The sequence below is a fragment of the Argiope bruennichi genome, chromosome 2 (assembly GCF_947563725.1).
Source record: "Argiope bruennichi chromosome 2, qqArgBrue1.1, whole genome shotgun sequence".
NCBI classification, from domain to species: domain Eukaryota; kingdom Metazoa; phylum Arthropoda; class Arachnida; order Araneae; family Araneidae; genus Argiope; species Argiope bruennichi.
Genome location: NC_079152.1, coordinates 94,228,725 through 94,805,440, shown reverse-complemented (window position 1 = coordinate 94,805,440; position 576,716 = coordinate 94,228,725). Strand labels below are relative to the sequence as shown.

At 27.9% G+C, this 576,716-nt stretch overlaps 2 protein-coding genes across 5 annotated transcripts; one reads left to right on the top strand and one right to left on the bottom strand.

The window, feature by feature from the left end:
* Positions 1-128,595: 128,595 nt before the first annotated feature.
* Positions 128,596-566,312, top strand: LOC129961908 (potassium voltage-gated channel subfamily H member 8-like). Of its 4 annotated transcripts, none has more exons than XM_056075537.1 (18): positions 128,596-128,832; positions 253,317-253,366; positions 374,831-374,911; positions 429,810-430,076; positions 510,871-511,104; positions 515,381-515,524; positions 521,375-521,511; positions 524,465-524,708; positions 526,770-526,930; positions 532,620-532,824; positions 533,994-534,176; positions 536,560-536,759; positions 546,054-546,303; positions 548,123-548,343; positions 553,996-554,126; positions 556,111-556,220; positions 559,099-559,161; positions 565,446-566,312. In XM_056075537.1, exons 4-18 carry the CDS (start codon positions 430,001-430,003, stop codon positions 566,183-566,185), a joined length of 3,099 nt encoding a protein of 1,032 aa, XP_055931512.1. In that variant the 5' UTR covers positions 128,596-128,832; positions 253,317-253,366; positions 374,831-374,911; positions 429,810-430,000; the 3' UTR covers positions 566,186-566,312. The 4 variants fall into 4 exon arrangements, with proteins under 4 accessions (XP_055931512.1, XP_055931511.1, XP_055931514.1 ...); XM_056075536.1 differs by having other exon boundaries at positions 548,123-548,370; XM_056075539.1 differs by lacking the exon at positions 559,099-559,161.
* LOC129962257 (gephyrin-like) lies at positions 305,576-306,115 on the bottom strand. The gene has a single exon (XM_056076001.1). The coding sequence runs from the start codon at positions 306,113-306,115 to the stop codon at positions 305,576-305,578; it is 540 nt and encodes a 179-aa protein (XP_055931976.1).
* Positions 566,313-576,716: the final 10,404 nt, after the last annotated feature.

Below are 576,716 nucleotides of genomic sequence, written 5' to 3'. Positions count from 1 at the left end.
ATTTAACGACAGTTCTCCTAATCTCTCTAGGTATATAAAAATAATGTATGTTCTAATGTTCTCTCTCTTCTCTCAAAATTAATTTTAAATACAATTTCGCAGCAATGATTTCTTTATTATAAATGAAAGTAAAAATATTTCATTGTTTTAATATGAGTGTGAATGATATTATTTCTTTTTACGACTAAGCAAAAATAAATATAAGATTTTTCAATTTATTATTAACTAATACTTGAATACTTGAATTTATTATTAACTAATACTCTAAATTTTGAAAACGATTGGAAGTTTGATGGGAAAATATTGTCATAGCACATTCAAATATTCCTTCTTTAATATATATAGATTTGTTTAATTTTTTTAAATTCATCCGAGTGCGAATTCATAAAAAGTGTTTCATAATTTCATTGTATTTAAAAAATGAATTAAAAATTAAATTTTAAAAGTGTAAAACAATAAAAATGAAAAATCTTTAATTAGTTTTGAACTTAAATTTATAATCAATATATTGGTAAATTTATGATTGCTTTTATTCTAAGGTAACAAAAATTTTAATTATTTTCTCATTTGAACTTTTTTATTTCTAATTTCCCATTTTATTTATTAAAATAAGCAAGTTGTAGAAATACCACATATTGGAAGACACCCCAGAGATCTCTCATTCAAGCCCAAGGCTTATATAAAGTATCTAGCCTCTTAAATTTCATATGATTAACATAAATTATTCTTTTTCAGGAAAGTTAAAAAAATATCTCTAAATAATTGCAATGATAAATTATAAAATAATAGAACAATACTGATATATTGATTAAAAAAATCAATAATATATCACTGGCTCATTGATTCGGATATAATTCAAGTGTATAATGTTTTTCACTGCACTGATTTTCATCATATTTAAAATTCCATTTTTCTGCCGTAAATGAGAAAATATTTCGAGATTCTATGCAGGTTTTATTATTCTTTATTTAAATAATATATGTATTTTTCTTTTATTGGAAATTTAGACCAATAAATTGAGGTTCGTATCATATAATATCATTTGCGATGATTTCTGCAGATTACAAACTAAAAACAGCTGCCTGTTAAATCTAGACACTAAATCTGAAATTTTATCAGTCAATTCTGTAATGTTAATTTTCTCATAGGTAAGAAACAGATGAAACATGTTTAGCTTGTTGACAATAATATTTGCTTATAGAAATAGCAGATTTTATTCAAGAATATATTTATAAAAGTAGCAGATTATGTGCAAGAATATATTTATAAAAATAGCAGATTTTATGCAAGAATATATTTATTTCAATGATATATGATGTTTCAGAATTAATCTTCGAAATTTGGTGATGAATGAGAAATAAAAATATTAATTCGCATACGAAAATTGGATAGAAAGCATCATGTAAAAAGGAAAACAATATGAAAATAGTTTGAAGAATCATAAATAAAATATTTTTTTTTTTAGTTTTCGTTGCTATTTGGTCACAATAGACCGTGAAAATTGTATAAGCTGCTACAACAAACGATTGGGGACGACGATATTTGGACTGAAATACGTTTGGTATTTCACGACATATTTAGTGGCAAAAATGGACATTAGTGCCAAAAGTTCCGTAACAGGACTTTGTTAACTGGAGTATCTAATACTAGACTTTTCATTATGCATCAAGAAAAGAAATCGAGGGAGATATATCAAACGTTTACGTTTTGATTCTGCGGTATTCGGAATTTGAATATGTTCTTCGTGCTACCACGTAATGGTACATTCATGATATCTATATATTATTACGGTTTTTTTGTGCCATATTGAGTGCTTTAAACAAATTGTTATGTTACTTACTTAATTATTGCAGAATATTTTGGGAAGTATAATGTCATTAATGAGGATATTATAATTATTATGTTTTAGTACTTCCCATCCCTGCAACAATAAACGAATATTAAACATACTGAGCGAACTGTTTTTCTTCTATCTTAATAGTCCTAGAAGAATGTCTCATATTTAAAGCCGTGTCCTTACAGTCAACACGACTAAGGACAATCAGTCATAAAGATAATTTATTACGTATGCAAGCAAATCTTTCAGCTTTCTTCTGTATTATTTTCATACTTTATCCTTTTATTGATTTCAAGTAAGTTACATTTGTATTTAATTTAATGATTTTGAATTGCCTTGTATTGTTTCATCGCCTTGCATCTAGGCAAAATATGTATAAGATAACATGTTTTCTTTCAACTGTACTTAGATCTAACTCAATTTAGACCTCAATTCTATAAAAATCCAAAATTATTTAATATAAATACTTTATCAAGTTTTCTCAGTTGATCTCATTCAGTAAAGATATTTATCCGATGAAGAAAGGTTTAAGAAGCACGGGAATTTTCTAGTAAAATGCTCACTAAAGCCATTTAGTCTGCACGGATAAGACGGTGAAAACTCTGCGATTTAAAGAAGTTACCGATTTAAGATTTTAAAAGTCATGTATCTCAACACTGAAAGAATGGCTAAAGGTATACCTGGATTAATAATTTAGGATGAAATATAAATTATCTTCACTGAAATGCAGGAAAGTTATAGCTAAGTTTTATATTTGGAGCATCCTGACTTTATTAGCTTACACAAAATCGCTACTATTACTTCGAAATTCGTAAATGTCGCATATGGTTCATGCAAAGAACAATATTAAATGCATCAAAATGTTTTTCGGTGGAGAACATCTGTACATGGTAAAGGGTAGCGAAAACTGTTGAAATATAGCTATTTCTGTAATAATAAAAATGCGAAGGTTAAATTTTTATTTTCTTTTATTGATATCTAATTATATTAAATTTAAGTAATAAAAAAAGCTCAGAAAACTGAGTTTAGAAGATTTAAGTTAAGAAATTGCAACTGCCAACTGGGTTCAATCATACTTACATGATAAATGAATTTTTGAGAGATCCCAATTAGCTTTTAAATATTCCCGGATGTGGCACGTATGTTTAAATTATCCTAACACGTTGAAAAGATCAATTTCCGCTAAAAATGGCATTTTTGAAAATTCTTTTATTGGTTAGACCAGTCTTTGAGCTATCCAAAAAAGGTTTACTTTTGTCTCTACGTTAATTAGAACACTACGTTACTACGTTAATTAGATATTAATATTATTGTAATGATCGGTAAATCGGAAGTGGACATTTAAATAACCGGGAGCACCGATTTAGAAGGTCAAAAATATGTCAAACATTTGTATAAACACAAATTTAGTTTTAAATAAGGAACATTTTTTTGAACGGGAAAAACGCAGAATGCCAATGAAAGTGTCAAATGTATTTTGTGGAAATCTGTACCTAAAAATGTATTTTTTAAGCTCCGAGCCTTCAGATTAGGGGCATTTATGTCTAGAATACATTTTAACGAAGGTTTTATAGGATTACTGAATATCTTTTATTGAAGTGTATCCTAATGCATATGCAGTTAGAACATTTGCTGAGATTGACAAATAAATGAATCTAGGCGGCATTCACTGCCAAATGAAAAATTGCCAGAAAAAAATGATTAAAAGAGGAAAATTTTTAAAAACTGAGGAAGAAGGTATAACCTATAAATGCGGAGAATTTTAAGTATGTACGCATAATTTATTATTAAAACGTGTTACTGCATATACTTTAAATACATTTTCCTCAAAATTGATTTTTACTTATTTGATTTGAAGTGAGCAAAAAATAACTTAAAATAAAATTATCATATTACTATGAAATTTGATGGACTTTGTCTTTATACTATTATCTAGGTAATGAACTAAAAGAATTTAGATTGAGTGAATATATATATATATATATATATATATATATATATATATATATATATATAAATTTACAACCTATTGTTTGAATAATAACGTCATAAATTTACTAAACATTTCCTGTTAAATCTTTGACTGGTTCTAAAATTTTTATTTTTTATTATTATCATACGCTTATAGTTCATTCCCTAGATACAACTATGTAGTTTATTTTGGTATAAGTTTTGTTCAAATGGGAATAACAGTTTTTGGTGTAGGCAATTTGAAGTGTTTTAAGAATTTGCTAAAATTTATGTCATTAAATACCAATTTTCAAAAATTATTAATGTTTATTTAAAATATTGACATTCTATTGCCAATCTTTAATAGTATTGGACCCAGAAATATGGTTAAAGCATGTTTACACCATGTTTTTCTAAAAAAGTGTTCCGGCCGTGTTCGGATACCTTAACAATAGTTTTCTGCTAATAAGGAATAATCATCTCGGATACAAAAATGAAATCGAAAATTACAAAATCATAGAAATCAGACAGTGTAATCAAAATATCTAATAATTAAAGATCTAAGTTTAGCAGATGGTGGACACGGTTAAGCCAGTTTGCCAATTTTAAACATGAAGGAATGAAATGTATATTAAATACATATACATTAAAAAATATTTTTATCAAATATCTTTATAAAATTTTTAAAGAATATTCCTTTTTTTTTAAAAAAAAATATTCTAATTGAAAGCATTTCAATTCAATAGGCTGTTCTAATTTTTTTATTCCATTTTTTTAAACTTATGTTATAAAACTGATACAGTACATAATTTCATACAGTATTAAAAGCAGTATGTTATTTCATACAATCATTGTGAAATAAATGTTTTTTTTCAGTAAAATTGCCTGAAGACATACTAAATAAATACATGGATTTAATTTAATACATAAAATAGTTTTCTTAAAACTTTTATATAATTTTTTAAAAATATTTGACGCTTCATGCATTTCTAATAAATTTAAATTTGAAAAAAGCGTCATTTCGATAAAAAAAATATTTGACTGATGATTGCAGCCCTCAGTTCATGAACTAACATACATGAACTAACTAGAATACAAATCTTAACAATATTTTTGTTACACATAATCATATATTTTGAAGGAAAAAAATGTTAAAAGGAAAGATTCATTTTTAAGTCCTTTTCTTGTTAATTACAAAATTCACCATATAATATTTCATAAAACTGTGCATACTGATTTTGGGTATTATCAGTTGATATAAAATTTAAAAACTTTCCTTTTAAAGAACTGTCAATTTTTTTGAAAATATGATATATATTGTTCTTTATCAAATATTCGATAAATATCAGCATTAATTCAGTGTCATGATTTAAAGAAATGTACAGATATAATGGTATATTGTTCATAATCATAATGAATAAAATTTTATTATTTCTCATAAACTTATAAATCGTATTTTTTTCAATTCCCATCCTAATCGACACAATGTTATAAAATTAGTTTATCCGCTTTCTTCACAGGAAGTAATCAAAATACAGGTTAATCATCATTTCCCCCGAATTTATTGATAACCTCAGCACTTCTTCGCTTATCAAGAAAGCGCTGAGGCGGACAGAATTGGATTTAGGTAATAAGAGGGAAATGCTATTATGTTGAATTTGACTGATTGAGTAAAGATTAATGAATTTATTGAGTGCATGATATATTCTGTTTGAAAATTCATTTCATACAAAATAAAATGCATATTCCTAAAATTCCGTTTAATACAAAATGAAATGCATTTTTAGAAAATTCATTTAATACACATTCTCGTTTAAATGATAATAATAAATTGGTAAATAATTTACAATAGATGATTATAAAATGAAAGTCGAAAATAATGGAATGCAATTCCTAGAATTATACACTTTATGTCTGAGCATGTTCTTTTTTTTGAACAGCTATCTTAATTATTTTTCAACGAAATAGATGCATCGATTTTCTTATTCTGTTGTCTTTATTTTAGAGGTATTTTATTTTTAATGATCATTTTATCTTTAAAATAAAAATTAAAGGAATTATATTTTAATGTTAAATTAAATAAAAAATTTCTTGAAATCATAAAATTTTACGAAAGCCTAAGTTTTTCTTGAAGGTTAAAACTAATAGTTAAAAATTAATTAAGCATGGAAAACTACATAAAAAATTTCAATACGTTATTAATTCTGAAATGAAATGCAATTTAAGTTCATTTTTTTTCTTTATTATTGCAAAAATTTATTTAATGAAAAGCTATACTGTTTAGACGTATATTATTTTTTGAAGTTTTGTTTTAAATATAGTAATTTAATTTTGAATAAAATTAATTACTCTAGTCAATTTTAATGAGTTTTCCTTTCCAATTCTAGAGGATTTCAATGCTGTCTTAATTTATGTTGTTTGTGAAGCAACATGTGGATTCTCTGATTGTTAATTAGGATATTATACTTATTCATATTTCTTGGGTATTGAAGTTTTTTGATCTAAAAAAAAATTAGCACAATTGAAATAATAGAAATTAATTATCTTATTGAAAAAATTTCATTTAAAATTTCGTTCTTTGTATGATAATTATTTGCTGATATATATTAAAATATATTTGGTCTTCTGGTCTTGGAAAAATTTGTATCACTCATTCTGCTCCTAAATATTCTTAAATGTTGCCAGTATTCGATGGTTTTTTTTTTTTAATTTTTTCATATCATTGTTTTATGGTCTTGATATCTTATGCATTTCTAAAATTACAATTTTAAATTATTGATGAACAAAAATGTTTAATTTGTTTTCATGGAATTAATTATAAAACACATTGCGCTTTGACTGTCACCGACGATGTTTCATTAAATTTAACGTTCGATTTATTGCTTATGCTTCTGGGCTATTTGAGTTGTCTATGCAATAACAATAATCATTTTATAGCAGATGAATGCTTTGTTAAACATATTTATATTTCTACCTTCAATTGTAATTTCATTAAAAACTTTTTTAATCATCTGAAGACTTTGTGCATATTCTGCTTACAATTATTTAATTTAAATCTGAATCTGATTTGTGTCTATTCCAGTAAAAGATGAATTTCGAATGCCATTTGGAATTTGTTAGTAGCTTTTCTCTCTCGTTAATACTTATTTAATTAGGTTATAGGAGAAGACAGTTTTCAACTTCTGATTTAAAATTCTTTATCTCGGACATCTGAATACCAAATTGCAAACCTGTATAGGGTATTTCTCATTTTTCTCTGAATATGAATTAAATAAATTATTATTATTACCCACCATGTTTCTGCTGATTTTCATGTCAAATTTAATAGCGAATTATACATATATGTATTTCTTAGCTTAACAAAAATAAGAGTAAGCCTTTTTTTTTTTTTTTTTTTTTTTTGCTAAAATTCTTCACAAGACTACATCAAATACATTTTTCTGTTTTTCGCATAAGAGATTTGAAATAAGTTTCAATTGGTAGTCTCTGTTTTACCATGAATACAAAGTCAACCAGAATTTATTTAAATCTTTTCACTTATTTCAAGTTATATCAGTCAACTCTTTTGATAATTCTTGATATTTTGGGACTTTTTTATTGGCTATTATTTAAACTTAAATTGAACAAAAAATGATGAGAAATTAATTGTTAATTTACGTTTAAAATTCGATCTCATCATGGACTTTCTTTAGCAAATACGTAAGTCCTTTCGCATTTTCAAACTCGAAACTTCGTGTTGCTATTTAGGACAAAAATTAATTTAGTAACCATGATGCTTTCAGATTTTGTTTCAAATTTTAGGGAACCCTTTTAGAAAAATGATAAAAAAAAAATTAAAGGAATCATTCAAATTGAGCCTATCTAATCACAAGCCTTAAAGAAGAGACTTCTATGGTATATTTTCACAGATAACGCTTTTTTATTTTAATAAACTATAAATAAAAAAAAATTAAAACTAATTAATAATAAGAATACATGATCAAATATTATTATATATTGAAATTATAAAAATATTTTAAAAGTATTGCACTAACGATAGCGAAAAGTATATTGCATTCTAATTGTTTTTAAGTTTTCAAATCAGAATAAACAGATTTTTCACCAGAATTTAAAACTAATAGTCCATTGATTTTAATTCATTTGATAAAAATAACTGTGTTTAAATTCCTAATGAATTTAAATTACTTATACATCATTTCATAAGATATCTGTTATTTAATAATCTCATAAATTTAGCTACAATTATTCTCTTTCATGAAAGACTTGAGGCATAAAAGCGAAAATTTTCTTTTTTATGCAGTTTTACTGTTCGGAGAAAACCCCCCTTTCACTGGCAGGAAACTGTTACCTGCGTAACGATCTTCCCTGATCGATGGGCTTCCCTTCAGGTTATTGGACGGCATCCTCATGCATCTGGTGGTCTTTTGTTTCCTGTCCGTCTTCTGATGAAGCTGTCATTAGTTACCTCAGTCGTTTTTTTTCTCTCTGCTAATTGAAGTGCAATGTATCAAGTCTCCTCTCTCGTGCAACCATAAACGAGCTTCCGTTCTGTATATATACGATCAAATTAGGGAGTCAGTTAAGGATATGAGACGAATCGGAAAGTTCTGTTTCGTTTTATAATCTCAGTAGTCATTACCACATGATGTATGATGATATTTATTTTGTTTCAGAAAGGATAAAAAAATACATCTAAGTTTTCTATCCTGACATCCGATTTAATATTCCGGATAGTATATATATATGTTTCTACTACCACATATACATCCCTTTCTTTAAAATTCAAAAAATATATATTTAATTTGAAATTACATTCCTGCAATATTATTCATGTGAATTTAATTATACTGTAGAAATTGTCATCATATCCAATTTGAAAATATCAAAATAATTAAAACTCTTACATCATGTACTACATAAAGAGTATCGAAATACGTTCGTCTGGTAATCAGAGTTTCTGAAAGATTTAATACATTTAGAGAAAATTTCAGATAATCTGTTTACCCATAATATACACTATATATATATATTTTGCTTTAATTAGTTGAGTACAATCTTTAAATGAATTTAAATTGAAATAAGTTGTATGTTTTTTCTAAATAAGCTGTACTTATAAGCTAATAAGCTGTAAGAATATTTTTAATTCAGTTTATTTCTCAAATATTCAAAAGATGCAATTATATTTCTTCCCTGTTTAAATTTGGACTTCATGAAATTTTTTATACATCAAATTTTATTATAATAGCACATCGTAATAGAATTGGCAGATTAAATTGTATTATAATGGAATTATTGTGCTTAAATTGTATTATAACGGAATTGTATTGGCAGATTAAATTGTATTATAACGGAATTGTATTGGCAGATTAAATTGTATTATAACGGAATTGTATTGGCAGATTAAATTGTATTATAACGGAATTATTAAATTGTATTATAACGGAATTGTATTGGCAGATTAAATTGTATTATAACGGAATTATTAAATTGTATTATAACGGAATTATTAAATTATATTATAACGGAATTATTGTGCTATAATGGCATATATAGTTTGCTCTCTAATTGTTTTATTAAATTGGTGTCAGTGTAAAATCAAATAACATTGAAGAAACAGTTTCATATCTTTCCATAGGAAAATATTTTTAAGTATTTTTTTGTAACCAGTGGTGTGTGTATATATATAATATAGTGTCTATTCTCCGCACCTGCTCTTAAATGGCACTTTAAGACGGAGTATTTATATAGTTCCCATGATGCCTTTCAGTTAGTAAGTAAGACATCACTACTCTATGATAGTTCGCTAGTAAGTATGTGTGTGTAATTTGATGTTTGGTGTGTCTTGTGATGTAGAATCTAGAAAAAATCTCCATAAAATATGATTACCAAAAGCCGGTGTTTTCATCTGCACAACACCATGAGTCTCTCTTCACTACATTTACAAAAAAAAAAATAATAATTTTAAGATAACCATTTAAGCTTCATTCGTTTTTGAACATGTAGCTATATTCAGTTATTTTAGGCACTATGGACTTGCTTTAATTAGTTTACTTCCATTTGATGTAGTAATTATAAAGCAAATAATCAAATTCTTCATCGATGAATTTAAGATTATATTATCCATTATCATTATATTTCATAACTATTATTCTTCGAATTATAATAGCTTTGGAAAGGTGAATTTTATTTATAGTTGAGTACTGACTTGCATTATCATGCCTCACTATTGTTATAAATTTGGAATCGTTTTATAAATAAATAGCATTTCATTCCCTCTGTGATGAGTTAAAGTCACACAACATAATTAAGTATTAATTAAACGGTTCAATGTAATACATGATTGTAATGCATTATCATAGTATTCCAATTCTTGATATTGATGTTTAATTTTATGGAAAACCTGTCAATTGTTCTTCTGGATTCCTTCTTTTTAAATCGAAATTAAATGCATAATCAAACTTTTATAAATGCATATTTTTTTTAAGTTTTAAAAATATACAGTTTATATATTTCGAATCGGTTTCTTTCGACGATTTAAGTGTATTATGTTTATATGTATATGTAATGTTTATATGAATGTCACAACGAAATTATAATGTTTATATGAAATAATAATGTTTCTAATGTTTTTATGAAATATTATTATACATAATGTTATATGATATTATACTGTTTATATGAAAGAAAGCCACAAAACAATGATAGTATATTTAAGGAGAAGATTTTAAGTTCTCATATTCGAAATTAAATTTTATTCCAAATTTTAAGATTGTAGACTTTATTGTCTTAAAACTACAATCACGGATCAAATATTTTTATTTTTAATGTGGTGTGAAAATTGGTAGAAATAATTGGAGGTTCAAGTTTCATCCATATTTCTTGACTTCAATGCCCCACAATAGCCTTTGTACTACCTGAAAGCATGACTTTAATCTAAAAAAAAAATATCAATTACAGCATCTATCAAAATTTCAGTTAGTTTACTGTTAATTTAAATATTTTCTATGATGTTTTTATCGAACCGAAGTGAAATATTAATATTATTTATAAATGAAAGGATTCTGAAGGCACCTACATCAAACATTCTTTTTTGTTGTTGTTTATAACTATAGAAAATGTATGTCATTTACTGAATAAAATTACATTTAACAAGTTATTGAAACTCTTTCAATAAATATTTTTTTAAATATAAAATAATCTTCTTATAAAAATGAAGGAAGCTAAATTAATGCTGATGTCCATAATTAATGAACAGTTTGTATAAGTATAGCCACACGCAACCTGTCATTTATTATTTCTATACGATGAAGCGCTTCACTCGACGTAACTAGAAGCATTAGCAGAATGAAGATAGATATGAGTGATTAATATTTAAGTAGCATTCGCTTTATTATTTATTCCCGCTGCTATTTCTAAAAGCAAGAACATTCATTTCTAGATGAATAGATTTATAAGGATAAGCATAAGGTGTTATAATCTAGAATAAAAAAATACTGCAATGGTAAGAAATAAATATTAATAATAAAGAGTAGCGTATAATAAAAAATTTCCATTTATGTCATTATTGGTATTTGATGATATACATACGGTGAATAAGTACGGCAAAACATTTTTTTAAATAACAAGTTCTCTAATTGTTACAGAAAGTAGAAATTTAAATTTGTCTTTAAAATGTAAAGTTTTTAAAACATAAAGAGTGTAATATTTATCTTTAGGCATATTTGTTATTTACTTTCCTTTCAGCAAATGCTAAATTTGAAGATAAATGTGTGCGGTTTATATATTATTCATTAAGATTAGGGAAAGGAATTAATTATAAAATTCTGAAATTAACAGCTTTTATTCCATCGTTTTTACATTTCAGTCACTTTTGCTATTCTCGTATTATAAAAGGCAGTTCAACTAGCTCCTTTTTTAAAAATCTGACACATATGAGCATACTGTAGTTGTAACAGAAACGTCATAGGAATATAAATTTATGTAAAAGATTGTAACATTATATAAATGTATTTTTGTATTTTAAATTATTTTGTTTTTACTTTAATTATTGTTTAGTACAATCAATTATCACATTTTTACCATTCGTAAAGATTTACTTTTATTGAATTTATAATGAAAAATATTTATAATAAAAAGTAATTAGTTATAATTAAATTTAATTTATAATAAAAAAATTAATTCACAATTATCATTTTATTTATAATAAAAAATAACATCCTTTTATACTTTAAGTGTGCTCAGCTGTTTAATGCCTGACAAGCATTAAACAGCAGACAGGCATTAAACAGCAGAAGTGAAGTTGCGAAGCATTCTTATTTACAATTTATTTAATTTTACTTTTAGATGCACTGCATATAAAAGAAGAGCAGAAGTATTTATAAAAAATAAAACTCGTTTATTGAGATTCAATTTCTTTCCATGTCAAATGTTTATAAAAATATTACTAATAATTATTTTCTGTTTCGGCTCAAAAATTTTTATCAATCAGAAAATACATTATTTCCTATTAAATACTTTGAAATATAGTTTACATATCAATTTGCATAATAAATACTCAAAATAATCCTTTTAAACCTTCTTGGTTTATAATTTTTTTTTAAACTGTCATTCATTAGAGTAAAAAATTTACAAAAAATATATATATTGATTTAACTTTTTCCTTTCACATGTCAAAGAAACTCTAAAAAATGTGTTAGTGTTCGAAGTTAGTTTTATATATAAATCTCAAGGATAAGAAGAATTGAAATTTTCTATTTCGAAATGGATGAAAGCCTTTCAAGAATGTGATCCTTTTTAAAACCTTAAGTTTTTATTTCTTTGTTTTGACATTATTGCAGAAAGTTTTATTCCATTGATGGAAATGCCCTTTATTAAATTCCTTAAATCTGTTTAGCTATCTTTTTATTTGTTTAGAACTTTTCAATTACATTAAATGCAAATCATCATTGATAAATTTCACACTTCAATTATCTGAAAAATATTCCGGGAAAGACGTAGATTTCACAAAGCGATGTTTGGAATGAATAATAAATCCATAGGATTTATACTTGATTTATAAAATAGCTATAATATAAAAGGGGAATTTGAGTTTCAAGCAGAATATTAAAACAACATTGGCATAAAATTTTTCATATGACATTTCTCAGTATACTAAAAAAAAATATTTGTTTGATAATTAAAATAAGACTAAAAATACAAAATACATGAAATGTATAAGATTTTTAAAATATATTTTAGTAAAAAAAGAATAAGAAGAAAGAATAATTTTAAAATGCAACTGGATGGAAAATGCAGCTATTTAATATAAAGGAACAATGTTTTATTTCTCAATATAGCGAAATGATAATGATAATTATTTTATTTTCTTTCGTAAAATTGATACTTTGTATTATCATGTTATAAAAGCGCAGAAAGGAAATACAAGATAAAAATCATTTATTGCGGTTTTATTCCCTGTTAAAAATATACTTTGTAATAGCAACATTTTATGCAATTTTCATGCATTTTATGCATATGTCAATGGAAAAAAATATCACAATTGTAAATAAAAATCATTTTCTGCAATACATCAATGCACATAAAAAAAATCACTAATAAAACAAATAAGGTATTAATTTTAAAAATCATCAACTATTTTTAGATATCAGCTATAAAAATCATAAAACATTTTTTTTTTATTTCAATCAGTAAAATGCTAATTAGTTATGCATACAATGATGCTCTATATAATTAGCCAGAGGAACCTTCTGGAAAATTAATATTTTATTAAAAACCAAGTTTACTTAAATGAAAAAAATAATCTATGTTGAATCAGTAGATTTTTGAAGGATAGGGAAAACCAGTTATTGGTTTTCCTTAAAAATGTATTCATAGCAGATCAGGAAATAAAATTAAATCTTGGTCAGATTTAATGCAGGATGATAAGAATGTCTAACATTTGTCTGTCCTTCAGCCTTGATAGATGCAAACATATGGAAGTTTATTGGAAATTAATAGGAGTAATACATTTAGTTTTCACAAAAAATATTATCGTTTTTAATCAGGGTCCAATCTGGTCCACCATCTGATACTCCTGGTCCACCATCTGAGCTCATGTGCTCGTATTAATAATTTTATTTTAAATGTATGTTTTGGATATTTACGTTAAAAGATGGTATGAGTTGTCTTCCTATAATTTTCTTGCATACTCCCCAATAAAGGCATTATTCCTGTTCCCACATATAAAAATGTAAACCTGTAAAACCACGTCCTGCACATACTTCATACGATAATAATGAAAACCTGTACTCGTGTATTAATTACATGGCTTTTGTTAACAATAGTTCGAAATATTGCACTTTGGCGGGAATCAACAGAGTGATCCTTGGTGTTCGTTGACGTTTAATCTCAGTAATGCAGTTAATTTACAAATACCAGAAAGCTTAATATATATTTTGAAAAAGAATTTCTGATAGATTAAAATAAAAATTTGACAAAGTACAATTGCAGTCACAAAATCACAAGTATCCTTTGTTTAAGCTATTGTGATTTTGAATGATCGGGTTAAAACAATGCGAAATTGCAGAATGACATACGGTCAGAAATGATATTTTACAGAATAATTAAATCATTAAAATTTGAAAATAATTTTCACTTTAAATGCCAAAACTGCTAACCAAGTTTCGTTTGCATATTGAAATATTCCTACCGAGGGGAGTGGTTCCTTAGAAATGAGGACGAGAAGCTTCCGGTACGGTGGTTGGTTCTCCCCACTCTGGTGGGTACAGAAATGTTGGTGGTCAGTTACCTCCTTTCGATGATGGGACTTGAATCCCACGGGAAAGGGTGTACCGTGGCCGGTGATGGCCAATAAGATTCAAACTCAGTTCCTGCCAATGCTGTCGCGGGGGTTCGGTCATACAAATTTAATCCAAATGTGCTTATTTGTTGGGACGGAATAACCAGTGTAGTTATATTTTGAATTATTGTGTTTATAGTATGCATGTAAAAAGACATGCCAGCAGACAGTCATCCTTTTAACAGATCTGGTACCAAATTTGATACACATTTATATTTTATGTGCTAAACCTATATACCTATCTAGCCCTTCACATTTTGTATTTATTATGTTTATTTGCACTCTATAGACAGATAGACGTACTTCTTTTTATAGTGTTCGCTCGAAATTTCGCTGAAATCAACAAACCTAATGTTAAGTCAGTAAACCAAATTTCATCCATCTAGTTGAAAGCATTTTTCAGTTTGCGTTTATTGACAGACATAATAAAAAAATGTTTTTTGATCCAGGAAAGTTTAAAACGCAGAAAGAAGTCATAATCTTGAGTTAGAATTTTTTTGTCGATTACAATACTTCCTCTTTGTTTACTTTCTATGCGAAAATATTAAAAATAGAATGCATTAAAGCGCAAATATTTAAATTTGTACAAACATATTAATTTCCTATGACAACATCCCTTATTTGAAGCCATTGATAGATTCCTCATAGAAACATTACGTATAATACAAATTTTATTAATATAACTTGATTATGGCGGGTGAGAAATGATTATATTAAGGGGTCATTTCCATATTTAGATGTGTAAGATTTATATATTCTCTGGACTTCAATACTAATACATTTTTATTTTATGACATTTTAAAAGCATATGAAAAGCTACAATCGATTTTAAAATCGATTGTACAAATTGTTAAAATGAATTGCACAAATTGTTAAAATGAATTGTACAAATTGTGTTGCCATTTAAAAAATTTTAAATTCTAGTTTTTATTTCTTCAGATATTAATTAACTTTTAATGATAAATGTACAGATTAACTTATATTTTCATAACAACCATAGTAAATAACTATATTATTTTTAAGACGCCTACAAAAATCAGATTTTTTTTTTTTTTTTTTTTTACTCTAGAAGGTGAAAAGCGTGTTTGTTTATAGTTTCGAAACGAATATATCTAATGAAATATGGTATATTAGAAGTCCTCCCGCTGGTGTAGTGTGGCGTGGAGAGGGGGGCGCCACCCCAGGTGTCGTCCTCGTCATCTGGCCGCTGTTCAAAATTACGAGGTCCATCCCAAAATAGCCCTAGTGTTGCTTTACAACGGGACGTTAATATAACTAAACTAAACTAATGGTATATTGGAAGAAATTTTGATACAGTTTTGAAATGTGATGAGAAAAATGGATGTTTCCATTGCAAACTTTGTTGTTTGTTGTGATTTCTGTATATAGACGGGCACCTTATGAAATTATTTTCAATTTTTTTTTCTTCCTTTTTTTATGCTTGTACGATGAACGGTGCCAGAGTAAAGCAGGGAGGCCCCTTTTTACCCCAAGAATATATCAATATTAATAAACGTTTCAAAATTTTAATTGATGAAGATGGATTAAAAACCATCAGCTTAATTTTTTATTAAATTAAATTTTCTATAAATAAAACATTTATGCAATTTTTTTTATCAGATCTTAAAGCTCAAGAGTCATAAAAATAAATCTTCATAACTTATACAGAGTTTATATTTTAATATTTTACTTCTTTTCAGCACAAAATACTCTGTTCCTTCAAAAGAATTTTTAAATAAATATGAAGAGAATGTGGAACCCTTTATTGCTTCTTTCTTATACAAGTCATCCAATACTATTAGTCATATTTAGTAAAATATTTCAGATGCTAAAATTTTTATCTCCATTGTCCTTTATGGGATCTGATAATCTTTTATTTTCTTGTTTCTGTATTCTAAAAGTATCAATTGCTATGCCTTCAATGGTAATTGAATTGGATACTTCGTTTTTTTTCTCTCTTTATTATCTGGATGAAGGTCAAATAGGTTGTTGATGTAAATTTCTATACTTTTTACTATAAGCAAATTCGTGGATGTTAGTTTAGCTGTAGGATTTGATCTTTCTTTTTTCTGTTATGTTAATAAAGGTCAGATTGGATGGGTTAAAGTTATAGTAGTACAAGTCATATTTTTTTTTTTTTTTTTTTTTTTTTTACCAGCACTATACATAATACAAAATACGAGGACGAAAAAAAAATTGAAATGTTATTTTTGAAGTGTCATCTGAATTCAAATTAAAATATGGGTGATTGATTTGAATTGAATTGAATTGAATTTGTTCAACGCTTACAGACTTATTCCCAATGAAAATGACTCACACCATTGTATATAATTCACATAAGATGTATTGTTTGAACAAAGAAAATATAGCTGTAACTTGAAAATCTCAAAAATTTTCGAGTCCTGTTGCGAGCATAGTTGTTCTTTACAGGGGGGGGGGGGGTGTTCTTTACAGGTGTACAGACACAGTCCGAAGCCTCAACTACTACTTCCTCTCTAATGCACTTATGCAGGCCATGTATAGCCACATATCAGTATTTAATTTAAAAAAATGTTTTTTTGTGTGTGTAAAATCGAGTTTTTTTCAGAGAAAAACACCTATATAGAAAAATTTAAAAAGGAAAATCTTATCTAAATATAAAATTGGATTCAAATAATTAGAATCACGGATTTTGTAAACGCAATTCCAACAAGTATGGCCTCACCACTCTGTTTACTTTCGGTAAAATCCAGTAATTATAATGAGTTCTTAATGAAACAAAACCTCCTTGTAAGCGATCACGATCGATGACAGGTGTGAGGATAAGAATTCATGATAATCACGTTTTTCCTGTCGTCTCAATAATTGGAGTGAGTTTGAGTCACGAGTTTCGAGTTATCAAAGAGTAATGGTGACTCCTAGATTTTCAGGAATTGGTCAGATGTAATCGATAACGTACTTAAAAAAAAAAAAAAAAAAACGAAAAAGAACATCTGGAAGGAATGTGCGATTTCTCCCGGCCTGATATTTACCAACCGGAAGGGGTAACTACACCAGCTGTAACGGGCGCAGTTCAATCACCGATATTGGAAATGCGGTTGCCTGAAGCATTCACTGCAGTAATCATTATTGTCATTATTGCAATCCGAGATTATCCTATTGATCTGATTTTTATAGTTTGATGTAAGAACTTGCAAGAATTAACTTTATCACAAATCATCTTTTATTCCAGCATATAAATAGTTGCTGTTTCTATCTATTTTTCTTTTTTTTTTCTTGCTTCTTAACATAACGTCTAAAGCATTCCAAAATAACTTACAATGTTATAGATTTTGTATAGTTTCTAAATGATAATGGATACATCTTTATTACTGAAATTTTGATCAGGCTTAATCATTTGTACTCAGTAAAATAATTTTTTTCTGCGATGAAAGTACATTTGATAATAACTTATCATTATTTAGAAATATATTTAAAGGAATAGAAAATATATTTATAAATAACAAAAGCAAATAATATGTTTAAATATACATTTAAAATTTCTGGTATTAGCATTTGTGCTTTCATGACTCACATCTCTGATCTGGATCTCTTCTTTCCTAACTGTGGTAAGTTCCTGTTAACTACAGTTAGGAAAGAAGTCATATAAGTAAACAGTAGATGCAAATTACAGGCATAATTGAGATCTCAACGTGTTGAAAGGCTGTTGAACTAAAAACGAAAATGCGGGTGGAAGGATTGACTCTATTTTTAATATTTCTATTATTTCTCTAATAATTAGTTCCTTAACATCATTAAAATTTGCTTTAAAAAAGTATTTTTGCTATATCGGCATTCTTAATTCCTAAAATTACAAGAAAAATTTGAATTCAAATCTATTTTCTCGAATATGTAAGAAATGCATGAGCCTCTCAAAATCAATACTATATTTAAAATTTCTATATATATGTTGAATAATTATGTTTTAAAAATGTAAATAGCAACAATCCTCAATAAAGGAACACAAGCAACCAATTGTGATAGAATAGCACCTGCAGAATGAAAAATGCTTACACCAGGAAGAAACAAAAGAAAGAATCAAACGACAATTTCAGACAAAGAAGAAAAAAGAATGGAACACCTTACATTTCACAAATTTTTTCGTCTGCGTTTTGAGAGACTTTGTATATGAAGACAGGCGTTTTGCCTGAACAAATGTTTTCATGACTAAATTATTGAGACTACTTTTTTTTTCTCCTTTATATCCTTTGTTTCATTGCGAAATGACTTGTATTCATGTCACTACACTTTAAATTTGCACGATGATTCTAAAAAAATGTATAAATGAGGCTATGAGGCTGGAAGCATCTACTCATATTCTTTAGAAAATGTTCTCTTTGAAACTATGCAATTAGTTTTAATGTATTATGAAATCCATTGATTTATCCGGAGAAAAGTATTAACAAAACCACAATATTTTATAATACGATATCCATATAGACGTGAAAGAAAACTTCTACATTTTGATCGGAACGGGATAAAGTTTTTCATTAAAGTCGATTCTATCTCTGGAAAGGTATTAAAAAGAATGTTCATTTCTTAAAATAATTGGATTAACCCTTAAATGTGAGGGCATTTCCCTATTGCAGTAAGTCATGGAGCCATAACTTTTGCCATCGATATTGTTTTTGTACATGCAGGTACTCTTAAGTTTTTTTTTAGTATTACAACAGATTACTGCAACAGTTGTCCTGTACTACAACAGTACGGACAGATTTAAATAAATGAAAATACAAGAGCACTAATCTATCTATATTATAATTAATTCTGGATTAATTGTAATATTGATTTATTTTTAATAATTCTGGAAAAACCTTGCTATTTTTTTATGTAAAAATGTCATAATTTATCCACTTATTAAAAATTATTTAAAAGTCACAATAAGAACTTACAATAAGAAACAGTCCTAAATTATCGACAATAACCGGAAAAATATAGATATACTGGGGTAGTATGTTATTGTACTTCATTGCTTTCACAGTTCACTCTAGAGAAAATCGAGTATTGATTGACAAAAGCAAACAGTGGTCATATACTAACAGATCAAGTAAACATAAAAATGGGACCTTAATTAAAATAAGTAAATGTGGTTTGAGATTGAGAATGCATAAATTGTCATTTAATGAAAAAAGAACTAGCTAGAAATCAATAAAAAGGAAGCATTTAGTTCTTTTTTTGTCTTTATTACAGCTCTTTATGGATTCAGAAATACATAAAAAAATTTAAGAAAATTGTTATCGCAAATGAAATTTAAAAAAAAGGAAATCAGTTCGAAAATATTATTCAGATTAATCTTCACTAGAATCTTCCTAACTATTTGTAAGCGATGTAAATGTTTGGAAAATGGTAAAATATTTCCTAAAATTTTTTGAAAAGGGGATGTTCGAAAATTTTCTTTTGGAAATAAATTTTTTTCAAGTGTGTATTTCTGAGATTTCTTTCATTTTTTTCGGCTTTCTAGTCACCATAAGTCATTTTTATGATACAATTAGATTTGTTGTCTCTGTGATTGTCTTTGAAAATTTTTTAGTAGCGATTTGTTATTAGTGTGTTATTTAATTTTGGAAATACTGTTTCTGTGTATGCCACAAATGTGTTTACTTCTCATGTATTTGTACATTTTTTGGCATGAAACACTGTTATCGAATATCGAATTTATTGAGCTTTACAGCATATACTAACAAAAAAGATTTTCTTTAACAATATACTTCTTTTCATCAATGTTCGACTACCTAACTATCAAAGATTTTCTCTTTGAAAGAAAGTTCTTGAAAACCTGACAGGTAGCCATCTGGAGTTTTTTTATTTCCTAAAGCAACACATAAAAGCGGTGGAGTATTGATAAAGAAAAAATAATTAATGAGAAAAAAAAAAAGACTGAAAAACCTTGACCTTCGCTCTTGGTTTCTATGTGATAGGATTTAATGGTAATTTAGAGAGTATGTATCTAGATAGTCTACTTCTTAATGATGGCTGCTGAATTTTTTTTCTGGCGTATTTAATCACCAACCCATGTCTTTGAAGATTAATTTAATTATTTAGCACGAATTATCAATATATATTACACATATATATTTCAATTAATTTATTGACCTAAATTTATGTCTCATCATGATATATATTCTAAAATATAACAGAAAAATTTTCAATGTTGCCGGATAACATCAATGACATTGAAATAATGTATTTTGTAAGCAAATTGCATTTCTTATTTCCCATGCTCAATTAACATAAGATATTGTGTGCTACTTCCAATTTGTTATTCCGTATACTCAATACCGTAAAGTATCATGAAGATAGTGTAACTTTGATAAGAATTTTCTGCTTATCCCTATGAGCTCTAATTCACCCGAGATCACACGTCCAACAAGTACCTGACTCAGACGCCTATAGGTGGTTAGGTGAATTTAAGGGGTGAAAGGTATTTCGCGACGAGTTCATCATATGCTCGCTATTGGGGGGGGAGGCGCTAACCTTGACAGTGATTGATGAGTACTTTTTCAAGTCATGCTATGCCTGCAATAGATAGTAACTAAGGGGATGAAACATTATTTATCAGTTAAGGAGATCTAAATTCAATGTTTATATTTTTTTAAACATTTGATTACGATTGCCATGAGTTTTTCAGTTTTTTTTTTATACATAAGATATCAAAATTTTTAATATGTTAACCAATTAAAAAATCTATTTACATCCTCTTTATTTATTTTTATTGACACTAATTATTCAAATATATTTTTTGAAATCTGTTTTCTCCTGTTTTCTTTTCTGTTACCTTATATAATTACAAATCATTTTTTCTAAATTTATGGCATGACCAAAAATCCCAATTAGATATAAAATAAACATTTTGACAATTACTGTTTCTTTCTTCACCTTTTTACAATTAGTGCATTTTATAAAGGTATGGTGATTACTAATTAAAATCAACAGCTGTATAAAATTTAGAAATAAAGTAAAATTTCATGCATTCAGTTTCAATTTTGAAGAATCTTCTTTGAAAATAATTGATGAACCGATTGATAAATGTCTATATGCGTGCGAAAAGTAGAAATAATCTTAACATATTTATTACCTTATTTATCAAAAACTCAGTTTTATACAAATACAAAAATCTTGTTATTTGGAATAAGATTTATTATGTTTTAACTACGAAAGTAAATACAGAATATTAATTTTAATTCAGAGACTAACTTGAATTGGTGTAAAAATTTTACAAAAATCTGTGATAGAATTTTTTTTAATGAGAATAAATAAAATTATCATTTGAAGAATCGATGGCGATAATTTTTTTTCTGTAAAATATCACCAGAGCACTCTCCCTCTTCTAATTATGTATTTAAAACACTAATTTGAAAATATATTTTCTTTTTTTTCGAAGGAGCAAAAGAAGAAAGAATTGTGTAAAATATTCGTCGCGATCATCTTTACTGAATTAGTTTTTTCAGGAAATTAAATATGCAATGCAGAAATGAAAAGATTTAAAAAAAACTGCATTTTATATTACTGCTGATATTTGATAATTAGAGATGTTTTAAATTTTATATTGGCAAAATAATTTTGCATTATTTTGGCAAAATAAATTTTAACGATACGTTTTTTTTAACGTTTACATTAGGTCCCTTTCAGTTTTTCGAGCCACCAACTACTTCTTTAATATTGCACTATATCTACAAAGTTTGTAAAAATATTATTGGCAAATTATAAAGCAAATAAAAGCCTGCCGAATTTTACTTTAATAAAAAAATCTAAATTATTTTATTAATATTTGTAAAATAAAAATAATGTTGAATTTTCAAGATTTTATTTGCTAAAAACGTTTCCCATTATTTGAATACTTCATGATAATTTTCATATGCTTTATATAAAGATTTTTTTAAAAAAAACTCTAATTCTAAACTACGAACTTAAAATCGCAACTTTATTTTTTTCTTTATATGTTTTCATATTTCAAAAGTAAGATTATACACTTTAGGGAAAAAAAATATCCTAAGGAGATTCGAAGATAATTATGTTTACTGCTAAATTACTTTGCCCTTATTTTATTTTTTAAATTCACTCTTAATTCTATAGCAAAAATAAAATGCAAAAAAAAAAAATGCATCTAAAATCGCCGAAACGCGTGTGAGTGCACATTCAGTAATAACAAATGAAGCAAACCCTTCCTACAAACAGTAAACGACAACCCCATGGGGGTACAAACTGACCAGACATTCATTTCAATTATACCTCAGTAGGTGTCCCTCTCCTGTTATCTCTCTGAAAGAAAAGACGATTCCATTCTGTTTTGTCCATGGAAAACTGCTTAGGACTTAGAGGCACTGGAATTCTCATGCTTGCCAGGCCCATAGAGTTATAGTGTAATATTTTAGGAGGTTGCCTATCAGTTGAATGATCTATCTTAAATATAAAACTAAGAATAAAACATATTATTGAGCGTTGTAGATTCTTAATGAAGTTTTTTCAACTAAACTTATAGCTTACTTGGAGTTAACTGGGGCAAGCGGTGAATTTCGCAATCTCCACCAAAATTATTATGGATAAACCGTATCATGAGGTAAATTAAAACTATAAATTAAGTGTTGCATAAAAATATGTTTGATTTTATGAAATTAACTTATCTCTTTTTTTAACATGTGTTTGGAAAATATCTTCAATAACTTAATAAAAATCAACAACAACTTTTGAAAGTAGCCGATTTCAAACTGGAAACTCAACTCCAATTGCCCCATGGCGGTTATTCTTTACATTTTTTTATACCTGAAATTGTAAAAAAAAAAAAAAAAAAAAAAAAAAAAAAAAAAAAAAAAACTATATTTTGTTGCTGCAGTAAAATTCAAGTCATTTTTATTGTTTGTCAAAAATTTTATTGAATAATTTTCTTCGATCGTTTGAAGCTAAGGATAAAATGTTATTTTTAATATTTGTGTAGCTTTTATAATTAATAAGTAAAGGAAATTACAATGCCCCGAAAGACAGCATCTAATTAGAATATAGATTACACAGTCAGATATATTTTTAATAGCGTTCTGAAGACATAAAACTTGATTCTATTTAGCAAGTTAACATACATTATAAATGAGATAGGAGTTAAGGCTATTAAAATTACATGCCTCTAATATCTATCAGAATTTGATGTTTGAAAATATGCTTTTCAAGCAATCATGAACTTCAAATTTATGCATAGGATATGTAATGGAAATTATATAAACAAATAATATTTCTATAGAAACGGCTGGTCTGAAAAGACGGAAAAGAATTATAATATATAATAAATTTATTTTGTATTTCGTGGTAGAGCGTTGATAGTTTTCTTATTTCTATATTTACAAATTTTTTGGAACACCAATATATTAAGATGGAAGGAAAGAGAATGGTGAACGTTTTTATTGTTTTTATCGAGTTTTCCTTTTTTTTGCTGGAGGTATATAAGGAGCTGATGCTCCTCCAAACAACATATGTGCATGTCTTAATTTTGTTTCTCATTTCTCATTTCTTTATTTTATATAAGTTTATCACCATTTTTTATTATGAGAAAATTTGTATCAAAAATGTTTTCCCACCCCAAATTTTATATATATATATATATATTTCCTTTGTAATCTATATTTCTTTAAAATAAAGATATAAAATATTGCTACATAAAAATAGTCTTAACTTTCTTTGAATAAATTAATTTATTCATGCACATATTATTAATCAAATCTACATAATTTCAATATATATATATATATATATATGTATGTATATATATATATATATATATATATATATATATATATATATATATATATATATATATAATCATTCGTGATGAATAAAATTAATAAACATGATTTTATATTTATTCATATACATATAAGATCATTAATCGTATCAGGTGGGAAAGTAATAAACATGATTAAACAAGCCAATGAAATATATCTAAAATATTTATTCTATAAGTTTGAAAAAAGAAAATTTAGTGAATAAAATTTAAGTTTTCAAATATAATGTAATCATTTCAATATCGAATGAATAATTATGGCTTTCCTAAAATAGCTAATTCTGTAAATATTTTCAAATATCTGAATATTCATAGTAATCTAAGAGAAAAATTTTGGCAAATAAATTTTTGAATCTCATAGTTTATTTAAATTAAATTTTGTGTTATTTGTCATGGTATGTAAAAATATAAATATCGAATGAAAATTCACTTGTTTCATTTGGTTAAAGAAATATCTCAAAAGAACTCCTTTGCATTCATAATTTTTAATAAAAACGAATTCAGCTTCGAAATGCAAATATTGATAACAAACAAGTGTTGAAAAGGGAAAAAATAACATCAGATATCTTTAAGTTTGGCACGTAAATATTAATCATGAAATATTCGTTGAAATATAAAATAAAACAATAAAATAAACAGATCAGAAATTCTTTTGAAGATGAGGATCCGACTGTTTGCGGTTTGTATTTTTCAGACTGTATGTCTTTCTATATAAATAAATCTATTCCACTTGAAGTATTCATAAATGAGCTGATATAGCTGATCCATATTGGTTGACATTTCTTTTTAAATTTGTAACACAGTTTAAGTGAATTTGTCGCATTTGAGTTGCACTTGTTTGTTATAACCGAAACTTTTATTTAGACATTGTATTAATATTACTGAAAAGAAGGAACTTGGAATTTTTTAGGTATTAATGCGTGACCAAAGATCATTCAATGAATGAAGATTTTGAATTATTTGTAGTCAGTTAAATTATGGATGTTATAGTTGGGAATTCAAATGACAGAGATTTTAGAAGAGAAGAGGCAAACGGATTTATTTGTATACTTTATTTGTTAATAGAATGTAAGATAATGTTTTGTTTTCTTAGGGCAGTGTATTGCCTAATTTTCACTAAGAATTCTTATGCGAGTGATCTAGAACGAAAAGAAAAGAATTATCTGAGAGTGGGTAAAAATTCCCAGAAATTCGATTAGTTAGGGAAGCGAGATTTAAATGGTCTAAAATTATAGTATTATACTAAACTTGCCTAAAAGAGAAAGAAAACCTTTTAAACAGTTTCACTACCATTAGTAGTCAGCCAAGTGAGTAACCACTATTCTTCAAAATATTTGTGATTATTTGAATGAACATCGCCATAACAGCAGGTGGGAAGAATCGAGGTCAAATTCCTGAGGGTTATGAGAAATACAGCCTATCAATTACCGTTGGATTATAGATCATTGGATCCCAGAAAATTTCTATGATCACTTGAAATGCAAAAATCGGGTCTTGAAAGCCATTTGTAACACCACTCGTATTCATCGTCATTAATCTCCTTCAGTATGAAGATAAGTTTCGTCATTGGAGAGAAGGTAACTCGACCTTCTCTCCAAATTCCTGAGTGTTATGAGAAATACAGCCTATCAATTACCGTTGGATTACAGATAATTGGATCCCAGGAAATTTCTATGATCACTTGAAATGCAAAAAATCGGGTCTTGAAAGCCATTTGTAACACCACTCGTATTCATCGTCATTAATCTCCTTCAGTATGAAGATAAGTTTCGTCATTGGAGAGAAGGTAACTCGACCTTCTCTCCAAATTCCTGAGGGTTATGAGAAATACAGCCTATCAATTACCGTTGGATTACAGATAATTGGATCCCAGGAAATTTCTATGATCACTTGAAATGCAAAAATCGGGTCTTGAAAGCCATTTGTAACACCACTCGTATTCATCGTCATTAATCTCCTTCAGTATGAAGATAAGTTTCGTCATTGGAGAGAAGGTAACTCGACTTAACAACAGTGCTATGAGTAACAGTGGTTAGACTTCTAGAAAAGAAGAGGTCAAACTATCAATTTTCTTTTAACAGACTTTTAGAACAATAATTCACAACAAAGCATTAACATAGTCATGACGAAAGACATAAAAGTTTAATGTGGGTGTATGTCAAAAATAAATCGAAGGAAGAATGTCTTACGGTTTAGCCAAAATTATTCAAACTGATAAGTGCTTTTGCAAAGCATCATTTTTGTTTTAAATTCTACAGCTATACTGGTTTTTCTTAAACTGGGACAAAATGCTTTATTTTTTCCCATTGAAAATCTTCTAGGAAATATATAGATTCAGATACTAAGAGTTTTAACTTATATCCTACTTATGCGTTCTATTAGAGAAGATTTTATCAGAACATGCTTTGTCGTTTTAAATTTAAAAAAAAATCAACTTAGACATTTGGATTGATCATCAAACCTTCTACTGTAATTTTAAACAGAACATTCGTTAAAGAGTACCTATGTATATAATGTATAATTTCCAAATAATAATTATTTTTCAATTTTGGATATAAATGTTCAGTTTATTAAATCTCATTTTATATTTTTGAACAAATTATTGACAGCTGATTATTTCTCAACAGCTGATAGTTTTTATTGAAGACTAGCATTCCAGATTTTTAGTCGAGTTAAATAATTTTGATTTAAGCAGCATTTTCTAAGAATATACAAGCTGAAAAGCAACACTTCTAAGTTACAAGAACGTATTGTGAATATCTGTATGGTCGCAGATTTTCCCATGTCCTCATTTTACATACGTTTAAAAGGAAGAAACATTAATAATATTTTTCAGCATAGAACAGATATATTTATTTGTCTTACATATAATCAAATAAACAAGCTGTGGCCCAATAAACAGAAGAAACAATTATTTATTAAAAGAGAAACTGAAAATTTAGTGACGCTAGAAACAATTTGAAGACAGCTACGAAGAATAAAAGAGAAATGTCAAATCCATTGTTATTTTTCTAAAACAATATTAAAATAAACTAACATGAAAACTTCCAAAAGCTCAACTTCCTTGCGAAAGACAAAAGAAAACGTTGAATTAAATTGTTTACAGGTCAATGGAAAGTGAAAGTCCTTCTTGTCAAAACTGTTTTTTTTATTTGTACTTGTTTTTGTACATTTAAAAAAAAAAATATGTTTCACAAATTGCTTAGGATAGAAAACATCAGTTCTTTTATTTTTCTTCGATAGATTAAAGAGACGTGAGATATTTTTTGACATTAAAATGAAAGTAATGGCAACAATAACAGTTTATTTTTGTTGAAACGCTGTATTTCAATGAATTTATGATCAATAATAAGTTTATCACATGTTTTAAAGAATTATCTTTGAAGAAGTAATTTTTATTTCAAGTTATAAGCTGTATATTCTGTACAACAAATTTATTTAATAGTATATTAGTTTAATATAACTTCACAATTAATAAATTTATGTTAAATTCAAAATAAAGTTAGAAGCAAAAATATGTATATTATTGTTTAATGAATTATTTAACTGTCATCTAAATCAATATTTTTATATGTTTGAAAATTTTATATAATAGTTTCTTTTATCTCATATTTAAATTATGACTCTTAGTGAAAGGATAAATTAAAAAAATATATATAAGTTGAAAATATAATTTGTTTTTTTTTCATTTTATTTCAACATTTAACGAAAATAAATTTCTCATTTTTTTATGTTTTTTTAAATACATATTTTTAAGGAAAGATAAAAATAAGAAATCCACATAAAAGAAACGAAATCTAAAACTGTAAAAACAAATGTAAATAAATATAAAAGGAAAATTTCATTTTAAAATCGTCTAATTATTTAAAACGTTTCTGTGACATATTCAAAAACAAGGTTTAAATAAATTGTTATTCTTAATCTTGTTTAAATAGAAATTAAGAATGCTATATTTCCTATCTATTATATTTGAAACCCATGCGCTTCAATTTCTGCTAATAGTCTGAAGTTTCAAAGTTTTGATATAAAAAAAATTATGTTTTATATGTTTTACAAACAGACGCTTTTTAGTGATTTAAATTATGACGGCCATAATTTCAGGTAATTCGCTAAAGTGAAGTATTCTGTTAATAAAAAAGAGTACATCATTTAGAAAGAAAAAAAAAGAATCGTGGTTTTCAATATTTTTATTAAATAATCCGGGACTCAAAGCAATCAATTCGAATTCTACCCACTGCGTACTCAATCAATTAATCTGACCAGCTTTCACTCAAGGAAGTTTGTCATTTTAAATGTTTCTTAAATCAAAATTTGGGTTTTTGGACCTTGATAGTTAATTTGATCCCATTTATCCATCTTGTTTGCCGATCCCTACATTATTTTTTTAAAAAAAAATTTCTGTGTATACTTTGAAGTATAATTGAAAATTTAGGATATAGTTTGGAACGTTTTAAAATTCTAACTCAATCAACATTTTATATTGCAGAACTTGAGAAATGTTCTTTAAAAAAAACTCTCAAAAGGATGTCCCAAAATTATCATAAGATTTGAATTTTCCACCATTCTTGTAAAGTGTTGGCAACCCTATTAAAAATGCCATTTGACAGCTGATAGTTTAGGGTTAATAAAAATGGAACGTTTCACGATACGACGTGTTAATGCATCATTTGTATCAAATGGAGCATATAAAAAAACAGTTTGTTTTAAATTTTATATTTTTATTGAATTGTAAAGTGCACAGGATAGGATTAACACATATAGAATAACATATAGGGCTACGGCTTTGCTGGCACATACGCACTCTTTTGTCGAAATTTTCCATGATCATTTTGCATAAAAGTGGCTGAATTTCGTTGATGCAGCGTTGAATTTCCTCCTTCAATGCACGCGTGCATGTGGACTTATTGGCATAGACCTTTGACTTCAAATAAACCCCATAAAAAGAAATACATTGGTGTGAAATCACACGATATAGGGGGCCAAATCTCAAGTTTTCGAACTGTGGCAGCCAGACTTTCATTATTTTTGAAATATTGTTCAACAATGAAAACACGTTGTTCTATCTTTTTTACTAACTCTAAGCTATCAGCTGTCCAATAGGTTTTTTTAAAGGGTTGCCAACACTTTACTGCAAGAATGGTTGCAAATTTACATCTTGCATTAATTTTGAACACCCTATATAATTAGACAGAGTGTCAGCTTACTTTTTTGTTTTCTAATCTTACGGTGTTGTTCGTGGTATCAATATTATGGGAGCGACTTTAAAAATTTTACTAAGAATTCAGATTTTAGTACTTTGCATTTAGTGCCCCCCCCCTCTCCCGCCTAACCCAACTTTCTTTTTTGTTTGTCTCTCCCTATAATCCAAAAACATGTTTTATGTATGATAGAATGCCTCATTTCTTTCAGTTACAAAGCTAATGTGTCATTTATGAGTGGGTCACAAATTGTGATGAGTGGATCTATATTTTGTTCTGAGCTTATTATTTAATAAAATATTGCCTATATTTCTGTGATATTTCCTCTCATCAATTGTTTAAGGAAATTCGGAACTTTTAACATCAATGCGCAAACTCAAAATGAAATTGGTGCTCATTTAAATTATTTTTTTTCTATTATTATGCGCTGAAAAAGAAGAATGTAGAAACTTTTAGAAGCCCGAAATTCTAAGATGCGCACATTTTAGAATAAAGGCAAAGATTAAAGGATTCGAGCATTTTTTTAAATTTAAATATTTTGAAGGAATTGTAGATTTAAAGTTTAATTTGTTCAACATTTCCAATTAATTATCTTGTAAGTAATCACTTTTTGTAGCCTTCTTAGAAATTCATTCACTGCACTCTGTTTTTTTAATATTTATATATTCATCTGAATAAGAATCTTCCTCAGTTGCTCGGCTTATCAGCAGAATGTTTTTTTCCCATTGATAACTGTTAAAATTGCCTTAACTGTGAACGATCGCGGAGGTAACTGTGAGCAAAGGGAGTTTTCTTAATTAAAACTCCCTTTGAAGAAAAAAAGGTTTGTAAACAAGCAAGTTCAGTCTAAAGACACTGAGAGAAAGAAAAATATCAAAATCGGAGAAACTTAATCCCACAGGGTGAGAGAAAAACGGTTTTATCTTCGGAATCTGCATTTAAGCATTTTCTTTTTTTTTCTGCTTTCCGTCCTGGAATTGTGTTGAATTATAAATGAATATATATAAATTGATACTACTCCATGTCCTGCAATTATAACTGTATTTTATGATTTAAGCTTAGTACAGCATACCTTGTTTAAGGCCTTGTTTTTAATAACTGGTCAATTTAGTTTTACATTTTAACACATTTTTAACTTAATCAACTTTTGAATGATTATGATTTGTAATAATGTGATATTATTAAATATATATATATATATATATATATATATATATATATATATATATATATATATATATATATATATATATCATCATAAAAACTGACCAAGGTAATAAAATTCTTGAAAAATTAAACATAATTATTAGTTAATGTTTCCCTTACTTTCAAGTTAAAGAATTTGATTATTATGATAGATTTTAAAGAAATGATGCAATTAAATTTTTTTAAAACATGTAAAAGGAAAGATTATTTTGTAGAGCCTTCCAAGAACAATTTAATATGAAAATGAACTATCAAAATTTCATTGCATTAGAATGAATTATACTTTAATACTGATTTTACAAATTTCATTATGAACACACATTGTAATACATATATTTTATAATTCAAATGATTTATATTTTTTACAAATTTACTTATTTGGCAGCCAAGTTAAGATTATTTTTAAAGACATACCAGCGATCTTCTTGAGCCCTATGTAACTACTTAGTTTATCTGGTTGCAAATCCGCTACTCTGTAAAAGTAAATATGGGATACTTGACGTAATAATGTCGACAGATATGGGAAGTTCGTGATTGATGTCTGCTTCTAAACATTAATTGCCAATATCAATCTGCTACCTAATTTAACATATTCGAAACTGATTACAATCAAATGATTGTATCTTCAAGAACAGAGAATCCCTTTTTCACAAATACTTAATTGCTCTTGGTATGGAAATTATTGTAGATGATATTTATAGTCTGTCCATTTATCCATAATGCCAATTTTCCATTCTTACTAATATAATCTTTATAACAGTTACTCTGCATATTTCCTGTAAATCTAAATCTGCGTTATAAACCGATGCAATCGGATAGATTTTTTCTTACTTTTATTCATTATGGAAAATTTTATCTGAAACTAGGCTCACTAATCATAATGCGCAATTTAAGCCATTAAGAACTCCATGATATGATTATGGATCACTTATTTATAAGAAAAAGTAAATTGTTTTTAAAATTTTGATGCAGCCACTTTCATTACTCGTTTACCATTATGACAGTGTATGATTTTTCGATGTTTCGTATGTGGAATTTTCTACGGGTGTATCAAAATGCTTTGATACATCCGTACATCCGTCGATTATTAGTGTACTTATGAAACAAACGTATACTCAAATATAATTGCTGTGGGAACAAATAAAAGAATATATTAGCGCAGACCTATTTATATACACTTTTGTATAGCCGTTAGAAAGCCCAAATTTAGTTTAAAGGAAGACCTGCAAAATGGCTGACTAATTTCAATAATTTCTTAAACTTTTTTTAACCATTGTACTGATGAGGAATCCATCATAATTTGTTTCCTCCCGTATAATTTGTGTTAAGATTTTCTATTTTGTGACACTCTATTATTGTTAAAGCAACCCACTTTCTCTTTAATGCAAACCCCTGGGGGCACTTCGAAATGAGGATGAGATGCTTCCGGCATGGTGGTTGGATCTCGCCACCCTGGAGTGTACACAAATAGGTGGGAGATCTGACTCCTCCCATCGATGACGGGACATACTTCCTTCGGGGAGGGTTGTACCGTGGCCGGTGATGGCCATTAGGACTCAACAACAGTTCCCGCCAGTGTTGCTGTTGAGGCTGTCCGGTCATTCAGTTTTGAGGTTTAATTTCGTGTGCCTTCGTGGCAGATCGGAAAGACAGATGGCTGACTTCCCTTTAATGCACCGCCACTCAGATAATCTGCTTTATTTCTTTATTTATAAGATTTAATGCCTCATTTATTAGGCTCTCAAAAACCAATTTGTCTCATTAATATTTTGTCGCAAATATTCATAAAAGCCAATTTTAGACATATCAATTACCTTAAATAGAAACCCTAAGAAAATGCAAGGATTTTCTTACTATTTTTGAAATAGTGCTCAATATTCTCAAAACTGCATGTTAATGAAAAATTATTTGAGAAAGATTTGGATTAGTATAGTGTATAGGGTATAGGGTATCACGCTGAATAAAATACAAGAACTTTGCCATTTTAGTTTTAGTCATATTTAAGCTGTTCTTTTAAAATAACATGAGGGATATTTTGAGATAAATCTCTTAATTTTAAACATTGATCAGGTGACAAGTACAATGCTTGAGTTCTGCATCACAATTTCGAAGTTTCCGCGCCTCATCAGGGGGATAATAATTTGTCCCCGATGAATTCAGCTCGATCGTTCTGTTATAATGGAGTTTTGAACTTGGAAATTTTCGGCTAAGAGTTCGGGACTATCAATTTATCCTCAAATAAGCGCAGTTATTATAAGATACTTATTAAATAAAAATCAATATATTTACATTATTATTAGTTGCAAATAATTAAGGGGCAAAGTCTTTCGCGTCATTTTTAGATATTGTTACTCATGAAGTAAAATAATAAAATCCAGCTTGCCAGTGTAGAATGTTTGCAATGAAAAGATTTTGAAAGACAGTGAAATTTTTCTCCCTTAAGTAACTTGATAATATCCTTCTTATTACTTAGCTAAAAAAATTTAAGGAAAAGGTTCTCATGCAAAATTAAATTGCTAAAAAATTTCACAGACAGGAAGTAGTTCTTCTTTATTTTCATTTTTAAGAAATAAATTAAAGTGATAACTTCAGCTCAAATTTAATTGTGCTATTTTTAAAGATTTATTTAAATGTCTGCATTACAAAATGTATCCAGATTCAAAATTCTTTAAACAATTACCAGATTATTGGAAGAAAATAAAATAAATTTGGAAAATTAACAAAAATATAATAATAATGGATACTAATAAAGGTTGAAATTTTGTAATTACTTTATATGTATATTTTAAAATGATAAAATGATCTATAAATATTTTGTAGTTTCAAAATGGATTATGTATAAAAAAAATAAGAAAGTTGATATTTATCAAAAAAACGTCCTTCTATTCACTAATTTAGCATCGGAGTAGCCACTCTTCCAAGCAGTTTAAATTAAACTGTTGATAATGCAAAGAAATTTATATTACTGATATATGATAATCTCTGAGAAATAAATTTGTGGTAAAGGATTTACGTAATACTCAATCATAAACCAAATATTGATTACAATTAATAATCAATCCTATATCATTTATTAACTACATACACTAAGCAATTTACGATTACTTCATCTTTCGATAATCTAGATAACATAAAATGAAAAAAAGGCCAATAGATTATTATCTAATATCAAGCTCCACCTATTATTCAGAATTTTTTCGCTTTCAACATTGTAAAATGCGGTTACAGCACAAAATAGAGGAAAATCCTTTCATCCAATCTTAGGGTAAAATTTATAGACAAAATCCTCATCCTTTGGGTTTATTAGGAATATCAACTTCCTCGGTTGCGGAACTCATTATAATCTTTGTAAATGTTTGCAGATTAAAATTCTTATTGATAAACACTGTGCAGTTGAGGTAAGATTCAGGCATGTGTTTGCTTAGTATAGAGCCCTTCTAATCGAGTTAACTGTTTGAGTTTCTTATGGAGAATATTGCCTTATTAGACACAAAAAAAACTGTTTAGTATCCTCAATATTGAGTGCCCTTTAAATGTCTTATGGATACGTATGATGCTGTAATTGATTCATTATATTTTATAATTTTACATATTTGTTTTTTAAGCATTTTTGTTTTCTGATGGAATATTTTATTTCCTTTTGAAATTGAAAATTAATAAATTTTCCTTTTTGATTATTAGAAATTTCTTTCGCTATTCTAAAATAATATTTCTACCAAGAAAAAAAAAATAATTTAAACTGCAATCTGCACAATTGTTTTTAAAACAAAAATTTAATTCAGCCTGAAGAAGACCATAGATAGAAAATATGTTAATTAAAATTTAAAAAAAATTAGATATTACAATAATTTAGCATCTTCTCCATAGTATGGAAATATTAAAACGAGTAATTGTTGATAAATTAGAAATTAAAATAACTCTCATTCTTTTCAGATGTGAAAGAACATTTCAGATTAAGGTAGTCGACTACGTTCGAAGCAATATTTTTGAAAAATTGGATTTTTTAAAAACTATTTATGGTTTTTAGATGTATTGTCACTATATATACAAAAAATTATTTGGAAATATAATATATTTTGAGAAATAGGAAAATTTGGAGTAAATTTTAATGAAATTTAACCTAAACGGCTAACACTCTACACAAAATTGTAATGCAGCTATCCTATTTTTCTTTGTACACAAGTTTTAGAATATAATGATGAATGAAATGAACCAAAATCTAAGAAACATTTTGAGATGCAAAGAAATTATGGGTAAAAATGTACGTATATATACATTTTTTCCATAAATTTACAACTTAATTTTTCTAAAAACACCTATAAATAAAAAAGTATTTCACCAACAATAAAACTTTTGGTTCATTTCATTGCCCACAATATTTAAAACACACGCTGAAAATTTTATGAAAATACCTCTATTAGTTTTTGAGATATCATGTTAACGGTGGAAAATTTTTATAAAAATTAAAGTTTAAGAAAATTGAAGTTAAAGAAATATTTTAGCTAAAAAATTGTTTAAAATTATCCTGGATGATAGATCAGACCTTCCTTTTCCTAGAAAATACTATTTTGGAAAGAGGAAAGTCTGAACTACAAGAAATAATAATAAAAGAATAATTCGCCAATGTAGTCGAAAACCAGTGTTTTTAACGTAGTCGGAAAAATCAGATGAGCTGAAAGAAGTAAGGGTTCGAATATCAAGGAATAACAATCGATATTTCCAAAGGAGGTAAAATTAAATTCTCTAGAATTTTAATATTCAAATCTATTGAATTTTCATGTGTGAAATTTAATATTTTTTCTGAGTCAGTCTGCTTTATATTTAGATGCTTATATATAACAGATTAAATTTTAAAAGCATATAATAGAAATCAATAAGAAGTTTTTCATAGTTTTTCCCACTGATTATTTAAATAGAAAAAATAATAAATCATTATATTGTTTTATTATTAATTTCAATTATGTTCTGTATTTAAAACTAATGGATTTAAAATCTGGAAATAGTTTTTTTTTCAGATTCTTGAAGTGTTTCAATTATTAAATTTATTGTAAATCATGGTTTTTAAAGGCTTTTTGTCAATTACACTTTAATTTGTTTATTATTATTCTAAGTGCAAGAAATACATTTAGTTTATATCCTCGATTTATATGCACGTACATTAGAGTTTTATATATGAAGATTTAGCCATTAGGACATAACATATTTTTTATGAATATTAACAATCCTTAGAGGGTTTCTCCTTAAAATAAAATTTAGGTTTGTAGCTTTATTTTATGAGACTTTAACCGAGACCATTTATTTACAGCAACGTAAACGTTTAATCATTAAAGAACGGTTAAAAAGATACCAATAATTTTGCGCTTGCGAATAGAACGATTTGTAATTAAAAATGCTACTTATTAAATTAAAAAAAAATATGTATTTTTTACTGGATTCAAGAGCTTTAATAATTAAATGTGCAGTTGTTATTATTATTTAAAAGGTTTCCTGAATGATATCCTGCTATCTATTTTACTTATTGAGATAACCAAGTTTTTGTTTTTGTTAAGAATGTCAAAATACTTTTTTTTAAATAAGAAAATAAATTTGTTTGAATTATGATGAATATTCTAATTATTCTATCTTTATTTTTACAACACATTGATATGAGTATTTTATCTCAGTGCGTCTAAAAAAATCTTTGACAGCATTACCAGGCATTGTATTTCCACTGAGAGAGAAAATTTTTAAGTAATTGAAATTAATTACGGAATAGAAGTTATTCTACAATTATCATTTAAACTATTAAGATATATATTCAAAAAACAACCAGTATTCGAAGAAGTGTAATCAATTACTCAATTAATGGGCAGAAAAACGATATTCTTATTGAAAAAAGAAAACTACTAAGCAATAAGGAAAGCATATTGAAATGTTTAATACAAATGTTACTTTTTCAAATGACAACTTTCATTCATAAATATAGTGATTACAAAATCAATTACTATTCTGTGAAGAAAAAGTCTAAACATTTTAAGCATTCAGCATTATTTTAAAAACTCATATAAAATCAGAAGTTCCTTTTGTACAATTTTTTATTTTATCCTTTGTCGAAAGAAAAAAAAGAGAAATCACTCCAGACTTTTCCCGGAAACCATGTCTGCATATTTCAATTAAATGTAAATAATAATTTTAGAGAAATTAATTTACAATTGAATTTTAAAATACATTCGTATGAAGTTTATTTTATTAATATATGAAAGATGTAAATTAAAGAACAAGACAATTACATATAAAAAAGATTTCATGTCAATGTATTTTCTCTTCTTTTTTTGGTTATTATCAGCCGTCTTACTGGAAGAAATTCATGATTGCATTTGATAAACACGCAGAGATTATTCATAATACAAAAAAATCATAATAATATCATGTTCATATAATCATATAATATCATGGTCATAATCATATGATTATCATGCTCTAAAATTAATATGCATCATAAAAATAACTGAAAATATAGTTTCCAGGAATTATTAATTGACTAGAAAAAAATTCTTTATTTGTACTAAAAAGTTTATATAAAATAATTATTTCCTTTTCCACTCCATAATCAATTATTTGAAACAGCAAAATATATGAGAAAAAAAAACAGATTTAAAAACTGTGCAAACATTTATCTTGCGAGAAACATCTGTACACTCAAATCTAGAAGGACAACAAACGCACGGATCTCAGGTGAAGGTGGATGGCGATTTAATGACAAGATCTACCTTGTCACGTGTTTTGGAAATATGGCTTAGGTTCCCAAAGCTTTTTATTATTATCATTATGAAGGAATAACTCATGATGCTTGTTTTATATGATTCACTTATTGTATATTGTATTAAGTATGTTTAATACATACATTTCAGTTAATTATTATTTTATATTATATCGGATGTATTAAACAGGCTCGATGTAATGCGGCCAAACAGATTATGTTCATTGTTTGTAATAAACATGAATCATTATGTTTGTTTTTTTTGAGATCCACGTATTACATATTGTGTTAATTTTGCTTGATACATTTCAGTTAATTATTAATTCGTGTTATATAGGATGTATAAATATTCCTCCATATATTGTGATGAGACAATTTGTTTCCCTTGTTTGTGAGAGGAATTGAAGCTTTTAAATATGATATGATGCTGATATAAGGGAAGAAAGAAACCTCGATTCTCTTTTAAGATTTTTTAGCAATTAATAGGATATCCCAAGTGTTTATGAATTAAAAGTACAATAGTTAGTAAAACGCACTAAAAAATGTTATTAAAAATGAGAATAACATAACTGATACAGCAAAATTATGAAGATTTTTTAAAAAAGAAATTGAACTAAATTCCTCCATGAAAGTTTTATTATTTAGAGAATTAGAGAAGAAAAAATATTTCCAATATCTGATTATGTAAATATAAGACATTTTTAATTTTAACTTTCAAAATTAAAGTAATTAAAGCCAAAAAATTATTTTTGATGGAATAAAGGATATTTCGAAGACTGGTAATTGGCAATATTGAACCTAAAACAAAGGAAACACTTAAAGGAAGATGGAGATGCGATGAAAAATCCGGCAGATATAAATCAAAACGATCAATTAATTATAAGACAGCGGAAAAATACCGCTGTTAGACTTTCCTCATTCAATTCTTATAATTATGAAAATAAAAATAACGTGAATGGAAAGACACAATTATAAATGATGATTTTCTTTCGAATTCGAAAATAATAAATTATGCACATGCATCTACAATTCTTAAACATTCAGATTTAAAATATATGTGAATAATTATTAAAGACTAGCAGTAATCGATATAAAAAAAAGAATGAATAGCATGTAAATTGAGAAGAAATTCTCTATCGAAATTTGGGATATACGTTTGAGGCTAAAAAGACAAGGTTTCCTCAGTAGTTAAGGAAAAAGAAAGGGTAGTTGAAAAGATCATGACAAAAGATAAAAATTATCGATTTTCTCAGAACATTTTTGAAGATTTTTTATAGAGCATTTTTCAATTTATACATCTAACTCATGCCATTGTACATTTGGTAGTTTTCGCATTCTAAAAATAGCGCGTTAAGTTTTTCACATAAAAATTTTGAATTTTTTTATATTGCAAGTTGTATGTTGTGGTGGAACTGTGGCTGTTACAGACCTATTAATGATATCCTAACCTAAACCGGCTACTCCGATCAGATAGAAGGCACACGGGAAAATCTGAATGACCGGACTGCCGCAAGACAAAGACTGGCGAATACTGGCAAGAATAACTGTGAACATATTAATCTCTCTTAGTAAAAAAGGGATTTTTCAGACATGCAAAATTTCAGCGCATAATTTAGAACAGTTCTTACATTATATTAAATTTTCTGAGTCATTTCTAAAACGATGCATTTAGGAGAGCATTCAGAAATTTAAAAATGTCGATACTTTTTTTTAAACAAATTTCACATTTAAATTCAATTTATCCCATATTTCTCATATGATACATTTCTTTTTAATTTTACAATAAAATTATTATTATATTTTTTTATTATAATATATTATTTTTTATATTTTTTCTTATCATATATTTCTTTTTGAAAATATTATTTTCCTCGTTGCTCTTATGTAAAAAAAAAAAAAATCAGTAACAGCAAAAAAATATCATATTAATGAAAAAAAATATATTTTCCCGTGCCACACTATTTTGAAGGAAATAAGAATAATATTCTTTAGCCATAAATTGATTTTTTGGCTATATAATTCTAACCCATTTGTTATGCAATTCTAATCCATTTGTTCAATTATTGTTGTCATCCAAAGTAATGGACATCTGGTGAGTTTTTAGTAATTTAAAATGATTTTGGAATGCTTGTTACTTTTCTTTTGTCTAATTTTTTATTAATACTCGTTATTGAACCTGGATGAAAGATTCTATTCTTGTCACACCCACTATAATGCTTATTTTACGTGCTAAAGATTTGTTAGACAAATATCAAATATTACAAAATAAATCAGTCTTCATTTATAACATCGTACACAATCATAAATGGAATTAAATTTTGGCCTCAAATTTTCTTACGTCAATCATTTAGTCTTAATTTTTGTATGCGCCTTTTATATTGATTCTATAAGAAAATGCACTGTTCAAAATATTTTTAATGATCACAAAGTATTAATTAACATTTCAGATTACCACTATTTTTGTCAGTATTAGACTGATTATTTTTTTGCTTTACATTTAAATGATATGCGAATCAAATAAAATTTAAAATAATTAATTGTAATCTACCTGAATGCTGTTTATATAAATTGTAAAAAGAGGTTTTTGAACTTTGCAAACATAATTTGATAAACAATCATGTATAAAAGTTTGAATATAATTAAATTTTATTATTTTTTTAAAGATTTGTTACACAGAAGGGAAGACCTTAGAAGTGATATTAAATGTTAACATATTTGTGGTTATGTTTAATTTTATCTTAAATAAATGAGCAATTCCGATTTGTTAAAGAATTTGTTTTCAAATTAAAACACTCTTCCTACATATTTAAATTTCATAATTCTCTCAAAACGAAAATGAACTCTTTTATATTTATATCAGCAAGCTATTAAATTAATCATGTAAAATATTTTATAAAAGTATTAAAGGATCTAAAAAGGAAACACTTATTTTCAATTTGAGTACTTTAAACGTAATAGCAATCCAGGCTCAGGTATTTTTAAACAATAATTTAAACAATGCATTAAATGTTCTTGAATATATTATTGCAGTAAAGAATCACACTCGTTACAAAAATTTTCCTCTCAGTAATACATTGCCATATATCAAGTCGCAATCATTTCTATTATGTAGATTATAATTTTAAACGCTTTTCAAAAAGTCGTAAGAATAAAAAAAAGTATTACAGACATCTAGAGAAAGCCAGTGAGCTTGAATATTTATATATGGTGACAAGCCCTTAAGAAAAATGTCAAATATTTCTTGATACAATCATAGATTCAAATTGAACATGAACATATCGATTATTCAACATTTTTACTCCGGATAATTTTTCCATGAGAAATCTATTTTAAATTCATAGACAAACATCTATGAATATTTTATGCAAAAATATTTCGATAGACGTTTTTATATTTAAAATGGAGGTTCTATTTTCCATATAGTGATGAACGACAGAAAATTTAGATTTAGGGACTTATTTTTTTATTTTTCGTGTCTATAAATGTATAAGCACGCATTTTATTTGCGATGACAGAATGGATCAGCATAAAGTAGTGATTGAATCGTTTTTTCAATTTCTACTATATGAAGATATTATTCACAACTATCATTTGAGTAATTAATTTATGCTAACAGAAGAAATTAATTAAGCAAATTATGATGATATCAGCAATATTGTTATTTCGTCAACTTAGAAAATGATATATTACAATTTCTTATTTATCACATCCACATGTATGCATATGAAATAAAGAAACAAAGGTTCGGTAAATAAACTTTCTCGCAATAGTACCCTATTTTCTAAAATTGAACACACAGAAGATTTCGATATAAAAAACATCTATAACCTCAAAAACACACCTGTCGGTTATTTCATCTGAGTACCTTCAATAAATAGTGATATTATTGATTAAACAAAGAAATAAAATTTGCGTTAAAACATACAGTTTTATAAAATGAATCATATAACTGCTAAAAATAATATTTTATATAGAATGCGCAAGATAATTATTATTCAGTTTTCCATAGAGACTGAAACAAAAAGAAAAATCTATTTGATCTTTGATAAAATTTATTCAGAAGTGGAGTTGTATATATCTAAATGTTTTAGTAATAAGGAAAGATTTTTAAGTACTTTTGTGGGTAATGGATGAATTTATGTCTGATTAATATTATTTGAAATTTTTTAAAATGAATTATGAATGTATTAGAATTTTATCATTATATAAATTTAAAAATGATTTATGACATATATAAATTTTTCTACTTTAAATCAATGAAATAAATAAATGATTTTTATAATATGTGAATTTAAATTTTATACTATGTTAATATAGTATAATTTTATGAAATACTACCTTCTAAAGTTTCATTTTATGTATATCACTAATTGTTTATAAGCTTACTTTTATTATTCATTTGAAAATGCGCAATACAAAAAAGTCAAGTTAAAAAAAATTGAAAAGTAAATAACTGAAGACACATAAAATGCACATAAATTAAAGAAGGACAATGAGTTGAAACATAAACTATCTACTAAAGAAAATGTAAGCAGCTCAGGTGTCGTACTCGTCATCTGACTGCATTTCAAAATTACGAGGTCCTTCCCAAAATAGCCCTAGTGTTGCTTTAAAATAGTTCGTTAATACAACTAAACTAAACAAAAAATAAAGATAACAAAAATCAATTATAAATTTAAATGTTAAAGAAATTTTACTTTAAAATTTTTAAAAGACATTGAAAAAAAATCAAAATCTGAAGGGTTATAAAATATTATAAAGGAAAGTCAATATAAATAAATTTAATAAAGAACTTTTTGAAATGGGCTATATCTTCTTTGGGACTACAAATGAAATACATTTGGTATTTCAGCGTAATTATGTTCTTGATAAATCGTACCATAAATATCTCAATTTTGTTGGCGATATATCTCTAAAACATCGTGAATTTATTTTGTTCTTAATTAATAATTTTATGGTTATTTTTATAGTAGAACATAATAAAATTTATAAAATATTATATATAATATTACAATTAAGGTTATAATATTCCAAATTTGATAGGGCAATACGGTAATACATAACCTTAATAACTTGTTCATTGAAAAAAAAACAATTAGTTACTCGCTTAAGAAAACCAAGGATTTCAGAAGATTTCGATATAATGTTATTAATATTCTGTTCGAAATTTTTGTATTGAAAATAATGGCTTGATCAGTAATTATATTTTGATTGTAACGATTGATTTGACATAAATATAAATTAAGGCCGGTAATTTATCAGATTTACTATGAATACTGTATTTCTCAATGTTAAGTAATACTTTATTTTAACTAATTTAACAATAAAAAAATACTTAGTGTTCTTGTAAAATATAGAGCATCAAAATAGAATGTCTAAATCTTAAAAATTTTAAGTCATCTGTAAACAAATAATTTTCCAAAACTCTAAAACGCAACATAAATCATTGTTAAATAAATTAAAGATTTAATAAATTAATAAAATTCAAAAAAATTGGATCAAAGAACAATGACACTTCGTAAATATTTTAGAAAAAGTAGCATTACTTAAATTCAGAAGAAAAAAAACTTATTAAGAAAATTGGTTTTTTTTTAAATTTATTCCTTTCTAATTATTTTTCATCGATTTTTTCCATAATGGAAACCAATGCTTTTCGATTTCTTTAAAAAATATCAAAATTGAAATCATTGTGGGAGAAAAGAATTCTTTAACTCTCAACGACTCATCATTTATAACAGCTAAGCAAACACATTATTTTTGACATTTCTAACCATGGATGATATCTTAGTTATTAATTTACGTTTTTGCTACGTTCCGAGAAAAATTAACTCACTCATGTGGGATTTTTTTTGGAATGAAAGACTAGCAATCTATTTAAACAAACCTTTTTTATGCAATCGTTCATAAGTATTTAATAACACGGTTAAAACCATTCCCCTCCTACGTCTCTTTCATTATTATGAATTTATTCAAATTTTAAACAAGTTCTCAAATGATTAATCTTTTTTTTTTTTTTTAGAAAAAGATACATTAATTTATATGACAAGAATTTTTCGAGTACATTGCATTGCATTCATCTTATTAATAATTTGATTTTCTAAAAACATTTATCAAATATTGTATAAATAATTTAGAATAGGAGAAAACGTATTTCTTATTCTGTATCTGCAAAATTATACTTACCAGAATTAAAAATTTTAATAACTAAATTTATTCAAATATCTTAACTTCCATTTTCATATTACTCAACAGTTATTAGCGATGAATTTGAAATCTTTAATTGTATTCTGACGATATACATGAAACTTTCTTAAAATTCCATATCACACTGACATCGTGCATTGACTTCACATGTTAAAACCGTAAAGTCTCTCTTGACTACGGTTTCGAATTCCTCATCAGACCACCTGGCTTTCAAGCAAAGGTTTATTACTAAAATGTTTTTTTAAAAAAATGACTTAATTGCCTCATATTAGGGATTTGTAAATACAATTTATACTTTTTTTTTCAAGAGCTTGATCCATTAAGTTAAATCCGACTTTTCTCTTTATAAACAGCCGATTAATATTGTTGATACTAAATAAGGTTTAAATAAGAAAAACTGTAATAATTGATGTGGATTTATAAAATTTAATATTTTTAATCACTTATTCCTAAGATTCTTATTATGGTTGCCAATAAAAAGCGATTGTTTAAAAATCTCTCTCTCTGTGTGTGTGTTACTTTCTGGCATGCAAGGTATAGAGAAAAAAAATTGGAATTGTCAAAAAAATAAAAAAAAATTCGTACTCGACATTTTGATGAATCTCTACGCTTCTGATCTCTTTGAAATATAAAAACAGATTTAAAATCTATAATTTAGGCAGTTATCAAATTTTGAGTCTCATCCATCAGTCGATCGGTACTTTAAGAAACAAGTAAACGCAATAATTGAAAACGCAATGATTTAAATATATCAATTCGGCATGTGATTTTCTGATTATAAGTGTAATTCTATATGAAATTTTTGTTTCAAATTGGTTGGAAAAAACGCATCTAAAACACAAATTTGATTTTCGAATACTGTTAACTGGATGCCAGAGGTTAATCATCAAAAACTCTCCAAGGATTGATTACCAATGGATTCAGTAAAAATTCTAAAGTCATTCAAAGGTTTATATTTCATGAATATTGGACCCCAATGCCATGCAAGACGATTTCTGTTCTGACACATTTATAAGATAGTACGCGAGAAAATTTTAGGACGATCACTTTAGCTGCCTAATAATTCATTTTAAATGACAAAAGGGATTTATTTTTAAAATAGAAAATATTTTTTAATTGTGACACAAATCATTAACATCTGACATATAATATACAATAAGAAAAACACGATAATCATTTGGGCGAGAAAAGAAAATGACCGGCTTCTGTAGCCAGTATAATATTCAACCATCTGCACCACCCAGATATTATTTTTCTTTCATACTCTAAATATCACTTAACACTATTTTAGTCGACGAATAGTTTTAAATATAAAACCTTTTTCTTTTGAGATTTATAGTGTGGTTTCAATGTTGAAATGTCTTCAATTCAATATATTGACATCGCTGATTGACAATTTGCAATAAAACTGGGATTTATATACGGACGTCTATCATTTTTTTTGACAATGGTAATCCTACTGGTTTTTATTCTGTGTGTTTCATTAGTGCACAAGTGAAACCTGGCAAATCAACAGTAGTATCCTTATGGATGCTCTGTAATATTGGAACCTTAATCACATATATTTATCACGCATATCTCCTTGAATTTGTTTTTCGCTTCCCATTTGTTTTCATATGACCAAACTGGGAAAATAAATTTATTTCAGAGATTCTTAATTGCTTAGTTCAGAAATGCGCAGGTAAAGTAAAACGAGCGAAAAATAATACATTTGTGGATATCCTCTAGTCTTGGAACCTTCCGCCTGATCACATCTTTTAGCATACATGTCTTAAATTTGCTTTTCACATTCTACTTTTTTTCAATTAAACTAAACTCCGAACATGAATTTGAGTGATTCGAGGGTACTTAGCCAATGAATAAAGACTTTGAAAATATGTATTCTTATTAACTGCTCCACCTGAAACGCTTTCTATAAAGGCCCTTCTTTATGAAATGTTATTGGGTAGACCAGCGTTTTTCAACCTTTCAGTATTCGCGGCCCAGTTTTCAATCATAATTTTCATCGCGCCCCTCTCTTACTTTAAAATCTATAATACAATAATGCATATAAAATGTATACAACAATAATGCATATTGAGTATTTTGGATTTTGTTTTTAAATTATTTTTAACTAACTGCCAAAACAAGAGTAGAAGTGAGCCAACGTTGACGAGAAACCACATGTGGTTTTGCCAAGTTGATAGTAAACAGATGAAGCGAATGAAAGCGGGAAAAATTTAAATATTATATTTGAAATGAAAGCCAAACAGGGAGATAACGTTAAAAGAATATGAAAGTAGAAAAATTCGTTAATGAAAGTTCACCTAGACGGGGTGAGCTAAATTTAGAAACTAAACTAGGAATACATTTTTTCGAATAATAAAAGAAATAAAACAGAAGCACAACTAAACAAACAAACAAACAAAAAAAAAAGGTATGTTCGTGGAAGGGAATTCACACAACCTCCAGCAGGCGCAGGATGTTGAAAAGGAAAATGTTCGATAACACAACTTTCAATTCCTGCCAGGCTCATTCGAGTCGATCCTTCTATCGCTATCGAATCTATCGGGAATGTGTATGTTTACATATGTTTTCGTGTTAATTGCATTATTAAATATTCACGGCAGTATATTTTTACGCATACTCGTGGATAAATTTTTAAGCGGAAGTAAGCGAGAATTAGACGATAGTCAAGCACCAACAAATACACAGACAAACGTGGTTCCGAAAATAAAACCAAGAAAATATTCTCAAGAATACTTAAATTTTGGGTTTATCACTACTGAAGTAAATGAAGAAGAAAGGCCCATGTGTTTAATTTGCTCAAGAATGTTGGCCGCAGATAGCATGAAACTTAATAAACGATGACATTTGGAAACGCTTCATAGTGAGTGCAACAAACCCAGATAATTCTTCGAATTAAAATTAAAATCATATCAAAAGCAAAAAATACTTTTTAAAGAAACTTTGTGAATAAAAAAGCTTTAATTGCATCTTACAAAGTTTCATATAAAATAGCCAGATGTATAGCCATTGGTGAAGAGCTTATTTTGCCAGCAGCAATTGAGATTGCAGAAACTATGTTTGGAGATAATTTTTCAAAACAATTGCAGTCCATACCTCTTTCAAATGATGCTATTGCTTGTTGAACTGGCGATGTAGCTGAAGATGTACAGTGTCAGCTTTTCTCGAGGTTGCGTGACAAATTGTTTTCAGTACAGCTTGATAAAGCAACAAATAGTAATAAAGATGCTCATTTAATTGCCTATGCAAATTTAGTTGTTGCTCATTAATTGCTTTGTGATAATATGTCAGTAGTAGAACTACTTTTCTGTAAACCAATAGAACTCAAAACAACACAGATCGCATTATTTTCTATTTTAAATGATTTTATGAATGAGGCAAATATAGAATGGAAAAATTGCGTCGCAATATACACCGATGGGGCTCGTTCAATGTCCGGAAGATTTGCAACGTGTTTATGATTTAAGAGAAGAATTCGTCATTTTCCTAGAAGAAGAAAACAGACCGGATGCCGAGAATTTCCACGATGGTTTATTTGTGATGAAATTGAATTACTGGGTCGACGTATTCCTGAAATTAAATAACTTGAATCTTCAACTCCAAGGAGCAAATAGACATATGTTGTATACGAGTGATAAAGTTAATGCTTTTTGTAGAAAATTGGAATTGTGGAACAGAAATTTAAAGCAAAAAAAACTAACAATGTTTGCAAATATGGATGATTGTACTAAAACTTACAAAGCTAAAGAACATGTCAAAGTTGTTTTTGTAACCATTGAAATTCATTTAGTCATGCTGGAAAAGAATTTTAAAAGGTATTTTCTTGTAGACGACAAACTGATAGCAAGTTAGCAAACTGATAGTGGGTTAGGGATTCATTTCATAAGACTCTCGAAGAACTCTCAATTGACGAGGAAGAAAAATTCATAGACTTCACAACAAGTGGCGAAACTAAAAGACAATTTAGTAATAAATCACTATTTGAATTTTGGACAGGAGTAGAGGATGATTTTTCTGCACTAAAAACAAAGGCATTTCGCATTCTATTACCATTTTCAATATCCTACCTTTGTGAAACTGGATTTTCTGCTGTGGCTTCTTTGAAGACAAAATACAGATATCGGCTAAATATAGAAACAGAACTGAGATTGGCTTTTTCTAATATTAAGCATTCCTTCGAAAAATTTTGCTCTGAAACACAGGCCCAAGGAAGTCACTAATAATTATTAAATTTGTTTTTAATTTAATATGTTTTAATTAAGCAAATTTTGATTTAGTAAGTTATTTTACTTTAATAAGTTATTAAATATGTTGAAATGTATTTTGTTTTATACGTGCATGTGTGCTTTCCTTTCAGTCAGTTGATCAATTTTTTTAAATAATATTTTATCTTGGATATTCACGCGACCCCCCCTCTAGTGTACTCGCGCCCCCCTAGGGGGGCGCGCCACACAGGTTGAGAATCTCTGGGGTAGACAGTTTAAATACACAAAATGTGTTAGGTCATTCGATTAAAATTTACATATTTACATGAAAAGCTATGCAATCATATGTAATTATGTAAAAAAGTCTGCTATCTTCCATAATTTGAATGAATTTGTGGTAAATAAATCTGATAAAATTAAATAGTACTCTAACAGGTACTGAATATATTGAAAAGAACTGAATATATCTATATACTGAATATATCTTGAAAACTTATCGGTAATTCTAAAATTTGTTTAATTTTTAATCAATTTCACTATTATTACCAAGAGATTGCAGAAGAATTGGAAAAGAATGAATAAAATTTCCAATTAAGTTTCAGAAAATAAAAGAAGGAAAAAAACCCTGTTTATTTCTTGTAAAAGAACTTCACTTCTCACTGAAACTTATCTGCCAGGTTGTTTAGGTGAATTTCATGTTTTTTTTCTATTTTCTTTAGAAATATTTTTCACAATACATAAAACAAATTATTTCAATAATACGTGGAAGAAAAATAAATAGTTTTTTCAAAGTTTCTATGCTATAGAATGTTTTTTCTTTGAAAAAATATTTAGTTTTAAGAAAATTCTTCGTACTTTTTTAAATATTTATTCTTTTCAACTTCGTAAAGAAGGAATTTTCAATCAATTTTTCACATACTTTTTTGAATTTCAGAATTTTTTGAAGATTATACGCTTTTCTGTTCTTTATTTTAATATATTTGGAGCTTAATTATCAATGATTCAGTTGATTTAATTAAATTTTCATTCCCTATGTGTAATGAATAATAACGAATGATTATGACATATATTTTTAGGATGGATTTATGAAATGAAGTCTGAAATGTAGAAAATAGTTAAAATAATGAACAATCTATTTTTCAGAACATTAATTTGAATATTTTTAAATTTTTTTTCATTTTCTTGTATCTTGAAACGTTATATAATTATCATTTTATTCAACGAACATTCTATAAATTATTATATTAATACTTATAACAAAAATAAATTTAAGGCAAAAAAATATTTATTTTAATTGCAAGCAGAACTTTATTCAATTCACATTTAAATTCTCATGATTAATTATTTTAGTTATTCAAATATGCATCCTCAATGCACGAATCACTTTAAAATACGTAATTGCTTCTTTCTATTGGAATAGACGAATTTCAGAAAATATAATCTTTGATGATCAGAAGCCAAAATACAACCCTCGTAATTTCAAACTGATTTAGCTTATTAGGAAATATTATTAAAATTCATCTTCATTTTTAATGAGATGTATTATGTACTTCAAGATTCTAACCGTCTTTTGCCATAAAAACTTGGATCTTATTTAAAAATAATTTGATAAACCAGATTGCAAGTTACTCTTTGTTAAAACTTATAAACCCCCCAAATCTATGAATATTTGCTGGAGGAAATAAAAAAAATTATATGCAGAATTTTCAAGGAACTAAGTGTTTATCTGATGATTGTGTTTAAAAAAAACCTGAAACTATAAATCAAAGAGCTCAGTAGATATTTATGAATATTATATTTAATTACTTGTTGAAAATAATTCTTCTTAATTTGCATGCATTATATATATATATATATATATATATATATATATATATATATATATAATATAAGTTTTTGATGTTTTTATAATAGATTTCCCTTAAAAGCTTAAGGAATCTGTTCCATCGTTGTTTTTTGACTAAAACCTAAATAAAGTTCTTATAACAAAGCATCATTAAGCTTTGCTATTGTTGAGAGATATTTAAGCATTCATGGCATAAATTTGTATTTGTTTTAACTTCCTTTAAAAGAACTTCTTAATGATTTACCTAAAAAAATAACACAAAATTCTGTCCAAAAAAAAGTTATTTTGTCTTTGTTAAATATGAGTTCGCTTTCTAGTACTCATCCAGAATATCTAAGCAGTCTCATATTTGCAATTCCTTTCGATAAAAGGCTTCTTTTGTTGGCTAAAATCAAAACATTATTCCAAAAGGGGAAAGTCTCTTGACACGACATTCTTGTATTTTCTAGAATTGCATGCATTAAAAAAATAGCAATGGTTAAATAAAAGAAATATAAATAATAAGTATTAATTTCTTAAAAGATGTGAAAGATATATTATGAGTTAAATAACACTATGAAAGTGAATTGATAAAATAAATTGCTTGAATATATTTCGTACACATTTGAATTCACCATTTAAAATCTCGTATTTTTCATTTTGAGTGAGATCTTTACGAATTATAGCAGACAAGTTTTTGGATCAAAAATGAAATAACTTTTTTCTGTTAAAAACTAAAATAATAAAAAATAGTTAATAATATTCTAAAATAGTTAATAATAATTGGATTCAAGTTAAAATTTGCAAATTGAGCATACGAATTCTATAATTTTCGGATTCTACAATACGAATCCATATATTAATATATATTAATATTTTTTAAATACCAGAAATGTAGAAAAAGATCTTTATTGATTAATTAGAAATGCAATAGGTGTAAAGGATCTGGATATTCTTAATTTCATTCATCTTACGCTTCATCTGAAAAGTTTTCTTCAATATAACAGAAAATATTTAAAAGAAAATAAAAACTGAAAAACCAGAAAGATGATATTTAATTAATAGGAACTTCGAAAAGTATTGGTAGCTTCAAATGTTAAATTCATTCAATCGCTTAAAAAATGTGTGCAATCTCTGAAGTTTACAGAAATGATAAATCGATACACATTTGAGTTGCTTGGAAATTATATATAATTTGATATTTGTTGGGCGTTTTCATTTATTTATGTATTGTACACAGAAATGAAGAAAAACGAAAATAAGAAACTAAAAGTGAAACAAAAAATACCATATTTTTTGCAGTCACTGCTCTCTATTTTTGCTTTTTGAAAAGTATTTACATTGAAACATGTATGCACGTAGTTACTCATAAAAATATCAAAATAAATATGGAAGAATAAATATCAGAAAATGAAAATAATACATATTTCTGTAATGTATTTTCTGTCTTAGCATTTTTATATATCAAATTCAAAGAACAACTAAGAATCATTCATTCTTTGAAGAGCTCTCAGTAAAAACTTGATAATAATCATTTCATCACTATAAAGCAATTTCTTAGATTTTTAATTAAAAAAACCATCTATACCAATGATTATAGTATAAGGCAATATGAAATAAAAAGGAAATAATTAAAATCCTATCTAGAAAATGCTTTAAAAATGAAGGTAAAATTCTTTTCCTCTGAAAAAAAATTGAATTTCATAAATATATTAATAGTATTCGAAACTGCTTCTTTTGGAAGGATGTTTCAAAATATTAGTGAAAGAATATTTTCTTCTTCGGTAATCAAGAATTCAGTCACCGCCAAAGGATGTCTAGTCAGTAATGCCATGATGTAAGATGGCTGCTGTAAAGAAGGATATTTAAACATTTTTAGAAAGATTTTGAAATCAGTATTAAAAATGCAAATGCCTTGTAATAAAACATTTTGATAACAACTTATTATTTGAAATCAGAAATATTGTCTACCACTTTTTGATTTATTCCACTGTTCAAACATCGGATGTAAACACGGCTCTAAATTAAAAGATATGTTTTTCCACTTTCCAAAAAGAAATATGCTTATATCATCATTGTATGGTATTAAAAGTTTTATACGATGTATGTTATAATACGATGCGTTTTATACCCTGTGTTTTATACCATGTATATGTGAAATAAATAGTATTAAAAATTTTAAATGAGAAATTAGCAATTCTGTTAAACAGAAATGGAAAAAGATTTTGATCTTTATTTCTATATTGAAAGAAGATTTCAAACAATACCACACAATAGCAGTACTGCAATGTAAAGAAAGTTTCTTTAATGGATTTATGATTCTTCCAAGGTTCTCCTACATCGAGAAATTAAAAATAAGAAAAGTGGGGGGAAATGTTAAAATAAATTTGAGCATTATTGAGCATTATTAAAGTACCATAGCATCCCTACAAAAAAAAAAAAAAAAAAAAAAAACCGACCAATACAGTTAATGCATACATAATTCTTCAACATATTTCCGCGATTCCCCTGATGTTTCGCTTTTGAACTGTTGTATCGTTGGTCTGTTGAAAAGATTCATTCTAAGTGCAAACCCACCAATATTGATGAACTAGAAAGGTTGAATCGAAAACAGTACTCTCTATAATTTTATGAAATATTCTTCTACCGTAGAAAATACTTGCAGATTCATAGTCCAGAAAGAGTAGACATCAGATCAAATATTCAGAAATTATTCTTTATATTTTAAACATTAATGAAATGTCCCTGAAATTGTTCTAAAAATGTATAAAATGGTCTCTGTAATTCTACCTATTTCTTAGTTGTATGCTATAACCTCAAATTTCGTAAAACTGTTCACGCTATGCGGTCATAGATAAAGAAAGATTATATCTAAAACATTCATTAAATACTACATTTATTATAAAAATGTTTAATTTTAATATAAAATTTTTAGATGATATTTCTTTATATCTTCACAATTTTAGGCGGATCTTAAAATTGTTATGTAAATATATGCGATTTTAAATTATTTTCGAGCAAATATGATATTCCAAATACATTTCCGTTGGTCAATGCATTAAAATTGTCGCAAAATTATTTATGCACTTACAATAAACAAATACACATTACAGTTACGAAAACATTCTTTTCATTGAGTTATTTTTCATATATTTAATTTCCTTTCTCAATAATATTGTTTAAGCATACATGTTTTGAGAAATTAACTCAAGATATAAATTACGAAATATATTCAGAAAATATTTTTGAAGTGGATCATTCTTCGCCGAAGGAAGTTAAAATATATGTTGAATTTTCGAAATACGTTATTTCAGCCATTATATTATCTTCGAATAAAGAGAAAAAGTAAAGGAGAATAGATTTTTTATTAAAATAGAATGGCCAGTATTGTCTTAACCCTTTAAAGAGCCATTTTGTTTGTAATCATATTATGTTAAAATATTTTTATTCTTGAAATTAGAATAAGAAAAGGTATTCATTTAGCTTATTGGATAAATTTAATTTGGTTAATTAGTAATTAAGTAACAAATCAAGACACGTCATTTTGTGTGAGATAAAGAACTGAAGCATCTAAGTTTCTGCCTTTCTAAAAAAGTTTGTCAGAACTTATGCCAACCTACATAATTTCATACAAATATTGATAAATTTGGTGGGAAGCATACTTCCCACGGCCCTAGAAAGGGTTAAAATATAGACGGAGAATATATAGATTGTTTAAACATACTTTACTCTATCGATAAAGTTATCAAGATTATTTTGTAATTCTTAAAAAAAAATGAAAAAATGTAGCAATCCTATTATTTTGTCAAAAAATTTAACTTTTAAAAATCTATAGAAATTTTGTCTACATTTTTATAACAAAGTCACACATTTGTCAAATCTTTTAAAGCATTGTAAGAAAAAAATATTAATGTTTAAATTTTACTCTTGCTAGAATTTTATTTAAATTTTAAATATATCTTTAATTATCTTTGAAAAAAATTCTAAATTTAATATTTATTTTAATCTTTATAATAATTATATGCCTAAATATTATAGATAATTATTTTCCATTCAGTTATAAAGACAAAAATTGATTCTTGTGATACATTAGTTAGAAATCTCAAAGATAAATTTATGGGAGGAATCTTCTTCATTTTATTTTATTCATATGTAAGTATCATCAATTCAATAGAATAAAACCAGTCATAATTGTCAGTTTTCAATCCAGCAAAAACACAAACACATTCAGTAATAAAGAATAAATATTTTAAAAAATTAAATATAATCTCTATATCAATATCCTTCTATGTCATTTCATATCAAATATGACAAATGTTGAATCATTTTCCTTTTTAATAATCGCAGTTAGAAAATTTTTGTCAGTTCGAATTAAAAAGAAAAAGAAAAAACTAAGTAATAATTTTTGACGACTTATTCTCTTGTATAAGATTCGCAACAAAAGAATAAGTGGCATCAAAAATTTTGAAACGAAAGACGGACGAATATAAAAGTTTCAAACAACCTTGTAAATTTTTAGTTAATACCAAATATGTTAGATGACATATCATAAACATGGCAACAATAAAATAAATTTTTATAGTATACAATATTTTTTTGAGAAAATATTTTTTAACTAGGCAAAGCAGGAAAATTGTTTTGAAAGCAATCTTGCATCATTAAATATATATATTTTTTTTTATTTTTAAAAACAATGCAATGGTTATATTCTGTCGCAAACATATCTAAAATTATTCTTTGAAGACAATTTTCAATATGCAATTCAAAAACTAGCTATGAAAAGATTAATTTTGCAAAATCTAAAAAAAGAAAAAAATGTATAATCCAGTTGAGAAAGGATACGTTGCAGGTAGGCAGAATAAAGTTATCTTTTGTGGCAACATATGATAATGTCGAGGGCAGACACTGTTTTCGTTTCGAAATAAATAATAAACATGAATTAACAATCAAACTATTGAATTCCTCGAATAACCAGGAAGAAAATATTCTACAAAACCTTAGTAAATAATTGAATTATGAAGCTAAAAGTGAAACAATTTGTATTTTGAAGACGCATTTTTTAAGTAATAAATTCCAGTCGTAAAGCAAAACAGCCAATTATATGAAAAATATATCCTGAAATATTTTTTATCACTTGAGCAGATATCATTTTAAAATAAAGTATAATTAACTGTATCATTCTAATGTCACGTGTACTTATAATACAACAATTTTATGCCTGGATATTTTAAAAAGCGTCCGCATTGCCTAAGCTATTTATAAATAGTAAGAAATTATTTATAAATGAATGAAAAATTATTTTTCGAATTCAATCTTCTGCTTATCACAGACATGGCAGCTTAAACTACTATGAAATACCGGAATTTTATTAAAATAAACTATGATAATAAGACGTCAACGAAAACTGAGTTGACGATTTTTACTATGAAAAACTATTTATGCACTGACTAATATTTTCGGTGTTGTTTGGCATTAAAATATTTCCATGCCTAATATTTTTAATGTAAATATACTTATGTGTATTAAATTATGATATCCGAAATCCTTTTACAATCTGATATGTTTTTTTAAGATGTGAAGAATATTAATGGATCTTGTAGAATTTTAAAAACCAGAATTAAATTTCTTTATTTCCAAATCTTTTACATCTATTCATTTTGCAATTAACTTCATTTTGTTTATATATCATATTTTTAATTAATTGTAATTATTTGCAATTTGAAGTAATTAATTTGTAATTTATTAGTGAAAGAATTTTATCTATTGTTTTTCTTTTTTGATAAAATTTTACAAGCATTGCCAAAGCTATTTAAAAATTTCCGTTACTTTTTACAGTAGGATTTATATTAATAAACGATATCAATATAATTCATGGATAATCTTTTTTATTTTCTTAAGAGTCACTTTCAATTTGATACTTATTTTTATTGATTTTCCATGATAGTTTTTCAGTGCTTTTAATTTTATTCAGTGTGTTTAAAAGGTGAAAGGTTACAAAATTTGATTTTCATCTTAACCCTTTCTATGGCCGTGGGAAGTACGCTTCCCAACAGATTTATCAATCTTTATATGAAATTATGTAGGTTGGCATAAGTTCTGACAATTTTTTTTAGTAAGTCAGAAACTTAGATGCTTTACTTCTTTATCTCAGACAAAATGATGTGTCTTGATTTGTTACTTAATTATTAATTAACCAAATTAAATTTATCTAATAAACTAAATGAATCCCTTTTCTTATTCTAATTTCAAGCCTAAAAATATTTTAACATAATGTGAATAAAAAAAATGGCCTTTTAAAGGGTTAACATAAATAAAAAAAAACCATTGTGTGGTATTATGGGCCAGTTCTGGGTGAAACGGTTCTAGCCTGTGGAGTGCAAACACAACATAAGACAAACATACACAAACACATATTCATCTTCATTATATGCAAAGATAATGGAATAGAAAATAAAATCGCAAATGAGGTAATGTTCGTGTTTTATCCTGTTAATAATGCTCGTCATATAACAAAAATTATATGATTAAAGAATATGCCGTATATTATTCGAATATATATGTATATGAATCACGACTAGTTTATTCAGAATAAATATCAATATGATTCATACTAAATTTTAAAATAATGAATCTTTTAAAATCATAGTCCTTCTGACCCTATCTGATTTTTGCCTGAGCTTAGTTAAGCTCTTATTCATTTTTGACTGCCAATATGTTAATTAAAATGTTATTTAACAGCTTCTAATGAATAACAAATTAATCTTCCTAACCTAATAATTAAAATATTTTAAATAGTTTTAAATCTTTACACTTGAAAGATGATAACATGCATAATTAAACATGGGATTTTAGTTCTTGATATTACACATCATTTATAATATATAATGGCAATGCTTCAATTAAGGTAAAAAATATACTCATTTTATCTCTTTATATTAAAAACAATGTGAAATATTATTTTTGATATAGCATGCAGTGTCTTTTTATTAATTAATTTATATCATTGTTCTTTTTAAACACTCTTAAACAATGATTTTATTTCTTGAAAGGAGTTACATCAAGAATTCAAATAACGAAAATTCGATGCGATTAGATTTCAAATTTAATTTGCATTCTCAGTTAGATATTTATATTCATTTCAATAAAATTTAATTCGAATTAAGGAGGAAGAATCCCTGACCTTATCATCACAATAAAACTTCGATTAAATTCCTAAATATCAGCTGGACTCACGTCCCACGCAGTTTGGCATTGAGCCGCCTTCGCTTTTGTCCGCGATATTCAAAAGCCTGTAATTTTATCGCCCCATATTTTAATTTACCTTTTGGTTTCGACGGGAACCCATAATGAAGCAATAGCTTAATATATAAAGGAATTCCTGCACGCGCCATTGCAGTCATCTTACAAAAATGTGCCTTAATTGGATCTTTAAAGTGCCATAAAAGACCGCATCGGCTTTCCTTGATATCTCTGGCATCGTAAGCATAAGACAGTTATTGGTTAGGCAGAAAGCTTGTAATGAAGCATCTCAACCAAATTTATCGGTGCTAGCTAATACGATCGAATAATCGGAAAGAGAATGGAATTTTTAGATTAATACCTGCATATAGCATTTTCTTTTATGATCAGGTATTGGAAGCAATGAATCGAAGTATGATTTTCGGCAAATGAAAATAATTTTTAGATAATAAACGTTTACTTTATTGATGACTTAAAACCAAATGGTATGTGCGCGTTTTATATTTTACAATATAAAAAAAAGAGAATGCCATGTGTTGCCTGAAAGTTTTCTCTTTCGTTGACCGTCTTCAAAATTCATTGAAAATCTAAAATTTTGCTGTCATAATTATATGACAAATTTCATTGAACTAAATGGACAATACTTCTGAATTATCGCCTTCATATGCACACAAATAAATAGATGACCATCAAACACAAATACTCTGCTCGCAGAACAACAGCCCTTCTTGAGTCCTTCAAGTGGGACGTTTTCAACCATCCACCTTACAGCCCAGATCTGGCGCCAAGCGATTATCACCTCTTCATGCGTATGAAGAAATGGCTCGGGTCCCAGCGGTTTGATGACGACGAAGAGCTCAAAGATGCGGTCACAGGCTGGCTCAAGGCACAAGCGGGTGATTTTTATGCAGAAGGAATTTCAAAGCTTGTGAAGAGATACGATAAGTGCCTCAATCGTTATGGAGACTATGTCGAAAAATAGTGCAAAGATGTAGTTGTAAGATGTATATATTAAAATATTTTTACTTAACTTGGTGTATTTTTTTCAATCAACCGGAGGTTAGTTTCTGAATTGCCCTCGTAAATATATTACCATATCTTTTATAAAGTATACAGAAATATACCATATTGATTACTTGTATTGTATTTTGCATACTTGTAAAGTATACAAATCAAAAATATTGTAACCCTTAAAAAAATTCGAATTCAAGATTTCGATGAATATCTACGTTTTATATATCCACGAATAAGGAAAAAAGTATTTTTGTAATTTTGTCTGTTCACTTAAAAACTAAATAAGATTAAAATTTGCACAAAGTGGTTAGCCTTAATGTCTCTACATAGAAGGAATACATTTCTATTGATGTTTCCCTTTATAATGATACCCTTTCTATCACATCATTTCAGAATCTCATATCCTGTATGGGAGATATGAAAGTGAATTTTTGTGGAATTTTTCTAAACACTATTTATTGCAATTCACTCCGAAACATTTCCATTTCTGTCTTCATTAACACTGATGCTACTAGTTTGAACTAGTGGGAAGTAATAGTTTGATATCCAGCGTTTGCAATACGGTTGTGGTGTTAGTTATTAATAGAATTTAATGCATGGCATTAATAAATAAAATATGCTTTAATAAAAACATTACAGAAAAATATCGTGTTTCGTTAAAACGTTAATCATTGCCTTATAAGTAGTAAAATAAGAAATATTTTTTAAATTGAAAAAAACGGTATTTTTTCAGTCTTGTAATACAAATTAAGCATATCAAGGTTAAACATCCAAGGTTACATTGAACTCTTCGTGTAACTGAGAACCAAATATAGCTAATGGTAAAATCAAAGAATAATAAATCAAACATATGAGTTCTTGTCTTAAACAAGGATTTTAGTTTCTAGAACTTAATGCTGACCAATTACTGTACTTATTTGTTTCCGAAGAAATAAAAAATTATCCATACAGAATAGAAAATTTTAAGAAATTTAGTCAGTGAAACTAGTCTACTTATCACAGTCACAAAATCGGTCATAAATCATTTACTATACCTCACTTACTTTCTACACAAATTCATTACATTTCATTTTTTAGGAAAAAGAGGATTGCTTAAATTTCGTAGAAATGCATTAATATTCACCCTGCTGTTTTTCTTAATATACAGTATAATGCATGAAAAATAATAGGAAAGGGTTTTATTTTGGAACAGTTTTGCTTTGACAAAAACTGAATTTTTGTCTCCATTAGTGCGTGTTCGTATTGTGAATGATCTTCTAACTAGCAGTGAACAACAGTGCAAGAATTTCAGTATGTTTTGTTGTTATTATTAAAAAAAGTAACACCGTTCTTCTGGCAAATAAATACTTTGTTATCATCCTTTGGAATTTTTAATAGTTTTATTACAGTTATTTGCGTTTAATATGTGTTTGCTTATGTTTAAAATATGAAGTGTAGATTTGAAATAAATTAAACAGTTTTATACGATACTATTCCCATGCAGGCATACTAATGCGTTTTGGGGAAAATATAATGTAGTACTTCAGAGTATTCGATAGTGCAATTGAATTTGTAATTAAGTATCGCATTTCGTTTTAAATCACATTAAGTGATCCAGCTTATTAAATATAAGCTTTTTCTAATTTCTTACACAATTTTAGTACAAAAAAATCAAACATATTGAATTCGGCACAGTTCATTGTTGTAAAAGAAGCATATGGATTCTGAGAAGCATTATTAAGATTTAATGATTAATATCAAAATGAGCAAACATTACGAGGAGGTAAAAGGTGCAATCCTGTTCAAACTAGCTTTTCTTTAGACTTCGTGTCCTTTTATAGTCATCAAAGGATTGTCGGTGAGTTTTGATTTATTCATTTCTTTACTTTCAAAGTTGAAGACATGAAACCAATTTATGGATTGTACTGTCTTATTTCAGATATCGAAGTAACGAAAACCATCAATTTTTATTTTCTTTAGGACTTTTAGTAAGCGATTTATTTCCTGGGAATATTGGTTATGAGTAACTTCGATTAATTCTCTTATGCCTAATTTGATATTCATGGTACACTCAACAAGAATTCAAAGTTATAAAGAATGTATAAATTTCAAACTATGATAGACATTTTAGCCGGATTGTTTTGGAAACCTCGCACTTCTTCTCTTTATTGATAACTGAGCTTTCAAATTGTATCGCGTGAATGACGTCTCATTGGCCTGAAAGACATAACTGTCCACGTCTCTGTTCAATGATTGCACGTTGCATCAAGCACTGCTGAAAATCCGGTAGCTTATTTCACATATAAAATGCATAGCTCATTCAAATAAAAATTATGTATTAAAATGGAACTGATCATTTTATTTGTAGTTGAAAGTGTATAAGCATTTGAATTGGAACATACAAATAATTAATAAGGAATCCAAATTATTATCTTTCAACATATTACATGCATTGTTGAAATGTTTAAAGAGCTTCTATAATGACTTCTGCATAAAAATTGATGAAGACCAGGAAAAGAAAAACATTCTTTACGACTTTTAAGAGAAAGAATTTTCAAAAGATAAATATGAGAATATGATAAAAGAATGAACATATGAAATAGCTAATATTATGTCTTGTACTGCATTGAAAAACGTGATAAAGTATTTAAAAAAACCATCAACAAATAAAATTTAAAAAAAACCCTCAAAATTAATGATCACTTGCACATGTGTAAAATAACATCATTTCTTAGAATCTTGCATTAACTTCAGTTTTAATTTGTAGTATTATTTTATAAATGAATAAAAATATTGTCAGAATAATTTCTTTCTTTCTAGATATTTAAGGCGTATTTAATCAATACATGCATATATATATATATATATATATATATATATATATATATATATATGAAATACTATTATATATATGAAATACTATTATTTATTGAGATATGTACTAATTCCATTGGATTAATGTCTTTAACTCTCGATTTGCAGGCCTAGAATAAATTAATTTTACATCAAACATTCTTGATATACAATCATTCTGTGTGAAATATTTCCCTTTGCATAATTATTAGCATCATTTAAAGGACTTGTATGAAATTGATTTCCAGGAACGTATTTCATCCCTTCAACATGTTTATTAATCTGTATCCAATCCGCGAATGTTCCGTGTAATGAGATTTCCCTCTTATTACCTGAATTAAACTCTGCATCAGCGCTTTCTTGATCAGACAAGGAATGCGAATTTATCAATAAATGTGTGGAAAAGCAATCAATATTTTGATTGCTTGCTATTAGAAACGCGGAGAAAATTCTTTAGTGTCTCTACTGCCGATCAAACTAATTTGTATCTAGATAATACAAGTTAATACTTTATTTCATATTTTAACCGTGATTTTCATTTATTTATGATGTTTAAATATATTTATGTCTTGTTTTTTTAAATTGTATGAGAGCTGTTTAGGTACAGAAGTTAATAAAATTTAAGGCTTAAAGTTTGGGTATCATCCAAATTGTGACATAATGACCTTTATTTCTTTCCTTTTTCTATAAAAGATCAATAAAATTTACAGTAAAATATTACGAAAATGCCGTTCAAATATTTTTATGTGTAAAATCGCAAGACGGCATGTAAAGAAATTTTTGTGGCATTTGGGAATCGTTAGACCTCACAGATAGAGAAAACTGAAAGGAATATTATGATAAAATATATCATAAAGAGGAAATTAAAAAATATAGAAAAGTAATGTTATGATAAAATACATCATAAAGATGAAAGTATAAAGTAAAGAAAAAAGAAATGTTATTATAAAATAAATCATAAAGAAGAAAGTAAAAAGTAAAAAGAAAGAATGTTATGATAAAATAGATCATAAAGATGAAAGTAAGAAGTAAAGAAGAGGAATTTTATGATAAGATAGATCAGAAAGGTAAAAAGAAAAAGGTAAAGAAAAATTTCAAATTAATTACATTAAAATACTAACTTAAAGTTAAAATAAAAAGTGATTAGTTTGATAGATTACTAAGTAATGATTTTAATTACTTCAAAATACTCAAAAAGATCTAATAAAAACAATTTTTGAAACATAATTTTGTCGGTATAGTTAAAAAATAATTTTTAACTTCAATTACTTTCTGCATATTAGTCTTTCATTTATAATTCTTCTTCATAAATATCATGAACTCGTGAAATCAATTTAACCTGAAATTCACTATAAGGCATCGCCACTATATGGAAGGAAAATTCAGTTAAATTTAACTATATTAATAGATAAATCTATAATTTTAAAAAAACACAGAAGAGAGTAAAAGTTTAAAAATTTAACACATCAATTTAGAAATTAATTCATCCTCAAATTCCTTACCAGTAACGCCATTCGTTAAAATCAAAATGCATTAAAATTAATTTGTTATTATCAAGCAATAACAGAGTTTTGAAAAAATGAAAAAAGTGTACCACATTAAAAAGCATACAGGTGCAGAAAATTTTGATTTTCTAACACATGAAGTAACAAGAAAAAAAAAGTCGATTATAAACAAACGTCACTACAAACGTGAAACAAGTCAAATTAGATAAAAGAGAATGATAAAGAATATTCTGTGCTGGCTTAATTTGCTTTAAACATTCAATTATAAGAAAATTGCTTATATTATCAATAGGTAATTTAATTAAGCCTAAAGGGGAACACAAGTTAAATTTCATGAAAATTGTGCTTAATGTTTTGATTCTGAGGGAGTTCCATCAGCTGGAACTTTGAGCCACTATAGTTCCGAAAAGTGCGACTAAGCGAACATGCAGTGAAGCGCGAAACTGGGCAATATCTCTCTCAGTTGAATTTAAAAATATTTTATATCTCTTTAGATTCAGCTTTAGTAGATTTCAGCATGATCCAAGTGCACCACAAGCAGGCATACTGTACGAGGGCAATACCTCGAGCATTTCCCTAGAAAAGTCCATTGTCCCACTTGCTTTGGAAAGACTTTGTGGGTCGCTTCAATACAGTTAATTACAATTTAGTTCATTTCAATTTCAATTTTCAATTCAATCAATTTACATACTAAAATAATAAAATAATATCAAAATAAAAAATAAGCCTATATATATATATACTCTTTTATATAAAATGAGCATAACCTAATCTCAAAACAAAGAGCAGAAAACTTCGTGATAAGTAAAGATGCCCAAAGATACTGAAAAAATAAAAGAAAGAAAAATAAACATATATAAACATAAAGCTTTAGAGACACAGTGTAGGAGTGGTCATTTCCAAGAATTCTAATCCTCCCAAACAATATTCCTTGAACTGAATTCCTTTTCCACGAAAAAGAAAGAACAGGGAACGAAGACACAGGTGTTCCCTTTCCGTCAACATGATCGGTGCAGTGTTTCAGTTGGTGGAATCAAGTTGTTAATTCTAGTTGGAATGTAGTTGTTCAATCTAGTTGGATTAATTTTATCAAAGGATTATAAGCATGCTTTCTCGTTAAAAAATTTAAAAATGCATAGAATAAATAGTTTAAGATACAACCAAGAAAACAACGTTGAAATATTTTTTTTTCCAAAATTTATTATTTACTAAAAAAAAATTAACAAAATTCCTTGAAAAAATAAGTTTTTACATAGCACGTGCTATAGCTGAAAATTATGTTTGATTTAAGTTATCATCTATTATCAAAAAAGAAAGTTAAAAGTGAATTTTAAACCTATTTTTTCCATTTATAATTAAATTCAAGGATTTTTTACATTTATAATTCAATTTAAATGCACCATATTGTGGAACATTGCTCCAGAAAGGGATATAAAGTAGAGACATTAAAAGATTCTGATTTATAAAAGAAACGAATAGCTTCACAGAAAATGTCATAGTAAAATTTTCATACAGACAGTATGACCATTGATTGATTAACTAAACCTTCACTTTTTGAAGAAGATATTTTATTTGGAATTGTTTACTTATTTCCTTCTATAAAACGAAACGTAATTGCGCATTTACAGCTATATAAAGTTATACTAGAACAATCTAAAAATAATTTTCCTAAAAGAAATAACTATGGCTTGTCCTTTAAGTCCCTCCAGAGTGCACAAATGGCCGATTATAGCATATAATAAAACGAATCTAAGATCAGTTACAGTAGTGGTGTGGTAGTACGTTTAGTAATGGTGTGGCCATGTTACCCATCACCGTTACATGCGCCAACTCTTATCGTAAGATGTTTGTCTGATGATGGCTAACATGGCCACACCACTACAGCTTTAACCCCTTGTAAGCGAGAATCTATTACTTATAATTTAATTGCATATTTACGTACTTTGTTTCACTTTTAATAAGACTTTGAAGCTTACTGCAAAGGAGTTATCCCCGCCCTAACTAAGTACTCGACGTAAATTTGACTACAGTAGTCACACTGATCCCGAAGTGGAAGCTATAGTCAAACTCTTATGAATATTACTGGCTATGGTATAACTTCTCTCACAGGAGGCACATCCCGTCATTGGCGAGGATTTAATTCGACTCTTCCTCATTAGTTTGGCCATTAGGAAAGCGAGAGCCAACAACCACATATAGAGCTTCTCATCCACCGTTTTGGGTTGTTTTCTAATGGTATTGATTCAAATATAATCATATTCTGGTATTTTATAAATATTTTGATAAAACAAACATTTTTAAATATTAATATAAACATTTTTTAAATAGAATAAAATAAGAGCTTATATGTTCATAGCTCAAAAACAATGCAATTATGTATTCATCTATTTATCAAAAAGTTCCGATATTAGCTTCATAAACCTCTGAAAATTTGTAACAAAGTTTTCTTTTGAAGCTACAGTTGTCAATTATTTCTATTGTATTATTGTAATTTTCTGGTTCTAATATGGGCCTTTGTTAAAAGTTGTCATGGTTGTAGTAGTCATGGTAGTCATCAAATGTAGCATTGGTGTTGAGTTGTAGAACTATATATGTGGAAGCGATAACAGCACTTACACCCGTCTGATCAGAAAACGGGAGCGCCTGCTGATATTAGGCAAATTAAATTGTTTTCTTGTTTTTATTGAGATTCAGTCATACTTTTATTGCTAAAATATTTAATTATATTTAATCTAATAGATACTGATAGTTCCAGGAATCAATGGCATGTGATAAGGTGAAAATGTAGCATTTACTTTTTACCAAAGCAACCTTAAAACTTCTACGAAGCAACTCAGATAGAATTCTGACTGAGCTCAAAAATATCTAGGTACATTATTCCTTCCTGGAGGTTTTTCAAAAGAAACTTACCCTCATTTGTGTTCAGCTAGAAATAAGACTTGCAACAATTAACTTGGTCAAAAGAAAAATTCCATTACTAAACCATCCATTTACGAACCATTTTTTGAGAAATCCTAGTTAATCCATTCAGAGGTTAGAACTCATAACTCTCTTTCTGCGTTCATGACTGCCATCCCTCAACCAAACCATGTTATTGTAATGCTTTGATTGGATAATAGGATTATTTGATTGAGGGCCGAGGTGGTTTGGTTGTAAGGTCTCGGCTTCGAAACCAGAGGGATTCAGCTCCAGACCCGATTTCACAGAAGACGCGCCATGTAAGCGGGTCTGGTGCACGTTAAATACATCGGGACCAAACATCCTCCAGCTGGTGTGGTGTGGAAATTTATACAGAGGGTGCCAGTTCATGTTACAACCTCGTCATCTGACAGCGGTTCAAAAGTACGATGTCCGCCCAAAATAGCCCAAGCCTATAATAAACTTTAAAACCCCACGTTAATATAATTAAATTAAACTAAACGTTCATTTGATTTTAAACTTTCAGGAATTTTTCTGATTGTATTTTTATTCTACTTACTACGTATAAAAAATTATTCTGTTTCAAGAATAAAAAATAAGACAAAAATAAACAAAAAAAAATCAATTAAACTTAGAAAGAAAGAAAATTCAAGTTTCACTTTATTTAAAAATTAAGACAACACATAACCAAGGGTCAAAACAATCACAATAACCAGTTCATCAAAAAAGCAGTATTTAAATCAACTTATTATATAATATATATCGATGTAACTATCAAAATGGAATTGAATTTTTTTTAACATGAGCTAAACTTAATAGATCCTTCTAATTTAAATTGAACATTTGAACATGATAATGATAACTGAACGAACATGATAATTGAACATTTTTTTTATATTTTTTTTTATAATTAGCATCTTATTGATTGTAAAGAACAACATATACGATCATTGTCTGCAAAAAAAGAAGACTTTCTGTTCTTGAAAAATTTGTATTGAAATGCATTTATTAATTTAATCTCTTTTATTATTTTAAAAAGTCTTTTATCAATCTATTTCCAAATTAAATTACCCAAAGAATATGTTTTCAGAAAATTAGCTTCAATTTAAATATTTTTAATAACCTTAAAATTATTTTCTATACATTTAGTAAATTATTTATTGATTTTTTTCTTTTTTCTTAATTAAGAGATATGTCGTTCAAACAGAAATTTCAAACTCTTTCTAAAGCAATTTTATTTCGAAGTATTCAAATATTATTCATATTACGTGAAAGCTGAAATGAGTTTAAAAGTATATTAATTAACAATTAAATCAATTTCCGTACATAAATAAAAAATTTTAAAGAAATATTTCTTTAAGAGTTATTGTATTTTTTTATTACAGAAAAAGAGAGAAATACTTTATATAAATAGCATTCTTCTATTATCTTCTTACATTTGAGAATTTTTCTCTTTCAAATTTCGGAAGACTTTTCAACTAATTTTCCCTTTTATTCTTTAAAATTCTCTAGAATTACAAAAAAAAAAAAAAAAAAAAAATACAAAATTAATTTAATTTCGGTCATCTTCCTTTCAGACATAAAGAGTTTACCAGAGCATGAAAACAGTGAAACTGAGAATTTAATTACCAAGTCGAATTCAAATTTGATGAAATATTATTTTTATTCTTAAGAATATAATCTCATTTATACCGCTTAAAAAGTTGCTGTGTTTTTTTAAACATAAATTTTATTCAGGATTTTTTTTTAATTTTTATATTTAAAATTTTTTGAGCTAACAAAGACAACTTATATTTGCTATATGGATATTTCTGTTATTTTTATTTTAAAACAAATTGATAAATTCAATACCTCAGAGAAATAAAATAAATATATAAAATTTTTTGAAGCGATCTCTAGGACGATTTCTTTGCAAATAATCAAACGAGTGTAAAAATTTATAAAACAGGTTACTTTTGAAATTCAGCTCATATTTTATGAAACTATATATATATATTAAAAAATATCAATGTTCAATTATTTATAAGAATAGTCTCTGAATATCTTTAATTATTTAAAGGCATACAAAAATTTCATGAAATCGGGCTTTAGGGTCAATCAGTAAGTGACCCCAGTGTTAGGAATCACCATTTTATGGATTTTAGATTGCCTGATTAAAAATTTATAAAACTCACTTTCACTCTATAAATCTCTAAATGTGATTTAAGCTTGCCATTGAAAATTGATAATTAGGAATACTTATTATTATTAATAATAATTATTATAATTAATTTAGTAAGAACAATACTTCAGAAATTTCTGTCGAATGTTTTTGGTACATAGTTATATTTCAAGTATATAGAACAACTCAATAAGTGATAATATAAAAAAAATTGCACATACACTTAGTTATTAATATATATTATACTAGCCGCCTTTGGCGACTAGCTGGTTCGCCAATCTTAAAGTTCATTTAAATTTTAATAATTAAATATTTTACCCGATTCCTACTTTAATAGATTCTTCATCAAAATATTTTAAAACTTCAAATTTTTATAGTCACACAATTCACTCATAATATTATAAAGGCCTGCAGTCATAACGTAATATGTATCTCTCTAATTTTCTGTTAGCTCCCGTAGAATGTATGCTTTAAATTAAAGTTGAAAAAATTAATCTGCAATTAATATAATAATATTTTTTTACTGAAACAAAGCATTTTTTTATAATATGATTACTGATAAAAGAGTTACTGAGCGTTTAAACTTTATGGGCACTAAAGAATATCTTTCTTAATTTATGTAATATCTCAAGAATTTGTCAACAAAATTTTCTCAGATTCATCATGAAGAATGTTTAATTTTAAATGCATCAAACACTAAGAAAATAAAATGAATCGTTTAAAATAATCGGTCGAAAACAGGTTTAAAAAAACTACTTTAAAAACGATGTACTTAAAACTATAAGCATATACAAAAATATATATATAACTAACATAAATACAATTTAATTACAAAAGCATGAAACTAACCAAAAAATATTTTAAATCATTGAAAACAGGTTAAAAAAACTACTTAAAAAACGATGTACTTAAAACTATAAGCATATACAAAAAATATATAACTAACATAAATACAATTTAATTACAAAAGCATGCAAACTAACCTAAAAATAATTTAAATCATCCGTTGATAATGGTTGTCATGTCAACAATCAGAACACAATGCGCATGCGTGAATTTTCAACGCCAGTTACGGTAACGCAAATGCGTGAATTTTTCTACGCCAGTTGGGGTAACGCTATGCAGATTAGAAATTTTTAATTTCCTTTATTCTGTGTTATTTTAATTCAAAAGTACTTCAGAATGAATCTGAAAGATGGATTAATTAACAATGTTTAATTTTAAATGCATGAAACATTAAGAAAATAAACAGAATCGTTTGAAATAATCGGCCGAAAAATTTTAACCCTAGCCTCCTTACTGTCGGTAAAGAAAACTGAAGTCTTACTCATTTGGCGGTGGGGAAAATGTGAGATTTTTTAGTGGGAAAGTTAGTTTTTGATTAATAATTAAAATTCTAATTAAAAATTCAAAAAAGGGACCCCAGGTGCACATTCCCGACCTCTAATGTATACATGCACCAAATTTGGTAGCTGTAGGTCAAATGACCTGGCCTGTAGAGCGCCAACACACACACACACATTGAGCTTTATTTACAAGTATAGATAGATAAATTACTTTGCCGATATTAATATATTGTGCATTATTTAAACAATTTAGATTAAATGAAATAACCATTCCGAAAAATAAATATTTACTCTTAACTTTGACAGAATATACCGTCATGTTTTTATAAAATCGAAAACTGCAAAATTCGTCTTTATATTTTATCTTCACGTGCATAATATTTTGAATGATTTACAGGAAATAACTATAAATTATAACCGCTAACAACGTAAGATAAATATAGCTTATAATCGGTATTAATTACATGAAAAGTTTCTTAATTTTATTTAAAAATGACCCAATATGCAAAACTGTGATTTTGTCAACTATTAAAAACTTCAAAACTCTAAATGATTACTACAAAAATAATTTCTATGTTGCATACTTTTAGGTTATTTGAGAGATCATGGTAATTGTAACTACTTGGCACTTGTTCATCATGATTAGACAATGGAGCCGTCATACAAGTTTGTCAGGTGATCATTTGTAGTTTGGTTATCCGCTAAATTTAAGACATTTTGCTTATTCTTGATATATTTTGATTCTCGATATGTATCAGATTTTGTAATTCGATTTGAAGTCTTATCTAGTTGAAATTACGGCTAGCAATATTTACGATGAAGGGTTGGCATTGAATCTACACAATAAATAACACTGTAAGGATTTATTTATTTACAATAGGGAAAAAGAAAAAAGGGTATTTACAGTTCAATATGCGATGCAATAAAATCAGTAATTACATTGTAAAGAGAAAAGTATTACATATTGGGTATATTGAGTGACTTTTAATGTTGTAACAGATGCTCACCAAAACGAAATAATGTATCATTAAATAATAGGGTCTGACCATCATTATTTGGTTCCTTTTCGGAATATTTATTGCTAGTGGATAGATATATATTATTTTTATATTCAAATAAGGAATACTCAACAGAAAGTCATTCTTTTAGGGTAAAAAATGTGCAAGGGGTTAAAATTCTAAATACCTGTTTTTCTCAATTAAAAGAAATCAAGAATTCTTACTCAATTCACTTTAAAATAACCTTATTTTAAAATTGTGGATAATAATTGACATCTTGTTAATTCCCAAAAATCAGTATAAAATATAGAAATTTTTAGAGACGTTTGAGAAATTTGATATATGGAACTCAATTAACAAATAATGTTTGTCATCTTAAAGCTGTCTGTAAATTTGTTAAATCGTACAACTAGACAGAACTCAGTCCACCATTCCAATATGTTAAGAATGTATATGTCTGCAATAAGATCATTTAAAAGGTTTGTCAGTTTAAGTATGGTGCATTATGCTTGGATCGTTATTAATTAGGTTTAAAAAAACATTTCTTTGCCACTCGAAGGGACATTAGAGTTTTATAAGTGAAATTTTATCAAAATCTGGAAATGGTAGAAATGTGATTCTTTGGACATTTCAATCTTCTGGGAATAATAAATAGTGTTTTGGTGAATTCCTGCCTTAATTACGAAACATTCTACGTAATGATTAATTTATATAAATATTAAATGTAAAAGGATTTGTTAATTCCCCAAATATATAAAATTGCATTATACAAAAAACGTTAAGAGAAATACGAAGAATTATTTCTAAGCAATAATGAATTGCTGCTCATGTATATAATCTGAACTTTTTAACTTTTCAATAACTATTAATGCATCTTTTATTTATGAATATTTATCTTCTTTGAAGAATCTAAATAACTGCAAGATTTGCACATGCAGCACCAAATATATAATCGGACTTTCAGGATAGTTTTCGCGTTCAATTTCTCGCATGCAAAGTATGTAAAAATAAAATAATTTCCAAAAAAAAATTGAATTTGAGGTTTTAATATGACTTTCCTGAATACCAAAAACGCGTTTTTGGAAATGTGTATATCAGTGTGTATGCTTTTTCATTCGATATCTTAAACCCGCTTTGAGCTAGATAGATCTAATTTGATATGGAATTCTAATTAAATTCAGAAATTTAGTTCTGATCGCAGTTTAGTCAAAGAAAATCTGTATGTCTGGGGGTGGGATCCCTGTTCAAAGCTGTATTATAACTGTAAAATTATAGAGAAAGATGAATGAAATTTGGTATATGCATGTAATAACTGTAGTTGAAAAAATGAATAAATTGTCTCAATAAAATTTGGTATACCGTTCTTTTTTTTTTTTTTCATTTTATGTGCTGAGTTTTATCAAATTTTGAATCGATCCGTCAAAAAGTTGTGCTATATTTTCTGAAGTATGTAAACGCGACACTGAAACGCTCCAAGACTTAAATAAAATTTGATATTTTATCTTGCTACTAAAATTATAATTCTGCTTGAAATTTTAGTTTCAATCGGCCAAGAAATGTGTTCAAAATGCATAGACTGTACTACTTAGCAAAAGGTGCTCTTGTGTGGAATTTTAAAAATAAAAGTTTGAGGAATCGTGCAATGTTTTGTGTTGGTTCACAATTATATGCGAAGAAATAAGAAGGATAATACCAAATAAGGATAATAAGGAAGGATAATAATAATAGAAGGATAAGGATATAATAATAATAAGGAAGGATAATATAATAAGAAGGATAAGGATATAATAATAATAAGGAAGGATAATATAATAAGAAGGATAAGGATATAATAATAATAAGGAAGGATAATATAATAAGAAGGATAATACCTTTGAACGAAGTTATGCGAGAAAGTTTCGTACTGATTGTATCAGCATATTTGGTTTCAGTTTGTATGCAGATTTCATAAAATATTCGTGTGAATATGATAAAAAATAACAAAAAATATGATATTCATTATTATTGTTATATAAATGTTTTAATAATTTTCGTTTTAATAATTATATTCAATATTTTTTTAGTTTTCTATAACATTTAATTTACATTTATTTCATTCGATCTGATTTCAGAATTGGGCACATAGATTACCATTTTATCCCGTGTATATTTTTTTCATACTTTCACTTGAGGTAATTAGTTTGTATGTTTCTGTTTTTTGCTTTTTTTGAGTTTCTTCGGTCCCCAAAGAATTTTAAAATAAGCATTTAAATCTTTAGAATTCTTTGATCTTAAAAATTCAAATATAAAACCATATAAAACCATAAATATTCTTTATTGAAAATGCATCTCACTATCTTGATCATTCACCGTTTGCCCTCAGCTCCCGTAGTTTGATATTCTTAAATGGAATCTCATTTGCAATTCTAAAATAGTAGGTCTAAAAATTCTTTTCAGAAAATATTTCATAAAGAGACACTGCCAAGTATTTCTTATTAAAAAGGGAAAATAAGCACTGATAACAAATATCAAACTGGATATCGGGCACAATATTTAACCGGAAGCAGCATTTGTATTTAGACAAATTGATTCTTATATGTGTTATCATGTTTATTTCGGTTTTTCAAACAAAATTCATTAATAAATATTAACTAAAATGCCTCAGGCTGATAAAATAGTATTTTGCACTTCGATTATTATAATATCGATGTATATTCGATCTTATTATTTCTGCAGAATCTCTGTTTATTTCCATAAATCACTTATGCTATTATGAAGGTGTAAATTAACATGAAAGCAAATTATTTTCGACTTTCTTTTCGATATGTCCAAGATTTATTTCACAGAAATCACATGAGTTAATTCTAATGTTAATTCTAAGCGATTCCGACTATAAAAATATTCCATCAGTTCTATAAATTTTTGATGAAACTACTTTATAAGTTTATATGGTGTTATATGCAAATGTTAAATATAATGCTGATGCTTCCTTTTCACTATTTCTGAATACAAGATGGATAGTAAAAAAATTATGAAGATGTTAATCTTCTCGTTCCTGAGATCATTTTTATTCAAGTGTTCCACAATACCGAAAAGGCAGAGTTTCTGTTTCAAAGGTAAAAAAAAAAAAAAATTGCCATCCCCTCTAATGGACGGCATTTACCGTCCAGATTTTTTTAAGGTTTAATGTACGAAATATGTCTCTGTTTGATAGCTATTACTAAAATGTATGCTCGAAAGTACTTTGAATGTTATGTCCCCCAATCCCACATAGGCGAATGTAAAAGGTTTTCAATTATAATTTAATCTCATTAAAAAGGAAATCATATGCATTAATTTATGTTATGTTAATTAATTATGAACTTTAATTATGTTATCTCTTTTTAGAACACTATAATTTTTTGTAAAAATGTTTCATTAATACAATTTTATTAAGATCATAGTACAATATACTAAATTCCAACATCAAGGATCTCTTTTTACCTTTTAACGACGCCATCTATAATTATAAAATTAGTGTCATAGTATATTAATATGGCTATGCGCAGTTTGATGAAATCGCTTATAATTTCCCTTTGATCTTACTATCTTGAGTGCGTACAAGATAAGGCAAAAAACTTCAACTAAAAATTGTTGAATGTTATCGATTTGGCTGGAAAGATTCTTTGTGCGTATTAATACTAAAAAACAGAATGCTTAAAATACACGCTTGTTTGTTTGTATTTTTCGGAATTGAAAAATCAAAATATATAAACTAATGGAGAAAATGTTAGTTTTCAGTCAAACACTTTAGCATAAATCTAATTTTTCCAGCTTGAATAATTCAAAAAGTAAATGTGATCTTTCTGTCAGCATTGTTCTGATTTTGTTGACTTATTATTGTTGCTTGGATAAGTTCCCAAACTGATATTCTAAAAAGTATGCAAATTGAAATTCAAATAATTTTTCAAAATTATATAGCAGATGACAGAGATCAGTTTGAATAACGAACTTCAATGTATCCTGTGGTAATAGTTGCTTTTGTTTTCTTTTATTAACAAGCTAATTGTAACAATGTTTCGAAAGTCGGAAATGAATATATGTGCATATTGTGTGTTTTATTTTTCAGCTTTAATATGCACAGTATGCCTTTACATTACTTATCGGAAATATTCTACATCTTATTAACTCTATTAAACCTATTTTTTCTATACCTTATACCGTCTTTAAAGTAGGGACGTTAACTCTTGTATTTTTCGCTGATTGAGTTTAAGCATCTCTTCGTATTGAGTATAGTCGTTTTTATATAATTACACAAAGTTTCATGACTGTGGATACTGTTGGATCTAAGAAGCTGAAACATTTATTTATAGTCTAGCTTTTGTTTTCTTTATTTGTAGTCAGAAAAAGAGTTTACATTCCCTACCTGGCAACGATTAATTTTTTGATGCAACTCAAATGCAATCAAAGAATCCTTGGAGCTCTATATTTCAGTTAAACAACTTTTACATCAGGTTTCTTTCAAATTTTGTTATGCGTTGTCTCTATAGGAATTATTATTATCATTGCTTAAATTACATTACATTTTTTTATTTAATTTCTTAGTGAAATTTGTGCTGAAATTTTAATTAATATCGTTGTAAAATATGTTACCACTTTGCAATAAATTATAGAAAGCTATATTATAGTTTTAAACTATTTTATCATCTATGGAACTCTATTAAAATTATATATCATCAAAGATCTATTATTTATTTGAAAATAATTTAAATAAATAAGCAAAGAAGTTTTACTAATATCTTTGTAAATACCCAAGTCTTGCTAGAAGTATCTAGAAGTCTTACTAGATACTTCTCAAATACCCAAATATCAAAGTTTATATTGTCTAACCTTCAAATAATTCTTTCTGCAAATCTAAAATTAAAAAAAACCCATTATTTAACCAAAACGTGGGAGAAACGATCACAAAAACTTTCTCAAAAAGTGATGTTATGGAACGAATTCTGGAAAAGAGTAATATATTTCGACGAAAGAAAGTAATTTAGACTTTTAATCTGATGGTACTTTTATAGGAGCAAATTGCTAAAAAGGCGTACTTTGAAGAATTAATGTTTTATAAACAGCAAATATCTTAAAAGGTTTTACTCTAATAAAAAAAGGTAAAATTAATGGAAACATTACTGAGTAATCAGCACATAAAGGATGGTAATGTGGAATTTGAATAACTATTTGAATAATATTCTTTCGCAATATTTGAATGCAGAATCTACATTTTGCAATTATTACTCTACCTTATGTTTCAATTTGGGAAATAAAAAATACAATTTAGGACAAAACACAGACGTATTTTCCACTGTAATACAGTATTTATTCTTTAAAATACGGAAATATATATTTATCTAGACAAATAATGTATCCAGATTTGCAAAACTATATTTTATTTTTATGATGTCTTATTCAAATATTACGCAATGTGTGAATGAAATTTCGAAAATAATATATGCAAACAAGATTCCTTTTTTTTAATATTAGGTAAGTTGTCTCATCTTATTGTGGTTTAATTGGTCATTTCTCTGTCATTATAAATATAAACATATAAATAACTGTATATGTAAATTTCTTCGTATTTAAAGAAATTTATAAATAAATTTCTTTATATTGAAAGAACTTTATATGTAAATGTCTTTATGTTTAAAGAAATTTATATGTATTTTTTTCACATAAAAAAAAGTTTAAATGAAGAAAAAAAATATTTAATACTACTTGAGTCAATAATAATGGAAAACTCATGGCGTTTAAATTTTTATTTAGCCTCGTTCTTTCATTCATACTGAATAAAGTATTCTCGATAAGCTAATAGTTTTTGAACAAAAAAAATCTCACATTTCTTTTATTGAAACTGGCCAAGTTGCTAGCTTGTGTTAAATGAGGAATTTTATATATGCCATTGAAAAGAATTTATTTGAAGATAAATTGCAATTTATATTTGAGAAGTTTGAATATTTAAAGTTAATTTAAAATTTAATTCCTCATTATTCAGAAATGTTATACACTACAAAAAGCGACCGTTTTATTTGGGCTTAATGTATATGAAAACCTTCATGAACAAAACATGTCGACACATTGGTGCGATGTGGAAGTTAGTGGAGAAAAATAACATTTTACATAACATATGCATTTTATTATGTTTCAGAATTAGAATATCTGTTATCAGAAACTCTTTTGTATCTATAAATTCTAACCGATGTACTGTTAAAATAATAAAGGTACCATTAAAATTGTGTTTATTTATCGTCTTGTTCAGAATTTTGGATAAATCCTTTTTTTTTAATAATTTTTATTCTTATTTTATATTTATAATAAATATATTAAGAGTCGTTTATAAATTTGATTTGGAAGCTGTAAATTGTAGAGGAACACATTACTTTAGCGTACAATTTTTGTATCAGTATAAAAATGAATTTTGATTCAAATCAATCTAATGAAGCACTAAGCTAAAGAAATTTTAATTTTTAATCCAGTTATTCTCTTCCATCTTTAATTAAATAAAAAAAAATGCCATAGTTTTATTTCAAATGACTAATTTTTCGTGGAGATAAGGAATCTTTCTCGCATAATCTATAAAATATTCAAGAAAAGAGAATTCGATAAATTTGATAAAGTTATGCACGTTTTGATTGATAATAATAAAATTTTATTTTCAATTAAACGCTAAATTTGATAGATTTAGAACGTATTTAATTTAAAAAAATACGTTAATTAATAGTAATAATATATTTTATTCGTCAGGCATTTAATGTTAATTAAATAGTGAGGGCCCATAAAATCTTACAACACATACTTTGTGATACATAATTAAGTAGTTAATATTTATTAATTAAAAACTATTTTTTTTTTCAAAATAGAAAACTCCCTTTTTCTTAAATGCAGCCATTTTTAAAATATGAATTTGATATTTTATATGTAATCTAATTCAATTTTCTCTTCAACTATGGAAACAAATAATTTATAGAACAATTCGTAATTTATTTTGATATCTGCAATCACATTTTTTTTAAAGTAAATATTATCGTGAGAAAAGTAATAAATCATTCAATTATTCGTAATCTTCAAGACAATTTTTTTCAGTACTTCTCATGTAAAAAAAAAAAAAAAAAAAAAAAAAAAAAAAAAAAAAAAAAAAAAATTAGAAAATTAAACTAATTTTAATCAAAAAAAGTAATATATATATATATATATATATATATATATATATATATATATATATATATATATATATATATATATATCAAAATGCTTAATGCAAGTTAAATGCTTTAATTCTATTTTCTTATATTTCGTATTTTAGATTATAAAAATATTTTTGAAACATTATGAAACTAATATAAAACCCTCGGAGATGGCTACTCTCTGAAGACTAACGTGAAATGAATGCTACAATCAACAGAGGTAAACCCAGTAGCTGCCGGTTTGGATTTTAGGGGAGATAGAAATAGGGAGATGTGACTAAGGCAATTATCACCGTGGGTGTTTGCATTTTCACGGGCCATTTCCTCTCTCCTGAAGGCAATAGGGGAAACAAATGCCTTTACATATTCGCATTTGCGTATTCTCAATATTTATTCGGGTTCAAATTTCTCTTTTCATGCTTATTAGCACAAAATAGAAAAGAGTTTTGGTTTTAAATACAATCAAAATATTCTTCACATTTTAATACAATATTAACGATTTAAAGCAAACTCAGATATATGTATTTTAATATCTTGTATGGTGAAATTTCAATAATCTTTTTTGTATCTACGTCTAAATTTAATTATTTTATATATAGTAAATAAAATTAAGTGTTCACGACGTGTCTGTAACGATTGTAAAAGTCCCCGTTCCACTGTAAATAAAATCTATACTTATAAATAAAGCTCAATGTGTGTGTGTGTGTGTGTGTGTGTTCGTGCTCTACAGGCCAGGTCATTTGACCTACAGCTACCAAATTTGGCACATGTATACCTTAGAGGTCGGGAATGTGCACCTGGGGTCCCTTTTTTTGAATTTTTAATTAGAATTTTAATTATTAATTAAAAACTAACTTTCCCGCCAAAAAAATCTTCAATTTTCCCCACCGCCAAATGAGTAAGGCTTCAGGTGTTTTTTCCCAACAGTAATGAAGCTAGGGTTAACATTTTTCGGCCGATTATTTCAAACGATTTTGTTTATTTTCTTAATGTTTTATGCATTTAAAATTAAACATTGTTAATTAATCCATCTTTCAGATTCATTCTGAAGTACTTTTGAATTAAAATAACACAGAATAAAGGAAATTAAAAATTTCTAATCTGCAACGTTACCCCAACTGGCGTAGAAAAATTCACGCATTTACGTTACCGTAACTGGCGAAGAAAATTCACGCATGCGCATTGTGTTCTTATTGTTGACATGACAACCATTATCAACGGATGATTTAAATTATTTTTAGGTTAGTAGCATGCTTTTGTGATTAAATTGTATTTATATTAGTTATATATTTTTTGTATATGCTTATAGTTTTAAGTACATCGTTTTTTAAGTAGTTTTTTAAAACCAGTTTTCAACCGATTACTTTAAACGATTTTGTTTATTTTCTTAGTGTTTGATGCATTTAAAATCAAACATTGTTAATGAATCGATCTGTTCATGATGAATCTGAGAAAATTTTGTTGACAAATTCTTGACATATTACATAAATTAAGAAAGATATTCTTTAGTGCCCATAAAGTTTAAACGCTCAGTGACTCTGTTATGAGTAATCAGATTATAAAAAAATGCTTTGTTTCAGTCAAAAAATATTATTATATTAATTGCAGATTAATTCTTTCCACTTTAATTCAAAGCACAAATTCTACGAAAGGTAACAGAAAATTAGAGAGATACATATTACGTTATGACTGAAGGCCTTTATAATATTATGAGTAAATTATATGACTATCAAAATTTGAAGTTTTAAAATATTTTGATGAAGAATCTATTAAAGTGGGAATTGCGTAAAATATTTAATTATTAAAATTTAAACGAACATTAAGATTGGCGAACTGGTCGCCAAAGTCGGCTAGTATACAATAAATTCAGATTCAAACCTCCAAGGGCTCTTTTTCTTGAGTTATTTCAAGATTACATTATTTACCAATATAGAGGAAACTGTAATAATATAATTATTATGGAAAGCTTTATAACAATATGATCTAATCATACTGCAATATTCTTCAGAATGTGAGGTGAATTCTGTTGTTGTTGAGAGAGTTCAATTTAATATCTGGTGTCTAATTCCGGCACTTAACTGTCTTTTGGAATTTTTGACTTTAAAAAAAGAAATCCTTATCAAATATATTTGAATAATTGGAAAGCTTTTGAGATCAGATAGTAAGCCATTTATAAATATTCCATTTCAAATCGAAAATTTCTCTTTTTCATTGTATTGTTGCTTTTGATATTCTACCTTATATGTATTATTGATTTAATTTGTCTGCATGTTACATATTATGTTTACTTATATACATTCATAAAAGAAAAAATTCCAGTAATTTTCCGTGCTTCCAATTGAATTGCATCAAAAACGAAATCTAAAACAAGTCGCTTTTTGGGATGACATAAGATATCGACGAAAAAAAAAAGTGTTGTCGCAGGTTCACGTATTGTCATCAAAATTCAACCTCACTTAAAGTATAAAAACCGATTGGAAAACGAAAAGCAATTCAAACACCGCATTTCATTAAACAAGAAAAATGAGGTTGAGGACTACTTTAATGGGTCCTGTCGCATTGTTAAGCACGCTAACAATGCCAGATCTTCAAATCGAAAATCAAAAGGGTTCACAAGGAAAGCACAATACTGCGCATAAGATTGCTAGAAAAACTACACCGCTTGCTTGTTTGGGTCGTTATATCAGCAATAAACTCAAGAGGCACATTAAAGTAGATTTCAATCGGAAAACGATTTCAAAAGTACAGATGGAGAACTCTTGGAATAGTAATGGGTATTTAGTTCGTTTCTGAATGTTCTGTTGTTTCTGTACCTTTTATGATGAACAATATGATAAAATGTCTCGTAAGATTTCAGTCTCTTTCTACAGTATGTGTATTCGAATTTTGATTAAAAAAATGTATTTCTGTAACAAAGGAGATTCCTCTCTTTAGTCTCTACTTGCATTCTGAATGATGTTAAAATTATTTTATTAAGGTGTACGTACACACTTGAAGATTTTTTTTTAAATTTTAACTTTAAAAGTTCAGTTTTTTTATAGTAGGTCATTAATATATGTTTAAACTCATTTCAGTGAGAAAAAGCCATATTATACTAATTATTAATTAATTAAATAATATTTAATGAGCTAATTAGTCTATTTTTTGAAACATGATATCTTAAATTCTAATTTGCACAGACACATAATTCTAGTTGGAAATGATGCCTAATATGAGTCTTCATGTTTTCTGCCTCAATCAAGTTATATAAATTTATAGTTTTTTTTAAACAATTTTTTCATCAACAATGAATAGAAAAAGCGAGATTTTTTCTGTCATTTTAACATTTAAACAGCTATAAAAAATTTATTTCTATAAATATAACTTTGATTGAAACACAAAACATCCGCTATTCCATACAGATTATTTTGATATATAAATAACTGTATTTGGTTCATTTCTTGTTCAGTTATGATTGTTTGAATGAAGCAACATAGTGGGAAAATACCATTCTTCATAAAATCAGTTTTAAAAACACCGTAACTAGAGTTCTTAATGAAAGCTCCTCAAGAAAAATAATTATAACTCGAGAAATATTTCGAATATGGACAACATCTTGGTATCGTTTGAAAGCTAAAGGATGAGACAACATTATTAAGCAATAAAAAATATTCGATATTTTGAACAATTTTCCAAGTTTCAAGTGTGTACGTACACCTTAAAGGAAAGTTGCGCTTTTCAAGGAGCAATTACACGATTTAAATCTCAAATACACCAGTTTTTAATTATTTATTGTTATGATTTAAGAAAAAAAAAATATTTTTCACTACAAAAGAGATTTAAATTGTCCGACAGGATTTAAAAGGATTAAAAGGGCTTTTTAGGTATATTGATTAAAAAATGAAATGTATTGTTAAGTTGTGGAGGTACGAGATTTTTTATAACTCCATTATGAGGTAGATGAAAAGAATAGACAAGTTACGGGAACACTTATTTATTTCCTAAGTTTCACATTTCACAAGAGAAATGACAAAAAAAAAAAAAAAAAAAAAAGAAATACGAAAGCGAAACGCTCACTTAGAAGACAATCTAATAATGACACCCTAGAAGGATCATGGGAAATATACCTTGATGTTAATAAGGTAACGCCATCTGCTGTATAAAAAGTGAAGTTAGTATAGCTATGTAACTGTTACAAAGTTATAAATGTTAAAAGAGTATCAGTTATTTCTGTAAAATATTTCGATTAATCTTATTTGTCTAAATTTCAAATTATTTTCTTATTTTAGAATAAGCGATTTCTTTAAAATATCACCTCACACCTTCTTGAATTTGTTTAAAAGAACAATTATTTGAAAATTCGAGCTGAATTTCGTAAAATATTGTTCGTAAAAATTTGTAAAACAAAGTTTCGCTGTGAATACATTTTTATTTCATATTATAGTTCATGGATTTAAGATTTAACGTTAATTTGAAAAAATGTTTGAGACATACTCTGGAAATTTCTTTGAAGAAAGATTCTGCTTTCCTTTAATGAGATTATAGAAAATTAGAATCTGTATTTGTAACCAATAAATTATAGAAAAATAGAATCTGTATTTGTAACTATTAAATTATAGAAAATTAGAATATGTATTTGTAACCAATAAAACACCATGAAAAAATTCTTACAAGCAAATCGTCTTATACTAAAGCATGTTCAAATAAAATAAAACTGAAGAAAGTCTAAAAGCAGAAAGTATATTTATTTTTTGATAAATAGTAAAAGGAATACAAAATTTGAGCTGACAGATTAATTGCTTCAAAATAATATTTATTTAATTGAATTCAGAAAACCTTTACTAAAATATCTTTGATCTTTTTAATACTATATGCAAAATGTGAAGAACTTTTTATTCATCAGTTTCGATTTCTAAAGCGTATAAACTATTTAAGAATTTTGTTAACACAGGGTTTTAAAATGGCGTACATTACATTTCAAATTTCTTGGGCACAGCTGCATATAGATCATGGCTGGATTAAGAGCTATAATGCTTTTAATCAAGGCAAGTATCGGATTCTTCATTTCCCTTTCCCATTTAAAAGCAATCATTAAGACAAATGGTAAAAGAAACCATAACTGATTTTAAAATCTTAAACCTCTTTATTCATAGGATAATGCATTTTAAAAAAATCATAATCGTATTTTTTTAGAATTATAAATCTTTATAATATAAAGTTCTGAAAAAAGTTACTGAAGCTTAAGCTTGAAGCAAATAATAATTGTGCGATATGATCCAATCTAATTATAATTTGACATGACAAAAAAAAAAGACATAACAGGAAATACTGAAAAAAGTTGCTGAAGCTTAAGCTTGAAGCAAATAATAATTGTGCGATATGATCCAGTCTAATTATAATTTGACATGAAAAAAAAAACACATAACAGGAAATTTTATTTTTGGGTTGACTGTATAAGAACTGGCCTCAAAATTAGCAACAGGGAATGTTTCCGGGTAAAAGTATGGAAGAGGGTAAAAAGTGAAATACTATATTTTTTTGTCTAAATGAAAATTTACAAATATGAGAAGAATGAGCTCAAATGAAGAAGTTGTAGAAGTTAAAAAGATCTAAAAGATGATCTGTCGGATTTTATGGCCTCTTATAAGAGTCAGGAGGACATTTTAAAAGGTGCAAATTTAGAAAAGTATTTTTCATTAACTTTTAAGTAAAAATTTTCGAATTCCAAAAATATATATTACATAAAAGTTAATAAATAGGAAACATTTCACATGGGTATCTGCATTATAAACCAGTGGGAGTGGTCACCCGAAAACTTTATCCCATATTCTCTAATAAAGTTGTTTTCGGTGTTAACGTGTTGCATGGCATTGGCGTATAATTATTCCGAAATATTATTTTTTGTCGTGAATATAGCATTTTTATTGAATCTATCGTATGATGATTGGCTAGTTATTTGGCGATTTATTCTTGGCATGAAGTAAATAGTATCTGAGAATCGAATTTCTGTTTTAGATGCGTTTTTTCCCAACCGATTAAAATAAAAGTTTGACACAGAATTGCAAGTGAAGTCTCAAATTCTCATACTAAATTTGATATATTTGAGTCATATCTGAAAGTATGAATAGACAGACAGTCTATCTCTTGTTTTATTTCGCACAAAATTTGAAAGATAACTAGAGTATAGATGTTAATTCTGCATATCGAATTATATCTATCCAGCTTTCTTCGTTTCGTAGTTATCATGTAAAATTTTATTACAACAGTCGGAGAGACAGAATTCATCTGAGCGAATTTTGTTCAAAATCTGAAAAAAAAAAATCAACTAATTTAATATAAAGATCATATACCAAATTTCATCCGACTAGATCAAAGCGTTTTAGAGTTACCTTTTTTACAGACAGACGGAAATTTTCCAAAAATGTGTTTTTTGAACGCGGGGAAGTCTAAAATGTGGAGATTTATCAAAATATCTAGTTTGAATTTATTTGGCGATTACTATATTTTCTCTCTATTACGAATACGAGAAAATAAAAGTGTCGGAACAAGCAGAATTGTCGAAAAATAGCTTATTTTTCTATTTCTATGAATTCTTAGGGATGACCAAATTCATATTCTTGGAGAGCTGTTCTACTCTTTTAACCCTTTAAAGAGCCATTTTTTCTAGTCATATTATGTTAAAATATTTTTAGGCTTGAAATTAGAATAAGAAAAGCGATTCATTTAGCTTATTAGATAAATTTAATTTGATTAATTAATTAATTTGGTTAATTAATTATTAAGTAACAAATCAAGACACATCATTTAGTCTGAGATAAAGAATTGAAGCTTCTAAGTTTCTGATTTACTAAAAGCATTTGTCAGAACTTATGCCAATCTACATAATTTCATACAAAGATTGATAAATTTGGTGGGAAGCATACTTCCCACAGCCCTAGAAAGGATAAAATGGTAGCATAAAGGTCGATTTTCAATCAAAAGTGATGTACCTAAATTTTGAAAAAGAAAAAAATAATTACTTCCAAGAGACTATTTCTCAAAAAACGTTCGCTTTCGCGAGCATAATAATAATCAGAAATGAGATCAAGTTTAATCATTAAGACAAGAAATAATAATAGTAATATTTAATAATTCAGACAAGTAATGCTTAATTACTTAAAGGGTGCAGAAGATTTAATTTTTACCGCTTGTTTAAAGCTGGAGTAATATATTATTATTCGAAAGCATAAAATAACTCGTTTAGAATAGGATATTTTTTCAGTCCACGAATTCTTATTGGTAAAAAGTACATGCAGGCGTTTTTCAATTACCTATTTTTTTCAACAAATCTGATTTGAAAGAAAAACGAATACATATATAAATCTGAAATTCTTACCCCTTATTACCCTCTATCTACAATTAATAGAAATAGAATTAAAAAATTCTCTCGAATTGAAAGTATATGAACACTATTGTTTTAAATTTGTAATTTTTTTTAATTTACCTCTGATTTTATTAAAATATTATAACGTTTTAAAGCTCATTTTATAAATATTTTAAATGCCTATAATTTTTAAGTTGAATGTCCTTTTCAAAGCAATAATTTTTTATTTAAAGGTATAATAGCAATGTTTGAATCCCACATTCTCTTCCTCTCCTATTCCACGTCAACATTTTAAATTAAACCATTCAAATTGTTCGTTTTTTTTATTTTTAAATATTTTTCATATCAATTCTTTTTAACTGTTTTTTTAAATTTCTGAAAAACTGTTTTCACGTTATAAAAAGTACGGAAAACTTTCGTCTGAACGAAAGACAAAAATTCTTAAAATTTAAAGACTTTTATGACTGAGAGCCTTTATTATCAAATATGAATGAGAAGCATTTATGCAGCATTAAAATTTATATATGTAATTCCTACGAATTCATATTCTATAATAGTTCACATAACATTACATAAATGTAGCACAAATATTGGCAATAATATTTAATTCTACAAAAAATTGCTTATGATAAAAATGTTTTTAAATGAGATGTATAAGGTTAAAGGATAGAGGAATACACAAAAGTTAACTAACATTTGCATATCTTAAATCTGTTTAACTCTCCAATCATCACCGCCACCATATACTATACATATGAAAATTTTTTTAAAATTAATTACAAATATTTTGATAAATACAGGAATTTTTGAAAGGTATGTGAAGTGGTTAGAAAAACAATTTAAAACTTAAGCATGGCAACCTATGTCTTCAGCATTGCATTTTCGCAACAAAATCCTTCTTAGTCCAATCAATGTCTTGTAGATGTCCCATGAAAAGTATCTGACAGGCTAATTAACGGATAAATATGGTTTATTCTACATGGAATGATGAATTCAGTATAACGAAACAAAGCTTACACTAAACAGCACTTGCAGTAAAAAGCAACAGATCAGTAATAGATAATCGCAAGAGTTCAAAATGCTCCGAGAGAATTCTCAACTGTTATCTCTCCATATTATTGACTGAATCTCTGCTCTGTATCTCAACATTATATAGTTCAGTGACAGAGTACAGAAGATTCTAAAATGAGTTCGTAACTTATAAGTATGTTGTCAAAATTGCAGTAGCTTATGGAACCTCCAATTTTATTGCCAAAAAATCGGACTTGTTGTCAATTTGTCAAATGGTTGCCAGATTGACAACACGTCTGGTTCTCGATATCCATTGAGAATCCTCTAGATCTATTTCTAAAACTCTCATTCTTACCAATATTACAAATTGGTAAACATATTTATGTAATCAAAAGAAAGAAAATGGAGTGGAGATAAGACAGAGAAAGTGTATTGGTGCGCTTTTAGCATAACTTGGGGAAGGACACTCTCCTTGTTTTTTATTTTGGCTAATTTCAGAAGAGAAAGGAAATGATGGTGTATTGTTTCTGCAGTCAATGTATTCGAAAGACAAAGATTAGGTCTAGAAGCAGTGTTTTTGTATGGTATCAACTTGAAAACGTCTGGTTTGTTCATGTCTTTCCTGTGATTTAATGCAAGTTATCTGCGAATTATATAAGCAAAAGAATGCTGCTGGTTACCAAAATAATATATGGATAATCTGTGTTTAGTTATATATTTCATCGTTGAGTTTATTACCTAGTAATAATACAGTAATTTAAGGATAATTCCGGCTTCCGAAATGTTGTAGTAAAATGGACTCTCGCTTCCGAGATAAATTAAAATTAAATTCCAGTATTAGCGTATATGCAGCATTGATATTTCATTGAAATCGTCTGTGAAATCAATAATAAAATGAATTAAATAACTTAATCTTAAAGAATAACCAAAATATCAACTAAAAATAAATTTGTGCAGAAATCAGAGGAAGTATTTGTCAAATGTTGTTTACAGAAAAAAATTTAAAATATTACTGAATGAAATAAAAAAAGTCTTCAATAAATCAAATTAATCATTAATACAATTATATTAAGATAATAATGATATGCTGAAACTGCATAATATTGTTTCATTAAGCGTAATAAAACGACAATGAGATTAGTTCAATTAATTCATGGAAACTCCCTTCTTATAAGTTGGTTATTTTATTCAATGAACATTTCATTGCGGAAACTTCAGTAGTAATTTGCACTACGAGTGTGTCCCAATTACCTTGATATCTTCGTTCCCAAATTTACAAAGATGAAACATAATGTCTAGAAGTTCGTCCAAGTTTGCTGTGCAAAAAATGTTCTTTTCTGTTTATGCTAAAACCTGTTGTCAGCAGTTTTTCGAACATTTTAGGCATATCTTGAACCAATTCTTCTCACTTTTTAGGTTTGTGGTTACGTAACTAAAAAGGTATTTTTAACTAAGTAGAAACTTATCAATATCTATGACGCAGAAAATATTGAATATTTAACAAGTTAAGAATTAAATTAATCTGCTTGTAGTTTTTATTATTCAGTTCAAGAAATGTTTTATAATTGTACTGGAAATATTCATTATCTTTATTGATAACATTAAGGACTTGTTTCTTTGGGCCAAATAGTAGAGAAGCAAAATAAAGCAAGTGGGAGAGTAATCTCATTTCTATTATCAAAGGTAATTTATTAACCTGATAATATCTGATATGCTACAGTGAATACTTTCTTAAGGGCCATTTCGCTTTTTTCGGTAGCTTCATGGGCCTTATGGCATGATAACATCATTTTCTTTTAAACTGAGTTATCATTTTCTAAAAGGAAGCTATCTCCAGGAAATAACATAAGGATGCTTTGTATTATCGCTTCGTTGTCACAATAGTAAATTCACCATATTTAGATTAACTGAAATAAACTACTTAAAATGGAGGTTCTGTTAGTAATTTTAATACAATATGCTAAGTCTTAATATTTTGGTATTCTTCCTTAGCTTAAGCAAAATGAATATATATCTTCAATATAACACTGCAACAAACTAATACTTCATTGCCTGTTTTTAATCTCTCTTTCCGTGTTAGAGCTAAATTGGTGAAACTGATCTTAGTTGTCGCTGTCAGAACCAAGAGTTTTATAAAAAGAATTCAGATGAGCGTCAAAGAGATATATTTGGCTGATATATTACAAACCTTATAGTTGCAGAATTCCAGTAGTTGATGCATCTATTCACTTGTATTGAGAGGTATATTATATCTCTCATATTTTGAAAGATATATTGCAATACATATATTTGTATAATCTCAGGAGTAATGACCTACCAAGTCTCAGAAGTTTGGAAAATTTTGCATACTTAGTCAATGAACTATGAAAATATCCCTCTTCGAATTTAATTTCGTGTAGATGGTGAAACTGTTCGTTTAAATAATAAAAGCAATTGCCATTTTTCCAGCAATAAAGTTTTCCAGTTGAAAAGTTGTTACATTATATACACAGAAGATAATAATTTGTTTAGAACTGAATTATAAAAACTACGCTGTATATTTTCATTTGGTTATACTTTCTTGAGGTAACTATTGTTTTAAATAGTTAATTCTTTTATTAGTTAGTTAGTACTACGCCAATGGAAAGTTAAAACTTATACTTTGAGATCTCTTAACCTAATCTGTGTAATGAGACACAACAGAACATAGACAGCATATATTAGAAAACAAAGTTTTATCCCCTGATGTAATTTTTTTATCAAAGAGATCAAGATTTGATTGGTCTTTAAATACTACGTTCTCATATAACAGATAGAGATTATCTAAATAATTTTAGAAATTTTAAAAAATTTAATTATTATTTAACAAAAAATAATTAAAACACTAGATAGATAGACAATAGAGAGCATTAGATATAAGTAAGAAATAAAATAAAATTGTACCGAGAGAATGCCTAAAAATTACTGGTATGCATATAGTAAAAAGCTCTGCACAGACGTAAAGGGCAAATGTAGAGTAAAACGTCGCGACATGATGGCGCATGAATTATTCGCTGCTTTCACTCTACTTTTTGAGATACATAAATCGATACCTTTACAAATGTAAACTGTCTGTGTCTAATTTCTTTTTTTTTTCACAACATAATAAATTGTTGAAAACAAGATTTGATTCCTAAATCACTATATGCAAAATTTTATTATGCTTAAACTGCAAGTAATAAAAAAAAAAATCTTGATTACATATTTAAATTAAGGGTAAATATTTCTTTACAAACATAATAAAAAGTGTACTACATGTATAATGCTTAAAAAATTTTAACAGTCGAAACCCTGCTACGTTATAAAATTATTGATCAAAAACGATATCAACATTTATGTTTTTATACTTTTTAGAATATATCATATTGCTTCATAGAATATTCTTAAGTTGTTTATGAAGAAATGAAATTGAGACTATTTGGGTGAAAAAGGATAATTTTATTGCAATTCGGGTAAAACAATGTGAACTTTTAAGCACTTATTTCAAATATTTGAACACTTTTTTGTTAAAATCATCGTACATATTTTTAAAATGGAAATTTTGAATTATAATTAGTCATTACTAATCAGTATACTTCATTGCTTGAAATTAAAAATCAGTTTCTCAAATTTGTTCAATGTTTGAAGTTTATTTTTTTTAATCTTTAAATGTTTTTTAAATGCTTCTTCATATATTTGCAACATTTAAATTAGAAAATATTTCATTTGTCTTCCATTCGCTTAAAAATGTATCCGTATATTTTTAAGCCAATTCGGTCAGAAGAATACAGAATTGTTTTCCTATTTAAGAAGTGCAAATTTAATACGAATTCTTGAATATTTTTATCCTATGAATATTCCTGACTTTGCATAAATCTTATAATTGATCTTCGATATTTATATTTGAAAGAGCCGTGTTTGTGAAGTGTGAGTAATAAAGTTCGTATATTTCATAAACTAATGAATATAATTTTAATTTATACAACGTATTGCAGAAAAAAACGTAAATCTGTAACTCTGACGTTTTTTAAATATGAAAAATTTACTCTTAAATATTTCCTAGTTAATTAAACATTTCAATTTCCATTAATATTTGTTTTCACTACTTGATTAAAATGTAAATTGTATAAAACATCAATTAATCAAAAATTATCATTAAAATTATAATATATTTTGTTAGATATCCACTCAGAATGTTAACAAATTTATGAATTACAAAATATATAACAACCTCTTATTTTTTTTTCTGTAAACGTATTAAAAAAAATTTATATTTAACGATTTTTTCATAACGAGTTAAATAACTTAAATCATTTATTTTTTCTCATTCCATTTCCTTTTAAGTTAATTCCTTCAATTCATTAGCATTTATTCCATTATTCCCAAATCAACATTTATTCCAAGCATTAAATGCTTTAATTTGTACCTTTCTATAGTGTATGTAGGCTCATTCTGAGATATGTATGCTATTTATAACTCTAAAATTACAAATGAATAATTTTAGAAACTCCTTTCATTGGTTTGTGCTAAAAGAAAAAAAAGGATATTTCAAAGAACAGAACTACAAATACTGAATAATTCACAATTCTTAATATGTATTAAGGAAAAAGAAAAATGATATTGGGAATCGAGTGTTTATTGTTAACATGTTTCTTTTGTTTCCCTCGTTATCTGAATGCATTACATGAATAATAATTTATGATAATGAAAGCAAAAACAGTATTAAGCTGTTTTGAATCTATATACTTCTATGCAAAATATCAAATTGCCATGGAACTTTTGTATAAATAATTCTACAATTTATATTCATAGAACTATTCTGCTCATTATTCGTCAAAGGTTAGATATTCGTATGATTTTTTAAAGAAATAAAATTCATACTTTAAATTAAATCATTTGCATTTGAATTTATTTATTTGCATTTTATTAAGAGGAATAGGATTCGAAAGGTTAATTCTGGGAAATGTGCCTTAGTTCTATTTTTATTACTTAGATCTGACTGTAATTTATAATGTAAACGTGTTTTAAAAACACTTCGAGATTTATTAAAAATCAAACAAAACATCATTACGAGTCAGCATTTTTGTTTTCCTTTGCAATTAATGTTATAGTACGGAAAACACTTTTACAGAAAATTTGTCAATTTGGCAACAAAAATAAATAATTCTAACGATATCTGTATTAAGATTCGAGTTTTCAAAATCATTCTAGATTTTCTAATGTATTATCGAAACGCTGTAAAAGTGACAAACTAAATTCCAACAAGTGAATTTTGCTTCTTGTGTGGGAATGCTGTGAGATCTCTCTAGCTGCACTCGGAGCGGTTAAGCAACTGGTTGGTCTACTCACCCTTCACAGCATCTCAATCCCAACCAAATTTCATTGGAAGATGAAGGAATAAATTTATCTCAAATAAATAATATCAATATCTTCACAGATGGCTCAAAAACAGAACATGGAGTTGGAGCTGCGTTTTGTGTTCTGTTCAATGATTCCTGGTCCTACCACTGGTCTGCCAAATTGAATGACAATAACACCGTTTTCCAAGCTGAACTCACTGCACTTCATGAAGCAGTAAAATATACATCTCAGTTTTCAAACAACAATACTTTTAAAATACATGTTGACAATAGAGCTAGTATCATGGCATCTTCAAATCCAAAGAGCACAAACCAAAAAGCAAGAGACATTTTTGGTGTCCTGCTTTCAAATCCAACAATAAAAATTTCATGGGTTAAAGCACACGCGGGCAATATAGGCAACGGAAAAGCAGATCAACTGGCAAAGTACGCAACGCAAAATGGGCAATTCTACATGCAAACAAAGATACCAAAACCACATATAAAAGCCCTCCTCCGGAAAGACATGCTTGAGGAATGGCAAGGATATTGGAGCAATGGTGTCACAGGCAGAAAAATTTTTAATATCTTACCTTCAGTCAACCTTAATCCCACTAACTGGAACAGAGAGGAAATTATTTTCTTCTCAGAACACGGCCCTTTTCCTGCCTACCTCAAAAGGTTCAACCTGTCTGAGAGTGACCAGTGCAGTTGTGGTGGGATAGGCACCGCACTTCATTATGCTACGGAATGCATCCTTACAATCTCCTGGCATATGAAAAAACCATCACCAAGCCATGAACAGGAATGGCTGAAAAGAGTCGCCAACAACTTCCTTTCCAGACAAAAAATCCACAGTATAATTAAATTTATAAGTGGAAATAGAGACCTATTCTCGCCTCCATAGCACTCAACATCAAGTCTCATACCAAAAAAGACTAAGGGAAAAAACAAGCACTGCAGTCTCCTGTCACACATTTCAATCAAACAGAGATTGTCTTCATTTCCATTTCTCAAATCATTTTCCATCTGATTTTTTTTAACTGCATCCTGATCTACTATAACATAAAAAATGTGAACACAGATTATATGTATATTTTTACAAATTTTATCTCTCAATCTGCATTATATTTCTAAGCTAATTACTACAAATTATATTTCTAAGTTGAAAAATTATGTAAACGGTCTCATCATAAATAGTAAATTTTGTAAATAATTATTTTTGTTTCGTTTTCCTACTGTAAATATTTTGTTAATTAAATAAAATTCCCGTAACATGCCTACCAAACCGTTCAGTGACCAGAATGGTCACGGATACGGGGGTATGAGACGGCGTTCTGTTCTGCACTCGGAGCGCTATTGTTGTTTTCCAATCATTGTTTGCATGTGTTGTTGATTTCTCTATGTGTTGCCTTTGTATACGTTTCTGTTATTTTTCGTATTCATTTTTTTAACGTGAAGGGTTGTTATCCCTTATTAAGTTTGCTGAACTTCACACTGTACACAGAATAAGAATTGTTCCTGTACAATTGTCGGCCACTATAAGAAAAAATAAGAATAGTTCCTTATAAATAAGCATCTCCTTCATAATGCAAGAATTACAATCTGATTAATTAATAGAGTTAAAAAATATATGCAAAATAAAAAAATTAGAAATTTGATTCAACTCCAACTCAGCACATTTACTTGTATTTCAGACATATAATCCCAAATTTAGTCACAAATGTAGTATTATTGTATATCTTCACTGTATCTTGTATTATAAATATTGTACAATATGTATTGCAAATATTGTATTATTATTGAAGTCACAAAATATTGTATATATTCATTGGTTTCAATGTGTATTCTTGAAAGATTTAGAAAATTCCTTTCACCTTAGTAGCAAATATTAATGTGATCAACTGAATTATGATTTTTTTTCACGATTTAACTTTATTCTAAAGCCTGTTTTTATGGCAAACCATGATTGCAATCATGTTGATGCGCTAAATCTTATTCTAAACACTGTGTTATCAATTTGTAGATGAATGAATTCGATTAAGCTTTTGTTAAAAATTAAATCTGATAAGTTGTTTGTAATTTCTATCAATTAAATTCTACAACCAAAAACAAAACGATGATTTTTTTTATATTTCAAAATGCTACACTAATTGTAGTCAGACATTTGAATAAATTAAGGCAAGAATCATGAAATAATAATAATAATAATTTAGAATGGACAAAGCCTTTGCTTACAATTAAAATAAATGCTTTTTTGTCATAATTTTTTGTACACAAGTACTAAGTAACTGATTTTAAATACTGTATTGAATAAAATTTATAAAAATGTGATGTCAAGATACATTATAGAAAACGTCAAGTATAATTTTTGATATAATGATTTTACAGAAATATACATTCTACAATTATAACGTTTTTAAAACCGAATTCTTCTTATTTTTTTCTTTCACGTATTATTAAATTACTTCGCAAAAGAAACGAAGCTCGTTAAGGAATTTTTTAATGAGTATCATCAAAAACTAAAACTTCCTTTAAAACAATAATTGCAAGCATTTATTTGTCTTTTTAATTGAAACTGAATTAAGCTTGATTTTTGAAGCTTTTATCAATTGGTTTGTTAATTATAATTCTTTCTAAAATTCCTCGGACGTAACACTGTTGTAACGAAGATTCAAATAATAACAGGTCACAAAGTAACACTATATCAAGTCTATTAGCTTTAAGCAACTCATGACAGGCAGGCGAAGAACTGATCCCACTGCTTGTGGAACTCAGAATCTATACATTTACAGAATAATCTAGAATTATAAAGAAGGTTATAGACGGTTCTAGTACATTAAGAAATTAATAAAAAGAAAGTCAAATTAAAGCTCAACCTTTAAATTAATGCAGCTTGGCTGGGATTTGAAACGACCTTGTGCGTTGCAAGCGTGTGCTTTACCTCTGAGCCACGCTGACTATGTGCAGCTCTTACTTTTGAGGCAGTATAATGTATTTATAATGCATTTGGTAATTTATGATCCAAAAAATATTTCGAGAAACTGAAGTGCATAGTTTAACTTTTAAAATACTGTTCAAATCCAAATGAAAATAATTCTCTTCTTGTAAGAAAAAATAGGAAGAAGTGAGACAAAAGAAAAAGAACAGAAAATAGAAAAACAGGAAAAAAAATTTGCCTCTTTTTCAAGTCACTGTAAAAAACAAAATTACTTATCAATTTCAAGCTCCAAGAGATAATTTTCTTGTTTATTTATCTTTAGTAAACAATCTTGTCATCGAGAGTAAGATTGTTTTGATTATAACAGCATTATACATAAGTAAGACTTATATAGACTTAATTATTACATAAGTAAGATGAAAACTTTTATTACCTTGCATTCTTAAATTTTTCTTTCAGATTTCCAAAGAATGAATAAATTATATGGAATTTCTATTATTGTAGTTGCATTAACACATAAAAATAGGAAACAAATTATTGAATAAGCACCTGCTCTTCTCATAACAATTTCTTTCAAAATAATATTCAGATAACTGTAGAGATGAGCTATATTCCGATATCCATAGAAATCTGAATAACTTATCAATGTAATGATAACACATTATATATCATACTTACGTAATACAGCTTTATTTCTGTTCATTTACCCTTTTGGGATTATAAAAAATACATGAGTTTTATACTCAAAATATTTGCTATTAATTTATTAACCCAAAAATAAGCCAAGAAGATATTCATTTCTAAACGCTGTGTGATATTTTAGCTTATTTTTCGAGGTTTTACCTCCAAAGAGATCACATTTGCACAATATAGATAAAATATTTGATAAGAACACTTAATAATAATCAAATGGCAATATTCAATACTTTCTTCAATAGCATATGCATAATTTCATTTTCTGCATGTGCATAATATTTTTTTCTAATTTCTGGCATTACATAATCTTTTATTTTCAAAAGAAATCTGGAAATACTATTTGAAAAAAAAGCAGCAAACATGGGGATTAATATTCAAATGACAATATTCAGTGCATTCTGTCCTACCATGAGCATAATTTCATTTTCTGCATATACATAAGCCTTTTTCTAATTTCTAGCATGTGCATAATCTTTTTTTAAAGAAATCTGCACACATTATTTGAAACAAAAGGACATAAAACCTGGCTGTTTATTTTAAACTGACCCTTAAACACAATTGGATGTGTACATATATTTTACTCCTAACATATCGCAGTTTTAAATAAATTACTCACCGAGTATTCAATTGGTTAATAGTCAATTGATAATAGTATTTTGGTTAATTGGTAATGGTTTGGATAATGGTCAATAGTATTTTGATATCGGTTTTAACGAATTTCTTTGATTTTCGATAGAGTTGATAATCGAATACTTGCATAAAGCTATAACGAAATTGAAATGTCTTTTTTATATATTATTTATTGTTTATTGTTACGAATACTTTTTGAAGATTTTATATACAAATATGCGATATAAAGTACAGTTTTAATGCACAACTCTGTGGAAAATAGAATTCTGAGTAGAAATAACAAAGCTAAGCATGAAACAAGGCAGTGTAATAATTAATTACATTTTCTGAAAAAGCCCAGCAAAATGTCAAAACACCACAGAAGCTTGAAATATATACTAAATAAATATAGGTTTTTTTCAGATAATAAATAAGAAAGCAGGAAATGTCCACGATACTAATTATTCTTCGCGCACTTTTATGAAGGAATTTAGTTTTAAGTGCTCAAACACGAATTTAAGAATTGCGAACGTCACAAATTAGAAACATAATGTCCCTTGTATAAATTACATTCATGCTTGAGGGTATATTTTCATATATTCTCTGCTTATTTAAACAAATTTTGCTCTCTGGTAATTCGAGCGGAACTCATAAAATTTCATGACGTACAAAGAAACCGCCTGGGGCAGAAAGAACATCAGACATGGACGGGTTTTAGTATGTTATTAAATAGTTAAGTGTGATTTCTGAAAAAGCTTGTATAATTATGTTATTAAATCTTTCTTTTCAAAAATAACTGAGAAACATATTAAAAAAATCCTCAAGAAAGCAAATTTATCATTTTTTTTTCCTTTGAAAAAGACAAGAAAAAAATGACTAGGAAAATGTTAATTTATCATCCAAACTTTGAAATGTCAGGATATGAGTACAGTAATCTATCATAAATAGGGATATTTAAATAAATAAAATATTAATAAAAAATAATTAGCGGTTTAAAAGCATTCATGGCTTGATTTAGAAGTCTTGATAATTATTGTTCAATTCAACATTTCATTATTTGGTATTACAAGTGTCAGAACATAGAAAGATAATATCCTATGTATAAATTACATTGATGCTTGAGAGAATATTTTAATACACTCTCCGTGTTTGTTTAAACAAATCTTATTTTCTAATAATTCGAACAAAATTCATTAACTTGTATTTATTCTCCAAAAATATAGTAAAATATTGATGTAAAACTTCAGATTTAAAACGCGGTGTAAGCAAATTTGATTTTCTGATTAAAAGGCTTTTTTTTTTCATAAATAATATATCCTCACCAGGAACTTCTATATAAATATCGCTTATTGGCGTGCTGATTATATAAGTTTATTACATCTTTGAAAAGCAAACAGGTAAGTGATTTATTTTGAGAAAGGAAATTGAAGAATAAAAAACGATATTGGAGATCAATTCAGATACAAATGTACTTTAATTCCATTAGAAATACAAATTTGTAGATTTGATGCATAAAGGTAAAATGAGTAACTATTTCTGAAGCTATTAAAGTAAACCTTCTTTCTGGATTTGTGAAACATTTCATGTAATTACGTAGAGAAATGCAAAGTAAAAAGTGTAAATTGTTAGAGTTAATAGACTATTTAAGAACAAAAATCGAATAAGTTCAAAGAAGAATAAACGTAAGCTGATATCACCATATTCAGCCCTAAAAATTTGAGAAATCGAACACGACAAAAGACCGAAAAAACTGGAAGTGAATTCTGAACTTGTAAAAGTGTGGCATTTTATTTAATTCATTTTAAGAAACCGGTTTCGAAAACAATAGAAAATCGTTGAATTCATTGATACACTTTAATGACTGAAATTTAAAAAAAAATGTTTACAAATTCACTATGTAGAGAGAAGAGTTTCTCTATAATTTCATTATGATGCAGATTAAAATAAAAATCTAGTTTCAGGAACAGTTATTTAGTTATTTTCTAAGTTCCACATGTCACAAGACAAAACAAACATGAACACGAAAATGCAAGGAATTCACTTAGAATAGAGTCTAATAATTACATCCAAGAAGGATCAAGGAAAATATACCTTGATGTTAACAAGGTAATGCCATCTTTTGTATCAAAAGATAAAGTTCTAGTTATATAACCACTACAAATATAGATACCATAAAGAATAAATTCATGAAAGAATATAAAAATAATTCAAATTATTTTCATTAAAAATTAAAGTTTGAGTGTACAAAGTTCGAGATTGTTTGATAGGATCATAATAACCTTAATCATCATTTTTTTTTTCTCTCGTTAGCAATATCGTATTAAGAGAAAACTAAATTTCCGTCTTTTCCCGCTTCATAAAAATTACTGATAATTCAATATATGATTTTACCTAGCATTGCTTCCAATACGGATAAAGGAGAAGAAGCATATCTATAATAATTGCAAGTAAAAGCAATATGCAAACTCGAAAGAAACAAGTCTTGTACAAATTTGAAATCACACATTAAACTGTAAAACTGTGGATAATAAATATCATATATTTGGGAATCACCTTCTGGAAATGCAAAGCTGCTTTTAAATAAAGGATAAAATTAAACAATTCAAGACTGTAGCAAAAGAAATTTCGTTAATAACATTACATTTTAAAGTTATCATCTGTATCTTCACAGAATAATGATTACATTTATTTAGAAGTTAAAATTCACTGAAAGAAAGGCCCTTCTTTTGTGGAAAAGGATTCAAAAACGTGATGAATAATTTTAGAGTGGAAAAAGTTTAAAATTTTATTTATTCTTAAGAACTGGAATTAATTTATATCAGCAAAAAGATTGTTTTCGAATTTTTTTTATCAATATATAGATATTCAATTTAGTTTAGTTTAGTTACATTAACGCTCCGTTTTAAAGCAATACTAAGGCTATATGGGGGCGGACCTCATAATTTTGAACGGCAGTCGGATGACGAGGATGATGCTTAGACTGGCGCCCCCTCTCCAAGCTTCCACACAATACCAGCGGAGGAGCGTTTGATGGATTTAATGTGCACCAAGCCCCCTTACACGACGGTTTTTCGGTGGTATCGGGTCTCAAATCTGAACCCTACAGTCTCGAAGACGAGACCTTACAATCAGGCCACCGCGGCCTATAAATATTTTAATTATACTTGCTGAAAGGATCATTGGAGTAATGGAAGGAGATCTGAAGTTTGGAGCAAAAAAGCAACCGTGTCACCAGCGTTGTTACAATTATGTCTGTCGTTTCTTATTAGAAATTTAAATAAATCTATCCTATAAAAATGTTATTCAAATAGAATGTGAAATTTGGCACAATATTACTTTATTAAAATTAATCCATCAGTTTGGTCAAAAGCATACTTAGCTAATGAAAAGTCAAAATAACTAATAAGTAGCTTTTAAAAGTTTCTACTTTTCTAGTGTAAAGCAAAGTGATTCTCTTCATATTTTTTATCAACTAGCATTCTTCTGGAGTCATGTGGAATTAAGATGTTACGCTAGCAGAATTACAATTAGGAATCTCTTTCTCTTTGAATTTAATATCCTTTTATTTGGAATTCACCGTATAATTTTGTGCCGAAAGTTACCAAAACACAATATGCAATTTTTGAGATTTTATTTCTTTCAAATGTAAATATTTTGTAACACAGTAAATTTTGCATTGTATTAACAACAATGATCAAAATAATTTTAATCCCTTTTGAATTAAAACTTACAAAGCTATGCTTAATTTTATCCCGTTATTTAAAATACTATGCATACTTTATATATTTTCAAATTTCTTGTCTGCAAGGTATCATGCTCGTTTGGTATAACGGACACATCAGTAGCATGGAACCCCTAATAATATAGTATTTTTTCTGATATATCGCTTTGTTATAATATTTACTTAAAATCTAAGTTTTATTTAAAAAATCAGGTTCAAAGTTTTGAGGTCTGAATTTATATAATCTTCGAGTATTTTCAAAACTTCTGAGGTATCCAATCCATCATTGGTTGCATTTATTTCTACCTATAATGAATATTAAAATGCCCATATGAATGGTTTCTAAATGGTAGAGAATTCATGATTTCAATGATCAGTTGATAGGTTTCCAATCAGATACTTAATATGTTAGAAATCAAGTAAATAAGTTACATATTTGAACTACCTTAAGAATAACAACTTCTGAGTTCTGACTCGAAAAAATACAGGCTCCTTTTATCATCAAAGTCAATTGCTCTCCGATGTGTGCATAACTGTGGACGCTCAGTTACTTTGAATATCATATTATTAAAAGAATCATTTTCATTTAAATGAGCAGAAAAATCGTTATTTTTTTTCTACTTTTATTTTGAAAAATCTATATGAAATGAAAAAAAGAAAGAAAAAAAAAAGAAAGAAAGTTGGTATTTCTTTTATCGAAACGATGTGTTTGATGTGAAATCAAATATCTTGTTTGATTATTTTGATTACGATTATGAAAAATTAGATTGATTGACGACTTTGATTATGAAAATCGTCTATTTGAATGTTAACAGATTAAGTCGATGCGTAATGAGCATAAACTCAGTGTAAATGCTCACCAAACATAAAGTTAATATCCAATGAATTACAAAACATTTATAAAATTACAATATTTTTAATTCCCCACATTAATATTAACCCGTCTAAAGAAATACTAATCTTTTTATTATATGAATTAAGCGAAGGGTTCCAAATTTAGTGAAAGATCTACGTATAGTATCTACATAAGAAAGATGGCTGGCTATTTTTTATAGAATATTTAATTTCAGAATGTCATTTGATTAATTACAGTGATGTAAATACTACATATATACAACCTTCTGTTAAAGATTGTTTCATTTACCGTTTATGCAGTTTCATATGCCAATTTTGTGAAACATTCTCACCATAAATTAGAGTTATTGAACAAAAATAAACAGAGAGAGAGAGCAATCAATGCCCTGCTAAAGTAAAATGTCTCAACAGCGAAGGTCAGAACATTTCGTTTTTATACGAAATTGTATAGTTTGGAAATGCTAAATCAAAGAATTATCAACAAAAAAATTAAATATCCAGAATTACCCCAAGTTTTGATAAAATCTCAGATATTTATACCTGGCACTGATCGTGCATCCATAATAATAATAGAAACATCTACCATACTGAAATATGTGAATCTAATTTTTCTTTGATATAAAATTCACTACTCATTCTTTAATCTATTAAAGTAATATCGTTTGAAGTTGCTCATCAAGAATTTAAGAGTTGTGAAATTAATATACTTCGATATATTACAGCTATAGATTTATCTAGCTTCCATACTGTTTAAACTTACTGAAATTTTTAAAAAAAATATCAAATTTCAAACACAAAACATTAAAATAAATGCACGCAGTAAAAGAAAATTGTTAAAAATCATGTATCATGAAATGTCAAGCCAGTTTAGTATAAAAACAAACCAGTTTCTGAATTTTGGGAATCTGAAACTTCAGCATATTTCTAATTCCTTACAAATGCATGATACGTCGATTGCTTCAATAACGAATAACATACAGATACTATTAAATTTGTGATATATGATGGCATTGACCTGATATATAATGATTCTTCTGTAGATAAATGACTTAATGGAATCATTATTGATACTGAAATGTGTGTTTTCAGTGCATCTAACGATGATATCCTAGAGTAAGATACTAAGTACTCAATGGAGACGTAAAAAAATATTTTTTTGCTAAACAGTTGCATTTATTTATGAGCACATAAAAAAAGGAAATTAACAATGGTATTAAAAATGAATACTTCATTTTAGTATCATTATTGATGCTGAAATGTGGGATTTCAATAAAACTGTCGATGGCATTCTAGGGTATGGCATTAAACACCCAAGATATGTTTGCTCAACAGTTGTATTCAGTTTAAATGTTATAAGAAAAGGAAATTAACAATTGGAATTTGAAATAAATACTTCATTTTATAAAAAAAAAATTAAGAAAAATGCTTTTGTTTTTAGATAGACTATCATTTGCTATGATTCTTATGATACGAAGCATTATCCTTAAATCATGTTTTTTTTTTCCAAAAAATCATTTTTCTTTATCAGGATTATTTTTTTAAAGAACTGTATTCTACTTCAATAAAAACAAATCTTTACTTATTCTTTTAAAGAAAGAAAAAAGGTGTATAATTTTAAAAAGAAATCTAGAAGACATATGGATGACTTTATAGCAATATTTAGTTATATTTTAGAATATTTTACAATAATACTTAATTATGGAATATTTTCTAACAATAACATTTCAAAAATGAGCTTCAAGGAAATTTTCCAAAAAATAAATAGATTCTTAAGTTTAATAACGGAACCTCAGCACTGATGATCCGCTGAACAATTTTAGGTTGCTAACAGTATAATATTCTGAATAATAAACCTAATCAGAAAACTCTATTAAAAGAGATTTTTCCTAAGCAAACACGTGTCTCATGTTTAAGCTGCATGATGTTTATCAGCAAGATTTTCAATCTTTAATTATTCTGGAACATTGATATGCCTAGCATAATGGTAAATGGGGACTTGAACTAGATAACAGAGAGAATAATTCTAGCATGAACGTTTATTTTATGTCTGGATCAAAACTTTTGTTCACATATTTTGTAGCTGCAATTATTTAGAATTACCCGAATTTGAAAAAAAATCTTGAATAAACAAAACATTAGTTGTACTCTTAAGGGTTCTTTAACATAAACTAGCACTATAAAATTGTGGTATATTTATTTTTTGATTTATATCTTGATTTATAATCAATAAGGATAGTATTTTATCTCCTTTTAAATTCGAATTTGAACACTTAATTTTATGGTATATATAAATTATATTATTTCTTTTTAATTTAAATTAAATGCATTAATCATTGCAATACTTGTATAATATCTGCAAATATTTTTATTAAAATTAATGTGGACCAAAGAAACTCCGTTTCAATGTCACATGGCGGATGCCTGGTATATTTCTCATAATATAAGAAGTGCATGATATTTTTAAATGTATAATTATATGCAACACTGTATGATATTAAATAATGACCATAATATTGTATGATACTGAATAATAATCTAATATATATATATATATATATATATATATATATATATATATATATATATATATATATATATATATATATATATATATATATATATATATATATATATATATATATATATATATATAATGCTAACATATAAGTACAGAAATCACTTTCATTACTTTTCTTCGAATAGTAATAGTCAAACGTAAATGAATCGCTGTAAGAAATTTTCTTCTTCTGGACAGACATGAAATGGACTGTTCCATTTCATGTTTCAAAAGCTTCCCTTAATTCTACGCTTCGTTAATTAATACAGGCACAAAATATTATTAGAATATTTTGCAACTCTATTTATATTTTTTTAGAATATTTTATCAGAAAATACTGGTCAATAATCGAGTAATAAGCATAAGATAGAAAAATTAATCGCCATCAGATGGGAAATTGCTATGGAAATTATTGACCATATTTTCCAAGATTGTTACATAATAAAGGGGCTTTTGTATTGTTATAAAACTGAAAAAAAAACTTTTTAAATGATACCTTTATTTTCATACAATGTTTCCTTTACTTTTAATTAATTTTTAAATGCAGCACAAAGTATTTAACAGAGCTTTTTAATAAATTTCTATCAAAACATTTAATTCCGTGTTATAGCAGATTGATTCAATTAAATTTATGCTTCACAGTTCTACCAAATAATAAGATTAAATCTTAAAGAAATGAATTCCATGTTAGTACCCTAAAATGTCTGAAGTCTCCAATAATCTGACTAACAAGCCGGTTATCAAAGGCGGCTAGTAAAATATATATAAAATATCGTGCAAATGTTTGTGTTACCTGAACACCAAACTATTCCCTAAACTTCTATGTAACAATAATACAAAGGTCATTAGAGTGTATTTACTTCAGACACATGCTTGGTTGTTTATCTTTGCAATTAAGACTACAATTTTTATTGATTTCTTTAGTCACCCATTTTTAGTTGTCATTTGCAGCTAGTTGGTTGACAAGCTATGTTGTTTATATTTGATTTCATTCAAACTGTTTAGTAATAATTTTATTTCCTTGATTCTGCCAAATTACTAGATGTAAGAACCGTGTTATTTTCATTGTCTTCTGTATGCTGCATTCATTATGTATATGAACTTACCTAATAAAGAGATTTTTAAGGTATCATACGGCATACAAATGTAAAATGTAAACAATTAGTTCATTTATATTCTACTTTTGTAGTAATAAAACTTCAAGTTTGGTTACATTTTGTATGTTAGATAGATTTTAAACAGAATCTTTCTTCTTTAGTTTCCAACAATAGAAGAAAATCACGGTTATATATATTTGGTGAAAGTGAGAACGATTTCAATCCTAAATTAGCAATCTGTTGTTGGAAATTAAGCAAATAGATAAATAAATAATCGGTAAAAATTCATAAAAAAATTATGTGACTGTTTATTTGCTATTATTACAATAACGTTTTTTTTTTTTTTTTTTTTTTTTTTTAAAGAATAGTTTTGAAAAGGGGAATTCATTCTTGTACAATAATATTTTCTGAAAATATAGAGGAAATTAGCAAAATTCAGGTTAAATTTTAATTGATTAATATTTTTATAAAAGTTTTTAAATAATTGCACCGAAGAGTACAAATTACCTTCCAAACTATGTATGTATCAAGTTTAATAGGACAAATACTCTTGCATTAGAGCGCTAGCACACACATCTCCCCTGCCCATAGAGATATTGCTGAGTATTTATCCCGACTAATAACATTATATATATATATATATATATATATATATATATATATATATATATATATATATATATATATATATATATATATATATATATATATATATATATATATACCTTATTTGTGCTTGTTCAGTTTTTTGTTCTTCTTCATTCATATCCACGAAAATTTTCTGAAGTTCATCCTCGTCTTCGATAGTTTTTATAATATCTAATGGCAAGGTTGAAATTTTCATTCCAACTATTGGTTCAATCGCAAACATACATAGTTTTGCATGGTGCTTGTTTAATTCCTGAATGTAGAGCTCTGTTTTTCATTAACTTGACAAACCGAAGACCATAGGACCACTTTGTAGTTTTATTATCCTTCATCCATGAAGCCAACATATTTTCTCTGTTTTGGTTGGCCCTCTCAACCGAACCCTCTCAACCTGTGACGAAGCTTCCCATGAACAATCTTCAATTCTGGCCAATACGTACGTAACTGCTCTATAACTGAATTTGCAAACTCTCTTCCATTATGAGATTGCAGTATACAAGGAGCTCCAAATATAAAAAAAAAATATCAAGTGCTTTCAACTTAACCTCTTTCGCTCTTTTGCTCTGAAGTGATCATAGTAGCACAAATTTTGTTAAATGGTGCTGGTAAACCATAATAAATCTAAATTTATTATCTGCCTAAGATTGCAAGTCAATTAAATCCACTTGGCAGCGACTATTCATTTCTGAGTGAACAATAGGTTTAAAAACCAAATCTTTCCTTTTCATATTTTTTTCCGTTGACATGTTTCAAACATTGATAAAAACATTTGTATCATCTTTGTAGTTATGTTAGCATATTTTCTTAAAGTTACAATATTGAGTCTTTCTCTATCACCATGTCCTACGGCCACATATGCACTTTCGATAACATCAAAAATTTCTTCAAGTGCTAAATAATATTTTATGGGCTCATTTGAAGAAATCAACTTTTTTACACCACTGATTTCAAGAATGTCAAACCTTTTTAATCTGCGGTACTGTCTTGCTTACGGTAGATTTTGCTTCTTCAACCTCAGATAAAAGAGTGTTGTATTCATCACGTGTAATAACAATCAAATTATTCTGTTTTCTTCAGTAACAATTGTAATTGTTCAAGAAATCTATTTTTTTTCACTTTTTAACTCAAAAAGCATTAACATTTTCTTCACTCATCGTAACTGAATCAACCAGCACAGACACGTTCTTGCAAGAGTAAAACTGGACAACTGCACTTTCATTTGAAAATTTCTCGAACAAGAAATTTAGATTCGTACGGTTTTAACTGGACAAAATCGGAAATAATTAGAGAAAACACGTTCTCACTAGCGCTGATCAATTAGAGCGTGTTTTCCCTAGATAATTTGGGTTTTCCCTGGCGCTGCTAGTGAGAACATGTTTTCCCTGGTGCTGCCAGTTAAAACGGGTTTTCCTTAGTTAATTCGCATTTTGACTGATTTCGGGTTTTCAATGTTATATATATATATATATATATATATATATATATATATATATATATATATATATATATATATATATATATATACTGCATGTATTCGAAATGGAATTCATATATGTAAGTGGAATGAACAGGATTTTAGTAAATTTGACAAGTTGAACAGTATTCACAGTAATCAATATTAAAGATTTTGACGGTAACTCGATTTTGAATTTTGCCAAAAAATCGGCGCTTGTAACTGCCAGCTTTATATACATATATACATATGAGAATTGTGTCATCATAAAGGATTTTCTATTATCTTTCAAAATGTGTGCTTATTTTATGCATAAGTTTATCAAACATTCTTTAGATTAAGATTTTTACATTAACAGAATATTAATTTTATTCAACATAACGTACAAACGGTAAGAGATAGGACGTATTACTATTGTATTTTATGATCCAGGTGTGTGCTTTTATAACCTTTTTTTCGTTTAACAGATTGGTTCAAACTTCCCCGTATATATGCGCGCGCGCGCGTGTGTGTGTGTGTGTGTGTGTGTGTGTGTGTGTGTGTGTGTGTGTGTGTGTGTGTGTGTGTGTGTGTGTGTGTGTGTGTGTGTATTCAGTGATAGTTGTTTAAACTTTTACGAAAACCGAACAAAAGCTGAGAAGATCCTTTTGCTTTTGATGCAAAACTTTCCCTTGCATAAAGATATTTATATTTATTTGCCCTCCACAAAGGTCGGTCTCATTTTAAACACTTTTCATTTTCGTGCAAATATTAAAATGAAAAAATATAACCTATCATTAAATTCAGTATTACTTTAATTTTGTTCAATAATATATGATGGATTTTCTCAAATCATTTAAGATTTTTATATGAATAATGAGAAATTTTATAAATATAAGTGTAGTAAAACACTGTCACTAATGAGTATAATGACTGCATTATTTTATTGCTTCATAATTTAAAAAATTCTTTTTTAAATATTTATTCTATTCTATCTTGCTGTATTTTTAGGCAAAGGTTTCACACTTTATGATTTTTAGCAATATTTAGGAAAAATTATTGATATTAAAAAAATTATTTCCATTTAAGTTCTAATTATTCAATTTTAATTCGAATTATAGCATATTTTCTGTCACTCTACAACTTTGTTTACAAACGAAACAAATGTTGTCTTTTATAATATATTTCTTTGCTTAATTAATGACAATAAAAATGAATTTATTAAGAAAAATATAAAAGTGTTCAATTTGACTTCATCTTTCATATTACCTTAAAGAAAAGGTTTGTGGTGATTGAAATTTGAAAATGAAAAATGAAAGTGTAAACAATTTTTTAAAGCTTAAAATGATTAGATACTACTAATACTATTACGTTTTGATTTCAATATTCATAATATCAATTTGAAGTAAAAATAGTCACACTCTTGTTTCTTATATTAAAAAATTTATTTAAATATTATGCCATGAAAACATTTCTTTCAAAAAATATGCAAATTTTGTGAACTGAAAATTACTTATTTAATGGTTAGAATTCTTAACTCAATCCTAATTTGATTAAGTTATAATATTAAAAAATAATATTTTGTCACCAAAATGTCAGAAGCATTGTATAGTTTTTAAACCATCGAATAGAAATAAAAGGTCCGATGTTTGCTAACCAAAGGAATTTATAATACTTCATATTAAATAAAAAACCAAAGAAAATACACAAAAATAAAATAACCATCTTTTCCAAGTAAGCCTTTTATATTGAAAGATCTATAAAGAATTTTATTCAATGTTTCCCTTTGCCTAAAGGTGAAAACAGAAATTCTAAAAGATTCTGTCATGTTTTAAAATATCTGTTTCCAAATATTGTTTTAAGAGAAATTTTGTAGGATTGAATATTTTCGCCTTTATTCTCCGAATCTGCTTTCAAATATTTTCCGAAAGCCAGTAACCATTTTCGCTTGCTTTTTGTAATTTTTTTTTCTTCTGAAATTTTACAAATTTGTTTGATGAATAAAACATTTTTTAAATCATTAGCGATTTCTTAGATTTAAATATACTGATTTATTTTCTTATCTAATGGATTTTCTTTACAGAAAAATACTCAAAAAATGTTAATCAAATTTTTAATAAAATGCAAGGAAATTTTTTTTTACTTATTCTTCAATGAATTCAGAACATATTCTTACAAGTTTGTAATATTGCTTCACTGTGTAGTTACTTTTGCAATAAAGATACGAGTTTTAGAGAACACTTAATGAATGTCAAATCAATGATCTTCGGCTTGGCGATGAATTTGGCGACAAAAATAAAGAATTCGGAGCATTCTGAATATCGAGAATCCAGAAAGCGTAGAAGAGCCAAAGGAAGAGGAAGTAATCAGTTATGTGGAAAGAATTGGTGGTTGATTTGAGCTCAAGTGAATAGTTGAGCGAAGTCTCTCTTGGAATGACCATATTTCGCTCTGAAATTTCTCCTGTGAATTCAATCTGTGAACTAATCTAATTTCTGTTTTGTATACGTTTTGTCGGTATTTTGTTGTTAAGAATTAGTGTTTTCTTGCAGAATAAATAATAAGCCATTGTTTATTATTGAACTTGTTAGATTTTTCACTGTACACTTACATAGAATTTTGGACTTTTCCATATTTAAGGCACAAAAGCGTTTTCGAACAATTTGGAACTGAAAAAAAAATTTCAGTGATATCAATTTTCTTTCATCCAATTTCAATAAATGTTTAATAGAACTTATCAGCATTTTTATAACAATATTTTTTGATTATTGGATTTATATTTACGCTTTGCTTATTGGACTTGTATTTGAGTTGTTAAAACAATCTATTTGAATGTTATGGTTGTTATATAATTAAAATTAAATCATGAAAGCAAAATGGTAACTATAAGAAGCTGAAAACGTGATCGTATTACAACGCTTTGTACTAAGGGTTTCAATTTTTTTACATTTTTTTATTTATAATACGTTCTTTTACAATACATACTATATATAAAAATGTTGCTCCAATGAAAGTTCTTATATATATTTTGATAAATGTTATTGATATTTATGAGCTCAGTTTTCCATTGTAAATGCCATTTTAGTTTCTTTGACGTGGATTTAATTTTTTATTATTATTATATTTGTTTTAAAACTTATTTTAATAAAAAAAACTTTATTTTTTCTTAATTATTTCTAGAACTTCCGATGAGAAAAAAATTTAAAAAAATAATTAATGGTTAATTATTAAAAATTATTTTATTAGTTTCAGTTAAAAATATTTCCTTTTTTCTTTAAATTAAAATTAATTAATTAATTTAGAGGGAGGAAAATTTTTACCAAATAAAAAAAAACGGTATGAAGAAGGGAGGTGTTTGAAACAGAAGTTTGCTTCATATGCGAAAATATCTGGTAACAGATGTGGAACAAATATATAAGTAATAATACATAAATTTAATCCCTTCATCCATGCATTAATTCAACTGACTGATTGATTTGATTTTTTGAAGATATATGTTGTACAATGTTTATAATTCATAAATAGATACAAACTACGGTTTATAAGCGTCCATTTTAGGGCCAATTGACTTGATTTGTAACGAAACAGTTATACTGCTTCCCTGATCAGTCATATTTATATTAAAAAAGAGAGTTTGCAATATTTTATTGGTTGCTGAATAAATTCCGATAGAATCCTAGCTACAAGCCCTCTCCCACGATCACTCTGACTTTCGCGACAGAAATGAGGGGACTCCAAACATTCGAGAATTTTGGCTATGGCTCTATTGGGATTCGAGTTCCAGCGTTTCTTGTAGAATATTTAATACCCTGACATGGCAACTATAGAAGTGAAGTCACAAAGAGGAGAGAGAGGCTAAATATTTAAGGGGAAGGAAGTCTCTGTTTTGAGCTTGATCACCAGCGCGTTTTGTGCTGTTATGGTTTTTAATTTTTAATTAATAATTGTGTATTTTCATGGAGAATAAACGTCGCTCTCCTTTACTGAACTTGCTGAACTTCTTACTGTGCACCGTCGGATTTTTTCTGCAAAAGTACAATTCATTATTCCGGAAAGAGGTTTTATTAGTAGAATCTAAGTAATATTGCTCAAAATTTTTAATTCAGATATAGGCAAATTTTATCGCTGGCATTAATGAAATTTAGTTATTACAATTTTGATAATATTTAAGTTATAATTGCTCAGAGGCGTGCAATAGGAACACTTTTAATTAAAATATATGCACAAAAAGTGGTACATAATAAAAATCGATGGTAAATACTTTCAATAATTAGCGAATCAATTCATTTTTTACTGCATTCACCTATATTATTTTTCATAGTGGAAAATATTTTTTACCCTGATAGGTTTTTATTGTTGACCATATTTGCCGAAAGTTTTCTAAAATATGATTAGAGTAACATTAGGTTTAGCAAGAAAACAAAATAAATATCACCATAGACCATTATCATTTTCTTGTTGACTTATTTTTTGTCTTCTCTGGCAAATATATTGAAACTAGTATTGTTTAAAAATGTGTAAAAATATTTTTATAATTAATTTAAACAGTTGCAGAAAATATTCTTAATTAAAGAAGGTCTTTCCAGGTTCTTTCTGTATATGTATTAAGTGCGTCCCTTTTCTGAAAGCATATACTCTTTTTAAAAAATTTAAATAGATTTAAAGCATACTTTGTTATAATGAAATTTACCTCTCTAGGAAAGATCAATATTTATTTCAGGAAAGAAATATTTTAGTGAAATGACTATGCAGTTTTTCAATGTAAGGCTAATAAATTAATTGAAAACAAAAGTAATTGCAAATCATCAGGTATTCGAAAATTATTTAAGAGCAAAGTTTAAATATTTATTTATTTATTTGAATCACATACATAGAAAATTTGGCCGAAAAAGTTTTTTTTTCTTCTGTGGATTCATTGTTTCATTTCAAACTTCCCATAAAAAGCTTGCAAAAATGAGTAAGAAAACGCTATTTATAGTTTATGTATTTATTAAAGGGACGTCATAATATAATAAAATGAAAATAATAAATGAATTCCACAATAGCTCAATTTGAAATATTAAGTTTTAATACATTAAGCAATCAAACATTTCAAAAAGTTTCGTAAGAACTGAAAAAAAAAGAAAAGAGGAAAATCAGAACATAATTTTACAAAGTAGCAAAGGAATTCTTTCTATTATTCAACTTTTCAAATATTTGATTTCATTGAATAAGATTTTAATCTTCCCCCACTTTATTATTCTTTTCAAGATGCCTTTTGTTTCTCCAGTTCTTGTATTCGAAATTATGCATTTGAAATAAGTTAAAGAATTTGCTACTTCAAAGCAGAATTTCATTCAAAATAAGTTAACTCATTATTACTTCAGGAATCATTTGAAGTCATTTGATTTCTTTACTTATTTCTTTTCTAAAAAGTTTCACCAAAATCATTATTCTCAGACACTTGATTTTTTCAATACATAAGACGATCATTATAAATATTTTTCACGTTTTTATGAAGAATAAAGGTTTTTTTTAATTTTAATAAAAGCGTATGATGTTGTTAAATGCATGTTTTGTGTTAAACAAATATGAGAGACTATTTCTTATAAATTTATATAAAAATATCATTATACTGACAATTTTTTCGTCTTTCAATAGTTCAAGCAGAAGAACAGAAGAAAATTCGATATACCAAAATAATTCATGTTTAAGAATGGATGAAAATTAGAGCCGGAATATTTTTTATGCTCTGAAAATTGTTTACATGTAAAATTTTCCATTCTGTTTAGACTAACAAATATATTTTAATCTAAACTTCAAATTTGCAGGTCTTTGCAGAACATGTATTTCTGAAGCCTCGAAGATCGAATTCTACCACAGCAAAATGATTATGCTGAGACGTATGACCACTTATATATTCCACCTGAAGGTATCCAATGAATGTAGAAAATATCGGATTCTTTATGTGCAACGTAATTTTATTAGGAGTGGTATAAATTTATATTTCCACGGAAATTTCAAAGCTTCAGAAGTCTGAATATATATGTTCTAAAAACGTAAAACTGAAATCATGACCATGTGTGGCCTAAGTGTTGTTGTAGAGTAGAACTGCATTTATTTTTTTCCGAGAGATTTTTTCCACTCTTATTATCATATGTTTGCTTATCATTGCTTATGATCATATGTTTAAATATCAGTAATATTTGCGTTACTATTGAATATCAATTTTTTTATTCATAAAAGTTATTTTATTGCAGTATGCTTCTATAAATACTATTGGGAATATTTACAATAACAATAAAGCTAATAAAAACAGAGATCTTTAAAATGAAGAAATTGCTAACTGAGACATGTAAATTAATTTAAATAGGCTGATGCATACTGAAAAGAAATATATCACCATCCAAGGAAGCATTTACATAATTAGTAAGTATTTCGTTATCTTATAAAAACTTAAATCATTTTCGTCAAGAATTTTAACATTAAAAAATTTTAGCTTACGCTATTTCTATAAAATGTAAGATAAAAATTTACAAGAAAATCATTATCTTTAGAGCTATCAAATTTGATACGTACTCGTGTCTCGGCTAATAGGTGGTCGTTGGGAAAATGATTGTTTTGAATTGTTTTTTAATTCGTTAAAAATAATTCAAATTTAATTTTTTTTCCTTCAATAATTCCAGAGCATCTTATAACATGAAAAATATTATTATATTATAATAAATTTAATAATATTTTAGAGACATTTTATTTTTGTTCACTTTTTCTCTAATTTAAACATTTTTTTCTAAATTAACTTTATATGCAACTTATAATTTTGCTTTTTATTGTTTTAATGAAATCTAAGACTATTTCATTTTTACTTCAGATTTTTAATTCAAAGGTTAATTCCAGTGTTAATGTTATGCTTTAAAAAGGTTTTATTTGAATATCCCAAATCCTTATCTCTTTTCCTATACCAAAACAGAATTTACAATTTCGTTTTTATCAGCATGGTATTACTAGAGGGACATTTTTTTTGTAGTGAAGTAACTGTCTTTTTGTAATGATATAAATGATGTTTCGTAATGATGATTTTGTAATGATTTTTTGTAACCATGTAAATGAATTTTTTTTAATGATTTTTTTGTAATGATGACACAAAATTGAATGTTGGATGGCATCCGACCAAATCATAACAGTTAAACACATTTGACTGGAAAGAAAATTCGAATGAATTTTATGATATAAAAAGGTTTTTAAGATGAAATCATTCTTAAACATAACCAATAAACTATAGTATAGTGATAAGAAAAATTATGCATTATCCTGATATTTCCTCTTCTAATCATACTGCATAGGTCTCAAAATTTAATAAACAAAACATTTCTTCATTTAAGCGTATTAGCCATGCAAGGTTAATAAGAAAAGTTTTTTTTATAAGAAAATTGATATATTTTTAGCCAAGAAGTACTGGTTAATTATAAAAATAGAAAAGAAAAAACTATCCCGATATACGAGACCGTAATTACAATACCGTTCACAGGAAAGGAATAAAACTTTGATTCAAGGTGTTTTGAGGTATGAACTCAAGAATCATATGAAAAACAACAGTGAAGCTCTTACAGTGACAAAATTTCAACACCATTTTTTTTATTCGAATGTGTTACCCATAGAAAATAACAATAAATATCATTTGAAAGGTATCTGTTGTACGAAAATTACCAGTGCTAGACAGACTGAGAAGAAAAGGGAAAATAACGAATAACAGCAGAGAAACAACAGAAAAAAAAATTCATTTTATTGCATCTCACAAACATTCTACTTGACCTAATTCAACCACGATGGCAATTTGCATGCGGCAGATGGTACCTACAATCAACGAACATGCTTGCGAAAGGAATCTGTTGAACTTTACTTCTATGTTAGCATACCACAGTTGTTTCCTCTTTCTTCTTCGGCTGTCTAGCTTTGGTAATTCTCGTGCTACAGATTCCGTTCCAACGCTTTGTATTGTTTTTTGCTATGGGGAACACATTCCATTAAAAATGTTGGTGCAGCCATTGGAAAATTTCGAACTCTTTTCACCGTAATCATAACTGTTAGAGCTTAACTGTTGTTTTTCATATGCATACTTCAAGATGCCTTAAAGCAAAATTTTATTCCTTTACTGTGAATGGTAAAATAGTTACAATCTAATTACATCGGTATAATTTTTTTATATAATCAACCTGTATTTTAATTTAGATATTGCAAAATTTAAGTTTTTTCAAAATTTTTATTTAAATCTATTTAGTTTCAGAAATAAATCTTAAATCGTAATTTATTTTAGCCCAAATTAATTCATTTAACCACAGTTTCAGTAGGTTTAATATTGGATCGAAAGCACCTTAAGCCAAACTAAAATTTTTGCTCATTCGAAAAGAATATGGCGAAAACGTTTATATTATTGGAATATCCAAAAGTGTGTGGAAAAAAGTGTTGTTAGAACGTTTTATAGAAGAATAGTCATCATGAATTTTGTAAAAATATGACATAATAATTGCCATGAATTTTCCAAATGCATGGCGAATTGGTATGACTTGCTTTTTTTAAGAATATTCAAGTCGTATATGAAAAATGTGTTGTCAGAAAGATGATAGAAGAGCTTCATAAATTTTAAGTCATATAATACAGAGATGGTTTTATAATAATACAGTTTCGTAAGAAAATTGGCTGCGCTTTAAATCCTCATATTTTGAGTAGAATCATAAACATAACTCATAAACTCATTTTGTATACTTAGGGAAATGTGCATAAAAGAGCCGTTAATTTAAAATAGATTTATACCAATAGATAGAATAAGATTAAAATAGATTTAAGAATCAAAAACTATTTTTTTAAAATATTTTTATCAATATATACAGGCATTCAAAAAAGTATTGGGGCACTTGGCATGAATAACAACAAAGTTATTTATAAAACTATTTATTAAATTAAAATAAAAACAAAATGAATCAAGAAATATTTTAACATAGTGTACAACTTGGAAGGAAATTTTCATTGCTATTTTAAAATTATAAATTGATTCAGCTTTTTAAAGATAATTCAAAGACAAATAGGAGCCAAAAAAGTATTGGGACACTTTTGAAATGAGAAATTCAACAAACATATAGCACATCAATAGAATTGAATTTTCTACCACTTTTTAGAGTATAATTTTAAGTATAAATATTTCAACAGATAAGATGTTATAGAAAACAAGAGACGAGAAACAAATATATATCATTTGATGTGTGAAATACTGTAATAAGTCATTGGAAAAATGGAAAATCAGTTCACTGTATAGGATATATCTTAAAACTGAATAATTCTACTTTTTTTGACTTACTGACAGGTTTAAGAAAACTAATAATATATAAAACAATCAAATATCAGTGCATCGAAGGACATTTGATAAAAGTGAAGAGAGGTGGATTGTGAAACAAGTTTATTTTAATATAAAAACTAATGCAGTAAAATTGACTTTGCAATGTAAAATTAAGTTCATAAAATCTGTAAATCCTGAAACTGTTAGAATTTTTTAAAGAAAATATAAATATCATGGCAGAGTACCTCAAAGAAAGCCCTACATCAGCAAAGCAAATCTACAAGCTAGGCAGGCATTTGCTAAAATGTATTTAAAGCAGCCAAAAGAATTTCAGAAAAATGTAATTTTTGTTGATGAAAGCAAATATAACATTTTCGGATCGGATGGTAAGCAAAAAGTTTGGCAGAAGCCAAATATAGCAATGCGTGTCTAAAATATACGGCCTACTATCAAATATAGAGGTGGCAATCAAATACTTTGGGGTTGAAATTTAAGCATTTGACGTTGGGATCTCAGACTTGAGTCCCATTGAGCATGCGTAGGATTATTTGAAGCAAAAATTGTCTGAATATTAAATTTATAACAAGCAGGATTTAAGAAAACATTTGGTAAAAAGTGGGCAATATTGATGGATCATTTTGCAAAAAATTGGTCCAATGCATGCCAAATAGACTATGAGAGGTCAAAATAAGCAAGGACGGCCCAACAAGACATTAACTTTTAAGTTTGCATTGATTTTCTTATTTTATTGGGAAGTGTCCCAATAATTTTTTGAGCATGTTTTTGTACTTGATTTTTTGTATTTTCAATTATAACCATAATTACATTAATATGAGAGTTTTGTTTGAATTATTATGATTAGTAAATATCAAAATAATATTCATTTCTTTGTTTTGGTTTCATTTGTATAATTATGTAAAATATTATGATAAAGATCTGTGAACTTGTAGTATGTTCCTATAGTTTTTTGACAGACTGTATATATGCAATTATAAAATATAATAAAAATATTAATGGAACCTGAAAACACAAAGAAAAAATATTAAAAGGATTAAACAATAAATCAATAAAATTTGAGCATTTTCTTGAGAAACTGTATTAAGATATTTCTGAAATTTCGAAAAAGTATAAATATGCTATTAATTTTCTTTTTTAAATTTGAAAGCGTTTTAACAGAAAAAAAGTATATAATACTAACCGCACTTTACAGAAAGTATCTACCATTTTTTTTTGTCATTATTCTGCCAATAAAATTCTCTATGATAAAACTAAAATACTGACACGCCAACAAATTACTCTTAATTATTTGGTATGTGACAATGTTTTTCATTAAAAATTTTCTGAGTCGCAAACTCAAAATCTTCCTTTATTGCATCGAAAAAAAAGTGAAACTTGAACAAGCAAATTTAAAGGTTTATATATCCCTTCGTTAGTTCTGAATGAGCTTATAAATTACAGCACTTCTGCTGAATGTGAATTATTTGATAGATTTTGCACTTTCTTAACAAAACATTAAAAACCTTTTTTTTTAAGATAAGTTTTATTTTAATTCTTTTGAGGCATTTTATAAATTTATTGGCAATAGATATTTTCTGAATACTTGTTTACTGAAGATTGTTCTCTGCATCTCTATGCATTATTTATTATATCAGATATTTTCAATTTTAAAATGAACGAATTATTTAAATTCGAGTTAATTTTATCTCAATTCATTTAAAAAAATTCTGAAATTTTAAAACAGTAAGTTTTAAAATATTTTTTAAAAATCTTTTTCAGGTCTTTTTTTCTTCTTCTTAAAACCGTTCAATTCAGGTCGCATTTCAAAATAAAATTAATTAAGTAATTCATAATAATATTTTATTTCTTTTTAATATTATATTATATTTATTTAAAAACATACAAATTATTTTAAATTGATGTTATAATTAATAATGATACTTTTGATTATAAGTAAAAGCACCTCTTTATTATAGTGGTTTATTTATTACAGAGGCTTTATTGCCGGCTACATAACATACAGATGAAAATTAAAAATTATCACTTTCTTAATGTTGCAATATGAATAAACCTTTTTGTTTCTTTCTTCGATTTTATTGATAGTTGAACGTAAAAACATCTGAATTGATAGACGTTGGAATAGTTTTGAGTAAAATATCGCAATAATTTCGAAATAATACTGCTCATTTAAAAATTGTAATTTTCAGATCTTTTATAAATCTGATAAAGTTTTTTTTTTCCTTTGACTAAATTCACTATAAGAAAATATAATTTTATTTCGATTTCAATTTTGAATTTTTTTTCTTGTAGTTATGTTTATATATTATCCCTTAAATGCATGATTATTTGTTTTGAATTTAAAAATAAAATATCCTTTATTATCGGAAAATAGTCATAGGTTAAGTAAAAAAATAAATAAAAACTCCAAGTAATAATATGGTATATTTATTTTGAAAAAAGTGTATGTATACTTTAGGCAACATACAGTATTTCCCAAAAATCTAGCTTATGTCTATTATAATTTTCAAATACAACATTAAACATTGATGGCTCACTTGACAACAGAAGAGAAGTAATTTTTTAACAATTAGATAAACCATCCTTTATAGGGAACTCGACAATAGAAACTATCTCTTCAAGTAACACACTGAACTTCCTCACCCACTACATTCACATGTAAAAAAAAACCAATATAACATACCCACTAAAAGTAGTGTCAACTTTTTTATTTCACACATGATTTATTGTCTGTGGCTATCAACGTCTGAGTGAAACTCTTACACTCAGATTTCTAATAAAATTCAGTGGAACTGGAGTTAGACAATTGGCAACAATTTATATTTAAGGGATAAATTGAAACTATAAAATTCAAGTATCTTGTACCAGAAAATTGTAAAAACGTTTTTTAGCAATTAAAATTATGATTTATTCTAATTAAATTTTTTGCTTCTTTTGCATTAAAAGTGCATTTTAGAATGATGCATTTCTAATGTAAAAGTTTTGATTTAACCAAATGCTAAATGTTTTGCGAATGCCTGAGAAATTTCATTCATGTGCCATTTTATCCAGTTAACGTTTTAGTACTTGCTAATAAATTCGCACACATCTTTCTCTAAGGGTTCGAAATTTTAATCCCGATTGGACACTTTCATCAAACTAAGAAGGCGATTGAGTGCATCCTAGGAATTTTCGATTGGATTAAGTTGCAGAGACCACGATGGTCAATCGATAGCTCTAAATTCCTTAGTTTCGGACCAAGCATTGAGCTACTTGATTCTGTGCAACAGAAATTGATCTGGCTGAAATATCCTTCCTTAACCCATTTTACTCATATTTGAGAGAAGCACGTGTAATCCCAGAAAGCACTTACTTCGTTATTAAGTCTATTAAAGTCGTCTGAGCACTGACTATTAGGACGATTCTATTTAAATTAAAAGTTTTCATCGTTTCTTGAAACATAACCTTGTCAGTATAATCTTATCATAAATGAAGCTTTATTTTCTGTATATGACATGTATTGGTCATTTTATTTAATCTAAGATTTATCAATATAGTTTAATATTTTAAGGCTCATTTTTACTGATCACTTTTCTGCAACGGAATTGATCATTTTGTTTAATACTATAGTTCAATAGTTTATTATGTTTTATTTTTATGGGGCATTTTTCTGCAATCGTATTGATCATTTTATTTAATCGTAGACAAGATTCTAAGGATTAATAGTTTATTTTTAATTGTTCAGCATGTTACCGAAGTCTGGCCCGAAAATCATCAGCATGATGGACTGGCCATTTTGTAAGTATTAAATATTATAATGCTATCGCTGAATAATTCATCAAATTCAATTTTTTAAATACATTACCAAATTATTTCTACCAAAAATCGTTAGTCTACATTCTTTCCAAAAAGTGACATATTTTTCAGACATTTTACAAATGTCAATAGATTATTCCACTTCTTCCATACAAATGAATAACATCATGTTACCAACAGGACAGAATTAAGTTCTTCCAGTTGATGGGGTAATAATATATATGGAGCAGAAATTGGGCTTTCTCTTGATAATAAGCATTCAAAATATCTTGCCGCCGTTCAGTTGTTAAAACAGGAATCTTCCAACCTTTGGATTTTCAAGACTTGTGCACAATTTGGAAAATTTTCAGAAACTTAAAGAGGGTTTACTCAGAATATAGTGTAACATTAAAATCGAATTATAGTTTATATGTGGCCTCAACGATTCAAAAATTACCGATAGGATATTGAGGATGATGAAATATAAGAATGATCAGAAGTAATTTTATTCATCCGCAATGGATATACAAATTACCATTGTCATAGAAATATTAAAACATGCCCTTAGAAAATCGGATGCTGATATTACATTACTTGATTGTTTAAATATCTGTATGGTTAGATCAGAAGCAATGAGCCGAATATCTACGAATCAAATTCGTGGCCTTCCAAATATCCATTCATTACAATAATGCACCAGCTCACAAAATGTTTAATTTGTCAAATGATAAGTCAAAGAATTGCATTCGGTATTTCCGTGAGCAGCTTATATAGTTTATTTCATCTCGTGCGAGTATTTCCCTTTTTCAAAGAGCATTTTTTATAGATTTTTCTGTTTTGCTTACGTGTCATCGATTCTCAAGTTTCAAAAAAGTACAGCGACTAGTGACGGAGGCATAGAGAGATGCGACAAAAGGGAATTTGAAATCCTGATTTACGTCTTTGTATGAATGACGCAAAAATAATACACACACACACACACACACACACACACACACACACACACACACACACACACACACACACACACACACACACACACACACACAGTTTCTCAAGATAATTAACTTGGAGGATACATAAAAAATTTTTCTATCTGCAGTTATTCTTCTGAGAACATTTGGAAATTTTAAAAGTATATTTCTTGTAATTCCAAAAATTCTCATTTTTGGAGGAAAATCTCTCTTATCTCCCTCACGTGTTATTAGGAATCTTTGACTCCCTCATCAGTTCGAAACCCTGGGATGAGGTGCTTCCTCGAAATGAGGATGAGAGGCTTCCGGTATGGTGGTTGGATCTCGCCACCCTTGTGGGTACATAAATAGATGGAGTATCTGGCTCCTCCTATCGATGACGGGACGTACTTCCTTCGGGAAGGGTTGTATCGTGGCTGGTGATGGCCCTTAGAACTCAATCATAGTTCCCGCCAATGCTGCTGTTGCGGTGATCCGTTCATTCAGTATTATTTATCCGTGTGCCTTAGGGCGTGTCAGAGAGTCAGTGATATGAATTACCATCAGTTCGATGAAGCATGACTTGAAATATTTTGATTTGGATTTAGAATAAATTAGACTCCGCACACCCAAAACAGAAATATTCAAACGATGCTTTCTTAATAATCACATTAAACAATGTGTTTATAAAGATTCTAGATTTTTAACAAATTTTTTTGAATAAATCAGACATATATTCATATGCAATAATTAAAATATTAACCTATAAAATTCCACTAGTATTAGGTAAATAGTGCTTGTTAATTCTTTTCAGAGAGCATTTAATAATAAATAAATAAATATCCAATAAATAAAATAAATATCCAATAAATAAAATAAATATCCAATAAATAAAATAAATATCCAATAAATAAAATAAATATCCAATAAATAAAATAAATATCCAATAAATAAAATAAATATCCAATTCATTCTTTTTATACATTATTTGCATTGTATATTGCCCCCACCTTATACAATACTCATGAGACCCTATTTCGCTGCATTTACATCCAATCATGAGCTCATACCGCTGTGAATCAGATTCATTTGTCGGAACTACCTTAATCCAGCCAATTACAAGCATTACATATATTTGGAATCCGATATGCATCATTGAAGTCGATAATTGAGCAGTGGGTATGGGAACTCTTGCCAGTATTCTGATTCCATATCCCAATAATGAAAATTCCAAGTATACAGACTTCTTGGGTATATACTTGGTTCTTACCTCATAGACATTGACATTGAATTTATATAGCCTTACGTCTTCTAGCACGAACTACTCTGTTTGCAGATCTCCATACTTCCGGTAAGAAAGATTGTTGCACTGTTTCTTCTTAGTGATATTACCATTGTTCAATGCCTCAAAATGCTCATAATCTATGAAGCAATAACCACAAAAGTTTTGTCATCTTTAATGCTCTGTGCGAGCACAATCATTTTGTTTTTGAATTTGGATAATTAACATGTTAGCGCCAATATCTACCCTCTACAGATTTTAGATATCTAACTACACTTGTAACCATTTCGTCCGCATATATCAAGCGATATGAACATTATTTGTTAATTTTTAGGTGGCATATAAAAACCAAAAGATTCGAAATTTTTGATTATCGGTACTATTATTTTAATTAATTAAACAAAAAGTATTAGCTAATGTAATTTTAACGAAAAAAAATTTTCAAACTATCTACTGTTTCATTCTAAAGCAACTGCATCATCCTCTTGTGGATATTGAATATGCTATTAATACCTTGTTTGTAACCTAACAATAGTTATATCAGAAGTATTTTGAACCTCTAAGAAGAAGAAGCCTCTATGCCTCTAAGCCTCTAAGTCTTTCGTACATTGTTTTGGGCCTAATCTTCCCCAAAATAAGAACAACTTGTAAAATAAATCATCAGTCTTTAAGAGATTTGTCTCCACCAAATATCTTATTCCTCTATTTATATACCACTAAGCTCTGTTCTATTATTGGAACAGCTTTTGAGAATCCATTTTTGGAATACTGCAAAATCTCGCTCTTAAAGCTTCTATTCTCTCTCTTATTATTTTAAATCTTTCTATTTCAGGAGGGATTTCAGCTACTGAAAAAAAAGAAATTTCTCAATCTCACATCTGAAGGAACCTATTACAATATGTTTTTGATACACATTTGATCAACACATACACTTCTAATTAGTTATGATTCGAAAGAGTCTTTTCCTCAACAGTTAAGAATAAGAACTATATTTTGGTGCGATGATACAAATCTGCAAATTTTCTGTCAAAACTGTAAAATTTAAATTTTTGTTTGATATCATAATTATCAGCGATATTATGAATATTTAAGGCAATGCTTTTAACGAATCGAAGCATACGTTTTGTTGACGTGAAAACGTTTTTTTTCCCACAGAAAAATACCAAGTTTTCTGTTTACATATAAAAGAGGTCTGTATAGCAAATGTTGATGAAATTTTTAGTGCTAGGAATGTTAAAATGTTCCCATCTCTAAGGCATTTTTTTTGATGTTCGATTTAAGTAGTTTCCCAGCAACTAGGGGGAATCAAAACGCTCATTGCATTGCTTAAAAGGAAAAGATCGAAATTTTGCAATAGTTTTATTTGGACTCTAAAGTTCCATGCAAAATTTACTTTTCGAGGTAATTATCTGTATTATTTAAAAAATTGCCAAGGTGTAAAGAAATCTTGTCTAATGATATTCACATGAGCAGTAATCTCAGCTGATTGTTAGCAATTTCAATATATGTACGTCACTTCTCAAACATACTGAAAAATTTCGCCTGAACTTGATCTGTCATTGCATTTTTACCCTACACGTCATGCAAATGTCGACAGATTTCTGTGCAATTGCATCTTTTGACTGCAAATGCAGTGAATTACTGCACGCATTTCCAATTCAGACACACTTGCAGATATCTGACAAAAACATACTAACTCAAACTTACGATGAAAGCTACTATGTTGTATAGTCTCATGGCATATGCTGTCTGAAACACGGAGGATATCTTAAGAGGGTCAGGCGAATTACTTTCCCTATCCAATACTCGAGGATATAAGATTACATTTCTAATCCAGTTCTTAATTATAGTAGTCCATTCCTTTGGAATAAATCTTCAATATCTTGCAAATCAGCCTACCTCAAGATCCAAGAAAGTTCATTTGCAATGGAAAGAGAGGTATTTATATATGAAGATACAGTTTCAGAGTTATGTATGATGTCAGAGATGATCAGAGTCTTTGATGGAGGCTGGATGCTTTCAGAGAGCGAAGCCTACGAATTGAGAATTACTTTCCCCAAGCATCAAAGAGAAACAACAAGTAGTTATTCAATTACTTTAATTGGAGAACAATTTTATGTGATAGTTCACTTCCGTATTGTGACCTCAGTATACGACATTTCTTAACATTTGACACCCTCCAATTAAGAAATCGAATACCTGCTTAGTATTTATCTTCGATGAAGTCTACTAATGGAGTGACCAGCCTATAGTGCAGATAATTTTTGATTTCCTCTCCCTCTCTCTCTCTCTCTCTCTCTCTATATATATATATATATATATATATATGTGTGTGTGTGTGTGTGTGTGTGTGTGTGCGTGTGTGTGTGTGTGTGCGTGCGTGCGTGCGTGCGTGCGTGCGTGTGTGTTTGGGGGAAGAAAACAATATTATTTCGCTGAATTGTCCAATATTTTTTGCAGAAAATACTGCAACTTCTTTTGAGATCCGCATTGATTTCATTTCTCGATGAGCAAATCTAATTGACATTAACCATGCTTTGGATTTTTTTTCACACTTTTAATGTTGATTTATATTTGAAATTTTTAACTTCTACTTTTTTCATCACGGAAGGCATAATTTTAATAGAAAGAATAAACAATGCGTCAGTCTATATCTCGTCACAAGAGCAAAAAAGTCCAAAATATTTCCTTTCAGTGATTTTACTAAGATATTTTGATAGTAATTTTCTTTGACACGCGTCAGTTTAGGAAAGAGAATCTTGGGTATCCTTAAAAGAATGTGGTAAGCCTTAGAGATTTTTATCCCTTGGAGCATGTGAAAATGCTGAACTCAGCAGTTTTATAGCTCGCGCGTTTAGAATTAATTAAATAAAATATACGGAGTTAGATCAAGAAATAAGAGGACATTTTAGAATGAATTTAATACGAACTAAATTAAAATAAAAATTTGCTTTTTATTATGTTGCATAAATTATTTTTTAAAAATAATTGCTTTATCAGATTTTTGTTGAAAAACTGAGAAGTTGAATTTGGCTTAATTTTTGTGATTATAAATGAAATGTCTTAGAACACGATTAATTTTGTAAGTTGAAAATAGTAAAATAAATATGGCACCCAAAAAAACGCATACAAATTTCGTACTGCTGCTATCCGCGTAGGAAAAAATCTTGGTACAGACAGATATACATTTATTTTCTGCTTTTAATTGTAGATTCCAAAATATCGAGCTAAATATTTTTCATCTTCTCCGTTGAAATTACAAATTTCACCTTGTATATTGATACATTTTGCATAATTTAGATCTTTGTATCTTAAATGGGGATTCGAATAAGCATATATATATATATATATATATATATATATATATATATATATAATATAGAACCAAAAACGTGTGTATTTACATAATAAAGAACTCCTATTGTATATATGAATTGGAATTGTATAAATGCATACTCTGCTTTTGGCAACAAAAAATTAATTATTTTTTTTTAGGTTTTTATTTAAGATACGACATTTATTACCCATAATTTCGGAAATGCTTATCACAAAAAAAAAGTATTTTTGCATCATCTGAAAAAAAAAAAATTTATTATTTTTAATGTTATTAAATTTTTTGATAAAACTACTATAAAAAATTCGATAATAATACTGTCTTTAATTTTAAGAAACTCATTTAAACAAACTCTCATTTTTCTAAACTCATTTTAAACAGAATTTCTAGCAAATAAAACCAAAATTTTTATATATATATTTTTTCCATCTAAACACCATTAACGTGTTTTTGCTGCTTTTGAAGTTTTTATGGGAAAAGATTACTTTCTTCAGGCATTAACGTCAAAACTGAGTTTCTACTTTGGATTTTTATTTGTAGCTTGCTTATTAAATCTAATGACGTTAGTTTGTATATTATGCGTTTCATTTTCAAAATCTTTAAATGACCTTAATTATATGCAAGATCGTTCACATTTACCGAGTCATTTTCTACTAGACAAAGCAAAATACGACAGCAAAACATTATTGTGTTTTCTTTATAGAATTGCTTTAACCAATTAAAAAAAAATTCTAAAACTTCCAATCTTTTTTTATAAATGTCCAAAATAAAAAAGAGAGACATTCCTTCTTGTTTATCTCGGGATAATACATTAAAAACAGTCTCGTAACAAACCAACTCAAAATTTATTTTAAGAAATCGTAAATCTGTATAAAAAATTATGAAGGATTAAAAAGTGAGATTAAAAAATTATTTCGTTTTACTTAACAAAAAACATAAGTAACTATCGATATTTCTTAAAACTGATAAAAATATAAACTCTGTAAACGCCCAAAAGAAAGATAAGGCATTTAACTCCACCCACTATATCTATTGAGCAAAGTGCATTGTGGGACAAGCAAAATGAATTACAAAAATTGCCAATCCATGAATTCGACAGAATTCAACGAGCTCCAGGAAAAGCGAATGAAACGTCTGAAAAAGAACTTAACAGAGAAGTTAGGACGACGGATTACGGATAATTGCAAAGCGAAACAAGATAACTGCTGAAGAAATTAAACAGCGACAATCTGATGACCGATTATGAGCAAATTCAAGGCGAGTTAACCAGAATGCGAAGGACTTACGCCCGATTATGGGCAATTGCAAAACGAAATAATGATCTTTAAGAAACAAAAACCGCTTGTCGCAGATCGTTTACGAACTTTAAATCCGACAGCTACTAATAGCAAGAAACAGCGAGAACAAAATACTCATTTCAATATACTTATAAACCTCACTTCAAAGCTGGTTGATGTATTTAATACTCCATATAAATAAAGTTTAACTAGAAAGAAAGAGTCAAAGCTGTTTGAAAAGTAATTGGCTAAAAGTAATAGTAATTGGCTATGTTTGAAGAGGTATGTTCTAATGTCAATGACGAAGATGCATCACATTGTTCATCATCCCCGATGAACAACAGGAGGACGAAAACATCGTGTTTGGCTAATTCTTGTATTAAATTCTTTGCAATGAGATAAATAAAATGAAATACAGTCAGTGAAAAATTAGTTCAAATCAACTGTGGGTGAAGCCAAGTAATAAAGCTGCATTTTAATTTAATACGTTTTTATTGTATATTTACTTGTAATAGAAAAGTTTTAACTAAATATTACTCAATTTTTTTTTGATTGGATTTATTTTTATTAATAAATCAAATCCATAGTCAGTTTAAAAATGTATGCTTTATCTTTACAGTTATTTATATTAATTTGCACACATGTTTTCAGAGGTAATATTTATAGCACTTTCTTAAACCCTTACCATATGCATCTTATCTCCTTATTAGATCACATTTTTATGAGAAAATTGGCTGGTATGAGCATAACGAAAGTAATGAAAGTTCAATGAACTCAATAAGTGTTTTATAAGGGTTTAACAAAGTGCTATAAATATTACCTCTGAAAACATGTGTGCAAATTAATATAAATAACTGTACAAGCACAGACAACTACCCTCAGAGGGCAGATGGAAAAATCTGACTGACTGAATCCCCACTAGAGTACTGGTGGGAACTAATGTTGAATCCTAAGAGCCATCTCAGGCTATGGCCCTCTCATAGACAGACCCGTCCCATCACCTAAAGGGTTCAGCCAATCCCTATCATTTCTGTAAACTATCAAGATGCCGTGAACCAACCACCATTACGGAAACTTCTCATACCCATATCTGAGTAGCCTTATCAGTAATAGATAAAAGGTTTTTTCGACACTAAATCACAAAACGCATGCAAATAAAATACAGACGAAACATATTCAAAAAGACACACAACACACATGCTATATCGTTATTAAACAGCAGCGAAAATAATAAATGCAGGAAAGAATTTCTTTGAAGATCAATACTCTAAAGAGAGAATTCACTCGACTACTCCTTCCTTTGATTTTACTGACTTTGGTCTATGCGTCTTCGCTGTTTTACAGAGCATCGAATGTTTTTGAACAAATGTTAGAATTGGAGTTCTAATGGATTAAAGTTCTAATCTCGTCAAGATTCTAGAATATTCGAAGTCCTTCAATTTTATCACCATACTCAAAGATCTTTTGGCCATGAACAGGGTAGGGACACTAACCAGGCTTCAATTCAGCATCCATTAAAATATCTGTAAAAACACTCTTACTTAACATGAAAGTAACAAGGCAAAGAAACAATTTTTTTCGTGGAATTAAAATGAGTATCTATACGATATCTAAAGATACCTAAGATGTTAAATTATGTAAATATGATGTCGGATGATAAATTTGACAGCTAACATCGTCTAAAATTGCCTAGAGTTATCCATGATATGATGTAGGATGCAGAGATTTTTCTTCTCTAAGATGTACAATAGATTTCAAAAGGATACTCTAGGTATGCATTTCACGTTTATTACAAGTGCACGAATTATCTGCAATATATATTCAAACATGAAATATCGTGATATGGATTCATATATCGATTGCATCAGTGTAAAAAATAAATAAATAAATTAATGGACAGCTCTATAGATCTGTATCGTATTTGCAATTAAAAATCCTTCTTTAAAATATTAAAATTATTTTTCCCATTTCTTAAAAATTCATATTTTAAAAGTACTATTTTTTATTTCGCATGATTTGATTTGTGTTACTCGAAACTTTTCGACTAGAACAGTTTAATACAATTGTGTATTACCGATGGGATTACAGTATTTTAATATTTGCAGGACTGATTTGTCAACAAACCCTCATCTAGCAGTTAAGTCCAGAAGTTTAGTTTAGTTATATTAATATCCCATTTAAAAGCAACACTAGGGCTACTTAGAGAAGGATCTCGTAATTTGGAACCACGGTCAGATGACGAGGACGACAAATGAGCTGGCATTCTCTCCATACTTTCTCACCGCACCAGCTGGAGAGCGTATACCATAACCGCTTACAAGACGATTCTTTTGTGGAACAGGGTCTTGAACTTGAAACCCATGGTTCCGAAGCCGAGACCTTATCATCAGGCCACCGCGGTCCAGTTAAATATAGAAAAATACATTTCAAGATTACATATTAGAATATCCAATAAAGTAAGAATTATATAAGGAAAAAATAAATATTAACAAGAAGACAGTAGACTTTTTAAAAAGATAGTTTTCTCTGCTCACCAAAAAATGTCGAAAGCATATTTCTTTGAAAAATATGGAAAATAAAACTAAATTGCAAAAGAAGTAAGCGATTATATTAATATCATACAGAAATTATAGTAAATTTTGAAAGAAAGAAAAATTTCTGAGCACTATTAAAAATTTACCTTTGCTCTCAGATGATGAATGTCATTCACCATTCAAGGAGGTACATCATTTTGAAATTTTATTCATTTATTTAATTTTGATTATTAAAAATTCCTACGGTGTACAAAGAAGATGCAAATTAATTAAATGGGAGAATGCAACTTAAAACAATTATATGTATTTATTTTTCTGAGTAATAAATAAGTTTTTGTATTAAGTGAATAATTATGCATCGAATTACTTTTCCGAGTGCAGAGGGTTAAATATATTTCAAATGGGTTGAAAAATCCAATTTTCTTTCAGTACTTCACGATTTCTTTTTTTTTTCAATCTTTATTTTTAAAAAGTAAAAAGTATTTTCCTTTTTTAATGTATTGCCAAAGGCGCGTTTTCTTAAAAACTCCCTTATTTCTATTTTTTTTTCTACTGATGGGGATGCGCCTATCGGATTAAAACCCATCCTTACGTAAGTGAGAACTTTCCCTCCGGATTACATCCTCATCTTTTTTCATGACGCAGCCAATCCGAGATACTCTGTCCACAACAACTCGATGGGAGGCAAAACCGAAATGACTCAACATCAGCAGTGGGAGTGCGTTATGATGTAGTTTGCGTTTCCATGGCAACCAACAAAGCAACAACCAAGTTCCTCTTTCTGAGCAAGGGAGGAGCCACGGGAAGAGGAAGCTCACAGACCTGCGCCGTCCCCCCGTATTAAGTCTCAGACGATATTCCGACTTCACAGGAGATCCATGCGTCCAGCAGTGATGTAGCTTTCGCTCTGCTCTTCCTTATCAACGCTCTGTAACAAAGGTTGACTTCTTTTTATTCCCGCTCTGGTTGGCGAGTGTGATTTGCTTGTCGCATTAGAAGGGGATGGATTATTTTGACGGTTCTACTAAACATCTGGCCCGTCTTTATTTGTAAATTAAGCAAAATCTTCGGAGCGCGTTTGTGTTTTTGGACACATTAGGATTCAAGATTGCGCTGGTGAGTGATTTTTTTTTTGTAATATTTCTTTTGGATGCATTGTGATTTGTTTTGGTGTTTGTAATTGTGTGCATTGCAAGCCATTGATTTTTTTGAAATTAAATTGTTATTTATATATTTATTTTTTTGTGCAATGCATTGAATTTGAAAATATCATGAGTTCTGTTTATAAAAATGTATTGTGGTGTTGCATATATCTTTAGATAAAAATTAATATAATGAGGCGTTGCTTTAATTTAATTGACATGCTGTAAAATAGACTTTTACATTTACTATAACTTCGATTCATAGTATTCCTAATATTTTTCTAATACAAATGTCATTAAATTTAGTCGAGAAAAAAATAACGTATTTTAATTTTTTTAAAAAAATTTCTTAAATATTTCTTCCTATGTTCTTGCGGTATGTGTTTAATTATAATTATGAAGCTTTTAAAGTAATGAATTAATTTTGCAATAAAATCAAATACATTATTGCATTTATTTATGTTGTTTTCATGTACATGAATTCAATGTGTTGTAATAGATAACAATAAACATTTTATGCTTCTTTATTAATACAAATGTTTTTAACTTTTCAATATTCTATTTTTAAAAAAGCAAGAAAAAAATGGATAATGATATTTAATGATTTTTTTTTCATGCTTCCGACAATTGTTATTTTGAGAAAGGAAATGAAAAAGATTCTTATATATAGGTTTAAATTTTTATTGCTCTTGCAAGTTTTTGAAAAGAATTATGAACGATGCATTGTTTTAATCTGAATGTAGAGCACGAATGAAATGCTACATTGTTTGCTAAGTGTAATTGGGAATTCTATCCTTAATGCATATACTATGACAATTCTATCCTTAATGTATTATATACTATGTATTGTAAATAATGCATTTTTATCTATTCATAACCTGCCATTTTCCTAAAAGCTAAATGTCCGTCATGTGGGGGAGGAGTATATGAAATTTTAATCTCATAAATGCATACTATAATTAAAATAAATGAAAAAAATTATGCATTCAAGATTTATCTTTAAATAATAAATCGCATTCTCGTAAAATGATTTGGAAAATTGTTTTGTAGGAAATTATATATCTCCGATTATATTTTTGGAAAAGAAGTTTCATCGTACAAGGCCAAGCGAGTGTTGAAAAAACGTAAAAGGTTAAAGTTCAAATCTATGAAGAACAATATTATTTTTTTAGAAAATATATGTTCCATAAAGAGGAATAGTTTAAATACTTAGTTTTAATGCGACATCTATTTTGCATATAGCAAAGTTAGCTCATGCAATTTGGTTAGTAAAGAGAAAAAAACATTTTTGAAAGATGCATCACGTCATTGGATAAAGAAAAAGAAATGAAAATATAGAATGCAATTAATATTTTCATGCTGATATAATTAACAGCTTAAACCTAAAATGTAAACCCCTTTTAAATGTAACTAATGAAGCAAACGTGTTTCAGAGATAAAAAGAAATTGGAAATAGCGGTGATCAATTCTATCGACATAATAGTCGATCAAATCTTGGTCAAGAAAAATAAATTTGATTATTCGTTAAGAAAATATTAACAATTCTTTATTTCAATCAATTATTTTTAGGATTTTAAAAGATAGTTGAAAAATTCTTTGATTTAATCAAATATTTTAGTAAAAATGCATCCAAATTTTACGCCAAACCCTTTCTAGGATACAGGTAAAAAAAAAAAACGAAATCAGAATTAACTGATTTTTTATCCTATACGAGTTAAATGAAAATTTTTCAACCAGCTATTTATAAAAACATTCAGTGGTTTAGAAATTTATCAGCGCAATTCTATTAAGATATCTAAATCACTTTTAAAAGCTCATTTATATAATAAATTGTGTATTTTCTTTGCATATAGATTTTCAACTATGTTGCTTGTTCATTATTATCTATTGAATAAAAATGGGTATGAATAAAGAATTTCTCTAAAAAAAGTGCATCTATTTTGTTTTCGAAATGGTGAGAATCCGAAACTCATCAAATTAATATGCAAGTTTCTGCTTTGTATGTGAAATTTAATTGAATGTTCATATTTCTAAAAGTTATTTTAAGAAGTATCTATCGAAATTCTGAAATTAAGCTAATTAAAACAACCATTTATTCAGACGTTCATTGTTCAACTAAATGAATACTAAACCAGGTCGATATTAACAAATATTTTTATTATAATTATTTTTGATGTATCAATATCTATTTTTACAAGCATCTTGCTAGTACTTTATTCAAAATAATGGATATTTTATAATTGTATTTTGATAGTGCTCATATTTGGAATCATTCTTGTTAGATTACAACTATAATCATACTTTAAAAAAATTGTTATTCTCTTTCTCAAAAAATCCTTCCGTAATTTTTATTCACTTTGGTCGCTAAGTTATACCTAGAGGTTCAGAAACTTGTTTGAAATATTTGTGTTGAAGACTTTCTGCTGCAGACAAAATACTAGTAGGATCCTGCAACTCTCTTTTGCAACAGAAACAGATGGGTTCTCATCTCATTTCAATTGCCCAAATATTGAGTATACACGCTGCTTTGAGAGTACTAAGTAAGGTCCTCAGAAAAATTCCATCCGCTTTTGTTACCACTGAACATTGTAAAATGAAAGTAAGCCGTTGAAATATTTAAATAAAGATATTTTCTTGATGTAGTAAAATTGGATGCAATTCTAAAATTTTTTTTAATTGAATTTGAAATGAAATTTTGAATACTAGCCGCCTTTTACGGCTTGCTTGTTGGCATATATTATCTCTTTTAGGATGTTAAATGATTAAGACGAAATGCGTTTTTTTTTATTCCATTTTTGTATATGATACGAATAAAGAACATTAATTCAATTGAATGAAAATAATCCAAATTAACTTGGTTTATCGCGATTTCGTTTATCAAACGAAATAATAGCAAAAGTGATAGTCTTATTTCTTAGTAGAAAGTCCATGGAAAGCATGTTTTTTTTTCTTTTCTTTTTTTTTTTTCTATCGGAATTATGTGCTTGACAAAAGCTGAGATTGAAAAAATTGATATATAAAATAGAAATTAAAAATATTAAAAGCGTTGTTAAAGATTGTACATCTAATTAAATTTTTAAAAAATATTAAAAATAAAGAAATAAATTCTACGAAAGGGAAATTCATGCAATTAAAAACGTAATTTTTTAACTTTTATGATATTACAAAAAAAAGTTTTCTAGAGATGAACATTTTGTAAAGTATTGTCATTTTCATAAATTAAGGCAACGTGATTATGGAGATGTCGACGGCTAACCTTATTTTCGAGCTTGATTAAACTTTCTACTAACGCCTGCTTCTTGATTCCTTTTATATTTTCATTCCTCTGTTTGAATGTAACTTTTAGTGGGATGGTGATAAATCATCAGAATATTTCTAACAATATTTTGTATATCCATTAATTAGCGAAGTATTTAATTAAATTCAGGTATAAAATTGTTCAATGAAGTCTGAAACATTCGCATAGTGATTTGTTTACGTTTGACTGTTTCTATTGGACAATAATAAATGTGAATGCTGTGCGAAGTTAATTAGGGTTATATACTCGATATTATTGATTTGATAATATTGATATTATAGAATTGATTGTGGTAATAAAGGAAAAGATGTAAAAAAGAAATATCCATACAAAATCCACATAAAATTCTTTTCCTGTAACTTTTAACAATTTAATGAACGAATCACTTTTAAAATTAATAGAGCTTTCACACAAAAAAGTTTTATGAAACATATCATTTGATTCAGAATCATCTATTTTAACCTTCTTCATATGAAAAGATACTTTGCGATTACAATAAGCAAATAAAATAAAAATTCGTCACTATAATCGGACATTTTTTAAAATTGGTATAAATCGTTATCCGTTCTTTTTTAACCCTTTGCACACAGATGAGGACTCTCACTCACCATTCAAGACAGTGCATCATTTTGACGGTTTATTTATTGACTTTGATTGTTAAAAATAGCTGTAGAGGTGGTAAGAGGATGCAAATTAATTAAACGTAAGGGTTCAATTTAAAACAATTATATATTTTTCGGTACAATAAACAAGTTTTCTTATGTGAATAATTATGCATCGATTTAGTTGTCCGAGTGCAAAGGGTTTAAGGGAATTAAAATTAAACACTTCCTTTTATAGTAGCGAAAAAGTTAATAAAATATATCAATCAGCCCAAATTAAAATATAGGAAACTAAATAATTATTTGAGTAATAAAGAATAGGTGAAATTGATAAGAAAAGCATTCTTAGTTCAGCCATCTTCTATTTTGAGCTCTGCATTTAGGTAACTGAATTCTTCAAGTCAGCTAATAAGAAATGACATATTTTTGAGGTTGACAGAAGTCATCCTCCGTCTTGGATTGTGTTAAATGGAGGGGGGGGGGGGTAGGAAATCTATTGCGTTTATTCTATGAAAAGAAGCAGCAGGGGAATGATGGCAATGCTAAAAATGCATTGCAATATTTGTCGGCGACAGAACTTTGCAGAGCAATTTCAGTTTGAGAAAATGCTGTAATCCCTCGATCTTTACAGACTTATGGTGGGAAGACATTTTTTCTACAGACGCACAAAATCTGTTGATAACACAAGACAGCGAAGGACAGAAAATTAGGATTATTTTTAAAATGCAGTCGACAATTGTTGACAACACCTGTCTCCAACTCCGGGATCAACGAGGCTTAAAAATAATCCTTTCACCACTTTGAGTTGAAATTCTTTTGTAAAAGGAAATTTTCCAGTTCTTTTTTTATACATTGCAATTTTCTTTAAGCCGGGTCTAAGCTCTTCTCTGTTTGACAGGTTATCTCAATTACAATTTCGTTTTGCTCTAAACGCCCAACATATTAACATTGCAGCTGAGAAACGTTGCTTCGTTGTTTGATTTGTTACATTTTCGTGAAAATTCTGAATTATTTAAGAAATGCCTTTTCCTTGGTTAATTTGTCGCAAAAGAGTTATGTTTCACTGTTGATACATAGATATTCAGCAAAGGAAGTTTGCTATAAATATTGGATTAAAGATAATTCTGCAACGAAAAAAAATGTACAGTACATAATTTTCTTTAGATTCATGACTTAAAGAGGCTAATTTTATACTTAGAGTATACTTATACAATTTTTCCGTATGCTTTGTAATTGGAAGTTATCACATTACTTTCTTTCGTGACTTATTACCATAAACCACTTTCAATTGCTTATCATAATTGTCATTTATTCAAATATTTAGAACAATGTTTGGAGTTCATAGACTTATAGAACTCGTACAACTTTATGAATCAATAGACTTATAGAACTCGTACAACTTTATGAATCAATATTACTCGTATGGAATTGATTTGTATATTTATTCCCAATATCTGCATATGGTTAATTTATTCCTTATAATATGCTAAATAAATATATAATTATCCGAACTAAAAATATTTTGGGTTCCAAACATTTGAAATCATTAAATGGATATCATAACTAAAAAAAATTATTAAATCAATTTATCATATTTTTTTCATTATTGATGCTGCACAGACTTTTTATCCTTATACCAAATTCACTTCAACGGAAACTGTCTAAATTAGTCTGAATATGTTTATATACCTTGCAACTAAAGGCCTAGCGCTTGATATCAATTTTTATTTAAGCAATTACCTTGAGTTTGTTTTACAATTAAAAAACTTATTGCAAATTTCATTTTTCTTATGTGAACATAAGAAATTAGTTTTATTTGCTGGTTATTTTTAATCGCGTTATAAGTTCCAGTTAATCGTCAATCGAATTCATGTTCAACTCAGCAAATTAATAATCTTAATTTCATTAAGATTCATGACATTTCTATTGAGAGGTACATTTCCCCTGTTTCATAAAAATGACACCCATGGCATAACTAATTATCAATGTGTTTATTTTTTCTGGTACCTAATAAATTGTCATTCATTAAATTATTATTTTTATTTAAAAATATTTTCATTTAAAAAAATGCCAAAATACCGATTTTAATTTTATTGGGTAATTCCATTGCTTTGAATCATATACTCATTGTACCAAAATTTAAAAAAAAAATTAGGAAAGAAAATAAGGAGAAATGGAATATTTTCAGCAACTGCAATTTCAAACTGTTTTTTAAATTGTATCTTCAAAAAATTGTTACTCTTGTGTTTTAAAATACTAAGCATTTCTTCCCTATTTAAAACAATGCTAAATGTGGTGCACGTATTTATGATTATATCATGAGCAATAAGAAAAAATGTAAGTTTATTTAATTTTGTATATGTAAAGAAAGAAATGCAATACTTTCTCATTATTTTTCAAATTACAGTAAAAAAAGGAAAGCATTCAACTAATTTATTATTGGGTGCAATTTATGCAAGAAAAATACGAGTTAAAATATGAAGCAAATATTTAAGAATTCAAAAAAGCATGTTAAAATTATATCGGTTTAATTTTTTATTATTGTCTTCAAAAAATTCATTAGCTTTTAACAACATTTTAAGAAATACAAAACAGTTAACATTTTCATTTAATTTTAAAAAAAAGGCAACCAGAAAAAATGTATGCACATATAAGAAAAGGTTGCAAAAATTATTTAAGTTCTATGGATTGTAAATTAAACTTCAGTTGCTAGGTGAACTGCACTGAATGTTCTGAGGACCCCCTATCAGTCTTTTGTTATAGAGGGACTAGTTTAAATGTTTCTTCAGAAGAAATAATATTCTACTTTTTAATGGGTTTAATTTAAGGTTTTGTTGGCGAATCTTGTTCCAATAAATCGTCTAAATGTTCGATAGGATTTAGGCCTCCGATTGTGGTGGACAATGTTACTGATTTTTTATACTGTATAGCTGCCAGAGTTCTACCTTGTGAACAAACTGTCCAAGATCATTATCTTGCATGAAGCAAAAGTCATCTCCAAGGTTTAAATGCTGCGTACTTTGTTTCAAATTTAATTTTAAAATACTTATATTCAATGGCCTGCTACCATACACTTCCGAACCTCCTCAATTCTGCTTAACTGGAAATATTAGATGCTACTTCTCAAAAGCCATATCTTGTCTTCTCTGCACCAACCTATGTATTTTGATGCCAAAGATATGGACTTTCTTGGGTCAAAATAAAAAAAAAAAACACAACTATTTCTTAAACTGTTTACTTATGATCATATATATTAACGGAATCTAAACATTTTAGGTTATTTGTAGACGGTAGACGGTTCTTTCTAGGAGCTCTACGGTCATAATAATCAGCCTTCAAATTTTTCTGTTTAATCTCTTCATGAAATTTTTACAAATTTCTCTCTAATTTAATTTGTAATTTGAGGTGCTTTAATCTTAGTATTTAGATGTACGAACTTTCTGTGCAGTTTTACGGATGTAACTATTTTCACGTCAATTTAGATGGACGCCCATTACGTGGTTTTGGGATAATAGGTTTTGATGAATTTTTATTATCGTTAATTTTATGAATAGAGGAGTGAGGTTTTCTAGCAAATCTTGATAAGATAGGAAGAAAATTTGTCTTCGTTCTTTAGTTTTAAGATAATCATTCTTTCTTCAAGTGTAATCTTTTTCTTTTTTCAAATCCATTATAATGGCAACCCAATTTATAGTCCAAAACTTCCCGAATTGCAATATCTAAGAGTTTGCAAGAAAACCGAAGTTTTACTTGACAATTTTCTTTTATCATATTTATACTCAAATTATTTTTCTTATAGCTGTTTTTATCATTGTTTTGTAACTTGAATTATTTCTTTAAAAAACAATGTTATGTCTATGAAATTGTTATTAAAATATGATTGTGTTATGAGTATAATAAATGAAAATGACTTATATTATCATCATAATATGCTTTTTTTAATTTTTCAATATTTGCTAGGAGTTGTACGCAGACTTTCTCTAGCAAGTGTATCATAAAATGTATTCGAAGTCTTGTGTAAAATATTTTAATGCATCTAAAATATATTTGAAATAATAACACTAATGTAGGAAATAACAGTGATTTTTATAAAAGGAAAATTTTTGTTTTCTAAAATTAAATGTAACTCGATGCTTTTCAAAAAAAATTTTTTTTTATATAAATGCCGAATATCAATGTTAAGACTTAAGACTAAAGACATGTTTTCTAATAATTAAAGTATATTTCCAAATTTATCATTATCTCTCAACTTTGGATCTTTTCCTGGGACATATACCATTTCTTTTACATTTTATCTAAAGATTTTTCAAAAAATATGACATTTTAAAGCTGCTTAGTATGATTATTGTTTTTTACTTCACTACTTAATTGCAAAATATTCATTTGTCCACTGCTTGTTAATTAAATTTCATATAACCACTCCATATATATACTTTTTTCTGAGAATTATAATGGAAAATCTGATGCTTTAGAGATTGTCACGGGAATAAGTTCATATCTACTCAATTCATTCTTTTCAAATCCTTCCGTAATAAAGCAATATATAATTTCGCTCGTTCTTTGAATAAATTTACTCAAAAGAAATCTCCTAAATATCAGTTATTTTTAATGAAATAAATCACAAAAGCCTTCATAATTGCATCTAATAAATGTTTAGTTGATAGGAATAAGAATATATAACAATATTCGGTTTATGTTAACTATAAGTATAACTAGCATCACGTTTCTTCAATTCTTTCCAAACTGAAGTATACGCTTCTATGCTATGAATATTACATCCTTTGTTAAATTTTAACATGACAATTTTTATAAACCGTTATAGTTTTCTGCAATTTGCATCTTTCAAAATGTATGGTGAGAAATTATTTACGATGTCCGATAGAGCAGGTCGTTGTAATGAGGGTTTTCTTTTCAAAAGTAACATAAAAACGCCAAAATGCTTATAACTTCTTATTATATTATTCAGAAAACCATTTGCGCACGCACACACGCACACACGCACGCACACACGCACACACGCACACACACACACACACACACACACACACACACACATACATACATACATACATACATACATACATACATACATACATACATACATACACAGAGACAGACAGAGAGAGCTTTCGATCAGGCGTGTTGTTTAAAGCTATCATAAAAAAAACACAAGAACACTAAATAGAAAATTCGATTAAGAAGGAATATTAAAAATGCACACTCTGAAAATATATGGTTGAAATGCTGCTCAATGGAATTGCACATCACCACTTTTCATAGGGTTATTATTAGTTAGAAACGATTAACTATATTTAGACTTGAAATATTTTGCTTTAAATGTAACTGGGCTTGTTTAAAAACATTACCAAGTGTTTGTATGTAATACGGGATTTGGAAGAAGTTGATCCATTTAAGCATATGAGTGTATAAAATTTATGAAATCAAGTCAAGAAAGTTCTAAAACATGTAGTTTTGCAAAACATTCAGCTGGCATTAAGAAAACGCGGTTGCAATTGTATCTTTTTAAGATTTTAATATAAGTATCCGATCCTTAATCATGATAAATCGTTGTGAAGTTGGAATACATTTTAGTAATGATATATAACTATGTTAATTCTCCTGTAAAGACTGTTAACCCTCGTATAACGTATCCCTTCGTTAATGCGGGTTGGTAGTTAAATCTATTTTTTGTAGAATTCCATGATTTATTTGGATCAAAATTGTTGCATTGTAGTGTTGAATTATCTTATATGATTAAATATGAGAGCATCGTATATTATCTTTTCTCTACATTTCTACAAAAGAACCCATCAACAAAAGTAGAATGTAACCAACGATTTCAAAGTATTTTAGAAGAGCTGGTCTGACGGCAATATATTGATTGCGATGCCGAAAGATTCAAAATTCAAGACTCGATTTCATCGAAGAAACACCGTATAAGAGGGCCTAGTGCATTTGAAATCGTTCGCAATCAAATATCCTAATGGTAATGCGATCTAGATTTTGGAGAAGTGGTACTGACTCGGGGTTATCCGCATCATCTGGACCATAGTTAGCTATTTTGAACATCTGTCTCAAAATTGGCCTTCATGTTTTCCCTTGAAAATGGAACATACATATAACTGGGATAAACTAAACGAATTCGAGTTATTCGAAATTAAAATCTCTTGATACAAATCAAAACAAACAGGAGTGTTTCCCCCTCAATTTTACCAATTAAACCAAACTTCTGCATCCCCTGAATGTATCTCGAGACACGAGACGACAGCGGCAAATCTCAAAAGTTCATTTTAAGGAAGGTAAGCGGAAATATCCGCTGTCACGATTTCGGCTGTAAAAACGCACAATAAATTGCATTTTGTGTTTCCTTCATGGATTTTCGAAATCTTCTTTTGGACCGCTTGGATAGAAATTTTAATAGATCTGCAATTTTGTGACCAAAATTGCATTTTAAATTTCGCGTATCTAATTCGTGTTTTTAAGTTTTCGCTATGACGGATGCTCAGATTTATAAAACGATAGATAACTCTTTAGAAGGATTAAGAAAATTTCATAGTTAAATCAGTTAACACTTTTTGTTGTGCTTAAATAATTAAATATTTATTTTATTTTAAGAATGTTTTGTACCTTTGTTTCGAACTGAAATCCTTAATATGCTTGAGATTTATACATTTTTTATGCAACTTTGTAATGAATTACAACAAATATGAATAACTTTATAATTACTTTGAAGCGTAAAAATACAGTAAATCAATGCCCGCATTGCGATCAGGCTAATCAATTAAGGGGTTAAATCGTGCAAGGAAAAAATCATTTTCTCAGAAAACAATTTTTCTTTATCATGTTGTTTAATAAATATGTTTAAAAAAGGTCGCTCAACTTTCGCTGTAATTTGCTATTAATTGCAGTGGAAATATTACAAATGTCTTTGAAACCCTCTTCTTTATCTACTCAGCATTTTTAATTCAATACTTCGAATTTTAAGTTCAAAATTCCTCTCAGCAAATGTTTTTGTTTCAATTTTTGTTTGAGAAATCCGAGGAAAACTAAGATAATTAAAGATTTGACTTAAGAAAGAATTCATTTAACTGCAAAATAGAATTTACACCCCACATAAGTATTTCTTGTAAATAACAATGTAATAAATAAAAATGTGTATTTATTGCGAAATTAATGCAATTTCTTTTATAAAAAAACAAAGTATTGTTGTGTAGTCTTTTAAGATAGAGGGAAAAATCGATTAGTTAAAAAAAATATATTCGGGTAAAATGTTTATTGCAGATCAAACAATTGCTATCAAAAATTTGGAGTAAAAATGAAATAAAATTAATGAAATTAATTAAATTTCAAAAATGGGAAGTGGGAGGGAAATAAAAGAAATAATGATCTCGTAGAATTCGATACTTAAATTGATTAATTTAAATATAGAATTCTACGAATTCATTATTTCTTTAACTTAAGCAGCTATGTGTAACTCCTCAATAATTGAAGAGAGAGATCTCGTGAAGAATTCTTTTCAGAAGAAAGAAATTTTGTGTGTTTGCAGGTGAAATTTAGTAACCCAATACGGAATTTTCCCTTTATAATAAATGGAATTGAAAATTAATTTGAGCAGTTTCGAAAGCATCAAAAAACACGTATATTTAAAATATATTTCTTTAAATTGGGATAAATAAGTGTTGACCTTAGTTCTTATAGGAAATTTGTTGATGAAATATTTTTGATCCCGTTTGATTTGTTCATATTTTAATGTGTATATTAAGCACTTTTATTTAACACGATTTTTTTATGTCTATAATGATCGTTCTATAGTCGATTCCTTATTTCTTCCTTGAAAAAATGCATATATTTGTTTATTCCCGAAGATAAAACAACATTTTAGCAATACAATGAAAATTAAACAATTTTTATTAAATTTTGATTTGAAGCCACAAGTGAAATCTGGTAGTGAATTCAAGAGACATTTTGAATGCAAGATTCCATACTATATATAATGGACTAAGAAATATATACAAAATTAAAATTTAAACAATATGTAAAGGTTTTTAAAAGTACCTTAACATATTAATAAATTAAAAAATATATAAAAATGTGTAAAGTAAAATTTACAAGACCTTGAAGTGTTGAAAGCAATATTATAAGAATAAAAGAATAAATATCATGTAATAGCATTTATTAACTTAACGCATATTTTTAAACGTTCTTAAAAAAATTACAAATATAAATATGATTTACCTTCTAATTGAATAAGAATTTTTCTATATTTTCATGATTTTAAGGCACAATTTCAAGCAATATATATTTGATAAAAAACAAAATTTCAAAACATAACACGACAATTAAATGAAATGTAAAGCAGATTTGAACCTTTCGTCCGTAACATTAATGCTTTAGAACATATTCTTTTATTTTCCTCATATTTTTGAATTTTACATTTAATTATAAAATAGATAATGAACACAAAAAAGACATGTTTAACACACTTGAATTATAGGCGCATATATGTACAAAAATTTCCTAGCCATTATTACCAAAATGCAGATACTCGTGCTAGTTTTTTTTCCCTCTTAAGAATAAAACAAAAGCGTACATAATCAATGCATGCACGCATTTAGTGAAAAGTGATGATTATTGCAAAGTAAGGTTTTAAAAAAAATTAACTTAGCGTATTCCATGTTACGCAACAATTTCAGAAAGCTTACAGAAAATTTGACATGTGATCTTTTTGAACAGTCACGCTGTTTTCTAAAACCTGTTTCTAGAAATAGGAAATTCACACATTTAGGCACAAAGCAGTAGAATCAATAATTGAACAAAGTAAATAAAAAATAAGCCTCAACAGCGAGAGAAATTACACCATGCTCATGATTACTATCAAGAACTATTCGCCAATATTTTCTTATACCCATTGAAACAATTTTATCATGGGAATCTCATAAACCTTGTGTTCTGTTTATATCAAAAATCAAAAGATATTAATTCTTATTAATGTGATTCCTGTTGTGTGACTATGAGCATTTGTCATTTCAAATGTTGTCATACCGAGTAAATTTTATTTCTAAAATTATTTTTAATGTATGAAGTTCATTGAAATAAATAAAATTGTATATTATGTGTAGAACATTGTCCCCCATTTTTCATATAAGTATAATAAACATTTCAATCTTTATCCAATTTTAAAAGTTCTAATTTTCCTATCTTTAAAAAAACTTTCTTTATTAAATATTTTCGATCTGTAGAAAGTTCTGAACGAATCTTTATCCATTTATGCCTCATATTTCAACGATTGCATGTCAGCTAAAGCACATTATCAAGCTTCGAAAATTTCCAATTTTAAATATATTGAAGTATTTCTTTTCTTTTAATTTATAAAACTTTTATTGATTCATTTTCCAAGACTTTCTTTTAAATTTAACTTATTTAAACATTTTATTGATTCATCGATTGTTTTATCTTTATTATTCATTTAAATCAGTAAATGAGTATAATAATTTTTTTCTTTCAAGGAAGTTTTATTCATAAGATTTACTTCTTTATGAAGAATTATGAATTCTAATGAAAATTCTTTTGAAAATTACAGATTCATCTTTCTTAAGATTTATGAATTCTTACATTCTAAATTCTTAAAGAAAGAATTAAGAATGTACGTTTGCATGAAATGAATTATATTGTAAAAGTTTAATTATTAATTTTCATGGAAGTAATCAATTTATTGTCTAAGTTAGGGGAGTCCATTTTGTCCATGTTTTATTGACCTTTATTATTCATTTAAATCGATAAATCAGTCGGTCCATGTTTTGCCTATTATTTATCTTTCTTATTCATTTAAATCAATAAATAAGCATAATAATTCTTCCTTTCAAGCAAGGCTTGAAAGAAAGCATTAAGAATACAAGTTTACGTGAATTAAATTGTTGGTAAGTCTTAAAAATTAAATTTCAAAGAAGTAATCAGTTTATTATCCATGTTAGGGGAGACACTTTTCCTTATAATAATTGATCTTGATTGACCAATCGATCCTTCTCAAGGTGAATACATTTCCGTTGAAAGGAGTAAGAATAGTAATTATTGAAATACCATATTCTGCTATTGAAAGAAAGAAAGAATTAATAATGTAAATTTACGTGAATTAAATTATGTTGGTAAAAGTACTAACAATTAAATTTCATATAAGTAATGAGTTTATTGTTCATGTTAGGGGAGACAATTTTCCTTATAATAATTGATCTTGATTGACCAATCGATCCTTCTCAAGGTGAATACATTTCCGTTGAAAGGAGTAAGAATAGTAATTATTGAAATACCATATTCTGCTATTGAAAGAAAGAAAGAAAGAATTAATAATGTAAGTTTACGTGAATTAAATTATGTTGGTAAAAGTATTAACAATTAAATTTCATAGAAGTAATCAGTTTATTATCCATGTAAGGGGAGACTTTTCCTTATAATAATTGATCTTGATTGACCAATCGATCCTTCTCAAGGTGAATACATTTCTGTTGAAAGGAGTAAGAATAGTAATTATTGAAATAAAATATTCTGCTATTTTTTTCCAGAAGCATATCAAAGGAATTCATTTGTTGGTTAAACAGATATAAAAAGAGATTCAAAATTGACTTAATTTTATGAAAATAATATAAATTGATTCTTAATTGGAACGACGAATTACAATTTGTTTTATATACATTAGATTTGCAAATTAAAATTCCGATGGAAAATAATTTTTAGAAATACAGGAATTAAATTCATGAAATTCTGATTGTATTGCTTTAATTCTTTTCCTTCTAAAATACTGTTTCACAAAATGTTGCTTTTTTTTTCTCCTTATAAAGAAAAAGAACAATCTTGCACTTGTGTCAAAACATTTTAATGCACCTTTATTAAATTTGTTTCATGTAGTTAAATATAGTTTTACTACAGGATTTTTATTCGTATTTTAAAATATTAATATTTAAATTCTGTATTGTTTTGTGATCTCTAATAAGCAATGTAATATCCGAATATGCGGTAATTTATAATTACTCCATGATAAAAAAAAATTTCGGGTTCACTGCTGTAAGTCATGAAAATGAGCTTTTAAATTACCCACAATATATTGACTAATTGACGATTCTTCTCTATCGATAACAATCCCTACCATCACCGAGATAGGATCGTCGAGGAATGCGATTCAAGTTTGAGCGAGAGAATTAGCCTGTACTTAAATTCGATTGAGCATAGGATAGGACTGTATCTTAGATAAGATCCAGCTTCAAGTATTCCATCGAAGCCGTATAAAGAGTTTGAACATTTATTTCTCTAAGAATGTTCTTGGCTTTTCATTTAGATACTCAAAAAATTTTTATTAAAAAAAATGTAAAATCAACATTTTTGATGTATTGCATCTGAGGGTGAGTATGCATTCCTTTTCAAAGTTGATTTATTTTTCTAATATCTTTCATTTATTATTTTTTGCCAACATTTGACTATTATAAATTAAAATAAAATTTAAGTAATGATTGATGAATTAATACTCGAATTTAATATTTTATTCAACGAGTATCGAAGTTAGTCCTATTCAATAAATAACTATTTATTTTATATTAATTCGGTTTTCATGGGTTTATTTTTTAAATTTGTTTGCAAATTTGATAAGTGAAAACAGTTTAATCACTCGGTTTTTCTCGGTTATAATATATATTATATAATTAGCAAATCAATATTTTTTTTCGGTACATTTTATTCAGAATAAGTAGGTTCAATTTATGAAACAACTTATAAGGTTAAGAATTGAAATTATAGAATGTTTTCCGATCAATGTAACATGAATCATTAAATTACTTGTCTAAGTAATTGAAGTTAAATTTTGGATTGCAAAAATGTATTTCTGAAGCAATGATGTGTACTTAATAAGTAATCTGCAGCTTAACTAAATTGCTAGAAATAAGCAATTTTGCACGTTATATGTTCGATTTAAATAAAATTCTATACTTAAAGGACAACATGTACAATTACTTTAATTAATATATTCAGTTGCCCTTTTTAGACTTAATAAAAAAATAAAAGTGAGTTTGATTCATAGAAATCTGTATTTGTTGATCGATTTTTGGAGTGTGAGGTTTTGATTAAAGAACTATACTTCTCTTATAGATATCTTTAAAAAAATAGGAAACTCGTCCCAGAACCATGAAGTTTCCTATTAAGCGTTAATCTAACAAACAAACTCAAACTCAAACTGATCGGCTTCATGATTTAACGTTGAATTTCTGTTTCTATTTCTTAGTGGCCATTTCAGAACTGATGGGTTTCCTCAAAAATATAATTTTTTTAATGAATCTATTCTCAACTCCAAATCACTACAATTTATTTGAATTTTTTGCTAAATTCATTTTTTTTCTGTTCTCTTAATTTAGTTTCCAGAATCGTAATGATTTTTTTTACCATTGTGTTGAAGTATGATTAAATGTCATTGAACCGTTTATAATTATGGCCAGAAAGGAAGAAAGTTCTTCTCGTATTGAATCAATTCATTATTGACTTTTTTTTTTACCTTTTTATTTTTCGTTTTATAATTATTCTCTGCGCATTTTGCGAAGATTCTGAATATTCAATTATTTTGGAGTCTGATTTATAAAAGTTTCTCAACCTTGAAAAATTAAATTAATGATTAAGTATGCTATTAGAGGGTTAAAAATTCATAATTACTCAATTTCCTATGAAGCCATTCTTTAATTCTATTCAAATTCATAATATTGTAAAGCGTTACAACATTTAAAATTGCTATGCATAAATACCAAATGATATCATATATATTTTTTGCCAATTAATGAGAAAAAAAATCGTTATATATGTTTTTTTATCACATATTCAGCACAATACTTTAATAATTAACTTTACTTTTTTATTGCATTAGAGCTTCTGAAATGTAATAAAAGGAATTCTGCAAATTAAAAAAAAATAATCTGTAAATTTTATTTCACTATAATAAAATAGGACAACATACAATTCTTTTTTTTTTATATAAAAAGAATTTTTAGTGATGGTACAAAAAATAATTATTGGTTTAATTTATTTGCAAAATAAAAGAAACTAATGAAATCAATTGTTAACTTGATTTTTTTTCTGACGATCACTATATGTTATGTCGCATACTGTCGGCTAGTATGACTTCGAAATCAAGGAAGGTCATAGATAGCATAATGGTAACACCTCAGCTTCGAAATTTATTGCTGACTCCATTATCGAAATCCAATTCCTCTAAAGATCTGTCGTGAATGCAGTCCTTGTGTATGTTAGATAGTGATATCGAGAGCCAAACGTCCTGAAAAATGAAGTTTGATATACATCATCCCATCTGTACTGTTGGAGGTATCCGAGTTGGCATCCTCCAGCAATGTGGAGATGGGATGCCGATTGAGTTGTCTACCTTGTTATCTGACTGTAGTTATAATTTATAATAACAGTGCTATGGATTAAGGATGTTTTAAACTGGACACTAAACAATTAACACAATGAAAGACATTCAGTAAATTCAAAAATCAAATTGATATACATTTACTTGAGAATTGATTACAACACACAAATATGATTACAATCCTGTAAATTGCTTTGTTCACATTAACAGTATATGATATATGTAATATGCATATATAGTAAGCGTGTTCCCGTAATTCAAACTTTTCAGAAACTACATTTTTCAAACTATGAACATATGGACGTTTACCATTCATATTAAAGTAATATTAACTGTCATTTTCTAATACAATCTACATAATTAGCTTATTATAATTTGCTTTTCTGAGAAATGTTTGACCATTTTAAGTTAAGACACTTATTTGATGTTAGGACCATTGCTATTTACAGAAAAGATTGGAAAATAATTTCAAATTTTAAAAACTTTAAGATAGAAATATTTACGGAAAGGAAAATAAGAATTCGGGAAAGGAAAGAAAATTTGTATGCTCCCGTATTTTGAAAATAGTGTATTTTTTTCTCTTAAAGTAATAAACGTATTTCTTATATCATGTGTGCTTTAATTGTTTAAAACAATAAAATTGAAGGATTAAATTAAAAATTCATTGTAATTCACTAATTGTTCAGTTTTGTAAGGTATATTTTTCTATGTAATTTTCTATGAATATATATAATATTTATATTTTAAAATATTCCATAATCAATCATATAATTAGAATAAAATATATCGAAGAAGCATCAAATTATTGAATGATGCAAAGAAAGTCTTCATCAATTGATGCATTTGCTGCAGTAAAAAAGATAGCTCCAAATTTTTCAAGTTTTCTGAAGACTGTAAAAATTATATGAAGATTCAATTTTTTAAGTCGTGTGAATATATTCTTTTTGATAACTTTATTGATTAGTTCTTACGTATTTTCACTCTGAAATTTCAAAAAATATTTATTGAAACAAATTTTTGGATCACAATTTAGTATAAGTTAGAAATAAGCAAATATTTGGTAAAAAAAAATCAGATCCACATTTGCATTATTTTTCGAAAATTTCTACTTTTTTTGTAAAAAAATAAAAAAAAAAAAAGTCCGAAAAAATTCTTAAGTCTTTTTACATATGTTTATAAAAAAAGAAATCTAAAAGTGTCATATGCCCTCAAATAGTAACATAATAGCCGATTTAAAATAATATTAATTTTCAAACACTTAAGTTTATAAAGATTTGCAAATTCTGAAAATAAGTACATTTTCTGTAATTTTTTTGCCTCAAAGCATTTTTTGTTGATTCGAGATGTGCACGATTACGCTAGCGAACAATGATATTTAATATTTTACTAGAACTTTTGATCGCAAGTAAGATGCAAATTTTTTTTAAATAGATCATTAGAATATCATTGAAACCGTAACAGAACACTTTTATTTTTTTATTTTCGAACTGAAGTTGACTGTTAGATACTAATAAGTTACGTGTATAGATAATTTCGATATTTGTTTGAAATTTCTGTGAAATTTTTCTGCCTGTAAAACACGTATTTAAGCAGAAGTTAATTTTTCCAGTAACAAACAAGAAGAAAAAAAAATTGCTTTTTTTTTTTGATTTATTAAAATTACAATAATTTTCTATACATCATGGGATAAGTCCTATAATTTTGCCAATAAGAATCTTTCATTCAAATTTTTTAAAATTATTTAATAATCAACAAATTGTTTCAAAGCCTTCACTTCCTTATCATATTCGATTTCAGGCAGAAAAATACAGTGGCTTGTCTTGAATGGCCAACCCATTAACTGGACTTTGATGGGAGTAAATGTTACCATACCGAGAAGAGTTTAAGAATTTTTTCAATAATTAAAGGGTATTGTATATATTGTAACAAATCAACTGCCCAAGTAGCTTCATTTCTTCAATTGTAGAACACCGAAGAACCATCGGATAAGCGGTTCTGGACGTCTGGTCGTTGGGACCAAACGTCTTCCTGCTGGTGTGGTGTGGAAATTTGGAGAGGGGGGTTCCAGATCATGTGTCCTCCTAGTCATCTGACCATGATTGAAAATTACGAGGTCCATCTATAAATAGCCACTGTGCAGCTTTAATACGGGGGGTTAATATAACTAAATTAAACCAAACTAACTCAATTGCATGACGACTAATATTTGAACCTACATATATCTAACACCAAAAATTTTTTAGTGTAATTTTTACTGTTGCTTAGCTATATTCTGAGGAGTTTAGTAATATATCTTCTGCAGAAATTCGGCCTATTTAATTCATAACTAAAAAAATATTTGTTATTGAACAGATATTTTAAAAACAAATAGCATAACTGACGTAATAAAAAGTGGATGGGATAAAAAAATATTTTTATTAATTTCACATTTATAAAGAATTCAAAATTTTGAAGGAAATTTCTTTTATTTTAGTTACATGAAATGTTAATTCTGTTACTTGACAGTTACTTGTTACCGACAGTTACTGACAATTAAATTTTACAAATTTCTGACATATATACTTAGTAAATAAAATAGCTATGATAGTGAGATGATAGCTTTGAGATCCGATTCTATTAAAAAAAAATTCTGCAAGGTGACAGACAAGGTCATGCGCATTAAACTTTGAAGAAGCATCGGGCTTCAAAGGATCGTCCTAGTCATTATCATATTTAATTGCGAGGTCTGTCCATAAGTAGACCCAAAATAGCTGCAAAATGCAACGATAATTCAACAAACTAATTATAGTATATTACAACTAATGATAGTTTTGGCCTTAAATTCAATTTGGAAGATAAAGCTTGCTTGTATTTGTCAGACTGCAAAATAATGTCAGGAAATCTAAGCTTTAAAGAAAAAAAGAAAAATGATTTACTGAATTTTGAATTTTAATTATTAGATAATTAAATCAGTCTGATAATTGTCAGATTTAATTGTAAGCGTTACAAGGGAGTTTTTTTTTTTTTTTTGCTGATGTTTACAAGCTTTTATAGCTTGAAAACATCTTGTTTATAATCCATACTGAGAAGAGTAAATAAATACTATTTGGAGCTTTATTTTTAATTGAATTCTTGATAATAGTTTAAAACATTTAAATATTCTCAGACAGCATTCTTAAGAGTGCCTTAAAGCGTAAATAACGAACTGAGTCTTTTGAAAAGTGCAAAAGTATTCGCAAGGAAATCATTTTCAGAGGAGATGAAAGAAAGCTTTTAAGGAGATTCAATGTTGAATAATAGAAGCATCTGCGTCAAATATGATTTTTCACTCCATTGTGTTTACATTTTAATGTCTTTTTAATATGAATTTTTTTTGTAACGGAATTAAATATTTTTGTCATTTTATGAATCATTATTCAACGATTAAAAAACTAAAGTGAGTTGAGCTTCTGAACAATTTTTCTGTATTATGCTTTTAGTATATTAAGTTGAATTCTTTATTTTGGAAGGGAAAAAAAATATTGTTGCTTATTTTGTTTTCTGTTTAGGAGCGATAAAGTTATCGAAATAATGAGAGAAATGTTATTAAATATTTTCTATATGTTATTGAAAATGATTAAAATGTTATAAATGGTTGTCTAATCTTACTAAAGACTAGAAACTTTAAACCTTATTGTTGTTGCAGATATTAAATCTTGATTTGTACTATGCTTCTGTTTTTTTATGCAAAAGTTCCAGTTTAGTGATAATTCACTCAATTACTCGTGGTTTGTTTTCATATGTATGGAACAAATTTCGCGAATGTTGATTGAGATGCAAAAAAAAAAAAAAAAAATGCTTTGACACGTGTAATTCGAAATTTTGACTCATAAACACAGTTTTACCAGACCTTCTCACCTCCTCTTCTCAACATAAAATTTGAGAAAAAAAAATTATTTTGAGATAGGTGATTCAACTAATCGATTATGTAATATTGAAGCCATTTTTGTTATGCTTGTTATTATCATGCGATAACATATTTTAGTTTGAGATTTTTGAAGCCTAAAAATGCACGGGTAGAAAATTGGCAATTTATCGCTTTTGAGACATAAAATTTTCTCTTAGGGATATTAGAAAATGATGAAAATAGTTGTCACATTTGGCGACTTATTGCCGATAAAAATTACACATTAGCGCGATTGCCCATCATCTACCGATTCTCTTGTCTTACCAATAAAAGGCTGGGTCGTAAGAATTTATAGCCCAAAGAATCACCGAGAAGAAAATGGGTATGTAGGCGAAACAGTGAGGTTACGTATCGAAAGTTTATATATAAAATTATGCTTCAATTTTCCTAGCTGGCAAAAAGAAAAAAAAAATGGAGCCCGAACGATTTTGAAATGAGAAAAAGAACCGCTTCGTTTTCTAAATATCGACGCATGCATAATCTGTTAGTCACGTGATTAATACCGGTGTAAACTGGTTTTTCACGAAAAATATTTTGTCCTCATGGAAAAATTTTTAGAATTCTATTAATTTATGAGATGGTCAAAAACACCAATTCTTTAAATGTTGGCGATTGTGAAATATGAGTCATGTGAGAACACGATCTCTTTCTGTCGAATTAATACCACATGACTTAAAAATAGTGCCCGTACATGATAATTTGAAATTTGCGATAGCAGATTTTAATTTTTATAATATTCTTGTTTATAAGCATCAATAATAACTGAAATCAATAAATACTATAGTACTTTAGCCTAAAACTAAAAATATAAAAACGTAATAAAAGGGATATCTCAACGTCAAAGAGAAGAAAAACAAAGCACTTTTTTAGGTTTAAAAGTTATCTGCTTTTATCTGATTTCCTGAACCATTCCGCCCCTTTTGCAAGAGCAGCTGCTAGTCAGTCAAAAGGGCATGGGATTGTTTGCCTCTAGCTGTGATAGTTGAGTTCAAATCCGATTTAAAAGCACTAAGCTCCTCTTATATGGGTCTTCCTAAGATTTCAGTTTCCGTAGTTGAAGAACGGACGGAAGGGAAATAGACAAGCACACGCTGAGGATTATCCACTTCTTTAAATCTTTGATGTGATGAAAAAGTTAGTGAAAAATGTTTTCGTCTTTTTCTGACATCATTTTCGAAATCAGTTTGCCTATGAAATGATCAAAGAGTGAATGAAGCATTCAAAGCTTCCAATTTTAGAGCATTCCTTACAGAAAAAAAAAATGTTCAGTATGTGTTCGCTCAGTATTCATAGTATCGTTTTAATAGTATACATTAGTTACTGTTAAAAAAAAACTGCGTTTAGGAAAGTATTTTTGCTAAATAGTTTCTTTTTGTTTTGAAAAATCCATACTTTTGCCATTTCCAGGCATCTCATAACACCATCCAAACTCTTCACAACGAGATTCCTCTTTTGAACTGCTTAAAAATTGCAAGAAGAATGGTACATCTGCGACCCATAATTTGAAAGATAAAAGTATGACGTATAATACGGTAAAAGAAAAAATATTGAAAGCATGAATACCAATATCTACATATGCTTTCATGAAAATTGCTCAAAATATTCACTACATATAACGAGGCAAGCATTTGCGTCTTTCAGTGGCTAACTGCATACATTGTAGCTATTTGGTGTCCATAAAATTCACGCATTACAAAAACGAGTTAACTACATAGCATTCTGTATCAATTAGGTCTTAGGTTAGACCTTAAACTACCTACTCTGAAGAGGTGAAAGGCTCACGGAAAATCTGAATGACAGGACCGACGCAACAGCAACACTGACGGGAACTGTGGTTGACCCCTCGCCGGCTACGGTACAACCTTTCTCTTGGAAAATACGTCCCGTCATCGATGGGAGGAGCCAGACTCCCACATTTTTGTGTACCCACCATAGTAGCGAGAACCAACCACCATGCTGGGAGCGCCTCATCCTCAATTACAAGGTTCTCCCTCGAGGAATTCCTTCAGATAACAGCGTGAGAAACCTTGCATAGGTGACAAATCCGGTAGTATGGAGTGCATAAGGACAAACCCCTTCATCCAATCCAGTTGTCTGAATATTCCATATCTAGCTAATCATGTATAAGAGAGCGGAAACGGGCAGAGCTGCATAATGTTGGAATCATTGATCATGTGTTATCATTAAATCTATCTTAGAAATCGATAATATATCGCAGATGAATAACAAATATGAATTTTCTGTCAGCTGTTCAGGTAGCAGATATGATCCAACCATGCGATTGCTAAGTAGTCGACCTATACATTTACAGAACAGCAGACTTGGTGTTTCTATGAATGGATTGGATGAGGATTGGACTGCATATGCCCATTTTGAACTACTGAAGTTCCTCATCACTTGTGAAGCATGCGAGTCACTACTTTTAATTGTGTCTACACTCAGTCTTTTCAACACTCAGTTTGTCGTCTAACCTGCGGATTATGGATAGCCATGGACATACTTCCTAGCAATTCGTGAGAAATTACCCTTATTGACCAAAGATTAAACACCTTCACGAATGAAATGGATTATCTCTATGCAAAAATTACCGGTAACTATTGATTTTTAAATGTTATTCAAAAGATGGCTTCAGGATATTTCACAGCACGCACATGCATACCTTGGTATGTACCGTGGATAAAATGCGTCTCTTCATTTGCAAACATATAAAAATAACGATACTCATGTAATCGATAATTTTTTTCGTATATCGGATGTGACATCATACCTTTCTCTCACTTTTTTTCAGAAATTTCTGGATAAAGTAGATCTAGTTCTTGGGCTTTTCTTTTTATATACTCCAAGCGAGGAATATGGCTATGCAAAGTTTGGGTGATTTTGATATGACACGAACTGACATTCCTACATGAAATATCCCTTTTTAAAGGTTAATAAGTTATTTTAAATATAAGACCGGAGACAATAAAATCAAAATTCAATTAGAAGCATAGTATAAATAAGATTATTTTCCTTTTTTTTCTCTCGTAGAATTTTTGACCATTGATAAAATTAAAAATTGCAAAATCATAAAGAGGATTAGATTTTGTTTACATGTATTCCATATTTAAAATGAGAAAAAGGAAAATGAACTATTTGTTTTAAGTTGCAACTTTTAAACAGTGAGCTGAATTGAATTTCGACAGAAGATTTTTTTTAAAACCTCGTTGCGTAAAACAATGTAATGAAAATGGCGGTTTCATCTTTTTTATAACACAGGCATATAGCAATAATTCCATTAACATTATTTTTCTTAAAAATATCAAGATAAGAATAATTTTTCACAGCTAAATTTTACTATAATAAATGCTCATCAGAAAAAAAATATGTTCATAAAAACAAGTCACGGTATCTGATTCAGTAATCATGATTGATTGGTGAAGATCCTTTCGGCAAACCACACCTAATTCACACCGCAATGCATCTCGCTAAATCTAGTGCAGAGTATCTGGATTTTCTGCCCACTTTGCAACGCAGGAAGTTTGAGGTGATTTATTTTTCAAAGGCTTCATATTTAGATGCTGATTTTTTTGTTTTGTTTCAAATAAGAGCTAGTAAGTATTCTTTCTCAATCAATCTCGATTGAAGAAAATTCAAAATTTCTGTTTTTATCTAAAATATTTTCTTTTATCTTTAAAAAGATGCATTGGAAAACATAGAATACATTTCTTTAACTTACTTGCTACATATTTGTCAACATGGAATTTTGTAATCCAAATTTTTCTGTGCTAAGAAAATGAATCTTAGCTTCTCTTTTTGTACATTCTTGAAGAAAATACACCACTTTTATATTTTCAGAACTTCATTACTTGTTAATGAATTAGTTAAATTTTTATTCTGTACTATTGGCGCTTTCTACTACAGACTTAGAAATGAATTTGATTAAATATTCCTTAACATATATTGGAATGAATTAAGAATTGAATTCGTTTCCTTAAGAATTAATAAAAAGTAAAATATATAGATAATAATTTGTTCATTATTTTAAGTATGTTCTTGTTGCAATAGTAATAGTGTTTCCTTATTAATGTTGCATTAGTGCAGAAACAAGAATGCATTTTAAATATTAGTTTTTCGATTACTTTTACTATCGATTGGAGAATGACCATGAAAATTTAGTAACAATATTCTAACGAATTTGTGATATTGCTTCTCTGCGTAGTTATTTCCCTGATAAAGAAGATAATGTCATGAATAGCTTTAACGAATGTTAAATGATAGTCTGGACAATGACCCCCGAAATTCGCTTCGACAAATTTTTGAGATTTGGGTGACAAAAATTATGTTCCCAGAGTATTCGAGAATATTGGTGATAACTTCATTAAATTCTGTAACATTTGATGTCCTATCATGGGAGCTGTAAAAAATACAGTCGGAATAGGTCAGTCAGTAAATATATGAGTACATGTTGTCTTGAAGTGTGATCTGTGAATTCCCGCCGAGTGGTTTTTTGTATTTCGGTTGTTTATTATTGATTTATTGCTTGTGTGCAGTTTTTGTGAATGCATTATTAATGTTTTAGGTTTTCGAGAATAATAAATTGGCCTTATCAGTTCATGAGCCTATTGAAATTTTCACCATACAACTAGGGATTGCAATACTGGTGTACCGAATACCGGTATTTGGAGCCATTTGTACAATTTTGTAATACCGGTATTCACAAGTTTAAATACCGGTTTCTCGGTATTTACTAGAAATTTTTAAAATTGTCTCCATTATATGTTCAGGTACTGCGAACATAGGAAAATAGTATACGTTTTTGTTTTTATGTCTCCCTAACGGGAGAAATTAATTAGCTAATTAATGGCTTAATTAATTGCTTAAATCTAAATTAGCGAAACATGGATTATCCCTGAAAGAAAATATTGTATCCATAACAACAATTATGAAAAAAGTTGGAAAGGTGATTGGTGCGAATCAGCAGTTGTGCTATGCACATGGAATTCAATTAGGACTAATAGATGTATTATACCAAAAAAATAAAGAACAGAAGAATCCAAATACTGTGGATATTAAAACTTCGGTTTCCAACTTTGAAAAGAGTGAGAGTGATATTGACAATGAAGATAATGACAATGTAATTGTTGAAGAAGATATTGCTAATGAGGATGGAATATTAACCTATCAAGAATTGCTTTCTATAATTTATAAAGTTCGAAAAATTGTTAAGATATTTAAACGTTCCCCTATAAAAAGGATATATTACTGAAATATATACTAACTGAAAATAAAACAGAATATATGTTAATATTAGATTCTAAAACACGTTGGAACGTTTACTCCTAATGATAGAACAATTTTTGAAACTGAGAAATCCAATCGAAAAAGCAATAATCGACTTAAACCTGTAAATTAATTTTTCAGATAGTGAATTCGACTTAATATCCAGAACTATATCAGCTCTACTTCCAATAAAACTGACTACTGAGGCATTATGTCGGAGAGATTCTAATTTATTAACGGCTATGCAACAATGAATTTCATGTTGCAGTCACTGATAGAACAGCACACATCACTATCTGAAAAATTATATAATACATTAAAAAATCGTACAGAAGAAAGACATACCGAAATGGAAAATGTCTTATGGTATTACATAATTATAGTGATTTTAAAAATAAAAATGAAGAAATGAAAATAACCAATTCAAATTTGATTAAGTTTAGAGTAAATTTTCTTAAAATTTTTTACCCACAACCCCATCCACATTCAGAAGAATTCGGTTCAATTATCGAAGATTATGTTGTCAGTACTGTCGATAGTTAAAAGGAATTGTCTTTTGAACAAAAATTAGAATTAGCGATAAATAAAAAAAAATCAAAGAACCAAAATACAATACAGAAATCAGCTATTTCCAAAATCATCCGAGGAGAAATCGATTTATTTGAAGATGAGAAATTTAGAGGTAAATACTTGGAAAAAGTATATCGCGCATTGCTAACAGTACCACCAACTAGCATAGATGCCGAAAGAGCGTTTTCGACAGCTGGTCATTTTTACACAAAATTACTTTTCAGGCTTAATGACAGTACAATTAATGCATTATGTTTTTTAAGATCACAATTCAAATATTTGTATTAGTACCCCAGACTGAATAGTGATATTTACACTTTTTTGTGATTTAAATAAATAAGATGTCTTTACTTTTTTGTTATTATATACTGTTATAATTTATGTTACAAATTATTTTTTGTGATATTTACCCTCTCTAACAAAACTGGCAAATAAAACACCTGTGTTTTCTTTTTCTAAAATTTCTAATACCTGCATTAAGATTTTAAAAATACCGAATACCGGTATTGCAATCCCAACCGGATTTTCAATAGAGTTCAGTGTCAGGAGTGAAGTTTTACAATGTATGGTTTTGATGAGATCTCGAGAAAAGATATCTGGATTTGCCTAACTCGCAATCCATGAATGTGTAGGTGTGTTTGGAACTCGAGTCCTATTTGAGCTAAGGCAAAGATTCATTCATGTTTTCAGTCCTAGTCGACTAATTGATCGCCAAAGTCGGAAATCATTAATCCAGTGTCAATGAAGCATTCTTTAGAGTTACCTGTAAAACAGTCTTCCTTACCTGAATATTATGTGTGCAAGAAAACAATATTTCAAATTCGTAACAATAGGGCATGCCTTCTATCCTTAGGGAAAACTAAAATCAAGATTAAAAAAAAGTCTAAATTGGATTTAGAAGTTAAGGATTCCATTTTTGGCAATAATCTTGACCACCACTATTTCGCCAAAGAACATTTCAAACATTAGGAAAAAAAATGTACGCTTTAGCAACTATTTGATTTATGCGGTCGAGCTAGATGCTGATGCCATTGATACAAATAAAACACTAATGCGGGGCAACTTTGCCTGTAAGTTCTCTAGAAAAACAATCGTCGCCATTCGGTGAATCGAAGTCATGCCTTTACTCAATCGAATGTTTTTTTCCTGCCAAGATGCTGCAAAATCTCTTGACCATAACAGAATGACACATTTTTCCATTCATTACAAACGCTTGAATCATGGCATGATTAATTGTTCCAAATAATATGGTGTTATAATTGATATACGTTCAATGTAGTTTAAAAAATCTAGAAATATTTCTATATTGCCATCAAAAACGCTTGATATTGATTTTCTTTTGTATCATTTTATTTTAACGTGCAGGTTTGATAATCCCATTATACGATTAATTCAAATGAATTCATCAGCTGATCGGATGACTGAACAAAGAGAGCTTCTGAAGAATTCCTATTAATTTGTTTATTTTTTTTGCAACCTATTATTTAAAAACCCCAGAAAATATTTTGAAATGTAAAATTAGATAATTTCTAATATTAGCGGAATTATTAAATGATTTAACTTTTTAGAAAACATTTTATAAACATTTATCCATAAATCATTACAGTAAAACTTAACTAAGAACAAATTGTATTTATAATTCCCTAATGTACAAGGGATGCTTAAAATATATAAAAAAGATTTCATTTTACTTTTTTTATTAATGCATATGATGCTGATCAGCCTAAATTGAAGAAATAAATATAAATAGAAGCAAGACAATCTCTAAATATTTATTTGTTGAATTTTAGCCTTTTATTTATATTGTGAATTGTTTAGATTGGCATTTTAAGTTTGCTTTAGGATTTCTTCATTTTAATCTCAAAGACATTATTCTTATTTGGTAGTCATTTTGATATATTTTATATACTCATTATTCAATGACTATAAAATATTTTTTCCTTTTTCTGGAAATATATACATATATAAACTTGCATAAAGTGTACTAAATAGCTGTTAAATTGATCGATGATTTGTACGCAAAAAGTAAATATCTGAAAGAATATATGAAAATATGATAGCAAATTACTTTGAATGGAGACATCAAGATAAGTTGCATTTTCGGTATGCCGGCTTCCATCTCTGGGCCACTCTTAAAGAACATTTCTGTAGACTTAACTCAGAGGCTTTGAGCTGATCAGGCAATACTAAAAGGCATAAAAAGAAACAAAATTAATTTGAGGCAACGGTAAATATTCTGATAACATCTATCAAGTTCAAGCAAAAAATGTCAGCAACTGGTGCAAAAAAAAAACAAAAAAAAAACTTGTAGCTTTGTTTTTATTATATCCTTCATATTATTTATTTATTTGCTAAGGATTTCTTGGAGTATATACTGAAATTATTTTTGAGAAGTTTAAGAAACTTGAAATTTATTTTGAAACAAAGATTTATATTTCAGTAATTCCAAATAAGCAATTTTTAAATAAAATACTTATTAAAATATATAAAAAGAGATGTATAATATATTTTAATACGAAGCAAACATTTCAGTTTTTCTAAAATCGATTTAAGCCAAATAAATTACTGATGAAGTTTGTAATCTTCTCTTCAAAAGCAGAATATTAAAATTATTATGAAAATAGCAAAAATTTAGGAGCAAAATCAAGAAGCAAAAATTTAAAAATTTTGTTTTGAATACAAAATTTGCTGTTTTAAGCTTAAATGAAAAAATTAAGCTTGATAAATATTTTGCCCTTTTAAGCGAAACAATTACTTGCAAAAAAGAAATGACAACAGAATTCGAGAGTAAACCTGTGTAATCAGAATCTTGTTGGGTTTATCTAAATAAACATATAAATATATTGAAATAAAAAAAAGTTAAATTAAACTGTAACCACATTCGAAGCGAATATTCTAGCCACACTGCAAAGAGAATATTAGAAATCTTTCGAATGAATATAAAATATTTGCGAGAAAATTACCATCTGTTCAGAAAGAATAAGCTTTATGATGTTTACTTTGTGGGAATTTAATTGCATTTAAAATTAATCCATCAAAGGAAAATGTAAAAAAGAAGGGATATTTAAAATTAAAGGCTATATCGCGTGGAAATTAAGTTCCATTATCATGTTTATTGTATTATCTGGTAATACTATTTTAAAATTTTGTATTTTCCGTAAAAAATATTACAGAACTTTTTCAATCAAATTTTCTGCGCAAATTCCAAATCGCGATGTCGAAATGGAAATTGTAAGAAATGGAAATTGTTTTTCATAATATTATATAACAAAACTGCAAGTCAGAATAAACGTCTATTAAAGTATCTAAAATTGTTTTTCCTATTGATAATCTTAGTAATGTTGTTTCTTGAAGTCTCAAGTTTTCAATTTCCTTAAATAACTGCAAAACCTATATTTTGAATAAAAGTTTGAATTTGAATTTTTTGAATTTGAATTCAATATTCAAAAGGCAATAATAAAGATATTACTAAATTTAATTATCTAAATTGTTAAGTTTTTGAATTGTCACCTTTGCATGTATGGGAAAACTATCTCGCTAACCTGACATCACATTAACAAATTTTGTATAACATTTTATACATATCAATATTTTAGATTAAACACGTGTACGCTAAATTTTATATTTTAAGCTTTATATGTTTTATGGCTATCATGTTCTACTTCTATTCTGACAATTAAATGCCCTCTGAATAAATTTCGTTCAAAATTTGATATAAATTTGATGAAAAGTTCATGTACCAAATTTCATTTATTTAGCTCCAAACATTTTTGAATAGTAGTATTCACAGAATGGGACCAAAAAAACAGATATAATTCCAAAAATGTGTTTGTCATATCCAGGAAGGACTGAAACGTAGAAATACGTCAAAACGTCCCGATGTCGAAATTTTTGACGATTACGATAATTTACTTCTTATACCGGATGTAAAAATTAATAAATGATGCCAAATTTGATTGTCATTCACTTAATCTTCTTATTTCGAATTTTTCTTAGTGGTTTGTCGTAATGACAATCTCTAGCAACAATAAATGTATTTCAGATTTTAAAGGAAAATACAAGAAATCCATAAATAAAAAATGCAATAAATGAAATTGCATATTATATTTCCAGCCATTGCGAATAATTTCATATGTTGAAATCAAAATATTAGTAATCATATCTCGTTTAAGCACAGTACTTTTAGTAATTCAAAAAATCATATGTATATAACATTATATTTTCATTCTTTAATTCGATGTGAAATTTAGCAAAGATATAAGATTAACTTTGGCAAGTTGTAAAATTTTAGTAATCCGCTCTTTCTTTAAACTTTTTACATTTATACTTTTTCCTATTTAAAATATATAAAGAGGAAAAAGTGTAAACATCAAAATACTTGAAGGTATAATGAACCTATCAAAAATGTTAAGGAAATTTTATAATTATGTTTCCATAAAGCCATATAGCTCAATATATTTTTAGTTAACAGTTGCTCTGTGACTGGAAATTTAAAAAAGAGAGATTTCTATAAAATTTTGAAAGAAATTTACTCTCGAAGAATGTTTATTCGGAATTGAGCATGCGAATGTAAGCAACTAAATGCTGAAATTGAGCATATAATTTTATCATCAATACCAAAAAATTGTTGGATCAATGAAATCAATATGAAATTTTGATCAAACGTTAATAGATCAACTATCTGTTGGTCGCAAATTTCTTTGTTCTGAAACTCTTCAATTCTGAAACTTTACAACAGAAATGACTGAAATCTGATTAGTTACTTAGTCACTCATTTCTAAATTTATATTAAATCCAACATTAACATTATGTCTCCTTTGAAAGCGCGCAATTTTGCCGCTTTTAGTGCAAGATTATTTACTATATTGCTACGATATTTTTAACATGTTGTAATGCGCAGGACCCAAAATATCGAACAATACAAAAGAGATAACGTACAATATCTGTAATAATAAGGATGACAGTATGAGAAAAAGCTGAGCTGAGTACATTTTTTCTTGTTATCTTCTTGTTAAGTTATAATTTATTTACAAACAATATCATAATTCCAGTGATTATTTCGGAGTCATGATATTCAGCGTGTTGATAGTCATTGAAATTGTGAGAATTGTCAAAGTGTTTTATAAGCTTTCTTTGTAATAAGTTATGCAAGTGATTAGTTTAAAGTTGTAACTTTAACTAAAACGTCTTTTAAATGCTCTACTTTGAGCAATTTAATATTAAAATTTAATTTGGGTTTTAAGCATATATTTCATGACAATCATTACCGCGAATAAAACTATAAGCTATAAAAACTTTAGAAGAAACTTTTCAATGTGCTAAAATGTGAGAATTAGATATATTTTCATCATTTTAGTTTTTGGTATCAATTCTTAATTCATTATTTTAGATATTTTGAAATCCTGAAATCTTTTTTTCTATCATATTCCGAACCAAATGGTGCTAATCTAATGAAAAAAAAAATTATGAAATTAATGAATAGATCTGAAATTAATAAAACTTTAACTAATAATAAATTATATATAATTAAATTCTGGATATATTAAACTAGTGAAAATAACTTTCAGGAAAATGACAGAACCATGGGAAATTAATATAAGTAAATAGCAAGGGGGTTCTGTTTCATTTAAATGTATTATGAAAAAAATGAATACAAATCATTAACTTTTTTTCTAAATTAGTATCAAATAAAGAAAAAAAGTTTCATTTTCCAAAATGGGTAAAAAAAATCTTAGTAGTCTTAGTCAAAAATGCAAATTAAAAATAATATGGTGGGTAAAAATGCATGTCTAATCCCTTCTCATAATAATCCTATTGCTCTTACTAAGTCCGTAAAAGGATTATTTCGAAAATAAATATATACTTCGACCTTTCATAAACATTTCCTATTAAATCATAATACTTTAAAGTAAACATTTATAAATCATTCAGAATTTCTACAAAATAAGAAATCCAAAATTATAAATAAAATTTCCCACTTGATTTACATTATAGAGCAGCACTACGGAAACATTTTATTCATATGGAATTAGGTTTATTGTCAAAACCTCGCCCACATGAATATAATAATTCAATTTCGCGAGAGAACTATTAACTATCTAGGTGAGTAATCAATGATTCAATCAGTAGCATGTTTTCGAGGACAGTCGGCGTTTCTCCGTTTCCTTTTCGATGGCTTTATTTAAAAGAGTTATTTTTCCTCGAAGAAAATTAAATGATTTGCTTGTCATTTTCAGGACTGATCGAATCGACCAAAATTGTCAATATCCAAGAGAAACATTTTAATTAAATTTAAATAGGCATTTAACAGATGATTATTTATTCAATGTAAATGATTCTTAGCGAAGTAATTAGTTTAAGAAGTAAACAGCATAGAAAGTAAAATGAATTCAAGAGATAAAGAACGGATTGTTTCAATTAAAGTTATTAATATTTGCGATAACTGAATTTCTTATCAGTTGATGTTTGATTTGTATTACATTTCCCTAATAAAAATCGCCTGCTTTTTAAAACAATTCCTCACTTATTGAAACGTTCTTCTGCTTGTTACTTGCAAGAATTGTAATAAAGTTGCCTTAAATGATTTGATAATGTCAGAACTTTTTAAAAATTATTTGATTTTACATTAGTTTATTTTGATCGAAGTATCAAATTAATATTGAATATTATTTTTATTATAATGTTACTCGTATTAAAAATTTGAAATAAAATTTATTACTTGTTTATATTTCATTTAAAAAATATATTCATATATGTTTTTAAAGAAATTAAAAGTACTCTATAAAGCCTTCAGAAATGTAATAGCTGTTTAAAATGAAAAATAATTTGTACATTATAAACAAATTCAAATTGTATATATAAATTTTGAATTATATTATCAATTCAAATGTTGTATTTGAAATGTTGTTCTATACAAATGAATTATATTGAAGTATATCATTTGCAAATTATATATTATAATACAAATGTTATATATAATACGAAAATGAGGCTTTTCCCCTCTTGAAATATTCTTCTTAAAAAGCAATTCTTTAAAAATAATCTGTGCAGAGTTTCTTTTTAAATAGCTAATTTAATCTCGAAGGGTGTAATAAAAATGAAAGTTCAGATTTAAGTTCCTAAATTTAAAACTCTTTGATCTAAACCAATAGAAATTTGTTAAACGCAAGAATTTGATACCAATGAAATTTACTTATTTCATTATATTGTATTATTCGAATAAGATTTATTAACAAATGTTATTATAATGAATATTCGGAGTTCATAATCGTATAATCAATTTAAATAGCATATTTTCATGAATTTCAAGTTTAGAAGTTTATCAAAATTCTACTAAATCTTTATAAAATCAAAATTTGAAACCTTGTAATCAGAAAACAATAGAAGTCATCGTTTGTTAGTTACTAATTAATTACTTGATTATTAAAATACACGTGTTAGAACTGGAAAATTTACTGACATTTATGCGGAGAAGTACATTAAAATTTCTTTTTAATTTATTTATATTAAAAAGAAATTATTTCTTTTAATAACACCGATTATTATTTTTTTTTAATTTATGAAGCATGAGATTTGCTGTAATTAGAAGAGAAAACTTAACAGCGAGCAACCAAAAATTAAAAATATTGAAAGTTAATAAATTCCGTTCATTAAAAGAAATGTATCTGCTTAAATTTCTTATTAAAAGCGAACTTATTTAAAACATTAAAAGATAAAATTTTCTCAGAACTATAGAATGAAAGTAAATTGGTCGCGAATTTAAATCGACTTAAAATTAAATGTTGTGCTTGAACTAATATACTTTCTTGTTTAAGGATCATTATTAACCATACATTTGTAATGTTACTAAACAAATTCTAGATAAGTACTTAATAGATTCAAGTAATTAATTTTAAATTCCTTATTTCGTTTGTTTTAAAGTTTTAACATTGTTTCGCTGCACTTCATTTTTTAAATTCTATTTTTAAGAGTATTTTAAGCAGAGTATTTTAAAATAACAATTGCTTAAGTGTTTATTACAAAAAGATTTGTTTACAATTCAAACTTTAATTAATGTATTCTGCTTTTGACTTACAGTGGATTTTATTTATTTGAATTTCTTTTGTATTTGATTATTTTACTCCCCAATGCATATGTTTTTATCAGTAAATGATTGTAGGATAAAGAAATAAATATTTTGTCACTAATTTTAACTTCACCTCGTTTGAAATGTATCGCAAAGAGAGGAATTATTCAAATTTTGGCTTATGACAAAGTTGTCATCAAATGAATGATAAATTTGCCCATGTGTGCTTTTTCTCTCCTGTGGTAAGTTTTTACGTCAAGCAGAAACTCTTTAAAATTATTTTTATGTCTTTGATCTGAAAGTTGTAAATATTTTTTTCGTCAATTTCCCGGATGATGACTTTACTAAATAGCGTCGTCTTATAAAATAAATATTCATTGCATTTTTAAATAAAATTATATGATAAATTATGCATTCTTAAGCAGATATTTTCGATCGATTTTGATGACACATATGAGAAAAAATAATAAATTTCAAAAAGTACACCTGAAGTCGGTCGTTTTAAAAAGTCTAGACAATTCCCCTTATTATTATTTATCTTCTTATTTATCAGTAACTTTATTTCACAAAATATGTTGGTAAGAGTAGAAACATGTGCTTTTTTTGAAGTAATGTGTATGATATTGCAGATGCCAATATCATAGTTTATAACCAGCTGGAATGAACTCCAAAAACTTTCTAACATGCTGTCTTGTAAATATATTTAAATATTATTAACCGAATGTCATTGGCGAAAACTTTTTACAAAAGAGTCTATTAGAGTGCTATATTTGGCGATTGACCATTGAGATAAGTTTAGTCCAAAAATACTTGAGCGCTAAATGGGTATTTCTACCGTTTTATTCCGTCAGATGAAATAAAAATGTCATATATTATTGCAATTATAGTCACAAAATCGTATCCCAAATTTCCTCTACTTTACTTTTATCTTCTAATTAGATTTCATTCTAAATTAGATTGGGTTATCTACAAATTTGAAATAGAGGCCATATAGTAAACTTCATTCATCTAGAATGAAAATTTTTTATTGTCGTTTTGACAGACAGACGTAATTTCGAAAATGAAATTTGAAATGGGGAGACAGGTCAAAATCTTGATTTTTGACTATAATAGTATTTTTTTTTGTATAATCTGTTCACCCAAATAGACGAATTGTAAAAATGTATGTTATGTTGCCTCATTAAAATTAATCACTACTGACCATTTTATATTATCCTTTAAAATAACTAAACATTAATATTCTAATTTTTCCAAAGTAAGCTGTCTCCAGTACGAGAATAAGCAGTGTTACATTAAAATTTAACAAATTCTGGATTTCCTTTGATTTCGCAATAATGATGTGACTGATGAAGGGTTTCATTCCAATGGCTATAGTTATCAATTTGCGATTCATCCATCAATTCACGATTCATGCATTGAAATCTATTTTGGTCTCCGACACTCGCATTGTTACCCATGATAATTCAATCATGCGTTTGCCCAAATATAGCTTTTTAATCATTAAGCCAAACCAAGCCCAGATACAATGATGTTTCAGTCAATTAATTTTATAGTATATCTTCATTACAAACAGATTTTTTCTTGTGATTTAATATTTACGAAAACATACATAGCTAAAACAATTGGATGGAAATTTGGAATTAATATGGCTAATCTCTAATCATTCTGTAGATATTTTCCCTCTCTTGCCCAATTACGTCTCTCCATTGTGATTTGTATATCTATGAATATCAGGAAATAATAATTTAAGCGACCATTTGTCGGAAAAATTAAGTATTTCATTTTATAATAACCTAAAGAGTTGTGTAGATTTTTTTCCCCTCTTTGTTTAATCCCATAGTTGTCATGTCCGTTCTTCGTAAGAACATCGAATTAATTATAGCTTCGCAAGCTAATAATCGGTCACTAAATTATTTTAAGATACTATAAATGGATTAGAAAAATTACATATAATTTATGAACTTCCTCAAGGATTTTTTTTAGGTTGGTAGGGGATTCTCAAACGAAACGACATGACAACCCATTCCTGAAAAAGTTGATAACTAATGAAATAATTTTAAACTGTTAAAGCGTTTGCAAAATTTCCATAATTTAAAAATAAAAAGTTCAAAAAATCCAGAAAAGAAAAAAATGACCTGAATGAATGTAAACAAATTGTTTCCAAGACAAATGTTCAGAATGAAGTATAGTTATATGAAAAATTTCAAATTGATAACGAACACTATCATCAACATAACATCGGTTTTAAATATGTTTTATTCTTATCCAAACACTGATAGTAGCATTGAAAACACTACATTCCATTCCTGGAATCGGAGTAATTCGGACGAAACATTATTTATTTGATTAAGAATGCAATTTTACTTAAATATACCGGTGAGTTTTGAAAAGGAATTCGTTGAGACGGAATTTTTTTGATTTTCAATTTAAGAAAGAGACAAAATTTCTCTTCAAAATATTAAACTTTGCTAACTAAACACTTCTTGAATCTTCTTGAGAAAGGCTTCGAATATTTACGTTAGAAAAAATAAAGTTTCTGAAAAAAAAAGAGCATTTCAAATTTTTCTTCGAGATTTGTTTTCGCAAAGGGAATATATAAATAAAAATCGGTTAATTTACCAAGTATTAACACGTTAATATTTGGCTAAATTATGCATACAAATGTTAGCTTGTTCGGGCCTTCGTTTTTATCCCATAATTTATTATTATACTAGTGGATTATACCATTATTTTTTCATCATTATCCTTACATTTACAATTATACCGGAACAACAATTTATAAACTGGGTGTTCCAAACATGTACGAAGCCGCGATATGACTGCTTGCAATCTTCTGATAAATTTCTTGCATGCATTATTCTCTAATCTGTATTCTCTTTAAAATGTTTTATCTTTTTTTCAAATCTTTGTAATTAGTGTTAAAATTCAGTTCATTATCATTTGTTGAAAGTTTACTTCTCAATGAGGATTAACAGATAATATTTAGGTACATTATTTTATGATCCCCCGATTAAATTTTATTTGTAGAAGAAAATGTTTTTTAAAGTTGTCTATTTGTAGTCAACAGTGACTGATGCGACCTGGACACAAAATGCACTTTTTACCCCCGATGATTGGCATGATCCAATAGGAAAATCTAATGTTAGTTGCCAGTAACTGATATGGCCAAAATAAAAAGTACTATATTATCAGTCATCAAAGATTGACCACAGATGACCTACAATGTTCTTAACGTTAAAAGTTTTCAAATGCTTTTATTCATTAAGTCTTGACTTAGAAATAACCAAATAAACATTATTTTAGACTCTAATATTTCATTAACTGTCGAATTAACGCGCTCACTTAAAAATGGAAAGTATAATTAAAAGTGTAAGAAGCAAATCATTCTAAATTATAAGGTAGAAATAATTCTGATGGTATTTAATCTCAATATAAATTTAATTATTTGTGGAACTCATTCACGTAATATATTTAAAATTCATCTGCAAAATTCATGAAATCATGAACTAACCGTGAAGTATTGGTCATGAATAATATTTCATGATTGAGTGGTGGCCACCATATAAGAAAGTGTTTCTGTGAAGTTTGACAAATACATTTGAATATTTATCATGTTGCATTTACGAATCCGGTATATTTTATGTAACCAGTGTCATATAAAAATCATTCAAAATTATGTAGAGGGTAAATTCTTTAACATAGAGCTATGACATGTGACTTCTCAAAAACTTCGGATCACAAAAACAATTTCTGTACAGTTTTAAAATTCAATAACGTACATGAACACATAATAAAAGCGTATTTTCATGCTATTTTCTTTCATTTCAATAACTGTTTCAAACATAATTTGGTAAAGGTGATTTATTTTGGTACAACCACTTGTGACAAATTAACGAGATTATAAATAAATATTGTGATTATTTTAATGATTCTCAAGCGAATAAGCAAGGTATTTTATATTTTGAAGATTATTATGAACCAATGTTTTAAATAATTATTTAAGCTAAAGCTTTAACGTATCACAACTTAAACTAACCCTTTTTGGTATATTGAATGTTTTTAAATATGATCATATGTAATAGTTAGCATTCATTCTGTAGATTGCGTAATTTCAAAGAGTGTTATTGCCGAAGCAGTCAAGTTAAAATTATGCCTGTTATAATGTTCGAACTAGGTATTAATTTTTTTTATAATTATTTTAACAGAGGGGAAAGAATTATGACATATTACTTTTTTATATATAATGTTGCTAACAACATTTACTTGTCTTGCTTTTTTCATAATGTATCATGCATTTTAATGTTAAATTAAATCAGTTATATGTAAATATCAATCCCATCTTTTTTTTTTTTTTTTTTTTAACGATCACTTAATTCACACTCTAGTGCGGTACATCACATTTCATTATACCTTACTATATTTTAAATACCTTTGACTTTCTGAGCGCTATCTTGTTGATACATGTTGGTGAAAAGATTCCGTATAAGAACAATTACGATCTGATTCTATTTTGTATTTTAATATGTGAATATTGTTTATAATACTCGTATGCACAAATAAATAGATTGCAATTATCGTTATTTTGAATTCTAATTCTATTTTTCTAATTCAATGGCTATATATAGCAAGAATGATTTAATTGTTCTTATTAAAGAACAGTAAATTCTGAAGAAACTTGCATTCTGAATCTGAATGGTTATATACTGCTTGCAATCTGAATAGTTATATACTACTTGTAATCTGAATGGTTATATACTATTAAATACAGCAAATGATCTCTTCTCGATTCTGCCACATATTGATGCAATTACGTATGCATTATTCTACATAATATACCATGGAAACAGAGATTGGATTTTGGTTCAATCCTTTCCAGAGAATACGAAAAAACTACAATAGTGGCCTACAATTCAAAATAAGTGTTCCCGATTTAATTTGTAAAATGTTACAGATATGGATAAGGTCCCAGTTGGAAATATGCTTTAAAGGATGGGTAGTCCATAAATATTTTTTGTAGAATCCATAGAACATATTTCTCAAAAATTTACAAAAATCTAACTTTTTATTCAGTATCCTGATCTTGTCAATCATTTTTAGTAGAATATTTTTGACTCTGTAGTATTTTAAACAAAAAAAAATTATTATTCTAAGACTATAACTGATCGATGTATAAAATGTTGAATGACTTAAGCCGAATTTTACAGATAAATTTGGAGCCACAAGACGTATCTTGAAGGATTGTTTGGAGATTAAAATTATGCACCAATATTTTTTTCTTCCAAGTTGTTCTTTAACCCTTGTGTTCATTTTGTATAGTATACCATACATACAACTTTATAAAAATATACTACCACTATAAAATAATTTTTAACTTAGTTTTATTAAACGATTTTTATTACACGATTTTTTTAATTTATTTTTTGATGTTTTTTATAGCGTAAAGAAGCTAACTATATACATTTTTTTTTTTTTTTGCTTTTCTTCAAAAAAGCAATTTTGCCACCATAAGGGTTAAAATAAACATGCTTATGATTCATATTTAGGTTAAACATAAATAATGGATAGGACCAAGAGGGCATGTATTAAAGTAAGAATTCGAAAAATTTTCTTGCACACATTTATTGACTCAAAAAACATAAAATATAATTTTTCCCATTATTTAAAGCCTTTTTCCTGCTGGAACTATAATTATCTGTAGTGGTTTGAAAATTAACTATTGGGCCCCGTTAAGAGATGACACTCTATCTGCTATTTATTAACAGACTATTACTTTTTTGTTATAGACACATGGACATGGGGACATGAATAAATATGCCTCCTACTGACTGATTTTTATCAAAATTTGATGGAAATGTACAATTTTGATATGAAGGCCGCATTAAATTCCATGCCACGAGTATATTATGTTTTTGTGTTCTCGTACTCACAGATACATAGTTTCAAACTTGTTTTCTTCGAACTCGTGACGTTTCATCAAAATCTCGAGTTCGAATAATTTGTCAAAATGTAATAATTCGTACAAGATAAAATCATGTTAAATTCACCCGATAAAGATAAATTCTTACATAAAACATTTATATTCTATATAGTTCTTGAAACAATAATTTAGTTTTTTGATGCTAAACAATGAGTAATGCCTAAAAAATTTAAACATATTTAAAAATGCAAAATAACATATCTTTTGTAGAATTTTATTCATTTTACAGGGAAAAGACTACATACTTTTATTATACCACGTCGCTTAGAAATTCAAGAATGCACAAAATGTGAAATTGTGTGCTGTTCTTTCTAAAGAAGTTTCAATGTATTCTGATTTTAGGAATCAAATTAGTTGCATTAATCTTGTAAAAAATTAACTAACAAACTTCTTTAGTTTTTCAGACATATCTTGTACTAGAATCTTATTTCTAGTATAAGAATTTTTTTTTGAAAGAAAAAAGTGCTACAGAATGAATAAGTTATTAATTTGAATTTTTCATAGATTTCTGGCATTCATTCATTCATAGATTTCTGGCATTCATTCATTCATTTATTTTAAGTTAAAATAAGAGGACCGTTTCTTTCAAGCTAAGGTGAATCGGAAAAAAGGTACGATTGCAAAACGAGATGTAATTTATTTCCAAAAATACTGTATAAATGTAGTTATTTTTCGACGTAATGCCATTAATATTCAGGCATTTATCATATCAACGGATCAGGTCTGTTTATAAAATGTTGCCACCAGTAATATGAAATGGGTACTAATTTTCCTTTGAAGCTCCTAATTAAAGAATTATTTTTTCATCCTAATCAGTTCACCAATTCAGGGAAGAGAAAAGAAGAAAAGACCTTCGTCTTTCGCAATAGCTGATCTTAGTCAATGAGCTTGAGAGAAAGTCATTTGTAGGAAACGGAAGATGCTAGAATACTTGACAACGAGCTGGCCGACCACCTTGCCAAAATTGCGACTTTAGAAGTAAAATTTCTGTTCAGTCTCCTTTTCATTAAAGGGAAATTCAAAAAGCCTTCAAGATTAATCAGGAGCTGCAAAAGAATGCAAATGCCCATCTAACATCAAAGACGGCACCAATCTTCGAAGAAGTGATTGAAAATCTGGACGACCTCTATAAAGAATAATAATAAAAAAAGACTGCATCATCACACCAACTTTGTTGAAAAGTAACCATATTTATGCATAACCTTTTGTAATAGTTTGTTGCTGTTGTCGATATCTACTCTTGCTTTTCTTATGACTATCAAGCTTGGTAAAAAACAACTCTATAAACAGGATTTTTTTTAAAAATATCATAGGTCAGGGTGAATAATAGAATATCCATCAATAGAAAGGACATACGGATACGAAAGCGAATTTCCAGAATATCTTTCTCAATGCCATTTAGCCTCAGATTTCAATCAAATCAGATCTTTCAATTGCATGTTTTGAACTTGACAGTTATACAGCTCCATTTTTTCCTTTTATAAAAAGTAAATGCAAATCTGAGCTTTTCTTTGTCGATTTCTCTTCGAAAATACAAAAATATACCACCTGGAATTCGTATTAAACGATTCTTTTTTTCCATAAACGTTTTATTCTATTTCTTCTCTACAGATTTACAATAGACTTTCTAAAAATACGGCCTTTATATTTCTATAGCATTGGATCTGTTGGTGATTTTTCATTAAATTGAAAGAATTTTCTTTGAAATTACAATGAAAGCTTTAGAAATATCTTTCCTCAAACATATTTCTGAATATAAATACAGACTTACAAATCCAATCGGCAGGGAGCATTTCCCCTCGGAGCATCTGAGTTTAACGGCTGATACTTGATATAATGCTATAGATTGTTTATTCAACTAGAGTACCAAATTGTGGGTGGTATCAAATATGTGGGTGTTTGTAGAAATCAGTACAAGCTCATACCCAACTCTCTAAAATATTAAATGTAAGCAAATAATTAATTTCCAAATCGATTTAAAATATAGGACTGTTGGTAAATATTGACCTTGTATTGGATCTTCAAACACGAAATTTCTAAAACAATCAAGAATAATAGGTTTTATATTACTAATATTTTTACTATCTAATGTGGTTACATAGATGTATTATTTGCTGGAAATTTCGTATTTCAAATGGATACATGTAGGAATTTGCAAATAATCCAATGTCTTTAATTCAATTGAAAATACTTTTATTTATGTACTGGGATTTAAAATCCATTTTAATTTGACTTTTTCTTTCTTGCGTGCAAATATCTCGCACAAAGAAGAATAAATTATTCCATTTGATCCCAAGATTTTGATGAATTCCCCTGTTTCAATTCTCCTTGGGGCAGAAAGAAACCATTTTTTTTAATCCTTTCCGAATGTATGTGAACATGAAAATTTAAAAATACAACGAGAACGATCGATGTAATTCGGAATCTAATTTTATTATTAAAAAGGTTTAGCTGTAACAAATTTTAGATTGAGTTTGTAAAAGGGTTAAAATTCCATTAATTATCTATTCGTGTGAAGGTAAGCACAATAATTAAAATTGAAATAAACTCGGTTCAGTGCTTGATTTAATTAAAATTTGAAATCATTGTCAAATTTTGAATGATCTATGGCAAGATTTAAAACACGTATCCGAGTTTATTCTTTATTAAAGCGCATAAAAAAATGTACAACTAGAACGCGCCTTCTAGCTATCTGATCAAATTTAACAAAATTTATAAAACTATAAATATTTATCATCGAATGCATTACAAGTTATAATCTAGATATTTAATATTTTATGCGCAATTTGAAATATATATATAAAAATTGATAGATGAAAAATATGTTCCGAGAGTTTTAGTAGAATGAAAATATATTCTCCATTCTTTACCACCTTAAAATATCGCCACTTGTAGCGACCCAAATGGTTCATCTCTAATATTGACTTTATTTAATTCCAGTTTAATATAATAAGCATGGCATGACGTTCATGATTCCATTAACAAAATATATGTAATCAAATTGTGATAATCATTCCAATACATTTGTACTTGTTCTCTTTATTGTGAACATGAACCTTCCCGATTGGATTGTCTTCTATGGCATCAAAATATTATTGGAAATATAACTGTTTAGGTAATCAATCTTTCATCTTTCGTGACATATAAATTCACTTTCTTATTCCATGCATAAACTGCGCGGATGCGCGGACTATAAGCAGAATCTTACTTCTGCTCTTCAAAATCAAGGAAGAAAGTAACGTGATTAAACATTTGCTCACACGTTGAAAATTATTTGAATTTCTGAACAGTAATGAAAATTATTTTTGAAAACCATGAAGACAATTAAATAAGCCTTTGATAGAATGTTTATAAATTTTAAAAAGTTGTAAAATTTATTTTTATGATTTAATGTTTTCGGACGCTATCGACGGTAGACATCGAAAGCTTGTTAATTTTTAGTTAAAATTCTAATTAACAATTAAAACACATTTATCTTATTATAAAAAACTGAATTTTGAGCTCATATACAAGGTTTCACGGGCCGGACATCGTTTTTTTAAGATGAGAAAATGGAGGAAATTCCCATGATTAGCTTCAGAATAGGCTTGAAAGCAGAAACTAAAAAGCTGGATTCTTTTCCATTGAAAACCCGATTTTTTATTCTATATTTTGAAAGCACATGGGCTTCGAGAGTTCCAATTCGCTTAATCCTGAGTTGATGCTACTTGCATTTCATTCATTCGATATCTTGCAAACAGTATTTAACTAAAAATGAATTATAAGATTAGAATTGACTTCAATGATAAATGTCTGGTAATGATAAAAATTCAATGGAAATGTGCTTTCCTTAGCAAACTGATCAGATTTTTAATAAGTTTCTATTTTTCTTACAGCAGCATTTCGTGAATTTCTCGTCCTATTAATAGCCAATATGATTATTTTCTTTTGCGCGGATTTACTAACAAACAAGCGCGGTGACAAAATGGATGATGCTAGAATATTCAAGAATTTGAACGATAGCTCCAATAAGAGGTGAGATATGCTTGATTGTGGTTTAGAGCCTTACAGCAAGTCAATGGCGAAGTGTTGGATCAAATACAGCAAAGCACAAGGGTTGAGTGGGGCCTAAGCGATTGGTGAATGCAGATGAAGGCTGAATCGGGGAGTTTGCTATAGAAGCAGCATCGACTCGTGTGTAAAGTAACCAATCGCAAAGTAGTCAGTTGGCAGTTAGATACAGCTAAAACGAGGAGACAGTGGAAAATAGCAGGGGTTTGGAGAGACCACAGAGAAAGCTACGTAGATTCCCTCCTCTTGCTGAATTTTTGTCTGACCGCTTTGTATGCTGTAGTTGTTGTTTACTACCGATTGCTACTTGTGGGATGCTGTTTGTTGTAAGTGTGTTGCTTGTGCACGTATCCGCTGCATGTTTTCATATGTTTCTTCGTGTTAATAAATGGTATTATTTGCTATTTAGGCCTGTTGAACTGTTTTACTCTATACATCCACTACAAAGCGAACCCGTTGTTTTTATGGACTCGGTGGAGGAATTTCTGTAACACTAACTTCCCTAACCTACGTTTGCATCAGAGCCGTTGTAAATCTGTGTAAACACTCTATATTTAGTATGCCCGAATCACTTTCGGAAATTCGTAAGTTTTATCCAAATAATCTCCTTTCAATGATTCAATTGCATCACAGTTTAGCAATATTATCCGCCAAAAAATATTCTGCTGAAAGCCTGACACTAATTTCGTATCTGTTTATCTAAAAGCTTTTAAATTCTACCCAAATTTCTAAAGAACTTGAAACTACTTTTATGAGACATTTAAATAATTTTCCGTGTGCAAGTAATTTTATTCTAAAAAGAACTTATTTAAATCAAAGCAGTATTCTTACATTCAACTAATTATTGGTTTAATTATAATTCCCACAAAACATGAAGTTATTGATATTGATTTAATTAATCCCTTCGTTGCTCCCATTGTAGAATCCTTTTTGTACAGATTTATATAAGAATTTTTTTTTTTACAGTAAAATGCCTTTATTTTGAATTCAATCATTTCCGCAATGCTCATCTACAGTATCAAATATATTTCCAGGCATAACAATAGATTACTCAATGGCTTTGGAAATTAAAAATAAAATTGTTGCATTTGAAAATATGATGTAAAACTCTAGAAAACCGAATTTTTTAGAGCTTTGCTTGACAGCTAGAAAAGAGGACTTTCTTGAAATTAACTTCTTACAATACATATGTCGTTTTATGCAGTGCTAGTCTTTGAATCTTTGGATTGATCTTTTCTCATAGTTCTACTTTTATTTAGGTTTGGTATCGCCAAAACAGCATCTGTCTTCTGCTTTAAATCTTTCTACTCAATAAAACCCGCCAAAGTTGCCAAACGCGCCAAAGTACAGTTTTCATGACTTTAAATGGTACAATTATCCTTTATTTTATTTGTAACAGAGGATTGTTGAACCTATTTTGTGATTTTAGAACGAGGGGATTTGAATCGTCACTCAATGAGCTAGGAGCTTTTTATAATATGATTTTTAAAAAAAAATATGGAAATTTTTGAAATCAGATTAAAAGGAAGGTACAAAACTTACCTATCATAACAGTGAAAAAATTGGATATTCTACCCTTCTTTGATAATGATGCAGATTTTTTTTATTCAGCAGAGTCAATTTCCATCCTTGTAGACAGTTCTTTTTTTACCATCTCGCATGCGCAGTATACAGAGTGTATACTAATCAAAAATTCGAACTCGTGATTTTGACGAATCTCCAAGTTTTAGAGCTCCCTGAGTACAAAAAAAAAAAAAAAAAAAAAAAAAAAAAAAAAAACATTTTCAGAAGATATGTCTGTGACAAAGAAAGCGTTAAAACGCTTTTATCTAGATGGATGAGATTTGGTACATAATATTTGCACCAAAATTTCTATCAAATTTTAACGAAAATCTGTTCTGAGAATATCTGTCTGGATATAACGTAAAACGATAACTGCAAAATGAAGAGAGCTGCTAGATAGGAAAAATTCGGCACGTAGAATTAACATTTATAATCTAGACATCTATCAAATTTTGAGCTAAATCGAACAAAGAATTGACAGTCTCTCGTCCTGTATTTTTTTTTGAAACATGTAACTACGATAACACATAATTGCAATGACTTAAATATATCAAATTTGGTATGTGAATGCGTGACTACAAGTGTAATTCTCAGTTATATGTTTATTTCAGTCGATAGGGGAAAAATTTGTCTAAATAAATTTTCAGATGCTATTAAGCCACATGCCAAAGATTAATCGCCAAATAACTCGCCAAGGATGACACGACAGATTCAGTAAAAATGATAAGTTCACTGCAAAGGTTAAATTTTCGTAATTATTGTATGCCAATACTATGCAAGGCGTTCTCTAAGATAATACTTTTATTATAGAATAGGCGAGAACTCTTTGGGGAGACTATTCACACTGATTTTATTCTAATGTTCCTTAGTCTGATTTTTAACTTATGTTCAAATTAAGAAAAAATTTTCTTTTGTCACAAGAATTGAAATAATTTTGGAAAAGTATTTAAGTATTATTCATAAATATATATTATTTTTTAATCAAATTATTCTTTTCGTTGATATATGAACAAACGTGTAATATATTTTAATATGTCAAGTTTTTCAAACATATAAATGTTTTTCAAATAGTAATATAATGTAAATGTAATTCAATAGCAAAGCAACCTTATCCTTAAGCAAAAATGCCAAAAATAAATTTTGGCACTTTACTCTCGGAAGAATGTTAGTATATACCATTATTACTTTTTTTTCTTTTGGTATTTCAAATATATAACAACCCTAGTATACATTATTATTATAGTAACAATAAAATACATTGTCACTTACACATATTTTCAGGAGAAAATAATAATATACATTATCATGTCAGTAATAAATGTTCTCAGTAATTCGTAGAACTGAATTATTTCATATTTCTTCCTTTTAGTCTCATTACGTATTTACAAATAAAGCATATTTTTCTTTACATATTTACTTATATTTAAGTCTCTAAAAATGAAAAAATGTTGAAATAGCAAAATTGTTTCTGAAGTTTCAAAGCTACTGAAATGCAACCTTTACAAATAACTCCAGGTACTTTTAAATTGAAAAAATTATTTATATGCAATATATAATAACAGTGTTTATAGCCAAGAGAAATTGATGGGTTTATAACAAAATGAATTATCTACCAGTGGAAATAGTAGAATATGCAGCAAAAGGATTTTAGATATCAGATCTATCTTGTATTTTGAATTCAATTAAAATCTACGAAATGAATGTAAGGGAATTAAAATACTCTGTTTGCTGTTTTCGGTGAAAAGTAAAATTGCAAAATAAACCTAATTATACTCAGATCTAAAGGTAATGCATCCATATTTACTGAGCACATTAAAACAATGTATTTCTCTCTCCTAAATATTCAATTATTTTTGCGAAGTATTTTGTAATCTTTCATATAAGTTTCGTATTTCTTAATAGAGATCAGTTATGGTATTAGTTATAATATATATCAGTTTTAGTATTTTCTAATATTTTATATAAGTTTCATATTTCTTATACAGATCAGTTATATCTGCTTGTCTTTCTAAATCTATTTTCAATTACTTGTGTGAGAGAAATAATAAAAAGTTGAGACGAAAATAAGATTAAATCTTTATTCCATTTCACTTGCAATTATTGAATTATTATTATATATTTTGCAATATAAATTTCAAACGATGAATAAATGACTACTGTAGATTTTGAAATAGAATTTTTTCGAATAAAAATTTTAAAGCAGATTGGAAACTCAACAATGAGATGGAGACTAGTAGTACAGTTTCTTTTTAACAAAGGATCTCCTATTGAACATCTGCTTCCTCGTATCTTATGTAGCTTGTCGGATCTTATTGATTCAGAGACTTCTCCAAAAAAGTGATAGGAATTGTATGCATCTTGAACATTTTATGGTTCTTTCTTGAAATTTAAATCTCTGCATTGCAAATTTTGGGAACTCTTCCGGAATCAAAATTCTTTTTTTTCTGGTTATTATAGAAAATATTTACACACAAAAAAAAAATGGAACACTAATTTTTATATACCATGCAATCTGATAACTAAAATCTAAAAAAAAAAATCTTATTTTACTCACCAATCCTTTGAAGCATAATGAAAATTATAATAAAGGTTACGAGATGGTTACTTCTATAGATAATTTCTTTATAAAACAAGTTTCCATTGCCCAAGCGCGGTGTTACGCAAGTACCCCAAGATTTGTTCAGTAAATTAAAGTATCCAAAACATGAGAAATATATTTATTATTTATTTTACCTAGTTGAAAGTGATATTTTTTATTTAAAATCAAATGTTATTTCGAGATTTTTTCATAATCCAAAATTGTTTTGAAATTTTCTATTACATAAAATTAATTCAAAATATGTGAAGCTGCTTTTAATTGACTGCTGCCAATTCACTGCTGAAAGTGGATGTCTTCATATTCTATATTGTAAAAACAATCTGAACTACAACTAATTCTCTTTTTCTATAAATTATACAAGACTTATTTTTAAAAAATTGAGTTTTTGTGATTCTAAAAAATTATTTGGAACATGCTATAGTTTTTTGAGAATCTGTGAGATGTTGAAAATCCTTGGTGTAACAAATTTTCTCAATTTAATTGCAAATAAAATTTTAGTCGATGTCTGTATTTTTATAAAAATTATCATACATTTTAAAATAATGTTAAAGACAACAAGATATTTTTTCAGTATTATAATATTTTATATGAAAGGATCTTTTACATTAAAAATATTATCTTTATATATCTATTTTAAAAGTTTTTTTTTCTCGCGTAGGGTTCTCAAGCTACCTATTCGGAAAGTTAAGTGATTTTTAAATTTACGGTAAAGTCCCTAACCGGACAAGGAAAATTAAGCTGAAATTGATCAAAATCTGAAGAAAAAATGTACTGCCAAATTTACCAGAACATTTATTCCAAATTTTGAATTTTCTCTCCAGAATTGATAAGTGTTCTTATCGCAAATGTTTTGCAATAAGCTATCTAAGTGAAAAACATTGAAATGAAGCTAAGGGAAATCGCGGATTCGAAAATGCTTCTCACTTTTGCGCATGCGTCAGGAAGTGCTTGTATGTAAAAAAAATGAAAGTTCAATCCTGGAATTAGGATAAATTATAACCGCTGACCTTTCTACTTTCCATTTGAAAGTGAAGAACAATCGTCGAAAAGTTCTGTCAGGATCCTGAAACGTAGATTTGATTCTTTGGCCAAATTTTGATTATTTTTGGGCTTCAAAATGTTATATATGACTTTTCAGAATGTAATATTTGGTGTAACTGTATCAGTATTAATTTGTATTTGACTTTTATCATATATGTGTTTAGATTTGATATTATCACAAGAATTCGTAGTTTTTTCCTTAGATAGTTGATTGTACTTGACCGTAGTTTTTTCCTGGTTTGCCTTCCAAATTCAATTAGATTAGAATTTTTGTAATTGTGATGCTGGTCTTTTCGCGTAATTCAACTTTCGTGTAGCGTTTCGTTTGCGCTTGTTTTTCAATTGTGTTTATATTCTCCAACTTTCCACTGGTTTATAGCCTTTACTATCCTCTTAATATGGTCTTTGTGATGCGACTTTTGTTCATATATATTTTGATTTAATGTTGTTACAAAAATTAGAACCATGTCATCAGTTATTTAATAAAATTAGTTTATAAATATTCCTTACAGTATAATGACGGGCAGTTCTTTGTGGATCTTTAAACTTAATTTATATGCAAATATGATTGCCTCGTCAAAAACTGAAATCAAAATTTGGGAAAGAAGAAGTGTGTAGACATTTTAAAAAGGAAAATAAAGCAAGCCTTTTATTTATTCTTTAAGTCAAACAATTTCCTTCGTTACAAAACAAATACATTCAAAATCTTTTCATCTTAATAATAACTTCTTCAAAGCATTTTACACCCATGGAGTTCTAAAAAAAATTTACATCATAAAAATCTACAAGGCTGGAATGAACAAATGGCTACGAAAATTGGCGAAGAATCTTTTAATATTTGTCCTGTGTTTTTCCTTTAATGTGAGTCTAATTTCTTTTCCATATGATTTTTAGGTGCAAATTAAGATTTCTCTTCAGATTTAATCACACACCTCACGAAAGTTCTCAGCAGTTCTCGCTTTAAAACGAAGAACCAAATAAAAAAATGCATACATATTAAAAAGTGAGAGGAATGAAGGAAATATGTATATTGCAAAAACTTCCCCACTCCAGTTTCTTTCAAATTTTTGCTTGCATTCACAATTATGATTCTTGGAGAGAAAAAAAATATGGGAAAAAATTATTCACAAATCCAGTCATTCAGTTGGTTATGGAATGTTTTAAGGAATTATTAGCATACATCTTTTTATATACGAGCTTATTTTTTTGCTGAATATTTTGATAGCTATGTTATTTTCTTTAAATTATATTTAAAAAATAAAATACTTTTATTGTGTTGATTGTAATTGTAATTAAATTAAAAATATTTTAATGGTTACAAAATTAAATTAAGATTTTGAAGAAATTAATGCTTTGAATTATAACCGAATTGTTCAATGTTTCGTTTTTCAATAATCATTATGAAAATCCAAAGAATTATGAATAAACATATCGCGTAACTTAATCTTGAACATTTCTTATTTAAATTAATTTTTAAGTACCCATTTATGAATCGAAATTTCTTTCAAAATCCTTCTTCCAAGCTGAAAATTTACTAATTTTTATTAAACAATTATTACATTATTTAAAGAAAATAAAATAAAACGATAGTGATAGCATAAAGAATTAGTGCACAATATGAGAATGAAATAAGTAAATTTTGTCATGGCTAAAACCCATACACATTCTAAAGGTATTGAAACTAAGTACATGAAATGTTACAAATTTTTTCTTGAATAGTGCTCATTAGAATGTATTTTTATATCATCTTAAAGCAAAAAACATTCGATTTTTAAATGCAATAATTCCATTTCTGTGCAATTTTTTGAACTTTAATAATTTATTTAAAATTTTACTGGTAACAAAATTGTAATGACTAATGAAAAATGAGTAATGATTTTTTTTTGTCAATACTTTCTTTAAAATAAAATGAGAAATATATATGCCAATATACATTTTTGAATAACTGCAATCATTTTACACAGTAGACGTTTTCGCAAAAGCTTTGAAAACACACGATTTCAGCACTCCATTAATTTGATTACTTAATGTATTAATTAATTTAATAAAATTGTTTTCAAAGTAATTTCATTCATTTTAATAATAAGTGAAGTCACTTAATTTAATTTTTGTAGTAAATGAAATTACTTAATCTAATTTTAGAAATAAACTACAGTACCCGCACAGTGTTGCCCGTGCATAACATCTAAGAGAAAAAATTAGCTTTATATTTAAGTCTAGCCTCCACCCGATAGGATATGGGAATGTCATGCGGGGTCAAAAAGATATTTAGAAATCATCAAAAATAACTAAACAATTTTTTATAGCACACATTCAAAAATATTTAGGGCTAAGTTTTGATATACAGTCATTTGGCACCTTGCGAGGTTGGTAAGTTTTGGTGGCGCTTTGATTGGGGTTACATGACCGCAATTTTTTTTTATTTAATGTTACTGTACGCTACTGTATTTCGATCTTTCCTGTTCATTTCCCTTTATTTTTATTTTCCTGCTGCACATACTTCTTCTGCTTGCTTTCATTATTTTCGATAAAAAAATTTTGCATGCATTTCATTTTACTGTATTTATTGACTTTTTATCTATATTTCTGTTAATTTGCTGCAGCGTTCCTCGGAACTTTTAAATTGGAAACGCTATCGCTACCGTTCGCGCTACATTCAGCCATTTCGCTAAAATTTGGCGATAAACTATTTTTTGGGTAAAAATGGCTGTATATAAATGCTGTTCCATATTCAAACTGTTAAAACGGTTTCAATTTTGAATTGTAAACATGCCTTTTGATTCATATTTTACATTTTATTTTCATATTACATTTTAAAGCTGGGCTAAGCTTTGATATACAGTCATTTTGCGCCTTGCGAGGTTGGCAATTTTTCGGTGCCGCTTTTGCTACCGTTACTCTATTGCTGCCGATCTCGCCACATTCGGCCATTTCGCAAAAATTTAGCAATGCATTATTTTTTAGCGAAAATGACTGTGTATTAAAACTGTTCCTAAAGCTGAGCAATATAGACAGACTATAGACATTGTTCCTATTGAAACAGAGACATCATTTCTGTAATCCACAAATGGATCGAAATTCAGAGCGGAGTACTCCGTTTCGGAACAAATATCAGGAACCTTTGTTCATTCACTTCTTCTCCTGTGTCTCAAATTTAAATGTCATCATACAGGCGGGATTCATTCCGTCTCTGAAATTCAATTGCAGTGCGATTTAAAGAGAGACGGTTACTTCGCTTAGCAGAAGACCCTCCTTTCAAGAAAGTGTGGACATTCTTTCTCTGATATTCGCTAACCTAACGTTTCTAATCTACGTTCGAAGCGTTTTGGCATTTAATGTGCTCCGGTCAAGGTTGAATTTCCTTTTGGGAATAATGAGATTTGAATCGCTGTTTAAAATCGGACTAAACAAAGAAATGTATCACAAACGAATACCACAGCTCTTGCTATTTGCACGTGCGAAGTTTAAGATTTCCGCTCACGCGCGGATAAGTGCAAAGCACAAATACTGCTGCTTTACGCATGCGAGAATCGTAGTAGGAAAATAATTAAAATCGCAATTATTAAACTCCTTTTTTTATTTTGATACGACTTCGGTATACTTAAAACCTTCCACAATAAATGCCCTACAAAATGGTACAAATATCTCCAAAATTAGTTATTTCTCGAGTTTTTAGGGTTTCAACATACAGACGCTTTCAAGAGACTACATTTTGTTCTATGTATAGATGAAATTACTTAATCTAATTTTAGTAATAAATGAAATTACTTAAACTAATTTTGGAAATAAATGTTAAATTGCTAAATCTGATTTTAGTAAAAAAATGTTAAATAACTAAAATTTAAATTAATAAATTTCAGTAAATTCTAATGTAAAGTAAACCTGTTGGCCTCATAATGGGCGAAAATCAAGTTTATTATTATACTATTGAATATTTTACAGCATTTGGAATGTTATTATATCTAGAAACTGATTCATTCTGAATATATAGAAATATTCTAGAAATAAACTGAATATCTCCAAAATGTTTAATTTGTCATGTTACGCAAGAATACAGATCCACCCAAATTATGTAATAAAAGAAGATTTCAGTAAATTCAATTAACTTTATAGTTAATAGAAAATGAGAAAGTATTTTCAATTCATGTAATCCTCTAATCCCAAATGATAGGCCAAATTTAAATGCCTTCAATTTCTATTTAACCTTGTTTCATAATAACGATTAATAAAGATGAAGGTCTTAAAGTTATTGATACCAACCTAAATGCTTTAAGTTTCTCTCACGGAAAATTACACGTTGCATGTTATAGAGTAGAAATTAAGCAATCTTGTATGCGGCAGGATTGAAAATATCGTATATTCGTAAAAATAAAATTTGATTATTTTTAGTTACAAGTGAAATCTTTAAAATGTTCAAACTATGTACTTGGAAAAACGATTCAGCAATAATTATTCAGCTAACACAAGGAATTGCTTAGTTCTATAGAAAAAAATATTTATTATAGTTTTAAGGTGAATTTTATGGAAAAATTAATCAACACCTTTTGCCATTCTTTAGGTACTTTTTAAAAATCAAAATTAAAAAATAAATAAAACATCAAAATGATGCACTGTCTTGAATGGTGAGAGAGAGGTACCATCCGTGTGCAAAGGGTTGATAATCTTTTCATAAAAACATGAGACTTTGAAAAGATGAGAAAAATATATTATAATAACTTAGAAAGTAAGAATAAGTTAGTCCATTACATAATTTAAATAGAGCAAGAGACAATATGCGCTTACTTTAATGTCAACGAATAAGTTTATTTAATTGAAAATATTTTGATTGTGTTTATTAACTGATGTGCAGATATTTTAAATGTAGTTCATATTCGCACTATTTCCACTACCCTTATAATTGATATCTTGCCTTACGAAATTTTGAATTCTTATATAAAGATATTTGTTTATTTTTAACAGTAAGGCTATTGCAATAATAGTTGATAGGAGAAGAAAAAAACTGTGATTTTAAAGCCGGTGTAATAAAATATATAATAATGCTGTAAGAATTGACAAATTTATCAAGTGAAATAAAATCTTCAAAAAATTCAAGCTGAAAAATTCATAATTTAAAAAAAAATCCTGCTTGCCAAGAGGCCCCACAAAAAATTTAAATGATCTAAAAATGTGAATGAAATTAAATGAAACAATAAAATATGGAATGATTTTAATGTTTGTGTATGAAAAATAAGATAGAAAACGAAAACATTCAAAGAAGCAACAAAAGTATACCATTTATCAATGTGATTAAACAGTAAAATAGCTTAATATCGTGACAAAGTGTAGTTATAAATTGAAATTCATATTGAAAAATTGATTAAATGACAGAAAAATAGTCATAGAGAAAGAAAGTAGGTGCCAAGGATAGATTTCTCTACTTTTTAAGATGGTGAAATAATTTTGATATTTATGATAATTTGTGATGATATATTCAGAAGTTAATGGCAGAAAAATCTTTCATAATACGGTCATTAGAAATCTTATCAAAAATGCTACATAAATTGTTGTCTTAAATTCCTGAAGCTTTCATTTATATCACACGGCTTGAATTTGTGTTTCTGTTTTTAAAACGTCTTGCTTACTTACATATATCTAATAACTCGAATTCAAAACACTTCATTTCTTATAATTTAATTTGCTTCTCTTAATTTCAAAATCCTTTGTCTATTAACTGAAACTGAATAAATAATTTTATTTAAAGGAATTTATTTCAAGTGTAACAAGCTGTATCAAATTAGATCTGCTATAACAGGTTAAATGGAAATTATATGCATCAAATATATGCAAGATAAAAAATCGGAAAGTAATTTAATAAAAGAGCAAGTAGTATTTTCAAAATATTAGATTTAAATTCCTATTCAAACTATAGAAATATTTAACTGAATATTTAAAATTCAATATAATGCACATTATGAAGTACTTTAACTTCGTTACTCACTATCCGCTAGTACTACATTTACTAAATTGTGAATTCTATGAAAAATAAAAATTAACTCGACAGAAAAAAACTTTACAAATGTTAAATATTCTTTGTTATTGAGTCCATAGCTCCATTAATATTTAAAGTCTTCTTAAATCTATAAAACTATTTTTTCAGAAAATTCATAAATATTTAATTATGCAAATATCAAATTGGTACATCAAGAGAATTTAGTTAGAAAGATATTTCTATATATTTCAATTTTAAAATTTGAATTTGTATAAGCTATAAATTCAAGAACTAAAAATATATATATTTAAACGACTCAGACTGCTTATTCTTTTGATGCTAAAAAAAGGGTTATTACTGTATAGTGCTTTCAGGTAAGTAATGTATAACCGACTGTGTAAATTCTTTTAAATTCTCGCAATTTGGCAGACTTTCATTGCATTTGTTTCGGTTGCTAAGCAATGAATTTTGGAGAAACAATAGAAATTACTGCAACAGACAATTCAATGAAAAGTCAAATTTTTCTGCAATTTTTTGCCAAGAATTTGTATTGCAACATCCGGAATGACCAGCGGTGTAAAAGTATTTGAGCATAACTGACCTCAAATGACTGAATATGTCAAGCAAATGAATTATTGCGTCTGCTAAATGCTCTTTTGAAACGCTGAAAGAGTCATTGTTTGAATAATTTATTTTACTTCATAGGAAAACAAAGGCATTTATTATTCAGCTGAAATTCATTACAGTTTCTGTAGACACATATTTCCTCAAAATGGTTTTAACACAATTGATTTTAATAAAGTTGAATGCATTTTTTTCCTTTTTGTATCTTTTTACTAAATGTTAAACCTGTTGTTTTACATGTATTTATTTGTTCTATATGTAGATAAGAAAATGGAAAATGTTGTTTTTACGTCGTATAACTTGCTTCACATAGACGCTTTAATATAAAATGCTGCTAAAAACAGAATTTTTGCAATTATAAATTCAAATAATGGGAACGGAAACAATTCTTCAAGAGTAAAATATAATGTACATATTTAAGATATTCATATAAGTAACATATATTTCGAAGATTATTTTGGTTGTGTTTATTTATTTATTTATTTTTGAAGAAATAGTTTTAGTTTAGAGCAAGTTTATTATCTGCGTGCATATTCCTTTCGTTTTATTTATACTTTTATTTGAAGTTCCTTTAAATTTTAATGAAATATTCAACATTTATTGCTTAGATTTTTTTAGTCTGATAATATGGTGTTTGTATAACAAGGCAATCTTATATGCTTTTGTTATTATGTCAGTTATTAAAACAAAAACGTCTAAATTCTAGATATTATGAAATTATAAAAAGATTTAAAAATCTGCAGTTAACGAATAAAAGGCTAACATTTTTTTTTTCAAAAAATAATACGAATTTTGATATATATTTACTAAGTAATCCTCTGAAATGGAATTCTCAATCTTTCTTACAAATTAAAGAGAAAACATAATTTATTTAAATTTCTTCTTTTAAAAAACTTTCTTCTGATCTAATTATATTAACGTGTGCCGATTCATTTTATAGATATTTTTAATGCTTGTATATTTTCAATTTAAATATTTCCTCTTAGATTAAAGAAAATTTTATATGAACGTATGATTTAATATCCCCTTATCCTTTCCAGTAAAAAGGAACAAAGACAAGTTTTTTCACGGAAATCACTTAACTATGGAAATAATGTGAAAACGGTAATAGACAAAGCTATGAACTCAGTGAAATTTTTGCTTTAAAAAAAATGTTAGGATCTGATACAAAAGCCTCAAAATTTTATTTACTAATTACACCGTTAGATGGCACTGGTAGCAATATAACCATGAGTAGACTGCACATAGTGGGGAGTGCAAACCCTTGTATTCACATCAAAAACGATTCAAAGTAGCACTTTCACCGCAACACAATCTCGCAAACGAATTATGAAATTATCAGTCTGTAATGCTTGTCTCCAGTAATATTGTCTCCAGCTTGTCGAGAGTTAGACTATTACGGTATGCAATATCCTTCAATATGCTTCACAGAAAGTAGTCGCAGGATCTGAGATCGAATGAAAATGGAGTCCAATCCATGCTTTTTCTTTTAAGTTTTCAAATAGTTCAACATAATACCTTTAGTATTCGACCAGGAAGTCAAAAGCATCTTGTGAACAGTTTGGGCGAGTCATATCTCTTGTACGAAGCACGCACTATCTGATCGATAGTCCAGTATCTGTTCGACAAATTGTTGCAAAAGTGCAATATATCGGTAAGTCATCACCTTTTTCCAGAGTGAAAAAATAGTGCGTTTTATGGGAGATTGCAACCGAAACGTTTAGTTTTAAGCAATGGATCGTACCTGAGACAATTGTCCCAATCGCCAATTGTATCTGTTAAGAACATTTTTCAGGCAAAAGAAAATGCGTCTCCTCTCTAAACCATATTCGACCGATATCAAAACCAGAATCAATCATGTCGAGCATCTTGTTTCGAAATCCTTTCGTTGTTATTCAGCTCGAATTGATAATAAATAGCATGCTGGCATTTAATTTTGTACGGAAACATGGGTGATGTCCCTATTAGCACAAAATGCCGAAAAACATTGTTAGGATAACTTCCCGACATTCGCCGGCATTGAGAACATAGAACAATATCGTGAGAATATCGCTCAATGTCTTATGCTAGTAGGGGTCTTCTGCAGAATTCTGTACGCTCTGGATGGCGTGATTCTAAATTCAGTTGCAAATATGCAAACAGTTTATTCGTATGGCCTTCTGTGTTGTTGCATCTTGTTTTGTAATGCTGAAGGGGAAGAGGGAAACATTTTCGACTGAGATATCGTTACCCGCTTGTTGAATTTTTTTTAATAGCCCATACTAAGCTCTCATTATAATAATATGCCACCTTTATTGCCATCTCTTGGTGCAAACTGCAATAAAAAATCTGAGGTTTCTGTATCATAGTATACGGCTCTTTTAATAAACGCATTACTGGTTTCATACTTCTATCAATTACCATTTCAAAGCTCTTTCATTTTAAAGTTAAGGGTCCTTCATGGATCAAAGTGCATAACCTGTTTTGAATGACTAATTTAACGTCTTAAAACATTAGATTGCTGATATAGATATATTTTTTCCTTATTATAATACTATATATGATAATTCGATTGAGCTATGAATTTAAATCGTAGACAGCAGACAGACTAAAGTAAAATTAGTTAAAATTTCTTTTTACAGCACCACGATGAATCTTAGGTTCTTGTAAACGTATTTTACAAAAAGATTAATAATTCTCAAAAAATTCGAAAGCGGGGATTTGATAAATCTCCACGTTTTAGACCTCACTGAGTTCGAAAAATATATTTTCGGAAATGTCTGTCTGTCTCTTTGTGACAAAGATAATCAAAAACTTTGAAGGGGACCATTGAAATTTGGCATGCGGTCTTTATACCAAATTTACAGATTTCTATCAAATTTTGAGTAAAATCTTACCAAAGTAAATTCATCTGCACGGCTATTCTAAGTTAACACGATAATTATGAGGCGAAGAGAACTAGATAGATAAGATTTAACATCTCTAGTGTAGACACCTGTCAAATACTGAGCCAAATCCAACTACTATTTGATTGTCTATTGTTCTGTAATTTCAGAAACATGTAAAAGCAATGACTTAAATATATCAAATTTGATATGAGATTTTGTGATTGCAAGTGAAGTTTTGTGTCAAATATTTGTTCCATTCAGTTGTGAAAAACTTTTTAAAGCACAAATTAGATTTTCGGATATCATTATGGGCATACAAGGGATTAATTAGCAAATAACTCGTCCAGGATGACACGATGGGCTTTTGTAAAAGTCTTAAATTTACATCAGAGGGCAATATTTCGTAACTATTGTATGCCAATGCCATGCAAAACTTTCTTTGGCATAACAAGTTTATTAGAGAGTATGAGAGGAAGTTTTGGGGAGATGATGTCCGCTGATTTAAACGGACGCAATTTCCTATAGTAGACAGATGATGATGATTTTGCTTGTCATTGTCTTCTATTCCACTTAAATTGGTGAATATATAACACTTTACATCAAATTCAACATGTGCCAGACGTGTTATAAACATAGTTGTACTTCATCGAAATGGAGTTTTTAGATCTCTCCGATGCCGAAGCTAAGACCTAACCACTAAGTATTTTACCACATGTCAATAAAAATCTCCTCTGTTGTGAAACGAGACTTAATTCCAATAATTACATCATAACAATTAAAAGGGAATTATTTTATAAAAGTTCATTTTATGGTTACTAAACAGATATAATAATGTACATAAATATTCTCATTTAATATGTCGATGCATATTATAACTATTTTGAGTTAGAAAAAAGACCTGATTTTTCATGATTCTAACGTTATTTAATGATATAATTGGAACCACAAATTTAACGTTTATCACCGATGCTTTAACATAAATTGGTATAAAAATCTTAAAGGTGTACATCTTCTTTCATTACACAGTCACATTATTGATTATTGTATAAAATTGCTTTCTGTTTCCTAATTATGCCCTTTCCAAAATACAAATTTAATATGTAATGTAAAAAACACATGCATATCAGATAACCTAATGATTACTGTTGTTTAGTAATTTTCTAGTACGTAGTATAACGAAAGTATAGTAATCGTCTGGCAATTCGAACTCGAGATATAGACAAATTTCCACGTTTTAGACCTCAATGAATTTGAAAAGGACATTTTTTTTGGAAAATATCCGTCTATCTGTCTTTTTGTGACATAGATCACTCAAAAGTGCTTTGACGGGTGAAATTTGGTATACGGTCTTTTCCCCAAATTTGTATATTTCTGTCAAATTTTGGACGAAATGCCTTCAGAGAAGTCTGTCTGTCCAGTTGTTCGGATACAAGTTAATACGATAACTATAAAACTTAGAGAGAAGATAAAATTTGGTGCAGACATTTAAGATACTGTAGACATCTTTCAAATTTTGAGCCAAATCTAATGAAAGGTTCACCGTCTGTTCGATCTGTACTTTCAGAAACATATGAACGCGATAGCTCAAAAACGCAATGATAAATATATTGAATTTAGTATAACATTTTGTAACTACAGTTGTACCTTCTAACAAAATTTTGTTTCAATCATTCGGGAATTCGCATCTAAAATACAGATTCGATTGTTATTCGGTTGTTATTAACAGCTTGTCGAGGTTTAATCGCCAAATAACTCACCAAGAATGACAAGATAGATTCAGTAAACATGTTAAATTCACACCAAAGATAACTATTGTACGCCAATGCCATGTAAGACATTTTCTAGTACAACACCATTATTAGAGAGTATGCGAGAGTTTTGGGGACACCAAGCTGGCTGGTTTTTCATTGCTTTTATCAGTATTTTTTAAGATTTTAAACCACAACATAAAAAATACAAGACAATTAGCATTTCAGTTGATGGGTCTGCGTGTATACTTGAACTGCATCTGTAAAATAGAGAGAAACTGATAAAAATATTTACTTGCAAAAACATTTTTAGAGAGAAAATTATTATATATAAATTCATTGTGGTCAAAGTCACATAACATCTCCGATTTTTAAAGTTATAGTTGATGACGACGTGATGAGTGTTTCGGCTTAGCACCTGGACTCGATGGTCCTTAATCTCCGAAACCTTATAACTGAGCGAATTTGACCTGAGATTTATGATCTGAACTTAAATTTTTAACTGCCTGGTTAATAAGTTATAGCTGTAGTACTTTCATAATAATCCACTCGAAATATTGTTGAATCAAAACTTAAGTAAACATTTAAAAGAAATTCGGACATTCGGTCCAAAGCATTATAAAATTATGATGATCCATCAATTTTCATTTTATTTTTAAAAATATATCGGATATAAGATGAAAAGAAAAAACATATTTAGGATATTATCATGACACATAAATTTATATCCAGTAAATGAAACAATCAAAAACGGTGTTGTCCAGTATATTTTCACATCATTTTAAAATTTAGCGCAGTTAAATAAAAACTACGACGGAGATAAAACTGATATCATTGAAAAGCTTATTTTGTGAGTTTAAGTGTGGTGGGAAAATCATTTTTGTATGATAATATTCTCCCAAGTTATAGATAAGCTTTAAACATTGCATGAATTTTTATTTAAAAAAATCAAGTTCAAATTTTGAAATCCGTTTTCTTATAACGCATGCATTATCTAAGAAATAATTACTAGTAGACCACAAAACACACTCGTTCCAAAAAGTAAGTCACCCTTGATACGTTTGGTATAGTTATGAGTGAAAAGAGAACATAAAAGGCAAATTTTAACATTTTATTGATATGGAATGAGAGGAATTTCTAAAATTATATGAAATAAAATTTAGGAATTTCGAATTGTTTCTATGACATATGAATTTTTACATTTTCAACATAAAATCTGCTATTGGCCCTGAATTTCACTTTTTTTTTCTTTTTTGAGGGACTGCGACTTTGTATTTAGAGGATACTGATCATTGCATTTCCCCAAATAGTAACCACGTATCGGATGCTGTATTCTACGCCCAGTGGTGTACTTTGTAAAACATTTTGAAAGATTTTTTTTCATCTTACATATTGCCTGACGCACTTTAAAAATGCAAAGCCAGCATATGAAAATCATCAAAATTGTAAACGATAAGTGAAATATAAGGTTATGATAGAGAAAAATTGCACAACTATAGAAAAAAAGTTATCTTTATATTTAATGCCAGCCCACATGAGAATGGGAATTAATCTCTCGTTATATTCGTAGATATATAAAAGAAGGTTATTAATTCAATATAAAAGCAATATAACTAAATGGTGAGTGCTAGCATAAAATCTGAGTAGTGAAATCCTAGTGTCACTTGATGATATTCGCAGATCCAACTAAGCAAAATACATTGACAGAAATATTTAAATAGAGAAGACACACTTAACACTTAATAGAAATTAATGAGAAAAATGTGTTTCTGAACTCCACATTTCACGTAATTTATACCTTCCCATCCTTTACATGAAATGTTCAGAATATGCTTGGCACAAAATCGCCAACACTGGCTCTAATACCCAAACTCGCAAATAAACATATCATTCAGATGGGTAAAAATATAAAATGATTTCAGCATTAAAGCACCTTGATAAAGATTCAGCAATTGTAGTCGTTTCTGTATTTTCAAATACTCACTATTAATAACAATTTGATTTTCCTGTACTTTACTCGAATTCGATTTTAAGATCTTATATAGAATTTTTTTCTTACGAATATTTGGTTATATAAGTGAGACATTGTTTTTTATGCTATATCCGTTTCATAGTCAGTTAATTATTTCTATCTGACGACACATATATCTGATTATAAATTTAAATACTTGCAATTTCCTTGTCCTAACATGTGCAGCCTCTTTATTTCAGTTACTGGTTGAACAGCAAACTTTAGTAATGCTCTCAGTTTTGATCCTATAATATGGATATTTTAAAATTAAATTACCATTATAAATTGTTTACACATTAGAAATATGTAGACAGCAGGTCATTAGGTTTATTTTTTATTTTTTTGAGTTTTAAATATATAACCAAATGAAATTCTGCAATATTAATAAAACTTAAAAACGATGTTATTAGATGTTAGTTGATACAAAATCTTGATATCTTGTTTAAAATTCTGTAAGCTAATATTAACAAGAAGAACACCTTTTTCAAATTCCTTAAGTCTTTGGTAAAGAGAATACCCTTGGAAATTATTTTTTCATAAATATTTTATAAAAGAATAACCAAATTCATATTGAACAAAATAACAAGTAATATATATAAATTTAATTTCAATTCCTACTTAGGTCAACATTTTTTTTTATTGTAGTTACTTTTTATTAAATAATTGCAATTAATATACATATGTATATACATATGTCAGAAATACGATATTAAGTGGAAAAATAGAGCTTGGCGACATGTCGACGGATTTGGCGACTTTGGGGACCAAATAGAAATGACTGGACAAATTTAATTAATTAATATTTGAAAAAAAAAACTGTATTAACATTAAATGTCAATCACTACAATTTTTAAAAAATGTATTTGAACTTGAGTGGATAAATAAAAAGTATTTTATTAACGATTGAAAAATTGAACAAGATATATATACAGAGAGTGTGAGCTAATAGTAGAAATTAAAAAATCAATTCCGATATTTCAAGGCAACAAAATAGATCATTTTCAAAATTTCAGTTATTTGAAAGACGATTTATTCAACCTTAGCTTTTATTTATTCAATACTGTCACCTATGAAAATATTAAAAAAAAAAAAAAGTATTTTAAGAAAGCATACGAAAAAGCGTATTGGCATATTTTTTTCTAAGTTCAGAATCTGTTCAGTAAGATAATAATAATATCAAAAATAACATTTTTTTATAAAATAAAGATAAATTCTCTATATTGAACTTAAAAACACTTTGTTGTAAATTGATTGTTCGTTGTATTAGATGACTAAATAATAAAGTGCTTCAAATTTATTTTAATGAAGTTATCTAACAGCAAATGCATCATGATCGTGCAGAAATTAATGTTTGGCAACAGTACTAAAAAATGCTAAAAAAGCATTAAAGTTCAAGAGCTGTAAAAAAAACTATAATTAGTTGAAATATATTATACCAGAGATTATTGATTGAAAAGATAGATTACTAGAGAAGGATATATTACTGATGCTAGAAGAGTTGCGCAAAGGTTTCTCCGTTGGATATGATGCGTGCATGATACCGAGCAATATTGATTCCTGGACCCGTTTTAAATGGATTTTCTGAAAATTAGCCGCGATATACAGTGAAAAGATTCATTAAAATTGTTCTTTCAAGTTTTATTTCGCAGAAAAAAAAATCAAAATTTAATGAATTCACTAACTATGGACCGCATGGAAGAGTTTAATTGCATATAAAATCCATGCACATTCAAAAGAGTTTTTTGGAATTATAGCAAATTGATTTTAGTATATTTGTTACTCGTAACTGCATACATTTCAATTGAAATATGCAAAATAATGGTGGTTTGGTACACGTTATGTGAGAAATATAGGTTGTGAACACTCTGACTTTTACTACTTTCAACGCTACCGACGAGATATGTCGTCGTTCAAATAATTCCATTGATATTTGATATTTGTCTTTCCATGGTGTTTTTATCTAATTCATCTTTAGCGTGTGTGCTAAGATTCAAAAAAAAAATCTTTTTAAGGTTTCCAATTTAATTTCCATTTTTTTTTTCAATTTAATCTGAAAGACGAGATATATTGTCGGTAGCGTTGAAAGTGTTAACTGCCCTCAGCTAAGACATGCATATCAGATAGTCCAAGGTACCAAGGTCGGGTACCAAGACAAAGTTTCTTTATTTGATAGTCACAACTTGAGGAAGGATACAAGAAATTTCTTACTTGCATCGACTGTCGCTTTCTGGTGTGTTATCAAAATACAGATGTTGTACAGTTTCTTTTCTTCTTGATTCTATCTATTTCCCTAAGCATTTGAATTATGAGACATATGAGACACATTTGACAAATTTTTCCACATTTACATCGTCAAATTTGCGAGAGCAGTACATTTCATGTCAGGAAACAATATGCTGGTCATTCGATCCTAAGCATTTCTGGTTTATTCCTACCTAAGCTTTGCATTTCCGACCCTATGTTGCTATAAAAAAAAGTTCTTTACATGTATTTTACCCACCCTTAAAACGTAGCCCATGAATTCAGGGTCACATATGTAATGAATCCGCTTATTATGACAAATTCAGTGGTCAAAGGAAATTAACTACAAAAATTACAAAAAAGTGTAAAAGCAATGACTAATACAGAATTTTATAAATAGCAAGCATGCAATCGATACGTTGATGCATCTGAAAATTCTCTAAGACAGTTAATATACATTTAAAAAAATATGAACACAGGTCGAAATGTGAATTACATATTGAGCTATACTGCAAGTGTTAACTTCAAATTCGAAATGCATCGCCATAAATTCAATCATGCTTAAGTTTTGAAACAAATTTTCTGTTCACCATCCAGAAAGTCTTCCAAAACATTTTATTTCATCTGATTCATTTGATCATTTAATTAATTTCCTTTCAACAATCCAATATTATTCAACAGTTCGGTTGAAATTTATGTTTGAGGCATTCAAAAATTAGTTCAATTCAGCTTAGTAGTGCTTTGATGTTTATACTTGCAATCAAAAGTTGACTTAAACACAATTGTATTATTTTGTTTACAATTGAGAAGACATTTTTTAAAGCAATATATGCATTAATTGATGGATCCTGTGATCCATCATATGTTGCTTAATTTAATGAATAAATATCATTTTTTTTTGTGAACAACATACGATAAATATTTATATAGATCACAAGAGAGAAAATTTTGATTCCAGATATTTACAAAAATTTTAAACGCGTTTTTACTATCAAAATGTTAGTAAATGAATTGTTATTGACATATACAATATTTAGTTAACCGAAAATTTAACTTTCAAAATTATGTGCATTTGAATGACTTAAACATGAAATAATGGTTTAGTTCTTTTACCGTCTTTTTATGTCCACTCTTCATTTCCAGTATTTTTCAGAGGATCTATCAATACATTTATCTCTTATTTGAAAAATAATAGACTAACACACTTTATATTTAATTCATTTAGTAAATTCCTTTTCTCAATTTTTGTAAGTAAGAATTTTTTTCATGGAATTATTGATTTTTTACACTAATTTACAAAAAGATTTAGAAAAAAAAGGAAACATTAAATATTTTCTATGTATCTATTTGACCATTTCATCCGCGATTCAACTAATGTTTTCCAATGCATACTGTCTTGCAAAGTCAATTACAGATTCCTCTCCTTTCATAGACTGGTTTTCTCCCGAGTATATGATATCTAATCTGAGAAAAAAAAATCCACCCAACTAGACTCGGGCAATTATCGCATGTGCAAATATCTCATTTTAATTTAGTTCCAGACATAACTGCCATCACTAAATGAAGAAGAAGCAGAGTTAAAGACAGACTCGTTTCTCGTATTATTTGAAAAATAATGATAATTTCAGGTCGGAACAGCTTTGATATAAAGTCATTTTCGCCAAAAAAAAAAAAAAAAAATAGTTTGTTGCCAAATTTTAGCGAAATAGCCGAATGCTGCTCGAACGGCAGCAATAGCGTAACGGTAGCGAAAGCCCCGCCGAAAAATTGCCAACCTCGCAAGGAGTCAAATGACTGTATATAAATTTTCTGACATCCCTTTGTGTATTAAGTACAACGTATACAATGGCATTCGCCACATTCTATTAAAGTGCTCAAAGTATACAGTCTACCGAGTTGTACTTTGAAAAGAAAAAAAAACGAACAGTAGGACTGGGGAGATGACAGAACTTCATCATCGCGATATATCGTCCAATACATATCGATATTTTTCGATATATCGCGATAATATATCGCGAAAAATATCGATATGTATTGGACGATATATCGCGAGATCATTATTTATTTATAGCTATTATAAGTTATAAATAGCATCTATTGACATATGACTATTTATCTCTATCTATTGACATATTTATCTCTTATTTGAAAAATAATAGACTAACACACTTTATATTTAATTCATTTAGTAAATTCCTTTTCTCAATTTTTGTAAGTAAGAATTTTTTTCATGGAATTATTGATTTTTTACACTAATTTACAAAAAGATTTAGAAAAAAAAGGAAACATTAAATATTTTCTATGTATCTATTTGACCATTTCATCCGCGATTCAACTAATGTTTTCCAATGCATACTGTCTTGCAAAGTCAATTACAGATTCCTCTCCTTTCATAGACTGGTTTTCTCCCGAGTATATGATATCTAATCTGAGAAAAAAAAATCCACCCAACTAGACTCGGGCAATTATCGCATGTGCAAATATCTCATTTTAATTTAGTTCCAGACATAACTGCCATCACTAAATGAAGAAGAAGCAGAGTTAAAGACAGACTCGTTTCTCGTATTATTTGAAAAATAATGATAATTTCAGGTCGGAACAGCTTTGATATAAAGTCATTTTCGCCAAAAAAAAAAAAAAAATAGTTTGTTGCCAAATTTTAGCGAAATAGCCGAATGCTGCTCGAACGGCAGCAATAGCGTAACGGTAGCAAAAGCCCCGCCGAAAAATTGCCAACCTCGCAAGGAGTCAAATGACTGTATATAAATTTTCTGACATCCCTTTGTGTATTAAGTACAACGTATACAATGGCATTCGCCACATTCTATTAAAGTGCTCAAAGTATACAGTCTACCGAGTTGTACTTTGAAAAGAAAAAAAAACGAACAGTAGGACTGGGGAGATGACAGAACTTCATCATCGCGATATATCGTCCAATACATATCGATATTTTTCGATATATCGCGATAATATATCGCGAAAAATATCGATATGTATTGGACGATATATCGCGAGATCATTATTTATTTATAGCTATTATAAGTTATAAATAGCATCTATTGACATATGACTATTTATCTCTATCTATTGACATATTTATCTCTTATTTGAAAAATAATAGACTAACACACTTTATATTTAATTCATTTAGTAAATTCCTTTTCTCAATTTTTGTAAGTAAGAATTTTTTTCATGGAATTATTGATTTTTTACACTAATTTACAAAAAGATTTAGAAAAAAAAGGAAACATTAAATATTTTCTATGTATCTATTTGACCATTTCATCCGCGATTCAACTAATGTTTTCCAATGCATACTGTCTTGCAAAGTCAATTACAGATTCCTCTCCTTTCATAGACTGGTTTTCTCCCGAGTATATGATATCTAATCTGAGAAAAAAAAATCCACCCAACTAGACTCGGGCAATTATCGCATGTGCAAATATCTCATTTTAATTTAGTTCCAGACATAACTGCCATCACTAAATGAAGAAGAAGCAGAGTTAAAGACAGACTCGTTTCTCGTATTATTTGAAAAATAATGATAATTTCAGGTCGGAACAGCTTTGATATAAAGTCATTTTCGCCAAAAAAAAAAAAAAATAGTTTGTTGCCAAATTTTAGCGAAATAGCCGAATGCTGCTCGAACGGCAGCAATAGCGTAACGGTAGCGAAAGCCCCGCCGAAAAATTGCCAACCTCGCAAGGAGTCAAATGACTGTATATAAATTTTCTGACATCCCTTTGTGTATTAAGTACAACGTATACAATGGCATTCGCCACATTCTATTAAAGTGCTCAAAGTATACAGTCTACCGAGTTGTACTTTGAAAAGAAAAAAAAACGAACAGTAGGACTGGGGAGATGACAGAACTTCATCATCGCGATATATCGTCCAATACATATCGATATTTTTCGATATATCGCGATAATATATCGCGAAAAATATCGATATGTATTGGACGATATATCGCGAGATCATTATTTATTTATAGCTATTATAAGTTATAAATAGCATCTATTGACATATTGACTGATCGGAATGACTCAAAATAAAAGGAATTTTCAATTTATATAATAAAAATATTTGGTTTCTTTTGAATAAAAATAGAAAATAATTTTATTAAAACTCCTTTAATCGTGTCAATGCCAAAAACAATATATGCATGTTATAACATTGCGTTGAAAACAAATATTTTTATATATTAGGATATAACAATATTTATAGAAATATTAACGAAAATTCTGTATAAAGAACAATAAGAATAAAGAGCAACAAAAATAAACCTTAACGGTAACTAAAACGAAATCGAAAACGTAAATTAATTTCGAATATCTATTTATAGTATCGCGATTTATTGTAAGCTGCCAGGCGAAAGCAGAAGTATAACAGATTTTTTTTCCTTATGCGAGTATGTTTAAGTGAGAAAATGCGAGCAGCGAATAAAATTGTGAATCTAATCTGGATTAATCCTTTTTGCTTTTATTTCTGAAGATGAATATTTAGCGATTATACAAAGGTCAGCCTACAACCTACACATATCCGCAATTATTTTTACATAATTGTATCATTCAGTTAAGGAACAGAAAATAGTTTATTCCAAAATGAAATGCTTAAAACAAGCATCTTTATGTATTAGAATATGATAGTATTTATAGAATTAGTACCAGAAATTCTGTTTAAAGGTGAAAAAGAATGAAGAGCAAAAAAAAAAAAAACTTTAACCGATAATCAAAACTACATTGAAAACGCAAATTGTGAATATCGAGTTATTGTATCACGATTTATCGTGAACTATTATTCATGATTTTGATATATCGATATTTTTGACAACTGGCATCGAAAAATCGATTTTTCAAAAATTTCGATTTTTTTTTTATAGATCGAGAATCGGCACAGCCCTGTCGAACAGTCTTTCTTTTGTCTCACAAGCAAGCATCTTTATTCAAGCCCTCATATATTTTAATTTCCACCAACTGTAACCTCAAAGGTCTTTAGTCTTTAATTGCCTTTGACGAAATGTGCCACAATTTCCATTCGTTAAATGCATACATTCAGAATCTGGAAAAAAGAAATCCATTAGAAAAATGTCAAAAAATATTATTAAAGAAACGATTTTTGGTACGACCGGAGTTTAACCCCCTGCTTGTCGCAATTTTCAAAAATCACCAACTCGCGAACAACGGTCTTGCGCCGTGTTTTGCGAAATGTTCAAATGCAAGGGAGCAGATGTCCAATCATAGCGCATAATAAAGGCGAAAGAATAGGTTTGCCAGTCTGGAAGTTGCCAGTTTTGGCACGTTATCGTAATTTGGCGAAGAAGGAGGTTAAACACCGGTTGAACCCGATTTTTATCCATTCCATATGAAAAAAAGTTATTTTTTATAATTAAATAATAATATAAAGAGTAACAAGTGATTTTATGATATTACATGGTACTTACGTGTAAAGAGGAAACGGGCTTACTTGGGATCTTAGATAGTCAACAAAAATGGAATGCAGGCAAACTTACTATTAAATGAAATCTTACTACATTATAAATAATATTACCAAATTAACATCAACTTGTTTTTAAAATCTAGCATCTTTTTTTTAAGCAACAAACACAAAAATTCCATAACATATCACTGTTGCCAATGTTGAATTATTAACTATTTACAAAATAATATTTATAATTATTAAATTACTCGTGAGTTACTTTTAAATGAAATATTTATAATTTGTGTCGCAACAGCTACATTATACGTAATGCAATAATCTTGGCGATATATATTTAGGTTGCTTGGTAACTGAATTTTATAGGCCAGTATAATATGTAAATTACCTATTATATAATATCCTGAATAACGCTCTTCGACATGCATTTTTTGTTTCATGAAAATAGCCTTTTAGATAGTAAGAGACATATTTTTATCAAATACTTAAAATTCAAATCACTTGTAGCAAAAGCAGATAATTTTATTTAATTTCTTATTATTTAAACGAAACAAACAAAAGGGTCATATGTAGCGCGATAACAGCTTTTCAGTGCTTCAGTAAGGAATATTTTGTCGATGTTTAAGTTATTAACCTGGATTTTGATATTTATTTTAATGTATATAGTGAACAAAAGTTTAATGTATGAAGTTTATTATTTAAACAAATTTCTAGATACTAGTAAAGCTGTAATCAGTGTAGGAACGTATACCAATTCTTCCTTAATTTTGAAAGGATTTGAACCGTCAACTTACGACCGGACGAATAATACAAATTTTTCTGTAACAATTCAAATTCATGATAACGAAGGCGTCGTTGTTCACATAACTTATCTCAATATTGTTGGCGGTTGTGATTCGGGTGAGCATATCAAGATAATCTCAAGGAATAAGACTGCTACATTTTGCCAGCGAATATTCAATCCAACCATTCAACCTGGAAGTGCATATTTCTATGGAACAGCAGTGAATATATCTTATATTACACCATCGAAAGTCACAGGTTTCTTGCAATTGGTTGTGACAGGTTTTACTCAAGGCCCTTGCTCAAGTGACAATTTGTTTCTGTGCAATAGTGGAATTTGCATATGGAAAGGCTTAGCTTGCAATTCGCAAGATAACTGTGGAGACGGCTCTGATGAAAACTCTCCATTAAGTGAATCCAAATGTCAGACGCATTCATTCGACGATATGTCGAATTTTGTACCACTTTTTATTGCTCTTCCACTTGTGTTATTAGGCGTGACTCTTGTATTTTATTTCTGTGTCAGAAGACAGACAGAGGAGTCGCAATATGATGCAGCTGATGTTATATATGTTTACCAAGGTGATGATGATGCAAGAATAGATAAGACACAACCAATTGAGACAACTCGTCCAAAAACAGATCAAGGCAGATCTGCATCCATTCAAAATTCTGAAGAAATGTATCATATGAAATCCAGATATTCTACAGATGATTCTGCTTCGGATTCAACGAAAGCTGTTAAGTCAGTGAAAGATAGTTCTTAGTACGTAGAATAAAGTATAATGATTGGATTTGTGATAAAATCACTAATTTGTAAATCTGTAATTCATTCAGTTTAGATTCCAGCTGTGATCTACTCAGTATTATTTCCTTTGATGACTTGTATGCAAATTTCTTTTTCGGTCTATGTCTCACTATATTTACAGCTTCTGTATCGTTAAACTTTACCAACCAACCCAATTTTAGATGCTATGATTATTTTAAAAAATACAAATAAAATGACTGAATCAAGTGAAACTAGTTATGTGAACTTTAACCTTTTTGATATCAGCTGAATTGTTTATTTCACTGTTATGAGATATTCATTTGCTCGTTTTTTAATCTAAATGCACAAAAACAAGTATCATTTCAACAACCTACTTCCCACTCTGAAACATGATGGAGGAATGTGTATAAACAAGAAGCCTTTGATTTTTAAAAATTGCATTCAGGTATCATTTTTGCACATTGTTTTATATCTTGCGGCTACTGCTATCCGCAAATAGGAAAGAACCATAAATTGAATTGTAAACGAATCCATTGCAAATTCAGAATATACATTCAGTTAGGAATCTAAAATAACACTGCAATTAATTGGAACGTCCGAATGTCAATATTTAAGAAAATCTTCCTTATAACTAAATGAATAAATTATTTGTTAGTATTTTTTTTATTTTAATTGCTTGATGTATAGCCTGATGTTTAAATTAATAAGGGTGCAATTAAATATTAATGCAAGTTAAATATGGAAATAAGTCTTTAAAGTCATTACTTTGCTGCTTTAATTGTGGTTTGAATGTAAACTGAATGGAATATGGATAATCGAAGGCCTATCTGAACTGAAATAAATATTTTAATGTGTAGCATTGTAAATATATTTAATGGAACGATTGTGTTTAAACTTACTACTTTACATTGAGAAAAAATATTTCTCAGACATTTAAGCAAATTAATATCAGAAAATCTATATACTTTTCAAAACGTTTTTAGAATGTGCAAAAAAACCTTTAAATTATGAAAAACTCTTTCCTTTGGAGTACAAATGGTACCCAGATTGCATTTGGTTAGTAATAAAAGGTTTTAGTATCTATAATTTCTGCAAATTATTTACATTTTTTGTATTTTGCTATGTTTATTCTAAGCTATCTTAAATTTCATTTGACTGATAGAAAAACTAATGATCATTTAATATAAGAATAACTCCTTGAAACATTTATTGATTTCTTTGAAAAACGTTAAGCGAAGAATTCAATAAATTTTAACTCTTAAAAAGAACAGTTGTAACAAAACTCTCTGGATGAATTTGTTTTATCTTAAAAGGTCTAATGAAGTTTCTGAAAAGAATAATTTTTCAAGGTGGCATTACATTATGCTTATATTAAGTAATTTTAGGTCACCGTAATGAAATGTCAAAACTTGTCGATAGTTTTCAAAATACTGAAATTTATGAATGATATTCATTGCAAATTTCATAAATCCTTCATTTTCAACACTTCCAAACCAAAATAATCTGAAATTTCACAAAAGATTTGGTCATTGATTGTGATTAAATTGTATTATAAACATCTAAAAGTTTATTTAAAAAATGACATTAGTTTCAGATAATTTGTTGAAGTTTCAAATAGTCATTCATATTTCAATGCCATTAATTTATAAAATTTGTTCTTTTCGTAAATAATAAATCCTTCATGAAATAATAAAAGCTGAGGAATTTCGTGCAATTGTAAGTATAACGTTGCTGGTAGTGTTTCGAAAAAATGTTTTTTATTCAAACTTATAACGATATGGATTAAAGAAATGGTACGAAATAAAATTAAAAAAAAATCAGATTCTATAACAGTTTTTCAAGTCACTCATTTTCAGAAATAAAATAACTATAGAACGGCCAATTTCATCAAATGTATGACATTTCAACATGTATTAAACAATGTTTCTTCATTATAATTTTTAAACATATAAAATTGTCGATGTTTTATTAAAACTTTTTAAAATATTTTTCAGCTATATAATGGTTTCTATTCTGTATTTTCAGTAATAAATTATTTTAAAACGCAGCATTTACAAGAGTAATTTGCATAAATTTAATTATTTTGTGCTTAGAATTTAACAACTCTCTGGAAGTCTAAGCCTTCTCTCACTTGAAGAATTTTCATTTGGGAAATATTGTTCCAATTGTTCAATTAAATTCTTGGTCTATCTAATCTATTAAAGTGTTTTGTTCCTTTTCATTTGTTCCTCCCTGCTTACAGTTAATGTCTTAATTTAATCATTTGCTTAAATCTTTTAAAATCAATCTATAAGTCTCCTTATTTGCATCTCATTTTTCTTTACCTAAATTGTAACAGTGTATTTCAGATACCGATTTTTAATAAAGTTTAATATGAATATGTTCTGATTAAATGTCTTTTCGATGTATCATATAATCTAGGCAGAAAATAAGCCTGCTCTTTGTTAACATTCACCCATGGAAGAAATTCATGCAATTACATATTTGATAACGTGTAAACCTACTTGAATTTTATTTTAGCAAGAAAAACTATTGTTAAAAATTGTGCAAAAAATAATTTCAAAAATTTGCAAAATGTAGAAAAGTTAGGCAGATTATAGTAGTATCATTAAAAAGAAACGTTAAAAAAATATTAAGTAACGAAAAAATAAAATTGCGTAATATTTTCCTTGTGTTAACTGCGCAAATGTTGATGCGTTAACAGGAAAAATACGAAAATCTCGCTTAATTTTTAAATGATAAAAATATTTTTAAAAGAAGGCATAATGGTGTATTTCTGACCTCTGAAGTATATCCCTGCAACTTTGATGGATCTAAATTAAAATATCTAAATCTATCTCACATTTTTTAAATTCTATAAACTGCCATCACATACACACATTCCCCTTTATTAGCAGTATAGATAATTCAATTTTTTTTCTAATGTCTAGGACTGCATTAAAATGTACATTTATTATAGAACCACCTTATTAAGTGAAGGTTTGTCTGAAAATATGGCTTTAAATCTCGTTTTTAAATATTTATCAATATTTCAAATAATTTTATTTGTAGTTTTCAAAGATAGGAATATCATTCATTTTTTTTATCGTTTCTGATAGGTCACAAAATGATAAATTTAGAGAACAAAATAAATTTATTAACAACAATTATATGCAATCATATTTACTCTTCCACAAAATAGCCAAGAAGATTCAAATATTTATTATATCGGTGTATTCATCGGATTCCATAAACCCTTTTTGAAAAAGCCTGCCTCTACTGATGTGAGAAGAGATTTAGTCCTTCTTTGAAACGCTTCAATAATCTGGAAGATTTTCAAATGAATGGAAAGTACGGAGAAGGAATGTCTGCACATTCTCCGTCCAAAATCGCAATTTTGGCATGCTGGTAGGATATCTTGTTACCTGGGAGTCCAGAGTACTCTTTCTTTCGAAAGACTTGATAATTTATTGAAAAAGATTTTTTTCGGCCATCTTGCACCGATAAAGAATGGGGCTTAAATCTAAGTGAATTTCTTGTCATCTCTGAATTGTAGAAATGGCTCAGATATCAAAATAATACTGCCAAACTAATAAGAAACGTCAATGGAGCGTTAACGTCCATTTTACATCACTGGATGCAAGGTTTTGTTGAAGAAAAAATATTTATTTTATCCACTCGTTGACAAATGCCTAATCTTCACTTTTATATGCAAAAAAGTAACCATATTTGTATATAACTGTTGGTAATAAATTTACTTAGTATTTAACAACAGCTGCTTCTTTATGATCCATAGGTGCTTGGGAAAAGAATGGCCCTTATATTATGAAGTTCAGGAATCAATAAAGAAAGAAAACCTTAATTATTGATCTTCAAAACGTGCTTAAAACTTTTTATTTTTAGCTGATTAGATATTTTGTAATTTTTTTTTTCTCGAAAATAATATTTTTAGCAACTAGCTGGTGTAGTCTCCCAAAAACACCCTCCCATACTTTCTAATAAACTTTTGATGGCAAAGAACGTCTTTCATGGCATTGGCGCACAATAGTTACAAAATGTTAACTTTTGGTGTTAATTTTCATTTTTACTGAATCTATCGTTTCAACCTTGGCGAGGTTGTTTGACGATTAATCAATGGCATGTCATTAATAATAAGCAAAAATTCGATTTATGCTTTAGAAATATTTTTCCCAATCGAATGAATGAAAAATTTGGCACAAAACTACACTTGTAATCACAAAATCCCATACCACATTTTATATATTTAAATCATTGCAACTTTGAATTATCGCGTTTGAATGTTTTTGAAAATATAGACCAAGAGATAATCAAACCGTTGTTAGATTTAGCTCAAACTTTGACAGGTATCTACATTACAGACGTTAAATATGTGTACCGAATCATATATCTAAATATCTTCATTTTATAATTAGCGTGTTGACTTATATTCAAACAGCAGGACAGATGCTTTTCTGACCTCTGAAGTATATCTCTGCAACTTGGATGTATCTTAATTAAAATATTTAAACCTATCTCACATTTTTTCTTTCCATTAAAATTTAGTAGATATTAACTTCCTCTGAGCAGACTTTACCCAAAATTGGATAGAAATTTGCAAATTTGGGGCAAGGACCGAATTCAATTGTCTAGCTCAAAGCGTTTTAAAATTATTTAAACAGACAGACGGACCGACATTTTTCAAAAATGTGTTCCTCAAACTCACGGTGGTCTGAAACGTGGAGTTTCATCAAATTTCGAATTCGATTTTATTTTTTTTAAATAATTACTATATTTTCTTTATATGACGTATACGAGAAAGTAAAAAAAAATAAGTAAAATCAAAATCCTTGAGCCCTGAAAGAACTCTCCTAGTTGAAAATAATCCTTAACTTTAAATTTAGTTAATTCAAACAATGTACTACAAGGAGATAAAACCTTGAGCATAAAATATTCATAGCAGCGTTAATTTATAGATTGCCCTTTTATTTGAATGTGATCGACTTTAAAGCTTTTAAGCAATGAAAATAAAGCGAGTTTTCGTTGTTCCCTTTCATTTGTGGAAGCATCACTCAACTATGCAATGTTTACAGTTTCAATATATAATATGAACTTAATCTGACACAATATTGAATCTACCAACATGATTGATCACTTAATTTCAAAATATAAGCGATCATTCTGCGTCAGACCTGAAGGATTGCCTGTCCCTCTCAGATGCGTTAAATTTATAGTGTATGAGACTAAAAGGCATCGCGAATATTATTGAGGCGTGGAACGCAGTTAGCAATCATTCATTGACCGATGAATATAATGCATCCAGCTTTACAACAGATAATCTAATCAAGTTACAGTAATCTTTTTTATTCCGTTACATTAATAAAATCAATATAAAAATTACTAAAATTTAGTAGATATTAAAAATAATGATTTTATCTAAATTTAAGCGAAAAAAAATTATACAATATGCAATAAATATCTTTGAAAAATCGAAAGTTCAAAGTAATAGAAGATTAAAGAATACATCTTTGGTTGAAATCTATTTTAATGTACTCCTCTACATCGCCAACAATACCAATCACATCAAATCGCCAAAGTAGTTGATGTGTAACTCAACAATATAGCAAATCAACAATGGGTTGCTAGAAAAATTATTTTGCATACTTGTTTGGGTTACCATTGTTAGCAAAATATTCAAGCGGTACATTAAATTAGATTTGAACCATTTTCTGCTAAATTTCAAGCTGAATCATTTCAATTTTTACTGTCATTTAAGTATATATAACTATGTTTCCAAGAATTTTTGAAATGATTTTTTTCGAATTCATATCAGTTAAACAAAACGTCTCATAATATAACTTCCCAATAAAATAATTAGACAAGAGGCGTCATTGCACTTCGCAATAAAATAATTTGTATACTGATATCGTCAAATGTAACTTAAAAGAATCGACGCCTAGTGTGTCGAAATTTAATAACAAGGTTTTAGTTTCATATAAGCATAATTTTGAAGTGAATGAAATAAAAATAATCATTTTAAATATTTATGTAGGCGTCAAGTAAACTATTTATCGCAGAATGCAATTGAAAAAAAGTTTTTAGTTTTCTAATATAAAAGGAAGCCACGATGATATAATTGCCTGATCTGACAACATGTCAAATATTACAGTATGGCTTGGAATAAAATTTTAAAAAAAGTGTATTAACTCCAATATCAATCAAATCATCTAAAATTAAAACATAACTTTATTTGGTCTTGTATGCTTTCAGTTTGGACGTTTATTAGATCAACCAATTAATCAATCAATCTTTTGAAGAATTTTTTTTTCTATTTTGATTTAACCATATTTCAGAGAAAAAATAAATTGCCATGACTTTATTTGATATTTAATGAAATAATAGACAATATTAAGGGTTTTTTAAAAGTGTCAGCGTCGCTTTATTCATTTTATATTTCTTTGGAAACTTTCTGTTAATTGGTTTCACAGATTAACAAAAAGTTGCGATAGTAATTAATGATGTATCGTAACGAAATTTATATACACTTAATTACTCAAATCATAATGGAAATTTAAGCACTTACATATTGATTGATCCTTAAATACAGAAAAATTATATTTGGATTAAAAATACTTTTTAAATAAGTTTGTTACTATGAAATACTATATAATGATTAAATATGTGTTTATTGATTAAACACTCTAAAAAAATTTTGAAATTAATTTTCAAACAATAGCCCTGGGATGATGTCAAACATATTGCGCCAATTTAATTTTATAATCATTTGCAAATTTGAAAGAGTATTAAATGCCACTCATCATATCACAGTGTAACTTGAAACAAAATTTGAATTGAAGGGATATATGCAGTTATGTCTTTGTCATAACATGAATTAGAATCTTCAAGAGACATATTTTCCTTTGTGTTTTTTATAAACTTCGTGTGGCTACAGTCTATTTTTAAGAAAATAGTTTAAAATAATCAGCTTTAAAAATATTAATGAGAAGAAGAAAAGAAAATGTAACCTTGAATTACCTTATTTTGCCTCCTAATCTCTCCTAAACAAATTTTAAAGGAGAGTTTTCGTCTACACGAGCCAAACTTTGAAGTAAATACTTTTATTCTTTGTCGCGTGTGTTTAGACACAACTTGGCATCTTTTCAGAAAAAAAATATTTCGCATGCATTACTAATTTTCGCATAGCAGTGATTTTTCTTCCTTTAAAAAATGTATTGGTAGATATTTTATTCAAAAACTATTTTCAAAAGAACAGCAGACAAAAAATGATTGTCTGTCGCTTATATAACTCATTGAAATGCATGCTTATAACCATTAAGGGATACAGTAGATATTTAATGATTATGAAATAGCTTTGAACTATGTATTCTGAAGCTGAAATCGTGTTTTCTTTTTTATTAACTGCTTTCTAACAAACTTAGAATTCAAGTCACATAACGATTATATTAGTATTTTCTATACTAGTTACGTGTTTTATCATGGTTGACTGACTTCTACCACGATTTTTGAGATTCCTTTTTTATTATTTCTTTCTGAGCTGATAGTTGCACAAGTTGAAATTAACTAAATTGCAAATTACTGAACAATGAATCGCACTTATATGCTTGTATTGTATTATATTATAGTTTATGTATTATATTATCGAGGCTTAGATTTTCCAGATATGCCTAAGAAAGCTCTAATAGAATTTGAATGCAGAAACCAAATATCAAAAAGAATTATTTATACTTATTTTATATGGTTAGTTGAGAGCATATCTATCTTTAATATTTTAATTCAAGAAGATAGAATGAAATGTTTGGACTTTAGATGCTTACATTAGAAGAATTATTTTTATCTAACCCTAGATCTTATTTTTACATCAAAAAGCATTTAATATAAAAATATCATTTGGAAGAATGAAAATAACCAACATGGGTCATAACATCAATATCTCATTGATAAATTTTTTTACAGAAGACGCAATTTTATCTTTGTGTAAATAAGATTAACATTCTAAATGGAGAAATATTTCATTGTCAAACTTTGAACATTCAGATTTTAATATTTTAAGATTATGCTTAATGGTCAGGATATTATTTATAAATTGCAAAAAGCATGATGCGGCATGTACGATGAAAAAAATCACTCAAAACACTTTATTACGTTTCGCATAGTTATATTTTGAGATTATAACCTAAACAGAATAAAACTGGTCAATCAAAAAACAGGTACAAATTCATTACTGTAAAAGAATAATTAGATTATAATCCCTTCTTCGATACCAAGTAAGGACATGTGGTTGTATAACATTGATCTAACCATATTTTCTGCTTATCTTTATGAATAACATTTTATAGCAGATGTGTCTAAAAAAAGAATCGGGAAGAACAGTTTCGAATTTTGTGAAAGTATCAGGAAGAATAGCTCTGAATTTTGTAAAAGTATCAGGAAAAAGTGTTCCGAGTTGTTGTGAGTGAATTTAATAAGAAATCATAAAATAAGCGTGAAAATATGTCGCAATCGGAGATATTCAGAAACCTTATTCTTTTACCATTCCACTTTTATACACTGAAAAGGACTAACATAAATACTATTTGCATATTAATTCAAATTAAAATTCAGAAACATTTAAAAATCTCATGGAATTAATTATAAAGGCATGCAGAAAATTTCTCCAAACATCCGCCCACACCGTTTAATATCCTCTGTAGAGCGAGAAATACTGGACAAGAATTTCACTAATATGAGGGTAGTCCTTTTAATTAAGCCTTTAAGGGTCTTTACCATACGTGTCCATCGACTTCGTGATGAGCTATTGTGACCTTTACTAAAGGTCATGTGGCAGGAAGTACTCGATCCGCTTTGATGGAAACCATGTGTCCAGTCTTAAGACTGGTTATCTTATCTCGTTTCAGAAAGCCGCGATTTGATGATTTTTAGGAAGACAGTTTGTATATTTGCCCATAAAGATGGAATTGTACCTATTTTGTGGTTAATTATGTACTTTTTTATATCAATATTTCTATAGATTCTTTCTTTTTTACTTTTCAATCATTACAAAAAATTTTATTTTTATAATCCATACATCATGCGTTAACTGTTTCGTTCTCTTCGGAAAATGCGTATCTAAATTGTGTCCCAAAAATTTCGCGATGACGAGTACACTCGTCAAATACAGAGTATGAGTAATATGAAATTATGTTGTGATGAAATGGCTTTTATTTTTTTATTTCAATAATCGCATTTATTTATTTAATTAAACTAACATACATTTTTTTTTTCTTTTTGCATATGAACGAAAAGAAACATAAATAATTGATTTATTATTTCAATTTTCTGTTAGAGAATAGTATTGAACAAATCATGGTACTTATTGAATAGTGTCAGGCGCATCACTTATTGAATACTCTAAAACAATTTATGGTTGCCTAATTGCTTCTGAGATGACAAATACAACACAGTAATATATTTAAGAAAAAATATCATATTATATACGGTTTTTTCAATAATTAATCTTTTATTCGTTCCTTTATAATATTTTGTGTCCAAGTCGAAATCAAACATCTTGAAATTTATGAGTATATTAGAGTTTTTACTAAAATGGTAATTTAAACTTCAAATTGCCATTACTTATTTCTCCTGACGAATAAACTCGTCACAGCGCAAAATGTTGTACTTTTTCCGTGACGAGTATATTCGTCATAAACAGTTAACTGGTTAAATAACCTGCTTCATTAATTACTACCATTCAAAATAAACAAATACAAATATACTGGGATGTGAGTAAATATTTATTTAATTCAACAGTAGTATTTGTCGGAAGCTTCAGCAAATTACTATCTATAGATTTTGAACTGCATCGCGGTGTTCGGATAACGACAAAGATGAAATTTCTAAAGAGAAAAATCAACTAAATACATTGCTTTCAATGTTAGCGTAACAAAAGAAATAGCAAAAGATTTTACAGTTTTATAAAGTATTTTTCATGTTTTATAAAGTATGTTTTGTCTTAAAATAAACATTCAATTTTTAAGACTTGATTTTTGCCGTTTGGCGTTTTAAGCATATATCACATTTGTTCTTGCTTGGCCATATTTGCGAAATGTTATGTGTAATAACAGATATATCTAAACAATTCTAAAGATCTTAAATACACCCATACAAAAGGAAAATAAAGTCTTCAAATGTTTTCTGAACAGTCTTGAATTTAGATGAAAGTTGATCTAGTTCTCTTTGAACTTCTAGAGCAATCAGCTTTTCTACTGTGTAAATAATTTGTTTTTAAATGTGTTTACAGCTCTCATTTACTGCATTGGGATATATTTAAACATGTGTCCTAGTTCTCTCGCTCTGTCTTTGCAGTCTTCTTTTGCTTTCAAGACGGGTCATTTATATACTTAAGCGAAACTCTTTCATTTACTTCTAATTGCAGTATAGAAAAAAAAATTTGAACTACTCTTTGGAAGAACAACCTTGGATAACCTCTTCCGTTACTAAATCAGTATGAATAGATCGGTAATTGAGAAAATTCTTTAAAATGCAAAGCACTTAAATTTATTCTCTGCATGTTGAATGAGAAGTAATTATGAATAGAAAAATTAAATCTACGGAGTTTCTGATGCAGCTAATTTTGAAAAGCAGTTCATTAAGAACTTGCTTGACAGGATTATTCCCATTAATACATTAAAAATGTTATGCCCCAGATTTTTAAGTCGGTTCTATTTTATATAGAACACTATATACATTTGGTTGCATTTTATGATGGTACAGATGAAATCTATAAAATCGTACTTGATATGCAACTGAATCCCCTGAAATGTTTTTCTGTCGTAATTTTCCCAAATGCTTCTATGATTTTAAGAACATGAAAATCATATATATATATTTTTTTATTTTAAAAATCAAAAAAAAAAATATTTAGGAATATGAAATATTAGCATAAAGATATATAGTCTGTATTCAACAAAAAAAAATGGGAATTGACTTTTCGTGTCCCTTTACATTTATTCCTGATCGGGTCACAAGAATTGTGGTCAGATATTTTGTCCTTCTGTATTCAGAGAAATTAGTGATGAACAAAACTTATTCACATATGGCTAAAATGCAAATAGAAGCCGCAATCATACTGTTTAAATCACTAATATCATTCTTCGGCGAGTAACCGTTTGCCCACCATATTAATAGCAATAACTATATCATGCCAAACAAATCACACAAATAAAATTACTATTTTAAATTTCACTTGTAAAATAAACTTCGTACACTTCGAAGGGTCTGTTCTAGCTATATAATTGAAAGATAAAGCTAACGAAATTAACTCAGCTGTTAACGCTAGAGGTTTTGTCAAAGTTTTATCTTCTTTTACGTTTATCTTCAAAATTTGGAGAGTGTTGCATGTGACTATCGATGACGAATCTAATTGTCAAGCCTTCAAATGCCACAGAAATTAATGAATTCTGTTTATTGGGGTGGGAGTGGGCCCTGTTGTGATTATTTTCTATAAAGAATATCAGTGAAGCCTTTTGAGATTTCTCTCGGGAAAAAAAAAGCTTGGATGAGGAATAGGCAGCTATTGTCTACATATCTAGGAAGCACGATAATTTGAAGAATATAAAAGTTGATATGTTGTTTGAGGCTTGAAGATTGGTTCTTTTTATTATCAATTATTTGAAATACATGTACTGAAATTATAAAAAAAATGTTATTAAAATTCACATGACAAAGTCGAATTTAGAGACATCGTTTTATAATGATTCTATCGTATATTTCCGTAACAATAATTGCAAACGCTAAGACGTTCTGTCGCTTTCTTTTGGTTTACTCAAAGTTTATAGCATTAAATGCATATTTAAAGTATTTTTTTACTACTTTATTTATGTAGTATGCATATAGAAAATATTTAATTAGTGAGTTCAGAAAATCTTACTTAATTACTGAGTTAAATATTCTTTTTTTTTTTTACTAAATATGATTAAAAGAGCAAGATGATTATAAAAAGATTTAAGCGTCATGACATAATATATTTTAACCTTTTCAGCCTTTTTAAACTCAGGCAATATAGAATTCCTTCGTAATTTCTAATATAAATTTATATTTACCTCTAACTTTGAATTTCTTGAATTAAATGAAAATCTAAATGCATGTGAAATATATGTATATGGATAGGTTTAAAAATTAATGATTGTATCGCAGTTAATTTGGATATCCTGAATACTTAAAATGAAAAAAAAACTGAAATGTCTTATACAGTTTAATCATGAGAATGGTTCTTTGATGTTTGATAGGTAAAAATTTTGTTATCAATTATATCAATAATGTAAACTAATACACACAGTTTGATAATGTTTAATAATTTACATTACTCAACTTCTAATTACGAATGATTTTTAACTTAAGCATTCTTATCTCTTTAGAAAGCTTTTATTAATAACATTCTGTTTTTTCCACTCTCTCTGAAATTCGTAGTCACAGGCCTTATAAAATATTTGTGAAAATGGCAGCCTTATTTATACGAACAAAGAAACGACTTTAACCTTTTGGCTTGAAAACAGGAATTATTTTTAATTTTGAACTTCTTTTACAATATGAAATTCTTAGAATAACTTCAAAAATAATTTTTTATTAAAATTCCAATTTATTAATCAGGAAATTTATTGAAAAATCATCAGAAGAGGGGCAGTACATCAAGAGTTTTCAGAGAATTATTAATCAAAAATAAATTTATTTTTGCTTTCTCTAAAAGTTTAAAAAGTCTGGACAAGATAAAGGAAATCCACGAGATGCACAGATTTTCCTTAATTGGCTCAATTAGAGAGTTGTCCTTGAAACATGAATAAGATTTCAGTGAAAAACAATTGCAATTCTTTGAGTTTCATCGGTTTATATAATTTATAAAGTCGGAAGTTTTAATATTTTTTATCATCGGTGTATAATTTATTTACATTGAATTTTATTCTAATTCGGCAAACAGTATTTCACTTTTTTTTTGTCTTTGCAATAATAATTGTCATTTAAAAAACATCAAATTATCGGTGTTAAAATAAGAAAAATTGACAATTATAATAAAATACTGTGAATGAAATTAATGAAAATTCTTTTAATTTAATCATAAAAAAGTGAAAAACTCTCAATTCACATAAAGTAGATTAAATGAATGTAATAAATTTACACTTTTAATAGATTGATGTATTTTACTATTATTTTTTTATATTTTTTCATTATAATCCATTATTCTTAATTGAAATGTTTTTCACCCAACAGTACAGCACACGAATGTTAATAATCCACATAATAAAATGTCTGGCATCTCAAAAAAAATTGGCGATCTTTCTTGATGAGCAAAACATTTAAATAATTGCATATTCGATTTTTTTTAATCTTTCGAGTGAATTTTAAAATATGCAATTCAAAACATAACAAAAAAAGATTTAGTATAAGGAACTATTCAAAAACAACAGTATTAAACAACAGATTGCTTTGTAATGATCAACAATTATTATTAATTTCTGCTAAGAACTTCGCTTAAATTAATGAACGCGCCATTAAAAAATTATTTGTAATCTAACATTTCTCTCATGTTGATCAGTTATAAGGATGACAGTGGCGCTTATAATGAATATCAAGATATACCAATAGTAATAAAAAAATATGCCTGCAAAAATCTGAATTAAATGAAAAAAAGATAATCAAACTAATTTTAATATTATATTTAATCGGAAACGATTTAGAATAATTGTTTTATTGTATATGGTGTACATATTTAGAAAGTAAAAAAAGTATACTTAACAGATTCATACATTAAAGCGTCTCGCCTGCTAGTGAGACAGAATCGTCGAAAAGTGGTCGTTGCCTAGAAAGCATTTAATTGAAATGAACCCTTTATACTCGGACAGATAATTCGATGCATAATCATTTACTAAATACATGGACATGTTTATTATTCCAAAAAATAAATACAAGCAACTTTTTTGATTTGAGTTACCCTGAAAAATGAATCCACACCTTTTTAACAATCTGTAGGCATTTTTAAAAATTGAAATAAAAAGAAAATGTCAAAATGATGCACCGCTTTGAACGGTGACCGAGAGAAGACATTCGAGTGCAAAGAGTTAAACACAACTATAAAATTCAAAACAGCAGAAATAATTGCAGAAACAGTCTCCAGTATGAACAGCATCTTAACTTGCTTCTATATATATATATATATATATATATATATAATATGTTTCCGTGAAAGACCAAAATCTGGAGAATGTCGACACTCACCGGTGAAAGTCAACATATACCAAATACCTCGGTGAAAGACCGAATATTTTATTATATCCTTATATATTCGGACTATCACCGGTGTATGTCAACAATCACCATGAACTGATAGTGAATGTTGAAAAAAATATTTTTACGTTTTTAAGTTATACTTTATTATTAAAACATATTATGAATGATATATGTCAAAATAGGAGAAAGTTATAGTAATTAAAAAATTGTAGTAATTAAACTATTAAACTTAAGGCTAATAAAATTATAGTAATTAAATTATTGAACTAAAAGCTATAGTATTAAACTTAATTATGTGATTGATGTTATACTATCTTATATGTTACAACAATTTAAACTGTTATGGCACTTTGAATTGCACAAGAGTCCCTGCTTTTACAATTGCAGTAGTAAAACATTTATTTTTCCAATGACAGTATGTATGGCCTTGCTCTCCACTTATCAAATTAGTTGCAGTTGCTTCTCTTAGCGACATTTCTTGAGAAAAATCTCATCTATGGAAAGTAACTTTTCTTTACCAATTACCAATTGATTACTGGTATAAAGCTGCTTGAGGGTACCATTTTTGTTTGCTAATTTATAAAAGTCTTAGTCTTCTATTCCAACAACAACCGCCAACATATTTCGGGTATTTGTCCGACCACGGTCGACATAAGGTATTCAAACAATGGTGTCGCCTCTCCATGGACATCGACATCTCGTTTCTACCTCCACCAGAGCATGCCGGTTATTTTAGACATACATCAGTGATAGTCCGAATATATAAGAATACAATAAAATATTCGGTCTTTCACCGAGGCATTTCGTATACGTTGACATTCACCGGTGAGTGTCGACATTCAGGATCATACCAGACATTCATGGTAACATATATATAATGTGTTTCTGCAAGTACAAAGAACAGTTCATTATCCTTTCGACAGTCTTTCTAAAAGAATTTGAAGGTCTATAATCCTTTGTCTCTTTTCATTATCTCCTTAGAAATAGTATCTGAATATTTTCCTTCCGTCGAATTAGTTTAGATTCCAGGTAGCAAAAGTATTGAAGAAAATGAATCAAAAGACTCGCTTTTGAAAATTGTTTCCAACTCATAGTTATTATATTGGATTTCACAAGATGTAAATTTCCTATATCTGAAACAAGATTTTGAGAATGAATCGGAAGAAAGGTTCTTAACTCCATTTGGTAAACAATTCAGTCTTCATTTTCTTGGGACAAAAACATTGTTTATTCCCTATTAATAAAAAAAAATGTCATTATTGATAGCTTCGGTACAAGAACGTGTCCAAGAAACGATATGTTTTACCAATATAACGTTATCCATTTTCTAATCTTTTTCTGTGACTAACATGACACATAAATATCCATTCTTGTGTTCTCTCCTAAACATAAAAGTGTAGAAATGAGAAAAAAAACTTTAATTAGTCCAATTTCAATTAAATTGTGTTTGGCAATCGTATATTTACTTGTATCTTGAGTTACTCAAATATTTTTTCAGAATTAGAGACAATACTTAAGTTTCTTTTGCCATCTCGGTTCTCTTCCCAAAGTTTGAAATAAAGTGTCTGAAAAGCAAACAAACATCTGAGACATCGATCATCCATATCAAATGAATAGTAAATCATGTTATGAAAATGAGATTTTAAAAGATACATAAAAAGAAAAATTGAATAAAAAGTATTCAGAAATGCTAATAACAGTAAATAGTACATGTGTTGAGTAAAGCAAAATAATTCTGACATATCAAAAACAGGCCAATTTTTTTACAGGAAAGATGAACTGGATTATAAAGGATTGGTGCTTTCACACTTTTTAGTGAAAATACTATGAAACCACCAATCCTTTATAAAAGTGTGAAACTCTTACGCCTTTATGTAAACACTTAACACTAAACATACTATAACCGGTCAAATGACCGATTATGAACTTTTGCACCGAAAATGCACATATTATCTTATGGCTTATGCACATTTCACTTCATGACTTTTTCTAAGAATTATAGACAGTTAATAGTCTATTATTTTTTTTAATTTGTATTTTGTTTATTTTGACTAATACTTGCCGCATACCGTTATCTACCACAACCGGTCATTTGACCAGTAGAACAATTTATTGCTTTATAAGGTTATAGGATCAGAAAGTATGATGTAAGGCGTATTCAACATATTTATTCAGTTCAAAGCATAAATCTGTAAAAATTGAAAGAAATGATAAGCGGTTAAATTAGACCATTTCATATTACAATAAAACTAAATTTGGTATAGGCATGACCGATCAAATGGCCAGGAAATGTACCACAAAAGGGGCTCACCAAGTATTTTTCAATATTCTTGATTAACTGGCATAAATGCCGGGATTTTGTACAAGCAAACGACAGAGGGAATATCTCTAGACCAGATTTCTTACTCCAGTTAGCAGTAGAACTTGCCTCCGATTTTCTTTTCGGAAAGCCCGAGGGCAACAAAAGAAAGAACCGATACAAAACGATCGATGCCTAAATCTATTGCAGATTCGAATCAACGTAAGACATGTCAAATAGGATATCGTAACGAAAATAATACCATGAAAATTTGTTCCAAATGTGAAAAATATGTTTGAGGAAAATGTGCAATGGAAACACCCTGTACGTGTAAAAAAAAAAAAAATACGATAATCAATGAATTAAAAATTCTTATTATTTGTGTTTGTATTACATAGAAACTGACAATATACATTTTTGTTTATAATGAGGGTAATTTATTTCCTTTCTAACATTCCTGTTTCATACATTCAATCAGGAAACAAAGTCCGGTCATTTGACCGGCTATGGTAGAAATAGGTATGTATTAAGTGTTTGTATGTTTAGTGTTACATATTTTCACCCACATTTCAAAAAATATTATGTACGGTTCTTTCCAACACTCTTTCTGTAATCGTTTCGAATTCATAATATGCTGTCTGTTCAACTTATTATCAATTTAATTAATCTTTTAAAGCCATCTCCGTAAATTATATTTATTTTCTACAATCGGATTAATGTCGATTAAAACTACCAAAATTGCTCTTTAAAAAAAAAAATTATTTCAGAATTGCGGGATTATCTTCAAATTTCGGTAATTTTTACTGGTTGAATTTTCAATGCTTTATTAAGTTTGACTTAATTTCCTTTAGCTTTTCTGAAAAGACATTTCTGTAAAAGGATTTGAATTTTTAAACTAATGAGTCGAAACCTTTTTAAACATTTTTTTCTATACATCTGAGTGAAGGATGTTAACTTATTCTTGATAAAATGGAAATGCCTTTGAATAAATAAAAAGATGGATTCAAATTTTAATTAACTTACGTGAGATTATTGTATCATTATTAAAATGTATTTATTTGTATTAATTTCTGAATTTCAGAAATATTGTTTGCTTTCATAATATTTTAAATATATTTATTTAATTAATATTAAGCAAATATAAATTATCTATTGCTTTAGTTTTTTTTTTTTTGCCATACAATTACAAAGAAACAACATTACAAAATACATTTATTTAAGAATTCCATTTCCATTCCAGCCATTCAAAGCAATGGACATTTGAATCTGAAACAGACACCGAAGCAAATATATTTCAATAGAAATCGTCTATTAAAAACATACCCTAATAGACAGGCAATTTGATGAAATTATTTAAATTAATTCTACGGCAGGGCCAATAAGCTAATTGAAGGGTAGAATTGGAAGTTAATTAATTAAGTTGATTAGTTTCAGAACAATACATTTCTATTCTTAACATAAAAAAAATTGCCTCGTTGAAAGCAAATTTAATTGTATTTTATTTCATTGTATTTTTTCTGTTTGTGGCTTTCAAAGTAAAAATTATAATATAAAAATAAAGTCCAATGCATTTTTTTTTATCATTTTTGCTTGTCATCAAAGTATACAAAAAATATTTGAATTCCTTCGCATTGCAATATAAAGATATTTAAACAAAGCATATCAAAAACCATACTTATGTGTCCAATGATTAGCATTATGTTTTCTAATAAGTTGATGTTCATTAATGGAATTATTTTTAAAAATTAATTTATTAATTTAAGATAAAAGATATTATTATGAAAATATTTAAACGTAATTAGAAATTTCAACTATTTATTACACCTTTGACATCTCCATTTGCTAATAAACTAATGGCATTCTAATTAGTGAATGTACAGTTATTTTAATTAAACTTTATTCATGGAATACCTGATATATTTTGGAGTATATAAAAATTTTGAATGGAATTATAATATTTGTATATTATTTAAAATCTGATTATAAGTTTCAGAAAACTAATTCAAGATACGATTAAAGTATTAGAAATTCATCTCTTAGTTGCTGATCTGCAACTCTTCTATGGAATTGCTCTTTTTCTCAAATATGGATATCACGATTAGAATGTCTTTTCATAAAAAATAATTTGCTCCAAATTAATTAATGCAGAGTCAAGTGCAAAGAAAGTCAAAGAAAATTCGAGGTCAGATACTTCAGAATACTGAAATATCAAATTCCCTTTCCAACTTCTCTACCCTTTCAAAACCGCAATGACAGACCATATGTTTTAGAGGTTGATATACAAAAGATGACACCGATAATTGATGGCTATTAAGCTAATGTATAGTCGGATACCTTATGACAATTCTCATAAAACCTCCCTGTCAAGAAATCCATTTTGGCAAGCGAACAAATGAAACGCCACTGGTATTCAATCAATCAAATTTAACGAAATAGAATGGAGGTGGATTTCACAGTGTTATCCAGGTTCAGCCATAGTTTTGTTACACGGGCGTTTGAAATCTTTCAATAGTTAATTGCTTGAATTCAGGCACAATGCCTTTATGAAGCATACCTTCATTTTTCAGTCAAATATCCTTAAAGCTATTGCTGTCATTGATAAAGCACCCTCATGTATACAAATTTTATGTTAAACTATTGGCTTCAACTGACATCACAGTCACTGGATAAATGTAACATCGCCCATCACCTAACTCAAAGAATACCTAAAAATTCCATCAAGATTTGAATTTTGGGCCATTTGTGCAATAATGTAAAGGAGAAAAAGAGACAGGTGATATCTGACCATTTAACGTGATTAAAAATAGAATATTACACAAAAGAACTACACGCTTCGTGGAGCAATATTTTATAAATAATGGAAGTTTAGCAGCTTTAGTTAACAATTTTTTGCACAAAATATGGTTGGCGTCACTCGTTTAACAGCTCGATAAACAATTTAATCACTCTATGAATCATTTCCTGATGGTGTAATGTCCCGTTTTGATAAGTAAATTCGGTCTAACCCACATCAAGTGATTTAATACCGTTTCATTTTTTCTGGGGGTCTTTTAGAAGTTTAAGGTTTATACCAACAAGGTCAGGATCATTCACAACTTGAAATAGGAAATTTTTTTAATGAAGTCCAGTGGCATTTATGCATGATGATCAATTGGGAAAAAAAAGAGAGAGAAAAGCCCAATTGCATTAAATCATATGATCTGAATAGTTGATTCTGATCACCAAAGCAGAAAATTACAGACGAAGAAATAACTATTATAGCAATTGAATAGTATTATGCGCTGACATTTGACACCACCCATATTTTTTATAAAAATTCATAATTGTATCTGCAAAAACGTTATTATTTTTAAATAATGCTTAATATTGGAAACGTGTTGCTCTTTCGTATAACGTTCCATTTTTGATAACCTTGACTGTAGCATTGTCTTATTTTTGTTCGCAATACTTTGTCTCGCAATTAGCAAATATTCATGCGTTCGTATTCATACACCTTACATTTAATGCACTTTTTGAAATCACGTGTTTATGCCCACTGCCAGATGCTCACTAGAATCCAAAATTAAACTGGTAGGATGTCACATGGCTATGATTTAACACGATTCAATTCAAGATTAACTGTAAATCCTTCATATGATGTTCTTTAAAAATTGAATAATATTTAATTTCCCAAGGAACTATTCCGAATTTATATATTTTAAAACAAATGTTCATATTTTATTAAAACAATTGTATGTATTCTCGTATTCATTTTCTTTTAGAAAGAATAAGTATTATATTACATTTATCATAATTTTATCTCTTTTAAGTAATATATTAAAAACAGCTAATTCTTTGAGTTTAATTGATTCCCCGCTTTTAAGCATAAAACATTACATACGAATGAACTGACGCCTTTTCTTCTTTGAGTAGGTACGTGAAGACGATGTGGGATGAGTAAAAAAGAATCTAAATGGGCATTTAACTAATTTTAAGTCACTTTGGCGTAGCGACTTTTAATGAAGTCATCAATGACAATGCTGCTGATATATTAGCAACTGCTGCTAACGCATAAATAAACAACAATTTAAGAAACTGATATCAACATATATAATTGTCCGCTGCCTCTCCCTTAAAAATATCCCCTCTTTTTGATCTGTGTCACTATCAGATGCGGAAGCCCACCTTCTATGTCGGCGTATAGTAACTTCAACAAGTTTGTTTAAATTAACTGATTTTTCGATGTGCGAATAACGCTAAGCCTTATTAAAAAAATTAATTGGTCATTGTGTTATTCCTTAAAGGATAAAATTGAAAGATTGCTAATACTTTCTTATAGAATTTTTTTTTTTAATTTTATGATTGGCATTATTTTTTAATGAGTAGATTATTATTTGCTTCAGTCCTAACTGATTGATTTTTTTTCATGTTCGAGAATATTATGAATAGTGAAGTTCCTATTGTGAGAAAATAAAAATCTTAATATTTTAAGTTTTATATAAAAAGCACTGCAAGCAATATACTAATAATTTTATTTTTTTAAGCACCATACCAATGTTCACACTAAATTTTCTACAAGAACTTCGTTTTTTTTAATCTTTTACAATCATATCTGAAATATTGTTAAGAGAATAATAACCCCCTCTAGGAGGGAACAGTTTCTAGTTAAAAGTTATTTTCCTTCAGATAGGGGTCAGAGTTGGTCAATATTTTCATATACAGTATTTGAGATTATATATTATGATCATGCAATTTAATAAATCACTTTTCTATTTACTTAACATCACAAATATGATTGTTTTATTACATGGTGAATTTTAATTCATCAAATCAGTTCAATTATCTCCACTATCATTCATTTCATTGTTTTTATTTTCATTATTCAATGTTCTGAAATGCTTTCACCAAGAATTGGAACTCTTATGCCTATTAATGTTTCCTTTGTTGGACAGATAACCAAGAATAAAAACCACAAATTCTAATCATTAAATAACCGAGCTAAATATGTGCTAAGTAAAGCTATAATGTGAAAAAAATATCCAAACAGCTACTCACAAAAACAGCCACAAAAAAAAAGGAATCGAAGAGAGGTCGACATATGAGAGGTATTTCCATTGGTAATGAGTTTAAATTCTTCTTAGCAACATTCAATTAATGCGGATCCTTTTCTTCATTTCTCGACACAGCTAGACATGATAAATTGAAAGCAGCCTCTTTACCCTTAAGTGCTCGTGAGACTAGGAGTGTGTCTTTCTACTTTTAGAAGTGCATTAACACCAGCTCTTTCAGCGATAATGCTTCCAGAAGTTTCTATGTCGCAGTTTTCAGTGCAGAAAATCTATTTATTGCACGAAAAAGACGACTCCTCGGGAATCTAACTATATTCAATGAATGCTAAGCAGGTGGAACACAAATGTTCCATTTCCACTTTAAGGTTATATGTAGGAACAAAGTGGAGGATGAAATCATATCAGTGGAGAATAGAAAACTAATATTCGATTTGATGTTTCTGGCATAGTCTGTAAAAACATGTGAGCTAGAAGCTTTTAAAAGAAACAAAGTGAGAAAAACAAACCTATCAATACTGCTTAATGAAACCACTAAATGAAAGGAAAATTGTAATTGTATATCTTATAGTGGACAGAATACTCTACAGAATATTCTTTATAAGTGTAGACGTAAAAAAATCCACGTATAGTATTATTGTACTATTATTTAACCCCTTTTGCTCAGGGTATGTTCGATAAATATTTCGGATAATTTCTTCAAGACAAGTCGCTCTTTGGTCTTTACAATAAATAAATTAGATTCTTTTGTACCAAGTCATGCATTATAAAATATATATTTGAGTCTTTCTTTAAACCAAGAAAGGAAGATAAGTAGAAATAATTAATAAACAGATATTTAATAAATCTATTTCATTTTGAAATTTTTGTGGCTTTGTAGTTGACATAATTATATATATTTGGAAAGATTTATTTTGGCCACCCTTTAACTCTGAGGTTTTCTATAATATCTAATTATATTTTATTTTTATCTTCTGTTTGGTGATATTTATTTAACAAAAAGTCCATTTGAAAAATAAATTTGATATATTTTGGATTTCATGTCATTTTTGCTTCAAATGATAACATGTGTAAAAGGTTTAATTTTAACTTATTATTTGGAAATCATGTTTCGTTATCCGAGAGATTCTCGAGATTGCATGGAGTTTGATGCTTTACATTTTCTGATATTTTAAATAATCGCATATAAATATCAAACATACCAAGCCAAAGGGTCGTATGTCAAAAGTTACACACATATTTATATTTAAGAAAAAATACGAGTTTTTATTTAATAGAAAATTTTAAGTAAAAATTTCACTCGCAATATACGAAATATTGCGGCGAAATCTCGCTCACGTTCAACAATTTGAGAATTAAACGAGTTTTCCCATAAGTAACATGCTTTCAATTTTACCATACTGGATTTTAAAAGTACAATGACAATATTTTATAATGTACTATATTTTGTCAAAGAATTTCCTCTTTTCACAAAGCTACTAATCTGTATATACTATTCAGAATTTTATTTATTAATGAGTGTGCTAAAAAAATCTTTTTCTTCAATCTCAGTTTGTAAATATAATTTACATTCTGATCATCACTTAGTTAAATGTTTCATGTATTTTCTCAATTTATACTAATTTGGAATATTTCGAATTTCTGTAAAAAGAGTATATTCATAACTGTTTGAAATTAATGTAGAATTTCCAACCTCTTACCTCTAAATTTGTCTTTTTTTTAAAATAAAAATTAACTTTCGATTTTGATTTACTAGTAAGCAAATATTTTTCCTAAATTTTAATAATTTATGTTCAAATATTCCGGGGCCAGTTTTGATATGAGTTGAATCATTGAATGTTCATATTTTCATTTGTTTTCCATGGAATTTTGTTTGAATAATCCAAACATAATTTCCGTATTCCAAGCATTTGCATTTTCTTATCAGAAACATTTTATTTTCACATCAACCAAATATGTTCTTTTTTATTTTAGTTTCAATAAACGGGTTTTCATATGTATGTTTTCCAAGTCTCCTGATCCGCCTTTGTTTATTTCGTGTCACAAATGAGGATTGACTTTCCAAGGTTTAGGAATTTATTATGTTTCACTCTTAATTTAAAACAATATATTTTTACTTTCTTCATAATGTTTATTTGAAATTTTATTGTGAATATGTAAATTATTCCTCAAACAATATATATTCAAAATCTGGCAAAGCTATATTCATTTAAAGAAGAATAAAAAAAATGAATATAAAATCTACAATTTATTCAAGAAAATAAAATTTCAATTTAAAATATTTAATTTATAAAACATTTTGCTACATGGTGTTTCATTTGAAAAATTTATGGAACTGAAGAAACATTAATCATATTTTTTCTTCTAGAATGTTTAATATAGTTTTGGAAGTTTTATCAATTTCTTAGAAGATTATGAATGCCTTAACATATTTATAGCTAGAAAAGCAGTTATTTTAAATTGTTTTGAAATCATCCAGAAAAAAGCACATTAAACAAAAATTCGTAATAAATACAAATTTAATATTTTATCAATATTATTTCATATTTTATCAATATTTCACGATCAACTATTCATCTGTTATGTTATTAATATTATTCTACTCGTGTTAACTGCTTTTGAACTGTAAATTATCACAACAGAAGTTTTATTTTAAATCATATTAACTTAACAAAATATAGCAATCTGGTTTGTTAGCCATGTTTAATAAGCAGTGAAAAAATTGGCGAAATCGATCCAGTTTGTTGAGGTTTGCTTTGGTGGTTTATTTTTTTGAGCAAGGGCGAACTATCACCGGTTTCTTGAGATGATGCCAATTTAGTCAAAGCTTTATCTTCTTATGTCTATATCTTTTGAAAATAGTAGGAAGTTTCTGTGCAAAAAGGGGATGAAACTCTTGATCACGTATTTAGAAAGCTTAACATTTTATATGAATAAAACAAAAACTGACGAATTTGATAGAATAATTGAGGTTAAAGTATTTGCCAATGTTCGTCCGTCTAGAAAATGTACATTAAATTAGGAGGTGCTTTTTTAAAATTTATCTGGAATGTTAAAGATAAATTTATATTGGCAATTATTGTTGGTGTATCTAGAAATCATGAACTTCCATATGAAATAAAAGGATGAAATCTCAAAGGAGGTTGATTTGGCGAACTGGTTCTTTATTTTTAATAAATTGTATTAAATAAATGATAGTTAAATTTGTTTTTAAATTTCATCTTGCACTAATAATGTTTCTGAGCTTCAAACGTTGAATGAACTTTTCAATATTAGAAGTATACCGTAGAAACAGACTGTTATTTTTGTTTTGAATTCGCTTTAAAATACAACCTGCAATCAATGTCAGCAATTTAAAAGTGTATCTATTCTTTTTTCTTCTCATTCTCGATTAATCTCTATCATTTAGGGCGTTATGAAACTGAAACTAGAAACGTAACAATTAATGAGATTTTTTTTAAAGTTGTATTATAGCTATCTTTATGTAAAGGAATTAATCTGATATTACAGTATTTTCCCTAACCACAGTAAAAAGTGTCAGGCAAGTTAATACATGTTATAGGTTGCTGAATGTAATGCCCGTATATTTTGAGTCTCTTTTGACAGTCGGGCAGAGACTTTTAGAACTCTATAAAAAAATTTGTAGCACTTCAGATTGATTTTTTGAAACTTTAATCAATTAAAAACTAAATAATATTTTTGTGCTTTTCCGCGATTATTGTAAAAGTATTTTTGCGAGAAAGATTATTTTTAAATAAATCACTCTATTTGTCGTGCATGTTTCCTCTTAGTTTTGAGAAAATAAAATGCTGCATAATTTTCAACAATACATTTCATTATCACAGTGAAAAATATCAACAAACAATATCAGGACACATTTAAAAGTACGATTTTCTTTTGTTGTTGAAATCAAAAGTAATGTTTTGTTTATAATTCCTGCAGTTAGATACGAATTAAAACATAAATTTGAAATCTAATGAAAAAGGCCGTACAATATATAGTAGAAAATACATTACCTCGATAATTTAATGGCATTGTAGGATGTTAAAAACGCTTATTTATACAATAAACAGAACAAGAACATCAGTTGGACAAAATAATGGAAACACTTTGAAAAATCAACAAAATATTTTAATATGTTCAATATACCTTTTGCGGCAATTACAGCCGCAATTCTCCGAGGTATTGTTTTATATAAATTGTGAATTGTTTCGAAAGGAATTTTAGAACACTCTTCAGTTAAAACACCTTCCAATTCCTTAAGAGACGATGACTGCAGAAATAAACTTCTTACTTGAATTTCTAAAATCTACCATAAATGCTCAATAATGTTGATTTCTGGGTATTGAGGTGGCCAGATGAGATGCCCAACTTCATTAGAATGTTCCTCGTGCCATTCTTTAACAATTTTAGCTGTATGGAATGATGCATTATCACCTTGAAAGATGGTGTTCCCCTCCGGAAACAGTTCTTGAACCATAGGATGAACTAAGTCGCCCAAAATTCCTAAATAGTATCGGCTGTTAATTCTTCCATGAAGGGAAATCATTGACCGGTGGATTTCCAGAAATAGAACCCCAGATCATCACAGAACCTCCGCCATGTTTTACGGTTGAGAGAAGTCAGTCTGGATGAAAGGCTTCCTTCGGCTGTCTCCAAACGTACATTCGGCCGGAGGTTACAAATAGGGTAAATGTTGATTCGTCAGAGAAAATTACATTTTTCCACTGCTCGAGGGACTAATTCTGGAGGCTTCTACACCACTCTAAACGCTTTGAAACATTTATCTTTGAGAGCAGAGATTTTCTATCTGTAGATCTTACGTGGAATCCAGATTTATGCAGCTCCTGACGAACAGTTTTTCGTGGAAACTGAGTTCTATAGGTGTTCATTGAGCTTTGCAGTAATTTTAGGAGCCGTGGTCTTGCGATCCTCTCTGACAATTCGATTTAGAGTCCGACGTTCTCTCGCAGACAACTTCAATTTTCGGCCAGACTTGTGCTTTGCTGAGAACGTTTTTCCTTCTTTTTCAAAAGCAGTCATTACTTTTGAGACAGTACCTCTTGAAACGCCAAGCATTCGGGCTGTTTCTGTCACACTAGCGCCTGCCATACGAGCACCAACAATCTGGCCTCTTTGAAAGTCCGAGAGATCTACCATTTTTATAAGGTTACAACCACTTTTTTTCAATTTCTGTAAAATAAGTTATTTTAAATAAACATATCAAATAAAAAATAATAAAACTAAAAAACATTAAAATATGTCAAGTTTTGATTGTTTATAGCATGTTCAAAGATTATGATGCCAAAATGTTAGGTGTTTCCATTATTTTGTCCAACCCCTGTATAAGTGTAATGTTTTTCCGAATTTGAAACTTAAAAATACTTTTTAAGGGAAATGTTAAAAAAAAAAAATAATGTTATGTATAAGAATTTAATCGAAATTTACCACAAACAATACCCCTGGCTAACCAATTGATTGCCAAATGTAATGAAGTATTTATCAATATAATCAGAAGAAAAAAAATTAAAATTCTCTACTGCTCTCCCAAAGCATCAAACACATTTAAGCTAAGAATCAAAGTTGTTAGCAAAATAAATCAAGCAAACACTGTTAACTTGAATGCTATTTAATTATTCATTTGCAATTACAAGATTTAACACTCTTATGTATGTAGTTAGACGACAAAAGTATTATCATTGAAATCTACAAACTCCAAAGGCATAACTCATTCATCATCGTGAATGCATTCACTTAAATTGATCTTTTCCTAATTAATGATTCTCTAATTCGTATTACGACGCTAAAGATTTATCATTTTTCAGTTTATGTTAAATTTAATTGGCATCAGCTTCGAATTCGCTCAATAATTGTGTCAAGCTCTAGTATACCTGTTAAAGAATGTTGTGAACTATAATTAATACCCTTAATTAGATTTAATTAACAATCAAAACTCAAATATGTCAAAACGTTTTCAATTGAATTAAAAAAATATTGTATAATTTATTTATATTCAGATAAATTACAGTGCATATGTAAAGTAATTTCAGCGTACAAAAGGTTCAGAATGAATACCTTGTATTCAAATTCAGTTGGTTGTAATATTTATTTAATGGACGTTATTGTATTTCTTTATGTTTCGAAAGGAAATACTTTCAAATTTTGAGAGCACCTAGAAAAAATATTTAGTATTAGCTGTCTTTGTAACATAGTGTAAACCAAGCAATTCTCGTTCATATTTTTGAAGTTTTTATATGTTCAGTATTGGTACTTTTAGTTGTGATATGTGTTTTAAAATCAGAGGCGATAATTTGATACGATGAAACATATACATAGTTTTGTATAAACCTGTTGTAAAAAGAAATCACTGAGTACGATTTGAGTGCATCGACATGTCAAATATAATTGTTCTGTATTTCTATTATATGAGCATTCATTCGGTTGATATTGTTGCACATTATAGAGGTAGTGATGCATTTCCAAGATGATGAAACCCCCTGATGACTCCTCTGGTCTATATTCATAGAGAGATGTTTAAAAAAAATTACACGAAGGGCATTACAAACTTGGTGTGTTTTAATTAAAGATCTAATTATTTGAAATATTTTAATAAATACTTTTAACAAAAAACCTTATAAAAATGATAAAAGTATTAACTTTCACATTTTTGAATCAGTAAAAAAAAATTATAAATATGTCATTACAAACCTGATGTATCCCTTGTAGCAAAAGGGATGCGTAAGGATAACGTATTGCTTCTATTCAAACTTTGAATATATTTTCTTTTAAAAACGTGCATATTTCAAAGGGAATTCAAGGACCGTACTCCAAAAAATAGTCTTCAGTAAATATTAGACTTATTATGGAAAGTAGGAGTTTTTAGACTCAAATCATTTATTATAATTTCTTTTTTATTGTTGTAAATACGTATAAAATCATTTTCTTATGACCAACATATCAAATACCTATAAAAATGAAAACGATAATGAATGAAATAAAACTGCTGAGTACATTTTTGAAAACATATTTCTAATGCAGTGTGTGTCGAAATTATTATGTTCAGGCAATATTTTGAAATAAAAATCCGAAAAAGTATGTAAATGATGTAATAAATACCAATAAAAGTAATTAGCTTATAAAATCGAAACATAAATTTATTAAAATGCAGAAATATTATGCTTTTATCATAGATTATTTTATAAAAAAAGTAACTTTCAAAATAAGCTATGCCGAAAAATATCTATTCAGAGAAAATTTGTCTGTCCGGCTATCCAAGTACAATGGAACATAACTAAAAAATGTGAAAAAGCCAGTTGGATAAAATTTGGCTTATCGAATTCGGGATCAAATTGGTCAAATTTGTGATTTTCTTCAAGTGTTTTGTGTACATATAAAGACAATAATTCGATTACGTAACAATTTAGGCAACTAACATTTAGTTAGACGTCTCAGTATATACGGTATAGAATTATAATAAGTTTTCAAATAAATTTGCCGAAAAGGTTGACCGTCTGTATTTTTGTACACACGTAAACGCGATAATTCAAAAGTGCAATAACCCAAAAAATGGATTCAGTACAAGATCTTGTGATTACAGTTGTATTTGTAATATCAAATTTCAGCTTCAGTCAAATGGAAAATAGGTATTCAAAATACATTTTTGATTTTCTAGTAATTGTGCACTTATGACATGTCAACAGTGAAGGAAGGTAAAATTTTTACAAGAGACTAGGCAAGAAAGATTTGGAAGGATCATTCCCACTGGTTTAGTTTTTTCTTTCTCATTTAGACCATTAAATACTGACAGGTGAAAAGATTTGATCAAAAACTGTAATGTTAAGATCTTATACCAAGTTACAATAATAAACTAAAAAAGGATATTTTGTTAAATTATTGTCCATATATGGATTTTAGAATCAAACCTCTATTTGTCGGATTTCGTCCCATATTTATTTGAAAATTACACCTGTGAAACCGCATTCTTTCATTTTATGTCATTTTTTTTCAAATATTTTAACCGTATTTTACGATAATCTATTTTTTTGTTGAAGTGAAACTCAAATTGTTTTCATTGTTCTACTAATACATCATCCTACTTTTTTTTTACTAATATATAAGTGTATTTGGCAATTTATTTTTGTTGAGAAGGTTTCAATATAAGATATGCGTTTAATAATATTTTTGAAATTTTTTTGTACATTCATTTGAAATTTGCTTTCAGAAAATTTTAAAATACACTTATTTTTGAAATACGCTTATTTATAAATACTGTTTCTCTTCACAGTGATGTAATAAGATGTGTAAAGTTATAGAAAGAAAATTAAGGAATACACCGTTTTGATTAGTACGACATATAAGGCTTCTAAAATAATAGTATGAATTATATGTCAATCAAAATGTTGAAATTTAGAAATATTTAAAAAAAACATTAAAACACAATTACAAAAAATATTTAATTGAAATTTGCAGATATCATTAATCTCTGCGAAATATCTAATCTCCAAAGGCGGCTAGTTTAATATAAAAGAAAAATGCAAAATTATTAGAATTAACATCGCAGAGGAAATACTGGCAATAACAAAAATGCCTATTTTGAAATTCAGTAGTATCTGTTTGTATACAGTAAAACCAAATGAGCAAGAAAAGGGGGGGGGGGATAAGAGCTAAAATTTTTTTATACAAATTAATTCTTTTATTCCTTAGAGTTCACTAGAGTTTGAATAAAATGGCGTTTCTGTGTTTACAGATCTCTTTTATTTCCTTATATGCCTACAGTAATTGCAATATGTAATTATAATGTAGCATAACTGTAGTTGAATTCTACATTGTCTATCCATGTGTACTGCGGTCGGAAAATTTATATCACCGCATTACTTTTTTTTAATCCATACAGACTTTGAAATTAAAATCGAATAACTTTTTATTTGCCCTTTTTCTAAACATTGAACTTTTAAAATGCGCTTGAGCAATTTGATTATGTATACATTTCATATTTGTGTTTGCATTTATACAAATATATGTAAATAACATTTATCATTCTTTTTCTTTTAATCTAAGCATTTTTTTTCAATTATGTTTTAGTATTTCTATTGATATTTTCTCTTTATTGGATGCAATCCTATTTTAATTTAATGTTTAAAATTTTATCCATTTAATCATTTTTTTAGTTCACTGTTCTAGTTTCAGCTGAAATGACGTAAATATTCTCATGTTTTTCTGTCTTATTAAGATTTGTTTCTATATTTGTATTGTTTTATTTTAATTTAAAATTCCTTAAAAATGTAATAAGCAAATGCGTATTTCTTTCTGTGATTACTTAATAAAGGGAGTATTTTCATTATCATCAACCATCCAATAACTATAATGGTAACAGTTACGAAGATATAAAATTATATTTTACCTTCCTGTATCTTTCAATTTCTGAATACTTTCACATGAGCCATTATACCAAAACTGAACGATATACGTATGACGTTGATGTCTGCATTTACTCGAAAAGAAATATTTTAAATCTTACTACATGATAATATTTCCATAACACTATTTACTTTCAAAAATAAGACTGAAACCCATTTACAAAATAAAGTGCACGATTCACTTTCATATTAGTTGGGTTACCGGTAACTATAATACCAAAACTTAGTTATATACGACCTTGATCTTAAAGTCTATATTTTCTTGAAAAGAAAAATTTTAACACTTATTAATATTTTCTATAAAAATCTATATTTCCAAGAATAAGATTGAAAACCATTCTCGAAGTAAAGTACACGATTCACGTTCCTTGGAATTTAAAATCTGGCCTCGCCTTACTCTTCTCCCAACCACCGTCCGGAAAATATGGCAGGACATCTCTGGGGCGATCGAAAACTTTTCTGTGACCCATCCGATGCAGAAAATGGCAACCAGTCTCGGGGCACGAGAAGCAAAATTCCTCCACAGAAAGAAATCTCTAACGTGAGAAGGGAATGAATCGATAGAGGTGGGCTCCTCCAACTCCCTCAAGCGTTTCTCTTTTTCTGCAGAATTCCGTCGTCTTTGTTTCGTGGAGCGTGCAAAAGAGAATCCTTCCTTAATCGGAGCAGATTAATGATGCTGATCCTTCTCTGTAATACCTTTTTATTGATCGATGCATCTGTAAGCAAAGACGGTTACTTCAGTTAAAAGCAGCAAATTAACTTACCCAACCAAGTAAAAGCTCACTTATAAGTGTTTCTTGCAGCGTAAATCAAAGCTTATGTGCTGTAATTTGGACTATTACGTCTGTCTAATCACTGCTGAACTGCCTTTGACGTGTCAGAATTACATAAGGAACGACTTTAATGTAAAAGTCTTTAGATAAACGTTCACTTTCATATATAAAATGTGAAAGTTTAACTAACGAAAGTTGCAGTAAAAATCTCATGCACAGTGACTGAGGGCTTAAGAAGTAAATTAAAATATTTATTGTTTGCAATAAATTTAGATATAAATACATAGAAACATTAAATCTTGTTTCTTGCAATGAAATCTTTTCTGTCCACAATGCCATGAACACTTAAGTCAAATTTAAACACTAAAATTGTTTTGAATCAAACAATAATCCATTAACAGAAAATAGTAATGCCAAATATGTAATTAAAATAATTCTAAAATAAAATATTAGTAATAACCTCCAGTGAATCAGAATAATTTTGAAAGTATAAAAATTGCAAATTTCAACCCTTTAGTCTTTGCTACAATCCAACATAAAACATATAAATAAAATGTAACATTTATAATCTCGCAGCGAATTTCATTCATGATTAAGTTTATTCGCACGCTGGTAAATCAGTCAATAAATCAGATTGAAAAAGTTCTGTGTTGCTTCATGCCAAAACAGAAGTTGGGATTTGTTCATTTGATAATGATACAAACCAAACGATATATTGAAATCCATTGCAGATTTCATTGTTTATTCTATTTTAGATGCTTGAATTATTCTTCGACATTCAGATTGTCTTCGTTTAATAAATTTGATTTTATAGCAGTGTTATCTGCCCTTAGCAATCAATTGGTTCATAGGAATTACAGTTTGATTATTTCAAAAATAAATCTTTTGAGCATAATGTTCATGATTTCTCCAAGATTGCATATATATATATATATATATATATATATATATATATAAATATTTATAAATGTGTTATTTTTTAAAAAATTAAAAAGTGACATCAAACGTAATTTAAAATTGTTATTTTAATAACTTTATATTAGCTTGATTTATTTTGTATGCGAAGCTTCCTAACAGTAGTAAATCTTATGGTAAAATAATTTTTTAAAAAAACATTAAAAACGTAATTTTTAGAATAATGTATCCATCTACAGAAATATTTAAGATGTTGTAACTTCACTTTCTGATTTTTCATGTAAAATTACGCAGATATTATACAGAACCTTTATTCCTTGGCATACAAAAACGAGAGAAAATCTCGCGATTAAATGTTTGATGGAAATATAAAAAGTTTGAATTTTAGTTCAAGAATGAAATAAACTGTTTAAAAGTACATAAAAAATTTAAATATTACCAAAATTAAGGGAAAATTCAAGCGATAACCAAACTTGTATCATTACAAAAAGATTTTCATATTTTGAAATGGTTTAAAAAATCAGTTTCGTGTGATAATATTTTCAGGAATTATTTTAAAAATAATTACTATTAAAACGATTAATAACTATTCTAATTGAAATTTAAAAAGTAATTGTTGCGAGGTGCATATTCTCGCCTTTCTAACTGTGGCAATTTCGGCACTTAATCTAGATTCTGCAGGACGCCACAATGTCCATACACATATATCTATCTCTTTAGTATTAGTAGAATTTATTTGATTATTCGGTCATGCTCAGATTGTTTTACTTTGATAATTTTGATGTGATAACGACATTAATAAGAGTCTCCTTAATTAATTAGAAATTGGTGTTATCCGGTTTAACGCGATGTTAGTTACATAAAATTTTAGTTAAAAAGGTCCAATTCAAATTTCACTTTACTCACATAAATGGTTACTAATACGATATCCTTCTGAAGAATGATCGACCCTATTTATTTGTTGTTAGTGTTAATTATTAAGACATAAAGCTTAGATTAATTGCTGAAAGCAATGATAATATCAGCGCTTATATTGTGCAAAGGAAGAATTGATTATCCAAATCAACTAACTGTACAAGTACTGATTCATCCATAGTGATTTAAGTTAAGCTTTGTCGTTTTCATACTGAGTGAACTTCTCAATGACAACGCTATTCAATGATTTTGGGAATCAAATTAATCCACATCAATGAGATAAGATTAGATTGGTTGTCTTACGGATTAACCAACATTATCCGGTAAAATCTTGATTTGTCAGAATTAAAGGTTTGGCATGAAATGCAGTACGCATGAGTTTGGTGAACTATGAAATGAACTATCGATTATACACACTGATTGGCGACATATCGGATTATCAATGGTGGTTGTAATGCAGTCGTTCACAATCAAATGAATTGTGCAATAGCAAAGATATTCAATGTCTCATGAAAATAGAATAATTCAAATTAATTAGAACTGTAAGTAAACTATTAAGCGAAAACTTGGATCTAATGTTTGAAATTTTCTTGATACGTATTTGTAGATACTTCAATGTCCGAAATAATTTGGTAAAAGAAAGAAGAAAAAATTTATTCGAATTCAAAATAGTGTAACATCCAAGTTTCTTCACTCTCTTTCAAAAAGCGAGAAATCAGAGAAGTTCGTTAGCCTCCATGAATAATTGCAATGACATTCGGTATTCTTAAGGGTCTGATATACCAATGAAAAGCCCATTTATCTTACGCCTATTAAGCGAATGTATGCTTAGTCATCCTTTGAAAATTCTCACAAAACCTACCTGCCCCTAAGATTCATTTAGATAAACGTCTCCAACGAATAAAGAACAAGTTTCGGGTATTCAATCAATCACATTTAACACAATTGCCGAGAAAACTTCGACGTGATATCCCGGCATCTCGGGCGTTCGTCGTAATTTCATTGAATGAACGTTTGGGGCCTTTCAGTTTATTGATAAAATTAAAGCACCGTTCTAGAATGTCATATTCAAAGATTAAGATTAATAAATGGAGACCAAAATATATGCAAAACAAAAATATAATAATTCACCCATTTTGAAGTATGTAGATAAGGGGAAAAGGTGTCAAATACCACCATGACCATTTACATATAAAATGCGAGACAACGGAATGTATAACATTAAAACAAAATTAACTCATCAAAAACGTATATCACATTTAGTGAATTTCAGTTTATTTAATAAAATTTTTATCTTATTATTTCTAATCTGCCACGCAGAATGAAATCAATTGCAGTTCCTTACACGACAGAATATTGATAACCCAATAATTAATTTTTTAAATGTTGCATTAGAATTTTCTCTTCTAATGTTACTTCCAATTATTCACCTTTGCATTCGATTCCAAAATTAATAAGAACGTGAACAAATTTCATCTTTAGATGTAGTTTGTTTTGACTGGAAATGCTTCGTTGAAAACATTTTCAGTTATGCGATATTATAAGTATTTTCAATTATGCAATATATAAAAGTATTTTCAGTGAAGTAGCTTCAATAATTTTTTACATTTAAGTATTTATTCAACAAACATGAATTAATTTATCTTGCTTTAAAAAATAATATTAAAAACTTAGTATATTTATTGCATAATGATGTACACTCCAGTTTGCTGTAATGAATTGGAATAAGTTCAAGTTAAGTACATTCAGAAATAATTCTCTGCAAATAGAAGCATACCGTTTTAAAATAACTATCCTATGCTGTTTAAAAATGTTTTCACTTTTACTATAAAATATATATGCTATAAAAGAGCTTTAAAAAACTGAAAATTTACACTAGAATTGCTTGCATAATGGCTGTCGCTATATTAAAAATCTTTTTTATAGAAAATATTTCATGGATATTAAACTATTTTAATATAGTAATATTTAAAGGTACGTTGCTTTCTAATATTAATATGCGTTGGTAATTATTGTGTAATGAGTCATTTGAGACGCACGATGCAAAAATCTTTCGCAAAATATTCTACAGGAAAGGTATTATACCGAAGGCTTCGTCCATTTCTGGCACGTATTTCGGATAGTACACAATTTTGAGAGCGTAATTTCTATAGACAAAATATTACATGCGTTGGAAGTGATTGCGTAATAAGTCATGCGATATGTATGATATAAATATCGTTCAAATGCTTATAAAATAGACCTTTGAACCTAAATCTTCCAAAATATGCACGCAGTTGTTTCTTATATATAGTTTCTCGTATGCATAATATAGAGAAATCATAGTTATCTTCAAAAAAATTCGAACTCGAGATTTTGACGAATCTCTTCGTTTACGCCCTCCCTGAGTTCACATTTGAAAACACATTTTTGGAAAATGTCTTTCAGTCTGTCTGTCTGTAACAAAGAACTCAAAAACGTTTTGATCTAGACGGATAGAATTTGGTATACGGTATTTATAATAAATTTGTAGATTTTTATCAAATTTTGAGCAAGATCCGCTAGGAGGAAGCCTGTCTGTCCGGCTGTTCGAATGTAAGTTAATGTGATAATTACAAAACAGAGAGAGCTAGATGGATAAAATTCGGCATGCACATTTACAATTTACAGTGTAGATATCTATCAAATTTTGAGTCAAATATAATGAGGAGATGACCGTCTATGGGTCTGTACTTGCAGAAATATGAAAACGCAATGAGTGAAATTTGGTATGATATTTTGAGATTATAAATGTATCTATAATTTTCAACAAATTTTTGTTTTAATAGATTGGAAGAAAAGCATCTAAAATACAGATTCGATTTTCGAATGTTATTAACCGCATGCCAAGGCTTTATGGCCAAATAACTCGCCAAGGATGACGCAATAGATTCAGGCAAAATGCTAAAACAATGCCAAGGGTTAATATTTCGTACTTTTGTACGCCAATGCCATTCAAGGCATTCTCTGATATAAAACTTTTATTTGTCCTGTTGGTTATGTCTATATTATTTTAGTAGATACTCATTAAGAGAGGTGTTTTCAAAATTTTAATTAGTTATTTATTTAAAAGTTGACCAAAATTTAAATATTCTTTAATGTCAATTAGAAAAATAATATTATTGCATGAAAATTATTTCACAGCAATTTAAAATTTAAAGAAATAACTTCTCAATGATATTGATTTTATTTTCGTATGATTTCTCCTTCAATTTAAAAAAAAAAAGTTTTAAAAAATATTCTTACATTTGTTTTACAGCAATACTTTTCTTTGTTAAAATTATAAACACGCGCATAGCAACTATATTAAATATAATATTCAAGAGTACATTATCAGTGATATAATTGATATAATCAATGGTAAATATTAAATGTAAAAAAAAAATGTTGAAGAAATGAATGTAAAACATTAACATACTACGATACGATGCATCAGATGAAAAAATTTAATCTCATATGATTTTTGGCAACATTATCACTTTTTTAATTCGTGTTCAAAGAAGTATTCTAACGTATTTTTTTTTTTCAAATGAATCGAAAATAGGAATATTGAAATCATATGTATGTTTAAGTGAAATAAACCATGTTATTATTATTGTTGATTAGAAATTTTAAGATTTTAACGATGCAGCCATTTTCCTTTCTTTACGAGAAGGATAGTGATTAGAGTTAACTTCAGATTGGTGGTTTATCGTTTTCGTAATTAGGTGAAGTCATTGAATAAAAATAAAATAAAAGTGAGGTTATTAAAAATGTAATTTTAAAAATTGGGCATGAATGATCTAACAGAAAGGCTGATGTGGAGCAGATCTTGTAACTTTTAGTAGTGAGCAAATTAATAGCACTTTAATTCTAACTATTATATCACACCAGCGGCGACATTTGCGCCAAACGATATAATGGACACATAGCAGATATTTGGCAAGAATGCAGTTTATGGAGATAGCAATATTCCAGTCCGAAAAGTAAGAAGTCACCACAAAATTACTATATCTATCTCAATAAATAAATAAATATTATTTAACTAAAGTTTCAAACTATTTTAATGCATCCGTGTGATAACACAGTGATATCACAGAATTCCATCGAAATTTGGGCTGATATCTACTTGAGTGTACCCTTTCGCATCACCAACATGCCAAAAATGCCGAATTCCCCCCAAAAAGCTGGAATACAACTCAAGAAAAAGATTAGTACACAAGTTAGCAATAGGGGACTACCCTGCTTGCTTGAGTTATCATATTAAGGAAAAATGAAGAAACACACTAAAGTAGATTTCAACAAAAATTAGCCGTGCATTCTTTGCCACAAAGTGGACATTTATGTATTTCAATATTGTTATATCGGTTATTTATAAACATATGGTAGGCATTTAAGAAAAATAACCAAATATATTTATTTTAGGAGTTTTTAAATATCCAACAATTTTCCTGGATTTTAATGAAAAAGATTTCAAATTTTATTCTATTAAAAACATTTTTCCATCGTTTTATTATCGTGAGCATCTTTGTTTAGAAATTCATTTTGATTTTCGTGAAATGAGTGATAAAGTGATGTAATTTCTACGTTAAGCTCATATTGAGAAACATCGCCATGTCTTTTGTGAGGAAGTCTATTTATAGAAAGAATATATCCTTGAAAATAAATGGATCAAAAGAAAATGAAGCTAAATAAGTGCAAAAAGAAAAGAACCGATCCAGCAATACGTCTGAGACACATGATAGTTACAATTGACGGTTTGCTTTTCATTTTCTCTTCCATAAACTTCCATCGCTATTCAGAACTTGTATCTCCATTTGTTTACTCTCCTAATTGTGAGTGTAGACTTCCGAAGAAAAACTATTTCTTTAGCGCCATTACTCTGCAGTTATTTGCTGTATAAGTATGAGAAGTTAACATTTATATTCTTGGAAATAATGCCGAATATATTATACAAATGAAATTGTTATTTGCTATTTATTAACTTTCATTAAAATGGGAAGATAAATACAGTTTAAACCAGCGAAAGTGATCTCCCTAAAGCTTTCTCGGATACTCTGTAATAATAACAGAAAACGCCTTTGTTATGACAGAAAACGTTTTACGTGGCATTGGAGTACAATAGTCACGATATTTTAACTTTTAGTGTAAAATTAGCATTTTTTACTGGATCTATCTTGTTATTCGTGGCAAGTTATTTGGCGAATAATCTCTGGCACTCGTTAATAGTATACAAAATCGAATTTGTGTTATAGAAACGTTTTTGTTAACTGATTGTGTAGCACCAGAGCTGTAACGGGTCAACGGATGGGATGGTAGCACCATAAGCACCGTTTTTGTTAACTGATTGTGTAGCACCAGAGCTGTAACCAGTCAACGGATGGGATGGTAGCACCATAAGCACCGTTTTTGTTAACTGATTGTGTAGCACCAGAACTGTAATGTGTCACCGGATGGGATGACAGATCTCTGCGAACATTCTGGCAACCCCTGACACCGGAAACAGAGTTTTTCCGGAGTTTTTCCTCAGTCTGTGTGCGGTTCACTTGCTTGCATGTGAGTAACCCGTGTTTACTTAAATAATGTAATTTTTATAGAATTGGTTAATTAAAATTTCTTTTATATTATTACTTGACTAATACCTATAAATGGAACAAAAATTTCATACAAAACTGTACTTGTAGTCGCAAAATTCCATACCAAATTTGATATATTTAAGTTACTGCGTTTTAGAATTATCGTGTTTACATGTTTCTGAAAGTACAGACAGTCAACCTTTAATTGGATTTAGCACAAAGTGTGACAGATATCTACAATATAGATGTTAAATCTGTATCGAATTGAATCTATCTAATTCTGTAATTATAGTGTTATTATTCGAACAGCCGGACAAACAGATTTTACCCAAACCTTTAATAGAAATATGCAAATTCGGTGTAAAAAACTGAATACCAAATTTCAACCTTCTAGCTCAAAACATTTTTGAGTTAACTTTGTCACTGACAGACAAACTGACATTTTTTGAAAATGTTTTTTCAAAAATGTGTGTTGGGGGGGGGTCTAAAACTTGGGGATTCGTCAAAATTTCAAGTTCTAATTTATTTTTTTTTAATTTTTACTATACTTTCTCTATACTATGTATAAGAAAAAATAAAAAATGGGGAGCAAATTCAGCGATATGCATTAAGACACATCGTAGTTAGACATATAGTGTTTTTTTTACTACTTTTTAGTATTTGAAGTACATAAAGAATAAATATTTAAATCATCAAAACATTCGACTTCGAGATTTTGAGGGACCTTTACATTCAAACTTCCCAGAATCCGGAAAACGCATTAATGAATGGAATCATGCAAACACATGGACTTATGTCTGTTTATTCATTTTGTTGTTATTACAGAAAACCAGCGGGTAGTGCTCAGCTAAAACGTTTCTCACATACTCTCTAATAAAGATGATATCCTAATAGATCTTGGAGAAGGCCGCCAATACATTGCTTAGCAATGGCGTATAGTAGTTACGGAATATTAACCCTTGGCTTGAATTTAGCATTTTTACTGAATCTATCGTATGATCCTTGACGAGTGTGTTGGTGATGAATCCCTCATATGCGATCAAACGTATTCAAAAATCAAATTTGCATTTCAGATGCCTTCTTTCCGACCGATTAAAATAAAAATTTGACATGAAACTACACTAAGAAGTACAAAACCAAATTTCATATATTTAATTCATTGTGTTTATGAGTTAGCACATTTACAAGTTTCTGAAAGGACAGACAGAGATGATCAACCGTTAGTTGGATTTGGCTCAAATTTGATATGTCTACACCATAGATGTTAAATCACATTATATGATATTGGTACACTATAGATGTTAAATCACATTACATGATATCGGTACACCATAGATGTTAAATCACATTATATGATATTGGTACACTATAGATGTTAAATCACATTACATGATATTGGTACACTATAGATGTTAAATCACATTACATGATATCGGTACACCATAGATGTTAAAGCACATTATATTGTGCCGGTACACCATAGATGTGTATCTAATTCTATCTGTCTAGTTCTCTTTGCCTTGTAGTTATTGTGCTAATTTAGATTCGAACAGCTAGATATACAGACTTCTCCTGATTGGTATTTGCTTAAAAATTCATAGAAATCTACACATTTGGTTTAGAGCATGTATACCAAATTTCATCTGTCTATCTCAGAGCTATCTTAATCACATATAGACAGATGGACTTTACAAAATGTGTTTTTCTAACTCGGGAGGTGGGGGGGGGGTTCTAAAACATGGTGATGCGTCAAAATCTCAAGTTCGAATTTTTTGACGATTACTATATTTTTTCTGTACTTCGAATACGAGAAAGTAAAAATGGTATTTTGAAAACATTAATGAATAAATTTAATATAAACTTTTCCTAAAAACTCAATTTAATTAGTGTACTGAGTAATAGATGCTTTTTTACTTTCCTTTGTTAATTTGCATGTCATTTTTGCAAATATAGTTCATACACGAAATATAATTTTTTTTTTTAATTATTTCAAATGGAATAACAAAATGTACAAAAGAAGTTTAATTTATCAGTCGAACCACTAATAATTAAATATTCGAACGATGTATTGTCATCTGGAATACATAAGCGTCTGAAACTAGAAAATTCTAACTCTCCAAAAAATAATGGGGAGATTAATTAAAACTTCTATATTCTTCGACATTAAACAAGTCAATTCTCCTAAAAGTGTATAAAAAAAGGGAGTTAAAGCTGAAAATATTAGTTTCTAAATGTAATAAGATAATTTGAGTAGTGAATATTGCGATAGATTGATAATGCAGAGATTGTTGATCTCTGAGCATGGTGTTAATATTTGTTTGATAAATATTTATGTACAAGAAAAATTAGAACTAACAGCTTTTACACTCTTTGGCTTATTCTTAACATTCGATTTTTTCCTTCCCATCTCAGATTTATAATTTTTCAAACATCCATTCAAAGTGCAATTTATTTATAAAATAAGTAAATGGTTTCTCTTCCCTAGTCTGATAACTATATTTCATATAATTAGCAGCACGGTTCTAATGGAAAAGCTTAAGCACAATATCTTATCCCTGCTTTTATTAATGGCACTTATTATTCCTTTCAAATTAATAAGTTTCACCGAGAGCACTTTATTTTCTTCTTTTAGCTATAAAATAAAATGTTGACATTAAATTATAGCGAAATATTATTTATTTCACTGTCGATATGTTCCGCACTGGGCTCCAAAAGTGTCGATAAATCGATTATCCTAACTAGAAATCCATTATCTGGTAGCCGTCCAATTTGAATTATCGGATGTTCTAACGCAATAAAAACTCAAAAATTAGGCCTAAAGCCAAGTCGGATGTCTTTTTTTTAAACTTCTTTAGTTATTATTATTTGATTAAGGAGAGTAATTTATGGTAATAGGAATAAAAGTTATTTGCAAAAACTGTTATCTATATAAAAAAACAAATACCTTTCAGGAGGGTTTATTCTCACGCTTAAATTAATAGAAACTATAAAAAGGAATATTACTAGAAATAAAGCATGAGATCAAAATATCTTCTAGACGAAGAATAATTGATTTTCCACCGGTCAAATAATCATGTCAATACCATATAATTTTAAAATGTACTCTGTCGAACAAAATGTACAGCAATATTTCAAGACGTACATAAATTTTTAATTTTTTTTAAATTATTTCTTATATATTTTATAAAAAAAAATGAGCAAAATAATGGAAAAGATTTTGAACTTTACAGTGCAAAATTTTAAACTGAAAAAAAATTCAAAAGTTTTAAAACATATATAATTTTTGTAGCATACTTATAATTCGTTAATTTTTGTGCATTTGGTTAAATTTTAACTACACTCATATCCATAAATTAAAGATAATTCAGAATTATAAGGAAATCGAACTCTAAAGTAAAAATTTTACTTGTAGAACTATTACATACATCTTTTACGCGGTAGAATTACTGCTCGTCTGGAATGTAGGCGTACTCAGATGAAAGCATATAAGGAATTGGAATCGCTCAACGTGTCATTTAGGTTTTGGCAACTAATTCAAGATGGCGGAAATGTCAGTAGACGTTACAGTGCAGGTCGTCACCGTATTGCAACACCGAATGACGACAGGTATTTACCTGAAGCTGTCAAAAGAAGCAGACGGAACACAGCATCAGACGTGTCTCGTTAGCTCTCTTCAGCCATTGGTACGGCAGTTTCAATGCATACCATGTAAAGACGTTAGGACATATTGGTCTATATGTTCTCAGGCCTGTCAAATGTGCTCCGCTCATGGCAACTCACTCTCTCCATCGGTTAACCTGGAGTAGTGAACACGCAATCTGGACATTGTCGCATTGCGTGTTATGAGATGTTTTCCGAACGAGTCTAGGTTCAGTTTGCAGTCTGATTCACTTCGAACATTCTTAGAGAGAACTGCAGGTACCCGTTACCAACAACAGAACGTCACTTAACGGACTGTTACGGTGATGCAGGATTGATCGTTCGTGGCCTAATTATACTGGGCTCTTGATCAGAACTAAACCATGACAAACCAAAGGTATCGAGACATCATTCTACATGTACGTACATTCATCATCAAACATGTACGTTTGTTTCAGAATACCATGGGCGTAGAATTTGTTGATGGATGGCAATGTCCATTCCCACATCGTAAAAGAATACCTTCAATCTCAAGATATTACCGTACGGAATGAGCATAATTCTCACCTGACTTGATTTCAATAGAGTATGTGTGGGACATACTTGGCCGATAAGTTGCAGTCCGTCAACCACTTCCTACGTGTGTACAGGAAACTCAGAACGCATTGCTTGTTGAGTGGAGTAATCTTCCTCCATAATTCCTCCAGCTCGATAATTTGATAGCATGCCTAAGCTTATGTACGGATTGTATTTCCTCTTCTGGGAGATTAAAAGTGAATTAACCATCATACTAGCCATGTAAAGTTAAGTTTTTGTTAGGTAAATATTTTTTGTAATTGCTCCTGGAAGCAAAAATCACAATTTTTACGTACGTTTGTTTTGCTTCTGAATCCTTATTTGCCGGAGCTGGCGTTATCTTTAATTTATGGGCATGAATTTACTATTTTGTAATTTTACAAATGCATCAATAGCAATCATATACAAAATTTAATAATAAAAATATTTTATATGTTCTACAACAACATTTTTACCATACGTTAGAGAATTTACAAAATGTTATGTACATAAAATAATGTCAAGCCTTTAAAATTGACTTTTTTATAGTTTTTGATTTTACGAATCTTGAATTTACATATTCATTGATTATTAATTAGAATATCAAATTCAAAAAGAAACCTGCTCGAATCCTCTTACATGTCATCTTATGAGAAAGATTTAAACCATGCGTCAACTGTCATCGAAATTAGAATCTGATTATAGAAGGCAGCCCGCAGCTACCTTAGATTTCTCCATTTAATGGGAACGATATAAATTACGCATCATTTCTCAGTTAAATTATAAATTTCATGAGAAATGATGCATAATTTAGAAATTTCAATATCTCATTCTGAAGCGACATAAACTATTCTAGGATGAAATTCTTAATTTCTAAACCGCACCCACCTGAGCTGTCAATCCGCCCACTACCTTACTCTCCACACCAATCAAAGGACATTTAAATTCAGATTTAACTGTCGCTAGTAGTGGAACATTTCTCAAATCCCTTCAGTAAAATTCCTATCGTCCCCATGAAATCATTTAGCAACGATAAGGTGACCTTTTGGCAATATTCACATAAACTCATGGTCAAATACTGATGATAAAACCATGGTCAAAGGCTGAAAAATCTTTTTTTTTTCAGACAATGGATTTTCAAATGGTATGTCTTTCTTTTCTAATTTTTTTTTATTTATATGCTTTACTACAATTGGTTAGTAAAAGTTAAATATGGTAAGTTCATTTTCCCCAGAAATTAAAGATTGCAGTCTAAATTAAAATCTGATGGTACTACTTTTTAATAGTTTATATTTATAATATATATATATATATATATAATCGTTGTGAGAAAATTGATTTGCAATAAATTGGGAGGCTGATTGGTATGCTTGCGGTATTTATTAGATATAATAAAATATGTAAAGATAAATACATTTTAGGTATTTAATTATAAAAATTTAAAATTAATGCATTGAAGTTTAAAATAAGATAAGTTATCCAGTAGAATATCCATGTCAGAGCATGAGTTATAGAATAAAGAAAAGGGTAAATGTTGGAAAACATTTTAGAGTCAAGATCAGTGGGACTTAGGAACCGAAATCAAAGAATTTAAAATATATTTTTTATAACTTTGCGAACTTAAAAGCCAATATTTAAGCTTCAACTAAAAACATAAGTAAACCAGATAAAGAAGGAATGAAAATCTAATCTAATTAAGTTAGTTAAATCCAGTGAAACACAAGACATATGCTTTAAATACATTTTCGTATACGACGTCACGACCAATCAAAAGCTTAGAGTATAAATCATGACTTTAAGTGTAGAAACAATTTACATTAAGATGCAAATCTTGATTTCTAAAAGTAAGTTACAATATACACTGATCCATGTTTAATCAAACATATTTTTGATGAAATAAGATACCAAATCCTCTGTTTTCTAATTAGAAAACTCTCGACATAGAATCCCGCCATAAAATGCATTAACAATTTAAAGTTTTGGGAAAGTTCTATTGGAGATTCAGAGTTATGATTAATTTGCGGAACCAGATGGAAATTATACTGAATTTATACGAAAGTACTTTCTCATAGAATTATTTGGACTTGTTCTCAATTCTATTTTTCAGCTAACACGCTGAGTAAAATAGAAAATCAAATCAAACATAATTTGAATTTTGAGCAGCAACTTTTATAGTTAGCAAAAATTGAAAATTTTGGCACAAACATATAGTAACAAATTGCTTAAATAAACATAACTTATTGCTTTCCTTATAATGTACATCTTCTTCTAAAAAGGGTAAGGAAATGGCTATTTGGTCATGGTGAATTTGATGAAAAGATAAAAGGTTTTCATCGACAGACATGTATTAATATTCTTTCACTGAAAGTAATAAATGAAGCAAATTATTATTACTAGTTTTACTTTTTGTGCGTACCGGACTGCCGGAAAATTCTTCAACAAAAATGTAACATTTCAGCAAAAACTAGCCAGTCGCTCTGTTTCATTTATCAATACATAATCCTTTTCTCTTCTCATCCTTCAAATTTATTCGCATTTAAAAATATAACTAATGTTACTTTTATACTATAGTCTAGAATAATTATCCACCTAATAGGAAATTGTTTTGTTCAATATTCATTAGTGTTCATATGAGATGTAACAAGTTAATCACATTTAGACCGTGCTACCAGTTTGGAGCTATTATTTGATCAAATGATTAAGAATATTCTGGATCTGATCACAAATTAGCTGCTAATGGAGTATTCTGAAAGTTATTGTTATATGTCGCAAAATCTAATGAATGTAATGAGGCTGAATTAAAAGACTATATCCTAATATCATATACCAATATTCTTTGGCAACCAACTAATTATTTGTTTCGTCTCCCAACTAAATTTTTCCTGGTTAATGTTGTTAAAAATTTTAATCAACTATTTTAAATAACTTGGTCTTATTGATTTCTTCAGAAAAATATTTTTAGGCTTTAAATTTTGATAAGCATACAATTCATATGACATTAGAAATCTTAAGAGGTTCTATCTATTATTACTATGCATCCTTACCTTAATATACCTTACTTTCTGTCAACTTCTCTAAAACTCGCATATATATATATATATATATATATATATATATATATATATATATATATATATATATATATATATATATATATATATATATATATATATAATATAGTGCGCCCGAATGCTATTCCTACCTTAGCTAAGCATTTTGCCTCTAAGTATTTTCTAGACTTTTAACGCGTTCATTTCTAATCTAAAACAATAACTTGTTAAATAACTTCTTCAAATCATTTGTTTCCAACCTAACAGTAATTTGTCAAAAGTCAGGATAGTAATTCTGATTCAAAAAAAAATCTACAACTTAAATTGCGACTTTTATTAAAATCTTCAGTATTCTTCCAAAGTTTTTATAATTTTGTCTTATCTTTCGAGAAATATTTAATATTCTTACGATTCTTATTAGAAAATATGCGTGAGTGTCTGTGTTTCATTTCACCACAAAACACACTACTTCCCTTATTCCGTGACTTTATGCGAAAACCAGGAAAGGGGAACGTACTCTCTGTCTTGTGGACTTTGTCACGACATTCGAAAATATGTCTTTTTTTTTCCCCATATCCACTCCCCACGATACATTCAGAGAATAAAGACCAGGATAAAAGGAGAACCGGAGAAGAAATCCTAGGTTATTTAAATATACGAAAAAGTCAATGATAGAGTACTGATATTGATTGTTCTTCAGAATGAAATAAAAAGATTTTTAGCGTGCATCTATTTACGAAAAAAAGTTTCATTCAATTATAGAAAGAGAGCTTTGGAATTGTAAGAGAGGGTATCGTTTAAAAGAAAGCTAAGAAATAAGAGCAATGAAAAAGGTTATTCAAAAGTTTGTCCGAAATCGCCTTAAGCAAGGCAAACACCTTTTTCAAAAGGTCTTAGAAAGGACATGTTCAAGCAGATAAATGGTTTGTTCTATTTCTGTCAAAACTAACCAGCTGCATATGAGTGGTGCTTATCAGAAGAAAACATTCGGTGTTCTTTTACCAATATTTTAAGGCTGTTTGAAACGATTTAATATGTCGATTTCTAGCCTGTGTTTCTGCTGACATCGAGATATAAAAGTTCTTCATTGTGCACCATACTACTGTTAAGAGTTTATATAGCAAAAAAATATATCATTGATTAAACTGTACCAAATCTAAAATTTTCTATGTAACAGGTTATAAAAAATATAATGTAGCTGATTTACAGAACTGTAGGTATAGGAAATCGATATTGTTTATATAAAGAAATAAAATCTAATTTCAAAAATGTAAATATGACTATTTTTGCAATAAATATGCAAATAATGATGCTGAAGTCCATAAAATTAAAAATATTCTAATTAAACGAATCAGTTAAAATATTTTTTTGTGAAAATTTCAGTGGTATTTAACTTATTTTCTATCGAATAGTACAAAATAATCGCTCTATGTACCACACATTCTATTGCCACAAAATACCCACTTAATATCTTTATATCTTCACGATATTACGAGATATTCAGTATATCACAAAACATCATGGAGTTGCGTACATTTTTATTGCACAAAAAGAGAAGCGAACAATAAGGAATAAATAAAAATTACCTCTTCCTATTAAAGCAACAAGTGTCCTTCAAAATGTTTTTTTAAAATTTTTTTTTACATTAATTTATAATATTTAAGAAAAATATCATAGAGATTGACACCATATAAAATCTCAATGCAATATTGGTATTCCTGATGTATGAATAATAATTATAATATTTAAATACAACTTATTGCTTTTATGATAAATGTTCCAAACTCACTAAAATTATTTAAAGTCAGTTAAATTCTTCTTAGTTTCCCAAGAAATGTTCACGCAAAAGTTGCATCAATTTTGAGTTTGAGAAGAAAATCCAAAATGAAAACGCATAATAATATTTTACATGAAAGGAAATATATACACTTTAATTACAAAATACTTTCAAAGTGTAAACCAAACCATTCACAAAATTTCACATAATTCAGAAAGTTTGATAAATATTTTTCTTGCTTTGAGATAGTACACTTTTTAATAAACAATTGTTTTTATTGGTTTAAATTTATTCAATTAAAAGCTTTAGTTTGAATCTTTCTTTATATATTTAAATCTTCTTCATGAATTTAAAACATAACTTTCATGTATATATTTGAAGCATAATCCTAGAAATATATAATCTGAAAAATAATGTTTTAAAATTTTTAGCTTTAAGCCCCAAAAATGCTGAAATACTATTATAACAGATTGCTTAATACACTTATGTTTCAAATTTAAATATATTTATATTATTTAAATATTTTTTAAATAATGAGTCATCAATTTTTTTTATAAAACCAGAGGGAATGGTCTTTCCAAAACGTTTCTCACATTTTCTTTAATAAAGTTGTTATCCCACGGAATGCCTTGTATGGCGCTAGCATACAATAATTATGAAATATTAACCTTTGGCGTGAATATATCATTTTTACAGAATCTATCATGTAATCCTTGGCGAGTTATTTGGCGATGAATATCTGATATGCGATTAATAGTATCCGAAAATCGAATTTGTGTTTTAGAAGTGTTTTTCCCAGTCAGTTGAAGCAAAAAATTGACACAGAACTGCAATGGTAGTGACAAAATCTCATACCAAATTCGATATATTTAAGTCAATGCGTCTTTGAGTTTTTGATAACGTTTTCATGTTTCTGGAAGTACAGACCGACAGACGGACAATCCCTTGTCTATCTAGATTTCTTTGTTTTGCAGTTATCGTGTTAAATTATATTCTAACAGCCTAACAGACCGCCTTCCTAGGAGCGGAATTTGTTCAAAATTTGATAGAAAGCTCTAAATTTAGTTTAAAATGTGTTTTTTCGAACTCAGGGGGGTCTAAAAGGTAGAGATTTCTCAAAATCTCGAGTTCGAATTTTTTGACGATTACTATACTTTCTCTATACTACGTATACGAGAAAGTAAATAAGGTTGTGGTACCTTATTTAAAAGTTTCAAGTGTTCATAAGTCCTCCAAAATTCTATCGCAATACAAATTTTTTTAATAATTGATGACTAATATCACCTAACATTTAATGTAAAAATTGAAGAAACGTTTTATCATCCAAAAATGGTCTTGGAAAAGCCCTAAGTGTCTTTCACAGATTTTGTTTAAAATTCCATACTCTAAAAGGAGCAATAAGCACAAACAGAAAATAACCAACAAATTTTCTGCAGCAGAATTCTATATTATTATATCTGCTTTTAATATATTCAATAAATTTAGTCACTAGAAAACCTTTCTTTTGTGTGAACTTCTTTGTTTATTACTCTGCTTATTAATATAGTAACTTTACAGGTATGGATCTTTCTTAGAAATTTTACAATAATACTTTTGTTTAAAATCTAAATCTAAATCTGTTAATAAACTGAAATTAATCTAAATCTGTTAATGGACATTTAGCAGATTATTCCTTTTCAGACATTTTATAACTGCTACTATTTTTATTTAGTTAAAATATTATTAAAAGGTAAAAGCAAACGATTTTTTCTTTGATAAACAAATTTTATTAATATTATTTCGTTTATTTTTTGTATATCAGCTGATGAACAATTGTAAACCTTTTGGAATCTGGCAATGGTTTGTAACATATGTTAAGTTGAAAGAATAAACAAGCCGATGGAATTCTAAAATGCGTGGAGTATTATTTTAGTTTTTAAGAATTTAAGATGCTCTGCAAGCTATAGTTTGAAGCTTTAGAAAACGGATAATTTTCTAGAAAGCATGCAAAATTTTTATTTTACTTTACTAATTTTTGAAATTTATTTTTTATGACAAGATGTATTTTGATTTATTATTTCTACATAGATTCTTTTACAAAACCAAATAAATGCTAATGTAATATGTTTAAGAAAAAGTTATTTACCTACTGTTCTTTACCATATATACAACGTTATTCAAATTTAATATCAAATTACTAGAGAATTTCTGTGGAAAAACCATAAATTGGATCATAACCAAATGTTGAGAACGTATTCTCCAGAAAATGATGTTATATCTGCAGATCAAAAAGGATTTTTTCATTATTTAATATTATTTAATTTTGTTATTAAAAAACATTTTTAGCTGTCTTATTTTGGTCTATAGGGGGAAAGAATCTGGTGGTATAAAAACATTTCTTTTTTTAAAAAAAATTGTGAGATTATAAAAATATTTGTGATCTTATTTTCATTATTACTTGTTCAATAATTGCTGCCGCTATTTTCATTTGTTTTCCGGGCCTGTCAAAGTTTCTGTATGAAGTCCTCTCTCTTTTATTTCAAGTCACTTCAAAAACACAGAATCATTCGCCAACGCTTCGTAATAAAAAAGGGAACTTCGGCCGATACTTTTTACCTGTCGAAATGCCTTAAAGGCATAAAATTAAAAGATTTTAGGATAGGATAAATGAAATAGAATGTCAGTTTCGAATCGAGATCTTGGGATTTCTTACGTTTTCCAGAGGAAACTCCACCAACGTAGAAATAGTTTAAAAGACAGTTTTATAAATTTTTCTTAGAAGCTATACAAATGTTTAGTTCTTCAGGGCTTCAAACCAAAGAAATCTATTCTACAGAAAACAATTTAAAATGTTCCGAGATGATTTTTTAAAGTTATCTGTAGTGAAAAATAAAACTTCCATCGTGTTTATGTGATATTTTAAATGGATAAAAATATGAGAGGATAATTTATATTAAAAAAATATATTTGCTAATTTTTATTATTTTCGTCGACTCTTATTCATTTGTTCTTGTCTTAATGTACATTTTAATTTCTGACAAATATTATTTGTACGCAGTGTAAAAGCGGTTTTATATAAATTAAACATAAGATATTAAAAAATCTATATTGCTATTATAAAAAAAAATTAATCATTCATCAATATTATAAAATGAGTTAGAATGTATGACTTAACTGAAAGACAGAAAATTCTATTATAATGTGAAAAGGTAATTATGTATTGTATGATTAAAAGTAAAAGGAAGTTAAAATTCACAATTATTTTTCTCTCACAATTATTCTTTCACAATTATATTTTTGTTGAATTTTCGAATCAATTAATCAATCATAATTACATACATAACAATATAATTATATTATATCATTAACAATCAAATCATAATAAGCAATTAATAACAGGAAGTATTTTGAATCAGAATAATTATAAGTGATTTTATTAAATAATCTCACTATAAATCATTCTAATTTTTATTTTAGGTGTTTATACCACAGAAGAAAATGCTACCTGACAATGTGACCGTCTTAAGGTAAAGATTTTACAGATTTCTTTTTTTATTTTATATGCAATTTATTAAAAATAATATTTAATAAAAATATTGTTATATATTTATTTTTATTTCGTAAAAAAATTTGGTTATTCTGATTTTAGAAAGGAAACTTATTTTAAATTATAGACTATGGAATCCGATAATAGCACTTTAATTAAAGAAATATTGATAAAGTTCATCTCTTTCAATGATTTTTTATAAATTTCTGCAAGGTTCAGTTCATTATTCATTTAAAACATTTGCTAAACACGTCTCAAACACTTTCGGAATAATTCTTATCTTATCATTAAGCCTTAATTAAGCACTTTTTTCTCTTAAATTTCGAAAAAACTGAAATATGAAAGTGCTTTTTATTTATTTTTCCATACTCTATAGAATTCAGGGAAACACTTTTTTGAATGAAAATTTTATCATTTACACACACAAATTAATAATAATAATAATAATTTAATTATTATGATTATGAAATATTTTTCTTCCTGTATTAGTCTATAACCTAAATCTAAAATAAATGAAATATTGTTTATATTATTACCAAATACAAAAGTTGCATAAATAATGCAGACGATTTTTGGCGGAATTGCAATAAAATATTTTTCCGTTCCTTTACTAATGCTGTTCTTAGAATTCGCATACGAATAATTCCGAAAGATCCGTTATTGCCACCACACACAGATCGATAAACTTTCCCTCTATCTATGTTATTTATCTTCTCGTCGATTTCAAGGTACATATTTCCATTAAATCTTCACAGGGTTTCTGTAATCATTAATTTTAAGAAAATGTGAAATCGTTCTTCAAACAGAAAAATGCATTTTGATAATCTTTAGAGATGCTGCTCTATGACACATTTCCAGATTTATTCTGAATACAACTGGATCATCAGAAACCGAACATTACCGTAGATTCTATATATAAATAATATTTCTTCTTTAGAGAAAGTATTAATGTATGTAAGTTATTTGAATTTTAGTTGCGCGTGGGTTTTCAAACATTAACTTAGAATCAAAATATTATTCCTGTGATTTATATTTGGCATATATCTTCAGAAATCACTCATATATTATGGTTTTCCAAAAACAATTCTTAAGAAAATTATAACATCATACAGCTTTTATTCATATTGTATGAGCTTAATTTTTTATATAACATAAAGAGTCCCTTAAAAGGATTTTAGTTATAATTTAATTGCTTATATGTTTCAAAGGGTTGATTTTTATAATGTATACAATGTCGTAATGTATAAAAAATTCATTTTGAATAATTTTAATTATATCTTGATTGCTTATATGTTTCAAAAGGGGATTTCATCATGTATATAATTTCGGAATCCATAAAAAATCCTTTTAAATAATTTTAATTAGATCTTGATTGATTATATGTTTCAAAAGGTGATTTTAAAATACATATTATTTCTAAATGCATGAAAGTCAAGAAAAAATTGTGTTAAAAAATTTTTTAAAAAATAATAAAATGAACTTTAAAAAAAACTACCTTTTCTTAAGCAAGGGAGAGAAGATAATAATTATTTTATTAAAAATTTCGAGACCAAAACTAAAATGGGAAAAGTGTAATAATAATAAATCAGGAATTTAAATATCAATGAAAAAATACTGCCATCACCAATATAATTGCACCTAAGATCTGGAAAAAATTGAAACAACTTGACTAATTTTTTTTTCCTTTAGCGAATTCTGTACACTTTTTTCAAATATTCGTGTATTTTTCGAATTTTTAAAAGGGATTTTAGATGTCAAGAAATATTACTATTAAAATGAGATAAGTAATCATGAACTTTACGATAATTCTATGTTGCACTTCGCTATTTCTGTTGTGATTAATAAAGATCTGATTAGAGGAAAAGTATTTGAAAATTATAATATATCTCACAGAATAATTTTAAAGAGTTGAGTATATTCCATTCGGAGAAATTTAAGGCAACAAGCTTTATTGAACATTATTGAGATGACCAATTCCTTATTTTAGTAGGCAAGTGATGCCACTTTAAGCTTCTCATGAAATTTTTCTTCGATTCTTTGGGAAACGGAATTACACAATTTTACAATTGACGGAAAATTAATTCCTTCTAAATATTTCTATTGTAAATAAAATTAAGGAGAGGTTCTTCTATTTTTCAGCTCGTTAATTAAACAAAAATCAAAGGAATAACCATAACAGTAGAGATGATTCTGGTTGTGTATTTTTTTACAAGACACATATGACGAACATGAACTGTTGAAGTTCAGCGTGACGTAGAAAATTAATGATAAGGTGCTTCAAAATGCTTGTTATGCTTGGAATGCTTGTTAGGATAAAGTTGTTACGGAAAAAACTCTTGCGTATTTTGCTAATAAAGTGACTCCTTGTTCGGAGACGAGGAGTTTGAAGTATTCTACTTTCATACGAATAACAGAAGAAAAAATCTTCTACATCCCAAAAATCAAGTTTTTATTATTACAGAACTTATGTGCAAAATAAAAATAAACAAATATAAAATTGAAATCTGCTATCTCAAATTTCAAGTTATCATGTGAGAACATTACTTTTTAAATCACATTATTTTTTTTTAAGTCACTCCAACAGAAAAACATCATGTTTTCCCATGACTCATATTTTGCAATCAACAACATTTAGAAAAGCTATTGTTCTTGACCATCTCAAAATCAAACGAGTTCTAATTTTTTTTTCTCGAAAACAATTTTTTTTCGGGAAAAACCAGTTTATGTCAGTTTTAAACAATCACTTGTCTATCATATTAAATATGCCTAGATATTTAGAAAACGATGTTAATTTTTTTCGCCATCTCAAAATCGTTCGAGCTTCAAACATTTCTTTGTCAGCTAAAAAAGTTGAAATTGAAAATTTAAAAAAATATTATATACCTTTCGATGCCTTCTCTCGTTGTTTTGCGTTGATTCCCGTTTTCTTCTTTTTGCTCCTTCGGGAGATAACTTCTTATGACCTTGTCCTTTACTGTCCAGATAGGAGAATCGGGTACAAGTTGCACATTCACACCAAGTTGTAATTTTTTGTTGGTGATAAGTCGCTAAATATGACAACCTTCTTTATCAATTTTTAATAACCCTAAAAGCGAATGCCGCAAAAGTGATAAATCACCAATTGTCTGGCTGTGCAATTTGAGGCATCACAAACCACGAACCAAAATAACATTTTGTTCTCACCTGACAGCAATAAGAAATTATGTACAAAATTTCAAGTACAGAATTGAGCCTTCTTACAATGAAGCAATTGAAAATTTACCTTTTCTTATGAAATTTAAACATTTTTTTATACTTTAAGGTTTACGAGTTTAACATTTAAATTTGGATATTTTGAATATTTTTGCATAGTTTTCTTTGCTATGAAATGTTAATTTTAATGTGCAAAGTGTTTTCACAGTTTAAGAAACTTTATTTTCATGTGTTATTTGGGGGATATAAGCTGGTTTTTAATAAACTTGACAAAGTTGCCCCGTTTCAGGGTAATTTTTTCAACGTTTTTTTTTTTTAATGTATAAATGTTTATTTAAATTGCCATGTTTATATATAATGCAAAATAATGATATGGAATAATGATTTATAACTATTTTGTAGTATTCTTATATATTGCTGGATTATAATGCAGTTGAAATAAAAGGAACAAAAATTGACATAGTTCTCAATTTACACCATATGAAAAAATGCATTTTGCAGGCTTTCATTCTTAAATTTGGAAATATTACCTTTATATATTTCGATGCAATAATCCTTAACAGAAAATTTAACAATACCAAAGTCATTTAAATTAATTATTCTTGAAATCCGATTCACAGATTTTTTCTTCTTTATCTTAATCAATCCTTGATGAAGCATAACTTAATTCAAGACCGCAGGCAAAGATTTGTTTATTTTACATTAGAGGAATAATTACTCAATATTTAATGTATTAGATAGCTGAAAATTAGAATACGATTTTAGAAATTAATTTGTCAAATTCATTAAAACCATAAATTAGAAACTTCAGAACCCTTTGTTAAAGGCAAATAACATTTATTTTTATCAAACTACCTCAGATTCAATGAAATCAAGATTATTCAGGCGTGTGAGATAAATAAGAGAATCTCTTAATAATTAGTATTATAATTACTGCTGTAATAGAATTTGCGGGAACTATATTTGGGATTAAAAATAGAATGTGTCATGATCTTTGCTACTTCAGTTTCGGAAATTGCAACGTAACTATATTGCAAATTTCATTGCATTTCTTTTTATGAAATTTGAATTGAAATAAGCTTTAAAATTTTTAATTTATCTGCTGTATTAAGAAAATAAATAATTTTTATCCAGCATTTTGAATATTATCTCTAAGGTATCGAATTTTCTTAAATAAGAATTCTTCATCAGAAAAATAACATAATCTTAAGAAACTAATTATTACACAACTAAATAGAAATTCATAATTAAAGATTTAGTTCCCTTGCTTGATGAACCGTAAGTATTATCTTTACCATTTTTAATTATCTTATTTTACATATATAAGCTTCTTGGTTATGGAAAATATGTGTATTAAGGAAATGAATAATTTATTTTTTCTATATTCTGAATACGTTCAGGAAAATAACATTTCTTTAGGTTAATATTGTTAAGTACTAGAAAAGCAGGGCAAATATTATAGATTTTATGATTAGAATAAAAATTTCATTAATCAGAGTAAAGGAGAATAGAATAAGACCGGGAGCAGAGTGAGATTTAATATATTCATATATTTAGAAGTTCTAGAGGGCAAATATTGTATTATACTCTTTAGTTGAAAAAAAGTGGCCATATTGATTGGGTTGATGTTGTAGAATTTACATTGTCTCTATAAGTGAGGTTTTTCGAGATGTTATCTCTCTGTTCTCTATGTTATCTCTATGTTCAAATGGTTTTTAATCTGAAGACACTTCTATAATAGTCATTAAAGCTATGACCATTCAATTCAGTTCAATTTGCTGAATGCTTAATAATTATTTTGCCTATATTATGATAAACATTATTTAGCTAATAATTGCCTCTCTTCATTTTTATAACCTCTACTCTCGTAAAACTTTCTGAAAACACGCGAGTTTACACATATATACACGCGCATGCACAAAAGAAAAAATACATTTTTTAAAACTAACTATTAGAGCCTTTTTCTTTCTGCTTTCATGCTGACAATGTGATATAGTGCCATCTGGTAAGTTTTTGCGGTACTTGCATTGTTGCCATAGAATGATAACCGGTTGGTACCTCAAAAGTTTGTGAGATGGCATTGATGGATGCCAGATGAGGTAAGATTGAAAAATGCTTATATGTAATCAGTAAGTGATTCGCATCTAAATATTTTCTCCGTAAAATTTTACAAAATAAAATTAAAAAAAGAAATGCCAAGCTCCAGATATTAAGATTAATTTATGCGTATTGTATATTAAGTCTTCAGATTAAATAGATCTATATTTACTTAGAAAAATATTTACTTATATTGGAGACCAAAAATAATACTAACCTATTTGCTCACAAGTAATGAATAGGTGTATATTTTTCTAGAAAGACATTTTTTCCTTTTATTCTGATATTCTGGTACAGTTCAAATGCATGTATATGCTAAAAATTTCATCAAAGTCCTCTATAGATGATTATTCGAAAATGACGATAAAATGCGCCAAATATTGATTGTTTGAATTACAATGATGTATTTTCTTACTCAAAGAGAGAGGAAAGGTGATTGTTTCAAGGTGAGAAATATTTTGACTGAATCCACTGAACCTACAGTAGAGATTATTTACTTTCCATATGAAATTTATAATTGCCAATTTTGAATTGTCATATAAAGTAAAAAGCTCTATTACTTTTCCATTATAAATATAATTTTCTGTATTTTCCGTAATATTAACTTAAGTACCTTACTTCTTGGGTAAGACTAGATTATTTGAATTGCCCTATTCAAAAGTCACTGAGCTAAGATTTTTTTTTTATTTTTTTAGATTGATATGTTATATTTACTTAAGCAATAAATATGTTAATAAAATTCGACGATCTCTAGATCAAAGGCTTCAATACATCTTTAAGTTTTTGATGTTAAGTTAAGAAAAATTAAGGACTGTAAAATAGAAATTAATTAGAATAAAACACATTTTTTTTTTTTTTTTTTTTTTTGCAAGATAAGGAAAAGGCATTCTTAAAAATGTTTTTGCATTAAATGTGTTTTAAAGCGATTTCATGGAATTATATTCACAATAATTTATTTTGTGTTTGTAATCTTTAAATAATAAACATTCAAGAAATGAATATGTGGAATTGGACAAAATTAATAAAAATGACAACAATGTAGTTACATAACATTAAACTTTTTGAAAAACATTTCGTCTATTTTGAGCATTCTTGCGATGCATAATAGTACAATGTATTCAAATATATATTAACTATTTTATGCTTGAAACATATTTTTTTTTCAATTAATCTGCTAGAGCATTAGGTAATTAAAAGAAGAAAAAAATAAAATTGAACTCTGCTATCTCAAATTTTAAGGTATCATAGGAGAACATTGTTTTTTTATGTCACTTGCTATCAATCCGATAGAAAAACATCATGTTCTCCCATGACTCATGTTTTGCAACCAACAACATTTAGAAAAGAGAATGTTTTGACCATCTAAAAAAATGATCGAGTTCTAAGATTTTTTTTTCGACGGCAGAATTTTTTTCGTGAACCGGTTTTAAATAACCACGTAACCATCAGATTACGCATGCGTCAACATTTAAAAAACGATGTTTTCCTTTCTTTTTTCTCCCATCTCAAAATTATTCGAGTTATTAAACTTTTTTTGCCAACTAGAAAAATCGAATATATATATATATATATAATATAAACTTTCAACTCTTAGTTGTTTCGCGTTCATTCCCAATTTCTTCTTCATGTTTCTTTCAGCGATAACTTCTTATGACCCTGCCCTTTATTGGGTAGACAGAAAAATCGGGTACATGGGGGACATTCGCAGAAAATTGTAACTTTTGTTCGGAAATAAGTTTCCAAATGTTTATCATATTCTAATAACTCAAAAGGCGAAAAATCGATGCTCTAAAAACGATAAATCGCCAACTTTCTGCACGTGCATTTTGAGCTTCAAATACCCCAAACCAAAACAACATCGTGTTCTGACATGATAAAAATACTACTGGTATTTTCATTTGCTATTTTTCAAGTTATTATATTGGATTGAAAAATGGGTAAATATAAATAGTAAAATTAGCAATATTTATTTTTAAATTGTGTGAAGGATTTAAATCCAATATAAATACGATAAACAGAATCTTTAAGACAATGTCTAATTGAAGAGGCTTAATATTCGAAACTATTACAATTATATAAAGAATTATCGGGGCTTGACTGAGTCTTCCATTTTATCTAAGACAATATTTACAGAATAAAAACACATAAAATATTTTCTTACTGATCCTAAAGACAACGAAAGTCACTTCATTTCGATTCAGTCTTCATCAAGCGAGTTTATTTTGGGATAGAGGAGGTTTATATGGGAGTTCTTCTTTTTTATTAGATTTGTTTCTCGTTGAAAATATTCTTATGAAGGCGTATTTTTATCTAAAGAAAGTGAAAATGGACCATTAAAAGTATCTTTCGGGAGAAAAGGAAAGGTAGAAGAGCATTTCACTGTTATATATTTCCTTCTTACATCATCTCAGAAAAAAAATATACATTTATCTACATTTTTCTTTTCATAAGTATCTCTCTCAAAACGGTGAAGAATTCTTATTCATGTCTGAATAAAATGCATACATTTTATTCCTTCTCCCCCCCAAAAAAATCGGTAACTTTTCGCTATTTATCGATTTTATTCAGAAAGGTTATGATAATATATGATTAAAAATTATTCTGCAAAATAAATAGAAGAATGAAATTCTTTAGAAGGATAATACAATTATTCTAAAGAATTTAATTTCTTCCGTGCTCATAAAGATAAAATTTGCATCTGATTATTTTTCTTTAATTCTTAATCTAAACTAGCACTGAAATTTCTTACAATTATTTCCTAGGTAGCGCAGAATGATCCACAATTTTGCACAATATTCTGCGATATTATTTTATTCAATAATGTCATAAAATAGTGCTATTTTTGTTTATTATCATACAGTATTGTACAATACGTGCATTACTGGGGTTTTTTCAAAATCAATACAATATTTTTAACTATTTAATTGCAAGTTATTTAATGAAATTTTAATTAAATTTTGGTTTCCTAAGTGTTGCACCATGTGTTAGCGAATTTGAAAGCAACTTGATCACAATACTCCGTCGAATTTATTACAATGAATAATGGGATAATGTTTTTTGAGCATTCATTATAAATTACAAATATATCATGAATGAGGTAGAAATTCCAGTTTTTATATCTTCGGTAGCACAGCCGTTACACAATATTGAACAATGTTATATGATAATCAATATCATACAATATTGTGAATATTGATCAATGCAATACAATATTATACACTATTTCTAGTAGGAATTTATATGAATATTTTATACTTTAACGATTTAGTTTTTTAAACAATATCGTATAATAATGTTGAATATTAAATGATATAATATAATATCCCACAATATTGTATAATATTGTAAAAAAGGATGTGCTACCTGGGATACGGTAACTTTTAATATTCCAAAAATCCAATTTTAATATTCTAAAAATCCAAAATCAAACTGATAATACAAAAACTTAGATATATTTCAAAATATTATTAAAACTTAAATAATTTATTCGGAGCAAAATGTGAGACGTCTCCAGTTTTTTATATTACAATTCATCTAATGTCGTTAAGATGCATGTATGTTTACCTGTAGGGAAATATAATTTTAGCAATCCCAAGATAATAAAACAAAAAATTTTAAGTTTAGCATATTATTATAGTGCTATTCATGATTGAAATTGGATCAAGTAAAAAATGTATCTTTGGAAGAGAAATCTTTACTTCAAACTGGATAAAATTACATTTAATTGAAAATTAAAATGTAAAAATCATCCATAATTTGAATAATTTATAAATAGAAAATATGATTGATTATCGCATTTCTAACAATTATATTTAAGTAATCACGTTACTTGTAAATAACATGTGATTCAGAGAGAAATATAATTATTTTACATTAACTAATGTTTCAATAACTTTATTTTTCACATTTTGGTGAATTTCTTAGGAATTTCTGTGATTTTTTAAAGAAATTTTAAAACTTCTTGAAATGTTGATTTTATAAAGATATACTTTGCTTGCTTCTAAACAATAATAGATTATCTAATTTTGTGTGTATTTAATTCAAACACAAACGCGCACACACAAAAAAAATTAATTTTGTAAGAAAAAGTATTATTTAAAACGTTTATTTCCTTTACAATTGATTGTGATTTCCTTATAGACAATGACAGAAAAGAAGAAATTTTAAAATTGTGTGTATGTATGTATGTTTAGTTACTACTTGTAATTTTCTTCGATCAAAGATGCAACATTTGTGGAATATTCCATTTCACGCCAATCACTTTTAGGCATTTTTGTTGTATATGATACATGTTCGATAGACACATGGATATTTTGTATTTTTCAACCTAATTCTTCTGATATTACTTCTAAAGTTCACAGTTGACTGTCTAAAAGCCTATTTTCACTGGTAAAGGAATTAAAGGTGCACATGAATTGTGATTTTTATGTGGTAATGAAAATAACTACCTGTTGTTTGTTCTTTGAAGTGAACCTTCGTTAATTGTTTAATACATTAAACAGTTTACCCTCCATTTTAATAAATTTTTAACTTAATCAACATGCCTATTATTTACTTTAAGTTATAAATTGTTATTACAAAGTGAAAATGTAATTTTTTAATGTGTAAACTCCATTTTTAAGGACAATATTATTTAAGCAGAATGGTTGAGGTTTATAAATACTTTAAAAACTAAACGGATAAATAAAGCAAATAAAAAAAGTGATCAATTATATGTTAAATAGTGTTGATAATACTTTAATATTTTTTTAATTTGAAGAATTGTATTTTCTATAAATTAATTTATTTCATAACGCAGGGATAACAGTTTTATCGACTTGTCTGCGGCAGTAATGTATTTGCCTAGCCTGACATTCGCCACTGGTTCTCTGTAAAATTAAAAAGTCATATTAAGTTATTATTACATTTCAAAGAAAATTGATAACTTGCATCTCTTTTGTATTCAAATGTTTTATTTCCAATTATCATTTATTGCTTAACAATTAGAAGTTAATAACTAATTTGTTGTTAAATAATTGTTTGAATAACATGTAATCATAATCCTTAAATCAATTTCATCTGTAAGTTTCATTTATTTATATTTTATTTCGGCATAACAAATTACATTTTCTTCTTTTTACAACTGCAAAAAGTAATTTGCATGTTAAAAATATTCCTTTACCTTAAGCAAACTGTGGTAACAACGAAATGCTGAAGATTTATACCAAACAATATTTACCGCAGACATAAATCATGATTAATCTTTATAATATTTTATTTTCCTTTTATGTAGGCGAAATGAAAAATATAAAAAAAAATTCCGAACCCATCAACAAAAATAGCTCTCAATCCATCGCATAAGCCTAATAGTTTTCCTCTATCTGTAATCTTCCTCATATTGAAGAATATTTAATGGTTCTTTTGCTTTACAAGATATTATGGAAGGGTTTTCTTGCTTCATATATTCACCTCAATAAATATCATTGGTTTTAAGCAATGTACATAGCATATTATTTTATGAAAATGTAGGCAAGCATTTATTAATATTTCATAACACTGAGAAATTTTCTTTCCGATCTTCTCATTTCAAATTTTGAAAAATAAATAAGTAAATGAATAAAACGAAAGAACGTTATAAAAAAATAATAATAATGAGATCTCTAATATCTCAAATTTAAAGTTATCCTGCGAGAACATTTTTTTTTTTTTTCGATGAATTGCTTAGAGCTAGAAAGCGATATTTCAAACTCAGAATCGAAACGGAGACGTTTTGAGTTGAACGTTGACGGTCGTGATTCAGAATCCTAATGGACACGTTCTGTGTTTGAAATTGAGTGTTGTGATTGAGAATAGGCAACACACTGCATACGTTTACGCTTTCTTCGTTCCCGTTGTAAAACTATTTTACGTTCATGTTTAATTCAATCATTTTCTAATTTTAAATTTTCTTCATTCGTTTTTGTTGATTGAAGGTTTTGTCTCTGAAGCTTTGATTGAAGGTTTTGTTCCGGCCTCTGTTTGCTGTTTCGTTCCCTTCCTTTTTTTTTCTTTGCAAGACTTCATTGGGAGAAAGTTTTAGGACGCCCCATTTATGATTTATTCATTGCCTACGCGATTTCGAGCTTCAAACTCCCCTAACCAAAATAACATAATGTTCTTTTTCCGTTCTCGTTTCCGTTTCTCGGTTCCTAATAACGTAAGCGAAGTAAAGGTGGTGTCTTCTATCGAAAGATACCACCATCGAGTAGAGTGTATCGATGTCAGTCGTAAAGACAGTTTTTGCAAAAACGAGGTCGAAAACCTCGCTCGAAAATTCAAATTTTTACAACTTTGAGAGCCTGTATCTCACGAATCACTAGAAATAGCAATGTGAAACTCCTGTCGTTACGTGCATTTCGGCGAGTACTATCCAATGATACGCACAAATGCAATGTAACTCGAATTTGTAAATTTCGACACCCGAACTCGCACCCTATCGAGACACGATTTTCGGTGAAAATGTCATTCGACTCTATTCATCGAGACGAGTGTGTAGACGGGTCGCGCTCGTTTCTACGTTGCATAGAAGCCGAGATATCAAAACTTGCGGTCTGATCGGAAGTTGACGTCATCGGCATTCCGAAAACCATAGAAATTCTATGGTATCGATCCGGCATTGATTTAGCCAATATTAATCAAAATCCGTACTGCACATGCGCAAAGGATCCAAAATTGGTCGGGGGGTAGAGGACCCCCGGGGGTACTTCTAATTGAAAATCCCATGTCTCTAACATACGTAGTTTACAAGATATAACGAAAACCATCTGCGCATGCGCAGTAAATGACTCTAAGGTTTTTTTTTTTATAGATACATTGGATTTATATGGTGAAAACCCATTGTCTTTAACAGCAGGTCAACCTTTTAAAAACACATTTGCTTTCAAAGAAGCATGCATAATAATAATAAAATACTGGCAAAAGCAGGTGAAGCAGAAGAAGATGAAAATTGCAATTTATACTTTATTCCTTGAATACGAGATTTCGACCTTCAGTTATTTGTTGAGTACGCGAGCTTCAAAACTCCCTGACCAAAAAAAAATAATAATAATGTTCTTACACGATAATAATATTATCATGTATAATAACGATATTATTATTACATGATAATAATATCGTTATCTTTCATTAAATTCGATGCAGCTAAAAATATTATATACTAGCCGCCTTTGGCGACCAGCTGGTTCGCCCATCTTAATGTTCGTTAAAATTTTAATAATTAAATATTTTATGCAATTCCAACTTTAATAGATTCTTCAGCAAAATATTTTAAAACTTCAAATTTTGATATTCATATAATTCACTCATAATATTATAAAGACCTTCAGTCATAACGTGATATGTATCTCTCTCATTTTCTGTTACCCCTCGTAGAATTTATGCTTTAAATTAAAGTGTAAAGGATTAATCTGCAATTAATATAATAATATTTTTTACTGAAACAAAGCATTTTTTTAATAATATAATTACTGATAATAGAGTCACTGAGCGTTTAAACTTTATGGGCATTAAAGAATATCTTTCTTAATTTATGTAATATCTCAAGAATTTGTCAACAAAATTTTCTCAGATTCATCATGAACAATGTTTAATTTTAAATGCATCAAACACTAAGAAAATAAAATGAATCGTTTAAAATAATCGGTCGAAAACAGGTTTTAAAAAACTACTTAAAAAACGATGTACTTAAAACTATAAACATATACAAAAAAAATATATAACTAACATAAATACAATTTAATTGCAAAACCATGCAATTAACCTAAAAATAATTTAAATCATTGAAAACAGGTTAAAAAAAACTACTTAAAAAACGATGTACTTAAAACTATAAGCATATACAAAAAATATATAACTAACATAAATACAATTTACTTACAAAAGCATACAACTAACCTAAAAGTAATTTAAATTGTCCGTTGATAATGGTTGCCATGCCAACAATCAGAACACAGTGCGCATGCGTGAATTTTCTTCGCCTTTTACGGTGACTCAAATGCGTGAATTTTTCTACGCCAGTTGGGGTAATGCTATGCAGATTATACATTTTTAATTTCCTTTATTCTGTGTTATTTTAATTCAAAAGTACTTCAGAATGAATCTGAAACATGGATTAATTAACAATGTTTAATTTTAAATGCATAAAACATTAAGAAAGTAAACATTATCGTTTGAAATAATCCGCCGTAAAATGTTAACCCTAGCCTTATTACTGTTGGGAGAAAAAAAATCTAAAGCCTTACTCATTTGGCGGTGGGGAAAATTTTTTGGCGGAAAAGTTGGCGGTGGTGAAAATGGAAGATTTTTTTGGCGGGAAAGTTAGTTTTTAATTAATAATTAAAATTCTAATTAAAATTTCAAAAAAAGGGACCCCAGGTGCACATCCTCGACCTCTAAGGTATACATGTACCAAATTTGGTAGCTTTATGTCAAATGACCTGGCCTGTAGAGCGCCAACACACACACACACACACACACACACACACACACACACATTGAGCTTTATTATAAGTATAGATATAGATATAGATTATCAGAATAAAGAAAATGAACCATCAACATTTGAGAGGAAATCAATAATTCTCTTTCTATTTTTTTTTTCAGTTCAAGATTTAGGAAAACAAAAGAGAAAGAAGCAAATAACTCTTCAAAAAATTATTATTATTATAGACGCTTTAAAAAAATATTTTGTTGTGTTTTTAAGTAATTGCACAGTATATTAGTTTAAATATTATGCAGGTGATATCGAACAAAACTAAATTTGAAAGGTAATGTAATAATCAATTGAACAAAATAGGTTATAAAAGTGTAATGCATATGCAATTAACGGGTAAAAAACATGTCTTTTTGCTTCTGAATTTTTAAAGCAGCTGCAGAATTCTGGCGGAAACATTTTTTTTTTCATTGTTAATGGATTATTTTGCACTCCCGAATCTTTCATTACTAAACCGAAAAATGTTTGTTGCGGACTTTCAATACGCGATGCGCTTCAAATAACTTGGATGAATAAACTTTATTGCTCTAAAAAATGAGGTATTAAATTACAATATATTCACAGCAATAAATATCAATTCAAATACATCAACTTCATCAATCAGCCATTTCATATATATGTCATCATTTATCACCATTAATAACACACAAAATGCCTTGTAAAGCAACTGCTTTTCCTGACAGCAAATTCAAATCCACATTGAAATACAATGAAACATCAGTTTATATTAATTTTGAAACCGTTTTTCAGGATTTTCAAAAGAAATATTGTAAATTCAGAATGATAAATTTTCAAAATCTCTATTATTTAAAAAAGCATGCCACATGAATTGGAGGGACATTAATCCACCATAGAAAATCAAGTTATATAAAACACGCTGTTTCTGCATTCATAAAACATCGATTCAATAACAAAGCAAGCGAGATGCAGAATACCATCATTCAAATCACATATAAGGTGGATCACTTGTGTGCCTTGATGTCAAATCAGGCAGGGGTCGGCCGCTTTGGAACGTATTCTTATGCATTTTCCTTGAAACAGACGAGTTTTCCGAAATCCCAGCTTAGATTTTATAGATCGCTCTGCACGTTTAGAGTAAATCTCCTTTACAAATGTCGGAAAGGAGGGATTAGTTTCTCCTATGAAGGCGTCTCCTTTAAAGACGCGTTAAAGAATTGTATTTTTCATGTTGGATTTTGAGAAAAATGTTTATTTATGGGAAAAGGTTTGGCTTAGGGGTGTTGAAATGTATGCGCTCTGTTTTTTTTTGTTTTTTGTTTTTTTTTTGTTTTTTTTTACTTTAGCACTTTCAGGAGTGCTCTTAGTGTGGGTAGGAAAAATTTTTGGAACTTTAGACATTTTGGTATTTTGTATTCTGGATGGATTTCTTTCTTTTATTTCAGTTCAGTTGTTTTATGTTTGTTAAATTAGAGATCCAAATTTCTAATTCCTTTACTTTTTTATTAATTAATGTTCTGACTTTGCATAAATATCGGTTCTCGATGACAATGTAATACGTTAATATTTTCGAAAATTAAGATCAGATGATTAATTAATATTATTTAAATTTGATTTCTAGTAAGGTGTGTCCTTCCGTAACCGATTTCTAGTAAGGTGTCAAAAAATTCCGTAATAATCAAATTTATTAAATATATAAGGATAAGGACGGATTATAATGATTATTAAATATATAGAGGATAATAATTATAATATTTTGGTGATAAAAACTCTTTTATAAAACTATTAAAATGTAGAACATGTATCAAAACTATAAGGCCGAAACAAAACCTCAGAAAGAGCGTGAGGCACTGACAAATTTAAACAAAATGAATATAACAAAGAAAAAAAATTCCTAAATCTCATTTAAAATGAATTATAATTGTAACTATATAAAATTCTAGTTTTTTTCATATATATTCTAAATTCTAATTCTAATGTATTCTAATATTCTAAATATATTCTAAAATGTTTAACCATCTCAAGAATTCAATTTTTCTTGACTGTCAAAATTTGATTTCAAAATTATTTTCAATTTTATCATTTAAAAGAAGAGAAATGTTTCTTCATGTTTGAAGGATTGATTGAGATAAATTTCAACCTTTGGGGCAAAAAGAAACATGTCATTGTTCTTATTCAATCAGTTTAATTCTAATAAGTGATTAATGTTAATCAATTAGTCAAATGAAATTAAGCCTCATTTGTGAAAATTTAATATGATACTTGAGATACATGAAAAATAATATACTTATAATATACATTCAAAAATGAATAGACAGAAAATTTTGGAAAATGTATGAATATTTATAAAAGCTTTTAGGTCTTTAATGATACATTAAATAATCCAATTAATCTAACCATTATTTCACGTACAATTATTGCATACAGGCAAGTTTTCCATACAGAAGGGAGAAAACATAACTACATGAAAAAGCAGTAGAGTGAATCATTTGACTCATTTGATTCTTACTAAACAATCACAAATCCAGAGGGCGCAAATACAACTGTCTGCTTTAGTCATATATTTAACGATAAACGTAATCTTCTCTTAGTTAAACGTGCATCTTGCCCATTTTTCACATGTTCCGAGGTTTTATAAAGGATATGGCAGAATTCAATTTTTGCGTATTGTTTAAGTACGTATTGATTCCACACATGTAAATGAACGGATAATATTATTTGATGCTTTATTTTTAATTTTATAAAATTATTTTTATATACAAATTTGGAGAATAACTTCTTCGAATGTTTCGCTTATTTCCAAAATTTTAATTTTAATTGTTATTCAAGAAAATGAAACATATTAATATTACAAACTTTCAAATTCAACAAAGAACCACGAACAATTTAAACAGTAACTTAATGCTTGTAATGATTCAACAAGGCGTGCGTTTTCAAAAATTTTAGAAAATTTAAATTATTTGCAATACTTGTCACTAAAATTTGACTATATTATTGATGAATGGAAAGACGTAAATAAAAATTTACATCGAAACCGGCGATTCCTCTTTTTTTTTTTTTTTTTTTTCCCTGAAAGTCTCAATTTTATTCCAATGTACTACAGAAGAAACGACTTTGATGAGAATAAAAAAAGAACACCAGAGTGACTTTTTATATATATAGTCATGATCAATATATTTTTCAGTAGAGTCTTCATGTTCGATAAGCACAATAAGAACTCGTTCCTACTGTCATTTTTTCAAAGATATAAAAGACGTTTCCAATTGAGTATTCCAATAAGTATGTCACTGTTACACCAAAGTCTCCCCTTTTCGAATCGAAATAAATTCGAACTCAACCACCGATTCTCCTTTAGCTATTTCCTATATACTTGCTCACAAATATCAAATTCCAGAAAAACCAATAAAGTCGTCAAAGTTTTATGGTAATGGAAAGGATCTCATTGATTCTTCTTGCTGAATACTATATTGAAACTATTACTACAGTATGGTCATAAAGTGTTAAACTTTCAAAACATTATTGTAAAAGTGACAATGAATACAATACTATAAAATTTTTACTATGGAATAGATGTGCTCTTAATTTTGTTAGTCTAATAGATAGCGCAACTAATGCATAAGTAAGAACTTCGTATTTCATTATTATCAAAATGGCATTAATGAAAGTGTAAGTTCAATGTGTTTTCTGGCTCTATTAACTTAGATTGGTCATTACTATTAATTTTTAATTTCCATAAAGGATAAAATGTTTGTTACACATATTGAAGATATCCATACACTCACAATTAGTTGATGGTGAGCTCACAGATGATGGATCTTGTCTAAGAGCCGAAATGTTGGACAATACGTAGAGAGAATTCGAATACCGCCTTGACAATCCTCGAGCTACCAAGACTTTTCAAACTGTAATTTACTGATGTAAGTGGTTTTATTAACATCTTTAAAAGTTTTAATTTTAATAACTTTTACTTTTTATAAAACTTTTTTTTTTGTAATCAAAGAAAAGTTTTTGACTTTCCTCTACTTCCTAAACTAAACCCGTGATAGAGTTCTTCCCTTGACTTTCTCGTATACACCACCAGTATACCGCGTTTTCAGTTTCCTTATGTTGCATAATGAGGAGGGTGCCCTTTGTAACAACTTGTTGATAGATTGAGTTCACTATTTGATACATATTTGCAATTCTGGAGCAAAAAAATACCCATTATAAAATGGCGTTTCTGAGTTATATCATTTAGATAAACACGGATAAATTCAACGAAAGTACAATAAACTTGAGGTGTCTATACTATAGATGTTAAATCGGTGTACCGAATCCTATCTATCCAGATTCATTCGTTTTGTAGTTACTTATTAACTTATATTCGAACAGCCGGACAGAAGAATCTCCTTTGCACAGATTTTACTCAAAATTTAATGGAAATCTACAAATTCGGTGTAAAAACCGTATACCAAATTTCAACTGTTTAGCTCAAAGCATTTTCAAGTTATCTTTGTCTCAGACAAACGGATGAACATTTTCCAAAATTGTTAAAAAAGAGGTTGAAAACGTAGAGATACGTCAAAATCTCCTGTTCAAATTTTTTGACGATTACTAACTTTCTCTATACTACGTGTACAAGAAGAAAAAACCCATGCATTTTAAATAGTAAATTAATTCATTGTAAATTTGTTTGAGAATTTTTTGGAGTGGATCGCTCTTCTATTTACATGGATCTCTACGAAGAAATTTTTTCGCTTAATGTACAGGGTGTTCATTAATTATTGTCGGGGTTTCCGTACCTCATGACTTTCAAATAAAAAATATGACGCAAAAACTGATTACGTATTCGTAAATTACAACTCAAAGAATTTTACGTGGCAACAATGCGAATAGGTGGACCAATCCCAGGGCCTCCGAGATCACCAGATATAACACTGCTGGACTTCTTTCTATGGGGGTTTGTCAAGAACATTGCGTACAAGACCCCTGTGCCCTCCCTTGATGAAGTGAAGCGCAGAATTGTTACTGCGATCCAAAATGTTGCCCCACAAATGCTGGAGAACACTTGGAGGGAAATCGAATTTCGTCTCGATGTGTTACGAGCCACGAAGGGCAGCCATGTGCAAATTCATTAATCTTTTTAATATCATTAATAAAATTCTTTGAGTTGTAATTTACGAATACGTAATCGGTTTTTGCGTAATATTTTTTATTCGAAAGTTATGAGTTACGGAAACCCCGACAATAATTAATGAACACCCTATATATTCATATTATAAATAAAATTCGTAAATGAATCATGCTCGTAGTGAGGCTTCACGTATCTTCATTTTTCTACATTTATATTAAGTAAAATAAATATACATCATTGAAGTAAAAATAAAAATCCACTTATTATTGTTTTTGCATTAAAACTTAACAATTAAAACTAAAAACCTAATATAAAATCGAAGGGAAAAGAGACTTTTAAAAAAAGAATTAACATGGAATAAAGGATTTCTGTGGTTGTATTAATTTTGGACATTCAATAGTTAGATAAATTTAATGATTTTGATACGACACAAAACGATTATTTATTTCATATTATGCGTGGGTTTTACAAATTATCAAATTGATTTGGCCTGATTACAAGCGATTGATAAGATCCTATTATTTCACTCTTTTCAAACCCGTTTATTATACGCGTAATTTCTAGCTCTTATAAATCAAATGTATTTTTTAACATTTATCAAATACATATATTTTATTAATTGGGCAATACATAGGTACTTAAAAAACATTAATTTACCAAACGAATGTGTAAAATAAAGTAAACCAGTCGCACTGGACAATCCAGGACGGAAGCGAATTTTATCCTTTTGTTTTGGATTATTCAAGATTTCATATATGAATAAACGGTATATAATGAAAAACATTGTCAAAAAATAAAACCTAGCTTTAAGTGTAAAAGAATTCTCTTTTATAGCTTGTGCGTACTTAAAGGATTCTTCTGTTTATTTATGTAGAAATAAAAAAAAATAAGTAAGAAAAGTTTAAGAAATATTATCTTTAAAAAAAACTCAGATTTTGTAAAATTCTTCAAAACAACTTTTTTTATTTTATAAAGGATATGATTTGTGTTATTATTTCCAAAGTGAATGAAGCAACCTGAGTTGAAAATTTTGTTTGTTCACTTCTCGCTTCTCTTTTAGAAAAAGCTATTTCACTGATGTAGCTAAAAATCAATATATATTTTGAATTCATATTTATTTTTGTTTTGTCCGTTATCTTTTCCTTCTTTTTCACGAAGATAATATTCCGGAACGAGTTCAAATAATCTGATGGATTTAATGTAATTCATTTGACCAAATAAATTAATTTTGAATAAATTTTACCAAAAAAGGGCTCTATTTTGCTAACTAATATAAAAAAATCATAGTGTATGTTTACTTTTATTTTAACCGTCACTTTTCCCTTTTTCACGAAGCCAACATCTCGGGTTGAGTTAAAATAATCAGATCGATTTAATGTAATTTATTCGACCAAATTAATTCATTCTGAATAAATTTAACCAAAAAATGGCTATACTTTACTAATCATTTCAAAAAAAAAATCATGGAATATATATTTATTTTTATTTTGACTGTCACCTTTTCCTTCTTTTTCATGAAGCCAATATTCCGGATTGAGTTAAAATAATGAGATCGATTTAATGTAATTTATTCGATCAAATTAATTAATTCTGAATAAATTTTATCAAAAAATGGCTATACTTTACTAATCATTTCAAACAAAAAATCATGGAATATATATTTATTTTTATTTTGACTGTCACCTTTTCCTTCTTTTTCATGAAGCCAATATTCCGGATTGAGTTAAAATAATGAGATCGATTTAATGTAATTTATTCGATCAAATTAATTAATTCTGAATAAATTTTACCAAAAAATGGCTATACTTTACTAATCATTTCAAACAAAAAATCATGGAATATATATTTATTTTTATTTTGACTGTCACCTTTCCCTTCTTTTTCATGAAGCCAATATTCCGGATTGAGTTAAAATAATGAGATCGATTTAATGTAATTTATTCCACCAAATTAATTAATTCTGAATAAATTTTACCAAAAAATGGCTCTAATTTACTAATTATTTCAAAATATTATATAAGCGGTAGTTAAATTAAACTTCGGCTGCTTCAAAAGATGAACAGAGGTATTTTTTATTTTTTTTTTACTTTTCCTGTTCGCGAAGGAATTTTACAGTTCACACGGGTTTAATAACTCTAGAAAATAAAACAAAGTATGCGAATATAAATAAAAACCAGCTTTAAACCCACGAAGACAGCACACATGACATCTGTGACGTTCCCTCCTTTGAAGATAACAGACTTTCAGCTTCTTAACGAGCAAAAAAAAAAAATAATCACTCAAAAGAAAGCAGAAAGGGAATATGTTTTGAAGAGGGGGAGATTTAGCCCAAAAATGACTTTTGAGAAGCTAAAAATAACGAATCGCCAGCTGAAACGTTAGCTGTGTATTAGAAACAACGACTGAAGAGCGCCATTCTTCTTTCACCATTTCAATACAACTAATTTAACACGCCATTACTCTTCCCTCACTATTCCGTCGATGACAGATGGTGACCTTGGCTTTTCAGCGAGGAGAAATGCGGCTTATGCTTCAATGTTATGCTAATGTGTTTTGGAAATCAAAAACCGGATTCTGATCCGTTTTAGAGCTTTGTATTTGATGCAAAAATGCGGGTTTGCTTCAAAGGAAATGAAACGGATATTATAAACGTTTTAAAGAAAAGGATACAGTTCAAATCATTTCTTTGAAATCTTCGTATAGCAGAATAGCAAAATAGATTAACTGCTCTTGGAAGCTGAGAAATAGGATGTTAGGCTTTAGAAAGTCCAAGATTTGTTTGAAACAAAAATAAAACCACATTTTTTGTGAACCAGCTGGATGAAACAATGAAAAAATAAATTTTTAAAAAATTGATACCTTTGGTAATCATTTAAAATATATTTTCTCTTTTTGGTGCAACTTATAAATCATAATTTAACGCATATTGGACGTCTAAATTGTGTGTTGAAATATATTGTATAAATTACTAATTTGTATTTTGATTAAAAAATACTTCTTGTTTAGTTTCTATGTCTGTCAGAATTGACCAATATTATGTTTCAATATAACTCCATTAAAAGGCAACCAAACAAAAAAAACAAAAACAAAAAAAACTGACATTTTCGCTGCAGTATTTAAAAAAAAAAACTTACGCCCCATAGAAATTGGAACATAAGAGTTGGCATTGTTAAATTTGGCCAAATTGGCATGGTAATTAATTTCTATCTGTATAGGGCTCGGAGGTCGTCATAGCCATCTATTTTCATTCAATCAGATTATAATGAAGAAAGGAGATTTTCTAAATTAAAACCATGGACGTTATGGATATTGTGATAAGCAAAAAGCCCATCAAAGCTCCAGAACTCACCTTTGTCCAAATTAATTTCAAAAGTTTCATCATTTTTTTTTTTCGCGCCAAACATTCCGTGATGTATATGATAGCCTAAATGAATAGCAAAGCTGGAAAGTAGGATTTCTAAGATGGAAATTTTACTTATTAAATCTAATTAATCATAAATTTCTGAAAATGAGCCCTTCACTTGTAAGTAAAAATAGTCTGAGAAATTCCTTTCTCACTCGGAATCGCAATTGCAGTTTCCTTGTATTTGAGTTGTTTTCCAATGCAAGGCAAAGTGTAAAAAGACATGGTCTATTTAAACATAACGTCTGTTAACTTTAGTAAGGGTGAAATTATGAAATTGTAATTCACTTGTTGATTAGATTAGACAAAAGAAAAAATATATTTGAAAACAATCACATCAAAAAACATCTAGAACCAGTTAGATACAGAATCAGTTTTAGTTGCAATTAATTTTATTAGATATAGTTATTTATATTATATTATTAAATATAAAGTCTCTTTATGAATAAAAGAGTATCTTTGACATAAAATAATTGAATCCCAATTTTCATGACAAACAGCATTACTCTATCTCAAAATAAAACGTTGTTTAAGCAAAAGGCATGCCCAAAACCCTTCACTCTTCTGATTGTGCTTATATTTCATAAATATTTTTAATAAGAAAAACAACTAATCAATTTCCTTTTAATAAAAATACTATTCAAATCAAAATTTATTTAATTAAATAATGTATTAAATATCCTTTACCGTATTATAAAATTATGCAACCTAATTTTATGATGTTCAAGAACCCTCACTAATTTAATTCCATAAAATTGATATATTGAAAATATCTGTATTCATTTTCAATGACGATGCTTTTGCTATTTTCATGCATTCGGTTCCCTTTCATGTCTGCAAGTGTTTACATCATATTATTTAAATTTTGAATTAATAATGATTTGCGTACCTCAAGAAATTAAAAGACAGCATCGGAAAGAATTTGCCCTGAAATTTCTCAAAAGCTGTAATCGACTATGGTAACTTTAGCATAGAAAATGATTTAAGATTTAATGCATATCATGATGATCAATTGAAGGATTGCTGAAGAATTGTTTCATATTGTGTAAAGCTGAAACACCATGCATCATTTCAAATGCATGTTTTTTTTACCATTAAGAGTTTTTAATTCCTGAAATAAGTTTGGAATATATATATATATATATATATAGAAAATATATATAATATAGAAAATTCTTTCAAATTCCTGCATATATGTAAATATATTCCTATACAATTTACTATCCAGTAAAAATATTGCTTTATTTCTATGCAGTAGACCTGAAATCGTGATAAAATCTTTATTTTTGGGAGATGTATAGACTTGCTTCGATAACTTTGAATGGAAAATGTAGATATTTTGGTTTAAAATCCTTTTAAACATACAAAACATGGTAACTTTATAGAGAAGCATCTTTAGAAATTTTAACTCTTGAAAATCTCTAAAGCTGTTCTTTCTTCTCTTTCTTCGATTTTACTCTATCGCATTAGCTAATGCTAGTTTTCATCCTTCTAAAAATAAAATTGAATAAAATAAAGAAAGTCGAAAGAAGCACTATTAAAATGCAAATTACTAAGTATTTTTGATAAATAAAACAAATTTATTTTTTTATCCTTATTTATATCACAATTTGCAAAGCTTTAAGATATAAAAGATTATATTCAGTTAAAAATACCTAATGTCGTAAAAATAAAAAGAAAATCTTATGAAAAAGAAAAAAATAATAATCGACAGAGAAATCTCATAACGGAGACCATTAATAGGAATATTTAAAAAAATGTATTAATAAAGGTTTTACTAGAAAAACAAATTTATAAAAAAAAAAAAAAAACGTTTGTCAAAAAATGTTATAATGATAAAAGAGTAACACAATTATGTAACCAAAAACTGGGCATACGATACATAATTGTGATTTTTAACAAAGATATCGTTTGGTTTCGATGTTGAAAACTCATATGCCATGAACATTTATAAAATTTATAATTTTTTTATTCTATCAATTAAATGATCTTGTTTCATGATTTATCTGAAATCTTTCTTAATTAATTTTAAGTTCGAAAACTTTTTTTTTCTATAGAAACGGTAGTGTCAATTTTCATAACTTCTCTCCCTATTATTTTTTTAATTTCTCAACGAGTTTTTTTTTTTGGTGAGCCCAGTAATTCTGAATTTTATCAACAGGACTGAAAATTTCGATTAATAAGAATTAAAAACTAAATTAATCGCTCTAAGTCATGTGGCCATTGTGTCTCTGAAAGTAATTTCAAACCCTTATTGTTATAACCATTGTCATAATCTTAACTATAAATATTATCAACATTTAAAGTCATTTTTTTTAATTTTTAATTATAAATATTTTTTATTCTTTCCCTACTAAAGTCAAAATCTTCCACGCAACTAAAAAAATCGTTAATCTCATCATTGAAATCACTAAGCTATAACTGACCAATTATAGGTACCTGTTTACAATTGCATACATCTGATGTACAGATTCTAAAGCAATGTTCGCGAACTTTTAAATTAATTATATAAACAATATGAGAAGAAATGTGTAGAAAAGTTTTTTGCGAGTGCTTTTTTTTCTATTTAATGTATTATATTTTTTTTTATATATTCCAAAAGGATCGTATGGTAGTCACTGATATTATGTAAGATTTAGGATTCTCCTCGGCCATTTCAATGACAACCATCAGTGGATACTATATCATCTGTAGATACAAAATGCCGAAAATGCGAGAATTGGTCATTTATTTTCTGAAATTAAAATCCATTCAAATCCACAACTGTGCAAGCTAGTTCTCCATTTTTTTTCAAGCTTTTTTTCTCAATACCTGCAATTATTCGGCGTAATTAAAAATAATGCTTATTTTCCTACTTTCTGGAATACGAAAAATAAAAAAAATATTGTAATCGTCCAAAAATACAAATTGAGATTTTGAGGAGTCTATATATTTTGGAACTTGCCTGAATTCGAAAAATATACTTTTGCCATTATATCTGTTTGCCTGTGAACACGATAATTCAAAATTGCTGTGCGTAAGATGGCTGAAATTTGATATATGGTCTCTAATCCAAAAGTATAGATTCCTATCGTATTGTGGCGGATTGTTATGAGCGAGGATAGAACCTGGAACCTTGTAGTTTGCAGCCCAGTAACAGGACCACAAGACAAAAGTAATTACTCGTGTTTCGTAGCTGTTATCTGGCTTATAAGCTTTGCACCACAGTACTCTCCCTCCAGTGAGTCGGGGATGAGACGAACTATATGGTTGTTGAGTGGGGATGTATAAGCTGTTGAGTCTAATGTGCCTGTACCCATCTGAGTAGCGCCAAGCGTTATGGCGAGCGCGTGTGGGTGAGTGGTTGCTGTTGCGTCAAGTGAGTCTGTCGACTTTGTGTTGCTGCGTCAAGTAAGTTTGACGACTTTGGGTTGCTGCGTCAAGTGAGTCTGACGACTTTGGGTTGCTGCGTCAAGTGAGTCTGACGACTTTGGGTTGCTGTGGGTAGATGGCGCCACAATAGCTGTACGAAAGTTGAAGGCTCATCGTCCGAGGTCACCAGTGTGGCGGATTGTTATGAGCGAGGATAGAACCTGGGACGTTGTGATTCGCAGACCAGTAAGAGGACCACAAGACAAAAGAAATTACTCGTGTTTCGTAGCTGTTATCTGGCTTATAAGCTTTTCACCACAGTATTTTGAATAAAATTCAGTAGATGAAGTCTATTTATCGAGAGTACAAGGACACTTGATAGTTACAAAATGTAAAAAGTTAGATAAATACAATTTGATAAACAGGTTTAGAATCTAAAATGTAGATTTTTTAATTCCAATTTTCAATTAAATCTGTGAACTTATGTACTTCTGTTTGTATTTAAATACAATAATTCATAAACTCAATGATTTACATCAATGAAATTCGGTATATGACTACAACTATAGTTCAGTGTCAAATTTTGATTTAATCGATCGTGAAAAAAAAGGCGCCAAAAATACTTATCTGCACCATAGATTCAATAAAAATGCTAGGACCGCATCAAATATTTGTATTTCCTAACTATTCATCAAAACCATGCAAGGAAGGTGAGGACTTATCCAAAGTCCACAGTCTTATGCGGGGAGGGACATAAGGCCTTTATTTGAGAATATGCAAGAAAATTTCTTGGAACCCCTCCAGCTTGTACGGATTTGGTACCTCTTTAATATCGGAATCTGAAGAGCCGCAATACTTAATTACACATTAAGTTTGCCTTGACCTCATGTGCGTGTGTGTGATCGAAATCAAAACGATTGCAGAGTGAATATTTTTTTGCATGTCATATTTCATCTATTACTATACGTTTATATATAACCTTCTGTAAAACAAAAATCATAAAGTAGTATTGTGTGCTGTTTGAATTTGGGAGTTTTAAATTCAGGAAGTAACTCTATAACTCTTAAGGCCTTTACATTTACTTTACATTTTTAAAATCTTTCTATGTTTCATGTTTATTCAAATTCAAGAATCTTTAATGAACTTGGATAGTTCATTATCACTAAAAAACCAAAAGAACATAAACATCAAATGTCTTTATTTCAATTTAAAATAACGAGAGTGTCTTCATGATAAAGAGCTCATCCAATACATAGATAACATTTTTTCTATTGTCACTAATGTTAACTTTTATAGCTTAGCGAAAATAAGTTTAAACAAACACTCAGTAAAAGCAAGGATACTGCAGAGAAAAGATAAAATTTGGATTATTTATCTTCTGAATGGCAAATTATGTGAAGAAAGCTCAGAGAACATTTAGATCTTTATCATTTCTTAGATTCATTAAATATACATCACAAGCCTGGACGTTTGGTATTGATCGGAGAAAAGAAAATCATTTTCTGTTTCATATTAGTGCCGTTTCATTCCGTCATAATTACTTTCATTTATGCCAGAGAAGATCGAAATCTAAATTACAGTCATAAAATTTCTAGATGGAAAGAAGAAGAAAAAAAATGAATTTCATAATATGGATGCCAGTTAATATATCAAAGAAGTAGTCTTTGTTTTGATGCACAATATTATCACACCCACGCATTTTATGACACTTTTTCTGTTAAACGGAAGACAGAAAAACTGGTTCCAGCTCTCGCTATTAAACGAGGTTTAAAACCATTTTTTACTTTTACTAAACCGTATTTAATTTGCTGTTGTTTATATTTTGAAATTGTTTTTTTTTCCTGACTGTGCGTATCTGAAATTCATATTTGAATGACTACCATTTTTAATACATTCTTTCAATTTTAAATGATTTCATAATTTATATAAAAAATTATTTTTACAACATTTTTATTTGTATTTGATAAATTTTAAAACAGATATTTTCATTAAATAATTATATTTTAGCTAGATTTAATTAAAAAATTAAATTTTTACAATCCTAAATGATTTTGACTGTATTCTTCGAACTGAGATATAGTATTTATATAGATTTATATAGTTTATTGCAAGTTAAAATATCATTGCAGTGTAGGTTTAATATTATAATTTTAATATAACTATTCTTTCCCATTCACCATATGTCAACTTCTCTTAACTTAAAAGACTTGATTGCTGAGAAACACCATCCAAATATTTTTTAATTTTTAAAATCAATTGGGATTTTTATGAGTATTTAACATTTTTCATTTTTCTTGATAATCATTTTTGCGTATCGTATGGGTTTTGTGTTTTAAAACCTTTATCGCTTTTAATTCAAATGGTTTCTAGAATTTTACTTTAATTCAATAAAAGTCTGGCGCAGTTTAGCCAAGAATGCCTCTTGTGCCAAAAAAATACAAAAACCAACCAACCATTCACCATATATAATATTAAAGAATACTTTTTTGATAGTTTCTTAAATATATATTTCAGCCGATGTCAAAATAGATGTTAGTGTCAAAAGTTTTTAAAACCGCAAACATTTTTCCACTGTATATAATATGAAAAAAAATAATTTTTTGATAGTTTTTAATATATTTCAGCCGATATTTTAATGTCAAACTTTTTTAGACCGTACAAAACAAAATATTTGTTATCATTGCATTTTTATAAAATGAATTTCATTTTATTATTTTAATGAGGAAAATAACATCATTTTCTTTTGTGTTAAATTTTAGATTCATGATAAATTCGACAGTCATTTAAATTAAAAAGAGGAGCTGCCAAATAAATGTCTTCGCTAAGTAACGTAATATGCACAGAAAGAATTTGATCGTCTGATTTTATCACTTAAGTAATTTTCATTGATTTAAAAAAAATGCATTTTTTAAGTAAGCAATTCAGAATAGACAATAAACTTGTTTTGTACAAATTCATTCAATTTAAATGTTTCGGAAATCTAATTTTGATGTAATAATTGAATAATTGAAGCAAAAACAAACAAATAAAAGTAACAGCAGCTAAATGGTTAAAATAACCATAGAATTAATTGAATAAATAGCTTTGATTTTTTGGATATAGCTTTAAAAATAAACTTTAGAAAACAACTTTATGTATTTCTCTTTTTTTTATGTAAACGATGCGAGTCGTTTTGTCTGAAGTTAGAATTCCTTGCTAAGTGAAAATGAGAAACGGATAAAAGAAATTTAAAAAAATTGCATTCGAAGCAGAATATTCCATATTTAGGGTGTCTTTTGAGAATGATGAATAATCATTTGAAAAATACATAAGATAAATTCAATAATTTTGAAATAAATATTTTGCACAAAAGAAAAACTCTATTGGTAATAAAGGCAAATTTTGGCAAAAAAATTACTATATTTGTTCTATAAAATTATTCTAGTTTATAAAACAGGGTTATCAAACTGATTTTCAAGCTGTTAATACACAAAAAGATATAAGAATGGTTTAAATAACATTATCAAATTCTTACTTATTTATATACAAGGTGCTCTAAATTAAATTATTCCTAAAATTTACCATGTCCTGACTCATCCAGTATTCTTCTTATATTTCCAAAATGAATAAAATTTAAAGGTAAATGAAAATAGCAGCTACTTTGTTTTTACTACAAGATCATTTTTTTTTTATATTTTCAACACAATTTTGTATTTAAATTTATACATTTGCTGTGGCCAGAATTGGATGAAACAGGAAAAGAGGTACCATATTAATCTTTCTTTTCGGTGAATAGTAACCATTATCTATCATATTATGACTAATATAATACTTAAAACATTTATCTATCAAACGTGTGTGAATATGTGTGCATTAAAATAATAATTATTGAATAGAAAGAAAATTGTCTTCAAATTTTAGTTCAACGAATGTACAGCACAAATTAAAATTTTTTAGTTGCATATAAAAATACTTTTCTGCTTCGATTAAATCAATTATTTCTTATTACATTTTCATGCGACTTTACACTACATAATGTAAAGTGATTATTTTATGTGCAAGCAGTTAACATTCCAAGCATGGCTTATAAGGAATATTTTTTTTTACTATGAAATTTTTCTACGCTTGTGTTTTTTCTTTCTAAAGAATACCAAAGTTTAAAGAACTGGAACTAAATATTAAAATGAATTAATCGGTTACATTTCTCTAAAGAAATATTTAGCTATACGAAAATCACTATTTGGCCTGCTGTGTTGCAATCTTACCTAATTGTCAATAAATAAATTATTTATGGAACCCAGCTTTTGATTAACTGAAAGATGAAGATATATAATTTTTCCTGTTAATAGCGTCTTATCAGCTAGTAAAGCTATCTGAAATAGGATCAGAGCAATTCTTCAGAAGTAATAGTTATCAAATTAAGTGTAAAGTAATAACTTTGCCTTTTCGTGAATACTAAGAATATGCATTTGTGTGAATTTGTCATGGTTTCTTTATTAATTGATTAGCATAATTAGCTTTGCCCACAGTATAAATTATAGGCAAAATAATGGCTTCAGATACTAGAAAGTGATTCATTATCTATTATTTTTTTGTATTAACGTATAATTGTACTTCTAATTTCTACTAACCCGGCATTCTCAGAAAATTAATGGTGAAAGTTTGCATGGATATACGAATTTACATCGCAAATCTCATCCATATGGGTGAATCAAATCATTAGATTAATATATTTTGCTCTGGCTCTAATGTAAATCAAATGGTCTTCTTTTGCATAAAATGTCCAATAAAATATTTAATTACGATTCACGTAGTTTTTAGGGTAACTATTTTACAAGGAATTCTGATATTGGAGATAAGGTCAATATTCATCTTGATATTTCCAAAGAAATTCTTTAAATACGAGTTAAGAAAATTCAATGCAATGTTCAAAGACTTACTGCCATTATTCCTTGAATTTTGATTTTATTTCAGTAATCTGATATTTTAATTATTCAATTTGACATTCGGCAGCATGACAGAATCATCAGGAGTGAAGGTCACCTTGTCGAGAACAAAATACAACACTGTTATCGGCTACGATTGTATTGAGCTCATTAATAAATGTAGTAATTTGGATTTATGTCATTGTAATCAAAATAACTTTCGTAGCAATTTCTTCTCTACTATCTCAAAATTAATAACGAAGCGATAACAATTAAAGATTTGTTAAATTACTATCTTTTATCATCTTCTTACTGCCTCCATTTCATCCGCTTTTTAATGATATTTTTCATGACATCAAGCAATTTTATTTGTGGAAGCTGACTTATTGATTTACATTTATCTATAACCACAATAGAGTTAATTCAGCCTCGTCGAAGCATTTGGAGAAGACTGAATGGTCATCAACGTGATAGCACAAAGGCGGGAATTAGGGATGAGTCCTAGTAGCCATCACCAATCACGATAAACTCCATCCGGATGAGATGTGTTTGGTCATTAGAGTGGGGATAACTAGAACCCATTACATTATTTACGCAACAGTGAAGCATGAAAAAATCTCTAAACAATTAAACTCTTATTATCCTATCAAGTATGCATCTGATGTGAAGAGTAATTAATTTACTTATAAAAAATATTTGCCCCATTCTACTGTGGTCTAATTCTATCAAGAGACAACGTCTGCAAAATCACTATGCATTCTGCATGTAAATTCTAATTTAGAATACTGTAAAAATACAATATTAAACAATATAATCGTAAAATAATATTTTTAATTTAATCCGCAAAAACACCTCAGCAAATTTTTATCTAACAATTAAATATTGATTTCTATTAAGAGGATTAATATCCAAAAAGATAATTCCACAACATTGCACATAATAAAGTCTATGTTTAACTTAATAAATGGAAGAAACATATCGAAAAAATGAGAGAAAATCGTCACAGAATAACTTCATGCTAACTTCAGAATAACTTCATATAATACAAAATTGGTTTAAACAATCCATTTTTGTATTGAATTGAAGAATTCAACAAATTGATTCTGAACGAAATGACTTAAGGGATACACAAATATACATTTCCGAGCACGGAAACTCTTAAGATACAAAGATCAGAAGTGATAATTTCCCAAAGGGTGTATGTGCAATAGCTTTAGGCGGATTGCATCTGAATAACAAGATATTCCTTTTTTAACGTAATCATTGTTAGAGAAATCAATATATAGCTTTGAGCAAATTTTCTGCCCCACTATTCAACGAAAGAAAGATTTGTTTTCAATATCTTTTCCACTTGATTTCCTTTCATCCACAACTTCTAAGAAATATTTGTATTTATTATTTCTTGTTTTGATATTATATAGTTAATTTATATGCTATCTTTTTTCTAAGACTAAGATCAATTTAAAAACATTTTCAGTATAGAGTGTACAATGTTGGTTAAAATATCACTTATATATCTACCAAAGAGTGATTATTGTAAAGTGATATTTTATATTAATTGAATGAGTAATTTACTACAATTGAATTGATAGGATCAAGGTAGCTGCAAAGAATATTATTTGTATGTTCGGTGTCAGTTTTCCCTTCAAAATTATAAATTAGTGATCAACATTCATACCTGATTGCAAAAACTGATTAATCTGGTGGTCCCAATGCCACATTCTTCATCATAAAAACATAGCCACGGAGGTCTGGTGGCAAGTTCTCACTTTTGGAAACAAAGGGGTCCTACCAATTTTCAGAGAATAACCAATGTATAAGCAAACCTGAAACCTCATTATATCCATCCGAATCAAATGCTCCTCTTATGGCTCTATTATGACACTTAAGTTTGGATAGTAGGTGCAAGTCCATAGGTCATCCTCATCATCTGACTCTGGCCTATCTCAAAGGCAGCGGTGGCCTGGTGATAAGGTCCCGGCTTGTGAGCCGTAGGGTTTCAGGTTCGAGACCCGATTCCACCGAAGAATCGTCGTGTAAGGGGGTCTGTTGCACATTAAATCCGTCATGCCAAACGTCCTCCCGCTGGTGTGGTGTGGAGAGGAGGGGTGCCAGCTCAGGTGTCGTCCTCGTCATCTGACCGCGGTTCAAAATTTCGAGGTCCGTCCCAAAAATAGCCCTAGTGTTGCTTTACAATGGGACGTTAATATAGCTTAACTAACTTAACTGGCCTATCTCAAACTAAACTGTCTGCTGCTTCAAAACTGAATGCAAATATAACTGAACTAAAAGTTTAAGTCCAAATTGTTATTAATCAGGATAAAATTAGTGCTGTCTGAAAAAACTAAATTTCAAGATCTTGGTGGGAATTTCTGGAACTTACTGCTTAAACGTATCCACCTGGAGTCTTATAAAGTAAATTTTGGGCTAAGAATACGATGCTCTAATGAAAATAATAATAATAATAACTGGTACATTATTTTTAGCTAGCAGAGTTTTTCTCAGCATTGTTAAGGAGAATTTTCTTCCAGAAATAGAACTTAATGATTTAAAATGTCAGCATTCATCGATGTAGACGTAATATTGTGGTTTTACATAACTAAATTTGATATATACATGGCGAGTTGAATTTTAATGTTGCGATATCATTAATTAAGAGTGAAACTGAAAATTAAAATCTCTGCGTGAAAAATATTTCATAAAAGAAAGGAAATACTATTTTGTAACTGTTATAGTAAATTAGAAAAATAAAACTTTCCAAAAAAAAGTTTGATATTTTGTTGATAATGTTCTTAATTCCTGTCACCTAGATTTAATTTTTGAAAAAAATTGCAGTAAAGCATTATTTAATTTAAGTGAATCATTGCATAATATTATTAAGCAACTATTACTATTTCCTGGTAAGGAAGGCACCTTTACGGCTCGGAAGACAGCTCCAATGCATGCTGAACAGATGCCGCATCATTGTTCCAATCTTAGCGACAAATTTTATGACCATTGCGACAAAATAAAAGATTCCAGAATATACAGGAATTTTGGCGAAAAGCCCATTAGGACGCGAGTTATAGTGATCTCTCTAGAACCTTCTTTAAAAAGGTGGAGGCAGAGTTGAAACCAATCAAGTATTGATGCAGCATTGAGAAATATGCTGAGTAGCCAGTCGAATATTAGTTAGTTAAACGTTCGAGTTCAACCCAAGCAAATAGACTGTAGAGAATAGACGTTTGAGAGGCGAAAATAGCTGTGTAAAGTCTCTCTTCTGCGAAATTTTCTATGAGAAAAGACACTGCTTCTGATGCTACAGTTATTTATTACTGATTTGCTTTTTTTGTGTTTTTATTATATGTACTGTTCTTGGGTACACTTCGATTATGTTGTGTTGTTTTCGTGTAGCATAAACATCATTCTTTGTTACTGTACTTGTACTGTTTCACCGTACACCAACTACATTAGCAGTTGATTGTCTGATATAGGATGTTAAACTTTCTGCAACAATATAAAGCGTTAGGGGGAAAAAAGAACTATTTTTTAATCTTTTAATGCTATGCAAATTTTGTGCATTTTAAACATGTTAAGTACATTTTTCAATTTCATGATGAGTATAGAACGTCACTGCTGATTTGGCCATAAAAGTTTATGACAAATATATCTCATTATGTGAAGAAAAACACATTTTTATTGAAAGCAATTAATAAACTATGTTGTAATTTGTTGCCCTAAATGAAGATGTATAATATATCTTTAGCTAACATATTTATAAGATGCTTTTCTTTTAAGACTTCAGATCTATAAAAATAAAATTTAGCAAACATTTTGAACTGATCTAAGATAATTATAATCTTGTATCGCGTTTTTAAAAATTTCTTCAGCTGTTTGGAATAAAGAAGAATTTTTATAAGGTTAGCAAACGTGCAATGGGTATCATGTAATAAGTGTTGATGTGATAAATGTAAAGATATAGCTTTTAAGGTATAACTTCTAGTTGTCTTATGCGATTTTGTGAAGTTATTTTCCTTCACATTCCTGAATGAAGTTCTTAAATGCAACTTTCAATGAGTAACAAAATCAATTTGGTTTGATCCATTTGAAGTTTAGTACATCCACAACGATTGATTCCAATGATTTTAGCTTTCTTCATTTTAAAAGCACAAATATAAATAGTACTTACTCTATTATATCTAAAATACTCTATATTGATTATGCATCCTGGTAGTTTTCTTTAAGTTTTTAGTTTCCAAATAAATAAACTAATTTTCTGTGTTACTTCTTAAAATATTAGTTTTCTAACGGAAAATTTGACTATATTCACTAGATTCACTAAAGTGTTAGTCACTAAAGTTAGATTCACTTCATTAGATTCACTATTAAACACCCAGCTTCTTCTTAACTGATTAGTTTCAATAGTACTCAAACGGTTATGATGAAATACTGAATTTTAGTCTGAATATATATATATATATATATATATATATATATATATATATATATATATATATATATATATATATATATATATATATATATAAAAGATGTAACAGTTTAGAAGAAAAATATCTGCGTTTTCGAATAAAAAAAGGCATTATTTTTTCCTAATGGTCTTTCTTTCAAAAAACAACCTAAAATCCCTTTGTTGAAAAAATCAATGATTGAAAAGAAAAGGTATGAAAAATATAAATTCCCGGGAAAATTGTGCAAAAGTTCATTTTCTTCTGTAAAATTTCAAAAAAAAAATAAAAAAAAATCTGCATATTTCTAAATTGTTTATTTTGATAAAAGAAAATTCTTCAAAAAAGCAGATTAGGACATAAAACAATGCAAAAGCACAAACTTCTCTATTTTTTATAGCATTGTATATAAAACATTGTACATTCTTTCAAATCATGTTACTCGATTTCTTAGAATTTTCTATTAATTTAGTCTAAATATGCATAATATCCCTAAAATCTTTAGGATATTAAACACCAAATAAGAGATTTTATAAGTCTCGGTTCCAAATAAAAAGATCATAAGTTTCAGGAGGGTACTGGTTGTAAGATCTCGACTTCGAAACTGAAAGGTTCTAGGTTCGCTACCCATTTCCACTGAAGAACCGTCGCGTAAGCTGATCTGGTGCATGTTAAATCCATTGGGACTAAACGTCGTCCAGTTGATGTGGTGCGAAAATTTGGAGAAAAGGTGCCAGCTCAGGTACCATCCTCGACATCTGAACACGGTTCAAAAATACGTCCCAAAATAGCTCTAGTGTTGCTTTAAAAAAAGGAGAATTTAATATGACTAAGCCGAGCATGAGTTTCAGGCATTGTTCCACTGTATCAACAATCAGCAACGAACAATTACTAAACAGTTATCAATTCAATGCTCTCGTGCTGATGTGGTTTGGAAATATAAAGAATGAGGGTTTCAGGGTTCCTAATTTGATCACGTTCCAAATTTATCAGATCTGTACCAAAGTAGTCTGCGATCAGCCAACAATCAAGATAACAATTCATTCTCATTATGTGCAAGTATAAGTTCGTATAACTCCCCACTTTACTTTCAAACTCTTAAAAAGCGCTCATATCTCCAAATGAATATTTATCTGTGATTATAGCATCGCACTTATAAAGAGTATAATCCTATTTTTTCTGGCCTCCTATATTTTGCAATTGTAAGTTTTTTTTTTGTGTGTGTGTTTTTTTTTTTTTTGCTTAATTTCGCATTCAATAAACATAATCAAATTTATATCTTGTATCTCCTTCGTTTGACTCCCGAAATTTGATATATATGAGCAATTTGAGACTAATTCATTAAACCAAATCTTGGCTTCTTTCATGAACAAACCGACAGACAATCAAATTGCTTATTTGACGGGAGTTTTTAAGGCTGATAAACATCAGTAATTTTGATGTAAAACAAGAAGCCAGATTTAATATATCAAAATTCTTGCACTTTGAGTTATTTAGGTCCAACTGGCCTCATCAGATTTTCTGTGTCCATATTTTATCAAAACTTTGATAAGGATTCGCAAGTTTCATGTTAGTATCTCATACAAGGTGTAATAAATTTAGCTTGCTACATTATAATATTATGCATTAAAAGTAAATATAGTTTGAAAAATGGTCTTGTTGGTCAAAAATGATCTTAGAGATGTCAAAAGTGGGGACATTCAGAGCGATATTTCATGCTTTCAATACTTGCTCAATATATATTTTTCATATGCACGAAAACAACACAAAATTATTATAAAAATACCTTACTATCCAAAGTACTTCAAGGCCGTTTGTAAATACTGACTTGCACGTGCCACTGCAACCAATGGGAAGAGTCTGAAATCGAGAACTTTCCGTTCAAAGGTGCTCATCAGACACCATAACTCCAACAACGGGCAAAGTCCAACTAATCACGCGTTGATTCATAATGCTGAAATAATATATAAGCCACCGAATTACGAATTCCAATTATAAGTTCGAATATTCACGAAATGTTAGCCAAACACGGCATGCCGCATGTTAACCCTCACAAAATGGGTATTATGAATAGAAACAAAGATTACAATTTATGAAGACAGTAGGAAACCACCTCAATGCTCGCCCTTTGCTGTGACTAGTTTCCGTCATTTCAATTCCTGCGCACATTTAATTGGTGGTACTCGCCGGCTTGAATGGGAAACTCGATGTAGCTCAAGTTGAAATCCAGGGGAATGGAAGGGGCTGAGTTATTTAAATCCAGTAATTAAAGGGAGTGTGGCGAGAGCAGCGGAACGAGATTTGGTTAAATAACATAAAAGGGACTCATTGTTTGTGTGCATTTCTATGACTTCAGCATTTATTTGTTATTTGCTGCCAAACATTTTGGAAGATATCAGACAGAAAAAAAAAAAAAAGCTCAATTATTGCTTGCGTTTGAATTTGTTAATTCGACATTTAATGAATTTGTGACTGATAGCGATTGTAGGTAGTGTTTCTTGTATATTGCAGAAGTATTTGTACATTTCATATCTATATATGTTTAAGAAGGAACTTAAGTGAAATTATTTTTTGATTTGCAATACTACCTCTCCCGAGTCTTTCATTTTATTCACTTGATTTATGAAATGCCATCTAATGCTTGTAACCTTACTGTATATAAACTCTTAATGTTCATTTTAATACTTTTCTATAAACATTTTTATGTGCTAAACTTCTATGGCATATGAAATTTATTTTGATTCAACTGCATACATTAACTGAATATTTTTGGGCAATTCTATGGTTTTAACATCTATTGGGTACATTCTTTATAAGAAGAATATAGCAATAGTTCTCATTGCACGATCTCGTGGAAATTTCTGATCAGATTTTTCTATCAAGATCCGTTCAACTCAAAAATTCTTATTTAAAATTTTGTATATGCATGCAATATATCTACTCTATTGATATCTCAATAACTGAATTTTTGACAGTAAAAGCTATACATAGCAAAAGAAAAAATGCGTAATCCAATAGCAAGAACGTAAAAAAATTATATTTCAGGTTCTTTAAATCAATATATTCTTTTTAAAAAAATTGAAAATGTAATAGGTATTTTTTTTTTTTTTTGTAATTGTGCTTTGTCCTATTTGTCATATTTAAAGAGATAGAAAACTAATAATTAACATTTTTAAGTTTGATATTTCCGTTGTTGTTATTTTTATCAATTTAATTGCTGCCATGAGGGAGCTGTATAAATCAAAAGGTAATTCTAGCTCGAAATAATGCTTAAAATAATAAAATTCAAAAACTTATAGCTCTATTAGTTTTATATGCAGAAAAGTTAAAAATGTTTTTTAAAATGTTAGAATATCAAGAATATTTTATTAAATTTAATAATAACCCTTAAGATATTTTGATGAAAATTTAGATTTAAAATTTTTAGCAATAAATTTATTGGTCCAAACAATATAATATATAGCTCTTGGGTCATTTAAAGTCTTTTTTTCTTCTTAATTTAAATTGAACACATACGAATATCTATAAGGCTAGGAGATTATTTTTTGAGTCATGATTAAAAAATTATATGACATAATTTTATTTTTTTATAAGATATGAGTTTCTCTGATAAAGGAAGCAGCCAATGGGTTCTTTGAACTTTATCTTTTATTGATTCATGATATTACGAAAAACTCACTACTGATAGATTCATTTCCAAAGTTTTTTTTCTTTAATCCATTGCAAGGCAATGAAGTAATTCAAATAACGAAAGCTGGAAAAAGAGGAATTTGAAACTTAACAAGAGAATTTTCATTAAATTTTAGCTAATAAAGCATTTATTTTAAGCAGTTAAAAGAAAGGAAAATTCAAGCAAAGCAGAAATGAATAGAAAATATTTAATTTGAAAACGAAGATAAATTACAAATATTACTTTATGATAATAGATGATGAAAACTTTTATACTACTTATAAACTACTTATAAAATGTTCAAAACAAAAAAAAATATTATAAAATTGTATTTAAGTTAACATGTAGTTGTTTTGAAATACTGTAAAGAGGTGTGCAACATTTTTAATAAATTATCTTATGCCAATAAATTTTCCTGAAAGCTGTCTTGGGAGCTCGAAGATTGTCAAGGTGGTATTCCGTTTATTGCCAAATATTGCCCAAAATTTACACTATCGTGCTAGATACAGTATCTGGATCCCAGTTTTCATTAGTGTCTTCAGTTGGTTTTCAAACACTTTGCCCTTTATGTAATCTCTAAAATGGTACTAAACAGTAATGGCAAATTTGAAATCATGTAACCCAAGAATACGTTGAATTTTTGCTTTGTTTTGCCATTTTGATAACAATGTAATGTAAAGTAACTATTCCTACATCAGATGCGTTATCTGAGGACAAAAAAAAATGATGAACAACATGACTATTTCACAATAAAAATGTTACAGCATTAGATTGAACAGTTCCTTTGTAATATTTTTTTTTGTAATTATAGAAAGACTTTAAGTCTACCCTTCATATAATATATATATATATATATATATATATATATATATAAACCAAGTACTAATTACTTTTATTCTAAATGAAACAATTTATCTCTCAAAATGTTGTCAAAATGCATAAGGAAATAATCCTAAACTTTCCATTAATCTAAAACGAAAATAAATATAATATTGAATATCTCTTTACAATTCACTTTTAAAAATATGATGTACTGAATTATAACCTGTTATAAACAATAATTTCTAAATTAGATATATCTGCATGAATATAAGAATACTGCAATTAGCTTTCCCTGAAGACCAGAATAGAACTTTAAAATGAATATTGTATATTTAAAATCAATCACTAGGGGACGATGAGTTATTAATTTAATTAATTGCAGTGGAATATATTTTTAACACTCTACAATGAAATTTATTCAAATAATAATCTAGTCTCTGTGGAAATAAGAATTCGTTTTCCAATGAATGTAAATAATTTTAGAATGACTTTTGAATGATAGCCTGAACTGTTTGCAAGAAAAATACTTAATATCGTATTTAAACGGGATGATACGAAGAAATTTTAATTTTGGTTTAACGAGTCACTTTGGAGAACATATCTTTCGTTAGTGTTATTGAATTTACAATTTTCTGTGCTTATTAGTGAAGTAAGGACTCGACTTCCAATTAATGCAAACATATCTAAGCAATTTAAGAACATAGAGGACACCATGATTCAGCTCAAAACAACTTCATGATCCTATAATTTAATTCAGGCTTCGAAATAATTAATAAATTATTATATATCTTTTCAGCTATGAATCTGAAATGTCAGTTTAATAAATTTGGATATAAAATATTCAGAACATGATTGTTATTTAAATTTGAAATTAGTATCAATTAATGTCCAAAATATCTTTGCTTCGCTCAAAAGTTGTTTTCAAAGATTCAGAGCTTTTTTTTTTTTTTTTTTTTTTTGTCTGTTAATGGCACTAATGACATATTTCCAGTTAGAATAACTGATTTCAAAGCAACTCAAAATTGTAAAGATCGAGCTTAGAACTATTTCATTACGGTAAGAAATGATTAAATTAATTAACGGAAAATAATTAGAAAATCTTTCCAAGAGGGATGTCAACTCTAAAAATTTAACAATAGAATATTTAGAATATATTACAGATTAAAACTGAAACCACCAGCTCAGGAGACAATTAACTTCGTATGTACATTGGAAAATTTGCATTTCTTTTATCCATTAGGTGAAGCACTAATTGCCAATTTGTTAGAAAATAACGTCTAATAGCTGTAAAAACTTGAGTAATTAAAAGTTTAAAACCGAATAAAAACTGATAGATTAATAATTTTAGAAATTTTCAATAAAATATTGTCATTAAAATAAGATAGGAAACTGTCAAATCTTTATCTTCAAAATCTTTATCTTGATGAATTAAATGATACCCAGGACTGTATACTAATAAAGTTGTCATATATTTTCAATTTAAATATATACGTAATGTTTAGAAAAAGAGATACTATTTATGGCGAAATTCATTAAAAAAAATTCCTGTTTTTCATACATATTATTATATATCCCATTTTGCTCATCTTACATGAAATTTGTGCTCACATCCTGGAATATCACAATTCCACTGATTAGGAAACTTCACATACTCAGGAATATGTCTGTCCTAGAAGCATTACTATCTCTCAGAAAATTGTTTAAATAGTTTTCTCTCAGAAGGATATCGGGTCTGGACATTAGTAAATCATTAAAATTTTTAATTTAACATGCATTTTACAAAAGTACTCAATTGAGTATCTGGAATTTTAAAAATATAAGACTAAAATTACAATTTTGACTTTTACTATAGCATCAATGATTTATATGGAAATTAATGTATAGAGTGTCTAATATCTTATAAACAGATAAATAAATGTAAAAAAATATGACTGTAATTTATAAAAAAACAAATAATAAAAAATTATTGCAGTTGTTTTCTTCAAAACAAAACCATAAAAGTTTTTCTCAGTAGTTGAAAAGAACCTTCAAAATGTCAACGTTTCTCTCTGATCAAATAAAAAAGTCTCCGAAGCAATAAAGTATTTTTATTCATTTGGACATGCCGCGAAATTAATTCAGACTTCCAAATCGAAACTTTCGCAATTATGGAAGAATTTCTCAGCATAATATTTTTTTGGATTTTAAAAGGGACTAATCTTTTTCAAGTGTCTTTGGGGCAAATGCCATTCTCGATTTTCGAGCAAAGTCTTTACGTCAAGTTTCATAAAACTATTTGCTTTTCTTTTCTTGCTTAATGCAAAAGAAAAATAAATATAACAGCAAAAAAAAATTCTTTAAAGAATGCTTTTTTGCATGAAATATTTTCTTGCAATGTGAACGTGAATTCTTAATTGGCGGTTATGTGAATTCTTTTAGTCACATAATTTTTTTTTTAAATTACATAACTTCTTTCAGTTAGATGAGTCCTATATACACAACAGTGCATTTAGGTGCATAACTTTTTCATGTATAGTTTAAAATCAGTTTATCTACTATATTGCTGATACCGATAGCTATATATATATTATTTTTTTACATGGGAAAGCTAAGAATTTGACATCACCTAATTCATGAAACTGGCATTTTTTTTTTTTAATTTTAAGTAAAATAGATTAAAGGAAATAATTCTTTTGTCTTCTTAACCCCTTTTTCAATTCTCTAAGTTTAAAATATCTGCTCATAACTGAGAATGCGCATCAGTTGTAGGTTTACAGACTAAACTGTTTACACTAGAACTACAAAATTCGTTAAAAAAATTATTCTTTATAGGACAGGAATATATACCTCAGGGTGATTGATTATAAATCTTAATTAGAATTAATTAATTAGAGAGAGAGTGGTTTTCCGCTATTTTTTCGCAAACTTTCCCAGAAAAAAAAAACCTTCACAATTCACATAAAACAGTGGCATTTGGGTAACCTTGCACGATAGCCGTGAACGTTAGTTAAGAAACATAGATTTTTATTGGCAATTTGTAATAATTATATAAGGTACAATTGTACCAAAAATATGTGGACGCAAATACAAAACTAACATTATCACACTAATTAGTTTTATAACTAATATACAATAATTTTAATAATTCAGTTCGCTGCTGATTTTCAAATGCTGTGTTTAACTTAAATAATGAATGTTTGAGGCTTTAATTTTAGTATATTTATCGACGTCAAGTTTGATAAAAAAAAAACATCACACAAAAGTTTCTAATCAGTCTTTATTTATCATTTATTATTTAGTGTTTAACTAAGCCACAACGATAGTGTTAGCACAATTCTGAGAGAATTTAAAATCATCAGTGATTTTGAGATAAACGAATCATTAATTCATCATTATGTGAGTTATCCAGTTTTTTCCAAAGCTTTAATTCCCCAAAGCTTTTAGTATAAAATGACTGCCTTTTAAAGTGTTTATCTTAAACTGGTTCGTTATTTTAATAAATATTGCATAAAGTAAATTTATCATAAATAATTTAAATAAAATGTAGAGTCTACAGTCTAACATTACTTTTATGACAAGGTAATGGATTTGAAATTGAAATAATGGATTCTCAAGCATATGAATTTTGATGTGTTCGTAATATGATAAATAATATTCGGAGAATAAAACGATAACCTTTTAAAAATTGAATAATACAATTGTTTAGCTTAAAAGATTTTATTTTCTCGTTTGAGGAAAAGAGAACGAGAAAAGAAATGTTATAATTTTTAATTTTCTACGAAAATGTATGAAAAATACATAGTTTTAAGAGTTTTGCTCACTTTTATATTTCTCTTGTCAGAAACGATTTATCGTATTCGAAGCTCAATCTTTGCGAGCCTTCGCTATTGAGTTTTATTAGCCTATGTATTCTCAAGTTTTTATTTCCACGCATTATAAAATTAAATATATAAATAAAAAAATTAAATATTATTAAATGAAACATTAATCAATGATTGGCAAACAAACATTTAAGTAAAAATACCCTGCAAATATACGAAGTATTACTATTTATTTTATTGACTAATTCCAGTGCTTTTCGTTGAAAATGTACAAAGTATCATTCTACTGATTTTGAAAGCATTTCAAAACTGTATTTTTTAACATTACAGGAATTATTTGATTTTTATTTACAATATAAAATGAAAAATGTATATTAGTAGTTGAAAGTTCAAGTAACTTGTTTTCTGTAATTATTTTTTCCTTCAGTTTCTGCTTACAAAATGCTAAGGTCTTTTGTCCTATGTAAGATAAAAGTATCTAAATGTATTGTATATTTATTTTATCACGCGTAAGATAAAGTTGTGCAGGCAAAAAATATTCAAATTTATTTTTTTTTAATCTCAATAAATAAAATTCAAATGCTATGACATTTTCTTTTTTTTTTCCCGCCATATTAAAAAACTTATTTCAAACTTCCTATTAAATGAATCTTAATATCAATACATTACCTTGTATAATATATTCAGGAAATTAAAAAACTGTTAGTGTTTAAAATACTCGGAGGAATCTTGAAAATCATCTAATTTTTTGTTTTGAAATTAAATCTCAAAAAAGTGGCAATTCAGTATCGATTATTTTCTTTTAATAGTTTTCAATATAAATATTAAAATAAAACAATCTCTTCTATAACATTTAAAATAAGTATCTTGAAATTGCATAGAGTCCATTTAATTATATTTATTTGGGAAGCTTCGATTCAGTTATTTGAGTTTGCACTGCTGTTAATAATGAAAATTTTTTAACTCTTTCCTGATCCTACAATTCATATACACAACCCTACTTGGCATTGCGACACATAGTTTAAAAAATTCTATAAAAACTATTTAAAAATTGTTTTTTTTATTATTTTTATAATAATTTTTAATATAAATCTATACTTATATAAAGCTCAATGTGTGTGTGTATGTGTGTTGGTGCTCTACAGGCCAGACCGTTTGACCTACAGCTACCAAATTTGGTACATGTACACCTTGGAAGTCGGAAATGTGCACCTGGTGTCCTTTTTTTGAATTTTTAATTAGAATTTTAATTATTAATTAAAAATTAACTTTCCCGCCAAAAAAACCTCTTCATTTTCCCCACCGCCAAATGAGTAAGGCTTCAGTTTTTTTTCCCACGCTAAAAAGACCAGGCTTAAGATTTTTCGGCCGATTATTTCAAAGGATTCTGTTTGTTTTCTTAACGTTTGATGCATTTAAAATTAAACATTGTTTATTAATCAATCTTTCAGATTCATTCTGAAGTACTTTTGAATTAAAATAAAACATAATAAAGAAAATTAAAAATTTCTAATCTGCATAACGTTACCCCAACTGGCGTAGAAAAACTCACGCATTTGCGTTACCGTAACTGGCGTTGAAAATTCACGCATCTGCATTGTGTTCTGATTGTTGTGACTGATTGTGGACTTGATTTAAATTATTTTTAGGTTAGTTGCATGCTTTTGTAATTAAATTATATTTATGCTATATATTTTTTATATATGCTTATAGTTTTAAGTACATCGTTTATTAAGTAGTTTTTTTTAACCTGTTTTCAACCGATTATTTTAAAACGATTCGTTTATTTTTTTAGTGTTTGATGCATTTAAAATTAAACATTGTTAATGAATCGATCTGGTCATGATGAATCTGAGAAAATTTTGTTGACAAATTCTTGAAATATTACATAAATTAAGAAAGATATTCTTTAGTGCCCATAAAGTTTAAACGCTCAGTGACTGTTTTCAGTAATAATATTACAAAAAAATACTTTGTTTCAGTAAAAAATATTATTATATTAATCGCAGATTAATCCTTTCCATTTTAATTTAAAGCATAAATTCTACAGGAGGTAACACAAAATTAGAGAGAAACATATAACGTTATGATTGAAGGCCTTTATAATATTATGAATGATTTATATGTCTATCAAAATTTGTTTTAAAATATTTTGATGAAGAAGCTATTAAAGTAAAAATTGCGTAAAATATTTAATTATTAAAATTTTAATGAACATTAAGATTGGCGGACCGGCTGGTCGCCAAAGGCGGTTAGTATTAAAATAAAACAATAAATATATCTTCTTGAATAATTAAAATAATTATCTTGAAAATGCACAGAGTCAATTTAAATTCATTTATTCTGGAAGCTTCGATTGAGTTATTTGAGTATGCACTGCTGTTCATAACGACAAATATTTAACTTCTTTCGTGGTCTTACAGTTCATATACATGACCCCACCTGAGATTGGGATCCATAGTTTTAAAAAAAATCTGTAAAAGCTATTTAAAAATTGCTTTATTGATAATTTTTATAATAGTTTTTAACATAAATATTAAAATAAAACAATCAAAATGTCTTCTATAATATTTAAAATAATTATCTTGAAAATGCATAGTGTCCATTTAAACATATTTATTTGGAAAGCTTCAACTCCGTTAATTGAGTATGCACTGCTGTTAATAATGACGAATTTTAAACTTCTTGCGTGATCCCACAATTCATATACACAACTTATCTGAGTCTGGGAACCGTAGTTTAAAAAATTTTATAAAAACTATGAAGAAAATTACTTTAAAAATTAGCACCAAATTTACAAATTCCATTTAAGAAACTTATTTTCCATTTAATCAAGAAAATTACTTTAAAAAGTAGTACCAAATTTACAAATTCCATTTAACAAACTTATTTTCCATTTAAATTCAACATCAATGAACCATTTTTTCACTCATAAGAAAAATAAATTTGTCTGCTCTCATCCCATCTCTATGTCTGTGAGTGCACAAAAAAGCGCACCGTAATGAAATACCTCCAAAATAAAGAGGTCACTCGCTTCCTTTTGAAGAGAAAGAAATCAAAATGCAGTGACATTTCCAATCTTGTTAATGGCGCGAGCTTTGCAATGAGAACGGGGTGTGTATGTATTTACAATGCGGGCGCAAGTTATTGATCCTCTCTTGAATATTTCATGACACGGGCATAAGCACATTCAGTTGGAAGACATAATCAATTATCATCACGGTGTAGTGCGAGGAAGTACCACGTCGCAGACAGCTTTAGGGTCTCGTAAAATATGATGACTACACACAGAACAATACGAGGCCTGCTCTAAATGAGTAGTATAATAATGACTGATCGCGCTGCACATCAAATCTCTGATGAGAGGTCCGTACTATTGGAGTACACTGCGGTTAAATTAGGAATGTACGCAGCCTAAAAGCTGTTCAGGAATCGCTTACAGTCATTTAACTATACCATAGAATGTTTGAGAACCTAACTGTGATTATATTAATCATTTATTAAGTAATTCGGGCTAATATATATATATATATTTACTAATGCTTTATTTTCATTCTAGAATGTTTTTTTTTTTTTTAATTAAAACTAAAACTTTTTCCTTGACAAATGTCTATTTTAAAACAATCAATTTAAAGTTACATTTTTTTTTTTAAGTTAACAGCCGTTTGAAAGCTATGACTCAGGTCGTTGGAACTTAGATTTCTATCTCGGATGCAATAGAGTGGCTATATGATCAATAGAAAGTGCCACATTTTTTTCTGGTCACGAATCGTTGCTTCGAGAATTTAGCTACGTATGTAACATTAGAACCAATTGAAAGAATCAATAAGAATTTCTAAAACACAATGGGGTTATTAATTATCAAAGCAAGTTTAATTTTAATTTAATTATATTAACACCTTAATTATATACTTTCTCTAATGTCTATTAATAATAAAAATGAATGCGCGTGTGTTCGTTCACTACGGGCCAAACCGTTTGAATTATAGATACCAAATTTGGCATACACATATCTTGGTGAGTGAGAAAGTGCACCTCGCAGAGAATTTTTTTTTTTAATTTCTAATAGAGTTTTGAAAATTAAGTTGATTTTTGCAGTTTTTCCGTGATAACATCCAAAAATATTATTGCACAAAAATAAAATTTACATTGTTTAAAAATTTAAAAAGATTTATTTTGAATTATAACAATTTAATAGGTGCGCAAATTTTCCCTGAACTTTGGCATTTAAAAAAAAATACATACTTGTCTAATTTCCAACAAGGGATTACATTGTCACTATGAAATTAAAACTGCTTTCATTGTTTCAACAAATATTTAATCACTTAATTTTCTTCTATTGTTGAAAAATAAAGAAGGATTCTGTTTAATAACTGTAGTTTTAAAAGACGGACAAAAAAGTGGAATTACGCTTACATTTTACAGCACGAGTGGTGACAAATTCAAATCTTGCATTAATTTTGAGACATCCTTTTTTATAACATAATGTAACTCTCAAAGCGAAATGAAATGAAATTTCATTGAAAAATGAAATTGAATGAAATTTCTTTTCGCAGATATCATGTCTAATAAAAAGAATCGAATCCAGGTTTAAAAAATCAACAATTTTTTTTTAAATTCCCAAATAAGAAATTGTTTTATCTTTTACCAGTACATTGCTCTGAAAATAGACCTCAAAAACATAAAAACCTCTTTTAAGTACTATATACGGTATGGTAAAGGTCAGATAAAAATATGGTGGAACGCAAATTGCTTAAAGAAAAAAGATACAAAAAGAAATACTACTTGAAAGAATTAAGTCTTCAATTAATTAATTAAGAACATATATGTAAATTAACCTTTCAATTTAGATAATCTAATTTAAATTCGAATTGAACATGTTGGATAGTGAATGTGTTTTCATCACATTTAGAAAACCTCTCTACAAATAATTTTATAATAAAATCAACTCACTTAAGAGGCAGTAGAGAAATAAGCAAATATTCTGGTTGCTTAATACTTTATTTCAATAACAAATCAAAAATTTCTTATTTATTTCTCTTAATTTAAAAAAAAAAAAAAAAAGATTTTTTGAACTATAATGTTTTTATGAGTTCCCTATGTTATTTAAATAAACAAATTATGGCAAAATTAATTTAAATATTTAATCAAATTAAATGTTTAAATATTAATTAAAAACAACGAACAATTAGGAGCAAAATAATTTAAAACTTAAGAACTAAATCCTGGAATCAATTTCATAATCTAAATCGATTGAAAGTTATTAACTAAATGACAGTAACTTTTTTTTTTCAGTTATTTCTATGCATGTTTAGTACATTTCGATTTGAATAATGATGTTTAGCCAAACTTAAAATGTAGGAAAATAGTTCCAGATGAAGATAATCAGAAAGCATTGGCCTCGAGTTGTTACTTCTGAATGAATGAAAAATAATAAGTAATGGATGAATGGTTAATAAAGATTTCATTAAATCTTATTCAACTCAAATTTCTCGGAAATTTTCAAAAAAAAAAAAAAAAAAAAAAAAAAAAAAAAACTGTTTTTTTTAACCCAACTTTAGTCAAATGAAATTCACTATCTCTAAATTCGCAGAGCGGAAAACATTCTCTTTCTTTTTATGAGTTTCTATAAAAATATTTTAATAAGCCCAATATATTTACCCATACGAAGATAAATATTGTAAATAGCGTATATTTGTTAATATGACCTTTGTTTAACTGCACGATGTTTAATTTTTCAGAGGAAATAATTTTATTTCTAATGCAGTTTGAATATTTACATTTATTTAAAATTTCAAGCTCCAAGTTGAATCGCAACAAATCAGTTAATTTTTAATTTAAGATTTTGACTGGGTCGGCACATTCCAATAAAAACTTCTCTAACTCATAATATAAATAGTTCACTTATCAAAAACAACATTTACCATATCCAAGCAAACATCCTATTTCGTTTGCCATTGAAAATCTGATTTAATGGACTGCGATAGATAATGATCTATATCTAGTATTTTGATAATATGTCCTAAATATAGATGGCAATTTTGGATAACTGATTCAGCTGTAAATTTAAAATACTGTGTTTTTGTTTAAAAATTATTCAACAGATTCATATATATTAAATTTGTAACTGTTTTGTAAACTATATGATAACAGTACTGTTCTTTGAGTTATTCACCTGGGTAAAGTGCACAAAAAAAAATGTCATTTTCAAAAAATTTCGGATTTTTTATAAATCATTTTCTTTTTACCAAAAAAAAGAAACATTTCTGGAATTATTTCCCCATCTTTCTTTAACTCAATTACCTAGAAACAAATAGAACTTGATGAATGAAATTACTTATCTTATGTTTATATCCGATTTGTAGATATTTAGTGAAGTTTGAATGAAATATAGGTTTTCCCACAAGTAAATATGAAGGCTTATGAATTCAGTGAGTTATCTGGATGAAAATTGTTTTATCACCAGAACTATTGTTTTACATATAAAATTTTGGACAAAATCCCTCATCGTATTAACTATTAATCAATATGATCTGTGTATATATGAACACAATAACTCTAAAAAAATTAAGATGCATGATTTAAATGTTATGTGGTCTTGACACAAAAATTGCAAACATGTATCAAATTTTGGATACAATTAATTGAAGAGAAGATAAAATACAAACTCAGTTACCTTCACTGCATTCAAAGTATCAGTCATTTATGTTATTAAACTTAACTGACACTTTGCCTTTTCCACAATAAATAAAGTGAATAAAAGCTCAATTGCGAATTTGGTACACTTTTTGATTTAGCAAATGTACTTTGTTATAAGCATAGATTCAAGGATAAATATGACATATGATTAATTTTTACTTTCAAGAATAGTAAGTTAATATACAGTAGCTTTACAGCAATTATATTTTGAAATATAATTACAGAAGGACAGGTTGATGGCCAGTATTATTTTTGAATACAAATGAATCTAATGTATTATTAAAATCAAATTTAAAAATTGTATACATGAAACTTAGTTAGTTGTAGCATTTGATAAAAGAAGAAATAATTTAGTATGCATAATAAAAGCAAAATTGAACTAATGTGTTTAAATGCTTATTACATATATTGTACTATTGTATTATTAGTTCCCCCTACTTCATTTGTAATGTGAATGGTTTATAGAAAGAACATTGATATATCAAATAAGTTGAAAATGAAAATAAATAAAAACGATTTTGAAAGGGTCCATTATAAAACAATTTTATTAGAATAATTTGAAAATATACTATTTAATGAAAATAAATTACAAGAAGTAAAACAAAGAGCATTAAATGGATTATCAAAGTGAAATCCATGCATACTTCTGACACATAAATAATAAAAATTGAATTGCATATTATTAAATTTTACACATCATCGAAGCACTGCTTTAAAATTGTTTGTAGAAGAAAATTAATTTAAAGTAATGTAACTTTGTTCAATCTCATTCATTATTACTTTAGAATTCACATTATTTTTGCAAAACATTTTATCAAATAAAAACCATATTAAAAAAGCAAAGCAAGAAATGAAAAAAAAAAAAAATTTCAATATATAGAGGGCTAGTTAAGTTTGGTTTTTTAAATTATTGTTTCATTTTGAAGTAACATGAGGACTATGAATAATATATAGAAAAGGAAATGTTTACAATATTAATAGTTATATATATGCTATAGGATGAATTTTTACTAAGACTATTCTATAGCTTCTGTAAACTAACATAGAGGAAATGTCATCGATTCAGCAAACTTTATTGATTTACTTTATGTGCACATATTGCCTCATATTTTCAAAAATGGTCAGTAATTTAATAAGTTTTGAAAAGTAAGCATTTACTTCTATTAATTTTAAACTTATTTTGAGTTAATTAAAATATACTATATTCAATTATGCATATTATCTATATTTGTAACTCTTTTATATGCAATTTTAATGAATAAAAGCGACATCAAATAAAGTTGGCTTTGACCTTTGTATAAAACTTCTATAGGTATTTTTTTTTTCTAGATTTCTTAATTTAGTATAGAATTGTTCTTAAAATCTAGGTTTAAAATTCGATTTTTTCATTTAAAATTTAATTACTAAATAAACTGAACATATATTCTACATTTTGTCAACTAGTTCACCAAACAGTATATATAATAGTTCTGAACATTATTTTATACCTGTTTGGTTCTTCTTTAGAAGACCAGCAATATTATTGAAATATATTAAATGCTTTATATGTATATATATATATATATATTTTACACTACTGGATCTGATTAGTTTTTTTCAGACTTTCAAAGAACAAACTGACATTAATTCTTGAATCCTCTAAATGCTTACTAAAAAGGATTTGATTACATATTCCATTCCACATTAAAATTATATATGCTCTAATATACAGCACTGAATAATTACAAATGAAATAGGTAACAATAGAAGCACATACATAACATATACATACATAGAAGATGTTAGTCAAATTAATTGTTTGCATTGTTGATGTATCCAAATTGGAATTTATATAACACTAGAATCAAATTATTAACATTTTCATGATATGGTTGTATCTGATGGTAATATATTAAATTCCATTTAAATTCATTCATTACTATAATTAAAATAAAATTTCCAGGTTCTAATATCAACAAATATAATATATATATATAACATGAGTTTACAGAAAATCATATGGAAATAAATAAAATTAGTTATTTAACTGATTTCTTTCCCTATATATCTCAATTTATTTTACTTCATAACTGGAATTTAATTATATTTATACATTTCAACTTCATTATTTTTTGCGGCAATATAATATAAAATGATACTAAAGAGCATATTTTTTTAACACATTTGCAAACACCAAATCTTTTTTTTTTAAATATTATAAAAAATATTTTTAATATAGTTTTATAATCAGTTCTTTTGAATTTCAGTATGAAGAGAAGCTACACGTTTTGTTCGACCTTTTAACTGATCAAGAGCATGAGGTAGAACAGATGCAATCATATCAAAACATTCTGTAGATCCTTTAACACTACCAGGAAGATTCAATATCAAACTCTGGCCTCGCATTCCACATACACTTCTTGATAAAACTGAAAATTTTGATTTTTCACAGCATCCTAGAACCATTCGAGATGCCAAATGTGGTGCCTCTCTCTCAATAACTGCTTTAGTTACTTCAGGTGTAATATCTCTAGGTGTGAATCCTGTACCACCTACTGTCAATATTAGATCAATATTTTTCTTATCACTCCATACTTCAAGGACTTCTTTTATTTCGGAAAATTCATCCGCTACACAGTGCTGTTCAACTGAAAGAACAGGAAAATATTTCTTTGTTTTCAAAATGTTAACTAAATTATCACCACTAAAATCTTGTTTTTCTCCTTTGCTGGCAGTATCACTGACAACAAGAACTCCAACACTGTAACCGCTTATCTCGCTGGCCATATTTAATTTACTTGCAAGAGTTCAGAAACAGATTAACTTTCAATTAAACTTTCTGCAAGTTACGCTGTAATTTTTTTATAATAATAAATTTTCTTGACAATATTATTTCAGAACGTGGACAGCAACCGGCGATAAATACAATATTTGTAAACAGCGATAAGCCAAAAGTATAGAACGAGTCTAACGTAACGAATCAATTGTAAGCGCATGGAATCGAATCCCCAAGTCGAAAATGTAGTTCTTTAGACTATTCTCTCGCCGCTCTGCTGTCAGTGTAGCCCTGTGCAGGTTACAAGAATAATGCCGGGTTGCCAGTAACGTTGAAAATGCGCCAAACTGTCTTTTTTCGATGATTAATTTGGCTCCGGTATTCATTTTTCCGTCATTCATAATTAGGTAAGAAACTTTTTGAAACTTTTGTTTTATTTTTTGGAAATATAACGAATAAATATGTATTCAGATATTATACAAAGGCATATTCGAAATTCTAAGACTATATTTTGCGTGAGCAATTTTATCGACAAATGTCTGCATGGCCTCTATAGATAATTTTTCAAATCACTTATTCGATTACCCCTCACTACTAATGAATTTGGTTAAAATATTCTACAGAAATCTACAGATTTCTTGCAAGGATCTAGTTACAAAGTAAAGCCGAGTTGACAATAAAGTAAAAATATCGAGAAATTGCGTCTTTCAATCCATCATCTGTTGTAGGTATTCAATTCCCTCTCATTCATTTGTAAATTGATGCATTAACGTAATCATTCTAGTTCATTACAATTGAGTTATTGTTTTGCTTGCTCCTAGAAACACCATAATAATGTAAAATATTTTTGATAATTATGAAGGCTGAAAAATATATGTAATATTTTACTTCAATATTAAAGAGAAAACCGAGTTAAAAGAATGAAGTAAATTGAATTAAGTAGTTCTAAATTAAAATTCTGACACTAAAACATTACTTTTATTTTAATAATTCGATCGAATTTGTGATTTTGTTAATCCATTAACATAATTTTTCATTTAAGTGTCCTTTATTGTACGGCAATGCACAACACTGTATTACCTATATTTTAAATTCACCAAATTTTATCGAATACTGCATCGTGAGTTAAATTATGAAAACTGTTGATCAATTTTGTTAAGAATAAGACACCTTAATATTTACATTTTTAAGTGTTTGTCATGAAGTCACTATATAGCTTGTACTTGTTTGTATATATTTTTGCTTTAAAATAATCCTATTTTCAATAAAATATCTTTTATCCTCATTTGATTATTTATTTAAAATAAAATAAGTCAAAAAAGTTAATTTTTTTAACTTTTAAAATAAAATGCTTTTGAGAAAACTTTATAGGAAACGCATCCGAACTTTATAGGAAACATTCCAAAAAATACTCTGTTTAAGTTAAATACCAAAAGCTACGACAAGCACTCATCGTTTTGCAAATATTGAAGTATCATTTTTCAACGTAATGTTGAAATTAGGAGGTTCATAAATTAAATCAAACAAAAAAATAGTAAATGGATTCAGAAAATTAATAACGCTCATAAAATCCTACAATTTTAAAAGCAATCACATTCGAACCTCATATCTCGGAAACAGCAAATCATGGTTATGAGTGGAACCCTTTCATTCTTTGACCTCAAATGGGGGGGGGGGGATTCTACATGGAATGTATATTATATATCTCTCTCACACATTTTTTTTTATTGTTCCTAGATTCTAAACATAATTTGATGTTTATATCTAGAGTTTAACTAAAAGGTCATATACCAAATTTAATTAATCTAACTCATGTTGTGTATATGTGTGTATGTATTTTCGTTATCGATTTCTATGTATAAGGACAAAAATGGATAATTAGACCCTATTGGCAAAAGATATTGCCCAATATTCCTACTGTGCGGTTCGATGCTCTGAATGCTGACCAATGTCGCGATGTTATCATAAGAATATTGTTTATCATTTTGTACTAACAGAAGATAAGGAAATCTTCAATGTTTTCAATTTGGATGATTTGTTTTTATGTTATTTGACTCTTCTAAAGATTCCTAATTTGGATATAAAGATCAACGAGGAAATTCTGTTTATTTGCCCCTTTAAGTTTATGATTTAACCTTTAACTGGGGACGCTGGGACCGCTAGCGATGGATTTTCGGTCACACCTATTCTATTTTTAGCTCAATTGAATGGATTGACCCTGTAGCTTCCTGTTTTGTGACCTTCAATGCACGTGCACTTTTTCGACCGATTTCAGCGGATGCTATTTAAAATAATTCAGTTATTTCTTTAAGAGCGGTCTCTAAGACCTCACCTCCCTGTTAAAGTCACAGTGATAAACAAGGCTTAGCAGATGTCGCTAAAACTTGGGCCCTGAAATATCATCCAATTTACTGATCCGATTATGAGGCAGGGCTCCAGACACTTTTAAATGAAGCAGAAAGTGATTTTAGTGATAAGGATACTTGTACAGAAGAGTTCTTCGATGAAAGTTCGCATTCAACTGATTCTGATATGAATGTTCAAACATAATTAATTTTTCTAGTGATAATGTAGTTTGAAAAATTTATAAAATATATAAATATACCAAGATATATGTATACAGAATTTATAGGTTGATTTTTATACTAGTTCTTAACTGGTATGTTTAAAATGACCTAGAAAACCGTGCTATGAAAGTCACACCAGCCGCTAAAAAAAGGGCCAATGTTACCCATTGTCAATTTTTTTTTTAAATTTTTCATATAGTTGTTGAATTTTACATTATATTGTTTTCTATATACCTTCATATACTGTAAAAAAAATATGATTTATAAAGTATAAAAAGTAATATGTTTTTTCAAAAATATTATTTATTTTAACTTGTAATTTGTGAAGAAAATGTATGTTCCAACGCATTTACTTTTTTAAATGATAATATGTTTTTAAACATTTCTAAAACATGTCTATATATCAAGAAAAATATATGCAAAGTATACTGGCAGCTTTTCATACTAATACATTCATTAGAAAATTTAATTTGAATGTAAATGAAATGCGGTCTCGTAGACCGCACCTTTCCAGTTAAGCCCTAGAATTTCACCTCCTCAGTAAAGGGTTAAATTGTTCGTATAGAGATGAACAAAGTTTTCTTTTAGTGGATTTCGCTCAAAATTTCATATACATTTGCAAATTTAGTGTAATGGCGAAATTCCAATTATAATTAATCCAAATATAATTTTAAAAATTGATATTGCAAACCATAAAAAATACAAAATATTAATTTTCATTAAATGTTTAAGTATAGTAATTTTTTAAGATTATAATACCTTTTAATGTATGTATACTTTAAAATTGAAAAGGGCAAAAACAGTTTGCATAGAAGAGTTTTCTAGAATAAATTCCATTTCAACTTTATCAACACATTCAAACTATTTTCCGAGCTACTTGTATTAAAAACCTGTATTCAGAGGAAAGTCGGAGTTTAGACTCTCAGGTGAAATATTTTACAATCGGAACAGTTACAGTTAGTCTGCGATGTTTTCCCAAGTAAATGTATTTCAGAGAGGAGCTATGTAAACAGCAAACGCGTTTCTTCCGTCCCTCGATCAATATCAATCTTCCACCTCATAATGCATATTTAACGAACCCATGGCATGATAAAGATCTAAAATGCTACTGGAGATTTCGTCACGTAATTTTCTTTATCAGAGAAAAATATTTCTATTCTTTATCTTTCCCTATAAATCTCTTCCTTTAAGGCTGTTCTTTCAATTTTTATTTTAGTTGTAATTCGACTACTGATTTAAAATTAGTCAATGTGACCGTTCATGAAATCTCATTGATTTTTTGCTAATGACATAAATATTTATCATACAAATTTATTAACTTCCACAAAAATGACTTTAAATTCCCTTATTTTGTTTGTTGATTGTTCAAGAATTTTTATTAATTTAGTAAATTTTTATTAATTAAAAAAATTAAACTCCACTGGTGTTTTTTTTCTTCCAACAGAAATCCAAACTTTTGAATAGATTTTCTTCAATTTTTCTTTTAAGAGCATAAAGCAAAAGAAAGATTTCAAAGAAACTGTCATAGCAATTAATTACTATATATAGTAAATTTTTCTTAATTAAAAACATTACACTTGCAGAATATTACACCAGTAAACAACATGGTAGCATTAAATATTACCTTAGTATATAAGGTTTTAATGAACCAAAACGTATGAAAGGGAGAGAGATAAATAAGATTTATTTTACCTTAAAAAACGTTCTTCATTGTTAATAACTCGAAAAATATTTTAAGGTTTCTAATTAATAAAATTTAATTTAATTTGTATTCTTATTTTTAACGGTTACTGAATGTTTAAACTGACTGTGTTTAAACATTCAGCAAATGATGAATTAAATATTAAAATGTTTATCTATTATTAAACTTAATTACACACGCGCTTGTTTACGTAATATTAAATGTAATTAAACACATATTAATTATATCTCACAAGGTTTAAAAATATGTTGTATAATTATTTTTAAATTATAACTATTTAACTATTGGAGAAATTTTGCTTTCTGAGAATCTCAAAAAATATATACTTTAGAGAGTTTTTTAAAAAAAAAAGGAATTTATTTCCTGTAGTTTCGATTATTCATTGAATTTAAAGGGCGGATACATTATAATATTATTAAGGGGAGGTCGAGATGTAGTCACTTAGTTATTTCTATAAAATTAAAATTCAAATAACATTGTTTGCAACAAACGTTCCAATTGCATTTTCTCTCTTTCTTTTTAATTTTCAGTTTATATTGTTCATCTTAATTATTTATCGTTTATAGTTCTATAAGTCGTAGCATTAACACGAAAAAAAATCCGAGTAAAATTATTATTGTTTTTTTACTTTATTTTTATAGCTTTATTTATGTAACTTTGTAACTTTGATTTTGATATGATTAATAATTCTCCATCCCGGACAACAACGTAGTCTTCTCTTAATATTTTATAAAAATAACATTTTTGAATTGAAAGCAAATTATTGGTTTACAGATGCGCTGTAATTTGATATCTGCATATTAAATATATTTTTACTTTTTTCGTATGCAACACATACATCGAATTTTGCATACAAATACTAATGTATAAGCAATGACTTAATGAAATTTTTGTGACCACTGAGCAAAGCATTGGTTCTTCATAAGTAAAAAACATAATAATTATATCTCGAGCAGTTCTAGATATAAGCTAGGGATAAATAAAATGTTCTAAAAGACCTTTAATTTTAGGGTACACTTATTTTCCTCGAGAGGAATCCTTTAAAGATCCGTATATTTTGATGTGAATAAATATGTAACTAGTCATTTAAAACTAGGAATTATGTAAGAAAACAGAAAATGCCTCTTTCTAATTCTCAAGTCACCAGGAGCAAAGATTCGTTGTCTCTTGTGCATCTTGAAAAGTGACTTATCTCTTTGTTCCTTCTTTTGCAATAAAGCACTTCGTCATACATGCCATGATACATTAACAAAAAAATTAATTTGGCGAATATTATTATTGTAGATATATTTATTTTGATAGACAATTAGAATTCTTATAGTCTGTAAAAGATTTACACAATTTGTACCAGACCATATTTAGTGAAAACAATTCAGCTACTATAACCACCGTAGAATCCATAAGAATAAATTTAAACTCTTAATTCTAAATATGAAATTTAACATTCAACAAATGAAACATCTTTCAATTTAATATTCAACATCTAACCTACTTAGCAGAGTTTTTTTTTTAAGTTGTTGCCATAAAATACGGTAACTAATTGCACATTGAAACAAATAAACAATTAATCTATCATTATCGTCCCTGTCTTCTTATTCTTTGATTAAGTTCAATTATTGAAAATTGAGAGGAAGAATTTAATTGAAATAATCATTTCATCCTGTCATCTTTCAATTAAAAAATATCATTTAGATGCCGAAATGCAAATAGTTTAGTGCAAATTCTTTATTATTAATATTTTTTCATTTAAGAAAGTAAAAGCGTTTTGTCTTTTTAATGGCTAATTACGAAAAGTGAAATTAATTTAATAAAATATGTCACCATCAAGCTTTTAACCTTCGTTTATTTAATTACGGGTTGATACAAGTATAAAGAGAAAAGAATTAACCATGAGGCGAAATAAGTCTGGAGGGTAAGAAGCATGTGACTGCTGTCTCTTCACACAATAGGTGGCGCTGCAACTGAGCTTCACGTAAACTTGCGCTTCGTTGCTCGTTACTGTCTATTATGTCTGTCTGTCGTAGGAATTGACATCAAAATTAACATAGTAAATTGAGAAAATATTTTATTCGACCAGAAATGATTATGAATGTATAAAAATAATATAAACTAGAATATAGATTAACCGTTATGTAAAATTGCTCTGGAGGGTAAGGTGCATGTGTCCAATATCGCTTTACACAATACGGTGTCGTTGGTCGTGGCTTGGGTACGGCATTGCTCAGATGCTGGCTCAAAAACTAGTGCAAATGATTTAATAAGTTATTACATTTAATAATATTGCATTAAGATATTCTGAGTTGTGTTTTAAATCTGAGATACGCTCTTTTTCAGATAGTTAAATTTTTATAAGTTTAATGAATTTTAATGCTGGTTGGTTTGATAATTAATTCATACACTAATCAGTAAAACTAAATTAATTCAGTTACTGATTTTTATTATAAATTTTTCTTAATTTTCATACTTACTTGTTAACTGATGATATCTGTTCGCTAGTATTACCTAAGATAGCATAGAATCGTATCACAGTGTTGTATATAATATTGTTGAGCGTAGGTATTTGAGTATTGCATTTAAATACAAATTTATTTCCTTACAGAAATTTTTGAACTATTGCACAAACTTTGACATAAAATGCGAATGAAGGTCTCAATTCTAAACAGATATTTAAAAATGGGAGAGTTAAAGTATCATAAATCATTTTCAGCCGAAATAAGTTTGGTTATTTCATATTAATACCATCATCATACCATTATTTCTATCATTAAATATTTTTTACTTATATCAATTGCATAACATTCACATCAAGACAAATGCTTTAAAGAAATCAAGGAACAAAACCACTTTTATCACATTCGCGTTGGGATTGGCATCGTAATTGGCATGACAGGTTGATAAAATATTTTATTTGGCGAGAATTGATCACGGACATAGAAAAATAGCAAGTAAAGAGGAACTATTTATTACCAGTTGAAGACACTTCTAGCGACTCGCAGACGGGTAATCTATGAAAAATGATACTAAGAACCATTCATCAGCCTTTTGGCTTTTTTCATATATCTTAATATTGTCCAATACATCAATCTGGCACCAGATGTATCAAATTCTGTTATAAATCAAAATTTGAATCGTATAACAATGATTCAAACACTATTTATTTTAATTATTACTGAGCAAAATGTGTCAGTGAATAATATTATCATACTGATAATAATATTATAATGCATATTTGAAAAAAAAAAAAAAAAAAAAAAACCGAAAATTTTCGAAATCGTTTTGGTAATTTACAATAGGAGCCATTGGAATTTGAATTGTCAAACTCAGTAAAATTGTTCGATGAAAAGTTGAGATGAGAATCTAAGAGCAAATTTCATGAAATTAAAAATAAAGTTAAATGAAGAGAAGTAGAAATATAAGAATTTTAAAATTACCCACCTTCATCAATGTTTTCTAAATTTTTAAATAATTATAAAATAAAATATTTCTTTTCCTAATTAAACCGGCTTTATATTCACAGTAACTTAATTTATTATTACACTTTCACTTATCATATTCATGTAGCGTTTATAAGAAAGGAAAGAAATGTATGCTGTCGTAAGTATTAAGAAAGTAAAATGACGAAAGTAATTTGATTTAAGAGCAAACATGCATTTCGAGGAATAAAAATTCGTCAAAAGTTTTTTATTTAAACCAAAAATAATTTAACGAAGTCGCAATCGACGATTATTGCTCACGTGATTCAGCATTTTGCACTTTGTGTCGTTTTGATTCTAGAATGCATGCTCATCGTTTTGATTCAGAATGCAAAAGTGTGGCATTATAGTGCAAATTATATAATGCGCATATGGTTGTTAGTTGAAAACACTTATCATGCAATAATTAGGTCGCATTTTTTCATTTCAAAAGGTAATGCTTAAAATTACCGAAGAAGTAAGATGCATTATAACTCGTTGCTTATCTGAGAATTGCTTCCCCCCAAAAATATGCCTTGAGCAATTAAACAATAAAAGGATAAATAGATCAATTGCTGGAAATGAAATTCCAGCAAATGATCAATCTGCGTTTTGTTACAAGGACAGTGATAATATCGATAGAGAAAAATTATTAAACATCGGGAAAACGTCATCACAAACTATTACGGTATTCATGACGCGGATAATTTAAAATAATGAAATTTTAAATTATATTTTATGAAAAGTCGCATAAAGATTTGTATAAAATAAGTCGATTTTGTTACTATACATACTAAGATCGATATCTTGTTTTGACAATAATAATATTTAAAACTAATTTACAGAGGATATGTTATCTATTACATCTTTAAACAATTGTCATACATCCGTAATCTTCAATATATTTTTATGCACATTGCTGTTAAGAAATTCTTTGGCCGTTAATCTAATCTTTAATATTTTCAATATTTAAATTATATGTCTAATAAATATATTAGCTAATTCATTGTCATAAGTGTGTTATCATCGATTTTTTGATAATATTTTAAATTGAAAGAATTTTTAGTAATTTTCTTCACGACATCACGACTAGTTCTTAAAATAATTTGCAAATAATTGTATAAAATCTCCAGAAATGCCGATGTAAAATTTTTACCCACTCATTAAAATAGTTAATTGAAAGAAAAAGTTAGATAGCGTTTTAGAAAATTGTAGAAAATATATTTAACAGATGTTTACAGCAACAATTGAATATGTCGCTCTGCTCAGACCCATTTAGTCTGAAAGAGGAAGGCAATATTTAATTTTTAAAAAAATGGAAAGAAGAAGAAAACAACAAACTCAGAAGAAACAAACGTTGAAACTCTAATACAAAACATCAAAGTGGGACATTGTTCAGGATTTATTCTCCTTGATCACATTATACTGTCTTTGTATTTTGTGCTTGTTAGTTTAAAAAAAATGTTAAACAAATAATATTTTAAAATGTATTAAAATTATGTAGCATAAATGCTCACATATATTAAAATATTCAATTTTATTGTTCGTGATTTAGGTATTCAGATGTACGCTGTTATATACAAGAAAATCATTGTTGCAAAATTGTTTTAAAAAATAATGATGAAATTTCATGAAATTAAATAAAATTGATTTTTTTAGTGTTCTCCCCAAAATTTTCTTGCATACTCTTCAATAAATATCATGTCATCCCCCCCCCCTACTGTATAAAACTGTGGAGCGTGGGTGAGATCGCAAATGCCTTGCTTGGTATTGATTAATTAAAATTGCGAAATATTGAGCCTTGGAGGGAATCTGCATTTTTCTGTTTTTTTTTCTGCATCTACGCTGAATCTACAATGCGAATTCGTATTTTGCACATTTTTTTTCTATCTATTGAAACCCCAATTTGACGTGGAACTCTAGTTGCAGTCAAATATGCGTCAAATATATGCGTTTATGTATGAATGTACATTGTATGAATGCTTAAGTTGCTCGAAATTTGATGAGAATCTGCATTTTAAATGTTAAATATGTGCACCAAATTTCATTTATCTAGCTCTTTTCGTTTGGTAGTTATTGCATATTCAAACAGGCAGGCAGACAGGCAGACTTCCTCTGAAAGAATTTCATTCAAAATTTGTTAGAAATCTACAAGGTCACTCTAATTTAATCTTAATTTCCATATACCAAATTTCATTCGTTGATGTCTTTGCGTTTTTGAGTTATGTTCACACAAAGACAGAAGCCAGATGAATAGATGTAAAGCCAAAATTGTGTTTTCCGAGCTCGGAAAGGTCTAAAATGTTGACGTCGAAATCTAGGATTCAAATTTTGTAACGATCAAAATGTTTTTTCTGTATTTCGTATACGGAAAAGCAAAAATTGCGTAGAAATAAAATTTTTATCACTAAAAAAAACTAATTTAAAATTTTTTTAAATTTTAAGATCGTGTAAAAATAATTTCACGTATTTATATAAACCTGAAGTTACTGACTTAAAATGTTAATTTTTTTATTAATTTTTAATTAATTAAAAATCGAATTAAAATTTTGGAAAGCCTATTTCTTATTACGCATCATTATCCAAGAATTAATTACGTAATTAAGAATTAATGACGTAAATTACGTAATGAAAGAGAGTTTTAAGCCCAAATGGTTTCCTCTAAAGATCGATATGAATTATCAAGCAACTTCTATTCACTTTGTTAAAAGCCAAGTTCATTATTTGGTGATTTAAATTAGTTATTTCAACACCGGGAAAACGTAATATGCCACACAATTCCATTTACGTCATTTGTCTAATGGCATATACTTTTGTGTCTTCTTTCTAAATAAAATAATTAAGGATATGTAATATATTTTTATTGAAAAGATACAGACATTATTTTTTACACCAAAATTTAATTTCAATAAGTGTTTGAATTTACATATAAGATTTCCCATTTTATTCAGTTTTCATTAGCAGATCGAAAATAGGAAAATGAATTCATCAATTCTAATCTTTAAAACATACCTCGAGGCTCTTTAAATTTAATTGATAAATTTCCTCAAAATATAGTTCCTATGAATCAACATATTGGTTCTATCTCACTATGATAAAATTTCCATTATTTTCTTAAACAAAGGTGTGGAAAGAATCCAATTTCCTTGGCTATTAATAATACGCCATGTAATTTATGAATTTCAGAGAATAATAACAAAAAAAGTGAAAATGTGAAAGGCCAGGCTTTTATGTTAAATTATTATTGCGATCCGAGCGACAGAATTAAATTTGGTGCCGCTAATTTCGGAGTAAAGTGGGATCTGAACTGAAGCGTTTCCGAAAATCATTTTATAGGAAATAAGTGGAGGGAAGAATGCTTTTTGCTGCCTCCAGCAAGTTCTCTAAATTTCGATTAAAGTTTCTTCAGTGCACGCAGCAGTGTTGGGTTCTGATCTGTTTTTCTTACGGTTAATTCAGCGGCACTGAAATCTGGCGTTGGGTTTCTCTTCGGCATCTAAGTGCGTCTGATCAATAAATTCCGGAGCTGGAAAAGTGCAACTGCTCTTGCCTTATGTGCACACGAAAAGATGCTAACACTTGACAACGAAAGATTGAACTTTAGATTGCTTTTCGCCCTTCTTTTACGAAACGTTCAGTCCATTTATTTTTAAGAAAAGTTTATTGAATTTATAGCAGTGAAAACATATAAATCTGCTCCTACGCATATCTTTGCCTTCAGCTGAGGTCATTGGACTTCTGGTCCGGTCTCCCTTTCGCTTTTTCATAATATATATATATATAATATTATTCACTTAGAATTGGTTATTGAATATAAAAATGTAATGTCATACATTTTATTTTTATGATTAAAATAAACTTTTATATGTATTTATTTGCTCAAGCTAATTCAATATATAAGATAAAATTGTGGACAAATTTTGTAATATTTCTAGATCTAAATAGGCAAAAATAAATAAAAATCAAATAGATTACTTTAAAGTTTATGAAAAAATGCCTTTATTGCACAGGAAGCCCATTAAATATGTATTTCTCATTAATAGAATGAAATATTACAGTTGCCATAATATTTATAGGTAGTAAAATAATGCAGCTATAAAAAAAGATGAAAAAATTCAATTATACTATATCCAAGGGAAAAAGTGTAACAAAGTAATCGATTTCAATAAAATCATTTGGAACTACAAATTAATTGTAATCATTCACAATTTTAATTTTGTCCTATAATAATTGAATGATGTTTAGAAATAAGCTTTAATAGCTATACGTCTTCTTAAAACAGGATCAATACTGAACTGATAGATTTATTGTGGTTGTAAGTTTGTACTATTATAATGTGTTATATAGTAAAAAATGAATTTATTTATTCATTTCAAGCAAATATAATGCGAAATTAAATATATGTTTAAAAATATTTCTGAAACACTCTTATTTGCAATTATTTTTTCTTGTTTTGTTATGATTTTGATGGTATAAGATCGCTTCTTTTAAAAAAATGAATGGTCAAAATTTTACAAAAGATAGTTTATTATGCATTTATTCCACATATTTTATTATGCTACAGCTGATATTACACTTATACAACATTATATATATGTCAATATAGCGACATTTTGATAGTTTGATAGAAAATGTAAACAATCAAAAGTGTTGACGAGTATCCACGAAATTCTCTTTTGAATCAACATTTGAATATCGCATTTTTTTGTTGTAATAAGAAATTGAAAATACCATAATATATAAAACAGTTCTTGGAATGATTTTGAAATAGTCTATGAAAACAAAATTTAGTAACATACTAATGGAACTCAAATCTCTGAATTAAGATAATTTATTACAAGCGCTGAAGTCAGTTGGCGAGCTTTTAACCGGCTCTTCTCATAAATTTCTATGCCATCATGACAATGTAACTTAAGAATCTGAATTCCAATTCGATTCTGAAGAAGAAATAACTAAATGTTGGTGAAACAAAAATCTTATTTGTGAAAGCCTTTCGGTGAAAAGTGTCAGATAACTACTTAATACTTATCATTAAAATTACTGTACTACAAAAATATTATATATATAACCATAATATTTGGAGCAGAATCGTGGCCGAAGACGAGGAAGACACTTTGAATTTTTAACTTCGTTTTATTTCATTCCGGGAGGCATGATTTATGTACAATCATAAGCGACGATCACATCGACAGAGAACGACACAGGGCGAAAATTGAGGAAAAGCTATTGAAAATTTCATCCCTGTGAATATATACTGTGAGATTTTGGTAGGGAATTCCTACATGCGTCGAATTTAGGTAAGGGAGTTAGATCTTTTAAAAGAATTTCTTAAGGTTAGCAATTTTTTATCCCTTCACTCGGAGCGTGGGAACCGCTCACGAAAGTATATTTACTGAGCTTTCTGTTGTATTAATTAAATAGAAAAATTGTAATGGGATCAGGGAATAAGAGAACCTTTTAGAATGAATTTAATATGGGCTGAATTAAGATAAAACTTTGGAAATTAATTAGGATTTAAATTAGATTTTAAAATATCATTATATATGATACACGCACAATCGTATTTCTTGTTAAATCATATACACTCAGCCTGTTTAAATACTTTAAATGCCAAGAATCTGGTCATTCTTTGAAAGTTTGTCATGATAATGAAACATACGATCAGTGCTCAAAAACTGGATTTAATAGTAAAATTTCTATCACTATCTCGTTATAATAACTATAAAGCAGACCATCCATCGTATTCCTAAAAATGTCTTCAATTGACCGATGAGAAAGAGATGCAAAATATTAGTTATATATATATATTCAGCTGAAGCTTGAAACATTTATTATAATATTTATTATATCATCTGGTGCCATATCATGCTCTTCAATGCTCAGCAGCTGCCTACGCTGTGAAAACTGAACAAGTGTTCAAAATGAACTTTCGCCTGATAATACATAACTATTTCCATTGAAATGTCACGAATAAAACTCAATAGTTATATAAATTCCAAAATAGAAATTATCCACAACAGGTTAAACACTCAATACATATAATCCAGAACAGAAAATCAGAACATATAATCCAGAACAGATAATATAAAAAAAAAAAATTGTATAATAAACCCACTAAAAACTGTTAATAAACTGAATTCTTGCCATCGGCATTCCCTTTGTTTCTTTCAGAAGTTTTGATGCTTTCTTTGGTGTTAAACTGTTAATAAACTGAACTCGAAGACATCTAGTATACTTACATCAAACAATAAAAAGCAGAGTCACCAAAAAAAAGCACACATCAAAACTTCTCAAAGAAATAAAAGAAATGCCTAAGGCAAGAATTCAGGCAATAAAAAAGAATTGAGAACGGGAAAATAAAAGAATCCATTATAAAGCGTACTTCAAGGAAGAAAACTTTGTTAAAAGAGTTAAAAAAGATGATGATAATGATATCGATAGTTTTAAAATATCTCCATCTAACGATGACGCAATGTCTACGGATGGGAAGACGAAAAACCCGCAAACTAGTGCTAATTAATTTTATATCGTAGATCTGTCATTCTTTTAAAATTTATAAAGAAGATCTTAAATAAATACAAGTCTGTCTGGATTTATAGGAGACATTTTTCTGAACATACAGAACAAAAATATCCAATTGTTTATAACCAAGGTGCAAGAAGCACCTGACGTAATAGACATTTAGGCCTCAGGAATTTTCCTTTAGTCATCTAAATAGTTAAAAGCTGTATAGTTAAAAACGAAGGTTTAGTGAAGATGTCTTTTATTTATCTCCTTCAAATAAAAACTTTTAGATTAATCAGTTACCACAGCTAATTTTTCTTATGGGAATTTTCAATAACCTTCATGTTGATGGAGGACAAGACGTTAGTTGATGATCATTGTCTCTGTTTGTTAAATACCATTTTCTGTACTTACTTTTAAAAGCCATCCTCTACGTTTCACATCTTGTGTTTATTTTTTGCTACTCCTTTCTAGTCATCAAGTAAGTTTTTAAGCTAAAGAGCGATTTGCATTATATCGATGATTTTTCATTTATATTATTTTACAGAGACGATGATTACTTAAATCGAAAAATAAAAGAAATTAATAATCTAGGATGTTAATTCGACTCAATTTTCACAACTTTCTATTATTATCAAGATTTTGTTGACGAATCTAATTGTTGTTGTTGTTTCTAATGGAACTTTTCCTAGACAAGCCCCCTGATTTTAAGAAGTCATTTATCTAATTGTTGCCACGGCTAATAAATTTTACATTTCCAGTGTGTTTTTATTTTAGAGTTGGCATTGCATTTTATTCCAACTTGGAATCTGGTAATTCAATTCGTAATGAATTAATGTATCATTTTGTCGTCCTTAGTGTAAGAAAATGATTTTTTTTGCTTTAGATATTCATTTTTTTTTATGTAAGGATAATTTGATTAATTTCAGTCAATTTCATCTGCAATATTCTGATAAATTTTTGTTATTCATATGTAAAAGCACCATGAAATACTTTGCCTTGTGTTGTGCAAATATAAACTGATTCTAAAGCGGAAGTAGTGTTCTGAGTCATACTACTAATATCGATTATTCAGTTAGCAAAGCCACGAATGCACTTCTTCAAGCAGTTCCTAATTCCCCTAACGTTAGAGTGAAACATTACATACCAAAACCTTGGAAACCCTGGCGGAGTAAAGAATGCAACATTGTTAACGAACAGCAAAATAAAGCTTGGAATATATTCCGTCGTTACCCGATTAACATTAATTTTACTGCTTTTAAATTAGCCAGAGAAAATTTTAAAAAAATTAAGAGCGTGAGATAAGGAAATCTTTTTCAGCTATTATTAGCTCCATAAGTAATCAGATATATATGTGAGGCAAGATCAAAACACTCTTGTCGATATATCAGCATGCCTTTCCAAATGATGTAATTGATAAACAGAAGCTTGTTGACTTTTGGATAGTTAATTATTAAAAATTTCGAATTCAGGAAACTTACTTTGTTTATCTTAATAAAAATATCGAAATTTTCCTCAATTGGTGTCAGCATTAGGTTAAAAAAAATCATTAGGTTAAAAAAGGTTATTACCCTTAGGGTAAAAAATGTCGTTAGATAAAAAAAAGATTATCAGCTAAAGGTTAAAAAATTCTCGTTAGATTAAAAAGGGTTATTAGCGTTAGGTTAAAATGATTATCAGCATTTAGTTAAAAAATCTCGGAGTACTTTCTTCTGTAAAACTTCTGAGCTGAAAATTTTCATATGTGTTCTACATATTTATAAATGTTACCATTATTTGAGGAAAAAAATTAAAGAAAATGTCTAAGAATGTTTCCTCATTAGCCAAGATAGATCAAAATCAGAGTTCCATTTTCTATGTATAATTGCAGCATAAAATTTGATAAAGGAAATATTCATATAAATCGGTGACAGACGATGATTTATAAATTTTCAATACATAAAAAGTACATTTTTATAATCTGAGAGTCCTTTGTTAAAGTGTTATTTAATGGGGAAACTCTTCCAAAAATTGAAAAAAATCTAATTCATCAGAAACGCATGTTTCGAAAGAGAAAAAGGAAGCGAAGGAAAAATAATGGATGAAAATCTAATTCTCTAATTGCCGGAGAAGATAAAAACTTTTTTTAAGAGCAATAATTCTTCTCTTTTATTTAACAATGAAATACTGAAAGGATGAAGAATTTAAAAAGTAAATTAGAATATATTTCATGATAAATAAGCAATACATAGTTCTTTTTTGTTAAATCCATTTTGAAATGGAAACATTGCACTTTATTTAACTTTAACAAAAAATTACAAATTATCTGATGGCGTCATTTCTCAACTACTGCAAATTTTTCGATATATATATATATATATATAAAGTAGCATATCTTGATTTTATGGACTGGCAATGGAACAAGCACGTGTCTTGATTTTCACTTCTTGTTTGTATAAGTGAATAGGAAATAGTAAATTTTATTGATTAAAATAATAATGAAATCGTCAAACTTCTCTTAACTTTATGTTTTACGAAAGAAGAAACGAATTATGATTTATCAGATTATAAAATGAAATAATAATAGTATTGAGTAAATTCCACCTAGTAGTATTTCAGAATGGGAATGAAAATCTTTCGGTATGGTGTTTGATTCTCGTCACCCTATAGTGTACAAAAATGATATGGAGTTAGCTGTTACCATGGCTAGTGGTGGGTTATTGATAGTAAAAAAGAACTGGTAATTAACTAGAAATTTCTTTTTTAATAATCTTCAAAATTTCATTCATTTGTATCTATTTATATACAAAGTAGAATATCTGTGGATTTCTATTTACAAACTTGAAGTTTTTGCTTCATCATATATCTTTCAAAGCCAGAGTCCTGGCATAGGGGTCGCGCGTCTTTCCCGTGATCTGGGCGTCCTGGGTTCGAGGCCCGGTTCGGGAATGGTTATTCTTCACCTGTTCTTTCTGCGAGATGTGTGAATGTGCCCCCCTGTAAAAAGGGGTGTGCAAGCAAATGTAATGCGTGAGTAGCTAAGACGTACTCTTGGCCCTAGTTGGCGCTACTAAAAATAAGAGACGTTTCCTTGGCTTAAAATTGCTGACTTTGTCAGCGAGCTTCTCCATGGCAAGTGCCATTAGAAACAACAACAACATATCTTTCAAAGATACTGAGGAACATTGTCAACATTTCAAAGCCCAAAATTTAATGAAAATTTCAGTGAATCAAATAATAAGAAAAATTTCAGTGATTTATCCTGATATGTTCCAAAGATCGCATAACTAACTCACATAAATTATTTTTATGCTAGTTTAACATTCAGAATTTTACCATTTTTATGATGCAACTGATATGTAGTTTCGATAGTGTTTCCTGAATACTATAAATTTATAAAAGAAATATTTTTTCATTATTTTAATGAAATTCAAATTAATAATTTTGAAGTGACAGTGACTACGAGGTGTTATTTATGGTATGCTGGATTAATTATGCTGGATTAAAATTCCATTTTTAATGATGAACACTGTCACAAAAAAAAGAACATTTCCATGCTTTAATTTAATATGTTTGAAATAATTTACTTTTCCCTTTCATGCTTTATGTTGGAAAAAATTTTTTGTTCGTTTTTTTTTCTTCGTTCTAATGATTAAACAAAGATAGCAAAGTGAAAAATAAAATATTTATTCTCTTTGATACATTAATGAAAATTTATTTTTAAACTTCCTTTTTCCAGGAAGTAATTATTTATTGGATAAATCTTTTACTATAATTTTTTTTCTTCTAAGTTAGCTTTATATATATCAACTTAAAATTTTATATTTTTATGATGCATTAAAAGACATTTGATTTTCTTAATTACAGCTTCATCATAATTTCTCAATTATTATAGTCCGAGTATGTTTTGTTTTACGCACTTTGACCAAGAAGAAATAAAACAAACATTAACTCTTTATAAAACTTTTGTTTGGAGAATTCGTTCATCGAGATCTTTTTAAATGAATAATTTTATTCCACTTAAAACCCGGTATGCATCCAAATTTGAGCCTTTCCAGCAACATCTCTCCAAATTTGGTTTTAAATTTAGTGAGGCTATTTAATTGCGATTTCCGTGCTTCAAAATTATTTCGAAATCAGGAACAGAATTTTTTGTTTGCATATATTTAAATTTATATTAAATTCTTTAATTTTTAGTTTTAACAAATAACAAAAATGCAATTTTATGTATTTTGAACTCCAAAGGAGGAAATAAGAAGAAAAGAATGCTAATTTGTATTTTTTAAATCAGATACTATACATGATACCTTAAAACAAGTTATCAATTTAATGAAAGCAATTACGGGTAAAAAAATTATAAAGGTGCCTAACCCAGTATTGAGATTCATTAATACAAAATATTTATATATCTAGCATAATAAATGAAAAACTGACTTAGTTGTTTTACATATCAGTCAATATATTTTACGTAAATTAAAAAAAATATTTATTATATAAGAATACATTTTTTATGTAGATGGAGATTTAATTAAAACTTTCATTAGTATAATAATATTATTAAATAATTCATTGAGTCACAAATTTTAACACTTTTACTTTGTTTTTAATAATTCAGATACATTTAAAATGTAAATTTATCTTATGTTTTTAATGAAATGAAAATAATCAGAATGTTTTATTTCTGAAAGTGTATAAAATTATTCAGACAACTGTCTGATGACTGTTAATGTACTAAAACAACTTTAGTTGAGACTGATTCAATGTACTGAAAATTGTCATCCGTGTCTTTTGCAACGCTTTAAAAATTATATTTTGATATCTCTGAAATAGGATGATTAAATGATGAATTTTGCATTAAAACAATTAATTAAAAAAAATATTTAATTGAATGATATAAGAAAAATATTTTTAAAACCTTTGAAAGAAAATAAAAGCGATAAAATAAAAAATAGTAATGGACTGGTATAATAAACGAACATCATTTTTTCTGTAATAATTTACTCATTTACTTTTTCAAATGTATTCACAAAAGTATTTCGAAATAATTTAGTAAATAAACCATTTTGTTTCCATTTTTTCCCTCAGACTGAGCAACGTTATTGTCACAAATGGCGGTTATACTGAAAACATTCTTGTTTAATTTCTTGGAGTTGTCCATTTTCATGTTTTTATTTTTTCTATTTTGCAGCGCTACCCTATTAGGGGCAATTTCGACTAGTGGGATAAAATACATTCATTTTCCAAGTGGAGGGTCACAAATAATACATTTCTATCGCATTCCATATTTTTTTTTTTCAAAATTTATCTGCATTTTTTGGAACACCAAGTATATTATTATTAAAATGATGGCAATATTAGTCTGCTGATTATTTTTTATGTGAAGATCGCAGATTCTTGATGCAATCGTATTAAGTATACATCATATATGTAACTTGGTGAACGTTCAATCCAGTTCGAATGTCATTCCATTTGTGTAAAGTCAAAGTTTTGTGAGTAATCCTTGCCATTTTGTCATGGCCCAAAACATCGAAAGATATTTTAAAATAGCCTTCAAGTAACTTAAAATTGGAACTTTAAAGTATTTAATGTAAACAACATTAAATCAAATTGAATTTGAAATACGGTATGTTCCAAAGTATGAAGTACTCAACTCGCGCATCTCGAACACGTGGTTGCGTTTGTCGACGAGGCATAGCTCCAGCTACACATGTTGTCAGTAGTGAAAAAGAAGTCGTGTTATGCAGTTATTGTTGGAAATGGGTCTCCCGACGGAGGAGAATGCATTTATAGTTGAACATTATTTCCGCTCATACGGAAGCGATCGTGAAGATTGGACCAAGTTTGAAAAAGATGGCAGAACAATCCCAAGAAAAGTTTAATCAGACGGCAGTAAATAACACAGTTGTGATGTCTATTGTTATGAAATTTTTCCGTTCTGGTAGTGAGTGTATTGTGTCAACGGACGGGGGTGCCTAATAGTGGAGAATGTTAAAGCAGAGTGTGTTCAACTGTGAAGATCCACCAAAAACTGTGCCTGCATTACGTGAGAAGATCATATCTTTTTGCAGGAGTCTGCAGTAACCTTTGTTTTAGGATATGTTTGAGAATCTGTGTGAACGATATGAACACTGTCTACAGCGAGGCGGTGCCCACTTTGAACACTTACATTATTACCATGAACACATAGTAATGTAAGTGTTCATGGTAATATTACATTACATTGAATACCATGGTAAAACAACACGCTAATAGTGTGTATGTATGTATGTTCATTTTTTTTTGAGTTAAAATAAACTCGCAGATGACAATAAGGTAATTTTGTTCCTTTTTTTCATTTCAATACTGTATATTTTAGCGCATATTGTATTTCAATTATTTTTTTTAAAAAATTCCTCTGCTTGGTAAAATAAGTTTGGGGCTGATTTCAATTTACTAGTAAAAGGCACTTAATCATGGATATATCCCTTTTAAGAGTAACCATACCACTTTCATTAACGGAAGAAGGTAACAACATTACCTTATCTGTGGAAAAGAACGATACATCTAGTATGAAAAAATTAACATAAAAAAATTGATTTTTACAAAGTGCGTATAAATCCTTAAAATTCTTTTAATTTTCAACATGATAATAAAGTGAAAAGTTATGTTCAAGAGCTTATTGTTCCTCGTGTACACTCATTTCTCGGATATTTAATAAAACTTTGTCGTAAAATCACTGTTATTAAGGAGATAAAATGAACTTAAGAGGTAGTCTTTTAAGTTTGGAACCGGCGTGTCCAGCCTAAGCTTTTATAATTTATACCACAAACCATAAATTCAATTTGAATGCAGCTTCAAGGATCCCCGGACATTTTATGGCTCTCTGATCGCATAAATTTTGGGCTTTCTCAGAATTTATGACTAAGATCGGAAGTTTTGCTTAAAAACATTTCTTCTTATAACTACATAAGCATCTTCGGTACGTTAAGAATTCGAATTGAATGAATTAAAGTAATAATTTTCAGAATGATTTCAAATTATATTCCTAGTTCTTAAATTTCTCTGATGTAATTGCATGTAGTTGCACAAGAGATCTCACACCAAAATATGTATTTTGAATAATAAGTATTAAAACATTTCTTTTGTTAAAATTCTCAAACTTAATTATTTCATTATAAATTGTTTATTCTGAAATAGATTATTTTTATTTTATAGAAAAAAATACTTTATACTCCTCAGATTAATTTGCAATAATGGATCTCGAAATCCATCAAATGATAGATTTTTTCGATTGTGTTACTATGTTTGATTGAAAACATAAACCAATTATAATTAATCGCAAAAATTATTTTTTTACTAGATTTACATCAGTTAGTTTTAAATATTGATGTTTTTTAAAATAAATTAACTCTAATGAAATCTAAATACTTCAGATATTTACTTAATTTGCTTCAATTAATTTTATCTTTTAAAATTTCATATTTTACAGTAAATAAACGTATAGTTTTAAGGCGAAAAAATTATGTTCGTGGATGGGGAACTTTTAACTACATCATTAAATCTAAAAAATTAGTCTGCTTTTGTGTGAAATCCGAAAATTTGTGTTGAAATCCGAATAACGGAAGATGATTTATAACATTATTCCTTTTGATACCTTATTTTTATGAGGACTGAATGTTTAATCAATAAACTAATTAAAAATTATCCAAATAAGTTATATCTTAAAATCTTATTTGACTTTTTCTATCATTAATTGATCCGACTTCAAAGTTCAATAATAGTTGTCAAAAGTTCAGTTTTTGTTTTCAGAAGTTTCTTTACTAAAATTCAAATTTGTTTTTGGAATGTGTATATAACAGGATCACCAAAAAATACAGATAGTGAGCTCTAATAAGAATTAGTTTTTATAAAATCCACATATATACTAGATAGAAAATAAAGAAATGAGAATAAATAGTAAATCTGTTTTGTGCAGGATTAGAAAACTTATTTTTTCTAAATAGAATATATCTATAGATTAAAAATTTCCATGCAACAATAAATAATATTTACTTTATTGGTTCTGTATTATAGATGTGCATTCAGTATTAATTAAAATGTGATTGGATTATTTCGGCTTTACCAACAAATTATCTGCGGCGAAGTGGTTGCTGAAAGCTTTCCTTGTTATTTCACAATCGAAGCACAAATACGGGCCAGTTTCTCATGAAACACCCTCAAAATTGGTCCAAAAGCTTTTCTTTTCGACCTTTATTAATATTTAACATATGAACTTGTCTAGATATGCTATGTATGATCCACACAATATTTTTTTATCGATATAAAGTGATAATAGTATATAAAATACGTTGTAAACATATTTTTACTATCAAAGAGGAAGTTAGTTTTACATATGAGTTGCTATTTTAGATTTTTAGTATTTTTTTTAGTATAACGACTTCTATTTTTTTAGTATGACGCCATGTCACAAGCAAATACTAATAATATAGAATTTCTAGCTTACGGAGTCAGTGCAGAGTAAATTCAAGAAAAAAGTTACGTAAAGTTTAAAAAAAGAAAGATTTCGGTTTCAAATTAAAATCTGAAAAATACTTCAGTCGATTTCAACTTTTAAATTGGATGTTTGATGCCATGTTGTATACAAAGTTTCCGAAATTTAAAAGTTCTTTTAAGCTAGATGTCGTTCGTTTTTTTTTTTTTTTTAGTTATTTTTTTAAATTTCTGTACTTATTTTACCATCTTTTCAATATTGTTCGCATAATTTTTATTGACAAAAGTATTACTAGGAAGCAAGATAAAGAACAGTTTTTGATATATCCTCAAAGATTGGTTTTTCATTTGCCATTTGATTCTGATGTGAGTCGGAGTTTCATATTCTTTTATGTCCTATTGAAAAAAAATGACTGCCAGATGTTTCCTTACAAGCAGAATAAGAAATTTCAAGGAACGGTTTCTTTAACCTATTAAAGTTGAAATGTTAGAAATTAATTAACGTTTAGGAAATTATATTTTATGGCACTCTAGTAAAAGTGTGTGTTCTCCAAACTGATCCCTTGCTTTACTTATTTTCAGATTCATATTTTCTAATATTAATTTTTGGCCAAATCATATTTTTATAGTGGTACTTTCAACTTCAAATTATCTGTACTATACATAAATAAAGCATTTCATCTGCGAAACCCAAAGAACAATCTCGTTTAAAAAGAAAACTTGCATACAACGCATTTAACATTTGTTACATAACTAATAATTCGGAATAAATGCCGTACTGAAAGTAATTACCAAATTATAAAACATTCTGAAAATTAGTTATTGATTTTATTCAAAGAATTTTTTGTTTCTAAATGAAATCAATTTAAAACTTGAACTGAATTTTTGAATAAACATATTTTTTTGTTTTTGTTTTGTTTTGTGCATTCAGTTTCGAATTTTCCGCATTCCACTGAAATAAATAAATTCGTTTAAAATACTCCGAGAACAATTCCGTTTATCTTAGTCCAAAGAAAATCGCGCTAGATAATGTATTTTACAGCAGTTGTATAACTGATAGTTCTGCACAAATGCTCTGTTTGTGGTAATTAAAAAAAGAGCTTGCAGAAGTTATCTTTTCTTCCAATAAATTAAACATTCTATAAAGCGCTCTTTAAATTATTCAGAAATGTGACTCCTTGGAAAAAAAAGGTTAAATTGAAACGCTTTTGCATTCTTAGGAGCTGGCTTAAGTGGCCTTCTTGCCAGCACAAAGAATTTGGCGCTAGGGGAAACACCTAGGCGACATTGTCTTTTATCGATCTGGCAACTGCGCAGAAAGGGAAGTCAGATCACAATGTGCTGAACGGTTTCTGTAAATTCATGAATCAAATAGTTCGAAAAAAATATTACAGCGGACTTTCAGTTTCTAAAAATTTGTATGAGGTCTAAAAATGTTATTAAAGAGAATTGAAATAGCATGAGGAATATGTTGAAAATCCGGTTTTATATCTTGATTTTTTTTTTTCTGTATCTTCTCATTTTTATTTCTGATCTTTTTTTGTTACAATAGATTCATATTATTCTATTCATTTAGCGTTTTCCCTTTTAAAATTATATGTTTGAATTGATGCTGTATAATTTATAAAATTAAATATTTGATAACATAAATTTTCGAATGAATATCTGAGGAGAAATTATAATGAAGAATAGCAATTTAGTAGAGTTGTTATCAAATGTTGCATTTAAAACAAAACAAATTTTTTCAATCCATATTATCAAATCGGTTTTTTTTTTGGAATTATATATGAGTATGAAAATATATGAGTAATATGAGTCATATAATTATATATGAGTATATATGAGTAATATATAACCATTTTATATAGAATTATATCCGGTTTGCAGATGAATTAAATGTGTAAAATTGCTATTTAATGAAGATAAGTGTGAACGCTTTAGCTCATGTTAGTATTTGAAATTTGACGAGTTACTAGTCAATCATCAAATCATTAGAGTTGTACGTTCCGAGTATGCAAAAAATTAAGCACATTCATCTTTGATAAGAATAACAAAAGGGATTTTACTTTTATATCCCCTTTTACCGTGCATTTATTTCGATTGTAAGAATGTTTTGAAAAATGCTTTCACTTTTATATCTATAAGATAATTTTTTATAAATGCTGACACTCATAAACAATATCCTTATAAAATTTACTTAAATTATAAATATTTTAATGCCTATAATAGAGATGAATATTTAAGGTAATTACTGTAACAAGAATGTAGATATTTCTCGTTGAGTTTTTAAATTTTTCCAGAGGTTGAATTTTATTTGTTTAGTTGGAAATATTACATTATCAGAAAAAAGTTATTTATGTACCTTTTACATTTATTGTATAAATAATATTTCTATTAAACCAATTTTAAATATTCATTACAATTCTATTACATAAATAACTTTAAAAAACCAATGCAGTTGATTCCTTATAAGAAAATATCAGATATTGTGAAATAGAATTTACTGCAAGTTAGATTATTGGAAGCTGAATATTTGTTCGAACGTAGAATATCTATCGTACAAAAAACGACCTATATAAAGATAAACATACATTAAACAATTTAACATTACACTGATTTGCTTAGGGTAAAAAAAAGATCCCGCAAAGAATAAAATTTGAAATAATGTTTAAATTAGAAAAGAATAAGAAAAATTAACACAAAGAGCATTATTGAAACTTGATTAAATCAAACGATTTGAAACAAGAGATTAATCAAAATGGTAACTCAGCAAACAATTAAATACTTCCACTTGAAGTCATGAAAGTTAAAGATGAAAGGATTAATTTAAACGAAAATCTGAAAAGATAATGGAATATATTCTTTAGAATAGAAGATAATGGATTATTGCGATGGAAATGATCGAAGAATAACTTTGATTTGACTTTGCATTTCTACTTCATATTCACATTTAAACAAATTTCTTTTTTTTTTATTATTAATTTTCAACTGATGTTATTTTTAAGATGATTTTTATTTTTATTTTGAATTATCTTCTGAAATAGAATAAAATAAAGAATTATTTTGTTTCCTCAATCAAATGATGTTATTTTATTTCATTAATAATTTCCTTAATCAATGATTATTTCAACCTATTATGTGTGTCTAGATTTCGATTAGAGATCGTGCATCTGTTCATGAGTGAAAAAAATATTTTAATATAAGTTAAAAGGGATCGAATAATCTTAAATTTTAAGAGAATTTTGAGAAATTCTTTGCCTTAAAACAGCTTTCCAATATTCATTGGAGCATTAAAGGGTTCTGAAAAAATAAAGATATATTGAGTGGGGAAAAGCAGATGATTTTGATACGGCTTTGAATCACATCGCCGTATTCGAAAATATTTTATGATCATACATATGCCTTCATCTCAAAACTTACTCTTAATGCTGTAAGATTGTCTGATACATCGAATTTTAAACATTATTATTGGATCTAAGGATCTGTACAAACATTTGTTGAAGTTCTATAAAACTAGTCTCAAAATATTTTGATTTATATTTATCAATTATAAAGACTTCAGTACTTTTATAAAACTGTAATAAGTGAAATGAAAAATGGATCAGCATATTTAAAAAACATGTTTGGAAAGTCGAAATGAAGTTGAAAGCATTAGGCGTTGCATTGAACCAGATTTGAAATTTATAGTTGATAAAGAATTGAATGATGTGTATCATTTTTCCCCCAGAGACATTCACTTTTCTTTTGCGGTTAGCTATGGCAAGAATCAAATTTATAAAAAATCAATAGATTGCGGTAGATTAAACAAAAATTTATTTTGGCCAAAATTTATTTTTAAAAATTCAATTTTTTTTAATTTCTAAGAATAATGTTCCACTTTGAAGAGATATCTTGGTTGTTTGAACAAAATAATAGATTAAGTAATCCATCATTTCCCAAATATTTTTGCTTATTAAAATTGAAATAAAAAAAATATTTTTTTATACTGGACAACTGAAAAAATAACGTATTTTCTGCCTTTGCCCCGAAATTCAGTAAATGGCCTATGCAACGCATTCAAATACTGTTTAGGTCTAAGGAATAAATTGAAATAAGTTTAAAATCTCGGCTTCGGAACCGGAGGGTTTCAGGTTCGAGACCCGACTCCCTCGAAGAACAGTCGTGTAAGCGGATCTGGGACACTATAAATCCGTCGGGACCAAACGTCCTCCCGCTGGTGTGGTGTGCAAGTTTCCAGAGAAAAGGACAGCTCAGGTGTCGTCCTTGTCACCTGGCTGGGGTTCAAAATTACTAGGACCCTTCCAAAGCAGCCCTAGTCTTGCTTAAATGAGGGACATTATTATAATTAAACAAAACGAAACGGAAATAAGTTTAAGCGTATGGGCGTATATTTGATTCTGAAATTATGACGAAACATTTAAATCGTTGAAGTCACTTTATCTGGAATCTAAATTATGTTACATTTAGTTACAAATTAATTATTAAGGGAATAATCGATTTTAAATCAAATCTTGCCTGCATTTCCTCTGGTGTACTTCTTTATTCCTTTCGACAATTTCAGTGAGAATTTATCTTAAAAGGAGAAAGATATGTTATGTTTTATTTATCATTTGCAGAAAAATTATAGCGAAGTTATTTCTGAATTTTTTTTCAAAATAATCCTAACAATCATAATATAATAAAATAATTCATTCGATAATTTTCAGATACATTATATGATCCAAAGTATCCGAATCTTTTCGAATTTATATATATATATATATTTTCTCTTGATAAGTTACACTTGAACTTCTATCTTCTAAAGAAATTCAAAATGTTCAGTTAAGGCTCGATCATGAGGGAATTTAGAAAAACAATAAGAAATTGATAAAGTAGAAAAGGATGTGACATCATCTAACTTCAATATAAAGTCGATAATGATTGAAACTTTCATTAATGATTTTGTTTGTAAAGTGTATGTATTTCCTTTTATGTATTTTAATAAAAATAATTTAATATTTAGAAAGATATAAGGTTTTTTTAATGAAAAAATTCATAAATATGTCAACATGTTTTTTCTTTTAACTTATAATAAAACGTTTGGCCAAATAATACGAAATTTGCAGAAGCAGCTATTTATTAATGAAAAAATTGTATTGAAATTTGAAGAAAATATACTGATTATTCAAGGAAATATGAAATTTTTAAATCTACTCATATTTTTCGTCTAGAAATAAATATATATGCAGATAAGTATTTTGTTCTGCGAAAAACTCTATTGTGCAAAGTTATAAACAGTTATTAACTTTCCATGAAATAGAATTTTTAACCACCCCCTTAAATATTCTAGTGACAGATTTTTTACTTCAAAATTCAAGTTCAAGTATATTCTTTACATATTCATGTTTCGTCCAAGCATTTCGTCCATCCTTTCTGAATTTCGAAAAATACATACATCCGAAAGTGTTTGGATACGTTCGATCTTATGATGTGTATATTTATAGGAATTATTATTGACATTCGAGTATGATGTCAAATACATTTTGTTGAAATGGGTTGAAGGAAATCGAATATTTTTCGAAAACGAACTGTTTGACTGTTTATTTTATAACCGATATTTATTTTCAACGCTTACCATGAAAACCGGAATGAATCGAAGAAAGGAATCTTTCTATTTTTTCAATATTTTTGAAACGACATAAGAAGCTCTATGAATTGCCACGATGGTTTTATTTTATTAAAGGACCAGACGCTTTTACTTATTATTTGATTAAAAGAAGCAAATTACCTGAAAGCCATTGACAAAATTATATTTTGGAAAATTTATTCAATAAATGATGGAATCATTTTCTTCTTTCATATATTCCTGCGCATAGAACATTTTAATCGAACTTTATAATTAAGAGATAGATCTAGGTTATTAATTTGCATACAACCAAAATCAATGATTTATAAAAAGAAATTGTTTTAATTTAATTAAAAAATTGATATTTTATCTTTTTTATTACATTATTAGCAAGCTACTTTATATTAGAAAAAATAAATTCCTTCTGAAGATAAAAAAAAATCTATTACCCTTATTTTTTTTCCTTGTGAGAAAGAAACGGAAAAACTTCCGTGCAAACTTTCGTGACCAGACACCTCTTCCGAAATTTAATATCGGCACGAAACATTTCTTATCCTCGCTTTCTAATCGTGTTCTCCATTATAAGTAGTCAAGCACGGTTCAATAACAGCACGCGAGGCCTATTCTTGTTTAGTGAAAACTGTGAAATGGAAGTTAATGATCTATTTGCATGGAATCTCCTTTTTTTGTGGAAGTAATGGGAAAGATATGCTATTTTTGGAGTTGTTTATTTGGATTTGATAATAAAGTCATTGTGTCGAAGGAATAATTTTCTGTATTTCAGAATTGTTTTAATATATTTTTGACAGAAAAAATTATTAATTTGATATTCAGTACAGTTTTCTGATAGAAAATGAACTATTAAATACATAAATGCAATTTCATTTTTTTAATGCTTCATTATTTTTTATGTAAATATCAATATTAATTCGGGTTATGAAACAAACAGACGATAAAAGATCTGCAAACTTAATAGTGACTTTTAATAATAACTTTGTGTGTTCATTCAACGTTATTTTCTTTTTTTTTTGTCTGCATTCTTACATTTATTTATTTCTCATCTTAATCTAATGTATAAAAATAAAATTTTGTTTGTTCGTATTTTATACGCTGTTGTGCCGTTCATCCGACAGCGATGAAACTTGGCCAACTTATTGCTTGTACTTGCGCGAAGGGTATAGGCATAGTACAAATATTATATCTTATATACAAAAAAATGAATTTTTGTTTGTTCGTGTTTTATGCGCTGCCGTATCGTTCATTTGATAACGATGAAACTTGGTTAACTTATTGCTTCACTTGAGCGAAGGTTATAGGCATAATATACTATATATATATATATATATATATATATATATATATATATATATAATTTGTTAAAAAATAGAATAAATATTATTTATACTTCTTTATACATCTTTCAATTTCATAATTCAACAAGAAAATAAATATAATTCATTCTATCATTCTCAATTAAACAAGATAGTTGTTTAAAATGATATTTCCAAAATTATTTCTTCTGTGACAGCTACACGCCGGATACCAGATAGTATGAAAATAAAAATGTGGTGACTGGTTACTAAGAAATCATTGTCAATGGTCAAATTGAAAACTTTATATTGTATTTTGATGTAAATATTACTCGCCATAGCTATAGCCATACTTTAAGATACTCTATACTATAAATTTTTTATTAGAATTAGTTTGATTTACAGAGAACACATTTCTTGGCTCCGTTATTTATTTATTATTCTTGAGAACAAAAAAAAAAGTCACTGATTTTCTTTCATTTTCTGTGACACAATAATCTGTATATTTTGACATATGGCTTTCTTTAGTAAAACTGCAAATTATAATGCAATATTTTCTTGATATTAATTTCTTAATTATCAGTATTTTGTTTCTCATCAAATCTAAGTTGTTGCAGAAAATTGTAGACACTCATGTAAAATTTACAAAAAATCTTTGAAGTCTATAAAATGGTTCCCCGTTCCAAAATTCATATCTTTGCCCAAATTCAAATGATATTTTATAAATTTCCAGCACTTATTTACACATTTGCTCTTCTTATTTAATGCAGATAAAATTTTTAAGTAAAAAAACATACAACATTTATATATTTTTTTGAAAGATCTTCTAAATAAATAAATAAATGCTAAATGAATGTAGATTCCAATTTTCATGAAGGAACTTTATTCTTCATTGAATGCATTTCAGACGGAGACTAATTTTAAACTATTCTTTTACTTTTCTACCAGAATTTGTCATTCTGTTTTGGCAACTTCATTTTTGTTCCTGAAGCTTCTTGTGGTTCTTGATGATTTTTTATATTCGAGCTTTTATGACTACTAGATTTATGAATAATTATTTTTATATGCGAAACATGCAAGAATTTGACTTATAAAGGAAGGAATTTTGTCTCATTATCATAAAAATGCCAAGCGATTTTTCAAAATTTCTCTGTGCAACAAATGGTTACTATGATAAAGTACATTTTACATGAGAGTTAGGAAAATAGTCTGGTTCCAGGTTACTAACAAAGGAGCTTCCCGAGAAATAAATGCTACTTACACACAAGCTTTCGGACCGAAAATATTTCAAAACTCTTTATAAGAAATTAGCATTGTTTCGTATTCATAGTCTGCATGCCAGCTAGGTCGTAGGTGTCTTTGCTTGACTTTTTTAAAGGGGGGAGGTGACTCTTCAACACGCGGTATTTAACCCTTTGCACTCTGAGAATAATAAGGTGCATAATTACTCACATTCAAGTTTGAGGATTCCTTTTAGTTCTTAGGAATCTCAGGGAATATTTATAGCTTCCTTATAATTTATGAAAATTTACAAGACAGTCTTCGTTATTACATGACTTTTTAGCAATTATATTAATGAACATATACTTTTATGATATTTTATAGTAATTGTAATCATTATCGACTTGTAATTCATTATCTAACAAGAAAGTAAATACAATGTATTCTTAAGGATGGCGAAACCGACCCAATATAGGAGTGCAAAAGATTAAAATATCTGCTTTCGAGTTTACTTAAAGAGTAATATGTGTTATAAGTAGTTCGCATTCTCAAAAATTTCTTACAAAATTTATTTTATGGATATCATGAGACTTATAATAAACCGTGTCTCCATCTTCGTTAATTATATATATAAATACATAAGAAAAAACAAAATACATATAATTTCATGCCATATAGAGTTTGTGTTATTATATTCAACCATTAATATGATTTAGAGCTTTCACCTCTAATTTGAATAATGTTATTCCACAAAAAGTAGTAATTATAGATAAGTCAAAGAAAAGTTATTTTTTTAAATTTTAGGATAGTATAAAAATATTTTTTTGTGCAATTATATGTTCCAAACTTTCGGCAAAAAAAGTAAAATCATTCTATCCACCCGTTCCTCTTACTTTCTTTAGGGGATAAACTGAACTTTTTTATAGCATAGTCAGTTCTTTTGAGTGTTAAAAAAACATGTGTTTCAAATTTTATTCAATTCTGTCCAGGGATCTGGAATTACATAAGATACAAATAAGCAAGCAGACTATATTACAATGTTTTGAGCAGCATTCTCCAGTAAAAACTTTTATATTGGATAAGATTTTTAAAATTCTTCGTTTACTGCATCCTTTTTCTAAATTTTATTTTATTAAATTTCTTTTTTATTCTATTTTATATTCTGTATTCTGTTATATATATATTTTTTTTTATTGGAAGAAAACAATTTGTTGAATTCAAAAAATGAACCTTCGATTATTTGTGCACTTACTTCAGAGTCTAAGACTGCATTGTTAAAAAAATAGAAGGAATCTAATCAGGTCCTTTTCCATGAAGCCAATTTTTTTCTTTTTGTTTTAATAATACAAGGATATTTCTACATACCTCCTTTTAGTTTTAAAACGATATTTTTAGATTCACATTCCATTATTTGTCCCTTTTTTACCCCTTTATTACCTTGTTGCAGCTTCAGCATGAAATAAATTCAGTTGTCTAGACATCGAAGTATAATCATTAGACGAAAATTACTGATTAATTAGCTTTCTCTAATTGACTAAATTCAAGATAACTAATTCGATAGCTAGCGAAAGTTTATAATTTATTGTTTATTTAACCCTTTAAATGGCCATTTTTTTCTAGTCATATTATGTTAAAATATTTTTAGGCTTGAAATTAGAATAAGAAAAGGGATTCATTTAGCTTATTAGATAAATTTAATTTGATTAATTAATTTGGTAAATTAATAATTAAGTAACAAATCCAGATAGATCATTTTATCGGAGATAAAGAACTGAAGCATCTAAGTTTCTGACTTACTAAAAGAATTTGTCAGATCTTATGCCAACCTACATAATTTCATACAAAGATTGATAAATTTGGTGGGAAGCGTACTTCCCACGGCCCTAGAAAGGGTTAAATACATCTCAATGCAGATGTTTAAATTTCCTTTTAAATTTAAAATTTCCTATTAGTTTCAATTCCTTGAAGTGTCAATTTCAATAATCAAACTGTACCATGCTTCGAATTTGAGATATTTATTGTAATTTAAATCCATATAAAAACATAAATGACTGCTGCTTAAAGCCGATGTACTGGAAGGTTAATGGAGTTCTTGAACTCAAGGATTCCATTATTTTCGGACGCTTCTGATCGGAGAAAGTGGCAATTATATTATTTATATACTTAAGCATGTTCCACTGATTTTTGCTGTTCAAATTGTTTTTTTTTCATTTATTTATAAATGTGTATAATTCGGTGTATAAGCGTGGCACACTATTATATAAGAAGGCTTAATTTTGCAAAATTTTAGCTTTCTTATACTAAAAAAATATATTGTCATCTTTATCTTCAAATCACACATTATCGAAGTGCTAATGCTACTTAATTGATAATAATTTAAAATATAACTGCCATTTTTCATATTTTCTTTTTTGTTAGAGATAAGTCCATCTGGTGGGTATATGGTGGAAAGTAATAAGCTAAATAACAGTAATGACGCATTAATGTACAGGAAAACCTGAACACACAATAGCAAAATGCTACACAATCATAGACATGAAGGAAATATCAGTACGCAAACAGCAGATCACTATCAAACATTCTCAATAGCGCAAATCCCATAAAAAGAACTCGCTGGAGATCAACACTCATACGAGAGACTTCAATCACTTTCTCGACTTTAATACTTCTAGTTGCGCCTTCTCTTTTATAGCTTCCATGACAGGCATCGAATGTTCTATAACAAACGGCAATAAGAATCTCGAATTTCCAAGACTTTATTACCAAAACTGCCAAATTCGTTGATATATCTATATCTGTAGCCAAGGTCAGGAGTCACTAACGCATTATTTATTCAACTTTCGTTAGAGCTCTTTGTGAAGCATTCTTCCTTTTTAGAAGATTTACTACGTATTCAAGCAATGTTACACATTCTTAACTCTATTATATAATGTTAATTTAATTGAATTTTGTAGAAAATGAAGTAGTAGACAAATTCATGACAATTTAATTTTAATTGTCATTTAAAAAAATAAACTTGATGGTATTGATTAAAACGTATAACTTCTTATTATTTAATAATATAAATATCTTTCTAAAATATCTTCTTATTATTAAGAGATATTTTAGGTGCGGTACAGAGTTATGTTGCTCCTGCCAATGAACACCTTTCTGGAAAAAAATTACAAAATCTATACTTTTATAAAGTTTTATGATCCTATTGATCATATTTAATAAGATATTTTTTTAGCATAATAACATTTTAAACCAAGAAGCTCTATTTCTCTGTAATCAAAACTAATGGAGTTCATGGACTGGATGATCACTTTTCCTTCAATCATTTAAAATCACTTAATTCTAACATTCTAAGTCACTTTAGGTAGCAAAAGAGTAATTTTTTCTAAAAAATAATATTTCAAAAATATTTTGTGAAATATGGTCAATAGAACCAATGATGTACAGAAATTTAAATTTTCAGCAATACGTTTTTGAATCGTACAGTTATCTAAATCATATAAAACATTTTTTCAAACCGGATATTTATTCTATTTCTAACAATTTTTATTTAGAAACTGCGCTGAAATTAAAGTAGATACCATATATATATATATATATATATATATATATATATATATATATATATATATATATATATATATATATAATATATTATAATTAATTAGTCGAATTTGTTTCTTTTCTTAGCTTTTGTATTGTATAGTAAAAAAAAAAAATGTAACGATTAATATGATTAAGCAGTTCATTTTGATCAATAGATTATTAATAATTACTGGATAGTCGATCTATCCGATTCGTATTAACAATAATCTATTAATTGATACAAACAAATTAGCATTAATAATAACCTATTAATCAATATACTCGGTTAGTAATAATAGTAACATATTAATCGATATAATCGGTTAGTAATAATAATAACCGATTAATCGATATAACTAGTTAGTATTAATAATAATTGATTAATCAATATAATAAGTTGTAAATAATAATAAATAATTAATCATATTAGCCCATACATAAAAATATTAAAGTTGGTACCACACATACCTGCAAATATATATATATATATTTAAGGATTAGCTATTTATTTATAGAACCGATTCTTATATCCAATTACCTGGATCTGGTCCCCTGCATCTAACAATTTTATTTCGGTAATCCGCTTTACGCTCCCACGTTTGCCAAAGTTTGTAATTCGGGTTTGTTGTTCAATCCTAAGGAGTGTTATCAATGTATAAATTGTTTGTGATTTCCAAAAATATGTTCCGCAGAAGGCGATAACTAGTTTTATAGAAAACGTTGAAATTTCCGCCTTGTAATAAAGTGGCGATAAAAGGTTTTAGTTCCTTTTGTCGCCAGAAATATCTCCCATTTGATTGCAAAGATAACAAGGGTACGATTGAGTTGTCTTTCTTCAGCAGATGTCTTTTCATTTTCTAAAAGAGATGGTTTCAGAAGAAATGGAGAAAATAATCTTAACTTGTTATCAGCCGTTTACGAATTTTTCGATCACTAACGTTTTCTTTGACTTGAAAGATCATGGGTTACCATATAAACTCTTTTTTTCTGAATGAAAACCTTATTCTTCTTTTTAGCCGCCTAAGAAAGAAAAATAAATACCATTTGATGTGTATGAATTAGGATTTTTTGTCTTGTAAATACGATAATATGATAATGTATTTGAAATTCAATTTTGTCCCTTGAAATTATCTATTCATAAGTATCTCATTTTATTAGCTTTTTATTTAAACATTTGTATATGATCTGAGGATTCGCTCTGGCCGTTTTTTATTCACTGCATTTTCGCATCGAAATTTGTGGAAAGCGAGTGTGGAAGAAACTTTTATACATAATTACATTTAAATAGGCATAATAAGTCATATGTAAAACTGTTTGATATTTCATCTTTGCAACATTTATTTTTTTAAAGACAAACACGCTATTAAATTTCTACTAATAACAAACAAAATGAAAAAATAAATCAAAATATCGATAGATTTATGCTGTTCTTATTGAAGTCTCTTTTGCTGCTGTATGTAAATGTATATTACTATTTATTTTATAACCGACATGACATCTTCATAATAATGCAAGCATTAAAGATATTTTCAATATAAGTAATCAATGTAATGTTCAATGCAAGTTTATCTTTTATATTGCGAATTATTCAAGTAATAGGCAAGTTTCCCCAAAAAATGTTGCTTGAGTAAATTTAATATATCAACTATTTATTTAATATGTCAACTATAAATACGTTAAGTATATTTATTTACTATTTGGACCAAATGAATAGCTGTATAAACTGGAAGCGTAGTTGAAAATGTTCTGAAAATCTGAGAGTTCCAACGAAAAGTATTCTAAACTGTGAAAAAAACCTTATAGACAAGAAATTAAGAGTGGAATGGTGCCACTTCTTATTTTATCGAAATGAAAGCCTTTCAGAGCGACTCAGACATTCTAAAGATAAAAGTTGTTAGGAAAAATAGTGAAGTTTCAAAATTACTCGTAGCATCAGATCTTAATATATGATTGCATAAATCAGAATTTTCTTCTTTTTTAAAAAAATTAATTCTTAAATACAAATATAGAAACACTTAATTTCTGAGTCACGTGGCATTTGGGCTTTGTTTGTGTGCCACAAGGTTTCATCACTGTAACTTTACCTGTTTAGTGTTGATCAGCCATAACATGGTAAAAACACTAGTTTTAAAGAAATGTCAGTTTATTTTTTACCAAAAACATCTATTTATATCCGACAACGGCATTGATAACTTGCTATTCAGGTACCTGATTCATAGGTATCTGATATAGTGGCGGATTTATCTAGGTGTTTTGAAGCTTCAGTGAAGTACTTCTCTTTTAATAAATTAATCAATCTATTTTCCCTTTTGAATCGCAATCTGTTATTATTCCGAACTCTGCAGTATTCACTTTTGCACACAATAATGTTGACAGATTTTTTGCATTTATAATCATTCTATTGATTAAGTCAACATAATGAAACATATTAAGGAATGAAACATAACATGATATTAACATGTTAATGTGTATATACCAATTATACATAATAAAATATTATTCTTATCTTAAAATTTTATAATTCATGGCATTCGCTTTTTACAAATTCATTTATTTGGTAACTAGGAAAATAAAATTCCTTAATTGATCTGCTTTAACCTTGTCTCAGCCTGGCCGTTCTAGGCAGCTGCCTAGACTGAATAATCAGAAATACCTCACTGCAATTAGAACTCCAAACTCATCTCAACGGAAACACTTTTGCCTGCTTATAACAAACAAAATTAGTAATAAAGAGATGTGTTTTGAAGGACTATTTTCCTGTTCATTTTATACCGTTCCATGTATATGATATAATATTTAAATATTTACAAATTCTAATTTATAGCACGTTTTTCCTCACAGATGATGAAATTAAAAATGCATAAGTGCCATCCAAAAGGAATTGAATATCCATAATTTATTCATCAAATTTACGTGAAAATGGATAGCAAAATCCAGTATTTATAATACTACAACTTCCATCAACATTGTCAAAAGAACCCAGAAAGACTGCATACTTTCAATTATTTGGAAAAATTTCTTAATCAGGCTCCTCTACAAAACCCTATTTGAAAATTTTAATGATAAATTAATCGGACGAAAATTTTCATATTGTTTTACATATCAGCGTATCTTTCCTAAGTGCGTGGGCGAGGCGTTTTGATTGAATTATCTTCTGCAGAGTATCCAGATAAAAATCTGTGATGTAAAATATTGTCAATCTAGTAACTACTCTGTTTATTGGTATTATTCAGGCATTTTTCATAGGAAGTCTTCTTGAAAAATGAAGGCGTATTATATCATTTGAGAAAGATCTTATAAATAATCCTAAATGAGAGAGAGCCAGAGAAGGCATCTACCATAGAAAGATGTCATTCCATCACCAGATGACATAATGTATCATTTAATATTCATATCTATTTTTCAAAATTTCAGTGCCAACACCGAAAAATTTGATTTCTAATTTGCATTTACTGTTAACACCATAGATGTGTAGGGTAATTCGATAAATTGTTTAAATCTTACTCGTCAAGCTAAGGAGATTATAGGCGCTACTCAGTCAATGGGGGCGTGGGCATAATTATCATGAATGCCAGAGTGTATGAATAGCAAACGGAAAGTAATGATTTATATCCCTTAACTGCATTTCCAGCTGGTATTATTTAAAGTACGTTATATTAATGAACATTTTACTACTTTTCGCCTGATTGCTGAGTGTTCTCTTTCCGTGAGCGAAACACAATGTGGGACAGCTAAACTTCGAATTTCTCCAAGAAAGGAATCAATCTTATACGTTGCAGCTGACGCAGAATTTTAATTTCTGCCTAAAATCACCAGGGTAATTATGATTAAACAAAAATGTCATACTGTTGCTTTATCACAAGTCCTCACAGAGCTGTATTAAAACCATTAACAGAGTCACGATTTCAGACAGTGAGATATCCCATTCCCTCTGGACAGAGTTCAGAATATTAATTAAAAAAGTAGATGTTATTACATCTAAAACATTATAAGCATTAAAATATTAATCAGTAGAGAAAAATGATTTAAAAAAAGCCTTGAATTGATAGTTTAATGTAAAAAGGAAAAAACAAATATTTTGCCTTAATGCTGTATTCTTTGCTTCGTAAAATGAATTGAATCTCTTATTTCAAACACACGCTGTAATTGCTAGTTTCTGTTTACGCTAGCTGCGAAAGGAATACGGTTGGCGACGCCTATTCTTGATGTTATCACTAATTTATTTAACAGAACACAAAAGATTCGTTTTATTCGGATAGAGAAAAGAGATACTTCTCTTCGGAGAATAAAGCAATTCACATCTATTTCTTTTGTAATAAATTTACCAGTTTTAATGTGTAAATTTAATAGGTGTTTTCAAAATAAAGTTACTAAATTAAATATTGTAACTAGAAATGCGCATTAAAAGATTTGAAACAAAGAAATGAAGGAATTTTTCATGGCGCATCATGAATGCTAGTTACACAGTGAAAAACTTAGAACTGAAAATTTAAGGGCTCCATATACCTGTTTAAATACTTGATGTTCCTAGAATTTGTTGATAGTGGCCATACATTTGATACAAACACTTTCCAAAAACATGTATCTACTAGCAAATTAATGGGTTTTTTTTAACATGAAATTACAGATTTTAAATTTTAATGTTTAACTTTTATAAAAATTATTTTAGGAAACCTGAAATAATTTTTCTTAAATTCACTACTAAAAAGTGCCTTTAATTTTGCATAAGATTTTATAATAGTAATTGATTATCTGATTATTGGAATTTGAAAAAATATTAATGTAATATATTGCTTTGTGAAATACATAAATGCACAAATATTCAAACTTTCAGTACACAAGGAAGCGGAAGAAAAATACATTATAAAAATTCCATTTTTGCTGATTTGAATAATTAAACAAACGTGTGCGAAATAAATTAAAGAAATGAACTTCAGAAGTGTAATTTTCATGTATAGCTACTAATCGGTTGAAGTAATAAAATTTTAAACACATAAATATTTATGATTTTTGATAGGGTTCTTTGATGAAGATTAGCGTTGATCAATTTGGTTCATTTGGAAAAAGTGTGTGTTAATGCAAAAGTTTCCATTTTACTTTCTTGTTTACGAAGCACACTAAAAACGATATGATCATAAAATAAAATAATCCAGTCTCGCTAATTTGATGAATTCCAACGTTCAGATCTAAGATACCTCAATAAAACAGATTTTTTTATAGTATTTGCTTGTCTGTGAATATAACTGAAAAACATAAACTCCAAATAAAAAAAAAATGGTATGCAGCCCAACATTTCAGTTTTCCATCCCATTTTGGACGAAAACATTGGAAAGGAAACCTGCCTGTCTCTTCATCCATGAATCTATGATGACTAAAAAAATGTAAGAATTTAAATAAATGATTTTTTCTGGATATTGTTATATCATGAATCTGTGCTGAGTTTTGGAACAAATATATCAATAGTGTGAATGATTGTCGGCTTATACCTTCACGTATATGTGAATTCAATTTTCAGAAATGAACGCAAGCAAAATAAATGAAATTCGACATGTATTCTTCACCTAAAATTGTATATATTTATCGAATTCAGAGCACAGAAGAAAAGATGAAACACAAAATGTATATCCATTTTTCTTCAGATGCACAAAACACAAAAATGGTAAGATTGAGTAAGTATACGATAAAGCTGAGGAAATATCACTTCTGCTTTTCTTGCATTTCTTTTGCATCAAAAACATGAAATCAATATATGTGTTCGAGAAATAATATCACAATTTGAGGATTTCATTTTTAATATTCGCAGAGATTTCCCCTATGCACAGAATATCTTCAATATTTTGGAGAACAATGTATTAGTTAGTCGAGGAATGGTGTTAAATCTGAATAGACAAATTCAAATGCTTTTCGAGTAAAATTCCAATTTTTCTATTTCAGCAGTCTTATTTAATGTCAATGATTTATTAAGTCAACTGATTTTTGATGCTATTTATTGCTTAGTTTTATTACAGATGAGCTATTAATTGGTTTAATTAATTGCTGCATTCATTTTATTTATTGATGACAGACATAAAATTTTTCGCTCATCCATAGCATGATGCAGTCGGAGGACATGAAACAGAGAAATAAGGTTATAGGTTGTATTCTATGATTATGTTCTTATCCAATATTACTAGGAAGTTGATGAACCGAAAATTCATATTTGTGAACAATTTTTCGATGTATCTGGCTATTTCTTGGAAGTTTCCATTTTTTATAAGGATAACATCGTTATCTTTCCTTTTTTAAAGTTAGTTCTAGGTTTGCGGTGAGTTTCATAGCTTACAAATCAGTTCGACAGAAAAAGTATATAAAAGTCTTCACACATTGCAAAATTCGTCTTAGAATTGTCCCAGATTGTAATTTTTTCATAACTTATATTGCTCTTGTGAAGATAAAATGATAAAATTAGAATACATGTCGGCTGTAAGTTTCTCAAATAATGCTATGTTAATAAAGATTGTGAGAGTATTTTTGAAGAATATTGTAGCCACTTTTACTCGAAATCAAATAATGAATGTTTGGATTCAGACACTGATGAGGAGCATAACATTCCATAACCTGCAATTACCTATTTAGAAATGTATATTTTCTTTACGGTTTAGATAAGCGAAAGCGAATTAAAATTTTTAAGGGAAATGTTTAAGATGAAATAAAATTACTAAATATGCATGCACAAAGTAAAGGCAAATACAAAAATGATATAAAAAGCAACATAGTAAAAGCGATAAAAATATATCAAAATAAGGGAAATAAAAACTAAGTAGAAATGTTTTAAACTTCCGATTTGTATGCCAATTCAAAAAGTATTTGCTCTCATTCTAGATAAATGTTCTTTTTATGCATAAAGATCACTGAAAGTCAAAGCATGGTTATCAAAAAATTATTTCTTGAAATGTTTTTTTTTGAACTCTAGTTGTGCTTAGGAAAAGATACTTTTAGTGAGCGATTTATTGAACATTTAATGAAGTACTCTAATGTGAGTGCTAAAAGAACTTTGTAAAGACAAATATTATTGAGAATCACGTGGTTGGAGAATAAAAGTATTGCAACTGAAATATAGTCTTAAAATAGTGCTCACAGATCAATCTTTTGTTGATATGTGGTATTAAACAGTCCTTTAAACTATTATTTTTTGTCATGTATTGACTAGCTACATATTAAAAACAACTTTTTTTTATATTGAGATTCTTTTATCAATAAATACAAAGATGAAATGTGTCGCAACCTACATGCTCACTTGTACACAACCGATTCATGTGTGCTCTAATTGTTCGAGCGGGTATTTACAATTAATATTGCTATGGTGTATTAGAACTACTAACAATTCAATGTCAATTTTAACCTATTAATGTCTGCCATTTTTATTTTCAAAAAATTTTTTCGTACTTTTTGCAGATGTTGTATAATTATCTGGAAAAATATTTAAAAACATATAATTCAATCCTTTTTAACTAAGAAAAAGTTCTTAAAATGCTAAAAAGTCTATAAAAATTTAAAAATACATAAAATTGCAAAAAATATTTAAACTAAAAAAATTGCTTATAGCTATATATATAATAAATATAGATAAAATTATTCATTATAAAATGCAATTTTTTTCTTCTTGATATCGCGAACAGCATAATTCTTGGAGGACATAAAAACAAAATAGTTTTAGAACACATTTTGTGTCATTTATGGCCGGTATCTGTTAATAATGAATTAAACCAAAAATGTAAGAATATCTTAGTATAATTTTCAAGTTTATTGTTTATTTATGTAAAATCTATGCGCATTTTTCAAACCATCCCTAAGAAGTGACGCTAGGCATTAAAAGGTTAATAACATCTCTTTTATTCATTAGCTGCTGGTAAAAATTAGGACTGGATTTGCTTGCTTTGATTCGTAGTGTAGATAACACTGTAATAAATAAGACAATCAATCAAAATTATTCTATACAAGTGAATGACACATTACATTGTAGAAATGTTTCCTAAAATTATTATTTTCTCCAAATTATCTTTATGACTGATATTTGATTTTTTAATCGTTTTCCTGATTTTTCATTGAAACCAAAAAGAGAAGACATAAATGTTTTTTTTTTAAATACATCGATATATTTTCATAATCGATCGTATTCCAAAGCATTGCAAAACTGAACCGTTCTATTGTGAAGGGTTAAATAGAAATGGATTCATTATATGCTATTTTTTGATACTACCCAACTACGGCTCAGAATTATGAGGTCAGTTTAATAATAGAACACGAAAAGCTCTTAAAAAGGAACGCTAATAAACTACAACGAAATTTGATGTCAAAAGTTAAGAAATATAGTATGACTTGAGTTTCGCATAAAATGCTATATAACTTAATAGTTAAGGTAATCTGGTTTTCGAGAGGCGTTTACTATTTAGAAATGTTGAACTATACTTTGTACCAATGAATGAAAAAATTATTTTTTGAAAACAATATTTTTCTTCCACATCGTGCAGAAGTTGCTGAAGAAACTTCCTTAAACGATATGCCCCGTCTTGAAATTAATGATGATTCATAATCAAAGTTAAAAAATAAAGTTCCAATAAATGTGTGTAATAAGGAATAATGTAAAAATTTATTGCAATAATATCTATGTCCCTTTACAATTTCCGTAATTAAGATTCGAAAACAAACAGACTGACTTTAATTTGACTTTATTTCTGCTAAATAGTACTTATGAAACGAAACAATGGGTTACGTGGTAATTTTTTGTATTTGTATTGTGTTAATTTAAAAAAAATCAAAATTAACTTTAGAGGAGCAGTGACACAATAAAAATACAAATAATTTGAAGGGTTTTTTTTTTAGTTTGTTGAAATACTAATTACTTTATTATATTTCTCATAAGCGTAAGCATCTCTTCAGCGCCTTCTACTGAAATTTTTCGTGCAAGAACTTAAAATGCCCAGAATCAACTATCCGAATTCATTACTGCGTTGTTGACCTCAGGAGAGATAGCAATTAATATTTTACAATCGCTATATATTATTCAACGGAGAACGATGTTATGTATTTACTGTTATGTATTAACTGAGCTATTATGTATTAACTGAGCTATTATGGATCAACTTAAGATACTATGTCTTAACTGAACTATTACGTATTAACTTAAGATATTATGTATTAACCGAGATTCTGTTTTAATGGAAACTTTGTGAATAAGTTGAAGAGAAAGAAATGCGTTCTCCTCATCTTGATTGGAATGGGGTTTTTTTGAGGCCCTGGAACCATTCCTTATGAGGCCTTATTTTCATGGTTCAAGGCATACAATCGAAGAATTGAGAGTCACCATTTAAAAAGGATAATACCAAATACAAATCGTTATATGGTACTTATTATTTTTTAATAAAAATTATCAGTGCTGTTTGAACAATAATCGCAATAATTATAAATGGAATTTTGATTTAGTGGATATGATTACGTATAACATTTAAAAATAAATGACGTATAATTTTGATCTGTGTTATTGATTTTTAATATAATAATAATTCAAAATGTGCATATGTTATAAGAATATCTTGTCGATCATCCCAAGGAAGTTGGAGTTTAACTGATATACGAGAAATCAACTAAGTGATACCTTTTAAGGCTAAATATTAAAATTTCATTTCAAAAACTTACGAATATCAAATCTGTCCATTTTTAATCGCTGAGCCCCATGTTAATCATTTTCAGAAAATTAATAAGAAAAAAAAATCTTCTAAAACAACGGTATAAAAATTCTTGCTTTCCATTGCAAGTAAAAGTGCTTTCATTTTCTCCTCATTCCAGCCTCAAAAGCATCATCCAATCACAAAAGTGAATGAAGGAATGAGTGCCAAAAAAAAAGTGTAATACCTCCTTCTTCCTTTTGAAAAAATAAGAGAGGGAAAGAAATATTGAGTGGTATGGGGAACGGAATTCAATAAGAAGTCTAATAATGGAGACGAAATATACTCCCCTCTAAAAATCGGAAGGCTGAGGTTAGTTTATTAAGGTTTGTCAAAGAGGGTTGGAGGCGGGGGGGGGATGAGGTGAGGATGAAGCGGGAAATTCCGACAATCTCCGGAACCGGTGCTTCGTGAGAGAAATTTCATAAGCATTTTGTTCTACGACGAAGCAGTAAAATAAATTTGATTGAAGGGGAAATACGGCCGATTTCACTTCTGAAGGACGAGTTTATAGGAAAAAATTTCCGTCACGACGCAGATGCTCAATGCTGTGAGCAAATTCCTTTTTTTTTTTTTTTTGCTTAAAAAGGAAATCTTGATACAATTATTTTGTGTTTATTACTGATTCGGCATCGGGTATTTAAAAATAAATTTTAAAAAGAAGGGTATGCTTATTAAATTTGAACCATAAGACGGTTACAGTTAAAGCCTTTATTTATAGACCAATTGGATATGAGATAAAATCAGAGATAATAAGGACATCTGTTTTCGATAGAATATATGAAAGGAATGGAGTTATGGAATATATGAAAACATGAGACGTGGAAATTATTTAAAAGGAGATAGAAAATAAGGAATAAAGGAAATTCTTTGTAAAAATCACTGCAGAAAGCTCGCAGTTATCCAGAATCCTTGGAAAATAGAATATTCAGGATAAGCTAATATGAATAAGAAATTAGTCCGTAAAATATTTTAAATAATATTTATTAAAGTAGCTATGGCATTTAAAACTGTATTTATTAAAATAAGTAAAGTATATAAAATGCAGTCTGTATTAATGGATGTGCAGTATTCTAAGAAGTTATCGATTGTTTAATTTAATACTATTTGAAATAATGTAATGAATTCGCTCTATGGTTCGACTTTATTTTTAATAACATTTTGCCAATTTTTTTTTCTCTCAGAAAAATATTTCACCATAGTTACTTCCTTAACACTGAAAGTAATCGAGAAAGATATCAACATTCGATTTCTCAGAGCTGTGATTTAACTTCAGTATGATGCTCATCTCTTCTTCTATACGCTTCATTCATTTGAAGAATAAGATTATGAAGGCATTCAATAATTCAAGTACGGCAGCATCACTGCCTTCGTTGAGCTAATTTTATTTCATTTCCTCATCAGTATTTTCATATCTTCTATATATGCAGTAGAAAGCATTAATGACCTGTATTAATTGTATGCACAAGTACTACAATTAAAATCAAGAAATCCATCACCTCTTTCCTGCAATATATTTCATTAGAATTTTTAAAGTAGACAATCTCATTGATTTCCAATCAGAAGCAGTGTCGTAACTGTCAGTTTCTTTCTCCCTAATTGCAAACAATAAATTCTGAAAAACTAGATAGCGAATCTCCATGGTAAATTAATTTTAAATTCTTGATCACTCTTTGGTCCACAGGTTGTATTAAATTTATCACATTTGCTAGTAAATACTTACCAAAGATATTATCGTCCCCATACTTCGAAATATCTTTATTCCAGTAACTAGGTGTGCTGTCTAAAGTTAAACTTTTACATCAGGTCATCAGATTTTTGATTCGACGATATATTTGTTTAATCTTTTAACTTGAAGGATTTGTCTCCTCGAATCTTTCTCGTATATCCTCCAACAAAGGTCTTATCTTTCTTTCTCCGTATAAAATCGTGGTCCTAGGGTAGGATAAGCTTGCGAACTTCTTGAAGGGTATTGGTGAACAATAGATACAAATTATAAATATTTGGTACAAATTTGGAATTTTTTTTACTCTATTTCGAGAATATATATTTTGAACTCTATTTGTCGGTTAATTGATGCCAAAATTTGGCACAAAACCACAATTTTATTCAGAAGACAACATACTGGATTGATTTAAGTTATTCCGTTTATGAATTATTCCTTTCACAAGCGTACGAAAGTAAAACAGTCAATGGTCGATATCTTTCTGTCCTAAACGGTCAACTGTTTGATGATTTGGGTTCAAAATATCTGCATAGGTATCTATTTATTTTAAGCATCTGAGCTTCTATTTGATTTTAGATGTTATACTTGTGTACCAAGATCTATCTACTTAGATTTTTGCGCTTTGTAGCTATCGAATTGACTGTACTTAAACAGCTAGACAAAGTTCCTTTGAATGGCTTTCGTTCCAAATTTGATGGAAACTTACAAATTTGGTCGTAATCCAGGTTCCAAATTTCAGTTATCTAGCACAGTAGTTTTGAGTTATCGTGTTCCCAGACGGGCAAACATAATGCGAAGAAAAATGCCTTTTTTTGGGCTCATGTAGGTTTGAAGCGTGGAAAAATTATTTCCTCTACACTTCGTATACGAGAAAATAAAAATTGTAAAAGAATTATCCATCAAACGTTTAGAATAGAAAAAAAAATGCAATAAAAAGTTATACAATAAAATATATTGTAAAAGTATTATGCACTGATATAAATACGATATCAACAATTAACTAATGCACATTTAAAGAAAGAAAATTCCTAAATGTCTATAAAATATTAAACTATATTTTAATTAAAATTCTATTTCATTCATTGTGTTCTCACAATAATAATATCTTGTTTTTTAAAAAAGTACTTAATCTTGAAACTAATTTTTCATGTTTGTGATTTTCTTTTGAACTAGTCAAATTTTGCTATGTATATATTATTTACTTACCAATATGTATTTTTATGATACAAAAATTTGTTTTGATGTTACACTTTTACCGATCTTCTATTCTGATATTTAACTTATTCCCTTGAAATGTTTTTTATAAAATTAAATAAAATAGAGTATGCATTTTCATAGATTTTTAATCCACTTCATGCATATTTATACTAGAAAATGCATACATGCTATGCAGGTCTAAATAGATTGTCATCCTCTTAAATATATCTTAGACACGACTGTCATACATTAAGTAATGAAAGTTGTTGTAGAAGTTATTTTACACTTTGGAATATTACATAGGAAATAAGAAATATTATTTGAATTGCGCATATTGTAATTCCATGCATATTCCATGTAAATATATAGTTTATCATTTGTCATTTGCAGAGGGGCCTTCTATTGCCCTAATGTTTACGAACACTTAAATTAAAAATAATTACTGAAAATAATAATTTAAAGCAATTAATGATAGACTTGGAGCAAAACACTGAACTTCATGAAATAACGAATTTTGCTAAACATGACCAACGAGTGGTAAAATAAATAAGATTTAATGGACAATAAGATTAATGGATTTTAAGAATGATGAAATTCGCTTCCTAAAGAGCTAAAATCTGCATATCTTGGGAAATACAGTGTCAAATAATGAAAATAACGCTGAAAGAAAATATTAGCAGACTTTAGCTTATTAACCTTTACTATAACACAACATAAAGAAAATGTAAAGGAAAATAAAACGTGAAGTTTGCCATCCCTTAATTACAGAACGTTCAGGGATACTTCAATTCAAATTACCCGTTAAAAGTTAGTAATGTTTGTTTCAATTAATGAAAAGAAATGCGTTTGCCAAATACCAAGAAAAAGAAAGACCCCCCCCCCAATAGGAAAAGAGAAAGAAACACATACACATTCATATACGTATACGAAACATTCAAACATATACGCCGAAAGAGTGTTAATGCATTTACTGAAAAACTTTTATATAAAAAGATACACACTTTTGTACACAATTCAACAAAACTTTCTGTTAAGAAATTAAACATTGACAGTTATGGAGTGGATAATATTAGCAAAGATCTTTTGCAATTAATGATTTTAAATGACAAATCTTATTTCGATTAAAAGCTTTTACTCTTTAAGGAAACACATTCTTTTTACAACACATTTCGACATCTTAAACAAACATTCAGAATTTCTTTTAAAACGATGAGCTGATTTTTTTGTATCAAAGCTACCTCTTTTCTACAAAATGGATTTGTCTGAGGTGTATCATAACATACGTCGATTTGTCGTAAACTGCAACTTTTATCCGAAAGAAGCTGATTGGTAACTGTAACTTTCTTTGTACCTCGGAGAACGTTTTTGGAATGCCTACTTTTTAGTTTCACATTCCTCGTAGGTATACGAATGGTTCAGAAAAATAAATTTAAATCCAAAGCTTGCTGATGAAAATACAGAAACGAATTCCATTCAAAAATCTATCCAAGGTTTCAAAAATCTATTGCTCTCTCTTGTTACCACTGCGAATCCTGGGTTCGATTTTGCTAGAATTTCAATGAGATTATTCACGGGTGTTGTAGATGTATTTTTACTTTCGTTGTTTCCCTGGCGGAGCAAAATTGAATGTATTTGTTGCTTCTTCTTCACCATGAACTGAAAGAAGATGAATGTTTGTTGTCTACTTGATGCGGAGAAGGAAAAATTTCCATTCCTCCGTCAGGCGAATACTTTCCACCAGTTTTTGAAGAACTCTTCTTGAGCGAAATGCATGCAATAAATTTTCACATTTATGTTTACAGAATTCTAACCATTCTTTTATATATACATATTGCATAATAATACATCCTGTTTACATTTATTTGCATGATATATTTAAAAATTTGCACTTAATAATGTAGAATGTGTTTCACGTTTTAATGTCAAGATTGTCTTTCAGCCGGATTGAGTTATGTATTTAAAGGTAATATTTGCTGGAATGTGGACTTAGCAATTGTAAACAATACCAAAAATTTCATAATTTGCCACTCAAAATCAAGTCGAAAGAATTCTTTGAGCAATGGACTACTTATAATACCACAATTAATTTTGGGAACTGTAGCATTACTAGCAATCACACACGTATGTATATACGCACATGTAAACACACGCATGCACACACACACACACACACACACACACACACACACACACACACACACACACACACACACACACACACACACACACACACACACACATCCAGCTAATTGTGAATTCAACATTCATTTGAGAGGTCCCTCAGACAAGGGAATGGTGGTTGATTTTCATTTCCTTGATTTATAATTGGTGATATCGATCTCTGGGCACATCGCAGATGTTTGATCGTTCTTCTATGTAAGGAATCCATACATGTGCTTTTCTTAATGGAGTGTGTTGAATCTAGGATCCAATGGCTCAGACCTTCATTTCATCCCGAAGGCGATAACAGGGCACGGGGGAATTCTTTGTGGAGCTATATGATGGTATATAAAAATTAAAAAAGCTATTTTAAAAGTAGCAATGTATGATAAAATCTGATACATCTAAAATGTTTATAAGAGATTTCTATTTATTTAAAATTTTACGAACTTTAATTTATGAAATTTTCTAAGACAAAAACACTTTTTCAATATCATGTTTTGATTCCTCATAGTAAAATTACCTCGAATACAAATTTTAATTAATATACCATAATAACATCTGGAGATATTTGATATTTTCTGTTAAAGGGTTTATATATATATATATATATATATATATATATATATATATATAATATACGATTTAGATTTGGTTTGGTTTATATTAAGTTTAAATATAAGATTTAGGTATTTTCTGAAAGTCGGTAATAGTATTTTTTATTCTCGGGATATTTTAAAAGCATGTAAAGTTAAAATCTACAACTTACTATCGGCAATCAATTGTTGCTTAATACATAACAAAATTAAGAAAATTTCGGGTAAAAATTTGATTTTTACACTTTAAAATATTCAAAATCATTAGAAGTCAGTTGAAGATATTTAAAAGAAAAAGAATGCATTAGCTTTTTTTTTCTAAATAAAATTATCTTCAAAACTATACAATAAAATGAAAGTCAATATAAATAAATTGGATCAGCTAATGTGTTTTAAAAATCAAATACAACAATTTATATAAATTCTATTGTATTCCCATCTTGGGATATTCTGTGGCAACTTTATTTGTCTCAAAGGATAAAAGTCAGTGTTCATAGAAAAGATAGAGACATACTAGAATAAAATATGCATTATATGTAAAGTTTAGTAAAAGGTAGATTGATTATATTGTTATACATTAGATATTAGCAAAAGTAGATTAGATATTAGCAAATTAATATTAGATATTAGCAAAAGTAGATTAGATACTAGCAAATTAATATTAGATATTAAAAAATTATAAAAGCATCATACACAATATATATACTGTTACGAAATTTCCGGGGTTCGTTTGGATAGTGGACGTTATATGGTGTGGAGAACACTCAATCAGCAGTAGAAAATAAAACAACGACGTTTATTTACACGAAGACACACAGGACAGCACAATGACGACAACTATATACAACATAGAAGACGATTAACTTCAGCCAAGACGTGCAGCAAAACAACAGCATACACAGCAGCATAAAACAAGACTCTACTTCAGACAGTAGCGCACAGATTAGTTCAGCACTAACTTGACTCCTTCGCTGCTCTGTTAATTCCTGGAAGACCAGTTCTTCACCGTCGATTCCGACTACTCTCTCCGATCTGGTTCACGATGAACCGGCAGCTGCGGCTGCTTCCTTTTATAGGTATCAGGAGGTGGGGCTAGAAGCCTCTTAACCAATCAGGAACGTTCGAGGCGTATCTCGGTTCTTAATGGACGGATCGGGAAAATTCTCGATGTTTCGGGTATAATCTATTTTGGCGCCAAATTCGTCGCCAAGTCGCCAAATGGTCGCCAAGTTTGTCGCCAAGCTTTGGGACCTCCTATGGAACCAACTATGCTGGGAAGTCGCATTACAGATTCGTAACAATACTTACCCTAAAATAATTTTAATTTTTTCTGAACAATAACAACTAAATATGATAACACCAAGTTTCTCAAATTACTATCTGGAGCTAAAACGTACAATTACAGTATACTGTTCGTTTTAGTATCCCAAGATTTCCACTTTTCGATAATTTTATTTCGCTAAGGAGTGAGCGCATTTCCGTAATTCATAGTCATTCTTAGACCTTGATTTCCATCTCATTACATCCTTTTTTATTCAGTTTTTCTTTTACTCACTTGTATGCGATTGTCGTATCCTTTTCTGATTGCACTATTTTTATTTTAAATCGAAATTGCATATCAATTGCTTATATAACTAGTTCAAGTAGTAAATAGCTTTTCAAGAATGGTACAAAGAATATTTTATATAATATTATTATATGTGACCAAGAAGATCTACCGCTGTTTTCAAAACATTACAAAAAATAAAAAAAATTAAAAACAAATTCAATAACAAATTTAAAAATAGTGTTTAGCATAAAAAAATTAGTATTTTATAAAAGAGTTAATTATCAAATTTTAAGAACAGAATTCTCCCATTTATTCATCGTAATTTAATATTTAAAACCCTTAGATTAAATAGAAATTGCTTTAAAGTATTTTATTATGAATTAGTATCTTTCCCCACAATATTATGAGAAATCCACAGTTTCTACGATTTCAAAGTCCAGGAATAATTAGAGTTTACCTTATTGTTAAATGTAAACATGGTATCTTTTCATCTTTACTCTCACTCCAATTTTGACTAAATAAACCCATCCTGACACAGGCGCATAAGCTCGGAAGATTTTAGAATTCTTAGATGAACAGTATAGGTTATTCTCTCGAAAATTTGATGACAAAGAAATGCAATGCTTATTCCAACAGTACAGTACCTTTCTTGAACAATTTCTCTGAACTTTCAAGTTTCATATATCAGGAAAAGCAATCCCAAAATTTTCTGTCAAATGCTACACTTACAAAATAACTTTTACTAAATATGACTAAAAGAAATTTTATCAGAAAATTAAATAAACCATAATTTTAAAGTCATATTAAGAAAAAAATCTATAAGCCTAAAAGGAATTTTAATGGAAAAATTTTAAGTAAATGCAGAAGAGTATTTCCTTTTCCTTATGGATGAGCAGAAGTGTTCAAAATTTTATTAGAAAGACTTGGAGTTGTTAAGTTCTTCTAAACTTGGTTATTTTGCTAGTACTTTAAATTTCAAATTCCTCTTAGTACGATTTATTTTCTTATTTTATGTTGTAACTTTCTGGAACAGTACTTTATAATTTATGCATATATTTAATTATTTTTGTCTGAGCTGTAAATTTCGCAGAAATGCCAATGACAACTTTTCTTTCGGACTATTTTTCTGAGTTTAAAATACGAGTGTTTAAAATTGAATTTAAAATGCTAGATTTAATTTATTATTAAGATGGTGAATTACGTTTATGCATTTTATATGAGAGAAACAGTATCTATCTTATGTACGATTAATATTGAAATCAACTTGTTCATTACTTTATGTTGGTATGCTCACCTGTATTAGTGATGATGATACATTTTTTGTGTACCCATTTGCACAATATATATATATATATATATATATATATATATATATATATATATATATATATATATATATATATATAATAAATTAGCATTTACTAATTTTTTTAAATTAAAAAAATGCCAAATAGTACATTAATTTAATGTTTAAAATAAATATTTTCGATATCTATACAAAATTAATTCTTCTAACAATAACTTGTATAGATTCAAAACTACGATTGAATGCGTCATAAATAATGAGAATTTCAAAATGTTCCTTGTTACTGAAATACATTACTTTCAAGGAAAGATTATTATCACGCTCATAATAACGAGATTTTTTTAATGCGAATTGCACTGCTTCTCTAAAATAACTTGAATGTTTAAAATCACATGTTTCTCTTCCTTTCTTTATTAAAAGGAAGTTGCATTTACCGATCATTCTAAGTGAACGAGAGTATGCGTGATTAGCGAATGCTTTTCATATCATGATGATTGGATTCAAGTTAATGAATGAATGACGCCTCCTCATCAATAATTGTGTATGAAAGTTTTTATAAGTTGAATAAATTTATATGAATATTCCCACTGAATTAAAAGAAAACGTATCTTCAAAGTTTACAGATAGAAGTTTGCAATATTGTGTGCGTAGATATATGTAAGTGAAACACTTTATTAATAGTCACTTCTGCATTCCAAAATTTATATAAAAATTTATTTTTCTAAATTTTTTTCTATCAAAGTATATAAATGCCAAACTGTTTTCATTCAATTATACTCCTTATTCAATACAACTTAGTAATTATAATTATTAGGTGGAATATTTAAGGAAATAAAAGCTTATTTCTTTTGTTAGGACACTCTGCATATAATATACATACCTTATTGAGATATGCTTTTTGACTTTCATTTTCATTATTTTATTTTGTCATGAATCCGGTAAAATTTTAAGATGTTTTCATGGAAACATATTTCTGATTGTGAGAAATAATTTAAAGACTACAAGTAGATATTAATTACATAAGCATGCATTTCAAAATTGTTTGTCTTCTAGATCAAAATGTTTACATTTTGTTTTGTAATTTATTTAAATACATTTTGTTTTCAACGGCAGCCAAAATAATCTTGATACAATGCCGGAGATTTTTTTATCTTCCAATTAGTGTGCATTAAATATATTTCTCGCTGGCAGCTTTTGCACATGGATGCCAGAAAAACTATCTTGAATAGCTTGCCCAAAACGTTCAGAAAATAAAATAGAATATCTGGAATTCTTTTAACCGATCGACTGAAATGATTTACACATACACAGAACGACTCTTGCAATCCAAAGATTCAATACTAAATTCCATTTATTTAAGTCCCTGAGTATTTAAATTACTGCCTTTTTTATGATGCGAAAATACAGAATGACAGATGGCCAACTCTTTGAAAGATTTGGTTCCAAATTTGTATGGATCCATATTTCTGATACTACATTTGTACATTGCATTTTGTCTACTCTTTGTGTTTTGTAGATATAATGTTCACTTATATTTAGGCAGATGGATGTTAGAGTTTGTAAATTCGGTGTTGAGATCAAAACAATTTTGAATATTGAATTCACATACAGAATCCAAAGAGATATTCACAGAGAATTCCAAAGGTATGCTTTTTTGACTCACAGAAGTCTGAAAAAGGGAGATTCATTAGAATTTTGATATGGAATTTTTGACAATTACAATACTTTTCCTTTTTTTATACTTCGTAAAAGAGAAAGTAAAAATGTAGTTAATTTTGAATTTCTTTTGGATTGCTTCCATGATATTTTACTCCTTTTTATACTTAAGAATATAATTAGTGATAATCTAAACTTTAAAAAAAGAGAGAGAACTCTATGTAAAAACATTCTTTGTCGTTTCAGACGACAAGTAAATAGTGGCCTTAAGTTTTTAGTTATTTGAATTGTAAAGGAAAAAAAATGCATAAGATTAGCAAAAGTCGTAATAATCCTTTATCATCTACTTGATTCAATAAGAGTTCCATACTCTTAATGAACTTGTCGGTTACTATGATTTATTCTTTCAGTCCTTTGGCATATAACACATTCTTGATCCCGGGATCTTGTTACTACGGTGTTCGTAATTTCGTGTGACGTAAGAATAGGAGAAAACGGAATGAAATGCTCTGTCTGTATTTATTTATTCCTGCTTACCAGAGAAAAGGACCTAACAGCGAACGAACTTTAACTAAGCGTGAAATTTATTTCTGATAGTTTTTTTCATTTTAATTTTTAAATTTCTTTTTTAGAGATTTTCATTTTGGGTTACAATTCTATAAATTTACTCTTCATCTTACAAATTCCATATTTTTAGAATGTTTCTTGAAATCTCTTCTGTAAAATACAGGATGTAACCGTTGTTCTTTTATCCTCTTCTTGAATAAAAATTAAGTTCTAAATCATAACCGAATATTGTGTAGCCATTCTTCCGTGTGTACATTTCTGATTTTAAAAGAAATAAAATTGTTCACATTTTGGCCTATAGGGGTAAATAGCATTTCTGTACCAGTAATTTACATAAATAACTAGCATAGCATTTTGAATTTTATTGAAATAAGATTTTAGTGTCTACAGTACTAACTTTACTAAATCGAAAATTAAATGGCGAAACCTTTTATTCGAGAAATATCAATGTTTCTGTAATATTAGAGGCATTTTGATTGGTAAAAGTTGTGCACTTATGTCTTCTTTCTACCACAACTCTTTGGTTAAATGTTTATGAGGCTGAGACTTTTGCGAAGAAATTTGGATATAAACAAAAATTAGAAATTATGCAGAGAAAAATACCGAGGGTAGTTACTGAACAAGTCATAAAAATGCATATGGAGAAATAATGTGCAAGTGATTTTATAACTTGTTATATTTTCATAAAAAATTTTGCAAATATGTATTTTTTAAAAAAAATAAATAACTTATTTGTATTACAGCTCTATTTGATACCATCGCCCAGAATATGAACTAATTATTTTCTTTATATTTATCGAAGAGATCCAACAATATATCCAGATAATAGTATATTCTATTTTCAGAAAATCTTTTAAATTAAAAAGTTCTTATTTGTGATTGTATCGCTAATTTAAATGAAAATGTTAGATTTCCATTATATTCACCAATCCCTTTTCAAGTGTCAGGAAAATGCTTCCAACAACCATTGTTAGTTTTTTTTAACTTTCCAGTGTCATAAACCTCTAATTTGAATATTACATTGTTTCCCTGAAAACATTAAAATTTATTCTAATTGCAAATTTCGTCTTTTAATTACAAAAATTTCGAAATTCTGAAAAAAAATAGTTTTCAACATAGAAGGCATTGCACTTTATAACAAAATAAATTTTTAATCCAACATACATACTAACAAAACGTTTTACTGGAATACTTGTTTTTTTTTATATACTTTTGAAACATTTAGTAAAATCATTTATTTGATATTTCTTTATTTCAAAAAAGAAAAGTTTTTTTTCCTTATTCATATTCAAAATAATTGCGCGTGTGTTTGTGTATGAGTGGCAGTTCCAATGTATCGGTAAAATGTTGGTACATTTATTGTAAATAAAATGTTCTCGAGACACTAAGATTTTAAATAAAATATGTTTCATTCTTTTGTAACTAAAATTGATTTAGTTAGGGACATATGAATATCACAATTTTATAAAAATGCTCGACCACTCCATTTACCGTTTTGAAGAAGATACGACAATAAATGTCTACTGTTTTCTCAAATCTTATTGTCCTATAATGAAGAAATTGTTGATTTTCTTAAAATAATGATATTCCTTATAGCTTGATCAAAATTGATTACAAAAGATAGAAACGTTTTTTACTATTCATATATTTCACTGAATATGGTTCATAGGACTTATGGACTGTATAAAATTTAAACTTCATAGATTTTTTAAAATACATTTATTAACTGAAAAAATTAAAAAAAAAAAAACTTTTTGTGTTTATTTAAATTATTCAAAAATTGCCATTAAAAAGTGAATTATTTTATGAATCATATTCATTTTTATTTTACTTATATAATTAAAAAACTTTAAAAATTAAAATATTTTGTAATTAAAAGTAAATTAAAAATATTCTATATTGCACATAAGATTTAGTGTAGAATGATTCTTTTCTCTTCATTAAAAATAATAATAATAATAAATAAATAAATAAATAAATGTTATGTTTCAGCAAAAACTCATTCATAATTATTGAGTTTAATCATTTTTGCTTCAAATTAAAATTAAAATTTTAAGCAAATGACAGACAAGTAATGAAAGACATAATACAATGAACAGAACGGTATAAAGCTTTTAGAGTAGTATGAGTATATGACTATCGAAATTTTAAATAAAAAATATTATACCGAAGAAACTATTAATGCCAAATTATATAAAATAATTAATTGGATATTTTAACGTCCAGTAATCCTGCAGAACAAGTTGGTCGCCAAAGGCAGCTATTATTAAAATAAGTATACTAAGGTTGAATATTTAAAAAAATGAATTTAAAATCAATATTTTTATAGGAATATTATTTAAGTAAAACTGGTTGAAGAATTAAATTACAAAGCTTCCTAGTACTTAAAATGAGATTAATTTGCCTTCTTAATAAATTGACGAAGATACTATGTTGAATAAAATTCATCCACTAAAATGTGAATGTCGTGATTCAACTTTCACCAAAAGATTATCCGCAATCTCTCTCCCACTTTTTTTTTCATTGTGACTTTTTTTTTTTTTACGTCTTCACTATATCATGGTGCAAAAAGCTTGGGGGGTGTTCGGATTTCCTATGTCATTTTAGTTTTCTTCCAGGAAGACTTCCGCCTTTCCATCATCGCATGTAATTATCAGAAGAAGAGGAATAAAAGAAAAAAATAAAATAGGAATAAGAAACATTTTTTTTTTCTGCGAAAGAAAAACTCAACCGAGATAGAAAAAGAGATTAAATTTATGTTTATGTCCATGCGGTGGTTTAGCTTTAGTTACGATTCTTTTTATTCCCGTATTTTGAATAACTTTCTCTCAATATAGAGAGTTTTTGAATTTATCTTATACCGCATTATGGAAGAATTATTGGGTCATATTTTGAATTATTCTTTAAACACGATGCTGAAACACGATCTTTCACTTTTCTTGTATGAATAATTTTTTATTTTATGACTTAGCTTTCAAACATATTATGTAAGAGACGGCTCATATATTTAGAGCTTTGGAACGTAATGAATTACTTTCTGTTCGGAAAAACTTCAGTTTAAATTCATAATTCATTCTTTTATTATCATGAATATAGTTTACCAGCAAAAACGTATGTGGAGTTTGTTGACTTCCTTTTTAATCGTTGTAATTACTTTATCAGTAGAGCTGATTCCTCTGTGTTCTCTAGTAAGAAAGCAGTAGATCTAAACCATTGAAACTTCACTCCTTTTTATGGAACTAATCAGTGGTCTAATAACCAACCTACAGATAGTTTTAGTATTACTAATTGAAGAGAGGGCATCCCTTTCTTATTCTGAGTCATAATTTCGTTTAAAAGATTAGATTGCTACAAATGTAGTCTTACTGCTTGTAACACCAAAAGATTTTTTTATATAATCTTTGAAAACAATGTTTAATATAGTTTTACTATATATGCATGGATGGAAAATGTCGGTGTCAGTAGAAATATTGTTAGGAAGTGAATTTTCCGAAAGAGGAATTTTTTATGGTATCTTTATAAAATCACTAAATAAAGGCTTCATTAAATGCTATTTAATGTAATTTAATTTCTCTGCATTACAAAACGTATCTGAAATTATCGTCACTGTAAATGATTTTGCCCTCGGTTATTTTTTATTTTATATTGCATTTCGCCTATTTCAATTATTCTGATATATATATATATATATATATTTATATATATATATATATATATATATATATATATATATATATATATCAAATAAAACGATTTTTTAAAAAAAATGACTCCCACGTTTAAAGAAATTTATAAAAATCCTCTTTGACTTTCCTAAACGATTTTAATTCCTCCACCAAAACATAATATAAAAATATATATTATTATTTATAATTTTATATGCTATAGCTTTCTGGTCGATTTTCTAAAGAGCATTGGTTTCCGCATTCAAACACAATCTTAATCTGCGATCTTAATATGCTCGAAAAATTAGTTTGTAACTCAAGATTTAATAACAAAACGCAGTATAATTTTAAACAATGGCGATCCTGTCTAAGAGGGCAATAATTACTGAGTAATGGAGACACTAGAAACCGAAGTACTGTAGGAGGTATGTTCCATCTTCGAAAATAGAAACAAAACAATTTAAAATTACTAAAATATATACACAGAATGAAGAATCTGCCATTTTATTTTACAGACTTCTCCTCCAAGTGCTTGAGTCCTCTCCAGGGTGGAGAGAGCGATTTAAAATATTAAACAAAATGTAATAAATCATATATAAGTGTTTCATAAAAGGACTGATACTCCTAAATAAATAATCAGCAATACTCCTTTCTAACATGCAAAAATAAGGTATGCTTTTTCAAAAATTTTCGTATGATGGTTACAAAAGATTTTTAATCAACTGAAAAATAAATACATAAAAAATTTGAATTGCACATATTTTTTAATTAAAAAATTTATATGGCCCTAAAAATATAATCTTGAAATGTTATGAAAAAATCTATAAAAGTCAGTTGAAAATGTCTAAAATTGCAAAAAATATGTTATATAAAGAATTGTTTTTAATAGCCGTGTATATATATGAAATAGATAAAATTATTAATAATTTCAGTTTTTTTTTTTTGACACCGAGGACAACTTAATTCTTGAAGAAGGTAAAAATAAATGGTTTTAGAACACACTTTATATAATTTAAGGGCTGCATCTATTAATAAAAAATGAAACCAACAATAGATTATTATAATAAACAGATTAGTGCAATTTTAGAGTTGAACGGTTTATTCATGAAAAACTGAGAGATTATTTTTTCTAACCTTGTCTAAAAAGCGACGCTATGCATTAATTGATTAGTACCAATTCTTTATGCATTAGCTGTTGGTAATTATTTCCACCAAATAATAAAATATAGAAGACAGTTTTTGTTTGAAGGAATCATCTGTGAAGGTTGAAAATGGGATCAAACTAATGGAAATGGGATCTTAACAATGAATAATTTTTTTCAATTTTCTAATTAAAAAAAATTGCTTTAATACATTTAGCTTTTCATTATATTTTATATTTAATCATGAAGAATTATTTTCGTAGTCTCATATCACATTGAATGGTTTTAAGGAACTTTAAAGAAGATGCAAATGTTTGATTTGCCATCTCCTCCCATAAAGAAATTTTATTTTTTATAACCGAAATCTCAATAATAAAAAACTATATCGTAATTTTATTTAAGTTTATAATTATATGCATGAAGTTTTCTATGAAATTATATATATGCAAAGTGTTGCCGAATTCGACCGCCAAATTCAGAGGGGTAATAGTAGGCATCAGGAGGATAAAGAATCACCATACAACTGCGGTACGAAATGACATTTAATTGGTGAAAATCGCAAAAATATAGAGTCGGAGAACTGTTCGAAACTAAAAAATTAATAAAAAAATAACAAATGCTGTTTCAACTACGAATTTTTTTTTAAGTAAAAGCGCATTCTTAAAAGTTTCTTTTCATGCTGGTAAGATGCGGATTTGTTGATCTAGGGGGTCTTAAATTACTGAAAGCGAAAAAGTAGTTCACAACCCATACTTGCAAAAATATTAAAACTTGAAAAAAAATAAAAGCTTGAAATTATAAAGAATTTTATAGTCTATACTTTGATATAAGCGTGTAGTGTGAGAACTGGAGAGTTTTAAAGACATTCAAGAAAAACTAAAATGGAAACCAGAAAATATCGCTGCAACATCAGTACCGATGTTCGCAGAGAGCATTGTCAAATTCAAAAGATAAATTCAGAGTAAGGATAATAGGCATTAAGTAGATAAAAAATTACCAGAAAACATAAGGTCGCAGGTAACGTTTTTCAATGAAAATCACAAATTGGGTGGAGTTTGCACGCTGGATACTTGATGCCACACAGGAAGATGCACTCTTTTCTGATAGAGTTTTATTCTCAGATGAAACCTGCTTTACGAGATAAAGTGTTTTCAACACGCACAATGCGAATATTTGGTCTTTCGAAATTCCCCACATCACTATCTATCTAGGCCGGGATAGCCTGGTTGGTAGAGCGTCGGATTCGCGTCCCTTAGGTTGCGAGTTCGAACCCCGCCGGCCGAAGATTCCCCGCGTGCTTGGTGACTGACGCGCGTTAAATCTGTCGTGGTCACAAAGTCCTCCATGTCGAGAGTAATACCACTGGGGGTACTGGATCAGGGGTGATCGTTCTCTGATTCAGGTCTAAATTACGATCTGTGGTTGAGTGAATGAAATGCGTGAATGAAGTCCACCCCGTAAAAAGGTTTGTGACGTGTGTGTAGCTAAGACGTACTCTTGGCCCTAGATGGCGCTACTGTTGAAACAAGAGGCGCCCCCTTGAGGCTTAAATCGGCTGTCTTCGACAGCGGGCTTGTCCATGGCAAGTGCCATTCGAAACAACAACAACAACACTATCTATCTGGGCAGAGTCATCTATTTGGACCGTATCTTCTGCTCGAACGTGTCAGCAACAAAAAATACTTTTTCTTCCAGCACGTTCCTCCGTATTTATTACAGGGAACACCGACAATTTGGTTAATGCATGATGGAGCACCAGCACGTTTTAGTTACATTCGAGAAATCTGATGTTGTTTGCGAATGAAGCATAACGACCATCAATTCTACAGTGCTCATTAATGAATACTAGCTCTCTGCTTTTATTTTTCTCGAAAGCATGAAAAATTTACATACGAGAAGGCTTCTTCTAGATTACCTTGTTTTTAATCCTCACATTCTTAAGGCGATTCCCATCGCCAAACTCATTGTCTTTTCGACGTCTATTTTTGCGATTTTCACTGAATAAACGTTACCTGTGACCCTGTGTTTTCTGGTCATTTTTCATCTACTTAATGCCTATTATCCGTGCTCTGAATTTATCTTTCGAATTTGACACCGCTCTCTGCGAACGTCGGTACAGATGTTGCAACGATGTTTTCTGGTTCCCATTTTAGTTTTTCTTGAATATCTTAAAATCTCTCCAGTTCTCCACTACACGCTTATATCAAAATATAGACTATAAAATTCCTTACAATTTCAAGCTTAGATTTTTTTTCAAGTTTTAATATTTTTGCAAATATGGGTTCTAAACTACTTTTTCGTTTTCAGTAATTTAAGACCCTCTAGATCATCAAATCCGCATGTTATCAGCATGAAAAAAAAAAAAAAAACTTTTAAGAATGCCCTTTTACTTAAAAAAATTCGTAGTTGAAATACCATTTGTTATTTTTTATTAATTTTTTACAGTTTCCAACAGTTCTCCGACTCTCTATATTTTTGCGATTTTCACCAATTAAACGTCGTTTCGGACCCCATGTTGTATGGTGATTCTTTAATGCTCCTACTATCACCCCTCTGAATTTGTCAGTCGAAATCGGCAACACCCTGTATATAGTAAAAAACAGCATTGTGCTGCTGTAAAGTCGCGTCGAAAATAGGAATTTCAAAGTAGAAAGTGCGTGTTTGTCAATTTTTAACTACTGAATTGGGAAAATACACGTTTTGGAATTCAAGCTTGAATTAAGGAATTGATTGCTTGGGAAGAATTTTAGAAGTTACAAATACGATGGGTGAAGTGGCGCAAGAAGCCTGCACCGCTCAAAAGTTAAAATCAAAATGCTTTTCAGATAATAGAATTTGAGTGATTTGAACGAGAATCAATTTGAAAAATGTTTATAATTTCAATTCCTTACTTTCGTATGTAGCACATGTATTCATGCAAGCACGCACACGTTTATAACTGTAATATATATATTTGTAATACATATTATAATTGTTTTATCAGTTGGATAGGTTATCACTAATCCTTAATTGTCATGTCATCTTTCACCTGACAACAGTGCTTTGTCAGCTTTGTTACATCTAGCGTATTATCTTACAAAAATCTACTATCCCATAAAGGTTAAGAATAACTGTGATGGCCAGTGTGACAAATTGACTCTCCAGCGTCACCGGCTGCAATTAATGACAATTAATTAATCACCGTAACACACATATATATTAAATAAAGAAAATTAAATGAAATTAAATAAAATTTTTATGTCATGGCAACATCCATATGAAATATTCAGCATTTGGATAAGAAGCAAATAGATCGGAAGTATGTATCTGTATAATGAAATATAAGGCAATGGTGAATAAGAACGAGATGAGTTAAAAATGTGTCAATTTGTGCTGAAATGGTTTAGTCAAATGGTCTGTTCCATTTGATTTTCTCGCCAAATCTTGCAGTTCAATTTTGAGGATCATTCTACATCTGGTAGAGGGAAAATGAATATTTTGTAGTAAAAAAATATTCAATTAAATGAAAAATATAGTTATATACTAGCCGCCTTTGGCGACCAGCCGGTTCGCCAATCTTAATGCTCGTTAAAATTTTAATAATTAAATATTTTATGTAATTCCTACTTTAATAGCTTCTTCATCAAATATTTTAAAGCTTCAAATTTTGATAGTCATGTAATTCACTCATAATAATATAAAGTCCTTCAGCCATAACATAATATGTATCTCTCTCATTTTCTGTTAGTTCCGGTAGAATTTATGCTTGAAATTAAAATGTGAATTACTAAACTGCAATTAATATAATAATATTTTTTACTGAAACAAAGCATTTTTTTTAATAACATGATTACTGATAATAGAGTCACTGAGCGTTTAAACGTTATGGGCACTAAAGAATATCTTTCTTAAGTTATGTAATATCTCAAGAATTTGTCAACAAAATTTTCTCAGATTCATCATGAACAGATCGATTCATTAACAATGTTTAATTTTGAATGCATCAAATTTTAAGAAAATGAATCGTTTAAAATAATCGGTCGAAAACAGGTTTAAAAAAAACTACTTAAAAAACGATGTATTTAAAACTATAAGCATGTACAAAAAAATATATAACTAACATAAATACAATTTAATTAAAAAAGCATGCAACTAACCTAAAAACAATTTAAATCATTGAAAACAGGTTAAAAAAAACTATTTAAAAAACGATGTACTTAAAACTATAAGCATATACAAAAAGCTTGCTTTTGTAATAAATACAGTTTACTTACAAAAGCATGCAACTAACCTAAAAATAATTTAAATCATCCGTTGATGACGGTTGTCATGGCAACAATCAGAACATAATGCGCATGCTTAAATTTTCTTCGCCAGTTACGGCAGCGCAAATGAGTGAATTTTTCTACGCCAGTTGGGGTAACGCTATGCAGATTATACATTTTTAATTTCCTTTATTCTGTGTTATTTTAATTCAAAAGTACTTCAGAATGAATCTGAAACATGGATTAATTAACAATGTTTAATTTTAAATGCATCAAACATTAAGAAAATAAACAGGATCGTTTGAAATAATCCGCCGAAAAATGTTAACCCTGGCCTCATTACTGTTGGGAGAAAAATAAAACTGAAGCTTTATTCATTTGGCGGTGGGGAAAATGGAAGATTTTTTTGGCAGGAAAGTTAGTTTTTAATTAATAATTAAAATTCTAATTAAAATTTCAAAAAAAGGGACCCCAGGTGCACATTCCCGACCTCTAAGGTATACATGTACCAAATTTGACAGCTGTATGTTAAATGACCTGGCCTGTAGAGCGCCAACACACACACACAAACACACATTGAGCTTTATTATAAGTATAGATATAGATATAGATGACATGTAAGATGCCTACATGCTGCATTGAGTGTATAATATAATCCGTACAATCGGATTAACCTGAGAATGAGGTTAAAAGAAAATATAGCTCCTTTTGAAGTGTTCAATTTTGTTTGATATGTTTGATTTTTATCTCTGCTACTAATAAAGAAGATTGTGTGAGCGTTGGCCTTTTACATGTCAGATCGTTTGAAAAAACATATATGTAATTTAAAATATACCTCGGAAGGTATAAGTATGTAAATTGAAGCGGGTTTTTTTTGAAATTTTAATTAGAATTGCAATAAAGAATTAAGCTGAATTTTGTCGTTTTTTCGTAACAACGTTCAAAAATATTAATTCACAAAAATGAACTTTTGTATCAGTTTAAAATTCAAACAATTGTCTTTCTTTTAATAATACCAATTTAGTAGTCATGAAATTTTTTTTCTGAACTTTGGTAATATTTTGAAAATATTTTTTTGTCTAATATCTCACAATAGATTACACTGTTACTCTAAAATTCAAAACCTTTTCATTGTTTTATCAAATATGTAATTGTGTAATATTATTCTATTACTGAAAGCTAAAGAAGAAGGATTATGTTTAAAATCTGTGTATCTTACAAGTGAAATAAAACAAGTAATATATAAAAAAAAAATAATTCAATTCCTACTTAGGTCAACAAAGAAAATTTTTATTGTAGTTACTTTTTATTAAATAATTATCAAAAAAGTTATTAAGTATCAAAAATAAGTATAAAAAAATTGAGATTAAATTGAAGGCATTATTTAATAGAACCTATCGATTGTTTTTTATTGTAACCATAAAATTTCTAAAACATCGTAAAGGGCAAAAAAAAAAAATACTTTGAGAAACTTACAATTTACTTCGAAAAGTACTTTGAGATTATCCCGTTGACCTGTCAAATGCTCTCAGAAATGCGCCTAAGGATTGGAGAGAATGCGCCAATCTTTTGGCGTCATCATATTGAAAAACAATTTGTGAATATTGGTGCAAAGCTGCCTTTTGGCGATGATATCGGGTTTGGCAAAAATGGTCGACGGAATTAATTAAATTTAATTAATGAATTAATATTTGAAAAAAAACTGTATTAACATCAAGTGTCATTCACTTCAAGTTTAAAAAAATGTACTTGAACTTGAGTGGATGAATATAAAGCATTTTATTAACGATTGAAAATTTGAACAAGATATATAAATAAATATATATAGGGAGAGTGTGAACTAATAGTATGAATTGAAAAAATAACTTCGAAATTTAGAATAATAAGCGCTCTCAACAATGAATTCGTTTTTTGTTTTCAATGCTAAAGAAAGTTAATTTCAAGAAGTTTAACCCAAGACAGATTTTGAGATTTAAACCCAAGAATATTTGTTGGTGAATCTAATGAAAATTATTGCCACCAATACCTGGCAATGCTGATTATGCATAGTGGTAAATATTTTATCAAACCTTTCAATGCATATTAAAATTTCGTCAAAAGAAGTTATTAAAAATGATACACAGACACAGAAAATCAGCTACTAAGCATGTAAATACAAGGTAAATCTATATAAATTTATAATTAAATCTATCTAATCTCAATCTATGTAAATTTATAAAATGAAAATTCGGTTAATATAATTAACCTGGTTAATAGTCAGTGGATTCGCGTCCCTTTGGTTGTGAGTTCGAACCCCGCCGGCCGAAGATTCTCCTCGTGCTTGGTGGCTGACGCGCGTTAAATCTGTCGTGGTCACAAAGTCCTCCATGTCGAGAGTAATACCACTGGGGGTACTGGATCAGGGGTGATCGTTCTCTTATTCAGGTCTAAATTACGATCTGTGTTTTGAGTGAATTAAATGCGTGAATGAAGTCCGCCCCGTAAAAAGGGTTGTGACGTGTGTGTAGCTGAGTCGTTCTGTTGGCCCTAGATGGCGCTGCTATAGAAACAAGAGACGCTCCCCCCCAGGCTTAAATCCGCTGTCTTCGAACAGCGGGCTTGCCTATGGCAAGTGCCATAAGAAACAACAACAACAGATCTTTTTTCATGTATTCATATCCATGTTTTCGCCAAATAGTCGGAATATAATTTTCTGAATTCCCATAATCGCGAATTGACTTAGGCGAGCAGCTGTTGGTTACATTTGATTTCAAATAAATCGTTTATTATAACTTAATATTCATGATTCCGCTAAATTTTCTAACATTAAAGCTGTGATGTTTTAAATATGAGAGTTATGTTTATCTTCCAAATACATGAACCGTTCCAATGGAAACAATCACATACCAACGTAGCGCTATTAAAATCGTAAAAATCTAGTTCATCCATCTCCTAAATATCACGGTACTGTAATTTCATTTTTTGGTCATAAACTACAAAATACTAAACAGATTCCTTCATTTTTAGCTTTTAAAAATGTAAGAAAATCATGTGATTAGGTATTTGATGAAACAATGAAAACGGTTTGAACTTCAGGGAAAAAATGTATTTTATTGTTGGAAATTAGGCATTTTTTTTTTAAATTGCCAAAATTTAGGAAAAGGTTTCTCTGCCTATTAAATTAGTATAATTAAATATTTTTAAAAATTTTGAATTGTAAAATTTATATTTGTGTGATAATATTTTCAGAAGTTATCGCAGGAAAATGCCAGAATGCAGCTTAATTTTTTGATTAATTAAAATTTTTAGAAAAGCTCCAAATAGCATATTTCCATTCTTCAAAGTATGTATTTGTAAATTTTGTAACTTCAGGCCAAACGGCCTGGCCTGGAGAGTGCCAACACATACACGCATGCATCTTTATTATTAGTACATACATAGATTTGTCATGCAGGCAAGCTAGTTGGAATTTTGAGTATTGCGTTCTTATACAGGAACGAATGAATACACAAGTACAATTCCAGAATATTTTTTCAGATTCAAAAAGGTCAAAATTCGTTGAATTCCTGAGACGGATTTCTTTCAATAATAAAAGTATTTAGCCAGGCACACATACAGGATCTGAAGATTTTAAAGCTTTTCTATATTTTTTGTAACTACTAATAAATCGTTCATTTGAAAATAATCGACAGAATATTGCTCATTTCTCTTACGATATTGGATGAATAGAATTTTCTTTTGTAAATATTCTAAAATTTCAAATATTTTAGAATAGATATCTTATAGAGATTTAATTAATAATTTTCTAATTTAAAAATAGTGTAGCAATTTTGCATATTTAAATAAATGGTAACTATTATCTCAGTGTTTAAATTTAGAAAATATTTACAAAAATTGAAAATGAACAGCAGTTAACATAAAATAAAATTAAAAAAAATGTTATAAATATTTTAAATATACAATATTTATATTTATATTTGTAATTCTTAAATTCTCTGGACTTTGAGAGCTCTAAAGTAAATTTGACACATCTTAATTTTCCAAAATAAATTTCAATCCTCATTCAGAATTTTTTTTATGCGTTGCAAAAAATAGGAATAAAAAGTAAATCGGAAAAAAATTAGTTCAGTAAGCATAATTAAATTAATTGAGATCGTGAGAGGCATTTTTTTCTAAAAAAAGAAACATGTTTTATTGTTTATAAGAGTTTAATTAATTTCTTTTACTTTTGTTCTTTATCAATATTTTACTTTTTATATGAAAATAGCAGCATTCATTAAAATTAGAATATTTCGTTTCTTGTTTAGAGTGTGTTGGGTTTTACAAGTTTTATTTTTTGAGATTGGAAGACTGAATAATTAAATAAGATGTTTATCATCGAAAGTTCTATTTGTCCTGATTAAAATAAAATACATTTTGAATTAAATTATGCACTTTTTTCACTCTCATTATTTTTAATTTTTAATACATATATATTTTTTTTGCATAAAATTGGCCTATTAAAATGTAATTTCTTTTATAGCTAAGGATTGAAAAAAGTAACAGAAGGGACTTTCTTTATACCTAATCTTTGTCTCATTTTCTTTTTTGTTTTCAAATATTTTTGAAATATTAAATATTATATTAAGCATATGGATATATCATACAACTAAAGTAATTCTTTTATAATTATTCCTTGTACTAAGGATTGTGAAGTAATGAAATAAATTATATGACACATGATGTCATAAAAGTGCATAACTGATATGTTCTTCAGTCAAGATTTATATTTTAATATTACACATAATTATTTAAACTCTTAGAATATTTTCTTCTATTTTAATAAAATGTTCTTGTTTCATTTTCAGATGTTCTAAAGTGCAGTTAAGACTTCCACAAGTCAATTGAAAATAATTTTGAACTGGATACTAAAAATGCTGAAGCAGAAAGTGAGTATAAAAAGCATTTAATATTTTGAAAATTAAGTTTGTCTCCTGAAAAAAATAGTTGCAAAAAATTTACAGTTTGTTTATAAAATGAGGTAATTATTAATAAATTTACGAATTCAAGGTATTATTTATATATTTTAACTTCTTATTTCAAATGTCTTTCATATAGCAAAATATTTTTTCTACTTCAATACTAACGGCAGTTTAAAAGAAATATTTTCATTGTATTTCAAAAAAGTTTTCCAACTTTTTAATTGTATTCAGTCTTTAACAAAGGAAAAAAATTAAATGCCGCTGAAACTTTTTTATTTATTGTCGCATTTTCACAAAATTAGTATCGATAGAAATGGCTGAAAAAAGACAGATTTGTTTAGATAGGCGAACCTAATTCGGTATTTTAATCGGTACCTCAAAATTGTTTCATTACGAAAATCGATATTTTTCAATAATTCGATTCAGCTGATTTTTTTTTTATATGTGTGTATCCAGTTTCGTTTCGAAATTCTTAGTAGTTCTTGAGATATACTTAATTTTACTATCTCAAAGCTCGGACGAAATACATCTAAATAGAAATACGATCCTTGAATAAGGGGTCGATGCAAATCGACTCTAGAATATTACATGTTTTTGAATATGTTGAAAACTATTTAAAATGTGAGCAAAAACGTTTTTTTTTTTTATTTCGATATTTTGGCATATGCGCATTGCTCTCATTAAAAACTTTATTATGTTAAGACTCACTTTTTTCTCATATTCATGATTAAAAATGTATAAAAATGCTAATTATGTCTTTATTTCATGACTTAATAAAAACACGATATTTTTAGAATAAAAAATATTTCAAAAATATACCATAGTTTCCATGATATATCCGAAAATTCTTAAGGTTCATTTAATAGCGGAAGCATCTTTTTTCAAAACCTATAACTCTTAAAATGAACATCAAAATTTCATAAAATTCTATTAAGAGATTAATTTTATCAAAATTGATAGATACAATGGAAAAATTTTGAGATATTATTAAATTTACTCTGTTAATCATTTTTTAAATGGAATAAACCTGTATTATCGAATCATTTCTAACGACATCAATATTGTGAAGATATAATGATAATTTTTTTAAAAAAGTTTCAAAGGTGTTTCTTTTTTTGCTGACGACTGTGTCATCGTTAGAGCAACTGCTGTTTTTTTTATTTGATTTTTGATAAATACTCTATAAAAATATATGCAAATACGAAAACCACATTTATCTTTCAATATATTGAGTTAGAATAAATGCTGCATCTAAGTTTTAATCAAGATAAAAGATAGAGAAAATGCTGCATTTAAGGTAAAATTTCATCTAAATTTCATTTTATATACCTTTTCAATACTAACGTATTAGAACTCTAATCTTTGTAGTTAATAATTTTTTATTTTAATTTATTCAATGCATTTCTTTTTTAATAAGGAAACTCTAAAATCAAGTAAAATGAAATGGCCAAGCATTCGAATATGGGCTTAAAATTCATATTTTCATGGTTCGCTTTATACGGCATTTCATTTTATTTAAAAGTTAAAAATTCAATGAAACTTCTTTGTGTATTAAAATAAAAAAAATGTTTTATATCTTTCAGTAGAAATACTTTACTTAAAAATTACTTAAATCATTTTTCTTCTATTGTGTAGTTGATATACTTATATCTCTGAATGCAGAAGTGTACTTTATGTAAATATACTTTAAATTCGAAGCAAAATTGATTGACGATCGTCAAGGCGTGGGTTTTATATATCACTTATTTTTATACCATTCTTCACATAGAGAGAAAAATTCAACTTCCAAAGAGAAATTCAAATGGAAACATAAGCAAATATTTCTTTCAGGAAGAATAAATTAACTTACGAAAATATAAGCTAGCACACAAAAGAAAGAAAATCCTGTGTAGAATAAAAATGGAGTTGTCGCAAGCGATGTTTTATAGAAATTCGGGGAAACAACCGTTTCTCAGTAACTCTATGAATTGCTTGTTCTGAAAAAAAATGAACAACCTCGAATTTTTCGATATTTGCATAGCTATTGAAAAATATACTTAGGAAATGCTGCTTTGTTTTTGTTTTTTATGCATGTGGCCTTTTGGCGAATCTATAAATATTGAACATAAATATGCAAAGTAAAACTTTATCATAATGAATCGAATTTGAATATGATGAGTTTCTATTGACATAATATATATTAAAATGGTAAAATTTATAATATATATATATATTTGCACTTGGTAAAAAAATCGCAAAATTCTTATATTGAGGTATAGCTGTTTAAAAAAAATATTACAAAATACTACTTTTTTTGAATTTTGAAATTAGACAATGGCAAAAAAGGAATACATTAAATTTAATCAATGTTTCAAGTCTAATTTGTTCACATAATAAGGTTTTAATAATATATTATCAAGTATTATTTGTAATGTATAGTTAAATATTAAATTATTAATGTATGTTTTATTATGTAACTATTAATGTATTATTAAATATTAAATAGAAGCACAGTTTGAGATATTGGGAAAAATTGACACTATTGAATATTTAAAGAAATAATTATTAATTTAAATATCATAGTAATTATGAAAACTTTTGAAAATGAAGCAAAAAAATATATTTAAATTGAAAACATTTAGAAAAAAGCAACATAGCAATTTAATGTAATTAAAACCATATTTTTTTAATTTTAAAACTGCGTAAATATAAGTTTTGTGATATAATATCTTCAAAATTAATGCGAAAATTCAAAAAGCTGTCCTAAAATTTAAATAATTAGAATTCTAAATAAAATTCTATCAAAAAGCATCAGGAAGCTCATTTCCATCTTCCGAAGTATATTTTTGACACGTTTAATAGACAGATCTCACACACGTACACGCACACGCATACACAAATACATTCTTATTAGTAGTGACAGAATGTCTATTACGAAATGAGATTAAAACGTTAAATTTTTCGATGCATTTTATGAGTATTTAATTCAAAACGATGTCAGTGTTATTAAAACTGAGGTAAAATCTGTAAAAATGAATATTATATTTCCATAAAGTAACTCCACTCAAAAAAAAAAGAGATTAATTACGAATATATATTTGTATAATTTTGTCACAAAAATGAAATATGACTTTTCCATATACTTTCATAATATGAATATTTTATGTCTAATACTTCGTATAGTAAAGGCATTTTTTAATTAACATTTTGCAATAGATTCTTCTACTTTTTACCCATTCGATACAAATATAGACATTTTTATTATCATGCAATTTTTTGGTAAAATTTTGCTTCGAAATTCATTCATTTAGCTTCTTGAGTTTTGGAATTGTCCCGATGACATATGCATTTAGATGCATCCCATATGATCCCAATGATGCATCCCATATGACATGTATTTGGTCTCGTCTACCATTTTGATGATAAATCAAAATGGTAAATTTGACTGTTCATCTTTTGGGGACAGATTTTTTCAGAAAATTTATAGCTGTTTATAAACTTAATACAAAGACCGTACGCCAAATTTTGAATCTTCAGTGTATTATGTTTTTGTATTGTCATACATACAGACAGATGAAACAGATTTAATTTATTAGTGGATTTTCACTAATTTTGGCGAATTTTTAAAAAAAAAATTATATTTAGTGTCAACAAGAGAAAATATATATATATATAATATATAGAAACGTATTCCTTATTTGATGTAAAACAATAATTTTTTCTCTTTTAAAAGGATGAACATTGAAATTTTAGCATTACCTACTTATTAAGTGATAATATACAAAGAAAAATTAAGATCTTGTACGAGCTGTTTAATTACGGTTTTAAAACCTGTGTGTTTTCTGGGATTCTGTTCCAATAATGGGCGGTATATCTAATTTTTAAACCATTAGGATAAAATGTGTATTTCATATTTGAAAAATGTTTTAAATTTTAATATTCCACGCTGTTGGAATTAAAATTCTAACCATGATTTAGTGAAAATCCTATTTTATTCGTTTGGCAAAAATATAAATTACCAATAGGACTGATCTCCCTGAACTTTTTTCGTATATTTTTTAAATATATTTGTATATTTTTAGCCACATGGCAATGGTGAACTATAGTTACGAAAGCGTCATACGCAAGAAATCTCTGACTATCGTTTTAGGGATTAAACGTTGATATATGGTAAATACACAATATCCAGAATATCAAATACGTATTTTTGACGCCTTTCTTCCAATTTATTGCAGTCAAAATTGAACTTAAAACTGCAATTGTGGCCATAAACTGGCATACCAAATTTCATAAATTTAAGTGATTGCGTTTTGTAGTTATCAGGTTTGCATGCTTGTGAAAATACAGATCCTATTCAGTCAACCCCTTGATTAATTTGATTTCTATTTTGATACATATCTACACTTTAGATGTTAAATGTAGATCCGTGTACCAAACTTTATTACTCTGCCTTTTTTTATTTTGTAATTATCGTTTTCATTTATTTTCTGGAAGCCGGACAAACAAACATCGTGCTATATGTTTTCTTCAAGAATTTGGAAGAAATGTACAAATTCTATCTACAAAGCGGTTTTGAGTTATCATATTCACATTCAGACAGACATAACTTCAAAAATGTGCACTTTTGTACTTATATATGGACTTATAAATTTGTTTTTATATTACAAAATTCATCAGATTCGATAAAAATTCGAGAAAAAAATTAAATCTTTGAATTTAAATTCGTAGACCTACATTTTTAGTCATGCAAACAGTTCTGTCTCTTACTGATATAGCAAATTGTAGCATGTTCAACCACTATTTTTATTTTATTTTTAAAACTACCGAAAGAATATTCAAACCTTTTAATAAAATAAACTTTTACAAAATTGCAATCAATGATTGGATTTCCCTGTTTGCATTAGTTATACAATTACTAAATTTTACCCATTTTTAGGTTCGTACATTTAGAAAAGGCTAAGGTTTTACTAAATGGAACTAAGGCAATACACAAATGTGGGCTAATTTCTGCTGAAAATGCAATAAGGAAGTAACTTATTCATCATATATTGAGCTACAGGAGCTTTCTTAATCATTTGGAAGCTATGTTTTCCAAAATCACTCTCACCAACAAAAGATGATTCGTATGTCCTTTATCATGAGTTCTTGGTTCTTATACTTGGCTGGATATACTAGCCCATGTGGTATTCGAATCACCCCTACTCTTTATTTATTAAAATATTTAAATATATCATAGAATATAATGTAAATGAAAGTCATTGTGAATAGATTAATTTGTTACAAATCGCCTCCTAAAATAATGGGTAAATGTCCCTCAACTTCCTGATTAAAACAAAAAAAAGTGAATATTACTGCCATTTTATTAATTAAATTGAAAGTTAACGAAACATTGTGTAAATAAGAAATTATCCAAAATGTTGGATAATTTCCCGCTGGTCTGGTGTGGAGAGGGGGGTACCAGCTCAGGTGTCGCCCTCGTCATCTGACCGCGGTTCAAAATTACGAGGTCCGTCCCAAAATAGCCCTAGCGTTGCTTCAAAGGGACATTAATATAACTAAACTAAACTAAACCAAAATGTTGATGTTTTACCCCATTAACTTCAAAGCCTTACGAACAAAAAAATATAGATTATAGTAAGGCTTTAAAAAAAATGTATACCAATTATCTTTTTGCACAGGTGTACCATTTATGTTTATCTATTCTTCAAAAATTAACTTTGTTCTTCAGCATAATTCGTATTAATGTCACTCATCATTGTAAAAATATTAAAATTTAATTTTTGTTTCTAAATACATCAATTTGGTGTCATAAGTTTTCAGTGTTCAAACTTACACAATTAAAAGAGTTTATTTTTACAATTTGATAAATATCGAAAACTATAATATTTGATAATTTTAGCTAATTTTTATTGCACATATTTTATGTTTGAAATTTAAAGTAATAGTTTGTTTGTTTGTTTGTTTCTTATGGCACTTGCCACTGACAAGCCCGCTGTTACGAAGACAGCGATTTAAGCCTGAGGGGGACGTCTCTTATTTTTTATAGCAGCGCCAACTAGGCCAAGAGTACGACTTTGCCACTCACGCATCATTCATTCGCTAGCACAACCCCTTTTTACAGGAGGGCACATTCACACATCTCACAGATAGAACAACAGAAGAACAACCATGCCCAAACCGGGACTCGAACCCGGGACGCCCAGGTCACGGGGAAGACGCGCTACCCCTATGCCAGGACGCCGGCTAATAGTTTGTAGCAATAATAATAAATACCAATAAAACAATAATGAATATATCACAGCAACAGCTTTGTTGATGCGGATGATTTAAAAATTAAAAAATACAGATGCTAAGAAAGCAGAGAAGATAGTAGAAAGAAAATATTTCTTATGTCTAAGAATGTTAATAGTAAAATACATTTCAAATGCACAACTTTTGCTTTTAAAATCAATTTACAATTAAAATTAAAAGTAAGTTGTTTATAACATTTAAGAAATTGTAGAGATAACGTAAAGTTTTTTAATACCATTTTATAAGTAGTATAGCTAAATTAGATTTTTCTACTATAGGGAATTGCTTTAGTTTAAATTTGAATAATTTAGATCGAAGTGAAAAATATATAATGTGTCGTTAAGATTAGTATATCCAGATCATAACAACAAATGATCATGGCAAGAAACGGGTTTCAAGTTAGGGAAAAATTGAAAATATTACGCTAAACTGAATTTGAGAATCTACAATTCTAGGAAGAATTACAATAAACATGAGTATGATTGAACTAATTAATTTATCTATAGAATGAATTTATTAATGTATATTACAAAATAAAACGTGTGATATATTCAGAAATCATGGCGATCACTTAAGCTAATCAGTGAATAAAATTGAACAAATTTTGCACGTCATTTATTAATGAATGTATCGGAAATTGTATACTTTTTTGAATAGATCCCTCTTTAAATATATATATTAAATGTGAACTTTACTTATTCTTTAGATCATAACAATCTCTATTTTATTAAAAGATTAAATTACTTATTTATGTTTGAATGTATCAAAATGCCAACGCTAGAATTTTTGATTTCGTAATGCATCATTATATGAAGTTAAATTGTCAAATTAATATTGTTACAGAAATTTTCTAAAACCTGGTTGTGGTTCTACAGTGAAATATCCAATAGGCTCATTAAAAAAGTTCTATTCTTCATAAAAAACGAACAAGCAAACAACAAACCACAACCGAAGCATATAAAAGCACAGCACTTGCAGTAGACATCAGCACACAAGGAACAAATCGGTAATAAAAAAACGTAAGAGCACAAAGTGCTCAGAGAGATTTAAAAGGAAAGAGAATATGCATGACTATCAACCTCCCCTCTTTGCTTGTCTTGTACTCTCTATCTCATTCAATACTCGACTGACTAGAAAGATTAACAACTAATAGAACTAACATCAAGATTCTTGTAGTTTCTGTAATCTTTGATTTTATCGTCGACATCTTTAAATTTATTACCAGAATGGGAGCTAATCCTTTGAATTTGACACCCAATCCATTCTATCGGTAGAACTGTTTTTCTTACTGCAGAATCAAATTAATATTGTTACAGAAATTGGAAATATTATAATAAATAAGTTACATTATTAATTTTACAATAATTTCTTTTACTTTTTTTAAATATCTTACTTAATTTTCATTGTTTTTTGCTTTCATGAGAATATGGTTTATTATAAGCTTAACCTATTTAATTTTCTTTGTACATAATAAAATGCAAACTCAAATATTTGAGATTCCATAACGCATTTTTATATGTAATTAAATTATTAAATTAATCCAAGTTAATATTAATTCTAGGATAAGTTGCTCCAAAATTTGCTTATGTTTTTAATGAAATAATTTATCAAAAGTCTATTCCTGGTAACAAGGTTTGAAAGAATTTAAATTATTGTAGATATGACGAAATATGCTTTTTTATGTTGAAGAAAATGAAACAAAACAAGCTTATTAACAATATTCATTTCTTTTTTCTATCATAAAAATAAGTTTTAAAAACGAAATTATTTTGTATCCTTTACGGTTATGCTGTTTTTATAGAATTATATTTTTTATTCATTAAGTGATCGCAAAAAAGAAGTACTTTCTTTGTTTAATAGTCTTTAAATCTTTTGTTTTTATTTTGAAGAGTTTTGGATTTCGCTGTTTTGGTTTATTTAGAATATTTCTTTATGATTAAAAAAAATCAACAAAACATTATATAATAATAAATTTTTATCTACAAATGAAGAAAAATAACTTTAGAAAAATTGAGAGGTTGGGAGAAAAAAGAATATTTTGTCGTTAAATTTCATATTCCACATAAAAAGCAAGTTAAAGTTTGCATGGAGAAAAAGAAATAAATATTTTAAATTCCATTGTGCTATTTAAAGGCAATTTAGACAAACATTTTATAGGAGAGAGAAATTACCAGGAAAAAATATTAAAAATTAAAAGGGAAGAGCATAATATGGCCAATTATCTACAGATATGTGCCTTTATACAAATGATTTTATAACTAAATTGCAAATATTTCAAAGATACATTTTTTTGCTGACTTACTTATTTCTTCTTTACTTCTAAATGAAAGTTTTGAGTTCTTATCTAATAAAAGATTTTTGCGAAGGAATATTTTTGCAAATATTTCTGAAGGCATATTGCGATTTGCTTAGCATTTATGTTTGAGTAAATATTTTTATTGCTTTGAAAATATTTTTATTATATCTGAATTCTGCTCTAGGCAATCATTTATTTTTACATTAAATAAATATTTGCTGGCCTATCTCTAGTGATAAGACTAATATGTAATTGTGTGTGTTTTTTGGCGTTCAGAGTATAGATCGTTTTACCTAGAGCTTTTGTTAAATTTATATGTAATAATAATAAATTTATTGGAAAAAAATTGAGCCACTGAGCGAATTTTTGAAATTTTAATTCATTAAAATTAAACGACTATTTAAAAATTTTTTTATAATAATTCTCGAAAACAATATTGAGCAAAACTGATATATTCACCATTTTAGAATTAAAAAAAGAATACCATGCCTATTCTTCCTAATAAATTTTAAAGACATTTTCCTGATTAATCCTTAACAATGGTTTTCATTGTTGCAGTTGAAAGGAAACGGCTTCCATTGTTTCATAAAATATTTAAACGCATTATTTTCTTCCGTTGTTGGTAGCTAAGAAATAAAGAATATGTTTACATGAAGAACCAAGAAATGAAATAACATTGTAGCAAAAGACGACGCGGATTTTGAAATAAATTTTAGTCATTTAAGTTTTTAAGGACATATTCTATGGAATTAAAGAAGTTAGAATTTTTATATACAAATAACCAATGATAAAGCAAATGAAACAACTCAGATTTAATGTCTATTACAATTCCATTCTTATTTATTGAGAATACTACGACTAGCAAGTCATACATTAGAGATTTAATTGAAATGGGTATAGCAATTATTTCTGTGAAACCAAATGGTCTGCAAAGGTACCTAGTATAAAATAAGCCCATATTTCTGAGAATAATATTGAGAGAAGCGCATTCATAATTTGATATTTAAAACTGTTTGTTTAGGTTTAATAAATTCTTTTCAAAATAGCCTTAAACCAACTTATGAAATTATTTTCAGTAATTGCGAAATATCAGAAATAAATTCCTAACGAATACAATGTCCATAGTTTCAAAAATGACTTACAAATTTTAAATTCTGAGGCATCTTCCTCGATTGTATTTTGAATCTGATGATCAGCAAAGGAAAATATTCAAACCAATACACTGCAAAATTTAATCATAGAATACATATAACACATAAAATAAAATTTTTCTTGGCAAAACTATGTTAATGTGACAAGTACAATACAAAATGACAGTTATTATGGAGATTCCAGATAGATATCTCAAATTTCTAAACAAACGTTAAAATTAAGAAATATAACCTTGATCAACTATTGACTTGGCAATGACTGTATATTGACTATTGACTTGGGCATTGACTGTATATTGACTATTGACTTGGGCCGTGACTGTATATTGACTAATGACTTTGGCTTGACTTTATATTAAAAGAATATTATCATACAGATCTAATAAAATCCTCATAGTATATACAAGGATGTTAAAATAAATAATTTATTAAAAGCATACAAGTTACCCTAGAGATGATCTATCAAGTTCTTTACAGACGGTTCTATGAATTCGAAAGCATCCTTTCCCATTTCAACACCAGGATAGTGTATAGCTTCTTTCAAATCATCAGGATAGAAGTAATTCGGCCATATCCAGCAATCCGTCTTCATAGAGAATGTTTTATCGGATATATTCCGATTGGACTGCTTTGCTGTCAGTTCAATTAGACACGTGCTCCAAAAACCAGTCTCCAACAAGACTCTCCCATTCTTATATTATTGGATATATGTCGGTTGGATTGTTGCTGTTAGCTATCAGATTAACTTGTTAACGGTTTCTATTGCCAATCTACAACAAGACTAACCCTATCATACTGAACATTGTAGTCAATTAAAATGAACGTATCATCCTTAGATTCGTTAGATTTCTCCTACGATAAACTAAAACTTTATGAATATCTTCCGTAATGCATTTACATATCAAATGCATTGTTTGGATAAAATAAAAGCCTGCTTCCACATCTAAACGTATTACCCATCCAAACTATTGACTCACAAACTCGATTTCGTGGCCTCTGACACACAAAATTCGATTACTTCTCATGCCATGCTCTCTTCATATGAAGATATAGCAATTCTATGATTTCCAACAGAATACTATGTTGCCGTGGCATTGGAAAATATACAATAATATCCCTGTTTCAGTGTTAAAGTCTGATTTTTTTTTCTAATTTTTACAAAATCTGCAGGTTTATTTACAAAATTCAGTTGATAGTTATGTAGTAATTAGGATCTAATTTCAAAAAAAAAAATATCTTGAAATCTTTCAGAACTAATTTAGTGATTATACTCACGATCAGTGACAACCAAAAGAAAAAAATGATCAAAAATTTTATTAATATATATTGAAATCAAAAGGTATATAGAGTGGATATATTCAAAGAGAATTAACAGAAAATAGAAGTAATTAGAAGATTCAGAATTTAAGATCATATGAGAAAAAAAAATTCTTAGCGATGATCTAACACATGACGCCATTTTCTTCAAAAGTTTACTTCAAAATCCGATGTATTTCAGAAATATAATTTTAACAGCAGCTTTTCAAATACTGAATCGGAGAAATATGTGAAAATTTCGTAGATATGACATGACAAATTGAATCTTTCGTTGAACATATTAATTAATGGAGTATAAATCGTTATTTCTTTTTCAAAGACAAAAAGTATCTCATTAAAATTTTCAATAAATATCCTAAATATCAGAACATAATGATACACAGCTTCGTGATTTTATATAAAGGGATTAATAATTAGTCAATAATTCTTTTTTTATTGTAACAAAATATTATATAATAAAAGATATAAATGTACATATCTTATTTCGGTTATTAACTAATACATTTAATGTAACACATTATAATTTTTTAATTTCTTTTCGTTTTTTGCAAAATTCATTCTGTACCATTTCTATTGATAATAAAAGAGAATGTGTGCGCGTATACTAGTGGCCCACAGGCCAAATTACTTACACAAATATCACCAACTTGACACATATACACTTAGGAGGGTAAAAAATGTGTACCTAGAAGCGAAATTTAATTTTAAAATTTTAATTAGAATTTCAAATAATTAAAAATTAAGTGACATTTTAAAGCTTTTATACGGTAATATCCCTCAAACATTATACCATAAAACCGAAATTTACATTACTTTAAAATGCAAAAATTTATCTTTCTTATTGTATCAGTTTAGTTGCCATAAATTAATTAATATTTAAAGATTTTTTTAATCGTATTATACGACGATACTGTCATAGTTATGCATGAAACCCAAATAATTTTCATTGTCTCTACTAATATTTCCTTATACCTGTGTTGGCTTATTTTTTTCCACAGTGAAGTAATTTCTTTTTTGAATCATATTTTAATAGAAATTCTAATTATTGCAATAATTACAGTTAACATTCAATTTCAAAAGTAATTATGGAAATGTTAAGATCGAAAATTTCTAAGTGCTTTTAAGCTATCGCTCTTCTAGTTTGAAGTTTTGCTTTTTTTATTGTAAAATGCTGATTTCTTTTATTAAATCTGAGAAATTTTTATTGAGAAATATCCTGATGTATTTAATAAGTCATAATATTTTCTGTAGTTCGTTCAAAGTTTCAGAATTGGATGGTTCTTCTTTCTGTCTTTACGAATGTATTTCGATTTCGAGACCATGTTACTTGATTAATTGATGTTTAATCATTCATGTAGAAAATTAAAGTTTTAGAGAAATGACAAGCATTTAATGAGGCATGCATCTCAATTAACATAACTGTACAAAGCCTCTAAAAGAGCACAAGTTACATGTCTATCAAAATTTGCAGTTTATATAATACTTTGCTTAGGAAGCCATCAGGGTTAAATTACGTACAAAAGATTCAACTGAAATTTTACGAAACCATTATTTTCGGAATACTAGCTGGTCACTAAACGTGGATAGTAAAGTAATAAATTATGATTCGTGACTTATTTTTGCTGTTGATCTACAATTATTTATTAATTTGTTCACTGCTCATTAAGCTAATCACTTAATGTGTATTTTTAAATAATTTATTGTATGAATAAATCATTAGTTTATAAAATATTCAATTTCCTATGTTGTAATTTTATTGAACACATTACACTTAGTGTTGTAGAAAATTATTTAATTTTAATTTTGTATAATGTGTGCTGCTGCATAGAATTTAAAGATACAATTATTCTACGTGCAGTTTCACTGCGCCACTATTATTTTTTTAGTAATATTTTAATTAATTATTTGCGATTAACTTAATACGTATGATAAATATTTATCATGAGATTTTTTTTGAATATTTATTTTCATTAGGTTTTGAAATGTAAACAAAGTTACTTAAAGAATATAGTTTTGAAATTCAATTAAAATGTTGAAACTACAACTTCATTAAGCTTTATTTTAATTAATTTTCAATATCCCCGTATACATTTTAACTTTGACCAATACTGATATTACTTTTTTTAGGAAAATTGGATTAGATTTAATTAAAATTCAAAAATTATGTTTCTTTATACAAATATTTTATTTTAAATCAAATTTATTCTAAAAGTGTATGAAAGAATCCTTGTGTCCTGTTCATAACTCAATATGATTACTTAAAAGAATTATAAAAAATGTATTTTCTAAATTATTAAAGATAAAATAATCAAACAACCTTTAAAACTGAGTTTGAATTGCAGCTGATGGTATATGAAATCATTGAATGTAATGCTAAATGATTAGTTATTTCTTTTTTAAAACCCAGAATATAATAAGAATCATAAATATTTGTTCTTTAAGGACTAAATAACAATTTTGCAATACTTTTTTTAAAATGAAAAGCCATAAAAATACAGCATTTTTGACAAAAACTAGAAAAATTGGTTTTCGTTTTTAGATAAATAAATTTTATCAAATAATTATAATAAATTTAATTATAATATCAGTAAAAGTGATGTGTAAATCTTAATAATAATTCCTTCTTAATTTAATAAGTTTTCATTTAGAAATGTTATATATATAATTTCCTTTGTTATGAAAAATATAATTATTAAATAACTTTTAACAATTTCTTTGAATTGTGAGTTTAATTATTATTTAATTTATATGTTATTTAATTCTATAATTAATAATAACGATTCATTAAAAATATGGAAGATAGTTTGATGGATTGCTTCCAGCTCATGTCACAGCTGTTACTTCTGACATTTGTATATTGCTCCAACAGGAACACTAAACATGAAACAAAGGGCATATAAACAGAATCAATCTGTTTACCTTGCTTTGTGCAAACCTCCATTGTTTTCTCGCCAATCAATACAGTGTTTGAAACACGGTTTTCCCACTTCCATCAGTTAGGGGTCTAGGAATTTCGTTTGACTCCGGGGAAGACTCTTTTATGTTTCCGACAACTATTCACCTCTTTAGACATGATAAAGTATACCTGATTGATATTAAAATAATTGTGGTATTCGGAATAAAAAAAAGAAAAAAGAAAACTCGGAAAAAGAAGAATTCGAAGAAAAAGTGTTGGAAAATTGTGAAAAACTTAAACAAAAGAAATTCGACAATTTATCAATTTTTCACTATAATATCTAAATTTTTGTAATAAATTTAATGCACATTAAAAGTTTAATTTGAGCTCCCCAAAAATGTCGAAGAAGAGGTTAGTGAAAACCAAACTTGCTATGAAAGGGATTTTATAGCAAAAATCAAAAATGCTTTTAAAAGTTTAAAATTCCTTACTTCTTTTTTCTCGTAAAAAAAAAAAAAATGCCAATCCAGAAAAACTGAAGTCGCCATGACTTTATAATTCTACTTTGTTTGTATCATTTCTATAATGGAGGGATATTCGGCATCTACTATTGTAGATGCCGACATGGTTAACGTATTTGAAAAGTATTTTGGAAAAGTCATCATGGAACTAATTCGACTACAAAGAAGAATAAAACGAAAGAAATAGTTGGAATAGAAAAAAAATAAATGAATATTATTTAACTTTTAATGATATTTATAGTAATTTCTTAAATTTATATTAAAATATGTGTTACGATTTTGAAAGAATAGAATTTCTCATTGATTTTTTTTTTGCTATAAATTATTTTTGATGAAAAATCTGATTTTATTTCATTTTTCCATGATATTTGCACAGTTGAAATATTTGTGTCCCATAGAGGGTGGGGGTACTTAATTCACCTGAGATAGGATCTTTTAAAAATAATGGCTAATAAATAATTAGTTAAATAAATAATGAACGGGAAAAAATAATTATCTTCCTATTTATATATGTTTAAAAAAACCAAGATATGAAAAAAAATATTCTCGAATGACAATTTCTCATTTCGTATTCATAACATCTCAGTTTGTTCGTTGATATATGCAGCATTTAAAATAGATATAAAGTAAAATATGATTTTAATCAGTTTGAAAATTTATTTTTGTTGGAAATGGTTAGTCAGCGCGAACATTTTTAATAAATAATCTAATATAGAAATGAATTTTTGTTTGTTTGTATTTTATGCGCTGCCGTACTGTTTATTCAATGGCGATAAAACTTTACGAACTTATTGCTTTGAACCTAGAAAATCTGTTTTTTACATGGACAGTTGTATGTTGGATGCTCACGAGTCGGACAGCCACGAAATGTATTTGCTTTTGCTGAAGATGAAAAAGCAAAAAATATTGTCTACCCTAAAGTATACTTGAATAATAAAGTAAAAGAAAAATCTGAAAAATAATATTTATATTTCTTCTTTATATGTCATTCAATTCAATTGAATGCATTCATTGTCTACAGGAAAATAAATATCATTCTTTCTCTCATTACTAATTAAATAAGAAAACTACATCAAACGATATTTTCAAATTTATTACTTCTGCGGCAGCAACGCGCAGGGTACCAGCCAGTTAAAAATAAAAATGTGATTAATTTCCATATTTGTACAAAGTAGTAAATCATAAAAAAATTATTTTCAATTCTGTACCCTCAACATAATTTTATCATGACTAGAATTTTTCATCCAATGTTTCTTTACCATAATTGGAAAGAAAGAATGCTACAACTATGATATTGATCATTGTGGAAGCTTTGCTCACCACATAAGTAAGAGCTTAAATGAGTAATTCAATACTTTCATTGTTCATATAAGTATGTATTTATTTCAAAACAATAGATATTCCATAACATCTGTCACGTAAAAAAATGGTGTGAAGCAAACAGTAGCTATTATTGTTTATTTAAGTGAAAAATTAATTAATAAGGCATTGAAAACATAAAGGTAATTAATCCAACAATCTCAACGGAGAAAATACTAGAGCTCTTTATGTATCATTGAATCATATAGATCCAATATTCTCACTGTCGCATTAACATAACCTCATCAAAGTTTCATAAATGAATTAAATTAAAACAAATGTTGAAACTCTGCAAATAATGAAAATATTCCAGTTCGATACTGTCCAGACAGTTTTGCAAACGTTAAATCATGGAACATCTCACTTAGATAATTATGTCAATTAATAATTGTTCTCATTCTGTTTTGAAAGCTTCTGTTTATTCATCTGTTTCAGAGAAACTTCAGTTACAAATATTATTTTCATATTGTTTCTTTAAAAATAAATCTATCAAAATTTAAGTTGGAGAAAATGGGATGAACTCAATTCTACTTCTTTGCTCCAACCATCTATTTATTTGAATTTCAACCAAAAAGGATTTACATTTCCATGGCTATACAGATTTTCCCTATTCCCTTGGACGTGTTTTTCTTTTCTTTTAAACAATATCTCAATATCTTCCATAAAATTACGTGTCTCACCTTTGCATCGATTTGTAGTATTCCTGTTATTAAAATTATAAACATATTTATATTATTAATTTAAAAGACAATTTTTTGATATGCTTGAATATCGCATATTTTCATAAGGATTGAAAAAACAATACATATTCGAAATATTCGTTCAATTAAAAGGTTTTGATCAGATCATTTGATCAAAGAATTGAAGGCGAGACATAATAAATTTGAATTATATATTTCTCATTTAGTTCTTTGACCTGATAATTTTGAGAATTTTCATAGATACTGGAAGATATTTAGAGCTTATTCAGTACACATTACATTATCTTTCAGGGCTCCACTATCCTCCATTAAAACATTATCCTTCAGGATTCCATTATAAACAGAAATGCTTTCAGATATACAGATGTTTTGTTTCTTAATAAATCCGGATACTGCGAATCCTTGTATAGTTCCCTAAGGTATGAATCGGTCCCCTTGGGGTTCGCTAGAACGGTCCCCTAATGATCTCTAAAAGCAATGATCTGCACAAAGAAGGTTGGAGATCTACGAACTGTAAGCATTTTATTTAGCAAAAATATGAAACATCCACACAAGTTTTGTTTTCATGGGGGACTCGAAAGGGAATCGGTCGATAATGTGAGTGAACAAGAATCTGCACATTCCTATCCCAAACGAAATTTCTGCGCTATCGATTTTCAATAAGTTTACTGTACGCAGCCTTCTGTACCTGACATATATTTTCCTTTTCTTGATAGATAACGCACAAATCTGAGATTAGAAGTATATATATAGAGAGAGAAAGAGAGATTATCCAATAAATCAATGATTGATTTTAAATTTGGACGTGTTTTTTTTTTTTTTTTTAATTTTATACAGTTCAGCAGTAGGTTAGAAATGCTGCAGTAAGTTAATACCTTTTAAATCAAAATTTTCGATATAAAACTAGTGAAATCTAATTAATTTAATATTTTGAATAGAATTTCAAGTGTTAGAATATATCTATCTATCTAATATACATATATATTTAATTTTCAAAATTTCACAATCTAAATTTTGCAAGATGTTGGAGAAAATATGAAGTTTTGTACATATAATAACATTTTGTATATAGCTAGTATTTATATCTATAATATTTTACTATTTGGTTGTTCAAATAATTGGAGCTTGAATTGTATTATATGATTCTCAGTTGCTACGTAGCGGTTGTGAATGAATAGCATTATAAAATATTCTGGGTTTCTTTAAGCAATCTAATTAAAATATTAAAAAAAAAATACCAAAATATATTTAAGAATAACATAATTGTAAAAGTACAAATTTTGTTATTTGAAAGCAAAAAGAAATAATATATGATTATTATTGCACTTATAGTAAGAAATTTTTAAAAAAATCAACACTGATATATACGAAAATAGAAGCTATTTAAAAAGAAAATGTTCACTTATCCAATGATTATATTTTAAAGAAGATAATGATGTAAAAATGAATAAATGGTGATGATGGAAAAAAAACAGAACAATCTTCTAAACAATGTATATAACATTGAAATTAACATCGGTTGTTGAGCATGTAGAATACGTTTACCAAACATAAGATCATTATGAAAGAAATGGTTAAACCAATGTGGATTTCAGTTAAAATCTTTTAAAACTTATATCAGTTGAATTTTAGTTTTTGAATTTAGTTGGGCTACACTGGCTTAAAAGAAGATATTTTATTTCCATAATCATATTTTCAAAAACGAGCTTTCAGCTATTTATTTAAGTCTTTTCGGAATTTCAGTGTAATATGTGGTAATACATTACACTGAAATTCTTGCCTTTGAAATACTTAAATATGAATATACTTAAATACTTTAATACTTGAAATCAAATTCTCTAGTTAAAATAACACAGAATCTAAAGAATATTTAATTTGTCTTTAATCAATTCATAAATGTTTAGTATAAATATGGAATATTTTAAAAAATAATTCTAATTTAAATGAGTAAAATAAGTGGAGGGTTTGCTGTGAAATAGGAGGTAGCTCCAATTATTCAAGTTTGCAAAATGCCGTAAAAAACGTTTGAAAACTCTAAATTCCAAATTGTGTGAAGATTTTACATTTGATCAATCTTCTTAATTATTCCTACATATTATGATAGTATATTCGCGCAAAAATATATTTTCCATATGACTTGGCACATGTTGGAAAATTGAGACTACCTCTTTCTTGCAACCAAATAGATAGTCTGTCTACCTCTGCGAGAAATATTTTACAATAAAAATGCAGTTTACTATAATATTATTAATTATTTAAAGTAAACTAACAAAATCTATACCCAAACTGGGTTTAAAAACAAATATATATATATATATATATATATATATATATATATATATATTCCCATTAATCATCACGCTCTCCCTCTGTAACGTCGGGCTCATCTGCAGAGTCATTGGGTTGTAGACCATCGTAGAACTACATATCATATTTTCATCATATCATATCCTTTATCTACATATCATTACTTGGGAGTATTTGCAAGCTAATTCCATTACATCTTTATATTTTGGGCTCTTAAGTGGAAGGGAGTGGGAGTGAGATGGCTGAATCTGGTTTAACATTAACGTAGTAATGTTTTGGATGTTGAATATTCTTATTGTCTTGTTACAGAGTAGTCAAACACTCTCTCTATATAATATGTTTCCTGTATTAATTTGGGACTTTTCATAAGCAAAAGCTCTATGTTTAGTAATAAAATACTTTTGTCACCATTAGAAATGATGTAATGGCATTTCAGAAAGAAACCTTTTAATAGGTCAACGAAGTTGAAAATTATTCCTTGGGTAACTTTAGTAACAACAAACTTTTCACTTATTTTCTCCACGATACCAATATACTTACACGGTAGAAAACCTTCTTCACCTTTCCTTGTACGTTTTTCAGTGTTTCCGAAGGCACTATCAGTGAAGAAACGGCGGTAGCACCAGGAGCTACTTATATATTGCAACAAACTAATGAGACAAAAGCTTCATAGCTTGAGTAAGGCGAGAATTAACATTTGGAACCACATCTTTCTGGCACCAGAAAAACAAGTTTTTATTTTACCACTTGAGAGTACATGTAATTCCAAATTCCCCTAGATTGAAGATACATCCTTTTTGCAGCAAACCCTTCAATTATTAAAATACATGTAAAATAAGTAAACATGTATGAGCGAACTAAGTATATAATTAAAATAACTTTTTTGCAAAAATCAAACAAACAATAATTTTAATAATTATATTTGAATCTGATTACAAAATCCATTCAAAAAGGCCATACAACTGAACATTTCTTTTCCTTTGATAATATTTGGAATAATTTCCTTTCATTGATAAATTCCAGACTATATATAATTTACAATTTTCTTTCTTTGTAACGTATCGTATGCTTTTAATTATTTTGATGTGTTAATTTGTAATATATTAATATATTTTTTTAATATATTGTTGTAACATTTTTCCTTCACATCATTTATTTTGATTTGATTCCTATTAGTAAAGATGGAATTCAGTAATCTGATTTTCAATCTCTGCATCATGTCCTATTGTTTAAATTTTTTACGTTTCCATATTAATTGAAGAATACATTGTTTTAATACTTTCATAATTTAATTATTCATTAAACGATAAATTTAATTAAATTTTGATTTCTTTTCTAATGGTGCCATCTGTTAGAGAATTTCATAAAGAATTGATTTCAAGATATCATCATAATAATAATTATAAATCAAAGATACGAGAGTAAAATTAATTCGTTTAAAAATTATTTTTCAATACATTTATAAAAGTTTACTTGTAAAATCAGTTTCTACTAATATTATGTTTTAGTTGTTTCTTTTTTCTAACGCATATCTCATGAATACAAAGCTATTTTTACTGAAACTGAATTTAATGTATTTCAGATTTAGCTATTAAATTAAGTGTAATCATTAAATATATTTTAATTCGTAATAAATTGTATCATTCATATATTCAATAATTAATATAACACATAAATATTTGTTTAAAAATTCAGAATTGCTATTTGTAATAAATTCTCGTAAATTTCCGTTTGAGGATATCACTCATGTGATTATGCCAATGTATTATTGAATACAAGGGGTTTTGGTTTACAGAGATTTAATAAAAATCCTCTATCAATATTTGTTAGTTTTCAAATGGCATTTTTAAAGAAATTAAGCTATCATGAACTAGAACAAAATGTTTTCATGATAATTCAAATTTAAACAAAAAAAAAACATAGTTTGAAACTGACATTATTCAATAATTATTAAATGATGCCACGTTTATAGACTTGATGAAACTGATCGACCCAAATTTTGATGCTTTGATAATTCGAAAAACCTTCTTTTATGCAGTATCCCAAAACAAAATATTTTATAAACCACTATAACTCACAATTCAGATTGCCACAAAATTTAGACAGATGTTCCAGCTTCCCTCAAACCGACAACAGCAGTTTAAGTTCCTTACGCACATTTTTATGCGCTTCGAATAAAATATATTCTGTTGCTGTAGGGAACCTCTTATCCAGTAGGCGGATTTTATGAAGAAAAAAGAAGAAATATATATACATTTCGTCGAAAAATAACATTTCAACGAATTTTTATTGCCAGACTGTTTTATAATACATATATATTGAAAAGATAGAAATAAAAACGCATACCAGGGATTGAGAGTTTAAAAGTTTTTTTTTTGTTTGTTTTATTGCGGGATGAAAATCCACCAAGGGAAATACATAAATGAGGAGACTGTAGCTTTTTTTGTTGTAACTGGTTGATTAAATATTATAGCCTTGAAATGCAAAATTTTTATGTATGACATAAACAATTGAAGGTAATAAAGGCAAAGGAAATCTTATACTTCTTTGATTGGATATACGGATTTGTATTTTTATTTCTTCAAGATAAATTCGAGATATTCAAGAAGTGGTGTCTGCATAAAACTGCTCTATAATATTTTGCCATTTTAATTTCTAGAAAAAAAAGAATAAGAAATCTAAACATATGCAGATGTGTAGTGTTAAACATAAAAATCACATAATTGTATTGAAGAGCAATAATTCTTAATAGTTAAATATTTATAAATATAGAATTCACATATCGATAAGCAAAGTATTGCAAGTGCGGATTTATTTTTTTAAAATAAATACCACTTTTACACACAACGGAAACTAGATAATTTAAGAGTTAACAATAACGATGAGTTAGATTACAAGGGATCAATGCTGCATTGTGCAAAGACGCATAATTTTATTAACATATTTCCGCTTTTCGTTACCTTTAATAGTTTAATGCATAGTTAATAAAATATTTTTTATTTCAATAGATAAAGATTTTAATTAATTTCAATTAAAAACATAAGTTCAAAATTAATTTCTAATTACACTTATGCAGTCTAAGAAACTGTGCCTAAAGAATAAGAAGATCGTGTAAGCGACAGTTAAAATAAATACACGCTCGAATTTTTTTCCCCCTCTGTCTTCAAACATACCTAAAATATAATTAAAGATAATTGAATGCAGTTAATTAGAATTATTAATAATTATTTAAAAATAAAATCTCCTTTCTTCTGTTTCAAAAACAACAAAAATTCTATATCCTAGAAATGAATCTTAACTTGTCTGTTGAAGAATTGTTTTATTCGATGAAATCATCGCGTTCTCGACTCAGATTGTATTTCAGAATGTATTTTATTCCTTTCAATACTGAAAAAGAGATTCTAAGTTTTAATGAACTCATTTTCTATCTATATGAACTAGGCTGTAATTGAATATGATTGAGATTATTGATATTCTTTAACAATAAAGTTTTTTTAATATTTCTATTATACTATGGAATCGTTATTTCTTGATTTAATGGCTGCAAATATAATAGGAAAGATTAAATCTGGCAGTGAGGAAATTTTCAAAGTCTCTTGTGTTACATTCTGAAATGTCTGTTTAAAAAATATCGAAATTTTGCTTACATTACAAAGAGTTATATATAGATTTATTAATATTAAAAAAAGTAGCTCAAATTAAAATTTAATTATTATTAATTAATTAATCAAATTGATATTTATTATAAAATTCTGGGCTCGTGGAAAGTTTGCCATAAAAGGGATTTGAGAGGGAAAAATGCAATATCGCTGTACTAAATGTGACATTCAGAAGAGAAAAATGCTGAGAGTAAATGTTAGTACTCTTATTAAAGAGAGTAACAGCAAAAAAAATTCTCTCGAAATTTGTATTTTGCATGTGGTGCAAATAAATAAGAAATAAAAAATAATAAAAGTAATAATAAACAGAACCATCAGCTTTTCTAATATCTATGATTATGCCTGCAGTGATTTTTTTCTCTCTTCATTGAGAAAATAAATATCTAAATCGATATTTATTAGAAATTTTACACTGTTAATGATATATTTAAATATTACGTGAAAGTAAAATAAATTAATGATTTTATTTATAAACTGTAGAAAGTTGTTCTCCAGTTATTTATATTCGACCTTATCATTGCTGTATAAAGCTATAGTTTATCTAAATTGCACAAACATTATTATATATATATATTTTAATCTGAGAGATTATTAAAAAGCATTATTTTGTACAAAATATGTTATGGACATATACTTCTCAAATGCTATTAAAACAAATAAGTTAAATAAAATAATGACTCTATTGTAAATTATAAAAAATTTATGTTTCTCTTAGGATTAGGATTTTTTAGTAAACAGTAACTTGATTGCAAAGCTGTGGTTTCAGAGTCATTTGAACCCAAAATTTGTTTAAGCAGCAAACATTTTCACATTTATATTTAAGTCCTTTTTTTTCAATTCATGGAATTTCAATACTCAGGATTGATATAGCAAATCAAATTGGCTTTTAAATTTTTTACTGTATGCTTTCTATACTTTTTATTGGTTACGGATGATCAGAATTAAGAAAACTTTTAATCTTTTGATAAATTTAAGGGAAGAGTAAGATTCATTTGTAAATATCATGAGTGTATTTTAATGAGTGTATCCTGACTTACTCTCTTTGATGAATATTTTTAAACATACGGTTTTATATTTAATCATCGAAATTCAAGTTCTATCAAGCTTCGGGCAATGTTTTTACTTTATTTACTTACTTTTTAATGATATATTTACTTTTGCCTTTAATTTTATGAGGGCACTTTCCTTCATTAAGCAGAAATATGTTAGAGATAAAACTGAAGATTTTTTTTTATCATATGGGAACGGGATGTTTGGGGTCTTCGAAGCATCAAAAAGTACGGACAGAAAATTGGCGATTTAGCGCTTTTGAGACATCAATTTTTCGCTTTAAGGAATTTTAGAAAATTATAAAGAAGGTTGTCAAAGTTGGCTACTTATCATCCATAAAAAGTGATAATTTGGCACGAATGTCTGCTCCTGTCTGGATTGATTCTCCTGTCTGGCCATTAAAAGGCAGGATCATAGGAAGTTATCACCCGAAGAATCACAAAAAAGAAAATGGGAATGAAAGTGAAATAGCAAGAGGGATGTATCGAAAGTTATATAATTTTTTTTTAATTTTCAGTTTTTCTAGATGAGAAAAAATTTTTGGAGTTCAAATGATTTTCAGTTGGGAAAAAAAAAAAAAACTGTCGTTTTTCTAAAAGTTGACGATTACCGAATACCATAGTCACGTGATCAAATCCAAATGTAAGATAAAAAGAAATAAATAGATAAATAAAATTTAAAAAATGAAAAGAAAATGGAGTCGAGATATAGTTTTGGAGATCGTGCAATTTTAAGATGGGAAAAAAAAAACATTTTTTTTAAAATTTCAAAGCATGTATAATCTGATAGTCACGTGATTATTTAAAATAGGTTCAGAAAAATTTCAGAACTCGATTGATTTTGTTATTGTCAAAAACCGTCGCTATCCTAAATGTTGGTGATTGCGAAATATGAGTCATGTGAGAACATGATGTTTTTATGTCTGATTGTTACCACGTGACTTTAAAAAAATAATGTTCGAGCATGATAACTTGAAATTTACGATAGCAGGTTTCAACTTTTTTTCATTTTTTTATGTTTATTTATTTATTTAGCTACGAAAAAGAAGGAGTTCTTACCCAACCGTTCTTATTATTGGACGATTCAAAAAGTAAAATTCTAGATCCGATCTTCAATAAATGTTGGGCAAACAATGAGCAGAATATATCTTGAATACCAAATTTATTTTAATGAATTAAAAAAGGAAAATATTTTGAAATTTACAACTTAATTAATCTTATCACAAAATCCTTTATAGAGTTTATTAGCACAAAATATTGTATAATATTCTCATGATGTTGTTCGATCATCTGAATGCCGGCCAATGTCGAGATGATATCGAACAATATTATTCAGCATTTTGTGATAGTAGGGATATTAACCAATTATTAAAAAAATAATGTTCCTACATGATAGTTTGAAATTTGTGATTTCAATTAAATCAGATTTCAATTTTATTATTATTATTTTTTAATATTTGCGCAGTTTACAAAATCTACAATACAACGATATTTAAAAGGCAGATGAAGGGCACATTTATGTTTTTACACCTCTACATGATGTCATAGAACAGATCTCCATTAGAATGCTTTATGTACATAATGAACGTCTGACAATTTGACGGAATCATGGACATGAAGTTATATCTAAATGATTAATCGAAACTAAATGTAACCACAATACTTAATGAACCAACTAGTCACCAAATGCGACTGGTTAGAAATAAATAAATCCATATCTTTATGATTCGGGATGAGGTTAGATACAAAATAACTCAAAAGTCATGTGCAATTTTGAAAATTTATCCTTATCCATTGAAAAGAAGAGAGAAATATTTTGCTTGTACTGGTAAAATGAAGTAAAATCGGAATTTTGGCTTCAATTTCAGAATTAAATAGTAGCATATATTATTGATTTATAATCAGATATTTGATAAAATGTCGGATCTATATTTTAAATAGGTCCAGGCACTATTCGAAGTAAATGCTTAAAAGATCTATAGAGTTGACTTCCAATCAAATGTGTAAGTATTAGCCGAGAAACGACATGTTTTTTAAGCAGTAAACAGTATTTCTGCTTTATCATAAGGTACTTAATGCTTCCCAAAAAACTGATTCTTCTTGAAGTATTCTTGAAACTTTATTGTGTCTAAAATTTGTATTTTACTTGAAAACAAATTATATATAGCTAAAATATCATCGATTGGTGCACACTAGCTCATGAAAAGTAGCTTCCAATACTTTTGCAGTGAAACGCTTAAAGGGTACAATTCCTTGTAACAATACCCATTGCTTGTAATGTGAAATTCTTATAAAAATAACATTTTTTTTCTGTGTTTTTCATTTACCAGAAAGTTTACAAAAGCCATTTGTCTTTGTAGACGCTTCAAAATTCAAAGAAAATAAGACTGTATTTGGATGATGCTTTTCAATGTGTGATGCAATATCTTTCCATGTTTTCAACAACATCTGCTTTATTTCACTGGAAGGTTGTTGCTCTCATGAGTCCATTATTTCTTCCTCTTCTGACAAAACCTCATCCGCAGCGTTTAGCTGTGACATAGGATACAGTTCCATATACGGAAATTCTGGCTAAGTTCTCCCACGATGAATTCTATCATGTATGTCGGTGCTATCCATTTTTAGTCCCATTAATTTTGGCCATACACACAATGTCGTCGATGAAGGCTCCAAAAGTATTATCTCAAGCTCACAGATATATCAGTATTCGATAACGATATCTGGCCCAGATTTTTTACACGTAGGTATAAACGTTTCCTTCAAAGAAGCGTTCAACACAGTTTGCTAAAGGCCATTCGAACACGTGGGGACACAGTGCGAAAAACAAAATTCTGCGAAAAACATTGATAATTAAGGCAGTCACTTTTAGGCAGATGTCTTATTAGAAGGCTACCTATTGCAATGATTTTCATGAACAACTTCGGAACTAATATATATATATACACCCATGTTTACATACTAACTAGAGTAATTTTTCTTGGATTGAAACCAGCTTTAAATATGTTGTATTAAATATAAAAATCTCATAAGTTTACAGGTAGGCCGTTCAACTTAAAGAGGGGATGGGAAGAGAATATTGGAGGATTGAATTTTTCACTTCATTATATCTTCCTTAATATTGAATATAGAAAAATAAATCAAATTAACGTCTCATTAAGGCGAACGATTGCTGAATGTAAAGTTTTTCGATATTTGCAATTGTTTAGAAGTTAAGTGCTAAAAAGTGATTGTCTATCCCTAATTTTGACTCTTTCTAGTATGTAACATTTTTTCCAACATTAAAGCAAGTTGAACAGATCTCAAACAATCTGTAATAATACAAAATATATTGCGATACTGTCTGATCTCTTTAGTGATATTTTAATGAATCTTTATGCCATTCCAAACATCCAACAACATCGTGTGGACATCGAAAAATGCCTCTGTGCTAATAGGAGTGGTTGTGCCATCTAATTTGTTTTTACTTGTAAGTTATATGTTAAAAGAAGAATCGAAAATATTTCCAGCATAATGCTTTTTTCTCAGCTGGTAGGTAAGAGAATTGTGAATGCTGGATGATTCAAGAAAGGCGAATTTAGTAGATCTTCGTCATAAACTCCATGAATACTAAAAAGACCTTAAAACTCTTTCACCTAGGTGTTACTGTAAAATTTTATCTCATTTTCGTTATTCGTAAATGATTGATTACTCGAGATGAGCGTTTTGTTCATTAGAGACACTAGCCCAAATGGATTTGGGATAGGGGCAATGCGATTTTCTCAGAATTCCCAAAGGATGTGAAATTATACATTTGCTTAGTAACTAACCATCAACAAAGCGATTTTTTGAGAAATTCTTTCGAATATTTGAAAGAAAAACTATTTAGGAACGGGTAGGCTAATCTAATTAACCCTTTAAAGGGTCATTTTTTTTCTAGTTAAAATATTTTAGACTTGGAATTAGAATAAGAAAAGAGATTCATTTAGCTTATTAGATAAATTTAATTTGATTAATTAATTAATTTGGTTAATTAATAACTAAGTAACAAATCAAGACACATCATTTTGTGTGCGATAAAGAATTGAAGCCTCTAAGTTTCAGAATTACAAAAAAAATTTGTCAGAACTTAGGCCAACCTACATAATTTCATACAAAGATTGATAAATTTGGTGGGAAGCATACTTCTCACGGCCCTAGAAATTGTTAAATATGCCATATGTATTTTGTAAAATCATAACTAAACAAAGTAGATCTAATAAGTCTAAAAAATAAATTATTTACCTAAAGATTCTAAATGGCACAAAAAATCTTTAATTTTTATACTGTTATATTAATTTGTTTCCTTTTTTTCAATAGCTCCGAATAATTTCCCTAAATACTTTACTAAAAATCACTCCAGAAAAACCGAAAGGAAACCCTTTCAAGCCGCAATTTAGCATATTGCTTCTTTTTGTTAACTTTTAATTCAGCATTAAATAACATTTAATAGCAAATGGAACATTTAACAGCACTTCCCCATTTTTCCTTCGGCTGTAGAATGCAAACAGTGTAAAAACGATGTTTAAATGGCTGGTTAGAATAACAACACTGGAACGGAATACTCTTCTTTCTAACCGGAATCTCCTTTTTCCCCTCTTCGCATTCCAACAGCAAACAGTGCAATTTGATCCTTTAATTAACTTACTTTCTTCTAAAATAGGGAGCATATAGAAGAGATTCGCGGAACCGCAACGAAATAGAGGACTGTGCGAGGACAAAAGGAATGCCTTTCTGCCCTTTCCCACTTCCAGCGGCTTAGAGAGGATCACTTCTATAGGCTCGAGTGGAGTTGAAGAGTCAATCTGCTGAAGGACTTATTCTGCTTCAATAGTCCACCGCAAAATATTTAACAATCATTTTTCTGGAGTTGATAATTATTACAGCCGATTTATCGGTTTTTTTCTTCTCTCTCTCTATCACGGAATTTAAAGCACTTCAAAAAATGTTCTTAGCTTATTCTCGTGAAAAGTAAGAAATTATTCAGATTCATTTTAATAATAAATTGCGAACCTTCTCGAAAATTTATGAAAAATTATGAATTTTTATTATGGCTATTTATAAGTTTTGTTCTATTTCCTGTTATTAATCTTTCAATAAAAATGATTCATGATAATAATTCATTTAATTTGTAATTGTTAACATATTAACAATGAAACGATTCAATGAGAAAGCTTAACAAACCGAAATTCATGGAATTCGGTAACAATAAAGTTGTTTTCCAAATAATTTTATAAATATACTGGAAGAAAAATTCAACATAGTAAAAACTTAAACTAAATTAATTTGTTTATCCTCAGATTTAATCCTACTGTAAATATTTTTATTACATCTTTTTATTTAACTTGACCTGTTTCATGTTTGTAAAGACGCAATTTTGTAATCTATTTTTTTTTCTCAGTTCCTGTGGTATTAGAGGTTTGAAATTCTAAAATCTGGCATTATTTACAAGTTATTTCCATATTTTTAGAAATTAATTATTAGTTAATCGATTAATATAGTTAAATTTTGATTCCATTCAATTGCCGCTATTTGGTTGTGAATAAAAAATATACATTTCAAAATTTCACATTATTTTTCATGGGAAATTATAAGAAAATAAGAAATAATTAAAATAAAGTAAAAACAATTTACTTTTTGAAGCGCTCTTGAATGTCTTCTAGGCATGACAGCAAAGCCATCATATTTTTGGCTTCTATAGATAATTATATGTATATCGAGACCATCAAATTCAAGCTTGCTCAAATGTTTGAAATGCCTTCAGCAGTTTTAATTTTTATTTCAATGAAATCTATAGAAGATCTTTTATAGATTTCATTGAAATAAAATTTATAAAAATTTCCACTATTAATTGTTCCCAATTTTTAATCACTGGTATCTTAATATCTGACTTGCTTAGTCATTGTGAAAAACAGCGGAATTCTTGTTGAATATAATCGAATATTTTCTACTTTTCCTGTGATATGTGGACGAATTTTACCTTCCAAAATTGCTATAAATTCGTTGTCAATTTCTGGTGACATAAAAGTTATTAAAGTGTTGCTCTGCATTTTATACCTTAAAAGATAATCAAGAAGTGCAAGATAATATTTTGCAATTAAATTCTAAATAGTTGCATTCTCTGCGACCACATAAGGTCGAATTTTGTTTCATAAGGAGTCTTATATTATCAGACGTTCTGATAAGAATTTTTTAACTATTACAAGATATTAAGCATTGAGAAATTCTGTTGTTCCACTAAAGTATAGTCCGAGGCGGGCCACTCCCCGTCACTGCCTCTGTATCAAATTTTGATTACGATTGCTTGTGGAAAACGAGTAAAAATGTACTTATTTTGTTTTGTTTATCTTGCAGTGAAACGCAGTTTTCATCTGCAAACTAAAAATAAAAATCTACTCGCAAGTTCATTCATGGCTTTGTCCAAAGTTTATATTTTTGTGGGAAGGAAGAACACATTTATATGAAAGTATTTGGGGAAGTGACCACTCCTCCAATTTAATTTGTGAGATATAAACAGTCAGACTACTAAAACATATGTTGAATTTTGAAAATTTTAAACTATTTATATTATTACTACGTTTTAATAATGTATTATCCTTTTTCATCATCGCGTGTTACAAATGAATTTTTTTGTACTTAAACGATTCAAGAAAACATTCGAATTTCATTGGTTCCTGAAAAATTCATGAATAGTAAAATTTATAAGATGTCTATTCTAATCTTGGCCTAATAGCTATTTCTAAATCGTTCAAATTAGCAATTGGTTTCTAAGTAGAACCAACAGGAGTAGTTCTCCAAAATTTCCTTGCATGCACTTGAATAAACTTGTCATGCGCAAGAACGCCTTACATATCATTTGTGTACAATAGTTACAAAATATTGGCTTTTTTCGTGAATTTAGCATTTTTACTGATTCTATCGTATTTACCTTGGCGAGTTATTTGGCGATTAATTCTTGGCATATGTTAATATATCCCAAAAGGAAATTTATGTTTTAGACAAGTTTTTCTCGGCCGATTGAAAAAAGAAATTGGCACAAAACTGCAATTGCAGGCAGAAAATCTCATACCAAATTCGATACATTTAAGTCATTGCATTTATTCTCATTTTTCTGAAAGTACAGACCGACAGACAGTCAGCCCGTAAATAGATTTGACTCAAAATTTTAAAGATGTCTATACAATAAGTGGTAAATCTATATACCAAATTTTATTTATATAGCTCTCTTAGTTTTGTAATTATTGTGTATATTTATATTCAAAACGCCGGACAGAAGTTTTCTTAGCATATTTTACTCAACAATTGATATGAATATGCAAATTTGGTCTAAAGACCGTAAATCAAATTTCAGCCGTCTAGCTTCAATAGTCTTTGAGTTATCTTTATCACAGATAGACGGTCATTTTCTAAAAAATAAGTTTTCGTACCCAGTGAAGTTTTAAAACGTAAAGATTTGTCAATATCTTGAATTCGAGTTGTTTTTTTTACCATTATTATACTTTCTCTATGATACGCATGCGTGAAAGTAAAAAAGACTTTAAATGACGAACGTATGGAATTATATTTTTATTCCAATTTTTATACATTCGCTGATGCTCAAGGAAATTATATGAACTGCATATTTATTAAAATATTCTGCAACACTAATTAATATTTAAAACTATCTATTATCTTGAGATTAAAATTGATTGGGTTGGGAAGCTTTGAATTATTATTTAGATCCTGGATACGGCTTTCTAGAGCAGCCATTAATATATCTAAAGTTGTCTGAAGTAGGGATATCTAAGGTTACATAAAATAATCGGTTTTAATCACTTAAGTGTTGATTGATTTCTTTTAAACTAATTTTCTAAGTATATTTTAATGAATATGACTTCCAGGACAGGGAATTGTATAAGAATTGTGGTTTTGAAATTTTCTCATAAATCCATTTATTGACTGAAGCTACATAAAATATTACACAGAGACATAAAATAACATTCTAATTTTAGAAGCATCCACGGCCCAAAACTAATGAACATAACGGAACTTCATTTGAAATACAGGCGGTAAAAGTCATAAGGAAATAAATTACTCTAGAAAGTAGTAACAAAAATCGCTGTTAATAGTGATTTTGTCACTGTTGGAATAAAAATGTTCACGATGAATGCCCGGAGAAAGAATTATGGAAAATTTCATTATGTTTAAATGATAAAAACAGAAACAGCGTATGAACAAAAGTATTGGGACACACTATTAGTTCACAGATTTTTATCATCATATTTTACTTAAATATGTAAATAGATCCAAAACAAAGAAGTAAATATTATTTTGATATATACAAAGCATAACAATTCAAACAAAACTCTCATATTAATGCAATTATGGTAATAACTGAAAATAAAAGAAGTAAAAAAGTGCTCAAAACGTATTGGGATATTTCCCAATAAATTACGAAAAACAATGCAAACCTAAAAGTTAATATCTTTTTCTGCCACACTTGCTTTTTATTACCTCTCGTAAACTATTTCGCATTGATTAGATCAATGTTTTGCAAAATGATCCTACAAATTTGGCCCATTCTTCGATCAAATGTTTCCTTAAATAATGCTTGTTAGAAATTGGAAGTTCATATCGTGTTCGCTGCAAATAATTCTACATTTGCTCAATGGGATAAAGGTCTAGACTTTGTGCAAGAATTTTAACAACATTAGGACTGAGGTAGAGGACTCATAACTTGCAAATACGGGTAGCATGTTTCGGGACATTATTTTGGTACAATTTAAGATGTCATGAGATTCCCAGTTTTCTCGCACTTGAGAATGTCAAGACTTATTTATTCAAAGTATCATCAATGAAGTTTAGTTAAATTGTTTAAGTTTTAAGTTTCAGACACCAGTGCTTGCCAAACAACGCCCGACTATTTCTTTTCCACCTTCATATTTGATAATAGGTTATAAATTTTAGACATGCTTTGCTGTATTTTGTTTCTTCCAAACTTTTTACTTGCCATCCGATCCGAAAATGTTATATTTTCTTTCATCAACAAAAATTACATTTTCTTAAAATCCTCTTGGCTGCTTTACATACATGTGAGCAAATGCTAGCCAAGCTTGTTGATTTACTTTGCCGATGTAGGGCTTTCTTTGAGGTATTCTGCCATGATATTTATGTTTTCTTAAAACATTTCTGAGAGTTTCAGGATTTACAGATTTTATGAACTACTTTTACATTGCAGAGAATATTTTACTCTATAGTTTTTGGTTTAAAGTGAATTTGTTTCCCAATAAACCTCTCTTCACGCTCATTAAATGCCCTTGGACGCCCTGATATTTGTTTTTTTTAACACTATTTGTTTTCTTGAACAAGTGAATAAAATCAAAATCAGTCGACTTACTCAATTTCAATCTGTTGAAACTTTTATGCTTAAAATGGTAGTAAATTCAATTCCATTGACGTTCTATATATTTGTTGAATTTCTCTATTCAAAAGTGTCTCAATTCTTTTTTTTGACTCCTATTTACCTTTGAATTATATTTGAAAAGATAGATAAAATTATAATTCTAAAATACCAATAAAATTTTCCTTACAAACTGTACACCAGAATTTAAAATATTTTTGATTCATTTTGTTTTTATTATAATGTTATAAATAGTATTATAAATAGCTTTGTAGTTATACATGCCAAGTGTCCCAATACTTTTTTGAGTTACTGTATAGAATGTATGAAACTCAGCGAAAACAACATGCAATGTGTCCATTGTACTAAAGTCTTTTTTTCACAAGATATTAATTCATGCTTTTTTTTTTCTGACACATTTCTTTCGCTTGTTTGGAATTCATGTTTTTATGCATTTCACGCTCTGCATATGAAATTTGGTTCATTTTATTCTTTTGGTTTAGCTGAAGATCTCTTCAAAAAATAACACAGCTATTTCACAATTAGCTAAATTTCACAGCAAGTCTGTATTCTACGTCATTTAGATAATTTTTCAAGTAAAATAATTTATATCAGTTTAATGTAATTAACCATTTTGATATTAATAATAACAATGTTTGAAATTGTGTATTGGGAAAGTGTATTCGCTCAGGGAAAGTGTATAAAAAATATATTACCATCAATTCTTAAGAAAAATTGTTTCCTTAAAATAAAAATTACTCAATATTAAAAATTATTTTATTTTTATAGGAATTTAATTAATAAAATTGAAAAATATAATTTGTAACAAATTAGAATCGTTCCTTTTTTTTCTTTTCTTTTTTTAAGCAGCAAATTTTGGACAAAAACGTTTGCTGAAAAAGTTTTCTGTACATTAATAACATTTATGTTACACAAATGCAGCAATATTTTGCATGCTTGTTTCATTTAATACTTTTTTTTACTGTAAAAAATAAAAATTATCGCTAAATTCCTAAAATTAAATTTGTATTGTTAAACTTCACCAAATAAAATCATTGTAAATATTACAACTAAAATTTTTCTATGTTAAATTCAACAATATCAAGATACATTATATAAAATTTGTAAAAACAAATTGTTAACCAATTAAGTATTTTTTTATTTAATGATTTTCAGTGTTTAAAATTATTTTTTATTCATTAATTATTAAAAAAATTCCGAGATGAAACAAAGCAACATGTCCCTAGGAACTGTTTTATAGCCAGTTAATAAGTTAATTAAAATTAAAGATAAAATCGAAAAAGTCTGAGAGTGCTTTTATAAACATATGAATAAAAATGCATAAAATTCTCTTTCTGCTTAAAAACTTTGTCACTGAAAAATTTTATATAAAAATAAAATATATAAAATTAATTCAAAATCGAAATTATAAATTTCTAAAACTTTTTATTAGCATAATTTCTTTTTTAGAATATTTCTTTTCCTTAAAATTTGCATATAATTATAAAAAGTGATATAAAAATCCTTTACTTTTTTAGTGTTATTCCAATTTTTACAAAATTTTATATGATAAAATATTTTTTATCAGTGTGTTTTTAACCTGTTGTGTGTACACAATAAGAACAAAATTATGGTGACAGTAAATTTATGACTTTTACAAAGTTAGTTCATGTCAATATAAGAAATAGCGCTTTAGATGCATATGTGGTATTAATTATAATACTACAATTAAAACTAAAGTTTATATAGGTTTACAATTAAATAAATGTTATAAGATTTTTTTTTTTACAATTTTCAGGAAATGAATAAATAAAGTACAAAATGTAGAGCTCTATGTTTCAATATGTAGAAAAAAAATAATTTACCTAAGTACTGAAATGGAAATATCATTTGTTTTGAAATCCCTTATTTAGTATTATTTTTAATACGTTTACTGCCATTACGCATTTATTTTATGTGCTCAAATTTTGTTAAGAAAACAAATTAGGAGCTAACCTAATTAGATTTTGTCTGCTTTGAAAGATACGTCTAATTTGAAGTTCATGTTAAAAATTGAGAAAATTTGTGTAGCAAAAATAAACGACAAGTTTAAAGTGAAAAAGATTGTAAATTTTTTTAAAGCTTTAGAAGTATCCATAGGTAATATATAAAAATAAAACAATTTTAATAAAGTGACAATAATAATTATTAAAAATGTTAGTATTTTCGAAAACTAAAAAAAAAACCCTGCACAAATAAATAAGTTTGGCAAATAAGCAGTATATAGCATTTTGAGCACAGCAATAATAAAATAAAACTTCAAGTGTTAAGATTTTCTTGCTATTTTAATGGGTATTTGGTACAGCAGTAATGTTTTCGAGTAAATTAAGGATTTTACGAAATTACCCATTTTTTTTCTCGAATAACGGAAGGAAATCTCGTTAATTTAAAAATAAACACAATTTTCTATCTTTAAATTTGAAGTAAACTAAATAGATCTAAATTACAGACGACCGGCCAACATCATATGGATCAAAATGTAAGGATTTAATGAAAACTTCAAGTTAACGATGTGTTAGTATCACTGTATTAGCTACAAATAATCATGGGTTAAACTAATTTACTACATCAGAAATGTTTGATAATGCTCATACCTTTCAAACACCCATATATTAATGTCTAAATAAACGTTGTTGAACAAGAACCCTGTTTATCCATATTGGAATAACATAATGTGTTGTTTTGAATACCCCGGTGTCACTTTATCCGGAACCGGAAATATGCAGTCTGACTGATCCACGTTTCATCCAATAGCCATTATATTCCCCTTTAGTCGCTATGGCAATGTGACGTCAAAGTAGCTGACGTCATTGTTCTAGTTTCAATAAAATCCCTGGTGATAGAAAAGAAAGACATTTGCATTTCTTTCATTAGAATAAGATGTTTAGAAATGCATAAGATGGAGAATAAAGTGGAAAGATTTGCTGATTTCTTTAAAAAATTTGAATTATGTTATTGAAGTTAAATGCTCCCTAATTAATAAATTGCAATGTTTGTTTAATTTATAACAAAAAATTTTCTATTATATTCACAAAAGAAAAAAGTCATGTTTCTAATAATTGCATATCTTAGACTTTTCAAATATTCAAATTTCAAAGATTAGTGCATAATAGTAAAATGCACTTTGAAAGTACTTCCAAAATAAAATTTTAAAATATCAAACAGCCACTAAAAATTTATTTCTAATGATTTAAATTATTTCTGCGCTGTTTAATTTTAAGTTCATTAAATTTTTTCTAAAAGCCTTAGATCAAGAAAAATATTTTTCATTTTAATAGAAAAATTGTTTGCTATTTCAAAAAATGTTATTCTGAAAATAATATACTTAGTAGTGTGCAAAATAACATAACCATACAAAACAAGTAAGTTGCTTCCACTTCTTCATTGCAACCAAACCATTCAGTAGAAAATTTTGCCATCTATTGAAACTAAACAAGAATATATCAGTTTCTGTAAGTGCTGCATTTACATATGATAATCATCAAGGAATAGCGTCAGTAGATATGGCGAAGTACATTGCAGTAACATATGTCCATCATCTTTGAAAGATGCTACTAAGCCAAGCTTGACAGACTTCTAAAGAGGTCTGATAATCATTTAGCTGGAACCTAAAAGGGAAAAAGTTTTTTTTTTCTTTTTAAATCGGATCTCTAGTATGAAGCATAGTTTGCTTGATAATTTTTTGGCAAGGTTCGTCTGGTTTAATTCAATTAGTTGAAGATTCTGTGCATTGTCAAAACGGTCAATTTAATAAAAGAATGCCATCCCAAAAAGTATTATCATGATTAAAAAAATCATCCAACGTTTTAAAATTTGTTTAAGCATTAATTAGTGATACATTCAAAAGTTTACTTTTGTTAGTTTCATGAAAACTATTAAGAAAATTATAATTGGCAACTGATGACTTTGCTACTTTGTAACACGAAATTAATAAAGGAAAAATATTGTTACAAATTTGTATATAAAACTTACTTTGAAAATTTTAATTAGTACCTGCATTTATTTTTCTGTACTGGAGAAACGATTGAAACCCATGTTCTAATACTGATAGTATTGCTATCGGACACATTTAAAAGACACATTAAAAAAATGGACACTGTAATTACACACGCGCTAGCAGACGGAAATTATGACAAAAAGTTTTTGGATAATATTACGTTCGATAAGTTTTATTCAAAAATATAACCACTTTTATTTAAATAAGAATTTATTACAGCAATTTTACCCTCAAGTAATTTAGAATTTAGATTGAAATAACAAACAAAACATTATGAAAATATATAAGAATAATATAAGAATTATAATTAAAATTAAATATAAGAATGATTAAATTTATAAATTATGCAATTATGGAGGTACAGATGTTCCCCTGATTTAGATGATAACACCTTACACCCGCAGTGAAAAAAGATATTCAAAAATTCAAATGTGATTTTAAAACACATGACATGTTTTCTCGCCTTTTTAATCTCTTCCTTAAGTATAAATGAAATTTATTGTGACATTTGGAATAAATTCTTCTCGTTAAAATATCTTCTGTAGACACGCGTATAAATTAGAGACAGTTCCACAATTTTAATGGCTTCACATTGTGTTTCGTGTTGTGTGTGGACTTTAGACATCCATCCTACAATATATGCAATGATCTGTCGGTAAAAAAGTGTTCTGTCTTCCTAATAACAGAATTTTTTTTCATAAGTGTTCGTACCTTTTTTGTCTTCATCTGCATATCGTTAATTCGTTACATTTTAATTAATAGTTATTTTACTTTTCATTAATTAAGAGTCTTCCATTTTGTTTCCTGGTTCCAAAAAATAACATTCAATAATTCCATATATTATATAATAGCAACATCCAAAAATGATATTTTGTAATAATAGTTCTTCTAAAACTATCCTGCTATGCGTGTACTTGTTTTTTTTTTCGTTAAAATTAAGTGAGTCTAAAAATAAATCTAAGAAATACATGAAAAAATATGACATTAATTTCGACTTAATATTATTTAATTAACAGCTTAATTAATATTTCAATAAAAAATTTTAATTTATAAACATTTAATTTGATTCATTCAACAACAGACTAAGAATATTCTTCCAATATATTAAAGCATTGATTTAATGGCTTAATCAAACCTTACTGAATAATGCCAAAATTATAGAGAAACAATGAAAAATCCGAAAAAAGATTCTATGAATCATTACACGAAATGCTGACAATATTATAATGAAATGGCATAAAGTCTAGACAAGCATAGTTTCATCAAAATAACTATCAGTCAGGGGACTATCTTTGAGTAAGATAAAGTGAGTTTTTATCTAAAAAGTCAGTTTATTTTTTAAATTTTACTTGAAAACGATATGACAGTCTGAATGCATTTTTTCTCCAAATATATATATAATGGAAAGTTTTCGGGACATCTCCATTGAGGAATTTTGTTTTTGAGCTCAGAAAATCTTATTTAATCCCAAAGAATTTTGTAATTCCCTGTCATCCAAACGAATAATATTTTCTTCATAATTTTCCAGAACTTTTTTTAGATTACATAATATAATGGCGTACTGTCTTGTATAATGAAACTTTTTGTCCACCTTGGGAATAATTTACAGTTCACGTTGGGATGCGAAAGCATGACATATTTTTTGCTTTTTCGTCGTCTACTGAATAAAAATAGAACTGAGAGATATTTTATACACGAAATTTAAGGACACATCAAAATTTCTTATATATATGCAAATCCCTTATCACAAATACATTCAGGATTTAGTCCCCTGAAAAATAAATAAAATATATCTTAAAGTCTACATATGACATGTATACATCTGTAAATGAATAATGAATGAAGAAATATTACTACGAATTTGATATTCTTTCTGTGAAGTTCATTTAAAGATTTGATAAATAGTGATGGATTTAAATAGTTTGCAGCCCAATGCAGTGTAGATTATGAGGAACCATTTTTAATAATTACTAAATTATCCTCATATTTCAATTAATTTTTAAACTAATTAATACGGTATTAATTTTTTATACTTCAGTTGTTGTGTGAATATATATAATATATATGTTAAATAAACGTATTTAAAATTTAAAGGAAAAAATGACTAAAGTAATTGAACACTGACTAAATTATTTACAATAATTAGTTAGTGGTTTATTTGCTGATGAATTAAAGCTTTTTTATGATTATGATATATTATAACGAAATAATAAATTTTAAATAAATATAATATAAATTTTTTATCTTACGGTAGTGGAATATAAAATAAATTAAATGGATAGCTAAAAATAATTAATAAAGCCTTAATAAAACGTAATAAAAAAATAATATTGCTCTAATTTTTTAATAATGCTTTTAATAATTAGCAACTAACTGATTTCTAAATCATTAGAAGCAAGCATAATTGTCCTTTGAAAAAATGCTCTAAATGTCGTAAATAATATTCGATGTTGTCTAGACTTCCTAGTTGTAAATTCTCCACAGTTGATAAGTATCAAAAGATATCTATTTTCTGATGATTTTGCAAGCAATCACAAAACGTTAATAGCTTGTTATGAGTTATTGAGATTATTCTCAAACTTCGAACAGAACGATAACATAATGTACTTTAATTCGAGATGAATTATAGTCTAAAATCAACATATGGATGTATGTGAGTCCTTCAGTAATCAAAACACATTTTGTAAGTCTTAACATTTGTAATATAATTTAAAAGAAATTCAGCATAAAATTTCAAATATAAATGAGAAATACAGAAATAAAAGCTTTTTATAATTTATTAAACAAAATGTAATATAATAAGAATAAATTAAAATATAATAGTAGAGATATTTCTTCTATTCGCAATAACATTGGCAATCATTTTAATCCTGATCCAATAGTTGATTTCTAAATCATTAGAAGCAAGCATAATTGTCCTTTGAAAAAATACTCTAATATCATAATCGAATAATAATATTCGATGTTGATTCATAAATAAATAATATTCGATGTTGTCTGAATTAATAGATGCACTTCTAAAAAATAACGAGGTAGAAAAATTTTATATAGTTTCTCAATCATTATGATGATGTCCAGTTTAAAATTTTGACACACTAAAAACAAAGTTTATTCTTTTGCAATCAAAGCTGACAGAATTATTATATATCTTGGAATATATTTATTTTAGACCAATTTATGGTTGTCTGCAGGAAATGGAGCTCCTTAATTAGAAAATCTTTATTTTAAATCAAATGGTGATCTCCAAAATTTGGAGTCCTTTAATTAAAAGATCTTCAATTGCAGCCAGTGAAATGGTCGTCTGATAGGGTTAAAAAAAAAAAGCCCTTTTGTTTAAATTTTTTATCTGACAAAAAATTTTTTTAACGTTATTAGAAAATAACTTTAATAAAATTGGGAAATTATTTATAAGTTGAGGAATCTTCTTAAAAGCGTATTATCACTGTGAATTTTATATTTATTTTTATGCGTAAAATACTTTTTTAATATATTTTCCAGTAACTATAGACTCATATATATGCAATCATATTTTAGCACATGTCTGGCCGAGAAAAAAAAGTTGTGAAATTTTAGCTTCGATATATTTTATCCTGGGAGGCATAATTTGTATAAGAAACAAATGATACTAAAAGATGCATTCAATCTACATCGCTACACATGAGCAGACAAAAGAGACATTTTTTTCCCTTCAGTGATTTTATTATGAAATTTTGATAGGGATTTCTTTGATACATTTTGACTTAGGAAAGGGAATCGTAGGTATCTTTAAAAGAATGTTGTAAGCGTTAGAAATTTTTAATTCTTCACTCGGAGCGTGAGGAAATGCAGAAGTCATCAGTTTTCTAGAGCGCGTGTTAAAAATCATTAAATAAAAAGTGGAAATTGGATTAGAAAAATAAGAGAATATTTTAGAATCAGTAAATATAGGTTAAATTGAGATAAAAATTAGGAAATTAATTAGGATTTAAATTAGATTAGGTGCTATCATTACCTACACTCTCTCTCTCACACACACACGTGCACATGCACTCACGCACACACGCACATACACACGTATATATAATAGAAGTTATTGCAATTTCCGTTTACAACATTAATTTATAATATTTTTGAGAATGCTAATATATTTTGTTTAGAATAAGTGTTATTACCATTCAACAAAAAGAAATAATTTTATGTTTAGACTTAAACTTAGCTTAAAAAATTCTAACGGAAAAAATATGAATCTAATAATGTTGTCTTTCCGCTTCAAGAAAGTTCAGAAATATTTTTTGCTTTCAAGTTGAAATAAACAAAATAAATCTTGTAAACGAAAAGAGCAAAAACGACAAATGACCTTAGTTTTATCCCCTGTTTCTCACCGATTCGAGAGATTTTTATTCCAAACCTGAAAAATTTATCAAAAGAATGTTTGAAAAATTTTGCAGCCGATCCGAAAACGATGCTTTTTTTCTTTATCTTGTTTCAGAAAATTTGACGCCGGAGCTAAGAGGGATACAATTTCATCATCAAACAAGTTGAATTACCTAAGCGCATCAGGAAAATAATGCCAGCAGACAAATTGGACAAAGAAAAATCGAAAGTCGGCAGAATCTAAAGAAAGAGAAAAAAATCCGTACATAATTTTCTCGCATATTTTAAAGAAATATTAGCTTGGGCATTCTGATTTCTTGATGCTATGACAATTTTCTTAGAGGCGAAATTTTAACATCATTTATATAGATCTATTAGGTCAGCTAATTCAAATCCAAAAGTAATGCTTGAGTCTTCGTTTTATTTTAAAGTACATGTTTCTTAAAATGAAAAAAATAAGCTGATGTTACTTTTACTGTAAAATGAAAAATATTAATATGAAGATAATAAACATAACATTTTAAATAATTTTTTGTTCGAAATAAAAAAAAGAGTTTTAAACTTTTAGTTTATAATTGATATAAAATAAGAGAAAATAATTAAGGAAGAAACTGATAGCTAGAAAACATATTTTAACATCGTAATTATTTCAGACAGGTGTACTGTTAGTAAATTAAATGGTATGTGACAAAAAAAATCTTAAATTAGAAAGAAAAAAAAACACTGAAAGGAATTAGTGCTGTTAAGAATTGTTGTAAAACAAGTAAACATACAGAGGACGGATTTTCTTTTTGAAATCCGGGTTTTATAAAAATTTCTGCCCTCAAAACACGAAGACTTTTGCAATCAGACTGAACAATGACAACACGGACGAGTTGCACCAACATTCTTTATTATGCTACGATATATGAACTACAGACTCGTAGATGTTTCCCTTTTTTGAGATGGTATTTTCCAATTTGATATTTTCATGAAAATTTAATCAAAATAAAAGTTTGAAACAAAAAATATTGATAAAATCTTTTGAAATCTATATGTAGTAAATTAAAAGAAGTTGATTGGTTAATACTCAAACAGGAATTGTTAGACTGTGCTATAAACTAAAAATAATATACTAATAAGAATTTCTTTTATCTATAAAACTATATATAATTTTCATGTGGAATTTATAAAACCTAAAGAAAAGTCAAAATAGTCTTCAAAATGGTCAGACAGAAGTAAACTCATGGGGATTCAGCAACTCTAAGCCCATAACTGGAGACGAAAGTCAAAATGTCTCCGCGTTGTTTATTGGCTCTGATTATCACTTAGTTTATTTTGTCCTTGAATATAATCATCTCCACAGTACCTTCAAGTAGTTATTTTAGCAGTATGAGTGCAGAAGTCCAAGTTTAAACATGTGGTTATAACTGAATTATTTGTTTTGAAATTTCCATTGCTGTTTATAAAGTCATTGACTTCACATCTCTGAAATTGTGATTGAAAAAATATAAAGCTCATAAGTTAATTTCTAAGAATTTCGTATTGCAATTTTTTGTCCAGAATAACTGGTGTGGAAGTTTGGAGAGGAGGCGCCAGCTCAGGTGTCGTCCTCGTCATTTGACTGCGGTTCAAAATTACGAGATCCGCCCCAAAACAGCCCTAATATTGCTTTAAAAAGGGGTGTTTATTAAACTAAAAAATTGCCCAGAATAACGTATTGCTGTTAAAAAGGAAATGAATAATATCCTGTCGGGACCTTCCAGGAAAAATATTTGACCATGTGATCCAGATTTTGATAAAACTGTAAAGCAATGGTTTGAAGAATGCGAAGTGTCGGAAGATGATTATGATGTTAGCGATGTAGAAATGATTATAAGCAATCATGAAGAAGAAAGAGAACAAGAAAGTGAAGAAAATTCAGACGTAGATTCAGAAGAGGAAGTTGACATACTTGACATGGAAAATTATTTCTGCGAAAAAAAGGAAAAATAGATTCAAGTGGTCCAAGAAGCCTTTAGTAAGTTCACATTCCCGGACCTCACACTATTATTTTGAACTGCTGGGAATTCGTCCCAATTTTTAATAATAATTCGTCCCAATTTTGACTGCAAAATGAAGTCGGTCACTTATTCAAATATCTCACATAAAATCATTATTAAATTCTGGATCACATGACCGATTTTGCTTCCTGGAAGTATTAGGGTTCAGTATTATGTCATTTATGATTATGAAGTGTGCAAATCTTAAACTTTGTTACAATTAGGCAAAAATATAAAGATCATTTGCGTGATTTGGATATAGTGGAATTATGTGGTTTTATGGTTTTACTGTTTTATATTTTTCTTTTTAAACGAAACCATCAGTATATCAGTTCATTGTTTGAAACAGATGGCATGTGTCCAGACATTTTCCGGTGTATCATGGGCGTGAAACGCTTTCCAGCTATATTCAATGCTTGAGGTTTGTTGACTCAAATAGAGAGAAGAGCGATTAAGGAAAAATCCAGTGGCATTCATATTAGAGTTTTTTGGTAAAGTTAATCACAAATTCTCAGTCGGATTACACCATTAGTACTTCAGAATGTACAGATGCCCATTAGTTTTATAGGAAAGAGTAAATTCAAGAAGCATATTCCTAACGAGCCATGTGTATATAAATTGAAAATCTTGGCTTTAACTTATTCCAGTTACAATTATTCTTCAATGACTATATATATATTTTGGTAAAAATTCTGATAGTATGACACTTTCAGAAGAAGATAAAGATGTTGCAAAAACCGATATACTTAGTTGTGCTCTTGTCTGCTTGCATTACAGGTACAGACAGGAATATAACAGCAGACAATTATTTCTTATCAGTTGAGCTTGAAAAAGTTTTGAAGGAAAAAAAATTAACCTAAGCTGGAACATACGAAAACATACAGGAATACCTAAAGAATTCCTTCCAAACAGAAGCAGAATAATCAGGAGTTCGATTTATAGCTTTTCGAAAAATTTAACCCTGCTATCATATGTTCCTAAAAAAAAGGTAAAGCTGCATTTCTAGTATCGTCTATGCATTCATCAATATACCAAGATACCGACATCAAGAAGCCGGAATTATCAGTTTTTATAATAATACTAAATCTGCTGTTGATGCCTTTGATGAAAAATATATCATATATTGTACTAGACGGATAACCGGAAGATGGCCAATGACTATATTTTTTCGCCTTATGAATATAAGAGCAATTAGGGCCTTTATTATTTACGAGGCTACACGAGACTATAGAAAAGAATCAAGGCTATATTTTATAAAGAACATGGAAAAGCAGCTCACTAGTAAAGAGTTAGAGAAGAGGTTAATAAATACCTGTCTTCGACAGGAAGTGAGATTTTCAACTTCGAAAATACTAGGCAAAGGAGAGGAAGAGTACAAGCAAATAACAGGGGATAATTACCTACTAGAAAATATTATGCCATTTGCCCACAAAAAAACTTGAAAAGGAAAACTTCTCCTTTTTGACATTCTTGTATGTGGGCAATGTTTATTAGCCGTATACTTCAGCTGCATTTGAATGATTTAAAAAACAAAAAGAATAAAGAAATATTCTTAAGATAATATTTTAAAATATTGAATTCTTCATATTTGTTTGTTAAATTCTAACAGTTAATGACATTAGTATCGTCCCATTATATCTAAATGAACTAAGACTCATTAAAAGGTTGTTTAGGTTATTCTTATAGCATCTTTCCCATATTTAATATTATAACATCTAACATTTTTAATATTAATATTTTTAGTAATTACATGATTTCTAGGATATATTGAGTTTTCAAAATAAATTAAAACGCTGTTTGCAAAAGAAAAAAAAAAAGAAGAAACAGAACAATGGAGTCTTTTTGACTCTATGTCTCGGACCGAGTAAAGAAATTCCTGTCTCCAGTTACGAGTAGAATTCTCAAAATTTTGAAACAGCATTTCTTTAGTAACATTAATGAATAAATTATTCTATTTCTTTTTTAAAAAATGATTCTTTAAAGCTAGTTTTAACCAGTAATCCTGGTAATAATGTTTTATTCTATTAAACAAAGTGAAATATAGGATATCCGTTGAAATTTTAATAAATACTTTCTCAAATAAATTTAAACTTCTAATTGATCATAACATAGTTAGACTTAGTCAAATATACAGACTAAAAGAAAAGCAAATTCTTTCGACCCATAAAATTAAAAGTAATGAATATCATTAGAAACTTTCTTCTCAGAAAAGGGCATTTTCAGTTTTTGACTAATATCAAATAAATGAACATTCACCACAAGTTTCGATTTATTATCTTTAGTTTTTTTTTTTGCTTCAGATCTTTAGATTTCAAACATAGAACATTACCAACTTCTTAACTTTTTTCTTCCTTTATATACTTTTTTTTATTTTTTCTGATTCTGAAAAATCTAATTATGGCCAATCTCTTTAAACTGGAAACCTCATATCTCCAATTTGCTTAGACTTTTAGATCGGTACTTTAACAAAACATATCTCACTGCTTATTTATGACTGTTTTTGACATTTTTAACATTGAAAAATGTGCATAGTTTTGAATATACTAAAAGAAAGTGTGGAAGACATGAAACTAAATTTTATGTGAATTGCGAGAATAATATCTGTGAAATTTCTTAATTGTGTAGGTGGCATTAAGTTAATATTCATAACCATGCATGGTATGCTATTATTCTTTCAAAAATATTTCTCTATCATGAAGTCGACAATCTAAATGCTAATTTAGATTGTCGACTTCATGGATAATTATGGATAAGAATGGCTAAGAATGGATAATTTTTTTATTGTTTTTGAAATGATTAAACTTTTATAGTGATTTAAATGCTGAGAGTGGAGTACCTCATGTATCTGAAAAGTTCATAAAAAGAGAAAAAGATTTCTAAATTTAACTCGGAAAATTTTCAAAAAAGAAATTAGACAAAATCTCTATATTTAATGAAGGAATAACTTACTTGTTGAGGAAATAAGGACAGAAACATATTCCCTTCACTTTTTTTTTTGAAAATATCAGCAAAATGTTTTAATAAAAATAGTCTAGGTCAAAATGAAATGTAATCTTTTTTAGACAAATGCTTATATTTTCAGATTTGCGCTTATTGAATTGGATGGTTAATGGTTTAGCGTTTCTTCCATTTAGCTAAGACAAAATATCATACCGATATATATTTCTTCCATTTTTTACCTTTTAATCTAACATCTGAACTTTTGGAATGGTTTTAAATTATCATATATATTATAAGTGGTTAATAAAATTTAATGCTGAACAGAATATGAATGTGTAAACTGAAAATTATCTCAGTTATGAAAAAGTATAAATTTAAATGAGAAATGCAAGAGAAAATTAAAATTTTTCTGAAACCAGATATCATTTCAGATTAATATCATCGCATATTTTGTACTCGGGATTCCAGGTACTGGCACTTGAATTTTATTTAAAATAATACATTTTCAAATAAAAGTATTTAGATAAAATACAAAGACATATAAAACAAAAAATAGTGAGAAAAAATTTATCTGTATTACTTAATTTTCCGCTTTTTAACAGCAAAATAAAATATATATATGAAGAAAAAAAGAATTATACAATGAATATTGAAAATCTTCTCCAGTACATAATTCTTGTTATCGTAATATAGTGTGTTGCCAAAATCAAGTGTTTTAAATTTTACATTGTAAAAAAATCTTTGAAAGTAGTAAAAACAATATATGCATGAAAAAAATTATCAAATGTGCAAATTTTTCATTTTTCAAGTTTATTGTAATTACAGCAAAAGAAAAAAAATAACATCCGGATTAAGTATATGTCGAACAGCTTATTACATCAGAATGATTTCAGTAAATACGTATATAAAATCTGTAAAATAATCAGCTGATAAATTTCAATCTAATATCACCAAAATAGAGCCAAAAGAAAGGTCAAGAATGATTTCTTTGACTAAAAAAAACTAATACGGAAAATGAAAAAAAAAATCCTTTATTCTGCATATGAGGTGTGAATTTGTTCTTTTCCCCAAAATTTGTTTACCCAAACACGAGTCATATGATGATTTGAAATGGTGCCAAAAATTCGAAATTAACTGTAGAAAACAGTATAAAAACCTGAGGTGAATGATAAGCTATTAAACCAAAGTTAAAAGGAATAGGATTCAAGAAAATAAATATCATATATCCGTCAGAAAGAAAAGTGAAGAAATTTTTTTTTTCTTTTCTTATGAGTGAAACTGTACAGACAGCCAATTTTCCCGCTATACTTTCACGTCAGAATTTTATTCTTATCTTTCCAAGAAAAATATTTGATAACTTTTTTTTCTTTCAATTTTGAAGCATTTCTTTCGTTTAATAGAACTAATTTTTTTTTTAAAAATAACATTTTAAGTCTTTAGTAAATGCTGGCGAAGTTATTATTATTATTAAGTAACTAATATTATTACTGGGAGGCATTAGATATAAAAAGATGTTTTTTACATCATTGCTTATTTAATACAAATAGAAGAGAAATGAAAACTAATATACTTGATTTATTTCAAAAGATTCAGCTAGAGAAATTCAATGAAAAAATCTTGAAAATTTAAATATCTTTATATTTATAAAATTAATTTTTTTTTAAAATTCTGTTTTATATGATAAAAAAGTTCTTTTGGTTCCCTTCAATTGATGTTTTTTTTAATCTAGAAACTAAGTAAATTGACAATTAAAAATTCATAAGAAAATTAAAACTTTTGCTACAATTTGTCATTCATATCTGATGCTAAAGATGGGTCTATGCTAATGGCATTGGGTCTAGATGCTAATATCATTTTACTAATGGGTCTATGTAAAACAATCATCTATCTAACAAATATTCTGAAAAAGGTAGTAAAGAAATAACAGACGAAACGGATGCATTAATATAATAGATTTCCATTGGGGCTTCATAGTTAAATCATTCTTTCAATTATTTCCTCATTTTGTTATATTCCCTGATTTCATTTATAAATTGTATAGTAATTTTATAGTATCTTTTTAATCACATAAATCATAATTGAGTTGAGAAAACCCATCGTCTATATTGGAAATCTTAACTCTTAGAAATATTTTTTAAAAAGTACAACTCTCAAAAATGGAACTTCTGGCAATGGCATTGAATAGTTACCATTGGTTAGAAGGTTCAAGAAGAAAACGCAACATTTTCAAATTCTTATTGAGAAATGCACCACCAATGGCCAACCCTTAATTATAGCAAAACTTCTGTCATCTAATTTGTTTTTTTTTTTTTAATATTTTTTCTTCTGTTTCTATTTTCTATAATCTTTTAAATATTTTTTCTTCCATTTTTCTCCTTTTAAAAAACAACTTTTTATTATTACTAGCTTTGACATTCTCTAGAAGGAAACATCCCTTGATAATATATATTATTTATATATTTTTATACCAAATAATTTTTTTAACCAAAGATTCAAGGTAAAAAGAAAATGCGATTTCTTGTAGCCCTTAATTACCACTTGAGTGATGCTTTGATTTAAACTTTAACAGATGACGATAGGTAGTTTGCTATGTGAAAAACTTTTCTTTCATGTCTTTTGCTTCGAAAGGGAGAAATCAGGAAATCTTCCATCAGATGTCTAGCTGCAGATATTAATTCGTTACTTTGGTGAACAATGACCTATTTGTTTTTTGAATAATTTTAATTAAGAGGACAGACTGGGGATAAATAAAGAATCATATTCATCTCAGGAAATTAAATAATGATAAATTTTATACGAAATATGAAGAATAAATGTTAAAAGGAAAACAAGAATCATAATTTCGATTGAACGAAGTGTATGGATCAGAAATAATTTCACAGTTTTGTTATAATTACTTAAATTATATCTGTCGAAAGTGATTAGTAGAATCAGAACTTTAATATATAATTTCTTGTGAATTGCACTATACATGTGGGAATAAAAATACCACCAAATTATTGAATGTATCCATTAACTTTACTGAAGCTACATCCGAATATTGATTGGGAATTAGCAAACAGAATTTCAAAATGAGAATTCTTTCATTTAAAGGAAAAAGGTCGCAATCCCTTTCTATTTTTTAGTTATACACAAAAGACAAAAAAAAGTTTTCTACAAAAACGTCTTAACTAAATTACTGTTATTGCTTTGTTTACGTCAATTACTAAATAGAAGAATGGTATTTTGTGTTCAGGCGAAAATTTTTGTCAACGCATAATAAAACAAGGCGTTGTGTACCCGAAATTTGGAAACTGAAATACAAAAAAATGAAATGAAAAAGCAAGTGGTATATTTTCGGATTAGACAAATATATATATATATATATATATATATATATATATATATATATATATATATATATATATATATATATATAAGCGTCTTTCTCTTTAAATAATGGTGGTAAAAGAAGAATATGATTTACTTCTCTACTAACACCTACCATCTAGGGATGTGCTTTATTTTTTCGTTGAAAACACGCATTGTAAGCTATTCAAAACTAATTGCTTTGGGGACAAAAATAGTCTCTATAGTAATAAATACCACCATGTTTCAAGTGCAAACATGTTTTTTTTCGTTTTGGTATTTATCGCCTAAGGATATATATTATGTTATTTGGCCAAACATGCTTTAAAATTTACAAAACAGGCTTTTAAACAAAACAAAACAGAGGAAGAGTGGGCTTACAGTTTAAATGTTGTTGTTTTCTTGAACCTATTGACATTTGACTTTTGAGAGAATTTATTTTCTATCTAAATTTGAAGTCAGCAGCAAGCCAGCCAATAAACCGTGCCTTATTTAATTCGTTGCTTTATATTTCTTTCCCTATTTTGAAAAGAGAAAAATTTAGCAATTTTCTATTCGTCCCTCTCAACTGCATTTAATTATTTCAGAATATGAGTAAATCCTTTGTGTGGTTCCACTTTTCATTTGCATACGTGTGTTCTTTCGGGCTCTTAAATAAATAAATTCAAATGTTCTAGAGAGGACAGTTTGAGAGATAGAAACGAAATTGTTATGTAAATCAGCTACTTTTCCTCTTCGGGTTCTTCGAAAATAATTTTAGTCGCATTTGGGGTAAACATCTATTCATGAAACCTGAGGAATTTTTCTATCAAGATTACGGTTCTTGATATTGAATTTGACATTGAATGTGCAATGTTTTTCTTTGAGATAAGGTGGGAGTCTCTAAGGACTTAAAATAAAATGTTAAAACTTTCTTTCGTTAGAATATTAAATAGATTTTTTTTTTTTTTTTTGCTTTCACATTTGTCAAGGAAAGTTAATCTTTTGGCATAATTTTTTATAAATTTCTTCTGAGCTCATTTGGAACAAAATAAAATTATTTTCGAATAAAACATATTTCATGTATGTAAAAGAATACTACTCTAATAAGGACACAATAGAAAATTTCCGTTATAGATAAGCATGTACTCTCAAATACAAAATGTTTTAACCCTTTAAAGGGCTATTTTTTCTGGTCACGATGTATTAAAATATTTTTAGGATTGTGATTGGCTTAAGAAAAGTGACTCGTTTAGATTATTAGATAAATTTCTTTTGATTAATTAATTAATTTGGTTAACTAATACTTAAGTAACAAATCAAGACACACCATTTTGTGTGGATAAGGAAATGAAGCATCTAAGTTTCCGTCTGATTGAAAAATTTGTCAGAACTTACGCAAAAAAACATAATTTCATACAAAGATTGATGAATTTGGTGGGAATCATACTTCCCATGGCCCTAGAAAGGGTTAAACGACGTTAAAAAATTATATCTTATTTTTTCTGAATTGAAAAACTATTGAATGTTTATGGATTTGCCAGTCCTATTAGATATATTGTTTAAAATAGTTTTGAAAACTAACATTTTATGCAAAAAGTAACGCTTTTCTTAAACAGAAGCTGGCTGATTTATAAGGCTTTAAGTTTCATTATTTTTTTAAAATAAAAAATCTACAATCTCTTTGAGGAATAGGCGTGTAATGATTGATCGATCTTATTCGAAGCGACCATTAAAATTTTCTGAAATATTCTAAAATGATGTTATTCAAAGCTTTATAACTCGGTCTGCTCTAATTAGAAAAGAAAGGAGCTTTTATGTTTCAAATATTTGTGACAAAAATATTTTGCTAAAATATCTTATTGACTGCGTAAAAATTTAAACATCAATCTTTTTTCGATATACATTGATTAACACAAAAAATAATAATCTTTATGCCATTGAGAGTATTTTTGCAATTTGTAGCATAAGCTCTTTTTATGTCTGTATCCAACGGTTTAGAGATTAGATCTTGAAGCGCAATTAGAACAGGCATCTTATATAATAGTTGTGTGTGTGTGTGTGTGTGTGTGCGGGCGTGTGTGTGCGCGTGTGCGTGTGTATGTGCATGCGTGCGTGTCAATTTAATGAAACAAAAGTAAGTAAATAAAAACAGAAAATAGGGAATTATAGAAAGTTAGGAAAAATGAGAAAAGCATAATTTTGTCATTAGTTATGATTAAACATGGATGATCCGACTAATTAAACATTCCCTAATTCTTCAACCTGGAAATAAAATACGCACTTATTTAAAACGGGGTAGAAATGCTGAGGTTAGATGGCATAAAGAAAATAATTATATTCATTAGTAAATAAAAAAAATTAATAAAAATAAAGGCAGATCAAACGAAAAATGGTAATCAATCGTACTAAAGTTTCAGTGTAAGCATTTTTTTATGTATAGGATTGTCATTTTCATAACATCAATGGCTTCAACGGCTATAGCATTTTGAAGGTTTCCTAAGCAGTACATTAGATACAAAAAAAGGCTTTTATCTTTCCAAGAAAAAACAAAACAAAATTTATTGACTTGCATATATTGCACACTATATATAGTATTTTTTTTATATTTACAAAGAAGTATGAAAGTGTTGTGCTGTTTTTTATAACATTCTGAAACCCATGGTTACTCTCCGTGAATAACTGTAATACCAGCTATAAAATGACAGCAAGAAGATGAAGCCATATTGTGTATGTCTTTCACATAGCAATTGTTGTTTCCACACGTTTGTTTGCTAAGAATAAAGTATTTTTTCAAATATTTGGTCTTTTATCTTTTCCGAGAAAAAAATTCAGATTCTATACATCTGTGAAATGCTCCCTTAGAAGAAATACTAAGAAAAAGAAGAGAGAGCAAAGCCATGAAAAAAAAAAAAAAACTACAGTATTCTGAGTAAGGTATTTACTTTATCAGAAAATATATTTACAACATCCGAAAAGTATTACTTGTAGTTACTCAACATTGATATGAGCCTAACAATGAACTAGTTAGTAAGAAATGTAAGCAAAATGAAACGAAGAAAAGATCGGAGGTTGTAGAATCTGACCTCCGCTTCTTTCCTTAACTAATATCATGCAAAAACTGACTAACAAATAGATATGTTCATTAGCAACTACCGAGCTGGTTGCTTAAAGTTGAAATCATGTTGCTGCTTCTAGGCTAAACGCAAAGCATGAATCAGATTCCAAACAGAAACTCATGAGAATGCAACGTGCCTTCAGATATAAAGGCTTAAACTACTTAGATGTCGTAGGAATTTTAAAATTAATTGAAGATATCATACTACTATTTTTGAAGCGAACATAGCTTATTGTCAAGGACAGTTTATGCTATTGGATATATGATTTCGTTCATTTTGATAGATGGCGTTTGTAGTACTATTTGTATGCCAAAAAATAGAGAAAGTTTTATTTCAAAGGTTTGCCAACAACCTTTAATTAGTGCGTGACTTCTGTCAATTATTTAAAAAAAAAGATTTTTTTAGCTTAGAAAACATATTGAATTTTGTGCTAAGTAACGGCATATTCGGAATCTTATCTTACGTTATTTCGTTGCACGGAAAGCTGTAAATAAAATACATTGGCTGCTGTTTGGATATACTGCTACTTGGCTACTATGTATTGAGCATGACCCCATCAAATATAATTTTAAGTTAAAAAAAGTTCCAGTTATTTAAAAAGGAGGATTTCATTATATGTGACAAAAAGCATGGTAAACCATAAAAAAATGCAATATTTAGATTTGGAAGTATTACTTTTTGAAACCATTATTGAGGAATAATGCAAGCAACAATTGATCAATTTGAATGAGACATTGAAGAATATGGCGAGAATTATGGAGAGGTTGTTTACCAACAACGCAATATTGGCTCATAATTTGCCAGACTAGTGAAAAAAAAACTTTAGAATTATTTCGCTGGGATGTGTTGCTCAATCTGCCGTATTCACCATGTGTTGCTCTTTCAAACTACTATTTGTTTCGATCCATGCAAAGTACTCTTTCTAGAGAGAAATTCCACGCAGATATTAAACATTTGATAACTGAATTGCTTTTACACAAGATGACCTTTTTCTTCATGTAAATCGTCGGTAGCTCGAAAGATGGAAAATGTGAAAGGGTAAATGTTTTGAATGAAATGGATCTTTAATATTTATAATAAATGTTTTATTTTCTGCATGAAAAAGGATGAAGTTATATTTAAACACCCAAAAGAACAACTAAAATTAAAAATGAAAATTATAGAAATATATCATGCATGTTATAAAAAACGTTGTAGCACTGATAGTTTTCTGATTAAGAAGAAGATTTGGTCCTTCGATAATATTTTTCCACTCATCGTTTTATCATCTAATAATGATAGGCTCCAAAGTATTCACATTTTATTGTCGGTACAAAAATTTCTATAATAAATAGAAAAATAAGCCAACGGAGTGGCCTCCCTCACACTTCCTAATATAAGTGTTATTGTCTTTCTCCTAAGAAATTGGGAATTTCGAACACGACCATATGTGTTATCAGCACTTGGATTTTTATTTTCAGAGCCCCTCACATGAACGTTTTGTGATTTCTACTATACTGAAGAAAACTAAGTGTACATTTTAGACACATCTATGGTGACCATTAAAAGTAAAATTTGTCGCAGAACTAAAATGTCAGTAAAAAGATCACATATCAAATTTTACTGCTAAAAATCATCGTGTTTACTTTCATGAAAAAAATTCTTACTTCAATATTTTACAGGAAATAGCCCTAAATAGGTAGGCTTTAAATGCTTATTCATATTTATTTTTAACAGCTATTATTTTGAGAGCCTGTAGGGATTACAGAGATATAACTGGTCCATATTGTGCCAAAGACCCATGATACGTATAGTCCTAGTACCCGTTACGTCTTTCACAGTATGTCAATGAACAGACTTTAATATGCCTTGGTAGGGATACTGTGATGTTTAAGAATAGTATGCAAATTCCGCTTTATTCCAAAATAACTCTCCTTTGGCATTCATTCGGGCTATAGTTATAATTAAACTGAATCTATATAGATTTTTATCACCAAGTAGTACAACCTGTCTCAAAATATTGTACAATATTGTGCGATATTATTCCACCATATTATACAATATTGCGAATTTTGATCAGTGTAATACAATAATGTACATCATTTGTGTGCTACTATGGTCGAATTAGTAACCTATCTTTAATTGTATACTTTCTTTTCTTTTCATTTAGGTTATGAAAAGCATCCCCATTAAGATGATGAACTTCCCCACCTACTAATGTTGACTTCGAATGTCACCCTTCAACTTCCAGACATCGCTATGATTGCGCATCTGGGCCGGAGATGCCCTACGATGTAGACTGCTCGGAGACCTAAGCAACATTTTGGAAGCAACGTTCCCGGCACATTACCATCTCGACCAATGCCGGTGAGGAAAGGGCTGCTAGCACCCCAGAACAACTTCCTAGACACCATTGCCACGAGATTCGATGGATCGCGTAAGTACATGCATTTTTCCTTTTTTGAAGTTCAAAGCATTGTTCACGCATAGGATGATTAAAAGGAGTTTATGTAAATTCAGCAGAGGATTTTTAAATATCGTTTTATAATTTTTATTGAATAAATTTATTTAAGGAGTTATCGATACTCCAGTCAGTAATTACCAATTCTCAAAAGGATACTTAATAGTTTGAATTATGGTAAGGGATAAAAAGAATTATATGGCAAAATTAATAAAAATATCATTAAAAATATTTGTACATCTTCTGAGGATTCATTTGCTTTTTGGTAAGCAGAAAAGCTTCAGCTTTTTTTTTTTGTTGCTAATCTTTGGCAGCTGAGATTCAGTGTATTTCTTCTAAATTATTATATTCTATGGGAATATTTGAAAAAGAAAGGATAAAATTTGGAAAATAATTTATGAAAAAGAAATCTATTTAGTACAACATCAAGATTCATGATTCTTAATTAGTGGTTGTTTTCTCCGAGACAACGATTTTTTATTAGATTTTAACATTGCTCTTAGATTAATTCAACAAATCAAGTATGTCTTTTCATTGAAAACAAACTATCTAAATCAAAACATTGTTGTGATTAGTAATCCAATTTCATTTTGAATTAGTTTTTAGATTTTTATGACAATTATATTAATCAAATTTTATTTTGTGATTTTTAAGTGATTCATTTTGTACTTTCAATATTCAATATCATCATGAAATGACATGTAACATTTTAAAGTTTGCCAAACATTATTAATGATATTGTTGAAAAGAATGTGCAATTACAAATATGAAGTTTGTTTTTCTAAGGATTGTAAAACGATTAATTGCATAAACGATTTTTTTCATGCCATAACCATTCACCTATTTATTATCTAAAAAAATTTTTGACTGTTAGATATAAAAAGCAATACCAACTCTCATACTTGAAAGTTAAAGTAATATCAGGGACGAAATATTTGAAGAAATTTTTGCAAGAAGTTCACCATTGCTCGAAACTTTATTTCACTGAAGTAATTGGAGTATGCATAAAAGGAAGGTAGGCATATATAAGAATTTATTTAATTTCAACTTTTGTGTCATTATTATTATTATTATAACATAAATTATTATATTTATTGGAAGGGTTTATTTTTGCTTTTAGAAAGTTTATATTTTCTATAACTTTCATTGTATTAAGCTTTATAATTAAATGATATTTTAATAATATTCTACATGAATTCGAATATTAAAATGCAAAAAAAAATGTGTAGAGGCCAAAACATAAATAGAAATATTTAATTATAATATATCTAAGGATTCAAACAAATATCCAACAATAAAATTTGTTTACTGTTAGTCCAAATGGGTGGTTTGATTAGGATTATACCGAACAGAAGGCCGTCTCATACCTCCGTATCCGTAACGATTTTGGTCACTGAACGGTTTGATGGGCATGTTACGGGAATTTTATTAAATAGAAAAATATTTACAGTAGAAAATACAAAAATAACTATGTACAGTATTTACAAACATAAAAGAAACTATACTAAAATGGAAGTGTTTACAAGGTTTTTCAACTTAAAAAAATTAAAGAAAAATTAAGAAAAATTATGTGAAATAATAATATGCAGAAAGATAAAATGTATGAAAAAACACATGAATTCGGTATTCACTTGTTATCGTGACATACTAGATATGGATGCTATTATAAAAATCAAATGGAAAATAATTTAGTTAATGGTAGCAAAGAAAAACTCTATTTGATTGATATTTATGAATGCAAATGTTGTGAAGAAACTATCGCGCTTTTTTTCCCATTAATCTTCATGATTATGACACTTGATGTTGAGAGCTATCACATTAAGATTATACAGGAATGTTAAATACAGTTTTTAAAATTTTTTAATCTGTTGAAATTTCGCAAATAAATTGCTTCTTTATGAAGTACTGGCATCATTATTTTTATGTGAAATTGCATGAATTGTAAAGAGTCAAACATAGATTTTTAAATTATGTAAACTTAAAATGAAGAATCTGGTATTAATAATGCAATATTCAATGCAAATCAATATTTAACAAGATATTCATTAAAAATTTAACAAACGAAAATTATGTAGGTTAAATTTTTTCCCATTTTTTGTTAATCATTTTAAATACTGTAAATATTTTCCTTTGCATATTTTTCGTTTATCAACTTCTTTCGAGCAATAACTTAAATTAAGAAAAAGCTGCTTCAGTAAAAAATTTTTAATCATTTTTGAAAAAATATCTTTTTGCGATGCTATTTTTGTAGAAGGTTAATTCCAAAATTTCCCTTGAGGAAAACGCTGTAACACAGCAGATATTACAACATACTAAGAAGCCTTACTAACTGCATGTATATAACCCAGATACAACATGTTCGTATACTTCTTCTCTCATGGAAGTAAATACAGTCCCTTGAGAGCTATCAAATGCTCTAGTTAGCAAGGAAAAAAAGATAAGGAGAACCTGATCATTCTATCTCGCCTATCAAGTCATCCAAACATGCCATTTATTTTCCTCCATCTTGCTACAGGTCTCTCTGTGTTGGATATTTTATCTTGTAGGATCGCTTAACCGTATTAAATTATGCATGTGACACGTATGCTCAGAAAATATTTATCCTTTTTATATGACTCTGCTCCTGGAAGGAGGTGTATCAATTGAGTAGGGAAAAGGTTAGAAGAATGGATATTCTTTTTATTGTGACACATTAACATAGATATAATGTTTATTAAAATTCAAAAGTTTCTTTTAACAGATAATCCACGATATGGATTATTGTCGATTGACCATACATTTTGTGAGCTCTAAAGCTATTGGAATTCAGTATTTAATTTTTATCTTTATATATTTACCTGTTTTTGGAGTTTATTTGCTTTTGTTGGAATATTAGATGATATAGTTACATAAATACCGTCAAAAACATTTAGAATGCAAATATTCGAATTCTGTATACTAAATTCTCTGGTCAAATAATGAGTGCTTTTAAAAACAGATCAAAATTGCAGTTTTATTTGTTTAAATCCCTCTTGTCAAAATGGCAGTCTTAAATTAATTTGTTGCTGATAAAAAAAAAATGCATGCAATTTTTTTTTCATTATTCAGTATGACAGCTTTATATTCAGGTAACACTGGTATGATAGCTTTATATTCAGGTTATACAAGTATGAAGCTTTATATTCAGGTAACACTGGTATGATAGCTTTATATTCAGGTTATACAAGTATGAAGCTTTATATTCAGGCATGGCAGCTTTATATTCAGGTTATACAGGTATGATAGCTTTATATTCCGGTTATACATGTATGAAGCTTTATATTCAGGTATAACTCCCTTATATTTAGGTCCTAATTAATAAAATGCATATAATTCTAATTAATTGTTGAAATATCTAAGATGAAGCAAGAATAACAAAACATATTTCTTAGCAACTCTCAAGGTAATTTTAGAAAAAAATATTATTTATTTTTGTCAGGTAATTACCGCTGCCGCTTGAAGCAGGTTTTTATCTTGAAAAACAAGAGAGATATATGGAAATGAACGTTTCAATTTTTATTACCATTTCTTACTTCATTTTTATTGTTGTTATTGTACTGAGAGAAAAGAGAAAAATAGTGCAATTACTCATTTCCACCCAAATGTCACAGGCGTTGAAAATAATTAATAAATTAGGCTAAAGGGTAATAATTTTTAACTTCTAAGGCTCAGCAAATATCGAAATAATTTAATTCAAAATATGCTAGATTTTTTTTTGAAGTATAAATCATTTCAATTGAATGATATTTCAATTTTGAATACTAGGTATAGATAAATGATAATTTCCTCCATCACGCAGCATAACAACAACTAGTCAGTCCAAATCCAACAAAAAATTACTATTTTTTATCGATTCGAAAAATAGTCCGATATATGTTGCTAAAGATATTTTTATCTAATGATTTAAACTAATTATTGGAAAATAATGATGCCTAATTAAAAACTATCTGGTTTAAACACATTTAATCGTCCGTCGATGAATAGTTATTTTTGTAATCTACATGTCCATCAATATCAGCTCTTTCTAATAACCAATTAATTTTATTTATATTGCTATAGATAAAACTTTTATTTGCTGAAATTAACTGCCGTTATAAACCATTTACTAGCTAAGCAATTAATTAAATTAATTAATTAAATAAACAGTTTTAATGTACAAACAGGTAATTTTGTTATTTCGCCTTGAACTATTATTCCTATACTTTGTTTTGCAAGTTTCAAATAAAGTTTCTTTGGACTGATTGTCAGGCCCTAGCTTTTTGAGTAGGTTTCTCTATAAAACTTGGGATCTTAGAGACCTGGTTCTTTGAGTACTTATCCTCCCATGAGAGAAAGGAATCTTTCTCTTCTGAGTGTATGCTGTTATGGAGATTCAGTATTCATGATCTTGTGGTGAATAGCATATAAGCCAGTTAACAGCTTTTCTACCCGAACAATTGTTTTGGTATAATGGTTATGTTACTGGACTGCTAACCACAAGGTCCCAGGTTATATCCTTCGCGCATTGCATATCGCTAAATTGGTGACCTGGGACGATGAACCTTCAACCTTCGTAACAGCTTTGGTTTGCTGTGGCGCCATCTACCCACAGCAAACCAAAGTCGTCATATTCACTTGACACAGCAAACCAAAGTCGTCAGACTCACGTGACGCAGCAATACGAAAATGCCGCAGCAACCCAAAGCCGTCAGACTCACTTGGCGCATCAGCAACCACAAACGCTCCCCGTAACGCTCGGCTCTACTCAACTGGGTACAGGCCCATTAGATCAACAGCTCAATACATCACCACTCAACAGCCATATCGTTCGTCTCACCCCCGACTCACTGGAGGGAGAGTCTGTGGTGAATAGCATATAAGCCAGTTAATAGCTCTTCTACCCGAACAATTGTTTTGGTATAATGGTTATGTTACTGGTCTGCTAACCACAAGGTCCCAGGTTCTATCTTTCGCGCATCGCAAATCGCTAAAATCTCCATATTAAATGTAGCTTCTAATTTACTACACTTCCTTGCAGGAGATAGGAATATCATATTTGATTAATAAAGTGATCAAGCTATTAAAAGTAAAGCTATTGCTTATGCTTACCCTATTAGAAACATTTTGGAATATTTTGCGCTATGATATATTCATGATAGTGTTTGACATTAAGAATATCAAGTAATATCATGAATGTATGGATATTTTATTAGATATTTATATCGGTATTTTGAATCGACGACATTTAGTGCTAATTAGTACAAACTGGCTCTATTTAACTGGATAGAGCCTTACACTAAGTACTAGTGCTACAATAATAAGTCATCTTATCTTATTATTTGTGATTCATGCAAAGACGCAATGCAAACACAAGCTTTGTACCGAATTTCTCTTTGCATACACAGCCATTCTGCAGGATAAGATAGCAAAATAAATTTTATTATCACAAGAATTAGGTATAAGTATTCTGCAACATTCTTATGATTAAAATGACAATAGATGGTCATTGCTATAGATATCAGGTATTCGTCAGAAATCCAGAGAAATCTCAAAATTTTATTATTTGTAATGGCGTCTGCAAAATCACAGTTACGTCTCTACTTGGGCTACTCTCCCATTTGTAAAGTATCATTATTTACCAGAAATTTAATTTCAGTATTAAAATGTGTTATTAATAATAATTGATTCATCAAAGATCTGAAAGTCAAACCAAAATGGTAAAAAGTGAGGCTTTAATAGAAATATTTTTAGTGAATTAGAATTTCAATCATATTTAATATATATACATTTTTAATTATAAAGAAAGTGAAAGAATTATCTTTTTATTATGAGGCTTAGTTTCATTTTTCCCGTTTCAGCCTTTAATACTTTTGTGATAGGGCCACCTATTTTCTTTGTTCTATTTATGTATAAAAAAAATTTCTACTTCTTAGCACATTAAATAAATTATTATTTTTAAAATTTGCAGCTATAATTATTCATAATAATAATTATTATGGAATTTCTATAATCCAATTCTATGTATTATAAAATATCATCGCCCCTACGTAATCAAACTTTTGGAGAAAATAAACGATTGATTCAGAGTCAAATTTTAGATAGTACAAAAAAAAATTAATAAAAAAAAACTGTACTAAATTTCAAAATATTTCTAGTATAACAGGATTTAAGTGAAAATTAATTGCAGAAATTTATATCTATAAACAGAAAAGAATGTCAAGTTAAATTAAAAGCTAATAAAGAATACGGTTACAGTACATATGAATTTATATATTGTATGTGTAAGGTAATATATAAAATGCATACAGATAGAAAACGTATATTCATCGTTAATGTTAAAAAATATTTCTACTAAAATTAACGTACATACTTGATTTGTACCATAACTCAATCTATGAATTTACTTATCAACCTCAAGTAGTATGGCACATAAGAATTAATCCTACTATCACAAAATGCCCAGTAATATTTTCACAATATCTACATTATATTGGTCGGCATTCAAAATATCGAACAGCATCATGGAGATATCGTACAATATCTTATGCTAATAGGGAATGGTTAAATTACTTCTTATGTTCAATTTTTATTCTTTCTGATGGAAATTAGAAATGTAAACTTTGTTCACTAAATTTATTGAATTAAATAAGAGCTTGCCTGTAATAAAGCTGAAGAAAAATGATTATGGTTTATTAAATAAACTAAACCGAATTACAGAAAATGCAGAAATTACATCAACTAAAATGTATCAGCTTGACATGTACCATTCAACTAATAGCTACTTTTTCTCCTCCTCCTTTTTTCAGTTTCTGCTCAGTAATCAATATCGCTGTGAATGGCCTAAAACTATTGGGGCATGACAAATTAATGGCGTTACGGCCGGAATGAAACGACAGACAAAGTGATCTAAGTTCCTAAGTTCATTCGGGAAGTTTTAAATTAATTGAGTTGGTTTTGAAGAAGAACTAATAAGGGCGTCAATGCGATTTTTCCAAAATTCTAATAAACATTACTTATTGAGTTCTGTATTTTTTTAATGGATTTTTTTAATAAACCGTTTTTTAGAACTTTTATTATTTAAATTTAGCTGTGATGATTACAATAACTTCCTAAAACTCATAATTTGCAAATTCATCTGCAAGATGTGACAAAAATAAAGGTCCTTTACAAATTTTAAGCTTCGGTCAGTCATTTTTGCAATGGAATATTCAGCCAGTAACATAAAAATAAATCAATACAGTGATTTATGTAGAAAAAAATGATGCATTAAATAAAATGAATAAAGCAGATTAAATGAAGCACATATACAAATTTGTATCAAAACTCAATTTCATGAATTGCAACTTTATAAGTTCTATGAAGCATCGCTGATATAATACTGGCAAGTAAGATGTAGTATCAGCAGCCTTTAAATATTTAGTGTTCAAAGGACTTGACATCTGAAGTAGTTCATGTTCTACTTATTGTTCCCCATGCATCTAGGTTGCTGTATTATTGCAAATATGTATTCCCTTACATTTGCGTTATATATCTTCTTTTTCTTATTTTATTAATAGATATGCCTCTTATAATGAAAAACTATCTCATTTTCGATGTAATATTCTATTTCAAAAATGGCTAGTTTCTATATGCTTGATATAACCAGAAAGCTTATAAAAAGACATTTTAGAATATCCTGCTCAATGTAAAAATATGTTTCTCAGCTATTTTCACAAATTTTAACAACTATCGACGCTGCATTCTGGTCTCAGCCAAAGAATTAATTACAGAAGAGAAGTTCATATTATTATAAATTATATGGTCATACGATTAGTTCTCAAATTTGGAAGTAAGCATTCAAATATGCATATATGCAAATCTATGTTATTATTTATAATACAATATGTTGAAACCTTATTCATAATATGTTGCCATATCCTATTCATTCTAATGAAAGAAAAATATATAATTAGTCTCTTTATGACTGCAAAACAACGAGAAATTTGAATTTGAATTCGAATTTATCAAATTCACTGAAATGGTTAGCAGGCCACGATAAATCTCAAAATAGATTGCCGGACTAAGTAATTGGTTCCAGATGTTTTCATTCATTATCATGGAAGAAATAAACAATGCAATTCTGATAACTTCCTCTGCTTTCTGAAAAGAAATTCAAATATTATTCAAATTCTAATAGAAGACAAATAACAAGTACATCAATTACCACAAGATTAATGCTAATTGAGAAATCATTTTCAAATTTATACTGAAATAATAAATGAATACTGAAAATATACTGAAATAAATTCCAACATTTATACGCTAACTGATGAATGTATTTCCCATTAAAAATGTTTTATTATTGCATTTTTTTATTTAATTATTTAAGACAATATGGATTAATTTGATTTTTTATTAGTGTAAGATTATAGTTCATTTCTAAAACTAACATGCAAAATGGTAAAAAAATTGCCAGTATGGATAGTTTTGACTGACTATACTCATTTGCTTTATTGGCAATTTGAGCTAATTTAATGAACTGTTAACTGATGATCAATTACTAAAAATATTTTTACAAAAAGAATTATTATGATCAGGATAACTTCCCATAATTTCTGATCATGCATAAGAAAAGTATATTTAGCAAAATCACACAAAAACAAAAACAATTTAAACTGTTCTTGCTAAAATTTAAAATTTGCGACCTTCCAGCTTCCGTACTATCCGGCTTGGTTTTCTTTCATCGTAATTAAATGAGGAAGGCAATGCGTCTGTTAAGTAATTTATTAAAGACTTTTTAAAAACCTAAAAACTGAAAGTTTTGACTCTTATCTTAGGGATACCTTTTCAAATCTATTATCAGCGAAAAATAAAATCAATTTGAGCCAATTTTCTTAAGAAATAGGCCTACGATCTACATTAATGTTTTGTTTATGTTTCTTGCATTTAAGTTAGACATTACAGAATGTATGTCAAAATGTGAGCAGTTTATATCCTTTAACTCACTTTTTCTCTAATAAATTCTTGAAACGTGCAGTGCAATATTTAAACATATATAAACTACCAGTACAGAACCTTCTATTTTAACTCTACACGTTACCAGCAATTGCTTCTATGATTCACCAGGCCACGGTTACGTTCACATTGAGATAAACGGAGGGTTTAGTACTTAATAAGATGTGAGAAAATTCACATTATAACAGTGAATTTTGGATAAACACTTTGTCTTCTGGTATTGGTGGGCAAAGAAATGAATTATGGAACTCCGGCTTATGCGGCTTTTTTGTTATCCGGCCATTCTTTCCACCACATTAGACCGGATACTCGGGAGTGCATTATATATATAATGAATGAATAAACTAATATAATAAACTGAAATGCTAAGTAAATCTTGCATGTTAAAATGTTTCATTTATTTGTTTGCAATTTTTATGCGTATTCTTAATAGCCTATCATTTAACAAATTCCATTTCTATTCATACTTCAATGAAAAAATAGAAAATGATCCGAATGACTCATACCATATTCCCTCTAAACGCGAAGCCCATTCACTAAATGGCTATTGTGTCTTTCCCACGCAGAAGGAAGAAGAAGAACATTTGCTGTATAAACAATTTCACTTCTAATGGTCAGTATCCAGCTATGTGGATGAAGCAGAAATCTTTGTGTTGTCGTAAGATATTAATGAAGGGTGACTTAGCAGGCTATTGTTCACGTATTTTGCTTATCATTCGTCCCAAGTGACTCAAACCGGCATTATTTCCGGTTTTTTATTAAATTGAAAGAATTCAGCAAATCAATTCAAATCGATGAAGGGACGGGAAAGAGTCCTTTACAATAGATTGTCCTTGTTATATACAATGCCCTTAATGAATGGTATTTTGCATTGATTTCATTTAAGTTTGTAAAGAAATAAATCAAATTGTAAATATTATACTTTGATTGTGTTAACGAATTTGTAAAAGTTGTTGTTCACAAATATCATTATGTTGTAGAGGGATGGGACTCTTTATAACTTCATAATGAGGTATATGAAAATAACAGACGAGTTTCTGTAACAGTTATTTAATTATTTATAAAGTTCCATATTTAACAAGACAAAACAAAAAAGAACACGAAAAATACATGACATTCTATTAGAATACAATCTAATAATGACCCCCAAGAGAGGTCATTGGAAATATACCTTTATGTTAATGAGGTAACGCCATCTGTTGCAGCAAAAGAGAAGGCAGTAGAGTTATGTAACCGCTACGATGTGAAGTTTAAAGTTTGGTGAGAGATCTATACTATGGACGAAATTAAATTAATCTGAAATAGATAATAACTTTCGAGTATAAATTTGTTTTTGACGGATGAAATTATAGGTTACTGTCTTCACTGAATTTTATAAAATTTGTAATATCTCTGTTATGATTATACTGTGTTGCAACGTATGGCTATTTCTGAATTAAAAATATCTAGAGTATATCTTCATTATACTCTCCTTTATCCTCCTTTTCTGTATAATTTTAAATTAATTCTGAACATTTTGAATATTTTGTAGATGTTTAATACTAAAATTAAAGAATATAACATATAATGAAATACTTGATTACATTTGTAAGGAAACTAATTTGTATTTATACTGATGGATGCTTTTTCAATTTATTTAAAAAGGAATTAATTTCTTCATTTTTTTTATTAGACAAGGTACAAAATATTCAGCTAATAATTTCCAGCATCGCTTAAAATTGATCTGATTAATTGATGTATTTACTTTACCATCCGTCCCTCTTTCTTATAATATTTAATATATTTCGGGATAGAGTTTATGATTCTAATCTGCATTTTGATGACGCAACTGTTATAGCAATCTCCAAACTATTACTTAACAACTTAAAAATGTCTGATACAATATCGATTTAGTGAGGCACACAGATTTCATCTAAAGATGAATTTCGAGTTCACGGTATCAAATTATTGAAGACCAGTTTTAATAAAGGCTTTTGCAACCTCTAATATATTAGTAATATAATATAAGCATCATTATATAATATATATCAGAATTTTAAAAGAATTCTCTTTTTTTTATTCCATAAATTTCAATGGTGTGCTAACTTGCTCCCACAAGGCTTCTAATATATATGACATATTAAACTTGCGGGGTATATATTATAAGCTTATGTTTGTTCCAAAATTCATACTTGTTCTAAACTATCATATTGTGAACTTGCTGCCACAACTTCTTTTCTAAACTATACTTTTGAGCATATGAACTCAAAATTCTCTGATTCACTGTAGCAGATTTAATATATATCAAGCAGAGGTACATGGTGAAGTAGAGTTCCGAACTTCTGATATCAAATTTGGGAGTCTAGTTTTAATAAAATCCATCGCATCTTCTAATATCAATATTAGGGTATATAGCAGTATATAATATATATCGATAATATTAACAGAACAAGATTCCCCTTGATTTCATAAACTTTGTAATTTGCTCCCACACTCTTTTACACTTTTTCGAAACTTGTGTATGTGTTCTAAATTATTATATTGGAAACTTGCTGCCACAACTCACTCTCTATACTGTTATAGCAGAAGAACTCAAAATTCTCTGATTCAGAGTAGCAGATTTAATGTTCATCAAACCGAGGTAGAAGGCGGATCTTCTGTGGAGTCGAATGTCGAGCTCATGATATCAGATTTGGAAGCCTAGTTCTAATAAAGTCCATCGCAACTTTTAATACATTAGTATCAGTAATAATATACCAGCATGTGATCTATATAAGTAGTATTAAAAGAACATGACTTCTTTTGATTTCAAAAACTTTATTAGCTTGCTAACTGGCTATATTTAAGCTATATTTTTAAAAAAAGGAAAAAAAAACCTTTATCTCGCTGCTTTAATACCTTCAGTATTACAGATCTCGAAACACCCTTGCAAAATGCCCACTTCTTTCTACTCTTTATTATGAGTGACTAATTAAATGTTTAGAGATTATTTATTATGTGTTAGAATGGCTTTCCATGAAGAAAGAAACCCATTTTCATGCACCAGTCTCCTAAAAAACGTTTACTAGGCCAAGTCCTGTTTTGTATCGCCATTTTTTTTAAAAAATCCGAGCAATCATTGGGATTTTCTATGGATGGAAAAATACTCTTATCTTCGAAAGAAGGATTCGGGGTTTCAGTATTTTGAGATCTGAGTATCTCCTTCAAGGTCTACATCGCGATGAGCAGATAAAGCTTAAAGTTGCTGAGGTGCAATGATATGTCAAAGATACGCTGATTCCTGCAATTTCTATAAAAATATTTTAATAATAAACATATTATCAGTGCAATTATCTATCATAATTAAACACATTGTTATATTAGCTTTACTTTATCAGAAAGATTTTACATATTAATAATGTGGAGCAACTTATACGATTTTTAAACGCCATCACAAGAACATTGAATTATCGTACTTTTTACACACGGTGTTATTGCTTAAGGTTATTAAGGATAGAAAAGTTATAGGATATACAAGTATTTCTAAAATGTGTATTCTAAATTCTATCGAAACAAAGGAAAAACGTAATATAATTATAAAATAATATAATCAAAAGAAACTAATTTAAAACACTAAGTTGTTCTAAATTGATATAGAAACTTTATAATTAAGAATATGAGTTAAAATCCAAAAGTCAAATTTATAAAAATATTTTCATACTATATTAGCTTGAATTATAAATAAATCCCATGAATGATGCATTGGATGAAATGTTTGAAGCATTGTGAATACCAGGAAATATTTCAGTTTTGAAAATCACCTTCATCCAAACTCTACCCATTTGAAGATCTTTTACCAAAATTTATAATTTTACTAGGTTGCATTAATCAGCTTATAATTGTTTTTACCATATCTGTGGCAGAGTAGGATTAGGCTGAGAAAATTTTTTGTTTTTAATTTCTGACATCTTATAAATATAAACAAATTGTGATGAAACAAAATGTCGTTTATACATAAAATAAATATCTTTTTTTGAATCATTTATTCCAATATTTATTTGAAATATTTATTTATAATTAAATCCATTGAAATTATATTGAATAATTATAAGTAGTGTGAAAATTCTGTAAAAGCGAATATAAAAGCTTCCGCAGTAGAAAGAATTCTATTCATTGGTTATAAAAATAACTCAACAGACTTACCGAAAGTATTAATTTTGTCTCAAAAAATCTTTGATAGTATAAAATGAAAATTAATACTACAACTATTTATCAAATTCTATTCATTTGGAATTTTCAATACTTTTTATCACACATATATTTCTCCCATTTCATAAATTATTACTTCAAATATTCAAGAAAAATAAAGTAATTTGATCCATTTGTACTCGTAGTTTGTTATACTAACTGAAATTGAAAGCCTTGCCTTAAACTAGGATAAAACGATGAAAATATTGGTGATATGGACTATTCTTCTTAGCAATAAAAATAAAATAATAAATCGTTTTATTTTATATCAAGCTTAATCAGAAAAGTCATGGACTGATAGTTTCTCATACAAAAATCAACATCTCGTGTTTTTAATGGCATAAAAAGTCTAGAATATGTCAGTTCTTTTATAAATCGATTAATTCATTCGTGATTAAAACACCTTCTTCTGTGAAAGTAGCGTGCTGTAGAAGGCACGATTCGTGGTGAAACGAAAGCTTATGGTATAAATGGCTCTACTGTTCTATATTACTTGTGTTTTGAAATAGAACAATCGGTTGTTCTAAACACGATTTATTATATTCATGTTTTAACCATTGTGAACTAGGAATTTAAGAGCAAAATATTGCATTGGTAACTAAGATGGCATTTTATTCGTGGATATATGGCATAAAAAATCAATTTGTAGAAAGCATTTGATTAGTGGCATAACGACATCATGGTGTATAAGGTAAAAGCTATATTACCGAAAGCCTTTAAATTTGTAATATAAGAAAACCATTGTATATGATTGATGTCAAAATGCAGTGTTGTATTCATATCATAATGAAGCCGTAAAAAAAAAAAAAATACATTTTCCGGTTGACGAATTTGGTTTGAAATTTAATGCATATTTACAATGGTAATATTAAAATGCCAAATTCCATCTATCTATTTCATCGAATTTTTCAGTTATCGTTTTATAAGGCAAGCAAACATAAGTTTTTGTATTGTTGTATTTAGCACATAATTCGAAATATATGCATAGGATTGATAGCACAAACCACATACAAAATCCATACATTTAGATCGCTGAGTTTTTGAGCCATCGTATTCACATATTCACCAATAAAGAGCAGAAACTATATTTCGTTCGGAGAGGGCAGGTCTAAAATACCGGAAATCATCGAAATCGATAGAACGTTTTCCTTGACAGTTAAAGTTTTTTCCCCCTTAGTATAGAAATACAGGAGGAAATAAAAATAGCGAAGTTACTTTATCCCTATGAACAAATTTAGAGTCTTTATCAAAAATTACCTTCGGCAGGCTAATTACAAAAAACTGTGCATCTTTCCAAAAGATGAGCATTCTAATGATAAGCTAGGATTAATTTTATTATTAATTAGTTTATATGCACCATCAGCTTTATTCGGACAAGCAAATGTGATTATGTAATTTCTTATCTTCTCAATGAGCTTAACACGCTTTCGTTCAATTAGCGTAAAAGTTTTCTCTCTCTCTCTCTCTCTCTCTCTTTTTTTTTTTTTTTTTTTTTTTTTTGAGATTTGTAAAGAAAGATTTTTTTTTCTTATTGAAAGGTTATTAATCCCAATATTAATTGTTAATTTGCCTTCTGGAAAATTGATGTTTTTTTTTTTTATTTCTGTAAATTTCTTTTGGGAAAAATTAATCTGAGTAAACAAAAAAAATATCATTTTAATAATTTTCACTTCTGAAATTTCTGTTTGTAAAATAAATATCAGGATATTACCTATAAGTATATGCTTTGAAAATTGAAAGCTTTGAAATTTTAGTTAACATCTTAATTTTAATTGGATTTGAAGACTAATGTCTTTATTGTATTTTATTTGAGATACTGAATTCTGTCATTTACTGAATGCTTTCCACTTTTCTTATACGAGATTTTGACAAATCATCTCGTTTCAGATCTCTTTGAGTTTGTAAAATAAATTTTTGTAACTGATTTTTTTTGAACAGGACTTCAGTTGAAACTCAAGAATGCATTGAACACTATGAATGATGTATGTAATAGTTGTCTGTCTAGCTACTGTTCGCCAATGTCATGCATTTAATAATACAAAAGTACATTTAGTAGATATTACTCTAGAAGGATTTGGGTAAACCATTCCTGCTGATTTGTAAGGAAGCGATGGTTTTTAGTGAATCACGAACTCCAAATGTATGACTACATGCAGGAAAATTGGGAAGATTGTATACGACAAACACCATCGGGGATGAAAGTATGTGTTGAGAAATTCAAGAGAAACAATCGTTGCATAGTTGTGGAAGAGAACATGAAAATTCCACTACGAAAATGATTTTGAATTGAATAACAAATCCAAAATCTTAACATCACCGAAAATCCAATAGAGAACACCAGGAGGAAGGTGTTATGGACAAGCCTGATTTCCCTGATCTTATATTAATTTTGGCAATACTTCTAAGAGAAGACCATGGTGCAGGCCAAGTGATATGTTAGCAAATACGCAAACTCAAATACTTACGGGGTTTTTTTAAAAATCTAGCCTGGATAATTATTTTTCAAACTGAAGTCTACAATCACTATGTATATCTTTTTCTTGATCAGAATATATGTGTTGTCTTTTTTTTTACTTTATCGTATACAAAGTATAGAGGAAATTTTGTAATTGTCCAATAAATTTTAACTCGAGATTTTGTTGATTCTCCACATTTCAGACTTTCTTGAGCCCTAAAAATATTTTTGATACTATGCCTGTCTGTCTGTTTGTGTACACGATAATTCAAAACCGGTTTAAGCTAGAATAATGGAATTTAGTATCTGGAATTAAGACCAAATTTATATATCTCTGTCATTATTTTAAACAAAATCCACTCATAATAAGTCTGTCTGTCTTGCTGTTCGATTACAAGTGAAAATCGACAACTTCAACACGCAAATGGGTGACCACAGTAGGTCTGTTCTTCGCATGCATGTAAACTCAATAAATTATAAACGCAATGACTTAAATCAACCAAATTCGGTACGTCGTTTTATGACTATAACTGTAGTTTATTATCAAAGTTTGATATCAATCAGCCGGTAAGAAAATCATATTTAATCCAGATAGATTCAGTTAAAAAAAATGCTAGATTAACTTTAAAGATTGTTATTTCGTAACTATCATTTATTTTTGTCATGAAAAATATTCGCGGCCATACTCGAGGTCTACAATTTCATGCGGTGAAACGGGGATAAGATATTTATTGAAGAATAAGCGAGAAAATTCCAGCGAGACCATTCCTACAACTTTTACATATAGTTAAAAAACAACTCATCTATACAACGTGATTTGTACAAGTATTCACTTCTAGCAATTCATATTGAATGTACAGAACATTTTTCTGTAAGTTCTGGGTCAATGAGTATTGGAAAAAAAGTTATTTAATCGGATGAATTAAACTTTATACTTTCTGTGACTTCGACTTCTGTGAAATGTCATTTCAAGCATAGAATTTGCTTTGTTTAAGATCAGGGGAGGAGAATGGCGGAATTTCAGTTATGAAATACGCTATTGTATTGTGATATTGCATCAGAGACCTGCACTGTCACAATACGGCAGAAACTATATGACCTTATGTGTAAACAGGTCTAATTACTTATTCAAACTTTGTTCCCACTTGGTGATATTGCTTATTGGAATGTAAAGTCTCTATTCACACAGTTCACATCTTCCAGTATTAGTTTTTTGAAGATTAAAATTATGTTTCATATCTATCATGATTTCCATTATTATATCATCCAGTATTATTGAAATATTATTCAGTACTAGAAACAAATTGAGCATATGATTGAATTCTCCTTAATTACTGGAAAGAAATTGAACATATTCTTCATTACAAAAGTGTATAAAGAAAATTCAATTGAATTGAATCAATCCATTCATTTGCAGAGATTTATTAAATATTTTAATAAATCTTGGTTAAAATTGATTTTGTAAGATAAACAATTTTGTTAATATCTATAATAGAATATTTCTGCATAATTTCCTCTAATTTTTTCTATTAATTCCCTATGGTATTTAAAGTATTGAGACCTGCATAGTTTTCAAGAACATAAGCATAGGATTAATATTTATTATAATATTGTAAAAAATTAAGTAATTCACAATTTCTTTTGCAAATATACTTAGTGTGTCCTTATTTAAAACACAGATAGTAAATTTTTAATTAGGTTCGACTGCATGATAATTTTCTTTTTTTCTGCTTTAGAGTACTTTGATTGAATTTCAACATCAGTTCCATTTCGAGAATTTTCTTTTTACCAAAATAATGCGATAATATATTCCATCAGAATTCCCAGTCCCCTCTCCAAATTTCAAGCTTGAATTCGCACTTTTTTTATTTGTTTTATGATTGGGAAATATGCTTATTTTTTTTTTTTTATTTTTTTCCGAAACTTGTCGTGGGAATCTTGTATATATTTTTAAAAAAAATGTTTAGCATAGATGTAGCGTTTCTGATTTGATGGGGCTTCCGCAGAAGAGACAAAAATTGAATAATTATGATTCTCTGGCTAAAAATCATGTTCTTATATGCATCTAATTTATTATCCCTATTGACTTTTTGGTTTATATTAATTCTAAGCACCGTTTCAATAAAATTACAGAAATTTTGCTCTATTCCTTTTGAAGATAAGCTGCCGTTCACTATCCTTTTCGTAATTAAACCACACTGATTACATTTTTAGCAAAAGTTTAACTACTAATATATATATCCGATTCATAACAGTTCTCATATCATCTATAGTATGATATTTCTGTTAAGCTTCTCTCTCTGGATATTTATGACAGAGTTTGAACATTGAATAGAAATACAAGATTGAAGAAAAATTTATAATTGTTTAAAACAGTAAAAATCTGTCAATACATATAAATAATGAATAAATGCTTAAAGAAAAATTAAAGGGGTTTAAATCACTTCAATCTAATAAAATTGGATTGATTCACGGCGTAATAAAACTTTTAATTGCAAATGTTTGATGAGGTCACCTACAAATTGTCTTTAAATTACATTTTGAAAACCACACATTCTGTTTATGTATGAATTTACAAGAAGTTACCAGGATGCATAGTTCCAAAAAGATTATTTACATTTGTTTAGAACATATTCGAAAATGTATTCTTTTCCCGGCTGTATATTAAAATAACTCCATTGTTACTGCAATTCTTAAACTAGCAATATGAACAACATAACAGAGAATGAGTTATTCACCTCTTTTCGAACACATTATACGTTAATGACTCGGTTATGACTGACCTTGAAGATATATTAACCCTATAATCTCACTTAATATATGAAGAATAAATTTGACAATATGTTCCCGAAAAAGCATGTAACAAAGCTTACAGGATTCGACATCGTGCTTTCAAAATGCAAATATATTAATTTGTATTAATTCAAATATAATAATTAGAGACATTAAAGAAAAAAGATTTCGAATCAAAATCCTTTTAATGCGTTTTATTTTGGCGTTCAGGCGAATCACCAGCAATTTCTTTTATTATTGTATTGTGTGTTTGAAATTAGAAAGAAAATTTAAACTTATATATAAAATTTTAATGAGTTTCACAAATAATTTAGATTGAAAATGAAAGCGTTCGCGTATTTTTAACTAAAAAAAAATGGAAAAAGTCATTGGAAATAATTTTAGTCTTCAGCTGGATAATTATTGGATGGTTTCTGGCTGAAATTTTTCTAGTTCAATTTAAAAATCGTTATACTTTCTTAGGAATCCTATAGAAATTCTATAGAAATTATTTTTAAAGGAACTTTTAACTATAAAAAGAATTATTTCCGTTTTCCTTAAGGTACTGTAAATGAATTTCAATAATTATTTTTATTTTTATTTTTGAGCAAGATAAATATTTTACATGGAAGGTAAAATAATTTTAGCAGGATCAGAATTATTATGTAAAAAAGGAATGAATATTTATTTCAATTTTTACGTAAAAAATAAGATATAATTCTAAAATTTCTTAGAAAAGTTTCTGCTCGATCTGCAGGCATTGAATATGTGATTATATTTTATTTGCTTCATTCAAAATATATGCTTTTTTGAGCTCTTTAAGTAAAAAAACAATTATCTATTTTACCGTACTTAAGAAATTGTTAACAATGAAACAAAACCCTACTAAATTTATGATTAAAATAAATATAATAATTACAGAAATTTACCTTTATAATTTGTATATAAACATCAGATTTCAGAAAATATATTAATAATGAATTGACTTGCATTGTTGTTTATTCTGGTTTGATAATCATTTTCCTTTTATTTTGGAAAAACATTTGTATTTTCATATATAAAATATTTGGCATAGTTGTACTTCTATAAGGAAAAATAATTTCAGCGAAGTAAATCATCCTAAACATGAATTTTAGATAAAATTCAAAGATATGTTGAAATGCAAGAAATTAGTACTTTTAAAAATCTCAATTCCTACGGAATCATAACAGAAAGAAAACACTGAGGTCTGTTCAAGAAATAATTTAATACTTATAACTGTTTTCATAAGCATCTCCGGTGTAAAAAATTATTGAAGTAAAAAGCATCAAAAATTTCATTCAGTGATAAAATAAATATAATATAGAAAAATTTCAATCAACTATGCTTTTAATACCTTTCCAAAAATAATTCTAAATTATTGCCGAATAATAGTGTAATTTATTATAAAGACATAGTACACAAATGTCGGGATAGAAAATTAATAAATTGCAAGTAAAGATATAATTGTACAACGTTTTAGAGCTAAGAATTAGAAACGAAATTATAAAAACAATTCATATTTATTGTGTAAATCTTTGACTTCATATCAGAACAAAACATATTCCTAAAATTTTTTTTACTAAGCCTTTCAGACACATCTGCAAAAACCACTGGTTCAAAAGTATTGTCAATCAATATTTTCCATTTTTATATTAGTTAAAGCTCTTCTTTATATCGTAAAATCATTTGCACCTATATATTATGTATAATACATTTAATCATTAAGGAGTGTCAGCTTTAAATTTATTTTGAAACTTTACATAGATACTTTATAATGTTAAGTGGTGTAATAAAATTTGACTCGAAATAATCTTCGAAAAATAAAAATACAAATAAATGTTCTTCGAAACTTCTGTTCATTATTCTGAAAAATTTTATTCAGTTTGTAGAAGATTTAAATTAACAGCTAACAATCTAGTGTTCTAAAGGGAAAGTTTCTGTCAGCGAAGTGGAGCATGTAATCTGAATGGATTTGTGACGATGTCATAATGTCATCTATTTACGAGATTCCAATGAGCCATCGTATGAAAATGTCCAGGTGGTGTTGATTCTTAAAAGCAAAATGTCATGTTAAATGGTTCTTTCTTGGTTGGTTGGTTGATATTAGAAACATTTATTCCTTGATACAAAAAAAAAAGATAAAATGAGTTTATTTGTAATTTAATCGGTGATGATAAAAGTCACATTAAATAAGTTCGTGTAAATGAATTTTCTTTTTATTTCAATAATGTAATCGTTGAATTTCCTGGAATGTGCATAGGCAAATCTGACAATATGCGGACATATTTATAATAACAAACTTATAAAGAACTCATAAGATTTATGACTTATTTTTTATTCTAAACACGTAAATACAAAGTTTTCGCATAACTAATTCAATTTATAGAAGATAAAATAGTTGACGTTTTAAGAAGTCACCATAGAAATGTATAGCAACCTGTCTCTTGGATAGCTACTTGACCCTTGACAATTACATCTAAAACATTGTATTTACGTGTTGTTTAATTAGCAATAAAGCATTCATTTTTCACTTAAAAATTAAAATTTTACAAGTAACAATTTTTTTCTTTTTCTGTTAGCGAATCTGGAATCAATTTAACAATTTCCTAATAATTTAACATTTGATAAATATCGCGAAGTTATTATATTTTAATTATGTTTGTTTAAACTATTGATTTTGTTAAAGGTTTCAAAGGAAATTTTCATATTACATTAATATTTCTAAATATAAAAGAAGACATTTACAATTTTCTTGTAGTTTAATCTTATGTATTTCCAAGGCAATAATTTTAGAATATGAATCTAAAACAAATAAGAGAAAAGGGAAATTCTCGCAATGTTTTGATAAAAAGTGATGAATAACAAGTTTGTATAAATACACATTTTTTCTTCAACTGTTCATATTTTCCATTTATTGTTTGAATAAAAGACTATTAAAATAATTAATAAAGTTTATTATTGTTAGATATCTTACATTAGAAATACATATCAAGTTTTGAGATATAAATTTGATCAATCAACACTTTTGCTCATTGAAATAGAATCTTATTTCGTTTCCAAATCAAATTAATCAGGAAATTCAAACATGGGATTTTTTTCTATGAGGGGCCTGACTTTAGTCCAAAAATATTGTCCTCTCGTGACCTCACAGAAAAAAAATCCCTTGTTTGAATCCCTGCCTGAGGGTGACCCTTGAGAAAGTCTTCAGACTGGATTCATCATTTCTTTTCCTTTTTTTTAATTCTTTTTGTTTATATTAACTTAATATTTTTACTAATTGATTAAGTTCCTCTGTATTTTAGCAGCAGCAGCATTAGCGCTCTCTAAATACATTTGCATCCTTTTTATTTATTTTTTTAGTTTTATTCAGAAATAAGTTTTAATGGAAATTTCATAATGTTTGTATTTTGATTAATTTCATATGAATAACTAGACGCTCGAAATGTGAAAATACCATCCAAAGACTTCAAAATGCGAAAAAGATATTTCATTTTTCAGCCGTAATTCTTATTTAAAGTGATTTTTTTCTCTCTTTGTTTACATGTAAGCAAATATTTACAGAAAATAGAATTATTTTTAATAATTTTTATATGTATAAACCTTAATTACGAAAACAATTAGCATTTAATATAGTCAAGTGGAGAGATGTTGAATAGCATCAAAACAATAAAATTAATAAATAGGAATTCTGCTTTGATATTTCAAATGTTTTCAATTACTATTAGTCTTGAATAAGCAGTCTGACTCAAAATATTTATCCATATTTTTTTACAGTAGTGTTTATAAAATTTATTTTTATTTTTAATTTATTTATTAATTTTAATTTATTTTTAATTTATTTATTAATTATTTCTAGCCCCATTTTCTAACATTAAAGATTACTTTATTGTCAAATTCAATATTTGCTAACTTTGAGACACGATATTTGTTCCATAATTACCTTAAAATTCTTCCAAAAAGTGTATCAGTTAAAAGTAAGTCTCTTAAAAAATTAAGAATTTCAATGAAAATGAGTACATTTACATTTTTAATGCGCAGAATCAAACATTTTTTTTTCAATTCACACCATAATGAGAGTTTTCCAAATGTATTTAAAGATTTTTCTATGCAGTTTAACTTGATATTTCTTGTTTTTAGGAACGTTTTATGAAGTAATGGTAATAATTTATTTACTGTGCAGTTTCCCAGATGCGTTCCTAATTGATGTATAATTATTTATTTAAAGTCAAAATTAAGAGCAGATGGAAGAATCTTTAAACACAATCAGTTTTTGCTCTCAAAGGCCTTAAAGAAGATAAGAATAAAATTTTGCATTAATATTTTAAATTTGAAACTGAAAATTTACTTCAATAATAAATGAAACGCAGATACACCTTAATGAAGCTGAAGGCATAGAAATTCGCTCAAAGTAAATTTAATGAAATAATTATATAAATTATAAAATTAATATACAAAAAGAGATCTTTGTTGCAATTATTTTCTGTTTTTAGTTACAAACATCTAAATAATTGTTATAAATATTTTGGAATATCGCTATCAATTATTTTTTTTTTAAATTTCAGTATCATGTTGCTCCATTCTTATGGAAGCAATTTTAATTAACAAATTAACGAATCATTAATTTCTGAAAATAACAAAATGCATACTTTATTACTGCTTATCTATTATATAAGTGTACAAAAATTCGTAAATTTGAACGTATCAGGAAATGAGAGAAAACTCAATTACAATATTTTTTCCCATACAAATCAAAATATTTGTAAATAAAGCGAAATTAAGTTTCAGTTTCAAAATAAAGGCCTATTTTTTGATGAAAAAACATGCCTTTAATAAAATGAATAACTAATAGAACTTGAAGAGTATGTTTTAGAAATAGGTATAAAATTATATTTGTGAAATTAAATTAATGATGGTTTGTGAAAATGTTGATTTTTTTTCAGACTTATAATGTTTTAAATACTGTGTGTGCTTTTGTATATATTTTCACTAAAATTAGTCTTTGTATATGTTTTAAGTTTCAATTTCAATTATCAAGCATTCAGAAATTAATTCTATTTAAGAATAAAATAATATGAATGAAATTTTTAAGAAAACACTCCATGTATGCATAAAAATATTATCTTACAATAAAATTTTAAATAAAGATGTATTGATATAAAATAATAATTTTAATAACAATCCAATGTAAAAATTATAAATTTATGCAAATAATGTATACAATTTAGCATAAAATTTAATTAAAAAAAAGGATTTTATACAGATGAATTGGGTATACAATAAAATGGCATAAGCATTTTAATTGTATTTCCATTGCATAAATTTATGTATATGCATAATATGTATTAATATAACAAAATATATACTATATATGTATAAATATTTCTTAATTTTACATCAATGATTTATTTAAAAATTTAATTAGAAATATCTTTCTCTAAAACCATATCATTACAAAATTCTAAAAAATAACGAGGGTTTTTTGAAAACTTAAGTGCAATTTTTAAAATTTTAATTACCAAATATATTAAAGAAAAATGTATATTAATTTTCGCACCTTTCTAAATTTTAAATGCATTTTATGATCAAAAATTGTTTACATTGCTCCATTTTCTGTAAGCTATAACAAATTATTTATTGTGTAATTAATTTAGAAAATATTTTTCTAACTACTATTGTAATCCGTAATTTAGAATATAAATTTAAACTAATAAACTTTTTAAACATGTAATAAGGATCTATTAATAAAATGTTCATAATTGTATGGAATTAATATAAAATTATTCATATTTTTTTAGAAATATAAAAAATAATTCCTTTAGTCTTAATGTAATTAAAACTTAGATGGGAAAAATATATCTAAATTTAGAATAAGTTAACTCAAAGAACAGCCAAAATATATTTGTCGTAGTAGTTTAATCAGTTATTTCAGTACATGCAACAAAATTTTGTAAAATACTTGAATTATATTCAGATCTCCTATTTTTTTTTTCCTTTTTTTAAATTAATTCTAAGTATTTTTCAATCAGCATTAAATTATTTATTGTTGCAAACAAAAAAATAAGAGTTTTTTTAAGCAATATGATTATATCTTAGATCTAAAGGAAAGCAATGTTAGAAGAAAAATTTTGTCATTTATAATTAAAAAAATAATTACCAAGCAATAATTAAAATACGGTTTAAGAAAATTTGACTTGATTTATAATGGGAAATTAATATCATTATGACATGAAATCTGAAAGGACTTCAAATCAGAGAGACATTATTATCATTGTTATAACGTATTATGCAGCGTCTCTGGAATTGACAAGAATTTTTTCTGAAAAGCTTGAATTCAATTTCAAATGCTTCTTTTTATTTCTTTTTCTCCTATATTTTCTGATTACTTTATGCCTTCTGGCTGTTCATCAAATGATAAAAATGGTCTTCGTCATTGGACAAGGCAGACAATGTTATCTTAAACTTTACTTTTAGAAGAAATAACAAATGAGAAGTTGAAAAGGAAAGGAAAATGGCAAAAGCTTTTTAGAGATCTTTAAAAGTAGAGTTTTCTCAAATTGAAAAAAATATCCTATTAGTGGAATGGAATCCTTGGAAAGTGAGCGTTATAACATTCTGAACCATAAAACTCTATGACTTAACAGCAAATGTCAGTACTTCTTTAAGCTATGGTTGGAAGTATCATAAAACTCAATGGAACTTCCTTATTAATAATTTTCATTCTCATTTCCTTCCTCTAAAATACTCTATTCTAGAATGGTTATAGAGCTTCACATTTGAGTGCCTGATACGTACCTATAAATTTCTCTGAAGACCAGAATTTTTTTAAAGTTTTTTTTTTATTATTATTATCGTTTCGACAGTACGATGCTGCAGTTTTTCCGTGTTTATGAGCATTAAAAATTCATTCTTCCTTAGAGGTAAGTCTCCAAAATAGCCTTGTTATTTGTCAGTTTCCATGTCATAAAGTGACTTCATACATACTTACAGTGTCTTAAAATGTCTAAAAGATTATAAGCTATTCATCAAATGAAATTAGAGTGCCTTGGAGTAGTTGAAGTTTTAAAAAACAATCAATGTTGATATTGATGCACTTTAGAAATGCTTTCAATATTTGTCATTTCTTTTTAAAGTGCATATAAAGTATTATTCAAATAAGACAGTTACTTTTAAATTTTGCATTTCATATTTTATATCAATTCCTCTTATATTACAGAAAATTAGGTTTTAAAAAAAAAACTACGTATATAATTTTTGATATAGGGAGTTTTGAGCAGTTAATTTACAACTGAAAAATTGCCATTAAAACAAATTATCAAGTTAGCATGTTTTTAACGAATAATATATCATGAAGTCTTAACAGCAGGCATTATTTTGATAATTTTTGTTTTAGAATCACCAATAGACATATGTTATCATAATTTAGGAATCATTTTAAAACTTAAATTTTAATTAAAAAAATTTAATATGTGTTTTTTTTGTTCTTAATGAAGTTATAGTATGCTTTAAAGCTACTACGCATAGTAATGTAGTCAAAATTGATATTATTTGGATATGCATAACTGTCGTCAACAAAATACCTGTAAAATCATTCAAAATTTATTTTTCCACTTTTAAATAAGTTCTTTGATTTCATTGTTAAAGCCTAATCTAAAACCGATTCGTTATATCTCAAAATATTTCAGTGAATATTTTTTGATTATTTAACAAATTTTCATGATTGTAATGCTTGTAGATTGCATTCTATTATACTATTCTTAAATTGTGTCATACGATTTGCAAAATGCCAAAAAATATTCACAATTCTCAATAGATCAGACCGTCAGATCTAAAGTTACCTTATTTGTAACTAATTACATTTTGAGTGGAACGATTTAATTGAGAAAAAAAAATGGCTTTCAAAATGTTAAATGAAATTTTAATTTAAAATTAATCAAAATTAAAGAATTTTTTTCTCAATAATTTCGAAAATATATTATCTCATGAAAGATATTATTTCACCATTTTAAATAAAATAAAAAATTCTCAGCGATAATTTTTTCTGCATAATTTTTTTAAAAAATATATTAAAACTTAATTCCTTTCTTGTGTTTTTACTATATAATTGAAAGTATATTTTTAATTGATAATATAAAAAAATGAGTCAAGTTTGGAAAATTATCATGCTATCAATTTTTCAATCTCCTTTAACCCTTTGTTTTCTGAATTAATTTATCATCGAATTTTAAACTTTTTTTTAGAAACATTAGTTAAGTTTTGATGCAGAATATGCTCTGGGAAGAAAGAAAAAGCTTTTTAAATAATTAAAATAACTTACTTCAATAATAATTTACTATTTCGAATTTCGACCATAAGCTGATATCTATTATTTGCTATTTCAGCTAAATTCTTCGCATTCTTTTGAATACCGTCTGGAAAAAAATAATCGTATAACGAAAACATAATACGTGATTTAAATGGCAATTTTAAGTACCGTCCGTAAATAAAAGGTTAATATTTTTTATGTAGTCTCCGCTTTATTTTAAAGATTTATTGCAATTATAATCCTGGTTACATTTAAAAAAATAAAAGATTTTAGTATATCATTGCGAAGGCTGGCAAGGAGCTTGCAAATGCACTCAACATTTAAAATAATAAAATAAATTTCCATGAATGAAAGTCATACAGCAACTAGATGCATCAATTCTATGCAAATATATCACACTCGTTTAGTAACAATAGCATTACAAATGTTGAGAGAGACATTGGAAATATGGTCTATCTTAAAACGTACAATAGATAGAATAATGCTAATGATAGTGTTTTATAAAATACGAAACTTTAATTAAAATATATAATTTATAAAGATGTGTGAGATAACATTTTTATTCTGTCGATGTTACTGAAACTGATGAAAATCCCATTTTTGAAATACCTATACTTCTTTTTGTTTACATCTCCTCAAACGATTCTTGAAATACAAGTCTTATCTTTATTAATTCTAAATTAGTTCAAAAATTAAAACCAAAATATTGTTAGATGCAGAATTAGATTATATGGTCATGTTAGTTCCAGATATACAGCAATTTTCTCTAAATATTCTTCCTTTCTAATATACGTGTAAGCGGACTTCAAGTACTTAATAAACATTGGCTCAATAATTAGTCACATCAGTTATCATAAATATTGATAATTATGCAGAAGTGATGCTACTAACTATATCTTTAACAATCTACAACCTACTTAGCGAATATATTCCAGTAACTGGGATTATGTTTCCAGAAATACGGAAATACGCAGAAAATTATGGTCTCAAGTGGATTCTAATTTTAATTTGGCAACATAAATGTTTCATTTTGGAATGAATTAACTGTAAAATATTAATAAAGCAATATATTATTTTTATTTAAGTACTTTCATTTATGCATATTTATGCTTGAATTATTCTATTATCTAAATTAACTACCTATGAAATTATCAAAGTATAATTTTGTGAGATTGCTTGTAAGTATGGGCATATTTTCTAAGAATATAGGAAAATTTTGGTTAGTGTTTCTTCTTTTTTGTGCTGATATGTAATCCTTATCTAGATTGTTTGTGGAATATGTTAGATATGAACCTTTCGTCAAAGATATAACATTGCTAAGGCGAGGATTTAAGATAACTGTTTTGCCAAAGGATATATAAAATAGAATAAAATGAAAGAGGGTAGCCATCCAAAGAAGAATGAAAGGAAAGAAAGGAGCCACCCTGAGATTTGTCGGTTATTTTTGATGTAAAGGAAATGTTTTTCTGCACAATAAAATTTGTTAGTTTTTCGAAAGGTAACATTTGGTGCAGGAATTTTATTTTCTGAATTGATTAATTGCATTTTGGTCAGATGAAAGCAACAAACATTTTCGTCATCTATTAAAGTGTGACTGAAATTCTTTTGCAATGACATTAAAGATGTAATTAAAAGTTCTTCAAACCGGAAAAACCAATAATATTTTTGCTATATCTTTTATCAAAAAAATGTTAATGTATAAATTAATTTATAACTATAATTTTCTGTTGAAAAAAATATTTAAAAAAAGATGTTTTTTGTTATCCTTCAAAGAATAGTTTGCAGATCTAAATGCTTGCAATTGATTAGCAAAATACTATAACGGCTTATGGCATCTCAAATCCGTTATATAGATGTAGGTGAAACTTATTACGAAAACGAAGTTGCATTATTGAATTTACGTTAAAAGCATAAAAGTTTATTAAAATATAGCAGAACGATTGCTATGTTTTTTTCAACTATTTGGTGTAAATTGGTAAGGTAGCTAAATCACAAATCGCGAAATTCGTAAAATTTTATTTGATAATTACGTTTTATACAGTTATTAGATGTCTAAGGAAATGAAATCCTTCTTACCAGGATAATAATTCAGTTTCGTTTCGGTTTAAATGCCTATTAATAATTTTGTTTCATTATCTGAAAGTTGGTAATATGATAATACTATATCATTTGATCAAAATGCGAATATGTGACAGTCATGCGAAAGCCTCACTGGTTTACATAACCATCAAAAATAATTTTTCACTTAATTTTAAACATAAAATGTGAAAATAATAGCCCTATAAGCACAAGATATTGTATAATATTTACACAATGTTTTTTTTTCCTTTTGAGGCCGCGGTGGCCTGGTGGTAAAGTCTCAGCTCGTGAGCCGTAGGGTTTCGACACCCACCGAAGAATCATCGTGTAAGGGAATCTGTTGCATGTTAAATCTATCAGGGCCAAACGTCTTCCCGCTGGTGTGGGGTGGGGTGGGGTGCCAGCTCAGGTGTCGTCCTCATCATCTGACCGTGTTTGAAAATTACAAGGTCCGTCACAAAATAATCCTAGAGTTGCTTTACAACGGGACCTTAATATAACTAAACTAAACCACAATGTTTTTTTGGTATTTTGAATGCCGGCTAGTGCCGGGTAGATGTCGTTGTTCGACATTTTGTCCTTATAGGGAGTACTGGAATTCCATAAATATCAAAATATTACTCAGATTAATTTTAACCAATTAATAAAAGTGTGTATTTATGGAAGACTCTTTCTTTATGCTTATGAAAAAACTTTGCATATTTATTCATTTTGATTACACATTTTACTTCGTTTATTTATTAATCCATGCTTATTGCTCATCAATGTGTCTTTTCGATACATTTGCCATGAATATCTTAAAGTCTTGTCTCTAGCAATTGCACATCATAATTTAAAAGTGATTCCGGTGATAGCTAATAATCTGTTAAGTGTTATCAATTTAATGTTTATTTTGCATATCAATTAAATCCTTTGTTTGATTAATTTGATCTTTTAGGCATGCTAAAGATAAACAAAAATAGTGCTCTTTTCGCTTGAAAAATAAGCTGAAAAAGTAAATTTTCATAATTATCATGAAACGTAAACAAAATACTTCAAAAAAATTAAATATATTTTTATTAGATATTTCATATATAAGAAAGAATAACAAGGTAAATTATTCTTATTTTTGGATCATAAAAATATTTGATTTAATTTAATAAGATATAAGAATTTTCTTTACGAAATAAAAAGCAGACAAACACTTGTCCGTTCATTCTTGAAATTTCATTTCTCTTCGGGAAATATATGCCATGGATTCATTAAAATATCATTGAAAAGAATGAATTTCGAGTTGCTTTCTTACATCTTCACCAATATCGTCTGACATTTGACCTTTAGTTACATTAATACACATTTATATGTATAAAAAAATTTGAAATGTTTTTTTTTAATTTATAAAATTTTAATAATATTGGTATAATTCCAATTTTCGATAACAACTTAGTTTATGCACTAAAAAAGTACTTCTAAATTTCTATTAGTTTCAAGAATTTGAGTTATCTTTTAATAAAAAAAATTTAAAAAATTTCTTCGAAATTTCGACTTATTAATTTAGCTTTTTTTTATTTTTTCTATAAGTTTTTAGTAGATTCAGTATTCTCAGTATTTTCTGTAATCTGAATTATGTATTCATTGTGATCTGAAGTGTCTAAATAAATAATTAGTTTTTCAGAAAAATTATCACGAATTTTTATGATTGAATTCCTTTGATTGTAAATCAAAAAATATTTTAACTGTTAATATGGAGTATTTATGATATTGGAATCTTATTATTAGAATTTTTTATTTAAAGAAATTACCCTTGAAAATTTGCTCTGATTTAAGCAAATATTTTCAAGAAACCATAATTTTTTTTACGTTATATCTTAATCATTTTATGGGATATTGATTTCTGCTTTAAATGAATTCGTCGAGATAAAATATTTTTACTATTGCAGATCATCTGTTTCAATTTTAAAGTAATGAGAAAATTTCTGAGAAGAATACAATTTTAATCTTTTGATTTCATGTTTTTTGCCTTCTTCCTTATAATAGTTAATCAAAAGATATGATTTATTTTCATTTTTCAACAAGAAATAATTTTTTAAAGAAATCATGAAAAGTAGTTGAAGATAGGAGAAAATTTTGAAGAAAGCTTTTAATATAATTTATCAAGTTTGAATAATAAAAGATCCTGGAATAATATTTTTTAAGACATTATATACTGCACAAAAAATGTATTTAATATTAAATTCCAGTACTTTCTTTGATTTGGAACATTCAAAATCAATGGAATTTCCTTGTTAATAATTGGCAGCATTTGATGACTAACGGGTTCCCAAGTGAAATTGGTTGCATTTGGTTCTAATGTATATGATTCCACGAATAATACCTGACATATGATCTGTTCATTATGTGAATGAACTTTTCTAATGGTAACCAGTCTCATATCATCATAAAACTAACAAGAACGTAATTGTCCAATGCATCTATCTGTTATCTTCGTGGTACTATAACTTAAAATTTGTATTTGTTATATGGACTATACAAATATTGATCAAAATCTTTTTTTTTTTTTTAGCTTTCAATAAAGGTAAAAAAAATACGAGATTAAATATTTAATGAAACAATGAAAACGGTTTTCAATTCGAATCAATTTTATTTAAAATTATAAAAATTTTGAATGAATATCAGATTGGTATTAGATAGTGGTTTTAAATTGGAAGAAGATTTAAAAATAATTTTTGTGTTTAAATAATTTCAAAAATTATTCATGAAAAACCTGAATATTCGGCTTGTTTTTTTAATAAGCTACAATTCTGAATAAAATTATTAGATAATCGTTCGAAGGTAAATATTCCCACCTTCCAAAATAATATATATACTGAGTTCTGTAACTTTAGGTAAAAATCTAGATTATAGAGACCAATATAGACATGCATATTTTTATTATTGATAGAGATTTCTTTTCAAGTCAATTCCTGAAGTGCTTTGTTCATCTTTCTCTATATAGATTTGCATTAGTGAGCGAAACATATATTTCACTTTTTCGAAAGACCTAATGGGTTTATTTATTTTATGCTTGTTTTTAAAAGAAATTTATAGATGCTGTTTTCTTTTTCATTGTTTATGAGCAGTGAAAATTCATTCCTTCATAACATCTTTATTATCAGAGCTCTCAGATCATCGGAAATATACCTAAAATATCTGTTACATATATAATTTAAAGGGTAGTAATGCACCTTTAGGAGAGATGGAGTGATATTTTTAAAGTTCTTGCAAAAATTATTTTTATTTATTTAATAAAAAATGTCTTCCTTGCCAGGAAGTTTAAAGTGCTGAGAAGCAATGTTATAAATTCCTAACAATACTTCAATAAAATAAAAGTTTCTTTGAATTCTACTTTTCCACAACAGCATCTGAAAGAATGTCAGTAATTCAGTCTTGCAAGACAGATCTAGCCACCCCCAATCTTATTCTTAAATGCTTAAATTTTACGTTTTTTGAGATTTTAAGGGATTTGCTATTGTTTTTGGACTTTTTAGAGATCTTTGGTTTCATGGAGGTGGTATAGCGCAGTTATAGCACCTGGGATCAGAAACAACAATAATTCAGTCGTACAGGATTCAGGTTATTTTTAGTATTTTATGATTCACTCTCATTTCAATCTGTTTGATATTAACATTAAAATATGTAACATAATTTAATATTATTTATTTTGGTAGATGATAGTAATTATCATGATAATTCTATTTGGTATTAGATATTCTCCTTGCAACGATGTGATTTTTTTTCCTGAGGAAATTCCTTTCGGTCGAATGGAAAATAACATTGGATGCAAGCATATTGCTGACTTTTCACAATTTTGTGTTTACATCATTTTACATTCATAGAAATAAAGAAAAAAATTAACTTTGCTTGCAATATTTTTTGACGTAATGATACATGCTAAGTATTCTTCCAAAATTGAAATGAATAGACAGAAAAGAATTATTAGTAATATTATGAAATAAGGCTGAAACACCATCAAAGTTTCTTTTTTTTTTTTCTTTTTTCATTTCCGTTTCAACAAATGATTATTTGAAATATTGCGCTAGCATTTGTTCTGCATTATGATCGAAAATTTCATAACATAATCTAAAGTTAGAACTGAAGATCGATTAAATGATGATGTCGATCCCAGATGTCAAGCAAATTTTCTTTAAAAACAATGTTGCTAATCTATATCCTAACAGATTTCATTCCCCGATATCTACTACTAATGATATAGAGAATATGCATGTGTATTTGAGCGTTGGTATTCTACAGTATTCCTGCAAATGCAGGAAAATAGAATTTGGAGGGTGGAATATGTACCTGAGAGAAAGGTTTCTAAATTTTAATTAATTAAAAATGGAGCAATACCTATCGATTTACTACGATAATTTTCGAAAATATTATTACTTGAAAACAGATTTTCATACCTTTTAAAATAAGAAAAATATCTTTTTAAAAATCATAATTCAATTGCTGGTAATTGTTTTAAATTTGAATAATTTTCTAAAAATATATTTTACACATAAGTTTCAATAATAACCTTCATTGTTGCATTGAAATGTCTTAATTTGTTTCACCAAGTATGTAATTATGTGATTTTCGTTTGTTGTAAAGAGGAAAGACTTTTCTAATTATTTGCGAAGTTTGCATCAGCACTTCAAAATTAAAATTATATTCTCGCAACATGCAATTTGATCTAAATTTTAAGGATATAAAGATTTTGAAAAGAACTTTTTCTTCTTCATTTTCCGATTACATTAGGAAAGTTCATATACAAAGTAAGGAAAATAAGTACTTTTCGGTTAGCCTGGCACAGCCAAGAGGTCGCCAAATAATTTAGACCTGGGCCAAGAAAACGTCGCCAAGAGCTTCATCAACTTGCATGCATACCTACGTCTTCTGCCGATGCTTTTTTTCGGGGGGCGGGGGGGGATGAGTAGGTCTAAATTATTTGGTGACTTTTTTCCTGCGCTTGGCTAAACGAAAAGTACCAAAAAATCATGTGTAAAGCTGTTAAAATAAAGGTGCTTTAAGGTCTATCACAATATGATACTTAAAAATAATTTGTTGTCAGACCCATTAACATCAAAACGCGTATAACAGATTTATATGAAATTAAATTTAATATATATTTCAAGCAGTGTTCAGTTAGAGAGAGCTAATCGCCAAAGGCACTGAACTTAATAACGCTTGGCTTAATAAATAGCACCGTCAGCTGCATTGGTGTAATTTTGTTGAACTATTGTTATCATTCATTCTGTTTAACAACCTCAGAAATATACATTGTTTATTCCGAGATTAATGACGCAAATTAGATTTTTTTTCGAGAAATATCTCTAAAATTCTGATATGTCAATACATTGTTTGAAGATAATCTTGCCTTAATACAAGATTTGTCTTAATATATACACTAAATTTAGTAGTCATTGTAGACATCACTATTATAAAAACAAAATATTACATTGTTCAAATTTTGACTTTGTTTCTTTTATTATGTAGTGAAATTAGATAAATATCGCACCTTTAATGAGAGTGATAAAGAAGTAATGATTTCCTTGTAGTGATAAGCTCTGATAAGAATCCTTTTAAGAATGGCGGTAAGATATGCAAGAGATAAATTCCTGGAGTGATTTGGAATTTAGAAAATTATATATTTAGACAGTTGACATGTGATTTTTATATAAGGAAGACTGGGATATTGCATATCTGGCACTCATGATTTTTATTTTAATTATAAGAATTGAATAGTCTGTGATAAACGTTTTGAAGATCGTTAATAAAGTGAGTGGATGATAAAATCTCCAAAAAGCCTCAAAATTAATAAAATATAGTTTTTAATGATATTAGATATTTTTTTTATTGTGATATCTTATTTAGAAATGGCGGCTCCTAATCTTATATTATTAATGTAGTAATGTTTTAAATAATTATTTTCTAAAATATTTTTTCATTATTTGTTTGAAAACCGAGAAAACGACAGCTTATACTTTAATAAAATACTAGGAGAACCAATAATAGATTACGAATTTTAAAAAAAAGAATTCATTTTTTTCTTATGTTTAGATATAAAGATAAAAGCTAATTTTCATGATATCTGTAGAAAAGATTCTAATTTTTAATTATTATAAATCAGAATTTTTGTTGTTGTTGTTCATTATTTTTTTATTTTTTGAGGAGTCCCTCCTTTGCCTATTTTGTATTAATTAGTATTTTTTAAATGAATTCTTGTAATGATATTAAAATTTACTTTTTATTTTCATCACGTATATTTATGACTAGTTATGCTTAAAAATTAAAAGTATCTTACTGCTAGTATTTGTAATATTGTTCAAATACTAACGGTAATTAAATAATAATACAAATACTAGCGTATATAAATTTTATAAATGACATTCATTATTATATTTTAAAAAAACGTATTCAGATGATAATCTTAATTAAATACTTAGGTACATGATTGTAATAAATATTAGGATCAATGACATTATTCCTCTTTGAGCTTTCATTAAATTAAGGGAAAGGAAAAAAAGATTTAAAATAACAAAAATATTTTAATTTCCATAATGAGGTTTGCCTTCTTTCTTTGAAAAAAATGATGAACACAAATTTTCTCAGAAAATAAATTAAGAATGTATAGAAATTTTTAAAAAGTTTTCATAAAGCCTTTAATAGATGATATAAAAATAAAATGTCTTATTTTGAATCATAAAAAATACTTTTAAATTTTTAATTCAATGACGAATTCAAATTAATTACTGCAATAAATATCTTTAAAACGTTTTTAATTGGTTCTTGAAGATTCAGTTCGTTTTCGGAGAATGTGTACTATAGTAATTAATTTAAAAATCTTGAAAATAATTATTTCTTTGAATGTTTAATATTGTTATATTCCTGTATCATCGAATTTATAATTATAATTAATATTTAACATTTTCTAATTTACTTAGAAGATTTTCGTTTATATAAGGCTCCTTTTATAAATTAGCAATTCCATTAAAATTGAATCATTTAAATATTTTTATAATGAATTAATTTATACATTGGTTCATGTATTATTATTTATCTCAAGCTTATGTAAGTTTTTTTTTCTCTTTGCATTTTAAGAAATTTCTAAGAAATTTAAAGCTATTAATTTTGTTTTTTATTATTGCAAAATAAATAAAGAAACTTTAATCATTCTATTTTTCAATATTTCACGTGGATTTCATGTTTATGAAACGATACATTAATTTTTACTTTTCGTTGAACCAATAATCAAAAAAATCATCAGAGTTTTTTGAATTAATTACTTTCATTGTAAATCAAAATGACTTTGATTTAATAATAATTTTCTGTTGAATCATAAATATACTATCCATAGTTTTCAAACAAAGTTATATAAAACTCATTATAATATTTAATGGAAGCTCCATTTGAAATTTAAATTTTTTTAAAAAGTGTTTTGTTGAAAAAAAAAACACGCACTTTTTATTGCAGATCACTTTTTTGATATGATCTTCAAAGAATGGGAAAAATACTTTTTAAAAAACTGGACTTCAATTTCAATCTTAAGGCTTCTTTTCTTCTTTGGTTTCCCTTTATTTTCTGCATTCTGCCAGTACATAAAATGGTAAAAATGATTAGACAAGAAAAGACAAGATTATTCTGCGGCTTAGTTTTATATGAAACCATAAATGAGAAAACGAAAATACATAAGAACTTTGAAAAAACCTTTAAATGCGGATTCTTTTTGATTTGAAAAAAAAAAAAAAAAAACTTTTGGAGGAATAAATTCTTTCAAAAGGATGAATGAATATATGGTGAGCCAAAAATGTATGACTTCAAAATGAATGTCAGAACCTCATTATATTCTTTTTCGAAGTAGATTAAAATTCAAAAAGCATTTTTATTAATAATTTATATTATAATTCCTGTTAATAAAATGATGGATACTACTTTAAGTTTCTTTAAAAATGAGATTCTATGGACATTTCGATAATAATTCTATAGATGCTTTTTTCTTTCTCAGTTTTTCGAATATTTAAAATTTGCTCTTCTCAAATAAAAAATTCCAAAATCAATTTGATTATTTGTTGATTGGTAGCCAAAAAGTTTCTTTGCACTTTTGTTAATGAATTTTAAGTTAACTTTGGAAATATAAATAATTTCTAAAAAAAAGAACTTTTCTTATTGTTATTTTGCAAACCAGTGAGCCCTACATTATATATGTTTTAGAATTTGTCTAATTACCCTAAAATATGAAAGAAAATTACATATAATAAATGTAACTTTTGCATGATTTCATTTTTCTATTAATTTAGAAATAAGATAAATGAATAAAAAAGATATGGGTTGTAAAAATCAAAGATGTATTGCCTTTTATCAAAGGGACTTTTAAAGAATTACTTTACGAATGAAAATTTGCTTTTAAACAAAATAATAAATAATTTTTAAAAAAAATCATTTTGAATATTAAATAATTTTTTTAAAAAATCATTTTGAATATTAAATAATTTTTTTAAAAAATCATTTTGAATATTAAATAATTTTTTTAAAAAATCATTTTGAATTTTAAATAATTTGTTTTTGTAATTTAAATCATTGTGATTGAATCATTAATGAGATATTTCAGTACTGAAAAAACATTTCATGCAATTGCAAGATTTGACATCACTTAGAAATGAATCTAAATTTATGGACATAAAAAAAAACCTTGAAAAATAATTTCATCATTATTATTCAAACAAATGTTTGGATAATAAAAATGAAATTGAACGTGGATTATCAATAATTATTTTCATTCTGAAAAATTAGCGTCTCTATAAACTTTCATTTTAAATCTTATTTCTATTTAATACTTTTAAGTTAGTTAAAAATGAATGGAACTTAATAGGGAATTAAAAATCTAATAAACAAACTAAAAATTGTTACGAAGTTTTAATATTCTGTAATTTATGTATGTCAGATATAACTCATAATTAAAATTGATATTGGATTGCTTATTTATTTTAAATTGTGTCAATAAAATTCCCTAAAAATTTTATGATAATTGCTTATTATCTCATAATTTAACATTGTTCTTTTATCTCAAATTTGTCATCTAGTTATATATGTCAATATTTTTGTAAACTTCCTAATACACCCTTTATATTTATATTAATAGCAACATATAAATATTGTTTCATACAAGCTCAAGATTTAAAAGCACTTTTAAAGCTTAAAAGACAACTTCCTGACTAAAAGCTTAGTAAACCTGCAAAATATGCCTGCTTGTCAGTAAAACGTTTTCTTCGAAAGCTGAGAAAGTAAAGAATTCTTTTATATATTTTAGATCATATTTTTATTTCATGATCAATTCCCACAAATATATATTTGTTACCACTGGACAAAAAAATGTATATTTAAAAAAAAAGTGGAAAAGGGCCTTTCAGTAAAGCTATAATTTATATTGGTTACATAATTTTATTTTGACTTGGTTGAAAATAACCAGGTAATTATATCAGAAAATAACAAAATGAAAACGAAAGTATTATCGGTCAATTTGAGCGGTAATGCGAATGAATGTAAATATGAGATAATTAAATCAGAAACAACAGCAAACTACAACCTGGAAAAAATCTATTAAAGTTCATAGTGAATATTTGCTTGTAAATATGGGGATTTTACCTTTACAAAATATAACTAATTTTGTGAAGCGTAGATGAAGCATGTGTTTAGGAAATCAGTTTCATGTTTGATAAATTTAATATAAAATTTGAAACAAATCTACAATTTTTTAGCAAGTATGTGATTCTTCTTTCTTTCATGCAATTTTAAACATCAGTTGCATTATACGATATTAAAATTTTTTTATAAAATAAAAGATCCGGTAATTTAGGCACTCTAATTCCTTATTACAATTTAACAAAATTTGTATTGAAATTATTTTAAATTGCCTAAGTTGATCCAGCTTTTATTTGTCCTTAAAGAAAACTCTTTGCAATATATGAGTAACAGAATGAGCAAAAATTATTTTGCAAATTATTTTCAATATTTAGAAATTCAGCAGAGATGAGGTAATTTATCTTGAAGTAAATTTTTTACTATGTAATTGCACATCCATATACTTTAATTTACTTCTCACAAATCCTTTCTCAGCTTCAATAAACATTCCTTATTAATAGAAAAAAAATCTTTTTTCACAATGCAATGAACAAAGTATAGATATAACAAAGCATACTGTAGTTCAGTTTTATACAATTGTTGGGAATTGTTCTTGGTGGTTTCAATAAATAATTAATGACATGATTTTTTTGCTCAAAATCTTATTTGCGAATTTTTTATATTTTTTATTCAGTTTCCTTAAACAAACGATAATTTTAAAATATAACTCCATTATTTAATACTTTTCTTTTAAAATAGATAATCTAGACTAGATAGTCTAGATGAACTTAGACGAGAAAATTCGTTTGCATAGCTATGACAGTTCCAAATGTACAGAAATTTCCTCCATTCACCTTTCCTTACTAATCTCCTTGAAGATGAACTTTGCATATTTAATAACAATTGATTTAATAATTGGTCACATCATCGATATTTGAATAATCCTCCAAGACTGATGTTACCAACTACTCTGAATTAATATCAGAAATTTGGCAAGTATATAGTAGTTACTAAATTGAACTTTAAGGAAATGAACATAAAATTCTGGACTCAAATAAAAATAACGTTTAAAAGTTTTTGCGATTTTAATATGGAAGTTTTATATTTTAAAATATACTAAGAGTAAGTGATAAAAAAATCCAAGTATTATTATAAACAGATAGACTTTCAACTAATTATATTTTAATTTTCTATTAGTAAGTGAAGTTTATATTATCACATAAATACTTATTTTTTCTTGTATTGTTAGGTTTTCACATCACAAGAAATGATTGATGAAATGCAATATGATCTAAATTTCATTTGATTTATTTACTTCGGATGATAATATGCAGTTTTTATCATGAATATTTGTAGATTTTATATTTATTGACATGGTATATGTTTCCATTGGCATAATTAGTGGGGAGAAGATGATAAACAATTTGCTCACAGATATTTTAGAGAACTAATCAAAGATTGGAAAATGAAGAAAGTAAATACCAGAAAGTATGCTGTATTTTCATTATATTTAATATGAAACATAGTATTCTGATATACGATGAAGACATTTGGTATATTTTTTGATAATATTTCTTCTTTTATGCTGCTTTTGGACATAAAACAGATTATACTGACATCCGAAAACATCGTATAATTTTAAGCATAAAAAGTTTCTTAAACCGAGAAAATTAATCATATATTATGCAAATGGATATTGTTTAATCTTGCTGTTACTGTATTTTTAATAGAAGAAACGGTAACCTGGTGGTAAGGCCTCGGCTTCGGAGTACTCCATTTTTTCTAAATAACTGTCCTGTATGCGACATGGGGCATGTTAAATTTGACATCGGACCAAGCGTCCTCACACTGGTGCGTTGGAGAAATCCATAGAGGGTTCACAGTTCAGTATAGTCCTCGTTATTTCAAAAGGATTCAAAATGACATGGTCATCTAAAACAGTCTTTGCATTGTTTTTAGGTCGGACACTAATATAACAAAATTACATTACTTTTTAAATTTGATTAACACATGCATGTTTGTATCATTACCTGGTATCCTCTATTGCGTAATATCTAAGAGAGGACTAAAAGAAATAACTAATTAATCGATAATTATTTTTATTCTCTTTTTGAAATCGTACGCAGATCGGTAGGATTCACAGTGAAAAAAATTATTAATTTAAATAAAAATAAATATTTTGTTACAATGATAAAATTTCTGAAACTCATTGCTTTCAAATGGAGACATTTCAAAATCTAATCAGAATATTTAAATCAATAATAATTTCATTTTTCTGGATTGTTCCATTTATTCAATTATTATCTGCTTTTAAAGAATAAATTAGGATAGATATAACCCTAATTTTATTTTGCAAGATATTTCTTTTATCAGTTTTCAGGATAATAATAAAATTATTTAAACCTTATCTTGTTGTTATTAGCATCTACAGTTATGTTTTATAAGTCAGCCATCTAACTCTCCGACCCGCCACGAAACCATAAAAACTGAATGACCGGACAGCCGCAACAGCAACATTTTATTTTATAAAAACAACAACAGTTATGTTTTGTAAAAAAAAAAACTTTTTATCTTTGTTCTTTACATCATTTGATTTGTTCCCTTTGAAAATAAATTCTTATAATAATGTAAAATTTTAATTCACAATTATCATCAATATGTCTCAAAAACAATTTTTAAAAAATAATCACAAAAACATACAAATAAGAATAGTGTAATTAAATACATTTAAATATTACTCAGAATCATAATTTTTTTGGCATTCTCAATTTAAAGTTTACGGAAATTTAATTAAACCTTTTCGATGTATCAGTTTATTTAATTCTCAAATCTTTATGTTTATTTAATCTTCAGAATTAATAAATAAAAAGACTAATTAAGCAAAAGAGAAAAAAATCCATATACAAAAAGTTTAATATTTAACTTTTCCTTTGAAAAAATACGAAGAAAATAGTTCTTCGCGAGAAACTATCAAATATGATTAAAATTTATTTCTTACCAAAATAATAATAATAACTTTTTATTAATTATTTTTGCATTATATAAAGATAACACATTAAATTAACCATTGTCGATATGATCTGCTTCAATGGTCTGTAAAATTTTTGTATTTGCTACATGAAAAATGAAATAAAACTGTATCAATTAACTTCATTCATTTTCAGCATATACTTGAAATATTAATTAATTTAAATAATATTAAAAAGAATAAACTTTCAAACTTCAAATATGTAATCGGGTTTAGAATATCTGTACATTCTCGAGATATGTTAAAAGGCATAAATTCGTACAAAGCTTCTCTTAGAAATAAATGTATTTGATAACTTAACAATTCAATAAAAAAAATGTTATCGCAGAATATCTACTTGAAAATTTCTTAATATGTAGATTGAAACACTTTTTATTAATTTTATTGTGTTTATAAGGATTTTATAGCTGCAGATTTAGATATTTTTAAAAGTTAAAATCATCTATTTTACTTCTTAACTCCACCAATACTAAAAGGCCCCAAATGTCAATTCATTGAAGGTACAGCAAGCGCCCAAAACACCAGGATATTACTGTGAAATTCCCCTCTCTTCCGTTAAAAGTAATTGATTGAACATTCGAAGCACATATGCCTTGCTTGTTAGATAGGATTAGTTGTTCGTCCAGGAGGGTTTGGAGAACAAGAAGGTTTTCTGTTATCTCCCAATTCTCTCTCAAAAATATCTGAGCATGCATTTGCTAAATAGTCTACATCAGCTACATAGGACTCTAATGTTTCAAAGTTGTGAGGTGCTTAAATGGAATGATTAGGAATTAGAGGGTTAAATCTGACTCCTTAATTTTGAATAATTCTTTATTAAAAAAATATCGTTTTTTGTACTATTAATAAATTGCTCCCTATGTTAACTACCTAATCAACAAGAAATACTTAACTATTTAAGTTGTAATATAAAATTAGTTTTACTTATGGAAAGGATACTTTTGCAATAAAAGAATTGCGTTATTCATAACCAGAAAAGAAATTTTTAAAAATGTTAACAATATAGCATAATTTACCACTGAAAGATTAATTTCAGTTTTAAATGAAGACCAGAGGTGTTAATTTTTCAAACAGATAAAATTATTCGTTATTACGAGTCGTCTCGTTCACCAACAAGTAAAAATTATGTGGTTTTTTTTTCAAACAAGTCGTATTCAACGTTAGCTTTAAACTATTTTTTCCCCTTTTCTTATTTAGTTCCTTATTTTTATTTTTTTATTATTTTTGGTCTTGGTAATTTACAAAATCAATAATTTTCATGATTTATTTATTTCCCTTCAGTTTTAATTTTTAAGCACTGGACAAGAATAGACAAAGTTCTTACTTCTTGAAGACATTAATCTTACCTCTAGGAGAAATCATAAATAAAATATATATATATATAAATAAAAAAGAGAAAAAAAAAACCTAATTTTTTTAAAAAAAGACTTTACATTTTGAAACAAAAATAATTGTTTTAGCAATGTGAAACATTTTGAAATCATGAAACATCGCACACTTCATCGTAAAACTCCATGACTTGACAGCTAATGTCAGTACTTCTTTATTTTTTCTTAGAAGTATCATAAAAGTCCATGGAACTACCTTATTAATAATTTCTAATCTCATTTCTCCCACTGAAATGTTCTATCTTTCTTTCGGTTCATAGCTCCACTTTAAGTGCGCAGAAGATATCTCTCAGTTTCGCAAAAAGCCTTGAAGGAGTTTATTTTATATTTGTTTTGGGTAGTAGGCGATAAATATTGCTTTTCCCCGTGTTTAGGAGAGTTAAAAATTCATTTTTTCCAAGGTTCCAAAACATCTCAGTTATTTATCAGATTTCCAGCCTTAAGGTGACTTCATACGTATTTGCTGAGACTTTAAAAGGTTAGAATAAAACTTGTATTTAAAATGATAAAGAACCGTTTTTACCATAATAAATATTTGCAAAGCAATATCTGTTGCAATCGCAAACTTTTGCTTAAAAAAATAGTACAGAATCAGTACTTTCCTTTCATTTTTGTTTTTAATAATTTTTCAATAAATGAAAGTATACATTATAAACTCCTGTTTTATGCATTAAATAAGAATTAGCAGAATTGTACAAGTATAAACACTTATGTATATATTATTTCATATGGATTTTATATATTTCTTATTTTAAGCATGTACATGCATAAACCTAAGTACAATTCAATCTTATTCTTATAACTAATAATTTTCTTGACGATGCAGGATAATATATATAATGTTTAAAAACATTATTTTTAAAATTCTTTTGACATTTGAGAATAAATGGAAAGAAGTTCCCCTACCGTCTGATGCCTGAGGAGCAATCTCAATGATCATAAACGCGACAACACAGATGAAATACTCAAATAGCAATTGCCAGTTCACTCTCTCCCTTAGAATGCACGAATCGTATTTGTAATGGTGGTAACTCGATCCCACGGCATTTTTATAACTTTTATGGAAGAACGAATCAATAATTATATCAAACTTTCTCATTCCCATATTCAAAAACCCCCAAGGGAAAGAAATATTTTCGTATAAAATTAATTCAAAATGCAGCAACAGTGTTTACGCCGATTTGAAAGGGAAGTGCAAAATTATGGACACAAGAGATTCGTCAGAAGCAGTTTCTAACAATATTCATAAATACAACATCTAAATATATCATAACATAATAAATTATACATAATATTGCATCGATTAAAAGTGAAAGTGACATAATAATATAAAAATTCAGTGAGAGCAATTATACAAGTATTTTAACAGAAGTATTTTTAGACTAATATTTTCGAATTAAAAAAAAATCAGAAATTAGAATTCATTTCTTCATCTATGATGAATAATGTGATAAAGTTTTATAGTTATTGAAAAAAACACTTTCGTTTCATTGTTTACTTCTATCTCTTTGACCACTATCTAGCGCAGTTGTAATAGGGACAAAATTCCATTTCATTTGAATCTCTTGTACGTAATTTTCCATTACATTGCGCTTTTAAAAACCAGATATTGATAGTTTTTTACGACTTACTATTACAGAAGTCTTGAACTTATTTTATTTTTTACTAACTACTTTTTACGACCAGGGCTCACTAGGAATATTGGTCATATTTAAATTGTTTAGATATAGCTTCATGTCCTTGGTTCTCAAAAATTCACGGATATTAAAGTTCTGTTATCTTAATTGCCTTTCACATGCTCTGTTCATTTTAAATTTCAAATTATTATAATTATTTAAGACGTATCACTACAGAAGTCATGGACTTATTTTATTTGTTACTTGCCGTTTTTCGCGACCAGATGGTTCTCAGGTAATATTGGATATACTTCAACCATTTAACTATAACTTCATGTCCTTGAGTCTCTAAAATATTCTTAGTTAATATTCGAAGTGATGTCATCTTAATTACCTTTCATAAGTTTTGTTAATTCTGTACATAGACCTGTTCAATGACAACCGGTTCCTTGACATCATAGCGCTATTAAAACCGTGAATATTTTTCCTAAATTTCAAGGTATTAGGACTTTATTATTTTTATTCTTCTCGTAATCTACATATATATTATACAATATATTTCTTTAGTTTCAACAATGGAATACAATCACAAAATGAAATATTTTATGAAACAATGAAAGTACTTTGAATTTCAAAGCACAAATGCGATCTGTTTTGGGTAATTCGGAAAACATTAAAAAAAAAAATTGCCGAAATTGAAGAAATATTTGCACTGCAGATACATTTGCATCATTAAAAAGTATTTATTCAATTTTAAAATTGCACAATTTCTTTTCTGCGATGACTTTATAGGGATAAACCGCTCTGAAATAAGCATTCCCAACATACAAAATATATATGTGTCGAATTTGGCATAGTCTTGATCAGACTGTTAGCCTAGTAAACCGTCAACACAGTGACAGACATACACACGCATCATACACACGCATTCATTTTTATTAGTAGTAGAGATGCTCTTAAAGATCTTTAATTGCTTCAGATCAAAGTAACGTAAACTGTCTGTATTTTCTAACATCTATCTGTCCATTTTAATGTCATCTTCATAACCTTGTTCCTTTTGAAGCAAATGCAATTGATTCCAATACTTAAGTGTCTCTTTCTATTGCCTTTTTCCTACAAATAAATATTCTAAGTCTAATCCTTCTTTCTGAATAGACCTGAACTTAATGCAAACGAACAAAAAAATATTTCAAATTCAAACAAGCTCAATTTGAATGAGCTTTGTTTATGTGATATATAAATATATTTGTTTGTCAAAATATTTTGCCGTATATACAAAATATATTTCATGAAAAACGCATATATAAAGCAAATTGTCTAGAAGTGCAGAATAAATATCGAAAAACATGATTATTCTTCGAAATAGACAGTCTTTTCAGATACTGAAATGTGTTATTTCTTGATTTTCCATAAACATGGCGTCATATACTTATGTTCATGCCTATCAAAATGTTCTACTTAAAATTCCATTCCTATTTTGCGTTAGCTTATATTCTCGTAAGTTAATTTATTCTTCTTCAAGTAAATATTTTCGCATATCTCCATATGAATAAATCCTGATTTATAGGATTGATTTTATATTTTTGTAAGAGATGTAAAAAAAGAGTTAAATATAAATCTAATGCTTTGATTTTAAGTCCCCTTTTTTTCAATTCTGAACCAAAGCTCGATAAATTAATAAATAATTCATATTGTTTACCTAAATTTCGAAACCAAACACTACAACAATCGCAATATTTGTTTTTTAAACAAAATTAAATTTTGAATTTTTCTTCAACAGCATTTCTTAGCAGAAAGTAAAATCCAAGTATCGTAATTACACCACAAAAAATCATATTTATTTATGTCAAAAATAATAAAATGACCCAAAATATCACAACACTGCTATTTATTTTCTCAGTATTGTGATTGAAAAATCACAGAAGAAAAGAAACCTTCGTACAGATTCTGAAGATAGCCAGTTACAGGAATTAAAATTTTTTAATATCGCATTGAAAATGCTATAATTAACATTATATATTAGCTATTTATTTTTTTTAAAAAACTTAGAATTTCGGAAATTTCAAATTTTATTTACCTTGTCTGAAATTATAAGTGTTGATTATTTATTATATTTTATAATAATATTTTAAAAGATTTCATGAAATCGGTATAAAATGTCGTTGTAAATCTATTTTCTGAAATAGGCTTATTAGACATTCCATGAATATAAATTAATTTCGAATCGAATGCACTTAATGAAATAAAAATCATATTCAGTAACTTCCACATTTGTCTTAATGTTTTATTTAGTTACTAATGCCCTGTAGAAAGGTCAAATGTTCCTCTAAACATTGCAATTATTTAGTAGGATTGTAATAATTCATTTATAAATATAATAGGATATAAATGTTAATTTATACAATTATATAGTATGACTAAAGCTATTTAAATCGGGATTTGATAGTACGTTGCATTCGATAGACGATTTTTAAACGATATACTTATTATCTACCGCTATATTTATATATTGGATAGTTAGGTTTATTTAAGTTTTTAAATAAATTCCACATCAGTGCAAAGTTTTCGTTTGTAGAATAATAAAATTTAAAAAAATGGCCTAGTAATACTTTCTCTGGAACAGGTTTAATTAGGTAACCAATGAATATAAATTAATTTCGAATAGATTACACTTAATGAAAATAAAAATCATAATCAGTAATTTCCACTCCTGTCTTAAGGTTTTAGCTAGTTGCTAAGATATTTTAGAAAGGTCAAATGCGACTCTAAATATTTATTTTTAAATGCGTCGTAGCCGTTACAAATACAGACAGTAAATATTCCTAGTTCCAGCTTAACTTAATTAGTAGACTGTTTCCGCTAGGTTCAGTGACTGATGGATTGTTTATTTAAATTGAAAGCAAATTCTCCGCCAGAGGGCCAACAGCTACATGCTAAACAAAGAGTGCAGAATGTGAAAAATGGAAAATAGTATGAAAATTCTCTTATAATCCATGGTCTTAGCAAGTTAAGTGTCACATTGAGACCAGAAAAAGGAAGCGATTTCATACAAGAATTATAAAACAATTAACATTTACTTGTTGAATTTGTGAGAGTTAGTAATTTCTAACTGTGCAATGTTGTTAGATTTAAGTGACCCCATTTTCTGAACTCGGATATTTCCTGGATGGTAGCTAGAGAGGTACAAGGTAACTGGACAAAATTACTTCGGAATGGTATATGATTAATTAAAAAAATAGAAAAAAGGCTTAATTAAGAAAGCTAGAAAGGTAAAGAAACTCAGATAATAGGTTTTGTTAATGGAAATCTTATTTTTCTCTAGGAATTCTTATTTTTTAAAGTGTTGATCTGAGTCTTGTACATTCAGATAGTTTTAAAAAGCAGTTTTTCAACTTGAGCAATATTTAAAGCTGTGCTCTTCACACTCTGTTAAAATATACCATTTAAGTTTCATTTAAAAAGGGATTTTTTTTTTTTATGTTTTAAAAGTGATGCATAGTTGGGCAAAGTTTTCTGGAAAGAGTTAAAAAACAGCTATTTATGCTTAAATAAAAACATTTTTATTTATTATAAATTTTTATTTTAAAATTTAATTCATGACCAAATAAAATAGTGATAATTATCATTAACATTTTAACTTAATTTAAAATAATATTGGATTTTAATAATAACTTAAACTTAACTTAAAATAATATTGGATAACCATAACTTAAAAATATATTGGATTTTTTTTTAAATTTATGTACACATTTATATATAAAAAATACACAAAAATAATATACTGGATCAGACGATATTTCACATCAGATTATAAATCTTCAAATTATGAAAATAAATACGTCATTTCCAGCAAATCCTGTTTACCTTAGAATAGTATTGATCCTTAACATGTTATTTTTTCCAGAACAATGCAGCATATTTCCATGGAAAAAAATGGATTTAATTTTTTCTGAAGTTATCTGTATAATAAAATTTATAAACGCTTATGTCGACGTAAAATCAGGCCCAATTTGTGAATCGTCATTTGGCAACAGATTATTTACAAGCTTGTCACACCGAAAAAGTCTGAGGCAACGCTATTTTAGGGGAGTTGTATAATGCTAAAAAATGAGCATAAATCGAGTATTTTCTGTCAACAATTGGAATCATTGAAAGTTCATTTTATTTGAAATATCATTCATAAGAAGGTCAATCAGAATGACAAAATAAGGTGTATAGTTTTAGTTTAAAGAACGGAGATTTCGAACTGCATTTACATAAATAATTTTGCTACTTTCTAAAGTACAGCCACATACTTCGAACCCACTAACATTATTGCTTATGTATAATTAAAAAATAATATAATAAACATAAGATAGTAATTTTTATAAGGTATATTCATCAAAGCTAATTGGCTGATATACATTCGGTAACCACTTTAATGATTTTATTCTATCGACCAATTTTGATGAAATGCTCCTTATCAAAAGAGGAAAAAATAATTTAAGATAATTTCTTATTAATACCAAAAATGCATAAGTGTAAGGTTAGTGAGAAGAGCTAGCCGTAATCATGTAGTGATTCCATAAGAGTCATGATGTTATTTCGGGGGGGGGGTTGATGAGTGGAGCGAGCAGGTGCGTATAACCCCTTAGTTTGATATAAAGCATATTTTAAAGTTACACTTCACATGTTTACATTAAGCACAAATAAGAGTTGTGAAAATCAAATTGATGATGACAAAATATTTACTTAGCATAAAGCAAATTTTAGTCCCCATAATTGCAACAATAATACAGGCGACAACATGAGACTTTTTGAGATAATTTTTGGTGGCTCAGAAGATAGTTACAGCATGCCAGTTTTTCTCTAACTCTCTAAATGAGAGGAATCAAACAAACCCATATAATAAATTTATCTCAAAGTACCATACCTTCTTCCCTTAAAAACTGCCAATACGAATTCTTCAGAAGTTCATTTAAAAAAAATTATCATAAATATAAGGACAATTAGAATATATATGAGGACAAATTAGAAGAATCCAGAGCAGTTATTTTAAATTTTAAATTTATTTAATTGAAAAAAGCGTCGAAAAATCAGAATTCCTTCAGCAATTCCGAGATGGTTGGAAACCCTTTATGAATGGTAAGAAGTTAACTTTTAACTTATTAATTAATATGTTGAAAACTAAATTGGATTAATATTTTTTACAGGATTAAGCTATTTGTATTAAATTATAAGTAGAATTAGAATAAATGCACACTTAATTTGAGGATATCTGCTCATATCAATTCCATTCAATTCAGTAGATCCCCCACGAGACAATATTCATTAAAGCTATTTCGTTTCGAGCTTTTCCATCTTTTTCACTTTTTTAAAATCGGGTAATGAATAGATTCAAAAGAATTGGTTTTCAACATTCTAATCTGAAAACATTCTTTTAATCTTCTGTGAATAGTTACTCGTATCTATTTTCCCAAATTCATTAATTTGATTTATTTATTAAATGCAACGGACCAAATATAATCATATTTAAAATGCATACTCTAGGGAAAGAGAGCTCATGAAATTTTCAAAATATTTAAACACTTTTCAAATTGCATTTTGATTTATTCATGATAATTAAAGAACTTGAGATTTCTATTTTATTCGTCCCAGATCGTTTACCTGATTTACTCATAAACAAAATAAACAATCGCTCGTTTCAAAATAAAAACAGTTAATGATTAGCTAAAATAATCGAATCACAGATTTTAATCCACTATTCTTATTCAGAATTTTAGTATCAAAATGAAAAGAAAAGACTTCGCTCTTTTCAAAATAGAAGGTATCGAAGTGACATTGTCAAAGATGCTTCGATTAATTCTTTAAAAGAAAGAAAAATAAAATTATCCCATGGATTTTGTTTCTCTTTTAAGAATGAATCACTTAATTGCAATTTATTCTTCATTACGATTAATTGTAAAACAGATGAGAATCGTTTTATTGAAAACAATATTTAAAATCTTTGATCAATCAAAGTTATCTAATTAAATATTTGATCCATGAATTTAAAGTTTGATTTCTATGGACACTCATTTAAGATATTAAAATGTATTTAAATGGTATGAAAGATATTTTATAATAAATAAATATCCCCAGTTTTATATCATATCATATAACCATGTATAAACATTTCATCCATAGAAAATACAATTAATGACAAGTTTATTATTTTTTCAATAAAAAATTCTGCGTTACTTAAAAACAAAAATATTTTTTTTCCCTTTTACAAACATCCAAAATAATTTCAAAATTAGGTAAATATTTTTACCTTTCAGTTCCAGTCAAAAAAAAAACATTATCATGCTTTTCAACTCTATTTACATTTCAATGTTTTTATTTTTTTAATTAGAAATCATTTAGATTTTAAATGAATTTTTTTTCGTTCAAACGTTTTCTTTACACAAAGTAAGAAGTTAAGAATTTGATCCTTTGTTGGAAAAATATTCGAATAAGTTTATTAAAAACAATTAAACTATCCGAACGACTCTAAAGTACATATATTTTAGATGAAATAACTTTATTCCAAATATTCTTATCTGTTTCGGAAGCTTAAGTTATACTTTTGGGAAATTATTTATATCCTCCGAATAACAGATCTTTATTCGCCAAGGTATAAAATCATATAGCAGCAAGTTTTACTGAATGATAAATAGGAAAATTTGTTTGATATAGGATATTTTTCATGTTATCGTTGTTGGTAGAAAACGTGGAACAATAAGAAGTGAGACATTACAGTGTGATGAAATTAAAGGTTCCTAAAATGAAGAAGAAAGAAGTTGCACTCCCTGGCCTCCGATGGGATTCTCGATTAGCATTGGCCATGCTCCCTCTATCCATCATCATTTCTTCCTCACTCAATATAAGTATTTTACAATATTCTTGAAATGCAAGTTGATTGGAACGATTCTAAACTTAAAACCTTTTTCCAAATTTATACAAACAAATAAGCGACGTTATCTGGTTATACTTACAAAGAAACGAAGCACATAATCGAAATCCCTCCGGTTATTCAGACTGGAGTTCTCTATCACATCTTTATTTTGTGATTTCTCTTGAAAATAGATGATAATGGGAGAGATACAACAATGAATGTCGTATCTATGGATCATAAGTTTTCACATAAAATAAAGATTTATGATGTGGAAATCGATACAGCAATGAAACCAGATGGTTCTGACAAATTTTCTCCTCATAGAAAATGTATGACTAAGTATTGCTTTTGAAAGTCCTATTAAAGTTAGTCGTCGAAATAAAGATATTTATTGGAGATTATGAGCTTTCAAATAAAATGATAATTTGCGAAATCGGTTCAATGTTTGCAGCCGTGGAACTAGTGCTTTGGTTTGATAATATTTCAAATATATAGATTTGTTTAATAGAATTGAGCAAAATCTATTATTGCATTTTCATTGTTTCGTGAGATCAATATCATATAGAAATGACAAAAAAAACTATTATCAATACAGATTTGTATATTTATCGATAACAAAAACTCTAAAAACATTATTGGCAACAATATTAGAATAAATCATGACTTTCAGACATAAAAAACAACATACTAACACTACGAAAAAGAAGATTGATGTAAATATTTTAAGACAAAAAAAGAAAAAATCCTATAATTGAATTGCATTTTTCGCCTAAGTTAAAATGTACATTTCGTACTTCAGATAAGAAAATTAAAGTTTGAAAATTAAGTAACAGTACCATTTAAAAATATTTTTAATAGTGTAGATTAAAAAGGAATTCTCAAGATCTATTTGATTCATATACCAGTTTCTTTTTGCTATAGTTGGGGGGAAAATAAAACTCAGTGATGTTTTGTAAAAAAGTCTTTCCTAAGTTTATCCTTATCTTGGAATTAATTTACTGTATTATATTTGTAGTAGAAATTTGTGCGCACTAAAAGAGCTTTAAAATTTAATCTTTAAAATCATTTTCTGTTGCAATTTAGATACAATGTATACGTGTTAAAGAATTCAAATGCTTTGCTCGTCACTGGAGTACAATAGTTACAAAATATTAATTTTTGATGTGAATTAAATATTCTTATAGAATCTATAATGTCATACTTCGCAAGTTTTTTGGTGATTAATCCATGGGATGCGATCAATAGTATCTGAAAGTCAAATTTTTGCTTTAGACACAAATTATAGTTTTTCTCAATTGATTGAAAGAAAGATTTGACCCAAAAATGTACTTGTAGTCGTAAAATCCTATACATAATTTAATATATTTCCGTCATTGCGTTTTTGAATCATCCCATTTATATGTTTCTGAAAATACAAACAGACAGATAGTCAGCCCGTAACTGGATTGGGCTCAAAATTTGATAGTGTCTACACTACATATGTTAACAATGCGTGTCGAATTTTATCAATTTTTTTTAATTATCATGTTAACTTATATTCAAACAGTTGGACAGACAGACTTCCTCTGTACAGATTTTACACGAAATTTGATGTAAATCCGCAAATCTGATGTAAAGACCATATATCAGATTTCATCTGCCTATCTCAAAACTTTTTGAAGTAATCTTTGTCACAGGCAGACGGACATTTTCCAAAAATGTGTTTTTCGAAATCAAGGAGGTCTAAAACGTGAAAATTCATCATAATATCGCGTTTTTTGACGATTACTGTACTTTCTGCACACTTCTGCGCGAGAAAGTAAAAAAAAGGACCAATTTACAAGCAGCGCTAAAATAATATACACATTATGAAAGTTATAATAGCATAATATAATTATTAGAAATTGATCTATAAATATATGACCAATGAAATAGTAAGAATTAATCTGAACAAGATTTCTCAGTTAGTTTAGAAGATTGTTTAAATCTGAATCTAAATCACTTTTAATAATCAGAACACAAACAGAAATAACAAATAAAAGGCATTTGGCACCATTCCAATACACTTTACTCTCAACTTCTAAGAATAAAATCGACTTTAAAGACATTTATTCTAAAATGAGTTACGCTCTGAATACGCTGAATATTAAGACAGAAACGATAAAGGCAATTTCCAAAATCAACTAAAATATCGAATTACAGCTTCTTTTATTTTAACTGAATAGCGTTTATTCTTCAATCATTCTTTTTGGGCCAAATGATCAGAACGCCAAATCTTTTTCTTCCTCAATTGCAGATGGCATTAAAGACTTTGAAACGTAGTGTATCTTGGCGTGCATGAAAAATATTTTTTCCCAGCCATTCGCTTGCAATGAGTTATGACAGAAGCTGAAATTCATGCTCATTAAAAAGAAGTTTTCCCACGCAGTTAATTTAAAATTATAATTTCGGGAAATTCACATTATCGTTTCCGTATTTTTTTTTCTTGTCTTCCTTCGCGAAACGGATAAAAGATTAAGTTATTTAATAACGCTGGTATTTAAGTAAAGAGAACTTTTTTCTATTATTTTATTAAAACTGATGTATGGTAATTTTAAAAAGCGCGTGTGTTCGAAAGAGAAATGTATAAAAAATGTTAAAAATTATATTAGCTATGAAAGTAATTTTTTATTTCTTTATGTGACCTTCTTGTGAATTATTTTAAAATGTTCTAAACTGCTCGAAGAACATATTTAATCAAATTGTGTTCGCTTGATGTAGTTGCTTAGCTAGATTAGTGTACCGTTTTTAATAGTTTGAGAGAAAAGTAGGGAAAAGTAACAGGGTGTAACTTGTAATTATGAATAGTAGTCTAACAAAAGAAAATGTACAAAAAGGAAAGGAGGTATTTCAGCTAGCATCTCTTCCTCCAAGCTGTACCAGCAAAAAAATGTTGAACCAACGAATTCAATATTCACTGATCACGTATCACAATTACTGTGAAACTCTATTGAATAGAGTTCCAGAGAAATCATATCTCGGACCCAGAATCTTTAGATTCCATCTGTACTATGTTCTCACGCTGATGTGGTGTGGAAATTTGGAGAGGGAGTGTCAGCTCAAGTGTCGTCCTCGTCATCTGACAGAGGTCCAAAATTATGAGGTCTGTAACCAAAATAGCCCTAGTATTGCTTTAAAACGGGACGTTAATATAACTAAACTAAACTAAATTAATCCATCTATACTATCAGCCATTGGTTCCCCTTCATTTGCAATAGAGTGAATTAAGGAAGAGTTTGATTGTGATATAATATGTTCATAAATACAATAACTGATTGAGAACTTTATGCTACATTTGAAATGCAATATTCCATCAATGTAAGTGGACAAAAGGATTAAAATTTAAAACAAAAAGGAAAGTCCAATTTTCGACATTTCTTTAGGAAAAAGGAATTTATTTCACTGATGTTTCTTCTACAACTTAGCCATGCCTATCTCCAATATTATTATTCAAAGATTCTAGTAGTCGTAGAAAATGTCACCATTTCTCTGTCAATCAATTTTGAGATATCTAATATAAAAATTTGCTTTATTTTAGTATATATAGGTAATTTGGTAAGGTTCTTCCTGTTGGAGAAGTTTCAGTATAAACCAAATTGTTTCTGCTTAGGATAAATAAAAACAAAAATACAATACAAAAAACAAAATGGGTATCCAGACCGTAGCGAGTCGAGAGATTAAAAAAAAACCCTCTGAATGTTGCAGATTAAAAAAAGTCACGGTACTACTAGGGAATAAAAACTATACCCTTCTTTTTATTCATGTCTCTCAGTTCCTTGATCGCTGAACACATTTTTGTTATTACATATTGTCTTGCTTTTTCTTCTATAAATGTATTAATTCTTGTTAGCTCACGAACACAATATGTGGTAATGTGTAAATTTAAATATTACTTTAAAGCTATTTGTTTAGCCACTATTCGTTTTTTTCAAACATCGAAATGAGAATAATTTTATCTAATCTGAATTTATAGATTGAAAACAACGACTTGAATTTGAAGATATGAAATTTTAATCTCTTCTGATAATAATTTATTATTTACCCCACTATTTACATGATGTGATCTATTTTATATAATGGTAATTATTTCAATTCGGATGAGAACAGGAAAAACTTTAATGTGTCCAATAAAATTTTACGTTTTAAATTAGCTATGATTTCGACTTAGTGTTAGCTTAGTCTATTAGCCAAACACCTCATTGTATGAAAAAGATTAATATCAATTTTAATCTTAAAGTTATATCGTCATTCATTTTATATCGTTAAATATATAGCCACAGCTATAACCATACATTATAATAACCATACATTTATATAACCATACATTTTTAACATTATAATTCACTGTTTATAGTATTTCTAATCGAATAATGGCAACACTTCTTGTCATACTCTTCAAATAAAACATATAAGATTTCATTATTTTAAAAAGACTGATGAATAGAAATTCTTTACTTCCTTTAAGTATGAAATGTGTATTAATTGATATAAAGATTAATATAATAGATGTGAAGACTGAATCATTATTGTAATTTCTGAAATTATATATCCTGAAATTTCTTAGATTAGAAATTTCTTCAAATATGTACAGCTAAAAAATAAATATTTTCTTTGCCATTTCTTAGTAATTATCTTTGATTTTATAAAACAATTTAATGCATCTCAACTTAATTTTTCACTTACCACATGGAAATAAAACCAAAACGTACCATTTCTTGTACTTAGTAAGTTGTTAGTTTCTTGTACTTAGTTTAGAAGTATCCTGCTATCTTAAATACCATCTATAGTTGTTACTAGATATATTAATTTAGTTGGTACAAGGTTGTATAAAATCAAATAAGAAGGATACTTTTTACTTGCATTTTATGCAAGCAGTATCCAGCTTTATAATAAAGTAAGAGATAAATAATACAAAAGGGATTCAAGTAAGAGATTGTTAATACAAAATGAAATACAGAACTAGTCTAATCAAAATAATATTCTATCTAATATAAATTTAAAAAAAAATATTTTATTTATGTTTTAACTACCCATATGGTTATGCTTTTACTGAGAATAAAATTTCCAAAAATATCAAGTATCATTTTGTACTTTATATTTTGTTAAAAGTTCCACATTTTTCTTTAATTTCCTACAATAACCACCGGTGATGCAATTATTCGTACAGCTTTAAACCTATTATGAAATTCTGCCAATCACCCTCTATCAGCTCATTTCCAGATTGGTCTGTAAGGATTAAGACTGCATTAAAAGCTAAGGAAGCAGGAATGCCTTAATGTTGATGCAACAAATTCCCGAAAGCAAAGCAGGAATAAGACGCCTTACAAGTCCTAAGAAGCTGGGAGAAGCGTGGTTGATGATGGAATAAAGCTGCCTTAAGTCGCTTCCTTTCTGGAACAAGATCCATCCAACTAAAGAGCTATTCTACTTCTTATCTGCAAGAAAAGCAGGATTCGAGATCTATTTAGGTTTTTGGAACATATTCACCAGGATCAGGAAATAACAGATTTGATCTAGTTCCTGTTACTTTTTTTTTCTGAGAAGAATATTCAAGAAAAGGACATTGTTTAGTTGACAGTTTTGTTCATTGGGGTATGACCATGCTTTTTCTCAATCGGAATTTATTTATCAGAGGGCTTTCTCAAGCTAATTCGTAACAACTAAAATTCTTGCTTTTTCTTTTCATTTTTATATTTTTATGCGCAATGAATGGAAACAGTATTGTAATCGTCAAAAAATTCGAGCTCGAGATTTTGACGAAATTCTCCGTGTCAGGGCTACCTGAGTCCGAAAAATACATTTTTGGAATTATATCTTTTTATCTATCTGTGAAAGCAATAATTCGAAACCGTTTTGAACTAGATGAATGGAACTTAATATATGGTCTTTACACCAAAGTTGTAGATTGTTATCAAATTTTGAAGAAATCTATTCAGAGGAAGTTTCGCTGTCTGACTATAATTAACATGATATCTGCTTATCTATCTGTGAAAACAATAGTTCGAAACCGTTTTGAGCTAGATGAATGAAACTTAATATATGGTCTTTACACCAAAGTTGTAGATTTCTATAAAATTTTGAAGAAATGTATTCAGAGATAGTTTCGCTGTCTGAATATAATTAACATGATATCTGCTTATCTATCTGTGGAAATAATAGTTCGAAACCGTTTTGAGCTAGATGAATGAAATTTAATATATGGTCCTTACACCAAAGTTGTAGATTTATATCAAATTTTGAAGAAATCTATTCATAGGGAGTTTCTCTGTCCGAATATAATTAACATGATAAGTAGAAGACGAAGATAGATAAATAGAATTTGTTACACAGATTTAATATCTAAAATATAGATATATTTCAAATTTCGAATCAAAGCCTTCAAGGGGTTTCTGTCTGTTTATAGTTTCACAAGTACATATACGCGATAATTCTATAGTGCAGGGACTTCAATAAATGGGATTATTTATGTATTTTGTGATTATAATTGTAATTCTGTGTCACATTTTAGTTCCAATCGATTGAAAGCATCACGTCTGAATTCGATTTTCGTGAAAATATTGGCAGAGATTAATCTCTAAAAACTCGCCAAGACATACGATAAATTCAGTAAAAATGATACATTCCCGCCAAAGATCAATACTTCGTGACTATTGTTCACCAATACCGTACAAAGCAATCACGGTTTTGTCTAAGGTTCCTAATTTCATGCCGGAGAGGGAAAAACGCCTTTATAAAAGAATATGCAAGAAAAGGTTTAGAGGAGACCGCTCCTGCTGGTTTCATTAATATATATATATATATATAGGGAAGAAAAATATTACAAACTTGAAATTTCGAAAGCAAGAAATTCTGATGAATTCCTATGTTTTCAAAACTTCATGCAATTTGTAAAATTATATCTGTGTTCGTAATAGTTGAAACATTTATCAATTCAGATAGATAAGACAACCATTTGGTTTTGTTTTTCAGTAGAAATGAGGACATGAATAGAATTTGAAACTAGTACCATTCAAAAATTTATTTTCATGATTTGATTAACTATTGATCTGTCTATACGCTCGTGAGCAAGATAACTCAAAATTACCAATAGCTCCATAAATGAAATTCGGTATAAAGATTTGACCTTCTAAATGTCAATCTATATTCGATTTTGATCCAATCGTTCACAGGAAAAGTTCTAAAATGATATATTAATCTATCTGCACTGTATTAGAAATAAAACAAAAAAACATATCGTGTAATATAAATACTTAATAAATTAAAAAAAAATATTAAAATTATTTCTCCGACCCACTCTGAAGCAAACGCAAACAACTGAAGGTCCGGACCATCGCGACAGTAAAAACTGGCGGGAACTATGGTTGAGTCCTAAGGGCCATTTCCCGCCACGGTACAACCCTTCCTGTGGGCAGTACGTCCCGTCATTAATAGGAGGTAGCCAACCTACACCGTTTCTGTACCCACCCTTGGTAGCAAAAAACAAACACCATACCGGAAGCTTCTCATATTCATTTCTGATGTGTCTCCCGATGGTAGTAAGAAATTAGAAAAGGGGAACCTCCCCTTGTTTAGATCCAAAGAACGTATTCTTCATTTGATTTGCATAATGATGTTTCTATGCTGAAATTGCAAGATTGCATTTTACTTTATTGCCTGTAAAATGCTCAACGGATTCCGCAATATGCCAGTACCCCTCATTTTTATTGTAGCATTTGGGTCGAATTTATTACATTCTGAAGCGTATCCACATGAAAAAGGCAACTTATTGTAAAACATTTCACTCACAAAATGTGGTCAATTTTTGAATATATCTGTATTAATATTAAAGAAGTGAGCGCGTGTCTTTGTGTGTGCGCACGCTAAGGCTATAAAATTTGACATAAATATACTCTGAATGGACATCTCAAGACGATATTGTTTTTGATATCTTAATTAAAATTTTGATTAACTAAAATTGAGCGAAACCAAGGTGTTTTTCCGATTTCATGCAATTGATTTTTACCTTGCTTTAATAATTCAAAATATTGTCCTTTTACTGAAACCATCTTAGTTGTCTTGCCGTTTTTACATAGCTTTCACAATATTTTTCATCATAATTTTAAAGACATTCATTTCTTCAATTAAATTAATATTGTTTATAATTTTTCATTAAATACCGAATAGTGTAATTTTCTTCTGAAGTTAAAAAGTAAGGGAAAAGCAATCCGTTTATTATTTGTATAGTTAACATAGCGAAGAAAAAAAAGTTACAGAATCAAGAAAAGAGCATATGATAAAGACGAATATTATTAGAAGAGTTACATTACATCTATAATGCCACTGTGATATAGTGGATCTCGATTCCACTAGGAATGTTTACGTAAACGTTCAAGAGAACAAGTGTAGGATTTTTAAATTAGCATGGCCTTGATGTCTATCGCATTTTCAGGTTTATAAATATTTTGTTGAAAAAACCATGAATATCAAGTTAAGTATAAAAGAATTAGTTGAAATTAAACACAACAAATATTCTTAGAAGATTAAATATTCGCCAAAAATAGCTAGAATTTAATTTGCATAAAGGCAACTGACATAGCCAATCTTTGGTTCAATTAAGTCTTGAATAAGCTACCTTTTGTTCCTAGCTATATTATTTTACCATAGAGAAATATGGCTTTTTGAGACATGTAATCATTTCCTTTCCTTTTTTTTTCTTTATCTTTTTTTCATTTATTTCGAAAACTATTTTTATGTTGTTTCATAATGAAACTGCAAGGGAGAAGAACAAAAACGAATTGTGTTATGAGCTCACTGTCACGAAAAATAAACATGTAATATTGCTGTCAGTATCGAAAGAAATGGACATTAATTTTCTCCTAAAATTAAAAAGTAGTGGAATTTTGTATAAAATGTAAAAGATTTAAAATCTCACCACGCCATAATTCGAGAGGTTTTGGATGATTTTGAGCATAAAACATGATTTGAAGGAGGAGGGGGGGGGGGCACCGTCTCTATTTCTGACGATTTGTGCAATTTACAAAATAATTTGTGATGATAAAAAAGTCTTCATTATAGCATCGTATTCGTTAGAAATATATATTTATAAGCTCCCAAGAATTGGGGAGAAGAATTTGTTTAAATATCCATAAAGATGATAGAAATATATAGGAATCCATATTTATTTATATTACATATGAAATAAATTCCATGCCTATTTTGCATTTTATTAACATATATTAACATCTTAATATATCATACTTATAATGAATATATTAGTATGCCATGATTTTTTTTTGTCAAAAAGCATTAGGTGAATATTGAAAATATGACCTAACCAATATTCACAAGCAAAGATAAAATTATAATATCTCTAATACCTATTATTAGAAACTATTTCTAAAGAAATACGTTTAAGTCATCAATGCTTGTTTTATTTAATCAGAAAACATAATTTTTACGAAGTATTTCAATTTGTTATGAGTTGAACTTCATCAGTGAATGAATGACAAAAAAAAATGGATGTTACTGATTAACCTTTCATATCGCATTGGTAATTTAATTTGTTTTTAGAAGAAATTTCAGCTTCATGTTCTGGTCTTCCTATTTCCAGTGTGGAATGAATAGGATGAATCATATCATCAAGGTATATCATCAAGGGAAACGGTATATATATAAACGGTTATCAATTCATTTTTCGTTTTAATATGATTCATAGTAAGATCGTATTTCAAGGAAGTCCATTTTATATCGTTGATAGGTTTTCGTGGTAGAGACGGTAATGTATTTCTTTTTTATCTAACTGGTAGAATTACGGAATGCATATTCAATTTACTCGAATAATATCCAAAAGCAATTTTGACGAAAAATATCTGAGATAGATTAAGAGCAAAATGAGATCAAAACTCTGTTACGTACTTTATCTTTAAAGTTAACTTTAATAAAACTGAAACAATTAACCTTTGAAGTTAATTATTCGTTGAATCCCAAAACTTATGTTTTTATATGTAGATTTTAGCATGGAAGTCATCTGCTGCATTTTCACTATTCAAGTCAAATTAAAATAAGGTATGTAGCTTTAACTATTTGTGGCATCACATGTTTGGTTCTATTCGCATTAATAATACAGGGCTAGCAAGAAATAAGTGCCCACTTTAGAGGGCTCTAAAATGCGTTCTATTGGTCCAAATAAGATAAAATTTGAACTACAGATTATTCAGATGATGCGCTTTACATTTATTAATTTAAAAAGTCATACAAAAATTCACCAATAGATGGCGCTGTAACACAAATAGTATTTATTTGTATATATTAAAAATGTGAAACATAATTTGCGTTACTGCGCATGTCCATTACCATTTTTCTTTGGATAAAAGGAAGGCGGATTCTGCACGAACATTAGTTTGTTCTCTGTTCGTCATGCCTACGTTGAAAGAAAAAACACTATCGATGAAATTCTTCTACCAGAACCAACAAAACTCCACTGCAACTCTAAAGGAATTTCGTCGTATGAAGCAGATATGAAGAGGCCCAATGTCTTCAGGTGCCCTGCGCAAGATGATGCAGCAATTTGAAAAAAAAACTGGGCACACTGTCATTTTTCCAAGTAGAGGACGAAAAAAAATCCCGTCTTCTATCGTTGAAAATGTTGTGACCGCGCTCGTTGAAGTCAGCAGTAAATCGCCGCATAATAGTGTGAGTTTTCCAGTTGTTTCCCATCAAGTCTGTGCATATGTTGCAGGACGAGGACTTAGAGATCCGTAAAACTTTTGTACTTCAGTTCCTTGCTCGAATGGTGGTTGACACAACATGGCCACGGAGCATTCTTTGGAGTAATGAGTCCCACTTTTGCCTCAATGGGCAAGTTAACACTCACAACTGTCGAATTTGGACAGAGGAAAACCCTCAATTTATCCAGAAACAAAACTTGCATCCTGAAAAAGGGGAGGTTTTACAGCTATCTTTATCATAGGATCGTATTTCTTTGAAGAGATAACTTCAAATGGAAACCAAACCTGTTCCGTCACAGGACAACGGTATCATGATATGCTGAGGGATTTTGTAATCCCAACTCTTCTACAGCGTGGATTCCTTCAAGACATCATTTTCATTCTGGATGATGCACCACCTCAAATTGATCGTCGTGTAAAGCGATTGTTAATAAAGCATTTCGCAGAGGCGCGAGTTATCAGCCGTCATTTTCCAACAGCATGGCCTCCTCGCTCGCCGAATACCACCCCTTGCGAATTTTGGCTTTGGGATTATTTGAAGGACAGTATCTACCGTCAAAGGCCATCATCGCTACCAGATCTGAAGGACAACATTGGGCGCCATATTCTTAATATTCCGGCAGACTCACTCCGTTCATCTATAGAAAATATGGTTCTCCGATTACAGCATATTGTTGAAATTGAAGGAGGGCATATTCAGCAATTTTAATTTTACTTTATTTAACAATTATAAACCATATTCAAAACCATATTTTATACCATATTCAAACCAACAATTATAAACCATATTTATGTGTATTACAACGCCATCCAACAATGAATTTGTGTGCTAATTTTTCCTAACATATGTAAAGCGTGTCATCTCAATCTGTAGTTTAAATTTTATCTCAATGGATCAATAGAACGTATTTTAGAGCCCTCTGAAGTGGGTAACTTATTTCTTGCTAACCCGGTATATTTAACCAACAAATAGGTTTGACACAATTGAGCAGATGAGAAAACCAATCTACCAGTAATTAAAGGATGGGGAGTTTAGATCCAAAAAGGGATTAGAGTCTTAATGATTTAGTGTTACGATTGACATGTAGACCCATACACGAAGAAAAGTTCTGCTTCATGTTTTGTGTAGAATCTGAATATACTATACATACTTCGTGTTGATTCAAATTATGCTGTTATATCTGTGCCGACAGCTAGAAAAATCAAAAGATAATTCAGTTAGGATTTAGAAAAAACAGATGTTTGGAAGTAAAATATTAGATGACAGATAAAGCAGACTCATGTCCATTGCTAAATTGCGACAGGCCATATTTTTTAATCATTTGCATACGACGAGGATGGCACAGAAACTGACACTGCATTCTCCAAATAGTTTTTCAGTAGTTGGAATGGGAATTCGATTAGCAACAGGAAAACTCGAAGTTCAAACCCCAATTTCATGAAATATGCTTCTTGTTTGTGAGCTTGATGTAATATAAATAAATCCATTACTCATAAGATGTCGTTAAGTCAACCGGTGAATATTTTAAATCTTTCCACTGGTGTGCCATTTACTCCTAGGTACGGTACAGAAGTTTCAAGAGGGGATGATGACTCAGGTACTGTCCGTGTCATCTGGCCATGTGCAAAATTCCGTATCCTGTTCCAAATCAGTCGTCGTGGTAATGCAAAATAAGACTTTAATATTGATAAGATAAATAAAACTAAGTTCACTTTTCTGTGTTAAATGATTCCCTAAATGTCAATTAAATACAAAAAAATTAATTAATTTTTCAAAATTTAATTTTTTGACAGAATATCTTTTGGTTGCAGAGCATGTTCCTGTGGAAAACATATTTTTTGTACAATAAAAAATTAATTATGACGTCGAGAGCAAAATACAAAGACTTGTTTATTGGAATATCGAGTTTTCAATAACATCATGAATTATTTGTTAATAATGTAAAATACTTAGAAATAATTGTTCTGATAAAAAACACTTCATTCCTAGAATCCCATTTCAATAGTAAATCGTAAATTAAATCAGGTTATATTTTTAAAAAAGAAGAAATTTTAAAAGACAGTTTTCTGCTTCAAAGCAATTAATTATTTAACCATACAACTATTTCTTCGAATGAATTGCTTTAAAGAGTTTAGATTCCAAATTTCAGCACTCGAATTTATAATTAAATTTAAAATTTAGCATTTCCTAGAAACATTGTTCAAATATTTCTCACAAAAGTCTTTTTAATTTAAGATTTCATTTAATTTTGCAAAAGCCTTTCGAATGATGTAATGATTTTATTTCCCCAAGCGTTAGAGTGGTTAACATGGCACTAAGATTTAATTTCTGTTGGAAGACAAAATGCATTATCTAATAAATACCTAAAAGAATCTCTAAACAGCATTTATGTTCGTCTTTAATTGCTGAAATTGGTACATTTTTAACCATTGAAAATTTGCTAGACATCAACATGGTTTCATTCGTTATGATTTTATTTAATTTTATACTTTGTTTATGGAGTTCTCATATTTTGTGATCCCATTTTTCATGCACTTCCTTATGTGCTTTATATAGGTCTTATATGTACTTTTAAAAGTAAATGATAAAGAAATAAAATATCGTTATATCATTGGTGCGCAAAAAAGAAGTTGGATATCTATTTCATATGTTTCGATTCAGAAACTGATATTAAGATAGATTTGATGAATTGAAAAATAAAACTTGTTAATATTTGGCAAAGTATATGGTTCAAATAATTCTATCAAAAACAAAGTTACCAGAATAATTTAATAAAGTTGAATTAAAGCGATTAAAAGGAGACTTTTTTAGAAAGAATTTTACAGAATACGGGATCTTTAAAACTTATAAGAAGCGATTCTTTAGTAAGTACTAGCCGCCTTTGGCGACCAGCCGGTTCGCTAATCTTAATGTTCGTTTAAATTTTAATAATTAAATAGGTTGAACCGGAGTTTAACCCCCTTCTTCGCCAAGTTGCGATAACGATCCAAAGCTGGCAATCTTTATTATGCACTATAATTGAACATCTGCTCCTTTGCTTTTGAACATTTCGCAAGGTCGTTTTTGGCGATTTTAAAAAATTGCTCCAAGCAGGAGGTTAAACTCCGGTCGTACCATTAAATATTTTACGCAATTCCAACTTTAATAGATTCTTCGGCAAAATATTTTAAAACTTCAAATTTTGATAGTCATATAATTCGCTCATAATATTATAAGGGCCTTCAGTCATAGCCTGATATGTATCTCTCTAATTTTCTGTTACCCCTCGTAGAAATTATGCTTTAAATTAAAGTGTAAATGATTAATCTGCAATTAATATAATAATATTTTTTACTGAAACAAAGCATTTTTTTAATACTATGATTACTGATAATAGAGTCACTGAGCGTTTAGACTTTATGGGCACTAAAGAATATCTTTCTTAATTTATGTAATATCTCAAGAATTTGTCAACAAAAATTTCTCAGATTCATCATGAACAGATCGATTCATTAACAATGTTTAATTTTAAATGCATCAAACACTAAAAAAATAAAATGAATCGTTTAAAATAATCGGTCGAAAACAGGTTTAAAAAAATACTTAAAAAACGATGTACTTAAAACTATAAGCATATACAAAAAAGTATATAACTAACATAAATACAATTTAATTACAAAAGCATCCAATTAACCTAAAAATAATTTAAATCATTGAAAATAGGTTAAAAAAAACTACTTAAAACTATAAGCATATACAAAAAATATATAACTAACATAAATACAATTTACTTAAAAAAGCATGCAACTAACCTAAAAATAATTTAAATCATCCGTTGGTTGCCATGTCAACAGTCAGAAAACAATGCGCATGCGTGAATTTTCTTCGCCAGTTACGTTAACGCAAGTGAGTGGATTTTTCTACGCCAGTTGGGGTAACGCTATGCAGATTATACACTTTTAATTTCCTTTATTCTGTGTTATTTTAATTCAAAAGTACTTCAGAATGAATGTGAAACATGGATTAATTAACAATGTTTAATTTTAAATGCATAAAACATTAAGAAAATAAACAAAATCGTTTGAAATAATCCGCCGAAAAATGTTAACCCTAGCCTCAATTCTGTTGGGCGAAAAAAATAACTAAAAGTTGGCGCTGGGGATAATGGAAGATTTTTTTGGCGGAAAAGTTGGCGGTGGGGAAAATGGAAGATTTTTTTGGCGGAAAAGATAGTTTTTAACTAATAATTAAAATTCTAATTAAAATTTCAAAAAAAGGGACCCCAGGTGCACATTCCCGACCTCTAAGGTATACATGTACCAAATTTGATAGCTGTATGTCAAATGACCTGACCTGTAGAGCGCCAACACACACACACACACACACACATTAAGCTTTATTATAAGTACTAGCCGCCTTTGGCGACCAGCCGGTTCGCCAATCTTAATGTTCGTTTAAATTTTAATAATTAAATATTTTATGCAATTTCTACTTTAATAGCTTCTTCATCAAAATATTTTAAAACTTCAAATTTTGATTATCTTATAATTCATTCATAATATTATAAAGGCCTTCAGTCATAACGTAATATGTATCTCTCTCATTTTCTGTTACCCTCGTAAAATTTATGCTTTAAATTAAAGTGGAAAGAATTTATCTTCAATTAATATAATAATATTTTTTACTGAAACAAAGCATTTTTTTATAATCTGATTACTGAAAATAGAGTCACTCAGCGTTTAAACTTTATGGGCACTAAAGAATATCTTTTTTAATTTATGTAATATCTCAAGAGTTGGTCAACAAAATTTTCTTAGATTCATTATGAGCAGATCGATTCATTAACAATGTTTAAATTTAAATGCATCAAACACTAAGAAAATAAAACGAATCGTTTAAAATAAACGGTTGAAAACAGGTTTTAAAAAAACTACTTAAAAAACGATGTACTTAAAACTATAAGCATATACAAAAAATATATAACTCACATAAATACAATTTACTTACAAAAGCATGCAACTAACCCAAAAATAATTTAAATCATCCATTGATAACGTTGTCATAGCAACAATCGGAACAGAATGCGCATGCGTGAATTTTCTTCGCCGGTTACGTAACGCAAATAGGTGATTTTTTTCTACGCCAGTTGGGGTAACGCTATGCGGATTAGAAATTTTTAATTTCCTTTATTCTGTTTTAATTTAATTCAAAAGTACTTCAGAATGAATCTGAAAGATTGATTCATTAACAATGTTTAATTTTAAATGCATGAAACATTAAGAAAATAAACAGAACCGATTGAAAGAATCCGCCGAAAAATTTTAACCCTAGCCTCATTACTGTTGGGAGAAAAAAAAAACTGAAGCCTTCTCGTTTGACGCTGGGGATAATGGAAGATTTTTTTGGCGGAAAAGTTGGCGGTGGGGAAAATGGAAGATTTTTTTGGCGGGAAAGTTAGTTTTTAATTAATAATTAAAATTCTAATTAAAAATTCGAAAAAAGAAACCCCAGGTGCACATTCCCAACCTCCAAGGTATACATGTACCAAATTTGGTAGCTGTATGTCAAACGGTCTGGCCTGTAGAGCGCCAACACACACACACACACACACATTGAGCTTTATTATAAGTATAGATATAGAAGATAGATTACTGCACAACAATAAAGGGGGATACTAAATGTCTTCTTTTGAGTGAAAGTAAACATTTAGATATGGGGAAACGAAACACAAGGATGGGAATAGAAGTATCAGTTGAAATTTCTCTTGATTCATTTGCTATTATCGGGAACGAATTATATTGGTGTTTTCAGTTTTCCCAGATTTAAAATGATCGGATATTCAAAAACTGATATCTTAAATGAAAACATAGCTATCTTCTGCTTTTTTTCACCTACTGTATTTTTTTTATTTAATAATTTATTAATTTATCAGTCTCACCAATAGAAATATTTCTAATTACCATGTTGTTTTTCTTATTACCTTGCGAAGCGTGTTTTCTGTAAATGGAAACACGCTTTTAAGCCTAGCGCGCTATCTAAAAACCTATTCCTTTTCAAGGATTTTTTTAAATAGTTTCATAGTAAAAAGTAATTGTTGGAAGAACTTTTCAGCCTTATTTTCTTGGCGGCGTCATAAACTATTTATTCTATACATTTTAAATTTTTTAAAGCGAAAAAATACGCATAATTGTTGGAAAAAATTAGGTATTTTATCAGATGGAACATTACGCCTATCATTTAAGCTGCATGACGCTATGACGGAAAAAAAAACATCTGTGTATTCTTTCCTAATCTTTTCTTTTCTTTTTTTCGCAGAAAATGAACTCAGTTCAAGGGATAGTGTTTCAAAGGATTAGAATTCTTTAAAACCCTTTCTGGTCTTTAAAGTTTTGCGTTTTTTTTCCCTTAATTATAAGTACCTTTCGCCATCTTTATTTACAGCTGTGCGGTTGTGTGTACAGAATTCGGCTCTGTATTTTGAGTTTTTTGAGTAAATATTTTTAATTATATATATTATAGCTTATTTTTAAAAAAAATATATAATTGTAATTTTTTATTGTAAAATAATTGTATTGAAAATGGACTAGAAAGATCAAGTAAGTTAACTCATTCAATTTTGAATAATTTATAACCATTTCATCTTCATTTTTATTATGAATAGTTGAGATATTATAAAAGCTAAAATTCTTGATTATCATGGCATGTAGGAGGGAAATATCTAAGGTTAAGGAACGCAAATTCAAGTCGATCAAAAATGATTAGCATTTCAAATTAGAAGAAGAACTTATAACTTCTACTTCAAGTAAAACATTCAACATACAATTAGCATAATTTTTCTTTGATATTTGCGTTACCTGAAACATAATTTAAATGCCCGAAAAAATATACTTCAACAATAAGATAACCAAGTACAATTTTTGTATGTGGGTGAAAGCTAAACTTGAAAACAAACTACGAAGATTTTAATTTAAAAAAAGGAAATTATTCTTCCCTTTTCCAAAAGATTGATATATAGGCTCTTTAGTTTTACTTGACTATATAATGCATTTGTTTTCCATCATTAATAATCACATAGAAAATTACTGTGAGAGAGGGAGTGCGTAGCGTTTGCGTAAAGTTGTTAATAAATGATCAATTATCTTTTCACATACGATTACTTAATTTGTAAGATCATATGTTGAAATACATTACTAAAATGACAAATTGAAACATGACAAACTTCTTATAGAAAATTTGGATCCATTGGATAATTTCCAAGTTCTATATTTCAATAAGTGATATCTGTTGTTCCATGAATATTGGTAAATTCTAAGATGAAAATATGAAAATGATTTATATAACGTGATTGATTAGAACAGGTGACTATCAAAGAACTGATTAGAGCAGAGGTAGGTTAATTCAACAAATGGGAATGAAATCCTAATAGTCATCTGTTGCAGACATTGTATGATACAACAAATAAACTTCTATTAGTGCAGTATCTTCAAAAATGCCAAGAAAAATTAAAAACTAGGAGATAAATATACTTAGTAAATGCCCTACTTTTGGTGAAATAAATGCAAATAAGCAATCCATAAAATATCCAAATATAACTTTTTTTCATATAAAGCATTTAATGTACTCCACTTTGCAACAAATTGCAATCGTACATTTTGTTTTCCAATAAAAATCATATAAGAAGCAAATATGATGAAGAATATAAAAACTGACGAATTTCAATATTTCAGAATTAATCTATGTTTGCAGAATAATTCTCGTTCCCATAATTTTTTTTCTCTGTTTTAGTTAGTTTTTAATAAATAATGATTTTAACTTGGGATTTCTTCTTTCATAATCTCAGCAAAATTCTCAGAATGAATTTAATTAGCCAGATATTTTTTTAATCGATGGCCTTTTTAAGCAAATATAGCCTTTCTTTTATAGATTACAGAATAAAAATTAAATACCTGACCTATTCTATAAGTAGCATAAATTTGTTATTTTTTATGCCCTCATTAAACAAGTCTGAAATATATTAATTACGATAGAAATTGAGAATCTTCCAGGAATATGGAAACTTCTATTTTTCTAAAAAAAATATTTCAGATTAAAAATTTGTAGGAATTTTTAACTAGATTCTATTTTTATTAGCTATATTATGTCGATGAATATTATTTCCAAATTTTTGAGACTATAAAATTTGATGTTTTGTACTCTGGTTTAATTAACCATCATTAACCAAATTAATTCAAATTTATTTTTATGACATGGAAAGTATCAAAAAGCTCTTAGTTTAGCCTGGTAAATAAATTTCGATTAGTTGATTAAAAATACTTTATTTTCTGGATTCATTAATGATACAATATTACTTATATAAATGTAGTCATGTAATAACATAAACTGAAGGATTATATATATGTGTATATAAGTGAAAAGCTTCTAACATCAACATTATATTTTTATATATAAAAGATGTATTTGATTCAATGCATTTTTGAAAAGATATAAAATATTTTTTTCTCTATATTCAAAATTGCAGTTTTGTATCAAATTTTAGTTTGCATCGTTCAAAAAACAGGCTTTCAAAACACGTACTCGGTTTCTTCACTAGATTACACGTGATGAAGTACTCATGTATGGAACTCTGAAATAAAAATCTAACACATTTATAACGCATTTTATTAGGCTGTATAGGAATCAAGTATCAAGGAGGACACTCTCGCTGATTTACTGATGAAAATATTCCAGCATTTTTTTTTTTTTTAATATGAGCATTTCAATAAAGTCTTCAAATTTTAACTTGTAAACTTTCTTTCTTAAGATTAATATAGAATTCCTAAAACTAGAAATAATAAAATCATAGAAATAGAAATAATAAAATCAACGTAATGCCCTAATTATAATAATATTGGTATTGATGACGAATAACACACGTTCCGAATGCTAGAGTAATGGCCTCTGTTTATTTTTAAATGTTGAATACCACTTTTGTGCAAATAATGTTTAAATTCTATTTCATAGATATCAGATTTTCAATAGATATTATCGTTGATAGTATACGATGTGTTGGAAGACAGTTTGCGTAATAAAATGACATTCAAGGCTTTCTCTCTATAGTCTTTCATGTATGCATTTTTAATGATATTTAATGAAGCTTTTATAAATTATTTAACTACAGCATTATTAATCTGAGATTACTGCAGTTTTTACTTGGACTTTTATTGTTTTAAGTTTAATGACCTGGAAGTAATTGAACCGTCCTTGAATATAAACATTAAAAATATAAACAAGAAAAACACTTTATGAAGCTATTGTATTTTCCGCTTTAAAAAAAATTGAAAATTCTAAATGCAGTCTTTGTTATTTCGATTTTTTTTTATTTCCTTGTGGTTTTAAATTAATTTATTACATATCTTCATAATTAAAATAAGGAAAATGATTCTTTCTGAATTTGATTCTAATACACTGTAAAAAATAGTATTTCTCCAACTAATTAAGACATAAAAGAGAACTCTTTAATTTATTAATGAGTTAATTAAAATCAATCTTCAAAAAATGAAAATTTCTGAATCTCCATAAAAAACACAACTGTCTTAAAGGTAATAAAAAATCATTAATCTTTGTTATTAAAGTTTAAAAAATGATTGAGTTTAGCAATAAAATAAAATATATCAATAAAATGTCCTTTGATAAATTTGCTTAAACTGCTTTTAGGAATAAATACAAAGAAAAACAATTACTTTATTGTATATTTATAAAAATATTTACATTATTTAGAAAAATTATTTAGCTATATATGTTAATTACTGTCGCTAAATATGAGTGTTTTTTTTTTTTTTTTTACTTTTGGTTTTCTTGTTAAATATTTTCAGTATAGAAATAGCTTATTTTAACTAAAAAATAATTATATTTATTGTCTATATTATAGCTAATAAATTTTGAGATTTTTCATGCTTATTTCATTAAAAAAATTGAATTCCTATAATTTGTTATTATATGAATCAGTTTATAGTCTACAGTATATAAGAATATACTTCATATCATAGAATAAATTTGTTATATGCTTTATTTACTTAAAAGCATTTCTTGTAATAATAATAATTTAAAATGCTATTATGTTCACTTTATATTTACAAATATCCAAACTCTTTACAGAAATTTAAAGCATAATTAAAACTGATTTGTGTTATCAATAATTTTCCTTTCTATTTCCTGAGGACAAAAGATTGAAATTCTTTTAAAATCAATGACTTTTATTATTCTAAAAGGTTTTATACCATTTATTTTCTACTTTAATTAAAATGAATTTTTACGAGAAAAACAGTAGAAAATGCCGACGGCTACAATTTTATAATTGGTACTTTTGTATAATCATGCCATTTATCTTTAAAACTACAGGAAGAAAGTAACATTTTCCTCATAAAATGTCCGGAAGTAAGCGTTGCGGCAATGAAAGATAATTACGATCAATATTCATGAGGTCATGAATTTAACACGATACTTAACTGCTTGCTTTTTTTGTGTTTAATCTCTTTTGTTTTGAACAGACAATTATGCGTAGTCTTTATAAAATAGCACGCTGTCTACAAAACTTGAAATCCTTAAATACCGAAAGACATTAATAATTAATTCAAGATTTTACTATTACAATTAATGAAGAATTTTGTTGCTATTATAAATACCTTTTAGATATTACGTATCCATTTATGTAAATAATTATTTTATCAGCATTAATTTATGATGAAAAGAAATTTACACAGAATAAGCTCTTTTGTACTAAATAATAATAAAATTTTATTCTTAACGATATATTAAATAAAAAATCAAATTCAGGAATAAATGTTAACAGAAATTAAAGTAATTTATTGTTTTTTAATAAGTTTGCCTTTTTCATACCTGAAAGAAATGTCTAGCAGTCGTCAAAGGTTTTGATGAATAGTGACGTCTGAGATATTCCCTTCAGTTCGAAAAAACTTCATTTATGACACTTTGCTTTTTATTTTTTATTTCTTTTCTGTCGTTGATTATGTAATAGTTTACGATTATGAGGTGTATGTGAACGCCAATGAGGAATGCCAGAAGATTAATGCAATTAATCTTCTTATAAAGAAGATCATAAACATTTATTAAAATTTTGGAATAACTCTATTAACAAAAAAGGTACTTATTCAAAACACATAGTCGATTTTATTTTGCCATCAATTTAATTTAAATAATTATACCGTATTTATAAAGAATATTTAATTTATTTTCCTTTGCATTGAGTGTTAATATTATATGCACATTTTTATTTGTATATAGATTCATCTATACATTGTCACTCAAAACAGTATTATACAAAGAGTGAGACTTTACTAAGATTACCTCACTAATATTTTGATGCGTTACCTTATAAGTTCAAAATAACATTAATTCTTTTTAATATGGTTCCGACAAGAACTTGATTGATCGTTTATGGAGATTGTGATTATTATATAAAAATTTCGAGAAAAAAATGGGAGCTTAGATGTAGATCCCTATGTTTTGAAGCTTTTTCAACTCCGTCATACAATTTCGCAATAGAATTGAGATCTAAGATTATTAATGCTACCGAAGCAAAATGATCACTTCCTACTGCACTTGATACCAGTCGTATCAAGATATATAGCAAAGTGCATTATCTTACTGGAAAGAGTCATCATCCTTGGAGTAAACATAACAGGATATATTTGGTCACTAGTAGCCTTTCGATATCGTACCTTTTTTTCATTTGTTCATAATCACGAATTAAAGGACTAATTCCCAGGAATGCATCCCACAAGCTGGCTGACCAATTCTAACAATTGTAGCGATACATTTAACATCTATGCTTTCGAGCTGTTGTCGTCAAATTTCAAGCGCCCATTTGCATGAAGCAACTTAAAATGCGAAAATGCGATTCATCTGACCACGTAAGTGATTTCCAATTATCTATAGCTCAATACTAAGTGAATTAGAGACAATTTACCTTACAAGCTATATGGTGTCCAAATGGGTCTTTAGCTTTAATTCAATATCACCCATTATGCAATATGCTGCGAATTTCTATGTACTAGTCTTTAATCACATACAATCATCCCAAGCTCAATGGCTCTCAAATCATGTTTTTAACTCCATACATTCAAAAGTGCCGTTTTGGTAAACAATATTTCATTGATAAGTTTTATATTCTCCAACCAATCTATCAAAATCTTGAACTAACAATATTGGATAAGGTGTTTTGTGATGCTTTGTGTTTTTTATCCATACCAGTCGTGATCATTTGACTATAAAACATAAAGACAAACAAATTTTAATACTGCATATAGAGTGTAGGAATATATACAAATACAAGGAATATATACAATATATACAAATTTCAATTTTGTGCAATTTTTTTCTTTAATTTTAATCACACTTTGTAACAATGTTTTGTTTTGTTATAATGGAATTCAAACCAATTCTTCCTATTCCATCAAATCTTTCATTTATATGCTTCAGTTAATGTTTTGTAGATGAAAAAGTAGATATTTATTCCAAAGACAGAATTTTCAATTCCAATTTTATTTACGAAGTGCTTTTAGGGCTGTCATTCATTTTGTAAGTTGTTTGATGCAAAATTCGTTATACTCATAGGGATGACGAATATTTTAAGAGCGGAAATTACTTAACCAATATCAAAAAGTCACCAATTCCAGTGATCAATACTTTTCAAAGAGGGGTGTGATTCAAATCCTTGACACGATATTACTGGTAATATTTCGATTACAGGTCTTGGATCACTATAGAAAGTAACAATCTATATGATCTGTCCAATAAAAGCCCTGGAACAAGTGCTCAATCATGCATAGGGAAAGTCCCTTACCCACTGATGCATTTTCCAGGATTAGACCTCCCACAAATAGTTGTGGTAGGCGGCGGGACCTATTAATCACATGCAGAGAACTTCCTATTTCACAAAGGGTCGGATCCGAGCTCTCCCTATCTTATCGCATGATAACGACGATCACGGAAGGTATACGCGGCTTGTCTCATTGTACGAAAACAGATTTCTTTCGCACTTAAGTCTCCACAGCAAAGTATTTATTTGTGTTTCTAAACAAGTTTCTGAAGATATTCAATGCTCCAAATAAATTTCATATGTGGTATCCTTAACTGAATACAAACACAGTAATTACTAAATTTCCACGATTGAAATGATTTGATATTCGCATAATTAAATTTTATGTGTCTGGTTAACATGAGAATTCCACTGCTCTGAATGATTGCCCAATTTTTTCAAAACAGATTTATGGCTTATTTTTAAATTAATTAATTTTTGATTTAAAATTAAAGGAATATTTTAAATAAATTGCCAATGATAAATTTTTCTTCATGGATTTTTAAAAACATCTTGGGAAAGATGCACAGAAATTTATCCAAATGTAAATATTTTTTTTTAAATGCATAACAGAAAATCTAAATGCTGGCATCACGTATACGTATATCAATACTTTCTTTCACATATCATCAATATTAGAGTTGGCAATGTGGTAAAGAAAAAACTGCTTCGTTTGTTAAAATTTCGTGGATTTCAGAATTTAACGGGAAATAAATTATAATGTTCGCATTTAAAATATTTGTTTATTATTTTTGTTATAAACTGATTTTCTTTAAAATAATTTTAATTGAAATAAAAATAAATATATTACCAATTAAAATAAAATTTCTTCTGCCCCCCTCCTTCTTCTACAAAGTGTTCTAGAGGTATATAAAAGAGAACTGAAATCATTAGACTCGAAAATATAATCTCATAAATTTGTAAAAAAGTCATTTCAAGAAAATACCAGTAATGTTTACTGAGTCTCAATCAATTAAAACTAAACATTTAAAAAAATTCGAATCGAAATTTCTGAAAGTAAAGAAAGATAAATTGATGAAAAAGAGTTTCAACCATCCTTTCGATTGTCAGTCATGTATATTCTAGATTGTATTGTCAACGCATTATTTTTATTGAAATTGTATTTTATTTCTTCAGAGAAAGTTTTAATAAAAGAAACGCACAGAAACTATATTGAAAAATCATAAATTTCATTAATTATAAAATATTGATTATCAAAACTAAAATACCTTCAAATTAACATTTTTATATATTAAAATAAATTCTGCATTTTTTTAAAAATGGCTATTGTAAAATTTTTAAAATACTTTGTGTAAATGAAATGCTTTGAAATGTTATATTCTAAACTTATAGCCGATAAAAATTGCCTTAAAGTATTTCATAATCAAAATAAAATTTAGAATGTAATGATTTAAAATGAGACAATTCTACCGATTTAAAAAAAAACTTTATACCTAAAACATAATTACTGAGCCAAATATCAAATTTTCTGAATATTTTTTATTGAGAATTGCGCTTTTAAAAAAAGACAATTGGGGGGAGGGATTCGCCTGAAAATTGACTAATATCTTCCCAACAAATTATATATCTAATATCTTCTCAAATTAATAATAATGGACACTGTTACTTTAAAAAAGGTAAAGGTAATCGATTTTGTTTGGTCCCAAGTCAATTCTTTAACTATTATAGATTCTAGACTTTAACTATTGTCAATTCTTTAACTCTTATAGATAAAGCTATTTCATTCTGAGAATCTGTTGTTGATTGAGAGCATTTGAAAAAAGTTCAGAAATTTAGTACAAAAATTTCAAAGTTTTCTCAAATACTAAACAAGTGTGTATATATTTTAATTTGAATCAATCAACCCTTCTGTTCAGGCACGTATGTATGGTGTGTAATTCTTAGCTTTCTTATAAGTACAAACATTTCCGCACTAAATTATTGTTTGCACATAAGATTGTTTTAGAGAAAAACTGAAATTAATTTTTAAATTAAATGAATTTTATTTTTGGGAGAATTGATGCTTTCTTAAATGATATAGAAAAAAATTCTTTTAAATCAATTTTCTTCAAAACATGTCAATTTTTCTATATCAATTAAGATTTAAAATGTGAAAGCATTAGAAAAGTATGATTTAAAATGAAATTTCATCCAGATACTTTTCCTTATGTTTTTCGAAGTGCACTTAATATGAAACAATGCACCGTTCAAAATTCATACTGATTAAATTTGGCACGAGGGCAACAGGTTTACGGAAAATTAGCAGATGTTTTGTGCTTAGGAGGTCTGCCCTTCATTCGTCCTCTTCCGGAGTTTACTCCGCCATTTACCATCTTTTATAACTCGACTTCTGGGAAAAAATTCTATTTGAAAAAGAAGATCAATACCTTTCATTTAAATAGGCAATTACTAAACACATGAGGAGGCTTGAATATTTTTTTTCTACACCACTCTTTCGATATCTGTAGTTTTATTTTGTTTTCGACTTCTTGTATCTTTAAAAGCTTTAGTTTTAAATTTAAAAAAATTGCGATCAGAATAATTTTATTTATTGTACATAAAATTTTAAATTGATAATTTTTTAAGAATCACTCTTGAAAACCGCCGGCGAATATATTTGATTCACTAATCTTGAATGTGATTATTGTAGTTTTCAATTCAAAATGTTCTTACAATATAATTTGGGAAACTTAATGTAAAAAAATGAATAAATAAAGCTAAATTGCAAAATCGCTGGAAACTATACGATTTTATGCAAAAAAGAAAGTTAATAAGTATTCTGGAAAAAGGTGTTAAATGGCATTTAGATGGACATTAGGGATTTTTTATTTGTTTGAAAACTTCATTCTAAATAGTGATATTAATTATTAAATTTGTCGCTTATTTTATAATACCATTTGTTATAATTTGAATTTTAATGCAGTTGTACATCGTATAAGATTTTTACTTAGCTATTATTTTAATGTAAAATCAAATTAGTCTCTTCTTTATTTTTATGAACACAAAAGAATATATACATGCATTTAATGGCAATACAGCAGAAAATTTAATCCATAGAAGAATTGTAAAAAAGTTCAAAGCCTAAGTCTTTCTGCAGTAAACTTGATGAATAGTGTAATAAGACTATTAATGAAATGAATAGAATAAGATTATTAATGAAAAAATATTTAAAACTTTTAATGCAGTAAAAATCTTAAATTCTGTAAGTTACGAGAAGTGAATATAGTATTCGCAACATTTTAGTGAATGTGGTACATGTGATACATGTGGTATAGTAAAAATTAATAAAAATGCAGAGTAAATAATTAAGATTTTAATTCATTAATGGTTATAAAATATTCTAACAATACTATTTTTTCGATACTATGAAATCAAATCAGTTTTACTAATTCTTAAAAATGTACATACAAAACAAAACGGATACAAATATTTTAACATCAGAACAAGAAATAAATACTCCCCATATAAAAATTATACAAATATATACATTTTTTGTTTTTGTTTTTGTTTCAAGAATTAAATCTTTCTCCCTAATTTCGAGAAATAATTTTACAATTCAATGTAATAAAAATGTTTTAATAAGTTTAAACATTTTTTAAAAAATTCAAGAGATCGGACACATTTAAATTATAACAACTAGAACCTTATCAAAGCTAAAATTATAAATATTTATTTTTTTACGTAAGTTTTATGCAGTGTTATATGAAACAATTGAAAAACGATTACCAATTCCCACACAGATTCGCTCTTTTTTAAACTAAACGGCAATTTTAATTTTTCTCAGAAATCGAAAAAAAAAAAAGATATATTCTTCTCACAAAGATAAAATTCGACGCGATAAACAACACTGACACTGCTTTCGGGTGGGTGGGATTCAATTAGCATTTCTACTGGGCGGAAAATCTGCAGAAGGGGAAAGCAATATTTTTGCCCAATTTGTGACAAATAAAAATAGTAGACAATGTAGGAAATGGAAAAATTCAATTTTAAAAGAATCGCATTTCAGAGCACTGCATAAATATATTATCTCATTCATTCTTAAAAATTAGATTTAAAACAGATATTTTAGAAAAAAAGTTTATATTTTTTTCAAAATACTTTTTTAATAATACACAAAGCCTGTAAAATGAATATAAAATTAGTTATGTTTAGAATAATCTGTTCATCTAATGATTCTTTCTTATTGTTTAGAAGAAATGAATGGTTTCTTTTACAACGATCTATGAAATCACATCCATAAATGTTTGCATTTTGTATGAGAAATATTTACACGATAACATTTTTTTCAAAATATATTTAACAAAAAAGAATATAAGACATCTTTTTTGTATAACGCTTGGAAAATAAACAATTTTTTAAAAAATTTCTTTTTATTTCATTTATATAAAATAAATTATTCTCTGGTTAAAGTACCTTGAAACCTCATGATAAACAATCGGCAATGCTTCGTTATCAAAAACAGCAGAAATGAGATTGAATTATCAAAAACTGCAATTGCAAATTCAATTAAAATGAATCTAAAGTTTCCTAAATGTTAATATTTTTACTTTGAAGTTCTGAAAAATACATTGAAAAAAATATTTTATTCATTATGTTTAAAAATTAATACAAGATTGATCATTCTTAGGTGAATATACCATAAAGACATAGAAAGAGTCAGTCGATTTCAATTTTATGTACGATATTAATGTAAAATCTCAAAGTCGGCAATAGACAAATATGTTGTTAGTGGAAAAAGAATAAAAAGAGTCGTGGATTCCCTTCAACCTAAAACCACAAAGGAACAACTCCCCGTATTGACATTACGCTATCAAAACTTAAGCGGCTTGTGCCAATGTCTTTGAAAGAAAGGAAGGAGTATAGGCTGATCCCGACCCTCCAGGGGGAGGAAAAGAAATCCCATAAACAAAAAACATTCTTCTCTTGTGTCCTCAGGGTCCCATCTCCTTAAAGGGAATAAAGGGAAAAGAAGAAATATGTGAATATGTTGAAAAGTGAACGCACCGGTTATTCTTGGAATTAGCGTATCATTGAATCGCATATCACTGAAATTTATCGGAGAGGTGACTTCACTGGAAAGTGTAAAGTCACCGCTCCGCTTAATGGTAGCGACCTTGACTTTACAATATTCGCATTTGCAATACAGTATCCCATAAAGATCATTTTTAATTGTCTGTGATTTGACTTTCTGACAACATTCATTCAGTTCACTCTGCTGGCGCCATCTATTGGTAGAATATAGAGCTAAAGTAAACATTTTAAAGAAATGACATTTATTTTTAATTCGACTTTTTCAGAAAATGCTTTACTCCAATAAATAAGTAGTTTTGAAAAAAATCAAATTTAAAAAGTAAGCTGAAATAGTTTAATCACACGTTAATTAATCGCACGTAATTAATTTAATCACACGTTACTTAAAAACGTTACTTAGTAAATTAAGTATTAATTACAATTAATAAATTTTATATTTAATACTAATTAATAATTTTTAATTAATAATATGAATGAAATAGCAAATATTTGGAACAAATATTTAAAAATAACTATTGCAAAATTATTTGTTATTCAAAAAATCGTGGATTATGCATCTCTATATACTCAGAATCTAACGGCAGATACAGTCAAACCAAAGCAAGTCTGAAACTTTATCATGCTACAACGCTTGAGCCTAAATGCTTCAATTCCTTTCAAGTTTTTTCAACCACATCTCGTGAACCATTTATATTTGTTGAAACCATCATTTTTATTTCTTTCTGTTACTTGTTCTTTAATCCATGATCACATTGTACAAGAATAATGAATATGGCAAAGTTTTAATGATGTTTTCTTTTCCCCACAGACAGCAACTTTGTGCTCGGCAATGCTCAAGTGCCTCATTTGTACCCCATCGTATACTGCTCGGACGGTTTTTGCGATCTGACAGGTTTCCCTCGGGCGCAGATCATGCAGAAGGGTTCCGCCTGCACCTTCCTCTACGGTCCAGAGACCAAGGAGGAACATAAGCAGGAGATAGAGAAGGCACTTGAGAAGAAAATGGAACACAAATTGGAGGTGTTGCTCTACAAGAAAGGGGGTCAGTTTAATATTTCTTCTTAGATTTCTTTCCAATTGCTTCGTAATGCTTTTTAAGAAAACTTGGATCAATGGCACAGTTTTTTTATACATACGTTTTTTGTAATTTATTTAAGTGTATTGTTCAAAATTACGTAACTGTAAGGATTTAATTTTATTCCCTAAAAGTTACTTCTTTTAATTTTAAGTTATTATCTATCTTTAATATCTTTCTTTGCGAAAATATGATATAAATGTCGTTTATCACTACTTACCTCTATTTATTATATAATTTTATTCTATTTATTGTGCTGTTAATTTGATATTCTTGGATATAGCTATATTTGATTATCATAACCAGTGACATTAGTTTAATAAGAATGGTGTTTACCAACTCTTCTTATCTTGAGAACTCTGTTATAAGAAGAGTTAATATAAATATTTTGGCCCATTCACTGTTTATCAAAAGCATACTTTTTAAATTTATGATAGTGGTGAGCACCTAAAAAATCAAATTATACTAAGTCAGCATCAAATGCTACACAAAAGTATCTTGAAGCCTTCTTTACCTTAGATTGTAAATAATCTCTTTCATATATGAATAAAATTGATTAAAAGTATATTTCAATAATTTTGATACAAGAATTTTTATAAATTTCTTAGGCAATCAATAGTGTTAAGCGAAAAACAAGATTTAATTTTTAAAACCTCATCGGCAACTATTTATTTCTGGGTTAAAATAATTTTTTCTTACTGCCATCAATGTCTTAGTTGTTGGCAAATACAAAACCATGCAATCTATTATTTCTAATATATGTAATTATTAATCTTAACACAATCACCGATTGCGTATTTATAAATAACTGCTTATTAATAACTTGCTGTTATGAGATGAAACTTAAAAAAATGAAGCATTTTTTTCTAAGATTTGCTATAAACAAGAAACATAATGTCCCAAAATTGATATAACATACGTTGAAGCTCTTCATCAACTAAGAAACACCTACACGACTCCTGTGTTACCATCTTAATTATTGTGATTATTAGCACTTCATTATCTGTAAATTACTTTAAAATCAATAAAAAAAATACTAAATTAAGGCATAAAAATCAAAAATTCATCTACTAGCAACTAGATATAAAACAATACAAATTATATAAAAATATAATTACAATCGGAAATAAAAAAACATCTTTAACAACAAAAACATTTCTATGGTATTAATTATGAGAATTAATAATCTTATGTAATTAATGATCTTCTCTTTGAAAATAAAATTACTAAATCAATTACTTGCAAAATTTTAAAAGTATTTAATGAATTAAATATATTCTACTAAAAAGTATTTACTTATAAAAAAAGAAATTAAATATATAGAAAGGATATTTTATATTTTAGTTTAGCTGTATTTGAAAACGCCATTGAATATCAAAAAGCTTTTCACTCGAAAAAAATCAAAAAGAAAATATTTTTTCTTGGTTTTAACTTTTTAATTCACATTCGTTTAGAAGTCCTTTTCATATGTAGAAATAACTTTCCATTAAAATCAGTTTTTTGATATCATCCTACTATTTAACATTAAAAGATAAATAGAATGGGAAATCTCATATATTATAAATTTTATCTTTAAGTTTGAAATTATTTGTGTGCAATATTAAATTGCAATATAATCATCATTTGGCAGATGCTTTTCTAATTTATAAATTAAAATCAGCAGTTAAATTAGCGAAGCAAAACTCTTCAGAAATTTGTAGCCTTTTGCACTCACTTGTCTTATTCGTTTGATATTTACTTATTTTAATTAACGCTTTTCTACAACACTTTATAAGTTTGAAATGTCTAAACTCACATTATTTTTAAAGAAATATTTCAACTCTGAAAGTAAATAATATCTCTTAAAAATAAAAATAAAATATTATTTTTCGAATAGTTTCGAATTTTCTGCATGTTATTTTTTGACAGTCACGCGATTTTCTGGAGAGAACGTATTGCAGGCTTTATTAGTTGTGATAATGGTAGGTGATAAATTTTCCAAACATATGATAATGAAGATATAAAATTTTCCAAACATATGATAATGGAGATATAAAATTTTCCAAACATATTCGCAGTGAAATTTCCTCATTATAGCTAGCGGGAGTTGATTTCTGTAGATTGTATATGAAGCAATCTTTACTCTATCCATTACATCTTATGTATCATTTGGGATTCTAAGTTCAAATATTTTACATTAGTTTTGCTTTCAATTGGCAGAACTAATTCAGAATGCACTGGTGACCAAACTTATCTGTTTCATAGATTTAAAATTCTCATTTTATTGAAACAGTTAATGAAGATTTTGTTAAATTTTAGAGCACAAAATGTTATTTCTTTGTTTGTTTGTCATTATTTTGAGATATAGGATACAAAGAAGAAAATAAGCATCCTCTTGCTTTTTGCTGCTTTAACATGTGGACATTTTTGAATAAGTGAAATTATTTATTTTATTTCATCCACATTATCAATCAACATTTAAGTTTATATGTTTAAAGTTAGATTGGAGAAAAACTCGATAATTATTTTACAATTATTGTAAATAAAGGTACTCTATATTTAAAGTCATATATCTAAATTGCGTAAAGATGTATTTTATAGTTAGATAGGTTCAAAAACCTGTAAATATTGGCACAGGTCACAGAAATATAATATAGCACACATCTTCTTATAGAATAAGCATTGCAACTCAATACATGTTTTAAAATCAATTGTTGAAATCATGAAACTAGAAATTGCAATAAATTTAGAAACAGAGTGTAAATGACATAAAAAGTAATGACATAAACATAAATGACATAAAAAGTAATGACATAAAGTGTAAATGACATAAACATAAAAAGTTGCTAAGATATCACATATTTAATAATCAGACACCACATAATGTATGAAAATGCTATTTCTGTACAGTTAAAAATTATAGATCCCAAAATATAGAGCTAAAAACCAAAAATATAGAGCTAAAAACATTAAAAATACAACCCAACTAAAGCAGATTAGTTAATTAAAATATGTCTTATGCTAAAAATAACTCAACAGCACTTGAAAGAGGACGATAACTCTGCAGAAAGTCAATATTTATCGGTAGCCTTGATTTACCATTAAGTAACGGGTTAAGATGGCATCACATGTGTGATTTAAGGATGACAACATCAAGGGATTCACAGCCTTAGGCTATTTTTGGATCCCAGATGTTTGGTTTTTCTCAAGTTTCGGATAAGTCGTTTATAAATAAATAACCACAATCAAAAGATGGTTTAAAGAAAAGGGATTTATTTATAAAAAAATCGACACAAAAATAATGAAAGACGTAAATTTTTAAATATTAATAGTGATTTATCTAAAGACTATAGATTTTGGAATAAAAACTGAAAATAATTCTGATAATTGATAGAAAAACTAAAAGTAGAAAATAATTATAATAAAAAAACTATAGTTTAGCGAATTAAAAACAATATGTTATTAAAATAAACTTATTAAATTAACTTTAGCTAATTAATAATAGTTTATTTCATTAAATTAACTTTAGCTAATTTATAATATATCATTTCATCAAATTTATTATCTCCTTTAAAATAATTTTACTCGTATTCAATTTAATAAATTATATTTTTTAGTTTTTTTTTCAAATGGTGACAATAGAATTTTTTGAATTAACCAATAATTGCTAAAATTCATATACCTTTAAAACCTCGCCTGAAAAAATTCTCTCCCTGATAAATCTCAATTCCATATAATTGGAGATTTTGGCAATGCATTTTTTCATTTTGTCGACCGACCGACAGATCAAATTAAGTAACCAGCTATGAAAGTAACTGAATATTTATATCTTTTTGGACAACTAATCTCCATAGAATTGCCTTTTATTTAACAAAGGAATTGTATAAGTTTAAATGTTTTTTGAAAACTCGTCATCAAAGCGAACGAAAACAATACAAAGGCCATATTTATTTACATGTGTTTATTTGATAAAATGCATCAAATCATCTTAAAGATTATTGTCTAAGTATTACTGTACTATCATATAGAGGATCAAATATTAAAACATTTTGAATATTTAGGTAAATATTTAAAAGAAAGTTGCATTGCATTATATTATAATAGTTAATACAGTGCGATTGATTTTTAATTAACTTACAATTTTGAAATAGAATAAATGTTTTCGCAGAGGGAACGTCGAACAATTTTTTTGAATTTAAATATTCAGTAATGTATTAATTTCCATTAGTAATCGACTAAATAACTAATCAAAATCATTTTTCAGCTACAACTCCATTTTGGTGTCTCTTGGACATCGTTCCGATTAAGAACGAAAAACACGAAAATGTGTTGTTTCTTGTGTCAACTAAGGACATCACGAAGTCGAAGACAGACGAGATGGAAATGGATGAAGATGGTGATGATAATGGTAATTTATTCTCTTTTATTTCTCTACTTTTAACAAGCAAAAAATATTATTTATACAGGTAACTAGTTTTATTGTTAATTAATTAGATTCGATTAAATGCAATGGCTTAGGTAAATGTTTTCATCACTTAAGCTTAATTTCCTTCAGCTTCACAAAATGCCAAAGGAATTCAAGCGAATTTGTATTTGTAGCAATTTAGTTGATACATAGATTTAAATATTTGCAGACGATTTCAATCACGAGAAGGGAGTCTAAATTGTTTTGCTACATGTACAAACAAAAACAAGCTTTAGTTCTATGCTATTTAAGCTTAAGTGCTGCCTACTCTGTGACTGTAAACAAATTGCTTCGTCTCAAAGTTCTATCTCCATTACGACTTTAATTCTTTATTACTTCCCTTGTAATTCAACAGGCGAGAAGTCTATTTTAAATCATCAAAGTATCGGATGATTTTAACCCATTAAAAGCTTTGAATTATGTCCATGAAAACAAACTACGTAATATAAGCAAATGTAAAAAATTCAACAATATTTCGAATTTTCTATTTTAATGTTAAAAGAAATCAATGAACTCCAACACATAATATTGATTTATATTGATTACACTATGTCAAATTTTAGACTTTTCCTGTTACAAAAATTCTATGAAGGGATTGAAAAGAAAATAATATTTTCTGAAATTTATGACTGAAAAAAAAAGTATGAATGAAGAATATTTCAAAAGAATTGTAATGCCTTTTGACGCATCATAGCTTTCTAACAAGGAGAGGGCACGAGGTCGAAAATTCAGTTCGGGATGAAATTTAGTATAATGGTAGTATGCATTTAGAATGTTCATTCACTAAAATATTAAAGCGCAATGGCCAGTCAATTTTGAGAAAATGGTCCTCAAACTTTCTACATAGCTTATATACTATTAATGTGTCGTCTTCGCTGAAGCATGAGTAGTATAGTGATTAAGACCTTGGCGTAGCATTCGGGAAACCCGCGTTCAATCCCGAGACAGCATTTAATTTTTTTAATTTATTTCAAATTAATTTTACAATTGATAAACAGTTTTAATCAACATGTTTTTCATTTTTTATGCAAAGATAAATATTTATTCTCTTAATTCTTGAATTATAATTTAATTTATTAAAAGAAAAGTAAGTATGAATGTATTTTTTTTTTAAATATTCAGAATTACTTACATTAAATTAACAATTTAAAGATGATTTCAATTAATATGATGTCCATTTTTATATGGAAAAAATAAATGTATTTTCTTGTAATACATAAATTATAACTTATTTTTTAAAAGAAAAATAATTATGCTCATGTATATCGTTCTTGAATTATAACTATAATTTGATTTTCAAGTGTTAAAATAATTATAAATCTAATTTTAAGCATAAAAATATTTCAAAAGAGCTATTTTTATCTCAAAATCATTAAAAGTTTTAAATTTTTGGATTTTAATAAAGATAAATTATTTATTATGACTCAGCGAAGCTGTATTTATATCTATTTATTTCGGGAATTAAAGAGAGGAACTGAAATAAATAAAATTATTCCGGCAAACATTCAAAATGTTAATAATTAGACAGAAAAAGTAGAAAGCAGGTGTTAATTTATGGAATACATAGGCAGATGGTTTAACATTTTTTGTAACATACGATATGCTTTGTGGGCTGGCAGATTTTCAGAAGAAAAACAAATATTTTTTGAAGGTCAATGATTTTTTTTATCGATTCCTTTAGGGTTTCTCTTGTAGATTATCATTACTTTTGAATTCTGCAGGATGTCAAAATATATCTAACTTGCATGAAATGTTTTACGATAATTACCATTTTGTTTCTTGTATGTAATAAAAAAATTAATGAAATTTTTTTATGATGTCAGTAATTTAACTAACATTTATTATCATTAAAGTTATATATGTAAGTATTTTTTCTGCTTAAAAATAAAATTCAAATTCAAATATTAAGTCAGTTTATTAAGTTAATTTTTTAGGGAATTTTATTTTTAAAAAATTCATTTTTGATTGAAAAAAGATTTTCATATTAATTTAAACTGTCTGTAATTTTATTGAAATAATTTTTTTAAAAAACGCGTTTCATATCTTAATTTTTTTTAAAAATTATAATTCTGATATTAAGTGAAAACACATTTATTTTGCTATATAAAGATTAGTATCATATTAATTGAAACAATCTTTAAAATGTTACTTTAAGAAATTTTGAAAATTTAAAAAATGCATTCATATTTATAATAATTTTTATTCTAAAAATTAAATTATAATTCAAGAATTAGGAGAATAAATATTTATTTTTGTATTAAAAGTAAAAATCACATTAATTAAAATTGTTTATAAATTGTCGAATTAATTTAAAAATAAATTAGGAAAAAAAATAAAGAAAAAAAATGATATCCCATGATCGAACCCGAGTCTCCTTAATGCTACGCCAATACCCTAACCACTACACTATTCGGGCCTCGGCAACGACGACACATTATTAGCATATAAGCTATTCAGAAAGTTTCAGTGACATTTTTTCGAAATTGATTGGTTATTGCACTTTAATATTTTCGTGAGTGAACATTCTAAATATATACTACCATTATAATAAATCTCATCCGAACTGAATTTTCAACCTCGTGCCCTCCCCTTGCAAAATCGAAATTTTAGTCTAATTTAATATTACCAATTAAGAATAATTATTGGACGTGGTTGCATTACACTTAAAATTTGTTAATTAATATATATATATATATATAAGTTTTGACATCTCGAAATTGTTTATACTGATATAAACTTACTCGCTGCATTAATTCTTATCAATAGTATTTTTTATTATAATTGGAATTATAAACTAATATCAAATATTTATAAGACAGTAAATTTTTATTTCATCATTTTGTAAAAGTTTCATTTAAGTATATAATTGATTGATATAAATTTAAAACACTTTATTCTTTGATGCTCAATGCTCCATTTCGTACACATTTATATTTAAATGAACTATGCTTTAATGTTGGCATAATTTTGATTCTGATTTATGTAGTATAATTTTGAAGAGGCCGATCTTCCCGGTTGTAATGAATTACTTTTTAATAAAATTAAATTTTAAAAAACTAATGTTCATTATATATTTTTATTATAACGTTTAATCACTTTAATGATATTTCCAAAATCGCCTTAATAAAATTTTTAAAATAGTGAAACATAGCTTAAGTTTGAAGAAGAAAAGTAAATTCTAATGAAATTTTATTATATTATGTTTATATCATTACTATTTAAGCATCACACAGAAAATATAATCTTGGAAGGCTCATTAAATTACTTGACTAAAAAAATTATTTTTTTGAGCTTAACTTATGAAACTTAGCCACTAAGCCGATTAAGAGAAGAATCATATTAATAGGACTAGCCTTTCTAAAATTTATTTCTTTTATAATAAGAGGCAAAATAAAATTTCATTTTTATGAATATATATCATTAATTTCCATAAAAAAAGTTCAGATGTAAATTTAAATTTTTTTTCACATTAGAAAATTATAACAAAAAAAAAATCTTGTGTGTAAAAAGTTATATGACTGCCGCTCTAAGAATATGGATTTTTCTGAAATTAATCATTTATAATACTTTAATATCTGTAATTTTTTTAAAATATTTTTTAGATAATTAAATTAGGATTTTTTCGAAAATAACTCACAAAAATCTTATAAAATCTCTATTTCTAAAAAGATAGTACTGTACAGAAATGTTTCAAATTGAATATTTATCAAAAGGAATTGCATCATTACATTACATCACATCAAAGGTTCCAATACTGTTCTTATGTTGATTTTTGGTATTGGTTCATTTACTTTGCGAAGTACAGAGAATTAATATTTTGATACTGAAAATGCGGTTGACTTTGATCTTTTAAAATTTATTGCCTCACATTATATTCAAGTGGTTACTAGTGGCATTTGAAAATATCTTGAAATTAATTCACTGATATATTACCCTAAAATAATTTTGAAAATCTGTTCTGAAATTTAATTGAAAGCATACTTTGATATCTCTGTCAACTTCTAAATAAAGACGAAAAAGAATTTGTTTTAATAGATATGCATTATTTAGAAAATTTTCTCACATTTTTTTAAAATATAGATGTAGCAATTATTTATAAATCGTACAATATATAACTATATAAAATATTTATAATAAAAAAGATTTAATAAAAATTCCAACTTTATGATTCTACTCAGTTTTCATTTTTAGTCCAAAATATCCACTTTTACAATACTGCCCGTCTATCTATCCTTTCATGAACAAAAGCCATTAGCTAGAAAACTTCAATTTATTATCTTGTTTTTATGCTAAAATTCCACTTGTTTCTGTTTTGGATTCTTTCTGGTAAAGGAAAAATATTCAAAATGATTTCTCGGTTCTCTTCACTTTGAAACGGAGCTAAACACAAAGTGCTTAGTTTGCGTGTGGATATCATTACAGACATGATCTTCCGTTGATAAAATTTTTAATTCTGAATTCGGTATGAATCTACATTTTCCTTTAAAGGCCACATTCCAAATTTTATTCATCAATCGCTATCCAGTTTGAAGTTGTATTTTCAGAGTGGCATGCGAATTTAATTGCTAAAGTTCTCTTTTCAATCAAATCGGGAACGAAATAAATCGGAAAATCAAAAACGGGAAAATACGTGAGAATTTGGAGGTCGAATAGCGATTAAATTATTTTCTTCTTATATATTTCTTGTAAAAATAATAATTAGGGAAGCTGGTCCCGAACTTTCCGAAATTTTCACGTATATTCTCTAATAATTATATTTGTTTATTATTAACCGCATGCCATTGACAACCAATGTTTTGATCAGTGCTTATTGGCCTTCGATATTTGTTATTAATTTCCAGAATGCAGTTAATACACAAGTATTACAAAACGAATATGTAGTTTGCTCTTCTAATTTCAAAGAAACTGAAACCAAAATCTGACACAAAACTACAAATGTAGGCTTAAAATGTCATTCAATTTCGTATATTTAAGTCATTGCCCTTTTGACCTATCTCGCTAACATGCTTGTGATCCCCCGTCAAGTCCTGAAGACTCCCTCATTGTGGCGAGGGGGTGCCAATGGGAGGACTAGGTGAAGTAGGGCGGGAATTTAACTCTTGGTAGGGCTACTTTAGGCCTGAAGGTCATTCCGTTATGCCCATCTAAGTTCTACAGGTATTGGAGCTAAGTCTGACTTCGACCTTTGGTGCTCCAGTCTTAGGAAATAAAAGATGTCTTTTTTCCCTCATCTGTGAATCAGTCATGCAGTTTTTAGTTTTTGACTTCTTCAGATTGCGCAATTTCATGGGCTTGGTATAGCTCTGCTGTTCCTGGGAATATACAACAACATGCTTGTGAAATTATAGACCTACGTATGGTCAATCCTAACATATATGTGACGTATTTAGATGCAAATTAAATAATATCTACACTTTAGGCGATCAATCTATGCATCGAAGTGCATTTATCTAGTTCTTTTTGTTTTTTAACTATCGTGTTCTCGTATTTTCAGGCAGCCAGACAAATAAACGTTCACTGATTGGCTGTTGTTCAAGATTTGATTGAAGTATAGAATTTTACTGAAAAGATGATATGCTAAATTTCAACAGTCTAGCCCAGAGAGAATTTGTTTGCAAATAGGCATAATTCCAATAATGTATTTTTCTGACTAAAGGAAATCAAAACTTGTATGGATTGTCAAAATCTCTGTACATATATAATGTATTCAGTCAGATGAAAAATTTGCTTGTGCATATTTAACTTGTACATTAAATGTGAAATACGTTTTTACTACCTGTGGTTCACTTTCAGAGATAGAGAACCATCTAGATGTAGAGGGTTGTCTACCGAGTAATCATTACCAACGAAGACGGAGCAGAGCCGTGCTGTATCAGTTATCAGGGCACTACAAGCAAGATAAAATAAAATCAAAACTCAAGCTTAATAATGTAAGTATTAAAAAAATTGTTAATGCTATTCATATAATGAGAACATCTACTATATTTTGATATTTGCATTCCGTTAAATATTTAATACACTATAACCAATGTCAACTCAAGTTGACAATATGAAGTATACTACGAGGTTCAGAATCGTCATTCAGATATTTTATACATATCCTTATTAAAAGAAAATATTGTGTGTTACTATGATATCATTGACAAAGCAATCTGAACGAGTGCAAATAACATTCGAAGATGGTTCTCATTAACAAAAGGTTACCGGTTTGGTATCCAAAGAAATCTTCTTTAAAGCTTTTTCTGGCAGTCATAATAACAATTTAGATATAAGCATTCAATAGCTACGGAACGATGTTGCTAAAAAGAAAAGTAGGTGGAATATATTGTGCTCATTAGCGATACCGTTTTCACACATATTTTCGACTTTTTCGAAATATTATTGATGATTATTTGGGATGTGTTGCCACATCAATTACATAGTCCTGACTTAACCTTTTCAGATACTTTTAAAACATTATTTCTTTCATTTTTTTACTTTGAAAATTTTTCTAGTTTCCGTTAATATCTTAATAATGACGATGTCAAGTCTCAGTAAAAATTGTTACCAATAAAAATAAACTCAGAAGTTTTATAACCATGGAATAAAAGGAATAATATGTCACGGGATAAAGTCATTTTATTCTATGAAAAAATTGTCATATATATATAAAATCTTAATTATTTAGTTTTCATTAACTCTTCACACGCCTATAAATATATAGTTAAACTCTAAACTCATTTTGACTGGAAGAGTATTTTTTATAATATTTTGATGTTCATATTCGCAAATGTATAGAAAAACTTTAGTTCTCTAGTAAGGTATATTTTCTATTAATTCCCTTGATTTCATTAGACTAGCAGTTGTACTTTTAGCTATCATAGTAGCGATGCACTTTGTTATTATAATAATAAAGGTAAATACAGTTATACGTTTCAGAAGCACATTTTAAAAACTATCAAAATCAGCGTGCTCAGAAAAAATAATTCTATTGCAATGAAATTCCATGTGCAAATATCTATAAATAAAGCATGAAAATAATTAAAACTTAGTGATTAGAATAAATATACTACATTTCGATTCATTTGAACTGCAGATGTATGTAAAAAGCAGTATTTGAATTAAGGGATAAATTTACTGATAGGAAATATCCTATTTTGATCACAACAATGCCTGAATTACAGTTGAATTCGTGAACATGGGGATTATGTGTCAGAGTTTTAAAGCAATCATGCCATTGTTTCATACAAGTTGAATGGATATATTGAAAAATAGGCTCGACAATTGCATTGGATCAATGCTATTGCTTTGATTATTAAACGTTGTTGTCAATTGTGGGTGAACAATGGCAAATTGCATCTCAGAATGGTAGTTTTCAATTGTGGGTGAACAATGGCAAATTGCATCTCAGAATGGTAGTTTTCAATCTAGGACACAAGGAAGACATAGTGGTTCTCGAACAAGCTACCAAAACGCTAAATTTATCAATATCAGCCATATTAGAATGATTCAGGCACAATTTACCGACTAGACTATTGGCAATCGACTACAACATGGAGTCCTCACAATCGCCGACCCTTTGTTCGATTAGTTCCCAATCCTATACACCATATATTTTGATTGCAGTCGTGCCAGAATCAATTAACTTGGGACTGCGTTAACAGAGGATAAATAGTTCTTGAAGAGTCCCGTTTCTAGTTGTGTTTTAATGATCCGAGTCTACATATCTGAATACTTCCAGAATATCGTAAGCAGTTTCCTGGACTATTGAATGCCATATAGGCCCAAAAAGAGCAATATGTTTGGAGTGTTATTTCTTTCCATTCCCAGATCCATTACAAGTCATTAAAGAAGCATTTACAGCACAATAATAAAGGAATTAAAATTTTAATATAGTATATTGCCGATTTTCTTACTCCAAACTATGTTTACGTTTCAATAAAAAAAAACCTATCCTCTATGATTTGTTCTGATTCTTACTCAAGTTTACTTTTCTTAGCACTAGCTATCTAACTTTTTCCCATAGATCTTATGTGATATCTGATTGCAGTTTTCTGATAGCTATAGACAATTTAGCAATATAATTAGATAGACAACCATCTGGTAACTCTCTTGATCTGCGCCCAACCGAATGAAAAATATGGCATTCAAATCAGAAATAGATAGCCGCTTTATTGACTTTTAAAATTGTTTAGCAATTAAAGTCTGAAATATATTTCTCAATTGTTTTAAAATGTTGATAATTTCCTTTTTCTATGTATTTTCATCACATTTAACTTTTTTTGTTGCAAATAGTTTTTCTTTCCTTTAATGCTTCAATTTTTATGTCTCAGATTGTATTCGGAGTAGATTGTAAACGTTGGATCTAAGTGGCAATTTAAAAAGTTCGAGGGCTAGTGACTTCAAAATTTGCGCTCCTTATAGATTCGATTTCAAAATAATCATCATTTACTAAAATGAATAACAAATGATATTTAATGATTTAATATTAAATGATTTGTAAAAAAAGTTTTGTACTAAAAATATAGCATAAAAGGGGAAAGATTCCAAACAAAAGAAAAAAAATGATTTCAGACATTCTCTCGACAACGTGACTCATTTAATGCCAATACCAAAAAGAAGTCAGTTTGTTCCAAATTTTATTAGATTAGTCTTCAAGTATCCCCAAAACACCACCACAAAACCTACACAAATAAACACAGAAGAGCATGTCAATTCTTCTTTAGGAAGCTGATTGAATGAAGTTGACATACTGCGCACTTTAGGCAAATCAACGCTGTTTCTAAAGGGAGCGTTTCTTATTGTTTCTTGCAAATTACGAGTGAAAAGGAAAGAGTACGACGCACACTTGCTGCTTTACATTAATGTTAATTGCATTTGCCGCTTTTTCTTTCTCTCTTGCAGAATCTCCTTCACCGACCTGCCGTGATGCCCGAGTACAAAGCCGCTGCTATTGAAAAATCTCGTTTCATCTTGTCTCATTATGGATTGTTCAAAACCTGCTGGGATTGGTTGATTCTCATAGGGACCTTCTACGTTGCGATAGTCGTGCCGTACAGCGCCACTTTCCGGGATACCGGCGGCGAGACTCCTTTGTTCAATAAGACAATCATCACAGATGTGATTATGGAGTCTATTTTTATCATTGGTGTGTATACGTTTCTGATAACGATCCCTCAAAAATGAAAATATTTAATTTATGAATGTAAAGAAAGGTTAAATGTTATTTTATTGTTTAAATTAATCTTACATTTAAAAAAAATACAAAATTTAATGACGTGTGAACATTTTCAATTAATTCTAGTTTAATCTTTAGAAGGAAACTGTTCGATAAGTGTATTAATATGTACATTTTGATTGAAAGAAAAAAAATTAATTATATTTTATTAAAAATCAGTTTATTTGAGCATCTCTTCAAGAAATACATAATCAAAACGAGTACTTGGAATTAAAATTACTGAAAGGAGTACTTGACAAAACATATTTGCTCATCAAAAATTAAGAGAAACAAATTTTCAAGGAAAACTGAATAACTGAACAGCTGTATTGATATTTATATCACCAAATTTATCTAATCATTTGACTAACGGTTTCGGCATTCAAATTTTAACTTCACCTGGTAAACTTCTAGAAAAGTAATTAAGATGAAATTTTCTCTCAACCAATTGTCCGATGAACGAACATATTACTAAGCATAATACCAACATTAAAAAAATTAGATTTCTTAATGTTATTTTTTTATATTATTTTATCTTTTTTTAGACACTCTTGATAATTCTATATGCATCATTGAAATTTTAGTCTATGGTCTCCTAGGGTTCCTTTAACATTTTAATGCAAACTGCGAATGCCTCGCGTTCAGTCTGTTAATAATATGTATCCTTGCAACAATTTTATAGGTGACACAATCTTTCAACAAATTCATATTTATTTCAATCTTTATAACATCCACTAAAGCTGCTTCTAATTTCATATTGACTCAAAGACACTGAATAAAAAATGTAAAATATATATTTTTATTCAAGTGCCCTTGGAGCACCTAAGGTTGAAGCTTGATTTAGCTGTAAGATTTAGAGTAGATTATTTTTTTTTTCAAATGTAGACGAGTATTCCAAAAGATACTTGACTACATTTGTATTTCACGGGAGGAATATCTCCAATGGTATTCAGGAAGAGTGTTAAAATTCCATTACAAGATTCCATCTTCACATGCATGAAATAAATCCAATTAAATAAAAGATTCATGAACTGTTGCCGCTAAGTTCGCTCCGTGTTATCGAAGTAACACTGTAAACTAGATTGCTGAGTTGTACTAGAACTGACTGCATTAGATTTTCTATAAAAAATGTATGATAAAAATTAATAATTATGTGAAATATACATATCTTCTTCTTCTTCTTCTTCTTTCTAATCCCCTGATCGGAATCAGATCAGGTCCATGAGACCATTCGCCTTCAAACCATCAAGGACATTATTGGGGCTATGAAGCAGGTTCTCCCGGGAAAAGCCAATACAGCGAAGCAAATGCTCAGCAGTGGCCTCGCTTGAATTGCACTTTGTGCAGATGGGGAAGATCTTGTTCCCACCGGAGAACCGAAGAGTCTTGAGGTGGCCAGATTTAAATCTAGACAGAGCCGTCTGGTCTTGTCTAGCACCGCCAAAGCTCAGAGCACCACCAGGGCCAGAGCCAAGGTACCAAGGATGGGAAGGTGGTAGTTTCCAAGATGAGTTGACAAGGGCCTTACTTCTGGAATGCATATCCTGGAAAGTTAAGGGCTCAGCAGAATTCAGAGTCAGGAATGAACCCTTCTTAGCCAGACTATCGGCAATGTCATTATATTTAAGGTTTACATGAGATGGTATCCATTGAAAATGTATAGCGGAGGACTTGGACATCAATTTTAATTTTTCAAAAACACGGATGCCTCTCTGGTCTACAATATTCCTCCAGTTTTCTAAGTACTGTATGACGCTACGACTATCAACTAGAAGCCAAATCTCACCGATTAATTGGTGATCTAAAGAAAAGCCCAGAGCCATGTCAATGGCTATCAATTCTGAGCCAAAGACGGAACTAAAGTCAGGGTTGCGCTGACTAAGGAAAGTCTCTTCATCAAATATTCAAGAAATATACATATAGAGTATTGTACTATTAAGATCCTGTATCATTTTTTTAATATTAATTTTCACTTTTGTACCTGTTTTTCAGATATTGTCCTCAATTTTCGTACCACGTATGTAAACAAGAAAGGTGAAGTGGTAGCCAATCCATGTTCCATTGCCAGAAATTATCTGAGAGGATGGTTTATTGTTGATCTCCTTGCTGCCTTACCTTTTGATCTCCTTTATGCTTGTAACCTGTACAGTAGGGTGAGTAAGAGAGATTTAGGCTCATTTATCTCTTGCACGCTGGTTGCCTGTACACTCAGTAGAATTTTTCAGATTCATATTCACTTTATTTAATGCTGAATATTTTTATAGAAAATATGTTATTTCCTCAAATAAATAATTATTCTACAATAAACAACAAATACCTTTTTGTAAAGTTAAAACCCCTTAAGTATTATAATACACTTTAAACCCCCTTAAGTATTATTATAACTTTTGACATGAGGAATTTATTATTTTATGAAATAACATGCTATTATGGAAATCAGCCCTATGGGTATAAGGTAAATCCTGGTTCTATTTATTTATTGTTATTTATAATTAGTTAGATATTCTTAATATATTAACATTTTAAACAAGAAAAAATTTCATAATTTAGCAACAGGTGCAATATAGCTGTGAAACACTGCTTATTACTGTTTCTGACCATATCAACTTCCTCTCGAGAAAAAAATCTGCAAATTAATGTAATATTCCTCTACAAAACAACCATTGATTGGTCTTCATCTTGATTGAATTAATTAATGAAACACTAAGTTGCATAACTCGATCCGTAGCGGTAGCAGATGCACGATATTTTTTGTTTAAAATGTTTTTATATCAAGTACGTTTTACTAAATATGAAAATAGATTGTATAAAAATGTGTTTATAGTAGGTCATAGCAAGACGTATTTTCATAAATGTAGATTCTTTGATTGTAACAGTATAATATGAAATCATTTACATCATTCAGATCATTTATAGAATTGAAAATGCATGCCTACCTCTAACACTTTAAAAACCTAGAACTTGTGCCACAATTAAATATAACATCTATATCTTAATACAATGAACTTCAATTTTTTAACAAGGCAAATTCCTAATTAAGAATTTTGAATAAAAAGTCGATGAAATCATGCGATTTGGTGGAAGTTTAGAAAATAATATTGACAATAGTAAGTGATTTAAATAATAAAATTTCACCATAAAGAATTCCAAACATTTTTGTTTTTCATTTCAATATTCAGATTACTGAAATAATTTTCATTACGCATAAAAGTCACCTTCTTTTCCTTTACGTATATACCAATCAAATCGTTAGAATAAAGGAACATAAAAGTATTTTATTAATTTTATTTTTAAACATCAATTCTATTACGCCTATTCGAGCAAGAATGTCATCTGGAAACATTTTTGCTGTTGCGTTTAGTCTACATAAATGGGAGAAAAGGCTGAACAAGTAGAGTAATCAGTTAAACCAAAAGAACAATATTATTATTTTTTTCTAATTCTACAAAAGTAGTTTCGTTTAGTTATGACTATTATACATAGTTAAATATCAATTATAAATATGACATTCTTTCACTTTCTAATAATATTTTGATTTTTCTAATAAAATAATCTAAATAATATTTATAATAATATAATATTTTGCAATCACATTTTTAATGCAAAGGTCAAAGCTTTTATAAAAAAAATATTCTAGCATGAATTCCAGTCAGAACACATTGCAAGTACCTCAGAAAAATGTAAACAGCATCATTCCTTAATCTACTGGAAATATATTTTCTTTACTTAAAGTAAGAGGACAAAAGGCAGAGAATTAAATATCAAGCTCTTTCAAAAAAATTAGAATCCTACAAAGGAGAAGCGAAGTTTCTAGTAGATTCGAAACCACATTTTTTTTCTAAAATATCCAAAGAAATGGATAATGTGTATCTTAACGACATTTTCTTTTCTTTATGGTTCCTTTTAGAACCATACTGGATACGCTGTTTTGAAATACATTATTTTCAATTCATTTAAGTTATATTATAAGAATAAGGAGGAAAACACTATTCTGTTTCTCGAAGCAGCATTTTTTCTCAACTTAAATATAAAGGATAAGCTTTTACAATAGGGTTAATGCTTTCTATACTTTCAAAACTCAAGGAGACAAGATATGCGTTCTTTTCATTTGTCTGTGTCTGTGATGATCCTATAGTAATGTTTCCTTTTAGGTACCAGAAATTTACGGTTTCAAGATCGAATTCCTGCAAAGATGAGCATTATGTGAATATATGATATATAGATCCATAGATTAGCATGAGACTGTAGTGGGCAGTGTGGTTATCTTGGTCTAGGAAACAGAAGATTACAGCTTTAAGGGCCGACTGCAATAAAGATATGAGTGTTTTGATTGGCCTATAAATCGTCACAAAAATGTTATCACTTATGTTATCTGAAGCGTTATAGATTAAAAATGTCACACAAATGTTTTTCTCGGCCTCTGATTGGCCTCGAAACTGAGAACTTCATCTAAAAGTGGCTTATTTGTGGACTGAAAACACTAACATTAATTTAACCAAGTTTACCGATTTTTTTTTTTATCAAGAATCACCTTGAATGATGTGATAAGAGTACCAATGAACCAAGTGATAAGAGTAAAATTATGCATTTAGTTCCGATGAGTTCATATTAAAGAAATGTAGAAATAACGCGTAAATGTCCATTTGTATGAATTGTTTAAATTCTAATATATAACTAAAATGGCGCATTTTTGTGAGGGTAATTTTGATACTTTTTTGTGATTTCATTTTGATATTGATTTGCAAACCCCGTATAGGACAGACTTCAAATGAATATAACATCTATAAAAAATATTTGAATAATGGTTGCCTTATTCTAGATTGAAAACAAAGTAATATCTCAGACGTACCTGATAAATGCCTATGCAGGAAAATTTGAAAATTTATTGAGAACTATTTCAAATTATTGTATCATCTTTTCAAATGGATAATCATGATATCTTTTTTTGCAATTTAATTCCTATTTTACTTTGCAATTATTTTATATAAAATATAATAATTGCAAAATGGTACAGTATCTAAAAGTTCAAATTAATCGAAATTTTATTATGAAGGAATAACGTGCATTATCTTTGATCGTGGAAACATATACTCATTGATAAGACAAAATTATTGAGGACTTTGCCATATAAATGTGTAGTTATTGCAAGTTCATTTTCTTTTAAATATGAAAAAATGCTTAAAATGCGCATGAAAAAATATATGAAAAATAATTCTTAATTCATTTATCGAAGCCTGATATTTTCATTCGAATTTTTTTCACAGACAAAATGTTAAAAAATAATTAAATGAATAAAAGAGATGGTTTCACTATCTTCAGTCTGTCAATTGAAGAGATGTACAGCATTATAGATTTAACGAAACCTTTTGAAATTAGTTTTAAGAGCAGAACGTATAAAACGTCCTTCATTAAGTAATTGTGAATTTCATATCGGTGCCGTCAGGAAGCACAGAAGAAACATCATTTAATCTTTTTATTGCCAAAATGCACTTCTAGAAGAATGGAAACCAGGTATAGGCTGAAATCCCAGCGTCAGAGATCCCACAATAGGAGGTGATACTACTGACAGTCATCAATGCATTATAGTAAGTTACGCAGTATTGGGGGAGCATTATAATGAGTATCCTGTCCATTATTCATATCATTGCGCGAAAGTCATGGTTTATCCATTGATATCATATGTGCAAAGAACGTTGACTGTACATCTAAGTGATTTGTAATAAACCTGCACCTAATAATGGGACTCTCAATATCTCCAGCAAGTAGGGGCGAAAACGATTCTGACAGAAATTAATGAATTCAGGACGAATTTTGGACGTATTTTGACGTATTATTTCCCTTTTATTCGAAGGACATAATCTACTCGTCTGAACATAAATTTTTGAAATGTCAACCAAACAAATACGCGTTTTGAGATCAATTCTTGGTATAATCACCATGACGTATCCTTTTTTGTAAATAGATTATTATCCACACCTATGCAATAGACATTTTCCAATTATTGACTTTATATTTCCAATATAAAAGCAGTAACTCCGTATTTTATGATTGGGTGGTGCTGTTAATGGCTTTATCGTGTTTCAATAAACAATTTACTTAATAAAAAAATCAATTTTATCACAAACCTACTGCCTGAAGTTAAATGTAATGAAGAATATAAAAACTGTTTTCGAGGAATTTATAAATTTTAATATTTGATGATAATTAATTGTTCCTTTCTTTAACAAAAAAATCTTTTAAACATTGTCACAGTCTGGTTTGATTTACAATATATCATTTTTACTTTTTGAATCTAAACAAGATGCAATGAAGTCTATGATATTGAACATTAAAAAATAAGCATAAAAATATTGCCTTCCTCAAAAGTATGCTTATTATTTAAAAATAAAAAAATTGTCTTACTGTTTAATCAAATGTATCTAATTTAATAGGAATATATCTTTCTTCACTTAGTACCCTAAATGTTTTATGAGTAGAAAGAAAATTTAAAAAAAGTCCCAATTCATAAAATATTTTATAGCTTACATTGAACAACATTAGTAACTTTGTTTTATTTTCGATAAAGTGTGTAGGCTGTAGATTATTTATTAAAAAGTCTGCATGCTAATATATGTCTTCCATAATTTTGCATGTTAATTTAATTATAATTCATGCAAAAAAATAATTAAAAAAAATAAGAATGAAATTAATTTTGTGCAGTTATTTACATATAAGTGAAACCGGAATAAAAATAATATCATTTTTCGAATTTTTTCATAACTCAGATTGAATGTGTAGTTATCAATGTCTTTGTGATAAACTATAAATTATTTTACTACTTTATTGTAATTCTCAAATCATTCAGTTATTTCTTCATCGTAATTTAAAAGAAAAACTATCATAACAATAAAAGAAATAATAATGAATTGATTAATAATGAACGATCTGTTTTTATTTCACTTCTTCAAATCAAAATAAAAAATAATTTATTACTAATATTGATTTTATATAATGAGTGAAGCTTATTATTACTGCCTCCAAGTTTTATAATAATGCTGAGTAATTAAAAAAATATTTCCAATTTCTTTTACTATTTTCTACTTTTATGTTTTAAATATAATTGCATCTCTTAAAGTTGTTAGTATGCAATTTCATTTAAAATTAATTCAGTGAAATGCTTATGGCATTTTATTTAAGATTTTAAACAACTTATTATGGTCATAAAATTCATAAAGCGTTAACTCTGACCCTTGTCACTTTCATTGAATTTATACCTTTTATGATGTCGAAATCTCTATTCGTCACATATTCTTCAATTTTTAAAATTAACTGATAAAAGTCATTTAATTTTGAAAAAAATAATTTGAAAACCAAATAAGTTTGGAAGGATTTATTGCTTTATTATAAACATTTCAAATCATATTTTTTTAAATGATCTATTACAATATCAAAATTATATAGAAGGCTTGGACATCCATAAAGAAGATTTTCAATGAGTATGATCATTCTATAAAGAGTTTGCAATATGCCACAATTATAACAATGGTGACATTTTATTAAGACGTTGGCGATACATTTTTCTAATCCAATTCGTTTTAAGATTCTACTGAACTTGAAAGTTTGAAACTTGAATCTGAATTGAAACTGAATATCTTTTGTATCATAAAGCTATAACTCTGTCGCCAGATATCCCAGTCATTGTTCTCTTGATGGCCAAAAGTAGGTTAATGCAACGGTTTTATAGAGGCAAATGCATAAATTCTCCCATACAAAACCCTGGAAGGATTTGGTATGAAATTTCGCATTTAAACAATAATTCTTGCATCATAAAGCTAAAAATGTACCACTCTCTTTGTTTTCCAGAATACCCTGATGCATCTTCTAAAACTGACTCGCCTCCTTCGCTTAGCCAGACTCTTGCAGAAGATGGACCGATATTCACAGCACAGTACCATCATCCTTACGCTTCTCATGCTATTCTTCTCTCTGGTAGCGCACTGGATGGCCTGCGTTTGGTATGTCATCGCGCTCGCAGAGATAGAGGCAAACCCGTCTTCCTGGGATGTCGGTAAAGCTGGTTTTACTATTACATAAAACATCTCAAAAACTATAGTTATTATTATAGTTTTAATAATTGTTAAAAACAATTTAACATCCGCATTTACTTTCAGAGTTCTTGAGATATTTTCCCTGCTTACAGATTTAAAGGTGTTCTTACACTTTTTATAGACCCTTATTATCCAAGTTGTATCACACAAAAAGTTGACTCCCTTAAAAATAAAATTTTATCAAAAATTAATAATTACATATAAAGATAGCACAATTGAGTACTCAGATGTTGAGTACTCAATACTATTATGTTCTTAAAGAGTGCCTTTATCAGAGTCACTATAAATTGGAGAAAATCAAAGGTGGTCAATGATCCATTTGTTGACTTCGCTTTCACAAGTGATTGGTCTTTATCAAGCAGTAAGTATTAAATTACATTTTCTTTGCTTGGAGAGGAGCATTTCTTACCGATATATTTACATATGACGAAATATCAACAAATTATTGGCAAATGCATATTTCAAGAGTCTTAACTAGTTAAAACAAATATTTTCAAACATTAATCAAAATTATTTAAGACATTTGTTACTAAATAAATATATAAATATTTTTTTTTAAAAAAAAATCACAACACGGTTTTATTGATCAAATAAATTAACACTATTTGTTGCGCATTTAGAGTTTCATTAAATACTAAATATGCGATTTAATGTTTCATTAGATAGCAAGCACTTTTCTTTTGCCGTCATTGCTCAGTTTAGCATCATAACAAGCTCCCTGATTCGTTTTTGTAAAGAAGATACTCCAGAGTTTTGGCATTCATGCTGAAACAAGATTCCTCTTTTTTTTTTTTTTTATCCAGCCTAAAAATTATTTTCCCTATCCGCATTGCTACAACCGAAGATGATCGAAAAGAGTATTTTCAGCGTATTTTACAGTTCTCCGTACATGCATCTGTTTGTTGTTGTTGCTGTTTTCCGTAGCTTTTCATTATATATCCGTAATTCCGTAGCTGTTGGAGAGTTTATAAATGAAGTCCTTTTACAAATTATCAAACTTTCAAGATATCCAATATCATTTAAGTAGAACTGTCATAAAAATAATATTTCAATTTCTTAAGACAGTTTGTATTTATATTTTGGTGTCCTATAATTTTTATGTTATATTTATTGTTCTTTCTCCTTTCAGGATGGTTGAACCAGTTGGCTAACAAATTGGGTCATTCAGCTGTTAACCAGACAGACATCACAACTGCGTATATTACGGCATTATATTTTACTACAACTAGTTTAACGAGTGTTGGTTTTGGTAATGTTGCCGCAAATACTAACGCGGAGAAAGTTTTCTCGATTCTTACTATGTTAATTGGAGGTAAGAACTTCTAGTCCTTTTAGTATTCTTCTTATGTATTTCTGTCATTATTCCTAATGACAAGCTAACCTCGTCAATTTTTAATTTTTTTAGTTTTAAGCAATTTTAGTAATAACAGATTCATTTATTGCAAATTGTAACTCGACTTATAATTTACTATAAAAATGGAATCAATTTCATCTTGATATCTCGTAAAACGTTAGGTTTAAGTTTTTTTTTTTAATAATAGATATAAACGCTATTAATTGGTTTCGAAATGGTCTAATCTAAAAACGTAATGCAAACTGTTGTATCCTAGTATTTTAGATAATTGATGTAGCATAATATAATCGATCATGTTTATTTATTTTACTGTGTGTCGCCAAATATGAAACATTTGAAGAAAAATAAATAATATGGTCACGGATATTTTCACTTCTGCCAGGTCATTGGATTCTTGATTGCATCAAAATGTAAAATTTAAAGTTATTTTAAGTAAGAAAAAATGTTTCAGATTTTTTTTACACTCCTGTAGCTTAATTATTATTCCGTTTTCACTGAATGCCATCCTTAGTATTTATTCATGATATTATATACTGAATAAATACTAAATGCTTGGCATAACATGGAAAGATGGTAGAAATGGGAAAAAATGTAATTCTAATAGAAAGTTAATTATCTAATGTTACTTCAATCGCTTTCACTGTTTTTTCTAACTTTAGTTGTAAATTCTCCGACATTTCACTGATATTTGCAGTAGTACTATGCGAATCAAAAGAGATAAGCAAACTTCTTTTCGCCTAAACTTAATACAGTTTAATTTAATTGATACATTTTCCATCAAATTATTATGTACTTAGCAATTTAATAGAAAAAAATATCCTTCTCTAGCTCTAATGATGCCCTGTTCGCGTTTCGATTAATAAATGTTTGACATTGTCATCAAGAAGCCTAACTTTTATGACCTTCTTAATACATTTTTTCTTAGTTGATAAATCCATCTAACTTTCACGTTTCTTTATAAGGGTACAAAAATTTAGACCTGGAAAATTTCTAGGATAATCCAAAACTTTCAATTTATTTTCTTGAAAAGTTTTTTTACCACCTTAGAATCATGACATGGTGTAAATTCTTCTTGAAACACACCAATACCGATAACAAACTTATGTTTTATAGGTGTAATTTTGTCTTCTAGTGCTGAAATGCATGTTTTGTGGATTATCTTTGACTGAACGGATATTAAAATTCCAGGTCATTTAAGTGTAAAATAATTTCCAAATATATGCTTTTGAACATGCGTAACTATTTCATTATGATGTCGTTGCCACACTTCACCTGACACTTTAATTACACCCTTTGCAAAAAAAAATTGCTTTGCAGCTGAATAAAATCGTATTTTGTCTTGTGATTCTATAATTAATATTTCTTTCTTACAAACTGTCATCTTCCTTTTGGATGTTAATAACTCTTTGTACTGATTTTCTTTCCCATCTTCTTATTTCAATACGTACTGCCAAAGAATCTATGCTCATGCTAATAGTCAGATTTTCTGTCTGAAGATCTATACTTATATTGAGAGGATTCATTTACTATTTCAAATAAGAAATTTGCCTGCCCGAAGTATTGTAGTACGTTTGTGCTCCCAGTCACTCTTACATTTTGTAGAAAGTGTCTCAAATTTCATTTTGCTTATTATGAAACATGGAAGCACTTTATTTTCCAAATCTAATTTCAGTAGCACTATGCCTCACAGTCATATAAATATGCTGGTATAGCATAACATTTTACATGGGAGAGATGCATGTTTTTTACACATATATGAGAACCAGATAACTAGCACAATTGATCACTTGCAACAACAACTTTATTACGTGATTTACTTTATTTAAAATGTGATTATTACGTGATCAAACTAATTTAGACTAATCAAAGGTCAACTTCTCTTCATAACAAAATGCGGTGGAAGCCTGTTTCAGGTAGGAAATTCTGTCCCAATTAATTTACAAATTACTGCAAATAAAAATTAAAAATGAAATTAACCCTTTAACATATTTTGAAAAAACTTTTCTAATTAGCTATAATGAAACTTCTTTCATCCTTAATATGTTATATCAGATTAGTGTCTGGTCTAAATAAGAGAAAGAAAACATTTAGATTTTAATAATTAAAGTTCCAAAAGTTAAATTCGTATGAACAAAACTAATACATCGTTTTAGAAAAACAACTAATATACAAAAGGACAAATTTGAAAATACTATTTTAAATATTGCTGTACTCAGTGAGTAAATATCTAGCTATCACTATCTTATCTTCTTTTCTCTTAAAATTACTTTTATTCAAAATAATTAGCCTGTAAGTTCAAGCTGAGATATTGTGCTGAACCAATTTTATTTATATTTCTTAGCTTTGATGCATGCAGCTGTGTTTGGAAATGTCACTGCTATCATACAAAGGATGTATGCACGTCGTTCTCAATACCACACGAAACTTCGAGATCTGAAGGACTTCTTCAGACTTCATCAGATCTCTAAGGAGCTAAAGCAAAGAATGACTGATTATTTCCAAACAATATGGTCTCTTAATCATGGCATAGACCCAAATGAGGTGAGTACAAAACCATTTTAGTAATGAACTGCAACTAAAATAAGTTAATTAAAAAAATTAATAATTGGATTAATTTTTATAAATTAATTAATTAATTACTATGCAGTACAATAAAAGACCTTTATCCTTTAGATTGCAATGATTTTAGCTTCCTCTATTCTCTCATTGGCTGGTACATTGTATTTTAGAAATACGTACCCGTTTTATTTCAAGTAAGGATTCATATAATATTGGCGATGATTGTGGATTTCATACAATTATATTTCTTATAGGATTGCTATTTACTGAAATTGTTTTCTCATAATATTATCTCAGGAATCTATCTCAACATATTCTCCGATGATTATCTCTAAAACCTGAATCTACCATCATTAAAAGACTTATAATGAGATATATAACCCCTTGCTCTTGTTACCTTGTGAATACAGCAACTAGAATCATTTAGGTTCCGTTTAAAATTTCGGATGGTCGGCATCTCAGCCGAATTCATAAAGAGGATTTTCACCTCAAAGAATGGGTAAATAGGGGAAGGTTAAAATTCACCCTTCCGTTCCGTAACGTTCTTGCTAATGATAATACAAATTATTCGAATCTTCATATCATTATAACGAAACACTTTTACACTAAAAGTTTTATTCGATAATTGCAATCTTTTAAATTACAACTAGACAAAAGAAACTGAACAGTAATTAATAAGTCCTAATATCAACTACTTTTTTTTATTTTAAGCTCGTAACAGTTTGCTATAAAGCATATCATTTGCATTTTCTTTCTTTTTCATCTCCACACCTCCAGATTTATGAAATCAAAAGTGAAAATAATGAAGGGAAAGGGTGAAATTTTCAAAATAATTTACAGGGTTATTATAATTAAGGTAACCTTATGCAGAATTATATAAACTGGTGAACTTATTTTGTTAAAAATTTTATATACATTATTTAGACTATTGGGAAAAGAATACAATAAATATTAATAATTCAAATTTCAATCACCAGGTCGAAAGGTAGCGCATAACGAACAACAAACTATATTTATTCACTTTTTTTAATGCATATTCCATTTGCGACAATCACGGGTTCTAAAGCAACGGGAAAAGTTTCTTGAAGAACTGCAAGAACAAGGCGTGTTATTTTTGCCTCTCCATTGACACGATCTTTCCGGGATCCCCACAATTCAAAATCGCAGGGATTCATGTATGGAGATCAAGGAAGCTAAATAATAAGAAGAAAATGTCTGTAAATTATTCAATCATTTCCAAAATTGGCAGGAAGCAATTCTTTCACACATCTGGTTAGATGCGGTGTTGCACATCTTGCATAAAAAGAGTAATCACTAAACATTCGTGTTCTTGTAAGGCAGAAATGACTTGTTGTCGCAGTTCCCAGTAACGAGCATCCATGATGGAACACGTTTTATACCCTTGTAGAAAATTCTCCTCAAAGAAAAAGGTAGCAAGAATAAAAAAAAGCGATAAAACACATCATACAATAATGTAATGAGAATGTAAAGGCGATTCTTGCACAAGTTAGAAAACCGAGACTCATAACCTACATAAATGAATATTCGCTACTCTATCTAGAATCAAGTATTGTCAAAGATTATTCTGGCCAGAAACGGCAAGCAAAATTAATTCCCTATTCCGATATTATTCACCACTTTTTGTAGGGCATCACTTTAAGATGGATCACAGAACCTTTCGTACCGTAGACAAACGGAGAAGTGCATTACGTGACACCACTCGAACACTTCTGAAAGGATATTGGGAATAGAATACTCTTTCAACCACAGCAACAGTAAATTTTCCCACATTTTCATTTCAAATTTTTTTTCCATCTTCTTCCTAGCTTCCAGTTTCTTCAAATGTAATTATTATATTTTTCAATCTATTCTTCAACATAAGCTCTTCGTAAATCTTTTAAGCATTGCTATTCTCGAAGTGCATATAAAACATCACTGCAATTCTTATAAAATAACTTGGCAGGCAAAGCAAAGCCTATTCTTCTAAATAGGTATAGTAGAAATTGAATTTACGATTTTGATTATTGGCGCTTTTAAGAATTCCTAATTTGTATGACAACTTTTCTAGATTGCATAAAAACACCATCTAGAAGTCAAAAATTAAACTTTTTTTGAAATTTTCTTTTCCTTGTGGCGTAGGTAAAGTTTTAACAAAATTTGAATGGAATACATCAGCCATAATGGGTTTTATGTAGATCTGATAAAGGTCACTTTAATTATAACCACCCTCCATCTTAACTCTTTAATATAGCAAGTTATAACGCAAATGTATGATAAATCTTGATTGATTGGCTAGAAATAGGTCTAATTGTGACAAATCAAAGTAGGAGTTGAAGTAAAATTATGATTTGTTTTTATCTTCTTCTTAATACATGTTTGCTTCTATTCTACGTGGATTAAATTCTAAGAGTTTTCTATGTTAAACTAATATAATCTGAAAACATTTATTTCTAAAAGTTAGAATACTAATAAAATTAGCGCAAAGTTTATTTGAGATAACTCTAAAACTTTCAAAATCATTTATATTGTATAAAACACAACTAAGGTTAAAACTGCCTTTTGACCTTACTGTGTAAAGGCATTTATTAATGTACCGAAGGGGTATTTTTGCTATGGTGATTAAAATAGAATTAAATGGCATCTATAATCTATTCAAAATTGTTTGAATAAATGAAGAATATACTCTTTGTGACATGATTTCATTTAAATCAATGAAATTATTAATTAGCATATATGGTATATTCAATAAAAATAAGCCTTTTAAAATAAAAATATTTTTCAGTTTAAACGAAAACCACTTCATAAAGTGTAGCATTACCATTATTTATATCTTCGCTTCAAGCTTATGATTTCAAAATTTAATTTTTGTAATCCTTAATAAGAATTTAAATTTAAATTAAAAGGTAATAATTAATGCTTTAAACAAATTTTTAACTAGCTATTTATAAATAATTGCAGAAACAATTATTTTCATAAGTTCCAATGTTTTTGATAAAAAACAAAACAAAAAAAACTCTGAAATGTCAACTTTTTAAAAATAATAATACATCTTCACAGTCGCAGATTATTTAAAATGATCTTGTATAAACCGTGTGTCGAATTTTGCATTCTCTTCAATAATCCTTTCAGTTCTTCAAAATACCTAAATGATTAAGGATACTTTTGTTTTTTGAAAATTTTACAGTATTTAGTCAAAAATATTTTACAATATCTCAGCAGAAAAGTAATAAATAAGTTCTGACCTTCAATCTGTCATAAATTGCTCAATTATGATGCAATAAACGATATACTGAAGATAATGGGTCCTTGCGAAATAGTTAAACTTGTTAATGACTTTTCTGGTAATAAATATAATAATCAAATGTAAATTAATTTAGTAAAAAGGCTTAAGATTATTGACTTGAAGTTTCGAGAGATAAACTTATTTGCTAAATTGGTTTCCATTTGATCAAGGAAGTAAATCAAATAAAATCGGCGAGCTTTGACTCACTTATTCACTTAAGATAATATTCTAAATTTGAAGTCACGTTTCTACGTTCCAGGGAAATAATGCTAGTAGGTCTATGCAAATTAAAATAAAGGCTAATAATTAAAATAAATAAATTAGATTGTTCGACTTTTATGTAATACTTTCAGATTCTCATTATAACATGTAAAACTGCGTACTAAAATTAATAAAACATTGTACGATAATATTTAAATGATGACTAAATATGGTGTTTGATTGAATTATTTATTTACTTTCTGATGTCATGGGCATCTTTTGACTACATAATTTTCACTGAACTATTAAGTTCAAATATATTCATTATTCCATCAGAAAATAATGCAATTTATAAACAAATAGATAAAATAATTACCATGAAATATAGTCTAACAAATTAAAATTATTATTTACAAATGTTTAAGCTACAATTCAATTGCGACTCTAGTTCGAAAATGCCATGCTTGCGAACATTTCAAGAAACAGTACACACATTACTTGATCTTATAGACTGATTAAAACTATTGTCTCCACAGTCTTTAGAGTTCTTAAAAAATAAAAATACGATGACTGAGGGGTTTTTCCTTTCTGAACTTCTCCATTTTTTTTTCTTTTTTGTATTGATTGTTTGTAGTGTTGTTTAACAAGTTGAAATACGAAAACGTTTGCTAGGATATTGTGAACTTTCGATTCATTGCCGCTCTAAGCCTTGTCAATGTGTTATAATACTAATGAACATTCTCTATGCTTCAGAAATTTGAGGAAAAGCGGCTTTATGTGAAAAAGAACAAAAGCATTAACAAGAGTCAGCAATCTTGAATTATTTGAATAGAAGAAAATGTCAGTGCTTTTACTGAGGAATTTGCGTTCCACTTAGATCTCAATATCTCATTTTGTTTATTCTGTCTAATAATGAGTATTAATAGAATAATTATATCTATCATTTTTTTAAACAAGCAATTCCTGCACATTTTCTTAAACTAATGAGGAAAAGAAAGCATAAAACCAAATTTATTGCCTAAGTTGCTTTCGTTTGATGGATATAGAAAAGTACTCGATATTTGCGATCTTTTTTATTTAGTCTTATTAGTGAATCTGAATGAATAGTTAATAGAGGTGAAATATTTTTGGTAGATCCTTGTCATCTTCAACTTGATATAGTACATTCAGTTCAAGATTAATTTTTTTCATTGATCATCAGTAAACAAATATTAACAATTTAAAGTTATGTTTAGTTGTTATATTATCATTACAATGTAATCTAAAAATTTTCCTTCGCTTGTGCAAATTGCGATTAATTTCTCAATTGATTTAAAATTTCACCCAAGTTCACTTTGCTTATTTGGGTTAATATTCTTTTTACTTTCTCGTATACGAAATGTAGATAAAGTATAGTAATGTAGATACGAAATGTAGATAAAGTATAGTAATGTAGATACAAAATGTAGATAAAGTATAGTAATGTAGATACAAAATGTAGATAAAGTATAGTAATGTAGATACGAAATGTAGATAAAGTATAGTAATGTAGATACAAAATGTAGATAAAGTATAGTAATGTAGATACGAAATGTAGATAAAGTATAGTAATGTAGATACAAAATGTAGATAAAGTATAGTAATGTAGATACGAAATGTAGATAAAGTATAGTAATGTAGATAAAGTATAGTCATCCTCAAAAAATTCCAACAAGATTTTTACGAATCTCTTCATTTTAGACCTCCCAGAATTTGAAAGACACATTTTTGGAAGTCCGTCTATCTGTCTGTCGGTCTCTGACGAAAATAACTGAAAATATCTTCGAGCTAGTTGATTTAAATTTGGTATATGGTTTTTACACCACATTTGCAGGTTTCTATCAAATTTTGAGCAAAATGTGTTGTTAGGAAGGCTGTTCGACGAACTAGACAACGAAGACAGCTAAGCAGATAAAATCACAGATTTAAAATCTTTAATGTAGACGCCTTCCGAATTTTGATAGAACTCCAGTTAGGTTTTGACCGTCTGTCGGTCTGTACTTTCAGAAACATGTACACGCGATAACTCAAAAACGCAATGACTTAAATATATCAAATTTTATACATGATTTTGAGACTTTTACCATAGTTTTATGGCAAATTTTCGTTTAATAGGTTGGGAATAAGGTGCCTAAAACCCAAGTTTGATTTTTTTTTTTGGATACTTTTGACTACATGTCAGGAATTAACCGACGAAAAACCCTCCAAGGATCAGACGGCCGATTTAATAAAAATGCTAAATTCTTGTCAAATGTTAAACTTAGTAACTAGTGTGCACCAATGCCATGCAAGGCTTTCACTGGGATAGCATCTTTGTTAGAAAGTTTGCGAGTAAGTTTTTGAGCGATCACTCCAGCTGATTTAAAGTTATACGAAGGCTGTTGTGGAACAGATATTATAACTTTTAACAATGTCCACATAATACAGATTACAGCGGATGCGATATTCCACTTTCCGAATATGAATCTATTTGGCTCTTATAGTAGATATATAGACGAATCGCTGATATTAATCTGCCAAATTTGAAATGTATTCAAAATTATATTATAACTGTCATATTTTGAATATATGATCTCCCCTTGAAACTGATTCTACCCAAAGTAATCATGAACTCTTAAACATAACATATGTAGTTACTAATTTTATGCTTCCTAACTTTTACAGATCGTGATTTTAGGAAATATTTTATCAAAAAATGTATTAGAATAAAAGATAAAAAAAAATTAGCGTTTCTATTGCACTTTAAAATAACAAAAGAATGTGCCTATGCGTTTCGCATTTTAATTAAATAAAAATATTTTAAAATATGTAACTACAGGAATTGCAAATAATGAAGAATCTTATCGTTCTGAGAATAAATAAAAATACAGAATACAAGCATCCGACTAACATAACAGGCAAATTAATTCAATAGAAGGTAACTTTTCCATCCCAATTACCCCAAATTTAAGCAAAAACGTTTTTCTCAAGATGTTCATTTTTCTACGTTATTCCCGGAAGCAATTACATCACACTAAGTATACTTTTTTTTTTTTTTCTTCTTCAAAGGCTCACACTGTTTAATTTTCAGGACCGAAATGTTTCCCTTCACAGATACGTTTTTATGCTTTGGGGTGAATTTCCCGCACAATTTAATTTACGTTTGATAAGATTACGCTCTTCGCAGGCAGTCTCACAATTTCATTCACACCTTAAAAAAATGAGACAAAAAAATAAATAAAAAGCGGGAATAAAGAAACATTGCATTTCATTTTCAATGAATAGAATTACTTTCGGAAGGACCTAAGGTATTTGGATTTGAAAATGCATTTCGATTGGAGAATCGGTTTGCTGGGCACATAAAAAGCGGTGAATCATTTTTTATTACCAGAAGGCACAAAAATTACTACATTTGCTTCTTTTTATTTCTGCAAAGATATCAAAAATACTAGAGAAACTCTGAAGACAGACAGACAGACAATCTGAAGATTTTTTTATGCTGAGAATATCATTCGGTTGATTCAATTTCGTTCGAGTAATAAAAGACTCGATAAAATTCGAAAAACAAAACGTTTCAGTCTAGCGGTGTAATATAAGAACAGCAGTTTTCGAATGTATAAAAACTTTCCTTTACTAGAAGATGTTTGTTGAGTATTAAAATCCGAATGGAAAAGGGTTTATTTTTCATAAACAAAAGAAGTAAATTCATTTTATTTAATTCTTTTTTTGTGTGTGAGAAAACAGTGGAAAATCTAATTAATGAAGGATAAACTCAAACAGTATGGTTGGTAGGAAAACATAATATTTCTTATCTACTTTCTTTATTTTTTCTCATAATAAAATATCGAATTAAAGCTTTGGATAATTTAATAACCATTCTTTGAAAATTTTAAAAAATTAATTTGTAGCTTTCGTATTTACCATATAAAGTTAAACTTTTTTTATTGTTATTTTTTTATCTCTTAGATGGTCTGTGTTGCCTTTGTGTAAATGCAATAATGCAAACTAGATCTAAAACCTCACTTAAATCTAAAAATTTATTCGAAAAAAATATACTCTTATAAATTATCTTATCTTTAGAACTCTTTCACAGGAGAAATAGAAATACATCTCTATTTTCCTATTTCTATTAATAATTTCATGCACTAAATGCTTCTACTATCATAGCATTTATACACTCTATATAACTCTCCCCATAATTTTGACTGGAAAAAAATGAATCATCCTAATGCTCAAGTTAATTCAGATTGCCAAATATTGCGCACTAATACGCATAATTGGTATATTTTCCTATATGACCTTTTAAATTGTTTTAGTGAGATCGATCTTAGCCTCTAAATTTGTCAAAATCGTTTAGGATATGCTTAGAAATATCAGCAATGTAATTTCTTGGCTGCAGTCGAATTTACCATACCATGGTTTCACAAATGTGCATCTATTTTCGTAAAAACCTAAAGTAGACAATACATTAATTACTTGTTGGAAAATAAAAAGCACCTTCAGACATTTCGGCTTTATTTATGGGTTCAGTTCAGTTATATGAACATCTCGTTTTAAAGCAACACTAAGGTTATTTCGGGACGAACATCGTACTTTTTGAATCGTGGTCAGATGAAGAGGACGACGACTGAGCCGGCACACCCTCTCCAAACTGCCTCACCACACCAGCGGGTGGACGTTTGGTCTGAAGGATTTAATGTGCACCAGACCCGCTTATACGATTGTTCTTTGGTGCAATCGTGTCTCCAGCCTCAAACCTTCTGTCTCCGAGGACCACGAGACCTTACCACTAGGCCACCAAGGCCGTCCTTATTTATAAGCATAAAATGCTAAGATTTAGATAAGAGGCTAATGTTTCAGAGAAATCGCTCTTATTGGTTATTGTAGTAAGGCATTCAAATGTAAACAAATCTCTATACGAATGTTTCAGACTCCTGCATTGAATATTTTCACAAATGCGCTTGAATCAAAGCTTCGCTAATTAATGCTGCTACAAAATATTATTAGAAATGCTCTGCAAACTTCTCACACTGACTCAAAATTCCATTGAGTCAGAGGGGAAAAGATATAAATAAATCAAGAAATGGGTTTCCGACGGAAAGTTTAGGTCAAATGAGTAATCGCTACGACTTGCCTATGTCAATTGATGATCATATCTTCCAAAACTACTATCTCACAAAAAATGGCTTTTGTATTATATTGAAACTAAAAACAGCTTCCTTTTTAATGAGTACAATTTTATTTATGTATTTTTTCTTTATTTGTATTAAATTGTTAAATTGAATTTAATGCACAATCTTTAACAATGTTTTTAATTCTATGATGGAATTCAATATCATCCATGAAAACATTCAGTCGCTTTGCTTTCTTTCGATCTTTAACTTTAAAATATAATTTTTTCACTTCTGTTTTTATTTTGTATACACCTTTTAATTTCCATCCATAGTAACTTGTTGCACATTGAGTCAATTAAATTGGTATTTCATATGACAAAATAGCATTAGTGTAAAAATAAAGCAAAGAAGAAAAACGCTTTCTGTATTAATTACTTAATAGCCTAAAAAGTCTATAATATGTCTATAAGCTGGTAATCATAGGCGATTAGTTTTTTGTTAATAACTCTGGCATTTAAATGGTAATCGTATTAGGTGCTTGAATATATATATAAAATAAACATTTTTATAAAATTATTCATTACTTTTAATTACTATTCCTTATTGATTCGTAATGAATTTATTTTTTAAAATATTTTTAAAATTTGCAAGAATTTCTAAAACCTAATGAATCATTCACAGATCCTTCGAGAATTTCCCGACGAGCTGAGAGGGGATGCTTCGATGCACCTCCACAGAGAGGTTCTGTCCCTCCCCATCTTCGAGAACGCTCCTCAAGGCTGCCTCAAACTGCTCTCCCGACATGTGAGGAGCAACTTTTGTGCACCTGGAGAGTATCTAGTGCACACCGGTGATGCTCTCACCAACATCCACTTCGTCTGCAACGGCTCCATGGAAGTGCTGCAAAACGGAATGGTTGTGGCCATATTGGGTAAACAACTTTGCTAAAGTGTATTTTAACTATTTCAGTTATTAAGATCGTAAACTATATGAATTCTCAAGCATTTATATAGTTTGGCGAATAAAGAAAGTGCTTTTATCAGTTTTAAGAAACAGAAAAATAAAATGTGGGATCGTTTTAGAGCATGGGGGTTAGTTTTAAGTTTTCGCGTGTTTACAATCAACCTAACCCTCAAAAGAATGATTATTGTTTTGAATTCAAAAAAATAATCCTTTTTATAGGAACATAGTCATAGGTTGCGTAAAAAATAAATAAAAAGATTCAGGTAATGATATATTTATTTTGAAAAAAGTTGTATGTAGGCTTTTAGAAACATATAATATTTCCCAAAAGTCTAGCTAATATCTAATAAAATTTTCAAATACAACATCAAACATTGATGGCTTACCTGACAAAAGAAAAGTATTTTTTTAACAATGAAATAAATCACTCCTTTCAAGGGAACTCGACAATTGAAACTATCTATCCAAGTAACACACTGAATTTCATCACCCATCACATTAAAATGTAAAATAACGATATAATTAACCCACCAAAAGTAGTGTCAACTTTTTTTCTTTCACACGCTTTATTTTCTATGGTTATCAACGTGCGTTCGGAAATGGACACGCTCAGGTTTTTGAATAAAATGAAATGTAATTGGATGTAGACAATAGTCAACAATATATATTTAAGGGTTAAGCACTAAACTGAACTAGGCAGGAAGATCAAACTTTCTTTCGACCAATTAGAAAAGAAAAAAGTTAATCAAACGAAAATTTAATGAATTGATTAAAAAAAACTGTTAGTTAGAAGGAAGTAAAAAAAATAATAATAAATCTCAATTAAAGGCACAAATGGAAGAAAAAAGCTTGATTCAAATCATTGAAAACCGTTGTAACAATGTGATTAAAGTCCAAGTTTTCCACCAAAAGGCGTACTAAGCATATTGGCATGCATTACTTTAATTTCTAGTTTCACTTACTTGCCCTATAAAACTATTTCAATAAAAATAATTTCATAAGAATTATTACAATTTTCATTAAATATATCTTTTATTAGTTTATATTTTATCATATTACTAAAAAAATAACTATATTTTAAGCTATAAAGTTTTAAAATTTTGTTCTTTTCCAAACGTTTTTACAATTTCAGCAATTAAAGTCGGGCCATATTTAAAATTCACATACTTTTTTTTTTCTATTAGGGAAATGTCCCTTACTTCCCATCGGAATATTTACTTTATGCTTTGTCGAAATGTGTTTGTCAAAAATTATATCCTTGATTTTCATTTAAAATTGATAAATTTTTTGAATTTAAATGCTATTTTTCGAAATTTTATGAGTTTAAATATATAAAAGTACTACAGCAAAAAATGCAAAAAAATTCATTCTAAAATATCATCTTAAGAATTATTTAATAAGAAATTGAGTTTTAGTTAATAACAAAGCACGATATTAGCTTGCTGTTCAAGAAAATAATAAATAAGTATAATAAGATAATAAGCATAATAATAATAATAAATAAGTATAATAAGATAATAAGCATAAGAATAATAATAAATAAGTATAATAAGATAATAAGCATAAGAATAATAATAAATAAGTATAAGAAAAAAAATAAGGCAAGTATATTATATATAATTTGAAAAATGTACAAATCACTAGGCGACTCGAAATCAGTATTTCCTTTTCATTTTAAACTGTCTCACTTATGCAATGTAATTCTTTCAAGAGTGCGATTGCTTGCCTTAATTTCAAAACAAAGCGACACTAAATATTGTTTAAATTTGTTTTATATCTTGTAACAGGAAAAGGTGATCTGGTGGGATGCGACATCAATATTAATGATCCTGATCAGGTCCTGAAATCCTCCAGTGATGTGAAAGCCCTTACCTATTGTGATCTGAAATGTATTCACATACCGGGCTTAATGGAGGTACTGAAGCTTTATCCAGAGTTTGCTCAGACATTTTGCAGCGACATTCTGCATGATCTCACTTTCAATCTCCGAGAAGGATATGAGATGGAAGTTAGTATACCATTAGAAGCTCTGATCGTAAGTTAAAAGTTTTGAAGTAGCCATTGTTTTGAACGTACAGTTTACTTATTTTACTTTTGTTGTACTCTTTGAAATTATTTATTTATATATTTGAGAAAGTGTACTACAGAAAATTTCAAATTCAGTGTACCATAGTAAAACACATTAATCCATAACGTAAAAACATACAGTGATAATTAAAAAATTAATTCATAATATAAACAAAAGCAAACGAATCTATGAATCATGAAAAGAGAAAGCCAAAAAATATTTACCTTTCACAAAACAGCATACTATTAATAAATTGTTAAATAAATTGAAACATCAATAATTCATCAGCAGAAAAATTGAAAACATTTAACGTTAAAAGCTTTAAAAGATATACAGAAAAAGACAGAATGATCGGAACATTTATTATTAAGGTGACACGGTACCTCAACAATTTCTCTTTTAAATGTTAATGTTTAAAATTATATTTGACTTTTATTTTATGTAAAATAGTACTCTATAACTCTCCACTAAATTTTTTTCTAATAATTTAAATTTTTTTTAAAAAATTTCCAGTTTTTTTTTTTTTTGAAACTCTAAAGCTTTTTTAAATATGAAGATTTTTTTCCATTTTTTTGTTTCCAGGTAGATATTAATAAACTACATAAAACTTAGTACATATTTCCTCCTGCCAACAATATTTTATTGTAAAAAACACAAAAAAATCTGAAAAATTCAGAAATTCTGACTTTTGACCTTTTTAAAAAAATTACTATACACCTTAAAGCTAATTCCATACTAAGTTTTATAAAGGATATATTTCTGAACATTCAAAAAAGAAAATCTCACCTCTACGTCCACTCTTAAGAAAACCTTAGGCTTTCGAAATATAGCATATAAGCAAAAACAAAACATGGAGAAAAATGCATTTAAAGTTTTGATTTAATGAATGAAATGTTGCATTCAAAGAAGAAATATATAAATCACATGAAGCAAGCAGCAAAAAATTTATTTTGTGTTTGTTTAATAGTTCTACAGCTATTTTTAAAATACGTATTCCAAATTAGGATTTGTGCGAATATAGAAATAGAAAAACATTTCTAGATTAATTTCAGAAAAACAGTTTTACGCATAAGAAAATCTATATATATTTACGTTTTTAAAATAAATTTTTTTAAATATCATAAGAAAATAAGTTTTGCGCCTAAAATAACACCTAGGACCTTGCAGTTCTTTAAAAAAATTAATAAAATTTCAAGAACATATGTGAAGCGTATTCTAAAAATAATTATTTTATGCGCTAAGGCGAAAATATATTGTGAGCTCATTAATACTGACATTGATGCTGGTCTCTTCGTTATTATTTGCCATTCATATGTTTAATTTGGCTTTAGAAATGCATGTTTACAATGGCTGCGTCAACTCAGAATCCAGACAAATGATTTCAATTAACAACAATAAAAAATAATCTCCGTTTAGCAGAAGAATAGAGCCTATGGTGACCAGTGTTTTTAATAAGACTGATGGTTGCTAAAATTTTTCAATCAAATATTTTATGTAACTTACTCTTACGGGTTTTTCAAGCTAAGAATTTTTAAACTTCAAATTTTAATAAGATATATCATTCTTTTAACGAAGCTTTACATTGTTTTGTTCATTGTACTAAGACTTCATTAAATTTTTGTCATCACACTTAAAATTGGAACATTAATTTAAAGTGTAAGTTATTAAACTTCAACTAATACAAAGGTTCTCTTGATGAAATTATTTAAAAATATATCGTGGTTTTTTTTTCATTATTACATAGTAGTGAAACAAATCCATAGTTGAAAGTTAACAAAATTTCAAAATTTTATTAACAGCTTAACCCATATCGGACCACTCATAAAAACAAACATAAAATAAAAAGTAAATTATACCAGCCTGCAACAATTTCTTGTTTTAAAAGTAATAGTTGTATTTTCGCATGCTTAGTTCAAAAATAATATCAGTTTTTACGTATCACGTACAGTTTTTTTGAAAAGTGAATTTTTTAAATAAGTAAAAATACACAGATTTTTTGCGATTTGGATAGGATAAATTAATAAAGTATGTATGTTTATTTGTTAAAATAAATTCTGAAAACCTCTTACTTCATTGAAATTAAATAATACATTTATATTGAATAAATACTTATAATTGTATTTTAAAAAACCTTTTATTTTAAAATTCAAAACATAGATGGCAGTTGGATTTCACCGTGAAAAATGAAGTACCTGAAAAATTTAATAAAGCCGAATTAAATGACTTAATTCGTGATTTAGGTTTAACTAAAGTAAATGCAGAATTATTAGGCTCTCGGCTAAAAGAGAAAAATTTATTAACGACACATACGTCGTTTAGTTGGTACAGGAATCAAGAAAAGCAATTTTTATCATTTTTCAAATCTGATAACTTCTTGGTTTATTGTGCTGACATACCTGGTTTGTTACATGAATTAGAAGATAATATACCTTATAATCCGAATGAATGGCGACTATTTATAGATTCCTCAAAGAGGAGTCTAAAAGCAGTTTTATTGCATAACGAATCTAAACTTGTATCAGTTCCAGTTGCACATTCCGTTTTAATGAAAGAAACATATGAAAGTATGGAGATGCTTCTCACTAAAATAAATTACACTGAACACAAGTGGGCAATATATGGTGACTTAAAGTTTATAGGTCTGCTTCTCGGGCAACAAAGTGGATTTACTAAATGTCCGTGCTTTATTTGTGAATGGGATAGCAGGGACAGAGAAAGTCATTGGATAAAAAAGATATGGCCGAAGAGACAAGAATGGATACCTGGTAAGAAGAATATTTTAAATAAATATTTAATAGCTCCACAAAATATTTTATTGCCCCCACTTCACATAAAATTGGGAATCATAAAGCAGTTTGTGAAAGCTTTGGATAAAGGTGGAAAATGTTTTGAGTATCTTATATCGAAGTTCCCAAAATTGTCTAGCGCTAAAATTAAAGAAGGTGTATTTGATGGAACACAAATAAAGAAATTAGTTAAAGATTCCAATTTTGAACAATGTATGACAAATAGAGAGAAGCAGGCTTGGGTTGCATCTAAAGATGCCGTTGAAGGTTTTTTGGGAAATGAGAGAAAAGAAAATTACAAAGAACTTGTAACTGAGTTATTACGTACTTATCATCTTTTGGAGTGCAATATGAGCATTAAAATTCACTTCCTTCACTCACATTTGGAATACTTGCCAAACAATTTAGGGAAAAGGAGTGACGAGCAAAGTGAAAGATTCCACCAGGATATAAAGGAGATGGAACGCAGATATCAAGGACGGTGGGATGTTAACATGATGGCCGATTACTGTCGGTCTTTAAAAAGAGACAGTGATGTGGATCATAAACGAAAAACCCGAAAAAGAAGCTTCTTGACTTCAAGAAAAACACAAAAGTTATCATAATATTGTAAATGAACAGCATTATTGTGTTTAGTTAATAGTAACTACAGTTGCAACTGTATGCATTATACTGCATTTTGTTAATTGTTTCATCGTCATTTGTAAAAAATCCTTGCGTGTTACATAAAATTTAGTTTGTATTTTGGAATGACATCATCGTTTTGCTGATATAAATCAATTAAAATTTTACAAACAAAAAAAAATTTCTTTTTTTTGCAGGCTGGTGTTATTAAAGACATAATCAATGCAAGGGTTTTACACATATAACACAAAATTTTTAAATATTTTCTAATACAGACTGTTCTATAAATAGTACAGCGGTTTAAATAGAGCCTCAGTTGAAAGTTAACAAAATTTTGCTACTTAAAGAAAAGGTTATTTTTTTATTCGTATAAACACTTATATAAACTTAAAACAAAACAATCCGATTGTGTAATTAAGTGTTTCAAAGCATACTTTAAACAGAAATGAGATTTCAAAATAACTCGTCCTGCACTAAATTAGAATATTTGAGACAAGAGTTTTAAAAATTACTCGCATTTCTTCTATAGAACAAGGTGCATCATAAATTCGAGCTAACTTCGCAAATTAATAATAAAAGAATCAATGCTCGAAAAAATTTCGGTTTGCTCGCATGTGATCAGAGAGACAAAGGTTTAATTTTGAATATTAAAAATTTGTTCCAAAAATAATCAAAAGAGGGCATTTACACGTCACATTGAAACGCTTTGTACGAATCAGGCTAGCAATTAAGCACCTGGCTGGAAATAGATTTTCCATTCCATTCTGGGCGCATGCTATGGTTACCAGCGATGGTGGTTCTACTAAAAGGCGCAAAAATAGCGTTATTTTATTGAATGAGATGGATTTAGTACAACACTTCTAGGAAATGGGAAGTTTGGAGGATCGTTCTCAAAGTGGCAGACAACCTTGAGAGCGTGGCCACATTCTTGTTGTCCATGTCTTCATGAAAACTTGGTATAAGGGACATCAGACATATCTCTCTGATCAGACTCATGCAAACAGAAATTTTCTCCAAGCATTACTTCTTTTATTATGAATTGTTCTAAAGTTTGACATCTGATTATGTAGCACCTGCAGTTATAATGGAGATTCAGCCGTTATAATGGCGAAGCACCAAGATTTTTGCCTAATTTTTAATTATTAAAAATTCTGTTTACATTTTCAAAACAATTTCTCCGACTTACACATTTTTAATCACCAAAGTATAGTTCTGCGAAATTTAGTAGCTCTAAATCTAATGGTTTCTCCTGTAGACAAAGTGAAAATACAGAATTCCAATTCGGCGTCATAGTCGGTGTGTTTGATGATTCAGTGACAGCAAATACTGCGAAAAATTTTATTTTCAAATATTAATTCAAATAAATATTGATTTTGAAGTTACAAAATATACTTTAGTCCGTTAATCATGATATAAAACTCAGCTTCTGGAATCACAAATTTAGATGCTTTAGGACTAAATTTATATATTTTTTCCGACAATTCTATAATAACTTTCCATTAAAATTCCTCCAAACCACATCTCGCAAATCAAAATTAATGTTAATAAAAAAGGCTGTAATTCATAGCCATACTATGCATTAAACGTCCGGTTTCTATCTTGCACAATGGTTATTTTAGGACCAAAAAATTCTTGTAAGTTCAAAGAGTAATCAGATAACAATGGTGATAGTAAGACGAGGCTCTTTTTATAAAATTTTCTTGGCAATGAGAAAGAAAACATAACACCCAAACCCCTATCTTTTCTCCTTTATATTACATTAAAAGATACTGGGTGTTTTATGAGGCTCGTGTCTGGTGGTTTCGGGTTCTGGATATGCAATTCTTCAGTCTACAAAGCCAAAGTAAAAGATTTTTCAATCAAATATTCATAACTCTCACTCATACGTCAACTAATTTTACTAAATTTACAAATTACTGTTTTCTAACGAGATTTCTAATTTTAGTATAAAATAACTGCATTAAGTTAAATGAATTTTCAACGTTTCGAATGTCTCGAGAAGTAAGGAAAAATTATTTTAAACTAACGCAATTTTTCAAAAAAAAAAAGTTGCTTCACATAATTATATATTTACTTGATGAATGACAGGGAAAATAAAAAAAATCCAGCTTTTTATTTTTACTTTATGTCAAATCTTAGTAAGTATTTTGGTATATTGTTAAGAGTTACATTTCTTTTTCAGGACAATGGCGCGACATCTCTGACTTTGCCATCTATTTCTGAAGACGATGAAAACAATGACAGTGACGGAACTAATCCTGCGTCCCCAATGTCACCCTGCCTGACAATCAACAGGAATAAATACAATGCAGGGTAATTCATAAGCAAAATTACTTTGATTCAGCATTTTGTTGAATTCTTCTTAGTAAAATGTTATATTATCTATTCATTTATGATCTATTTCTGTTTCCATATTATATTTCTATTCAGATTTTATTTTAGTTAAAATTGTAGTGTTTTAATCATTATTTATAACGATATTTTTTCAAATCGTTTTTGAAATATTAATTTTAAAAATAAATTAATTCAATAATTCTTGATAAATTTAATTTAATACTTATTATAAACATTGCAAGATGTACTGTAATTTTCATTAAACAAATTTATTACTGATTTTGTGATCAGTTTAATGATAGTTTAAAGAAATATGTGACTCATCTTTTATTAACAATGTTAATTGAATACAAATAAGCAAAAGCTATTTTTATAATATATTTTATAACATAATTTCTTGCTCTATTAATTTTATTTTTAATTAAAATTGCTTTAAAATTAATTATTGAAAATTTATATTTTCAACAATCTTACTATGTTGTGAATAATATATATTTGAAATTAACATAAACTCACGTATGTTACAGATGATATTTTCAGCACTATTTTAAATGTATTAAAAGAAACGACATTCACTTCTTATACATATAAATTAATAAAAAGCGCAAATTCGATAAGAAAAAAATTGCATTAGAAAAAATTTTGATTATTATAAAAGATGTAACGCAAGACATTTACAATATCGACACCTGTCCCTGAAGGCTACTGATACTTGTTATAAGCTAAACAAGAAAAAACAATCATAAATTGATAGTTATGATGGAACAGAAAAAAATTAAACTTATAATTTTCGATTGAATTGACAGGGACAAATATTTCATAACACGCTCAAAACACGCATACATACTCATTAATATTTTTCAATGTTTTGTAGATCCAAAGAAATTTTTTTTTCAATCTATGATATAAAATATTTATGAACTTCATTTAATGTTCATTTTCACAAATCACAAAAAGAATTAAACATCGCCTGGAATTTTAAACTCTTTCCAAGTTTACAATGCTTTTATGTTTTCACATATGAACAATTACAATTTTCAGTATTCAAAGAATTTCTAGGTTTCTGGTCTTTCTATTTTAGAAAAAAAAATTGAAATTCTGTGAACTAGATTTTCTTCATTATTCACTATAGTTTGAAACTATACAAAAAAGATTACATTTACAATAAATCCTTCTATCATCATCTTTACCATTAAAGTTAAATGGAACAATTATATATTAATTATAATGTTTATTGACACATTTCATTGTATCAAAAAAAAAAATGCTGAGTGTATAAGATACCGTAGCTGTAGTAAAATATATAATACGTTTTAAATTAAACATGGAAATTATTAATACTACAATTAAACTCGCGTCAAATAATTCTAAAATTCCTAATTTAAAGATACCTAAAAATCAGGTTTGTTCAAAATCTAAAGTAATGATCAGAAGTCATTATATTTAAGAAATCAAAAATTTTAAAAATCATAGAAAAAAAGAACTCCAAAATATAAAAAATAAGAAAGAAAATAGCTATCCGAAAAAATTTAGTTTTGGGGCTTTTGATGAGCTAGTTTTGAAATATTCCTTACATGTCACTGTACAATCGCTCCGGAAAGACACCATAAATATGGAAACGAGTTGCTTTCTTTATAGTAATTGCTTCTCGCCGCTTTGGTAGGGGTGTGGGTCGTTTACCCTCTACCATGATGGTACCTGTGAGAGGGGTTATACCGTAGCCGATGAAGGCCTTTAGGAATTGACCGTTAATGCTGTCGCGGCATTCGATCATTCAAAATATCAACGTACCTTCAGGCGGTTTGAAATAGTCCTTATGATTACATAATATTATGCAAAAAAAAAAAAAACTACGATTTATTCTATTATGGTACATTCTGATATGCCACGGTGAATATTAACGAGTTTCAAATATCAACCTTTTACTTCAATATATTTCTTATTATTTAACCCTTTCTTGCAGTGACGAAAACTGGGAAAGCAAGGTCCATCAGTTCAGGAGAACATTTCAAGGTCACCGTCCAACGGTCAGATTTGAAAAACTTCGTCCCGCTGCGACTCATCCTAACTTACGTAAGTGGCACGGTTCACATCACTTCCGTATCACTAGTTGCTTCCCTGGATGTTACTTTTTCAGCATTGCTTGCTATATGCACTCAATTCTACGATCAAATCTCGAATCAGGAATGTCAAAAAGGAAATCTTAATTCATTGTGCATTTACTTATTGAATGGAGTCTTATTTGTTTTTAATGTTTCCATTTTCATGATTTTTTATGTACACGATACAAGTTTTATAGAAAGTATTCCTTGCATGAAATTTAGTAAATTTTTGTATGATTAAACGTATATGTAGTTGTTAAACTTTAAGTAGTAGAGAAAATATTTATTTAACATTTATCTTTAAATTTATTTGAAAATAGTTATAAGTATAATAATATGTTAAGTTACTTAAATTCTGTGGAAACCCTTCTGTTTGTATTTATTGTTATATAACTTCTGAACATATCAGAATTAATTTGACCTTATCTTCAAAGTATAACTGGTATATACAAAATATAATTTTCCGAATCATGTTTCTAAATAATTCTTAGAATTTTGCTTTTATGAAAAAAAAAAAAAGAAGAAAAAAAAAACTTCTTCTCATTTAAAAAAAGAAAGAAAGAAAAGTAACACTTATACGATGCAGCCTAAAAGAGAGATTAAAAATCGTAAGAAATCTAGACTTAGTTTTTTTTTTTTGCCATCTTAATTCTGCATTATTAGTTGAATTCATTACCTGAATTATCTTGCAATATCTTTTATTAAATGTATATTCCAACATACAATCCCCTCATTAATAATATTTAGCTCCTTTTTATTTATTATATTCAAACTAAAAATAGTGTATAACATTATAATAGAATCAAACAGTGGAAGACTGCAGAATTTAACTACGACTGAAAAAACATTTTTAATTAGCATTTGGATACTCTGATAAAACAGACAAATACATTATTAAAGAACAGAGGAATGCTGAATTACAATTAAGTCATTCTTCACCGAAAATTGGTTAATAGCACACATATTGTTTGTTTATTGAATAACACCTTATATGACATCCATAGTTAAGTTGCTTAAATTAAAATTTCAGAAGTAACAAATTTTTATAAATTTCGCAATGATTTAAACAGATGCGAATTACTTATTATTGAGAAGTTAAGATGCGAAACTCCATAATAAGAATTTTAAATAAAATTTGTGTGTAGAAAATTTCTTACATTCTTGAAAAAATATTTTTTAATAATTAATAAATATTTCAGTATTTATGCAATTATTGCTCAATATTAAATCATAAAAGCAGTCTATGTATATTAATGCTGTAACTAGAGATGGTATGCAGCCCAACACAGCTTTTCATTCAGGATTTCTTTTATTCCCTACACTGACATAGCTTAACCCTTAAAGGGCCATTTTTTTCTAGTCATATTATGTTAAAATATTTTTAGGCTTGAAATTAGAATAAGAAAAGGAATTCATTTAGCTTATTAAATAAATTTAATTTGATAAATTAATTAATTTGGTTAATTAATAATTAAGTAACAAATCAAGACACATCATTTTGATTGAGATAAAGAACTGAAGCATCTAAATTTCTGTTTTTCTAAAAAAATTTGTCAGAACTTATGCCAATCTACAAAATTTCATACAAAGATTGATAAATTTGGTGGGAGGCATACTTCCCACGGGCCAAGAAAGGGTTAAAGAAAAGATGTAAAGCTGACAGAATTTGGTGGACAAAAGAAAAGAAAATGAAACAAAAATATATTATAAGTTTAATAGCAAAAGAATAATGAATGTCTAAAAAATATAAATAAAGAACATAATAAGCACAAAAAAGGAAAAAAAAAAAAAACAATAAATAATAATAACATACATTTTATTTATAAAAGTAAATAATTTTAAAAATACAATTATAAAAAATACAATAATTATAATAAGTACAATGTATGTTATTATTTATTGTATTTCCCTTGTATGTATGCTATTATTATTAATTGCTTAAGACTGCCTAGTACATGAGCCATTTAGAATTCTAGAATACATTTAACAGATGAATAGGTTCCAAAATGGCATTTTAAGATATTAAGTAAGATGTTATCTAATTCCATACATTCTAAGAAAATAATTTTCGTTCTATAACAAAATTAAAGAAGGAAAATTACATAATTCCCTAAAATTACAGAATTTACCAAAATACATTTCCTAATCGGATATGTTCCAAAATAAAATATATTCTGAGAAGTCACAAGCAATCCTCATTGTGTAACAAAATCACATTGACACAAAATGTAACGATTTTTTTTTTAATATATATAAATGCATTTTGAAAAAAAAGTGATTACAATTTTGGTAAGCCTTTAAAACTATATTTCATTTTGATATATATGTTTGATATTATTATTCGATGTTTTCAAATACAGAATTGTTACACCCTATGCATGATTCGTTGAATATTACAATAATTAACTCACATATTAAATAGATACAGTAAATGTATGCATATTTAATTTGTTCAAAAAATTTAAATAGCAGGATTTTCTATGCCATCCTTCTCTTTAAAAGTTATAAATTAATCTATTTTCAATAAAGAGTTATATTACTTTTGCGACATGCTTTTAAGAGGGAGAAATCTTTAAATGATATTATTATAAATTGCACGTTTGACTTTTAACGAGCTCATCGAGTCCGATGTTATCCAACTTCAACTTCACACTTTATCCTATATTATCCCTACTAGGCATTTATATTTGCATTCGCTGCATGGCTATTTGCGCTCTAGATATTTGAATGACAAACGCAGATTTACTTTCTCTTTTCTCACAAAAATATCCACATTTCCCCTTTCATTCCTATCTTATGCCGAAACCCCAAAAAGTATTCTTTGTCAAATACATCAAATAATATTACAGAAAGCAGCCCGCCCCAATGGTGGATGGCTAGATTTCGACATATGGATGAATTTAATGCTCAAGGTGAGTTTCAAATAAATATGATTTAATTCACTAGCGCTATTAGATATATCTAAACAAATGCGCGTCAGCATACAACAGTTTTTAGCATGGTCAATATGTGTTAAATTTGAATGAAACAATTTTTTCATCATTAATTTCCATTTTTTTCTACTTCCTCAAAGAGTTGGAAAATTATGTATAAAGAAATACAATAGAAATGTTGTTTGGAAATATTTTAAGCTTTCAGCATTAACATTCACAATTAAATATTAGAAGTCATGCAATGACGCAAACACTTTTTCGACATAAACTATATTGATTGCATAGGCTAGGTATACTTTCTTTAATTTTCCTTTTCAAAAATTACTGTAAATAACTTAACTCATTTTTGTTAAATTTACATGCAAAAATAATTGTATAATATCACATCGATTTAGTTTTATGTATAGTAATTTGTTTTTTGATATACTAATCATCATCCTAATTTTATGTAGAAAGTATTAGTATTAGTGTACATTCAAAGAATTAATATATTTTATTTTATTAATTTTGCTTGTTTTTGTTTAATATAATCGTTTTTGTTTGCAAAATAATTTGGATAAATTATCTATTTGGATTAGTCATTCATTGCTAAAACTTTTTATGTTAATCATCTTATGAACTTAAATAAATAAATTTTCAAATCAAAGTCGAGAATATATAAATGTAAAAGAAAAGGGATAATATTGTTATCGTTTATTAAAACGCACTTATACTGTAATTAAACGACAGTACACAATTTTTCATCCGGCATAAACTCAATAAGAATATCCTTTCTATTCATTAATTACCAATATTATTTCATCACATTTTTATTACTGGTTTTTGTAGTTATTAAAGAAAATTTATAAGCATGCATTTGTAAAATGTATTATTATATAGATGATTATGTAACTTAATTGAATTATCAATTTCTCTTTCTCTCTGTAGTATCAATTTTCATTTTTTAGTTGCATTTTCTTATATCTGCCTGATTAATGCTGTTATACGTATTTGAATCTTTCGTATATGATATATTTGACTAAAATAATACTGTCAGGTACAAATAACAACGTGTATAATACAAGGCATTGGCATATCAATAAAAAAATAGAGCGAAGCATTATATTCACATGAAAGAGCTTAAAATAGCGAAAACCTTATTTATCGGCGCAATCAATGTATAACAATGTCGCGATATTTTTTTTTTTTTTTTTTATAAAAGTGGAAAAATGATTCACAACATTATGCTTTGATGAAAATACCTGTAAAAATCATAAATAAATGTTAGCCTGTTATTTATAAAAAAAATTAATTATCTTTAACAGACAACTGATAGAGGATATTTCATCGATTTAAATTTTAATAATATAAATAATTTCAATCAAATTTTACAGTAAATTAAATAACTTATTCCATTTATTACAGTATTCTGAAGTTGTAAAAGTCAATTTTTTAAATAATGTAACGAAAGCATAAAAATAGCAATTATATTCATATTTAAAAGACACTCCTGTTTAAAATAAATATATAAATTTTTCATAATAATATCTAAAAACTTTCCATAGAAACTAATAAAAGTTTTAATATAATCTATAAACGGTAAAAGTGTCCTCCTGCCTAATATTTATAGAATTTTTAACAATCAGCACATAAAGAAAACTCTTTATTAAGTTTATATTATGTTACTCAAATCAAATCAGTTTATTGGAATAAACAAAAATGTGCTAATAAATTTTCATTAAAAAAGTAACATTGTTTATAAATTTATTAATATTTACAAAAGAACCTTTCTTTGCCTACTTCTTTGGCTCAACTAAATAAAATCTGGACTAACAATATTCAGAATATCTCCGAATCTTAAATTTTCTTGTCACGTTTTCGACTAATTACTTTCACAAGTAAACTTATTTATTTAAAGACCAATTTAATTAATTCACAAGTTTTCTTCTTTAGTAGAGTTTCGGCTTAAAATCTTAAAAAGAGCTACATTTATTTTTTCTATTCCTTTGAAAGGAGATATCATTAAAACCTCCAATTAGGAAAGCGCCACTTTTTTATGAAAAATAATCCTGCTTTTTCCCCCCTTTATTCTTTAAAACTCATTAATTAATTTCTGCCAGCTGATATCACTGTGTAACTTAAATAAAGAACAATTTGTATACAGTATCAGACATATAAGAATTTGAGATATTTTTTTTCTCAAATAAAGGAAAATGCTATAAAGGTCTTTTTATATTTAGTGCATTAAATAAACTTATTAAGAATTAAATTTTCTGTTCTTCATAGATTTATACAAAATTAAGCTTCAGACTTTTTGTAATTTTTTCGAAAATAAATTGATGATGGTATCAATGATATCAAGTAACATTTTCTTTAAATTTCGAAAACAGTAACTTTTATTTCTTTTAAAGCATGGTTGTTTAAAATTATCCAGTTAGTTAGTTGAATTTAGTTTTTCTAAAAATTAGATATTTTCATAACATATTATTGACAGCTTGCAAAAATTATGATGCACAGTTTTGCATTATAAAAAATATTTGTTTATTTTTATTAAAATTGTTTCAATTTAACAAATTTAACACCTTGAATTTGAACTTTTTAAAGCAAGAGTAAATGCTAACTTTATATCTTTTTTTTGTGAATAAAAATCCTGCAATCGACTAAATTAGAGATATGTGCCTTCAGTAAGCATTAGTCCAATACAACAGTTTTCATTATAATTGTTATAATAGAGCGTTTCGGGTTTAAACGTGATCAAAATTATATTTTATGAATATTTATTATCACAGAAATGTCCAATTAAAATAGATCATCTTTTCTTACTTTCAGTATTATGTTATTTAACTTTTCATATTTATTTTTTTTAAATTATAAATAAAAATTATCACAAATAGCTTTTTGCATTCTAGCTTTTTTATTTTAATTTGCATTATTCTTAAAAATTAAAGCATTTCTTAGATTTCATTATTAAATAAATATGATCATAATATTTTTATGAATAGTATGCATAAGGAATCAGTGATCTTAATAAAATATAGATTGTTTTCAATAAAATGACGGTTAACAGCGTTAAAAATCCTTATCATTAAATACAAAAAATATTCAAATATTTCAAATATTTTATTAAAATGCTATATATTATTTTCGTCTTAGTTTGTTTAAATGCAAAAATTCAAAAAAAGAAGGTCACCATGTCAAATTCCTTGATGATTTTTTAAAGATAAATAATAAGATGTGGTGGCTTACTTCATTCAAATGATTAGTTAATTCCTTATAGATTTTTATTTTATAACTTCATTCCCATATCAATTTTAATGCTTATTTAGCTGAAATTAAAATCAATTAGAACAAAAATAGTCTAAAAATCGTTGAAATAAAAATGATTAATAATTGAAATAGAGAATCTACAATAGTTAAATAGTTTTTTTCTTTCTCTTTTGTATTTTTTCATCCATTTCCTTTAATTAGAGCTTCATAAACTCTTTTTTTATAAAACAAATAATAAAAAGTGATGCTATGATACATAATTTATTACGTATAAATAAAATCGTCAAAACTCATATTTAATTTCATTTAAAAATTAAACATAACTTGTAATCAAATGAACTACATATTTGTCTGTATTATATAAACTAAAGAAAAATATTAAAGAAAAGTTAAGAAAATTAATATGAAATTATATATTAATATATATTTCATATTAATATAAATTAATATGAAAGATTATCTTGGAACTTTACAGAAAATTCATAAAAAAGAAGGATTTCCTTCTATTCGTGAAATATAATTTTCAGGGTATATATTTATTTAAAAAGAGTATCATTTCAGATGTTTATAGTATTGAGAATTATATTTGACGAATATTTTCATATTTTTTTCTTTTTTGGTAAATTTAATAAATTTAAAAATTAAATATTTACTTTACGTTTAGCTTAGGATAGTTTTTATATTATCTATAAAGTATTTACCATGCTTTCGTTTTATTTTTCTATATGGAATTTTCCCTAACTACGTTATTAAGTATTTGTAGTTCTGAATACTCAAATAGTTTTATTTTCGATTTATCTATATTATTTTTAAATTCCTCCGGATATTCTTTTACTCCGCATCTAATTCCAGTTTATATACATTTCTGTAAGGAAATTTGTGAGAAGGTTTTCATATTATTTAAAGGAGAAATTTTATTTTAAGATAAGATGTTTGTATACATGGAAAAACTGAATAATTAGAGCAAAAATTAGATATAAAAGATTAATCCTTCTAAGAAATAAGTAGAATTATTTAGCAATGCTAATGTACTCTCTCGATATTTTTTAAATATTAAATAGAGCTTCGTTATTACGAACTGTAAAACAATTTCAAGTATGCGTCTGTGCTCAGAGTTAATTTTTCAAAAAAAAAAATGTATTAAAAGTATTATATTTTTGAATTTTTGTACAAAAGAGAGTGAAACAACACCCATGAAAGGAAAATTAAATTAAATATCGAAAATATTTTGAAAATTTGGAGAATTGTGATTTTTTTTATTTAAAAAGAGATATAAAGGAAAATAGTTTAGAATTTTATTAAATTGTTTACTCAAAAGTTTTGAGATAATTGAGAAAATCTATTATATATTTCCTGAATCAAGAAATAAGATATATTTCTATTCAGTCTTTAAATACTGGGTTTCTCATCTTATAAAATTCATGAAAGTTACAATTTTTTCATGTTCTGAATTATTAAAACTGTTTTTTTAATGAACAGATTATGCATTTTCTAAATCAGGAACTACAAAAAAAATTTAAACATCTTCATACCGAATTTGAACAAAAAATATGCATTCAATTTTAATTTATGAGTTTTTCTGTAAGAATAATTTTATAAATTCATTCATTCATTCCATAACTTCACTTGAGAAAACGGCTCTTAATTTTGAAAAATCATATTAAAATGTACATTATACATTACAAAAGTGAACATAAGTTTTCACGCAATGAACACATACACAAAATTCAAAGGATTTTAGGAATTAAACTTTTCAGAAATTAAGAATATTAAATAAAAAATATAATTTATGTTGCCAAAAAATAAACTTTTCATTGTTGTTCCTACCTCAAATAGATTTCCATTTTTTACAGATTTGAATTACGACAAAAATATTTCGTCTTGTGCCTAGTATTTTTATCAGATATGACAGCAGTAAATATAGGTTGCTACATTCTAGATATCTATAAGACACAACAGAAAGTATTCAAATAGTTTTAAAGCATAATTTATCAGATTTGTATAAAAAAATTTCAAATATGTAATACATTTTAAATAATAATTATTCGTAATAAACTAATAGGATTCTTATAAAAATTCTGAAATTAATCACTAAGGAACAGAGGTTTTTTTAGCATGAGATAGAATCGTTTTGCTATTATTATTTATTTTTCAATTTGATATAAAGTGGAAAAGCAGATGTTCAATGTTGCGATGTATTATTTCTTTCTCAAAATATATATTGAAAAAATGTATAACTTAATACTATAAAGAAACGATATAACTTAAAAACATAAATCCATATAAAGAAATGATAGTTTATTTCAAAGCATTCATTAAACTATTCGAAATTCAATGGCAAATGTTTGAAAAATCATTATCTATCTGTCTAATTGGAATCTGTCTACTAGTCAAATTGAGAAGCCATATACCTGATGGATTTGGGTCATTAGACTTAGCTATGATGATATTTGAATAAGACTCATTCTGTAATTTACTTGATATTGTAAGTTATTTTTATTTTTTCAGATATTTACATCATCATCATTTCGGCAGAGACATAACAAAATCAAATAAAAACAAGTCATTTCTTACATTTAATGGAACTGAAATCTTAATTTGCAGCTGCACTTTTTTTCTTTTTTCCATTCTTACTTAACCCAAAATAAATTTGTCAAATTAGAGCAATATCCAAATATCAAGGTTTAAATAAAAAGCTTTCTACATTTTATAATGTAGAATAAAATAAAAGTTGAATAAAGATCATAGCCTCCTGTTCAGTTCCTCTTTTGAATTACTAAACAATTTTAATAAATAAAATCCTATATTTGTTTGGAAACTCGTTTTCATATATTTTACGCCCCCGTGAATCCAATCTGTGAGTATCTCAAAACAGAGAAACAGGCCAGTTTTTATTTTGCTTCATTCTCAAAATCGTTGGAAAAATCATGGAAATTCAAGGCCATTCGACTACGCCATGAAACAAAATATTGCTTTCAAAATGTAAAGATTTTATCCCTTATTTTTCCTTTCTTTAGGGAGATCCTGGGACATTTTTGACATCCGAGACGAAATAGAAATAACTAAAAACTCCGTTGAAAGACTCGACTCTCAGATGACATCCTTGACTCAAGACGTTGCCAATCTAAGCCAAGAGGTCCGGACTACTCTTGCTCTTCTACAACAGAAGTACGAGTGTACAGTGACATTGCCCCAAACCTCCCAGTCCTGCGAGTCTCTCCCCATCAGGAAACATGCCAACAACCCTCTTCTTCCTAGGCGAGCCTCTTCCCAGCCTCTGAGACTTCCCAGTGGAGACCAGACCACCCAAGAGGAACTACCAACCCCGTCCATGATCGATACGGAGGCCCAGACAGATTTTTACCTGCTGGACGACATTTTGTACAAAAGATCGGAACGGTGTCCTCCATTGCAGAGGAATTCAGGGTGCTGTGCGTGTTCTCCTAGTGAGGAGAAGGTCACATTGCTGGTGGGACACTCGACAACGGCAGGGTCGGTCGGCGAGGACGGGAACTACAAGCTGGACTTTGCCACCTCTCAGGGCTGTCGATCAAAGGAAACTAGCCCTCGCGAATCCACAAGAATGGCAACTTTTTGGAGTTCATCCACTTCTGACGCATCTGTGCCTTCTTCACGATTTAGAAATTCGATGAACGGTAGTCGCGAAAGCAATGCGCGAAGTGACGTTCCTGAAGAAATCGTGGTAGATATCGATGGCTCTACGTCTCTCCGACGTAAGCTGTCGACAGAATTATAGTTTGCATTGATTAAAGTTAATTCATTTTATTTCGCAGATTACCCATTATGTCTTGCGCAAATGTAATAAATTATTCGCAAATAATTCACATTAAACGTTCTCATTTATCAAAAATGTAATACACTGAGTTATTTAATATAAAATGAACTTTTGAAAAGTTATTCTTTCAATTAAAGGGACATTTCCAGAATCATTTTTAATTTATTTCATTAATTCTATTTATTTCAGGAAATTACAAAATATTGTGTATTATGTAATCAGAGATAATTATAACTTATTAAATGATTACTATGCACTTAACTACAACAGTAATAAGGTTCATTGAGATTCATGTAAAATGTTTCTAGAAATTAAATAATCAGTATAGTATTAACTTTTACTTGACACTAGAGAATTTTGAATTACTAGAGAATTTTGAAATATTGGAAAATTTCCTTTTTCTACATTATAATTACATTGAGTTTTATTAATTACATATTACTTTTTGTAATTTGTAATTTTTACATATTACATATATCATTTTTTTTCAGAAATATTTTTATACCTTCAGAAAAAAATAATTTGATTATATTTTATCAATAATATTTGCTTTGTATCAATTTTAATAATTTAATTTTAATTTTATTTCTATCAATATGCTTCAAATCAAATTTTCTTTGTATCGAATTTTTTTTAAAAAAATTACAAATATTATTACTGAATTATTTATCAAAATTTTTTATATTGTTTTATCTATTACATTCAAACAAAATACATCAAACTATATATTACTGGATATTATATTCGAGACTCAGAATTAAATGCGCAAGGCATTGTTGGGTAATTTGTGTAATGGTTAAAATTCTCTTTCTATAATTCTTCCATATCCAATATATTCATAAACCTCTCGACGTAATATCTTCAGATTGCATCAATTATGTCTATTAGAACATTGAAGCGCTACAAAATTTAAAAAAAGGAATTCATTCATTGCTTTCAAATAAATATGTTCAACTTCAAATTTTGCCAAAGAACAAAAATAATAAATAGTCTTACAGATTTTCAGGTTGATAAGTAGTCATTAGTGAATTGACATTAAAAACAGACTACTGACTACTATTTCTAAAATTTTCTTGCATTGTATTAAGCTTTATGCAGCGTATTTCATAAATTCTATCTATCATAATATCTATCTGATTATCAAAAATACAATTCTGAATTGATCGGTTTAACAAGAATCTGCATTCATATCACAAATATATTGCATTTTTTCGCAAAATCAATAATTGTATAATTTTTTTTAAATCATGAATTTTGAAAGAGTCATATATTCATTTGTTGCAAATACATATCTCTTTGTAAAATCATTCATGGAACAACAGTTTCATTGCTTAGAAATACTTTTCTACTTTAACATTTACTTTAAATCTGACGACCAATTTTTTAAAATTAAAACTGCGTAGACATTTAAAAATCGTTTGTACAATTAAAATATTTAACCTTTTTTATGTACCATTCTCCAAATTTTGAATTTGCTATTTAAATTTATTTCATATTTAATGAGAGAAAAATTATTTATAATCGATTATTTTGTTTTAACAATATACATATTACTCTATTTATTTAACGCACAATACTATAATTCATTATCATTGATTTCTTTTGCAGCTATATGCGAATAAGAAAATATTTTAACAGCGCAAATTAGTCAAATTAAGCTTGTAAAAAGATGCAAAATATACGACTGCTAAAAAATGAGAATTTATTCTTTATTTTTGAAGCATAAAAAATCAAAATGCTTCCATCAAAAATTCAAATAAAATATGAAAAATTTGAAGTGTTATTCAGAAAACTTTTAAAACTTAACTTTATGTAAATAACTGTATTAAATTATTGCAGAATATTTTCATCGTTTTGTTGTTGTAAATTATGTAAAGAAACTGTAAGTACTCCCAAATAAGGAGCTCGAATTGGGCTCTTTCTGTATCTATTAATGAAAATATAAAAGATCTCGTATTTTTGATGTTATTAAACATTATTTTTAAGAAGCAGCTCATAAACGTATTTAAGTGTCAAGTAATAAACCAAATGTGATAAAAATAAATTGTAAAAATGATATGGATTTTCATCTTATACTATTGAATAAAAGTACTTGATATATTTACGTACATAGTTGATCTTTCAACTTTTGAGAACTTGCCTAAAGACCTTTAAGAGTGTTAATAAAGAACTTTATCATTAGAATATAAAGATATATATCCTTTACAGCTCTTGACTAACTTTTCTAGAAATCTTACATGGAAATGTTTTGGAAAGGTTATAACTGGCATTGTAATTAATTTTTAACTAAATAATTGATATATCCATTCTGGTTTCAAAATTTAATATCACATTCTAAAATTTATTCAATTTTGGATTGATTCAATTAAGGTTAGGTAAATAATTTCATAAGTTAAAAAAAAAATTCCCGATATATATTTTTTATCGTGATATTATTTGTAAATTAATGCTTTTAATATCTCATTGATAGTGATAATTTATTTGGACTCATTGAAATAAATTGATTATTAAGTGATGTTTTCAAATTTCAAAAATGAATGAAAATATTGCTAAAAAAACTAAAGAAAAAAAAGATAAATCTTCACAAATATTTATGAATTCTTTTAAACTACTATATTTTTTTACTGATTAATAAAACAAAATGTTTTTAAAATTTCAATTATCTGAACCATAATCCAGTTAAAACACCTATTTTAATAAAGAGGCTTAATCATTCGTTAGCGACAATTATTAAATATATATTAACATAATTAAGTTCTTATTTTTAATTGTAATATTAGTAATTTATATATTTTGTTATATAATATTATTTTGTTCAGAATATCTTTTTGAATTAATGACGTAAAGGTTTTTATTTAATTGAAATTGTTATAGTTATTTTGAGATATAATTGATTGATGGGATAATGCTTAGGATCTAAATAATTGTAAAAAATGATTTTTTTTTTGTTTTGTTTTTTGTTTTTGCAAAAACATAAAATTATAGACGATCCGCAATTCATTTAAAATATGTTAAGATGAATTGTTAATAGAAGCAAAATGAATTAAACTGGAGTAAAAAATGAATATGTATTAAATTTTAAATCAATTTCATTTAAATTTTGTTTTTCTATTTTTCTTAGTTTGATTTTTTCATTTTCTTACTGTATTTTTAAATTAAAAGAAATGATAATACCTGGATAAATACATTCTTTTTTCACTGTCATTGGGACTGGATTTAATCCATTTTTTAAAAAATAGTTTCATAGCTTTCATTCAGCAATGTTTTATTCTTAAGTAAACGAACCTCTCGTTTCAACCATTTCCAAATTTGAACTAACTGCTTCTATAAGGACAAATTTTACGCTGGCGTTTTGGTGGTGAGAATTTTTGTGGTTAACACAAAGATTGAGCTGAAACTTTGAGATTTACTGGATGATATAATGCCTCATTTCATTTTGATTTATTTATTCATTCATTCATTCATTCATTCATTGTATTTATTAATTTTATTTATTCATTTAAATCTATATTTCATCTTTTTTATGTTTAGAGATTTTACGATTTATTATTTTTATTCCGTTCTACCTATTTTTTTTTTCTTTGCTGTTATCCTATTAATGTGTTAATTTCATATAAGATCTGTGTAATAAATAAACCACTAGATATTTTCATCCTAATATAAGCCCTCAGCCTATTTGAGAATTCCTAAATGCTCCAAAACATTTTGATAACTATCATATAACTTTATTAATCAAGAGCATCTTTCGTATGAAACCATAAATATGTTTCCATCAAAATTTTCCAAAATCTCCCACAATCAATTTTTTTAGTCGTTCTTTTCGCTAATTTAATTTTGCACTATACGTACAAGATAATCCTATGCCATTACAGATAAACTAAACTTTACAATTGTTTTGTGGTGGCAGGAAATGTGTAAATATAAGTTCGTTTGATGTTCCCGTGATTTTAAAATTCACTAAGCTCATTTGTAGCATTTTCTTCGTACACAATGGATGTGGCGCATGCTCATTAAATTGAAGGCTTTGTACCCACGCTTTAAATAAATGCAACATTGCAAGTTGTATTTACTCTTGGATGATTCAATAAGAACTGACATATTTTATACCTACGACATTAGGTAATCAAAATTGTGAGTTATAATATTAAATCGATTTAGATAACGAAGATTATTCTTTTGAAATGAGTGGAAAGTACGAAGTTTCAAAAAATAAGTGCATCCGAGTGCAATGAGTACATTTCCAAATTGCGTGCATTCGACACATCAATCCAAATCTTCATTTGGACACGATTGATGTGTAGGGTTTTTTTTTATCTAGTAAAAATGAAATATGATTCGTCTATATTGTGATTTTTTTACAAAATTAGCAATGCAAGCATTTGTATTGCTACCGACGTGTTTATGTGCCATTGCATAAAAAATAATAAAATAGGGCACTTGAAAGACTTTAAAAAATTTCGTAATTAACTGGTAAAATATGTGATATGTAACTAAAATTTTGGAGATTCATATTTGGTCTAAAATATCGAAATTAAAAAATAGAAAACACTGAAGCTCTTTAATTTTCTATACTTTTATTCACTGAAAATAACTTTAAAAATATAAAAACTTATAAGGACTTATTCCTTAAACTTTTCAGCAGGATGTAAAAACTAAATTAGGCTTACTTCGAATTTTCCACTTTGTTAAAGTTTTCAATTTATTTGTTAATACATTTTTACATACGAAAATGTACTTTTCATTTCAATTTTCAATGCTGAAAATTAAAACAGCAGTAACAGAAATAAAAAGTACATACTCCACCATTAAAACATTAGGTAATAAAATGTTAAAATAATGTTATTGTGAAATCATCAATTTTCTGTTGTTGGAAAAATTATTCTACCAAAAAATACCTAACAATTAACTCGTTCGTTGCTACGATTCACGCCTGTGATTCAGATCATCTGTCTAATTAGATGACCCCAATTTTTTGATAACCCCTAAATGTAATAGAAAATAGTGCACCTCATTAGATAGTAGGTGTGAGCTAATTAGACACTAAATGTGAATCATATGGCGAGTCAATGTGTTAATCATTTTCTTAAGAAAATGAACAGTACACATTCTCCACTGTCCTTTTCATTCTTTTCTAAGTGTATCAGTCAATGGTGATTAATGTCAGATGAATTTGCAATGTATACACAAATTAATGATGTACGCACACTCCTTTGTGACTAACAGACTCGTCCTCTGAAAATTTCATTATACTGATTTTTTTTTTTTTGTTTTTGCTTGTTACATTATAAAGTAGATGAAATAATTCCTCCTTCTGAATATAGGAAATATTTTATAACCAAGAGCAAAGGAAACATTTTCAATCAGTTTTTATCTACTTCACGGAATATTTAGACCTTCAAAAGTATCTGCATATCCACTATAACAGAGTTAATAAATAGCGTATTTATATACCTTTAAGAAAACAATACTCTATACGATTTTAACTTATTTGCAAATATCCATAATCTAATTATTCATTTATTTTTCTACACAAACCAACAAATGTTACCTCTTCATTCTCTTTGCACAGGCTTTATTCATGTATACTTCTTTGATGTGTCTGTGTATGTATTTTCCTGAAATTCTATGTATTATGTCACCATACATCGTGCAGATTCTGTATTAAGCATTCCTATTATTACAAACTAATATATATCAGTTTTGCCTTTTTCCATTAATTGTCACCTAATTTTATGTTCAAGACTGTGCTTTGTGTGTAAATATGTGTAGAAATATACCTTTCATAAAAGTATTATGCTCCTGAAAATTGTTGTGTTTCATTTATTTAAGAGTAGATTTTTTTAAATATTTGATTGCACCTTGAACAATAAAAAAAAATATCACATACACTACACAGCATTTTTAATGAACGAAGTATTTATTTTAATACGTATAAACACTATAAAAATTAAAAAAATTTAAAATATTTTTCACTGGTATTTTTCAATTGAAATGAATTATACAAACACTGTTAGTTTTCCCTAAAATTCATGTTAAATATCTTTACCATATTTTAAAATTTAATTAGGTAATTATTTTAGTATTATTAAACTCTTCTGAATTGGAATAATCTAATTGAAATTTGGAAATCTGATTACATTTTTTTATTTATTTATTTATTTTTACTATACTGCACCGGTTTCAATGGTAAAATTATATTAAAGTAAAAGCACAATATTACAACACCACAGTAGTTAATGGTAAGAAACGTTCAATAAAAACTAAAAAAAAAAATGTTTAAATTAAAAATAAGAGCCCAGCAAATTTCAAAAATGCGAAAACATGAATATGAGAAGTTTTTCTTTATGTAATGAAACTATACCAGATTTCTTTAAAAGTGTAAATTTCTAAAAATACCAATATTGTTAATGAGCATCAGTACATTTCATTCGAACAATACTTCTTGGCGTTGATCGATTAAGTCTAAAATTTGACGTAAACCTCATATTTTTTATGGGAAGATCACCTGCTAAAATCCCCTTATTAATCTCAAAAGTTCCCAACCTGTCATATGTTTAATCTTGAAAATATGCTAGAAAGTTATACAAGTTAGTTAAAAGCGAATGTAACACTAGCACTGGTACAAAAAAAAAAAAAAAAATGTAAAATTTTTCTTCTTCCAAAGTCATGTGAAAGCTAAAAATTATTCAAGTTTGAAATGCACCACGAAGTCGGTGTCAAAGCAATGATAAAAATATATATGTTCCATAATTCTTTTTTTGGAGAACACCTCTGGTTTTCTTTGTATATTAGGTCAGATCATGTATATCATAGTCAAACCGATACAACTCTGGGCTTATGTTTTCAAATGCGACTAACTTTATCAAACTCATGAGACAAAATCAAAGACTATGGTGTTGAATTTGCCTTTGCCTATCAAGTTGATCAATTGTCTTCCAATATAATTTCCCCCTCCCATAAATAAGTTCGAGTTCAGGCATCTCAGAATACTGAAACCCTCGAGTTTTTCTTTCAGACAATAAAATCTTCTACCCTAAAAATACTGTAATGACAGTCCATGTTCTTAAATAGTTGATATACAAAAACAGTGCCTTCTTAACTGATGCTTTTAATCAAATGTAAGTCCGGACATCCTTTGAGAGCTTAAGAAAATATTTATGTTCCCTAAACCCATTTAGGCGAATGTCTCCAAAAAACAATGCACCCGCAATGAGTATTCAAACAATCAACGAAAGAAGAAGAAAATTTACCGTGATATCTAGACATCCGGGATTCCCGCAAAAGTTTCGTTAAACAGGCATTTGAGGTATTTCAATTTGATAGAGTTGCGAGATTATTTTAAAACTGCTCTCACTTGTTAAAACTAGAAACTAATGCTATCATAAAAATGGATCAAAATGTTGAATAAAATATATCGCAGATGTTATAACGTTAATCAAAATCATTTACCCCTTTAATCTTATCAAAACATTTAACATATTAATAACAATATCTTTCTGCGAAGGGATATTCAGGATATGTAACAACAAACTATATTCAAAACAAAAAAAATTAAATACGGAAGAAAATGTGGGTTGTGAACCACTGATATAGCTAGTTACATTTTTGATCTATCGTATTCTCGGACATAGGAATGGATGGACTAAATATCTTTGGTCTGAATATTTAAATATTGATATAGGTCGGCAGTTTTCATTCAAGAAAAATACATTGAGATTCATTTACCTATGCTTCTTTCATTTTGAGTCTTCGAGTTCCCAACAAAACACAATGCCGAAAAAAAACTCAAGAGGGGGTTTTGAAAAAAAAAGAGGATTTGAGGAAAATTTAAACTCAATATGGCTTCTGAAAAAGAGAGTATGAGGAAAAATTTGAATTCAGCATGTCTTTAGAAAAAGAGAGTTTAAACTCTTGGAGATTCCCCAAAATCTCGAGGTGAAATTTTGTTTGCTTATGTGGGCATGGAAAGATAAGAGAATTTTATAATATCTATATATATTCGATCAATACATGGAAATCGGCATTCTATAAAATACCTAAGAATTGTAAAGAATGTCAAAAACTGACCAGCAATGCCTTGGCAGAATAAAGATTTCATAAATTTTCTTGATATTCTGTAGAACCGCCAAATGTCAAACCGGCAAAGTATGAAATTTTTTTCCGCATCCAGCAAAAGAACCTATTTCAAAAAGTATAAGATTATGTTCGATGGTGGATTAAACCAGTGCGATGATAACATGCTCACCGAAGAAATCTATGATTCTGCTATCTGTTCTGTGTATTTAAAGGCACGGACGCATGCATGCATACATACATATAGGGTCGACAAGCATTTCATAACTTCTGTGGCCATACTAATGAAGATGATGAAAATGATATTTTGTTCCCTCTTTGTTTTTCAACTAATAAAAAATTTAAATAAATTACAAACTATCTTTTTTCATTGTTTGCCTAAATAGTATTCCTCACTCTGCAGAATGACTAGATATCACATGCAATGTCTAGACAAAGTATATATAATAATTCGGATATTTCATACTTTGCCTAAAACCACTCGACATTCTATAAAGTAACTAGGCATTCTATAGAATGTTGGCGTTTCAATACCTTATCGATAACAAATATAATGCATATACGAGAAAGCAATAAAATCACAGACCTGATAAATCCCCTTTAATTTTATTTTTATTTGTGTGAGCTGAAAGAATATTCTTACAATAACCAACTGACCGTCTAAGCTATGAATATTACACACACACAAGCTACATTATGTGATCTATATCATTGAGATATCACCAAATTATATATATTATATAATAAATCAAACCCTAAAATAGTTCACTTTTAAAATCACTTATATAAAGAAAAAAATTAAAATATGGGATATATTAAAATAAATTCTTAGTCACTTAAACTACGAAGTTTTATGAACTTTTTAACAAAGAGTTTATACGTTTGGTAATCTGCTAATATTCAATAATCCATATCAGTTATTTGGAATGAATTTTTCAGACTATCACCCAATTTTATTGGCAAGTCATAATAGGGACGACGGTTAAATCTATTTTTGCGCTCCATTAAACTTTATGTTTAATGCTTATTTTTATCATCTTGATTTCTTTTACGTCTTCTTTCCTCCGACTGAATGCAGGCTTCTGTGACACGGCGAATCCACTTCCGAACATTTTCAATAATATATTGTAGTTTAACTAATTAACTGAATAATCAGGGGAATGAGTAGAAATGTCCAGTAAAGCAATATGAAACATTCGTACTGCAGTTTTACATTTGATTATAGCCATTCTACTGCATGTAATAGAAATTATTTCTGTTCGACGCATATTACATATAACATAAAACACAGATAGATGCTCGCTTCATATTATGTTACATTAAAATTAAGTAACAAAGTGCTAACAATGTTCTAAATTTATACGAGAGCAGGTACACATTTGTTACACAATGATTAATATTCAACAAATTCTCTAATCTCAAAAGCATGTTATTCCAATCATTTTATCTCATATGCTGCTATTGAGATACAGTCTCCCTATACGTTTGTGCAGGCTATTATAAACGTTGCATTTGTCTCGTTCCAATTGAAGTCCTTCGCAAAATTATAGAAATAAAATGAAAATTAGAAAATTAGTAACGAATTTAATTAAGAATTGTGAACGTAAGTACTCCTTTTAATTTATACTTAACCTAATAAGCATTACTTATTGAAATGTAATTGAAATATTGGATCTATTTACTATCTTTCGTCATCATTGTCATTTTAATTAAATTTGTATCAATGTAAACTTTACTATTTATTATCCAGCAAAAATGTTTGCTAAGATAAGAAATAGCACACATTAGAGAGAATTTCAATAAATATAAAGCTCATCGCTAGTCGTCATGTAGTGAATTTCTATGTCAATCCATAGCTTACCGACAGATATCGAATGTATTTTTGTAGAAATACATATATTTTCCAAATATAGAATGGCATCCATAATTTACAATTCATTTCTGTAATTAATGCATAAATTAAGCATTTATTAAATGTATTTTGATAATTATTTTCTAAAATTCAGCTCAGATTGTAAAAAGGTGCTCAAACTATTTCCTGCTCCATTTTATCTAGTTAATATTTATTTATCAATAAATTTATTTTCCTGGCTACATCTATAGATCGAAGGATAAATCTCTATCTTTGATATTATGATAATAAGTTATCTTAAAGTCCCGTTTTCAAACAACATAAGAGTTAATTTGGAACGAACCTCGTAATTTTCAGCCGTGGTTAGATGTTGAGGGCAGAACCTCCGCAGGTGCCACCTGTTCACCCCTCAGCGCCATAATAGGACAGTTGATTTACGAATTCAGATGTAGCATGAACCAGGCCCACATACATGGACGATTTTCAGTAGATTTGGGTTTTGATGTTGATACGTGTGTGTGTGTGTGTGTGTGTGTGTGTGTGTGTGTGTGTGTGTGTGTGTGTGTG

Excerpts from the sequence above, each read along its gene's own strand:
- LOC129962257 (XM_056076001.1), bottom strand. The coding sequence starts at position 306,115 with ATGGCCAGCGAGATAAGCGGTTACAGTGTTGGAGTTCTTGTTGTCAGT.
- LOC129961908 (XM_056075536.1), top strand. The coding sequence starts at position 430,001 with ATGCCGGTGAGGAAAGGGCTGCTAGCACCCCAGAACAACTTCCTAGAC. Across the intron at positions 511,105-515,380 it reads GTTGCTCTACAAGAAAGGGG|CTACAACTCCATTTTGGTGT; the intron begins GTCAGTTTAATA and ends ATCATTTTTCAG. Across the intron at positions 521,512-524,464 it reads CAAAACTCAAGCTTAATAAT|AATCTCCTTCACCGACCTGC; the intron begins GTAAGTATTAAA and ends TCTCTCTTGCAG.